We start from the raw sequence: 548,218 nt of genomic DNA, 5'->3' as shown, positions 1-548,218 counted from the left end.
CTGTTTCTTTGTGATGTTTTCTGTCCTCAGATACAGAGACCTGTGAAAGCCTGTCTACAGATGAAGAGGTCCCAATGAATGTCCCAAGACTGCAGTGATTCTCAATGCTGGTCCTGGGGACACAAAAAACAAAAGCAAAATGCCTTAGTTGATTCAAATGATCAACTCATCATCAAGCTTTGATGATTTTAATCAGATGTGTAGTGCTAAGGCATAAACTAAAATGTGCACCCCTTGACATTGTCAATCCGAAGCAGAGAATAGCTTAACTCATACATTGTTTACATATTGTTCAGCTATATGTTCTTAATTTAAAATGATAGCATTATACAATGTATATGAGGCTAATCATTATACCATTTTGTACATGCCTTGTGCTGACATTAAATTGTTTAGTGCAAATCCAATATGATATCAAAATAAGGAGCTGGCCATTTGTTGGCTACAGGAGATGAGCATTACAGGTAAGATATTACGAGGTTCATTTAGTTCATTTGACCAATGCTGCTTGCATTAAGGTTTCAATTGGGTTGTTCCCATAGATAGTACATCATTGGTTTCTCTATGCATCATTGACCCTGGGTAAGCAAGAGACTGTGCTAACACAGCAAACGTTTTATATCAATAATATATAATGCTCAAAAAAATAAAGGGAAGACTTAAATAACACAATGTAACTCCAAGTCAATCACACTTCTGTGAAATCAAACTGTCCACTTAGGAAGCAACACTGATTGACAATAAATGTCACATGCTGTTGTGCAAATGAAATAGACAACAGGTGGAAATTATAGGCAATTAGCAAGACACCCCAAATAAAGGAGTGGTTCTGCAGGTGGTAACCACAGACCACTTCTCAGTTCCTATGCTTCCTGGCTGATGTTTTGGTCACTTTTGAATGCTGGCGGTGCTTTCACTCTAGTGGTAGCATGAGACGGAGTCTACAACCCACACAAGTGGCTCAGGTAGTGCAGCTCATCCAGGATGGCATATCAATGCGAGCTGTGGCAAGAAAGTTTGCTGTGTCTGTCAGTGTAGTGTCCAGAGCATGGAGGCGCTACCAGGAGACAGGCCAGTACATCAGGAGACGTGGAGGAGGCCGTAGAAGGGCAACAACCCAGCAGCCGGACCGCCTTTGTGCAAGGAGGAGCAGGAGGAGCACTGCCAGAGCCCTGCAAAATTACCTCCAGCAGGCCACAAATGTGCATGTGTCTGCTCAAACGGTCTGGAAACAGACTCCATGAGGGTGGTATGAGGGCCCGACATCCACAGGTGGGGGTTGTGCTTACAGCCCAACACTGTGCCGGACATTTGGCATTTGCCAGAGAACACCAAGATTGGCAAATTCGCCACTGGCGCCCTGTGCTCTTCACAGATGAAAGCAGGTTCACACTGAGCACGTGACAGATGTGACAGAGTCTGGAGACGCCGTGGAGAACGTTCTGCTGCCTGCAACATCCTCCAGCATGACCGGTTTGGCGATGGGTCAGTCATGGTGTGGGGTGGCGTTTCTTTGGGGGGCCGCACAGCCCTCCATGTGCTCGCCAGAGGTAGCCTGACTGCCATTAGGTACCGAGATGAGATCCTCAGACCCCTTGTGAGACCATATGCCGGTGCGGTTGGCCCCGGGTTCCTCCTAATGCAAGACAATGCTAGACCTCATGTGGCTGGAGTGTGTCAGCAGTTCCTGCAAGAGAAAGGCATTGATGCTATGGACTGGCCCGCCTGTTCCCCAGACCTGAATCCAATTGAGCACATCAGGGACATCATGTCTCGCTCCATCCACCAACGCCACGTTGCACCACAGACTGTCCAGGAGTTGGCGGATGCTTTAGTCCAGGTCTGGGAGGAGATCCCTCAGGAGACCATCCGCCACCTCATCAGGAGCATGCCCAGGCGTTGTAGGGAGGTCATACAGGCACATGGAGGCCACACACACTACTGAGCCTCATTTTGACTTGTTTTAAGGACATTACATCAAAGTTGGATCAGCCTGTAGTGTGGTTTTCCACTTTAATTTTGAGTGTGACTCCAAATCCAGACCTCCATGGGTTGATAAATTGGATTTCCATTGATTATTTTTGTGTGATTTTGTTGTCAGCACATTCAACTATGTAAAGAAAAAAGTATTTAATAAGATTATTTCTTTCATTCAGATCTAGGATGTGTTGTTTAAGTGTTCCCTTTATTTTTTTGAGCAGTGTATATATATTTCTTATGTTGTATAATGGTGAGAAAAATGTAACTAGATAGTAACTAGCTAGCTAATACCAAGGTGTCTAACAAGGTTATGGGCTAGCTGACTTTTCTCAAAACAAACCTCATTGTGGCTAGCTACTTTTTGTCCCTCATCAGGGCTCTCTCTCCTCTTTGTCTCCCAGTGTCATATTATTGGTGTTATTATCCTGTCCAACTTGCTCCTCTGTTCTATTCTGCAGTGGAGATAATATGTCTCACTAATGGGGTGCCTGACTTCTGACACACACTTTCACAGCATACACACAAATGCACAGCATGGCATGCACAAACACACAGACTCAGGCACATACACACACACACACACATATACACACACACACTCAGTAACCTTGAATGGATGTGCACAGACTTGCACAATTCTAAGCTATGCTGTCAGAGCCAGGTATTAGAAGGATTTCTGTGGAAACTCGCAGGAAAACAGGGCACTTCCCAGGATCTCCCTGATATTAATAGACTGGTGCGTGTGCGTGTGTGTGTGTGTGTGCATGCGCTCATCTGTTGTATGTATGATAACAAACAGAGAAGTCATTGTTGATGTGAGTGTGTCCCTAGGCGTTGGAATCTGGCTCATTGTCTCCATCCGAAAGTAATTTTTATGAGTTTTCCCATGTCATCAGGTTTTTAAAGGCAGGGAAAGAGTTTTAGGAAATGTTTTAGAAAAGTATAATTATTGCTGTGGTGTAAAATGGAAAGTCTTTGGTTTGAGTAATCTAAATACAATAGTTTGACTAACTGTTACTCTTCTGTTTGCACTTTGAAGTCGTCACAAGCTCGCTGTGTCTGTGTCTGTCTCTCTTTGTCTGTCTCGCTTTGTCTCTCTCTCTCTCTCTCTCTCTCTCTCTCTCTTTCTCTCATTCTCTACCCACCCAGTCCCTCAACAAGCTCTCAAAGTCTCACCTCAGAATTCGACGTTCATTCAAGTTTCGCAAACGTCAAATTTCAAAGTTGTTCCAAATGTCAAGTTTCTAAGTTTTTAAGGTTAAGTTTAGACATTAACTTCACATTTTTAAGGTTGGGGTTACGTTTAGGCATTAACTCCAAATGGTTAAGGTAAGGGTTAATATTTGGTATAGGCTTATAACAAAAATCGCAAAAACGACTTTCTATCGCTGGATTTGCACCAGAAGCAGATGCTTACGCCTATCTGCCATCCCCATCCACAACATCCTAGTAATACCGAAACCTACTTTAAAATAACAGCGCTCACTGTTGCCTCTAGTGGCCGGTTTCCACACCATCTCCTGACATCCTCAGACATGGATGGACGTCTAATACTGACTTGTATCACGGGTGACCTGGCTGAGTCCCTATCCCCACCCTCTCCTGTTTAACTGACCCAGACACAGGTCTCTGATGTCAGCCTGAAAATTGCCACCTCGCCTGGTTCTCTATATAGAAGCTGTTCTTATGACCAGTTTACCATTAAGGGTTTTAGTGTGGCTCGTAGCACTGCTACGTCTGAAGAATATCCCCACCACCATATATCCCCCCCCCCCCCCCCCCCCCCCCCACACACACACACACACACACGGGTGGTAGGTAGCCTAGCGGTTAGAGCGTTGGGCCACTAACCAAAAGGTTGCTAATTCAAATCCCTTAGCCGACAAGGTGAGAAATCTGTCGAGCACTGCAGTGCTGCTAAAGGCTCTTGAAGGTTGAGTTTGGCATTCCATTTGTTGTTGGTTAACTGGCTAGCTACTTCACCCTGGCCGTGAGCCCACCCTCCAAGGGTGTCTCAGGGTGAGTTGGGATATGCAAAAGACACATTTCCAAAAAAGACAAATATAAGCACCCACCTTATTATTATTACTAGACATGCACGCACACAGTCAGGTCTATGATGTTTTATATAGGTGAGTTTGGAAGCAAACCATTCGATTTCGTTGCTATGTTATATCAGCATTAAACACATCACCCTCCCTAGGAGAGGGGGTGATCTCAACAATTGACTGTTAAAACGAGAGGCTGCCTGTATCTTTAATTTAAAGACCCTTGTTCCCTTCGGTCTCAACATAGACTTTGTTCTGAAGCCATTCTTGTGATTATTGAATGTTGCTATTTATTGTAAAGGTTTACAGGCCTATGTAGCCACATTTTATCTATGATCGTATGCTATCCATTTGTGTTTTTTATATGTTCTATTTATATCTGTCAATTAACCAATGATATCAAGCCCTACCCAGCCATGATTACGTGTATGTCCTTTGACACCATACAGTATAAACTAGTGACCCGCAGTGTTTGTCATTATACCCTGATGTAGACAGCTTGTCTGTCGAAACGTTGCTTATTAGGTTATTAAATTATTGCATCTGAGCTCCTAGAGTGTGCGGCTCTCCCTTTCTTTTCTTTTTCGAGTGTTGATCTGTTCCATGCTGTGAGGATAATCCCTGACTGACTCAATGTCTGTAATTTCAGCTCTGTGAAATGTCTGTCTGCTGAGTGGAGGGGTTCCTACGATCAGACACTCCACACACAGCAGTACTACTAAGCCTGACGCGCCAGGAGAAACGGCGATCTCATTTCAGCTGCACTCACAGGTGTGTGTGTCTCTACACTGCTGAGCTATGAAAACACACCTGTCAGGTTGAATCTGGGATTGTGTGCCAGGGTGTGTGAATACATCGTAGTGTAGTGTGATGTCATGTCTGAAAGAACCACTTTACCGTACTCTGGGGTGTGTGTGTTTATGTGTGTGTGTGTGTGTTTCTAGTCTTACGCTGCTCCAAAAATACCATCATGACCTCAGTGCATGCAAATTTCATACTCTATGTGTGTCAAAAGAAGTAGTCCACAGTGTGTGTGTGAATGGGATGGAGAGAGGAGGTGTGCGTCCGTTGTGTGTGTGCGTGCATACGTGCGTGTGTACTTTTGTGTGTGACAGGGCAGAGTCCTGCGGGTCTGTATAGGTCTGTCTAATGTCTGTCAGACTGGGCCTCTACAGAACAGATGTGCATCATTTATAGACTCACACACAGACACTGCTGCCTGAGTCTGGGTTAGAGGGTTGGAACAGAGGGGTTATATGGCTATTTTCATGCCAAGATGGCCTTATTCTCAATGGGTCTTTATAGTTAGAGAGGTCCCCAGGCCTGGGACTGCTCTTCCAAGCTTTGACTGGAGGATTGACAGTTAAGCATGAGGTGTGTCGGTTTCTGTCTGCTGTTTAGGGTGCAAGTACACTATCGGCTCTGCTCTCTATCAGAGCTGAGATATTGCCAATGAGGACAGAATGGCTTATCGAGTCAATCTAACAAACATACCCACTCACAGACCGAGACGGCGACAGAGAGAGGGTGATGAAAATGTGTGGCCTGTTTTGGATGTAGTTTACTGTCAGGCTAAAAATGGACCCCGTGCTAACTGTCAACTTGTCATTTCAATTTTACAGGAGAGGAGGGGACATGAAAGAGGAAGAGAGGAGAGGAAGAAAGAGAGAAGGGTGAGATGAGAAGCAAGGGAAGTAGACAACCCAACAGAGGTCTGTCTCTATTCCTGCCTGTACGGGAGACCCTGAGTGCATCCCCTCTTCTGGTCCTCAACCCTCACCTCGTGAATGACTGACTAGGGTTTAAGATTTTCCTGAAAATCGACCAATTTTCCTTCCTGAGAAAATTTTAACTTTCCCTCTATTCCCGTTCAAACTGGAAATGCTATAAAAAAGCATGTACAGTGCATTCGGAAAATATTCAGAACCCTGAACTTTTGCCACATTTTGTTACATTACAGCCTAATTCAAAAAGCATTTGATGGATTAAATGGTTCTTTTTTTGTCATCAATCAACACACAATAACCCATAATGACAAAGTAAAAACAGGTTTGTAGTAAATTTTGCAAATGTATTAAAAATAAAAAACAGAAATATAACATTTACGTAAGTATTCAGACCCTTTACTCAGTACTTGGTTGAAGCAACTTTGGCAGCGATTACAGCCTTGAATCTTCTTGGGTATGACACTACAAGCTTGGCACACCTGTATTTGAGAAGTTTCTCCCATTCTTCTCTGCAGATCCTCTCAAGCTCTGTCAGGTTGGATGGGAGCGTTGCTGCACAGCTATTTTCAGGTCTCTCCAGAGATGTTCGATAGGGTTCAAGTCCAGGCTCCGGCTGGGCCACTTAAGGACATTCAGAGACTTGTCCCGAAGTCACCCCTGCGTTGTCTTGGCTGTGTGCTTAGGGTCTTTGTCCTGTTTGAAGTTTAACCTTCTCCCCTGCTCTGGAGCAGGTTTTCATCAAGGATCTCTCTGTACTTTTCTCCTTTCATCTTTCCCTCAATCCTGACTAATCTCCCAGTCCCTGCCGCTGCAAAACATCCCCACAGCATGTTGCTGCCACCACCATGCTTCACCGTAGGGATGGTGCCAGGTTTCCTCCAGACGTGACACTTGGCATTCAGGCTGAAGAGTTCAATCTTTGTTTCATCAGACCAGAGAATCTTGTTTGTCATGGTCTGACTCTCTTTAGGTGCCTTATGGCAAACTCCAAGTGGGCAGTTGTGCCTTTTACTGAGGAGTGGCTTCTGTCTAGCCACTCTACCATAAAGGCCTGATTGGTGGAATGTTACAAGAGATGGTTATTCTTCTGGAAGGTTCTCCCAATCTCCACAGAGGAACTCTGGAGCTTTGTTAGAGTGACCATCGGGTCACCTCCCTGACCAAGGCCCTTCTCCCCCAGTTGCTCAGTTTGGCTGAGCGGCCAACTCTAGGAAGAGTCTTGGAAAGCCCCAAAAATTGTCAAAGACTCCAGTCACCCAAGTCATACACTGTTCTCTCTACTACCCTACGGCAAACAGTACTGGAGCGCCAAGTCTAGGACCAAAAGGCTCCTTAACAGCTTCTACCCCAAGCCATAATACTGCTGAACAATTTATCAAATGCACACCCAGACTATTTACATTGACACCCCCCCCCCCCATTTGTTTTTACACTGCTGCTACTCGCTGTTTATTATCTATGCATAGTCACTTCACCACTAACTACATGTACAAATGACCTCTAATCTGTACCCCCACACTTTGACTCAGTACCAGTACACCGTATATATCCTCGTTATTGTTATTTTATTGTGTTACTCTTTTATTATTTTTTACTTTCGTTTATTAGGTAAATATTTTCTTAACTCTTCTTGAACTGCACTGTTGGTTAAGGGCTGGTAAGTAAGCATTTCACGGTAAAGTCTACACTTGTTGTATTCGGCGCATGTGACAAATAAAGTTTGATTTGATTTGGTGGTTCCAAACTTCTTCCATTTAAGAATGTTGGAGACCACTGTGTTCGTGGGGACCTTCAATGCTGCAGAAATGTTTTGGTATCCTTCCCCAGATCTGTGCCTCGACACAATCCTGTCTCGGAGCTCTACAAACCATTCCTTCTACTTCATGGCTTGATTTTTAATCTGACATGCACTGTCAACTGTGGGACCTTATATAGACAGGGGTGTGCCTTTCCAAATCATGTCCAATTAATTGAATTTAACACAGGTGGACTCCAATCAAGTTGTAGAAACATCTCAAGGATGATCAATGGAAACAGGATGCACCTGAGCTACATTTCAAGTCTCATAGCAAAGGGTCTGAATACTTATGTAAATAAGGTATTTATTGCTTTTTTTATTTGCAAAAAAAATCTAAAAACCTGTTTTCGCTTTGCCATTATGGGGTATTGTGTGTAGATTGATGAGGAAAATGTTTTATTTAATCCCTTTTAGAATAAGGCTGTAACTTACAAAATGTGGAAAAAGTCAAGGGGTCTGAATACTTTCCGAATGCACTGTAATACCAGTGAAAAATCTGACATAGTTATACCACTGTAAATGGAGAAATATACACATTAATCTAACAGTTTCCTGTTGTATTTGTTGCAATTTAATCTAAGTTCTCTCATGAAGTCACCCCATTAGTTTGCTGACGTAGGGCATAGCTTAGTTTTAATGTACACTTTGGAAAAAAGGGTTTCAAAAGAGTTCTACGAAGAACCATTTGGATCTGAAGAACCATTTTTGGAAGACAAGGCTTCTTTGTAAGGTAAAGACGTATACCTAGAATCTTTAACATCCTATGAACGGTTTTAGGAAGAAAGGTTTTGTTGATGATTCTTTGGAAGGCAAGAACGGTTCTACATAGAACCATATATAATATTTCCCAGCATGCTCTATTACAGGGAGATTGTCAGAATTGTTTGTTTTAGTATTATCTGTGTTTCTGCATGTATACTGAACACAAATATAAATGCAACATGCAACAATTTCACATTTTGTACTGAATTACAGTTCATATAAGGTATCAGCAAATTTAAATAAATTCATTAGGCCCTAATCTATGGATTTCACATGACTGGGAATACAGATATTACCATAAAGTGGATTACAGTAGCTGTACCGTAAATTAAATTACAGTAATTTCTGGCCAATTGCTGCCAGTAGGTTACAATACATTTTGCAGGAAATGTTTTACAGTGTAGTTACAGAAAATACAGTCTGTTGGAGACAGTACTGTAGCTACAGGGTTCCTGTTGATGTTTAGTCACTGAAACAGCAAATCAGCAGCCAGTCATGTGTAACAGGGCAACTCTCTGGACCAGTACAGTTCCTCTGCTGTTCCAACGAAATACAGTACAATAACTGGAGAAGTCCCCTTTTACCACCTGACCTCTGTTTCCCTTTCTCTCTCCCTCCCTCCTACTCTCCATCCCTCCCTCTCTTCTTCACTTCCTCTGTCACACACACACAGAAGGCTCTATGCGGTCAGTTGCAAAAGGAGCTCTAAATTATATAGCCAACAGGACATGCAGCAGGCTAATTCCCTGAAGAAGGAGAAGGGGGAGAGGAGGAGGATGGGAATGGGGTTAAGAGAGGGGGACCTGACGAATGAGGAGCTAAGCAGGCGATGGGGGGGGGGGGATAAATCACTGCACATCATGTCATGTGACTTTGAGGAGATCCCTGTCACCTGACTGACTGGAACTGACTGAGCCCCCTGCTGCCGCACACCACCGCTTCCCAGAAATGACCTGGCAGGCACAAAGTGTGTGTGTGTGTGTGTGTGTGTGTGTGTGTGTGTGTGTGTGTGTGTGTGTGTGTGTGTGTGTGTGTGTGTGTGTGTGTGTGTGTGTGTGTGTGTGTGCTTGTATGCGGCCATTTCATCTGTGCCTGTCTGTCTGTGTGTGTGTTTGTGTTTTTGTTTGTGTGTGTGTGTCCTTGGTGTGTGTGTGCTCTGGGGTGTAGTGACGTTTGTGTTGTCAGAGTGACACAGCAGGTTTAGGGTTACCGAACTCCCATTACACATTTGACTCATCTTTGAATATGACTTGTAAGCCAAAGTAGGGGAAAGGTCTCAATCTTCAATCATTTTTGCTACTTAGATATTTTCATAGAATATAATAAATTCATAATGAACATATTTACTTCACCAAGGGTAGGTTTAAAATGGAGCTATTGGAAATTATATTCACCTCTGACAAATAAAAACGGTTGCTATGGAACTGTAAGCTTCTGTTCTGTGGGAATCGTGGCCAGTTCAGTTTTATTTAGTTCTCAGCTCTTTATCATTGTCGCCCATTCATAATCTTTATAATCAACACATGTAGAACCCCAGGACTTGGTGAGGGGCGTTCAAAACTCTCAGCTTTTAGGGACGGTTACTAAACAAACAGTGTGCAACCATAACTGGTCAGGCTACTGACTGGCTTTATGGTCCTTCCCAGAGGCCAGCGCTTGCTGTCTTTGTAGAGGGAGACCGAATAATACAGACCCCTTGACATTATGTAGCACAGTTTGCATATGCACGCATTAGTTTGTGTTCCCTGTGGAAATGCAGGCGTTTGTTTTTGGATGAGTTGGGCTGTGGGTTTCTGGGTTGGACCAGTCCAAACAGTTTGGGGTAGGTACAAGTACTGGGTGGAGCACAGAAAGCTGTTGTAGACAACTGGGTTTGAACCACAAGACTGTGTTAGCCCGCTACGGTAAAGCCTTTAGCTGGGACACTCACAGCTTCAGAACAACAACTTCTTTTTTAACTGGAAAGTCTCCATCCCTCCTCAAAATCACCAAGCTACAGCAGCCAGCCAGTAACAGAGAGAGGGGATAGAACAGCGTGTACTGGGTGATTAATGAGGTCCGCATGGACTCAGATAATGTTGTAGTGTCAGTTTCACCAAACCAGCTCTTGTTTCAGTTTGAGACCATCAATAATGAAGAGCATTCACTAATCTATAACTCCCAAAATCAGGTCTCTCTCTCTCGCTCTCTCTCTCGCTCTCTCTCTCTCTCTCGCTCTCTCTCTCTCTCTCTCTCTCTCTCTCTCTCTCTCTCTCTCTCTTTCTCTCTCTCTCTCTGTCTCTCTCTCTCTGATCTGTGTGTGAGGTGAGCTGCTCCTAGTGAAATCCAAAGCGAGTCCCTGAGCGCTAAGGTGTCATTTAGGCAACAGCTCAAGTACTGTTTGTGCCCTGATTGTGTGTGTGTGTGTGTCCTTGTTCTCTGACTGATAGATCAAATTATACATATGAATGATTCATCTCATTGCGTTCTTAGTATTTTGTGGTAAAGAGACTAATAAATTCTATTGAAGCGGCATAATAGGCATACAGTGCATTCGGAAAGTACTTCGACCTCTTGACTTTTTACACATTTTGTCACGTTACAGCCTTATTCTAAAATGATTTTTTCTTTTTTTCTTTTTTTAAAACAGAAATATCACATTTACATACAGTTGACGTCGGAAATTTACATACACCTTAGCCAAATACATTTAAACTAAATTTTTCACAATTCCTGACATTTAATCCAGTAAACATTCCCTGTCTTAGGTCAGTTAGGATCACCACTTTATTTTAAGAATGTGAAATGTCAGGATAATAGTAGAGAGAATGATTTATTTCAGCTTTTATTTCTTTCATCACATTCCCAGTGGGTCAGAAGTTTACATACACTCAATTAGTATTTGGTAGCATTGACTTTAAATTGTTTAACTTGGGTCAAATGTTTCGTGTAGCCTTCCACAAGCTTCCCACGATAAGTTGGGGGAATTTTGGCCCATTCCTCCTGACAGAGCTGGTGTAACTGAGTCAGGTTTGTAGGCCCCCTTGCTCGGACACGCTTTTTCAGTTCTTTCCACAAATGTTCTATGGGATTGAGGTCAGGGCTTTGTGATGGCCACTCCAATACCTTGACTTTGTTGTCCTTAAGCCATTTTGCCACAACTTTGAAAGTATGCTTGCGGTCATTGTCCATTTGGAAGACGCATTTGCGACCAAGCTTTAACTTCCTGACTGATGTCTTGAGATGTTGCTTCAATAAATGCACATAATTTTCTTTCCTCATGATGCCATCTATTTTGTGAAGTGCACCAGTCCCTCCTGCAGCATAGCACCCCCACAACATGATGCTGCCACCCCTGTTCTTCATGGTTGGGATGGTGTTCTTCGGCTTGCAAGCCTCCCCCTTTTTCCTCCAAACATAACGATGGTCATTATGGACAAACAGTTCTATTTTTGTTTCATCAGAGCAGAGGACATTTCTCCAAAAAGGACGATCTTTGTCCCCATGTGCAGTTGCAAACCGTAGTGTGGCTTTTTTTATGGTGGTTTTGGAGCAGTGGCTTCTTCCTTGCTGAGTGGCCTTTCAGGTTATGTCGATATAGGACTCATTTTACTGTGGATATAGATACTTTTGTACATGTGTCCTCCACCACCTTCACAAGGTCATTTGCTGTTGTTCTGGGATTGATTTACACTTTTCGCACCAAAGTACAAAGTTCATCTCTAGGAGACAGAACGCGTCTCCTTCCTGAGCGGTATGACGGCTGCGTAGTCCCATGGTGTTTGTACTTGCGTACTATTGTTTGTACATATGAACGTGGTACCTTCAGGCGTTTGGAAATTGCTCCCAAGGATGAACCAGACTTGTCAACCAAAGAGGCACTGAGTTTGAAGGTAGGCCTTGAAATACATCCACAGGTACACATCCAATTGACTCAAATTATGTCAATTAGCCTTTCCGAAGCTTCTAAAGCCATGACATCATTTTCTGGAATTTTCCAAGCTGTTTAAAGGCACAGTCAACTTAGTGTATGTAAACTTCTGACCCACTGGAATTGTGATACAGTAAATTATAAGTGAAATAATCTGTCTGTAAACAATTGTTGGAAAAATGACTTTTTGTCATGCACAAAGTAGATGTCCTAACCGACTTGTCAAAACTAGAGTTTGTTAACAAGAACTTTGTGGAGTGGTTGAAAAATGAGTTTTAATGACTCCAACCTAAGTGTATGTAAACTTCTGACTTCAACTGTACGTAAATAAGGTGTTTCTGTTTTACATTTTTTATAAATCTGCAAAACTTTCTAAAAACCTGTTTTTGCTTAATCATCATGGGGTAGTGTGTGTAGATTGATGAAGGAAAAAATAATTTAATAAATTTTAGAATAAGGCTGTAACGTAACAAAATGTGGGAAAAGTCAAGAGGTCTGAATACTTTCCGAAGGCACTGTAAATGCACCTCTTCAGGGTTAATTGGAGGAGCCAGTGGGCTGAGTACTCATCAATATTAATATCAGGACTCAAGGACAGGAGAGGGCAGGAGGAGAGGAGGATTTATGATCTGTGTGCACAGGTGTGTGTGTGTGTGATTCATGATTATTATGTGTGTGACAACGACAGTCTCGTCTGAGCACGATCTCGCTCCCCTCTGATCTTCTCATCTGCAGCAGGAGTCATAAACGTTTGGCCGGGCACAACACATACACAAACACACAGAAAGATAGACAGACAGACAGACAGAGACAGACACACACGCATGGTGATTGATTTTGAAGGACATGTAGGGACAGAGCTAATCAATATCTCCTATCAATATGTTTTACCAAACATCAGTCAGTCCTTACCTACTCCTTATTGTACTCTGTACACTACTGTACATTGAACTGCATTAAGTTTATGCTGATCACATATTTATAATTATCATGTGAGCTTGATGTTAATCATCATTCATCTAATATGTATAAACAGTTTGTTTAAGTGTAGTTCAGTGTGACTGCTCTTACTCACGATTACTGTTAAGACCTGATACTGACATTAACTGTACTAAGTGGATAAGTGGGTTAAGTGTGTGTGTGTGTGTGTGTGTGTGTGTGTGTGTGTGTGTGTGTGTATGCATGTGTGTTAACCTGGTGATCTCATACATGAGGTGACTCATCACCTGATGTCACTCCCTTACGGGAATATGGTGCTGCTACTGCTGTTTCATCGCCACCATCCTCTCTCTTTCTCTCTCTCTCTTCCTCCCTCTCTTGCTCTCTTTCTCTCTCTCCATTCCTCTCTCTCTCCTCCTCCCCATCTCCTCCGGCTTAATACTCTCTCCCTCTACATCCTTCCTTTCTCTCTCTTCATCCCCCGCCCTTTCTTCATCATCAATCTCTAACCCAGTCCACTGCTGCTGGTACTGATGATAATACTACTCTTGCCCCCCCTCCCCCCCATACCTCATTCCCCTCAGCCCCTATCCTGCGGTTGCATTTTTCCTGTCTACATTAAATTATGTATAGTCGTACTCACCCTCCTTTCTCCGTCCATCTCTCCCCTCATCCATCTGAGAGTGTGAGAGTGCAGAGAGAGAGCGAGAGAGAGAGCTGTGGTGTGTATTAATTAAGTAAATGGACTACAGGCTCTGATGAGAGAGACAGATGCCAGACGAATCGCTCTCTGGGTTCGACAGCTCTGGTCTGCAGCTGATTTATCATGGTGTTAATTTAATTTAAGTTTGTTACCAGAGTCACATAAAAGACAAGTATTAACCAATGTGTTCATTTTCCAAGGTATGCTGCTTGGAGCTGCTCTGTTGACTTCACTGTGTTGGGCAGGGAACAATAAGCACAGTAAGGGCAAGCAGACAGGCAGAGACATGCAGACAGGCTGGCAGATGGGTGGGCACCTTAAGAACGAGAGACCTGTTATGCAGAACTAGTTAAAGACATTATTGTTTCTAGATAAATCTGAGATTCACATTCCAAGACCATGGCATCCCCACCCACCACACATGCCAACGTGGACTGAACCAACCACTAAACACCAACCTGCCCGGCCCTGGCACGGCTAAGTCTCTCTCTCACGCCCACTCACAGTGAGGTCTGTCTGAACAAGGCTGGCTGCAGGGTGCCCTACCCTTCTCTGAGTTCCAAGCAGTGGTGGAAAAAGTACCCAATTGTCATACTTGAGTAAAAGTTAAGATGCCTTCATAGAAAATGACTCAAGTAAAATAATACTTGAGTAAAAGTCTAAAAGTATTTTGTTTAAAATATACTTAAGTATCAAAAGTAAGTGTAATTGCTCAAATATATTTAAGTACAAAATCAAAAGTATAAATGATTTCAAATGTCTTATATTAAGCAAACCATTTTCTTGTTTTTATTTTATTTACGGATAGCCAGCGGCACACTCCAACACTCAGACATCATTTAGAAAAGAAGCATGTGTGTTTAGTGAGTCCGCCAGATCAGAGGCAGTAGGGGTGATCAGGGATATTCTCTTGATTAGTGCATTAAATGGACCATTTACTGTCCTGGTAAGCATTTAAAATGTAATGAGTACTTTTGGGTGTCAAGGAAAATGTATGGAGTAAAAAGTACATCATTTTATTTTAGGAATGTAGTGAAGTAAAAGTATATAAATAGTAAAAAAAGATGAACTCAGCAAAACAAGATACGTCCTCTCACTGTAAACTGTATTTATTTTCATCAAACTTAACATGTGTAAATATTTGTATGAACATAACAAGATTCAACAACTGAGACATAAACTGAACAAGTTCCACAGACATGTGACTAACAGAAATGGAATAATGTGTCCCTGAACAAAGGGGGGGGTCAAAATCAAAAGTAACAGTCAGTATCTGGTGTGGCCACAAGCTGCATTAAGTACTGCAGTGCATCTGGACTGCACCAGATTTGCCAGTTCTTGCTGTGAGATGTTACCCCATTCTTCCACCAAGGCACCTGCAAGTTCCCGGACATTTCTGGGGGGAATGGCCCTAGCCCTCACCCTCCGATGCAACAGGTCCCAGACGTGCTCAATGGGATTGAGATCCAGGCTCTTCGCTGGCCATGGCAGAACACTGACATTCTTGTCTTGCAGGGAATCACGCACAGAACGAGCAGTATGGCTGGTGGCATTGTCATGCTGGAGGGTCATGTCAGGATGAGCCTGCAGGAAGGGTACCACATGAGGGAGGAAGATGTCTTCCCTGTAACGTACAGCATTGAGATTGCCTGCAATGACAACAAGCTCATTCCGATGATGCTGTGACACACCGCCCCAGACCATGACCTCCAAATTGATCCTGCTCCAGAGTACAGGCCTCGGTGTAACGCTCATTCCGTTGATGATAAATGCGAACCCGACCATCACCCCTGGTGAGACTAAACCGCGACTCGTCAGTGAAGAGCACTTTTTGCCCGCCCTGTCTGGTCCAGCGACGGTAGGTTTGTGCCCATAGGCGACGTTGTTGCCGGTGATGTCTGGTGAGGACCTGCCATACAACAGGCCTACAAGCCCTCAGTCCAGCCTCTCTCAGCCTATTGCGGACAGTTTGAGCACTGATGGAGGGATTGTGCGTTCCTGGTGTAACTCGGGCAGTTGTTGTTGCCATCCTGTACCTGTCCCACTGGTGTGATGTTCGGATATACCGATCCTGTGCAGGTGTTGTTACACATGTTCTGCCACTGCGAGGACGATCAGCTGTCCGTCCTGTCTCCCTGTAGTTCTGTCTTAGGCGTCTCACAGTACGGACATTGCAATTTATTGCCCTGGCCACATCTGCAGTCCTCATGCCTCCTTGCTGCATACCTAAGGCACGTTCACGCAGATGAGCAGAGACACTGGGCATCTTTCTTTTGGTGTTTTTCAGAGTCAGTAGAAAGGCCTCTTTAGTGTCCTAAGTTTTCATCACTGTAACCTTAATTGCCTACCATCTGTAAACTGTTAGTGTCTTAACGACCATTCCACAGGTGCATGTTCATTAATTGTTTCGAACAAGCATGGGAAAGAGTGTTAAACACTTTACAATGAAGATCTGTGAAGTTATTTGGATTTTTAGGAATTATCTTTGAAAGACAGGGTCCTGAAAAAGGGACATTTCTTTTTTTTGCTGACTTTATATATAAATAGTAAAGTACATATACCACAAAAATGTACTTCAGTAGTACTTTAAAGTATTTTGACTTTACACCACTGGCTCCAATTATACCAAGGCTGATCCCACAGGCACAACAACACTGTGTATGTGTGTGTTCTTGGTTTTACTATCCTTATGGGGACCAGAAGTCCTCAGAAGGATAGAAAAACAGGGAAAATTCTGACAATTGGGGACATTTCTCTTAAAGATTTAGGGTTAGGGTTACAATTATGCTTAGAATTAGGGTTAAGGGATAGGGTTATGAGTTAGGGTAAGGTTTAGGGTTTGAGGTTAAGGTTAGGATTAAGGTTAAGGTTTGGGTTAGGGATTGGTTAAGGGTTATGGTTTAGGTTTAGGTTTAGGGGCTAGGGTAAATAGGATTTTGAATGGGAATCGATTGTTTGGTCCCCACAATGAGAGTAAAACAAACGTGTGTATGTGGCAACAGCACATGTTCAGGCAGCAAGGTATTATCTGCTGTAATTATAGCAGGTAATTATAGCATAATTATATATTCTATTAGTGCTATATCTACTGGGCCAATTGCAACCATCAATGGCCACCAGATTATCGCCAGTTGATCTCTCGCTAAAATCACCCGCATAGATGATATCAATTGCAACCATTATAGGTCACCAGTTTCTCTCTCCCTAAACTGAATGTCGGGGTTTACTGTCACGTCCTGACCAGTGAAAAGGTTCATTTGCCATAGTAGAATGGTCAGGGCGTGGCAGGGGGGTTGTTTTGTGTGTTTTGGGGTTTTTTGGTTCTAGGGGAATTTGTTCTAGTTTTCTATTTCTATGTTTTGTTTTTATGTTTGGCCAGTATGGTTTCCAATCAGAGGCAGGTGTCTTTTGTTGTCACTGATTGGAAGCCATACTTAGGCAGCCTGTTTTCCATTGGGTTTCGTGGGTGGTTATTTTCCATTTAGTGATTGTACCTGATGGAACTGTTGAGCGGTTATTATTTTGTTGTTGAAGTGCATTCATTAAAATCCAAAGATGAGCACTCTACACGCTGAGCCTTGGTCTAATCCTTTCGACGCCTGTGACATTTACTCTTAGTCCGGATTGCTTCCAACATTTTTCAATACTATTTTGCCCTTTGGTGGGTATTATCATCTGAACAATTTAATCCTGCTATGTGAGCTGACTAAGGTGATTTATCATTTTGACAATCATCCCGTACAAGTGAAGTAAATTATTTAATTTCCTTTTTTATCACGGCAAATCTACTAACTTTTTGTTTCCAATTAATGTAATCCATTACTTTTACTTTTTAAAATAAAATATGGCCATTTCTTATCAGAGGGAGAAAGGAAACATTCCTGAACCGTGGGCACATTTGACATTTGAAACTGAATTGTAACTGTGTTGTATTTTTTGTCAAATGATATTGTATTCTAATAAAGTTATTTAAAGTTGCACAAATTATATTACAATTATGTTTTTTAAAATCATGTTTGTGGTTAGGCTGGTAGTGAAGAGTAATATTTCCAACTTTGTGTGGATAGCAGAGATTATTTCTTTATTTGTAGAACAAAGTGATAACACTCAACCGTGAACCTTTATATGTTCTTACAGGACTACAGTAATAAGGCAGGTAGGCCTACTGTGGCATATTGTACTATACTGAAAACATTTCTGAATTGTAAAGATGTGGTAGGAAGAGTAATTTCTTATTATTTGGAAGTCGTTATCTTACCCGAAGAAACAGTTGCAAAGTGCTTCGTTTTAGAATGATATTTAAATTTCCAATCACACATGTTGCTGCAATCCATATCACTTTCATTTACAATGTGGTAATTCATTAGAAGTTAGTCTTCAATCACTTTATTTTCACAGAGTAGCCATCGATGTAGGCATAATTTTACTAAGTAATTGTCTGCAATTATAAAATCATCGTAATTGACATTGGCTACATTTCCAGTCGAATCACTTTGCATTCAGTTGTAATATGTCATATTCTTCCATTTATATTTTTCCTATTTTGTTTTTGTTGTTCCTGATAAGATGTTAATTCATTGGGGCGGGAGTGGTGAACGCAGACAATGACCATTTCCCATGCTTTTTCCGCTGTCTAGTATCAAGCCGACTTGACACTGTAACAATGTCAGATTAACTGGTCTGGTAGTTTATTCCGCTGTTCTTTTTGTTGCAACCACAGTTATTTGAGCTTGGAGCTCTGTGTAATCTCCCATTAGTAGTATTGTATTAAGAAATCCAGCAGTAACCTGTAGGTGCGCGTTAAGTTCTACCTTTTCATCTGCCTCTGCTGGCTTTCCAATGTAAATATTTTCAGACTGAGCCCTGACAGGGAGTTCTCCAGCGTCTCAGAGTGGGTAGAGGTGTGTCAGGCAGGGAACCAGGAAACGAAATCAACTCTGAAAGGAAGCCTGAAACATAGTTTGCCAATGATTATACAACGGGTGGGTCTAATCCTGAATGCTGATTGGTTAAAACTGCATTCCAGCCGGTGTCTATTCCACAAGTTACCACCGGCTAAATCTATGACATTAAAATGCCTATTTACTCTGTTCCATCTGACTGCGCAATCCTTTGTCTCATCAGCCCAGCCCGAAAATGTGTAAACTTGATCTTCACTATAAAAAGCATCTAGATATTATCTCACATTTCTTTTAGACTAACATTTAGTTTTCAACAGCGGAGATTTGTATAAACCATGCTGTCTGTCTCTCCGACATTTGCAACATTGTTTCAATATTCAAATTGTCCCTTGGTAATGAACGTGTCGGGAGTCGGGACGAGACAAAGGCAGGCAGCGTTTGTCTGCCAGTCAAAATTATGAATCAGCAGGCATAATTTTTATGGACATATACAAATAAATGTAAATAGAAAAAAGGTGAAGAAGTGCAGTTAGTTTGCAGTCTTTCCAGCTACAGTTTGAAATGATTGTGTTAGCTGTGTTGTTTGCTAGCTCCTCTAAACAACAGTGTCCTGACGAGTGAGTACATTTTCTATGCCAGGTGAAATCGCGCCTCATTAGCTTATTGTTATGGATGTATCCAAATACGTGTCACTCGAAAACAGCTTAAACAAATGCTATTTAACAGTCTGATGGCCTTAACATAGAAGCTGTTTTTCAGTCTCTCGGTCCCAGCTTTGATGCAGCTGTACTGATCTCGCCTCCTGGATTATAGCGGTGTGAACAGGCCGTGGCTTGGGTGGTTGATGTTCTTGATGATCTTTTTGGCCTTCCTGTGACATCGGTTGCTGTAGCTGTTCTGGAGGGCAGGCAGTGCGCCCCCGGTGATGTGTTTGGCAGACCGCACCACCCTCTGGAGAGCCCTGCGGTTGTGGGCGGTGCAGTTGCCATACCAGGCGGTGATACAGCCTGACAGGATGCTCTCAGTTGTGCATCTGTAAAAGATTGTGAGGGTCTTTTTTATTAACATAATTGGTGAAGCAAAGGCAAATTCTAAATTGATCTGGGAGAATATAAAAAAGTTAACAGGGAAAGACCATAGTAACACTGCAAAAAGACTAGAAATCATGGTGAATAACAATCTAACACAGGATGCAGTCGAAATAGCAATAGCCTTCAATTCCTACTTTATTGACTCTGTCAGGGTACTGACACAGAACCCCTCCACTGGTTTCTTGGGCTCAGTGCTAGTGAATGACGTTCAACCTGTCTTCATCATAAGGGAGGTTTCTGAGTCAGAGGGGAACAAGGTGATTATCTCACTAAAGAACTCTAATGCCAAAGATGTTTGGGCTGGACTCTACCTTTCTTAAAAACTACAAAGAGTCACTCATTGGCCCCATTACTAAGGCCACCAACACATCTATTGGTCAGGGGATGTTTCCAAGGGTATGGAAGTTGGCCATTATACGTTGCTGACATGAGTAACTACAGGCCCATTAGTATACTATCTGTGGTGTCGAAGGTTGTTGAAAGTGTGTAGCAGAGCAACTGATTGCCCACCTCAACAACAGCCCCTTCACACTACACTCCATGCAGTTTGGCTTCAGAGCAAAACACTCCACAGAAACGGCCAACTGCTTTCTTCTGGAAAATGTGAAGTCCAAGATGGGCAAAGGGGGCGTTGTTGGGGCTGTGTTTCTGGACTGAGGGAAGGCTTTTGATACTGTTAACCATGAGGTTCTCATCACAAAATTGAGCTGTCGCCCACTCTTAGCTATGATGTGGGTGTGCCCCAAGGGTCAATACTGGGGCCCCTCCTGTTCAGCCTGTACATTAATGTACATTAATCTGCCTTCTGTCTGTACTGGGTCTGAAGTTCAAATGTATGCAGATGCTACAGTGATATATGTGCATGCAAAGAGCAAACAACACGCTGCACAAGAACTCACTACTGTAATGGTCCAGGTTACAAAGTGGCTCAGTGACTCATGTTTGCATCTCAATGTGAAAAAAACTGTCTACATGTTCTTCACAAAGAGGGCAACAGATTCTACTGAGCCAGATGTCTATGTGTCAGGGGAGAAGTTCCAGGTGGTATCTGATTTTTAAAGCAGGTGAAAAATGTAATTGAAATAACCAAATTCAACCTAGCTAATTTCCGATTTATTCGAAATTGTTTGACTTCAGAGGTAGCAAAACGGTACTTCAAATCTATGATACTCCCCCACTTAACATACTGCTTGACTAGTTGGGCCCAAGCTTGCTGTACAACATTAAAACCCATTCAGTCTGTCTACAAACAGGCTCTCAAAGTGCTTGATAGGAAGCCCAATAGCCATCATCACTGTTACATTCTCAGAGCTCCTGAGTTGGAAAGATCTTGTGCAATACACCGACGCATGTCTTGTATTCAAGATCCTAAATGTCCTGGCTCCCCCTCCACTCAGTACTTTTGTTTAACAGAAAACCCAAACATATGGCAGCAGATCTTCAAGGTCTGCCATGAGAGGTGACTGTATAGTTCCCTTAAGGAAAGCACCTTTAGTCAATCTGCTTTCTCTGTGAGAGCTTCCCATGTCTGGAATACAATGCCACCAGACACACACAACTGCACCACCTATCACACTTTCACAAAAAACATGAAGACATGGCTAAAGGTCAATCAGATTTGTGAACATAATCCCTAGCTGTGCATTGCCGCTTTCCATGTCGTCTGTTGTCTGTAGCATGTGAGGTGTGGAAACACTTAGTTGCTTTTATGGATTTTGTCTTGTTGCTTTTTGTGCTATGTTGCTCTGTCTACATGCTATGTCTTGCTTGTCCTATGTTGCTCTGTGCGTGCTCTCTGCTCAATGATTGTCTGTAATGTAATTGTTTCTAATAACTTGCCCAGGGACTGGGGTTGAAAATTAGCCGGCTGGCTAAAACCGGCACTTTTACTGAAACGTTGATTAATGAGCACTGTCCCTGTAAAAATAAAAATAAACTCAAACTCAAGACTAATTTCTTCTGTCTCCTGAGGTTGAAGAGGCACTGTTGCGCCTTCTTCACCACACTGTCTGTGTGGGTGGACCATTTCAGATTGTCAGTGATGTGTACGTCGAGGAACTTGAAGCTATCCACCTTCTCCACTGCAGTCCCATCGATGTGGATAGGGGCGTGCTCCCTCTGCTGTTTCCTGAAGTCCACGATCAGTTTTGTTGACGTTGAGGGAGAGGATGAGCATTCACCCTTGTGGGGCCCCTGTGTTGAGGATTCACTAAGTGGAGGTGTTGTTTCCTACCTTCACAACCTGGGGGCTTCCCGTCAGGAAGTCCAGGACCCAATTGCACAGGGCAGGTTTCAGACCCAGGGCTCCGAGCTTAATGACGAGTTTGGAGGGTACTATTGCGTTGAAGGCTGAGCTATAGTCAATGAACACCATTCTGAATTAGGTATTCCTCTTGTCCAGATGGGATGCAGTGCAATGGCGATTGCATCGTCTGTGGATCTAATGGGGCGGTAAGCAAATTGAAGTGGGTCTAGGGTGTCAGGTAAGGTAGAGGGGACATTATCCTTAACTACCCTCTCAAAGCACTTCATTAGGACAGAAGTGAGTGCTACGGGGCAATAGTAATTTAGTTCAGTTACCTTTGCTTTCTGGCTACACTTTTTGACGTAACTGTAAGTTAGCCATAGTTGGCTAGCTATTAAGCAAGGGATAAGAACGTTGCCAGCCAGTATGGCAACTGAACCGATAGAACGAATGACTAGCCGGCTTGGGTAGCAACCCTAGATTTGTGTCAGGACTATATCTTGTGGAAGGATAAAATAGTATGAATAAATTAATCAAAATAAAAAAATATGAAAATATGTCAATCATTATTTGAATATGTTGGTAACCCGTTGTATAAAAGTGATAATTCCCTCAAAGCCGATGTCTGGAGGATATATTGGCACAGTTTGCCAACAACACCCATGCCAATATACCCTACAAACACAGGATTCAAGGGCATTATCAAATCAAATTTGATTGGTCACATACACATGGTTAGCAGATGTTAATGTGTGTGTAGCGAAATGCTTGTGCTTCTAGTTCCGACCGTGCAGTAATATGTAACAAGTAATCTAACAATTTCACAACAACTACCTTATACACACAAGTGTAAAGGAATGAATAAGAATATGTACATATAAATATATGGATGAGCGATGACCGAACGGCATAGGCAAGATGCAGTAGACGGTATAAAGTACAGTATATACATATGAGATGAATAATGTAGGGTATGTAAACATTTATATAAAGTGGCATTGTTTAGTGACTAGTGATACATTTATTACATCCAATTTTTTATTATTAAAGTGGCTAGAGATTTGAGTCAGTATGTTGGCAGCAGCCACTCAATGTTAGTGATGGCTGTTTAACAGTCTCTCGGTCCCAGCTTTGATGCACCTGTACTGACCTCGCCTTCTGGATGATAGTAGGGTGAACAGGCAGTGGCTCGGGTGGTTGTTGTCCTTGATGATCTTTTTGGCCTTCCTGTGACATCGGGTGGTGTAGGTGTCCTGGAGAGCAGGTAGTTTGCCCCCGGTGACGCGTTGTGCAGACCTCACTACCCTCTGGAGAGCCTTACGGTTGTGGGCGGAGCAGTTGCCATACCAGGCGGTGATGCATCCTGTTGGGCTGTTGCGCCTTCTTCACCACGCTGTCTGTGTGGGTGGACCATTTCAGTTTGTCCGTGATGTGTACGCCGAGGAACTTAAAACTTTCCACCTTCTCCACTACTGTCCTGTCGATGTGGATAGGGGGGTGCTCCCTCTGCTGTTTCCTGAAGTCCACGATCATCTCCTTTGTTTTGTCGACGTTGAGTGTGAGGTTATTTTCCTAACACCACACTCCGAGGGCCCTCACCTCCTCCCTGTAGGCCGTGTCATCGTTGTTGGTAATCAATAGTGGTGTAGAGTCATCTGCAAACTTGATGATTGAGTTGGAGGCGTGCATGGCCACGAAGTCATAGGAGAACAGGGAGAATAGGAGAGGGCTGAGAACGCACCCTTGTGGGGCCCCAGTGTTGAGGATCAGCGGGGTGGAGATGTTGTTTCCTACCCTCACCACCTGGGGGCGGCCCGTCAGAAAGTCCAGGACCCAGGTGCACAGGGCGGGGTCGAGACCCAGGGTCTCGAGCTTATTGACGAGTTTGGAGGGTACTATGGTGTTAAATGGTGAGCTGTAATCGATGAACAGCATTCTTACATAGGTATTCCTCTTGTCCAGATGGGTTAGGGCAGTGTGCAGTGTGATTGCGTCGTCTGTGGACCTATTGGGGCGGTAAGCAAATTGGAGTGGGTCTGGGGTGTCAGGTAGGGTGGAGGTGATATGATCCTTGACTAGTCTCTCAAATCATTTTATGATGACGGAAGTGAGTGTTACAGGGCGATAGTTGTTGAGCTCAGTTACCTTAGCTTTCTTGGGTACAGGAACAATGATGGCCCTCTTGAAGCATGTGGGAACAGCAGACTGGGATAGGGATTGCTCTGGGGACACGGCTAGGGATGCCGTCTGGGCCGGCAGCCTTGCGAGGGTTAACATGTTTAAATGTTTACTCACGTTGGCCGCGGTGAAGGAGAGCCCGCAGGTTTTGGTAGCGGGCCGTGTCAGTGGCACTGTATTGTCCCCAAAGCGAGCAAAGAAGTTGTTTAGTTTGTCTGGGAGCAAGACGTTGGTGTCCGCGACGGGGCTGGTTTTCTTTTTGTAATCCATGATTGACTGTAGACCCTGCCACATACGTCTCGTGTCTGATCCGTTGAATTGCGACACTGTTTGTATTCGGTCATGTTTCCGGTCGCCTTGCCATGATTAAAAGCAGTGGTTCACGCTTTCAGTTGTGTGCGAATGCTGCCATCAATCCACGGTTTCTGGTTGGGGAAGATTTTAATAGTCACCGTGGGTACAACATCACCGATGCACTTGCTAAAAAACTCCCTCACCGAATCAGCGTATACATCAACAAAATGGAGTAATAACAGTATGTCTGGGAGCAGTAATACTGTGTGCACCAACATTACTTTTCTCAAGCCTGGCAGAGAACCCATATTTCTGTAAGGATCTCTCCTGAAAAATGTATTTTATTTCAATGAAACTATTCCTGGATAAAATAGAAATAGAAAATAGCATGACCCATCAGTATTACTTTAGTGCCTGTTTTTGGAATATTTGTATTGTGTACAGTATATTTGTATTCTTCTTTTCACTCTGTCATTTGGGTCATTTTTGTGGAGTCACTACAATGTTGTTGATCCATCCTCAGTTTTCTCCCTTCACAGCTGTAATATTTTTTAAATCACCCATGGACTCATGGAAACATCCCTGAGCAGTTTCATTCCTGTCCTGCAGCTCAGTTCAGAAAGATGACTGAATCTTTGATGTGTCTGGGTGGTTTAATACATAATCCACAGCATAATTATTTACTTGACCATGCTTAAAGAGATATTCAATGTCTAATTTGTTATTGTTATCCGTCTACCAATCACTCCCCTTCTTTATGAGGCTTTCGAAAAGCTCCCTGGTCTTTGTTGTTGAATCTGTTTCCTAAAATTCAATACTTGACTGAGAGACCATAAAGATGTTGTATGTAAGGGGGACAGAGGAATACTTATGCAACAACTTTATTTTAGTAATTACGTTTTGATTAATCTTACTTCGACACTACAGAGTATTTTGTGTAGATTGAACTAAAAATTACAATGAAATCCATTTGAATCCCATTTTGTAACGCAATAAAATGTGAAGAAATCCAAGGGGTCTAAATACTTTTGCAAGGCACTGTATACTGTGCATTCGGAAAGTATTCACACCCCTTGACCTTTTCCACATTTTGTTACGTTACAGCCTTATTCTAAAATTGATTAAATAAAACATTTTCCTCATCAATCTACACACAATATCCCATAATCGCCAAGTGAAAACAGGTTTTAAGAAATTCCTTATTTATGTAAGTATTCAGTAACTTTGCTATGAGACTGTCTGCAGCATTGAAAGTCCCCAAGAACACAGTGGCTTCCATCATTCTTAGTTGGAAGAAGATTGGAACCACCCAGACTCTTCCTAGCTGCGCGGCCAAACTGAGCAAATGGGGGAGAAGGGGAGGTGACCAAGAACCCAATGGTCACTCTGACTGAGCTCCAGAGTTCCTCTGTGGAGATGGGAGAACCTTCCTGTAGGACAACCATCTCTGCAGCACTCCACCAATCAGGCCTTTATGTTAGTGGCCAAACGGAAGCCACTCCTCAGTGAAAGGCACATGACAGCTCGCTTGGAGTTTGCCAAAAGGCAAACTCCAAAGAACTCTCAGACAATGAGAAACAAGATTATCTGGTCTGAATGCCAAGTGTCACGTCTGGAGGAAACCTGGCACCATCCCTAAAGTAAAGCATGGTGGTGGCAGCATCATCCTGTGGAGATATTTTTCAGCGGCATGGACTAGGCGACTAGTCAAGATCGAGGGCAAAATTAATGGAGAAAAGTACAGAGAGATCCTTGATGAAAACCTGCTCCAGATCTCAGACTGGGGCAAAGGTTCACCTTCCAACAGGACAACGTCCCTAAGCACACAGCCAAGACAATGTAGGAGTGGCTTTGGGACAAGTCTCTGAATGTCCTTGAGTGGCCCAGCCAGAGCCCGGATTTGAACCCGATTGAACATCTCTGGAGAGACCTCAAAGTAGCTGTACAGCAACGCTTCCCATCCAACCTGACAGAGCTTGAGAGGATCTGCAGAGAAGAATGGGAGAAACTCCCCAAATACAGGTGTGCCAAGCTTGTAGCGTCATACCCAAGAAGACTCGAGGCTGTAATCACTGCCAATGGTGCTTCAACAAAGTACTGAGTAAAGGGTCTGAATACTTATGTAAATGTGACATTTCATTTTTTATTCTTAATACATTTGCAAAAATGTGTAAAAACCTGGTTTTGCTTTGTCATTATGGGTTATTGTGTGTAGACTGATGAGGGGGAAAAAACTATTTAATTCATTTTAGAATAAGGCTGTAAGTAACAAAATTTGGAAAGAGTCAAGGGGTCTGAATACTTTCCGAATGCACTGTGTGTTAATGTTCGAAAGTGGAACACAGAGGGGACTTTTGTATACTGCAGGTGTTGAGGGCTGTGGGAGCAGTTGAGGACTGTGGGGGCGTGTGTGTGTGAGAGAGTGAGTGAGTGAGTGAGTGAGAGAGTGAGTGAGTGTGAGTGTGTGTGTGTGTGTGTGTGTGTGTGTGTGTGTGTGTGTGTGTGTGTGTGTGTGTGTGTGTGTGTGTGTGTGTGTGTGTGTGTGTGTGTGTGTGTGTGTGTGTGTGCGTGTGTGTGTGTGTATGTGTGAACACGCAAGCTATATGACTCTAGAGGCCCCAGAAGCAGTTTTAACTTCCTGCATTGTTTTTTATGGTTATGCTGTAAGAAATGCTGTAAGAAGCTAGCTGCCAAGCCCCACTAAACACATACACACACGCACGCACACACGGACGCACGCACACACACACACACACATTTGTTTTACTATCCTTGTGGGGACCAAACAATTAACAATCAAAATCCTATTTTCCCTAACTCCTAACCCTAACTCCCAATCCTCAATCTAACCTTAATTCTAACCCTGACCCTAATTGTAACCGTAACCCCTAAGCTTTAAAATAGTATTTTTCCTTGTGGGGACCCGTGAAATGTCCCCATTTACAGATGGAATTTTTTCTTGTATCACTATCCTTGTGAGGACTTATGGTCCCCACAAGGATAGTAAAACCAAAATAACACACACACACGCACCCACCAGTACATTTCCATGTCAGTGTTAGGGCTCCAGAGGCTCTGAAGGTTTAGTCCTCCACCTTCCCAGAGTTCCCTGTTCCCTTTAGCTTCTCCATTCCAGTGTATGGTCATCTGGTGACTATCTCTCCTCCTGCCTGTGATTGGGCATTGTGTGGCCCATGAAGGGCTCAGAGAGGCTCAGAGATTACCCTCAGTGACGCAGGCCTCCTTTAACATGAGAGTCTAAGCCCTGTCTAAACCGGGGTCGGGGGTTGGGGGGTTGTACTACTAAGCTATATGGAATTACTGAATTACTGCTACTAGACCACAGAAACGCATTGAATAATATATTCATACATTGCAAAACAGATAGTCAAAAAAGAAATCAAAATGAAGTATGTTTTGAGAGATATAAGAAAGGTCAGGAAATTCTTTTTATAAAGTTTTTTTACACATATTTAACCCCTTTTTTGGGGCACTAAAGTACTTCCATATTCTGACCCCTTGACCTTTTCCTGCTTTTGTTATGTTACAGCGTTATTCTAGAATGGATGAACATTTTTTTAAATCCTCATCAATCTACACTGTCACAGGATCCAACGAAAGTGGCGCCCCTCCTCGGTCGGGCGGCGATCGGCGGTCGTCGTCGCCGGCCTATTAGCTGCCACCGATCGTTGTTTCTGTGTCTTTTAGTTTTGTCTGTCTGTTCCGCACCTGTTTTGTGTATGTCATTAGTGGGGGCTGATTTAATGTGTGTTTTCAGTTGGGATTTTGTGCGGGATTGTTTATTGTCTACGTTGTGTTACCGACAGTTTTTTCGAGGGATTTACCGGGCTGCGCTCCTTGCCTTTTTGCGCCTTGGAATTATATTTTGTGTTTTATGGGCGCAGTTAAAAATACGTGAACTTTGTATAGCGCCCTGTGCTTTTCGACGTTTGTGTGTGTCAATTGTATTAAAAGACACTCACCTCCAGCACCTCTGTCTCCTGCATTTGATTCCGCCTATCCGCCAGTCCAAATCAGACGTGACAGAATCCCGCACCTAAACTTACGGAGTCAGCAGGAGCAGAAGCGCCATCCATGGCTGAGCAGGTCTCCCAACATGCCGGCCTCCTCCACCGCCTAGGCTCGGCCATGGACCAGGTGTTGGCCCGGTTGGAGAGATGGGAGAGAGGTGCCTCCCCAGCCGGACCAGCTCCGGTCCCTCATCCTGCGCCCCTACCCACATCCACTGAAGCGGGTGCCAGCGGGATCCGGATTTCACCTCCCAGAGAGTTCGATGGGACGGCCGCTGGGTGCAAGGGGTTCCTCCTCCAATTGGAACTGTACCAGTCCTCCCGCTCCACAGCCCATGGAGATAGGGGGGGCTGCATCGAGGAGGACCGGAGGGGGGGGTCTCTCCTGCACCCGATGTGGACGCAGAGGACACACTGTGGACCGGTGCTGGAGAGGTCCCTCCGGGAGTTCGGAGGGCAGGCAGAGCACTGCTTCGACCCCCCAGGTGAGTCCGCACCAGTCACACCCAGAGCCCCCTGTCGACCACTTGTACACCTCTGTTTGTTTTCCTAATTTTTCCCCTCACTTCCAGTATAAGGCGCTAGTCGATTCAGGTGCAGCTGGGAGTTTTATGGACCATGGGTTAGCTAAGAGGTTAGGGATTCCCCGGGTTCAGCTGGACCACCCCTTCCCCGTGCACGCCCTAGATAGTCGACCGCTAGGGTCAGGCCAAGTAGGGGAGGTCACCGTGCCACTGGTTATGCAGACGTGGGGGGGTCATGTGGAGCGTATCAGCCTGTTCATCATTGACTCCCCAGCGTTTCCAGTGGTACTGGGAATCCCCTGGCTAGCCACACACAACCCCCAGATTTCGTTCGGGCAGAGGGCTCTAACGGGGTGGTCGAGGGAGTGCTCAGGTAGGTGCATAGGAGTTTCCATCGGTGCGACTACGGTGGAGAGTCCAGACCAAGTCTCCACCGTGCACATTCCCTCAGAGTATGCCGATTTGGCTATCGCTTTCAGTAAGACGAAGGCGACTCTATTACCACCCCATCGACGAGGGGATTGTGCGATAAACCTCCAGGCTGACGCGGTTCTTCCTAGGAGTCACGTGTATCCTCCGTCTCAGGAGGAGACAGTGGCTATGGATACATACGTCGCTGAGTCCTTGAGACAGGGATACATTCGGCCCTCTAAATCCCCCGTCTCCTCAAGCTTCTTTTTTGTGAAGAAGAAGGAGGGAGGTCTGCGCCCGTGCATTGACTATAGAGGTCTAAATGCTATCACAGTGGGTTTCAGTTACCCGCTACCTCTCATTGCTACGGCAGTGGAGTCATTTCACGGGGCGCGCTTCTTCACGAAATTGGATCTCAGGAGTGCGTATAACTTGGTGCGTATCCGAGATGGAGACGAGTGGAAAACCGCATTTAGTACCACATCGGGCCATTATGAGTACCTCGTCATGCCGTATGGGTTAAAGAATGCTCCCGCTGTCTTCCAATCCTTTGTGGACGAGGTCCTTAGGGACATGCTCGGGCAGGGTGTGGTGGTGTACATCGATGACATCCTGATCTGCTCCGCCACACGCGCCGAGCATGTGTCCCTGGTGCGTAAAGTGCTTGGGCGGCTGCTGGAGCATAACCTATACGTCAAGGCTGAGAAATGTGAGTTCTTCAAAAGAGCCGTCTCATTTCTAGGATATCGCATTTCCACCTCGGGGGTGGAGGTGGAGTGTGACCGCGTGACGGCTGTGCGTAATTGGCCAACCCCAGCCACTGTGAAGGAGGTGCAGCGGTTCTTGGGGTTCGCTAATTATTATCGGAGGTTTATCCGGGGTTTTGGCCAGGTGGCAGCTCCCATTACCTCACTGATGAAGGGGGGGCCGGTGCGGCTACGATGGTCAGCAGAGGCGGACAGAGCCTTCCATCGTCTGAAGGTTCTGTTTACCAATGCACCTGTCCTGGCACATCCGGACCCCTCTTTGCCATTCATAGTGGAGGTGGACGCGTCCGAGGCTGGGGTAGGAGCTGTGCTATCGCAGCGCTCGGGCGTTCCTCCGAAGCTCCGCCCATGCGCGTTCTTTTCTAAGAAGCTGAGCCCGGCGGAGCGCAACTATGATGTGGGGGACTGGGAGCTGTTAGCCGTGGTCAGGGCTTTGACAGTGTGGAGACATTGGCTTGAGGGGGCACGTCACCCTTTTCTCATCTGGACCGACCACCGTAACCTGGAGTATATTCGGGCAGCGAGGAGGCTTAATCCCCGTCAGGCAAGGTGGGCCATGTTTTTTACGAGGTTTAACTTCACTCTCTCGTACATTCCAGGTTCCCGGAACCGGAAGGCTGACGCACTGTCGCGTCTCTACGACACCGAGGAGCGGACCATCGATCCTACTCCCATACTTCCCGCCTCCTGTCTGGTGGCACCGGTGGTATGGGAGGTGGATGCGGACATCGAGCGGGCGGGTCGGTCAGAACCCACTCCACCGCAGTGTCCCGTGGGCCTGAAATACGTTCCGCTTGGTGTTCGCGATCGCCTGATCCGATGGTCCCATACTCTACCCTCCTCGGGTCATCCTGGGGTGGAACGGACAGTGCGGGGCCTGAAGGGAAGGTACTGGTGGCCCACCTTGGCTGAGGATGTTCGGCGTTATGTCTCTTCCTGTTCAGCATGCGCTCAGTGTAAGGCTCCTAGGCACCTACCTCGAGGGAAATTACAGCCCCTCCCCGTTCCACAGCGGCCCTGGACTTACCTCTCGGTGGATTTCCTTACGGATCTCCCGCCGTCTCAGGGCGGTGATCCTGGTCGTTGTGGACAGGTTCTCTAAGTCCTGCCGTCTGCTCCCTTTGCCCGGTCTTCCTACGGCCCTGCAGACCGCGGAGGCCCTGTTCACCCACGTCTTCCGGCACTATGGGGTGCCCGAGGACATCGTATCTGATCGGGGTCCCCAGTTTACGTCCAGGGTATGGAAATCGTTTATGGAGAGGCTGGGGGTCTCGGTCAGCCTGACCTCGGGGTTCCACCCCGAGAGTAATGGGCAGGTAGAGCGCATTAACCAGGATGTGGGCAGGTTCCTGCGGTCGTATTGCCAGGACCGGCCAGGGGAGTGGGCGCAGTTCGTGCCATGGGCCGAGATGGCCCAGAACTCTCAGCGCCACTCCTCCACTAACCTGTCACCCTTCCAGGTGGTGCTGGGTATCAGCCGGTCCTGGTGCCATGGCAACAGAGCCAGACAGAGGCTCCTGCGGTGGAGGCATGGGTCAAGCGCTCTCAGGAGACCTGGAGCGCGGTCCAGGATTGTTTAAGGAGGGCGAGCGAACGACACAAGGAGAGCGCTGACCGCCACCGCAGTGACGCCCCCGTGTTTAACCCGGGGGATAGAGTCTGGCTCTCGACCCGGAACCTGCCTCTCCGCCTGCCCTGCCGGAAGCTGGGTCCGCGGTTTGTGGGGCCGTTTAAAGTCCTGAGGAGGATAAACCAGATGTGTGTTATCGTATTAGGAGGATAAACGAGGTGTGTTATCGTATTACCGCATTAACCCCTCGTTTCATGTGTCTCTCCTCAGGCCGGTGGTAGCTGGTCCGCTGCAGGACAGTGAGGTGCTGGAGGCCCCCCCGCCCCCCCCGGACATCGGGGGAGCCCGGCGTACACAGTCCGAGCCATCCTGGACTCCCGACGTCGGGTAGGGGGCCTGCAGTACCTCGTGGACTGGGAGGGGTACGGTCCGGAGGAGAGGTGCTGGGTTCCGGCGGCGGACGTTCTGGACCGCTCTATGCTGCTGGACTTCCACCGCCGCCGACCGGATCGGCTGGCGCCTCGCCCTCCGGGCCGTCCCCGAGGCCGGCGTCAGGGGAGGGGTACTGTCACAGGATCCAACGAAAGTGGCGCCCCTCCTCGGTCGGGCGGCGATCGGCGGTCGTCGTCGCCGGCCTATTAGCTGCCACCGATCGTTGTTTCTGTGTCTTTTAGTTTTGTCTGTCTGTTCCGCACCTGTTTTGTGTATGTCATTAGTGGGGGCTTATTTAATGTGTGTTTTCAGTTGGGATTTTGTGCGGGATTGTTTATTGTCTACGTTGTGTTACCGACAGTTTTTTCGAGGGATTTACCGGGCTGCGCTCCTTGCCTTTTTGCGCCTTGGAATTATATTTTGTGTTTTATGGGCGCAGTTAAAAATACGTGAACTTTGTATAGCGCCCTGTGCTTTTCGGCGTTTGTGTGTGTCAGTTGTATTAAAAGACACTCACCTCCAGCACCTCTGTCTCCTGCATTTGATTCCGCCTATCCGCCAGTCCAAATCAGACGTGACATACACACAATACCCCATAATGCAAAAACAGGTTATTAGACATTTTTGCAAATGTATTAAAAATAAAAACCAGAAATACCTTATTTACATAAGTATTCAGACCCTTTGCTATGAGACTCAAAATGCATCCCGTTTCCATTGATCCTCCTTGAGATAAAATCTCATTTTATTTGTCACATGTGCCTTCTGGAACAGGTGTAGACCTGACCTTGAAATGCTTACTAACAAGCCCTTAACCAACAATGCAGTTTAAGAAAGAAAGTTAAGAAAATATTTACAAAAAAAATAAAGTAAAGAAATAAAATAAAAACAAAAAGTATCACAAGATATTTACATAACAATAACGAGGCTATATACTGTGGCTACCGGTACCGAGTCAATGTGTGGGGGTACAGGTTAGTCGAGGTAATTTGTAAAGTGACTATGCATAGATAATAAACAGCGATTTGCAGCAGTTTAAAAAAGGGGGGAGGGGTCAATGTAAATAGTCTGGGTGGCCATTTGATTAATTGTTCAGCAGTCTTATGGCTTGGGGGTAGAAGCTGTTAAGGAGCCTTTTGGTCCTAGACTTGGCGCTCCGATAATGCTTGCCATGTGGTAGCATAGAGAACAGTCTATGACTTGGGTGACTGGAGTCTTTGACAATTTTTTGGGGCCTTCCTCTGACAGCGCCTAGTATATAGGTCCTGGATGTCAGGAAGCTTGGCCCCAGTGATGTACTGGGCCGTACGCACTACCCTCTGTAGCGCCTTACGGTTAGATGCCGAGCAGCTGCCATACCAGGCGTTGATGCAACTGGTCAGGATAATCTCGATGGTGCAGCTGTAGAATTTTTTGAGGATCTGGGGACCCATGCCAAATCTTTTCAGTCTCCTGAGGGGGAAAGGTGTTGTCGTGCCCTCTTCACAACTGTCTTGGTATGTTTGGACCATGATAGTTCGTTGGAGATGTGGACACCAATGAACTTAAAACTCTCTACCCACTCCACTCCAGCACCATTGATGTTAATGAGGGCCTTTTCGGTCCTCCTTTTCCTATAGTCCACGATCAGCTCCTTTGTCTTGCTCACATTGAGGGAGAGGTTGTTGTCCTGGCACCACACTGCCAGGTCTCTGACCTCCTCCCTATAGGCTGTCTCATCGTTGTCGGTGATCAGGCCTATCACTGTTGGGTCGTCAGCAAACTTAATTATGGTGTTGGAGTCGTGCTTGGCCATGCAGTCGTGGGTGAACAGGGAGTACAGGTGGGGACTAAGCACGCACCCCTGAGTGGCCCCAGTGTTGAGGATCAGCGTGGCAGATGTGTTGTTGCCTACCCTTACCACCTGGGGGTGGCCCATCTGGAAGTCCAGGATCCAGTTGCAGATGGAGGTGTTCAGTCCCAGGGTCCTTAACTTAGTGATGAGCTTTGTGGGCACTATGGTGTTGAACGCTGAGCTGTAGTCAATGAATAGCATTCCAGATGGGAAAGGGCAGTGTGGAGTGCGATTGAGATTGAATCCTCTGTGGATCTGTTGCTGTGGTATGTGAATTGGAGTGGTTCTAGGGTTTCCGGCATGATGGTGTTGATGTAAGCCATTACCAGCCTTTCAAATCACTTCATGGCTACCGAAGTCAAATCAAATAAAATTTTATTGGTCATATACATGTGTTTAGCAGATATTATTGCGGGTGTAGCGAAATGCTTGTGCTTCTAGCTCCGACAGTGCAGTAATATCTAACAAGTGATATCTAACAAGTGATATCTACCCAAAATACACGTAAATCTAAGTAAGGAATGGATTAAGAATAATTATACATATACACTACTGTTCAAATTTTGGTTTCACTTAGAAATGTCCTTGTTTTTGAAAGAAAAGCAACTTCTTAGTTTGAGAAACAGACACCTCACAAGTACTCAACTGGGAGCTTTATTAAATAGTACCCGCTAAACACCAGTCTCAACAGTGAAGAGGCGACTCTGGGATGCTGGTCTTCTAGGCAGAGTTGTAAAGAAAAAGCCATATCTCAGACTGGTCAATAAAAAGAAAAGATTAAGATGGGCAAAAGAACATAGACACTGGACAGAGGAAGATACAGCCCAACGGGATGCTCTCAATTGTTCATCTGTAAAAGTTTGTGAGGATTTTAGGTGTTAAGCCAAATTTCTTCAGCCTCCTGAGGTTGAAAAGGCGTTGATGCCACTTCTTCACTTGTGTGGGTGGACCTTTTCAGTTTGTCAGTGATGTGTACGCCAAGGAACTTTGAAGCTTTCCACCTTCTCCACTGCAGTCCCATTGATGTAGATAGGGGGGTGCTCCCTCTGCTGTTTCCTGAAGTCCACGATCATCTCCTTAGTTTTGTTGACGTTGAGTGAGAGGTTATTTTACTGGTACCACACTCCCAGAGCCCTCACCTCCTCCCGGTAGGCTGTCTCATCGTTGTTGGTAATCAAGCCTACTGCTGTTGTGTAGTCTGAGTACATGATGATTGAGTCGGAGGTGTGCTTGGCCACGCAGTCATGGGTAAACAGGGAGTACAGGAGGGGGCTGAGCATGTACCCTTGTGGAGCCTCTGTGTTTAGGATCAGCGAAGAGGTGTTGTTTCCTACCTTCACCACCTGGGGGCAACCCGTCAGGAAGTCCAGGACCCAGTTGCACAGGGCGGGGTTCGACCCAGGGCCTCGAGCTTGATGATGAGCTTGGTGTTGAATGCTGAGCTATAGTCAATGAACAGAATTCTTACATAGGTATGTCTCTTGTCCATATGGGACAGGGCAGTGTGCAGCTTGGTGGCGATTGCATCGTTTGTAGATCTATTGGAGCGGTAAGCAAATTGAAGAGGGTCTAGGGTGGCAGGTAAGGTGGAGGTGATATGATCCTTGACTAGTCTTTCAAAGCACTTCATGATGACAGAGAGGAGTGCTACTGGACGATAGTCATTTAGTTCAATTTCCTTAGATTTTTTAGGTACAGGGACAATGGTGGCCATCTTGAAGCATGTGGAGACAACAGACTGGGATAGGGAGAGATTGAATATATCTGTGAACACACCAGCCAGCTGGTCTGCACATGCTCTGAGGACGCGGCTAGGGATACCATCTGGGCTGGCAGCCTTGCGAGGGTTAACACGCTTTAATGTCTTACTCACGTCGGCTATGGAGAAGGAGAGCCCACAGTCCTTTGTAGCGGTCTGCGTCGGTGGCACTGTATTATCCTCAAAGTGAGCAAAGAATGTGTTCAGCCTGTCCGGAAGCAAGATGTCGGTGTCTGCAACTTGGCTGATTTTCCTTTTATAATACTTGATTGTCTGTAGACTCTGCCACATACGTCTCGTATAGACCGCTGTGGCTTTTTTTGACAAACATTATCTTGGGAGATAGTACGGTCAGCATTTAATTGTGCAATTTTTTAGTTCGGGTGAACAGAAGGACTTGTGTTCCTGTATGTTATCACAGTTCCACCATAAGTCATTAATCATAAAACATATACCTCCACTCTTCTGCTTCTGGGAGAGATGTTTGTTCCTGGTGGCGCAATGTACTTAGAACCCAACTGGCTTTACAGAGTCAAACAGTATATCTCGAGAGAGCCATGTTTCCGTGAAGCGGAGTATGTTACAATCCCTCTTGTCCCTGTGAAAAGCAACTCTGGCCTTGAGCTCATCAATTTTATTATCCAGAGAATGGACATTAGTGAGTCCAGAGAATGGACATTAGTGAGTAAAATACTCTAGAGCGGTGGGTGTTGTGCACGCTTCCTGAGTTGGACCAGAAGACCGCCTCAAATACTTCTCCTTCGCCGGCGTTGTTTTCAGTTGGCCTCTGGAATAAGTTTGATATCCCAACCAGAAGCCATGGATTACAGGCAACATCCGCATCGAGCTAAAGTCCAGAGCTGCCGCTTTCAAGGAGCGGGAGACTAATCCGGACGCTAATAAGAAATCTCGCTATGCTCTTAGACGAACCATCAAACAAGCAAAGCGTAAATACAGGATTAAGATTGAGTCCTACTACACCGACTCTGATGCTCGTCGGATGTGGCAGGGCTTGAAAACTATTACGAACTACAAAGGAAAAACCAGACGCGAGCTGCCCAGTGACGCGAGCATACCAAACGAGCTACAGTGAGGGAAAAAAGTATTTGATCCCCTGCTGATTTTGTACGTTTGCCCACTGACGAAGAAATGATCAGTCTATAATTTTAATGGTAGGTTTATTTGAAAAGTGAGAAACAGAATAACAACAAATAAATCCAGAAAAACGCATGTCAAAAATGTTATAAATTGATTTGCATTTTAATGAGGGAAATAAGTATTTGACCCCTCTGCAAAACATGACTTAGTACTTGGTGGCAAAACCCTTGTTGGCAATCACAGAGGTCAGACGTTTCTTGTAGTTGGCCACCAGGTTTGCACATATCTCAGGAGGGATTTGTCCCACTCCTCTTTGCAGATCTTCTCCAAGTCATTAAGGTTTCGAGGCTGACATTTGGCAACTCGAACCTTCAGCTCCCTCCACAGATTTTCTATGGGATTAAGGTCTGGAGACTGGCTAGGCCACTCCAGGACCTTAATGTGCTCTTCTTGAGCCACTTCTTTGTTGGCTTGGCCGTGTGTTTTGGGTCATTGCCATGCTGGAATACCCATCCACGACCCATTTTCAATGCCCTGGCTGAGGGAAGGAGGTTCTCACCCAAGATTTGACGGTACATGGCCCCGTCCATCGTCCCTTTGATGCGGTGAAGTTGTCCTGTCCCCTTAGCAGAAAAACACCCCCAAAGCATAATGTTTCCACCTCCATGTTTGACGGTGGGGATGGTGTTCTTGGGGTCATAGGCAGCATTCCTCCTCCTCCAAACACGTTGAGTTAATGCCAAAGAGCTTCATTTTGGTCTCATCTGACCACAACACTTTCACCCAGTTGTCCTCTGAATCATTCAGATGTTCATTGGCAAACTTTAGACGGGCATGTATATGTGCTTTCTTGAGCAGGGGACCTTGCGGGGCCTGCAGGATTTCAGTCCTTCACGGCGTGGTGTGTTACCAATTGTTTTCTTGGTGACTATGGTCCCAGCTGCCTTGAGATCATTGACAAGATCCTCCCGTGTAGTTCTGGGCTGATTCCTCACCGTTCTCTTGATCATTGCAACTCCACGAGGTGAGATCTTGCATGGAGCAAGATCTCCCAGGCCGAGGGAGATTGACAGTTCTTTTGTGTTTCGTCCATTTGCGAATAATCGCACCAACTGTTGTCACCTTCTCACCAAGCTGCTTGGCGATGGTCTTGTAGCCCATTCCAGCCTTGTGTAGGTCTACAATCTTGTCCCTGACATCCTTGGAGCGCTCTTTGGTCTTGGCCATTGTGTAGAGTTTGGAATCTGATTGATTGATTGCTTCTGTGGACAGGTGTCTTTTATACAGGTAACAAGCTGAGATTAGGAGCACTCCCTTTAAGAGTGTGCTCTAATCTCAGCTCGTTACCTGTATAAAAGACACCTGGGAGCCAGAAATCTTTCTGATTGAGAGGGGGTCAAATACTTATTTCGCTCATTAAAATGCAAATCAATTTATAACATTTTTGACATGCGTTTTTCTGGATTTTTTTGTTGTTATTCTGTCTCTTACTGTTCAAATAAACCTACCATTAAAATTATAGACTGATCATTTCTTTGTCAGTGGGCAAACGTACAAAATCAGCAGGGGATCAAATACTTTTTTCCCTCACTGTAAATGCCTTTTTTCATAGTGCCCACGAAGCTCATCACTAGGCTAAGGACTCATCACTGGGACTGAACACCTCCCTCTGCAACTGGATCCTGGACTTCCTGACGGGCCACCCCCCAGGTGGTAAGAGTAGGCAACAATACATCGGCCACGCTGATCCTTAACACTGGGGCCCCTCAAGGGTGTGTACTTAGTCCCCTCCTGTATTCCCTGTTCACCCACGACTGCATGGCCAAACACGACTCCAACACCATCATTAAGTTTGCTGACAACACAACAGTGAGAGGCCTATAGGGAGGAGGTCAGAGAACTGGCAGTGTGGTGCCAGGACAACAACCTCTCCCTCAATGTGAGCAAGACAAAGGAGCTGATCGTGGACTACAGGAAAAGGGGGGCCGAACAGTCCCCCATTAACATCAACGGGGCTGTCGTGGAGCGGGTCGAGAGTTCAAGTTCCTTGGTGTCCACATCACCAACGAACTATCATGGTCCAAACATACCAAGACAGTCATAAAGAGGGCACAACAAAACCTTTCCCCCCTCAGGAGACTGAAAAGATTTGGCATGGGCCCCCAGATACTCAAAAGGTTCTACAGCTGCACCATCGAGAGCATCCTGACCGGTTGCATAACCGACTGGTATGGCAACTGCTCGGCATCTGACTGTAAGGCGTTACAGAGGGTAGTGCGAACGGCCCAGTACATCACTGGGGCCAAGCTTCCTGCCATCCTGGACCTATATAACAGGCGGTATCAGAGGTAAGCCCATAAAATTGTCAAAGACTCCAGTCACCCAAGTTATAGACTGTTTTCTCTGCTACCGCACGGCAAGTGGTACCAGAGCACCAAGTCTAGGACCAAAAGTCTCCTCAACAGCTTCTACCCCCAAGCCATAAGACTGCTGAACAATTCATAAAAATCGCCACCGGACAATTTACATTGACACCCCCCCCTTTTGTACACTGCTGCTACTCGCTGTTTGTTTTTTTACCTATGCATAGTCACTTTGCCCCCACCTACATGTACAGATTACCTCAACTAGCCTGTACCCCTGCACACTGACTTGGTACCGATGTCCCCTGTATATTGCCTCGTTATTGTTATTCTTATTGTGTTACTTTTTATTATAACTTTTTATTTTAGCCTACTTGGTAAATATTTTCTTCTTCTTGAACTGCACTGTTGGTTAAGGGCTTGTAAGTAAGCATTTCACAGTAAAGTCTACACTTGTTGTATTCGGCGCATGTGGCAAATAAAGTTTGATTTGATTCAATTTTTGACCATCTGCCTTCCCTGTCCACAATGTCCTAGAAAAACTGAAAGTTACTTGAAGGTAACTGTTGCCCCTAGTGGCCGGTTTCCATGGCATCTCACAACATCCTCAGATATGGATGGACGTCGAATACTGACTTGTATCACGGGTAACCTGGCTGGGATTGAAACGCAGCCCATACAAAAAACAGGTTTTCCTCCATAGCAGCCAAGCTGCTCCCCACAATGCCACAGAGAGAAAAGACTGCCTACGCCAGCATAGATATCACACTACAATCCCAATATTAAAATACAGCTCTGCCAAACAGAGTTTTACACACACACACCCTCTGCCCAAGATCTCACCACAGAACTAAATTAAACCACAATGAAAAAGGCTATTCTTTTACGCACATGCTAGTGAGTCATATTGCCTAGTCCTGTCTTCTGTCCTAGGGAGGGGGAAGTTCGGAAAATACTGCCTGATCATGGTTTTATTTTAGACAGTCCAGCAGAAAGTGAAAGGCCACTTTCCTCATGGGTAAGCATGTGTGGTGGTTATAACATTTTATTGTGGTGTGTGTGTGAAATGTGTGTGTGTGTGTGTGTGTGTGTGTGTGTGTGTGTGTGTGTGTGTGTGTGTGTGAGTGTGTGTGTGTGTGTGTGTGTGTGTGTGTGTGTGTGTGTGTGTGTGTGTGTGTGTGTGTGTGTGTGTGTGTGTGTGTGTGTGTGTGTGTGTGCGGATCCAGGCTGAGTGGCCCAGTTTGAGTCTTTCCTTACTGGCTTTTATGATTCCTGCTCTGTGTTGTTCTTAGGGATGCATTGTTCCTGTGTGTGTGTGTGTGTGTGTGTGTGTGTGTGTGTGTGTGTGTGTGTGTGTGTGTGTGTGTGTGTGTGTGTGTGTGTGTGTGTGTGTGTGTGTGTGTGTGTGTGTGCGCGTGTTCAGAACATCATGTTCTTTTCATTCATCAAGATCCGTTCCCTTTTTTACATTTTGACACAGTAAACCGAAAAGCTTTGTGTCCTGTTTCAGATGAGCCCTGTGAGTTGTTCAACTCTATTGATAAGGAACTCTCACATACACCCGAACCCCTGCCCCCTACACTTTGCACTGTACACCCTTCCCTCTGCATCCTACACTTTGCACCCACTTTGCACCCTTCACTCTGATCAGAGGCTAACGAGGGAAAATCAAGCAACATGTTTTTTTTGTAATGAAAGCAGAGCTGTGCTAATACTAACATTGCTACACCCCATGTCAAAATACCCCCCCCCACACACACACACACTCACACACACACACACACACACACATACACACACTGCAAAATAACACACACACACTGCAAAATCACACACACACACACACACACACACACACACACACACACACACACACTGCAAAATAACACACACACACACACACACACACACACACACACACACACACACACACACTGCAAAATAACACACACACACACTTCAAAATAACACACACACACACACTAGCCTGGTGTCAAAATGTCCGAGCTCCACGGTGTAATGCAGAGTTCTGCCCTTGCTGGAGTCGGCTGGAGTTTCCATATGATGTGATTAGAAAGCAATTAGCTGTGTGACGGCTCTGACCCAAGACAAACAGCGGCTTTATTAAAACATAACAAATGACCCCATTTAGAGGAAAAAGGTGGAAGAAAACAGCCCAATGGTTTAGTAACCCCAATGTATCACATGTTACGATTATTTTAAACAAAAATAGGTTTTGGAAGCATAACAGAGCACAACAGAATGTGATCCTAATCGTAATGTATGGTAGTGATTTACCAAAACTCTCATACGCTATTTTGATTTATTGACTCTATTCACGGGTATTTTGGTTTGGAATGAATGGCTCAGGCTGACATAGATGGATGTGTGTGTCTGGCTTATCAGAGTATAATAATAATGGTAATCCGCTTTAGAGCTGCTCTCTGTATCATTACTCACAGTACTACTAAGTGCTGGTCCTGCATGGTGTGAGGAATTCAGTCTAGCTGGCTAATATTCAGAGTACAGAATACTGTAAGTAATATACACATGGACCTCTTCCTGGAAGTGTTTGAGTCTGGCTGAGCTGTAGGCCTACTATATGATGCAGGACTGTATGTGTATACACAGGTAGCCTATACCTGCATTACATGGAGCCGACCAGAGACAGCATGGTTTGTGATGATATTGTACTGTACTGCCACCGGAATAATGCTCTGGTGGTTGAGTTCTTACTCAAGGCTGCTATATCTTAGCTAGAGCAAAAAATGAAAGCATTTGAAAATATGACAAGAAATAGGACTATATACGTCACTCTAGTGACTGTACACAATAGGCACAACAGAAATCCTAGCCAGGGGAATAAGCATTATAGTTTAACTGACAATGACCTCTATAACTACATAAGCCTATAATTCTGTGACGCACTTCATTGTGGAGAGGATTCTCCATCTACACACAGCCACAAACTGTTGGGGAATGGAAATTGACTTCACTACACTTGTTTACTATTCAGGAGGGAAAGCTAAGTGCTAACAGCTAATCGTTAAGCTTTTGGGATATACTTTCAGTGTTGTGCTTTTTTTTGTTGCATGAGTTTTGACTCCTCTGTGAGGTATTTTCAGAGTGTTGGACAAGCTTCACACGTAGTTCAAATAATTTTTGTGATATTCCGAATCAAACTGGGAGAGAAAGCCTGAGCTGTTTGTTTATGTGAAGTGTGGGTCTCTTCTTAGTTCCCGTACCCTATTACATTTTTACAACACAATTGTCTTTACACTTGTGGTTCCGATGAACGGTAAGCAGGAAAGCCCCATTGAAATCTTTACTGCCATTGAAAGCCAGAGACCTATTTCTGCCCCTTAGTGATAAACATAACAGTGAAGACCTGTCTGCTAATCTGCATTGGACAGAAACTTCCATTAGCCACATGAAGAATCCCCTCCTCTTCTCTTTCCTTCATTATTTATGCATCTGCCTATCGCTGTGAATTGCAAAACCACAGTTTCTCTCTCTGTGCACGGTTCAATGGACATTCGCTTTCTTTCTCTCCTCCCCCAGGGTTCCTGCTCTCTGCAGGGTTCCCTGGACATTTGCTTTCTGTTCTTCACCAAGGCTACAGGTGGTTTGTTGAATAACAACAATAATAAGTTGTTAATGACATCACTTTCTCTCCCTCATGACTGATGTTGCTGTTTATCTTTTCCAGGTTTCAGAGCGCTTCTCTGGGTTGACTACACACACACACACACACACACACACACACACACACACGGACGGACGGACGGACGGACAGACAGACAGACAGACAGACATAACACAATCGTTAATCATTCCCTGTGTGTGTGAGGCCAAGGCGAGAGCAGAGAAACGATGGGACTTTGCCAAAAGCAGCAGTAGCAATGCATAAAAACGTCTCCTAACAATGTTCTGCAGTTGGCTAGTATTGTCCCTGTTATTCCAGTATTGTTGCATATCAAGGAAACGTGTTATCCCACTTATAGCAGGGAGTCATTTGGGGCCTGGGGGAGTATAGAGTGAGTAACATGTTAGTGTTTATGTAATGAGTGTATTATAACAGTGTCTGTGTGTTTTATGAAATTGTGATGTCACTCTGCTATTTAAATACATAGAGTAGAACACTTCAAAGCCAGTCTCAGAGTTTTCACTACCTCTGTTTATATGATCAGGTATTTATCATCGTTTTTACACAATCTATTTATTAGTTCAGTTTGATGCTCTGTTAACAGCCCATAAATATGTGAGTTAAATAAGCAGAGAGGATATTTGGTCGGCAGTTCCCATAGCGGACAGACCCTACAGCCCTTACAAGGCCTTCAAACGCCTGTTTCAAACTACAACCTCAGCGTGCTTTTCTAATATTTATTGGCTTCTAGCTGACATCTAAAGTCGAATGTGAGGCAGGCATTTGTCTTTAACCTAGAACACACACACACAGATGCTTGTGGATGCAACCATAGGCATGCACGCACATACACACACTCACACATGTCATGTTTTTTTAATCCTCATGGGGACTTAAAATGTATTTCCATTCAAAATCCTATTTTCCCTAAACCTAACCCTAACCCTCACTCTTACCATAATCCTAACCTTAACCCGTAACCCAAACCCAAACCCTAAACCTAACTCCTAACCCTAATTGTAACCCTAACCCTAAACCTAACTCCTAACCCTAAACCTAACTCCTAACCTTAATTATAACCCTACCCCTAATTGTAACCCTAAACCTAACTCCTAACCCTAAACCTAACTCCTAACCCTAATTATAACCCTACCCCTAATTGTAACCCTAACCCTAAACCTAACTCCTAACCCTAATTATAACCCTACCCCTAATTGTAACCCTAACCCTAAACCTAACTCCTAACCCTAATTATAACCCTACCCCTAATTGTAACCCTAACCCTAAACCTAACCCCGAAGGTTAAAATAGCCTTTGTCCTCATGGGGACGGGGGAAATGTCCTTGTGGGAACTTTTGGGAATTTTAGGTCCCCACAAGGATAGAAGAACCAACCAACCAACCAACCCACACACACACACACACACACACACACACACACACACACACACACACACACACACACACACACAAACATACACCCACAGAGGTGGAGAAGGAATTATTAGATACTACTGCACTGTTGGAGCTAGGAACACAAGCATTTCCCTACACCCGCAATAACATCTGCTAAATATGTGTATGTGACCAATAAAATGTGACTTGACTTGAAGGCGAAGAGGTGAGTGAGTTTAGGGTGAGGAGGGGGGAGACTAGATGGCATTGCAGAGCTCTCCCTCTCAGCTCTCTCTGTGAACGGTGCCAAGGGAATGGGGTTGGCAGTGATCTCATGGTTCTCAACACCAGTGTGTGTGTGTGTGTGTGTGTGTGTGTGTGTGTGTGTGTGTGTGTGTGTGTGTGTGTGTGTGTGTGTGTGTGTGTGTGTGTGTGTGTGTGTGTGTGTGTGTGTGTGTGTGTGTGTGCAGCTCAGAGGGAGAGCTGCCAATATAAAGATGGGAGCAGGATATACTGTACTGTCCTCACACTGAAATGCCATATTAAACAAACAGCAAACGCTGGGTGGCTGGCTCTGTGTGTATGCGTGCCTGCCTGCATTTCTATGTGTGAGGCCTATATAGCTAGGGCATAATGCATGAAGTTAGTTAGTTAAATATACACAGTATGTATTTATATTAACATTTAAATGGCCAGAGTCTTACAAGGCCAACTCTCGCTGCCCGCTGATTTATAGATAACATCATGTCTCGCGTCTCCCTCCTTTCCTCCCTCCTCCTCTCTAACTCCTCATCTCTCCCCTCCCTTGTTGAAGGTCATTATTCAGAGGGGCCGGCATGTGGGAGTTTCACTTCAGAGCAGCTGGTCCAGCCTGACCCAATAGGTATGGTACACACACACACACACACACACACACACACACACACACACACACACACACACACACACACACACACACACACACACACACACACACACACACACACACACACACACACACACACACACACACACTGTTGAGGAGAGTTAGCAAGCAAGCATTTCACTGTACCTTGCGCATGTGACCAATAAACTTTGATTTGATTTGACAGACACACACACACACTCTTTCTCTTCCCTTCCCCTCCACTGTGCTGTCTCAGACAGACTCAGATAGACCCAGATAGACTCAGATAGACTCAGATAGACTCAGATAGACCCAGATAGACCCAGATAGACCCAGATAGACAGATAGACCCAGACGTCAGGCGGTAGCGTCTAGAACCCATAGAGGACCAGACATAGAGGAATACTATAGAGAGGGGAACAAACAAAACAGCTTTATTATGTCTGTCTGAAGGCCATTGTTGTGTGAACCAGCCGCCATGCAGAGTGTCTCATACACTTCCACTGTCCTGAGGGAGCACAATGGCTGAGTATCCTCAGTGCTGGCTCTCCTTGGCCAGTGGCTTGAAGCAGTGATTTGTTTGTTTGGTGACTTTAGGTTCAAACGGCTTAGTTATAATGGTGATACTATGTTTAGTGTAGAAACTATTCAGCAATGGGAGGAAGCTGTGATTAGGAAGATAAGGCAAGACACATAGCGAGGGAGAGGTGGAGTGAGAGAGAAGGGAGGGAGGATTGAGTGGTTTAAGGGTGAAGTAGTGTGTGTAGTGTGTGTGTGTGTGTGTTAAGGGTGAGGGTAAAGTAATGTGTGAAGTAGTGTGTGTGTGTGCTAATGTGTGCGTGCATGTGTGTTTGTAACAGCAGAGCTTTCAGCAGATGTAGGTCTGGCAGCATGCCAGCAGGGCTCTCTGGGAAGGGGAGCCAGTATGATTTCATGGCCAGCCAGTGTAAAGAGCCACCGTAATCTGTGACATTACGTCTTAATATGACAACTATGTGTGTTTGTGCGTGTGTGTGCCATTCCCACTCTCCCATTTGTGCACTCATGACGAGCCTGATGCCCAGCCACCTGACCCCATAGATGAGGTCAAGGTTAGGATTAGGGCTGAGGTTAGCTTGGCTCATTAGCTCCCCTACTCATAATAGGCCTCTGTGTTAAGCACTAGTACATGTGTATGAATGCATTATCACACATGCACTAAACTGGTCTGGTCTAGAGTTAAAGCCATTCATTTTTCACAGACCAGACTCGCCTCAGACCACTTTCTGACGAATCCCTCTTTCCCCCTCTCTGCAGTGAAAACATTTACATTTTTACATTTTAGTCATTTAGCAGACGCTCTTATCCAGAGCGACTTACAGTAGTGAATGCATACATTTCTTTTTTTTTTCTGTGCTGGCCCCCCGTGGGAATCGAACCCACAACCCTGGTGTTGCAAACACCACACTCTACCAACTGAGCTACAGGGAAGGCTGTAGCTCAGCCTTCCCTGTAAAGGAAGAGTGAGAGAACAAAGAGGGGAATCATTTTCAAGTTCAGCAGACACAAATACCCTCAGGCTGCAGTGATGAGAACCCCTCCACACAGAGAGATGAATGACAGAACTCTGCTCTCATGCTGTGTTAAGTCTTTCCCATCTTCATCAAATGGATAGACAGCAAAGTGCTTTGTAGATCAGTTGGGTTTAATCTCCTTCATCTTCCGCCCCGTAACCCTTTCACAAGGTGTCCTTTTCTCTCACACAGAGCCCTGTCTGAGTTATACAGTATGTGAGGTGTGTTATGGTGTCTGAGGAAGATGAGGATCAAGCCAGTGATGTTTATGTTTGTGTCTGGCTCTCTCTCTCTCCCACTCACACCCACAACAACCTCCTTTCCTCTCCACTTTCCAAGTGTGGGGGGAAAATCAACAGGGGTTATATGTACTGTATGAGGGAGACTGAGCAGGTGAGAATCAAGTGTGTGTGTGGAGTTATTTCAACCCCTCCACTCCACCCTCTCTCTCCATCCATCCCTCCATCCCTCTCTCCCTCCTTCAACCTTATCCCTTCTTCCACTCATTCCTACTTTCCCTCCACCTTACCTCCTCCCTCCATCCCTCTCTCTCTCCAACCCACCGTCTCTATACACCTGCTAACCCTGTATCACCTCTCTACCATTGCACCTCTCCTGTGTTTGTCTTCCAGTCTGGGTCTGGTCTGTGCGTCTGGTCTTCAGAGCGAGAGGAAAATACATCAGGTAGAGAGAGAGGAGCAGGAAGCAGTTGGGGAGGAGGGATGGAAAGCGTCTGTGAGACCGTTTTTTTCCGTTGGAACACTCGGACCAGACGTCTGCATAAGCTTTATCAGGAAGGACGCCCCACCTCAGACACACACTGTGTGTGTGTTGTGTGTGTGTGCTGCGCTTGTGTGCTGTGTGTGTGTGTGTGTGTGTGCTCTTATTGAGTCTGAATTGATTCCAGACCACAGGTGTCGAGTGTCGGAGAGGAGCTCTGTTTCAAAAAGATCAGTTTCAGATAACTACCCTCAACCCTTGACTACCTTCTCCCCCTCTCCACCTTTCTCTGCCCTCTCTCCCCCTTTCACCCCTTCTCTCTCCCCCTCTCCACCCCCAGCCTTATCTAAACACATTAGCACCCTTTTAAAGTTACCCGCGGGTCATACCATGAGAAATACAATACCCCCCTACACTGCCGCGGCACACAAGCACATGGGCACACACACACACACACACACACACACACACACACACACACACACACACACACACACACACACACACACACACACACACACACACACACACACACACACACACACAGACACACGGACATGCTTTGAGGCCTACTAGACTGTGTGTGCACCCTCCTCTCATCTCATTTCTGCTCGGTGCGGGGACTACAGGAAACAGGGGGGGAGAGGGTCAAGAGCTTCAAGTTCCTCGGTGTCCACAGCACTGAGAGGACGTAAAATGGTCCTCTCACACCAGCACAGTCGTGAAGAAGGCACAACAGAATTTCTTCTCCCTCAGGAGGCTGAAGAAATTTTACAGATGCACCATCGACAGCATCTGGACTGGTTGCATCGCCGCCTGGTATGGCAACAGCACCACCCTCAACCACAATCAGACTCCATGCTCACTCACTGGTCTCTACCCACACATTCTCACACAGCTAGACTGACACCCCTGCTTACACACGCATACACACATACACACACACATCGACACACACTCACTTATTGAATCCACACACATACACCCACACTAACACACACTCATAAATATAAACGCAACATGTAAATTGTTGGGCCCATGTTTCATGAGCTGAAATAAAAGATCCCAGAAATGTTCCATACGCACAAAAAGTGTATTTCTCTCAAATTTCATGCACAAATTTGTTAACATTTCTGTCAGTGAGCATTTTTTCTCCTTCGCCAAGATAATCCATCCACCTGACAGGTGTGGCATATCAAGAAGCTGATTAAACAGCATGGTCATTACACAGGTGCACCTTGTGCTGGGGACAATAAAAGGCCACTCTAAAATGTGCAGTTTTGTCACACAACACAATGCCACAGATGTCACAAGTTTTGAGGGAGCGTGCATTTGGCATGCTGACTGCAGGAATGTCCACCAGAGCTGTTGCCAGAGAATTTAATGTTAATTTCTCTACCATAAGCCACCTTCCATGTCGTTTTAGAGAATTTGGCAGTATGTCCAACCGGCCTCACAACCGCAGACCACGTGTAACCATGCCAGCCCAGGACCTCCACATCCGGCTTCTTCAACTGCAGGATCGTCTAAGACCAGCCACCTGGAAAGCTGATGAAACTGTGGGTTTTCACAACCTAATCATTTCTGCGCAAACTGTCAGAAATCGTCTTAGTGAAGCTCGTCTTCGTGCTCGTCGTTCTCACCAGGCTCTTGACCTGACTGCAGTTTGGCGTCATAACAGACTTCAGTGGGCAAATGCTCATTTTTGATGGCCACTGGCAAGCTGGAGGGATGAATCCCGGTTTCAACTGTACCGGGAAGATGGCAGAAAGAGTGTACGGCATTGTGTGGGCAAGAAGTTTGCTGATGTCAACGTTGTGAACAGAGTGCCCCATGGGGGTGGTGGGGTTATGGTATGGGCACGCATAAGCTACGGACAATGAACACAATTGCATTTTATCAATGGCAATTTGAATGCACAGAGATACCGTGGCGAGATCCTGGCAATCCTCTCTTTCTATAATTTGACGTTTGCGCTTGCAACCAATCCTATAGCTGTACAACAAATCAGCAACCTATGTTGATTGACAGTTTGCTGGTCCAATCAGAGTGCCCAATGTGCATTTCACTAGACAATCTGTTGCAGTTTTTTATGCAAGGGCTCTGGCAGCGTGTAGTGTAGGGTAATCCACATAGACTCTGTGCCCAAAATAAGAGACGAAACATTACAAAACCAGGCCAGATAAGTTCAAGTCATCAGTTTCAAGTCAAAGTCGAGTCCTGAGTCTTGAGGCTCTAAGTCATGTCTCAAGTTATTTTTTATCTATCAAGTCTCAAGTCATCAAATTTGTGACTCAAGTCAGACTCCAGTCCAAGTCATGTGACACGAGTCCACAACTCTGATGATGGGTACTTGCCCCAATGAAATTAGTGATGTTCACCAGGCAGATAAGTAGCTGCATGAGATGGACTACCTTGTCAAACCCGGAGTGACCCTGCATGGCGCAGAATGATTATGTCAGCTGAAACCTACACATCCAGTAAGGGCAGAGCCTGGGCTTTCCAGAAGGAGAGAGAGGTGGAGAAGTGATTCTTATAAGTCTTATGATGAGACATAGAGATGCAAGAGTGGGGTATCTTATCAGTAACTATCTGATTAGTTGGAAGTCAACAATAACTTTTCTAAGTGTCTGACAACTAAAATCTATAGATCTCAAAATCTCCCCCCACCCCTGTTGCTCTTTGACCTATCAAACATGGGTTGAGGTTACTGTCAAGCAGATAGCCAGGAGGGGAAGGTAAGAGAATGTACTGTCATTTAGTTCTAACCTTTCTGTCCACCCCTGCACCAGGTGCAATCCTCTGAATCCTCACATATGAGACCCTTTCTCTTTTCAGCAGGCCTGTTCTGAGCGGAGGGATTCCCAGCTAGCACCACATTGCTCAATCACGTCTCATGGCCACTCTTTCTCTCTCTTTCGCTCCACTGGCTATCTGTTCCTACGTGTGGTTGTGATGTGAGCATATGTGAGTCAGTGAGCGGTTGAGAGCATTGTGGCACACTGTGTTGTTGTGGTTAGGTAACCTTTAGGGTCTCTGTGATGATATGTGTATGAAAAGACCATCATGTGTATGCCTTGCGTGGAACAACTGCACACGCTTATGCAAGCAAGCATAGCTATGAAGTCATCATCTTGGAACTTTTGGTGCCACCATGCTGACATGGCATCCATTTAATTTCTACATCTCAAACCAAACAACTGAGACCAGCCCCACTGCTTTTAACAGAGCATTGTTCCAGGTACTTTATGTGTTTATTGTATCAGTGAGACTTCTATATACTGTACACTGAACACAAAAATAAATGCAACATGCACCAATTTTACTGAGTTACAGTTCATATAAGGAAATCAGTCAATTTAAATAAATTCATTTGGCCCTAATCTATGGATGTCACATGACTGGGCAGTGGTGCAGCCATGGGTGGGCTTGGGAGGGCATAGGGCAACCCATTTGGGACCCAGGTCCACCTACTGAGAAGCCAGGCCCAGCCAATCAGAATTAGTTTTTCCTCACAAAAGGGCTTTATTACAGACAGAAATATTCCTCAGTTTCATCAGCTGTTCGGCTGACAGTCCCGCAGATGAATAAGCCAGATTTGGAGGTCCTGGACTGGCATGGTTACACGTGGTCTGTGGTTGTGAGGCCGGTTGGACGTACTGCCAAATTCTCTAAAACAACGTTGGAGGCGGCTTATGGTAGAGAAATGAACATTCAATTATCTGGCAAGTGCTCCGATGGACGTTCCTGCAGTCAGCATGCCAATTGCATCCTCCCTCAACTTGAGACATCTGTGGCATTGTGTTGTGTGACAAAACTGTACATTTTAGAGTGGCCTTTAATTGACCACCAGCACAAGGTGCACCTGTGTAAGGATCATGCTGTTTAATCAGCTCCTTGATAAGCATCACATGTCAGGTGGATGGATTATCTTGGCAAAGAAGAAATGCTCACTAACAGGGATGTAAACAAATTTGTGCACAACATTTTAGAGAAATAAGCTTTTTGGGAATATGGAACATTTCTGGGATCTTTAATTTCAGCTCATGAAACATGGGACCAACACTTTACATGTTGCGTTTATATTTTTGTTCAGTATTTTCTGTACAGTTTGGCCATTCTTGTGCAACAGTTATGAAAGACTTCAACCTATAGCTGGGTGAATGTTCAAATGTCATAAGTGGTGTAAGACGTGTGGGTGTCATGAGATAGGGAAACCCGTGCCGGTAGAGACACAACCAGTCTGTGACACGGCTGGGTGACAGGAAAGCCCTCATTTAAGTGTGTGTGTTTCCAGTGTGTGTGATGATTGTGGTCAGAGGCATAGAGGAGGAATCACAAAGTAAAGTGTTGGTGGTCGCAGTCCGTCGCCACGCCAACACAGTGCTCTTTCACAGAGCTTGACATTTACTCACTATACTCCTCTTTCCAGTTCTCTTTCTTTTCTGCTGTCTCTCATTCTCTTCGTCTCTCTCTCTCTCTGGGGTGAAAGAGAAGAGGGGTCTGTTTCACACGTCTTGTGCTGCAGAGCATCACACACCCCCACAAGGGGGTTTCCACATGCTGCGCTTCATATCACACCTACAGTACCAGTCAAAAGTGTGGACACACCTAATACTATTTTCTACATTGTAGAATAATAATGAAGACATCAAAACTATGAAATAACACATATGGAATCATTTAGTAACCAAAAAAGTGTTAAACAAATCAAAATATATTTTATATTTGAGATTCTTCAAAGTAGCCACCCTTTGCCTTGATGACAGCTTTGCACACTTTTGGCATTCTCTCAACCAGCTTCATGAGGTAGTCCACTGGAATGCATTTCAAATAACAAGTGTGCCTTGTTAAAAGGTAATTTGTGGAATTTCAAATCAAATCAAATTTTGTTAGTCACATGCGCCGAATACAACAGGTGTAGACTTTACAGTGAAATGCTTACTTACGAGCCCCTAACCAACAATGCAGTTCAAAAAAATACAGATAAGAATAAGAGATAAAACTAACAAGTAATTAAAGAGCAGCAGTGAAATAACAATAGCTAGACTATATGCAGGGGTGTACCGATACAGAGTCAATGTGCGGGGGCACCAGTTATTTGAGGCAGTATGTAAATGTTAGTAGTTATTAAAGTGACTATGCATAGATGACAACAGAGAGTAGCAGTGGTGTAAAGAGGGGGTGAGGGAGAGGGGGGCTCTGCAAATAGTCTGGGTAGCCATTTGACTACATGTTCAGGAGTCTTATGGCTTAGAAGCTGTTTAGAAGCCTCTTGGACCTAGATTTGGCACTCCAGTACCGCTTGCCATGCGGTAGCAGAGAGAACAGTCTATGACTAGGGTGGCTGGAGTCTTTGACAATTTTTAGGGCGTTCCTCTGACACCGCCTGGTATTGAGGTCCTGGATGGCAGGAAGCTTGGCCGCAGTGGTGCACTGGGCCATTCGCACTACCTTCTGTAGTGTCTTGCGGTCGGAGGCCAAGCAGTTGCCATGCCAGGCAGTGATGCAACCAGTCAGGATGCTCTCGATGGTGCAGCTGTAGAACCTTTTGAAGATCTGAGGACCCATTCCAAATCTTTTCAGTCTCCTGAGGGGGAATAGGTTTTGTTGTGCCCACTTCACGACTGTCTTGGTGTGCTTGGATCTTGTTAGTTTGTTGGTGATGTAGAGAGAACAGTCAAGGAACTTGAAGCTCTCAACCTGCTCCACTGCAGCCCCGTCGATGAGAATATGGGCATGCTCAGTCCTTTTTTTCCTGTAGTTGGCAATCATCTCCTTTGTCTTGATCACGTTGAGGGAGAGGTTGTTGTCCTGGCACCACACTGCCAGGTCTCTGACCTCCTCCCTATAGGCTGTCTTGTCATTGTCGGTGATCAGGCCTACAACTGTGTTCTGTCATCGGCAAATGTAATGATGGTGTTGGAGTTGTGCCGGGCCATGCAGTCATGAGTGAACAGGGAATACCGGAGGGGACTGAAGACACACCCTTGAGAGGCCCCTGTGTTGAGGATCAGCGTGGCGGATGTGTTGTTACCTACCCTTACCACCTGCGGGCGGCCCATCTGGAAGTCCAGGATCCAGTTGCAGAGGGAGCTGTTTAGTCCCAGGGACCTTAGCTTATTGATGAGCTATGAGGGCACTATGGTGTTGAACGCTGAGTTGTAGTCAATGAATAGCATTCTCACATAGGTGTTCCTTTTGTCCAGGTGGGAAAGGGCAATGTGGAGTGCAATGGAGATTGCATCATCTGTGGATCTGTTGGGGCGGTATGCAAATTGGAGTGAGTCTAGGGTTTCTTGGATGATGGTGTTGTTGTGAGCCGTGACCAACCTTTCAAAGCACTTCATGTCTACAGTCGTGAGTGCTACGGGTCGGTAGTCATTTAGGCAGGTTACCTTAGTGTTCTTGGGCACAGGGACAATGGTGGTCTGCTTAAAACATGTTGGTATTACAGACTCAGACAGGGAGAGGTTGAAAATGTCAGTGAAGACACTTGACAGTTGGTCAGCGCATGCTCGCAGTACACGTCCTGGTAATCCATCTGGCCCTGTGGCCTTGTGAATGTTGACCTGTTTAAAGGTCTTACTCACATCATCTGCGGAGAATCACATCAGCTGCGTGAATACACAGTCTTCCAGAACAGCTGGTGCTCTCATGCATGTTTCAGTGTTATTTGCCTCGAAGCGAGCATAGAAGTAGTTTAGCTCGTCTGGTAGGCTCGTGTCACTGGGCAGCTCTCGGCTGTGATTCCCCTTGTAGTCTGTAATGGTTTGCAAGCCCTGCCACATCTGACGAGCGTCAGAGCCGGTGTAGTACGTTTCGATCTTAGTTCTGTATTGACACTTTGCCTGTTTGATGGTTCGTCGGAGGGCATAGCTGGATTTCTTATAAGCTTCCGGGTTAGAGTCCCGCTCCTTGAAAGCAGCAGCTCTAGCCTTTAGCTCAGTGCGGATGCTGCCTGTAATCCATGGCTTCTGGTTGGGGTATGTACGTACGGTCACTGTGGGGACGACGTCATCGATGCACTTATTGATGAAGCCAATGACTGTGTGGTGTACTCCTCAATGCCATCGGAGGAATCCTGGAACATATTCCAGTCTGTGCTAGCAAAAGCTTAGCATCTGCTTCATCTGACCACTTGTCACGTCCTGACCATAGAAAGATGTTATTTTCTATGGTAGATTAGGTCAGGGCGTGACAGGGTTTTTTCTTCTTCTATGTTTTCTATTTCTATGTTTAGGTTCTAGTTTTGTATTTCTATGTTGGGGTTTTGTTTGGGGTGGTCTCCAATTAGAGGCAGCTGGTTCTCATTGTCTCTAATTGGAGATCATACTTAAGTAGGAGTTTTTCCAACTGGGTTTTGTGGGTGATTAATTTTGAGTTGTGTATGTGTTCATCTCTGCATCACGGTTTGTTGTTTTTTCATTTCAGTGTATTTATATATTGCATAGTTTCACAGTATAAATAAAAATGTGGAACGACACAAACGCTGCACTTTGGTCCGCCCCTCCTTATGACAACTGTGACACCACTTTTTTATTGACCTAGTCACTGGTGCTACCTGCTTAAATTTTTGCTTGTAAGAAGGAATCAGGAGGATAGAATTATGGTCAGATTTGCCAAAAGGAGGTCAAGGGAGAGCTTTGTATACATCTCTGTGTGTGGAGTATAGGTGGTCCAGAGTTATTTTTCCTCTGGTTGCACATTTAACAGGCTGATAGAAATTTGGTAAAATGGATTTAAGTTTTCCTGCATTAAAGTCCCCGGCTACTAGGAGCGTTGCCTCTGGGTGAGCGTTTTCTTGTTTGCTTATGTGAGTATTGCGTATTTCCTTCTTAATGCGTTTGAGCCAATCAGTTGTTTTGTGACAAGGTAGAGGTGGTGTACAGAAGATAGCCCTATTTGGTAAAAGACCAAGTCCATATTATGGCAAGAACAGCTGAAATAAGCAAAGAGAAACAACAGTCCATCATTACTTTAAGACATGAAGGTCAGTCAATACGGAACATTTCAAAGTTCAAGTTTCTTCAAGTGTAGTTGCAAAAACCATCACGCGCTATGATGAAACTGGCTCTCATGAGGATCACAACAGGAAAGGAAGACCCAGGATTACCTCTGTTGCAGAAGATAAGTTCATTAGAGTTAATAACTGCACCTCAGATTGCAGCCCAAATAAATGCTTCACAGAGTTCAAGTAACAAACACATCTCAACATCAACTGGTCAGAGGAGACTGCGTGAATCAGGCCTTCATGGTCAAAATACTGCAAAGAAACTAATACTAATGTCACGACACCGACGGATGGTGGCGCCACTCCTCGACCGGGCGGCGCTCGGCGGTCGTCGTCGCCGGCCTACTAGCTGCCATCGATCCTTTGTTTCACTTTCTGTTGGTTAGGTCTAGGTAGGCACGCACCTGTTTTGGTTTAGTTATTAGTAGGGGGGGTTATTTAATCTAGCGAGGTATGTCTGTGTTTGTGCGTGATTGTTCCTAGTCAGGTTTGGGGAAACTTGAGGAAACGTGTGTTTTTTTTCCCTCTGCCTGTGATTGATTGTGTTTTTTCATCACAGAGGTATTTATGGGCTGCGTCCCTATTTTTGGACATCTAATAAGGGTTTGGAGCTTGGTGTCTGTTTGGCGTCCTGCCCTGCCGTGTTGGGACTTTCCTTGTTTTGTGCATTCGGATTAAAAGTGTGTTCAAGAATTTACTGTCTTCTGCACTTGACTCTACCTCTCCTGCTTCCTTGAACTACATACTGACAACTAAAGGACACCAATAATAAGAAGAGACTCGCTTAGGCCAAGAAACTCAAGCAATGGACTATAGACTGGTGAAAATCTGTCCATTTGCATGATGAGTCCAAATTTGAGATTTTTGGTTCCAACCACTGTGTCTTTGTGAGACGCAGAGTAGGTGAACAGAGGATCTCCGCATGTGTGGTTCCCACCGTAAAGCACGGAGGAGGAGGTGTGATGGTGTGGGGGTTCTTTGCTGTTGACACTGTCTGTGATTTATTTAGAATTCACACTTAACCAGCATGGCTACCACAGAATTCTGCAGTGATACGCCATCCCATCTGGTTTGCGCACATTTGTTTTTCAACAGGACAATGACCCAAAACACAACCCCAGGCTGTGTAAGGGCTATTTGCCCAAGGAGATTGATGGAGTGCTGCATCAGATGACCTGGCCTCCACATTTACCCGACCTCAACCCAATTGAGATGGTTTGGAATGAGTTGGACCGCAGAGTGAAGGAAAAGCAGCCAACAAGTGCTCAGCATATGTGGGACTTCCTTCAAGACTGTTGGAAAGGGTGTGCTAAGCTGTCATCAAGGCAAAGGGTGGCTACTTTGAAGAATCTCAAATATAAAATATATTTTGATTTGTATAACACTTTTTTGGTTATTACATGATTCCATATGTGTTATTTCATAGTTTTGATTTCTTCAGTATTATTATACAATGTAGAAAATAGTAAAAATAAAGAAAAGCCTTTTGAATGTGTAGGTGTGTCCAAACTTTTGACTGGTACTGTTTAATGACAATCAGCACACTTTTTAATGTTTTTTTCTAGGGTCTCCCTAGAAGATGTGGCTTTTGTATGGCCCGCAGATCAGGCCCATTTCTGGAACTTGTAATGGCATGCTCCAGTTTAGGGCACACTGTCACAGCACGCTGTCATGCTTACAATATCAAGAGTCAACTGGATAGAAAAGCATCTAGTTCTGATGTTGATAAAAAAGCTCTACAATGTAGATGACTTCTCACCACAGATTGTGATGCTGTGGTGAGAAGGTTAGAGTTAGGGTGTGCTTTAAGTGGGTCAGTGCAATCCCCCTGGAGAGAGAAAGGACCCTGTTAAAATCCCACAGAAGAACACGAGCCTGATGAAAAGAAAACACTCGCAATACAAGTTCCACATGTCCAGGGAAGGGCGAAAATGTGTTTTGGATTTACCTCCTTTCCTCTCCTCCTATCCTCCCTCGTTGATTCTGAGCTGGAAGGAAATAACCTCTCTGGAGTTCTTATAACTCCCTCTCTCCCTCACACAAACACACACACACACACACACACACACACACACACACACACACACACACACACACACACACACACACACACACACACACACACACACACTCACATACTTACGCACCTCAACCTTTGGATTTGTTCCTTGTTGGTGTGTGTGTGTGTGTGTGTGTGTGTGTGTGTGTGTGTGTGTGTGTGTGTGTGTGTGTGTGTGTGTGTGTGTGTGTGTGTGTGTTTAACTTTACTTGTGGAGACCAGAAGTTAGAATTAGGTCTAGGGTTAGAGCTAGGGTTTATTTTAAGGTTAGGACTAGGGTTAGGTTTAGCGTTAAGGTTAGGGTTAGGGTAAGGGTACAGGTTAGGGTTAGGGGTTAGGGAAAATAGGATTTTGAATGGGACTGAATTGTATTGTATGTGTGTGTCTGTGCGTGTGTGTGTGTGTGTGTGTGTGTGTGTGTGTGTGTGTGTGTGTGTGTGTGTGTGTGCGATCCCACATATCTGTTCCTTCCTTCCTTTGGGTCCGAGCTAATCCTTCTCTCTGTGGGTTTCCTTCCCAGAACAAGCCTGTCTAAACCCAACAGAACTCTAACCCTCTAAAGAAAACAGAATACCACCAACCCTCACCCTGTCAAGAAAACACAGCTCTCCAGCACCTTGGAAATTCCTCCATCTTTCTCAATCAAGAGCAGGATGAAACAGAGATTGATTTTCATGATTCAATTTAGCCTCATGTAACCAAAGCTGAATAAGGCTATAACGTTCAAAATATATAAGGTAAAGAACTAAGGAGAGGGGGACAAGAAAGGGAGCAAGGGAATGGGATAGAAAGGCAGAGGGTCTGAGAGAGAACGAGAGAGAATGAAAACAATCCACATAAACTGTATTAAACCTATTGAATTCTATCTGAATGCCCACCAGCTACACTAATGCTGAGTGGTTTGTTAGCCATAGCTGTGTTTGGTCTTGTCATGGTTAACTTGCTGTAACAATTGATCCTCTGGAAGTTAGGTGTGGTGTTAGCTAGGTAGGTATATGGTAGAACTGTTATGATCTGTTGTTCAAAAGGACAGACAGCTCAACAGGCCTAACTGATCCCAGATTGTCTTTGACCTGTATTACACGTGCATGACTGTGTATTTCTGTGTGTGTGTGTGTGTGTGTGTGTGTGTGTGTGTGTGTGTGTGTGTGTGTGTGTGTGTGTGTGTGTGTGTGCGCGTGTGTGTGTGTGTGTGTGTGTGTGTGTGTGTGTGTGTGTGTGCTTGTATGCGGCCATTTCATCTGTGCCTGTCTGTCTGTGTGTGTGTGTGTGTGTGTGTGTGTGTGTGTGTGTGTGTGTGTGTGTGTGTGTGTGTGTGTGTGTGTGTGTGTGTGTGTGTGTGTGTGTGTGTGTGTGTGTGTGTGTGTGTGTGTGTGTGTGCGCGTGTGTGTGTGTGTGTGTGTGTGTGTGTGTGTGTGGATAATGGCACAGCAGTCTGGATAATAACAGTTAGATTTAGATGGACATGCTTTGTGTTCAGATAATTCAGACAATAACATGGGGTGGAAGGACCGGTTGGATCAGATTCTGACTCTTATAATCCCCTCTGCTCTCAGGGCAGGAGGTAGGAGGCCATCCTATCCTCCAGCCACAGCTTATGGCCAATACCTCAAGCCCCAGTCCTCTTCATCCTCACTCTGTTTGACTAGGATGATTGTCTCACACTGATCAGATTATATCAAAAGGATATTCAACAATTCTCCTCAATGGCAACTGACCGTTGCTGTTGACAGTATCTCACCAAAGAGTTATAAACCTACCAGTAACTGCTGGCCAGGTGCTCCTGTGAAGTTCCAGACTGATAACTAACTGACTGGAAGAGACTGTGTGTGAATGCCCGTTCTTGTGCAGGTGGGAGTGGAGGAGTGTGTTAACCAGGCATCTCTAGGTGAATACCAGCTCTGGTGAAGGTGGGAGTTCCCTCTAGAGAGTCCCCTGCATTTGAATACAAGTTTTTATTTACTATTTATTTAAATCAGGAAGTCGCATTGAACTGAATCTAAGTGGACTAGGAGAGACAATATTTGATAATGTGTCTGTGTGCAGAGAAAACACAAAACAAATGGTCTGTGTCCCTGAGTGATGCTTATACTCTTAGAAAAAAAGTGCTATCTAGGACATAAAATGGTTCTTCGGCTGTCCCCATAGGAGAACACTTTGAAGAACCCTCTTTGCTTCCAGGTAGAACCCTTTTGGTTCCATGTAGAAGCCTTTACACAGAGGGTTCTACATGGAACCCAAAGGAGTTTTAGCTGGAACCAAAAAGGGTTCTACCTGGAACCAAACAGAGTTATCCTATGGGGACAGCTGAAGAACCCTTTTTCTAAGAGTGTACAGACTGGCTTGGCCTGGATTGAGGCTGGTGCTCTGTGTATGAGGTTTGTGTAAAGCTCTATAACTCTTGGGGAGGAATGTGTAGGGTGGTGTTGGAGAAGTGTTTGTGGGCTGGTGATGGGGGAGTGTTTGTGCTAGCTCCAACATGATCATGGGAGGGTGTGGTGTGCACGGGTTGGGGTATTTTTGTGTGTGTGTTTGTGTGTGTGTGTGTGTGTGTGTTTCTGTGCGTGTGTGTGTGTGTGTGTGTGTGTGTGTGTGTGTGTGTGTGTGTGTGTGTGTGTGTGTGTGTGTGTGTGTGTGTGTGTGTGTGTGTGTGTGTGTGTGTGTGATCCCACATATCTGTTCCTTCCTTCCTTTGGGTCCGAGCTAATCCTTCTCTCTGTGGGTTTCCTTCCCAGAACAAGCCTGTCTAACCCCAACAGAACTCTAACCCTCCAAAGAAAATAGAACACAACCAACCCTCACCCTGTCAAGAAAACACAGCTCTCCAGCACCTTGGAAATTCCTCCATCTTTCTCATTAAAGAGTAGATTGAAACGGAGGTTGATTTTCATGATTCAATTTAGCCTCATGTAACCAAAGCTGAATAAGGCTATAACGTTCAAAATATATAAGGTAAAGAACTAAGGAGAGGGGGACAAGAAAGGGAGCAAGGGAATGGGATAGAAAGGCAGAGGGTCTGAGAGAGAACGAGAGAGAATGAAAACAATCCACGTAAACTGTATTAAACCTATTGAATTCTATCTGAATGCCCACCAGCTACACTAATGCTGAGTGGTTTGTTAGCCATAGCTGTGTTTGGTCTTGTCATGGTTAACTTGCTGTAACAATTGATCCTCTGGAAGTTAGGTGTGGTGTTAGGTAGGTAGGTATATGGTAGAACTGTGATGATCTGTTGTTCAAAAGGACAGACAGCTCAACAGGCCTAACTGATCCCAGATTGTCTTTGACCTGTATTACACGTGCATGACTGTGTGTATTTCTGTGTATGTGTGTGTGTGTGTGTGTGTGTGTGTGTGTGTGTGTGTGTGTGTGTGTGTGTGTGTGTGTGTGTGTGTGTGTGTGTGTGTGTGTGTGTGTGTGTGTGTGTGTGTGTGTGTGTGGATAATGGCACAGCAGTCTGGATAATAACAGTTAGATTTAGATGGACATGCTTTGTGTTCAGATAATTCAGACAATAACATGGGGTGGAAGGACCAGTTGGATCAGATTCTGACCCTTATAATCCCCTCTGCTCTCAGGGCAGGAGGTAGGAGGCCATCCTATCCTCCAGCCACAGTTTATGGCCAATACCTCAAGCCCCAGTCCTCTTCATCCTCACTCTGTTTGACTAGGATGATTGTCTCACACTGATCAGATTATATCAAAAGGATATTCAACAATTCTCCTCAATGGCAACTGACCGTTGCTGTTGACAGTATCTCACCAAAGAGTTATAAACCTACCAGTAACTGCTGGCCAGGTGCTCCTGTGAAGTTCCAGACTGATAACTAACTGACTGGAAGAGAGTGTGTGTGAATGCCCATTCTTGTGCAGGTGGGAGTGGAGGAGTGTGTTAACCAGGCATCTCTAGGTGAATACCAGCTCTGGTGAAGGTGGGAGTTCCCTCTAGAGAGTCCCCTGCATTTGAATACAAGTTTTTATACATTTGTTTTATTTAAATCATTGAACTGACACTAGGAGAGACTATTTGATCATGTATTTTAGTGCAGAAAGAATACAGAGAGAATGTCTGTGTCTCTGGGTGATGTTTACACTCTTAGAAAAAGAGCTATCTAGGACATAAAAGGGTTCTTCGGCTGTCCCCATAGGAGAACCCTTTGAAGAACCCTCTTTGTTCCAAGTGGAACCTTTTTGAGTTCCATGTAGAAGCCTTTACACAGAGGGTTCTACATGGAACCAATAAGAGTTATCCTATGGGGACAGCTGAAGAACCCTTTTCAAATCAAATCATATTTTATTGGTCACATACACGTGACTAGCAGATGTTATTGCGGGTGTAGGGAAATGCTTGTGCTTCTAGCTCCGACAGTGCAGTAATACCTAACAATTAATATCTAACAAATTACACAACATATACCCAATACACACAAATCTAAGTAGGAATGAATTAAGACTATATACATATGGACGAACGATGTCAGAGTGGAACAGACTAAGATACAGTAGAATAGTATAGAATACAGTATATACATATGAGATGAGTAATGCAAGATATGTAAACATTGTGACTAAGATACTGTAGAATAGTATAGAAAACAGTATATACATATGAGATGAGTAATGCCAGATATGTAAACATTGTGACTAAGATACTGTAGAATAGTATAGAATACAGTATATATATATATGAGATGAGTAATGCCAGATATGTAAACATTATTAAGTGAATGAGATACCGTAGAATAGTATAGAACACAGTATATACATATGAGATGAGTAATGCCAGATATGTAAACATTATTAAGTGAATGAGATACCGTAGAATAGTATAGAACACAGTATATACATATGAGATGAGTAATGCCAGATATGTAAACATTACTAAAGTGACTAGTGTTCTGTTCCTTAAAGTGGCCAGTCATTTCTAGTTTATGCCTATAGGGTGGTGTTGTGGGAGTGTATAGGGTGGTGTTGTGGGAGTGTATAGGGTGGTGTTGTGGGAGTGTATAGGGTGGTGTTGTGGGAGTGTATAGGGTGGTGTTGTGGGAGTGTATAGGGTGGTGTTGTGGGAGTGTATAGGGTGGTGTTGTGGGAGTGTTTGTGGGGTGGTGTTGTGGGAGTGTTTGTGGGGTGGTGTTGTGGGAGTGTTTGTGGGGTGGTGTTGAAGGAGTGTTTGTAGGGTGGTGTTGGAGGAATATGTGTGTAGGGTGGTGTTGGAGGAGTGTTTGTGCTAGCTCCAACATGGCCATGGGAGGGTGTGGTGTGCACGTGTTGGGGTATTTGTATGTGTGTGTGTGTGTATGTGTTCGCGTGCGTGCGTGCGTGTGTGTGTGTGTGTGTGTGTGTGTGTGTGTGTGTGTGTGTGTGTGTGTGTGTGTGTGTGTGTGTGTGTGTGTGTGTGTGTGTGTGTGTGTGTGTGTGCGTGCATGCGTGCGTGTGTGTAATTGTGTAGCCTCCACTCTCCTACCAACTTTACTAGCAGTAGGAGGAGGCAGCTGAGTTGTACAGCTGTATAGGTAGCCTGATTGAGCTAGATTTTCACCGGAGCATGTTTGGTTGAGGAATAGAGTTAGAGAGAATTAAATAAACAGGAGAAAGAGAGAGAGAAACAGAGAGAGACAGAGACAAAGAGAGAGAGAGGGAGCGAGAGAGAGAGAGAGAGAGATAGAGAGAGAGGGAGAGAAAGAGAGAGGGTCACACACTTGCATCCCCAATGCCACTTGTCAATATTCCAAAATTCTAAACCCATTTGCGAGTATCTTGTGTCACGCCGCAGAACACTGCCAGACAGATGCACACTCTGGTAATAGATAGTGAGAAAATTGTTTAAAAAAGAGAGAGAGAGACACACACAGGCCAAGGCTCTCCCTCCCTCTCTGTTTTCACAGCTTGAACCCGAGAAGTGCTCTCTCATCTCTCTCTCCCAGCTGTGTTTTTGTAGTTTTTCCCTACTTTTCTCTCTTTTCATTTCAGAATAAGTGTTGACATAACCTTTCCAAACGTCACGTGTGGTTTTCTTTCATGGTTTCTTTGACCATTGTTCACTTTGAGCTGAGCTGTCAAAACGTATGTCTCCAAACAATACAATGTACTGTATATATCACAGTATGGTGTATTTTGAGCTTCTATACATACATACACAATAGGTTGTTTTCCTAATGTTCTATGGGTCATGATAAACTACACAATGAACCCTGCTATCACACTATGCCAATCCATTAATCACACGTGTGTCCCCCCCCCCCCCCCCCCCATGTTGATCGTTTAACCAGTGGACGAGTTGACCTGTGGCTTGGCTCTATTCACCCAATCTTCCTACTTGCCTTCTTCCTGCACAACCCACTCAGCCAGTCTAGAGCCCAGTGTGGTCTGGCCTGGCACCAGTAGGCCTCACCAGGAGCCAGGAGGTCACAGTGAGGGGCAGGCCCAAGCAGTGACTCCTTCCCTGGGGTAAGAGGACACTCATTGCCTTGGTATGGTGGAAGAGGAGAATCATATGTTTTATGATCACCAGGGGAATCAAACAGTGAGTAATCATCCATCATCCTCGCTCTGTGGCCATTATATTAGGAAAATCTGCTCAATGTGGTGACTTTGGTAGAAGTTGTCTATTCAGTCTGTTCTTACGAAGATATGTGGGGGGGCAGAGCGAGAGAAGGAGGGAGAAAGAGAGAGTGAGAAGAAGAGAGAGAGACAGAAAGGGAGAGCGAGAGAGAGAGAGAGAGGGACCACTTACAGCCTGTTAACCCTGACCTCTGACCCCTGTGGAGGGTTAAGTATGGGAACAAGAAGGTTACAGGGTTAATCACAGACCCTCTTAGAAGTCATAATCACTCCCACCCATGCTTTGTCCACCCCACCCCTCTCCAAAAGCTGCCCCCACACCCCATCTCTCATACACAACCCCATCATCACCCACCTCCTCCTTTCTCCACCCCCACCACCAGTCCAACAGGTTAGTCTTTATCTGTGCAGCTAAATAGATTCTCTCCACTGGTTCCCCATTGAATACTTACCATGCCGCTGCAAGCAACACGGTCAGCCCCCTACCGCTAACTAACCACCTCTATTATTACGACCTTCAATTGCAAGGGAAGGCGGGATGGTGGGAGGGAGGGAGAGGTTATACAGGTTGGGGTGTGGTGGTGCTGGGTGGGGTGGAGCGGTAAGGAGCCCTGTGTGGCGTGTGTCTCAGCTGTCTCTGGCACCATTAGTGTCTAATAGGACCGTAACTCCAGGCTTTTAGCTCCACTCGTTAGCATGGCAGACAGCCAACCCCCCTTTCACTGTCTCACACACACACACACACACACACACACACACACACACACACACAGCACTAACTTCCCTCCCCAGATACAGCCACACCGTCAGACATCTACAACAACCCCAACACAACTACCACTGACATACTTAGAGGAGAGTGGGGTGAATTGAGTTTCTTTTTTACATTCAGCATTACTCCATCAAGGGAAAAAATAGTATTAGTTCTAACAAATATATCTACATATATTTCAGGATGTTATGTATCCCTGGAAATAATCAGAATTCATGTAAACATTACAGTTTTGAAAACATAGCTTGTCCAAAAAAAAGTGGTCTCTTGGTAAGTTGAGCCGCGGGACAAGGTAAGTTAAGCAGCCTACACTGTTGTGCTGAATGAAATATTACCACTACCTTTTTAAAACCATGTCTATCTTTATTTCCCAAACACAGTTCAACATAATCACGTTCGCGTTTTGTCTTTTAATAATTTGAAAAGTATCTTTTAAAACAGGCTTAATACTTTACACTTTAAACATAGGCCAGGCCCTGCTGTTACCTCATATCCCAGCGATAATGCCTTGAATTATGTTTGGGAAGAAACTTCAATTTGCTCAACTTGCCATTGGCTCAACTTACCCCATAGCCATTGGCTCAACATACCCCAAGGAAACCATCTTGTCTATATTAGCCCATACAGCTACAAGGATGCACTTTCATGTTAGATTTAGGACCTCATATTAAAGCTTATAAAGACCCCAACTGATGTATAGAACAATCTTAAAATGAACTACTTTGGTTTAGATACACGCTTCATGAAACCGCAGCAGTAGCCACCTACCGCAGATGTTACCTTGAGCAAGAACTGAACCCCCTAAACTGCTCATTGGGCGCTGCACTGCGGCTGCCCTCTGCTCCAGCCTAATGTGTGTTTGTGCATATCGGGGGGTTGGATAAAAGCAGAAGACAAATTTCCATCTCGAGTGGACTAATAAAGTATATCTTATCTTATTGTCACGGGTGTCGTAGGGTAGAGACCAAGACGCAGCGGGAAAATGTACACTCATCTTCTTTTATTATGGTGAAGAAGGGAAACACATACAACGTATACAAAACAAAAATGAACTTGACTGTCTTGTCAGGCAAAACAGCTAAACAAGAACAATCTCCCACAAAAACCCATGAAAAACAAACTCCTAATTATAGTACCCTCAATCAGAAGCAACAATAACCAGCAGCCTCCAATTGAAGGTCCAACCCCAATTAACTAAACATAGAAATACAAAAGACTAGATAGAACATAGAAATATACTAACATAGAACAATGACTAACAAACCCCAGACTAATAAATCAAATACCCCGCTACCTAAACACATACACAAAACACACCCTGAACCACATAAAACAACCACCCCCTGACCAAACTACAATAACAAATAACCCCTATAATGGTCAGGATGTGACAGTACCCCCCCCCCCCCCCCCCCCCCCCCCAAAGATGCAGACCCCGGATGCACCTCACACAAATAACAAAAATAAACCCCCAAAACAAAATAAATCCCAAAACTAAAGGGAGGGAAGGGAGGGTGGCTGCCGTCACCGACGGCTCCTGTGCTACACCCCCCCTCCCCAAACCTCCTACAGTGGAGGTGGCTTAGGCTCAGGCCTTTAATCCCCTACCTGACCAAACCACCCCCACTGCATACCTTTGCCAGAGGCTAGTCACTGAAAACCTTGGACTGTCCTCTGGGAGCTCTGGACTGTAGGCCGACTCACTCGGTTCCGGACTGTAGGCAGACTCACTCGGTTCCGGACTGTAGGCAGACTCACTCGGTTCCGGACTGTAGGCAGACTCACTCGGTTCCGGACTGCACACTGTCATTGGACACTCTGGACGGGGTACTGTTGCCGGACACTCTGGACGGGGTACTGTTGCCGGACACTCTGGACGGGGTACTGTTGCCGGACACTCTGGACGGGGTACTGTTGCCGGACACTCTGGACGGGGTACTGTTGCCGGACACTCTGGACGGGGTACTGTTGCCGGACACTCTGGACGGGGCACTGTCGGACACTCTGGACGGGGCACTGTCGGACACTCTGGACGGGGCACTGTCGTCGGAAGCTCGGGACTGGGCTGACACACTGGAAGCCTAATACGTGGGGCTGGTAGTGGAGGTACCAGACTGGGGACACGCACCTCAAGGCTAGTGCGAGGAGCAGGAACAGGACGAGTTGGACTGGGCTGACGCACTGGAAGCCTGGTGCGTGGTGCTGGTATCGGATGTGCCAGACTGAAGACACGCACCTCAGGGCTAGTGCAAGGAGCAGGAACAGGACGAGTTGGACTGGGCTGAACCACTGGAACCCTGGAGCGTGGTGCTGGTTTAGGAGACGCCAGACTATGGATACGCACCTCAGGGTCAGCACGAGAAGCAGGAACTGGATATACCGGGCCATGTGGAAGTACTGGAGGTCTGGAGCGCACCTCTTGCACAACCCGTCCTGGCTGGATGGAAATAGCAGCCCTGCACAAGCGGACTGCTAGTACAGGGCGAACTGGGCTGTGCAAAGGCCTGATGGTTGCCGTGCGTAGAGCAGGCGTAGGGTAGCCTGGGCCTAGGAGGCGCACTGGTGGCCAGATGCGCTGTGCAGGCATCCTCCTTCCAGACTGGATGCCTACTCTAGCACGGCACTTGCGAGGGGCTGGGATCGCTCGCACCGGACTGTGCGTGCGCACGGCGAGATCGTGCACACTTCCGCATACTTCGGCGCTCTCCTCTCCAGTTGCTTCCCATAATAAGCACGGGGAGTTGGCTTGCGGCGCAATCCTGGCCTCGCCAAACTACCCGTATGCCCCCCCAAAAAAATTATTGGGGGTGCCTCTCGTGCTTCCCCTTCGGCGCGTACAAGGCTTCATACCAGCGCCGCTCCGCCTTGGCTGCCTCTATCTCCTCCGGTGGGCGACGATATTCCCCAGCCTGGTGCCATGGTCCAGCCCCGTCCAGAATTTCCTCCCATGTCCATGATTCTCGATAATTCCTTTGCTGCTCCTTCCTCCGCTGCTTGGTCCGTGGTTGGTGGGAGATTCTGTCACGGGTGTCGTAGGGTAGAGACCAAGACGCAGCGGGAAAATGTACACTCATCTTCTTTTATTATGGTGAAGAAGGGAAACACATACAACGTATACAAAACAAAAACGAACTTGACAGTCTTGTCAGGCAAAACAGCTAAATAAGAACAATCTCCCACAAAAACCCATGAAAAACAAACTCCTAATTATAGGACCCTCAATCAGAGGCAACAATAACCAGCTGCCTCCAATTGAAGGTCCAACCCCAATTAACTAAACATAGAAATACAAAAGACTAAATAGAACATAGAAATATACTAACATAGAACAATGACTAACAAACCCCGGACTAATAAATCAAATACCCCTCTACCTAAACACATACACAAAACACACCCTGAACCACATAAAACAACCACCCCCTGCCACGTCCTAACCAAACTACAATAACAAATAACCCCTATACTGGTCAGGACGTGACACTTATCATATAATACATTCCTTTGACTTTGTGAAAATCCATCTTTTGGACCTAACTTTCTTATCACTTTTTCCATGTGGTTTCATCCTTCACAGACTCCATGAAATGATCATCTCTTCCTAAATAGTCAGTCAAATGATACATTTTGTATATGGTTTCCTAGACACAAGGATGGTTCAACTTACCCCACTCTTACATTTACGCTTACACACACACACACACACACACACACACACACACACACACACACACACACACACACACACACACACACACACACACACACACACACACACACACACACACACACACACACACACACCAGTTCCACCCCAGCATTCTACCACAGACATCTACATTACCAACCCCCCCTCCCCAAGGTCCTGAGGAGAGACCGCCATGGCAGATGGCCCTCCACCAGGGGACGGGGCTCGGGACTCAGGATCTGGGTGTAGAGTTACACACTCGTTGGGACTCAGATGTACAATGGCAGTCCTCACAATTTTAGGAGCTTGACTTTGTTAGAATGACTTATTTTCTGTGTATTGTGGCGTTTTCTCAGCTTCTTTGATAACAGGAAGGATATATTGAGAAAAACCAACAATAGTAATGGAGCAAAACACAGTCTGAAAATATAGTGTTATGAATACAATGGTTAAACAGCAACAGGTGGGTTCCACCTAGGGTTTATGACAGGGCTGGGGCCAACAGTAGACCTGATGGAGGCCCAGGGGAGAGAGCCATTAGCAGAGATAGGTACTGAGGGACACGTTAGGGCCCCTCTTACTGATCCATCTCAAAAGACACGTGGAGGCAGAGAGACAGAGGGAGAAGGTTTGACAGAATGTGAGAAAGGAGGGAGACAGAGAGAGAGTGTGAGAGAGAGAGAGAGAGAGAGAGAGAGAGAGAGAGAGAGAGAGAAAAAAACAGTTTGAAGGGTTACAGAAAGCCAGAGAGAGTGGGGGTGGGGAGACCAAAAAAGCGAGAGAAAACAGCTAGTGTAAGAAAGAGACGTGCTACATATTTCTTGTGGTTTGTATCTGGGTTTTGACACTGCATGAGAAATGGCACACACCCATAGACCCTCCCTCGCCCTGCTACACACATGTAGTCTATATATTTAAACACACTGGCAGCAAAACCACCACCGTATGTGACTAATATCCAGATATTTCTATATTTCTTTATTCCATTCTTTTACTTTCAGGTTTGTATGTATTGTTGTGTATAGTTAAATAGTACTTCACTATTGAAGCTAGGAACACAAGCATTTTTCTACACCAGCAATAACATCTGCTAAATGTGTTTATACGACCAATAACATTTGATTTGATTTGATACACTAATTACAGATGCTTCTAAAACAGAGAGAGAGAGAAAGGGGGTAGGGCGAGCGAAAAAGAAAGAGATTTGGAGGAGAGAGAGAGAAGCATGGGGGGAGAGAAACAGACAAATCATTATTGGCACACTTTCACATTGACAGAAAAGAAATTATTCATCCTTGTGAAAAAACGGAAAGAGAGAGACAGAGAGGGAGCAAGAGAGAGAAACAGAACGAAAGAGAGGGGTGTATCTGTGGGGTGCATTGTACTGTGTCCCTGTGAAGCCCATCTGGGCAGCATGTGAGCAGCTAGCTAGTGGGTTCGGGAGGTTCTGGGAGTTTTATGGCAGCCTGGCTCTGGGGTTTATAGCTTGGCTCAGCCTCACCCACACTGTTCAGAAGAGAGGCAGCCTGCCTGGCCCTGACTGACCTGGCATGCATACAGCCATTCATCTGATGGAAGGAGAAAAAACAAATGGATACTAGTATGCACTTTATTTTACATCAGGAATATAACATTTCACCACAATCTTGACAAGAGATTAGTTGGGCACTTTGGTTGGTTTTCTGCCCCCTCTCTGCCACCCCCCCCCCCCCCCCCCCCACCCCCTTCTTCATTTCCAGCCCTCCTGCTCATGCTGGTTGGTTGTGGTCTCTGTGGTCTACTAAACCCATAACCCCTAATGATGTTACGTAGCCGTTGGTGACCGGGCCCCATACTGCCCTGGTGTTTCCCCACCTTAACGGCCTTTATGTGAAACTGATCTCAAAAAACAAATTCTCTGGTTGGAAACGGCCTATGTGGCAGTTAGTCCGAGACATGTATTCCTGTGTTAAAATTTACTTAAAAGTTTAAAGCTGCAATATGTGTTACATATCCGTCATTCTCATTGAAAGCAAGTCTAAGAAGAGGTAGATCTGTTCTATGTGCGCTATTTCTATGTTTCCCATTCGTAAGTTTTGTTTTTGAGTCTTTGTCTTTCGGTTTTGTACACCAGCAGAACACAGCAGAAAACACAATATTGTTGGTTATGGAAAGGAGATTTCACAGCGGTTTAGATGGTTTAATGATTCTCTACACTATACTTGCTTGTTTTGTCACATAAACTGAAATTAGGCAAACTATTAGAATTTTAGGCAATGCATAAATTGCCGGAGCAATTTATGCATAGCGCATCTTTAAATAGGATAATTTTGGTCATAAAGTCAGTATATTCCAAAACTGAGTTTTGTGAGATTTGTGTAACTGAGGTCATCACAATTTCAAGTTCATAATTGTGCACTCTCCTCAAACAATAACATGGTATTCTTTCACTGTAATTCCGCAAATTGAACAGTGCAGTTAGATTAACAAGAATTTAAGCTTTTTGCCAATATCAGATATGTCTATGTCCTTAGAAGTGTTTGTGTTACTCACAACCTCATGCTAATCACATCAGCCTACATTAGCTCAAACATCCCGCGGGGGGGAAATATAATTCCTGGAAATATACGTACAGTTTAAGTCGGAAGTTTACATACACCTTAGCCAAATACATTTAAACTCAGTTTTTCACAATTTCTGACATTTAATCCAAGTAAAAATTCCCTGGCTTAGGTCAGTTAGGATCACCACTTTATTTTAAGAATGTGAAATGTCAGAATAATAGTACAGAGAATGATTTATTTCAGCTTTTATTTATTTCATCACATTCCCAGCAGGCCAGAAGTTTACTTACACTCAATTAGTATTTGGTAGAATTACCTTTAAATTGTTTAACGTGGGTCAAACGTTTCCGGTAGCCTTCCACAAGCTTCCCACAATAAGTTGGGTGAATTGTAGCCCATTCCTCCTGACAGAGCTGGTGTAACTGAGTCAGGTTTGTAGCCCTCCTTGCTTGCACACACTTTTTCAGTTCTGCAAATTTTCTATAGGATTGAGGTCAGGGCTTTGTGATGTCCACTCCAATACCTTGACTTTGTTGTCCTTAAGCCATTTTGCCACAACCTTGGAAGTATGCTTGGGGTCATTGTCCATTTGGAAGACCCATTTGCGTCCAAGCTTTAACTTCCTGACTGATGTATTGTTGCTTCAATATATTCACATAATTTTCTTTCCTCATGATGCCATCTATTTTGTGATGTGCACCAGTCCCTCCTGCAGCAAAGCACCCCCACAACATGATGCTGTCACCCCCGTGTTTCACGGTTGGGATGGTGTTCTTCAGCTTGCAAGCCCCACCTTTTTCCTCCAAACATAACAATGGTCATTATAGCCAAACAGTTCTATTTTTGTTTCATCAGACCAGAGGACATTTCTCCAAAAAGTACGATCTTTGTCCCCATGTGCAGTTGCAAACTGTAGTCTCTTTTTTTATGGCGGTTTTGGAGCAGTGGCTTCTTCCTTGCTGAGCGGCCTTTCAGGTTATGTCGATATAGGACTCGTTTAACTGTGGATATTGATACGTATGTACCTGATTCCTCCATCATCTTCACAAGGTCATTTGCTGTTGTTCTGGGTTTGATTTGCACTTTTCGCACCAAAGTACGTTCATCTCTAGGAGACAGAACTTCCTGAGCGGTATGACGGCTGCGTGGCCCCATGGTGTTTATACTTGCGTACTATTGTTTGTACAGATGAACGTGGTACCTTCAGGCGTTTGGAAATTGCTCCCAAGGATGAACCAGACTTGTGGAGGTCTACAATTCTTTTTGTCAAGCAAAGAGGCACTGAGTTTGAAGGTAGGCCTTGAAATACATCCACAGGTACACCTCCAATTGACTCAAATGATGTCAATTAGCCTATCAGAAGCTTCTAAAGCCATGACAAAATGTTCAGGAATTTTTCAAGCTGTTTAAAGGCACAGTCAACTTAGTGTATGTAAACTTCTGACCCACTGGAATTGTGATACAGTGAGTTATAAGTGAAATAATCTGTCTGAAAACAATTGTTGGAAAAATTACTTGTGTCATGCACAAAGTAGATGCCCTAACTGACTTGTCAAAACTATAGTTTATTAACATGAAATTAGTGTAGTGGTTGAAAAACAGGTTTTAATGACTCCAACCTAAGTGTATGTAAACTTCCAACTTCAACTGTATAGGAGAATGGATGCTTGCAAATTACTATGGCTTTAGTAGAACACTTCTCAGTGTCTTTGTTCACGGGAACGCATGGGCTGCTATAGTCATCTTGGCAGTTGAGTTTTATACTCACCCTCGTTGGCCTTCCTTTGGGAGAATATATGCTCTCCATCTGTAAACGCACTATTACTAAGCTATTATAATCACATAACTGTAACTGTAATGACTGTTACTGGCTCATTATGTCTGATGATAAGTCATGATTGCTGTGTGCATAAACACACACACACACACACACACTGATTCCTGTGTGTAACTGCTTCAGGGCTCCCTGGCAGAGTAAAGCCTCCAGATATTACTAGGTCAAGTTCAGCTTTGGGAACCCGCACCAGGGTACATTCATACACACAGCACATGCTAGGCTGCTCATTTCTTTTCATCGTTTCCCACAAAGTTCATTTAATTTTTCTCTTAATGTTGTTTGAGGTGTCAAGCCTGGGTTAGATTGCATTTTTGAGGCAGATTTCTCTTTGTGTTTGAACTGTACATATGAAGGGGATCGGGTTTCGTCCAATGGGGGTGGGGTGTAACGGGGGTCTCGAGGAGAGGGGCAGAGGGTGTGATGCTCGGTGGAACCCCTTCATCTCCTGACAGACACATTTGTCTCGAGGGGAAACGTGAAGGATTTACAGAGTCCTGGGGATGGAGTTGGGAGCATAGAAAGGACAAGTTATTTTTCTATTAAAGAGATATTTGTGAAAACTGCAGGTGATCAGACAGTCACACAGACATACACAGAAAAAGATGGACAATGCTGCGGATTCTGCCATTTGAAGCAGGTGTCATGTAGCTGTATATTGTTTCATGTCACCAGATGCTTGGGAATGTTCGGCTCAGGGTTCGATTGATTTAGTAATAACTGTCACTGAGGTACTCTGAGACTGATGATCTACTGTACAACAGGGAGGGGAGAGGACACACATACACACACACAGGGAAGTGGTTAGAGGAGAGGTCAAAGGCTATATAGAACGCTCTGTATACACCACACCCCTCCCTGTTCTCTCACTCACCAGTTACTCTAAAACAGATGAGGGAACTGAAGTTATGAAAAGAGGTCAGAATAGCTGTTTGCTCAGATTAGTTAGCATCTTTAAAGGGGATAACCTATCAAATCAAATGTTATTTGTCACATACACAGACTACAGCAGGTATAAAAGGTGCAGCGAAATGCTATGTGATGGCTTCCACAACAATGCAGTACATCAGTCAATAACAATAATAACAATAGAAAGAGTCAAGTCAAAAATAACAAGTAATAGAAGTAATGAGCGGTAGTATGCATAGTAATAATGGACTGTATTACACTGTATTAACAAATATAGAGTAGGTAGTGGAATACAGCAATACAGATAGAACAGCAACGTTTACTGTGTGTGTGTGAGAGTTCTAAGTGCGCGTGGGTGCTTGTGTGTGTTTATCAGTGTTTGTGTGTAAGTTTGTGTGTAAGGCTTGAATGTGTGGGTAGTCAGTGCAAATAATCTCTACGGTGCAGATAGTCTCTGAGTTGCAAATAGTCTCTAAGGTGCATGTCTGTGCAGGTCTTCAACAGCCTGATGGCCTGGCAGTAGTAGTTGTCTCTGAGTCTGTTAGTCTGAGATCCAATGCTCTGATACCGCTTGGCAGATGGTAACAGCATGAACAGTCTGTGGCTCGTGTGCCTGGAATCCTTGATGGTCTTTCGGGACTTCCTCAGACACTGCCTGGAGTAGATGTCCTGGGCCGTCCGCACAACTCTCTGTACCACTCTCTGTAGAGCCTTCCGGTTGATGTCAGTGCAGTTGCCATACCAGACGGTGATGCAGCTGGTCGAGATGCTCTTGATTATGCAGCTGTAGAACTTCTTGAGGACCCGAGGGCCCAGGCCAAATTTTTTCAGGCGCCTGAAGTTGAAGAGGCACTGTTGGTGGTGTGATTGGACCATGTCAGGTCATCTGTGATGTGCACGCTGAGAAACAAGCTTTTGACCCTCTCCACAGCAGCCCCGTCGATGACAATAGAGCCATGCTTCCCCCCTGTTTCCTGTAGTCCACGATCATCTCCTTGGTTTTGTTGACGTTAAGGGAGAGGCTGTTTTCCTGGCACCACTCTGCCAGGGCTCTAACCTCCTCCCTGTAGGCTGTCTTGTCACCGTTGGCGATCAGGCCCACCACCATCATGTCGTCAGCAAACCTAATGTTGGTGTTGGAGTCGTGCGTGGCCACACAGTTGTGGGTGTACATGGAGTACAGGATGTGGCTGAGCATGCACCCCTGGGGGACCTTCATGCAGAGGGTCAACGTTGCAGAGGTGTTGTTGCCTACCCTCACCACCTGGGGTCTGCCTGTCAGGAAGTCCTGGATCCAGCTGCAGAGGGAGATGTTCATGCACAGGGCCTTGAGCTTAGTGTCGAGCTTGGAGGGGACTATGGTGTTGAACGCTGAGCTGTAGTTGATGAACAGCATTCTCACATAGGTGTTCCTCTTGTCCAGGTGGTATAAGGCAGTGTGTAGAGCAATGGCAATTGCATCATCCGTGGATCTGTTGGGGCAGTATACAAATTGAAGTGGATCCAGGGTGTCAGGTAAGGTGGAGCTGATGTGGTCATTGACCAGCCTGTTGATGCACTTAATGATGACAGAAGTGAGTGCTACAGGGCGATAGTCATTTAGGCAGGTTACCTTGGTTTGCTTGCGTACAGGGACATTGGTAGACATCTTGAAGCATGTGGGCATCACAGACTGGGACAGGGATAGTTTGAATATGTCCGTGAACAGCCAGCTGGTCTGCACAAGCTCTGAGGACGCAACCAGGGATAACGTCTGGGCCGGCTGCTTTGCGAGTATTGTGTTTAGCTCATCTGGGAAAGATTCATTGGTGTTTACTACACAGCTAGTTTTCCCTTTGTAGTCTGTGATTATTTGTCGTCCTTTCCACATGTGTCTCGCCACATGCGTTGGGCCGCGCCCTCAGTTATTTTGCTGATATTGCTATTTACCCACGGTTTCTGGTTGGGATATGTATGGCAAAGTTGGCTTGGAGCTAGCAACAGGGCAAACATTGTTTGCCCCATCTTGTCCTATCCCCCTCGCTCTCTCTCATCCCTCTCTCGCTCTCTTCTCCTCCCTCCCTCCTCTCTCTTCCTCCCCCTCTCTCTTTCTCCAACTGTTGCTAGCCAAAACCACAACACACACTCTAATGGAACAACATGAAAGGGGAGGGGAGGGATGAAGGCTGTTTAAACTGGCTGGGGTCCATTGGGCAGGTACTACACAACACAATAATCAGAGAGAGAAAGAGAGAGAGAGAGAGAGAGAGAGAGAGAGAGAGAGAGAGAGAGAGAGAGAGAGAGATCTTGCCAATTCCAGAGTTCTTGACAGTTCCGGGCAGGCGGCAGCTGGGTCAGTCAGTTTTCCCAGAGTCCTCTCCTTCCCTCCCTCCAGTCTTGTCTTCTGGGAGTCTAGTATAAAGGGAGTCTAGTATAAATGGTGTGTTTGTTCTGCTGATTTTTATCTCCTGTTGTCTACTCTCTGTTCACACAGGTAATCACAAATAATCTCTCTCTGACACACACACACACACACACACACACACACACACACACACACACACACACACACACACACACACACACACACACACACACACACAAACACACCCTGCCGCTCCGTTCTGTCCTCTATGGTAACCTGTAGATAATGGTGTCTCCAGGAGCATACCTCTCATTTCTGATTTGATGATTACCGAACAGCTTAGTTTTATACCTCTGAAACCTGACCACACAGGAACATACGGGCACCTGTGGAGAGTAGTGGAGGAGAGGAGGAATGGAGAGTAGGGGAGGAGAGGAGTGGGAGAGGAGGAGGAAAACGGGGACGTTAAACGGAAAATGGCAGCATGCCATGTGGCAAAGTGCCCTTCCAGCTGCCTGCTACCTGTTTGTTGAAAAGCCTTTCCATCAAAAACATCTTGTCTCTTAAAACAGGCCTGGTGTTGTGGGCGTGCATGTGCATTCATGTGTGTGTGTGTTAACATGCCTGCATTGACTTGTCTTATGCTCAGAAACGGTCATAAACTGTCAAAGGAGAACCTTTCATCCTGGTAATGTTGTGCAACCGAAGAGTTGAAGAGCAGAATTGTTCTCTAACAGAGAGAGAAAGAAAGCGAGAGAGACGTGTCCTTTAGAGTTTCCTGCTCAGACGTCATTAAGATAAAGGATCTCCCTATCTGTCACTAACACTTCAAAACTTCCTTGTGCGTGTGTGTTTCTGTTTCTGCATGTGTGTGTCTGAGCTCAAAGACACATATTGTCTCCTTATCTCTGTCTCCAGGGGAGAAGGGGAGAGAGTAAGGGGTTTGATTAAGTTGTACTAAAACACAACTGTGTTTTAACATTAAATTATGTGTGCAATTACAATGCCTAGATTTTCCCACAGTAGCTAAAGAATCATATTCCTTGAGAACCATGTACACCCTTGATTGCTGATAACTGTCAGTCGTCCACATTCAGTGTTTACAAAAACAGTAGCTTTTAAATTCCTCCGACAAGTTGGCCTTCACTTCCTAGATAGTCATTGCTCCGCGTAGTGTGTATAGGAAGTTGTCCCGTGTAATGATAATCCTACGGACAAACACCTCATTGAAACCCTGCATGTAAGATTCTCCTACATGTCCAGAGGAAAACTACAAACAATGAATGCAGAGTAGAATTATGCCAATATCCACTAACAATAAAAACTCAAGAGTTTTTACAGCGGAACAACTTTGAGGCTATTAAATCCTTTCAGTCTGGAAAACCCCAGGGCTTGATGACATACCGGTAGAGGTATATCAATACTTTCTTGATATACTCAAAGCTCCATTATTAGCTTGTTTTAACTACTCCTATAGAAATGGCAGTCTGTCAGATACTCAGCAAGAAGGTCTGATTTCACTATTATTAAAACAAGACCCAGATGGCAAATATAAAGATCCAGTCCATCTAAAAAATACTGACAAAATGCATAGCACTCTGAATTAAGAATGTTTAACCAGGCATTGTTCATCCTGATCAGACAGGTTTTTAAATGGACAATACACTGGGGAAAATATGTGACCCATTTCAGGAAACTAGGCGGATGTCGCGGGTCACTACTTCACAGGAGAGCTGTTTGAATGTAAACTTTTATTTTTTAGCAAAATGCATTTTTGGCAGAAATGCCTTCTCAAACATGTGAACTTTCATGTGCCTTAATAACAAATTCGTATGCCATCTGTAAATACGAATACAATTGTTAAATTACGAGCCTAGTTGGTTTAGCCACAGAAAAAGCCAGCAACCTTCCCGCAAGCCAAAAAATTGGCTGAGACAATGAGTGGGCTGAACATGCCGAGAGATGACTTTGGATTGGTCTGCCATATAGCACGCTTCTGTCTATTTGAGCCGGTCAGTATGTGTAGGTAATCATGTCTAACGTGGCTATTTATTAAATGTATCGCGTAGTAGAACTGCGTAAGTATTGCTCTCCACTTTCTGGAGGACCGAGATTTGAAATCAGTGGAATTCGAGCATGATAGCTAAGGAGATGGAGAAAACAACTGTCTCCATGACAGGAAGACACATCCATCCATGTATATGGGTAAGATAGTCTAGCAGAATAACTGCAGAATAACTGATGAATTTATGTACACTCAACACCCTTTTGAATATGGCCGGTGTCAGTAAACATCAGCAAAAAAGCGTAATTCAATTGTTGCCAGCAGCACAGTCACAATCACCAACGCTCTGGATAACATGAAAACAGCATAACCAGCTCTTCAGGGTGAGTAAAATGGTCAAAGTTTGTGTGGGGGCTAAAGCTTAAGAGGGTGTGAACATATGATGATGCAGTGTATGATATACAATTTTTTAGATCTGGGTCTTTGTTTTTATCCAATGTAAAAAAAAACATTTCAAATTTTGCTACATAAGACCGAATCAAGGCAGTCGGTCACAAATACGACAACTATTAGAAATAATAGAACAACATGAAATATCTAAGAAGCCAGGCTTGGTATTTATAGCGGATTTTGAAAAGGCATTTGATAAAGTAAGACTGGGTTTTATTAACTTCTATGGGCTAACATCCGGTGAAATAGCAGAGAGAAAAAATTCTAAATACACAATTCGTAATATTAAACATTCTTGTAAATACATGTATCTTACATGATTTAAAAGCTTAACATCTCGTTAATCCAGCCACAGTGTCCGATTTCAAAAAGGCTTTACAAGCATACATTATAATAATCTGAGGACAGTGTCCCGCAAACGCAAGCATTACTAGCATTTTCCAACCAAGCATTAGCGTCACTAAAGTCAGAAATAGCAATAAAATAATCAATTACCTTTGAAGATCTTCTTCTTTTGGTGATACAAAAGGCCCAATCTTCACAATAAATGGTCGTTTGTTCGATAAAATCCATTTTTATAGCATAACACGAAACATTTTCTAAACGGCTAGTGTCATGAATTCCGACTCCTTCAAATTTCGACGAAGCATTCGATGTAATTACTCCCTCTAAACACACGTTTATCCAGTCATGGTTGGTTTCATTGCAATCCTCTGTTTGTTAGTAACACAGCCATACTTGATTGTTCTTTTTGCGGGACGTATTGACCGAAAATAACTGATTTGAACACACCAAACAATGACCTCATTGCGCGCCAATGATATGACCAGTGCTTCGTTGATTGACTGTATTTCGGACCAATGACCACTGATCGTCTTGAAATCTAGCTTGGTAGATAGCCAATGAGCTAAGGTAAATGGCAATATCTAATGGTTATATCCGGGATGACCAGCTCTTGAACGAAAGTTGAGCGTAACACAACCATTCGCAATTGAAACTTCTACCTGCAGGAGCCACATTTGTTTGCGCGTAGCAGTTTTGAGTTGAGATAATTTTCAGCTATTTCATCGATAAAATTATGGCGAGTAAATCTGGAAAATCAAAGGCTAAGTCCAGGTATACAGATGTACATGACATAATTGATGAAATAGATAGAGATAGTGACACAGAATTACTTGAAGAGGAGTCGGATTGTGAGTCAAGTTTGGACTCCCAGTTTGAGGAAATGTTTTTGCATGGAGAGGACGCGATTTTGGACTGGTGAGTACCTCTCATGCCGTTGTTTGAAATTAATAATATCAAATATTATTCATTTGAGTTGTTTGAAGATATATATATATTTTTTTTTATATATTTTTTATTTTTTTATATGACATATATATATATATATATATATAATCAGTAATGAAATGTGTGAAGTACACATGGCTAAACATTATGAGTGTGTGTCTGTATATATTAGATACATGTAAAAAAATATCTAATATATGTTTTCCATGTATTTTATCTAAACATGGGGTTCACAACTCTATATATAATCTGTGTGTCTGTTTGTATATATAAGACATTTTTTACATGTATTTTATCTAAACATGGGGTTCACAACTCTATATATAATCTGTGTGTCTGTCTGTATATATAAGATATTTTTTACATGTATTTTATCTAGACATAGGGTTCACAACTCTATATATAATCTGTGTGTCTGTGTCTTCACAGTCCTTCCGATTCTGACTGGGAGCCTCCACTGCCAAGGTGCCCATCCCCCACAGGAGCTGGTTCATCTAGCCGGACCCCTGCTGTCTCCGGCTCCACACCTACCCCCGCCCGGCCAGGTGTGAAGTCTGTGACAAAGAAGCGGAGGTGGGGCAAAGCTAAACCAGCAATCAGAGAGAAGGAGGGTCGTTGGCACTCTGTGCTTGAGGAGGATGTGGGCCCACCACCTCCAATATTCAGACCGAAAAGGCCACCAGGACCTCAGCTGGACATGACCTCCAACTACAGCCCCATGCAAATTTTTCAACTGTTTTTTACATCTTCAGTTATTGATTGCCTTGTCTTCAACACTAATAAATATGGTGCTAAGAAGCAGGCAGGCAAAAAAGAGGCATGGAAGCCTATTTCCATGTCAGATATTTTTTGTTATTTATCAATGGTCATATACATGGGTCTAGTGAAGCTGAAAACCCTGAAACAGTATTGGAAAAATGCACCCCTCTATCAACTGCCTTTCCCCTGCACTGTCATGTCGTGCAAAAGGTTTCTGACAATCTCACGGGCGCTTCATATCAGTGACCCAGAAGTTGACGAAGACAACGACAAGAAGCGAGGCACAGCAGGGTATGAGGCACAGTAGGCTCTGCAAAATTAAACCTCTCTACCACAGTGTGGTTGAGGCCTGCAAGACCTATTTTCAGTCCGCCCAGAACCTTTCCATCGATGAGAGGATGGTAGCCTCAATGGCCAGAATCAGCCTAAAACAGTACATGTGTAACAAACCAACTAAATGGGGTTACAAACTGTTTGTTTTGGCTGATTCTGCGTGTGCATACACATGCAATTTTTTTGTTTATGAGGGGAAGAGCAGTTTTGCGACCGATAAGGGACTCAGCTATGATTCTGTCATGGCATTATTAGATTTTCAACTGCTGGGGAAGGGCTACAAACTTTTTGTGGACAACTTCTACACAAGCTTACCCTGTTCACAGACCTGAAGAAGCTGGATATGTGGGCTTGTGGCACCATTCGGCCCAACAGAGTGGGCTTTCCAAAAACCAAGGAGAACGACATGCCTAAGCGGGCTGAGCGGGGTAGCATGCGATGGATTCGCCAAGATGGCCTGCTCTTTGTGAAGTGGATGGATACCAGAGAGGTGGTCATGTGCTCCAGTATCCACAAGTCCTTCAGTGGAGATCACGTCATCAGGCGTGTGAAGGGCGCTACTGGGGCATGGACAGCCAAAAATGTTCCCATTCCTGGAGCTATCAAGGACTATAACAAGAGCATGGGGGGTGTAGACCTGTCAGATGCGCTGATAGGCTACTATAATGTGCTCCACAAGACCATGAAATGGTACAAGACTTTTTCTATAATTTCATTGATATTGCTGTTGTGAATTCCTTCATCATACAGAAGGAAATGGCCAAGAGCTGTGGAAAGCCCCCCATCTCACAGCTAGCCTTCCGAGAGCTGCTCATCCAGGAGCTTGCTGGCTACAGCAAGTCCACTGCAGCACCTTCTGTCCCCTCTACCTCTGTCCCCTCTACCTCTATCCCCTCTACCTCTTCTGCTCCTTCAACCAGTGGTGTTCACCTGCCCAAATTCATCTCTGCAGGCATGAATGTGCCTCAGGGCAAAAAGGGCACAGTGGGGAGGCGACGCTGGGTACATTTGGGTACATTTGTGTGGGACACCTGGGTGACTTCATGCTCAATGTCATGTAGCTCGCTCATTCCTGAAGATATGCGTCTGAAACTTTTCTCAGATACTGTTGCCCTCTTATGTTCTGCATAGAAATTATCCCCAGCATCCTATCTGAATGTTTGGCTGTTCCTGTTCAGTTGAAAGATGGTGCAACAACATTAAAAAATAGAAAACGTATGTTTGTTTCCTTGTATTTTCTTCTACCAGATCTATTGTGTTATATTCTCCTACATTCAATTCACATTTACACAAACTTCAGAGTGTTTCCTTTCAAATGAAACCAAGAAAATGCATATCCTTGCTACTGGGCCTGAGCTACAGACAGTTAGATTTGGGTATGTCTTCAGGCGGAAATTGAGAGAAGTGGGGGGGGTAGCCCAAACAGGTAATAAATGCCTGGATAAATTTTTTTTGGGTGAGTCTCTTATAAAATGGGTAAAAGTAATGAATAGCAACCCCAGGTGTAAAATAGTAAATAGCGGCTACTTCTTAGAGAGTTTTGAATTGTCAAGAGGAGTTAAACAAGAGTGTCCGCTGTCACCCTATCTATTAGTTATGGCCATCGAAATGCTAGCTATTAAAATCAGATAAATTAACAACATTAGAGGACTCAAGGTTTATATTAAGTCCGCAAGCTAGATCCCTGCAATGTCTCATTGAAGATCTAGATAACTTTTCTGGACTCTCTGGACTAAACCTTAATTATGATAAGTGTACAATATTATGTATTGCATCTTTAAAAAAATAAAACTTTTACATTACCCTACAGTTTACCTATAAAATGGGCTGACGGTATCACAAAATATATAAATGAGCTCTCCACAATGAATTTCAATAGAAAACTAGTTCAAATAGAAAAGATCCTGCCACCACGGAGTGGTAAATACCTGTCTATTAGTCATATCTCAGTTTACTCACTTATGGCGCTGTCTATTCCTGATGATTATTTTTCAAATAATATGAACAAAAAATATTTTGCCTTTTCTGGGATGCTTAACCAGACAAGATAAAGCGTGCCTATCTATATAATGAATGTGAACTGGGTGGGTTGAGATTATTAAATATAAAAGCACTAAACCTCTCTCTAAAAGCTTCATTTATACAAAGGTTTTACTTTAACCCTAAATGGTTCTCAAGTAGATTACTAAGAAAAGGTCATCCATTGTTTAAAAATGGCCTTTTTGCCGTTGTGCAGATTGCCATGTATCAGTTTTGATTAATTGAAAATGAAACCTTTTTCAAAGTATCTATATTTTAAACAAGCATTGCAGAGCTGGTTGCAATTTCAATTTCTTTCCCCTGAAAAGATAGAATAAATATTACAACAAATATTATGGTTGAACTCAAATGTGCTGGTTGATAAAATACCTGTATTTATGGAAAAGATGTTTGAAAATGGTATTTTGTGTCACGGTTGTCGTCGGTAATGGAGGACCAAAACGCAGCAGGTATGTGTACGCTCATTTCGACATTTATTTACTCAAAAAATGAACATACAAAAATAACGAAACGACCGACGAAACAGTCTTGAAAGGCTCACTCAGCAAAACAAGAAACAATCTCCCACAAATGCACAGACAAACACACCCAACTAATATAGGACTTCCAATCAAAGGCAACACCAAACAGCTGCCTTCAATTGGAAGTCCACCCCAATTAGCCCAACATAGAAACACACTCACTAGACTACACATAGAAATACATAAACATAGACCACAACTCAAAACCCTGAAATAATAAATCAAACGCCCTCCTAACTAACACACCACCCTGAACCACATAAAACAAATACCCTCTGCCACGTCCTGACCAAACTACAATAACAATTAACCCTTATACTGGCCAGGACGTGACATTTTGTTTTTAAATGATATTGTCAATTGGAATGGTAGACTTATGTCTTTCATGGAGCTATCAGAATTGTATGGGAAGGTCTGCTCAATCCAAGATTACAACCAATTGATTACAGCATTACCTCAAAAAATGGAGAAGGTAGGTGGCAGCGAGAGGAGGTAGGGAACTGGTCTGTCTGCCCAATATAAAGGATAAAAACTAGCAGAGGAATAAAAATATCATAAACCGGAAAGTATAACATTTTCATTTGAGGACCCGTATGTTGACAGCTGTGCCCTACTGATCTCAAAATAGCTGGGAAGAGATTTTTGATGTACAGATCTCATGGTACAGGGTGTATGAGTTGATATATAAAACGACACAAGATTCAAGACTTTGTACAATAAATTTAGCTGAAAAGCACAGAGTTCTTCCCAACAACAAAATGTTGAATATTTGGGGCATACAATCATCGCAGCTCTGCAGATTTTGCTGTGAGGATACAGAATCAATAAACCATTTGTTTTGGTATTGCCCTCAGTTAGCCTGTTTCTGGTCTCAGACTCAGGAATGGCTGAAAAAGCATAACATTAATCTAAAATTGACCCTAGAAAAAGCATTGTTCGGAGATCTGGAGTAAAATTATTTATCTTCAACTCGCAATCTGTGGATTCTATTTGATCATATAGCTTCAAATTGTATGTTAAACATCAGCATAGTTGAAAGATATATGGCGCGTAGAAATCCGAAGAGGGTGGGCAGCAGAAATAGGTGGGATGGGTTGAGGGAAGCTGAGGGTTGGGAAGTGGAATTGGAGACAAGTGGGAGTGGAGCTGCTGGGCGGGGGATAGAATGACTGTCAAAGGTTAGTAAAAAAAGTGAACCTAAAAAAAAAGAAGTTTGTTTGAATGACTCTGAGGGGCAACGTTGTTACATCTAATGCCTGTTTGCATGATGCTGATGCCACGCAGGTGTTTGTACCCGTGTTCACATGCATATACACATACTCATATTCAAACGCACACACGTGCACATACGTACACATGTAAATAGTGCCATAAATGCATTCAAACATATTCAGTTGTCCTTGATGTCTTTTGTTTTTGCGTTGTTGTTTTCTGTTTTCATTGTTTCTCTTTTGTTCATTCTGTTGGTGCATTGGGGGACGGGGTCTTGGGGGTAGGGAACGGCATTAAAGTTTCTTGAGGGGATGGGGGGTCTCGGATAGTTGAGGGTCAGCTCTCGGAGAACTGTGGGGGGGGGGGGGGGGGGGGGGATCTTGGAGGGCTGGTGTCCATGGCGGTTAGAAGCTTGGGCCGGTTAATAGGTCGCTGGTTCAGGTCCCCGTTTTGACCTTGTGGGAGATCTGTCGCCGTTCCCTTGGGAAGGGCATTGACCCTGGTTGCTTCTGTGGGTCGCCCTGGATGGGAGTCTGTTAAATGACTGAATGTAATGTAAATGTTGAATCGACAGTACACCAAGGCAAACTATTTGACCATGGTTATTGATCAAAACCTTAGAAAAACCTTGACAAAGTACAGACTCAGCGAGCACAGCCTTGCAACAGCAGGATAAATAGATAACTACTAATGGCCATAAATATTAATCAACGAACATCAGCATAATATGGAACAATATATCTAATCAATAATCATTTTAGCAGCAGCGTAGGTTGTGTCTGAGTGGGTAGAGACCTGTGGATGGGCATAGAGTCAGTGTGGATAGTCTGTGAGCACAGTAGTTCTTAGCCATTTAGATAGAAGCTGTTTAGGAGTCTGTGTGTCAGAGCCTTGATGTACTAGTACAGCCTGCTGGATAGGAGCATGGAGAACAGTCCATGTCTAGGTTGGCTGGAGTCTGGACATTTTTCCGGGCCTCTCTCAGACACTGCCTGGCATGTACGTCCTGGATGGCTGGGATCTCGCCCCAGTGATGCGCTGGGCCGTCAGCACCACCCTCTGTAGGGCCCCATCGGTCGCGGGCGGTGCAGTTGCTATACCAGACGGCAATACAACCAGTCAGGATGCTCTCGATGGGGCAGCTGAAAAAATTCCTGAGGATCTGAGGAGCCATGCCAAATCGTTCCAGCCTCCTGGGGGAGAAGAGGCGTTGCCTTGACAGTTCTGGTGTGAGAGGACCATGTTAAGTCCGCAGTGGACTGCGGCCCCGTCGATGCGGATGGGGGTGTGCAGTATTTCCTGTAGTCCACAATCAGCTCCTTGGTCTTGCTGACATTGAGGAAGAGGTTGTTGTCCTGGCACCAAACTGCCAGTTCTCTGACCTCCTCTCTGTAGGCTGTCTCATCACCATTGGTGATCAGGCCTACCACTGTCATGTCGTCAGAAAACTTGATGATGGATGTGGAGTTGTGCGTGGCTACACAGTCGTAGGTTAATAGGGAGTACAGGAGGGGGCTGAGCACACACCTCTGGGGGGACCCCATGTTGAGGGTCAGTGTGGCGTAGGTGTTGTTGCCTACTCTCACCACCTGGGGTCGGCCAGTCAGGAAGTCCAGGATCCAGTTGCAGAGGGAGATGTTCAGTCCCAGGGTCCCGAGCTTGGAGGGCACTATGGTGTTTAATGCTGAGCTGTACTCAATGAACAGCACTCTCACATTGGTATTCCTCTTGTCCTGGTGGGAGAGGGCAGTGTGGAGTGCAGTGTTGTGTTCGAGACCACCTAAAGCGAGACTGATTCAAGACCAAGACCGGAGCAAATTCGAGTCAAGACAGAGACCGGGTGGGGGCGAGGGGTCCGAGATCAAGTCAATACTGATACCAGAAAAATGCAAGTCCAATTCAAGATCATGATTGTAATTGTGTCAAATCGCCATCGTAATAATGCCCAGTATTTCTGTGTTCATATTTCAGAAGAACATATGGATTCTTTAGACATTCAGAATGGTGAAAAATGCAGCCTTAGGGCAAATAGAGCCACTCTACAAATGTGACCGATTGGCTCGATTCGTTCCTATGTAGCAAAATTTGAAATTGTGTTTTTTACATTGATGATAACACAGTGCCACCGACGCGGCCCGCTACCAAGGACTGTGGGCTCTCCTTCTCCATGGCCGACGTGAGTAAAACATTTAAATGTGTTAACCCTCGCGAGGCTGCCGGCCCAGACGGCATCCCTAGCCGTGGCCTCAGAGCATGCGCAGACCAGCTGGCTGGTGTGTTTACGGGCATATTCATTGTTCCTGTACCCAAGAAGGCAATGATAACTGAACTTAATGACTATCACCCCGTAGCACTCACCTCTGTCATCATGAAGTGCTTTGAGAGACTAGTCAAGGATCATATCACCTCACATTACCTGCCACCCTAGACCCACTTCAATTTGCTTACCGCCCCAATAGATCCACAGACGATGCAATCGCCATCACTCTGCACACTGCCCTATCCCATCTGGAGAAGAGGAATACCTATGTAAGAATGCTGTTTATTGACTATAGCTCAGCATTCAACACCCTCCAAGCTCATCATTAAGCTCGAGGCCCTGGGTCTGAACACCGCCCTGTGCAACTGGGTCCTGGACTTCCTGACGGGCCACCACCAGGTGGTGAAGGTAGGAAACATCACCTCCACTCCGCTGATCCTGTCACGCTTGTCGTCGGTGAAGGAGGACCAAAACGCAGCAGGCATGCGGTTGTTCATTTTGAACATTTATTAAATCAAAAAGAACACTCCAAAACAACAAAACGAACAACGAATTACAGACAGTCTGGCAAGGCACAAGGCTAAACTCAGAACAATCTCCCACAATTAAACAGACAAACACACCCAACTAATATAGGACTTCCAATCAAAGGCAACACCACACAGCTGCCTTCAATTGGAAGTCCACCCCAATTAACTCTACATAGAAAACAGACTACCTAGACTAGACATAGAATTACATAAACATAGATCATAAACCAAAAACCCGGAAATACTAAATCAAACGCCCTTTTACCAAAACACCACCCTGAACCACATAAAACAAATACCCTCTGCCACGTCCTGACCAAACTACAATACCAATTAACCCTTATACTGGCCAGGACGTGACAGATCCTCAACACTGGGGCCCCACAAGGGTGCGTGCTCAGCCCCCTCCTGTACAACCATGACTGCTTGGCCAAGCACGCCTCCAACTCAATCATCACGTTCACAGACGACACAACAGTAGTAGGCTTGATTACCAACAATGATGAGACAGGCTACAGGGAGGAGGTGAGGGCTCTGGGAGTGTGGTGCCTAGAAAACAACCTCTCACTCAACGTCAACAAAACAAAGGAGATGATCGTGGACTTCAGGAAACAGCAGAGGGTGCACCCCCCTATCTACATTGACAGGACTGCAGTGGAGAAGCTTCAAGTTCCTTGGCGTACACATCACTGACAAACTGAAATGGACCACCCACACAGACAGTGTGGTGAAGAAGGCGCAACAGAGCTTCTTCAACCTCAGGAGGCTAAAGAAATTTGGCTTGTCACCTAAAACCCTTACACATTTTTACAGATACACAATTGAAAGCCTGTCTGTTCCGCTCTGATATCGCTCGTCCATATGTATATAGTCTTAATTCATTCCTACTTAGATTTGTGTGTATTGGGTATATGTTGTGTAATTTGTTAGATACTAATTGTTAGATATTACTGCACTGTCGGAGCTAGAAGCACATGCATTTCGCTACACCCGCAATAACATCTGCTAGTCACGTGTATGTGACCAATAACATTTGATTTGATTTGAATCAGTCACAGGGTAGCATGGCCCTCATTAATCTCAGGGAAAACAACCTGTGTGTGTGTGTGTGTGTGTGTGTGTGTGTGTGTGTGTGTGTGTGTGTGTGTGTGTGTGTGTGTGTGTGTGTGTGTGTGTGTGTGTGTGTGTGTGTGTGTGTCAGCCATGTGTCCCTGTGTGTGAGAGCTCCATCCTGGCCTCTGAGATGTGAAAGCACTGACTTACAGTATACTGTAGACCTGGCAGACATCACAGAGAGGTCATAGTGCCTGAAACCTGAGCCCCGTGTGTTTCTGACAGGGCTCACAGGGTCGATGGAGGGAACGTGACATGATGTCAGTAACTAATGTAGCCAGCACAGTGACACCAATACACTCTCTCCTCACCCACTCCTCACCCCACTGGTCCACACCACCCTCTTCTCCATCAACTCACTAACTACTCCTAACTAAACAGCAGCTTACTCACCCCTTTCCCTCCTCAAACCTCCCCCCAACAAGTCCTACCTAAATAAACATGTGTAGAGGCAGCCAACTCACCTTACCTCCCCCCTTCCCCGTCTCTAACTACAAACCAACCTACCTAAATAAATATGTGAATGGAAGCAGGGGGTTAATGGGGCCAAGTTTGGGGAGGGAGGGATGAATGGAAGGAGGGGAAGGGAATGGTGGGGGGCCCTGGGGAACTCATTATAACCACACAAAAGGGACATTAACAAGCTGAGTTATTACACACACACACACACACTCATAGACGCATGCACACACACACACGCACGCGCACACACACACCTTTGGCAGTGAGGGCCTTGGTATGATTTGAGTTCTCAGGACTTGAACTAGACAGCAGAACAGAGACTTGTGTCCTAGCCATAGAGAGCTGATGCCCTCATAGGTACGCTGTGTCAGTTACACTATGATATCCTGCCCTATCACAGGCCTCTCATGATCCTGTATTCAATAAAGATGTGATGTGATGTTTGTTTACCAGTGCGTGTTTTATGATCATGGTTTTAATTGATGGTTCCCTGTCAACCTCCTCCAACAATGCTGCATGAACATAAACAACTACTAAAGCAAAACATGTGCTTCTTTCTCCTCCAGCTGTGTGTATGTGAATGTCTGTTTGTGCGTGTGTGTGTCGGTGTCTGTGCGCGTGCTGCTTGTGTGTGTGGAGCCTATGCACGTGACCCTTAGGGCATTTTCACACAGTTTTGAGCTAAGCCTATAGTTCAAATCGGGGTTTGAATATTTGAATAGAAAAATTCCTAAACAAAACCATGTGTTCATGCAAGTCATTTGTTCCTTGGACAAAAATGGTCATGTTAAATCCATCTATGGTTATCATTCATGAAGCATCACTTGTGTCCCAATCTTCATATTTGGTGTTCGAACAACATGCGGGAGGAAACAGCACAATAGGTTCTCTTACTGCACGTGAATAGGCTATATTCAGAGCCTATCCCCGGTATAACACTGCCTATACTCAGAAAATATAGAGATATGAAGTTATGATGCTGCGTGCATCTGTGCGACTCTGGTTATTTTCCTGTGTTTGGACAGGACTTCGTTCTCACCTGCAGCGAACTGCACCACAGTACGAATTGATTCGTACCGAAACCACCCTTTTTGAGCAAACAATGCATGGTACCTTGTTTATCCAGATAGCAAAAATGTCCTCCTGTGTGCTATTTTCCGCTTTTCCTACGCCCAAGGCTATAAATTCCTACCGCCAGCCGGCGAGATGGAGTTTGCGGACATGATTTGCATCTCTGGCGGGTAGCCCCCACCCAGAGGACAGCTATAAGCCCTTAGCAGGCCGCTTTTGCATCTCTGGCGTTTAGCCTCCACTCAGAGGACAGCTATGAGCCCAAGGCAAGCCATCTAGCCATGAGTTCATTTTAAGGACAATAACAAGCAATTTCTCTAATCTCAAATTCAGCATGTCTTCTTCCAGCTAACCACAGCTGTTTTGGTTGTTTCTATAAATACCTAATATTTGTTATGACTTTAATTTGATTAGATGTATTTGCCAATTTAAAAACACAATACAACCACATGTGGACATAGTGCATTTACAACAATTGAGGATGACACAAAAAGTGATACACCTAATCATTTACAGTTTAAGTAGATTAATGATAGCCTACATTTATTCCATTGATTTAATATACTATTTTTTTGAGGCAATACAAATAGTTCCTTTCTAGCAATAAATGTCACTCCCTAAACCGCCACAGCCACTTGAAGAAAAGTGTTGATCATGGCATGAATGAGTGTTACACACAGTGTCCCCACTGCAACACATAACAATACAAATGTTACATCCTTTATTTTATTTGTTAGAAGTGTGAAATCCTACCATAATAGCGTAATCACACAACTGTATAGTGTGTCACAAAACTGTCAGAATTACTCAATTAATACAGAAAAATAATATATTCACTTCCAGTGACATAAAACAAAACAGATGTCACTTTTCTATTCCCTTTGTTTTTATTATTGACAGTGGCTTTTCTGTCTGTTTTGTTTTCCAAGTCTTTCAGTTTTTTTGTGTATCACCTGCATGTTGTGTGTCATCAGTAGCGCTATCTGGAGTCGAAACAGTCTCTGTTTGTCCCTACAGTCCCAGGTTGACTTTGCTCTGTGGTTGGGTTATGATCCCCACTGAGATGGTGACGATTCCTCCTCAGAATACCTCCAGTGTCAAGTTGAACTTGGTATGATCTGTCATCCACAGATTTCAGCCCTGTTGCTTTTCTCCAGAATGTGTGTGGTTCTACAGGTTGGATTCTAACACTTTCACCTTTTCTTAATGTTCCCATGTCCTTAGCATCTGTCATAGTAGGTTACTTTTTTTTGTTCGTTTTCTATCTGGTCTTGGCTTGTTTGTTTTATTTCTGGTTGTAGAAGACTATCTCTTATGGGTAGAAGAGTTTGAGTTCTCCACTGAGCAGTCTGAACTGGGCTCACGTTCTTTCCTTGTGAAGGTGTATTACGATGGTCCAGTATAGCCAAGTAAGGGTCTTTGTCTTCTGTTTTGGCTTTCCGCATCAGATGTTTTGGATTCTGTTTTCCCATTACTTTGAGGGTAACCAGGTGACGAGGTCTTGTGTTCGAATTCCCATAGTTCGCTGAATCTTTTGAGAGGAATACTGAGGTCCATTATCAGAGAAACAGATGTCTGGTATCCCTTGCCTTGCAAAATGTGATTTAAGCTTGCGGATCAAGGTGGTGGACTTTATGTCAGTTAGGTAGTAAAGTTCCCAGAAGTTAGAAAAGTAATCCACTGTAATCAGATATTCTCTGTTGTCAAAGGTAACAGGTCTCTGCCTAATTTTTCTCATCGTCGGCTAAGCAGCTCATGTGGTCTCCTTTTGTTGTTTTGCATCCCTAGACCTGCAGATGTCGCATTTTTCTAAGAATGTCTTAACCTGTTCATTCATGCCTTGCCAGTATACACATTCTCTTGCCCTCTTGAGACATCCTTCAATCCCAATGTGAGACGAGTGAATCAGCTTAGTTATTTCACCTCCAAATGTGTCTGGAATAACTGCTCTTTCTCCTCTGAATATGATTCCATCTTGAACACTTAGTTCATCTTGAAACGAGTAGTAGTGTACAGTATAACATTGTTTAGTGTATCTATCTTCTTTGGCCATTCCAACTGAATGGTCTGTATCAGTGTCTGCATTTTCTTGTCTTTTGCTGTTTCAGAGCAAATGGCTTTGAGCCTCTGCTCTGAGATGTGTAGTTCTTAGACCATATTAATGCTCTCGATTTCATCTTCAACTGATCCTTCAGTGGTACTTTCTGGTAAGTATGCTCTGCTCAGAGTATCGGCAAGCAACGTAATCTCAATGTCATATTTATGTAGTCTGAGAAACATTCCTTGAAGTCTCTTTGGTGTGCTCAGAAAAGGCTTTCCCTCATGTACACTCACTCTCTGGTCATAAGAATACTGATGGAATTTCTCCATGCCGAAAACAATTGCCAAACATTATATTTCTATTCGGTCGTAGCCCCTCTCTGTTCGTGTCAGTGCTCGACTCCCAAATGCTATAGGTTTCCCACCTTGCATCAGGGTAGCATCTAGTTCTGTCTCTGAGGCGTGGCACTGTAGTGGCAGTTCATCTTCAGGGTCATAGTACTACAGTACTGGTGCTTTGGCAATGGTGTCTTTGATCTTGAGGAACACCTGTTTGTGCATCTCAGTGTTTGTGTCAGTTGTCTCAGTGACACACAGTTGTCAGATCGGTCACCATTCCGAGTAGTCGGTCTTGGCATCTCTCATATCACTCCAACTTTCTCCATGCCGATTTTCAGTCTTTCTGATGTCAGTAGGTGCCCAATGTATGGAACTTATTTTCTTCTCAGGCAGAACTTGTCTGCGTTCAGCTTGATGTTCTTTTCACTGCATCTGTTGAGGAATGCCCTCGGTTTCTCGCTATGCTCTCTGTTCGCTATGGTCTCTGTTCGCTATGGTCTCTGTTCGCTATGGTCTCTGTTCGCTATGGTCTCTGTTCGCTATTCACCACAGCACTATGTGGATGTGATAGCCATGGAGGTATGCAACATTACCTTCACTTAACCACAGATTATCCATTATATTAACCAGATACTTTAGTGGCCGCTCTAACAATGAAAATAAGTGTATTCAAAAGTGGAAGGCAGTCAGGAGGAGGCAAGATCAGGTGGGACCAATCTAGCCAATGAGAGGGCAGATATGCATGTGAACAACAGACACAATGGTTTCCACTAGTTACCACTGCCACAAAGTCAAAATGTTGGATATATTGTAAAAATTCCAAAAATAGCTTTTTTTAAATCACATTTTAATTAGATAAATTGTAGAAATAGACAGGCCGTATGAATTTCTGGCCAACGGTACCAAATTTGGGCTGCAGACATGAAGATAAGAACTGTTACCAACTTAAATGTAAATACTTATTGGAAATATCTTTACAGAATGTCACAATAAATGTTTATAAAATATTGGGGGTGGGGGTGGGAAATATGTTAACATAGTGTGTCATTTCTAATACTTTTACATTTTGTAGCTTAGGTTTCTGTCTGTCATAGGTGCCAAGGACCTAAAGTCGACAGTGGATGCTACCTTGCCATCGCACAACCAAGGCCTGTTTCAGGGACTTGTTTCTGAAGACCATGCATCACAGTAAGTTTCGATATTATTAAATATTAGATATTTGACTTGTTTTCTCTACTTTTAAGTAAATTCTTAAACTCATGTGTAATGTCAAATGTAACTCAATGTTCTTTCTTTGTGTATAGGAGCCATTCAGAAGAACCCTGCATCCCGGGATGCTGCGGATGAGGGGGTCAAGATTCAGGTCACCCGTTACTTGAAAGGGGCCTCCAATTGTGAAGGCGGAAGGCGAGGGCGCACAGAGGAGAGGGATCCGCTGCAGTGAGGGTCAACATCAAGTCTCGGTGCACCTGTCTCAAAGCCAAACCACAAAACTGTTCGAACAGCTGAACCCTGGGCTGACTACTACACCCTACCACACACTTACCATTTATTCATATTTTGCAAACACTGAAATCCCTTTTGTCTACCAGACCAATGCAATGGTCATGTCACCATACTGCACTACAAATGTAAAGTGAATTCAGAAAGTATTCAAACCCCTTCACTTTTTCCACATTTTGTTAACGTTACAGCCTTATTCTAAAATGGACTAAATTGTTTTTTCCCCTCATCAATCTACACACAATACCCCATAATGACAAAGCAAACAAGTTTTTAGAAATGTTCGCAAATAAAATAAAATGGAAATATCTCATTTACATAAGTATTTAGACCCTTTACTCAGTACTTTGTTGAAATACATTTGGCAGCGATTACAGCCTCGAATCTTCTTGGGTATGACGCTACAAGCTTAGCACACCTGTATTTGGGCAGTTTCTCCCAGTCTTCTCTGCAGATCCTGTCAAGCTCTGTCAGGGTGGATGGGGAGCATCACCGCACAGCTATTTTCAGATCTCTCCAGAGATGTTAGATCGGGTTCAAGTCCGGGCTCTGGCTGGGCCACTCAAGGACATTCAGAAACTTATCCCGAAGCCACTCCTGCTTTGTCTTGGCTGTGTGCTTAGGGTCATTGTCCTGTTGGAAGGTGAACTTTTGACCCAGCCTGAGGTCCTGAGCACACTGGAGCAGGTTTTCATCAAGGATCTCTCTGTACTTTGCTCCCTTCATCTTTCCCTCAATCCTGACTATTCTCCCAGTCCCTACTGCTGAAAAACATCCCCACAGCATGATGCTGCCACCACCATGCTTCACCGTAGGAATGGTGACAGGTTTTCTCCAGATGTGATGCTTGGCATTCAGGCTAAAGAGTTCAATCTTGGTTTCATCAGACCAAAGAATCTTGTTTCTCATGGTATGAGTCCTTTAGGTGACTTTTGGCAAACTCCAAGTGGGCTGTCATGTGCCTTTTACTGAGGAGTGGCTTCCGTCTGGCCACTCTAACATAAAGGCCTGATTGGTGGAGTGTTGCAGAGATGGTTGTCCTTCTGGAAGGTTCTCCCATCGCCACAGAGGAACTCTGGAGCTCTGTCAGAGTGACCATTGGTTCCCCCGATTGCTCAGTCTGGCCGGGCGGCCAGCTCTAGGAAGAGTCTTGGTGGTTCCAAACTTCTTTGTCCACTGTGGTTCTTGGACCTTCAATGCTGCAGAAATGTTTTGGTACCCTTCCCCTGATCTGTGCCTCGACACAATCCTGTCTCGGAGCTCTACAGATAATTCCTTCGACCTCATGGCTTGGTTTTTTACTATGACATGCACTGTCAACTGTGCGACCTTATATAGACAGGTGTGTGCCTTTCCAAATCATGGCCAATCAATTGAGTTTACCACAGGTGGACTCCAATTAAGTTGTAGAAACTTCTCAAAGATGATCAATGGAAACAGGATGCATCTGACCTTAATTTCCAGTCTCATAGCTAAAGGTTTGAATGCTTATGTAAATAAGGTATTTCTGTTTGTTGTTTTTTACATTTGCATAATATTCTAACAACCTGTTTTCGCTTTGTCATTATTGGGTATTGTGTAGATTGATGAGTAAAACAAATAATTTATTACATTTTAGAATAAGGCTGTAACATAACAAAATGTGGAAAAGGGGAAGGGGTCTGAATACTTTACGAATGCACTGTATATACTTTCATATCATTCTATGCTGCAACTGCACTGTACTTATTCCACTCACTATGCACATGGGTAAACAATGTCCATAGCCATATATATATATGGCTATATATTCTAGTTTTATTATTTACATTTCTATCTTATTTTACTATATCTGCATGCCTCTTGTACTTGATTTAGTTTATTTAGTATGTTATATATTTACAATGTCACTTATTTGATTGCTTTCCTATGTTACTTATTTGATTACTATGTAATTGTTGTCGCCGTTCCATTGTGTGAGAAGCCTGCAAGTACTTGACAATAAGATTTGACTTGATTTGTCTTCACCAGTGGATCCAGGTAACCAGGACCTCGTTATCTGATATATTTTGCACACACACATAATCATTTACAGTACTTTTCCACAAAACTTTTTCAAATGGACATTACCTCATCCACACTGATCTTCATCCCCGGGGGCCCCACAAGGGCGCGTCCTCAGTCCCCACCTGTACTCCCTGTACCCACGACTGCATGGCCTCACACAGTTCCAACTCTATCATCAAGTTCGTTGACAACATGACAGTAGTAGGCCTAATTACCAACAACGAGACGGTCTACAGAGAGGAGGAGGTACTATGACGGCCTGGTGCCAGGTAAACAACCTCTCCCTCAACGTCAGCAAAATAAAAGTGCTGATTGTGGACTTCAGGAGGAACCAGACTGGGCACGCCCCCATCCTCATTAACAGGGCCGCCGTGGAGACGGTCAAAAACTTTTGGCGGCGTACACATCTCAGAGGAGCTGAAAGGGTAAAACCACACAGAAACTGTGGTGAAGGCATGACAGCAACTCTTCAACTGAAGAAATTCGACCTGTCCCAGAGGGCCCTCACAGTGTTCTACAGGAGCACCATCGAGAGCATACTGTCGGGCTGCATCACAGCCTGGTACGTCAACTCCACGGCCACTGACCTATTTTTTTAGGTCTACCTACATTGTATTTTTTTTCATTTGGTCCAGTTGGTTTCATATTGCCAAATGTCCAATAAAATAAAATGCCTAAACAAATCCACGTGTTTATGCAAGTCATTTATTTACTGGAGAAAAATGCTCATGTTAAATCCATCTATGACTTTCAAGAAGCATAACTTGTGTGTGTCAAACGTTATATTACTTTCCTTCAATTTGGTCTTTCAACGACATGCAGGAGGAAACCGCACAATAGCCCCTCTAAATGCAACGTGAATAGGCTTGATAGGCTATAGCCCCATCTTCTCTAATCTGCATCGGATGCACTCATACATTGAGTGTACAAAACATTAGGAACACCTGCTTTTTCCATGACATAGTCTGACCAGGTGAATCCAGGTGAAAGCTCTGATCCCTTATTGATGTCACTTCATCTACATCAATCAGTGTAGATGAAGGGGAGAAGAAAGGTTGAAGAAGGATTTGTAAGCCTTGATACAACTGAGACATGGATTGTGTGTGTGTGCCATTCAGAGGGTGAATGGGCAAGACAAAATATTTAAGTGCCTTTGAACGGGGTATGGTAGTAGCTGCCTGGCGCACCGGTTTGTGTCAAGAACTGCAACGCTGCTGGGATTTTCACAATCTACAGTTTCCCATGTGTATCAAGAATGGTCCACCACCCAAAGGACACCCAGCCAACTAGACACAGCTGAGGCAACATGGGGCAGCATCCCTGTGGAACGCTTCGACATCTTGTAGAGTCCATGCCCCGACGAACTGAGGCTGTTCTGAGGACAAAAAGAGGGGATGCAACTGAAGATTAGAAAGGTGTTCTTAATGTTTTGTACACTCTTAATGTTTTGTGTAAATATGCTGCTACTGACAGAATGTTTCATAGTTAGGCTATCATGTTATGGTAGGCTACTGCGCGCATTTCACCAATAATAGGCCTGCAGCGCCTCTGGTTCTATTTCTCTGTTTGTTCCGGACTGCTTCCACACCAGCAACAAACCGCACCATGATATGAATGGAATCAGACCACCCTTTCTGAGCGAACCAAGGTGCGCTGTTTAGTGAGCTCCAAGTGCAGATAGAGTGTTCACACCAGTCCAAACAAACCAAACTAAGGGGGAAACGTGCCAGAGTTCTGAAAAAACACCCCAAACAATTTGGTTTGAAAGCCCCTTAAGGGGGTAAACGCACCAGAGTTTGGAATATACTTTTTTGGTTCGGTGAAAGCCACCTTAGTGTAAGAGCCAAGAAAGCCATGCTGGTTTCAGTACCGACCAAAATGTCTTTATGGTTTGGAACTGGAGCCAAAACCCCAAACAGTTACCATAGCAACCCAGCAACTACACCCAAACAGTTACCATAGCAACAAATACACACTCTATCCTCTCTGTCCCTCTCTCTTTATCTATCTGTCTATACAATATGTATATCAATGCATACGTGTAGGCTATGTCTGTATGCCAGACATGGTGGTCTCCCTCTCTCCTTCCAGAAAGTGCTCCGTTAGGGCACTCTGCTCTGTGGCCTGTCTAAGCATTACTACCTTGTGTTTTATGTCTCCTTTTAATGACAAATTCCTCGTTATTATGATCAGACAGCAGGGCACACACACAGTGACAGCTATTTGCGTTGTGGCTGTGATATAGTCCTGGACATTAGTGCTGGCTGGTGTTTTAAAGTCCAGACACCCTTAGACATTACTCAGGTGATACGCAACTACTGATTATGTACGTGTCCCGGTTATGGGGGGAAGGGGGAGTAGGAGTGAGGGAGAGAGAGAGGGAGGGAGAGAGTGAGGAGGGGAAGGGAGAGAATAATAGCACTTACATTGACATTTATCACAGGGTTCATACAGCGAACTAAATGACCATCAGCCATTACATTTTCTAGGAGTACTACAGTGTGTCTAAAATGACCTTCTGTCTGCAAGCTGCTTGGATGAAGTTGATTTTAAAAAGAATGAAGAATTAAAGAGTGGTAGGCAGAGAAAGAAACTGATTGAACTTGTATGTTTCTGTTGTATGAGAGAGCAGAGTGGAGGGAGAGGGAGGTGGAGGCAGATAAGAGTGGTAAGAGTGAGATGGGGGAGGGAGAAAGGGGTGAGAGTGCCAGGCAATCGGGAAGGGAGAGAGAGAGTCTGGAAAGCATCAGAGCAGTGTGTGTGTGTGTTTTCCCTCCCTGGTCTCTGGCTTGCTAACCTGTGGGTCACTGGCAGCTTCAGGTGATGGAGCAACAAGCTCTCAAAGTCTCACTGCAGAATTAGATATTCATCCACATTCTCCAAACACCACATTTTGAAGTTGCTTCAAACGTCAACTTTTGAAGAGTTTTTGTTGCTCCTGCTGCTCTGTATCGTTCCATTTCTCCAAACGTCAAACTTCGAAGTTAAGGGTTAAGTTTAGGCACTCATTCCAAATGGTTACGGTAAGGGTACGATTTAGGATAGGGTTAAACTACTGAAGTCAATTTCTGGCACAACATGGGAATAACATCCTGCTACACACACATGCACACATTCAGGCACAAACCCGCACGTACACACACATGGATGCACACTGCACCCCCAGCCAGAACTTCTGCAATTTGCCCTCTGTTCCCACGTTTGAGCCGCAGCTGAGATTGTAGTAAACACACTTTCTCACACACACATACACACACACACACACACACACACACACACACACACACACACACACACACACACACACACACACACACACACACACACACACACCACGCTTGATGATTGAGTAACAATAACAAGGAGAATACACAGAAACTATACTTCATGTTGTGACAATCAGCATTGGATATGGATCAGGTGTGCGATTGGATATGGATCAGGTGTGCAATTGGATATGGATCAGGTGTGCGAGTGCGTTACTAACAGCTGCTGGCGGTGTATTAGTTGTCCAGTGTGACACGCCCAGGAGAAGGGCTATATTACACACACATCTGCTGCTGTTGATTGGGGTGGTGGTGTTGTTGGGGCTGGGAATGTGGGTCTTGCAGCTCCAGTGCCGTGTGTGAGGGTACCTGCTCAGTGACATAAACAAACTGTTATGATCTAAACTTCATTCATCTCATTAAAGGGAAGATTCTTCCAAGCACGTTGGGCGACCTTTCACTTGAACTTTGGGGTGTACCAATGACCGTTGCCTCAGGGAATCAGCTGTAGCAGCATTGCCATCTAGAGGATACACCATGTAAGGACTAGTTTACTGTCCATACCCCGGCACAGATCAATTTGACTTTGGTCATACAAATACAGTCAACTCCATGCATCTACTGGTACTTGGGACTATTGTAACGGTGTGCACTAAACCAGAGCATACAGTTATCAAGAGTACCAGAGGAATGTATTGCGCGTCAAATGTGTGGGTATAAGGCAGAGGTTAGTGGGGTAGGACTGTGGAAGAATGCCGTGCTCTCTGATTCGCAGTGTCCTGGAAACAGAATGGGTCAGGGGCATGGGGTGTAGTCTAAATCTTCAAAGACACATTCTAGACACATTCTTTACTCACACAGTCTATTTTTCTTCGCACAAAGGGAATCCCCTCTTTGTCCTTGGTAGCAGGCGTCCTCTGTGTGTGCGTATGTGGGTGAGAGTGTGTTCATACCTTGAGGTCCTTTACAGTGGTATATGATCCCCAGCTATGTGGGTTGAATAGCTGTTAGGTAACGCACACCATGGTCTAGTTAAAACACTTGATCCGGTTCACATGTCAATTATTAACTAGAGTTCCTCTCAAGCAACACTGAAAGCTAGTTTCCCCGTCCCAGACTAAGTATTTTCCCAGGAAACAAAGTAAAACTATTGAGTTCTAAACTATCTTTTTATTACTATTACAACTTTACATCTCAAACTAAATCCAAGCCAAACTCTCTAGTGTACTGTAGCCGTCTATGGGAGATTCTCAATTGGTTTGCTCAACTCCTCCGTTCTATCCTCGCCTCCTTTTGAAAAATGTCAATGGGAACCGAGAAGAGGGTAAAGAAAATATTGAAACAAATGCACTTGTTTGAAATGAGACTCCATCACTCATGTGGCATCATGCAAATTATGTTTACAAGGGTGGACTCCCATGTTAAATGTGTAGTTGTAAAAAGACATTTAGCTAGTTGTGCTGGACATTTTATAGATAAAGGGATAAGTAGCATATCCCTTTTAAATATGTGCATACTTTTCTCCCCCAAGTAAACAATAGCCGATTCAAAGAGGATGTGGCATATGTCAAAACAGTTCTGCAATGGACTCTGGGCATTTGCTTCCTCAGTGGGAGGAGGTGAGGACACACCTGCGTTCGCCTACTTACTAATTGATACTCTCCTTGGCCACTCGACCACTTATCGGCTTCCAGGTCACGGAGGAGAGTATGGAGGAGTCGAAGAGAGGACGGTTACCAAATGAGAATCTCCCCATGGCGCTGAAGTCCTCATTTACATTACTGTGGATGTACTGCCATCTGTTGGTAAAATAGAGCAAAGCATTGGAGGGTTTCAGCACAGTGTCTGTCAACTACAGCTCTTGAGCAGCTGTTCCTTACCTTTCGGGGTGTTTGAACCCACCTAAACCTTCTGGGGCCTCATCAATATTGCATAGACGTTTTCGTCTTTTGAGCTTCAAGTCATGAAATCTATGCAGCCTACTCAACCACTTTTTATAGCTACTGTTTACAGGCCTCCTGGGCCATATACAGCTTTCCTCACTGAGTTACCTGAATTCCTATCGGACCTTGTAGTCATAGCAGATAATATTCACATTTTTTGTGACTTTAATATTCACATGGAAAAGTCCACAGACTGACTCCAAAAGGCTTTCGGAGCCATCATCGACTCAGTGGGTTTTGTCCAACATGTCTCTGGACCAACTCACTGCCACAGTCATACTCTGGACCTAGTTTTGTCCCATGGAATAAATGTTGTGGATCTTAATGTTTTTCCTCTTAATCCTGGACTATCGGACCACCATTTTATTACATTTGCAATCGCAACAAATAATCTGCTCAGACCCCAACCAAGGAGCATCAAAAGTCGTGCTATAAATTCTCAGACAACCCAAAGATTCCTTGATGCCCTTCCAGACTCCCTCTGCCTACCCAAGGACATCAGAGGACAAAAATCAGTTAACCACCTAACTGAGGAACTCAATTTAACCTTGCGCAATACCCTAGATGCAGTTGCACCCCTAAAAACTAAAAACATTTGTCATAAGAAACTAGCTCCCTGGTATACAGAAAATACCCGAGCTCTGAAGCAAGCTTCCAGAAAATTGGAATGGAAATGGCGCCACACCAAACTGGAAGTCTTCCGACTAGCTTGGAAAGACAATACCGTGCAGTATCGAAGAACCCTCACTGCTGCTCGATCATCCTATTTTTCCAACTTAATTGAGGAAAATAAGAACAATCCGAAATGTCTTTTTGATACTGTCGCAAAGCTAACTAAAAAGCAGCATTCCCCAAGAGAGGATGGCTTTCACTTCAGCAGTAATAAATTCATGAACTTCTTTGAGGAAAAGATCATGATCATTAGAAAGCAAATTACGGACTCCTCTTTAAATCTGCGTATTCCTCCAAAGCTCAGTTGTCCTGAGTCTGCACAACTCTGCCAGGACCTAGGATCAAGGGAAACACTCAAGTGTTTTAGTACTATATCTCTTGACACAATGATGAAAATAATCATGGCCTCTAAACCGTCAAGCTGCATACTGGACCCTATTCCAACTAAACTACTGAAAGAGCTGCTTCCTGTGCTTGGACCTCCTATGTTGAACATAACAAACGGCTCTCTATCCACCGGATGTGTACCAAACTCACTAAAAGTGGCAGTAATAAAGCCTCTTGAAAAAGCCAAACCTTGACCCAGAAAATATAAACAACTATTGGCCAATATTGAAACTTCCATTCCTCTCAAAAAAAAAAAAAAAGCTGTTGCACAGCAACTCACTGCCTTCCTGAAGACAAACAATGTATACGAAAGGCTTCAGTCTGGTTTTAGACCCCATCATAGCACTGAGACTGCACTTGTGAAGGTGGTAAATGACCTTTAAATGGCGTCAGACCGAGGCTCTGCATCTGTCCTCGTGCTCCTAGACCTTAGTGCTGCTTTTGATACCATCGATCACCACATTCTTTTAGAGAGATTGGAAACCCAAATTGGTCTACACGGACAAGTTCTGCCCTGGTTTAGATCTTATCTGTCGGAAAGATATCAGTTTGTCTCTGTGAATGGTTTGTCCTCTGACAAATCAACTGTAAATTTCGGTGTTCCTCAAGGTTCCGTTTTAGGACCACTATTGTTTTCACTATATATTTTACCTCTTGGGGATGTCATTCGAAAACATACTGTTAACTTTCACTGCTATGCGGATGACACACAGCTGTACATTTCAATGAAACATGGTGAAGCCCCAAAATTTCCCTCGCTAGAAGCCTGTGTTTCAGACATAAGGAAGTGGATGGCTGCAAACTTTATACTTTTAAACTCGGACAAAACAGAGATGATTGTTCTAGGTCCCAAGAAACAAAGAGATCTTCTGTTGAATCTGACAATTAATCTTGATGGTTGTACAGTCGTCTCAAATAAAACTGTGAAGGACCTCGGCATTACTCTGGACCCTGATCTCTCTTTTGACGAACATATCAAGACTGTTTCAAGGACAGCTTTTTTCCATCTACGTAACATTGCAAAAATCAGAAACTTTCTGTCCAAAATGATGCAGAAAAATGAATCCATGCTTTTGTTACTTCTAGGTTAGACTACTGCAATGCTCTACTTTCCGGCTACCCGGATAAAGCACTAAATAAACTTTAGTCAGTGCTAAATACGGCTGCTAGAATCCTGACTAGAACCAAAAAAATGTGATCATATTACTCCTGTGCTAGCCTCCCTACACTGGCTTCCTGTTAAGACAAGGGCTGATTTCAAGGTTTTACTGCTAACCTACAAAGCATTACATGGGCTTGCTCCTACCTATCTTTCCAATTTGGTCCTGCCGTACATACCTACACGTACGCTACGGTCACAAGACGCAGGCCTCCTAATTGTCCCTAGAATTTGTAAGCAAACAGCTGGAGGCAGGGTTTTCTCCTATAGAGCTCCATTTTTATGGAATGGTCTGCCTACCCATGTGAGAGACGCAGACTCGGTCTCGACCTTTAAGTCTTTACTGAAGACTCATCTCTTCAGTAGGTCATATGATTGAGTGTAGTCTGGCCCAGGAGTGTGAAGGTGAACGGAAAGGCTCTGGAGCAACGAACCGCCCTTGCTGTCTCTGCCTGGCCGGTTCCCCTCTCTCCACTTGGATTCTCTGCCTCTAACCCTATTACAGGGGCTGGGTCACTGGCTTACTGGTGCTCTTCCATGCCGTCCCTAGGAGGGGTGCGTCACTTGAGTGGGTTGTGTCACTGACATGGTCTTCCTGTCTGGGTTGGCGCCCCCCCTCGGGTTGTGCCGTGGCGGAGATCTTTGTGGGCTATACTTGGCCTTGTCTCAGGATGGTAAGTTGGTGGTTGAAGATATCCCTCTAGTGGTGTGGGGGCTGTGCTTTGGAAAAGTGGGTGGGGTTATATCCTGCCTGTTTGTCCCTGTCCGGGGATATCATCGGATTGGGCCACAGTGTCTCCTGACCGCTCCTGTCTCAGCCTCCAGTATTTATGCTGCAGTAGTTTATGTGTCGGGGGGCTAGGGTCAATCTGTTATATCTGGAGTATTTCTCCTGTCTTATCTCGTGTGGCTCAATTGGTAGAACATGGTGTTTGCAACGCCAGGGTTGTGGGTTCGATTCCCACGGGGGACCAGTACGGAGAAAAAATGTATGAAATGTATGCATTCACTACTGTAAGTCGCTCTGGATAAGAGCTTCTGCTAAATGACTAAAATGTAAAAATGTTATCTGGTGTCCTGTGTGAATTTAAGTATGTGCTCTCTAATTCTCTCTTCCTGAGCCCTAGGATCAGGACTACCTGGCATGATGACTCCTTGCTGTCCCCAGTCCACCTGGCTGTGCTGCTGCTCCAGTTTCAACTGTTCTGCCTGCAGCTATGGAACCGTGACCTGTTCACTGGACGTGCCACCTGTCTCAGACCTGCTGTTTTCAACTCTCTAGAGACAGCAGGAGTGGTAGAGATACTCTCAATGATCAGCTATGAAAAGTTACTCTTGAGGTGCTGACTTGTTGCACCCTCGACAACTACTGTGATTATTATTATTTGACCATGCTGGTCATTTATGAACATTTGAACATCTTGGCCATGTTCTGTTATAATCTCCACCCGGCACAGCCAGAAGAGGACTGGCCACCCCTCATAGCCTGGTTCTTCTCTAGGTTTCTTCCTAGGTTTTGGCCTTTCTAGGGAGTTTTTCCTAGCTACCGTGCTTCTACACCTGCATTGCTTGCTGTTTGGGGTTTTAGGCTGGGTTTCTGTACAGCACTTTGAGATATCAGCTGATGTAAGAAGGGCTGTATAAATAAATTTGATTTGATGTAAGGAGGGCTATATAAATACATTTGATTTGATTTAGACGGCGCAACTAAACAAAGCTACTAGAAACTCAGAGACTGAAATAGAGGTGCTAGTGTCAGAGATTGAGTACAACCAAAAGGTTTTATCTGGCTCGCTCAGTTGTAGCTACAAACAGAGGACCATTAGGACAATGAAGTTGCTTTAGCAATGGCAAATACACTTCACATGAGTAGACAACACTCACCATTAAGGCATCCATCCTCAACAGCTCCCAACATTGATGTTCTGCAGAATGAACTGGTCATGCGTTCCACCTGAACATTGCCACCACATTCAGTAGCGTATTTTGCGCATCACATAACCTGCACATAAAGAGTGGAAGCGTTTTCTGTTCACATAATTGAAATCGTTTTGGGTTGGTGATTGTATGTCGATATGGGGGCCGTCTATTGGTTCGTTCGTATTTGGGAACCCATTGATGGCATCATGGCAAATAAATCCCTCTCGACTTCAACCTGTTGTGCAATGGTGTTTTACTGATGATTGCATCCAAAACATTGGCTCGAGGGCTGTGAGATGCCGATAGGTACATTTCAGCAGGAGCTTGCCTATTGTCAAATACCCGAGGGTGGATAGACATTTTAGCAGACGCTCTTATTCAGAGCGATTTACAGTAGTGTGTGTACATTTTCAATTTTGTTTGTACTGGTCCCCCGTGGGAATATAACTCAACCCTGGCGTCGCAAGTGCCGTGCTCTACCAACTGAGCCGCGCGGGATAGCACTTAGATGTGCAGCGAAATGGCACGAGTTTGCCTTTTGAAAGTAGGTCTTAAATCCTCGCAAAAATCCTATGAGGTAGTTTTTGCAAATGATATCTGATGAGCCAATCTATACTTTCTGCAGATAAAGCCACATCGGTCTCTAAAAACATGCTCCATGCGAAATGTAGCGCGTGCCAAATCAGAGCAATCGCTCATTCTCAGTCTAAAGTATTTCAACATTGGTAAAACTTTCACGTACCTCTCATTTAACAAATTACTGTACTTTATATGGATTTTAGTTAAATGCAATGTGGTCAAATTATACAGCATGTCAAGATGTATGAATTCACAATGGAACTCGATAAATGATTTTGAATTATTACTCAATGCTATGCTTGACAAGTAGTTCCCTTATTCCACCACTTGGCAATGTGCATATGCACGATGGCCATGCATAAATTTATGCACACTTAAGGAAACATTCATATTGGTACATCTCAGAATTTGGGTGGAAATGATCCCATGCATGGTTTATGCACAGATTTGTGTTTACTTACAGTTGATAAATTAGGCCCCTTGGCTTTTGGGACTCAAGTACTAAACCAAACAATGTCCATTATTCTAAGGCCTCGGCTCTATCTGATCGCACAGAATCATTACAGGAGGTAATTTAGGGTAATTACCTCCTGTTTGTATACTGGTCAAACAGATGCTTCTTTCCTTCAGTGAGGTCAACACTGATCTGTAGGAGATTAGATGTGATCAGTGCAAGTTTTCAAAACTCAAAACAATTAAAGTGAAAGCAAAGTTAACATTCAGTTACTGGAAGGCAGGATGCATTTTTGAAGTATTGATGCAGAAACACACATATATATAGCTTCATATCATAACCACCAAAAAAAAAAAACACCCCCCACAGTGGTCTTCCAAAAGTGTTTATTGGGGTAGAAACACTGTACAATGCTAAGTTCATGTCAAAGCCTTGCTCCTCAGAAGACATTACTATGAATGGATTAATGGATGCTTACTGAATATGTAAGTAGTGAGATACTTTAATTAGTGCATCTAAACCTACAAGACTCTTAAAGGGATGATTGGTTACACTATAAGTCCTCTAACGATAGGACTACTATGTGTTGATACTTTGGCAGTGGGCCTATCTGGGATTTGGGTTGTGTCCAGGATGACTGTGTGTCCCCCCCCCCCCCCCCCCGAAGCTCAGGGCTGTGTGTAGCGGAGGTATTTCTTTCCAGAAGGCAGCTCTTTGGTGGTGACGCCATTGGGGAAAAGTTCAGCGGCCTCTGCATCGGAGAGAGAGGGAATAACCATACACTTCTCACCAGGCTGAGGGAGAGAAAGAGAAAAATAAGTAAAAAAACAATATGGCACATATAGTCTCCACTCTCTCGAAAATCTAAGTTAGACGTTTTCAAGTGGTCTAATATCAAGATGTGAGTGACTAACTTTCAATCAACATGGGTGTGTGTACCTTCCAGTCGACAGGTGTGGCCACCTTCTTAAGAGCGGTGAGCTGCAGAGAGTCGATGGCACGCAGCAGCTCGTCAAAGTTCCTTCCAGTGGTGGCAGGGTACAAGATTGAAAGCTTCATCTTCTTATCTGGACCAATCACAAACACCTGGGGGAGGGACCGAAGGAGAGGGGTCTTATAAACAAACATCAATTTGAGCTTCATTTTCTACAGCAAAAATGTTGCAGTTTACATCTCCTGGATGTGTCTGACCTCATACTCACACAGCGTGCGGTGAGGGGAATGCCATTCTTGTCAAGCTCATCAGGGTCCAGCATGCCCAGCTGAACTGAAAGCTCCCTCTTATCATCAGCAATGATGGGGAAGGGCAGGGGAGAGTCCGCACCATCACTGTTAAACGCCATCACATCCTACAGACAGAGGGGGAGAGGTCAGGGGTCAGCGATGATCAGCAAGAGCAGGGGACCGTGTCACCTTTGCTGGCTGTGATTTTCATCAGTGACGTCTTTAGATTTCACAACTGATAGTAGAGTAAAAGTGTCCTTGCTTTGCTCAGTAACTGTTTTCATGATGTGAACTACAAACAGCAGAATCAGTGACTGTATGTAGTATAACCTACAGCAATGAGAACTATAATCTGTAAAGAACGTGACCCTGTGACGACCACGGCCTCTGATCTGAGTGACTCAGATCAGGTCTTTCAGAGACAACAGTCAGGGTGACTGGGTTAGAGCAGGTTGTGGCCAGAGTGAATATTATTGTAAAAAGGGGCCATTAGTCTGGACAGTTATGTTTTCAGTTGTAGAGAAGTGTTAAAATGGTAGAGATAGTTAGTGTTCACAGCAGCAGTATTAATCTTGTGGAAAGATTCTGTGTGTAAACAGAGAGAATCTGTTGGGACTGAATGGATGCGTAAAATAAGAGCAGCAGTAGTTCCGGGGTTTGGGTTTTTCGTCAGTGGTTATTTGGACAGATTTCACAGGCTTTAGCATCTTCCAAATTCCGGAAGGGGAGGGTATATTCGGCCCGTAACTTGCAAAGAGCGAAGGTGAAGCTCCTCGTTCCAGTTCCGCTCCTTTTTCTAGCATTTCTTGACCTCTTCTCTTAACGTGGATGGACCCAGAACTTAAATCCAGCAGCTGACCAATTACGTGAGACTTTAGTTCCAGGTTAACCCGAGATTACAGAAGTATAGACAGCAGTGTAATGGCTGGTGTGGTCTAATCAAAAACTGGACATCAGACAAAACTAATACTCCTCACTGTGGGAAGGAAGGCTGCCATTAGTCACACAGGTTCAGCCAGAGGTGGGTGTGTGTGTGTGTGTGTATATAAGGAGAGGGGGTGGGATTAATTGGTTCAGTGAACTTCAGGGATTAACTTTTCATCCCAAAAAATGTGAGAACTTTGGAGGGGGGTGGTGCTTCTGTAACCTAGCAATCAAGCCATGTGTCCAATCACCAATGCCCCAGTGTAAGACTTGAAAACTTGGCAGTCCAGAGGAACGCATTCCCCTGTTGGACCCAAGAGAGGCCTTTAAGGGAGGTAAAACATTCAGTACTTGCAGATAGAAATGTAATAAAAAGCTAACACTATTCCCTGTTATACTTGACAGAGAAACATATCTGTTCTACACAATATATTTCTGTAGAGAAATGGCCATCTGTGAATGGAGTTGAGATGGAGTGTAACAGCTGTGCAGACTAAAGCAGTCTCAGGGTGATTACACAGGGTATGTGTATGCATGCAATATTGATTTAGACATGGCTGACAGCATTTAGATGTGGTAGTAAACCTGTGTGAGAGATGCCGTCCATATGGTAGTTATGCAATGTACGGGAATGTGCTCTCTACATTTGAACCACATAGGCAATGGATGCAGAGAGGGGAAGGCAGACCTTGCTCCAGGCGAGGTGGTCGGCCACGCTGTCGATGGACAGCGCGATCATCTTGACGTTGCGTTTCTTGAACTCATTGCTGATCTTGGCAGCACAGGCCAGCTCTGTGGTACATACTGGAGTAAAGTCCCGGGGGTGGGAGAACAGGATTCCCCATCTGGAGGAGAGGAGAGGAAGTCTATGCTGAGGAAAACATTAGGCTAGACAAGTGTGAGTTTTATTTAATCAGTTAACTTTTACTAAATGAGAGGCAGAGTGTCACCATCTGACTATGTGAGGGATGGTGGAAGGAAAGACTGAAAATCATGTGACTAGTCTCTGGAATGTGTGGTTGACCAATGATGCAACAATGTATGGTAGAGAGTGTGAAGAAAATAACAGGAAAACTAGAGGTTCTGTTAACGGATGCTTTGTAGAACCACACCTTTTTAGCGTCATAGTACATCCAAATAATAGAGACGTGGTCATGGAATACAAAAGCAAGCCCTCTAAACATTGCTCTCCTCCTTTCCCCCACCACTCATTGTGTCAGACTGGGACAGTATGGAGGTTAGAATTTTTTTTCAAAGAAGAGCAACAAGTGTTCTTCTGTAGGACAATACAGTTATTGTGAATGGTTTTTACTGAAGTACCACAATCATTTGCACATCATTCTGTATTATGGCAATAGTTTATAAGAAAGTGTATTAAAACCGTTGCGCTAGAAACAGAGCTGTAGCGACCACCAGTGTTTGAGTGGGGGACTGTTAGGGTGTTGCAATAACAGAATAATCTCTGGCTAATCTGTACCAAAACGAGAAGCTTTTAGCTACAGAATAAAGGAAATAACTACCCTAACAAAACACAGTAAACCAGTTTATCTTGAGATTTGTATAAATTTCAAGTTGTATTCTTTCCTCTACCACTCCTCCTCTCTCCCATCCCTCCATATTGGACCACAGCAATGGCAGTAGAAAAACTAAAATAACTTGCTCTGTTCGGTAGAAACTTAAATCCCCTTGAGGGGGAAGTTGAACTTGTGTCTAGTTCTGCATAATCATTTAAAACTGCGGCAGGAAATGCTCGAGTCCCCACCCTCTGGCTGCACCACACACACACATGGCTTTGCAAAGCCAAAGATACACAAATGATTATATTGCATGTGAGAAAGAGCACCCCCAACCTACCATGTTGGAGGGTCCTTCCCCTGTGCCAACCGTTATCCCTACCCCTTTACATTCTTCTATTATTTAACTCTAGCCATGAATACTAAAGTAAAAGCATGGCCCATGTTAATAATTGAGCTATAAAAAAAACACTGGAATATATTAGGTATAATTCTGCTGTGTTTGGTCAACTTTTGATAGCACTGCTCCTCCACTTTGGAAGAGTTTGTTAGATCATGCTTATGTAACAGCCAAACCTTTGACCAAGCCAACTGTTTGTCTGGATGTGTGCATGAGTGAGATGTACACTACCGTTCAAAAGTTTGGGGTCACTTAGAAATGTCCTCGTTTTTGAAAGAAAAACGTTTTTTTTTTAATCAGAAATACAGTGTAGACATTGTTAATGACTATTGTACCTGGAAACGGCTGATTTATGGAATATCTACATAGGCCCATTATCAGCAACGATCACTCCTGTGTTCCAATGGCATGTTGTGTTAGCTAATCCAAGTTTATCATTTTAAAAAGGCTAATTGATCATTAGAAAACCCTTTTGCAATTATGTTAGCACAGCTGAAAACTGTTGTTCTAATTAAATAAGCAATAAAACTGTCCGCCTTTAGACTAGTTGAGTATCTGGAGTATCAGCATTTGTGGGTTTGATTACAGGCTCAAAATGGCCAGAAACAAAGCACTTTCTTCTGAAACTCGTCAGTGTATTCTTGTTCTGAGAAATGAAGGCTATTCCATGCGAGAAATTGCCAAGAAACTGAAGATCTCGTACAACGCTGTGTACTACTGCCTCCAACCAGAATAGAAAGGAGTGGGAGGCCCCGGTGCACAACTGAGCAAGAGGACAAGTACATTAGAGTGTCTACTTTGAGAAACAGACCCCTCACAAGTCCTCAACTGGCAGCTTCATTAAATAGTACCCACAAACCTCCAGTCTCAACAGTGAAATGCGACTCCGGGATGCAACTCTGCCTAGAAGACCAGCATCCTGGAGTCACCTCTTCAATGTTGACATGATATTTGTACTTGGAATAAAAAAAATATTAAAGAAAAATAAGAAAAGTTTTATTTTTGGTAGATTTTACAATACAAAACATTGCTATCTGGAAACCTGGGCGAGGTCAAGAGAGTATATGTTAAACAGGAAGGACTTATATACAAATCAAATGTGTCTGACATAGTGTTTTAATGTGGATTGTGGACAACATATTTTGTAACAAACCGTTGTTTATAAGCCCACGATGCCCGCGTGAAGCCTCGCCTACAGTAGTTGTTCGAATTATTACGATCTGAGATCAGAGTTTCGCTTTCCATGTGAAACTGGTCCTGGACCGGTGCTTAGCGACTATAATTACCATCATGTTATATGACACTTGTGTCTTCAGTGTATGACTAATTTCACGCTGAGCTCGTGGCAATGGACATTCAACCAAGTATGTTATTGTCTGTACATTAAATGTTACACAAACACACCATCAGTAAATTAATAGGCTTGGGTTTGCAATTGAGTACGCTGATGCAGTTCAGATACAAAGTAATAGCAGATGATCACACCGACTTGTTTAGCCTACATAAGTAGCACTTACGAGTTTCCTAAGAAGTCATGGAATTTGATCTTGCCGATGGTTGTCTCAGCTTCGAAGTTAGGGAACACGTCTCCTAGCAGTATCCCAGGCATGGTTCTCTTTCCAGGGTAAGGTGACGAGTATTTTTTTTCTTCTTCTTCGGTGGAGTTTCACGGCGGGTTGCAATCCAATATTTATAGTGCATTACCGCCAACAACTGTACGGGGTAAAACGGAAACGTAAGCAAACTAAACCAAGCTAGGCAGAGCCAAGCACGAGCTAGCGATATCCTATTGGCCCTTTCTATCATATATCTACATTTTTCCGTTAGTGAACGCCTACTCTGTGATGTGCGCGTATGCAATAACTCAATTCGCCTTTGCACTCCTAAACAACGGGATTTTTAAAACTTTGCCAAAGGGTACAATCTGAAAACTTAGCCTACTATGTTTATAACATACTGTAGTTTTATGAATATAAAACAGTAGCAATATCAAATGTTTAATCGATGAGAAAATATGTAGAATATCGGCCAAAATCCATCTTCTTCCGTCTTCCACCATTGGCGGCCACTGGGTTTCCATATTTGGTAGGGAGTTGAAACGGCAAGCGGATGTTTCACATTTGTACATCTGGTGAAATGTATGTCTCCTCTGTGGCACAAGGCTGCATTCAAAACAAATCTCCCCTAAATCCCATTTCCCCATTACATGGTGGAGACTTGCGCCTTTTATTTTTATTTTTGTTCCACCAGCTTCAAACGGGGGATTTATTTGGCTACACACGACCCTGAATGAATGGACAACAGGGGAGGGGTTAACATTTCTTACCTAAAATCATCCCCACCTATCGAGGCACAGGTGACTAGTGTAAAGCTTACTATTTATTTTCCTTAATTCATTTTTATTAAGATTAGGCTACTAGCCCTAATATAAAATGTCTTGCAAACTTAGCCTATTGTTGGCTCTGACGTCATAGTATAGGAAAAACCAACATCTGACTAAGTTTTGTTCATAATAAGGCCCACACACATTTAGAATGCAGTAAAACTTCAAATAAACGCAGTCTCAAATAGCCGCCTGTCCCTTTTAATAGCCGGCAACGGCACACATTTTAGCAAATAAAACTCAGTTTCAAATAAACACAGGGTCTAAATGAATTGTTTACGAGGTTACCATTAATGACCATGAATTGTTTATGACGTTTAATGTTTTCTTTCTTACATTAAATAATTCAGTAATGACTGGAAAAAATTATGTCTATCATCCATTTTTTTAGCACCAGTAAGAAACTGCTAGCTAGCCATTGGCTGCTAACAGCTGAGAACTGCCAGCTAACTGGCAAGCACAAAAACAGTCAACAACTTCGGGAATACAGAGTACAGACCCCCAGAAATAATTTGATCGCTCTCTAATGGCAAAAGTAAGAACTGACGAAAATACACAGTCAAAGAGAAGAATAATTATTATTGCTGGAAGGGAACGCTGGACTTAAACAATTAAAGGGGAACTGCACCCTCTGATTTGGCTTCATTTTTGAGCTTGCTCCCATAGAGATAGATATAGGACTCATCTTTGTATCTGTGCCATTATGGCGTATGTGGCAGCATGGGCAGCGCCATTAAGGCAATCTCCATTTTAAAGTAGTCAATTTTCTTCTTCACAATTGGCTTATCCCCCTTGAGGACCAGTTTTTTTATTTTATTATTATTATTTCACCTTTATTTAACCAGGTAGGCCAGTTAAGAACAAGTTCTTATTTACAACTGCGACCTGGCCAAGATAAAGCAAAGCAGTGCGACACAAACAACAGAGTTAGACATGGAATAAACAAGCGTACAGTCAATAACACAATAGAAAAAAAGGTCCGTATACAGTGAGTGCAAATGGCGTGAGGAGGTAAGGCAATAAATAGGCCATAGTAGCGAAGTAATTACAATTTAGCAGAAAAGTAAATTAAAAAAACAATATAGGGATGAGGTAGGTAGATTGGATAGGCTATTTACAGATGGGCTATGTACAGCTGCAGCGATCGGTTAGCTGCTCAGATAGCTGATGTTTAAAGGTAGTGAGAGAAATATAAGTCTCCAACTTCAGTGATTTTTGCAATTCGTTCCAGTCATTGGCAGCAGAGAACTGGAAGGAAAGGCGGCCAAAGGGTCACCAGGAGGGATCAGCCAATGAAGTTGGAAGTCCCACCCAGTTAACTACATTAAAATGGTGGAATCCCTCAATAGCACTACCCATGCTAATATGGCCTTTTGGCCACTAGAGGCCTCTGTCATTCTCTATGCTTGCTCCTCAAGAAATGCTGGCTGCAATGACAGAAGCCAAACCTGAGTTGGCTTAGGAGTGTGGTTTGATATGGGTGTTCCTTAGGTGTCCTTACCACCACCAAGATACACCCACCTATCAGAACCTTGCCCACAGCTGTTCCCCCCCACTCAATCACAACAAACCTCCTGCAGGTTGAGATAAAATAACTACAGGCAGATGTATGGTGAGATGTCAGAGGAAGCTTTGAATAGGTCAGTAGCCTACAGAGTAATGTAAGAATGCAATTGCTGAATTTATGTAGATCAAATAAAAAAATATATAATTTTATTTGTCACATGCTTCGTAAGCAACAGGTGTAGACTAACAGTGAAATGCCCTTCAACAATGCAGAGAAAAATGATAGAAAAATAATACACAAGGAATAAATACACAATGAGTTATATTAATAAGTACAAATATATTCTAAACAAAGTGTTTTGATAACTTTCAAATGTAGTAACAAGTCCATGTGCAATAAACAACCCTTTACATAATACCATAGAAGCAGTGATCTGCTAATATAACAATGTGCACCTTTTATCTTTCATTGTTATTCCTAGCCGATACAGATACTGTGCCTATTGGCATTTTGTCTAGTGGTAGTAGGGCTACCTTCCCCATGTTCCCTGATCCTGGTGCATAATACACAAGGTTTACTCCATGCATGTTTCTGTGAACACATAGTCACTGTTCGATTACCAATGGCAGTTAGGATTGGTAATATCTGACACACAAACAGGCACAACAGGTCAGATAAAACCTACCCAATTATGGTCTCCTCATCAAACGAATGAGGCTGCCATCTGGCAAAAGCACCTCCTGTCCATCTGTAGAAATCGGCAGAGTTCAGCAGTGACACATGGAATGAAAAGGGTGTTGCTATTACTGGATATTTGTGCTGTACTGTACTATTAGTAATCACCTCATTGTGGATGTGTTGAGTGCCAGGTCTCTCTGCATCTCATGTATCTGTGAACACATACACACCGTCCCTGTTCTATTACCAATGGCAGTTAGGGATAAGTCATCTCTGACACAAACATATACTATGTTGAAGTTTGAACAAGTCAGACTAAACTAATTCTGTTCTCCCCATCGGCAACCGTTGGTGAACAGGCAAGAAAGAGGTGAGGCTGAAGGTGAGGTCTTTGCCAGAGCCCCATTGATGAGCATAGATCAGCTCCTTTCCGCTCATCAAAGATACTGGTCGGTCACACATAAAGACACACTCCACTCACACACAGAGCACTGATTACATTATCAATGATGGTTATGATTAGCCTGATGGAACCAACCTTATCGCTGCGTTTACCTTTCTTTTTCACAAAAATATATCAGAAGATGTGAAGTGAAATAGAATGGTGAACACAGTGATCAGGTTGGTTCCACCAGAATAGGTTATGCCCTGGACATTATATGCATCTAAGAAGTAGAAAATAATGTCAGTTTACATAAATTTGATAACCCAATTGTGAAACAAATTGTCAAAATAATAAAGTGTTTTACCTTCTGTATTTGTACAATTGATGAGCCTGTGAAAGCTGTTGCCGCTGACAGGTGAACATTGCTGGCCGGATTGTAATGGGTCCTATGTGTGGCTGGTGTAGAGAGCCAGGCGCAGGACAGCAGATGTGAGTAATCAACGTACTTTTACTCAAAATGTCAAATATACAAAGTAACAAATACACGCACACCATGACAGAAAATACAATAAACAATCACTCACAAAAACCCATGGGGGAACAGAGGGTTAAATAATGAAACAGTAATTGTGGGATTGAAGTCAGGTGTGTAAAACAAAGACAAAACAAATGGAAAATGAAAAGTGGATCGGCGGTGGCTAGAAGGCCGGTGATGTCGACTGCCGAACGCCGCCCGAACAAGGAGAGGGACCGACTTTGGCGGAAGTCGTGACATGGATACTTGCCAACATGTACATTACATGACCTAAAGTATGTTGGCACCTGCTCGTCGAACATCTAATTCATCTAGATAAATCATGGGCATTATAATGGAGTTGGTTCCGCCTTTGCTGCAATAACAGCCTCCACTCTTCTGGGAAGGCTTTCCACCAGATGTTAGAACATTTCTGCAGGGACTTGCTTCCATTCAGCCACAAGAGCGTTAGTGAGGTCGGGCACTGATGGGAGATTTGGGCGATTAGGCCTGGCTTGCAGTCCGCGTTCCAATTCATCCCAAGGTGTTTTATGGAGTTGAGGTCAGAGCTCTGTGCAGACCAGTCAAGTTACATTTACATTACATTTACGTAATTTAGCAGACGCTCTTATCCAGAGCGACTTACAAATTGGTGCATTCACCTTATGATATTCAGTGGAACAACCACATTACAATAGTACAATAGCCGCTGTCCTGGCGTCGTGAGGGAGCTTGTTCCACCATTGGGGTGCCAGAGCAGCGAACAGTTTTGACTGGGCTGAGCGGGAATTGTGCTTCCGCAGAGTTAGAGAGGCGAGCAGGCCAGAGGTGGATGAACGCAGTGCCCTTCTTTGGGTGTAGGGACTGATCAGAGCTTGAAGGTACGGAGGTGCCGTTCCCCTCACAGCTCCGTAGGCAAGCACCATGGTCTTGTAGCAGATGCGAGCTTCAACTGGAAGCCAGTGGAGTGTGCGGAGGAGCGGGGTGACGTGAGAGAACTTGGGAAGGTTGAACACCCGACGGGCTGCGGCGTTCTGGATGAGTTGTAGGGGTTTAATGGCACAGGCAGGGAGCCCCGCCAACAGCGAGTTGCAGTAATCCAGACGGGAGATGACAAGTGCCTGGATTAGGACCTGCGCCGCTTCCTGTGTGAGGCAGGGTCGTACTCTGCGAATGTTGTAGAACATGAACCTACAGGATCGGGTCACCGCCTTGATGTTAGCGGAGAACGACAGGGTGTTGTCCAGGGTCACGCCAAGGCTCTTAGCACTCTGGGAGGAGGACACAATGGAGTTGTCAACCGTGATGGCGAGATCATAGAACGGGCAGTCCTTCCCCGGGAGGAAGAGCAGCTCCGTCTTGCCGAGGTTCAGCTTGAGGTGGTGATCCGTCATCCACACTGATCTGCCAGACATGCAGAGATGCGATTCGCCACCTGGTTATCAGAAGGGGGAAAGGAGAAGATTAATTGTGTGTCGTCTGCGTAGCAATGATAGGAGAGACCATGTGAGGATATGACAGCGCCAAGTGACTTGGTGTATAGCAAGAATAGGAGAGGGCCTAGAACTGAGCCCTGGGGGACACCAGTGGTCAGAGCACGTGGTGCGGAGACGGATTCTCACCACGCCACCTGGTAGATGCGACCTGTCAGGTAGGACGCAATCCAAGAGTGAGCCGCGCCGGAGATGCCCAACTCGGAGAGGGTGGAGAGGAGGATCTGATGGTTCACAGTATCAAAGGCAGCAGATAGGTCTAGAAGGATGAGAGCAGAGGAGAGAGAGTTAGCTTTAGCAGTGCGGAGAGCCTCCGTGACACAGAGAACAGCAGTCTCAGTTGAATGCCCAGTCTTGAAACCTGACTGATTTGGATCAAGAAGGTCATTCTGAGAGAGATAGCAAGAGAGCTGGCCAAGGACGGCACGCTCAAGAGTTTTGGAGAGAAAAGAAAGAAGGGATACTGGTCTGTAGTTGTTGACATCGGAGGGATCGAGTGTAGGTTTTTTGAGAAGGGGTGCAACTCTCGCTCTCTTGAAGACGGAAGGGACATAGCCAGTGGTCAAGGATGAGTTGATGAGCGAGGTGAGGTAAGGGAGAAGGTCTCCGGAAATGGTCTGGAGAAGAGAGGAGGGGATAGGGTCAAGCGGGCAGGTTGTTGGGCGGCCGGCCGTCACAAGTCGCAAGATTTCATCTGGAGAGAGAGGGGAGAAAGAGGTCATAGCATAGGGTTGGGCAATGTGAGCAGGACCAGCGGTGTCGTTTGACTTAACAAACGAGGATCGGATGTCATCGACCTTCTTTTCAAAATGGTTGACAAAGTCATCCGCAGAGAGGGAGGAGGGGGCAGGGGGGGGAGGATTCAGGAGGGAGGAGAAGGTGGCAAAGAGCTTCCTAGGGTTAGAGGCAGATGCTTGGAATTTAGAGGAAGTGAAAAGATGCCAGGTCCGCAGGGAGGCTAGTTTTCCTCCATTTCCGCTCGGCTTCCACATTGATCTCGACAGACCATTTCTGTATGGACCTCGCTTTGTGCACGGGGGCATTGTTATGCTGAAACAGGAACGGGTCTTCCCAAACTGTTGCCACAAAGTTGGAAGCACAGAATCATCTAGAATGTCATTGCATGCTGTAGCGTTAAGATTTCCCTTCACTGGAACTAAGGCGGTAGCCCGAACCATGAAAAACAGCCCCAGACCATTATTCCTCCTCCACCAAACTTTACAGTTGCCACTATGCAGTTGGGCAGGTAGCGTTCTCCTGGCATCTGCCAAGCCCAGATTCGTCCGTCGGACTGCCAGATGGTGAAGCCTTATTCATCACTCCAGAAAACGCGTTTCCACTGCTCCGAAGTCAAACGGCAGAGAGTTTTACACTAATCCAGCCTACGCTTGGCATTGCGCATGGTGATTTTAGGCTTTTGTGTGGCTGCTCGGCCATGGAAACCCATTTCATGAAGCTCCTGTCGAACAGTTCTTGTGCTGCCAGTTTGGAACTTGGTGAGTGTAGCAACCGAGGACAGACGATTTTTACACGCTACACACTTTAGCACTCGGCGGTACCGTTCTGTGAGTTTGTGTGGCCTACCACTTGATTTAGTTTCGTTTATTTATTTATTAGTAGTTTGGTGATATATATATTACATTGGTAGTTTGGTAATATATATATTACCAAACTACCAATAAATAAATAAACGAAACTAAATCAAGCCGACTTCTAGGTTAGACTACTGCAATGCTCTACTTTCCGGCTACCTGGATAAAGCACTAAATAAACTTCAGTTAGTGCTAAATACGGCTGCTAGAATCTTATATATATAGATAGATAGATAGATATTTTTATAATTTTTTTTCATTTTTGAGTCCTGTTTCCATCCCACACAGTAGGTGGCAGGATGTATATTAAATTGTGCGATCGCCAATATACCATAGAAAAAGAAAAAGAAGAAGAAGAAAAAGAAGAAGAAGATGATGATGAAGAAAACAAAGATGGCAATTCAGGAAACTGTTAGCGGACGTTAGAGAAATTGTCACCTGAAACTCGATGAGTTGAGCGGCACAAAAACCTTTATTTTAACAATTGATAAACGTCCCCTTCGATTTATTAACACCTGATTTCAAAAACCAGAAACGGAACAAAATGCCTTCTCCTAAAACCAAAAACAGTGCAAATCGCAGTGCAGGTGGAAGCTCAGGTCTCAGTGGCAGCACCAACGGCAACGGACGCTACGAGTTCATGTCGTTGAACCGAACCCCTCCACCCACTCTCCTCCAACGGCAGGGCTCCGACCCAACCGCTGCAGCCAGACTGCGGGCATCTGAGAGCCCTACCCGGCGAAGGGGCTCCGGGTCCTCCACCTCCTCCAACACAGGCATGCCCGAAGAGGATTGTATGCGGCTCAACCCTTCATTTATCGGGATAGCCCTCAGCTCCCTCCTCGCCATAGACCTGTGGCTTTCCAAGCGGCTGGGGGTGTGTGCCTGTGAAGATTCCTCCTGGGGCAGCATTAGACCATTGATGAAACTTATAGAGATTTCTGGACATGGAATACCATGGCTGGTTGGGACAGCCTACGGCCTGTACAAGGCTGACAGTGCAGCAGGACAGGAGGTTATGCTAAACCTCTTCATGGGTAAATATGATATCATATTAATTGTATTATTCATAATAGCCTCATACTAACAGGAAGCCTCCCATACATAGCCGGAAAGCTCCTATTATGTCACCTCCATAGAATGCCAGCTCCTGTTCTTACTGTCATGAATCCCCATCCCCAGCCATTTTTACTGCACACACACACACACACACACACACACACACACACACACTGACTCACACACACACACACTCACCCGGCCAGGAGGACGCGATACTCAACCTCTAAATAATGAATGTCTATGTTGGTGTTTTTATTAGATCTGTGGGTAGTCTACAGAAATATTCCGAAATGGTTTCCTCTTCCTCTCCTCTTTCTGCAGTGATGTTAGAAGCGGTAGATGCATGCACATCCTTGGTATGCATCCACCCTGTTGTTTCCCACCCATCTCGTGCTTTCAGATGACCATCAGTACAGAGAAGTCTAATGTGATGAGATTAGGGAAGGATTTGGCCCACACATCCCTTATCCTAATCAGCATGCATCCGTCCCCTCATCAACCCCAGTCCAGCCTTACAGCTGACAAACACACCAATTTCAACCTTCCCTCCACAATATTTTGTCTTCTCTCTTTCTGTTTTTCCCTTTCCTTCCTTTGGTGCCAGCTCCTTCTCACCTGTAGCTGTCATCCCACTGTTCGTCCTGGGCTCCACCGGTTCCTCTCCTCCACTGTTTATCTCCTCTTGAGGCAATATTTAGGAGATTTTTGGGATTAGGCCTAGCCGAGTACTACAGTAGATTGTTGTGCAGACACTGGTTGCCAAGCCACACATACACCTAGAACTCAGATATCTGACTCAGGGACTTCAGTAAACACACACACTCTTCTGATCCCAGATGCGTGCACACACAGAGTAAACGTGTACGCACACCCACTAACAATGCTAATGCTAGAAATACACACACACACACACACACACACACACACACACACACACACACACACACACACACACACACACACACACGGGAGAGTAGGCAGAGAGTTGTCATCTGTAGTTTTCCAGCTCTATGAACAGTCAGCCACTCTAGAAGAGACAGACAATCTCCCCTGTTGCTGTGTAGTGGTGGGGAGTGAGAAAGACAGCCAGAAAAATGAACAGCCAGCCAGAGAGACAGCCAGCCAGAGAGACAGACAGCCAGAGGTCCTCTGCAGTGTGCAGGGTTGTTCCACATCAAAAAGCACAAGAAAGAGGATTTCAACACCGACCATCTCAGATTGTTCTGAAATCGTTTTCGTAGTTAGAAACAGATAAGATTAGCATTCCTGCAACATTATTTTGTTGAAATATAATTAGATCTCTGCGAAATTAAGCTAATTCATTGCAATTTGGACCCCCAAAAATTCCAACAATGAGTAAAACATAAGGAAATAGTCAAAAGCCACCTACGGACCCCCAATGCCAACGAGTATACAGTATCAGTTTTCTATGTTTGACAAGTAGTATGGAGCTGCGAATTGGAGTATTGTTTCTGTAATGCATTTTCAGTGATTTTGGGGATGTTTCTCCCCCCCGTTCAGAAAAATGTGTCATTCAAGTTGTCAGGTTTATGTTCCTTCCTGCATCCTAATATTACCAGGTTCAGACCACTAGATAGTACTGTTCCTGCTATTAAGGGATAAAAGAAAAGAAAATCCCACATCTTCAATGTTAAAGGGATAGTTGACTCAAATTACAAAATGACATATTGGTTTCCTTAACCTGTCAGCAGTCTATGGACAAGGTACGACATGCTTCAAATGGTTTTGTTTACGTTGCCACTGTTTAAAATGCAAACGTTTTAGCATTTTTGGCACAAATCCAAAGAAAATGCTAATATAGGTACCATGGACTAGCATTTAAAACAGTGGCTAGGAAAACAAAACCAAAGCATGGGTTGCTGATGTACCTTTTGTGATTTTGGTGAACTATCCCTTTAACATTGGGGGGGATGCTTTAAATATCAGGATGTAGAATGGGGCATAAACCTAACAACTCATTTCTCTGAACAGGGGAAAAAAATATATCAAATTCACTGAGAATGCGTCACGTAGGATGAAGAAACAATACACAGAGAACTGATATTTTATACTTGTTGTTGGCATTGGTATGGGGAGTCCATGGGTGTCTTTTGACCAGTTCTTTGGAATCCTCATGTCTTACTCATTGTTTTTGTGTGCTATATTTATTGAATACTATATGAATCCTATCATTTAAAATGGCCAATTTAGTTCCAATCCATTAGCTTAATTTCAAATTATATTTCAACAAAATGTTTCAGGAATGCTAATCTTATCTGTTTCTAACTACAGAAACGATTTCAGAACAATCTGAAATGCTGGGTGTCATGGTGTGCTGAAATGACATGGAACGACCCTGCAGTATACTGGGTCTGATCAGTACAGTAGTAGTGTGTGCCGACTGAGTGGTAGCCAGTGGTAGTCTGTTGCTATGTGATGCAGCCAGAGGGGCTGCAGGAGCCAAAGACAGCTGCTCCTTTACAGCCCAGAGGAGGACACCTCTAAGATGAAGACTGCAGCTCTCTCCTCTCTCTCTGGCAAAAGGCCAAAGCTGTCACTGAGCTTGTGTGTGTATGTGACAGAATGTGTGTGTGAGACTGCATGTGTGTCTGTGTGTGGGAAGAGGTGAGGATCAAACCGGTGTAGAGGTTAATGGTGTCTCACAATGTCTGCTAGAATTAAGATGACTTTATTATCAGCCACAGCTTGTTCATGATCCCTTTACGGTTTGTAGGATGGAGAGAGATAACACTCAATCAATCCACTTGTCCCAGGGGAAAAATGGTTGTCCTAGTTATTTTTATTTGGGTGGAAAAATGATGGGATATTATTAGTGTGTGTGCAATGTGTTTTGCTGCTAATGCTGGATGTCTGTGTATTCATTGGTGTGTGTGTGTGCATACAGTTGTTTGTTTTCCAACTGTGTGCTGTGTAGGCCTACTGTTTGCTGACTGTCTCTCTCTTTCATCTCCCTCCCCACTCTGCATCCTCTCTCTCCTCACCTCCCTTTCTCACCACCCCTTCCCTCCCAACTCTCACCTCCCTCCCCTCAGCTCTCATTCTAGACCTAATCCTGGTTGGCATCGTGAAAGCTGTCGTCCGTCGGCGCCGCCCGTCCCACAACCGCATGGACATGTTCGCCACCTTCTCCGTGGACCGCTTCTCCTTCCCCTCGGGGCACGCCACCCGCGCAGCCATGTGTGCCCGCTTCTTGCTGGCCCACCTGGTCCTGGCCGCACCCCTCAGGGTGCTGGTGTTCTTGTGGTCTGGTCTGGTGGGGCTGAGCCGGGTGCTGCTGGGCAGACACAACGTGACCGACGTGCTGTTTGGCTTCCTAATGGGCTACTGGCAGTACAACCTGGTGGAAATGCTCTGGGTGTCATCACTGGGCCTGCAGGGGCTGCTGGGACTCATCCAGGGGTGAGGAGGATGAGGAGGAGGAGGAGTGGAGATTGAGGAGGGTTAAAGAGGGTGTGGTTGGTGGGAGACCCTGTCTCGATATGTTTGAAACATTGACTGATCCTGGCCCATACTGACACTGTGGTAACTCATAATTTCAAGACTAACAACGACAACAACAAAGGCTGCCACCCACTAATCATCCATCCACATGGAACTGCATTCAGAACCACCGACAGCAGGAGCAGGATGCTCCTCTACACTGCATCACAGCACTGCTGCAAAGACCTGGAACACTTTCCACTCTACTGTAATTCGCTGTTGGAAAAGAAGTGTGTGTGGAATATTAATGTGGTGTAATAAGCCGGGGGGGTAGTGTTACCCCCAATACAGTCTTCTGTTCTTCTTCCAGCTTTGGAGGTTTGGGGCTCTGCAGTGATATGAGAGAGAGAGAGAGAGATGTTCTTTTAGAGGGGAGAATGACTGCTATAGATTAAAACTTAAATTGATTATGGTGTCTGCGGGTCGCTCTGAAAAGAGCATATTTTATGGAGGATTCATTTTGTATTGACTTATTTTAAACTTTTAAGGTATGTAAGGCTGAAAATTGAATGGTATGTCTTTTTTATTTCCCACTGTGAAATATACACTGAACAAAAATATAAACACAACAATTTCAAGTTACAGTTCATATAAGGAAGTTAGTCAATTGAAATGAAGTCATAAGACCCTAATCTATGGATTTAACATGACTAGGCAAGGGCACAGCCATGGGTGGGCCTGGAGGGCATATGCCAGGGTTCCTTTAACTGGCGGCAGGCGGACACAATTTATCCGCAGGTGGTTTTATTTGGCCCCGCTAAGTTTTCTGAGCAAAAAATGAATTTGAATTTGCATTGTTGGAAATTAAAGACTGTAAAATAAAAAGGAAATCAGCCACAAGTGATTTTAATTGAAGAAATTTGTTCCCAAGTATTCCCACGCATAATAGAGAGACACGTGATCTTATACAAATGTAAGCAAGGTTTGAAACGATTATGTTTTAGTCAAACATATCTGTTTGGTCAGTTTGCAGTCTACAAATTATTTGTAATTGTGTTCCGGCCTGCCGACCATTCGCTTCAGGAAAAAAATCGCCCCCTGGCTGAATCTAGTTGATGATCCCTGGCATAGGCCCGCACACAAGGGAGCCAGCCCAGACCTAGCCAATCAGAATGTTTTTCCCCACGAAAGTGCTTTATTACAGACATAAATACTCCTCAGTTTCATCAGCTGTCCAGTGGCTGGTCTCAGACGATTCCGCAGGTGAAGAAGCTGAATGTGGAGGTCCTGGGCAGGCCACATGGTCTGCGGTTGTGAGGCCGGTTGGACGTACTGCCAAATTCTCTCAAATGACGTTGGAGGTGGCTTATGGAAGAGAAATGAACATTCAATTATCTGGCAACAGCTCTGGTGGACATTCCTGCAGTCAGCATGCCAATTGCACGCTCCCTCAACTTGAGACATCTGTGGTATTGTGTTGTGTGACACAACTGCACATTTTAGTGGCCATTTATTGTCCCCAACACAAGGTGCACTTATGTAATGATCATTCTGTTTAATCAGCTTCTTGATATGCCACACCTGTCAGGTGGATGGATTATCTTGGCAAAGGAGAAATCCCCACTAATTGGCATGTAAACAAATTTGTGCACAACATTTGAGAGAAATAAGCTTTTTGTGTGTATGGAACATTTCTGGGATCTTTTATTTCAGCTTGTGAAACGTGGGACCAACACTTTACATGTTGCATTTATATTTTTGTTCAGTATACTTACCCTGAATGGGTTATTGCGGGTCTTGAAAAATAATCCAGTTTTCTACAGGTTGCTGCATGCACAATAATAATTACCTGCTGATGTTGTTTTAACCAGAGACAGGAGGCATGGTTTTCACTCCAGATTAGGCTTCCCAACAACTTAACAGTAACGCTGACATCAAACCTGTAGTTGATTATTTCATGACCTTTTTAATGTGTTAAACCTAAGGCTAGGCTGACCAGACCACTTCATCTCTCCTTATCTGTGGCTCTGAGACGTGGTCCTGGAGGTAGATAGTGATCCTCTTCATATCAGCATGGAGAGTTGAAGCTTTATGGTAACTCTTTGATCAGTTGTGCAACAGCCAGGGTTGCAACAGGTTGAACAGGTTGGAGGGAAGACAGGAGAGCGGCAGGTTTTATAGTTCTTGCCCAGAGATTGAAGTAGAATAGACTTTTTTTACCTTTCAGAAAGAGAACACGCAGTGAATGTCAAAGACGGTTTGCTGTTTTCTTCTGTACTGTTTTGTTTACAGGTGTAACTGACACACACAGACATTTTACTGAGTGACGCCAGCTGTAGTAATGGTGTACTCATGCTCTGTGCCCTGACCAAAAATTGGGTGTGGGGTGGATCTAGTGGCGAAGTACTTTGCACCCTGTCCTTAACTGCCCTACTGCTAAACTGCTCTCTGCTCTGACTTCTGGTGCACCTGCACCATGGCCTCCACTTTCTATGAATGTACATTCTCTGGTGCAATGTGCATGTGAGCCAGACAAAGAGTTCTCCGCTGTCCTGGGTGTTTACAAAGTGTTTCTGTGTGTTTACACAGACAGCAGCCATTTTATGCCATAGCCGGTGTTGTCATTTGGCTGTTGTTGATGGCACATTGTAAATATCCCGCACAGACACTAATCAACATTCTATTGTCGACTCGGATGAATAATAGTCCTTCTCTCCTCTCTCTTCAACTCTGAAACCAACAGCCCTATCTCTCTCTCTCTCTCTCTCTCTCTCCTGTCCTCCTCTCATCTCCTCTGAGATGAGTGGATTATGCTGTAGCTGAGAGAAACCAGGAAGAGGTGTGTGTTGAGACCAACCACTCCAACACCTCCGCTCTGATTAAATATGGAGGAGCAGTTTATTAGCCACGTCTCTCAGCTTTCACCCTCTTTCATCCTCACTCTATTTAATCCTTTTCTCGCTCTCTCTCTTCTCTCATTCTCTCTCTCTCTCTTTACTGTCTTTTCCTCTCTGTGCTCACAGAAGAGTCAGACTCAATTACCTCTTCTCCATTCTTCAGTTGCGATTCACTGTTGATCTTTCATCTTTCGTGAACCACTACCTCCTCCCTCTACTCCCCCCGGAGTCACCCGCCCCTCTCTCCCCTGGAACTCCTACCTCCCCTCACTCATCTAGTCTTATGTAGCATCCAGGCTCAAGTATGACTCCAAACCAAACATGCATTTGTTGAAGTCTTTAGCTGAGGAGGATTTGGCCATATGTTGCCATGCAGTGAGTGTAGCTACACATGATCAGCTGGTCTTGATTAGTCTTCACGTACTGTTCTGAGGGATGGTCTACATCAGTAGCAGCTCTTCTCTGACTGTTGTAAATAATCCATTGAGTAACTCTCTGATCTATTTCACACATACTGTATTTTTTCTGCAATAATCCAGTAGTAGAGACTAGAGCTAACCAGTCAGTGGTTCTTGAATTGGTACGATTTGACCAATGGCATGGCTTCCCCAGAAACTGCTTCCTGTACCCAGCCAAAAGCAATCATGGTTCTCATCGCAATAAGGAAGAACGCATTGTTGTTCTTCTGTTTTTGTGTTATCTATCTACTCACCAGGGAATGTCTGCAAATGTTATGTCCAATCAAAGCAATATGGCTGACATTCCACCCTATCAGAGGGATAGTTTAGATGTTTCAGATCTACAGTATAGGCTAAATGTATGTCTCAAATGCCACCATATTCCCTACATAATGCACTACTTTTGATCAGAGCCCTATGGGCCCAGGGGTTGGAGCTAGGAGTCAGTTTGGAGCTGTGCCCACTAGTCTGGGCATCTCCGCCTCTGTACATTCAAAGACAAGGTCTGCAGACACAAACGGTACTTCACAAGATCTCACCAGCTTGATACATTGAATTATAACTTTAATCTGTTGTGTTATTGTGTAATCTTTCATCTGTAATGTCAAATTAATGAAGTCTAATGTCAATGTATGTACATTTTGTGTTCATCTTACGCTTTATATTATAATGGGTTGACTGTATATGGTAGCAAATGTGACTGTTTATTCTATGGGTTTTGGAGGTATACTCCAGAATGATTGCATTGCAAATATTTTTTATAAATACAGTATATATATGTGTAACAGATGCCTCACAAGTCCTCAACTGGCAGCTTCATTAAATAGTACCCGCAAAACACCAGTCTCAACGTCAACAGTGAAGAGGCGACTCCGGGATGCTGGCCTTCTAGGCAGAGTTGCAAAGTAAAAAGCCATATCTCAGACTGGCCAATAAACAGAAAAAATTAAGATGGGCAAAAGAACACAGACACTGGACAGAGATATGGCTTTGTCTTTGCAACTCTGCCTAGAAGGCCAGCATCCTGGAAAAGCCTCTTCACTGTTGACGTTGAGACTGGTGTTTTGCGGGGGTACTATATAATGAAGCTGCCAGTTAAGGACGTGTGAGGCGTCTCTTTCTCAAACGAGACACTCTAATGTACTTGTCCTCTTGCTCAGTTGTGCACCGGGGCCTCCCACTCTTTCTATTCTGGTTAGAGTCAGTTTGCACTGTTCTGTGAAGGGAGTAGTACACAGCGTTGTACGAGATCTTCAGTTTCTTGGCAATTTCTCTCATGGAATAGCCTTCATTTCTCAGAACAAGAATACACTGATGAGTTTCAGAAGAAAGCTCTTTGTTTCTGGCCATTTTGAGCCTGTAATCGAACCTACACGTGCTGATGCTCCAGATACTCAACTAGTCTAAAGAAGGCCAGTTTTATTGCTTCTTTAATCAGAACAACAGTTTTCAGCTGTGCTAACATAATTGCAAAAGGGTTTTCTAATGATCAATTATCCTTTTAAAATGCTAAACTTGGATTAGCTAACACAACATGCCATTGGAACACAGGAGTGATGGTTGCTGATAATGGGCCTCTTTTTGCCTATGTAGATATTCCATAAAAAATCAGCTGCTTCCAGCTACAATAGTCATTTACAACATTAACAATGTCTACACTGTATTTCTGATCAATTTGATGTTATTTTAATGGACAAAAAAATGTGCTTTTCTTTCAAAAACAAGGACATTACTAAGTGACCCCAAACTTTTGAACGGTGGTGTATATCTCTGTGTATTTAAGATATAATCATACCCAGCAGATATCATTTTCTATTGATATTGAAAAGGTTCTTATACTATGCTATGTTTGTCCATGCCTGTCCTAGGTGAAGGAAAGACATGGCTGTTATGTGTCAGGGCATCTGCTGAAGCTCAGCCTCACAGCCATGGTGGGAGAAGGAGCCTCATACTACCGCTTCCTCAACCAACCAACCAACCAACCCACCCATCTCCCTCCTCTCCAAACTCACCCTTCAGGACTCCTGAACACCCCCCACCTCCTCTCCTCTCACCCTACTACCTCCACCTCCTCTCCTCATCACCCTTCCACCTCCTCTCACCATCACCTTACTACCTCTACCTCCTCTCACCATCACCTTACTACCTCCACCTCCTCTCCTCATCACCCTGCCACCTCCACCTCCTCTCCTCATCACCCTGCCACCTCCACCTCCTCTCACCATCACCTTACTACCTCCACCTCCCTCTTCTCACCATCACTTTACTACCTCCACCTCCTCTCACCATCACCCTGCTATCTCTACCTCATCTCCTCTCACCCTACTACCTCCACCTCCCTCCTCTCACCATCACCCTACTACCACCTCCTCTCACCATCACCCTACTACCACCTCCTCTCACCATCACCCTACTACCACCTCCTCTCACCATCACCCTACTACCTCCACCTCTCACCATCACCCTACTACCTCCTCTCACCATCACCCTACTACCTCCCTCCTCTCACCATCACCCTACTACTCCCTCCTCTCACCATCACCCTACTACTTCCTCCTCTCACCATCACCCTACTACCTCCACCTCCTCTCCTCTCACCCTACTACCTCCACCTCCTCTCCTCTCACCCTACTACCTCCACCTCCTCCCCTCTCACCCTACTACCTCCACCTCCTCTCACCTTACTACCTCCTCTCCTCTCACCATACTACCTCCTCTCCTCTCACCATACTACCTCCACCTCCACCTCCCTCCTCTCACCCTACTACCTCCACCTCCCTCCTCTCACCCTACTACCTCCACCTCCTCTCCTCTCACCATACTACCTCCACCTCCTCTCCTCTCACCATACTACCTCCACCTCCTCTCCTCTCACCATCACCCTACTACCTCCACCTCCCTCCTCTCACCATCACCCTACTACCTCCACCTCCTCTCCTCTCACCCTACTACATCCACCTCCCTCCTCTCATTCTCACAAGTAATAGTGGATTTCTGTGGAGGCTGCTAACTAAATATGCTAACAAGCGCAAAAGAAAATAAACAACTTGCAAAGACAGGTAATCCAGCTCATAAAGTTATACATATATAGGTAGGCGCTACCGAATGCCATTTTTGGTGAGTTTGGACATTTACAAGCAAATGTGAATGAGAGACATTGTGCAAATAAACAAAGTTTTGACCCATGCTTGTCTGAAGGAAGAACAGCACTGGCTCTGGAGCAGTATGTGTACACGCTGTGTCCTTGTGGAGTCTGGAGTCGCTAGGGAAACTGGCCTACCTGCTCTGCTTGGAGAAGGGGAGCAGACCAGGGGATGCAACCCCTGTCAATACACAGCTTGACTCACCTGCTCCCGTTTTCTCCAGTTGTGCTATTTACAAACAAACACATGGTTCAACTGTTCTGGGGAACTAAGGTAAGCTTCATGATATAAAATAATGTGACAGGTGAAATAAAGAATGTGATCTACTTTATCCTATCCCAGGTATTCCTTAACCTCTCTAGGGTATGTGGGACGAAATCGTCCCACCTACTCAACAGCCAGTGGAATCCCGTGGCGCGATATTCAAATACCTTAGAAATGCTATTACTTCAATTTCTCAAACATATGACTATTTTACACCATTTTAAAGACAAGACTCGTTAATCTAACCACGCTGTCCGATTTCAAAAAGGCTTTACAACGAAAGCAAAACATTAGATTATGTCAGCAGAGTACCCAGCCAGAAATAATCAGACACCCATTTTTCAAGCTAGCATAGAATGTCACATAAACCCAAACCACAGCTAAATGCAGCACTAACCTTTGATGATCTTCATCAGATGACACTCCTAGGACATTATGTTATACAATACATGCATGTTTTTTTCAATCAAGTTCATATTTATATCAAAAAACAGCTTTTTACATTAGCATGTGACGTTCAGAACTAGCATACCCACCGCAAACTTCCAGTGAATTTACTAAATTACTCACGATAAACGTTCACAAAAAACATAACAATTATTTTAAGAATTATAGATACAGAACTCCTTTATGCAATCGCTATGTCCGATTTTAAAATAGCTTTTCGGCAAAAGCACATTTTGCAATATTCTGAGTAGATAGCTCGCCATCACGGGCTAGCTATTTTGACACCCACCAAGTTTGGCACTCACCAAACTCAGATTTACTATAAGAAAAATTGGATTACCTTTGCTGTTCTTTGTCAGAATGCACTCCCAGGACTTCTACTTCAATAACAAATGTTGGTTTGGTTCAAAATAATCCATAGTTATGTTCAAATATCCTCTGTTTTGTTCGTGCGTTCAAGACACTATCCGAAGGGTGACGTGCCCGACGCGTTTCGTGACAAAAAAATTCAAAATATTCCATTATCGTACTTCGAAGCATGTCAACCGCTGTTTAAAATCAATTTTTATGCGATTTTCCTCGTAAAAAAGCGATAATATTCCGACCGGGAAACCCTGTTTTCGTTCAAAGACAAAAAATCGAAAATGGACTCTTCTCGTGCACGCGTGCCCCTGTCTCATTGTTCTCTTATCGACCACTATCCAAATGCGCTACTGTTTTTCAGCAATGAGCCGTAGGAAGTGTCACGTTACAGCAGAGATCCTCAGTTTTCAATAAAGAGAGTGTAGAAGGCCAAGAAATGGTCAGAGAGGGCACTTCCTGTAAGGAATCTTCTCAGGTTTTTGCCTGCCATATGAGTTCTGTTATACTCACAGACACCATTCAAACAGTTTTAGAAACTTTAGGGTGTTTTCTATCCAAATCAAACAATTATATGCATATTCTAGTTTCTGGGCAGTAGTAATAACCAGATTAAATCGGGTACGTTTTTTATCCGGCCGTGCAAATACTGCCCCCTACCCTAGAGAGGTTAAAGAGGTGGGGTTTCAGGTAGTTGGTCACCAGGTTTGCACACATCTCAGGAGGGATTTTGTCCCACTCCCCTTTACAGATCTTCTCCAAGTCATTAAGGTTTCGAGGCTGACGTTTGGCAACTCGAACCTTCAGCTCCCTCCACAGATTTTCTATGGGATTAAGGTCTGGAGACTGGCTAGGCCACTCCAGGACCTTAATGTGCTTCTTCTTGAGCCACTCCTTTGCCATGTGTTTTGGGTCATTGTCATGCTGGAATACCTATCCACGACCCATTTTCAATGCCCTGGCTGAGGGAAGGATGTTCTCACCCAAGATTTGATGGTACATGGCCCCGTCCATCGTCCCTTTGATGCGGTGAAGTTGTCCTGTCCCCTTAGCAGAAAAACACCCCCAAAGCATAATGTTTCCACCTCCATGTTTGACGGTGGAGATGGTGTTCTTGGGGTCATAGGCAGCATTCCTCCTCCAAACACGGCGAGTTGAGTTGATGCCAAAGAGCTCCATTTTGGTCTCATCGGACCACAACACTTTCACCCAGTTGTCCTCTGAATCATTCAGATGTTCATTGGCAAACTTCAGACGGGCATGTATATGTATTCTTGAGCAGGCGGACCTTGCGGGCGCTGCAGGATTTCAGTCCTTCACGGCGTAGTGCATTACCAATTGTTTTCTTGGTGACTATGGTCCCAGCTGCCTTGAGATCATTGACAAGATCCTCCCGTGTAGTTCTGGGCTGATTCCTCACCGTTCTCATGATCATTGCAACCCCACGAGGTGAGATCTTGCATGGAGCCCCAGGCCGAGGGATATTGACAGTTCTTTTGTGTTTCTTCCATTTGCGAATAATCGCACCGAATGTTGTCACCTTCTCACCAAGCTGCTTGGCGATGGTCTTATAGCCCAGTCCAGCCTTGTGTAGGTCTACAATCTTGTCCCTGACATCCTTGGAGAGCTCTTTGGTCTTGGCCATGGTGGAGAGTTTGGAATCTGATTGATTGATTGCTTCTGTGGACAGGTGTCTTTTTTACAGGTAACAAGCTGCGGTTAGGAGCACTCCCTTTAAGCACTCCCAGACATCTGGGAGCCAGACATCTTTCTGATTGAGAGGGGGTCAAATACTTATTTCCCTCATTAAAAGGCAAATCAGTTTATAACATTTTTGACATGCGTTTTTCTGGATATTTTTGTGGTTATTCTGTCTCTCACTGTTCAAATAAACCTACCATTAAAATTATAGACTGATCATTTCTTTGTCAGTGGGCAAACGTACAAAATCAGCAGGGGATCAAATACTTTTTCCCCCCACTGTATGTGCACCATGTCATTGCTCTCTCTCTCTCTCTTTCTCTCTCTCTTTCTCTCTCTCTATCTGCGTCCACTGAGCCGTTGGGCCCGCTCTGCAACCTCTTTGGATATGCTGGGGTGGCCTCTTGCTAGCTGTCACTCAAATGCGAGGCTAGAACTCAAATTGCTAGGGCGTTGACCTAGGGGAAATTTATGGAAAATGGTGCAGCACAGCTTCACGAAAACAGTCACTTTCAAAGTAGGATTTTTGTGACTAATTGATGTAAAACAGCAATTCTCATAGATTATGCATGTATGAACTACACATTGACACATCCAGCCCAAAGCGGAATGTTTAGAAAATATTTTCTTAGTTGCCAAAGTAACTAAGGAGCGTGTATTTAATGCTGCTTCACCTCATTTTTAATCCCATAAAGATCTTCCCAATGTTTCTGTGTGGAAAGAAACATGAATAAATAAATTATAACTCCCTGCTGTCACCACTTTATCTTACATGTCCACCACTTCTAGGGGATTCTGTCAAAACACGTTAAAGGCAACATTGTGGATGGTGAGATGAGTTCATGTTAATGAATCTCAGGTAGATTAAATTGAGCAGTGTGGGCTAGTAACAACTCTCAGGTTTTATGTAAGTGTCAAGTAAAGGGTTAACCTATAGGACACTCCCTACCCTGCTTGTGGTTCACTTCCCGATTTGTTAACATTACTCTGCTAATATGCTGGTCAGAGTCTGTGTGTGCAGGACAGGGATGTCAGCTCAGGGAAAATCAGAACGTTTGACCTAAAATACTGTTTAACTACAGACTACAGATCCAGTTATTCCAAGAATCCATCTGGAAATCTTTGCCTGGGGACCAGACGTGTGTCTGACTACAGATTCCAAGAATCTCTACATTCATCTAACCTGGGGAAATGACACAGAGCACCAAACAATGACCTGCATTTGATACAGTTCCAGTCAGAACTACTCCAGCTGAGAGGGAGTAAAGTCAATGGATCAGGTGAGTACAGTCGCTGGTTGAGAGTCAACTGATTTTGATGAGTTTGCATTCTTATTCAGGTTTATGAAATTATCAAAAAATGCTCAGTAGTGATTGTTGGTAGAGTGAGTTGGACATTTGTTGGTTTAACCTGTCACTGCAGACGGAGGAAAGATAACGGGGATCTATGGGGTGATGCAATGGTTTCTCAACAGGCTTAGTCAGTGGAAACTGAATTAGAGCGTCTGTCACATCAGCCTCCTATTGTGTCTCCAGTCCTCTGCAGAAAGACAGACCGACACACAGGTAGTATGTCCCAACGTGTGGCAGTGATCGGGGCGGGTCCCTCAGGTCTGACCAGCATCAAGAGCTGTCTGGATGAGGGTCTGGAACCCACCTGCTTCGAGAGCAGTGATGACATCGGGGGGTTGTGGAGGTTCAAGGTGAGGATATGAGGAAAGGAACCCACTTTGGACTATAGAGATGCACCCCTCGTAACTGCATCACCAACAGTGTTCTTGGGTGCATCCGAAATGGCACCTTACTCAGAGCCCTATTCGAGGGGGGGAAAAGGCCCTTTTAATAGAAAAAGAATGTAATTTGTGTGTCCACAGGAAACCCCTGAGCCGGGCCGCTCTAGTATCTACCGCTCTCTGGTGGTGAACACCTCCAAGGAGATGATGTGTTTCAGTGACTTCCCTATGCCAGCTGACTACCCCAACTACATGCTGCACTCCCAGCTGCTGCAGTACTTCAGGCTTTACGCTCAACACTTTGACCTCCTCCGACACATCACCTTCCAGGTCTCCACTCTCTTTCTCCTTTTCTCTCTCCCTCTCTCTTCTCCTCCCCTTGATGGACCTCTCCCAGTCATCTAGCCTCTACATGACTTTCTGTGATCTGTTACTGTGTGTGTTTCAGACCAGCGTGCTGACCGTGAGACAGAGGCCAGACTTCAGTCGTTCAGGCCAGTGGGAGGTGGTGACAGAGAACAGGGAGGGACAGGAGCAGAGACACGTCTTTGACGGGGTCCTGGTGTGTTCAGGACACTACACACAGCCTGTCTCACCGCTAGACCAGTTCCCAGGTCAGTTTAAAGCATCTAAACACTATACACTATCTAAACACTATCTACACACTATACTCTATATACAGTTTTGATACAGCCATAGATGTGTCAATGTTTTGACCATAAGGTCCTGTGGCCTATGTTTACATCTGTGAAGTGTTTTGGATGTGTGTAGCCAACAGATACAATACCTCTTCAACCACCTGAGTGTTCTTTCCCATGCAGGCCATGAGTCGTTCCCTGGCCGCTGCCTACACAGCTGGGAGTATAAGGATGCTGATGCGTTTCGGGGGAAGAGGGTGGTGGTAGTGGGGATTGGGAACTCTGGAGGAGATATCGCTGTGGAGATCAGCCGGGCTGCAGAGAAGGTGGGGCTCACCTGTCACAGGAGGACATATTTAAGCTAATACTTTCTTGCGGTACAAAAGCGACCCAGGTTCAAACCCAGTGGTTCTCATACTGTAAAGAGAGTTTGGCCATTCATGTCTGTCTCTCTACTTCTCTGTTCTCCCTTTTCCCTTTCTCTCTTACATCCCAGACCTTCCTGAGTACCCGTAAGGGGGCGTGGGTGTTAGCTCGTATGTCCAGTAGCGGTCTCCCACTGGACATGACGGCCATCTCACGGCTCACCGTCCTGCTGACCTCCCTGCTGCCCAGAGCGCTGGTCAACTGGGCTGCAGAGAGAAGCCTTAATCACCGATACGACCACCGCCTCTACGGCCTACAGCCAACACACAGGTGACCAGCACCCTATTACAGCCTGCACACAGGTGACCAGCACCCTATTACAGCCAACACATAGATGACCAGCACCCTATTACAGCCAACACACAGGTGACCAGCACCCTACTACAGCCCGAAACACAGGTGACCAGCACCCTATTACAGCCAACACACAGGTGACCAGCACCCTACTACAGACCGAAACATAGGTGACCAGCACCCTATTACAGCCAACACACAGGTGACCAGCACCCTATTACAGCCCAAAACATAGGTGACCAGCACCCTATTACAGCCCGAAACATAGGTGACCAGCACCCTATTATAGCCAACACACAGGTGACCAGCACCCTATTACAGCCAACACACAGGTGACCAGCACCCTATTACAGCCTGCACACAGGTGACCAGCACCCTATTACAGCCTGCACACAGGTGACCAGCACCCTATTACAGCCAACAAATAGGTGACCAGCACCCTATTACAGCCCGAAACATAGGTGACCAGCACCCTATTACAGCCAACACACAGGTGACCAGCACCCTATTACAGCCTGCAAACAGGTGACCAGCACCCTATTACAGCCCGAAACATAGGTGACCAGCACCCTATTACAGCCAACAAATAGGTGACCAGCACCCTATTACAGCCCGAAACATAGGTGACCAGCACCCTATTACAGCCAACACACAGGTGACCAGCACCCTATTACAGCCAACACACAGGTGACCAGCACCCTATTACAGCCCGAAACATAGGTGTGACAAATATCAGATTGGATTTGAGAGTTTGCACTATGGCAACATTTGAAAATATTAAAAAAAGAAGCCAAAAAAAGAGATCACTCATTTCTCTCTCTGTCCTCCCAGGCTGCTAGAGCAGAAGCCGCTGATCAACGATGACCTTCCAGGCCGTATCCTGCAGGGGGCAGTAGTGCTGAAGCCAGACCTGAGAGGGTTCCAGGGGTCCGGACTGCTGTTCCAGGATGGAACCACGGAGGGGGACATCGATGCAGTGGTCTTCTGTACTGGATACAATGGCACCTTCTCCTTCCTGCCCCCGTCACTATGTTCAGGATCTGTGGGGGATCTCAACCTGTACAGGTACCTTTTATAATACTGGCTTGGACAGGTAGTCAAATCCTTACTTTCACTTAAGTCAAATTTTCACTCAGTCATGTATTGATGTCAATAGAGCAAGTTACATTTTGATTTTAGGGGGGGGGGGGGGTTGGTCCAACATAGGGTAGGGTTGTCAAACTTTTTTGGGAGGGTTGTGTGTTTTTTTCATCGGGCACAGGGGAGGGTAATGCATTCACCCTTCTGCAGGTTTTACTATATAATGTCTTCCATCCTAGCCAAATTTCCTCATCTGCTTGCATGCTCCTCCCCTATATCAAGGTATTTTAGTACTTCCCTTATGCCCAGGCTATTCAACTGGCGGCCTGCGTGCCAGGATTGGCTCGTTCATTAACCTCTCTGGGCAAGGTGGGACGTGACCGTCCCACACTATTCAACAGCCAGTGAAATAGCATGGCACGAAATACAAAACAGCAAAAATATCATAATTTCAATTTCTCAAACATACAACTATTTTACACCATTTTAAAGATACACTTCTCCTTAATGTAACCACATTGTCCGATTTCAAAAAGGCTTTACAGTGAAAACAAAACATTAGATTATGTTAGGAGAGTACATAGAAAAAAAATAACCACACAGCCATTTTCCAAGCAAGGACATGTGTCACAAAAACCCAAAACACAGCTAAATGAAGCACTAACCTTTGACGATCTTCATCAGATGACACTCCTAGGACATTATGTTACACAATACATGTATGTTTTGTTCGATAAAGTTCATATTTATATCCAAAAACAGCATTTTACATTGGCGCGTGATGTTCAGAGAATGTATTCCCACCAAAACTTCCGGTGAATGTGCACATCAATTTACAAAAATACTCATCATAAACGTTGACAAAATATATAACAATTATTTAAAGAATTATAGATAGACTACTCCTGGATGCAACCGCTGTGTCAGATTTTAAAATAGCTTTACGGAGAAAGCACATTTTTCAATATTCTGAGTACATAGCTCGCCATCACAGCAAGCTATACAGACACCCGCCAAGTTCGGGGTCACTTAAACTCAGAATTTGTATTATAAATATTCTCTTACCTTTGCTGATCTTCGTCAGAATGCACTCCCAGGACTGCTACTTCCACAAGAAATGTTGTTTTTGTTCGAAATAATCCATATTTATGTCCAAATACCTCCGTTTTGTTCGTGCGTACAGAGCACTATCCAAAGGCAATACGCGCGAGCGCGGTACCAGAGACGAAAAGTCTAAATGTTCCATTACCGTTCTTAGAAGCATGTCAAACATTGTTTAAAATCAATCTTTATGGTATTTTTAACGTAAGAATGCGATAATATTCCAACCGGACAATCGCATATTCATTCAAGACGAAAAAGAAGGAACGGCACACTTGCGGGATCGCGCATATCCAATCCCTTTGTCCCCAGGCAGTCCACTGATTGACTGAGCTACTATTCTCTGCCCAGTGACAGGAGAATGCTGAAAGAACTTTCTGAAGGCTGTTGACAGCCAATGGAAGCCTTAGGAAGTGCAACGTGACCCCACAGACACTGTAGTTTCGATAGAGATTCAAAAGAAGAACTACAATTCTCAGACTTTCCACTTCCTGGTTGGATTTTTCTCAGGTTTTTGCCTGCCATATGAGTTCTGTTATACTCACAGACACCATTCAAACAGTTTTAGAAACTTCAGAGTGTTTTCTATCCAAATCTACTAATCATATGCATATTCTAGTTTCTGGGCCAGAGTAGTAACCAGTTTAATTTGGGTACGTTTTTCATCCGGCCGTGAAAATACTGCCCCCTATAATTTAAGAAGTTAATTTAGACTGGCCCTTTGATCAATTCTGACCCTTAATAAAATATCTGCAAATAAATCCCCGCCAAAATCTAACTTTCAGTGCCAAAATGACAAGCACTAGTGTAGTTGTCTATAGTGTGGTTTTTAGTCGTTTTTAGCGGTTTCTAGCGCCTATGTGGCATGTTGATCATTTTTTCTTTATATTAATTTGGCTCTAGTGTTTGAACGGATTAAGCAACAAAATATTTTGATCCGTTCCTTAAAGCTACAACATGTTTTGGGGTTGCACCTCGACTTGCTGGATGAGTGCCCTCCACTTCCTTCCTAATTACTTTTAGCAACATTTAATTGTAAAAAAACTGCTTTATTGGAGTGTGTGTGTGCATGAAAACTTCACACAATGTAACAATTCAAAGTGCATTCTGTCTTTACTAAATGCGTAATGTGATATATTTTACAATTTAAAATAATTGCACACACATAAAAAATGTAATTATTAAAATATTGAATCAGTCGTCTTCTTCAAATGAAGGGGATGATGACAACCTTTGCAAAAGGGAGGGAATCTGATTTCATTGGTCTTCAACTCACGGCTTAGTCATTTCATTCAGGGTAAGTGGAGTTAGCCGTGAGTTAGCCTGCCCCGGAGCAGGTTTATTCTGAAGGATTTGTTGCCATAGAAATTGACCTGCCTAAAATGTGAGCCACTTTCGTATGACCGGTTATCCTGAGTTAACTCTGAGTTGACCAAAGTTACCTCTTCAAACCAGCTTCGTAGGATACCCCTCTGATCTTCAATAGGCTAACTAGCATCAGACCACAAAAAAAATAATTTCAAGCTGAACCAATTTTCAATATAAGCGGAGACGACAGGATCAGTTGTGGACACTCCAATGGTGGCTCAGGGGGAGTGTGATATGCACCGGTTTGGGTGGTGGACCATTCTTGATACACACTGGAAACTGTTGAGCGTGAAAAACCCAGCAGATTTGCAGTTCTTGACACACTCAAACCGGTGCGCCAGGCACCTACCACCATACCCCGTTAAAAGGCACTTAAATCTTTTGTCTTGCCAATTCACCGTTTGAATGGCACACATACACAATCCATGTCTCAAAGCTTAAAAATCCTTCTTTAACCTGTCTCCTCCCCTTCATCTACACTGATTGAAGTGTATTTAACAGGTGACATCAATAAGGGATCATAGCTTTCACCTGGATTCACCTTGTCAGTCTGTCATGGAAAGAGCAGGTGTTCCTAATGTTTTGTACACTCAGTGTAGAGTGAAACGGGACTATATAAGCACCCCCTAATTGTTTTTATTTACTCAACAGTTTATAAGGTGTATAAAGGCACAGTAGCAGGTAGGTCAGGCTGTATTTGAAGTTCTGATCCTGAGATGTGCTGTCTGTTGTGGATCATCATTCTCCCAAGTCGTCCTATAATAATGTGGCCACGTGTCCCCAGCAGGCCCAGTTATTCAGGAAAGCATGCTCTGCCTCCTCCGATCCGAACGGCTATTCCTTGCGCACCCAGAACCTAACGCTTCAATATGGCCCTAAATATTTGTCATTTCACTTTTAAAATGTATTACTTTTTATGTGTGTCATAAACACAACCAGTGACATTTTTTTGTATCTGATTAGGCTACTTCAAAAGGCTCTTGTACCTGAACACATTCGTCCAAAATATCATTCCAGCATCCAAACTGTGCAGCGGCCATTTGATGAATGGAAAGAGACATCTGTTATAAAACACCAAAAAGTGTGATGACATTCAGAGATTGTCAAGCCAAACCTTTGATACTGGGTACGCCTGCAAGGTAGGGAGGGATGTAGGCCTATTTTCTGTTTGTAGAGATTGACATAGTATTCTATTCGTTGCATATATTTTATATAATTATAAATATAGCATCAAAATGTTGCAAATCTGATTTCTACCTAGCTGATCATTGTCTGCAGCCAACTCTGACTATAGTGTACTGAAAAAGGCAGGGAGAGTTTGCATGTCCCGCGTTGGTCGGCAAGCCCTCAATCCTCTGGCCCGTAACCCTTCGTGGCATCGACTGGGCCACGAAACCATGCTGAAGTGGCAAAGTAGATATCCACGTTTAGAAACACAGGGTTTGTTATTTTGTGGTCGTAAACATAATTTTGAGTTAATTCTATTTCAGACAGGAAACGCCACGTATTCGTTTAACCATTTATTAGAAAAAGATTGCAATATGTTAGTCTTGGCGTTAGGCTCTGCTCCTTCGGGATAGCTCACCGCCAGAGTATGCATCATGTTAAGTTAATAATCATTTCAGGCAGTGAGCAAGCTACGCTGTACCAATCTCCCTGCAGGAAGGAAACACAGAACCAAACAGGTGGAGGCTGGGGTGGTGGGTGGGTGCAAGAAAATGCAACTGCATACCATCAAACAACAGTAGAGGTAGCAGAGAATGAGTGAGTAAAACTGATCAGCTAAATTGACCGCCATATTAAGGTAGGAAGTGTTTGTAGAATATGATTGGTGCAATGTCAGCTGATGCACCGCTGAAGCCTATACCCGGGTTCCCTGTATGAACTAGCGGTGAGCTTAATGAGCATGAGGGGGGAGGGAGGGTGTGCAATTTATTTTACAGTACAAGGGGAGGGTCACATGAATATATTTTTTACGTTGGGGAGGGGGGCGCATTTTTTTAATGACACTTCGAGTTGGACCAGCCTACCTATCCCCTCCCTCCCCTCCCAGTAAATCTCTAACCATCCCTAAGTGGATGTTAGGATTTGCCCCTTTAAGATACAGAAGATAGATCAACACTTAATAGATGCCAGAGGGGAAATGGTGTCATACTGTATAATTAACTTGACGTTGCTTTAGGTAAAAGGGGTTGTTTTCTTTTATTCGAGACGGGTGTTCCCTCCAGCTCTCGAGCGCCCCACGCTGGCCATCATGGGTCTGTTCCAGACTAAAGGACCCATCTTTCCTGCAGTGGAGATGCAGGCCCGCTGGGTCACGAGGGTCATCGCAGGTACACGCACACCTGGTCTAAACTAATCTTGGCAACCCAAACCCTAAAATCTCACAAACTACAATACCATTTATCTTACATAGTCTGTCCACAAGAGATTAGGTTTAAACACACACACATATTGGAATGACACAAACCTGTCTCAATATACATTCCTGGCAAACACATACATACCTGGCAAACACAGCAAAGTTAGAATTCTTCATGATTGTTTGTTGAAGGGTTGACCCAGCTCCCACCACGGAAAACGATGCTGTCCAAAATCGAGACGGAGACGAAGAGGAACATGAAGAGGTAAACAACACGAAGAAGAGCTGCCTCAATACCAGTGGCCATTTGCCTTGCTTTGTCATGAGTGATTACCTTGCCTGTGAACTGCAGACTTGTCAGTTCCCAAATCTAGGGCCTAGGCTGTTCAAAGTGAAATTAAGGCCTAGAGGTCACGAACAACTTCTCTCCTCCCAATTTCTCTCTCTTTCTCCCTCTCCTCCATCCTCTCCCCTTCTCTCTCTCTCAGTTGCCTGTGTCCCAGACAGGCAGCTCTCCATGTGGATTATATACCATACCTGGACTCCCTGGCTGAGCAGGTGGGGGTTCGTCCCAACATCCTAGGGCTGCTGCTGAGGGAGCCTAGTGTGGGGCTGCGTGTACTGCTGGGGCCCTGCACCCCTTACCAGTACCGCCTAAGAGGGCCGGGAAAGTGGGACGGGGCCCGACAGGCCATCCTCACTCAGTGGGAGCGCGTAGCCCAGCCCTTCAGAACCAGGTAGGTAGCCCAAAGGGTAGACAGGCAGATTCATTTCCCCTTGGGAATCAATAGAATATCATCTCCTATTTTGTATGTATTCATTCTATTCCAGGCTGGAGCCAGAACCCCCCAGGCCCTTGGTCCTTCTGTCCCCCTTGCTGATCACGCTGTCCGCTGGAGCTGTGATGCTAGCTGTGGTCCTCTCCCAGTGTAAACTGACCTTAGGTCTACAGGACCTACTACAGGGCTCAACTCACCTGCTGGACTGGCTCTCAGCACTACTATGGGGCTCGGCGTAGAAGCAGCCTATATAGCAACAGATCTAGGATCTACATTAACACTCTATTGCCTCCACTATGGACCAGGCCCTCTGTTTCTTTTCTTCTTTCTTCTCGTCAAGACCAGTATGTAGGGGATCTTTTTTCAGCCGTTTTGTTTACACCTGCTACGTTAGGTTAGGCTGTATCTGACCTAGCAGACTGCTTTCATGGTCTTACAGAAACACTCATTAGCTGTGCTTGGTGAAAGCAAGACCTCTCTAAAACTCTTACTCTTATTTGATTTCTTCGGTTAGCTCTAACGCTTAAACCGCGTAAGCTATTAACATGAAACCAACTTTAAAATGTGCAGACAGCCCCGACTTAGCGCGCTTGAGAAATTATTTTTGATAAATAATTATGATAAATATCTGCTCTGAATTGAGATTCAAAGATGTTTGCAGAAACAAATGGGGTGTCAGCTATAACATGACACCTTGAGTTTCAAAAAAATATTTTGATTATTGAACTCCAGTAAGAAGTGGATTTACACCTGGTAACAGAATTACATCATGGGTCCCTGATCTGTACTACACAGACATGCCAAATGATGTATCCTGAATAGGAACACAAAGGTAGAAATATGCAATATCATATGGGTATTATTCTACACACTGGCTATTATTCTAATGAGCTCTGCCCTTAACAAGACCACATTTGGTTGGTCTGGACCAGACCAAATCTGAACCAATTATAGACGTCTATGTTTCACAAGTTTGGACATCACAGTACAGTAGAGTACAATACAGCACATCACAGTAGAGTTCAAGTATAGTGCAGTAGAGTATAGTACAATACATTATATGGTACTCTAGTGTTCTCTACTGTACTATACTGAACTTTACTCGACTGTAGGCCTACTGTATGGAACTATACTCAACTTTACTTGTCTTTGCTGTACTGTACTCTACTGCAGGGGTTCCCAAACTTTTTTGCTTTGTGATCCACCAATCGAAGTGTCTTTAAGAGTAGCGACCCACCATAAGCGTTGAGTGGTGAAGAAACATACGCAGACCAAAAAATAAGTAAACAATATCATCCTTTCAGTGGAGAGAAAATGTTGCAATTTCAAAGCTAATCTCCTGCAATTCCACATATCCTGTAATGGAGCTGAAAGAACATTTTGCGGTTTTAAAGCCAATGTCCTGCAATTCTATGCATTTTACCATGCTGAGAGAAAAAATTGCAGTCTTTTAAGCTAATTTCCTACAATTCTAAGTATTTTGACATGGCTAATGCTGTTTTCTTATGCTCAAATATTATTTAAAAAATCAATGAGGACCTGATTGTCCAGCTTTTATCTTGTTGATTGTATATATACAGTACCAGTCAAAAGTTTGGGGTTTTGGTAACAGAATTACAAGGCACAAAGCAATGTTTCTTAAACTTAAAGGCAAATAATTTCTCTAACTAAATGTGTTGATATTAGTTGTCAGGGGTCTTTACTTCAACATTACTGTGTTTTGATATATTTCTAATACCTTTTAAGACTATTTCTGGTAGATATTTTCTAAGACTCCTTTTCCATCTGTCTGACCAGAAATCAAGGCCTTACTTATGCCTAATTTTTAAGATAGAAATGCCTTCATTTCCCTAAAAAATATAGACTCTTAGCTTTCATTTGACACCCAATGGAAATTATATATGGAAATGACCATATATAATTTAACTACATCAACATTTAAAATCAACCCCAATGCATTTGAATGACAATCAAGGGGCCATAGACTTCAATCATAAAAATGGAGACGCTACTACTCTTGATCCGCTATCAACTCCAAACCAACATTGAAATGTGCAGACTGACCCAACTTAGATTGTTTGCATACTACGTTTTGATATTGTATATACTTTTTGGCCTATAATCATTTAAAATGTGCATAATTTACATTACAGTCAGTTGTTTCTATGAGAGGTAGATAGTCACAGTGACACTGCTTTCTAACCATTCAAGCAAGAAACACCAAAACCAATTTTAGGATGATGGAAACACTTCACACATTCATAGATTATTTACCGTAATTTCCGGACTATTGAGTGCAGCTTAATATAAGCCCACTGAATTTAAAAAAAATATTATTTTGAACATAAATAAGCCGCACATGTCTATAAGCCGCAGGTGCCTACCGGTACATTGAAACAAATTTACACAGGCTTTAACGAAACACGGCTTGTAACAAAAAATAAAAAATTAGCAGTAAACAGTAGCCTACCAAGAAAGTCATTGCTCCAGATCAAGCTCCCGTGCAGCAGCTCTATTTCCTTTTCCAACAGCCAGATCAATCGCCTTCAACTTGAAAGCTGCATCATATGCATTTCTCCGTGTCTTTGCCATGATGAGGGTGGCAAAATGACTACCGTAATCAGAATGATGGGAAGTTTGAGCGCGCTCGAATTAATCTAAACCCTAAACAAAAAAGTTGTTTGACCTTAACCCGTTCGGCAATTTCATTGGTCTAATGAAAGCTTCATGCCAGCAAAAAACTGAGCACATCATAGAATGTTTTTTTTTTTTTTTTGAAAGCGGGAAAAATCCATATATTAGCCTCGTCATTGTTTAAGCCGCGAGGTTCAAAGCGTGGGAAAAAAGTAGCGGTTTATAGTCCGGAAATTACGGTAATTCCTCCATCCTTTAAAAGTCCAATGCTGCCTTTTTTTAAATCTCAGTATCAAATTATTTGTGGGTAATAATTAAGTACCTTACTGTGATTGTTGTCAATGAAAATGGTCAAAAAGAAACAAAAATAGCTAGAATTTTGCTAGGACTGTCTGGGAGTGGTCTCAGTAAGGAGGGGAAAACTGAAGTAGCTGTTATTGACAGAGAGGTTTGTAACGCTCTTTCATATTGGTCTATTCACAAATTTATTTTTCAATCAGCTCTTACACTAAAAGGGCATTATCATAATTTTCACAATTTCACAGTATTATTCCAAACTTAAGAACACAGTGGTAGACAATTGAAATGCAACTGCTCTTTAACCATTTCCGCTACAAACATTAAAACAACTTTAACATTTTGAAACTTTATAAATGATGACTATTAAAACTGGCCTAAATTAGCATAAATAACCAATAGTAACTCTTGAACCGTTCAAGCTTGAATATGTACTGGCTATCCTATCCTTTCAATCAATCAATATTTCAAGACAAGCTAGCAAGCACACACATTTTCTTCAGGAAATGTACTTTTCTAGTTATTATTATTCGCCTTCCATTGCCACCTGTACTGCCAATGTGTGTGTTTCTTGTGCTCCCTTGATTGTATTATCTGTGTCTAACTTTTTTGTGTAATTGCTGCTGATCTTGTCATGCAGGGCTCCCTTGAGAAAGATACATTTGAGATTAGCGGGACTCCCTGCTTAAATAAAAGTGAAATGAAAATAAATAACATTAAACCATCCTTCATAGTTGTTAGCCTTTACCCTCTAGTTTGTACTCTTGAAGCTATGTCCAGCCTCTTTCTGTACCTGTTCAACCAAAGCAACGTCCTACTGAAGAAGGCAGTGTAGAAAGATATGTCTTTGGCATTTAAACAGCAATAAAGGAAATGTAAAACCGTGTGTGATGAGGTTCGGGGTTTGTCTCATCTCTTGACTAATCAGTCACACACAGTTGACCTCACGGCTGGTGAAATGAACCATTCAGTGACGGGGCTGGAGGATTTGGGGGAGGGGTTGAGAGGCAAGAAGCTCTGGGGTTTGTACCTTGGCTCATTTCCACCCTTTTGTCCACTGGAATAGAGAGGTAAGCACAACTTCCTAATCATCAATGTTTACTGTTTGACAAAGTTATTTCTGTTCTCCATTATGCTTCTTGCTCTTGAAGACTGATCAAACAAGAGCATTGGGTGAGCAACTCTCCCTTTTAAATATTCTGGAAAAGCATGTTGTTTATTAGTCAGTAGATTTGACCTGCTTGCTAAGAGCTGTACTAGGGTGAGACAGGCTTCCTGTGAAGATTAAGACTGCGGAGACAGAGCGAAATATGGCTCTGAAAGCGTACCCCAATCCAGGGATGAGAATTGCGTTGTACTCTGAATTGTCCTATTATACCAACTGTTAAACCGAGAAGTTTGAAAGACTGCTAGTTGAGTTCCATATCAGATTTCCAGGAAATATGTGTTGTTTTGGCTCTGTGCCGTGTTCTGTTCTCTTCGGCTTACACCGACAGTCTCCAGTATCTCTGGTCTGTCTGCAAACAGCTTTTGTTTCCCTTGGCCTTCTCTCTCCCTCTATCTCCCCCTTCTCTCTTGGCAACAGAATCCTATCCCACAGGAGGTTAGTCGCACCTTAATTAGGGAGGAAGGGCTAGTCCAATGGCTGGAGCGGAAAAAGTGGAATGGAATCTAATACATCATTCGCTTCGTTCCAGACATTATCAGCCGTCCTCCCGTTAGCAACTTCCTGTGTCCTATCCCTGTCTGTCTGTATGTAGGTCAAGGGCACCTTCTGAATCTGAATAAGTGTTTTCATTGTATTTTTTCCTTTTTATTTAAATAGTGACCAAGCATTAGGGATTAGTGTATTTCGGTGTTTACCTTTAACATCAGAGGTTTAAGTAATTTTATATGTTTTAAAAGATGTTTTAAACTGTACCTACAGTCAGGTCCAAAATTATTGCCACCCTTGATAAAGATGAGCAAAAAAGACAGTATACAATAAATAATATAAACACTGAGGTATATTGTGTGCTCCAAAAAATTTGAGAATATATTTTTTTAGATTAATACAATTGCTCAGAGAAAGAGATTTTGTTTAATAAGTAATACAAATCTCAAAGACACAGGTGTAAAAATTATTGCCACCCCTGTTTTAAATACCCTAGTAAAATGTTTCATGAGATTGGAGAACACATTGGGAGGGATCTTAGACCATTCCTCAATACAGAATCTTTCCAGATCCTTGATATCCTTCGTTAGCGCTTATGGACTGCCCTCTTCAATTCAAAACACAGGTTTTCAATGTGGTTCAAGTAAGGAGACTGAGATGACCATTGCAAAATGTGGTCAATTAACCATTTCTTTGTGGATTTTTTACATTTGCTTGGGGTTATTAATTTGCTGGACGATCCACTTGCATCCAAGTGTCACCCTCCTGGCAAAGACAAATAGATTTTTGTCTAAAATGTCCTGGTACTTGGTAAAGTTCAGGAGTGGTGTGCGTGGCCAAAGGCAGTGCCAAGGTCAAATGCTCTTTGGGCGCTCACACTAGTAGTGAGTTTGGCATCGGGAAAACTGAAGATTTTTTGCTCATCTTTATCAAGGGTGCCAATAATTTTTGACCTGACTGTAAATGGGAATATTTGTACACAACAAATTGGCCAGTGTTACCTAGTGATGAATTTTCATTATAACATTTCTACAGTTGATTCAGGAGTTAAATGAACTCTTAGTGGTGTATAAGAACCCATGTGTTGGTGTTAATAACCGTTACGATCTATTTCTGGTTGATCTTTTTGTTTGTTTCAAAATCTGTGCTTTACATCTACATTGATTGATTGATTTTATGCTACACAAACATACAATAACATATAATTGTCTAATGTTTCCATCCAATCTGTTAGAAGTTGGACTTATTGCACCTGTTACAGAGATGGTTGTTCCAATTTAGATGGTCTCATTTATCCATCCTTCCTACCTTTGCAGACATTCCAAATGCAGTTTGTTTGTGATTAAAAGTTTCAATTGTTGAATATCCTCCCTCTGGCTGTAATTCCAATAGGAATAACACTTGCAAGCCAGCATAATGTGACGTGCACGCCAGATGCAAACCAAGAGTTTCCCAATGGCAATGGAATTTAGGCTTACGAGTTTTTTTAAGGATGCATCTTTGCTACAACGTCCGAAGATGTAACATGCGTTTCCCAAAACCCCACACAGAGGGAACGTTGAGGCATGTGTCGATAGTTTACTGAATCTCGGATCAACTTCCTCCATTCAAATCTTACCTTAAACCCCTTAGAGTCGATTGACGCACCGGTGCGTAAATGTAAGTTACATAATAAAAAAATCCCCATCAAAATCTGTCAGTTTAAGCTAGAGATATGGGGGGGGTTGCATTGTGCGTCTCAATCAATTGTACAATTGTACGCGTCTCAATCGGTCTTCTCATGCAAACGTCTGTAGCGTCCAAACGGTTTGATCTACATTATTATGGAAATAGAGACTCACGTACATGATGGTGTTCTCTGTTCTGCTATGCGACCTCCACAAGTGTCAGGAGAGTCGTCTGAAGTCAGTACCGTCGATGTGCCAAGATCTGTTTGGTAGCGTTCGAACTGTTAGGGCTACAAAAGTACTGTGACAGCACTGTGGAAAGGGTAGATTCTCACAAACAAAATGATGGTGTTCTCCCTTTGTCTCTAGGACACCCACATGTGTCACGGGACTCCTCTGAAGGTAACCAGTACCGTTTTTTTTTTTTTTTTAATGAATAGAATTATGAAGGTAGGGGTATGAAGGCGTAATATGTGTCAAAAATATATATTTCCTGATTTAAAAAAAAGATATATATCCTAGATTTAGGACAGACACTTCAAAACCTTGTTTCTTATGATATATTTTTTGACTGTCCTTTTTGCCATTTATGAATGTGTTATTCAATGCATTTCTATGGGCTTTAGTAGTAAAAGCCAAAATCAATATTTTATCAGATACATTTTTTTAAATAACAAATGTTATACCTAAAGGGGTCCTAAAATTCAAAATCAAATAGCTAAAGTATCCATAGTATGACCATCTTAAAACAATTCCATATGTCAGCTTAGCACTGCCTCCTCCCTCCCCCAACGTCTTAGACTCCAAAGAATTAACATTGTAATTATTCCACAATACTGATGACGGATCAGCTCCTTAAAAGATATCATCACAGATATCACCTATGGCTGCAAATATTGAGGGAGGTTATTCTAATGCTTACCCTATCATGATGCACTGAATCAAGATTTGGCACATCATTGCGTTGTTACACATCATGAAATATATTGAGTCAAAATTACAGACAGTAGCCTACAATTAGCAAAAAAATAGCTAAATGGAATGAACATGAAATTGATTTCAATATTATTGAATTATACAGCGTAGGCCTATGTAGCCTATACTTGTTACGTACAGTACCAGTCAAAAGTGTGGACACACCTACTCATTCCAGGGTTTTTCTTTATTCCTACAATTTTCTACATTGTAGACATAAACTATGAAATAACACATATGGAATGATGTAGTAACCAAACAATTGTTAAACAAATCAAAATCTATTTTATATTTGAGACTCTTCAAAGTAGCCACCCTTTGCTTTGATGACAGCTTTGCACACTCTTGGCATTCTCTCAACCAGCATTATGAAGTAGTCACCTGGAATGCATTTCAATTAACAGGGGTGCCTTGTTAAAAGTTCATTTGTGGAATTAATTTCCTTATTAATGCATTTGAGCCAATCAGTTGTGTTGTGACAAGGTAGGGGTGGTATACAGAAGAAAGCTCTATCTGGTAAAATACCAAGTCCATATTAAGGCAAGAACAGCTCAAATAAGCAAAGAGAAATGACAGTCCATCATTATTTTAAGACATGAAGGTCAGTCAATCTGGAAAATGTCAAGAACTTTGAACATTTCTTCAAGTGCAGTCGCAAAAACCATCAAGTGCTATGATGAAACTGGCTCTCATGAGGACCGCTACAGGAAAGGAAGACCCAGAGTTACCTCTGCTGCAGAGGGTAAGTTCATTAGAGTTACCAGACTCAGATTGTAGCCCAAATAAATGCTTCACAGAGTTCAAGTAACAGACACATCTTAACATCAACTGTTCAGAGGAGACTGCATGAATCAGGCCTTCATGGTTGAATTGCTGCAAAGAAACCACTACTAAAGTACACCAATAAGAAGAAGAGACTTGCTTGGGCCAAGAAACACGAGCAATGGACATTAGACTGGTGGAAATCTGTCCTTTGGTCTGATGAGTTCAAATGTGAGATTTTTGGTTCCAACCGCCGTGTCTTTGTGAAACGCAGAGTATGTGAACGGAATATCTACGCATGTATGGTTCCTACTGTGAAGCATGGAAGAGGAGGTGTGATGGTGTGGGGGTGCTTTGCTGGTGACACTGTCTGTGATTTATTTAGAATTCAAGGCACACTTAACCAGCATGGCTACCACAGCATTCTGCAGTGATACGCCATGCCATCTGGTTTGCACTTAGTGGGACTATCATTTGTTTTTCAACAGGACAATGACCCAACACATCTCCAGTCTGTGTAAGGGCTATTTGACCAAGAAGGAGAGTGATGGAGTGCTGCATCAGATGACCTGGCCTCCACAATCACCCGACCACAACCCAATTGAGATGGTTTGGGATGAATTGGACCGCAGAGTGAAGGAAAAGCAGCCAACAAGTGCTCAGCATATCCTTCAAGACTGTTGGAAAAGCTTTCCAGGTGAAGCTGGTTGAGAGAATGCCAAGAGTGCGCAAAGCTGTCATCAAGGCAAAGGGTGGCTACTAACAAGAATCTCAAAAATAAAATATATTTTGATATGTCTAAGAGTTTTTTGGTTACTACATGATTCCTTATGTGTTATTTCATAGTTTTGATGTCTTCACTATTATTCTACAATGTAGAAAATACAAAAAAATAAAGAAAAACTATTGAATGAGGAGGTGTGCCCAAACTTTCGACTGGTACTGTATATGCCAGGAGTCAGATGCAGAAGGTGAGTTTAATAATGACAAAAGCAGAGAAACAAAACATGAGACGCATACAGAGCGTGAATAAGAACAATAGTAACTAGTGTCTGATGGCTACTGAGGGCTAAATAAAGGGAGATTAATCATGGAAATAATGATGTTCAGGTGTGCGTAATGACAGGGAGCAGGTGTGCTTAATGATGATTGCCAGGGCCGGTGGTTAGTAGACCGGCGACGTCGAGCGCCGGAGCGGGAGTAGGCGTGACAATACTGTAGGGCTGGCTATTTATCTTTTAATGCAGTCATCTCGGTTTTCATTCAAAAATTTAACAATTGCAAAGACATTGGCAACTTTGTATTTGTAGTCACTGAGAGACAGATAAACATGTTGATTCTATGTTTAGCGGATATCTTCTGTGTATAAAGTGACTCGGGAGAGAACAAACGTATCTAATAACCCACTAAGCTGTTCAAGTGGTCTGAGGCAGTTGGTAAATAACAAGCGTTTTCAAGTGCAATGTTAGTAACAATGATTTGAGGAAACAGCTCAGAGATGTAATGATGCTCCTATGAAGGTTCTAAAGATGAACGTAGCCTTAAGATGCTTTTGGGAAACAGGGCCCAGTGTGCTAGAGTAAAACTAGACTGTCAACGTAAGACCTTAAGGTATTTGTTATGTATTGTCATAAAGAGTTTAATATGAATGAAAACATATTCACGTAGGCACTCACTTGGTGAGAGCCATTGAATGCAACAACCATGTCTCTGTCACTAACAAACACAAGTCATGAATGGGGGCGGGCTCGGCCCTCCGTTTCCTGTAGTCCGTGATCAGCTCCTTTGTCTTGCTGACGTTGAGGGAGAGGTTGTTGTCCTGACACCACACTGCCAGGTCTCATCTTCGTCGACAAACTTAATAATAGTGTTGGAGTCGTGTGTGAACAGGGAGTAAAAGAGAGGACCAAGCATGCACCCGTGAGGGGCCCCGTGTTGAGGGTCAGCGTGGCGGATGTGTTGTTGCCTACTTCTCACCACCTACGGGTGGCCCGTCAGGAAGTCCAGGAACCAGTTGCAGAGGGAGGTGTTCAGTCCCAGGGTGCTTAGCTTAGTGATGAGCTTGGAGGGCACTATGGTGTTGAAAGCTGAGCTGTAGTCAATAAACAATATGTTCGCACAAGTGTTCCTCTTGTCCAGGTGGGAGAGGGCAGTGTGGAGTGCAATAGAGACTGCCCCTTAACCTCCCGCTGCCTCATTCCCTCAAGGAGTGGAGACCAGGGCAGAAGCTATAAAAGAAAATAGCCCAAAGTTCACATCCATGTAACTGCTGCTTCTCTCTGTAGATAAACTAAATGTTAAGGTATACATTCTCTCATTCGAAGGTTAAAGGGGTGAGATGAATGTACAGTTACAGTACAGATTTACTCAACCCCACTTAAATAGCTGTAGGTCTCTAAGCCAATCATTTATTGATTGAAAATTGTGTGTGGGTTGAAAAGCCAATCAGCGCCTTCAGAGAAATGCAAATGACTGTTTCAAGTTTTTTTCCTGTTTCTCTGTTTCACAATTCAAATAAAACAACACGGTTAAAATACAACTAATTAAAAAGCATTGACAATTCCACTTCCAGTGGTGCTGTGCTTCTCTCATCCCCACCTCACTCCAATGCCCATCTCCCCACCAGGGCCTATAGTCAAGGGGTCTAAACTTTGGCACCGAGCTGAACATTTTCATGACCATCCCCTTGAGACACTGCCACTCCCCATTAACCAATCAGACACTGATTAGGTCTGACCATGACCCTCCCCTGCCTGTACAGGTCAGGGTTCCTCAATCTCACCACAAGTGGACATGTGTGATGGTGTGCATGGACAGAAGTGAGAGTGATATTGTAACTTATGTATTCGTTATTGGTTGTAGTTATTCCAATGGCACTTTCATTGGTACTAACCATCTCTCTCTTTCTCTGTAGTTCCATCATGGTGTGTACAGTAGCAGTGATCGGGGCGGGTCCCTCAGGTCTGACCAGCATCAAGAGCTGTCTGGATGAGGGTCTGGAACCCACCTGCTTCGAGAGCAGTGAAGACATCGGGGGGCTGTGGAGGTTCAAGGTGAGGGAGCTGGCTGAGGAACCTGGAGCCTGATTAACCAGTTTAGTGGATTAGTGTGTTCGTCTCAGTAAGAAGATACAGGGAGAACATCCATCTGCTCAGTCACTGGGAGTGTGTGTGTCTGCTACTGCTGGAGATCCATATTTAAACAACACCGGCTCTCTTTCAATATCTAAAGCTTATCCAGTATAAATTACCCTGGCTTTGTTCCAATATCTAATGTATTGGGCATATTAGTGCTTATCCTCAGTCTGTCCTTGTCCTTTAGGAGCATCCAGACCCAGGAAGAGCCAACATCTACGAGTCTGTCATCATCAACAGCTCCAAGGAGATGATGTCATACAGTGATTTCCCTCCTCCTGCTCACCTGCCCAACAACATGCACCACTCCCAGCTGCTGAGCTACCTACGACTTTACGCTCAGACCTTTGACCTCTTCAAGCACATCTACTTCCAGGTCAGACGGCATGAAGGAAGGAAGTGGATGTTTATTCAGTCACATCTTATGTTAGGATCCATTCGACGGTAAATAGTGATTAATTTAATGTGTGTGGCTGCATGTGTCAGACCACTGTGGTGAGTGTGCGTCAGAGGCCAGACTTCCCAGTGTCTGGCCAGTGGGAGGTGAAGACAGAGAAGAGAGAAGGTCAGAGGGAGACTCAGGTCTTTGATGCTGTGATGGTCTGCACCGGTCACTTTACACAACCACACTTGCCTCTCAATGACTTCCCAGGTAACTTTAAATTCTCTATCACTATCATAGTCCCCATTGTCATTGTCATTGTGTATTTGATTATTTCCCATTTATATGCTACTATCACTGGAGATATATAGACTCAAATCCTATTCACATCATACATACATACATACATACATACATACATACATACATACATACATACATACATACATACATACATATATACATATATACATATATACATACATACAGACAGACAGACAGACAGACAGACAGACAGACAGACAGACAGACAGACAGACAGACATACAGACACAGTGCCATCAGAAAGTATTCATACTCCTTGACTTATTCCACATTTTGTTGTGTTACAAGCTCAAATCAAAATTGATTAAATATATTTTTTCTCAACCATCTACACACAATAGCCCATAATTTATAAGTGAAAACAAGTTTTTAGAAATGCAAATTTATTGAAAATGAAATACAGAAATATCTCATAAGTATTCACACTCCTGTCAAGTTGGTTGTTAATCATTGTTAGACAGCCATTTTCTTGCCATAGATTTTCAAGCCAATTTAAGTAGAAACTGTAACTAGGCCACTCAAAAACTTTCAATGTCGTCTTGGTAAGTTAACTGCAGTGTATATTTGGCCTAGTTGTACTGCTGAAAGGGGAATTTGTCACCCAGTGTCTATTGGAAAGAAGAGTGAACCAGGTGTTCCTCTATGATTTTGCCTGTGCTAAGCTCTATTCTGTTTCTTTTTATCCTAAAACACTGCCTGGTCCTTGTTGATGACAAGCATACCCATAACATGATACGCCTGTATCTTGCAGTGGCTCATTTCATTTATTTAGCCAGGATACTTCACTCAGTAACAACTGCCACTATTTTCCAGGGAGTCATCGGTAAATTGGGTGTATTGATACACCACCCAAAGGGTAGTTAATAACTTCACCATGCTCTAAGGGATATTCTATGCTTTTTTTATCTACCACTAGGTGCCCTTCTTTGCGAAGCATTGGAAAACCTCCTTGATCTTTGTGGTTGTACCTGTGTTAATTGTATGTGTGGGGTACAGAGATGAGGTAGTCAATACAGAAATTTCAGCTTTTCATTTTTTATTCATTTGTAAAAATTTCTAAAAACATGATTCCACTTTGACATTATGGAGGTGAGGTGAGTGACACATCTCAATTTAATGCATTTTAAATTCAGGCTGTAACATAACAAAATGCAGAAAAAGTAAAAGGGTATGAATACTTTTTGAAGGCACTGTATATCCCTGTATATCCCATTCACAAAGTATCATTTGAATATCATGCTCAATCATCATCATCAATCAATTACCATGAGTATCATTATTTATAATTTGATTATCTGATCCTCCCAGGTATAGAGGAGTTTGAGGGCACGTACTTTCACAGTTGGGAATACCGCAGTGCTGAGGGGTTGCAGGGGAAGAGGGTGGTGGTGGTTGGGATTGGGAATTCTGGAGGTGACATCGCTGTGGATGCAAGCAGAGTAGCGGAGCAGGTGAGTGGGAAATCCTCTGATTCTTCTGGAAGTGTTTCTTTCAGATATTATGCAGGGCAGGGTTTCTTGAAAATTGGGACAATCCATGTCCGGCAGGGAAACTTCATTTTAAAAGTAGAAATATCCCTTTTTTTGCTTTATTTGAGCTTAAACGTTCAATTTAGTATAATTTTATAAGGGAAAGTAATTGTTTTGGGAATTTAAATATTTTCAATATTATTAATTTCCATGTCAGCACCATGCCCATAAATGCCCTTATTCAGTGCAAAGGATCCCAATTTCAAACTCTCCAAAAAAAGTGTTTAAAAAAATAATAATTATGCCAATAATATTAACTGAAAAAGGGATATTGTGTAGTTTCTTGAAATAGCCCTCTGTGGCTTAAAATAATATTGATCCTAAAAATTGTCTCCAAAGAGTTGGTCAACTCTGTCAGATTTGTCTAAAATGAATCAGGAATGAGCAGGGTCAGCTATACCATAAGGACCCCTTCTCTATAGCTGTGTTTGAATATTCAAATTTAACCATATACTATTTGTGATGTGAATTGAGTATATAGTATGCTTATTTGTCATAGTATGGATATAGTTATCGTGCCAAAAGTTCCCGGATGTCATACTAAATTTGCCAAAATACGAAGTATACATGCAGTGGACACTATTTCTGTGCTTTTAGGGCCCATATCCAATTTTTCTGAAAATGGGCGTGGCTTCATAACTTTTCAGATTGGAAGAAAATGGCGGAAAATATGCAGCCGGAGTCCGACGAGAGCCAATACAAATTCAATGCTTTAACTAATTGTGACAAATGTTAAGAAAATGTTGAGCAATGTAATAAAGTCATGACTTTTCAAGTAAGTTACGTTACACGTTATGTTGGCTGACAGTTTGTTAGATACACTATCCTTACAGCAGTATGTACTGGTATGTTAGCTAGATACCTAATGTGAGTTGGCTACTATTACATTGAAATTGCCAGGCAGTATATTAACTATTTGCTATCTAACTAACTACCCAACGTTTATTGACTTCATTATTCACATCATTCTTAGCTAAGTGGTATAGTCGTGCTTTTCAATGGACATTGTTAATTCTGCATATGTACTCCGATTTCAGAGCACTCTCGCGCAAAATAACTGATGAATTTATGAACGCTCAACACCCGTTGAACATGACCGGTGTCAGTAAACGTCGTTGAACATGACCGGTGTCAGTAAACGTCGTTGAACATGACCGGTGTCAGTAAACGTCGTTGAACATGACCGGTGTCAGTAAACGTCGTTGAACATGACCGGTGTCAGTAAACGTCGGCAAAAAAAATAGTTCTTAAATTGTTGCCAGCAGCACAGTTACAGTCACCTACGCCCTGGATAACATGAAAACTGCCTAACCAGCTCTGCTAGGGCTAGTAAAATGGTCAGAGTGAGGTGTTCTCTCTTTTGTGTCTGGAAGTAGCTAGCCAATATTAGCCAGTTAGCTTGGGTGCTTGACTACCGTTGAACGCTCGGATCAACCCTACTCACGGGCCAGAGTGTCTGAACTCTCTGAGAGCGAAACACTGAATTTACGAATGGACAATCTGACAACGCTCTGGATTTATGAACGTCCAGAGCTCACTCTGGCACTCCAGATTGAATTTACGAACACACCCAAAATCGTAAAATGTTTAGCTAGTCATTTGTTATGCTAACATGCTAGCAAGAGGTTGCATAGCAACAGCATCAGCTTCCGGTAAACAGGCGAAGCTCTAGTACACTCAACTGAAATGATACTGTTCGTTTACAGCAGTGGTTCCCAAACTTGTCTTAGTCCCCTAACCCTTCAAACGTTCAACCTCCAGCTGCGTACCCCCTCTAGCACCAGGGTCAGCGTACTCTCAAATGTAGTTTTTTTGCCATCATTGTAAGCCTGCCACACACACTATACGATACATTTATTAATCATAAGAAAGAGTGTGAGTTTTTGTCACAACCCGGCTAGTGGAAAGTGACAAAGAGCTCTTATAGGACCAGGGCACAAATAATAATATAATAAGAAGAAATGCTGCTCTTTATTTAGCCATCTTACATATAAAACCTTATTTGTTCATGGAAAATTGTGAATAACTCACCACAGGTTAATGAGAAGGGTGTGCTTGAAAGGATGCGCATAACTCTGCAATGCTGGCTAGTATTGGAGAGAGTCCCAGTCTTAAATCATTTTCCACAAAGTCTGTGCCTGTATTTAGTTTTCATGCTAGTGAGGGCCGAGAATCCACTCTCACATTGGTACGTGGTTGCAAAGGGCATAAGTGTCTTAACAGCGCAATTTTCCAAGGCAGGATACTCCGAGCAAAGCCCAATCCATAAATCTAGCAGTGGCTTCTGATTAAATTCAATTTTCACAGATCCACTTGTTGCAATTTCGATGAGCCTCTCTTGTTCAGATATCGGTAAGTGGACTGCAGGCAGGGCATGAAAGGATAACGAATCCAGTTGTTTGTGTCATCCGTTTCGAGAAAGTACCTGCGTAAATGCGAACCCAACTCACTCAGGTGCTTCGCTATATCACATTTGACATTGTCCGTATTTGCACACAGAAAATCATACAATGATGGAAAGACCTTTGTTGTCCTTGTTAATGCAGACAGAGAAGAGCTCCAACTTCTTAATCATAGCCTCAATTTTGTCCCACACATTGAATATAGTTGCGGAGAGTCCCTGTAATCCTACATTCAGATCATTCAGGTGAGAAAAAACATCACCCAGATAGGCCAGTCGTGTGAGAAACTTGTCATCATGCAAGCGGTCAGACAAGTGAAAATTATGGTCAGTAAAGAAAACTTTAAGCTCGTCTCTCAATTTAAAAAAACGTGTCAATACTTTGCCCCTTGCTTTAACAAAGTTAACCATTTTTACTGTAGTATCCAAAACGTCTTTTAAGCCGTCAGACATTCCCTTGGCCGCAAGAGCCTCTCGGTGGATGCTGCAGTGTACCCAAGTGGAGTCGGGAGCAACTGCTTGGAAGCGCCTTACCACTCCACTATGTCTCCCTGTCATGGCTTTTGTGCCATCAGTACAGATACCAACACATCTTGACCAGTCCATTTGATGTCACAAAGCTGTCCAGTACTTTAAAATATCCTCTCCTGTTGTCCTAGTTTCCAGAAGAGCCTTAATTAGAGTCTTCCTTAATTAACCCCCCATAAACATAATGGACATATACCAGGAGCTGTGCCAGGCCCGCCACGTCTGTTGACTCATCCAGCTGTAACGCATAGAATTCACTAGCTTGTATGCGAAGCAGTAATTGTTTCAAAACATCTCCTGCCAAGTGTTGTTTGATGAAGGAATTGTCTGTATAGTTTTTTGGGCCTTTTCCCCCAGCATTGTCCCAGCCATATCCGCGGCAGCAGGAAGAATTAAGTCCTCCACAATAGTGTGGGGCTTGCCTGTCCTAGCCACTCGGTAGCTCACCATATAAGACGCTTCTAGACCCTTCTTATTAATGGTATCTGTTGCATTTCTACATGTCTTACTACTTGAAAGTCGTCTTAATTCTCGCTCAAAAAACTTTATTTTTCAAATTGGCATGTTTTCTAAATGTCTGCGCAAGAATGAACGTTTAATCGAGTTGTGAGATAGTACTTTTACACATATAATACACACACATATAACACACTGTGGCTGAGGAAAGGCACTACACAATATAAGTGAACCCCAAATCAATGTAGTTCTCATCATATTTGCGCCTTTTCGATGGTCCAACGTCCCTGTCTGTTGTTCAGTGCTTTCCCGGGTAAGGGGGCAGCAGCTCTTCTTCTGCATCAGATTCACAACTGTCAGTGTCCATGCTAGCTGGGCTAACAACAAATATATAATTACTGATGCGAGCATTGGATGTGCTCGTGGAAGCAGAAGAACTTGTGTCGTCGACAGGTGCAGGTGTAGTACTGCTGGTAGTAGCAGTACTACCAGTAGAGCTGGTATGTGTCCATATAGACGCGGGCCTTACTTTTTTTAACCATTTATCAATTTTTGAGCAAACGGAATGAGCAGCAGCTACGTTTGGCTACATATGGACCGTTAGTGGAATTCCCGCGAGAGAGTAATGGTTAATGTGATTGGATGTTAATAATTTGACTAGGCTACCTGTGTTTGACATTGTGTTGTTATTTCGCTGAACACTACATTTGAATCACATTTTTATTTGGCGTAAGCCGGACGGCATTACGCGTACCCCTGGGGGTACCCCAGTTTGGGAATACCTGAGCTACACTATACTTGCTTGTTTTGTCACATAAAGACAAATTAGGCAAACTATTAGAATTTTAGCAACCAGAAAATGGTGTAGCAATTTCTGTATAGTGCACCTTTCTGGAAAAAAAATTATGAAAGAAAAGTTGAGATTGTCCCGTCTTTCAAGAAACCCTGACGGAAGTATGAAAAACTCCTAGCTAGCATGAACAGGAATAGAGTTTGCAATCCCTGCCAAGATCATTAACACTTTCTCTCCTGGTCTACAGGTGTACCTCAGCACGCGGAAAGGGGCGTGGGTGGTCAGCAGGGTGGGGGCGGGGGGACTGCCAGGTGACCTGTTGGGCACTTCAAGATTGGACAGGCTAGTGCAGAAGCTCTTCCCCTCCTGGATTACCAGGATGATGGAGAAGAAACTGAACAGAACCTTCGACCACAGACTGTATGGCCTACAGCCAAAACACAGGTAAAAATCTCTACACATCTGACTGACTAACTGACCGATTGATTGATCCATCCATTGATCCATCCATCTATTTCAGGTTCTTTGCCCAGATCCCGGTGGTGAATGATGATCTACCTGGTCGAATCATCTCTGGTCGTGTTCTGGTCAAACCTAACATCAGGGAGATCAAAGGCTCCAGTGTGGTGTTTGAGGACGGGAGCGTCGTGGAAAAGGTGAAGACACACACACACACACACACACACACACACACACACACACACACACACACACACACACACACACACACACACACACACACACACACACACCTACTCTTCCCTTATCCCCTCTACACTACCTTCCCTCTCTTCCCTAGGTGGATGTTGTTGTGTTTGCCACCGGCTACAACTATGACTTTCCTTTCCTGCCTTCGGGTCTGCTGGCTAATGGTGGTCACCGCCTGTGTCTGTACCGTCATGTGTTTCCCCTGGGGCTGGCTCGGCCCAGTCTGGCTGTAGTGGGCTTCATCTGTAATCTGGGAGCCATCAACCCTCTGGCTGAGATGCAGGCCCGCTGGGCCACCCAGGTCTTTAAAGGTAACAACTAACTGCGACCTGTATGCTCTCGTTGGCTGGCCCTCGCTTCATATTCGTTGCCAAACCCACTGGCTCCAGGTCATCTATAAGTCCTTGCTAGGTAAAGCCCTGCCTTATCTTAGCTCACTGGTCACCATAGCAGCACACACCCGTAGAACACGCTCCAGCAGGTATATTTCACTGGTCACCCCCAAAGCCAATTCCTCCTTTGGCCGTCGTTCCTTCCAGTTCTCTGCTGCCAATGACTGGAAAAAATTGCAAAAATCACTGAAGCTGGAGACTCATATCTCTTTCACTAACTTTAAGCATCCCCATATTGTTTATATATATATATATATATATATATATTTATTTATTAAAATGTTTTGCTCCTTTGCACCCCAGTATCTCTACTTGCACATTCATCTTCTGCACATCTATCACTCCAGTGTTTATTTGCGAAATTGTAATTATTTCGCCACTACGGCCTATTTATTGCCTTATCTCCCTAATCTTACTTCATTTGCACACACTGTATATAGGCTTTTCTTTTGTGTTATTGACTGTACGTTTGTTTATTCCATGTGTAACTCTGTGTTGTTGTTTGTGTCACACTGCTTTGCTTTATCTTGGCCAGGTCGCAGTTGTAAATGAGAACTTGTTCTCAACTGGCCTACCTGGTTAAATAAAGGTGAAATAAAAATAAATAACAACTCCCTCACTAACTCTCCTTTTCCTGATTCATCCCAGAGCTCTGTGTCTGAAGTTGGGCACCCTAGTATATTTGAATGTGAGCGATGGAAGATTTGAGGTTTGTGTCAATAGTAATGTGTGGAATACATGATTTCTTGCTCCAGGGTTACTAACACTGCCCTCAGAAGAAGCCATGCTTCAGGACGTAAAGAGAGACACCAGCACCTTGCAAAACAGGTGGGACAACATCCATGCGTTATTACACTCATATACTGTAATTCGTTTGCTAATAGGTAAACTATTTAAAAATGATGTATAAGCACTTTCAAAACACCTGTGTGTGTATACCCTCCTCCTCCCTCCAGGTTTGCCTGTTTGGAGCGTCACCCTCTCCAGGTGGATCATATCCCCTACATGGACTCCATGGCAGAGGAGTTGGGGGTTCGTCCTAATCTCCTAGGGCTGCTGTTGAGGGAGCCTGATGTGGGTTTGCGTGTGCTGCTGGGGCCCTGCACCCCGTACCAGTACCGTCTGAGAGGGCCAGGACAGTGGGATGGAGCCCGACAGGCCATCCTCACCCAGTGGGAGCGTGTAGCCCAGCCCTTCAGGACCAGGATGCCCCCACAACCAGAGAGCAGAACCAGAGCCTCCTCTAGTCTGATACTGATACTGACTCTGTCTGGCACTGTTCTCCTACTAACAACCTTCTATACCAGACACAGTCTCTCATCACTCCCCACAGGCCTCCTCTATAAGATGTACAGTCTACCTGAGATCATATGGGGGTGGAAATGAACACTATGGGCCTATTGCATCCACTGTTGGCCACCATCACCCGCACAGCTGGTCTTAATTGCTTCCAAAATGTACTGTCCTCTAAAAGCCGAGCTACATGTGACGTCAGTGTTAACTTATCCTCGCTTTATCCAAACATTTTCCAAGACATGTTCGCACTCTACAGGCTATTTATTATCTTTGGTAGAAATAAAACCTAGTAACCGAACAGGCTAAGGGGTGATTAAACTATTTCACAGTCATTCAGTGCAACTAAAATAAAGCAATTTCTTGTTTAAGACAGAAATTATACTGTGGCAATATCAGTGTTTTCCAAACGCGGCCCTGGGGCCCCCCTGGGTGAATGTTTTCATTTTTGTCCTAGCACTACACAGCTGATTCAAATAATCAAAGCTTGATGATGAGTTGGTTATTTTGATCAGCTGTGTAGCACTAGGGAAAAACCAAAATGTGCACCCACGGGGGGGGGGGGGGCCCAGGACCAAGTTTGGGAAACCCTGGCTTATATGAATGAAAAATGCTGGTGCACTCATTACTTTTTCATTTCCAAATTATGTAGTCCATTAATTACAACTTGTCTTATTAACTTTGGCTATTTCTGATCAAGAGGGCAAAACAAATTATCCCTGAACTGTCCATATTGAAATTGTGTAACTAAATCAAGCCAATCATGACTGATTTCATGTAATCTATGTGTTTATTAAATTCAAGGTATACAGTGCCTTCGGAAAGTTTTTAGACCCCTTGACCTTTTCCACGTTTTGTTACGTTACAGCCTTATTCTTTAATGGATAATGACAAAGCAAAAAAAGGTTTTGGGAATTTTTCGCAAATGTATAAAGAACTAAAAACAGAAATACCTTATTTACATAAGTATTCAGACCCTTTGCTATGAGAGCTCAGGTGCATCCTGTTTCTATTGATCATCCTTGAGATGTTTCTACAACTTGATTGGAGTCCACTTGTGGTAAAATCAATTGATTGGTCATGATTTGTCCAACTCCTGTATTTGGGGAGTTTCTCTGGGCCACTCAAGGGCATTCAGAGACTTGTACCGAAGCCATTCCTGTGTTATCTTGGCTGTGTGCTTAGGGTCGTTGTCCTGTTGGAAGGTGAACCTTCGCCCCCAGTCTGTGGTCCTGAGTACTCTGGAGCAGGTTTTCATCAAGGATCTCTGTACTTTGTTCCGTTCATCTTTGCCTCGATCCTGACTAGTCTTCCAGTCCCTGCCACTGTAAAACATCCCCACAGCATGATGCTGCCACCACCACGCTTCACCGTAGGGATGGTGCCAGGTTTCCTTCGGACATGACCAATCTTGGTTTCATCAGAACAGAGAATCTTGTTTCTCATGGTCTGAGAGTCTTTGGGTGACTTTTGGCAAGCGGGCTGTCATGTGCCTTTTACTAAGGAGTGGCTTCTGTCTGGCCATTCTACCATAAAGGCCTGATTGGTGGAGTGCTGCAGAGATGGTTATCCTAATGGAAGTTTCTCCCATCTACACAGAGGAACTCTAGAGCTCTGTCAACGTGACCATCAGGTTCTTGATCACCTCCCTGACCAAGGCCCTTCTCCACCGATTGCTCAGTTTGGCCGGGCAGCCAGCTCTAGGAAGAGTCTTGGTGGTTCCAAACTTCTTCCATTTAAGAATGATAGAGGCCACTGTGTTCTTGGGGACCTTCAATGCTGCAGCCCGCCCTTTTTGAAACCAGGTTTGCTTTTTATTTGAGCTGCAAGGCTGCAGCCATTTTCTTGTTACCCTTTCCCAGAGCTGTGCCTCGACACAATCCTGTCTCGAAGCTCTACAGACACTTCCTTCGACCTCATGGCTTGGTTTTTGTTCTGACATGCACTGTCATCTGTGGGACCTTCTATAGACAGGTGTGTGCCTTTCCAAATCATGTCCAATCAATTTCCCACAGGTGGACTCCAATGAAGTTGTAGAAACATCTCAAGGATGATCAACGGAAACAGGATGCACCTGACTTCAATTTCGAGTCTCATAGCAAAGGGTCTGAATACTTATGTAATTGTTTAATATTTTTTATACATTTGCTAAAATTTCTAAAAACCTGTTTTTGCTTTGTCATTATAGGGTATTGTGTGTAGATAGATGAGGAACCAAATGTATTTAATACATGGTATAAGGCTATAACGTTTCAAAATGTGGAAAAAGTCAAGGGGTCTGAAAACTTTCCGAATGCACTATAGGTGTGTGAAAGACAACTAGACTAATACCATTGTGCTGTCTCATCAGAGAAAATGTACAAGAGAATGGATTAAAGCAGGGCTGTCCAACCCTTTTCCTGAAGTGCTGCCCTCCTGTAAGTTTTCGCTCTAAACCCAGTTGTAACTAACCTCATCCTGTGTTCATAACCAAGTAGGAATGTGGTATTATTTACCACATACAACTGGGAAGAATCCAGTTGAACGACCCTCCAACTGGTAATTACAGGTGGAAAACTTGTCTATCATCATTGTGCTCCGATTCCCCCACTTGTACCTCACTGATGTCATTGTCAACAAAAAAGACAGCAAGTATAGCTCCAGACGGGGAAGTGACGTTTTCAACTAAAATCACGGAAGCCGGGTACGGAGGACTTGGTAGTGAGTGTTGCAACTGAGGACAGACAAGTTTTATGCGCTAAACACTTCAGCCCTCTCTGGTCCCATTCTATGAGCTTGTACTGCCTACCACTTTGCGGCTGAGCTGTTTTTGCTCCTAGATGTTTCCACTTCACAATAACAGCATTTACAGTTGGCCGGGGAAGCTCTAGCTGGGCAAAAATTTGATGAACTGACTTGTTGGAAAGGTGCCGATGACGGTGCCACGTTGAAAGTCACTGAGCTCTTCTGTAAGGCCATTCTACTGCCAATGTTTGTCTATGGAGATTGCATGGTGGTGTGCTCAATTTTATACACCTGTCAGCAACTGTGTGTGGCTGACATAGCCGAATCCACTCATTTGAAGGTGTGTCCATAACCTTTTGTATATATAGTGTAGATGGCCTACACATACAAAGACATAGGGATGCGGTTTGGTTCGCTTGGATGCCTTCTCTGAATGAGATACATTCAGAGAAGGCATCCGAGCGAGCCATGAAACACAGAGAGACGAAAGCGAAATAATTTTTTTCTGTTTTTGTTGGTACAGTTTTTGGGGAAGCCTGGCTTCACTTGGCATCCACGAATACACGGCAATGAATCTAATCAACTCAATTAGAATGTTATGACTGAACAACAGGAATGTTCCTTATAATCAGTCAACCCAGTCACTTAAAAAAAATACATCAAAAATATTCAGCTCTTTATGAACTCTTGAAACACACCAAACATGACAATTACATTAAATTAATTTAAAAAATACATGAATTTAATTGATTAAAGTTCTCAGTCTTCACACCTCTCCTCTCCTCAGTGAACCCAGGAACATCTCGTCCCTGGGGAAAGCCACAGATAAGGTGTGTTACTCTCCTGTGAGATGCAAATATACGGTCATCCATCCAAACAATATATTAAGTCCTCATGCTGGGCCTCGGCGCCAGCAAGTCCTAGTTGCGAGCATCACCTCTCAGTTTTCCACTACACTGTCATACCTTACAGGGTAAGGTAAACCAATACGTCATTTTGTCATTTGGGTGAACTATCCCTTGAGCGTTAGCCTGCTAATAGCCCACCCTGCATTAAAGGGTATGGAGTAGGTTGATAACAACATTCCCAGGTATTTCATTTAAGAGAATGAACAAGATTTAACATGGCAACTTTGGGGCTAATTTGAATGTGCGCCAACAGCAGATTTTGTGGGATTTTAACATCCGTAACCCAGTACGACCCACGTGATCGCAGTGTAACGTTACTCTGTGATAAGGTATGTGCACAGAGTTTTGTACTTGTTGAGTTCAAGAGGCGAGGCAGAAGGAGGGGGAGGAGCGTCTGGGCATGCATCACTTGGGACAACTTTAGAGATCCCTATTTTTCTACAGTCAAAAGTTCACAATAGCCACAATGCTGTTGACAACCAAAGCAACCATTAATGCAGTTGATGTTTTTCCTGGGCCTTTTCTCAATTTTATTTGGTCAAGTCCTGTGTCCTCTCGCCTCTGTCCTCTCTCGTCTCCTTTTGAAAAAGGTCAAAGGTAATCAAGGAGGAGAGAACGTGGACAAAAATGCACTTGTATGAAACAAGAAGCTCCTTCACACGTTTACAAAAATCCCCAAATAAATGTGTAAAGTGATAAAACAAATGAAATTAGTTGTGCAAGACATTTTATAGATAAAAGGATAAGTAGCATGACATTTTTTAAACGTGTACATGGTTCTCTCTTCCAACAATACAACAGTTGGTTCAAAGGGGTGTGACAGATATCAAAACTCTTCCGCCGTATGATACACTTGTGCTTCCTTGCCAGAGGACTGTCTTTCGATTGACTACTAATGAATTGACACATTTCTCAACCACTCAGGACGGTTTTTTTCCCAAAACGAGAAAAAGTCCTGTAGTCTCAAAATTAAACGTTTTGTTTCACGTAATCAAGTAAATTTTCGATTTCTACTTCAAATGGAGTACACTTTGTTAATAAAATGTATTAAATCATATTAAATAATGTCGATAAATTAAGTTGAGTCACCCACATAAGTATACCTGGATGCACATGTACAGTATCAACGTTGAAACATGGTTTTCTTTTTTTGAGCTAATGGCTAGGTTAATGTGGCTTAGCTCAACACATGGCACGTTGTAATAGGTGGTGACTCTACTTCTGTTGGAGGCATAATCATTTTTTATGCTGGGATAACGTGTTGTTGTTGCTAGAACCCAGTATGAACCGGGAGAGTTCATGGTTTTTGTGTCGCAGCACCTTAGCTGTGGAATGCGCCCACAGTCTTTGCTATGCGTTTACACAAGCACTTCATCACTCCTCTCATAACATAACACATTTGACGATTTGTGTTGCAACTTGCAAGTAGGCTAAACAGTACCCCACAGAACCTAGCGGTCAAACAGGGGAATGGTTCCAATCGTTTTTCCACCATTCATTTATTCCATAGGGAATTTTTGGAACACTTAAAATAAGAGATCCCTATTTTGTGTTTCGTGTAGACTTCATGTAGGCTTACCCTGGAGTAACATTCTGATAAACATGTAAATATCTCTCGGACAAGGTGACTTTAATCAATATACTCATTTCTATTTGCTCTCAGAAAATGCTAATTAGCATCAAAGTAGACATCATGCAGGACTACAAATCCCAGCAAGCTCTTGCACATCATCTCTAGCTGACACCTTTGCTAACAGGTATTGTGTCCATTTAAAACTTGCACAAGACAGTTCATAAAATTGTCAATTTAAAGAAATGTTGAGAATTTATTCATTACAAAATTGAGCTAACATTAGGTAGTTAATTCAGAAATTCTTACCTTTGCCAGATCATCATGGCTTTGTAGTTCTTTATAATAGCCACATTAGCAGCTAATTAGCGTTTCATTTTTAGGGGGTAAATGCAGACGAATATATTGATAAAAGTCACCTTGTCCTAGAGAGACTTACACAGTTATCAAAACGTCATGCCAGGGTAAGCCTACAAGAAACACAGCCCTTAATATAAGTGTTTCTAAAATTCCCTATGGGGAAAAGGAATGGGTTTTGTGGGTATTATGACTCATACTGTGGTACTCTACTTCTCTGCTGTTTTTTTTCGGGAAGGTATGAGGTAAGAACACGGTTTTATTTGAAGTCATACTTAAATAGTAGTAAAATGGAAAGTCTTATTATCCATTATAATTTTCAATTACAACTTTGCAAGGAGGTTCTAGAAAAACAGACAGCAAAACTATACTAGGCTGCGATTACAAAGGCAGTCCAATTCTGATATTTTTTTTAACAAATTGGTATGACGAATCAGATCAGCTCGAAAAAACGTGAAAAGATAGAACAATATATATTTTTTAAAGATAAACTTTTTCCAATTGAGGTCCAAAATGCGCCGCATTGTAGGAATGAACCATCCCTTGAGACATTTTGCCTATCTGTAGATTTAGCTATTAGAACTACTGTAAAACTGGAATCTTTTTTTACTCAAATTTTAACTATAGAATTCACACATCATAAAATGTTAACTTGTTGCAAGTAATGGGCTGTGCCTAGTTACAAATAACAAACACACTTCAAATGTCAAAACCGCAATGCTTGTATTGAGCAATGCCAATAATAATGTGGAGGCACATGTCACATTCGAGGTATGGTGTTTATATTCTGTGTTAGCGTTTCCATGTTGGGATGTGCCTCTTTGAGAATTGAGGTTTTCTTTACGTGGAGCACACGGTCACAGAAATAGGAGTAGTGTCTGTCAATAATAAACTCAGCCCCTACACTTTAATCCACAAAATCGGCCATTTGGGAGTGGGCCGGAATGAAATGGTAGACCAGGTAGAGGTGAGGCAAATGTAAGATAGAGCCATTATGATTGATGTGGGACTCAAAGCCCAAGAGACAGCATTTATATGCCCTCCAAAGAAAGGTTGGTGGGTCAAGATTCAGGGGTCAGATTAGGAAGGACATTGAACTCGTCATTATATCTTTGTAAATGTCATCGCCGAAATCAAGGATCAGTAGGATGATCAGTTTTACGAGGGTATGTTTGGCAGCATGAGTGAAGGATGCTTTGTTGCGAAATAGGAAGACGATTCTAGATTTAATTTTGGATTGGAGATGCTTAATGTGAGTCTGGAAGGAGAATTTTCAGTCTAACCAGACACCTAGGTATTTGTAGTTGTCCACATATTCTAAGTCAGAACCGTCCAGAGTAGTGATGCTGGACGGGCGGGCAGGTGTGGGCAGCGATTGGTTGAAGAGCATGCATTTAGTTTTACTTGCATTTAAGAGCAGTTGGAGGCCACGGAAGGAGAGTTGTATGGCATTGAAGCTTATCTGGAGGTTGGTTAACACAGTGTCCAAAGAAGGGCCAGAAGTACACAGAATGGTGTCGTCTGCGTAGAGGTGGATCAGAGATTCACCAGCAGCAAGAGCAACATCATTGATGTATACAGAGAAAAGAGTCGGCCCAAGGATTGAACCCTGTGACACCCCCAGAGACTGCCAGAGGTCTGGACAACAGGCCCTCTGATTTGACACACACAACTCTGTCTGAGAAGTAGTCGGTGAACCAAACGAGGCAGTCATTTGAGAAACCAAGGCTGTTGAGTCTGCCGATAAGAATGTGGTGATTTACAGAGTCGGAAGCCTTGGCCAGGTCGATGAATACAGCTGCACAGTATTGTCTCTTATCGATGGCGGTTATGATATCGTTTAGGACCTTGAGCGTGGCTGAGGTGCACCCATGGCCAGCTCGGAAACCAGATTGCATAGCAGAGAAGGTACGGTGGGATTCGAAATGGTCGGTGATCTGTGTTACCTTGGCTTTCGTAGACTTTAGAAAGGCAGGGTAGGATAGATATAGGTCTGTAGCAGTTTGGGTCTAGAGTGTCTCCCCTTTGAAGAGGGGGGTGACCGTGGCAGCTTTCCAATCTTTGGGGATCTCAGACGATACGAAAGAGAGGTTGAACAGGCTAGTAATAGGGGTTGCAACAATTTTGGCGGATAATTTTAGAAAGAGAGGGTCCAGATTGTCTAGACCGGCTGATTTGTAGGGGTCCAGATTTTGCAGCTCTTTCAGAACATCAGCTATCCGGATTTAGGTGAAGGAGAAATGGGGAGGCTTGGGCAAGTTGCTGTGGGGGGTGCAGGGCTGTTGACCGGGGTAGGGGTAGCCAGGTGGAAAGCATGGCCAGCCGTAGAAAAATGCTTCTTTAAATTCTCAATTATCGTGGATTTATCGGTGGTGACAGTGTTTCCTAGCCTCAGTGCAGTCGGCAGCTGGGAGAGCGTGCTCTTATTCTCCGTGGACTTTACAGTGTCCCAGAACTTTTTGGAGTTTGTGCTACAGGATGCAAATTTCTGTTTGAAAAAGCTAGCCTTTGCTTTCCTAACTAGGTATATTGGTTCCTAACTTCCTTGATAAGTTGCATATCGCAGGGGCTATTCGATGCTAATGCAGAACGCCACAGGATGTTTTTGTGCTGGTCAAGGGCAGTCAGGTCTGGAGTGAACCAAGGGCTATATCTGTTCCTGGTTCTACATTTTATGAATGGGGCATGCTTATTTAAGATGGTGAGGAAAGCACTTAAATAATAACCAGGCATCCTCTACCGACGGAATGAGGTCAATATCCTTCCAGGATACCCGGGCCAGGTCGATTAAAAAGGCCTGCTTGCTGAAGTGTTTTAGGGAGCGTTTGACAGATGAGGGGTGGTCGTTTGACCGCAGACCCATTACGGACGCAGGCAATGATCGCTGAGATCCTGGTTGAAGACAGCAGAGGTGTATTTGGAGGGCAGGTTGGTTATGATGATATCTATGAGGGTGCCCGTGTTTGCAGATTTTGGGTTGTACCTGGTAGGTTCATTGATCATTTGTGTTAGATTGAGGGCATCAAGCTTATATTGTAGGATGGCCGGGGTGTTAAGCATGTCCCAGTTTAGGTCACCTAACAGCACAAGCTCTGAAGATAGATGGGGGGCAATCAATTCACATATGGTGTCCAGGGCATAGCTGGGGGCAGAAGGTGGTCTATAGCAAGCGGCAACGGTGAGAGAGACTTGTTTCTGGAAAGGTGGATTTTTAAAAGTAGAAGCTCAAATTGTTTGGGCACAGACCTGGATAGTAAGACAGAACTCTGCAGGCTATCTCTGCAGTAGATTGAAACTCCACCCCCTTTGGCAGTTCTATCTTGTTGGAAAATGTTATAGTTAGGGATGGAAATTTCAGGGTTTTTGGTGGTCTTCCTACGCCAGGATTCAGACACGGCTATGACATCCGGGTTGGCAGAGTGTGCTAAAGCAGTGAATAAAACAAACTTAGGGAGGAGGCTTCTAATGTTAACATGCATGAAACCAAGGCTTTTACAGTTACAGAAGTCAACAAATGAGAGCGCCTGGGGAATGGGAGTGGAGCTAGGCACTGCAGGGCCTGGATTAACCTCTACATCACCAGAGGAACAGAAGAGGGGTTGGATAAGGGTATGGCTAAAGGCTATAAGAACTGGTCGCATTAACAATGTCTACACTGTATTTCTGATACATTTTATGTTATTTTAATGGACAAAAAAATAGTTTTTCTTTCAAAAACAAGGACCTTTCTAAGTGACCCCAAACTTTTGAACGGTAGAGTACATTTTCAAGTTCATAACTGTGTACTCTCCTCAAACAATAGCATGGTGTTCTTTCACTGTAATAGCTACTGTAAATTGGACAGAGCAGTTAGATTAACAAGAATTTAAGCTTTCTGCCCATATCAGATATGTCTATGTCCTGGGAAATGTTATTGTTACTTTCAACCTCATGCTAATCACATTAGCTCAACCGCCCCACGTGGGGGTCACCAATCCTGTAGATGTTAAGAACAAATTCTTATTTACATTGACAACACCCGTCATTGTAAATAATAATTTGTTCTTAACTGACTTGCCTAGTTAAATAAAGGTAAAAAAACAAACATTACAACCTTATTCTAAAATTTAGTAAATTAACATAAATATCTCATTTACATAAGTATTCAGACCCTTTGCTATGAGACTCGAAATTGAGCTCAGGTGCATCCTGTTTCCATTGATCATCCTTGATGTTTCTACAACTTAATTGGAGTCCACCTGTGGTAAATTCAATTGATTGGACATGATGGGACGGCAGGTAGCCTAGTTGTTAGAGCATTGGGCCAGTAACCGAAAGGTTGCTAGATGGAATCCCCAAGCTGACAAGGTAAAAATCTGTTGTTCTGCCCCTGAACAAGGCAGTTAACCCACTGTTCCTAGGCCGTCATTGTAAATAATAATTTGTTCTTAACTGACCTGCCTAGTTAAAATGGTTAAATAAAATAAAAAATACAAAAAAATACAAAAATTGTAAAGGCACACACCTGTCTATATAAGGTCCCACAGTTGACAGTGCATGTCAGAGCAAAAACCAAGCCAGGAGGTCAAAGGAATTGTCCATAGTGCTCCGAAACAGGATTGTGTCATTGCACAGACCTGGGAAAGGGTACCCAAAACATTTCTGCAGCATTGAAGGTCCCCAAGAACACAGTGGAATTCTATATAGCTTGTAATGACAACAAAATAGTAATTTCTTGTATTACACTATGTATTAACAAATACATTTGTATTGTTCCCTAGAATGCATTTTGATTGTCATTGAAAAAAATATATAACAATGCATATTTTTAGATGCTTGTCTTTGGGTGCATTTAAATGGGCAGCCAAATTCTGCTGTCACTAATTGGGCTTTTAACCAATATCAGCTAAGATTATTTTTTTCTAAAGAAATGTTTTGGCAAACTTTTTTTATTGCACTGTCCAATAAACCCATACACATTTGTAAGTGGCACCACCGTCTTAACAAAGAAGACGGTTCTTCAGCCCATGCACTTTTGCTGTACAGTTTTCGGCACCAATCTTCAAGAATATTTTCTGAACTACCTCAAGTGTACCTCAAACATTTTGGGTAATCCATGTTCAGACAAAGAAGTCCAATCAAAGTGGCACTTCTATCACAAGGTCAACATCCACATTGTCAGCTGGCATTGGGTCATCTGCTGCAGCTCCATCCACAACGACAAGTATACCAATTTTCACTCCGCGGGTGACTTCCTCAGAATCAGTTGTCTTCTGAAAAACAGAACAAAAATAGGCAAAGATTAGAGGAATTGCCCTACAAAACATCCTCCAATACAATTTTTCTGTGAAACTGTCTGCACATGTACTGTTGCATATTGATGCAGGCAAGTGGAGTGGCAGGTAGCCTAGTGGTAAAGAGCGTTGAGCCAGTAAACAAGCATGGTCCTTAAGCACGTCAGTCAACCATGATTGCTCTCAGGTCTAGATAGAATGCGTTCTTAGTTGAGGTAAAACATGTCTGTTCTTTTCCTATTTGCAAAAAATTACTGGCTGCTATAGAGCTGCCAAGGCCCATGGTCATCCAACACTGAAAATGAGGGGGAAAACAATGTAAAGCCTCATCTATCATCCAGTGCTGTTTTGGCAATCAGCTCTTTCTACAACATACCTTATATTAAAGGTGCACCGTGTAGAATTCCACCTCTACTTTCTATTTAAATGACCAGCTTGCAAAGTTGTAAAAACAATATTTCTAGAAATGTTAAATATATACAAGTTTAGATAGGACAATGATTCCCTACAATAAGCAATGAATTTGTTACACAAAAGCACAGACTAAAATGCAAAGTTTATATTGAAGACGGACCGGTGCGAGCTCACTGACGAACAATGTTGAAGCAAAACTGATTGCAATTCCTGTTCAAATGGCAAAATCAGCATTGCATGGTGTAGGGATTAATTGTCCTATCAAAATCACTTTTTAAATAACAAGAAATATTGTTTTTACAGATTTTGCGTAGAATTTGGAATTCCTCACAGTGCCACTTTAATTCTGTTAATTGTCTAACAATAGGGAATTTGACATATCACTAAGGGCACTGCAGTATTGTGTGCTGCCATACACCAGGGATGTGTGATACGTTCAAATATGCAAAAACTTGAGATACATACATTTCACAACCGTCGACAACAGCTATCAATAGTTGTTTACATGGTAGTTAGGTATTATCGCCCAAACCAACTACTGTGTTTAATGTATGGTCCTGATTTTTTGCAGTCCAAGATAAAGATTTTGTTTCTTCTGGACAAAAAGCCTGCTAAATCACTATTCTCAACTGAATGTCTAGCAAGGGATTAAAAGTAAAACAACTAAAACATTGCTAAAAGAGATGTCCTTATATAGTGTAGTTGGTTCACATTTGATTTGGCCTGTGTGTTATAATCACTTCAGATGACGACAGACATTCAACTTGACTCCATTGAACGTTACACAGCGCATCATGATTCATAGGAAACTTCACTCCTGGGGAAAAAGCATAAGGTTATGTTGTAGCGTTGTATACCTCACATCTTCAAAAATTGAAAGGGTCTTCTCACAGGAAGTATGGCAAGCCTCGGAGCACAGCCTCTCTTCCGTTGATTGGAACTCTAACAACAAAAGCACAATTGACTGTTATACAACATTCTTAATGTGGTTGTCAATGTTAAGGTCTCATCCCCAATATTGATGTGTATTTAAAAAAGTAGCAATTATCAATACACCAAAATGTAGGTAATATCTGTACAGAAGACTTTAATGTCAATATAATCGAACATACGTTTTTGTCAAGACTGTCCATAAGGTGTTTTAGCTCCATCCCTCCACCACTCTTGGCCCGGTAGAATTAAAGGACCTTAGAAAGATGACTGCCCAGGTCTTCATAAAATGTCTTCTTGAGGTCCACAGACACCAGTCTCATGAACTCCAGAGCAACCTGTTTGAAGAGCATAACATACCAGGAAAGGAATTTTAGGGACAAGGCCACTATGCCTTAAGGGGCTACCTAATCTGCCAGTGCACCAAAACAATCAGCCAGGGCACTAAGGCCATCAAGTAAAATAGCCAATTACATTGCTACAAAATTCAAACACTTGTTAAAAAACCCTATAAGCACGTAATGTAGGAAAGTGATTAAAATGATCCGCTGCCACTTTCAGATCAAATGGTTACAATGGTAATGGAGCTACAGTACTTATACTGATTTGGGGGAAATATATCTTGATTTTGCAGTTTAAACTGAAACTAACACTGAAAAACCCAGAAGCATGTGATTAAAATATACATAGCCAGGCAACATGAAAACTAGTTAAGTCTCAGTTGGGATAATTTAAAATGTAGCTATGACAGCCTTTGACTGCCACTGTACTCATTGTTAAATAAAGTTCATTAAGGGATTCAGAGTCAAGCTATGAAACTAAATGACAGAAATACTTTGAAAACAACAATGGTTTATAGCCATAATTGATTTCAGAAAATGTGAGTGAATTGCTTACACTGTATAGAGCCCTGCATTAGTGTGACCTATAAACAGTTAAGAGTTTTGATTTTTACACCCAGCCTAAGAGCACTACAGATAAAAGGAATACATTTTTGGAAAGCATATTAGATTAATAACTTATGTAGTTCCTTGTGTCCTCTAATCACCTTCATCTCAAAATGCACAAAGTTCTGAAGGGAGACAAGCTCTTGAGGTATGAGAAACTGTGTATATTATTAATTTCAACAATCACAGAAAATCTTATTGACTGTTTGCAGATTTTAAATAAACACTTACTTGTCTGTCTGTGAACAGTGCTAACCATCTAGATTTAATGTCAATCACAAGGGGCTCATCTTCCACAGTCTCCTTTCTTCTTAATGAGAAAGTAGTCATCATTGCATCAACAGTTACCCAGTCAGGACTTCTTTTCTGAATCTTTGCTTGCATATAATCCTTATTGTTGAAATGACTTCTCACATTAGAAAAGTACTGCTTAACATACAGGGCTCATAGAAATGACAGAGGTCACATTTTATATAAGCAGCAACTGTTTCATGAACATTTCAGTGCTGAGTCAAATGCTTCTTGAGTGCTATTTCTGTTTTAAAGGTGCACGGACAGTCTTGATGGATACATGGGAATGGACAGGTTCTTGCATAATGTCCACGCTTCAATTTGTAATGTCTAATAAGGATGCATTGATTTGATGTGTCAAATCTGCAGTACTTACAGTTACACTTAATCCATTGAAGGAATAAGGCTTTTGGATTTCCAAGAATCTAAAAAAATAATCTTTACATAAACATGTTTTATTCACTTTAGTTAATGTTAATTATTAACAAATTATTCTGAAATTGAAAAATAATTCAAGATATAAGTGCTGTCTAGGTAAACCTGTTTACTAACTGCAAACGATTTTTTATAACATGGTTTGTTTAACATAACATATAACAAAATATATTCTAACATTACTACTTTCAAGATTAGGCTAATTAATCATTAGAATATTCTTAGGTTTTTAAATCATATATTTTGATAAAAAAGAAGGGTTTAAAACCCAATACTAATTTGAAGCATGGCTAGCAAACATATTTCCTTTGTACTATTACGCAGGTTCTCAAACTATTTCCGTGCTATTTAGCGCCAAGCTAACTAAACGCACTTTAACTAACCCGCAGAGTGCAAATTCGGCCACGTGTCCTAACCGTCCTAACTAACACCAAGCTAGCTAGCGTGAATCGAGCTAACAGTATACTAGCTAAATGGCACTACATTCCCTGGAGAATTTACTTAGCTACACATGCCTATATCTGATGTTTGGCAAGTCACTGGCAAGTCACTGAATACAACCACAATAGTAAAATAAACTGATAACAGCTCATTACCACAAAATCTAATAGTAATTATAACTACAAGCATAGCTACAGTAGCAACAGATGGCTTTTGTAGCTAGCTACTGTTATACAGGTTATCAAACAAATGACAAGTTAGTTAGTCAGCATGTCTGCAAGTTGGCGCCATGTGTGCTGCTGGCTAGAGCGGTAACATTACTATTTAACAGCATGATAAAAGCAAGCTTCACTACAATTATACTACAGTACATGTAGCAGAATTGCACAAGTTATCTGATTTAAACTGATATAGTAAAATGCTATTTGCCAAACGTAGCCAAATATCTGATTTTCTTTCTTAATTTAACCAAATTATCACATTAACATGTGTGTGCGGTGCTAACTAGCATGTAACATAGTGGCTAATGTCCTTGCTATTCTTGTGTTGAAAAGTTATCATATTTTTTTTTTTATAAAGGGCACTTGTTAACTTACCCAATAAACATTTATACCGTGTAGGTTAACTAGTAGGTAAATAACATGCTAGTGGTTGTATTGTTTTAAAGGAGATACTCACTCCTGCTTGGAAAGCTGAAGAATGCAGTCAAGTTGCAGAAGCACGATCTTGATCAAGCCACTTCCTGAAATGCGCCACCGCCTATAAATTACCACTGAGTTCTAAAATAAATTGTGCTAGTATGACAAGGCTTAAGTAAATAAAAAAATATGTTTGATTCTAAACATTATACACTTTTGTTTAAGAATTAATTGATTACTTGAATTACAAGGAGCAAGTGCTAAACCAAATTAAGTTTGATCTATATCCCCTATCAATGCGCAAACAAGGAGCAAACTACACAAACATCACACAGTGGGATAGGTGATCTGATGTATTCCAAGTGTTTGTTGTTCGTAGTTAATCTCTTTTATAACCAATTGTAACATTACACATATTACTTTCACTACATTGGCATTCACCAAACACGAATTGTTAGATGGCTAACCATGAAAGCTTAGGCCCAATATTAGGATCGCTAATAGATGTGCATGCATAGAGAAATAGTATATGTAAATCATTCTCCTACAATTTACTCAGATAGCAGACGCTCTTATCCAGAGCGACTTACAATTAGTCTTACAGGAATAAGCAATAGGCCTACTTGCTAAGCAAGCAGCTTGGCCTTAGTTACACATGTGTAGACCTTCATGCAGTAAAAACCTGTGACCCTCAGCTAACACAATATGAACCCATAGCCCATACACAGTTCATGCTATGCGGCTCCATATTCTTTAACATTTGCTGCAGTGGTGTCAGAAATTAGAAAGATATATTACATGTGACTTTTGCCCTCAGAGACAAAAAATATATTTATTGTCTGCAAGGAATATGGGGAAGTCACTCCAACAATGTTGCACCAATCAAATTCCATTTAAAACAAACCGATCCACAAAATGACAATTGTTGGCACCCCATAGAGATTCTTACTGTATTGTGGCCTTCCATGGCTCCCTTTAACTGGGATATAAAAATAAGGCATTTTTCATCAATCACAATGTGGAAAAGCAAAAACACTCACAAATTCAAAAAGAAAAAAACGGTTTCCACTATTAAACAATAGGTACACTATTAGGGCAATAATTAAGAAGCTCAAACCCAGACTCAAACCCACACAACAGTATAAGTGCACCGGAGGCAGTTGCACAGACCACTGATTTGACTTCTTGGTTCTGACTTAAAAGTTAAATAAACACATACGTTTTAGCCGATTTAAGTTAATTTTGTAAGTTAAGTTAATGTACAGATTTGTAGTTATCCTGACTTGACATTTAAATTCAAGACAACTGTTGTCTTCATTTAGTTCATTTGACTTATTGGATCCAATTTCAAAGTTGAGGGAACACATAGTTCATAGCTGATTCAACTTGATTTTATAAATTAAGACAATGTAATGACTTGTAGTTAATATAACATGTCATGTTTTGTCAACACAACTGGGATCTTGTTTTAGTTTATTTGACTTATTAGTTTTGATTTGAAAGTTGACTGAACAAATTGTTCTTTGCTAACTGAACTAGATTTTTTATTTTTACAGCTTTTGTTGAGTTTAAGTCAACTTAACTTAACATGATTTGTCAAATCAACACATTTTGCAGATTTAGTTGGCTTGAATAGATGAAATAAGTTATTGACTTAATCGCCAAAACTTTATTTTTACAGTGTACAACACAACTGATTGGCTCAAACGCATTAAGGAAAGAAATTCCACTAATTAACTTATAACCATGCACACCTGTTAATTGAAATGCATTCCAGGTGACTACCTCATGAAGCTGGTTGAAAGAATGTCAAGAGTGTGAAAAGCTGTCAAGGCAAAGAGTGGCTACTTTGAAGAATTCCAATATCAAATATATTTTGATTTGTTTAACACTTTTTTGGTGACTACATGATTCTATATGTGTTATTTCATAGTTTTGTTGTCTTCACTATTGTTCTACTATTATGTAGAAAATACTAAAAATAAAGAAAAACCCTTGAATGAGTAGGTCTGTCCAAACTTTTTACTGGTACTGTATAAATATATGGACATATGTAATTTTTGCCATCCTTATATCTGTCAAAATCATTTCAGAGCTATACAGGTGCCTAGTGTGGCAGGAGCTAGTTGCTAGGCGTGGTGTCTGGATGTTTGTTTCTTTGTAATGTATTTTAGCCCAGCATTATATATCATGTTGGGATTAATAAAGCTGTAATTGAGTACTGGGGGAAGAAAACAAGTTATGAATTAAACACTTTATTGTAGAAAAAGATGAATGACTTTTGCCTTAGCTTCTCAGCCCACTATGTTGTAGATCACAAGTCTTGTCCCCAGACTGCAAATATATCCCTGGTTGGCTGTCATAGAGAAACAACTCGTGATGGGAAACTGAGGCTTTCTGAATCCTTTGGGGCTTTCATCAAATTGTGCCAAAAAACGGTTCATTACGCTGCATTTTAACACAATGCACATTAGTGACATCTGCTGGTCAACAATAAAAAGCAGCGTTTGACGTTAATTTATATAAAATCTCTGTGGCGCAACAGTTAGTCCTGGGTGTCAATTGCCTACAATCAACTACTAGTTTCAAACCTTACATCAAGCGTCCCTTTTTTTGCTGCGAACACCATTTTTGTGCTATCAAAAACTGTAAATCTATGGCATTATTTAGGATAATTAAGACAGAAGCGTATACTATACTAAATAAAGTGAATTGTTTGAACAACAATGTGCAGAAAGTGTGGTTCCACCTAAAATGATTTTCAAAATAATATTTCTTTGCCGGGATTCAACACCATTCCCTGTTGTTTGTCAGTGTTCTTTGGTCCCGATTACCTGCTTAGCTAGTTTGGGTGACACTGCATGAAAAAATCCTAACTACATTGTAAGTATGGTGTCCAGTAGAGGTCGGCATTTGAAAGCAACTTCGAAGAAAGCACCGGAGCCTATTGGGTCTTTGCAGCGATGAGACAAGATCGTAAATGGGGGGAAAAGAGAGAGTAAGATATAAACAAAAAACACACGGTTTGAAAAATCGCATGATCAAACAAAGCGTCATTGATCATGTCATAATGTTACGTTGACACAAGCATTGATCCTTTGCCAAGGCTTTGCCTGGATAGGTATTTTAAGTATCAGCTAAAAGCTAAAAGCTCTGACGAAGGCCATGAGGTCGACATGTAAAGCTTACTAAAGAGCAGTGATACTATCAAGAGCAGTGTGCGGGTTTCTTCTTTTTCTCAACTGTTACCATGCACCTGCAAAAAAGAAAGCTCAGATGTGCGAGTGCCTTTGGAAGTATCAGCTAACCACATCATGTTATAGCAATCAGTCAGTTGATGACACAGTCGATGACGTAGCACACGACCATTGGTTGATGCATGCAACGTCTGAGCAGGGAAACTCGACCATTGTGTCAGATCAGTGATGGAGGAGAAATGGAGGCTGTTAAAGCTTTCTGAGTTGACTCGACATGGACTCAAATTTAAGATACAAGAACCATTTTGAACAGTTTGCTATAACAGTTTGCTATGACAAGCATACCCATAATGTGATGCAGCCACCACCATGCTTGAAAATATGAAGAGTGGCACTCAGTGATGTGTTATTTGGATTTTCCCCAAACATAACCCTTTGTATCCAGGACATAAAGTTCTTTGCCACATTTTTTGCAGTTTTAGTTTAGTGCTTTATTGCAAACAGGATACATGTTTTTATTCTGTACAGGCTTCCTTCTTTTCACCTGTCATTTAGGTTAGTATTGTGCAGTAGCTACAATGTTGTTGATCCATCCTCAGTTTTGTTCTATCACAGCCATTATACTCTATAACTGTTTTAAGGTCACCATTGGCCTCATGGTGAAATCCCTGAGCGGTTTCCTTCCTCTCTGGCAACTGAGTTAGGAAGGATGCCTGTATCTTTTTAATGGAATGGGTGTATTGATTCATCATCCAAAGTCTAATGAATAACTTTACTATGCTCAAAGGGATATTCAATGTCTGCCTTTTCTTTACCCATCTACCAATAGGTGCCCTTTTTTGCGAGGCATTAGAAAACGTTCCTGGTCTTTGTGGTTGAATCTGTGTTTGAAATTCATTGCTCAGCTGAGGGACCTTACAGATAATTGTATGTCTGAGGTACAGAGATGAGGTAGTCATTCAAATATCATGTTAAACAGTATTATTGCACACCGAGTGAGTGCAACTTATTATGAAACTTGTTAAGCAAATCTTTACACCTGAACTTATTTAGGCTTGCCATAACAAATGGGTTGAATACTTATTGACTCAAGACATTTCAGCTTTTCATTGGAAATTATTTTATTAAAAAAATTCTCAAACCATAATTACACTTTGACATTATGGGGTATTGTGTGTACAAACCAGTCACACAAATTCAACAAAGGCAACACAAGAAAATGTGGAAAAATTCAAAGGGTGTGAATAATTTCGGAAGGCACTGTTGCTGAGCATCTCAAAGATAACTTTATTGTTTTTGAAATCCTCACCACATTATATCATGTAGAATAAACGTGTGTCTCTGATAAGGAATCACATCAGCTCTCGTCATTGCATTTCTATCTGTAACATTCCTAATTTGTTGCTGAAACATGGCCCAGGTGGTAGTGTTTGTTCAGAAACATGCCCAGAACATGGTTGCCACATTCTCAGAATATGAAAAATGTCTATATTTACAGTAGCATGTCTGAATTTTCTCACATTTGCCATTTAAACAATGATGATGCAAGTTATATAAAATAATACACAACAGAGTTCCATCTTCAAGTTTTAATGTGGAAAAATAGCAATACACTGAACAAAAATATCAACACAACATGTAAAATGTTGGTCTCATGTTTCATGAGATGAAATAAAATATCCCAGACATATTCTAAATGCACAAAAAGCTATTTCTCTCAAATTTTGTGGACACATTTGTTTACATCCCTGTTAGTGATTATTTCTCCTTAGCCAAGAGATAATCCATCCACCTGACAGGTGTGGCATGTCAAGAAGCTGATTAAACAGCATGATCAGGTGAACCTTGTGCTGGGGACAATATTAGGCCACTCTAAAATATGCCACAGATGCCTTATATTTTGAGGGAGCGTGCAATTGGCATGCTGACTGCAGGAATGTCCACCAGAGATGTTGCCAAAGAATTTAATGTTCAGATCTCTACCATAAGCCGCCTCCAACATCGCTTTAGAGAATTTGGCAGCGCGTACAATCGGCCTCACAACCGCAGACCACGTGTATGGCGTCGTGTGGGTGAGCTGTTTGCTGATGTCAACGTTGTGAACAGAGTGCCCCATGGAGGTGGTGGGGTTATGGTATGGGCTGGCATATAAGCTACGGACAACGAAGACAATTGCATTTTATCGATGGCAATTTGAAGGCACAGAGATACCGTGGAGATATCCTGAGGCCCATTTTCGTGCCATTCATCCACCGCCATCACCTCATGTTTCAGTATGATAATGCATGGCCCTATGTCTCAAAGATCTGTACACAATTCCTGGAAGCTTAAAATGTCCCAGTTCTTCCATGGCCTGCATACTCTTCAGACATTTCACCCATTGAGCATATTTGGAATGCTCTGGATCGACGTGTATGTCAGTGTGTTCCAGTTCCCGCCAATATCCAGCAACTTCATTGAAGAGTAGAGGGACAATATTCTATAGGCCACAATCTACAGCCAGATCAACTCTATGCAAAGGAGATGTGTTGTGCTGCATTAGGCAAATAGTGGTTACACCAGATACTGACTGGTTTTCTAATACCTTTTTTTAAGGTATATGTGACCAACAAATGCATATCTGTATTCCCACTGATGTGAAATCCGAAGATTAGGGCCTAATGAAATTATTTCAATTAACTTATTTCCTTATGAACTGTAACTCAGTAAAATCTTTGAAATTGTTGCATGTTGCGTTTTATATTTTGTTCAGTATATATTACTTGTATGAGTAACAGAGTACTATAACGTGTTACTGTCTTCAAATATAGTTGTATTATTACAGTTATCTTTTCAAGTAACCCGTAATATTACTTTCAGAAGCATATCTCTACCGGTGTGTTATATATATCTTTTTTAAAGTCTTGTCTCACGCTAATTGATGCTGTAGGCTAACCCGTTTCCAGTAGGATATAATCAAGCCGAAAATCAAAGAAAAATGGCAGCTGCTTTGTTACCCCGCTTAACCTTTTCTTTGTCTAAATGCTCCCATTATTTTGAGTTAATTGAGGGGAAAGATTATAACATTAACATTATAGTCAAATGCAAACTCTGCAAAGGCAGCATTGAATGATCTCTTCATCCAGAAACATCACATCAAACCTGATAAAGGACCTGGAGGTCGTGCACAAAGGCACAAACTTCCAGAAATGCGTGAGAGGAGTAATCTAAACACAGATTATGATAATAAACAAATATGCATAAATAATATTACCAAGTGTTATAAATAACGTTCCATATAAACAATCGAAATGTCTGATAAAGGCAGTTCAAAACGACAATAACATATATTGCTAAAAATGTGAGAGTAGGCTGACACCCTTTGTGGGTCTCAGACCCAGGCCACCACCACCAGTGGTGAACACCCTAACCACTGTCCCATTAAGGGATATCTCTAGGGCATGTGCTTATTGGGCCAGTATAGTTAGGCCCTGTCCAGAAGAAACCCTAAACCCTCCTCCCTAGGCGCTAGTGTAGATATGAAACAACTTGATAGGTGTAAGCAATAGGGTGAATGCACTTTGAAGTAAATCTCAGCTCTGTTAAAAGTACACTCAAGAAAATATTTTATTGATCATAATGATTCAGGAATATCATTAAGACAGGTTATATGCCCCGCCAACATTAGGCAACTATACAGAAAGCCCTTTAATTTCTGAAATAAGTAAATGAAATCAATGATGAGAATAGTCAGATTTACTGCTACCTGACACGGACATGGCGGTGTAACGTGAACATCAGAGTGTCATGAACCAAGAAGTTGTGAGTTCAACTCCCAGATGAGGACATGTTGAAAAATAATTACTGTATAAATGAACATGCATAATGTGATCATGTATATCAAATATGTAAGTTAACACTGTGTGAGTACAACCTGGCGTCATAGACTAGACGTTACATAGTAAATGTAAATCCAGGGACACTCAAATTAGTATGTTAAGTTTGGTATGGTTACATAAGACAGATGCTTACTTAAGGCAAAAACAAAAGTAGGGTGGTTGGGTGGATGTATATCACGAATGTCTAGCAACCCAAAGGTTGCGAGTTAGAAAATCATTACGGACAACTTTAGTTTAATTAGCAACTTTTGAACTACTTAGTTATTTTTAGCTACTTTGCAAGTGCTTAGCATGTTAGCTAACCATTCCCCTAATCCTAACCCTTTTAGCTAACCCTTCAACTGTAAAACCCTTTAACCTAACTCATAAATGTAACCCTAACCTTAATCCTAACCCCTAGCCTAGCTAACGTTAGCCAACTAGCTAGAATTCATAACATATCATACGTTTGCAAATTCGTAACATATCGTACATTTTGCAAATTCGAAATTTATAATACGAATTGTAATTTGTAACATATCAAACTAAATGGGTGATGAACATCCACAAATTAATACATACCATACGAAGAGTAACATATCGTAGTACTATAAATTAAGTGTCATCAGAATTATGTACAGAATAATACGAAATGCTCTGAGACAATGTTGTTGAGTATCCCTAACCTTGCCAACAGATAAAAAGCTATGAATGGATCAGTGGTTTACCAATCAGGGCCTTGATTGGCTCGGCAACAGTAACAATATGTGATGTGTAATGAATTCTTGCAACATTCTTATGACACATGTCTACACACTTGTTCTGTGTATGTTAGGTGGTACGTTGATGGAATATTCTCCTAACCCACAAAAAACTGGACACATGAATGTTCTTGCAATGTTCCCATAATTCGTGTCTACAACATGAGTATCTTAAGTTCTGAGAACATGGTAACCACATTCTGAAAACATGGTAACCAAGTTCTATTTGGCATTAAGTGAATGGTCTCTTGGAAACATTCCTTGGAATTCACGGGAACATTCCTATGAAAATGTTAGTTTATGACCTAATGAGACTCTTAAGGGAACGTTCTCTAATGTTGTGGGAACATTTGTTGTTAGCTGGGTTTGCTCTCCAGTGCAGGGCACCATTGAAAGTAGTGATAACTGGGGTGGTGTTAAGTGTTGAGAAGGACCAACTGAAATGTAAGATTCCCAGTGTCTGTGACACCCGCCATTTGGTGCGACGCAGACCCGGTGGAGAGTGTGGTGTAACAGAGAAGACACCGTCTGTCCTGCTGAGTTTTGTAGCAGAGTCTTTACCTGACAAAGTCAAGTTAGGATGTGCCAGTTATCCTATGAGAGCTTTGTCCCGAACCCATTACAGTGTTTTAAGTGCCAAGCATTTTGCAGCAATTTGTAGGAGGGAGATTCCTGGATGTGAGAAGTATGCAGGAGGACATGAGGCAAAGGAATGTGTAGTATCGGTGGAAAAAGCTGTGTGTGTTAACTGTAGGGGTACCCATGTTGCTGGAGATCAGAAGTGTCCAGTGAGGGAAAGGCAGGTTGAGGTTGCAAGGATCAGAGTAGTACAGAATGTATTGTATGCTGAGGCAGTGAAGACAGTAGTAGAAGAAGATGGGTCCAGCATGGGGGATCCTAAGAGGCTCCCTGTGAGTAGGCAGAGACCAATAGAGAGTGATAGGAATAATGTGCTTCAGTAAGGTTGGCTTCTTAGCGTTCATAGTCATGTTTATCAACTGTACTGCAGAAATGGAATGTCAATTATAGAAAATAGATGTTGTGGTGGCAGCTGCAGAGAAATTCTTGAGTGTACAAGATTTTACTGCGGAAGAGTTACAAGGTGAGTTAAACGATAGTGTGCAGGTCTGGTGTAGGATGAAATAGGGCAAAGTAGTGGAATAGTGGTGATGTTTTAATGGGTGTAGGGTTAGTTGGTAGGGCAATTTTTCTTTCCTTTTTCTCTCCACTTTTTGTGTCACATAGTGTAATGAATTTACACTCCAGGACAGTGTAGGTTCCGTCCCTAACTTCGCCCCAACCCGGGCTCGAACCAGGGACCCTTGCTCATCAACAACTGACACCCACCGAAGCATCGTTACCCATCGCGCCACAAGAGCCACGGCCCTTGCAACGCAAGGGGAAACCCTACTTCAAGTCTCAGAGCGAGTGACGTCACCGATTGAAACGCTATTAGCGCGCACCACCGCTAACTAACGAGCCATTTCACATCGGTTACACTCACCCCCCTTTTTACCTCCTCCTTTTCCGCAGCAACCAATGAGCCGGGTCACGGCACCAATGTAACAGTGTAGGTTCCGTCCCTCTCTTCGCCCCAACCCGGGCTCGAACCAGGGACCCTTGCACACATCAATAACTGACACCCACCGAAGCATCGTTACCCATCACGCCACAAGAGCCACGGCCCTTGCAACGCAAGGGGAAACCCTACTTCAAGTCTCAGAGCGAGTGACGTCACCGATTGAAACGCTATTAGCGCGCACCACCGCTAACTAACTAGCCATTTCACATCGGTTACATAGGCAAGACACAGCCCACACAGCAGGTGGCATCAAGCACCATGGAAGAAGAAGAAGGAGGAGCTCCTGTATGTATCAATCATCCCCTCACTAGAAACAACCACCTTAACTGTACAGGAGGCATGGGCGGACTTGGACAAGAATTTGGCCCTGACATTTTATCCACACGGTCCTGTTCTCTGTCTGTCAGCCATACATGTTCTAAAATTAAACCTAACGACTTAGGCTACATTGCAAATGAATGGCTGTCATATGTGCTCCTCTGAATCAACACTTACCCTAGGTGTTAATTACTATTACAGGGCTCTACACTAACATTTCCCCTGGTGTCACCGATGCCACTAACTTTTACGGTGGGTGGCACCAGCCCATGATTTGTAAAGTCATTCATAGTGCTATAATAAAGAACTATAAGAACTATAATAAATAGACTACTGAGGTATTCAATAAATAAATTGTTTAATCTAACAAGTCTAAGCAGGAATGTATGATTCAAGATATTTTGATGTGCAACCTAGTCCAGATTGTCAGGAATTTGGGATTGACAATTAGACTATAGTTGCTATATTTTACTGTCAAAATAGAGATCAATTACATACATCTTTATGTGCACTAATTAATATCATAGGCTAATTAATGTGGGGTTCAACACCTGAGGAAGTGGAAACTCAAAACACATTAACTAGATCGCTAACTCTAAATGTAATACACACTGTTAGTAGCCATGTATTCATCCAACAGTACAGTGAATGTCCTACAAAAAACTCCACATCTCAAAGCCATATCAAATATCTTGGTTGTAAAATAGTTGCTATTTAGCTGAATATTGAGAGTTGAGAAATACAAAGTATACCAACAGAAAGCTGAGACCCTCCTATCAACAGGGGAAAACTTCCAAAGCTGTGTTTTTCCTGCAATGGCATTTTGAAATGTTATACGATCTGATAAAAACAAATCTTGAGTGCATGGAGGGAGAGTGAAGTGAAAATGTATAACGTGCTCTTTCTACGTTAATACGCACCCTTTATGTTTTTTTGAGAGTCGTATAAGGTCTCTTTGCTGATGGCGTGTTTGACGTTTGGTCATGTAGTGTATATACAAATATTTGTGTGTGTCAATTTCGACCAGCCCACCCAACAAAAAAATGGTCTATCCCATCTGCCAATGTCCAATCCACTCCCGACAGCGGGGTGTTCTTATCACATGTGGGCTAATGATGCAGAGATGAGCTACAGTAGGTTACCAAACCAAGCCATGCACTCCAAACAATTTGTTCCAGCTAGAAGTTGCCCTTAGACACTGATCGAAGATCAGTTTATTCTCCCGACACTGTCCTTAGTCTTAATTTTTAAATAGTGAAAATGATAAACCAACCTTATTGCAGTGGGCTTGTTCGACATCGCAGGCAACTGCAGACTGACAGAACCGCAAAGAACCCTGCATCATAAATAATAATCTCCACATCATTATTATTTGTATATCTGTCAGTCAGTCACAATTTACCCATGATACATTACGGTTTTGATCTTCTCGGACAAGGCCAGTGTCTGCTCACCTGTGGCTTCATCCTACCACAGAGTTTTAAAACTAAAACCAGAGAGGAAGAAGAACAGGCCCAACTCGGCGGAATATCTGTCTTCCAGCAGGTGGCGCTTTTTCGTTGTTTCGCTCACCAAAGCAAGGAGTTTTTGTACGGAGGTCAATGAGAGTGTCGAATTTAGTCAACTGAAAAATGTATGGTTTATTTGATCTATTAAAGTTTCGTAATGCTAAAGTTGTTAGGAATGTACTGATATGTAGGATACGTGAAATCCCGGCCACTTTTAGAAAAAACTCTTCATATCGGAGTTGTCAATGAATATTCATGGTATGAGGCTAGTACCGCCGTGCAGCTTTGTGGACAACGACTCCCATTGTTAGCACGGAGAGACATGTATATCTTGTCAGTATATCCATAATATTTTTTAAAACTGATGCTCCGCAGCCGCCGTCATCTGTGGGTGGGTGATGATGTCAGACACCCGTGGAACTGGGGTTGTCACTAGTTACCACAGTCACAAAGTCAAGATTGGCTATATCGTAAAAAAATTATGAAAATAAAAACTTGAATTTTAGTCTTAATTTAAGGTTGGGTATATGGTTAGCTGTGTGGTTAAGGTTTAAATCAGATTTTAAGAAGATAAATTGTAGAAAAAGGCGGAGTTTAAACATAATTATGACTTTGTGGCTGTGGTAACTAGTGACGATCGTGGACTGGCGGTCTGCCATCTTTGATTGTGCGACAGGCCGCGGCGCCTTCACTCACTCAATACTGTCTCATACGAGACAACGGGTGTGCAAGAAGACAGAAACACAAGCCGAGAGCCTGTTAACGTCCGAATAACGGAGGACACGTCGGGGAAGAAGAAAGGGCACCGTGTAGGCAACAGAAACGCATCAGGCCCGTGCAAGTCGAGAGGAGCTTGTTGGATGCTAGCTTCCACGCTAGCTAGTATCGTTAGCCGAACTAGCAAGCTAGCTTTTGTAATCCGCCGGCCACACACACACTCGCACAAAACAGGCCGAACCCAGACGAGGCATACGACAGACTAGAAGAAAGGGACCGGCGGTGACGGGTAGGTCGCCATGTCAATGATGTTCTAGCTAAATACTTCGTGGTGAAAACCAGGTTAGCGAAAGCCGAATGTGGATGTGATGGCAAATAGAATTCAAAACCGAAACTGAACGTTCTGACTATTTTCAACTAGGTAGATGGTTAACCCACCATGCTGCAGTGTGTAGTTTAAATCTGAACGATTGAAGCCCGTTAACAATCCAAATATATTGTTACCGGGGTGAGGAATCATGTTTGATATCGTGAATTTGTGTTCGATTAGGTTTGGTGCTTTGGGCTAGAAGAGGCCCCTGCGTCGGGCCGATGTGACCCACCCTGCCTAAAATGGTCCATGAAGCCAGGCATCTTCCTGCCGGTGAACTAGTTAAAATTTCACTACTTGGCTGCACCGAGATTTTACAAAAAATCTCCAAGCCTTGAACAATGCTGATATTACAAATTTGTGTTTGAGGGTTGAACACGTTGCATAGACATGCCTTAACTATTGTGGTTTGGACGTGACTGTGTCCATGCGCCCCCCCCCCCCCCCCCAGTTTAGAAATGATTATCCTTTTGACTATCCTTTATACATCAATGATACACAACTCAAACACATTCACCCAGACAATTGGTAACCACACAGTCAACCGGTTTTACCATGTTTTGTGTTGACAATGATCCTGTCTTCGGGACTGCCGGACATGTCCATTAGTAAGTTATATGAACCACAATGTATGTTGATAACCTCAGGTACCATTGATCCCAATGACTGGCGATGCCGATGTAATTATTGAGCACTCTGGTATGTGACTGGTATGCAAATGACCAGGCAGCGATTTGACCTGGCCTTGGGTGTATGAGGAAGTGAGTGCATCTGTTAATGTGTAGACTTGTGTGTCAGAGGAGATGGTCAAAAGAAGTGATTCATCCTCCCTATCTGACCAAGGTTTTTTGTGTGCGTGTCTTTCCGAATCCCCAGAGTTGGTCAGTTGAGGCCATTTCATAGGAAAGTGAATTGTTTCAACCGATAGCCTCACATTGGAAACCCTAAAACTTTGGTTATTGCTCAAAAGTAGGTTGAAGTCCATATTTAATGCCATCTTTTCTGTAATTTGTTATATGAAGATGACTGCAGGCCTTATTCCCTAATTACTGGGAAAGATAGGCATCATCTAATTCCATCTCCCTATGGACTGGGAGATATTGATGTTCCTTCCTCCCAAGAGGCTACAGCTCAATATTATGGATGGGCTGCATTGCAATAATAGTATAAAGTGGCTTACATCGCTGCATCTCCTCTCCCTTGTGTCTACTGATTTGAAAACCAAGATGGATAAAATCAAAATTGCGGGTTAAGCCCTTTGTGGGACTCTTACTAGCCCAGTTATTTCATATCAGTGTATGTGTGTGGTGGTTGTGTGTAGCATGGCTATCTGGTAGGCATGTAATGGCGTATCGGTAATCCCCTATGCAAGTGTGTGGGTCCGCAGACCCCAAACCGATCCAAATGTAGCATGCATTGGTCAGAAAATCGATTCAAACGTTACGAATCACTGGTTGTTTTTTTTGTGGCTCATATTGCATTCTTTACCTTTCAAAAAAATACCTCAGATTTTGTGAAAACTTTCAGTGTCAAACTACATGTAACTGTGTTGATAGTAATTGATCTACAAGTCATTTTGCATGCCAACCAATCCCAGGCGATTATCAGTAGCCTAGTCAAACTGCGCACTGTGCCCAGCTTTGCATGCTGACCAACGCAAGGTAGGCGGCCTGATCTTGCACATCTGCGAGGCACCTTCAGCATTCAAATGCTAATATGGCTTGCGTGATATTAGGCTTTTAGTTGAGTGACAACCTATGTAATTTGCCTAGGTCATTGTTAGAATGTGCTGTTTAACTTGTTTTACAAGAATAAAAGTAAGCTACCAGACACACAACTCTCATCTGGCTATACTGTACCTGCTGAACGGGGCTTAAAATAGATTTTATTTTGATTGCACAAGTTAACCATCAACAATAGTTTTGGTAGTTTTGCTTTGAACTAGGGATGTAACAAATGGACAACATTTCTTAATGTTTAAACTGCATTTAAATTTTTTTTTTGTTAAAGCGATAACAGAAATGTATACAATTCCATGTGAATTCACAATGCAGATAGTCTACATCGTGCTTCCCGCGGAGAGAGAGAATTTTCTAGTTTAAGCTGCTGGTGCTCTTGCTTTTCACGAGTGATGCATGTAGCTTGCTCTTGTTGTCCAATGACAAGTCATCAAACCGGCACTAGGCTACAGTTTTTATTTTCCGGTGATGATCGGGACTTGTTAGTGTTATATTTTGTGAAGAATTAATTTAAGTTAGGGATTTCCAAGGAGTCTAATTTAGTTTTACCGTTTAAAGCCCCCCCCCCTAATTTAAACAGTGTATATGCTCATGTTTTTATATGTAGGGTAACGTCGATAATTTCATAACCAGGACAGAAATCACTTTTGCGAGGTGCATGGCTGAAGCGAGAAGAGATTACTTCGTTAACTTCCAAAAGGGTCAAATCCAAATTTGTGCATTATATTCATTGGCTATGTCATAGCTAATTTGTAAATTATGAATATTGATACATTACTAGCAAACACTTAACCCACTACTTGTCATTTTTCTGGTTATGGTGATTTCAGAACCAAAATAGGGGGACAAAAAACAGGCTACATTGCCCCCCCTCCCCTAATCTGATATGGCTCAGCTCAGGTGCCTACATATTACATACACCATAGACATACATAATTTACACACACCAGTCAGCTCAGACAGATCCAGCTCAGCAGCAGATTTTAATTTAGAATGGAAAATGAATGTGTTTATGCAACACAAGTTAGTGTATCGATTCGTTCTCTAATTCAATTGTTTCAAACTAAAACGTATCGTTCCTGTATCGGAGCCCATGTATTTGGATGCATATTTAATTGTCTCGAAAGGGAAAGGTGCACATCTCTATCATCTGACTACTGTTGTATCACTGTGAGGCAATGAGTGGTGACTCAGCTGATATCCACCTCCTCAACTGGCACAGTGCACTGCACACAGTTTTGTGTCCATCTGTAGCTTCCTGCCATAGGGCCCGTTTAAACTAAAAAGGTTTCCTTGTTTCAGTTCCATCATTTACAGCAATCTGAAAGTACTTGGTGAAAGCAAATAACAAAGGAATAATTCAGGACATCTATCTTCTTACTGCCTGAAGTGACATCCCATTCCTTCCTTCTGCTCCTCATCTTTCCTCTCCTCTCTCAGCTCTCCCTGGAGGCAAAGGGACAGGGTTACTGTTGTAAGGGCTATACACCAGGTGTACAAAACATTAGGAATGCCTTCTCTTTCCATGACAGACTGACCAGGTGATATCCATGATCCCTTATTAATGATCAATCCACTTCAATCAGTGTATATGATGGGGAAGAGACAGGTTAAAGAAAGATTTTTAAGCCTAGACACTTAAGATATGTATTGTGTGTGTGTGCCATTCAGAGGGTGAATGGGCAAGACAAAAGATTGAAGTGCCTTTGAACCAGGTATGGTAGTAGGTGCCATGCACACCGGTTTGAGTGTGTCAAGAACTGCAACGCTGCTGTGTTTCTTATGCTCAAAGTTTCCTGTGTGTATCAAGAATGGTCTACCACCCGAAGTACATCCAACCAACTTGACACAACTGTGGAAAGCATTGGAGTCAACATGGGCCAGCATCCCTGTGGAACCATTTGACACCTTGTAGTCCGTGTCCTGATGAATTGAGGCTGTTCTGAGGGCAAAAGGAAGTGCAACTCAATATTAGGAAGTTGTTCCTAATGTTTTGTACACTCAGTGTATGTGTTGTCAATTTGGATAAAAACGTCTTAATCCAAATATAAGGCACGGTAAGGCTGGAGACTGGATTGCAGAGAGAAACGACTGGACATGATTTGAACTGAAGCTGGGTTTGTGGCTGTATTGAGCAGGTGGGCAATGACCTCTGGGGGCATGGCTGGGTTATGTGGGACTTGACAGAATAAGGCAGTATTTTATTATTATTCTTTTTTTATTAGGGGTGGATCAGCTTTAATATTGCAGATAGATCGTTGTTTCATACCCCAGTAAACGTAGCTGTCGCTAACGGGGTTCCTAATCAAATCAAAGCTCTACACTTTGTCTGTTACCACTGATTAGGGCTGGGGGCAGTATACCGTATTTTATGATATACCTGTATTGCTGCACGGACCGGTTTGGGTTTTTACTTTACCTTCTATAATGGTATTTGAATGTTTGGTTTGTTAAATGTGATACGGCGTGTGTAATGTCTATTTTTATAGTTTACTTCGCTACTTGAGTCGTCTCTCACTGCTCTCTTTCTCTCCATGCTGCTTTCCACACAGACCTATTTCTGCTCCCTGTCACTTGAGCGCATGTGTTGTTCCTCAACCGCGAGACAGTTTTTCTTTTTCTTATTTAACTAGGCAAATCAGTTAAGAACAAATTCTTATTTACAATGACGGCTTACCCCGGCCAAACCCTAACCCGGACGACGCCGGGCCAATTGTGAGCCGCCCTATGGGACTCCCAATCACGGCTGGTTGTGATAGAGCCTGGAATCAAACCAGGGTCTGTAGTGATGCCTCTAGCACTGAGATGCAGTGCCTTAGACCGCTGCTCCACTCGGGAGCCCCACACGAGTCTGCTTGGTCAATGTAACAATGCTGTTTTCACTTTGCTTAATATAAATCCACTATCATTCTATAATTACATTTAATTTGTTACATCTGCAAACAGCTAGTTTGTCTTTTCTTAGCAAGTTGGGCCTAAATATTGTTAGCCGCTAAACGCTAGTTAGCTTACTAGCTAGCTTATAAATGAACTGAGTCAGAGCAAACGTAATTCATTATACAGCCTGTTAATACCAGTGATGGTGTAGACCTAAATCAGCATGTTTGTGCAACAGTATCTTCTAAATCAGTGGTTCCCAAACTTTTTATAGTCCCGTACCCCTTCAAACATTCAGCCTCCAGCTGCGTACCCCCTCTAGCACCAGGGTCAGCGCACTCTCTCAAATGTTGCTTTTTGCCATCATTGTAAGCCTGCCACACACACACACTATACAATACATTAAACATATGAGTGTGAGTCTTTAACAACCCGGCTTGTGGGAAGTGACAAAGAGCTCTTATAGGATCAGGGCACAAACAATAATAATAATCATCAATAATTTTGGCCTTTATTTATCTATCTTACATATAAAACCTTTTGTTCATTGTAAATTGTGAATAACTCACCACAAGTTGAGAATGTTCTGCTTGAAAGGATGCACATAACTCTGCAATGTTGGGTTGTATTGGAGAGAGTATGTCTTAAATCATTTTCCACACACAGTCTGTGCCTATATTTAGTTTTCATGCTAATGAGGGCCGAGAATCCACTCTCACCTGTACTACCGTTCAAAAGTTTGTGGTCACTTAGAAATGTCATTGTTTTTGAAAGAAAAGCAAAAAAAAAAAAAGGGGCCATTTAAAATAACATCTGATACATCAGAAATACAGTGTAGACATTGTTAATGTTGTAAATGACTTGAAACTGGAAACGGCTTATTTTTTATGGAATATCTACATAGGCGTACAGAGGCCCTTTATCAGCAACCATCACTCCTGTGTTCCAATGGCACGTTGTTAGCTAATCCAAGTTGATCATTTTAAAAGGCTAATTGATCATTAGAAAACCCTTTTGCAATTATGTTAGCACAGCTGAAAACTCTTCTGATTTAAAGAAGCAATAAAACTGGCCTTCTTTAGACTAGTTGAGTATCTGGAGCATCAGCATTTGTGGGTTTGATTACAGGCTCAAAATGGCCAGAAACAAAGAACTTTCTTCTGAAGCTCGTCAGTCTATTCTTGTTCTGACAAATTAAGGCTATTCCATGCGAGAAATTTCCAAAAAACTGAAGATCTCGTACAACGCTGTGTACTACTCCCTTCACAGAACAGTGCAAACTGGCTCCAACCAGAATATAAAGAGGAGTGGGAGGCCCTGGTGCACAACTGAGCAAGAGGACAAGTACATTAGTGTCTAGTTTGAGAAACAGACACCTAACAAGTCCTCAACTGGCAGCTTCATTAAATAGTACCCGCAAAACACCGTCTCAACGTCAACAGTGAAGAGGCGACTCCGGGATGCTGGCCTTCTAGGCAGAGTGCCTCTGTCCAGTGTCTGTGTTCTTTTTCCCATCTCAATCTTTTCTTTTTATTGGCCAGTGTGAGATATGGCTTTTTCTTTGCAACTCTGCTAGAGGTCGACCGATTATGATTTTTCAACACCGATATCGATTATTGGAGGACCAAAAAATGCCGATACCGATTAATCAGCGGATTAAAAAAAAAATAATAAAAAAAATATATTATTATTATTTTTTGTTGTTGTTGTAATAATGACAATTACAACAATACTGAATGAACACTTATTTTAACTTAATATAATACATCAATAAAATCAATTTAGCCTCAAATAAATAATGAAACATGTTCAATTTGGTTTAAATAATGCAAAAACAAAGTGTTGGAGAAAAGTAAAAGTGCAATATGTGCCATGTCAAAAAGCTAACGTTTAATTTACCTTGGCTTCTTGCTGCCCTCGCGTAAAAGGTAGTCAGCCTGCCATGCAGGCTCCTCGTGGAGTGCAATGTAAGGCATGTGGTTAGAGCGTTGGACTAGTAACCGGAAGGTTGCAAAAATGAATCCCCCCTGAACAAGGCAGTTAACCCCCGTTCTTAGGCCGTCATTGAAAATAAGAATGTGTTATTAATCTGACTTGCCTAGTTAAATAAAGGTGTACATTAAAAAAATAAATCTGCAAATCGGTGGCAAAAATACCAATTTACCGATTGTTATGAAAACTTGAAATCGGCCCTAATTAATCGGCCATTCCGATTAATCGGGCGACCTCTAAACTCTGCCTAGTCGCCTCTTCACTGTTGACCTTGAGACTGGTGTTTTGCGGGTACTATTTAATGAAGCTGCCAATGAGAAATACGCAAAGCATGAATATGTTAGCTACATGAAGTAGCTAAGAGAACAACATTAAATGTAGCCAAAGATTAAACGTTCCCCTAAGAAACACTTATCAACACTGGTTCCTACCTTCTCACAACAACTCCCTGGCATTTTCATCCGTTGTCTTGTCAAACAACGCTGTATTCAAACTATAGAATTGGAATCATGGAAATCAAATGATTATTGGACCAGTTCATCCAAGGGTTTTGCTCTAAATCACAAGTCAAATCGCAATTGCAACTATTGGTAAAAAAAATAAGCCCTAGATTGCTTGCCCATATAGTGCAGCCCTACGTTGAAGTGATCTCAAATGAGTGCAGAAATTGATGAAAATGCAGACTTTTTGATTGAATAGTATAACACAAACAGAATAGAGAAAGACCCATTGAAATCACTTGTAATGGGGAAACTTATATACATTCTATTTCATTCCACTTTTCACAACAAATTGTGTTCCCTCAGGCCACTACTCTACTATCACGTATCTACAATACAAAATCCATGTGTACGTGTGTGTAGATTGCATGTCTTATCATGTGTCTGTGTCTCTTCACAGTCCCCACTTCCATAAGGTGTATTTTTATCTGTTTTTCAAATCTGAGTCTACTGCTCGCATCAGTTACCTGATGTGGAATAGTTCCATGGCTCTATGTAGGACTGTGCTCCTCCCATAGTCTGGTCTTGACTTGGGGATTGTGAAGAGACCTTTGGTGGCATGCCTTGTGGGTTATGCATGGGTGTTTGAACTGTGTTCTAGTAGTTTAAGCAGACACCTCAGTGCATTCAGCATGTCAACACTTCTTACAAAAAAGTAGTGATGAAGGCAATCCCTCCTCCACTTTGAGCCATGAGAGATTTACATGTTATTAATGTTAGCTCTCGTGTATATTTAAGGACCAGCCGTGCAGCCCTGTTCTGAGCCAATTGTATTTTCCGAGGTCCCTCTTTGTTGACCACACAACTGAACAGTAGTCCAGGTGCAACAACGTGGGCCTGTAGGACCTGCCTTGTTGATAGTGTTGTTAAAAAGGCAGAGCAGCGCTTTATGAGATATGTCCATCTTAGCTACTGTTGTATCGACATGTTTTGACCATGACATTTTACAATCCAGGGTAACTCCAAGCAGTTTAGTCATCTCAACTTGGTCAATTTCCACATTTATTATAAGATTTATTTGAGGTTAAGGATTTAGTGAATGATTTGCCCCAAATACAATGCTTTTAGTTTTTGAAATATTTTTGGGGGACTAACTTTTTCCTTGCCACCCCCTCTGAAACTAACTGCAGCTCTTTGTTAACCTCTCTAGGGTAGGTGGCACCAAATCGTCCCACCTACGTAACAGCCAGTGGAATCCTGTGGCGCGTTATTCAAATACCTTAGAAATGCTATTACTTCAATTTCTCAAACGTATGACTATTTTACAGCATTTTAAAGACAAGACTCTCGTTAATCTAACCACACTGTCCGATTTCAAAAAGGCTTTACAACGAAAGCAAAACATTAGATTATGTCAGCAGAGTACCCAGCCAGAAATAATCAGACACCCATTTTTCAAGCTAGCATATAATGACACAAAAACCCAGAAGACAGCTAAATGCAGCACTAACCTTTGATGATCTTCATCAGATGACACACCTAGGACATTATGTTATACAATACATGCATGTTTTGTTCAATCAAGTTCATATTTATATCAAAAACCAGCTTTTTACATTAGCATGTGACGTTCAGAACTAGCATACCCCCCGCAAACTTCTGGCGAATTTACTAACAATTTACTAAATTACTCACGATAAACGTTCACAAAAAGCATAACAATTATTTGAAGAATTATAGATACAGAACTCCTCTATGCACTCGATATGTCCGATTTTAAAATAGCTTTTTGGTGAAAGCACATTTTGCAATATTCTAAGTAGATAGCCCGGCATCACAGGGCTAGCTATTTAGACACCCAGCAAGTTTAGCCTTCACCAAACTCCGATTTACTATTAGAAAAGTTTGATTACCTTTGGTGTTCTTCGTCAGAATGCACTCCCAGGACTTCTACTTCAATAACAAATGTTGGTTTGGTCCCAAATAATCCATAGTTATGTTCAAACAGCGGTGTTTTTTTTGTGCGTTCAAGACGCTATCCGAATGGTAAATAAGGGTTACGAGCACGGCGCATTTCGTGACCAAAAAATTCTAAATATTCCATTACCGTACTTCGAAGCAAGTCAACCGCTGTTTAAAATCAATTTTTATGCCATTTTTCTCGTAAAAAAGCGATAATATTCCGACCGGGAATCTGCGTTTAGGTAAATAGACGACAGAAAATAAAGCACGGGATCGACTCGTGCACGCGCCTACGCCCATTATCCTCTTATCGGCCACTTGCCAAAAGCGCAAATGTGTTTCAGCCTGGGGCTGGAATGACATCATTCAGCTTTTTCCCGGGCTCTGAGAGCCTATGGGAGCCGTAGGAAGTGTCACGTTACAGCAAAGATCCTCAGTCTTCAATAAACAGAGACAAGAAGAACAAGATCTTGTCAGACAGGCCACTTCCTGTTCAGAATCTTCTCAGGTTTTTGCCTGCCATATGAGTTCTGTTATACACAGACACCATTCAAACAGTTTTAGAAACTTTAGGGTGTTTTCTATCCAAAGCCAATAATTATATGCATATTCTAGTTACTGGGTAGGAGTAGTAACCAGATTAAATCGGGTACGTTTTTTATCCGGCCGTGTAAATACTGCCCCCTAGCCCTAACAGGTTAAATGTTGCAGTGATTTCACTCGCTGAAGTAGCTGACGTGTATAGTGTTGAGTCATCCGTATACATAGACACATTGGCTTTACTCAAGGCCAGTGGCATGTCATTGGTAAAGGTTGAAAAAAGTAAGGGGCCTAGACAGCTGCCCTGGGGAATTCCTGATTCTTATTTGAATTATGTTGGAGAGGCTTCCATTAAAGAACACCCTCGGTGTTCTGTTAGACAGGTATCTCTTTATCCACAATATAGCAAGGCGTATAAAGCCATAACACAAGTTTTCCAGCAGCAGACTATGATTGATAATGTCAAAGGCTGCACATCATCAATTTCTCGAAGCCAATCATCAGTCATTTGTGTAAGTACCATGCATGTCCTTCCCCGTAAGCGTACTGAAAGTCTGTAGTCAATTTGTTGACATGAAAATAGCATTGTATCTGGTCAAACACAATTTTTTTCCCAAAAGTTTAGTAAAGGTTGGTAACAGGCTGATGAGTCTGCTAACTTAGACCGGTAAAGGGGGTTTTACTATTATTGGGTATTGGGATTACTTTTGCTTCGATCCAGGCGTGAAGGAACACACTTTCTAGTTGGCTTAGATTGAAGTTATGGCAATTAAGAGTGGCAATATCGTCCGCTATTATCCTCAGTAATTTTCCATCCAAGACAAAATTATTGTTGTCTACCAACAATGACAAGCCACCGGGGTGGTGGCTTGTCATTGTTGGTACACAACAATAATTTTTTCACCTCTTCCACACTTTACAGAATTGAAAATTACAATGCTTGTCTTTCATAATTTGATCAGTTATACTTGGATGTGTAGTGTCAGCATTTGTTGCTGGCGTGTCATGCCTAAATTCGTTAATCTTGCCAATGAAACAATCATTAAAGTAATTGGCAATATCAGTGGGTTTTGTGATGAATGAGTCATCTGATTCAATCAATGATGAAGTGGAGTTTGCCTTTTTGCCCAAAATTCCATTTAAGGTGCTTAATCTTTTTACTATCATTCTTTATAAAATTTACTTGTTTCATAGTGTAGTTCTTTTTATTCAGTTTAGTCACATGATTATTCAATTTTCAGTACCTTTGCCAATCGGTTGTGCAGCCAGAATTTTGCCTCATCCCTCTCAACCATACAGTTTTTCAATTCCTCATCAATCCACAGGGATTTAACAGTTTTTAGTCATTTTTGTAATGGGTCCATGCTTATTAGTAACTGGAATAAGTAATTTCTTTCCTTTTTCCACATTTTTGTTACTTTACAGCCTTATTCTAAAACGGATTTAAAAAAAGTCCATTCTACTCACAAATACCCCATAATGACAGTGTTTTTCCCCTTCAAATGTATATGTAAAAAATACAGATGCCTGATTAACTTAAGTATTCATACCCTTTGCTATGAGACTTGAAATTGAGCTCAGGTGCATCCTTTTTCCATTGATCATCCTTGACGTTTCTTCAACTTGATTGGAGTCCACCTGTGGTAAATTAAATTGATGATTTCGAGAGGCACACATCTGTCTATATAAGGTCCCACAGTTGACAGTGCATGTTAGAGCAAAAACCAAGCCATGAGGTCGAAGGGAATTGTCCGTTGAGCTCCGAGACGGGATTGTGTTGAAGCACAGATCTGGGGAAGGGTGCCCCAAAGAATTCTGCAGCATTGAAGGTCCCCAAGAATACAATGGCCTCCATCATTCTTAAATGGAAGAAGTTTAGAACCACCAAGACTGTTCCTAGATCTGACCAAACTGAGCAAACGGGGGAGAAGGGCCTTGGTCAGGGAGATGACCAAGAACCCGATGGTCACTCTGACAAAGCTCCGGAGTTCCTCTGGAGATAAGAGAACCTTCCAGAAAGACAACCATCTCTGCAGCACTCCACCAATCAGGTGGCGGAGTGCTCAGTAAAAGGAACATGACAGCCCTCTTGGAGTTTGCCAAAAACACCTAAAGGACTCTGACCACGATAAACAAGATTCTCTGGTGTGATGTAACCAAGATTGCCAAGCGTCACATCTGGAGAGAACCTGGCACCATCCCTACGGTGAAGCATGGTGGTGGCAGCATCATGCTGTGGGGATGTTTTCTAGCGGCAGGGACTGAGAGACTAGTCAGGTTCGAGGGAAAGCTGAACAGAGCAATGTACAGAGAGCCGTGATGAAAACCTGCTCTAGAGCACTCAGGACCTCCGACTGGGGGCGAAGGTTCACCTTCCAACAGGACAGAGAACCTAAGCACACAGCCAAGACAATGCAGGAGTGGCTTCGGGACAAGTTTCTGAATGTCCTTGAGTGGCCCAGCCAGAGCCCGGACTTGAACTCAGTCGAACATCTCTGGAGAGACCTGAAAATTACTCTTGTGTTACTGACTTGTTGCACCCTCGACAACTACTATGATTATTATTATTTGACAATGCTGGTAATTTATAAACATTTGAACATCTAGGCCATGTGCTGTTATAATCTCCACCCGGCACAGCCAGAAGAGGACTGGCCACCCCTCATAGCCTGGTTCCTCTCTAGGTTTCATCCTAGGTTTTGGCCTTTGAAGGGAGTTTTTCCTAGCCACCGTGCTTCTACACCTGCATTGCTTGCTGTTTGGGGTTTTAGGCTGGGTTTCTGTACAGCACTTTGTGATATCAGCTGATGTAAGAAGGGCTATATAAATACATTTGATTTGATTTGAAAATAGCTGTGCAGCGACGCTCCCCATCCAACCTGACAGAGATTAAGAGGATCTGCAGAGATCCTCAAATACAGGTGTGCGACGCGTGTAGTGTCATACCCAAGAAGACACAAGGCTGTAATCGCTACCAAAGGTGCTTCAAGAAAGTACTGAGTAAAGGGGCTGAATGCTTCTGTAAATGTAATATTTCATTTTTATTTGTAATACATTTCTAAACCTGTTTTTGCTTTGTCTTTATGGGGTATTGTGTAGATTGTTGAAAAAAAAAAAAAGAAATAATACATTTTAGAATCGTGCTGTAAAGTGAAGGGGTCTGAATACTTTCCGAATACACTGTAAATGTGTCAAGTGCAGCATCTGGTTGCTCCTCATTACAAACCACAGGCCAACAAATATTCTTTACATCAACAACATAGGAATCACTACAATACTTATTATATAACCTCTTATACACTATATTAGGTCCAGCCTTTGGAACTTTGGTTTTCCTAGATATGGCTACTATATTGTGATCACTACATCTGATGGATTTGGATACTGCTTTTAAAGAGAATTTCTGCAGCATTATTAAAAATGTGATCGATACATGCTGATTATTTCATTCTTGTGCTGTTTGTAACTAACCTGGTATGTTGACTAATAACCTGAACCAGGTTGCAGGAATGAGTTACACTTTGAAGCATTTTCTTGAGTGGGCAGCTTGATGAAAGCCAGCCAATATTTAAATCACCCAGAAAATATACCTCTGTTGATATCATATGCGTTTCACACGTTATCCAGATACTGACTGTTAGCACTTGGTAGTCTATAGCAGCTTCCCACAAGAATGGGCTTTAGGTGAGGCAGATGAACCTGTAGCCATATTACTTCAACAGTATTTAACATGAGATCCTCTCTAAGCTTTACAGGAATGTTGTTCTGAATATAAACGACAATACCTCTACCAATACCTCTATTTGAGTTTCTTCTAAGTAGCCACCCTTTGCCTTGATGACAGCTTTGCACACTCTTGGCATTCTCTCAGCCAGCTTCTTGAGGTAGTCACCTGGAATGCATTTCAATTAACATGTGTGCCTTATTCAAAGTTAATTTGTGGAATTTCTTTCCTCAATGCGTTTGAGGCAATCAATTTTGTTATGACAAGGTAGGGGTGGTATACAGAACATTAGCCCTATTTGGTAGACACAGAGTAGGTGAACGGATGATCTCTGCATGTGTGGTAACCACATGGAGGAGGTGTGGGGGTGCTTTGCATGGTTACCACAGCATTCTGCAGCGATACGCCATCCCATCTGGTTTGGGCTTAGTCCAACTATCATTTGTTTTTCAACAGTACAATGACCCAACACACCTTCAGGCTGTGTAAGGGCTATTTGACCAAGGACAGTGATGGAGTGCTGCATCAGATTAGTAGGCCTCCACAATCACCCGACCTCAACCCAATTGAGATGGTTTGGGATGAGTTGGACTGTGGCGTGAAGGAAAAGCAGCCAACATGTGCTCAGCAAATGTGGAAGTCCTTCAAGACTGTTGGAAAAGCATTCCAGGTGAAGCTGGTTGAGAGAATGCCAAGAGTGTGCAAAGCTGTCATCAAGGCAAAGGGTGGCAACTTTGAAGAATCTCAAATGTAAAATATATTTTGATTTGTTTAACACTTTTTTTTTTGGTTACTACATGTGCTATTTCATAGTTTTGATGTCTTCACTATTATTCTACAGTGTAGAAAATAGTACAAATAAAGAAAAACCCTTGAATGAGTAGGCGTGTTCAAATGTTTGACTGGCACTGTGTTAGCTATTTTTAGCACTTTTCTAAGATGTTTTGAATTGCTTCAAAAAAATAAAAAATAATTAACTAGGCTATTTAGTTAACAAATTCTTATTTACAATGATGGCCTAGGAACAATGGGTTAACTGCCTTGTTCAGTGCAGAATGACAGATTTTTACCTTGTCAGCTCTGGGATTTGAGCTTGCAACCTTTCGGTTACTGGCCCACCGCTCTAACCGCTAGGCTATCTGCCGCTTTACTGGAAAGCTTAGCAGAAGTAGATATGCTCGTGTTATTTATGTTAGTGCAGTGTGAGCTACTCACAGTGGATGTCCTACTAGGGCACACCGCCTCAGTGCTAACAGTATAACTGTGTTTCATAGGCACATGATTACTGCATACAATAGCTGTAGGATCAGCAGAGACATACATTTGGTTACTTACGTTGTCTTTCAACGCCCCTGGGATAATGTACATTTGCTGAAGCGTTATGACAACTCAGCGACACAATGGTAGGGATTAACTGAGCTGGGCTTGGGTCATTTGTCTCAACTCAGCCTTATAATCTGTGTAAGGATCCAGTACCCCAGATGATTTGGGTGGATCCCATCCTCATTAGAAAGCAAGCTTTTCTTCCCAGGAGGTATCAGAATTGTCCAATAGTCGCGTAGCCAGTTATGGAGGGCTAAAAGTCTACAGAAAAGTACAAAGCTAGTAATTGAATTATTCTTCAGAATTGCTTCTTTAATCAACATTTTGACAGTCTACATTTTCACCAGAATGTCCACATAGACACCTATTTTAATTAGAATAATCATTACCCCTAAATTTTACCTAGAGAAATGTTTTGTGTTGGCTATATTGTTTGATGTAATTTAATACTCTAGGATTTAGGATATAGCAGTTACAGGTAAAAAATAAATAAATGTTATACTACTTCCTTAGGCCCAGTGGTGTAAAGTACTTCAGTAAAAATACTTTAAAGTTCTACTTAAGTAGTTTTTTGGGCGTGTCTGTACTTTCTATTTCAATTTTTTACTACTTTTGCTTCACTACATTCCTTAAGAAAATATTGTACTTTTTACTCCTTACATTTCCCTTGACACCCAAAAGTACTCGTTACATTTTGAATACTTAGCAGGACAGGAAAATAATCCAAATTCATGCGCTTATCAACCGAACATCCCTGGTCATCCCTACTGCCTCTGATCTGGCAGACTCACTAAGCACACATGCTTTGTTTGTAAATGATGTCTGTGTTGGAGTGTGCCCCTGGCTTTCTGTAAAAAATAAATGAAAAATAAAGAAGCAAAACTAGAAAATGGTGCTGTCTGGTTTGCTTATATAAGGAATTTTAAAAATTATTTATACTTTTACTTTTGGTACTTAAGTATGTTTTAAACCCAATACTTTTACTCAAGTAGAAATTTACTGGATGACTTTTACTTGAGTCATTTTCTATTAAGGTATCTTTACTTTTACTGAAGTATGACAGTTACAGGTACTTTTTCCACCACTGCTTAGATCTACACCAATACGACCTTGTCAGAAAATCCAATGGAGAGGGGGGCTGGAAATGACAGTAGGAGAGGAAAATAATGTCTGTTTAGGCTGCTTTCTGTGTCCTTGATTGCCTCTGTCCCTCTCTGGGGCACCTCCCCCTGTGGCTCTGGCACACATAGGGGCTGAGTGTCTGGCCCGGCCTGCCTTGTGGAGGAAGTGGCTGTGCTTCTTATCTCTCATTCACTCCTTCCCTCTCCCAGCTCCTCTGCATTCTCAGCTGGCAGACGTCTGCTATCTTAGGGTGGCTAGGAAGTTGTGTGTTTATGCGAGTTTGCTTTTGCTCCTATACAGTGAGTTTGCTCAATGCCTAGAGATGTCCATTCAATTTCAGTAGATAAAAAAAATTTGGGCACAAGATATCTGCCACAACAATTAGTGGTTCCTGAATTACCATTTGGGCATTGACTACATCATAATGTAGCAGTGCATGCTTTAAGAAAATAGTTTTTATATTTTCATTTTTATGTTTAGCTCACATTTAAAAGTATGTATTAAGGAGTCTGTAATGGAATATATGTGTCAACGAATGTAGACATTAATAAAAGCATTTCGGTGTCTTCAATACGCCCCTCCCGTCAGTCATCCAGGGTTTATACACATCATTGGTTGACCCTGTTGGCTTGTGGGAGGTTGGCATGAGAACATGGCATGCCCCATCAATTTGCAATGAGTAATAATAAAACCAGACTCATCAATGTTTAAATAAAGTTTTTGATATTTTATTGCAGGAGGCTGGTTCTGGAGGTGAGACCGGAGGACCAGACTCAATGAGTTTCCAGCGAAATGTCAGAGAAGTCAGGGCAGAGCACCAAGGCAAAGGATGGCAAGACCAAGTATGCAACCCTTAGCCTCTTCAACACATACAAGGGCAAGTCTCTGGAGACCCAGAAAACTGCAGGTATGCTAAACACACACTCACTCACATACCCACTTCATGTCTGCCTCAACTTGTCCAGGGGCTAGGGGTCGATTTGGGATTGCTATAATAAATTCTGCTTCTAGCTTAATGTCTAAATGTTCTATGCCCTCTCCTCTCCCTCGGTTCAGTTGCTGCCAGACATGGGCTCCAGAGTTTGGGAAAGGTTGCCGTCAGTCGACGCATGCCCCCCCCTGCCAACCTGCCCAGTTTGAAGGCAGAGAATAAGGGCAACGACCCCAACGTTAACATCGTCCCTAAGGACGGCAGCGGCTGGGCCTCCAGACCTGAGGGAGGAGACGAGAGGTGAGATACCAGGGCTGCCCCTGAATGAAATCTACACACACTATTACCATGCCTGTCCTCAGGTTGTTTCTCAGCCATAATAATAATAATAATAATAATAATAATAATAATAATAATAATAATAATAATAATAATAATAAACGACTTCTCTCCATTATCTCTTTCTCTCTCCTCTTTGTTGTATGTATCAGGCAGTCTGAGACCCCCCCTCCCCAGCCTAAGCCCGCAGCCCCCCAACCCCCAGAGGTCTCGTCCTCTATAGGGGGCAGCAGATCCTGGGCCAACAGCAAGCCAGCACCACAGCTAGAAGGAGGAGCCCCTCGTGTGAGCAGTCAGTTCCACCAGGAGTTCCCCAGTTTGCAGGCAGCTGGGGAGGCGGAGAAAGGGGAGGGGCAGGAGGAGGAGCCTTATGGACCTGGACCCAGCCTCAGACCTCAGAGTATGAACACTCACATAATCATACATGCACATTTCCCCAGTTTCAGTCCTCAGAACATGAGCATTACTCCTTTCTACCTGCTACTCATGGACCAAACTTCCTGACCCAATGGTTGTTACTCTACAACAGAAATTACTCTTGTGTTGTCTCTCATCCAGGGTGGGAAATTAACACCCACCACCTGCCAAATGCGGGTAGATTTTGGCGTTGGCGGGTAAGAATGTCTATTTCACCAGCCACGTTGGCGGGTGGTCACATAGAGCATTTGGGAACAGTCTTTATCAATTTAATTGACCCAAAAGGCTACTTAATTCTTTACATTCCTGGAAATTGGCCTAAATAGTTAGGGCAAAATTGAAATGTTTCTTACAGAAGAAATATGCATAACAATGGTAGCAATTGAAAGGGAACAGTTTGGAGATAATGCGAGAATGATTAGACCAAAGGTGAGGACACAACAGTTTACCTGACACAAGTCTGAATCCCAACATTACACTGTTGATTTGATGTGCATTTTACCTTTTCACCTCATTTGTTGAAAACTAATTCTGAAAATACTCTGGATACATTCAGTAACATAATATTTCCTGGAATATGTGGGGCAAGTGCAACATTAGACAATTAAATTACAAGGGTTTGAGTGAGCATAATAATTGGTATCTGTAGGTGGCCACGCACCTCAAGTGTGCAAAATTCCAAAGTAATTTGAATGCACTTTTGACCCAAATAAGATTCAACTACACTGAGTGTACAAGACACCCATTTTTGTCCTCAGAACAGCCTCAATTCGTCAGCGCATGAACTCTACAAGCTGTCAAAAGCGTTCCACACTTAAATCTTTTGTTTTGCCCATTCACCCTCTGTTTGGCGCACACACACACACAATCCATGTCTCAATCGTCTCAAGGCTTAAAAATCCTTCTTTAACCTGTCTCCTTCCCTTCATCTACACTGATTTGAAGTGGATTTAACAAGTGGCATCAATTTTGGATCATAACTTTCACCCTGATTCACCTGGTCAGTTTTTCATTTTTTTTGCTCTCCTAGTTGTGCCATTGAGGAACTAGCGCGAGCACACTTGTTGTTTTTGTTTGGAACACAACCCTGCATTCCCACCATCACACAATTACTGTTTACACAATCCAAGAACAGTCCATTATAAATTGCAATCTGGAGCAGGTGGGCGTCATTTGAAAACCTGTTATTTTGCCAACATGACTAGTTAAAATGATAAAATACAGTATTAATGTTAGGCTTTCACAGTGCAATTCAGGGAAACGGATCATTTTGGTGCGCATAGAAAGGAGTCGAGTGCGTTCAGGTGCGTGTGCTGTTGTACATTTCTTTCACAATAGACGAGCACAGGCTCATTTTGTTCAAAACAACCCAGGTTATGACATTTTATTAACTGTACATCAAGCATAGTGATCATAAGTGTTGACACTGTATATGACATGAGTTTATGATATGGAAATGTGAAGTGCACATTTTGACTCAGTTGTTTGCTTGTATGACATCAAAGCGGTATTTATAATCCTCAACATCTCACCTTTTAAAATACATACAGTGCATTCGGAAAGTATTCCGACCCCTTGACTCTCTCCACATTTTGTTACGTTACAGCCTTATTCTAAAATTGATGTAATTGTTTTTTTCCCCTCATCAGTCTATGCACAATACCCCATAATGACAAAGCAAAAACAGCTTTTTAGACATTTTCACTAAATTTCTAAAAATAAATAACTGATCACATTTACATAAGTATTCAGAGCCTTTACTCAGTACTTTGTTGAAACACCTTTGGCACCGATTCCAGCCTCGAGTCTTCTTGGGTATGACGCTACAAACTTGGCACACCTGTATTTGGGCAGTTTCTCCCATTCTTCTCTGCTGATCCTCTCAAGCTTTGGCTGGTTAGATGGGAAGCATTGCTGCACAGCTATTTTCAGGTCTCTCCAGGGGGTTCAAGTCCGGGCTCTGGCTGGGCCACTCAAGGACATGCCAAGACTTGTACCAAAGCTACTCCTGCATTGTCTTGGCTGTGTGCTTAGGGTTGTTGTCCTGTTGGAAGGTGACCCTTTGCCCCAGTCTGAGCTCCTAACCTGCTCCAGAGCACTTTTCATCAAGGATTTCGCTGTACTTTGCTCTGTTCATGTTTCCCTCAATCCTGACTAGTCTTCCAGTCAATGCCGCTGAAAAGCATCCCCACAGCATGATGCTGCAGCCGCCATGCTTCACCGTAGGGATGGTGCTAGGTCTCCTCCAGATGTGATGCTTGGCATTCAGGCCAAAGAGTTCAGTCTTGGTTTCATCAGAGCAGAGAATCTCATGGTCTGAGAGTCCTTTAGGTGCCTTTGGCAAACTTCAGGCAGCCTGTTGTGCCTTTTTCTGAGGAGTGGCTTCCGTCTGGCCACTCTACCATAAAGGCTTGATTAGTGTAGTGCTGCAGAGATGGTTGTCCTTCTGGAAGATTCTCCACATTGGAACTCTGGATCAGCTATGTTCTTGATGACTGCATAATTATTTTGGTAACCTTCCCCAGATCTTTGCCTCTATGGACAATTCCTTAGACTTCATGTCTTGGTTTTTGCTCTGACATAGACAGGTGTGCCTTTCCAAATCATGTCCAATCAATTGAATTTACCACAGGTGGACTCCAAGTTGTAGAAACATCTCAAGGATGATCAATGGAAACAGGATGCGCCTGAGCTCAATTCCGAGTATCTTAGCGAAGGGTCTGAATATTTATTTAAGGTATCTGGTTTTAATTTGGATAAATTTGCAAACATTTCTAAAAACCTGTTTTCACTTTGTCATTATGCGGTATTGTGTGTGTAGATTGAGGAAAAACATTTATTGAATCCATTTTAGAATAAGGCTGTAACGTAACAAAATGTGGGGAAGTGAATACTTTTCAAATGCACTGTAGTCCTCTTAATTTACAGCATTTCCCTCACTCAAACCATGTTTCCATCCTCAGTTTTTATGCCAGTAAAGTCGTGACAGCTGTGATGGAAACAGGAAGTTGCACAGCTATTTTCAGGTCTTCCCAGAGATGTTTTCTGGTTCAAGTCCGGGCTCTGGCTGGGCCGCTCAAGGACATTGAAACTTGTCCCGAAGCCACTCCTTTATTGTCTTGGCTGTGTGCTTAGGGTCTTTCTCCTGTTGAGCATGGAACACTCAAAAAAACTTTAATTCATGAACTTTTAGTTCGTTGTTTTTTATCATTAAAACACTCAAATACTTTTATTGTTCTCCTAAATGTATTTGTGTTCTAAATTTAGGAGCACAGTGTCCTTGTAAAAAAAAAATATATATATATATATATATATATATATATATATATATATATATATATATTATAAAAAAAAGTCAGTGTAGAGCCCAAAGCTATAATAATAATTATAATAAGCCATATCACTCAGCATTTTGTGGCAGGCAATTTTTTGATTCTTGATGTTTAGTTGTAGAACTGTTTTTACTATTGTTACTATTGTATCTGAATTGTTTATTTTAACATACATGGGTTAACCCACTAGAGCACTGGTTCCCAAACTTTTTATAGTCCCGTACCCCTTCAAACATTCAACCTCCAGTTGCGTACCCGCTCTAGCTCCAGGGTCAGCGCAATCTCAAATGTTGTTTTTTGCCATCATTGTAAGTCTGCCACACACACACTATACAATACATTTATTAAACATAAGAATGAGTGAGTTTTTGTCACCACCCGGCTCATGGGAAGTGACAAAGAGCTCTTATAGGACCAGGGCACAAATAATAATATAATAATGATCAATAATTTTGCTCTTAATTTATTCATCTTACATACAAACTTTATTTGTTCATCGTAAATTGTGTAACTCAACACAGGTTAATGAGAATGGTGTGCTTGAAAGGATGCACATAACTCTGCAATGTTGGGTTGTATTGGAGAGAGTATGTCTTAAATCATTTTCTACACACAGTCTGTGCCTATTTAGTTTTCATGCTAATGAGGGCCGAGAATCCACTCTCACACAGGTACGTGGTTGCAAAGGGCATCTGTGTCTTAACAGTGCGTTTTGCCAAGAAAGGATACTCTGAGTGCAGCCCAATTCAGAAATCTGGCAGTGGCTTCTGATTATGTTCCATTTTCACAGAACCGCTTGTTGCAATTTCGATGAGGCTTTCTTGTTCAGATGTCGGTAAGTGGACTGGAGGAAGGGCATGAAAGGGATAACGAAACCAAGTTGATAACCAGTGCACTTTTGTATGTTGTGAAAAGCGTTACATGGTCGCTGTCCATATCATTGCATAATGCAGAAAATACACGAGTTCAGGGGCCTTGCTTTAAGAAAGTTAACCATTTTCACTGTAGTATCCAAAACGTCTTTTAAGCCGTCAGACATTCCCTTGGCCGCAAGAGCCTCTCGGTGGATGCTGCAGTGTACCCAAGTGGAGTCGGGAGCAACTGCTTGGAAGCGCCTTACCACTCCACTATGTCTCCCTCTCATGGCTTTTGTGCCATCAGTACAGATACCAACACATCTTGACCAGTCCATTTGATGTCACAAAGCTGTCCAGTACTTTAAAAATATCCTCTCCTGTTGTCCAGGTTTCCAGTGGTTTGCAGAAGAGGATGTCTTCCTTAATTGACCCCCCATAAATGTAACGGACATATACCTGGAGCTGTGCCAGGCCCGCCACGTTTGTTGACTCATCCAGCTGTAACGCATATAATTCACTTGCTTGTATGCGAAGCAGTAATTGTTTCAAAAATCTCCTGACATGTCACTGATGTGTCGTGAAACAGTGTTGTTTGATGAAGGCATTGTCTGTGTCGTTTTTTTGGCCTTTTCCCTAGCATTGTCCCAGCCATTTTCGCGGCAGCAGGAAGAATTAAGTCCTCCACAATAGTATGGGGCTTGCCTGTCCTAGCCACTCGGTAGCTCACCATATAAGACACTTCTAGCCCCTTCTTATTAATGGTATCTGTTGCTTTTATACATGTCTTACTACTCGAAAGTCGTCTTAATTCTCGCTCAAAAAACTCCTGTGGCTTATTTTTCAAATTGGCATGTTTTTGTTTCTAAATGTCTGCGCAAGAATGAAGGTTTCATCGAGTTGTGAGAGAGTACTTTTGCACATATAACAGACTGTGGCTGAGGAAAGGCACTACCAATATAAGTGAACCCCAAATCAATGTAGTTCTCATCATATTTGCGCCTCTTCGATGGTCCAACGTCCCTGTCTGTTCAGTGTTTTCCCGGGTAAGGGGGCAGTAGCTCTTCGGCTACATCAGATTCACAGCTGTCAGTGTCCATGCTAGCTGGGCTAACAACGAATGTAGAATTTCTGATGCTAGCATTGGAAGCTAGAGGTCGACCGATTATGATTTTTCTGCGCCGATACCGATTTATTGGAGGACCAAAAAAAGCCGATACGGGTTAATCGGCCGTTTTTTTTATTTTTTAAATTTATTTGTAATAATGACAATTACAACAATACTGAATGAACACTTATTTTAACTTAATATAATACATCAATCAAATCAATTTAGCCTCAAATAAATAATGAAACATGTTCAATTTGGTTTAAATAATGCAAAAACAAAGTGTTGGAGAAGAAAGTAAAAGTGCAATATGTGCCATGTAAAACTAATGTTTAAGTTCCTTACTCAGAACATGAGAACATATGAAAGCTGGTAGTTCCTTTTAACATGAGTCTTCAATATTCCCAGGTAAGAAGTTTTAGGTTGTTATTATAGGACTGTTTCTCACTATACCATTTGTATTTCATATACCTTTGACTATTGGATGTTCTTATAGGCACTTTAGTATTGCCAGTGTAACAGTATAGCTTCCATCCCTCTCCTCGCCCCTACCTGGGCTCGAACCAGGAACACATCGACAACAGCCACCCTCGAAGCATCGTTACCCATCGCTCCACAAAAGCTGCGGCCCTTGCAGAGCAAGGGGAACAACTACTCCCAAGTCTCAGAGCGAGTGACGTTTGAAACGCTATTAGCGCGCACCCCGCTGATTAGCGAGCCATTTCACATCGGTTACACCAACCTAATCTCGGGAGTTGATAGGCTTGAAGTCATAAACAGCTCAATGCTTGAAGCACAGTGAAGAGCTGCTGACAAACGCACAAAATTGCTGTTTGAATAAATGCTTACGAGCCTGCTGCTGCCTACCATCGCTCAGTCAGACTGCTTGATCAAATCATAGACTTAATTATAACATAACACACAAATACGAGCCTTTGGTCATTAATATGGTCGAATCCGGAAACTATCATTTCGAAAACAAAACGTTTATTCTTTCAGTGAAATACGGAACCGTTCTGTATTTTATCTAACGGGTGGCATCCCTAAGTCTAAATATTGCTGTTACATTGTACAACCTTCAATGTTATGTCATAATTATGTACAATTCTGGCAAATTAATTACGGCCTTTGTTAGGAATAAATGGACTTCACACAGTTAGCAACGAGCCAGGCGGCCCAAACGGCTGCATATACCCTGACTGCTTGCACGGAACGCAAGAGAAATGACACAATTTCCCTAATTATAAGAAATTCATGTTAGCAGGCAATATTAATTAAATATGCAGGTTTAAAAATATATACTTGTGTATTGATTTTAAAGAAAGGCATTGATGTTTATGGTTAGGTTTGGTGCAACAACAGTGCTAAATCATCACCCGTTTGGCGAAGTAGGCTGTGCTTCGATGAGAAATTAACAGGCACCGCATCGATAATATGCAACGCAGGACATGTTAGATAAACAAACTAGTAATATCATCAACCATGTGTAGTTAACTAGTGATTATGTTAAGATTGGCCGTTTTTTATAAGATACGTTTAATGCTAGCTAGCAACCTACCTTGGCTTCTTGCTGCCCTCGCGTAACAGGTTGTCAGCCTGCCACGCAGGCTCCTCGTGGAGTGCAAAGTAAGGCAGGTGGTTAGATCGTTGGACTAGTAACCGGAAGGTTGCAACAACGAATCCCCGAACTGACAAGGTAAAAATTTGTCATTCTGCCCCTGAACAAGGCAGTTAACCCACCGTTCCTAGGCCGTCATTGAAAATAAGAATGTGTTCTTAACTGACTTGCCTAGTTAAATAAAGGTGTAAAAAAATAAATAATAATCGGCCAAATCGGTGTCCAAAAATACCGATTTCCGATTGTTATGAAAACTTGAAATCGGCCCTAATTAATTGCTCATTCCGATTAATCGGTCGACCTCTAGTGTAAGCAGAACAGTAGAGCTGGTATGTGTCTCTATGGACTCGGGCCTTTTTTTTAACCATTTATCAATTTTCGAGCAAACGGAATGAGCAGCAGCTATGTTTGGCTACATACGGACCGTTAGTGGAATTCCCGCGAGAGAGTAACGGTTAATGTGATTGGATGTTAATTATTTGACTAGGCTACCTGTATTTCACTTTGTTATTTCGCTGAACACTAGATGGATTTTATTTTGAAACGAGGCTACTCAGATGAGAAAAAAAATTCACCCAAATGTGTAGCCCCGCTGGAAAATATAAATGAACTGTTTGAAAATGTGAAGGAAAGTTTTCATTTTTTTCGAATGGTTTTTATTTTATTTAAGTGTGAATCACGTTTTTATTTGGCGTACCCCCGTTTGGGAGTATCTGCCCTAGAGTAATCCCCATAGAAATCTGTCAGTTTAAGAAATGTTTTTTTTGCATTGGATGAGTCTCAATCATCACATCCGCTGATGTCGCCCTTCCGTATCTGCGTTGAAAGGTGACAGAGCTAGAGCGTTGTTTGTCAGACCATGAGACATCTCTTCTCACAGAATCGTCTGTAGCATCCAAACGGTTTGGCCTACAAACTATTATGACCCCTCTTTTGAAAGGTGAGACTTCGCTCTAGGAGGCCACAGGCCTTGCGACTATCTTTTTGTTCCATGTAGTGAATCTGTTATTCAATGCGTTTGAATGGGCTAATAGCAGTAAGGCCAAATTAAATGTTTCATCTAACGTTTCCTGATCTTTCTTATACCTCTCAGGTTGTCTACACTTGACATGTACATGCGACTTCTGCTATAAAAAATACAAAGATCAAATTGAAAAGATGAGTCTATACGCACAAAAGTCGCTTTGCTGTCTTTTTGTGTTCAGATCTGTCTGACCACTTCAGAAGGTGTTCAGGGATGCATTGTGCGGATTTCTCCTCAGTCTGGATCAATCAGGCTACGTCATCAGCACTCCTTCCACCAGTTTCCAGCAAACTTGTGTTTTGGGACCGAAGGGCACCTTTTTCATTATAACGTTGGAGGAAATATGTTCCTAGCGTGTGAGGAACGTGTTTGCTGGCCTCATAAATGCTAGCCAGCTAGCTAATATACAAAATAATAATTGGGGTTTGGCTAGAGTTATGCTAACCCATTTGCAATCCCATTAGCGTTGCTTGCTAGCTACAGAGATTAGCTGGCTAGTTAGCTACTGCCATCAGTTGTTTATCATATTTAGCCTATTCCACCATTTGTAGAATACCTACTGGCATTTGAATATAGCGTGGGAATAGGGAATCCGGACACACTGTAGACACATTTAAATGTAGGTGTAGATGCATGATGCGTTTTGAAATTCCATGATCAGAACTCTATGATCAAAATACTAAAGCTGCATGAACTGTCAATTCTAGACACAGTCTCAGATATAGGACAGACACTTCAGAATGTTTTGGGGGGGGAATTATCTGTTGTTCCATTGTAGTGAATCTGTTATTCAATGCGTTTTGAATGGGCTAATAGCAATATGGCCTTTTTCATTTTGCAAAACGTAAAAATAAAAACAATTATACTTCAAGGTCTTAAAATTCAAAATCAAATCGGTAAATGAGCCTTGGTATAACCTTCTTAAAACAATTCCATATAGCTTAGTAGAACCCTACCCTGGCTTAGACAGGGCTTAGACTGTTATGGGTTAAAAGACTTGGGTCACAAACACTTTATTGAATTGAGCTATATACCACATTACTTCTTACTAGTAATACATTTCTTGTTTTAGGAACATTCTAAAGCATAAACAAACAAAAAAATATTACAAAGCGTCCGTCGATTTTGAGTTTTTTTTGTTGTGTGTAATTATGGCGAGAAATATTTAATATTTTGCCTGGGAAAAAATCTGGGGGGTTGGTGGAACTAGAAGTTAATTTTCCACCGTGCTCTCCTCTCCTAGATGTTGGTAGTTGGCGAGAGGGCGGGGGCAGGAATCTGACCACAGGAGCCAGCCCTGAGATGGACAGCCGTGGGCCAGAGGAGGGTGGGTCGGCTTTCAGCACCCCTTCACCCCCTGGGGAGGCGGAGGAGGGGGGCAGAGTGCCCCCTAACGAGAAGGGAGAAGCCAGGGAGAGGCTGCCCCTGTCTGTCCAGCCTGCACCCCTCTCCTCCCAGCCCCAGCTACAATCCTCCTCCTCCTGTTCTGTGCCTGCCCAGCCTAAACTCAACGGGGGCCAGCAGGCCTCTGCCGGGGTGCCTCCCCAGTTCCACCCCCAGTTCAGGGGCATGATGCCACCCTATGTAAGTGATGGACTGAATGGTGTATTGATTTCTAGGGTTATTGATTTTACTTGGGGTATAAAAAGACATGGAATTACTTACATGATATGGGATGTTTTCTTGACAACAGTTGCTAGTTTGCCAGAAATTTCTGTGACTTTGCAGAGTAGGATTCTCCTGGTAATGGCCATGTGTTCCTGTTCTAGATGTTCCACGCGTACCCCAGAATGCCCTTTGCTCCAGTGCCAGGGAACATAAGATACCCTGTTCCACAGGATGGAGCCAGGTCAGTACACACACACCCTGCTACATCCCTACACACTCATCATTATTACATCACTGCGTTCATAGACCTCTCTTCATCCAGTCCCCAGTGGACTGACGCTCCTGTGTGTGTTGTGTCCCCAGGAGGGTCCGTCCCCAGCAGGGGCCCCCCCAGGCCTGGCTCAAGGATCCAGACAGACCCTCCATCATTAGCGCCACAGAGCTCAAAGAGCTTGACAACCTGGACACTGAAGCTGACGAGGGCTGGGCTGGTAATACTCATCTGTATTTATACATAACCATTTTTCACATGACGTTTTATTAGCATTTCATTTAAACGCCATGTAATGGTAACCCTCATCTCTCCCTGTCTGTTATCCAGGAGCGCAGATGGAGGTAGACTACACAGAGAAACTCAACTTCAGTGACGATGAGGAGAACCAAGCCGCCAAGGAGAAAGGAGAAAACTGGTGAGTCTCACTGAGGAAGGTGCTTCCTTTTCTGCCTCACTATCTGGATGTGACAGACTGGGTTTGTCCTGGGTTTGTCCTGGGTTATCTGTACTCCTTGAGACTGTTAGCCCGCTGAGCTTAAGCCTAGGCATTACCATGTAGCGCTAACAAACGACTAACCATCATGCTCGCTCTCTCAGGGAGTGGATCGGTAAAGTGGAGCGGATGAGGCCGCCGCGCCCCTCAGGCGGCCAGGAGGGCAGCAAAGGCTCATGGGTAGATGTAAGGGACCCCAGGGCGCCCTCCCCAGGCAGTATGGGGCAGTACAAGACCGGCCCACCACAGGACTACCAGGTGAGGCTGAGTATCTTTGGCTTGATGAGGGAGTCCTGGACTGATGCGCCATCAAGAGCTTTGCTATACGAGTTCCTTTTGGATGTTAGAGAACTTATGTCATATCTCTTTCCGTCTCTCCAGGGTCAGCCAGGTGGGCGCTCGGTAGGCAGCGGCGCCCCTCGCGTGGCCAAACCCCCCACCGCAGCTCCCTCTGGCGAGGAGGAGTCAGAGGCCTGGCGCCAGCAACGCAAGAAGCAGGACCTGTCGGAAGCAGTAGAAAGAGCCAGGCGGAGGAGAGAAGAGGAGGAGAAGAGGATGGAAGAGCAGAGACTTGCCGCCTGCGCAGAGAAACTTAAGCGCCTTAACGAGAAACTCCGCCCAGCAACAGAAGCCACGTCCGTCCCTGCCGCAGAGACAACTAATGAAGATATGGGAGCTGTGTGTGAAGACACACCCCCTTTGTCTGTTCCTCCCCCCATCTCCAGCCCTACACCTTCTCAGGCTGGCCCTCTCCCACAGCCCCTGACCATACCAGCCCCTCTCCAAGACAGAGAGAGGATGGACAGAGAGAGGATGGACAGAGAGAGGATGGAGAGCGAGAATGAGAGGATGGAAAGAGAGATGGAGAGAGTAGAGCCTATTGCGGACGAGAGTCAGTTTGTGCCTCGCCAGCCCAGCCCTCCAGTTCAAAGACCAGAGTCCATACCCCCAGAGCCTCAGCTCGGAGAGGGCCCCCTAGGTGAGGTGGGCCCCCTGAGCGAGGTAAGCCCCCTGGTGGATGAGAGCCAGACTGAGAGACTGATTCCCATGCCTATCCGAGACTACTTCAGCACCGATGAGAGTAGAGGTGAGCCCCCTGGCAGAGCCCTGTGTTTGCACCAACATAAATTAACCAGTTGCTTTACCTCCCACAGTTTCACTCCCAGCAAAGCAACACTTTCTGTATATTTCAATGAAGGTTTACAGTGTGACTGACTACTGTCTCTCTCTCTAGTGGAGGAGCGTGTGCCCCTGTCTCTGCCCCGTATTGACCCCCCCATTGGAGAGGACACCCCGGTGGCCCCCCCAGACCTGGAGGGAGAGGCAGGGGCTGCCATACGCCCCTCTCTCACCTCGGGATACTCCAAACAATTCCAGAAGTCTCTGCCCCCACGCTTCCTCAGGCAGCAGGTATTGGACTGGTGTTGCTTAGATTTGTTTTATACCCAATGTCACATCCAAAGTTCCTCTTGGGAAAAGTCAAGGTACCAAATAAAGTTAATTTCCATCTCTGGACTATGGAATCCTGAACTTTTAATGTTGTCCATGTTATTTTGAAGAGAAATTCCCTGAATCCAACTCTTACCTCTCTCTCCTTGCAGGAGCAGATGAAGCAGCAGCAGTGGCAGCAGCAACAGCAGCAGGGAGGTGGTGGTGGGACTGTGTCCCCGTCAGGAGGAGGTGCGGGTGGAGGAGGAAGTGTAGCTACCCCCCAGCAGCAGCAGCACCGCTCCCTGTACCAGCCTATCGGCCCCTCTCACCATCAGCAGCACCTGGCTAACATGGGCTTTGACCCCCGCTGGCTCATGATGCAGTCATACATGGACCCCCGCATAATGTCTGGAAGACCACCGCTCGACATGCCAAACATGCACCCTGGACCTGGTACGGAGATAATGATATACTGATACGTGTGTGTTTTCAGAGTTTTTAGTTTTGCTTGTCTTCTGTGGGTGTTGTTGCCCTGTGTGTGTTTTGATGTAAATAGACATATATTATTTTATAGCGTATACTGTATATAAACTGTAAAAGGTAATAATTTTGACCGGCCGTCCTCTTATCTATCTTGTCTCCAGGGCGGATGGGTCCTAAGCAGATCGTTCGTAGAGAAGCAGGGGACAAGTCCAGCTCCAGTTCTGACTCCTTTGACCACCTGACCAGGCCCATACGGGACCACAGTCTCCCCTCTGAAGCACGTACGGTGTGGGGGTCTGACCCGTACGCACAAACTGATCCCCTAACCTCCGTCACTCCCCCTAAAGGATGGGAGGACAAGGACACCAGGTGAGTGGACAACCCACCAATCAGGCTGCATCTCAGTACACCCCTGGTTTCCTCACCTCCACAGGGCATATGAATGAGAGGCAGCCACTTCTGTTGTTTGCAGAGTTTTTGATTAAAACATCTCTCTCGCTTTTCCCCAGGTTGGACTCTGGGTTGGAGCTGGACCGGGGTTCACCAGTTATTTACCCCAGCCAGGATATCAGTCCTCTTGAGCCCCGCAGCAAGACTGACTTCTTCAGAAACCCCACAGAGCCCCTGTCAGGGTTTGGCCCGGGCCCCGCGGAGGCTCCAGGATCCCTGCAGACAGAGAGAGGGCCTGGTGGGTCCCCCTTTGAGCCAGAGGAGCCTGGCCTGCCCACTGGAGAGGAGGTTGAGGCTCTGGGACAGGCCATGCTACAGAGGACCATCTCCCAGGGCTCCAGCCACTCACTCAAACTGGACGAGCCTAGGTTCGACAGCCTCCCCCTGGGCACAAAGACACTTGAGCTCCAGGATGCAGGGGAGAGGCCAGGCCCAGACGAACTGAAGCCTAGGAAAGAGCCTTTCTCCCAGACTGCTGTGGCCAACAACAGGCCCACCCCTCCATCCGACAGCCTCCACAAGCCAGAGAAGCTTCCCTTGTCAGCTCCTAGCAAGCAGAAGGCTGAGTTGCGTTTGGGAGGGAGGTCAGTGGCCGGCCGGAGGGAAGGGCCAGGGGGTGAGAGGCCTGTACGCAGGTCTGGACCCATTAAGAAACCTGTACTCCGAGACATGAAGGAAGAGAGAGAGCAGCGGGAGGAGAGAGAGCGACACAGAGAGAGAGGGGAGCGACCCAAGAAGGAGGAGCGAGGAGGAGCGAAAGCTGCCTTTGCAGCTGCTGCTGTGTCTGGGGGCCCCAGGGACAGGCCCCAGGGAGAAAGAGAGAGGGATGGGAAGAGGGAGGCCCCTGAGACTGAGGAGGGGTCTGTGAATGGCCCCCAGAGATCCAGAGACACACAGGCCCTGTCAGGAGCACAAACACCAGCCTCCCAGGACAACAAGACAGACAAACCAACGACCAATGACAAACACCCTGAACCTAAACTATCCTGTCGGAAGGAGTCCAACCTACCTCCAAGGGCCTACCGCCGTGAGGAGAGGGAGAGGGAGAGAGAGCGAGAAAGGGAAAGGGATCGGGAAAGAGAGATGGAGCGGGACAGAGAGAGAGACTGGCCGGCTGATGGTTTTCGAGCCAGAGGCAGAGGGGAGTACTACTCGCGAGGACGGAGTTTCCGGGGGACTTACAGTGGTCGAAATAGAGGTGGCCGGGGTCGTAGTCGAGGGGAGTACCCTTACCGGGAGCCGCGCTCGCGCTCAGACCTCCCAGCCGCCGGTGGTGGCATTGCCTTCCGCTGCTGCCGCGAAGAGAGCGAGACGCGCAGCGAGAGCTCTGACTTCGAGGTGATGCCCAAACGCAGGAGGCGCCGTGGCTCCAATACCGAATCGGAGAGCGAAGGAGGACGGGAGTCCGCTAGCGACACGGGAGCTTCAGACCGTGAGCCCAGCGCTAAACCACCCCGGCCGCTCCGCAGGGAACTACCAGGAGAGCCCCGCTCCGGACCACACAAACCTGGCTTTGGACCCCCTCACCTGGGAGAGAAAGGAGGGCTCAGGGGAGGAGACGAGGAGGGTAGGCCCAAGCCAGGCTTCCTGCCCAAAGGAGAGCCGTCACGGCGGGGGAGAGGGGGCCTGTACAGCAGGCGAGGGGGAGCCAGGGAGAGAGGAGGTCCTAGGTCAGCTCCTCTCAGACGTCCAGGAACCAGAGAGTTGTCCTCCCAGTGGCCCTCTAAACCCATGGAGACCTTCCGCCCTGAGGACACAGAACCCTCATCACGCTACGACAACCGGGACGCCCACTCTGACCGACGGCCTGTACGAGGGGACAGAGACCGTCCTTTTGAGGTGAAGAAGTTTGGGGAGGGGGGACCCCAGAGTAGCAGAGACAGAGAGAGGCCTCGTCGTCCTCGCCCAGCCCGACCCCCCAGACAGGACAAACCCCCCCGCTTCCGGAGGCTGAAGGAGAGAGAGGCTGCAGTATTAGCTGGAGGAGAGACAGGACCTGGATCCACCTCCACTGCCTCCCTCCCAGCCTTAGTGCGTGCCTCTGGGCCTGGCCCTGTCTCCCTGTCCCCTACCCTCTCCAGAGCTTCAGGGACCCCTGTCACCATGCCTGTAGAGGGGGGTCCCACAGCCGCTGACCTGCACCTGACCTCTGACCCAGCCCTGCCTGATGCCACCCCTCCCACCACCTCTGCCATGGGCACCAAGTCACCTGACTTTTCCAACCAGAACTCTTCTGACCAGGCCAACGAGGAGTGGGAGACGGCGTCAGAGAGCAGTGACTTTAACGAACGGAGAGAACGAGAGGAGAGGAGGGGAGCGCTGGAGGCTGCTAACACAGCTGCCCAGCCCTCAGCCCCAGCCCCCCTACCCCCTCAAGGCTCAGCACCCCCCAGTAGGACCCCCACTGAGGGAGGGATGACGCCCAAACGCGAAGCAGCGGGGCCTGCCTGGGCCAGGAGGAGTTTCTCCAGTCAGCGTCCGGTGGAGAGGCAGAACCGCAGGGGGAACAGCGGACCCAAACCTGGCCGCGGCTTCACAGGGGGGAAGGGAGAGAGGAGAGGAGGGGCCAAGGCTGGACGCAGAGGGTGAGTCATACACAGTGATTTGGTTTGACCTTAAGTCTTATGCCTTGACTGTTTGCATGTTAGATCTACTCACGGTTAACATAATGAACAATATCATACTATACAACCCGTGTGTGAGAGAGCGAGCGAGAGATTGTGAGAGAGAGAGGTATGGAAACGTGATCTTCCTGAAGGACAAATGTTTCATCTCCTTTCGTCTCCTGTTTTAATTGGTGAAGCGAGTCAGTGTATTTTCAGTCTGCTACCACTCTACTGTGGCCTCTGGAGGAGAATACACTGGGTACTCATCATCGCTCCCTTTCTGGTTGCAATACAGTAGTCTAAAGTGGTTTTCTTTCCTCGTCTCCTCTCCTTCACGTGCACTGATGTGAAGGCAATGTCCTCCATTACATCACTATGTCCTGGACTGTAGACCACTGATGATCCTGTAGTCTTTAGACCACCCTTTTTTTATGAAGCTGCTGCTTCTCTGTACAGTGGCCTTGTGTGTGTCTAATGTTTCTCTCCTCTCCTCCAGAGCTGCCCCGAACCCAGACTCAGCCCCAGGTGGGGGAGCAGTGCGCCCCGGGGGTAAAGATCCATCTGGACGCAGGAAGGACGAGGCCAAACAGACCAAACAGAAACCCAAGGAGAAGGAGAATGCTTTGTTGCAGTTTGACCTCAACAACTACGCCAGTGAGAGAGAGACACACACACACACACACACACACCTGCTCATACCCATTGAGGCTATCTAGTGTCCATCTTGAAATGTTTTGTTTTCCAAATATGCCACGAGTACTGTAATGTCATATTGGCCCAATACAGAATTCTACAGATTCTATTGTTCTAGAACTCGTACCATGTCCGTGGAACTGATGTGATGTCACTTCCTGTGTGCTGTCCTGTAGGTGTGGTGATCATAGATGACCATCCAGAGGTGACTACCTTAGAGGACACCCAGTCTAACACTGCAGATGACGGATTCACTGAGGTGGTCTCACGTAAACAACAGAAACGACTACAGGACGAGGAGAGGAGGAAGAAAGAAGAACAGACTACACAGGTGGGAGGGAGAGAGGGAGTGTGCACTTCACCACTGGGAGGCAATTGCTCCTTTATTGACTAGGGACACATTGACACAAGACTCCTATTCAAACTGAGGACCATAACATCTGACATCCCTAACCTGTATGTTGCATTGTGTGTCTGTTTACAGCACTATGGGAAGAAAGGATCAGGGGAGAAGGGGAGAGGAGGAGGAGGCAAGCTGCCTCCCAGATTCGCCAAAAAGCAGCAGCAGCAACAAGCATCGCAACAACAGCAAGCCTCACAGCCACAGCCCCCATCCCCCCCGAAAAAAAACAAGCCCCACCTCTCTGCCCCCCAGTTCCCTCCCCCTTCCCAGCCTGCTGCCTCTCCCCAGACTCTGGAGGGCTCTTTAACCCCCCTACCCTCCGCCCAGATCCCCACCACCGTGGACTTCAGCTCTAAGACCTCCCTGCCACCTGTGGCCCTGGCCACGCAGCCCCACAGCACTCTGGGTACGGAACTCTGGGAAAACAAGGTGGCCGGATCCACCGTCCTGCCCGACGTCAAGAAACGTGAGTGAAACAACCTTAAGACAGTCATATTTCACCAGAGATTACATTTTATTAGTGAAAACGTTCCAACTTATGACTAGGTAGGCTAGTGTTTCATATATAGGCTTGGTGTTATATGTTGTGTGTGTTTCAGTTGGACCTATCAGCCCTCCTCAGCCTCCTTCAGTCAGTGCCTGGAACAAACCTCTCAGCACCTTCACTGGGGCCGTCACTCCTGAGGTACAAACCTCCCTCTTTCTTTGCCTGGTAGCCATCTTGCGCAGTGTTTCACAACCTTTTGTACAACAGACTGACCAGCTATGGGTCTGTTCTGTTTCATTGTGGCTCTAAAGAAAGTATTGTGTGTTGTAGGGAGTCAAACCTGGCTCAGAAGGCAGTGTAGATCTGGGGATGGACAGGATCCAGTTTGGAGCCCCGTCCTCAGCTGGCAGTACAGACAGCGATGGTGTACCAGCCATGCTAGAGACTGGACCTGACAACAAACTACCTGCTCCTAAAGAACAGAGACAGAAACAGCCCCGTGCTGGGCCCATCAAAACACAGAAGGTAGGGTACTACATGTGCACACACGCATACACTCAATGAAATCCTCAGAAAATCAATAGATTGATTCGTTGTGGTTCTTCATAGTTTTTTACAAACTCTAACTGTCCCCTTCTCTCTCCTTCCCCAGCTCCCTGACATGGAGCCTAAGGAGTACAAGCCTGGCCCTATCGGTAAAGAACGCTCCCTCCGTAACCGCAAGGCTAAGGACATCCACGGGGGGGAGGGAGAGGGTCTGGATGGGGGGATAGTACCAGGAGGAGGGGCCAGCAGAGCAGTGGACTCCAGCCCCACCAACACCGACACCTCTGTTCCTGAGCTGGGGGGTGACATCGAGGGGATGATCACCATAGCCTCTGCAGAGTATGCCAGCAGTTCCAAGGTGAGAGGGGATGGGGTTGGTTGGTTGAAATGGTATACCCGATATGGCAACCAGTCTATCCACCTCAAAACTCTGCTTTAAATAGGAATGTACAGGTAACTGCCAAAATAAAGGAACAGAACAGCTTCAATGCACCTTGACAGATTCTACAAGTGTCTGGACCTCTATAGGAGGAATGTGACACCATTCTTCCTCGAGAATTTCCATAATTTGGTGTTTTGTTGATGGTGGTGGAAAATGCTGTCTCAGGCACCACTCCAGAATTTCCCATAAGTGTTCAGTTGGGTTGTGAGATCTGGTGACCGAGGCATATGGTTTTCATGTTTATCAAACCATTCAGTGACCACTCGTGCCCTGTGTATGGGGGCTTTGTCATCCTATGGGGGCATAATTACCGTAGCCAAAATAACATCCTGCCCAGCATTTGTATACATGATGGGATCTTGATTGCTTAACCAGTGTGGAAGCACCTGCTTTCAATATACCGTATATCTCTCAAATAATCAAGTGTTTCCATTATTTTGGCAGTTACCTGTGTTCCAGTCGTTACGATTATATTGACGAAATACTGTTTCTCACCCCGTCAGGAGTCAGTGACTGACTACACCACCCCTTCGTCGTCTCTGGCTGACAGCGTTCCTACTGGAGGGAGTAAGATGGAGGAGAGCCTGGTAGCCAACGTGCCCCTGCCCCACTCTCTGCCTCTCCCTCGTAGAGAGGCGCTACAGCAGAGCTCCAGCCTCAGTACTGTCTCTCCTGCTAGCGTTGACCTCACACTGAAGGTAATGTTACGAAACCCGTAACTAGCCTACGGATAATGTTGCACTCCCTAGGGGTCCACGGCCTAGTTACTAGGGATTTGACAAATGTAAAAATGTTATTAACTTTTAAACCTCAAAAAAATTTATTGTTTAAAGGATATCATAAAATGCCGTAATTCAGACATGCTCCTGCGTGTGATTGCTATGGGGAAATGCAGTTCAGTCTGCTGCAGTCCTGGCAACCCACCAGACGGCGCTCACCTTACTGCTGTCCCTCACCAACTCAGCAACGATGGTATTAATGTTGTTTTAGGGTCTCTGTTGTGTGCTTCTCCATGTCCTCAGTTGTCAGTACATGGGACTTCATGTCCCACTTCTCATCAATGTGATGGCTCGTTGCAGTGATGTATGACAACGTGTTCATAGACGTCCAACCATCTGTAAATAATCAAAATAGTAACCTCCCATATCTTCTACATGAGCTAGTGGGGGTTTATATGCTTGGTCTCATATCGGGACTAGTGGGGGTTTATATGCTTGGTCTCATATCGGGACTAGTGAGGTTTATATGCTTGGTCTCATATCGGGACTAGTGGGGGTTTATATGCTTGGTCTCATATCGGGACTAGTGGGGTTTATATGCTTGGTCTCATATCGGGACTAGTGGGGGTTTATATGCTTGGTCTCATATCGGGACTAGTGGGGGTTTATATGCTTGGCCTCATATCGGGACTAGTGGGGGTTTATATGCTTGGCCTCATATCGGGACTAGTGGGGGTTTATATGCTTGGCCTCATATCGGGACTAGTGGGGGTTTATATGCTTGGCCTCATATCGGGACTAGTGGGGGTTTATATGCTTGGCCACACTATGAACGTCTAAACTAGATAGAAAGTATGTCGAAATTACAATGGACCTATATTTCCAAAAAACTGCTCTTTTTCATGCCGGCAAATAGTTTTTGACAAATCAGTCCTAAAAAAAAAATGTGTGGCCCTCCAATTAATTTCAAAATCCCGATGTGGCGCTCGAGCCAAAAAGTTTCCCCACTGATCTGAGATCGACTTACGTTTCAGTCATGGAAAACAGAGGAAACATTGAACCACACCTCAGACGGAAGGTCTTCTAAGTAATTAATTTAACCTCTTTGTTTAGATGGAGTCAGCTCGTAAAGCGTGGGAGAACTCCCCCAGCCTGGTAGAGAAGAGCCCTCCTGTCACCTCTTCTCCCATCACCTCCTGCACGTCCTCCTCCTACTCCTCCTTCTCCTCTGCCTCCATGCCTCAGATACCAGTGGCTTCCGTTACGCCAAGCACCTCTCTGACAGGTACTGTATTTATTTGTCTGTCCGATTTAATGCTTTTTATACAATGCTTTTACACAAGTGTTTGTTACATTAATACTTTTTTAAACAAAAATATTTTTCCGTCTAATAAATGGATTGGTGGGCAACATCACCCGCATAAACTGCAACAGCAGCCGGGTGTATTGACATCTCCCCCCCCCCCCCCCCCCCCCCAGGTGCTGGGACCTACACCACGTCCTCTCTGAGCACTAAGACCACCACGGCCTCTGACCCCCCCAACATCTGCAAGGTGAAACCCCAGCAGCTGCAGACTGGATCCATGAGCGGGACCAGCTTCTCCCAGCTGGGCTGTGTGGCCCCCTTGCTGCCCCAGCAGCAACAGACTCCACAGGTCTACGTCTCCCAGTCTGCAGCAGGTGAGACCTCCAACACATCTCAAGCTTTTATGCACTTAGGTAAAAACCTTGGCCCTAGTCATTACCTCTAACTAGGTGACCTTACCAGGAGAATTGCGTACCTAGTTAGTTAGAGTAGCAGATACTACTAAACCTGAATGAAAACAGTTCTGTTGAATGGGTATGGAGGCTTATTAGCTTTTATGATGAGACAGCCATTTAGTGTTGTGCTCCTCTCTTGTCGTATCGGTGACTGCTGAGTGACCCTCCCGTTGGTATGCTAGCTATAGAACTGACTACAGTGCAGTACAGTAGGCCCCATAGGGAGGTCAGCTATTAGCGTCTATCAGAGAGCGAGCTGAGCCCACAGGAACAGAGAAAGGTCAATGCATTCACAATCCTTATGTGATCTGAGATGGAGACCGCTGTGCTATTACTGAAGGTAATGCTAGTGATTCAAATGTTCTCTGGACACACAATAGTCATGCATTTGTCAGGATCGTGGTGAGTTTGTGAATTTAGGAGTTGTGATCCCTTTTTCTCTCTCTCCCTGATTCTTTTCTCTCTCTCATTCTCTCTCTCTCTCTCGTTCTCTCTCTCATTTTCTCTCTCTCTCTCTCGTTCTCTCTCGTTCTGTCTCTGTGGGTTCTGCAGCCCAGATTCCAGCGTTCTACATGGACACCAGTCACCTGTTTAGCAACCCCCGCCTGGCACCTCCCTCTCTGGCACAGCAGCAAGGCTACCAGCCTAGACTCTCACAGGTAAACACTACAAGGATCTCTTTAATTTGTCTTAAAGCTTAAACTGCCTTTATGTAGCCGTACTCTCCCCTTATAAAAACCTTATTCTTCCCTTGTGAAGCCTTATAAGGCCTTATTTTCTCCCCTCCAGCAGGCAGCGGTGCAGCAGATTCCAATCCCCATCTATGCTCCCCTGCAGGGCCAGCACCAACACACACACACTCACCAGGCCCAGCTAGGCCTCAGCACCGGACCTCCCGTCTCCCAGCCACAGGACCTCTTCAGCTCCTCACTGCAGCCTTACAGGTAACACACACACTCACTATGATATGTGGCAGGATATGTTGATGTTTGTGTATTTATCCAACAATGCTGTTTGGGTGATGTGTAGTCACTCTGACCGGTAAGAGGTTTGTGTGTTTGATCACACACTATTTCAACTCACTCCTCTGTCCTGTAGGTCTCAGCAGGCCTTTATGCAGAGCAGCCTGTCCCAGCCCAGCCCCATGATGTTATCAGGGCCGTCTCTCCACAGCTACCCCGGGGTTGGGGGCCCTGACCTGGGCAAGCCTCAGTCCAGCCTGGCCTACCAGCAGCCGTCCAACACACACATCCCCATCCTGTTTGAACCACAGCTCAACCAGCCCTCTGGCATGGTAGGATCCCAGCTGATAGATACACACCTACTGCAGGTATGGGATAAGGTACACACAATGTAGCAGCAACGTTCTTATAACTGTTGAGTGGGAGAACTCATGTTATCCTGGTAAATGCTTGAGTTCTATGTGACTATACAAGAGCTTTGTAAGGAATATTGTCTTAACAACCCTCCCCCTTTCCTCTCCAGCGTCAGGGGATGAGTCAGCATTCTAACCTGTACTCTGGGCAGGTGCAGCAACACGGACAGAGCAGTTACTATAGTAACACACAGTCTCCTAGCTCTGCCATGCAGCAGGTATACACATTATGTACACACTTTCAAACAGATGATTGTCAAAACAGACAAACAGAGCTAACTCACCTCTCTCCTCTCTAGGTGCAAGTCCCTCTGCCGGGCTCCCAGCTAGGTCTTCCTAACTATGGTTCTGGGGGTGGCCAACCCCTCCTGGCACTGCCCCCCACCCCTCCCCAGAATCAGCCCCCCAGCCTCAGCCGCCAGCCCCCCGTCTCCCAGCCCTACAGGGGTCCCTTCGGACCAGGACCCACACACAGCATGATGCAGCCTCCCTCCAGCAAGGTACACCAGGGAACCAATCAAAAGCTCTGCGTATGTGAGAGAGAGAAAGAAGCTTGTTTCTTGTCTTCAAGCCTTATTATATTGTAGCTGCCTGTGTTCTGTGTGAGCATTGTTTTGGTGAGATGCTAGCAGTACATGACGTAATGTGTGTCTGCTCTGTGTGTTTCTATCCAGATGTGTGAGATGGACCTGAAGCTGTTTGGCAGTGGGATGGACATGAAGCCTGGGACTCCTCCTCACAGCACTAGGAGCACTACCCCTACATCTAGTCCTTACAGGTAACACACTCTCTCTTTCTCTCTCTCTCACACACACTACCCCTATATCTAGTCCTTACAGGTAACATACACACACTACCCCTATATCTAGTCCTTACAGGTAACACACACACACTACCCCTATATCTAGTCCTTACAGGTAACACACACACTACCCCTATATCTAGTCCTTACAGGTAACACACACACACTACCCCTATATCTAGTCCTTACAGGTAACACACACACTACCCCTATATCTAGTCCTTACAGGTAACACACACACTACCCCTATATCTAGTCCTTACAGGTAACACACACACTACCCCTATATCTAGTCCTTACAGGTAACACACACACACTACCCCTATATCTAGTCCTTACAGGTAACACACACACACTACCCCTATATCTAGTCCTTACAGGTAACACACACACACTACCCCTATATCTAGTCCTTACAGGTAACACACACACACACTACCCCTATATCTAGTCCTTACAGGTAACACACACACTACCCCTACATCTAGTCCTTACAGGTAACACACACACTACCCCTACATCTAGTCCTTACAGGTAACACACACACTACCCCTATATCTAGTCCTTACAGGTAACACACACACACACTACCCCTATATCTAGTCCTTACAGGTAACATACACACTACCCCTATATCTAGTCCTTACAGGTAACACATACACACACTACCCCTATATCTAGTCCTTACAGGTAACACACACACACTACCCCTATATCTAGTCCTTACAGGTAACACACACACACTACCCCTATATCTAGTCCTTACAGGTAACACACACACACTACCCCTATATCTAGTCCTTACAGGTAACACACACACACTACCCCTATATCTAGTCCTTACAGGTAACACACACACACTACCCCTATATCTAGTCCTTACAGGTAACACACACACACTACCCCTATATCTAGTCCTTACAGGTAACACACACACTACCCCTATATATAGTCCTTACAGGTAACACACACACACTACTCCTATATCTAGTCCTTACAGGTAACACACACACTACCCCTATATCTAGTCCTTACAGGTAACACACACACTACCCCTACATCTAGTCCTTACAGGTAACACACACACACTACTCCTATGTCTAGTCCTTACAGGTAACACGCACACACTACTCCTACGTCTAGTCCTTACAGGTAACACACACACTACCCCTACATCTAGTCCTTACAGGTAACACGCACACACTACTCCTACGTCTAGTCCTTACCGGTAACTCTCACACACACACACACTACTCCTACTTTTAGTCCTTACAGGTAACACGCACACCTTCTACCTGTTTATGAGTGTGGCAAGAGCTGATATTTTGTTGTGTCTGGTCAGGGCCAGCTCTACATCTCCCAGCAGCCAGTCCAGTAAGATGAACAGCATGCTGTACCAGAAACAGTTCCAGCCCAGCTCTGCTGCCATGAGGGTCACACAGCACTTTCCTGGACAGTTCAACCCACAGGTAATACACACACACACACACACACACACACACACACACACACACACACACACACACACACACACACACACACACACACACACTGGAGAGGGATAGAACAGAGCCTAACACTGACCCTTTTTATTAGAAAGAAATCCAAGGAAAAAGTGTTCGACATTAACACTCTCCTTCTCTCCCTCCTTTTAGATTCTGTCTCAGCCCAACATGGTCTCTCCTCTGGTGCGCCCTCCCCCCCACACCCAACATGCTAACTCATTTGGTGGAGGGATGCAGCGTTCGCCAATGGGCCCACCACCCATGTCTCCCTCTCTGGGAGGAGGGCTGATGCCTCACCCCCGGCCGCTGCAGCAGCAGTTCCCCCAGCAGCACCTCTCCCACCCCCCCAGAGGGCCTCCTCCCCCCCTTGCACCTCGAGGCCCACCAGGTCCCAGAGGCAACCAGGCAGAGCAGGACCTCAAGGTATAGTACTGAAGGGTTATGGGTACTGTAGTGTATATGTCTTTGGTGAGCTCTACATGTGTGGTGATCTCTGTACAGCAGTGTTTCTCATCTTCGGCCCTTGAGTACCCCCAATGTGACACATTTTTGCTCTAGTCCTGCTTGCTGATTAGTTGACTGGTTGAACTAGAATGTGCCTGGTGTTGAAATCCTGATGTATCCTGAATGAATCCAACAGTACCACGTGATTGATTTGATAGCTGTATTAACTGGTTCATCTCCTGTCGGTTCCTCAGGCGAAGCAGCGAGCCGAGGTGCTCCAGTCAACTCATAAGTTCTTCTCAGAGCAGCAGCTCAAGGCTCCATCAGTCTCCAAACCCTCTCGTCTCGACCAGGGGGGAGGCAAACCCCCCCTCGACATCCTGCCCCCCAACCACCAGACCGTAGGAGTCGTGGAGCGCCCTGAGCCCGACAAATCCTCTCTGTCGGTGGGCAAGCCCATCCGGACCGGCCCTATCAAGCCCCAGGCCATCAAACCAGAGGAGGGGAAGTAGAGCCTCACACATTCTCCACAGAAGGAGAGATGGAGAAATAATCCAGCTGCTCCACTCATTCACACACATCACCCGTGCTGTTGTGGGAGAGGGGGAAGGAGAGAAAGGGAGGAGAGGTGGGGTGTATAAGTCTGAATGAGAGGGCTACTGTGTGTGCTCCGACCTCCCTCCTCTCTCTCCCCCTCTCCTTCTCTCCTGTCCTCCACTATTGGGGGTCTGTGTGTTTTCGGCGGAAGACAGCGACGTAAGCTGTACTTCAAATGTCTACCGCGATGGTAAAAAAAGAGGGAGTGAAAAGAGATGAGATCTGCTGCTGAGTTTGCCATTTTTATAGCTCTATGATTTCAGTTCCTTTCCTCTTCTCAGTTGAATCACATGAAGACAGGGCTCTTCTTTTTGTTAACAAAAGAATGTATCAATCTTTTGTTTTTGTAGTTGAACAATCAATCTTATTTAAAGCGATGTCTTTTAGTGAAGCACAGACACGTTCTATTCCTCTGCCTGTCCTCCCATCATTACTAACACAGAGCTATGTGAGTGTGTACAATCTCTGCATGATCACCACACACACCTTCCCCCTAGTGCTCAAAGGTTTCACCAATATTACTTAAAGAGAAACTATGAAGTAATTCAGTTTTTTTGTTTGTTTTCCTAGAGAGGAAATGTTAGATGCAGCAGTTGATTGCTTGATCGATTGATTTATTGATAAGTCTGCCTTCCCTCCTGCTTTCTGCTCTCATTTCTTTGCCTGACATGGTGATGTATGGGTGTGTGTGTGTGTTTTGTGTTTTGCGTGTTGCACACATGGGCAGGCTATTGCCCGGTTCTCTGTATCTTTAGCCAAAGGTTGAGCAGCGCAAAGATGTCACAGAGCCTTTCGAAATCCCTGTTGCTATGGCAGCAGAGTGGAAGGGGAGTTATTATGGGTTGTCGGTAAAACCTGAATCCAGTCTAGGGATAAGTCTCACACACTCCCCTCTTCCATTCCCCTCCCTGCCTCCCTCAAGAGTAAGGAGAGTAGAATACACCTATAATACACTCCACCACCACCGTTCACACACCCATCCTCGGTGTCTCTCATACACACACTTTACTGTAGGGCACCCTACCCTGCTGCTACTGACAGAAAGAGAGAGTGAGTACTGGTGCCCTTAGCCAGGACACACAGCAGGACAGGGCTAGAGAGTGGGGGAGGGTTTAATTTTAAAAACTGTAGAAACAGAAAATCATTGTGTGGCATTCTGTTAACCCTCACCAAGAGGAAAAGAGACTGACCGAGAGGGGGAGGAAGAGAACAACATGAGAAAAAATCCTCCGGAGTTGAACTGTAGTCTATGGTTCTGCTGTGTTCTGGGGCAGAAGGACAGGTGTTAGTGTGGAGAGGAGAGATCGTCCCTGTCTTCTCCTGTCTCTCCAGCTCACTCAGTCTCACTCAAGCCTACACCACTCACTCATCTCGGGTTTACCAAGGTGAGAAGGGTCCTTCAGAAATGTACAGTAGTATGCTCCCCTAGTGGGTAGGGGGCTATGGAGCCAGTTGCCCCACCCCACTCTAACCAGAACATGGAATGAGAATTGTGTAGGAGGGAGTGGTGGAGGGTGTGATCATGATGATAATTAGTTTAGTTTTTTTGTTTTACTTGTACAGGGGGTACATCGCTGTATTAAAATATGTACGGTCTTATTTACATTCTTGGTTTGGTTAAAGAAACTAATAAAATAATATGCTGTTAAAAAGTGAACCTGTGACTGGTAGTTTATTCTTCAGTCTTAACTCATAATTCAGTCCAAGAACCAACATGTAGTTGCAAATGGCACCACTAGATGTCAGTATCAAGATGTGCAAATCAAGATTAATACCGTAGGAGGGACAACGCAACATTTACCCACAGATGGGAGCCAGATGTCTCTCAGGATGTATAAATCTGAAGCATCTGTTTAGAACTTCCACTAGCCACCAAGTATAGTGAGGGGAAGTCCAGTGGCGGGAAGTTGGAGAAGAATGGAGCTAGATAAAACTTCCCGACATTCAACACATTTTCTCATCAATAGTTCCCAAAACTAAAGTTTTGTTAAGAACACTGCATAAAGTTTTGTAGACTTTACCCTTTGCCAAAGTTTCCCCCAAAAAATTGTTTAGGAATGCAAGGGCAATTTTTATTGTACGTGCGAACTTCACAGAGAAGGCATTCCCTAACGGAAATATGCAAATACATGCTAACAGGATCTCACTAGCTTGTGCTCGTCTCTGCCCACTATGCTTAATTTGCTACCATTAGAAACAACACCGATGAGATATTTTGGGATAGTTACCAGTATCTTTGAGTTACCTAAGATCAATGTGGACTGTTGTGACAACCGTATCTCATAGCGGCAGGTAGCCTAGTGGTTAGAGCGTTGGGCCAGTAACCGAAAGGTTGCTCGATCAAATCCCCGAGCTGACAAGGTAAAAATCTGTTGTTCTGCTCCTGAATAAGGCCATTAATCCACTTTTCTCCAGTAGGCCGTTGTATATAAGAATTTGTTCTTAACCAACTTGCCTAGTTAAATAAAGGTTAAATAAAAAATAGCCTAGACGTAACATAGTACATGTAAATCCGGGACACTCAAATTAGTTAATGTTACATTTGGTATGGTTACTTAAGGCAAAAACGAAAGGAGGATGGTTGGTTGTATAACGTGAATGCCTAGCAACCCAAAGGTTGCGTGTTCGACCCTTATCGTGGACAATTTTAGCTAATTAGCATGTTAGCTAACACCTAGTCTAGTTAACATTAGCCAACTAGCTCACATTAGCCACCTAGCCAACGTTAGCGACAACAAATTGGAATAAGTAACGTAACATACGTTTTTCAAATTTGTAACATTGTACGTTTCGCAAATTTACAACATTGCAATTCGTAACGTCATATGAATTCTGGTCATCCACAAATTAATACATATCATACGAACCGTAACATATCATACCGTGTCTGAGGAGTGGATTGGTTTTACGTACCGAATAATACGACATGCACTGAGACCAGGTTGGTTGAGGACTTCATCCTCTTTCTCAGGCAGAAACAACACTGCTCACATACACTTTCCATCCAGGGAGGGTGGAAACCCAGGGGCCAGGATTTAGTTGGAATGTGGATGATCTCAACTGTTTTTCCCCATTTCAGTCCTAATATTGCCTCATGTTGAAGTGATTCTCCAACAGTATGGACCTTGGACCCGGTTCATTCAGGAGTCCCTTTTACTGAAACATGAAGTTTATGAGAGAAAATGTTGGGTTAAACCAAAGCTTTTATTCATCACAATATTTTTGAAGCTGTCAATTAAAACTATTTTACTCAAAGGGCTCTGGACATAAGTAGTGCACTACGGAATAGGGTGTAATTTGAGAAAGCGCCATTGTAAGAGTCAGGTGTAAATTAGCAGCAGGCAGGGTGAGATCCGGTATGTTTGGAAGCCAACCCCAGAAAGAGGGGAAGTATTCAGGAGGCTAGGACAGACTGTCACCTCTACACCACATCAAACTCTCTCTGCACCCCCGGTGGGTTAACGATGAAGAGAACCCACGAAGAAGGGTAGTATCGCTCTCATTCCTCTACCTCCCTCCCTACAATTAAACACAACAGCGTTCCTCATTTCCTGATTCAGTGGAAATACTTCTGTCTCCTGTCCACCCACATCACGTGTATGTTTGGAGAGGTACCGGTAAACATGTTATTGATGATGTCTGCTTCTGAAGGGTGAGGCATGAGAAATCATGCCTCCTTCCTGATGAGGAACCAGCCACCAGACACACCAGTCTGGGCACTTACACATACCAGGAATGACTGTCTGGAGGGACATCCCATTCCCTGCTGTTAAACAGCTATGACAAAGATGAGTGATGATGATAACACCATGCGTTGATTCAGCTGTCAGCCAACAATAATTGAGAAAATGCTCCAGTGAAGTTAGTTACACAACATCTATCCAGGTACTGCTATGTGGAGGACATTCTAGGAATTGGGAGGGCAATGGCTTTCATGGAACTCTGTAAACATTACGAGCCTCAGCCCATAGAAATATCTCTGTGAGGAGGCTAGTAAAGGTAGAGAATCCTGCTAAACACATTGTAATCACTGGACTTATATTAGGCAGACCACGCAGACACATCCAGTCTATGTAAACATTTGTGTGTTTATGTGTGCGCACGTGCATGCTTGAGTGAGTGTGTCACATCTGCCTGTCTACATAAATACCTGAAATTAAAGTAACTGTCCAGCGTTTCCAGATTTCTCTGAAATATTACTTATTAATTACATTATGAGTGAAAAAGTTATCCATTTTTTTTAAAAATGTAAGTATATTAAAAAAACATTTTTCTTGAGTAAATTTCATATTGTGTGTCCTACTCAGAGCTGCTAGGCTGTGAGAGGACCTGTGAGTGCTCTAGCATCGGTCATAGCCTCACACACTGGGGCCATAACAGGGCTGGTGGGAGATAGGGGGGCTATCATGTTTCCCATGCCAATAAAGCCCATTGAATTGATAGGGGGGCTAGGGGTATAACACCACTGGGCTGGGGGAGGGGGGCTAGGTATATAACAGGGCTGAGGGGGAGATAGGAGGGCTAGTGATATAGTGCGCTTCAGAGAGATATGGCTTTGACCTCTGCTGACCTCCAGGTCAGGAGGAAATGTCCCAGTTATCTTGTAAAGACCATAGCCGACAGGTGAGGCCTTGGATATGAAGAAGGATCTCTCTCTCACACACACACACAGAGACAAACCGTACCTTTACACATTGACTTGGTATGGTTACCCATTGTATATAGCCTCGATGTTATTTTATTGGGTTACTATTTTTCCTTTAATTTATTTGGCACATTTTTCTTACCTACTTTTTAAAAAACTGCATAATTGGTTAATTAATAAGGGCTCGTAAGTAGGCATTTCACAGTAAGGTCTATACCTGTTGATTCAGCGCATGTGACAACTGAAAAGTTATAGGACCAACCATCTGGTGTTTGTTAGGAGTACCGAGGCCTCTACGACACAAAAAAAACAGCAGATCAGGAGCGATACATGACCCTTCACACGAAGGACAAGCCATTTGTCACTCTCTTTGGGCTGGGATAAAGACAAATACAGCTCCATCCAATCAATCAATCAAATGTATTTATAAAGCCCTTATTACATCAGCCGATGTCACAAAGTGCTGTACGGAAACCCAGCCAAATACCTCAAACAGCAAGCAATGCAGATGTAGAAGCACGGTGGCTAGGGAAAACTCCCTAGGAAGGCAGGAACCTTGGAAGAATACTAGAGAGGAACCAGGCTCTGAGGGGTGGCCAGTCCTCTTCTGGCTGTGCCGGGTGGAGATTATAACACTACATGGCCAAGATGTTCAAACGTTCATTGATGACCAGCAAGGTCAAATAATAATAATCACAGTTGTTGTAGAGGGTGCAACAGGTCAGCACCTCAGGAGTAAATGTCAGTTGGCTTTTCATAGCCGATCATTCAGAGTTTAGAGACAGCAGGTGCGGTAGAGAGAGAGACCATGTCCGGGACAAGGTAGCACGTCCGGTGAACAGGTCAGGGTTCCATAGCCGCAGGCAGAACAGTTGAAACTGGAGCAGCAACACAACCAGGTGGACTGGGAACAGCAAGGAGTCATCAGGCCAGGTAGTCCCGAGGCATGGTCCTAGGGCTCAGGTCCTCTGAGAGAAGAGAGAAAGAGAGAGTTAGAGGGAGCATACTTAAATTCACACAGAACACCAGATAAGACAGGAGAAATACTCCAGATATAACAGACTGATCCTAGCCCCCCGACACAAACTATTGCAGCATAAATACTGGTGGCTGAGACAGGAGGGGTCGGTTGACACTGTGGCCCCGTCCGACGATAGGGCCAACAAGGCAGGATATAACCCCAACCACTTTGCCAAAGCACCGCCCCCACACCACTAGAGGGATATCTTCGAACCACCAATTTACTACCCTGAGACAAGGCAGAGTATAGCCCACGAAGATCTCCCCCATGGCACGAACCCGAGGGGGGCGCCAACCCAGACAGGAAGATCACGTCAGTGACTCAACCCACTCCATGCACCCCTCCTAGGGACCGCATGGAAGAGCACCAGTAAGCCAGTGACTCAGCCCTCGTAATAGGGTTAGAGGCAGAGAATCCCAGTGGAGAGAGGGGAACCGGCCAGGCAGAGACAGCAAGGGCGCTGTCAGTGCCTTTCCGTTCACCTTCACACCCCTGGGCAAGACTACACTCAATCATAGGACCTACTGAAGAGATGAGTCTTCAATAAAGACTTAAAGGTCAAAACCGAGTCTGCGTCTCTCACATGGATAGGCAGACCATTCCATAAAAATGGAGCTCTATAGGAGAAAGCCCTGCCTCCTGCTGTTTGCTTAGAATTCTAGGGACAATAAGGAGGCCTGCGTCTTGTGACGTAGCGTATGTGTAGGTATGTACGGCAGGACCAAATCGGAAAGATAGGTAGGAGCAAGCCCATGTAATGCTTTGTAGGTTAGCAGTAAAACCTTGAAATCAGCCCTTGCCTTAACAGGAAGCCATTGTAGAGGGGCTAGCACTGGAGTAATATGATCACATTCTTGGTTCTAGTCAAGATTCTAGCAGCCGTGTTTAGCACTAACTGAAGTTTATTTAGTGCTTTACCCGGGTAGCCGGAAAGTAGAACATTACAGTAGTCTAATCTAGAAGTGACAAAAGTATGGATACAGTTTTCTGCATTATTTTTGGACAGAAAGTTTCACATTTTTGCAATGTTACGTTGATGAAAAAAAAGCTGTCCTTGAAACAGTTTTGATATGTTCGTCAAAAGAGAGATCAGGGTCCAGAGTAACGCCGAGGTCCTTCAGTTTTATTTGAGACAATTGTACAACCACCAAGATTAATTGTCAGATCCAACAGAAGATTTCTTTGTTTCTTGGGACCTAGAACTCTGTTTTGTCTGAGTTTAAATGTAAAAAATGTGCTCCATCCACTTCCTTATGTCTGAAACACAGGCTTCCAGGGAGGGCAATTTTGGGGTTTCACCATGTTTCATCGAAATGTACAGCTGTGTATCGTCCGCATAGCAATGAAAGTTAACATTATGTTTCCGAATGACATCACCAAGAGGTAAAATATATAGTGAAAACAATAGTGGCCCTAAAACGGAACCTTGAGGAACACCGAAATCCAGAGTTTTCTACTTCAGAAGATGCAAGACACAGTTTCCCAAAGTAGATACAATAAACTAAACTACTAGTATCCATGATATCATCTGACTCAGATTTTCCTCAATTTAAAACTTAAATCCGTTTTACCTCATTTCTACCAGCATGTCACATGTGCAACCAGTGGGAAAAAAACTCTGGACCCCCTTTACTCCACACACAGACTGAGATCAAATCCTAGTACACCGGCTCTGACGCTCGTCGGATGTGACTATCACTGATTACAAAGGGAATTCCAGCCGCAAGTTGACCAGTGATGCGAGCCTACCAGACGAGCTAAATAACTTCTATGCTTGCTTCGAGGCAAGCAACACTGAACCATACATGAGAGCACCAGCTGTTCCAGACAACTGTGTGATCACGCTCTCCGAAGCCGATGTGAGTAAAATCTTTGAACAGGTTAACATTCACAAGGCAAGCCAGATTACCAGGATGCGTACTCAGAGCATGCGCTGACCAGCTGGCAAGTGTCTTCACTGACATTTTCAACCTCTCCCACACCCAGTCTGTAATACCTACATGTTTCAAGCAGACCACCATAGTCCCTGTCCCAAAGAACGCCAAGATAACCTGCCTAAATGACTACTGCCCTATAGCACTCACGCCTGTAGCCATGAAATGCTTTGAAAGGCTGGTCATGGCTCACATCAAAACCATCAGCCCGGAAACACTAGACCCACTCCAATTCGAATCTCAAATATAAAATATATTTTGATTTGTTTAACACTTTTTTTGGTTACTACATGATTCCATATGCGTTATTTCATAGTTTTGATGTCTTCACTATTATTCTACAATGCAGAAAATAGTAAAAAATAAAGAAAAACCCTTGAATGAGTAGGTGTTCTAAAACTTTTGTCCAGTAGTGTATACAGCAACACCTCCGTCATAAGCATTTCTGTCTCTTCTACAGATGTTATATCCTTGTATTGCTACTGCTGTATCATCAAATTAATTATCTAAGTTAGTCTAAGAAATGGCTAATATATGAATGTTATCTGATGTTAGCAAGTTATTGATTTCATGAACCTTATTTCTAAGGCTACATATATTAACCTGTTTGGGATAGGGGGCAGTATTTTCACGGCCGGATAAAAAACGTACCCGATTTAATCTGGTTACTACTCCTGCCCAGTAACTAGAATATGCATATAATTAGTATATTTGGATAGAAAACACTCTAAAGTTTCTAAAACTGTTTGAATGGTGTCTGTGAGTATAACAGAACTCATATGGCAGGCCAAAACCTGAGAAGATTCTATACGGGAAGTGCCCTGTCTGACCATTTCTTGTCCTTCTATAGCCTCTCTATCGAAAATACAGCCTCTGTGCTGTAACGTGACATTTTCTAAGGCTTTCATTGGCTCTAGGAAGGCGCCAGAAAGTGGAATGATAGCTCTGCAGTCTCTGGGCGAAAAACAGCAGGGTTTTGGTGAGTGGTCCTTCTGGGAACAATGACACTGAGGCGCTCGTGCACGAGACGACTCCATTTTTTTCTTTCAGTGTTTGAACGAATACGTCGTCGCCCGGTTGGAATATTATCGCTATTTTACGCGAAAAATCGCATAAAAATTGATTTTAAACAGTGTTTGACATGCTTCGAAGTACGGTAATGAAATATTTTGCATTTTTTTGTTGTCACGAAACGCACCGGCGCGTCACCCTTCGGATAGTGACTTGAACGCACGAACAAAACGGAGCTATTTGGATATAACTATGGATTATTTCGAACCAAAACAACATTTGTTGTTGAAGTAGAAGTCCTGGGAGTGCATTCTGACGAATCTGAGTTTGGTGAAGGCCAAACTTGGTGGGTGTCAAATTAGCTAGCCGTGATGGCCAGGCTATCTACTCAGAATATTGCAAAACGTGCTTTCGCCGAAAAGCTATTTTAAAATCTGACACCGCGATTGCATAAAGGAGTTCTGTATCTATAATTCTTAAAATAATTGTTATGTTTTTTGTCAACGTTAATCGTGAGTAATTTAGTAAATTCACCGGAAGTTTGCGGTGGGTATGCTAGTTCTGAACAAAACATGCTAATGTAAAAAGCTGGTTTTTGATATAAATATGAACTTGATTGAACAAAACATGCATGTATTGTATAACATAATGTCCTAGGAGTGTCATCTGATGAAGATCATCAAAGGTTAGTGCTGCATTAAGCTGTGGTTTTGGTTTTTGTGACATATATGCTAGCTTGAAAAATGGGTGTGTGATTATTTCTGGCTGGGTACTCTCCTGACATAATCTAATGTTTTGCTTTCGCTGTAAAGCCTTTTTGAAATCGGACAATGTGGTTAGATAAAGGAGAGTCTTATCTTTCAAATGGTGTAAAATAGTCATATGTTTGAGAAATTGAAATTATAGCATTTTTAAGGTTTTTCATATTTCGCGCCAGGTGCTACCATTGGATATTGGTGAGCCTGTCCATAAGAGGTTTTAATATGTGATGTTTTCAGCCCTTTCCTGGGTAGCTTATCAGAGATAGTCATAATACTGAAAAGAACAAACAAAGCAAGAGAAAATATACATTCAGCAGTCCATTACTCAATTGGTGTGTGTGTGTGTGTGTGCGTTTGCGTGCTGCGGGGTTGAAGCTACGAACCCAAAGGCTTGGCTCTCATCCCCTCCAGGCTTCTGGGAGGGAGAGTGGACAATGAGCCTGTCATAGCGGATGTAATCAATGTCCCCACGCACTCTGACAGCTTTCATGGCTGGGATCAGTTCTTTCCTCTTCTGGCGCACAGCTTCAGGATAGTCCTTGTTGAGGAAGATATACGTTCCTCTCAAGCTCTTGGCTCTTTCCAGAACAGCTACCTTGTCCTTGAACCTCAGAACTTGACCACTATCGGCCTTGGCCCATCAATTGGGCCGGTGGTGGGTTTTCCAGTCCTGTGGGTGCACTCCACCTCAATCTTCCTGTGGTCCATCATCAATTTCTCAGAGATAATTTCCCTCACTGTTGAGATTCTGCAATTCCGTCCACAACCATGTTGTTTCACCGTGATTGTCCCTCGAGTTAATCTGATTTCTCCTTCATTGTTATCATCGATTCAACCACAGATCTGATGTCCTCTCTCAGTGACTTACAGATTACTGTCATCTTGCCGTTCTCCTGTTTCAACTAATCAAGCTGACCCTGGGAGAACTACAAACTGTTCTTCAGGTCCTGGACCTCTCTGGTCAGGTCTTCCATTCTTTTACTAGTTGACTCCACCAGTATTTGGACAAAACACTTGAAGCTATTTTCTTGTTGTTGTAACTACTGCTTGTAGAACTCTTTTTGTTCATTTAAAATATCCTTTACCTGCAATAGAGACACCACTGTCCTCAACGCTACTCCCGCCAGCTTTGGTCTTTGTCATGGTAGCTAGCAACGTAGGTTACGCTTTTACTCCAGACAGGGCATGTCATGGCGAAGATTGAAAACAACAAACAACAGGGAACTAGACAGTCACAATCCGCGGTCCCAGCCACAATGGCTAACCACGTCGCGGGCTACGTTCAAGCCCTCAAGAAAACCCTGCTAGCTTGATAGGCAGCTAGCTAGCTGCTACGCCAAATAGCTCTTCAGATCTGGCCTTGGTCGGCAGGCTCACCGGACAGAGTAGTAGTCCCAGCAACTGATGCCAACTGCGTCGCGGGATCCAAACTCAACAGTTAGCTAGCTACTAAGAAACTTTTCAAAACACTTTTAAAACAATAATATTTCCAAAACAATAAACAGAGCTCTCCCTCATTCCGCTTTTAACAGGAAGAGTGAGTGGGCAAGACAAAAAGAATTCAACAGAGGGTGCACTGTATATTATTTGTGTATGTGAGGCATTGAATTAGCCTGCACCAGTTAAAGATTAAATCCGCATTTGGAGAAAAAAAGGTGTAATGCCTTGATCACACCGACAGTGTCATTGCGCAAAATGGTACTCAGCATAATCTGGATATGTGTGCAACAAAAGTTAATCCTTCACCATCTGCTACCATTTCTGTCAAGCCGTCTACGCATACAGTTTGACGCTTACGTCCGATAAATCCAACGTATACACCACACAGAACGCACTGCAACTGCCTCTGCAACAAAATGCTACAGAGAAAATTCAGTGTTCCATTGGAAATGAACGTACCTCTGGTGTACCAAAATGCAATGACACTGTTGGTGTGATCGAGGTGTAAGCCAGCTAACGGTAGCTACTAAGCTAATAGCAACCCTATAGGCTTGACAGGCTAGTGTTAGCTTAGCGTTCCGTATAGTTTTTCTCTAAAAATACAACCCTGTAACATATAACACTTGGGTGGGGAGATGTCAGGGCCTAGACCATGTAAACAGAGTAGATAATAAACCTCAATATTATCTCAGAGATGCTATAAATCAATAAATTCAAACCAGAATATTATCTGGTGCCATTTTTTCTTATGTTATTCCATGGACTAGCCTTGTATATCTGCAAATCCAGTCATCTCTATATGTCAAGATCACTAACAGTTTTCACTCGATCAATTTTCATATTTAAACTTTACTATTTCAACATAAAAGGTAAGTATCACTCTGATAACCATTTCAACTCTAACATGTTCTATAGATAATGTGCTTGTGTACACCACACCACATACCTGTTTATGAGAACAAAGAGACAGGAGAAGAAACGGTTAAAGTTGTTGTCACAGACGTGTGTTGTTGAGGGTAGACGCAAAACGCTGTGCTCTCTCGCCCCCTGCTGGTGGCAACAGCGTAAGGAATTCCCAATGGAAATCCTTGGAGGATTTAGCCTAAAATAATAGTGGATAATTTTTATTTATTTAAATGTAACCTTTATTTAACTAGGCAAGTCAGTTAAGAACAAATTCTTATTTACAATAACGGCCTACCCCAGCCATGTCCTAACCCGGACGACGCTGGGCCAATTGTGCGCCGCCCTATGGGACTCCCAATCACGGCCGGATGTGATACAGCCTGGATTCGATCCAGGGACTGTAGTGACGCCTCTTGCTCTGAGATGCAGTGCCTTAGACCGCTGCACCACTTGGGAGATTATATACCATATACAGTCATTGTTTACAACAACAAAATCTAAACCATGTTTTATAAATAATAATATTAAATAGTAATAAATGTATCACTAGCCACTTTAAACAATGCCACTTTATATAATGTTTACATACTCTACATTACTCATCTCATATGTATATACTGTACTCTATACCATCTTCTGCATCTTGCCTATGCCGTTCAGCCATCACTCATTCATATATTTTTATGTACATATTCTTATTAATTCCTTTACACTTGTGTGTATAAGGTAGTTGTTGTGAAATTGTTAGGTTAAATTACTTGTTAGATATTACTGCATGGTCGGAACTAGAAGCACAAGCATCTGCTAACCATGTGTATGTGACAAATAAAGTTAGATTTGATTTGAGAAATACAATGTGATTCCATCAATTTATGGGCAGCCACATCTATATTGTATAAAAATAAACATTCATACTTCGATAGGTTTCTTTGCGTTTTCAACATTTGTACATCTCAAATTATAAACCTACAATAATCTACACCATCTCAATCTAATCTCAAAACGAGATGGCAAGTATCATCTACAGTAGATACAAGAAACAACAAAGTATATATATGGCCATATATTACTTTTACTCTTTAGGAATCTCTCACCATCTTCACCACACTCTCTACATCTTCCTCTCACCATCCAACCTCCTTCCTCCTCTCCTCATCCTCCTCTAGCATACCCATCTCCATTCCACTCAGGCACGGGGTCATCTGTTGCTCTCATCTGGGCCTCTGGTGTGCCATTCTACAAATTCTCTTCAGTCTTTCATTGATTATTTTCCATGTTTACAAACACCAGAACAGACTATTTCAGGGCTGTTATAGTAGTGTAGTCGGTCTGGAATAGACAGATACCCTTGAAAATGCTGGTTGAACTGAATAACTCATCTAAGGCATGTCACCCCCGCAGCACTTACACATATGGAGGTTCCCAATCATAGCCATTTCTCTCTATTTTCATTTTCAGCATTTCAGTCTTCCACCAATTGTATTTACTTGATTGTGCCAATCTTCAGATTGACGCTGCCACAAATCAGGGAGAGAGACTGGGCAGGCGCTAAGAGTATTCTCCAGCTGATCAGAGAAAGCAGGAAGGATTGGAGAGCATCTCTGTAGCGACCATCCTCAGCTGGAAGAAAATGCATTGATTTAGTTTAGAAAGCTAAACAGAACATTGTGATCCTGTATTTATAAACAAAGCTTGTTTGGTCGTCTGTGTCAAGAGCGAGAGAGTGGATTTAACGAAAACAGCAGGTAACGTTAGCATTAGCTTGCTGGCTAGCTAACATTACAGCTGTGCGTTTTCTCTGTGGCTATGAAATGAACGTCGTCGCCAGCGGCCTGTCTGCATATTCATTTTAGCCACAAGCTAGACTATACTCTTAACTAAAATAATGACATTGTATTTGTTGAATTCAAATAGCTAGTCCTGATTGTGTTAGCTAGACAATTATTAACGAACTGGCTAGCTAAACCAGCTCTGCTAGCTGACGTACATTTTCCATTCACAGAAGACAATGACTGTCTGGCTTTCTCGATATTTCAGATTTAGCTGGCTGTGTGGCGTGACTGCAAGATGATATAGCTCACTCTATTCTTGATGACGAATAGCTGAGGATAGCTACTGTAGCTAACGAACGTTAGCTGGCTATTGTTACACAATCCGTGTTGTTGATGTCAAAGGATTAATTGGTGTCAAATGATTAATGTTACCGGTTATGTCATCAGATCAGAGGAGATGTATCAGTGTGTCAACTGGATTTTATGTCGAGTGCTAGCTAATCCATTGAATACTGTGATCATCAAATACCATGGTAAACTGCAGCTCAGCTATGCCCCGGGCAGGGCCTTGCATTGCCTAATAAGTCACGGTCATACCAGCTTTCTGGTATACAGACTGAACTAAAGCACTTAAACGTGGAAAGCTTACAAGCCAGAATGTTGTAATGATTTCGTCAATACAAATGCACGTGACTTAGTTGTCCAAGGGACAGCTGATATAGGAACGTCAAGCTAGGTCTTGCATGTATTAATGCTAGTCTGTACCTGCTTTAACCAACTCCTGTATCATACACTAGGCTATGTGAAACAGAAATATCAGAGTTTTACTTCCTTCAGATAAACCTTTGATCATGGCTGCCTAAACTGGTTGTTTACTTCCTTACCAGATACAGGCTCTCTGTCATTTCATCATTCCCCTTATAGCTGATGACCTTCCACCATTTAGATACTATGAATAGGCTACACTTTCTCAGCTGATAACTGCTTTTTCCTCACTTGATTTTTAAATGCACAATCTGTAGTTTCACAGTCCCCTGTGGCATTGGGACAAAGTCCATACACTCAAGGGTGCAATTAAACACACACACAAACACTCCCCTCTCCATCTTCCCATCCATCCCTCTTTTCTTCATAGATTTTGGGATGACCAAAACGTCTTACCACAACTTGACGTTACAGATTGTGCCTTTAAAGTGCTTATTTCAAAGCTGCATACTTACATATATGCAACCCAGATCTGCTAGATTTGGCTTTTCTCTTCTTTTTGTGCATCTCTCTCTCTCTCTTTTCTCTGTAGTTGCGTGAGATAGAGCCCTGTCCCCTGTCCCCTGCCACTATCTCCTTCTCTGTTTACCAGAAAGTTCCACTCCGCTCCTGGCCACGGAACGGCCCTTTTCCAACTGCACTGCCAGAAGGAGACGCTGAGAAAAGCAACAGTTTCAGAGTCTGAGCTGGATTCAATGGTACCAGAGGGACTGGAGGAACTTGGGTGGAGGGGCTGGGGCAGGAGAGAAGGGCTTGGGGTGGAAGCTGTGAAGACAGGAGAGGTGGGATGTGTTTCGACATAGTTCAGTTCAATAAATCTTTGTCCCCAATTCATGTGCAGCATGAAAGTATGAAAAGGCGATGGGTTTGGAGTGGGAAAAGGAGGTATTTACTCTTCCTTGCACTCTCTCTCCTCGCCTAAATGCATTTGACTTCAGTTTCAGTGGAACATTGATGTTTGGTTGTATAACTCAGAGCCTACACAGGAGGCCTTTGTTCCACTGAGAAGCAGGGGTTGAGTTTTATGAACTTGGGGCTGGGTCTGATGCACACCCAGGTACTCAACTGATCTGGGAACAGGAATGGTTGAGGCTAGCTGGAGGAACAACATGTTTTCTACTCCGGGGTTCAGAGAAAGAGACGGGGCCTAGGGAGGAGAGCGGAGAGGAGGAACCAGGGAGGAGACGGAGGGAGGAGAGCGGAGAGGAGGAACCAGGGAGGAGATGGAGGGAGGAGAGTCAGACACTCAATGAAGAGGTACAGGCAGTAGAGAACAGACACAGGAGCCCTCCCCTGAGTGAGCTTGGTTCCACAGCATAGCCAGCCAGAAGTTTTAAATCAAACCCTGCTCCCCAATAAAACTGCTCCCACGCACCACCCCTTAACAGGGAACAGGCAGGAGAGAGGAGCACCTCTGAATAACAACTAAGGCTACTCTACTGAAGTGGAACATTTAGTGTTTAAAAATCTGTCCAACAGCACCACCCACTCATAAGTAGGCCTAACTCTCCTACATCACATCCTGGCAAGTCTGACATAATCCCTCTAGACCTAGGGGTTAGGGAAAATGGTTTTAAAACTGGAATGGTTCTGTTACTGAATATGCTTGTTTTAAAAACTCTAAACGAGTACTATATGTTTTGAAGATTTAGGTGAAGTGTTCTTCTCTGCTCTCACTTTACATGGTGAGGCCTGCAGGCCTCACACACACACAAACCCCACTCCTTTTCTTGACTGCTCTGTCTGCTATTACACTTAAATATTTGTTTGACGTAACATGACCAGTGTTTCCCAAAAACCCTGTGTACAAAACATTAAGAACACCTGCTCTTTCCATGGCATAGACTGACCAGGTGAAAGCTATGACCCCTTATTGATGTCACTTGCTAAATCCACTTCAATCAGTGTAGATGAAGGGGAGGAGACAGGTTAAAGAAGGATTTTTAAGCCTTGGGAAAATTGAGATGGATTGTCTGTGTGTGCCATTCAGAGGCTGAATGGGCAAGACAAAACATGTAAGTGCCTTTGAACTGTGTATGGAAGTAGGTGCCAAGCGCACCGGTTTGTGTCAAGAACTTTCACGCTCAACAATTGTGTGTGTATCAAGAATGGTCCACCACCCAAGTGACATCCAGCCAACTTGACACATCTGTGGGAAGCATTGGAGTCAACATTGGCCAGCATTCCTAATGTTTGGCATACTCTGTTTATAGATTTAGCAGTGGCGTAAAGACTCAGGGAACATTGAGAGGAACCAGACTCAATCATTATTCTGAACATAAGAGGTAGTGTTGGACTCAGAAGTGTGTAAAGACTCAAGCAGGCAGGTCAGCTATGCCACACCATATCTATAATGTGATAACCATCTGGACAGGAAGCTGGTGTTGAGTGACTGCTGTGTATGTTTGGTATTTGTCTGGGGTTGGTATGATGACTGTAGCAGCAGTGGTCACCTGGAGGACTCGCTAACAGTTTGCAGGCTTTTGTTTCCAGCCCAGCACACCTGATTCTACTTTTCATGGTTGATTATTGGATGTGTTATTGCTGGCTGGAACTAAAGCCTGCACCCCCCAGTAGGACCAGGGTTGCTGCTGTACTGTAGCAGACAGTATTGTGTGTGTGTGTGTGTGTGTGTGTGTGTGTGTGTGTGTGTGTGTGTGTGTGTGTGAGGTCTCTAACGGGTGTGTTTCTTCTCCTGTCCTACAGAGGGAACCAGAGCAGGAGGAGCAGCCTGAAGACGCCAACATGCCTCCCAAGTTTAAACGACACCTCAACGATGAAGAGGTCACCGGATCCATACGCAGCGAGAGGGTGAGACACTGGTGGGGGGGAGTCAGGTTCAATGGTTTCTATTCTATTTACAAAAACATTTGTTTCCCCAGTGCAAACTCATTTAAGCTCGGAATTAAAAACAGGAGGGGGGGAGAGAGTTTGCGAGAGGGACATTGCAGGGAGACGGCAACCCTTCTCTGAGGTTCAGAGAGGACCCATTCCTACTCTGTCTCAGCATTGTTATTGTCTTCAGCTGAGATCAAAGAGAAACAGACACACACACACACCCCCCCCCCCTCTCCATCCCCTCTTCTCTGATAATAGCTCCCAGTCCTCTCCTGGCTCCCGGGACCACATCCAGGAGTGGACAGAGCAGAGCAGTGACACGCAGTCAGAGGGCGAGGATGGAACATGGGTAGTGGAGAGGCAGAAAGGGCGTTTGAAACACTCCTCAGATAAAAAGGATTTAAGCCTTTATCATATGGGTTACATTCCCCCAGTTATCTGGTGGTATCTTTATATGCAGCAAGAAATATATTTATGTCATTAAAGGGCCAAAGCACCTGTTTTTATCTCCATATCAAATCATTTCTGGGTAACAATTTTCAATGAAAATTATTTAAAAAAAGAAACCAAAATAGCTTCTTAGCGAAATGCAATTTCTCAAACAAAGATTTTGCTAGGACTGTTTGGGAGTGGTCTGGGAGAGGGGCCTAATGGGAGAGATGTGTCTGACCCGTGACCTCTGACCTCTGCCCCCTCACAGAGGAACCTGTTGGAGGAAGACTCTGATGAAGAGGAGGACTTCTTCCTGTGAGTAATAATCCCACATACATTGTTTGTGTCTGAAATGACTACCTATTTCTGCATTCGAATAGAGCCAATATTGGGCTGTAAGGCTGTGTATCTGAAGCCAACAGATTTTCTGTATGCTTGTCTTTCAGGAGGGGACCAACTGGACCCAGATTTGGAGCTGGAAATGACAAAATCAGACAGTAAGTGTGTGTTTGGTGTGTGTCTGCGCATGTGTGTGTATCTTTAGGAGGGGGGGCTTGAGTCATATTAGAAATGATGAATGAAAGACGTAATTCCCTTTTTTCTTAATATTGAATTTCCTGCACCATTAACAAATCTGACTGAAAAGAACTACATGCGTTTCTGTGGAACTGCTCAACACAGTTGATTTTGATGTTCTGGATACAATACCACTGCCTCCTAGTCTACTGTAACCCTCTCTGATTCCAAGGTAGACCTTGTCTTTTGGGCAGCAGGTGGTCTAGCGGTTGGTCTAGTAGTCACCGCCGATACCCACAGCACATCGACTGCATGTCTGTTCTCCAATCACAGCCCTTCCACTGTCCTGTCTATCTCTGTCTGTCTGCCTGTCTTTTTGAGCGGTAATTTTCCAGAAAGACAGAGGTCCCTTGGTGCATCGCAGATTATTTGATGTATCCGGTCAGGTCGGTGCCCTTGAGCCGGTGCTTAGTATAGTCAAAGAACCTTCTTCTGGAGCTCTTGTAGGACAGCTTGGCACAGAACTCGCTATGTTTCTCCATGCGGCTGCGATCAGTGCACCGGCTGCGATCAGTGCACCGGCTGCGATCAATGCACCGGCTGCAGTGCTAACACGGCTTCAGCTTGAAGTTGGTAGCACTCATCCCAAATCAACGTTTCGTCTCCACCTGAATGAAGGAGTTAGCCTAATTTAGTTTATTAGTTAGGAAAATGTAAAATACATTGAGTTTTCCTTATGAATACAACACTACACAGATTAAAATGGTCAAGGATAGAAATCACAGTCAACCAAATTATTTCCATTGTGGACTTCCTCGTTATAAGATGGGCAAAGGTATGCACAGCTCAGGCAAGACTGTGCAGTGAGCACTCTAAAGGCATTTTACATTTCATTAAATTGAAGAAAAAAATAGGCCTACTTATGATCACAACACTGAATTATATCATCAATAGACTAATTCACCTCTCTGTTTTTCTTATTCTCTTCGTTCACTCTTCTTGACTTGGACCCACTCCTTGTTCACCTATCTTTACATTTGACATATATATACAGTACCAGTCAAAAGTTTGGACACACCTACTCATTGTAGAATAGTAGTGAAGAAATCAAAACTATGAAATAACACATATGGAATCATGTATTAAGCAAAAAAGTGTTAAACAAATCAAAATATATTTGATGTTCTTCAAAGTAGCCACCCTTTGCTTTGATGACATCTTTGCACACTCTTGGCATTTTCTCAACCATCTTCATGAGGAATGCTTTTCCAACAGTCTTAAAGGAGTTCCCACATATGCTGAGCACTTGTTGGCTGTTTTTCCTTCACTCTGCGGTCCAACTCATCCCAAATCCTCTCAGTTTGGTTGAGATCGGGCGATTGTGGAAGCCAGGTCATCTGATGCAGCACCATCACTCTCCTTCTTGGTCAAATAGCCCTTCCACAGCCTGGAGGTGTGTTGGGTCATTGTCCTGTTGAAAAACAAATGATAGTCCCACTAAGCACAAACCAGATGAGATGGTGTATCACTGCAGAATGCTGTGGTAGCCATGCTGGTTAAGTGTGCCTTGAATTCTAAACGAATTCCATATGTGTTATTTCATATTTTTGATGTCTTCACTATTAGTCTACAGTCGTGGCCAAAAGTTTTGAGAATGACATAAATATAAATTTTCACAAAGTTTGCTGCTTCAGTGTCTTTAGATATTTTTGTCAGATGTTACTATGGAATACTGAAGTATAATTACAAGCATTTCATAAGTGTCAAAGGCTTTTATTGACAATTACATGAAGTTGATGCAAAGAGTCAATATTTGCAGTGTTGACCCATCTTTTTCAAGACCTCTGCAATCCGCCCTGGCATGCTGCCATCAGCCACATCCTGACTGATGGCAGACCATTCTTGCATAATCAATTCTTGGAGTTTCTCAGAATTTGTGGGTTTTTGTTTGTCCACCCGCCTTTTGAGGATTGACCACAAGTTCTCAATGGGATTAAGGTCTGGGGAGTTTCCTGGCCATGGACCCAAAATATCGATGTTTTGTTCCCCGAGCCACTTAGTTATCACTTTTGCCTTATGGCAAGGTGCTCCATCATGCTGGAAAAGGCATTGTTCGTCACCAAACTGTTCCTGGATGATTGGGAGAAGTTGCTCTCGGAGGATGTGTTGGTACCATTCTTTATTCATGGCTGTGTTCTTAGGCAAAATTGTGAGTGAGCCCACTCCCTTGGCTGAGAAACAACCCCACACATGAATGGTCTCAGGATGCTTTACTGTTGGCATGATACAGGACTGATGGTAGCGCTCACCCTGTCTTCTCTGGACAAGCTTTTTTCCGGATGCTCCAAACAATCGGAAAGGGGATTCATCAGATAAAATGACTTTACCCCAGTCCTCAGCAGTCCAATCCCTGTAACTTTTGCAGAATATCAGTCTGTCCCTGATGTTTTTCCTAGAGAGAAGTGGCTTCTTTGCTGTCCTTCTTGACACCAGGCCATCCTCCAAAAGTCTTTGCCTCACTGTGCATGCAGATGCACTCACACCTGCCTGCTGCCATTCCTGAGCAAGCTCTGTACTGGTGGTGCCCCGATCCCGCAGCTGAATCAACTTTAGGAGACAGTCCTGGCGCTTGCTGGACTTCCTTGGGCACCCTGAAGCATTCTTCACAACAATTGAACCGCTCTCCTTAAAGTTCTTGATGATCTGATAAATGGTTGATTTAGGTGCAATCTTACTGGCAGCAATATCCTTGCCTGTGAAGCCCTTTTTGTGCAAAGCAATGATGACGGCACGTGTTTCCTTGCAGGTAACCATGATTGACAGAGGAAGAACAATGATTCCAAGCACCACCCTCCTTTTGAAGCTTCCAGTCTGTTATTCGAACTCAATCAGCATGACAGAGTGATCTCCAGCCTTGTCCTCGTCAACACTCACACCTGTGTTAACGAGAGAATCACTGACATGATGTCAGCTGGTCCATTTGGGGCAGGGCTGAAATGCAGTGGAAATGTTTTTTGGGGATTCAGTTCATTTGCATGGCAAAGAGGGACTTTGCAATTAATTGCAATTCATCTGATCACTCTTCATAACATTCTGGAGTATATGCAAATTGCCATCATACAACCTGAGGCAGCAGACTTTGAAAATTAATATTTGGCCACGACTGTACAATGTAGAAAATAGTAAAAATAAAAACCCTGGAATGAGTTGGTGTGGCCAAACGTTTGACTGCTACTGTATATATTTATTTTTTTATCTCACATCTGCTTTGGCTTACTCTCCATGCTGCCCTCTTCGTTTTTTCCTCCTCTTCGTTATCTCTTATCTCCCATAGGTCAGAATCCACATTAATTTGGCAGATCTCCTGGATGTACTTCTCCACCTTCATCTTGAACTGTTCCTTTGCTTTCTTCTCCTCCAAAGTCTGGGCATCCATCTTGGCCTCACTCATCATCAGCTTCCATTCCTGGCTGACACTGATCAACTTGGGCTTCAGATATTTCGTCAACTGGTCAGCCTCCAGGTAGAAGAGATCCCATACCATCTCATTGGGGCATGGCGGTAGATCCTGTACATTTAGGGTCTGAGTTAAACTGAATTTGTTTCTTCGTGACTTGTCCTCTGATCTGACAGTCCGGAATAGCTCCTTTTTGGCATCATTGTTTGGCACACTTGGCCACCAATTTGGCTCCATGGACTGCCTTCCAATGGCTTGGCGCTATAGAGGTAGATGTCTTTCACCATGCAGATTTGCTCCCTCTTGGTCTGGATAGGTCGCAGTGGCTTCCAGATGTGAGGAAAAGTAGCCTTCCCTCTCTGCTACATTGACTCTTCCCATTGCAGATGGCACTTTTCTTCTGCAGTACTGGGATTCTAGAAGGGGGATGTGGCTTCTTTTCCTCATTCTTAATTTGTTTCACAGCCTTCAAACTGGCAAGTCATTGCAGAGCACTCTTTCTTTCTTCAGTCAACTCCAGTACTGGGATTCTAGAGGAAGGATGCAAGGTGTGATGAACCTTTTGGTTGAGCTTAGGAAACCTCTCGGTGGCAGGCTGACAGGAGTTTGTACTGGCAGCACCAAGGTTGCCTGTTTTAGCATTATCTTCCTGTAGCAGCTGCAGGAATCTCCTCAGCATCAAAGAGATTGACAGCGGCATCTTAGGCACCTTGTTCCACAACCTCAAGTTTTTGTCTAGTAGCACGTTCTATATTTTATGATCTACTGTAATAACTCAGGAGGAATCTGCTAGATTGTCTTCTTGATGCTCTTCTTCTATGTTCAGTAGTCAGTCACCAGAATGTTCAAATGGAATGTTTTTGGAATGTATTGATCAGTTGTGACATCATGGCTGGTTCACACATGATGTTCTAATTCTATGGGCTCACATGTTTATATAGTTGTGATGTCATAATGGATCAATACTGCCCAAAAGCAATACTATAAGACTCAAATCAATTATTTGTTACATGTTTCGTAAACAACAGGTGTAGGACTAACAGTCAAAAGCTTACTTACAGGCCCTTCCCAACATTGCAGAGAGAAAAATATAGAAAAATAATAACACCAACAAACATGAGCTGGTAGATTAGTCAACCCACACTGCAGATGTGGAATTTACACTCCCAATATGGATGTTTGGTGTGCACAGCAGACATGCAGGACTAGGGTTTAATATTTTTTTTTAAATAAATCACTTTTCTCCCCGGTAACCCGGTATTTCCCGCCAAAACCAGAAGTGTCATTCGAAAGCATTATAAAGCATATAAATATGGCTGGATTTGATTAGAGCTTTGATCAGCATGAAAATTCAAACCTGATGCTACCTGGAGCCTGATGAACCATATATTAAATACATTTATTAATTAAATTTAATGAGCCCAAGCCCAAATGATTGTCCCCTTATCCAATACATGTATGATACAGGCACATTACACACGACAGAAAAAGCCCATAGATGTAGCTAGCTATATGTTCTCATTTTGTTACGTTACAGCCTTATTCTAAAATGTATTAAATAGTTTTTTCCCTGATCAATCCACACACAATACCTCAATGACAAAGCAAAAACAGGTTTTTATAATTTTTTACAAATGTATAAAAAAATCTATAAAAATTAAATATCACATTTACATAAGGATTCAGACCCTTTACTCAGTACTTTTGTTGAAGCACCTTTGGCAGTGTTTACAGCCTCAATTCTTCTTGGGTATGACGCTACTAGCTTGGCAAACCTGTATTTTGGGATTTTCTCCTATTTGTAGATTGTCAGGTTGGATGAGGAGTATCGCTGCACGGCTATATTCAGAGCTACCCAGAGATGTTTGATCGGGTTCAAGTCCGAGCTCTGGCTGGGCAACTCAAGGACATTCAGAAACTTGTCCCGAAGCCAGTCCTGTGTTTTGGCTGTGTTCTTTGGGTCATTGTCCTGTTGGATGGTGAACCTTCCTGAGCGCTCTGGAGCAGCTTTTCATCAAGGATCTCTCAGTACTTTGCTCCATTCATCTTTCCCTCGATCCTGACTAGTCTCCCAGTCCCTGCCGCTGAAAAACATCCCCACAGCATGATGCTGCCACCACCATTCTTCACTGTAGGGATGGTGCCAGGTTGCCTCCAGACGTGACTCTTGGCATTCAGGCCAAAGATTTCAATCTTGTTTTCATCAGACCACAGAATCTTGTTTCTCATGGTCTGAGAGTCCTTTAGGTGCCTCTTGGCAAACTCCAAGTGGGCTGTCATATGTCTTTTACTGAGGAGTGGCTTCCGTCTGGCCATTCTACCATAAAGGCCTGATTAGTGGAGTGCTGCAGAGATGGTTGTCCTCCTAGTAGGTTCTCCCATCTCCACAGAGGAACTCTGAAGCTTAGTCAGAGAAACCATCAGGTTCTTGGTCACCTCCCTGACCAAGGCCCTTCTTCCCCGATTGCGTCGTATGGATGGGCGGCCAGCTCTAGGAAGAGTCTTGGTGGTACCAAACTTCTTCCATCTAAGAATGATGGAAGCCACTGTGTTCTTGGGGGCCTTCAATGCTGCAGACATTTTTTTGGTACCCTTCCCCAGATCTGTGCCTAGACACAATCCAGTCTCGGAGCTTTACAGACAATTCCTTCGACCTCATGGCTAGGTTTTTGCTCTGACATGCACTGTCACCTTATAGACAGATGTGTGCCTTTCCAAATCATGTCCAATCAATTGAATTTACCACAGGTGAACTCCAATCAAGGATGATCAATAGAAACAGGATGCACCTGACCTCAATTTCGAGTCTGATAGCAAAGGGTCTGAATACTTATGTAAATAACATATTTCTGTTTTTTATTTTTAATAACTAAACAAATAAACATATGTTTTATTTGCAGCAAGCGGGAATTGCATCGAAGCAAATTATTAATTTCCAATGCTTTATAGTTGGCTGAGGCCATTAAGAAGCCAGATTTAGACATTGCATGATCCCGCAGGTGAAGAAGCCGGATGTGGAGGTCATGGGCTGGTGTGGTTACACGTGGTCTGTGGTTGTGAGGACGGATGGACGTTCTCTAAAACAACATTGGAGGCAGCTTATGGTAGAGAAATGAACATTCAATTCTCTGACAACAGCTCTGGTGGACATTCCTGTAGTCAGCATCCCAATTGCACGCTCCCTCAACTTGAGACATCTGTGGTATTGTGTTGTCTGACAAAACTGCACATTTTAGAGTGGCCTTTTATTGTCCCCAGCACATGGTGAACCTGTGTGATGATCATGCTGTTTAATAAGCTTTTAGATATGCCGCACCTGATTATCTGTGTATGTGACAAACTTTGATTTGATTTGAAAAAAGATGTCAGCAAATTAATCTCTTTTAGCAAAATAAATCTGCAATTCTGGAGCCCTATTTTGACAGTGAAATTAGGCTATAGTCAATGCCTAATTGTCAAGCCAAAATTCAAGCCAATCACTGATAGGCATACATTTAACACGTCCAATCTAAAAGTTGTTCTTAAATCAAACCATCTCAATAGCACTGTGAATTACATTATTCCTAATTTCTTCTATTGTGTGAAACCGTGACAATTTTGGTCGGACCCAATCTTGGGCTGGCGCCACACACTGAAAATGTTGGTGGTGGCAGTGGGGAAAAGTTAGTCTGGAGTCTTCCTATACTGTTTTTGTAATAGGCTTACCATGAACCCATGTTATCCATCACAACATTACATTTTTAAAGAGAATGCAAGTGCCATGATCCCACAGGAAATAGGCCTATGGGATTTATTTTAATGCTTCGGAGTTAAAGGGATACTGCGGGATTCTGGCAATAAATATACGCTAGTGTACCTGTAGACTTCCAGTCATTGCGCTAACGCTAGTTAGGTGGTTTCGCAAGCCAATGCTAACTTCCTTCATACTGCACGCAGAGACATAAAAGGGTCGATGCATTTTGAGAAGTGTATCTTGGTCCAAAAAAAGTTTAATTTCACCTAATTTTAACATTCTCTCAAAAAAAACGTGTTTTCCCATCTCAAGAAGGTAAAAAAGACTAGGAAATGCCAAATAAAGTGACAGCATTGACTAACATTTCTTCTTAACCTCTCTGGGATCTGTGGGACGGTAGCGTCTCACTCACCAACAGCCAGTGAAATAGCAGAGCGCCAAATTCAAAACAAGAAAAATCTCATAATTCAAATTTCTCAAACTATTTTACACCATTTTAAAGATACACTTCTCCTTAATGCAACCACATTGTCCGATTTCAAAAAGGCTTTACGGCGAAAGCAAAATATTAGATTATGTTAGGATAGCACCTACACAAAAAAAACAGCCATTTTCCAAGCAAGGAGAGGCGTCACAAAAACCAGAAATATAGCTAAAATTAAGCACTAACCTTTGATTTATCAGATGGCACTCATAGAACTTCATGTTACACAATACATGTATGTTTTGCTCGATAAAGTTCATATTTATATCCAAAAAAAACATTTTACATTGGCGTGTAATGTTCAGAAATGTTTTGCCTCCAAAAACTTCAGGTGAATGAGCACATCAATTTACAGAAATACTCATCATAAACGCTGATAAAATAAAAAACTGTTATTCAAAGAATTACAGATAAACTTCGCCTTAATCCAAACACTTTGTCCGATTTCAAAAAGGTATTACAGCGAAAGCACACTTTGCAATAATCTGAGTACAGAGCTCAGACAACAACAACAGGAAATACAGATGCCCGCCTGAGTATTAGGCAGTTTACTATGGGCACCTTATTCATCCAAGCTACTCAATAGTGCCCCCATGACCCTAAGAAGTTAAATAAGCCATAAATCCCCTTGCGACAGGGGGAATGGAAGCTTGTTGTGTGCAACAAGCACACAACAATTGAATGCAAGCGTCACAAAAAAATTCATAATTGTTAAAACATTTCTAGCCTGTCTATGTGTAACAGTGTTGATGTATTATGCTCTACTTGTTCAGTTTTTCCACCACAAAACACCAGAAAATGGCCAAAAGAGTAGAACCAGCTCACCTTTTTTTACTCTATGATTTGACTATTAGATGTTCAGTGTTTATTTTGAAATAATATATTTAAAAAGGAATATTTTCACCATATTATAACAAGAGTTCAATTCACATAACAGTGTTGACCTTAAAATGAGGGACAGACATAAATGAATCCCTAATTACAATGAATAAGTAATCGTCTTCAGAAATTACAAAATTAACTAGGGCTTTACAATGATGGTGAAACATGCAGAAATTTGGGGATTATGTGGGTTAAAATGACACAAGGTTGATGCATTTTGGCACTTTAGCAAGCCTTTATTCATATAAAAATCTGATTGAATTATCCATGTGGTCTACATTAAATGGCACTAAATGGAATAACAGGCTTTTAAAATTCAATATTGGTGCACAATTTCTACTTAAAATATTGAAGGGATGCAAAAGGCACTCTTTTGGGGGGGGGGGGGGAAGGGAGTTACCCAAAAATGTTATCCACCAGTTCATCGGACCGGGTAAGTAGAAAAATGGCTTAATTCTACCTACCTCTTAAGAGCAGCAGGTAAGATAGTGGTTAAGAGTGTTGGGCCAGTAACACAACGGTCCCTGGTTTGAATCCCTGCACTGACTAGGTGAAAAATCTGTTGATGTGCCCTTGAGCAAGGCACTTAACCCTTATTGCTCCTGTAAGTCGCACTGGATAAGAACGTCTGCTAAATTACTAAAATGTAACATTTTAATTGTCAGAATCTCACAGTATCCCTTTGTTGGTATAGCCAGAGCCCAAAAAACGAAACAAATAAACTTGTTTTTTTTGCAGCAGGGGGAAATTGCATTGAAACAAATGATTCAATTCCAATGCTTTATACCACTAGTGATGAACAATGTGACATACCTGTGTTGAACTGCTTGCCTTCATCTCATAAACTGAGGAAAAAAAGAAACCTCCCTTTTTCAGGACAGTGTCTTTCAAAGATAATTCATAAAAATCCAAATAACTTCACATATCTTCATTGTAAAGGGTTTAAACACTGTTTCCCATGCTTGTTCAATGAACCATAAACAATTCATGAACATGCACCTCTGGAACGGTCGTTAAGACACTAACAGCTTACAGACGGTAGGCAATTAAGGTCACAGTTATGAAAACGTAGGACACTAAAGAGGCCTTTACTGAGTCTGAAAAACACCAAAAGAAAGATGCCCAGGGTCCCTGCTCATCTGTGTGAACGTGCCTTAGGCATGCTGCAAGGAGGCATGAGGACTGCAGATGTGGCCAGGGCAATAAATTGCAATGTCCGTACTGTGAGACGCCTAAGACAGCGCACGGGGAGACAGGACAGACAGCTGATCGTCTTTGCAGTGACAGACCATGTGTAACAACACCTGCACAGGATCAGTACATCCGAACATCACACCTGCGGGACAGGTACAGGATGGCAACAACAACTGCTCGAGTTACACCAGGGACGCACAATCCCTCCATCAGTGCTCAGACTGTCCGCAATAGGCTGAGAGAGGCTGGACTGAGGGCTTGTAGGCCTGTTGTAAGGCAGGTCCTCACCAGACATCACCTGCAACAATGTTGCCTATGGGCACAAACCTACCGTTGATGGACCAGACAGGACTGACAAAAAGTGCTCTTCACTGACGAGTCTTGGTTTTGTCTCACATGGGGTGATGGTCGGATTCGTCAAAGGAATGAGCGTTACACCGAGGCCTGTACTCTGGAGCGGGATCAATTTGGAGGTGGAGGGTCCGTCGTGGTCTGGGGCGGTGTGTCACAACATCATCATACAATCTCAACGCTGTGCGTTACAGGGAAGACATCCTCCTCCCTCATGTGGTACCCTTCCTGCAGGCTCATCCTGACATGACCCTCCAGCATGACAATGCCACCAGCCATACTGCTCGTTCTGTGTGTGATTTCCTGCAAGACAGGAATGTCAGTGTTCTGCCATGGCCAGCGACGAGCCCGGATCTCAATCCCATTGAGCACATCTGGGACCTGTTGGATCGGAGGGTGAGGGCCAGGGCCATTCCCCCCAGAAATGTCTGGGAACTTGCAGGTGCCTTGGTGGAAGAGTGGGGTAACATCTCACAGCTAGAACTGGCAAATCTGGTGCAGTCCATGAGTACTTAATGCAGCTGGTGGCCACACCAGATACTGACTGTTACTTTTGATTTTGACCCCCCGCCTTTTGCTGAAAATAAATGCAGTTGACAGTGAGAGGACATTTCTATTTTTGCTGAGTTTATTTAAACACAGTACATTTCCTTGAGGAAACGTGTTACTCTACCCAATTAAATCATTTAACACATTGTACATCAAATGATCTTGTAATATGGCAATGGAGTCTGTGCGTGTGCGTGCTCCCCATATACCCTAGCAGTGGCAGAGTTCAGAAAAAGAGCCCAGCCCACAGACTGTCTTGGTATTACGTAACATTGTCTAATATGTGATGTAAGGATCTTGAATAATCATCCACCTGGTTTTTGATTTTCACTTTTCCAAAAGAGAGCAGAGAAAGGTTTTTATTAGAGTAGACATGTTTTCAGAGCCACTTGGTTCCGATCACTGGCATAGAAGAATACGTGACTTCATTCCTCTGCACAGCAACATATACCCTCTTTCTCTCTCCCTCTCTCCTCCCTCTCTTCTTTCTCCTCCTGTCTGTGCCAGTTGTTTGTGTCAGGGCATGCCATGCCAGGCTCAGTTGGGCCCAGGTGAGGGGTGTGGTCCAGGACCAGGTGTGTGTGTGTGTGTGTGTGTGTGGGGGGGGGGGGGGGGGGGGGAAAGACAGGTGTTGGCAGCCAGGTGAGGACGTTAGGACTACAGCCAGGTGTGATGGAGAGATTACCTGGGCAGGAAACTCAGGACAAACAAAAAATCTGACTAGTCCTTGCCTGCTCTGCTGGATACCATGTATCAGTCCAGAGAATAGGGTGTGTGTGTGCACTAAGTTGAAAAAAGCTCTGTGTGTGGGCTTGTGAATGTATCAGTAAGAACAGCAGTACCAGCCAACGAACTGCCCCACCTTCAACAGAGTTCACATTCTCTCCCTTCCCTCAGAGTTCAGTCGCAGGTTGATGAGGTCATCGATGTGATGCAGGAGAACATCTCCAAGGTGATCGACAGGGGAGAGAGACTGGAGGACCTGCAGGACAAGTCAGGTGAGACTCAAGTCATTTTCAGATCTATATATTAATATCTGCAGAACTAAGTGGCCATGTGGTTAGTGTCTGCCCTGAGATTGGAAGGTTGGGCTGTTCCTAGGACGTCATTGTAAATAAGAATTTGTTCTTAACTTACTTGCCTAGTTAAATAAATAAAAATTGGGAGTAGAAATGGGACCCAATGCATCTCTGCTTGGCATTCAGCATTAGGAGATAGATTGGTGTTAAAGCCCTGCGATAGACTTGCATCCTGGCGGTGTACTTGTACATCAAATTTCCTCAAGCTACAGAAACAGGACATAGGCTACTTACTTACTCTGACACACCACCATCTCTAGAGACTATTATAAAAACACTCTAGACTCCTATCTTACATAAACAGGTCAGATAGGAAGGGAAAGGGAATTTCCTCAGTGTGCCCAGCTGGAAGTTTGTACAAGGAAGAAACCATTCCTGTTGGAGATGACCTGGAATTCTGACTGGTCCATTAGTCACCCTCTACAGGCGCTCATATCCCACTGGGAATTCTACTCAGTGACTCCAGGTTGGGAATAAGACAAGGCTAACTCTCACTCCTGACTGCTCTTCTCTGGTTATCATGGATCGGAGCCAAATGTGGCGATGACATGCAGAACACACACCAGATGCAGGGTTTAAACGGGCAGGTGTGGCAACTATAAAGGAAGTAAAGGGAGTCTAGTCTGTGCTGTAGTGATTATGATTAGAGCTGTCTTTAGTAAGGACGTTTTTCAGCTGGGGCATTAAGGAGGTGTTAGAGGATGTGCCCTGGCAGATCGCTAATTTCCAGGACGTTGGGAAATGCCTTCAAAACCGGCCACTAGGAGCAACAGTGAGCGCTATTAGCATCAAGTTGGCTTGGGTTTTGTTAGTGTTGAAGACTCTGGATCAGAAGGTTGTATGTTTGATCACAGTGATGGACGCTAGTCTTTTTTTGGGGGGGTTTAATCCTATCCCAAACCTTAATCCTTAACCTTCTAAATTTGACGTTTCGCGAACTGAGCAGGAGGAGTCAACCTGGGGTGTCAAAAATACAAAAAAAAATAACATTTTGAGCAACTTTGAAATTTTGACGTTTGGAGGAACGGAACAATACTGAGCAGGAAAACTTCAATTTGTTTTACCTCATTTCTACCGGCATGTCACAGGCAACAAGAGGAGAAAAAAAACTCTAGACCACCTCTACTCCAAACACAGAGATGCATACAAAGCTCTCCCTCGCCCTCCATTTGGCAAATCTGACCATAATTATACCTTTCTGATTCCAACTTACAAGCAAAAACTAAAGCAGAAGTGGTCAGATGACACAGATGCTAAATTACAGGATTGTTTTGCTAGCACAGACTGGAATATGTTCTGGGATTCATCCGATGGCATTGAGGAGTATACCACATCATTCACCAGCTTCATCAGTAAGTGCACTGATGACTCGTCCCCACAGTGACCGTACGTACATACCCCAACCAGAAGCCATGGATTACAGGCAACATCCGCACTGAGCTAAATGGTAGAGCTGGCAATTTTAAGGAGCGGGACACTAACTCGGACGCTTATAAGAAATCCTACTATGCCCTCCGACGAACCATCAAATAGGCAAAGCATCAACACAGGACTAAGATTGAATCCTACTACATCGCTTCTGACGCTCATTGGATGTGGCAGGGCTTGCAAACTATCACGGACTACAAAGGGAAGCCCAGCCGTGAGCTACCCAAGGACACGAGCCTACCAGACAAGCAAAGTGACTTCTATGCGCGCTTCGAGGCAAGCAACATTGAAGTATACATAAGAGCACCAGTTGGTCCGGGACAACTGTGTGATCACGCTCTCCGTAGCCAATGTAAGTAAGACCTTAACCCTTGTGTAGTCTTAACATTCTGTATACTCCCCTTGTCCTAAGGGTAAAAAATGACCCGCCTTCAACAAACCCCTAAAATAAAGTAGCCTATTTTGCATGAAGAAACAACCTGTCATTCATCAAACTTGGTGAATGTCTGGGTTTTCCCTCTTAACAATGCAGAAAGACTGCATTTAATCAGTGGACACCACTCGTTTTTATTACAACTCACCTGTCATAATTGTTTTATTTACTAAAGTAGAGGTTGATTATTATTATTATTATTGCTAAAGGTACTGCATAGGTGTAAACAATTGTTTTAGCAAGAGATAGCACTTGTATAGCCTAAGAAAGTAGCAGAAATGTGCAGAATGTAATTTTGAATGCATTTTATTGAAAGGAAACAATAAGTCTTGTTCTTTTTTGACAACATATTGATATATTGTTATACTGTACAATGAGGAATTCAACTACAAAATAACCATTGCCCCCACCCACAAGGTGTATAAACAACAACAATAAATAAGAATAAGATAATAGATACAAAACAAAAGCGTAAAGAACATAAATCAATCAACTCTAATTAGCACATGTAGGACAGTATGCAAGTGTGTGTGCATGGACTTTGCAGATGTATTTCTTACATGTGCAGTGCATAGTATTTGTTTTACAGTCCTTGTTTGGGGGGCAGAATTGGAATCTCCTCCTCTTGCCTGCCCCAGCTGCAGCCTCAGGTGGATTAAGACAAGATTCAGCCCCCTGAACAGCTTTCACAAGTGCTGCAGAGGCTGCTGTGCTGGGGAGGTGCTCACTTCTTTGAATGTGTGGGGTTACAAGTGCCTTTCCCAGCTGCTCCAGAAACACCCTCCTCTTGTTCCGCTTATCAGGCATCCAGGTAGGGTTGATCTTGTTCCATATCACAATGGCATTGTTTGAGGACACATCAATGACATTATGGAAGGTGACCAGGGGCCAGCGGGCAGTCATCCTCCTGCAGCTGTAAGTTCCAATCACCTTTTCCAGGTTGTCTTGTTCTTTCTAACTGTGCCAACCATGGGGATCTTCCTCTTCAGGAGCTGATGGCTGAGTTCATAAGAGGTAAAGAAATTGTCACACGTGACATTGTGCCCCCTCAGTCCATCTGTCACATCAAGCACAACCCGCATCCTCTGGTTCTTCTCCGGGCCTCCACTGGTCGGCTTCCCTGTGCAGACATGCATCTTCCAAGCGTAGCTGGATTGTGCGTCACAGGCCACCCGTATCTTGATGCCATACTTTGCTGGCTTGCTGGGCATATACTGCCGGAAATGACAACGACCTTTTGACAAAAGAGATTACGATCAGTAATTCGTATCAGTGTCACAGAAAACAATCACATAAATCAATGATATTACAGCAATACATAATACAATTAACTGTGAAAATCACTTACATTACAGATATGAAAATAAAAATGAGTCCCTGAATGGAACCAGTTGCTCCATCCACTGTTACTTCAGGCCCAGGGCTGTAGAGGTATGGCAGACGCTCCACCCACTTCTCCCAGACCTCTCTTATGGCCACCAGTTTGTCTCTCGCATGTCTTGCAGGTCTTGACTCAAGGTTATCAAATCGTAGCATTCTTGAAAGTGTGAAAGACTCAGTGGCATTGTGGCACGGAAATTCGCCCTTCCACTCTCTGCATCCCGGAGACTACATGTAGCCTCTCCTCGTGACCTATAGACACCTAAGATTAGCAGCCCTATGTAGGCACGCAGGTCAATCTCATCCATCCTTTTTCAGTTGTCTCCATACTTACGGAAACCCTCCAAATGTGTCATCTCCAGGATGATTTTTTTCGATGGCTGGTGTGAGGAACATGTAGAATGTTGAGGCGATGTCCTGGACATGGGCAACTGCATGTCTTGTGGGCCCTGGGGTCATCCTTATGACATTTTGTGCTGCCATCCTGCCTTGGTTGTCATATGGTGACAAGGACCATGTTATTTTGCTGTTCTTTGACAAAAATGTCTCTCTTTCAGCTTGGGGGATTTCTTCTTCATCTGAAAATGATGCATCCTGCTCTGGGTTGTATTCTTCCCTATCTTCTTCAGATACCTCCTCCTCTTCTAAATCATTGTGCTCTTGTTCCTCCTGGACATCTGAAAAAGTCAGACCTGTTGGGCACTGAAACGTGCACTCATAGCTTCAGCAAAGAGAGAACTGTCATCTGCAGCACCTTTAATAGCCTCTGACTGCATTCCCCATTAGTAAACAATGCTTTCAATACATTTTTTTTGTCTAAAATGTTGTTTATTTTGTCTGAGTTCAATCAGCAGTACATATAATCTCTGTGTGTGTGTGTTTTTGTTTTGTTTGTTTGTTTTTTGTTAAGGATTTTATAACTGCCGGGTCAAAAATGACCCTAAGACAATCTTTGTACCCTGGTGGTGTACAGCTTTCATGGAAATATGAACAAAGGCAATGTTTCACTTTTTGTAACGGTGGAGTCACTAGGAAAAGTCAAAAGTTCAAGTTGAAAAAATATCATTTAGGGGTTTTTCTCCGCTGTTAAACATATAATTTTTGGCCCTTAAGACAACACAAGGGTTAAACAGGTCACAAGGCCGCAGGGCCAGACAGATTACCGGGACGTGTACTCGGAGCATGCGTTGACCAACTGGCAAGTGTCTTAACTGACATTTTCAACCTCTCCATCACAGAGTCTGTAATACCTACTTGTTTCAAGCAGACAAACTTGTGCCCAAGAATGCCAAGGTAACCTGCCTAAATGACTACAGACCCGTAGCACTCACGTCTGTAGCCATGAAATGCTTTGAAAGGCTGGTCATTGCTCACATCAACACCATCATCCCAGAAACCCTATACCCACTCCATTTCGCATACCACCCCAACAGATCCACAGATGATGCGATCTCTATTGCACTCCACACTACCCTTCCCCACCTGGACAAAAGGAACACCTATGTGAGAATGCTGTTCATTGACTACAGCTCAGCGTTCAACCCCATAGTGCCCTCCAAGCTCATCACTAAGCTAAGGACCCTGGGACTAAACACCTCCCTCTGCAACTGGATCCTGGAATTCCTGACCCCAGGTGGTAAGGGTAGACAACAACACATCTGCCACGCTGATCCTCACCCCGGGGGCCCCTCAGGGGTGCGTGCTTTGTCCCCTCCTGTACTCCCTGTTCACCTACGACTGTGTGGCCAAGCACAACTCAAACACAATCATTAAGTTTGCCGACGGCACAACGGTGGTAGGCCTGATCACTGACAACAATGAGATGGCCTATAGGGAGGAGGTCCGAGACTTAACCTGTACCCCCGCACATTGATTCGGAACCGGTACCCCCTGTATATAGCCATGTTATTGTTCTTTTTTTTAAACTTCAGTTTATTTAGTAAATATTTTCTGAACTCTTATTTTTCTTAAAACTGCATTGTTGGTTAAGGGCTTGTAAGTAAGCTTTTCACGGTTGTATTCGGCGCATGTGACAAATATAATAATCAAATGAAATTGTAACAGCCTTTCCACTAGATGTTGGAACATTGCTCCAGGGACTTGCTTTCATTCAGCCACAAGAGCATTACTGAGGTCGGGCATTGATGTTGGGTGATTAGGCTTGACTCGCAGTCGGCGTTCCAATTCATCCCAAAGGTGTTCGTTGGGGTTGAGGTCAGGGCTCTGTGCAGGCCAGTCAAGTTCATCCACACCGATCTCGGGAAAAAAACAATTTCTGTATGTACCTTGTCATACTGAAATAGGAAAGGGCCTTCCTCAAACTGTTGCCACAAAGTTGGAAGCACAGAATCGTCTAGAATTTCATTGTTTGCTGTTGCATTAAGATTTCCCTTCACTTGAACTAAGGGGCCTAACCCAAACCATGAAAAACAGCCCCAGACCATTATTCCTCCTCCACCAAACTTTACAGTTGGCACTGTGCATTGGTGCATTCGCCAAACCCAGATTTGTCCGTCACATGACATCAAGTTTTTATTGTCACGTGCACAAGTACAGTGAAATGCCTTTCTTGCATTAGAGGAACAGGAGATCTCTGCACGCTCAGCTTAGCAGCTTTCATGTCCCTGCCAACACACAGAATGTCAAACAACTGTCTGACTCCAAATAGAAAGAGAGATTAAATTAAACTTATATATATGGACATTTTGCTTTGGCAACATTAGGTTGCCCCTGTCATACCAAAGTTTGTTTTGAATTTGAGTGAGTGAGGTTTGAGTTTATTTGATTTGATTTATTTGACCATTTTAAAACAATACAACCACACGTGGATAGCGTACAATTCCATTAAATCATTGAGGATGACACAAAAAAGTTTAAAACTGTATTTCCATTGTGGTGTTCCTGAAAATCCATGAAAACAAAATATACTCAAGATTATAACATGAAAACAAAATACATCTCATCAGTAGGGAAGAAACCGTAAAAGGAATACAGTATATTAGCATGTAACATTCATTGAAATGAAAACAGTTCTTTAAGCCTGTGCAGTGTTAAAGCATTTTGGCCATAAACCATTTCTTAATGTTTATCTTAAATCTCCTTAGTGTAGGGATGGATTTTATATGGTTTGGTACACCATTCCATTCCTCAGCACCAATGTTAAGGAAATAACTTTTTCCAGCCATGCTCCTATAGCGCAGCGGTCTGATATTGGCAACACTGGCTCCTGAGTTTATCTGTCATGTGTTGGTCTAGTTCACATAACAAGTATGTAACAGAGCACTTTTCCTTCACCGCTACACTATTACACTTGACAGAGAAGTTGGAAGAGTTTCTCACTTTGTGCTTGGAACCAAACAGGATAAATTCTGTCTTGCCTAAATGCAGAGAGTTTGTTGTCGGATAAGCACTTACTGACTTTAGTCAGTTCGCTGCTTAGGGTCTTTTCAACGGTCTTCTTATTCTTATGTGAAACCAGGAGGGCACAACCAGAGAGCACAAACGGGCAGAATCCATGTCTTTGATGTAGAGCAAAAAAGCCCCCAAAATACTCCCCTGGGGGACACCATATTTTATCTCCTCAGTATCAGACAGTGTCCCGTCCATATCCACCCTTTGGACCCTATCTGTTAGGTATGACTTTACCCATGATAAGGAGATGGCGCAAAAACCAATTGCTTTCAGTTTGTACAACAAAATATCATGCTTCACAGTACCAAAGGCTTTTTGTAGTTCAAGCATGACCATACCACAGAAGTTGCCCGTGTCAATTTCTTGCTTGATAAAGTATCGTAAACTAGTGTCGGTAGAATAGGATTGTCTACAACTGGACTGAAGGTCATTATGAAATGTCTTGGTCATCAATGTACTTTATGATCTGTTGATGGTGTACTTTTTCTAAAACCTTTGACAACACACTCAAGATTGACACTGGTTTGTAGTTCCCTTGTTCAACTTCGCTTCCTTTTTTGTACAAAGGAACAACTTTTGCATGTTTCAACTCTTGTGGTACCTTCCCATGTTGAATGGAAACGTTGATGATGTTTTTTTTACTTAAGGTCTGATACGATCAGCAGCATCGCTCAGGAATCTAGCTGGGATGTTATCCAGTCCTGTGGCTTTCTGTTTGTTTGTCTAGCTCTTTAAGCATCTTTGTAACATCTGAAGTTGAAGCCTGGGAAAATGCAAACTGTCCTTTGGAGATGCCCTTGGCTGAATAATAGATTTCAATATGATGGTTTCCAAAGTTGCCAGAGCATTCTGAGAGTTGGTCAACAAGGTTGAAGTTATCAGCCACTTGTGCTCTGTCAAAGGTTACAGTAACATTGATGTTTAGTCCAATGCTGTTTTGACTTTGTTTTTCGCTTGTTGTTAGTGCCTGGGTCCAGTTCAAGTCTTCCAGAGCTTCCTTGGGTTGTTGTTTTTATGGATCTTGCTCTTATAGGACTGTTTCGCTTTGTCAACCAGCCTTTGTCATAGTTTTTGTTAACTTTCCTAGTGCAGTGTATTAAGAAATAATCACTCATTCCATATGCAATTACACCACTTTGGGATATCTTGTGATTATCAGATACCATAATGAGATCAATGGCAGTATGACTGGTGTCACAGATTCTTGTGGGCTGATTTATCTACTGAGCCAAACAAAGTTTTGCAAAAGTTAGACAAGGCCTTATACAGGGGGCAGCTCGTGTTCATTACGTCAGTATTTGCATCACCCAGTAGAATCACTTCAGAGTTTAGAAAGTCACAGTAGGCAGTACACACATTTTCAAGTATCTCATAAAAGTCACTCTGGTCTGGAGGTCTATACAGAGCCTATACAGGTAATACTATTGGTAGTTCTTAAGGCTGGTTTACAGTTGGTCTATCAAAATGTCTGTATACAGTTGTCGCAGTGACCTCATGAACATTCTGACATCACCCTGTGTTCCAAATAGCATCATTTCTCTATTTGATTACCAATAAAACCATCTGTTTAAAAATTAATTCAGTAAATGTCAACCTAGCAAGTCAGGCAACTGAAAGCATCTTTCTAAACAATGCTTTGGTTACATTTACATTTTAGTCATTTAGCAGACGCTCTTATCCAGAGCGACTTACAGTAGTGAATGCATACATTTCATACATTTTTTTTTTTTCTTCTCCGTACTGGTTAGTTGCTAGCTTGTTCAAATAATGACCAGAGTATAGCTGACCACGTCTAAACCTTAGCTACTTTTTATTCATTGTTACAGGAAAATAAACCCACCACAATAACATTATTTACAAGGTAATGATGGCAAACATACTGAAAATAGCTTACGACTGCGAGTGTGATGAAATAAAAGTAGGTCATTCTGAGAATTTTTTAACTCCTGCACCGTCTTGTCACAGATGGAGTTGGTCTTGTTGCTGTAGCAGCCCAGTAACCACGACAATGGATATTGCGACAGTTGCAGAGACATTTACTTTTTTGTCTGTGCAACAAAGAAACCAACAGTCTACAGACTTTCCACCGGAGTATAAATTAAATGTCCTTTTGACCAGCAACACTTGTCACATTCTATTTGTCTACAGACATGTCTTTAGACCAAGTATAAACCGCCGTTAAGTCATAGAAACAGAGAATACAACACACAGACAGCTCCTATCACGTTGTTTACACGTTTTCTTCTGTTTCCTTCTGTGTCACCGTGTCCCCCTCTTCCCTGTCTGTTCCCCACATCCCCTCTCTCTTCTCATCTTATCTCCCTGCACATGTGTGTGTCCTGTGGTCATATGACCTTCCAGAGAGCCTATCAGACAACGCGTCAGCCTTCAGCAGCCGAGCCAAGCAGCTGCACAGGAGGATGTGGTGGAGAGACATGAAGGTGAGTCAACGTGTGTGTGTGTGTGTGCGCGTCAGTGTCTGTATCCATGTATTGCTTGTGTAATGCTTGTATCTGTCTTCCACAGATGAAGGCCATCATAGCTCTGGTGGTGGTCGTTCTGCTACTTATCATCATCAGTGAGTATCAGCCTGAACAACACATTATTGTATTGGTCAAGAATATAACCACACGGATTCAACTCATAGCACTAAACACACCTCTCTCTCTCCTCTCTCTCTCAGTTCCAGTGATCTTGCGGTATCGCTAGTGTTTCACCAGGATGAGGAAGAATCTCTCTCAATCCTTCTCCTCCTCTTCCTTCCATTCTCCTGCACAAAGTCCTCCACACCAGCTAGGGGGCACCATCTGCCCATAACCACAGATCTAGGATCAGCTCACCCTCTCCCAATGCTAACCTTTAACGTTAGGATGGAAAACACAAAACTGACCTAAGATCGGTGTCTACTAGGGATCACTTCATCCTACTCTGTGATCCAGGGCCAAGGGTGACACAGGAAGCATTACGTTGGTGTTACGTAAGGGTTGGGTTTGCGTCCCAAATGATATCTTATTTAGGGAATAGGGTGTCATTTGAGATACTGCCTGTGTCTCAGACACCTAATCAAACTGAAGGAGAACTCCATTCAGTACATAATACATATCAGCTAGTCATTAAGGTTTAATTTCATATCATGCAGTCAGACTGATTCTAATGATAGTGAGACTTTCAGTCAATCTGTCTGCTCCAGTCAGTCCGTCAGCAGCTTAGAAACTGGTTATACAGGACTTGCAGCACACCAAAATATTTGAAGATTGAGAATGGAACCCCTACCACCACCTCCCATCTCACATGTTTAGAATGCTTTCAAGCCAAAACTGAAAATGAGGCAATGGCTAAATCTTAATACACTACAGTGGCCTCCTCTACTTGTCTCCTTTTCTTCTTTCCTTTTCTTCACCCAGTTTGATCTGACACTAGCGGGACTGGTTCAAGCCAGTGAGAGGAAGCCACTGTGGAGTATTGGGACACTGTGTGTCCTACTGACATGTGTTACTGCTTGGCCACTGCTGATCTCATTTCCTGTTAGTAACACTATGCTAGCTGTCGCTCTCCAGATGGTTGAATTTTATTGTTTCTGTGATATTGAGTTCTGTTGGAAGGTCAACGTGAAGCTTATGAATGTCTGCTGCTATTCCCATTACCCCTGAGGAGCTAAGGGACAGACAATGTTCATTCCACTGCAAATGCTGGAGGCGTCTGGTACCACTTGTTTATTCTGTGTGTGTGCGTAAGTGCGTGCGTAAGTGCGCGTGTGATTTTCCTCGTCTGCTCTGTACTGACATTGCGTGCCCCCGGTTTCCAAACATGCACGGCTTGTGATGCGGGTCACCAGTACTGCCACACCACAGCAGCATAACATTTGATTAACACTTGATTTAAATCAGTAATATTCTGTCTGGTTGGCTGATGGTTCGGTCTGGTTTGCTTATTTCCTTATAAAATCATAGACTTCGGAAGTTGCTGCAGCACCCCTGATAAATTGAAATAAATATGCCAGAGATATAGAATTACAGCTGTCTGTTCAGAAAGAAATGAAGTCATTCAGAATAGTCTACTACACCATTAGTAGGCCTGTCATTTAGCCACAGAGGATCAATAGATTATTTTTTTTAATAGCCTAGCTGTGGATTGTAGCCCAATAACAAGGTATAGGCTACAGCCAGGAATGCGCTGCAAATCTACCAGTAAACATAATGCAGACAAAACAGGCCTTTCGCAATATTTAAAATACAGTTGCAGGAAAACACAGATTGGATAGCAAATGGCTCCTGCTGAAAAGAGAAGACTAATCTGTCTGCTGTAGGATACCAAAATATTTTAGCAACTTCCAAAAAGGCGATCAAGTGACCATTGTTTACAGGTTAGAGATAGGCTTTTGGCATGAGCGTATTAGCCATTGCGACTAGTGAGCTGTGCATTATTGCTCATTGGGTAAGTCAGTGAAACTGGAAAGCTTTTTTAAGACTAATTTCCTCCTCATATTGTACAATATGTGTGTCTCCACACACCTAGGCCTAGGCTATTGATGGATTCAAGACGTTTTTAATGATTTCAGTGTCAAAGTAGCCTGTCATTTCGATCATTTTTGCGGTATTAAAAAAGATTCTGCCAAAGTCTGCAGTCATGTAAAATGACGTAGAATTGCATGAAATGCATTTACAAAAGGCCCAATTTCTCACGACTACTGCTCTATTCCACTACGCAAATGCGATGATATGCATGCAATGCTTTATTACACTGAACAAAAATATAAATTCAACATGCATACATTTCAGTTCATAGTTCATGTAAGGAAATCAGTCAATTTAAATAAATTCATTAGGCCCTAATCTATGGATTTCACATGACCGGGAATATAGATATGAATCTGTTGGTTTTTGATACCTTTTTTAAAATTTTTGTATACATTTTGTTAATTTCCACCCCCCTCCCCACCCTTTTTCTCCCCAATTGTCATGATTACAAACGTATCTCATCACTGCAACTCCCCAATGGGTTCGGGAGCGGCGAAGGTCGAGTCATGTGTCCTCCGAAACGTGACCCGCCAAACTGTGCATCTTAACACCCGCCCGCTTAGCCCGGAAGCCAGCTGCACTAATGTCGGAGGAAACACCGTTCAACTGACGACCGAGTCAGCCTGCAGGCACCTGGCTTACCACAAGGAATCGCTAGAGCTCGATGAGCCAAGTAAAGTCCCCCCGTACAAACCCGGACAACGCTGGGCCAATTGTGCGCCGCCCTATGGGACTCCCGGTCACGGCCGGTAATGACACATTGAACCCCAGGCTGTAGTGACGCCGCAACACTGCGATGCAGTGCCTTAGACCGCTGCGCAACTCGGGAGAATCCCACAGATACCTTTTTTTAAAAAGGAAAGGACGTGGATCAGAAAACCAGTCAGTATCTGGTGTGACCACTATTTGCCTCATGCAGCGCGACACATTTCCTTCACATAGAGTTGATCAGGCTGTTGATTGTGGCCTGTGGAATTTAGTCCCACTTCAATGGCTGCGCGAATTTGCTGGATATTGGCTAGAACTGGAAGACGCTGTTGCACACGTTGATCCAGAGCATCCCAAACATGCTCAATGGGTGACATGTCTGGTGAGTATGCAGGCCATGGAAGAACTGGGACATTTTCAGCTTCCAAGAATTGTGTACAGATCCTTGCGACATAGGGCTGTGCATTATCATGCTGAAACATGAGGTGATGGCGGCGGATGAATGGCACGACAATGGGCCTCAGGATCTCGTCAAGGTATCTCTGCATTCAATTTGCCATCGATAAAATGTAATTGTGTTCATTGTGCGTAGCTTATGCCTGCCCTTATCATAACCCCACCACCACGGGGCACTCTGTTCACAACGTGGACATCCGCTAACCACTCGCCCACACGACGCCATAAACGCTGTTTGCCATCTGCCCGGTACAGATGAAACCGGGATTAATCTGTGAAGAGCACACTTCTTCAGCGTGCCAGTGGCCATCGAAGGTGAGCATTTACCCACTGAAGTCCGTTACGACGCCGAACTGCAGTCAGGCCAAGACCCTGGTGAGGACGACGAGCACGCAGATGAGCTTTCTGAGATGGTTTGTGCAGAAATTCTTCGGTTGTGCCAGTTTGTGCAGAAATTATTTGGTTGTGCAAACCCACAGTTTCATCAGCTGTCCAGGTGACTGGTCTCTGACGATCCCGCAGGTGAAGAAGCCGCATGTGGAGGTTCTGGGCTGGCATGGTTACACGTGGTTTGCGGTTGTGAGGCCGGTTGGACGTACTACTAAATTCTGTAAAATGACTTTGGATGCTGCTTATGGTAGAGAAATGAACATTAAATTCTCTGGCAACAGCTCTGGTAGACATTTCTGCAGTCAGCAAGCCAATTGTACTCTCCCTCAAAACTTGAGACTGTGGCATTGTGTTGTGTGACAAAACTGGCCTTTTATTGTCCCCAGCATAAGGTGTACCTGTGTAATGATCATGCTGTTTAATCAGCTTCTTGATATGCCACACCTGTCGCATGGATTGATTATCTTGGCAAAGGAGAAATGCTCACTAACAGGGATGTAAACACATTTGTGCACAATTTAGTAAATTAACTATTTCTTGAACTGCATTGTTGGTTAAGCATGTGACAAATAAAATGTTATTTGAATTTGAGAGAATTAAGCTTTTTGTGCATTTGGAACTTTTACATGTTACATTTTATATTTTTATTCAGCATTAAAATATTTTTTTGCCATGCGTTCTGGTACCTCAGAGCTCCACAGGTCACTCCCCTCTCTCGCTCACTTTTTGTTCCTGCACCTCCCGATTTACAAATTAAGCACTGAACATAGTCTAGACTCCAGCTAAACACCATATAGGCCTACTAAAAATACTCACACAAGCCACTAGCCAGTCAGCCATGCAGTATAACATGAGTTAGAAGATTATGAATATAGGCTGTATTGTTAATTTATTATTTTTTAACATTGAAGATCATTTTTGTACTGATTGTGATTTATCTAGCTAGCTAACTAGCATATTTACATAAATTATCAGCTGATAGCCTACCTTATTTTCCCAATACGAGGCACTGTAACTAGCTTGCTTATAATTTGTGATGAGTGAGTTGTTGCAGAAATAAATAGGCCTATGCTAAAAAAACAATTGCTACAGAGGCAGATAGTTTCATTTTGAGTACCTGCCCCCTGAAAGGTCTATGCAAGACCCTGGGTGTAACACTGCCTAATGTGATGACAGCACAGTTTCTAGCATATCTGTATACAATAACCCCTGCATCATCATTATTTTTAATGTAATTTATTTGAGGTGTAAATATTGATCTGTAATGATGTACTATACTCTGTCATTACATTGGAAAACTGTGAAATACTGTAATGTTAATCTGACGTAATAAAATGATTTGAATGAGTATCTGCATTGATCTGGATTTGACTGGAAGGGACTAGTTTGGTCTTGTTGATGTGACACGTTTTAGCGGGGATGGGAAGAGAGAAGAAGGATGGATAAAGTGATGGGTGGATAGAGGAGGAGGGGGGGTGATCGTTGGAGCATAAGAGTGGTTTGTGTGTGCCATCTTACCCCTCTGGGCTAGCATGTCAGAGACGTGTGTGTGTGTGTGTGTAGACGGTACGTGCCACCATATGGGTGCCTGGTTTCCCGTTCAGCGAGCCAATAAGGCCTGCTGGTATTCCTCTCTCACGTCTCATTATCTACCCTTTTTATTGGTGGCGTTCAAAGCCCTTTGATTTAATGGGCAGAACTAAGTCCCTGGGGTTAGAACCCAGACTGAGTTATAATACTGTCCCTGCTGCTCCTCTCATTTCACAGCTACTATTACTATTTACTACAGTACCTGGCACACACTTATAAAGGTAGAGACAATGACAGAGTGGAAAGTTGTACGGTCATTGTATAGTTCAGGGGTTTTCAAACTTTTCATGCCCAGGGACATCCGCCCAGGCAAACCGGCGACCCAGGGACCCCCATATTATTTTAGTAACAAAAAAAAATCAAACACGGCTTGTCTTATTGGATGAATGGTAATGGCAAGAAGAAGTAATCAACATTTTAAAATGACTACATTTGGTAGACAGTTTCATAATTTTTTACATCACATTTTATTGGAAGAGGAAGTGTAAAGTCTAACATAGTGTATTAGCTGGAAATGTGAAGGTGTTGTATCTTGGCGGCGTAAAACAAATGTTGCTGTTAAGCTAATTTGCTGCAATTCTATACATTTTGCCATGTGGTGTTCCTCTGCTTAAACATAATAAAATCAAGTGGCATGTGGCCCCGAATGCAATTTTTTAAAATAAAAAATGTCTCCCTGACTGTGGCTTTTATTTGATTGTTAGTTTTCAAAGATGGTATTACTTAAAAAAATATATACACTGCTCAAAAAAATAAAGGGAACACTTAAACAACAAAATGTAACTCCAAGTCAATCACACTTCTGTGAAATCAAACTGTCCACTTAGGAAGCAACACTGATTGACAATAAATTTCACATGCTGTTGTGCAAATGGAATAGACAACAGGTGGAAATTATAGGCAATTAGCAAGACACCCCCAATAAAGGAGTGGTTCTGCAGGTGGTGACCACAGACCACTTCTCAGTTCCTATGCTTCCTGGCTGATGTTTTGGTCACTTTTGAATGCTGGCGGTGCTTTCACTCTAGTGGTAGCATGAGACGGAGTCTACAACCCACACAAGTGGCTCAGGTAGTGCAGCTCATCCAGGATGGCACATCAATGTGAGCTGTGGCAAGAAGGTTTGCTGTGTCTGTCAGTGTAGTGTCCAGAGCATGGAGGCGCTACCAGGAGACAGGCCAGTACATCAGGAGACGTGGAGGAGGCCGTAGGAGGGCAACAACCCAGCAGCAGGACCGCTACCTCCGCCTTTGTGCAAGGAGGAGCAGGAGGAGCACTGCCAGAGCCCTGCAAAATGACCTCCAGCAGGCCACAAATGTGCATGTGTCTGCTCAAACAGTCAGAAACAGACTCCATGAGGGTGGTATGAGGGCCCGACGTCCACAGGTGGGGGTTGTGCTTACAGCCCAACACCGTGCAGGGCGTTTGGCATTTGCCAGAGAACACCAAGATTGGCAAATTCGCCACTGGCGCCCTGTGCTCTTCACAGATGAAAGCAGGTTCACACTGAGCACATGTGACAGAGTCTGGAGACGCCGTGGAGAACATTCTGCTACCTGCAACATCCTCCAGCATGACCAGTTTGGCGGTGGGTCAGTCATGGTGTGGGGTGTCATTTCTTTGGGGGGCCGCACAGCCCTCCATGTGCGCGCCAGAGGTAGCCTGACTGCCATTAGGTAACGAGATGAGATCCTCAGACCCCTTGTGAGACCATATGCTGGTGCAGTTGGCCCTGGGTTCCTCCTAATGCAAGACAATGCTAGACCTCATGTGGCTGGAGTGTGTCAGCAGTTCCTGCAAGAGGAAGGCATTGATGCTATGAACTGGCCCGCCCGTTCCCAGACCTGAATCCAATTGAGCACATCTGGGACATCATGTCTCACTCCATCCACCAACGCCACGTTGCACCACAGACTGTCCAGGAGTTGGCGGATGCTTTAGTCCAGGTCTGGGAGGAGATCGCTCAGGAGACCATCCGCCACCTCATCAGGAGCATGCCCAGGCGTTGTTGGGAGGTCATACAGGCACGTGGAGGCCACACACACTACTGAGCCTCATTTTGACTTGTTTTAAGGACATTACATCAAAGTTGGATCAGCCTCTAGTGTGGTTTTCCACTTTAATTTTGAGTGTGACTCCAAATCCAGACCTCCATGGGTTGATAAATTGGATTTCCATTGATTATTTTTGTGTGATTTTGTTGTCAGCACATTCAACTATGTAAAGAAAAAAGTATTTAATAAGATTATTTAATTCATTCAGATCTAGGATGTGTTATTTTAGTGTTCCCTTTATTTTTTTGAGCAGTGTAGTTCATTATCTTTTCTGCATGTTTTTTTTTTCTCTACAAACACAAACATTTCAAACTAAACGCCTATCAAATAATTCTGCCTTTTGTTTCACTTTATAATATACCAAATCTTAATGTATGTAACTAGATAGTTCAGTCCTCCAGTATGTTATTGTCAGCATTTCTATTTAAACAGTGTTTTCTTTCTAAGTCGTTGATTTTCTGTTGTAGTATTTCTAATTCTTTATGGGTTTTCTTTTTCTTCTGTGAAGAGTGAGCCATGATACAACCTCTCATGCAGTGCATTCGGAAAGAATTCAGACCACTTGACTTTTTCCACATTTGGTTATGTTACACCCTTATTCTAAAATTGATTAAATAAAAAATGTTCCTCATCAATCTACACGCAATACCCCCTAATAACAGTGAAAACAGGTTTTTATTATTAAAATTAAGAAACAGAAATACCTTATGTACATAAATATTCAGACCCTTTGCTATCAGTCTCGAAATTGAGCTCCGGTGCATCCTGTTTCCATTGATCATCCTTGACATGTTTCTCCAACTTGGAGTCCACCTTTGGTAAATTCAAAAAGGGCAGCATTGAAGGTCCCCAAGAACACATTGGCTTCCATCATTCTTAATGGAAGAAGTTTGGAACCACCAAGACTCTACCTAGAGCTGGCCGCTCCGGCCAAACTGAGCAATCGGGGTAAAATTCTGAGCAATTGGGGGGAAATAGTGCTGATCAATCCACAAGCTTCGTAGTAGGCATATATTCACAAGAAAATATAAAAAACAAATCACTCATTTTCCTCTCCTACCCTTTCCCCTTTGATGCTTCCCGCATAAATCTGTCCCCTTTTGTTGCAAAGGTGAGAGAGCGACCTTATTGGTGCTTCCATAGTGACTAAAATGTAGTGGCCATTCCCTTTATAATGCAGGTTATTGGTCAGTGACAGTCTCTATCCAATACAAAAAAGAATATATATACAGTACCAGTCAAAAGTTCGGACTTTATTTTTTACTATTTTCAACATTGTAGAATAATAGTGAAGACATCAAAACTATAAAATAACACATGTAACTAAAGTGTTAAACAAATCAATCTATTTTATATTTGAGACTCTTCTAAGTAGCCACCCTTTGACTTGATGACAGCTTTGCACACTCTTGGCATTCTCTCAACTAGATTCACCTGGAATGCTTTTCCAACAGCCTTGAAGGGGTTCCCACATAATTTATGTGAGCACTTGTTGGCTGCTTTTCCTTCACTCTGCGGTCCAACTCATCCCAAACCATCTCAATTGGGTTGAGGTTGGGTGATTGTGGAGGCCGGGTCATCTGATGCAGCACTACATCACTCTCCTTCTTGGTCAAATAGCCCTTACACAGCCTGGAGGTGTGTTTTAGGTCATTGTCCTGTTGAAAAACAAACGATAGTCCCACTAAGCGCAAACCAGATGGGATGGTGTATCGCTGCAGAATGCTGTGATAGCCATGCTGGTTAAGTGTGCCTTGAATTCTAAATAAATCACAGACAGTGTCACCAGTAAAGAAATCCCACACCATCACACCTCCTCCATGCTTCACGGTGGGAACCACACATGCGGATATCATCCGTTCACCTACTCTGCGTCTCACAAAGACATGGCGGTTGGAACCAAAAATCTCAAATTTGGACTCATCAGGCCAAAGGACAGATTTCCATCGGTCTAATGTAGGTTGCTCGTGTTTCTTGGCCCAAGCAAGTCTCTTCTTATTATTTAGTATTGGTTTCTTTGCAGCAATTTGACCATGAAGGCCTGATTCACACAGTCTCCTCTGAACAGTTGATGTTGAGATGTGTCTGTTACTTGAACTCTGTGAAGCATTTATTTGAGCTGCAAATTCTGAGGCTGGTAACTCTAATGAGCTTATCTTCTGCAGCAGAGGTAACTATGGGTCTTCCTTTCCTGTGGTGGTCCTCATGAGAGCCAGTTTCATCATAGTGCTTGATGGTTTTTGCGACTACACTTGAAGAAACTTTAAAAGGTCTTGAAATTTTCCAGATTGACTGACCTTCATGTCTTAAAGTAAGGATGGACTGTCGTTTCTCTCTGCTTATTTGAGCTGTTCTTGCCATAATATGGACCTGGTCTTTAACCAACCCTACCTTGTCACAACACAACTTATTGCTCAAACGCATTAAGAAGGAAAGGGTGGCTACTTTGAAGAATCTGAAATATAAATTATATTTTGATTTGTTGTACACTTTTTTGACTACTACATGATTCCAAGTGTTGTTTCATAGTTTCGATGTCTTCACTACTATTCTACAATATAGAACATTACATTACATTTTAGTCATTTAGCAGACGCTCTTATCCAGAGCGACTTACAGTAGTGAATGTATACATTTCACACATTTTTCTCCGTACTGGTCCCCCGTGGGAATCGAACCCACAACCCTGGCGTTGCAAACACCATGCTCTACCAACTGAGCCACACATAGAACAGTAAAAATAAAGAAAAACCCTTGAATGACCCTTGAACCCTTGAATGAGTGACTTTTTCCACATTTTGTTATGTTAGCCTTTTTCTAAAATTGATTAAGTCGTTTTTTTCCCTTGATAAATCTATACACAATACCCCATAATGACAAAGCAAAAACAGGTTTTCGATATTTAAGCTAATTTCTTAAAAGTAAAAAACTGAAATGTCACATTTACATTAGTATTCAGACCCTTTACCTAGTACTTTGTTGAAGCACCTTTAGCAGCGATTACAGCATTGAGTCTTCTTGGGTATGACTCTACAAGCTTGGCACACCTGTATTCTCTGCAGATCCTCTCAAGCTCTGTCAGGTTAGATGGGGAGCATTGCTGAACAGCTATTTTCAGGTCTCTCCAGAGATGTTCGATTGGATTCAAATCCAGGCTCTGGCTGGGCCACTCAAGGACAATCAGAGACTTGTCCTGATGCCACTCCTATGTTGTCTTGGCTGTGTGCTTAGGGTGGTTGTCCTGTTGGAAGGTGAACCTTCGCCCCAGTTTGAGGTCCTGGGTGCTCTGGAGCAGGTTTTCATCAAGGATCTCTCTGTACTTTGCTCTATTCATCTTTGCCTTGACCTTGACTAGTCTCCCAGTCCCTGCCGCTGAAAAACATCCCCACAGCATAATGCTGCCACCACTATGCTTCACTGTAGGGATGGTGCCAGGTTTCCTCCAATTGTGACACTTGGCATTCAGGCCAAAGAGTTCAATCTTGGTTTCATCAGCCCAGAAAATCTTGTTTCTCATGGTCTGAGAGTCTTAAGATGCCTTTTGGCAAACTCCAAGCGGGCTGTCAGGAGCCTTTTACTGAGGAGTGACTTCCCCCTGGCCACTCTACCATAAAGGCCCTATTGGTGGAGTGCTGCAGAGATGGTTGCCCTGGAAGGTTCTTCCATCTCCACAGAGGAACTCTAGAGCTTTGTCACCAGTTTTCTTGCTTCTTTAATCAGCACAACAGTTTTCAGCTGTGCTAACATAATTGCAAAAGGGTTTCCTAATGATCAATTAGCCTTTTAAAATTATAAACTTGGATTAGCTAACACAACATGCCATTGGAACACAGGAGTGATTGTTGCTCATAATGGACCTCTGTACACCTATGTAGATATTCCATTCAAAATCAGCTGTTTCCAGCTACAATAGTCATTTACAACATTAACAATACCTACACTGTATTTCTGATCAATTTGATGTTATTTTAATGGACAAAAAATTAGCTTTTCTTTCAGAAACAAGTACATTTCTAAGTGACCCCAAACTTTTGAACGGTAGTGTATATTTCTTTTTAAACATTTTATTTGCTGACCCCCTGCAATACCTCTGAGGCCGTGGACCCCAGTTTGAAAACCCCTGGTATAGTTTACTGCTGGTTATAAAGGTTACAGTTCTGTAAGACACTCGCAGGCTCTTCTTCATCCTTAATCTTCATCACTCCGGGAGAGAGAGATGTTTGTACTTTAGTGGGCTACTATCACACACACGCCTTGGCAGGACAGTGTGTGTTGGTCCAATTACGGATGGGTGATGTCAGATTCCAGACATAGGAGCAGTCATACCGGTAAAGAGAGAAACATAGAGATGCATGGTAGCTGGGAGAACTCTCTGCTCTGCCAACCTCCTGTTTTTCACTACAGGACACATGAGCCTATTGAGGGACCAGGGAATCAGACACACACACTACCAGTCACAGAAGGGGTCAGACAGTTGGAGGATGGGGGAGGTGAATGTGGCTACCTGGAGGAAGTAGTAGAGAATAAATAAGCATCACAACAACCCAGTATACTCTGTACTCGATATTCACCACTCATACTGTTGGCTAAAGCAGTAGCACTACGTACATATTCAGCAGGGTGACAACATGGAGGAAACACCAGCCAGGATTTACACAGACAAAGTACCTGTTTGTGGTTTAACTACTGTACTCCCTCCCTCCATTCCTTCTCCTCTCTCCCTCATCTCTCTCCTCCCCTTATTCCCTTGCCCATTTGTAATGGGTTCTATAAAGACGTGCCCAGGCTAATAATACTGATCCAAAATCACTGGTTTCCTTAATCAGACACATACCCCACCAATCTTCCGACCAATCAGGGGTTGTGTTACTGCCAAGTTCCTCTGTCATCCAATCAGAGGTGTTATTGAAGCTGTGCCAGCTAACAAAAATCCTGCCGTTGGAAACAGAGCTGGCCTGTACCAATCCCCCCAGCCCTCCATGTGTGTATCATGCGCACCTCTACTATGTGTGTATCATGCGCACCTCTACTATGTGTGTATCATGCGCACCTCTACTATGTGTGTATCATGTGCACCTCTACTATGTGTGTATCATGTGCACCTCTACTATGTGTGTATCATGCGCACCTCTACTATGTGTGTATCATGTGCACCTCTACTATGTGTGTATCATGCGCACCTCTACTATGTGTGTATCATGTGCACCTCTACTATGTGTGTATCATGCGCACCTCTGCCATGTGTGTATCATGCGCACCTCTGCCATGTGTGTATCATGCGCACCTCTGCCATGTGTGTATCATGCGCACCTCTACTATGTGTGTATCATGCGCACCTCTGCCATTTGTGTATCATGCGCACCTCTACTATGTGTGTATCATGCGCACCTCTACTATGTGTGTATCATGCGCACCTCTACTATGTGTGTATCATGCGCACCTCTACTATGTGTGTATCATGCGCACCTCTGCCATGTGTGTATCATGCACACCTCTGCCATGTGTGTATCATGCGCACCTCTGCCATGTGTGTATCATGCGCACCTCTGCCATGTGTGTATCATGCGCACCTCTGCCATTTGCACAAGTGTCCCAAAGCTGAGGGAGTGAAAATTATCGAGGGTGTAGAGGCAAATTCGACCCTCAGAAAGCCACTTCGACTGAGCTAGCCAGGCTTCAGAGTGAAGTGCTATCCCGACATACACTGCGATATGTTTGGAGTTTGCTCAATTTCTTAGGCGTGCCTAATTATGTCACCTGCATTTGTTTATGTCTGATTTCGAGACTTTACACATGTAACAGATGAAATACCTCCCAATATATGTAACAGATGAACTACCTCCCAAATTAAATGTTTAACTGTTACTGAGGTTTATAGATTGTAAAACAATAGGGGAGATTTGTTCATTTAAATTTCATGCTCGTTTCATTATTTAAAAGTGGAACATGAATTGGATCATTCAAGTCAAGAATGTGTCCCGCAGTTGATGGGTTTGTTGATCTCATCGCCACTCTCTGGAAGTCACTCTTGGAGTTTCGTCATTAACACGGAGGGCACGGAGGGCCCTCCGAGCGAGTTGGTGAGCTAGCTCAATGTTTTGACCTCCCACCCTTTGCCATTCTTAACTTCTCTCACCATTCTAACCTTTGACCCCACCTCTCCCACACTTCCCTACTCTTTCCCTCTCTCCCCCACTCCCTCCCACTTCCTCTCCCCCCCTCTCTTCCCTTCGACTCCCTGGGCTCTGAGTAAACATGCTAACCTTTCATCCATCTCTGGAAATAAACAAGGGATCATAAAACTATGCAATGCGTGAGAGTTAGGAGGGAGAGATAGAGTTCTGTCTGGTGGGCAGTGGCTGTGCGTGCCTGTTGAATGAATGAATGAATGAATTTATTTTCATGTCAAATCGCCAATTGGCAATTCATCCCTTATGGGAAAAATTGACACACAAACAAACGTTACAATAATTCACTATGGTAATTCAATTATCATTCTTCTTCCAGTGTTCTCTGCATTGTGCATCGCATAAAGAGTGGAGAAAAAAAACAATAGTAAATAAGTTTATCCAAACAATAATTACATCCCTAGAGCAGTAAAATAATGTACATACATACATAGATACCATATACAGACAAAGAAAGAAAAAAAAGAAATAGAATTGATGTTATTGTTATTGTGTGAAAGACAGAGGGATTGACAGAGAGGGAGAGAGTATATGAGTGAGAGAGGGATAAAAGGGTCTAAAGCAGGTGTGGTTTTATGGCGTGTGACTCGTGTTATATTAAACTAGAGATTTAAACCCCAGTGGCTGAGTGGAAAATCACCTTGTGAACACACACATACACTCATGCACATACATGCACACACACACTCGCAATTAATCCAGCTATTGATTGACTCATACCTCCAGCCCTTCCGAATGGTGGTTGGAATCTGGACAGCATAGGTCAGGTGTCCTGTAAGCGATCAGTATTTCTCATTACGAACCAATCGTCTTCTTGCGCCATAAGGGAACACCCTGCCACCCATGGAGCTCTCCGTCTCTGGGGGGAGGTAACTCAATCCCCCAAGGCCCACCTACTCCTCATTTCCCTGGGGAGACTCCCCTGCCAAGCCCCCCTACACCCCTGAATCAAACACCACATATAGCTACAGATAACCCAGCCCTGTGGTTGCTGGCAGAGAGGGCTACTGGATATAGAAACATCAACAGATTTCAAAAGGATGAGGGCAAAGGAAACTGAGAGCCACCCTCTCCTTGCTTACCCTCTTTGCACATGCACATGCACACACACACACACACACACACATCAGCAAGCACGTGCAAACACAAATACATACAAACACTCCTAGGGCGCTGGAATGTATTTGTTGTTGAGACAATCCCAGAAAAACACTCTCTCCTGGCTTTTCTTCCTCCCCCTCTTTCTCTTTCCTCTCCTCCCTCCCTCTCTCCCTGCCCCCCTCTCACCTCTCCTCACTCTCCTCGCTCTCTTTCCCTCCCTCCCAGATTGTATAAATATCCCTGAACTGTTGAGAGGGACTCAGAGACCTGAGGACCCTGACCTGAGAAACAAACAGACCAGAACAGAGAGAAGAGAGGGAGAGAGGCAGACGGCAAGACAGCAGTAACACATTAGGGAAATAAAGTAAGATAAATAACAATAAGAAATAAGGAGAAGGAGAACATTTGGGCCAGAACTAAGTGAAGTGATAACGGGGCAATCACCACAGCAAGACAGAGAAAGAAGAGCTGAAACACAGAGTGAAATAGGAGAGACATTGATGAGACAAAGAGAGTGAGCGAGACCAGAAGAACCGTGTCTAGTCTACATCTGTGTGTAGCCCACTTGTTTGGTTGTGTTAGTATCCACCATGTGGCTGCTGCTTAATGTTTGTGTGTTCTGTCTGCTGCAATATGGTGAGGGGCAGGACCGTGCCACTATCTGGAGAGGCAACGACCGTAGCGGGCACTGCCAGTACACCTTCACCGTGCCCAGCCCCAGCGAGACCAGCTGCCCCCATACAGCCTCCGGAGGGCCAGAGATGGAGGGGCTCAAGACTAGACTCAGCCTGCTGGAGGTATTGGTGGCCAGGCTGACTGGAGGGGAGACAAGGGGTCCTGGGCTTGGGGCTGGGTCCCAGGCTGGTCTGCAGGAGGCTCTGACCCAGGCCATGGGAGAGAGGAGCCTGTTGCAGGGAGAGAAGGAGCATCTGGAGAGAGATGTGGAGGGGCTGCAGAGAAGGGTGGAGGAGATGAGGAGAGAGACGGAGAGACTGAAGAGCAGACCCTGCTACCCGCAACCCCCTCTGGTGCCTCCCAGCGTCCCACTACAGGATAGTGGTCTGCGACTTGCCGGAGGTAAGTAACAACATCTGTCTGTTTGTTCTGTCCTCCTTCTTCTCTCCTACTGGGGAGAGAAAGCTCATATTATTCCTGATTGAGACCTACACCACTTATAGACAGACTGTGGCATGTGGAGGTGTTCTCCAGTCTGGCTCGGAGACATACAGTTGAAGTCGGATGTTTACATACACTTAGTCATTAAAACTCATTTTTCAACCACCACAAATTTCTTGTTAACAAACTATAGTTTTGGCAAGTCGGTTAGGACATCTACTTTGTACATGACACAAGTAATTTTTCCAACAACTGTTTACAGACAGAATATTTCACTTATAATTCACTGTATCACAATTCCAGTGGGTCAGAAGTTTACATACATTAAGTTGACTGTGCCTTTAAACAGCTTGGAAAATTCCAGAAAATGATGTCATGGCTTTAGAAGCTTCTGATAGGCTAATTGACATCATTTCAGTCAATTGGAGGTGTACCTGTGGATGTATTTCAAGGCCTACCTTTAAACTCAGTGCCTCTTTGCTTGACATCATGGGGAAAAAAATTACAAAATCAGCAAAGACCTCAGAAAATTAATTGTAGACCTCCACAAGTCTGGTTCATCCTTGGGAGCAAATGCCTGAAGGTACCACTTTCATCTGTACAAACAATAGTACGCAAGTGTAAACACCATGGGACCACGCAGCCGTCTTACCGCTCAAGAAGGAGATGCGTTCTGTCTCCTAGAGATGAACGTACTTTGGTGCGAAAAGTGCAAATCAATCCCAGAACAACATCAAAGGACCTTGTGAAGATGCTGGAGGAAACAGGTACAAAAGTATCTATATCCACAGTAAAACGAGTCCTATATCGACATAACCTGAAAGGCCGCTAAGCAAGGAAGAAGCCGCTGCTCCAAAACCGCCATTAAAAAGCCAGACTATGGTTTGTAACTGCACATGGGAACAAAGATTGTACTTTTTGGAGAAATGTCCTCTGGTCTGATGAAACAAAAAGAGAACTGTTTGGCCATAATGGCAATTTTTATGTTTGGAGGAAAAAGGGGGAGGCTTGCAAGCCGAAGAACACCATCCCAACCGTGAAGCACGGGGGTGGGGGTGCTTAGCTGTAGGAGGGACTGGTGCACTTCACAAAATAGATGGCATCATGAGGATAGAAATGTATGTGGATATATTGAAGCAACATCTCAAGACATCAGTCAGGAAGTTAAAGCTTGGTTGCAAATGGGTCTTCCAAATGGACAATGACCCCAAGCATACTTCCAAAGTTGTGGCAAAATGGCTTAAGGGCAACAAAGTCAAGGTATTGAGTGGCCATCACAAAGCCCTGGCCTCAATCCTATGGAAACTTTGTGGGCAGAACTGAAAAAGCGTCTGTGAGCAAAGAGGCCTACAAACCTGACTCCGTTACACCAGCTCTGTCAGGAGGAATGGGCTAAAATTCAACCAACTTATTGTGGGAAGCTGGTGGAAGGCTATCTGAAACGTTTAACCCAAGTTAAACAATTTAAAGGCAATGCTACCAAATACTAATTGAGGGTATGTAAACTTCTGACCCACTGGGAATGTGATGAAATTAATAAAAGCTGAAATAAATCATTCTCCCTACTATTATTCTGACCTTTCACATTCTTAAAATAAAGTGGTGATCCTAACTGAACTAAGACATGGAATTTTTACTAGGATTAAATGTCAGGAATTGTGAAAAACTGAGTTTAAATGTATTTGGCTAAGGGATATGTAAACTTCTGACTTCAACTGTATGTTTGCTGTACATCAAGTGTCTTGTGGTTTTGTAGGAAAGTCAGGAGATTCTGAGTTAACTGGAAGAGCTGAGTAAAAATGTGACGCACACACTCAATGATGAGGCGCTTTCCTGTAACGGAGAGGATTCCACAGAAGTGTTTGTGTGGATATGGGTGGGTGTGTTCGTGTGCATGTCTGTGTTTGGGCAACACAAGGAGGTCGAAGTAGTGTCAGGTTTCTCAGCTATCTGTTTAAAGAGTGGAGGGAGGGAGAAGGTTCTAGAGGACAGCCAGTGACAGCCAGGGTTAGTCTTTTATTTACAACCAGAGCCTTCTTTATGATGGTGCTTCCCTTAACTTCCCTCTACATTACCGGGGGGGGGGGGGGGGGGGGGGGGGCGTGATTCCAACGTAAGAAAAGACAAGCAAGACATGTTAGAGTGCCATTTCCATCTTACCTTAGGGCTTTGATGATGTTTGACTCAGACCATCAAGGGTGTGTGTGTGGGGAGGGGGATTTATGTTGTCTCGTAAAGCTGACATTGCCCACCACCACCACCACGTAAATCCTCCTTCCCCAACTCCCCATCCACTACCTCCCCATAGGGGAGTGCTGCCCTTCAACACACTCTAAACCTAAAAAGAAGTTCATCATTTCCCTGCATGGCTCTGTGGCATCTGGTTTGATCCTCATGTTAGCACTTGCAGGCTAAAACATTGTTCCACCTCAAAAAGCACAAGAACAAGGATTTTGACACCAACCATTTTAGATTGTTAAGAAATAATTTCTGATTTGGACCGAACTTCTTCCTATAAATAAGTAAGACATGAGGAATCCCAACAAATTGGTCAAAAGCGGACCCCCCCACACCCCATGCCAATCCCACCCCAACAACAGTATACAGTATCAGTTCTCTTTTTCTCTGTTTGACAAGTAGTATGGGGCTGTGGCTAGGGGTATTGCTTCTCCATACTATGTCTTGTATTCCCTTTGAATCTGGTGATGCCCCCCCAGCTAAATTAGAAGTCGCTAGCATTATTTACCATAAATGTGCATGAAAGTACCCGGTTTTGACCACTAGATGCCGCTGTGCTTGCTACTGTATACCGCCACACTTTTATCAAATTTGCTGGTCTCTTTAAATAAATCACATTCAGAAGGAGGAAACACATGAAAAAGGGAAGAGAGGAGTAAACCGTTAAACCATATGTTTGTGTGTGTGTGCGTGTGTATGTGTGTGTGTGCATTGGCGCGTGTTATGTGCTCACACGAGTGTGTTGATGCTAGGTAAAGGGGTCCTTTGCGGGTGGGTTCCTGGCTTTAACAGCCAACCACTTAACAAACCCACCATAAATCCCCTCCTGACCGCAGCTGATAGAGCTCAGTTTTACTAGACTAGTTCAAATACGGTAGGCTCTTTACTGGGTAACATCAAAACAGGCCATGTTATAACAGACCATGCTTTAATGTCTCTCTTTATTGTTTAACTCAATGGGATTTCCTGGTTAAACAGTGGTTAGAAAGGGCTGGTCAGTCAGAATCAGGCATCTACAAGATGAGGTTGTTTCGGATGGTCAACCATGTGAACATTGTGCCTCCACAATGACGTTGGTTTGATGCCACTCATATTGTTTCTGGAAACCTCTGTCTCCGTTGTGCCATAAGGTGTTCTTTTATCTGGTTTTTGAATCTGGTTTTATTGCTAGCTTGAGTTACCTGGGGTGGCAGAGAGTTCCATGTAGTCATGGCTCTATTTAATACTGCGTGTTTCCCAGCCTCTGTTCTGGACCTGGGGACTGTGACGAGACCTCTGGCTGTATGTCTTGTGTGATACCAATGAGTGTCCGAACTGAGTGCCAACTGCTTGAACAGACAGTTCGGTACCTTCATAACATCAACACCTTGCACAAAGATCTCTAGTGATGCAGTCAATCTCTCATCAACTTTGAGCCAGGAGAGATTGACATGCATGTCATTGACATTCGCCCTCAGTGTACATCTAAGTGCAATACGTGCTGCTCTGTTTTTGACCAACTGCAATTTGCCAATGTCCTTCTTTGCCGCACCTGAACACACAACTAGACAGTAGACCAGGTGCGACAAAACTAGGGCCTGTAAGACCTGTCTGGTTCACTGAGATATCAAGAAAGCACAGCAAAGCCTTATCATGTACAAACCTCTTCCCATTTTAGTAACCATTGAGTCTATATGTTTTGACCATGACAGCATGCTATCTAGGGTGACACCCAGCAGTTTAGTCTCTTCAACTTGCTCAATAGCCACGTTATTCAATTATAGATCCATATGAGGTTTAGGGTTGGTTTAGTCCCAAAAATGTTTTAGATTTAGTACCAGCCTATTGCTAGTTACCCATTCTAAAACTGATTGGAGATCTATGTTAAGGTTGTCCGTTATTTATTTTACTGTGGTAGCCGACGTGTACTGTATACTGTTGAGTCGTCAGCGTACGTGTACACACAGGTCAGTGGAAGGTCATTAGTAAACACAGAAAACAATAATGGTCCAAGCCCGGCTGCCCTGCGGTACACCACACACAGCATTCAACTTCCATTTAAGAAAACCCTCTGTGTTTTATTAGATAGGTAATTGTCCATCCATGATAAGGCAGAGGATGTTAATCCATAACACCTATGTTTTTCAGTAATATGTAATGATTTAATTTTTAATTTAATTTAACCTTTATTTAACCAGGTAGGGCTCATTGAGATTTAAAATCTCTTTTTCAAGAGCGTCCTGGCCAAGATAGGCAGCGCCAAGTCATTACAAAAATTACAGACAAACAACATGAAAAACTACAAGTAATCTAGTAAAAACCATAGAATTAACAAAGAATATAACAAAATCAAAAACAGCTAATTAAAAACATTGACATGTCAGGGAATCAGTCTCCAGATCATTCATCCGTGATTTAAAAATACCAATCGGGACAAGTTCATCCAGTATTTTGTAAGGCATTCCAAGACGATGGTGCAGATTACATAAAAGCCCTTTTACCAAATTCAGTTCGGACATTTGGAACAGTTAGCAGGATAAAGTCCCGCAAACGAAGAGAGTACCCACCCCATTTCTGAACAATAAAAATGCCCAAATAAAAAGGTAGTAAACCCAAAATGGCTTTGTAAATAAAAGTATACCAGTGACTGAGCCTACGAGTGACTAGAGAAGGCCAGCCAACCCTGGTATACAAAGTGCAGTGGTGCGTAAGGGTTTTGCAATTTAAAATAAATCTCAGAGTGCCATGGTAAAGGGTGTCAATTGATCTCAAACACTGAGCGGAAGCATTCATATATAAAATATCCCCATAGTCTAGTAAAGGCATAAATGTAGCTGATACTAGCCTCCTTCTGGCTTCAAAAGAAAAACAAGCCTTATTCCTAAAATAAAATCCTAATTTCAGCTTCAATTTTTTTGTAAGTTGTTGAATATGCATTTTAAAAGAGAGGCCATCATCAATCAAAATTCCAAGATATTTATATGAGGTTACAACCTCAATCTCCTTGCCCTGACAGGTAGTAATAGGTGAAAGGTTCAGAGGTCTATTTCTTGCTGATCAATGACATCAAAGGCTGCACTGAAGTCTAACAAAACAGCTCCCACAGTCTTCTTATTATCAGTTTCTTTCATCCAATCATCAGTCATTTGTGTCAGTGCCGCGCATGTTGAGTGCCCTTCTCTATAAGCATGCTTAAAGTCTGTTGCTAATTTGTTTTCTGTATAATAACATTGTATTTGGTCGAACAAGATTTTTTCAAAAAGTTTGCTAAGCACCAGTAACAGGCTGATTGGTCTGCTGTTGGAACTATTAAAGGTTGCTTTGCGATTTTTGGTCAGCTGAATGCCATTTGCCTCCCTTCAAGCCTGAGGGCACTCCGTCTTCTAGGCTCAGATTGAAGATGTGGCAAATAGGAGTTGCAATGTATTCCGCTACCAACCCCAAGAATTTACCATCCAGGTTGTCACTTCCAGGTGGTTTTTATAGATAGTGTGGAAGAGGTGAAAATATTACTACTGACTTTGCAGAATTCAAAGCTACAGTGCTTGACTTTCATTATTTGGTCCGTTATGCATTAATATGAAGGCTCAGCATTTGGTGTTTGCATGTCATGCCTAAGTTGTCGAATCTTGTCAACAGAAAAGTTATTGAAGGGTTTTGTTATGAATGAGCCATCAGCCTCAATGAAGGATGAATCTGAGCTAGCTTTTCTGCCTTGAATTTCATTTAAGGTCCTCCAGAGCTTTTTACTATCATTCTTTGTAAAATGTATCTTTGTTCCATAGTATAGTTTCTTCTTTTTGTTTAGTTTACTTATGTTTAGTTACTGACTCACCTCCCCCTAAATAGATTCTGTTACGCAAGTTGTCTAATGGCTTAGGAAAAGGCACTGTTATTGTGGAATAAATGCTATCAACAACAGCCAAGCCAACAGACACATGGTGAGTTTGGCTGCATCCAAGAACAACAGCTCCGCTACACAGCAACGTGAAGGTGGACTGTGTCGAGAGACTGAGACCTTCAGCCAAATATGAGCCTTTTACCTCCTCTCAGCTCTAATAACTCTAATAGCGCAGGGTCAGAAGGCTTGATTGGGCCATCCTCAGGGAGCATGGGTATGAGTGCTTTGGTGTTTCAGTCTGTGAGGACTTGCTGTGGTCATGATGTTCTGCCAGATTTGCCCTTATATTCATCAAACACACACGCACACACACACACACACACACAAAACAATGTGCGCTTGTTTACCTGAGATAATGAATGACCTTGCCCCCCTGGGAACTGTTTTGTGGTTCAGGGAAGCGAGACTCTTTCCCCTCACCCTCCCTCACCCCTCCTCACTCCACCACCCTCCTCTTCCCATACCCTTCTGCCTAGAAAGCATCCATTGATCCAGGTCATACAAGACATGAACAGAAGCAAATGTAAATGACCATTCTTATTGGGCAAGTTCAGGCAGTACAACTCTTTTCTTCCGTTTATGCCTGTTGAACGTGACTCTGGTCTCCCTTGCTTCACTCCTCACACTTCTCCTCCTCCTCCCCCAACTTTACCCCAAACTCACACCTTCTCCCCACATGTGTAGTACTTACTATAGAATGTTGTAGTATACTGTAGAACAGTGTTTTCCCCCTGGGTGTATGTTTTAATTTTTGTCCCAGCACTACACAGCTGATTCAAATAATCAAAGCTTGATGATGAGTGGGTTATTTGAATCAGCTGTGTAGTGCTGGGACAAAACCCAAATGGGAAACCCTGCTATAGAATACTATAGTAAATACTAAAGTATTATCCACAACAAAAACACCATACAGTAATATCCGCAAAAACACTACACTTTTTTAACTATAGTAAATACTACTTTATTAAATGTGCATGTACTCTGTCCATTCCCCTCCCCCATATCGCAATTTGTGCCACCCATAAGTGAGAAACCTACATAGACCATATATTGTGTTCCCTACAGTTCATAGAAGAGAGCACAAGCTCTGAAATATTCGTTCAGACCCAAGTCTTATCTACTTACCTACCTACTTACAGGTTTTGGAAAATGTGCTCTTTTAGTATTTCTCCAGTAGGGTTCCTGAAGGAGAAAGCCTCCACTTCTATGTCAAAGATAATAAAAACAAAAACACTATAGTAAATACGACAGTGATGTCCGCAAAGACACTACAGTAAATATTACAGTATACTACAGTCTGCAAAAACACTGCAGTAAATACTTCAGTGTACTACAATCCCCAAAACTACTACATTCATTATTACAGTATAATCTACAGTTTTCCTTTAATATGGTATTTATACTATAGTTAACTGTAATACTACAGTATGCTACAGTGAATACTACAGTAAAGTCTACAAAAACACTACAGTGAATACTATAGTACTTATACCATAGTATACTATAGTATTTTTTCATTAGGGTCTCCATCAAAATAGGAAATCAACATCAGTTTCCAGAGGCTAAGACTAACATGTTCTGCATCATTATGGCTCATTAGGAGCCAGTAAACTCTTCTCTCACACACACACACACACGTACACACGTACACACACACACACGTGCACACTAACACACATGCATTGCATAATTATGAGGCTGTTAACATGTTAGCATCCATCACTGTTATAGACCCAGTCACTGCTGCTGTTTATCAACACAGGTGAAGTGTTTAGTTTAGAAGCTCTCAACTGTAATGGTTCTCTGAGGGGATGGTGGGGGGGGGGGGGGGGGGGGGGCAGAGGAGAGGGGGAGTGATGGGTGAGGCTTGGGTGAATTTTTGGCCTTGTTCCAGTTGAACTAAACTGGTATGAGGAATGGCTAACTGTGGTAGCAAGGCAGGTCTGGGCCTTCAAGACTAAAGGTTGCGTGTGTGTGTGTGTTCAACAGTCCGGCAGACTCCACAGCAGCTGGGAATCCACTCAGGAGTGTTTGTTTTCTCCTCTTACATTCCCTGCTGTCAGTAGTGCTGCCAGAGACCCCCTCACCACTCCCAACACACACACACAGAGACCCCATGGCTGGCTGATGTAGGCCGCTCTGGGCTCGGTGGTCACTGCATGGTCAGGGTTGGTGCTGCCAGTCAGTGTGTCCATTGTACTGTGATGTTAAAAAGTGTGTGTGATTCTACATCCATGATGTGTTTGCAGATGCTGGTGTTCTCTCTCACCTGGTATCCAGTGCTGGAAGACAAGGGGACACTGGCAGTTTGAGAGGTAAGCTTCTGTGGTACCACTGAGCATGTGTTTGCATGTGTGTGTACAAATATAATTTCAACAGAATGAATAAAGTGAACCAATAAATAACAAATATCCCAGTTTTACCACAAAATTTGTATAATTACAAAAATATGCCATAAGATAGACTTCAAATACAAGCAGACTAGTTAGGCCATGAAGTAATTTCAACATCTAGTTTTGGTTGAGTTGTCAGATAATGTGAACTCAATGTGAAATCAACAAAATATGTCACCATGTTATTGCGTTTAGGTTCAAAGTTGGGTGAAGAAAATACAAAATTCCCTTCCGTTGACTTTTTTGCAAATCCAATCACTTTTCCTTCTTTGATTCAACGTCATCACATTTAATTTCTTTGTTGAAATGATGTGGAAACAGCGTTGATTCAACCAGTCTTTGTCCAGTGGGCAGTGTCCAGTGTCATGGACAGATGTGCTAGGAGGTGCTCCATCTGCTCCTGAGGGTTGCTGTGTTGCAGTCATCACACCTGCAGCTGGAATGTGTAGGCACTGCGTCTCAGGTAATACATTAGGGGTAGATTGTGGTAGTCCTCCACAAGCCGCTTTACCTTCTCCAAGCTACTGCGGACTCTCTGGTGGTGGTAGGTTGCCAGCGAGGTACTGCTCCAGTTCAGTTTCAGTCAGAGCATGTTGTTGTCGCAGGGCATCGATTAACTCCAAAACCGTGGGGTTTGTGGGACCAGCAAGTGCCCTGCAGGCCCGATGCCAATCCTTCACTGCTTTATTGATCTCCACAAAGTCTTGCTGCTTGACAGCATCGTAGTAGTTCCACATTTAGAAAATAAACATACCTATGGCAAATGCCGGTGCTCTTTTGGTGAAGACTCCTCAAAGTGATCTCCAGTGCCCAATGTATCTCCCTCAAAGTGATCTCCAGTGCCCAATGTATCTCCCTCAAAGTGGCTCACAACTTTGCGCAGCTCCTGTTCTTCAGAGGATGTGGGGATTATCAGCTTTTCCAGATCTCCATAGCATCTCTCTACATCAGCGGGTGGGATGAACAAGAGCGCAGGGAGCATCTTGAGGTGGAGGGTGAAATCGGGGTCGCTGCGGTACATTGATGCCAGCTGTCTTGGGGTAAATTCCTCAGTGCCTCCAACCAGTGTCGGGGAGTAGTGCACTACATGTAACTCAACTAGTAATTTAATTCTATTTTGCAGTGGCTTAGTGGTAGTTGAACTAAATTCAAATCTTGGTGGTATTAGTTAATAGAGTTTTTGCCATGTAGCATTATAGCTAACTACTAGAACTACACACACATTTTATTGCTAAAATAAAATATTGTAGAAGTAAGCAATAATTTCCTTCATTTTTCGGCATCAGACCTGCCTAATTCTCACTTGAAACATAGTTTTTTGTGTTTAATAGGCTAAATTATACATTCTGTTAACATCTGACTCGAGAGTGATCTGTTCCTCCAATTTGTAGAAATTTCAGATTTAGATATAGTTTAGATGTAGTGAACTACTTTTTCAAAGTAACTTTAGCTAAGTGTACTGTTTTTCTTACGGGTAGCTTAAACTTCTTCCAGTGTGAAGTAATTGGTAAACTATATTTTCAGAGTCCCCAACACTGCCTCCAACGCATGATTGTACTATATATACTGTATCTCCATTTTTTTTTTAAATATATAGACATAAGATGAATTGCATGTTCAACTCGACATTACTGTCATTTTGAAAATGAACCCTTAATACAACATCAATAGTATGCTAATTGTTGATGCTTACCTCAGACTTATAGGGCAGTAAAATATAGGCTGCTGGAATCCCGGTCGACTGTCGCAGACACAAAATGGTGTACGACTGCCGTAACAAGGGTGGGGCCGCTTTGAATGATCCGTCTGCACTGCCCTACATAGGCAAAGTGCAGTAACTACAAATTTGGCAAAAAAAAAGTCATATTATAATGTGATTAATGTGGTATTTATTTTTCTGACACAAGAACAAGCCAGTCGATTAGGATATATCATGAAGTACCAGAAATTGGTGTCAGTCTAGATATTTTGCAGTAACTTTTTTTTACGTACAGTAGTTACTGCACTTTGCCTTTGTAGGGCAGTACACACCAGGACACGGACTCGCACAGGAAATCCAGGTTACGTGCCGTTGTGAAGATGAGAAACCTGTCTTTTCCTGGTCCGCTGTCATGCTGGAGGAATAGCTCTCCACTCGCTGTGCCATGGTAGCTCTCAGGGATGAGCAGGTTGTAGAGGGTCGGTACAAGGGCACCTGGTTGTTCAGTTGGTCCTCCTTTTCTAAAGGCTTACTCAGGCAACAACAAAAAAATCCTTATTTTTATTGGAGAATCGTTTATCAGCAGATATTTGCATTCAACTGTTTAGTGCGCGATCAGATGCGCCCGAGCCCATTTAGTTGGCGTTATGTGCCCATTCCGGGGGATATATAGCTTGGTCACATAATCAAAACAGAATTAGCATGTGCAAACTATTAGGTGCAGCTCATTTGCACACCCACAGTTACAGTTGCACAGTTCCTTTAATCGTGACTGTATTGTTTTGCTACAATCACTTGCAATGAGTATACTTTTTTCATGAGCAATGAACAAACTAGGCTGGTTGTTTGAGATGTAATGATGAAAAACGAATGAAAACCACAAAATGTGCATATGCCTATCTTTCTAATCATAGTCTTTAATAAACATGAGTAAAACACATCTACTCACAAAGCTCTACATTGTGGAGGTGATGTATGTTAGTGCGGGGCTAGAACTAAAGCCTGCACAGTTCCCGCTCTGTAGCTCTCTCTAGGTCCAGGGTTGAAGAGCACTGCAATTGAAGATTGATTCATTGGCGGAGGCAGAACTCGACACCCCAAAGCCTGTGTCTCAATCAGAGCTTCTCAACGTTGTACCACCGGTTGTTTTCTGATGTCTGTCTGTCTGTCTGTCTGTCTCCTTCAGACCCAGCATGGCGGAATGGTGGCAATGCAGGGTTCCAGGAGTTGAAGGCTGAGGTGACTGAGATTCCTGCTCCTAGTACTGAGGACAGCACAGGTGAGACACACACCTGGATATATCAAATTGGTCATTAACCCGATGTGGTTTCAACAGTCCCAATACTATTACAGTTACCCCCTCTCCACCCCTGCACAGCATGACCCTGCACACACAACACTTCCCTCCCTGCTGACAGCCCCAAAACAAATATTGCTATTAATACACAGGCAAGAATAACACTAAATACCAGGGCAAATACCAACACCAGAACATGAGGGACTGCATGTGTTTCTATATGTTAAGAGCCTGACAGGGAGAGATCCACTGAAGCTCTACTGAACACACTGAGGGGCACAGCTATGATAGGATTATCTCCACCATACTGAACACACTGAGGGGCACAGCTATGATAGGATTATCTCCACCATACTGAACACACTGAGGGGCACAGCTATGATAGGATTATCTCCACCATACTGAACACACTGAGGGGCACAGCTATGATAGGATTATCTCCACCATACTGAACACACTGAGGGGCACAGCTATGATAGGATTATCTCCACCATACTGAACACACTGAGGGGCACAGCTATGATAGGATTATCTCCACCATACTGAACACACTGAGGGGCACAGCTATGATAGGATTATCTCCACCATACTGAACACACTGAGGGGCACAGCTATGATAGGATTATCTCCACCATACTGAACACACTGAGGGGCACAGCTATGATAGGATTATCTCCACCATACTGAACACACTGAGGGGCACAGCTATGATAGGATTATCTCCACCATACTGAACACACTGAGGGGCACAGCTATGATAGGATTATCTCCACCATACTGAACACACTGAGGGGCACAGCTATGATAGGATTATCTCCACCATACTGAACACACTGAGGGGCACAGCTATGATAGGATTATCTCCACCATACTGAACACACTGAGGGGCACAGCTATGATAGGATTATCTCCACCATACTGAACACACTGAGGGGCACAGCTATGATAGGATTATCTCCACCATACTGAACACACTGAGGGGCACAGCTATGATAGGATTATCTCCACCATACTGAACACACTGAGGGGCACAGCTATGATAGGATTATCTCCACCATACGCGTTTACCTCGGCACATTTCCCTTGCGGTTTCCGTCACATCTAGAAAGACTGAAAAGTCGACAAAATAAACATGTTGAGATTCATGTTTGTGCCAGAGTTATTCATATCGTTGATGACCGTGCCTGTATATAATTATATAACCCCCCCGCCCTTACACACACAGCACTCTGTCTGGAATATCCTAAAGGTATTTTAGGAAGAGGTAAATATACAGCAGCCTGATCATTTTCTCAGTGAGAGGCTTGAAGTGGTGGAGGATTCCTTCCTGTATCTGATGACTCTCAGCTCAGCTGCTCTTCTACTAACCCGGTGCCACACACACACTCATAGGGCTTGGTAATTAGCAGAGATGCCAAACCGTTGTAGACCTGCTATCTGTCTCCGTTATGAGAAATGATCATCTCTCAGATCTTTCAGCAGCCGTTACCTCTTCCCTCCCTACCCCTATCCAAAAACAGGATTTACCACAGATTCTCTCTACACACACCTCTCTCCTCTGTCTCTCTCTCTTCCAGGGTGCATCTCAATAGTAGAAAATAGCATTGTCACCCCTGACATCTAATGACCTGTCCCTATAACTGCCCCCCCCCCCCCCATCTACCCATCTCTCTTTTCATCTCTCTAACTACTTTCTCTCTCCCTCCCCCCCTCCTCTCTCCCAGGCTGTGGGGAGTTGATATCAATAGGAGAGCCAGTGTCCCATCGTAAGGCTGATAGTATAGCTGGTAAATATGGGGTGTGGATGCAGGATCCGGAGGCTGTGGCGCCCTACGGAGGGAAGATGGTGTGGCGCATCGATACAGTGGGGTCAGAGGTCAGACAGCTGTTTGGTTACGAGGACATGGACCAGCTCTCTAAAGGCTACCCCTCAAAGGTGGGTGACTGGACTGACTGGCATGGGATAGACCTAGAGGCTAACCTTAACCATAGATCTAAGATCAAGTTACCTTACCCCCTAACCAACCCCACCTTAACCATTAAGGGATGATAACATATTGATGTATAATGTAAAGTGTGACCATTGACCAGACTGTATTATCATTATTTATTTCAAGGTGTTGCTGTTGCCGGAGCCAGTGGAGAGTACAGGAGCGACTCTGTACCGCGGCTCTCTGTACTACCAGCGCCGCCGCAGCCGCACCCTGCTGAGGTACGACCTGGCATCTGAGAGCATCGCCGCCCGCCGAGACCTGCCCCACGCCGGCTTCCACGGCCAGTTCCCCTACTCCTGGGGCGGCTACACCGATGTGGATCTGGGGGTGGACGAGCAGGGCCTGTGGGCCGTCTACAGCACCAACAAGGCTAAAGGAGCCATCGTGGTGTCCCAGCTGGACCCACACAACCTGGCGGTGAAGAGGAGCTGGGAGACCAGCATCAGGAAGAACAGCGTGGCTAACGCTTTCGTCATCTGTGGCCGTCTCTACACGGTTGCCAGCTACACTGCTCCCAACACCACCATCAACTTTATGTTCGACACAGCTACTGGCCAGGGGAAGCAGGTGGCGCTACCCTTCAGGAATAAGTACCGCTACAACAGCATGGTGGATTATAACCCTGCCCAAAGGAAGCTGCACGCCTGGGACAACTTCCACATTGTCTCCTACGACGTCAGGCTGGGTCACCAGTAGAGAAACTCACAACAAAAACCTTTCAAAAAGACTTTATCTTGTCTTTAGAGCAGTTAGTGTGGTAGTCAGTGGTTAGAATGCTATTATTTACCACCTTCATGAATGTGAAGGTTTAGTAGTTACCAAAACTGGCCACAGCAGTGATTGAGATGAAGCTTTTTCAAGCAAGTTGTGTTATGAATAAAAACCCCTGCAGGTATCTTGTTTGTGGGAAGGCTTTTGCTGTGGCACAGTCCACAAACATGTTTATAGAGGAATTATTTTTCTACTGTTTGGTTGTCAGAGATTGGCTTTAATTGTGTTTTGATGTATAGTGTTGAAAGGGAGGTGAGGGGGCAAAGAATAAATAATGAAGTGTACTTCTTGCATACTGTACCATTGGTCATCATACAAACTGTATTGTGTATAAAACTCCTTCTGACCTGTGCATTGTACACCACTATTACATTATGTACAAATTCATACAAAGGTCAAATAAAAGTTATCCATTCTAAATAACAATGACTTGTTTATGTTTGTGTAAAAATCAATGACTTCTAGTAGGCACACATGACTGATAAAAGTGCTAAATGGCATATATATATATATAGTACCAGTCAAAAGTTTGGACACCTACTCATTCAAGGGTTTTTCTTTATTTTTACAATTTTTTACATTGTAGAATAATAGTGAAGACCTCAAAACTATGAAATAACACATGGAATCATGTAGTAATCAAAAAAGTTTTAAACAAATCAAATGTATTTTATATTTGAGATTCTTCAAAGTACCCACTCTTTGCCTTGATGACAGCTTTGCACACGCTTGGCATTCTCTCAACCAGCTTCATGAGGTAGTCACCTGGAATGCATTTCAATTAACAGGTGTGCCTTGCTAAAAGTTAATTTGTGGAATTCCTTTCCTTCTTAATGCTCTGGAGCCAATCAGTTGAGTTGTGACAAGGTAGGGGTGGTATACAGAAGATAACCTTATTTGGTAAAAGACCACATCCATATTATGGCAAGAACAGCTCAAATAAGCAAAGAGAAACGACAGTCCATCATTACTTTAAGGCATGGGTCAGTCAAGGTCAGTCAATCTGGAACATTTCAAGAACTTTGAAAGTTTCTTTAAGTGCAGTCGCAAAAACCATAAAGCGCTATGATGAAACTGGCTCTCATGAGGACAGCCACAGGAAAGGAGGACCCAGAGTTACCTCTGCTGCAGAGGATAAGTTAGAGGATAGAGTTAACTGCACCTCAGATTGCAGCCCAAATAAATGCTTCACAGAGTTCAAGTAACAAACACATCTCAACATCTGCGTGAATCAGGCCTTTGTGGTCAAATTGCTGCAAAGAAACCACTACTAAAGGACACCAATAAGAAGAGACTTGTTTGGGCCAAGAAACACGAGCAATGGACATTGGTGGAAATCTGTCCTTTGGTCTGATGAGTCCAAATGTGAGGTTTTTGGTTCCAACCGCTGCGTTTTAGTGAGACGCAGAGTAGGTGAACGGATTATCTCCGCATGTTTGGTTCCCACGTGATGCATGGAGGAGGTGTGATGGTATGGTGGTGATTTGCTGGTGACACTGACACTGTCTGCACACTTAACCAGCATGGCTACCACAGCATTCTGCAGCGATACACCATCTCATCTGGTTTGCGCTTAGTGGGACTATCATTTGTTTTTCAACAGGATAATGACCCAAAACACACCTCCAGGCTGTGTAAGGGCTATTTGACCAAGAAGGAGAGTCATGGAGGGCTGCATCAGATGACCTGGCCTCCACAATCACCCGACCTCAACCCAATTGAGATGGTTTGGGATGAGTTAGACTGCAGAATGAAGGAAAAGCAGCCAACAAGTGCTCAGCATATGTGGAAACTCCTTCAAGACTGTTGGAAAAGCATTCCTCATGAAGCTGGTTGAGAATGCCAAGAGTGTGCAAAGCTGTCATCAAGGCAAAGGGTGGCAACTTTGAAGAATCTAAAATATATTTTGATTTGTTTAATACTTTTTGGTTACTACATGTTTCCATGTGTTATTTAATAGTTTTGATGTCTTCACTATTATTCTGCCATGTAGAAAATAGTAAAAATAAAGAAAAAGCCTTGAATGAGTAAGTGTGTCCAAACTTTTGACTGGTACTGTATGTCTATATATATGCTAGGAGGATGATGATCACTCAGTCTCATACCCTCTTACTCTCATAAGGGGAAGAAATGGAATTCCTTCCATATCAGTCACCAACTAGCCCTCCATCCATTCAGGTCTTTCAGGTACTTTATGTGAAGACAGAGCTAAGGCCTTGGACCATAGAGGCCCATTTTAAGAACATTCCTTCACAGGTCAATGTTGACTGATTTTAGTGGAGATGTAGGTTGACTTGTTAGTTAAGTTGTTTTTGCCATCAGCTGCATTCATGATTGTTTGTCCACACTCCCACTCCTGAGACCTTTGTTGGAGAGGGGGGGATGTGATAAGGGCAAAAGACTAAGAAAAGGGGAGTGGAAATGTGACAAACAGGAGAGAAAACATTGAGTTACTACTTTAAAGAGATCAAACTCAGAAAGACAGAATATATGTGGTTTATTATACACACCTCTTGGGACACTCCACACACTCACAGAGCCTGCCTCTCACAAATCACAAATACTGTAGTCTTGGCTTGGGGACTGCACTTTAGAAAGCAGAAAGTCTTGAACTAGAACTACATTTTGGTGCATAAAACCCACATAATCCAGATTTGATGAGCTCTTTCAGTTTGAGAAAAGCAGATTCAGTGTTCAATACAAGTGACTTGACTCTGAACAGAGAATAAACCATATCCTTATTTTTTGATAAGGTACAAAAACAATTTATTTAAGACAAATTATGGAGGACGGAGTGTGGTCTAAACCATTGACAGATGAGGTTAGAACTTGCTGACCAGTGTGGAACTGTCTAATCTGCACAAGTTTGTCCCTGTCTGATTGGTTAGCTGAGTCCTGACTGTTTGTTGAGCGATTGGTCAGAGTAGATAGAAGTTGCCCCTAATCACAGATGCAGAGTCAGATAAGTTTTGTATCCTCCTGATGGAAAAGGTTAAGAATGGGGGTAGGGTGGTCTGACCCTAGATCAGTGGTTAGTCGTTCTGTTTCTTCTTCTTGGTGTCTGGCATGCCATTGTCGTTGGCCTGAGAGGAGAAGTGTTCGGACATGGCTGCCAGGGCTCGGTACCGATGGGATATTGTGTTCTTCACCTCCTTAGGTAGCTCAGCATAACTACAGGGACCAGAAAGAGAATGAGAGACGCAACAATCAATGAGCTGGCAATAATCACTTTCATTCGTTTCCTTCATACTGATGTTGTCAATAAATAAAATAGTAATCTACTGCCCCCCAGTGGTATAGTAGGAGAGTAATAAAGGAGTAATAAAGTGTGATACGTAAACACAGACTCCTGCGAGTAAAATAAAACTCCTGCTTACGTTTTGTCAAATCCGTCTGGCTGGAAACAGGGGTCCCATCCAAAGTCTCTGGGGCCTCTAGGCTCTACAATGTGCCCCTAAACAATTAGGGGGAAAAATACATGTTTATCAAAGCAAGCATGCAGAGTTAGTGTGGCTCAGTTGTAGAGCATGGTGCTTGCAACGCCAGGGTTGTGGGTTCGATTCCCATGGGGACCAGTACGAAGAATTACGACCAAGGAGCTAATCGTGGACTACAGGAAACAGGGGGGTGAGCACGCTGCACCATTGAGAACATCTTGACTGGCTGCATCACTGCTTGGTATGGCAACAGCACCACCCTCGATTGCTTGGTGCCACAATGGGTGTTGCGGACAGCCCAGTACATCACTGGGGCCGAGTTCCTTGCCATCCAGGACCTGCCATCAGGCAGTGAGAAAGGAAGGCCTGGAAAATTGTTTAAGACTCCAGCCATCCAAGCCATAGAGTGTTCTCTTTGCTTCCGCATGGCAAGCGGTACCGGAGCATAATAGTCTGACACCAACAGGCTCCTGAACAGCGTCTAGCCATAGCCCATCCAACTACCTCATCCCCATACTGTATTTATTTATTTATCTTGCTCCTTTGCACCCTAGTATCTCTACTTGCACATTCATCTTCTGCACATCTATCACTCCAGTGTTTAATTGCTATATTGTAATTACTTTGCCACCATGGCCTTTATTGCCTTACCTCCCTTATCCTACCTCATTTGCACACACTGTATATAGACTTTTTCTACTGTATTATTGACTGTATGTTTGTTTATTCCATGTGTAACTCTGTGTTGTTGTATGTGTCAAACTGCTTTGCTTTATCTTGGCCAGGTCGCAGTTGTAAATGAGAACTTGTTCTCAACTAGCCTACCAGGTTAAATAAAGGTGAAATAAAATACAAATTAAAAATAAGACTGCTGAAATTTGGTCAAAACTCTTTCATCTGTTGTAATGGCAAGGTATATTATGGGATTAATGTGGTATTTAGTTTTCCTGACACAAGAACAAGCCAGTTGATCAGAATACACCATGGAGTATTAGAAATGGCTGTCTGTCTAGACAGAAAAATACTTTGAAATCAGATTTTGCAGTAAAATAAATGACGTAGTTACTGCGTTTTGACTTTGTAGGGCAGTGTACATATTTTTTGTGCTACATGGATATTGATTACTGCATTGTTGGGTTTGGAGCTTGCAAGAAAGGCATTTTACTGTACCTGTGCACATTACATAAAAACTTTCCATTTGAAACTATATTCTGACCTCAGTTATCCCTCTGAAGAGTTGTACTGGCTCCTCTTTCCCTGGACAGAAGGCAAAGGTACACAGAGCCCAGGCTGACTTATCTTCAAACCCGGCCAACATCTTATACAGACCTGGATAGAGGGAGGGATGGTTACACAAACTCAAACCCAGGAGATTGGTGGCACCTTAATTGGGGAAGACTGGCTCGTGGTAATAGCTGGAGTGGAATGGCATCAAAAACATCACACACATGGTTTGATGCCATTCCATTAGCTCCGTTCCAGCCATTATTATGAGCCGTCCTCCCCTCAGAAGCCTCCACTGCACACTCAAACATTACAAGTAACTGTACTCATTCATTCACAGATGAATCATGATTTACCTTCAGGCCTAAGTTTATCCAGGAACCATTTTCTACACACACACACACACAAAAAAAAAGATCCATTTTCAATAAATGAATTGTTATATTAGAGAATCTGACCACAGGCTCTTCAGAGAGGTTATAGAGGCCTACTCACATGTAGGGTCCTGGTAGACCTCCCAATGCTCTGAAACAAAGACATGTGTCCTCCACTATGACTGGCCCATCAACCTGAGATAATAGACACGGACAAACCAGGTCAGATGAGCATTTCTACACGTATCTCTTATCCAGACCTCATTACAACAGTCCACAGAAAAGAACAGTCCACAATGACACACCTGTTTTGCTGCTTCCTTACACTTCTGTATAGAGATCTCGTCTGGTTCCCCCTGGTATTCAGGCACTGAGAAAGATGGACAGTAATTTAGTCCCACATGAAGACATAACAGAGATGTATTGATTAGGTATACATCTATCTCGTCATTCCACCGAGAAAGTTAACTCACAGTCAATCTTCTTGGACACTAGTTTGTAGGGAAACTTGTCCCCCAAGATCTGAATCACCTGGTTAGACAAAGGACAGCAGTATTTTATGATGGCATGAACTTGTGAGTTGGTCTGCAGTGTTATGTGTAAGGCAGGGACGGGCAACGGGCGGTCCGCCGCCCCCCACCGCCCCCCGCAGATCAATTCCACCCAACCCCCTCAAAATGATGATGATTATTTTTTATGAACCCAGCTGGGGTCTCATCTTACTGTTTAGAGTTAGCATAGTAGAATACACAAGCTGCAATAAAAACAACTTACTGTTTAGAGTTAGCATAGTAGAATACACAAGCTGCAATAAAAACATGGATTGTGTATCAGCAGTTTTTCTCTTATGTCAGTCACTCAATTAGCCCATGTCAGTGAACATTTTTTAGATTGGTAAGTTAGTCTCGCGTCCAGCTATTTAAACTTGAAGTAATCATGGTCGAATTACAGACTCATTGATTTTGTTAGTCACTTTCACTCAGATATCATATTAAAAACGGCAAACATTTATATCCACCCTATAGCAAAATGTGTACAATTGCAAGAAATTAGCTGTAAAACTGCACATTTGTCTCTTCGCCCAATGACGAAATGAGTACAATTGCAGGAAATGTAAATTTTGCTCGCAAGTTGGGGATGTGTGCCCCCCCACCAACAACATTTTGCGTAGGGCCCCCATAAGGCTAGGGCATGGATGTGGGTACGCAGACCCGCAATCCACTGCAGCCCCTACTGGTTCGATCCCAGGCTGTATCACAACCGGCCGTGATCGGGAGTCCCATAGGGCGGCGCACAATTGACCCAGCGCCCTCCGGGTTAGGGGAGGGTTTGGCCGGGGTAGGCCATCATTGTAAAATAAGAATATGTTCTTAACTGACTTTCCTAGTTAAATAAAATGAGGAGTTCTGATTTTTTGTGGCACCCACCCCCATCAAAGTTGCCCATCCCTGGTGTAAGGCTTGGATGCCACCTGCTGGTATGGTGCTTTACTGTTAAACAGGCAGGACGCCAATAACCCAGTTCATGTTATACAGTTAATGTGTACAACCCATTGACGTAGCCTCTAAAATGAGATGAATTATACATCAAAACATTTGATCTCAGCAGGTGTAATCTAAAACTTGGCCACCAGCACATTTACCCCTGTCAGACATTCCATTCTGTTAGGAGTCGGCTGGAGCCTCTAATAAACAGCTCACTTTGGAACGTTTCAATGTTCATTCCGGGACATTTCTACAGAGAATAACAATTGATCTGAAGCATTCCCCACCTCTTCTAGTTTCTTTGCGTTTCCAGTCACGAAGACAACGGATCTCCCCGCTGGAATAGCCATGCTGAAGCCTCTTGATGTCTGGAAGATAATCACGAACGGACCAGAACACGCCGCACCGCAAAGACATCCGGCACTGCATCAGCCAATGACAGGCCACTGCCAAGAATCCTAGCAAATCAGGGTAAGGCTAGGAACTCCGCCTATTCAGCGCTATCCAATCGGAATGTTGTTGTGTACAGCTGGAAATAATGTCCGGGTGAACAAACCATGTCGGGAAGACGGTAAGCTAAAAGAACGGCATATTTTGGACAAAATGACGATACAACAATTGCTATCCATGGACTGTAACTTAGTAAGTTAACAGTTATGATGTCCTGCAAGTGACTGAATCTTAGCTAACTTGTTTAAAGCTATTTGGAAGTTACCTTACGTGTTTGTTGAAGTAGCCTATAGAGACCAGGATACACCTTGCTACATAATGAAGATGAGTCTTCTAACTCGCACTACCGAGGAGTTCAGCTCCACTGAGTACTGGGAACACTTCTTCAAGAAGAGAGGAGAGAAGGCTTTTGACTGGTATGGAGACTACAACAAACTCTGTGGCATGCTGCTGAAATACATCAAACCTCGGGATAAGGTGAGAACCTAGGCTTACATCAAAGGCACCCTAACCATCTGTGGCACCACTTTTACTTCCTGAACCTGAAATCCATGTACAGGACATGTCTTCTATTTGTCTGTCACTTGTCTTGTCTCCCAGATCTTGGTGGGGGGTTGTGGTAACTCTGAGCTGAGTGAGCAGCTGTATGACGTCGGCTACAGACTCTGACCAACATTGACATCAGTGAGACATGGTGAATCACATGAACCAGAAGAATGCCAAGCTTCGCCCAGACCTGACCTTCCAGAAGGTGGATGCCACACAGACACCCTATGAGGACGGAAGCTACCTGGGAGGATGCTGGCTGAGGTGGGCTGAGGTGGGCTGAGGTGGGCTGAGGTGGGCTGAGGTGGGCTGGGGGTGTGAGGATGTGGAGTTGTTAGACAGGGATTATAACAGGGCTTTAACCAAAGCTAGCAGCCCTGCACATAGAGTTGCACTCCAGGAGTGTTGTCTGTTAGTAAAATGTGTCTGATAGTAACTGTCCAGTGAAAATCACACTTTAAAAGGTTAATATTCTGTTAACTCATACCCAAATAATGTTGTTGACTCGTCCTATACTCATATTTGTGGTCAAATTATACATTGTAGAAAAAAAACAGTTAAATATCCCCACCTCAAACTTGTATATCAAACAGACTGTTTCAAAATTGCTTGATATTTCCTCATAGAGTATGATGTCATACTGTTGAGGAGGATGAGCTGGCCAATCAGCGGTCTACTTGCGTTTCATATTTTTTTTAAACCGGTATACACCCATACCATTCCAACACAGAAAAGCTGCTTTTTAACATACTTAATAAAATAAAGTTGGAAGGAAAACTATTTAACTTGTATTGTAATTATAGGTCATATTTCATAGAAATCTGGAAACACTGGACAGTCACTTTAAAGCTCCAATCATTTTATACCATGGATGGTCAGTCCTTGCATCCATAGCTCTGTCTATGAATTTGAGAGTAGGTACTTATTCCTTAGCTTTTTAGCAAAACAGGAGTGGGGACAACACTTTATTATTTTAAGCTTTAAAGTTGAAGAGCGTTTTGAAAATGCTTGAAATGTAACTGTATGTGGGCTGGACTCTGAGGCTCCGTTGTCTGGATGATCCGTAGAACCTATGTCCATCCCGGAGATGTGCCAAGGGGAGGATGGCTCCCCCGTAAGGCTTCCTGCGGTGGCAGACCTGTCTGTGGTGAGAGAGTGCCAGGTGTACGCCATGCTGAGACAGAGGCTCAATATGGGCACAGACTCCACCTCTACCCCCTTGTTGACCCTCTGCCATGTCCCCACCGGGTGACCCCCGCTACACCCTTACCATACAGGACTGCCCGCTAGAGCCAAGATGCCCGTGCCAATCACTTTGCCATGTTCATAGGAGAGACATTGGACTTATCATACATGTCACACCAGTGGGAAAATCTCTAAATATATGGATATTACTATTTGTCTGCTCCTGGCTACAGTCTAAATCTGAATCCCAAATCACCCACTTGCCCCTCAGCACTCCATTTGCGCATTGACGTGCGCCTCTGCCATGCACGTGTCCCAAAACTGAGGGAGTGAAAAGGAACAATGGTGTAAGGCCTAATTTGACCCTCTGATAGCCACTTCCACTGAACCAGCACGCATGCAGGCTCTAGGGCGAAGTCCTATCCCGACACGTACCATGATATGTTTGGAGTTTGCGCAATTTAATACAAAAGAATAGACGCGTGCCTAACTATATAAAAAGTGCATTTGTTTGTTTGATTTCGAGGTTTGACACGTAACAAGTGAAATCCCTCCCAAATTAAATGTTTAACGGTTACTGGGGTTTATATCTTATTAAACAACATGGGGAATGTGTTAATTTGAATTTAATGCTTGTTTTATTATTTCAATGTGGAACATAATTGCCTCATTCATGTCACGACTGTGTCCCGAAGTTGAAGGGTTTACTGATCTCCTTGCCACTCTCTGCAAGTCATTTTGGAGTTTCGTCAGCAACACCTGACAATGGAGGGCTCGCCGAACGAGTTGGTAGGGGCGAGGGGGTTGTTTGGGATTCACAGTAAACCTTGTTCTTCCTGTGTCAATCCCCACACTGCCTCAGGGCAGAGAGTGTGATTGGCTTTATGGCTCAGCTGTGCTAGTGCTAACTAGCAGCTAGTGCTAACTTCAGGTGACTGGCTGTCATGGCGATGCATCTGTCCAATCAGAGCTCTCTCCCGTGGGGATGGAACTCGCCCCCCACTGGGACACCAGCCAATCAGCAGGTAGGGAATTTGTTATTATTCCATTTTTTTATCTTTATTTATTTCTCTATTGTCTCCCCCTTATTCCTTCAACAGTTTTCCCCCTTTCTCCATCCCTGGCCCCGTCCCTCTCCCTGTATATGTTCCGTTCCTGTCAGTGGGAGGTGAGCCAGGTTGGAGGGAGGTAGTGAGTCGTGGTAACAGTGTTCTGAGTGGTCAGTACTCTGTAGAGGACGTGAGAGGAGAGGACGGTCATCTCTACTGCAGACTAGTGTTCCTGCTGCCTCACTGACCCCACAACCACAGGTACTAACTCACTCACTCACACACACACACACACACACACACACACACACACACACACACACAGTGTTTTGATTACTTAATGCCTGAGTTCACTGGCTAATAGTCTTTTTACATTGACCAGCAGCCTCCTCTCAGAAGATGAGCAGAAGGAAAGCCCCCTGCCCCTCCCCCCGTGCCCTCTCAGACACCAGGTGGCACCCTGGCGGGGGATAAGGGTTTGGTCTGTTGTGCCCACCACAGGGTCATGGTGGCTGGCCTTGCCATGCTAGGGGTGAGCTCCAACCACAACAAAGGTAGGTGTGTCTGCAAGTCAATCGCTTCGTGCCTATCCACACACACCTGCCAAACACCAGTCTGTGTTTGACACTTTTTCTTGCCTGCAGGAATTTTTCACTTGACACTTCAGGTCTGATGAATCAGCAAAATATATTCTGTCTGTCATGTCTCCTCGAACCACCACCTCTGTCTGTCCCACCTTCCCTCTCTAGACGTCCTAGTGTCAGTGCTCCTGGTGGGGCTGGGTGGAGGAGGGCTGGAGCTGGACCCTGCGGTGCTGGACCTGAAGGTTGCATGAGGAGAGGAGGAGGAGAAGAGGGGAAGACCTTGTGAACAAGTATTATGATCTCATACTTTACTGTGTACAAAATGAAAACATGTACAGATGTAGTTTATGCTAACACTATCAATCAAGTAAAGAATGTTTTATTCTCAAACGTCTCTCTGGTGTTTATTGATGATGAACCCTGCAGTGATTTTCTCAGGGTTACAGTTGCTTTTGAAATTATTTTATTTTCTATCAGACTTGAACTATCTTATATGTTGCACAGATGCCCCACCTTCTGATTTTTAAACTGCAGTCCCTCACACACTCTCTCTCACTGCTGAAGAGTACAGCAGTGTTATTTACAGTATTTACAAACTTATGAAAAACATTTAACCTTCATTTAAGGTTAGGGTTAGGCATACGGTTAGTAGTGTGGTTAAGGTTAGGTTTAAAATCAGATTTTATGAAGATAAATTGTAGAAATGGGCGGGGTTTATGACTGACGACCCGTTAATGTTAGCTGCCTGTCAGATGAATCGAACTGTTTTCGAATTGTTGCTTAGAACCGAGTCGAACCAGAACTAAAGTCCACCTGAGGAAATGTTAACTTCACGATTCTCTCTTTGACTTTTAGGGACTGACTTTTCAAAACAATAGGCTATAAATAAACACGGTGTAACTTGCTGGACGGATGTTTGGGTCAGGCTTGGGTGCGCGGTGACTGGACCAGTGTTAGTTGCCAACTAATTGGACTGGAGTCACTACTTGACAGTAGGTTAAGTAATCAGCAAGACAAGGCAAAAATGACAACTAGCAAAACAAATAAAAATATCAATAATTGATAGATATTCAAACGTTATATTTGTGTTTTAGTGGCATGCGGACCGGGCAGGTGGCTAACGTTAATACACATCACTCAGCACTTGAAGTAGCTGTTACATTTAGCTAAGCTCCTTGCACTTTTTGTTGTCGGCTAACGTTAGCCATCAATCTTGAAACTATCCCAATAACATTAAAATGGTTCTCTTTGACTGTCTTCATCTTTTCTCAGTTTTACTGAACCATAGTGTTTGGATGGTGTTGTGTGTGCAGGTGGTTGAAAGTTGGATGGACAGCTCCGTCACCATGGGCAACCAGGGGATGGAGGAGCTCATCCCCTTGGTCAACAGGTTTCAGCACCATGGACCAGAGCTGCAACCTGGACTTGCCACATATAGCTGTAGTTGGCAGCCAGACTCTTGGAGAACTTTGTTGGCAGGTATAGTAGTCTGATATAATGATCAACAACACATCAGATAAACCATCCATAATGTTATTCAATAATCGGTTACTCAGATGCTGTCCGTTTTGAGTTTGGCAGAGATTCAGGAGGGCCTACAGCAGCACCTAGATCTTCTGCACAGATTCTGCCAGACCTGGGCCCTGACAGTAAATCTCAGTAAGACCAAAATAATGGTGTTCCTAAAAAGGTCCAGTCGCCAGGACCAAAAATACAAGTTCCATCTAGACACCATTGCCCTAGAGCACACAACAAACTATACATACCGTGGCCTAACTTCCACAAAGCTGTGAACGATCTGAGAGACAAGGCAAGAAGGGCATTGTATGCCATCAAAAGGAACATAAAATTTGACATACCAATTAGGATCTGACTAAAAATACTTGAATCAGTTACAGAACCCATTGCCCTTTATTGCTGTGAGGTCTGGGGGTTCGCTCACCAACCAAGAATTCACAAAATGGGACAAACACCAAATTGAGACTCAGCATGCAGAATTCTGCAAAAATATCCTCCATGTACAATGTAAAACACCAAATAATGCATGCAGAGCAGAATTAGGCCGATACCCGCTAATTATCAAAATCCAGAAAAGAGCCGTTAAATTCTACAACCACCTAAAAGGAAGCGATTCCCAAACCTTCCATAACAAAGCCATCACCTACAGAGAGATGAAGCTGGAGAAGAGTCCCCTAAGCAAGCTGGTTCTGGGACTCTCTTCACAAACACAAACAGACCCCACAGAGCTTCAGGACAGCAACACAATTAGACCCAACCAAATCATGAGAAAACAAAAAGATAATTACTTGACACATTGGAAAGAATTAACAAAAAAACAGCAAACTAGAATGCTATTTGGCCCTAAACAGAGAGTACACAGTGGCAGAATACCTGACCACTGTGACTGACCCAAACTTAAGGAAAGCTTTGACTATGTACAGACTCAGTGAGCATAGCCTTGCTAATGAGAAAGGCCGCCGTAGGCAGACCTGGCTCTCGAGAAGACAGGCTATGTGCACACTGCCCACAAAATGAGGTGGAAACTGAGCTGCACTTCCTAACCTCCTGCCAAATGTATGACCATATTAGAGACACATATTTCCCTCAGATTACACAGATCCACAAAGAATTCAAAACAAACACGATTTTGATAAACTCCCATATCTACTGGGTGAAATACCACAGTGTGCCATCACAGCAGCAATATTTGTGACCTGTTGCCACAAGAAAAGGGCAACGGGTGAAGAACAAACACCAATGTAAATACAACCCATATTTATGTTTATTTATTTTCCCTTTTCTACTCTAACCATTTGCACATAGTTACAACGCTGTGTATATACATAATACGGCATTTGTAATGTCTTTATTTATTTTTTAAACTTTTGTGAGTTTAATGTTTACTGTTCATTTTTATTGTTTATTTCACTTTGTATATTATCTACTTCACTTGCTTTGGCAATGTTAACATATGTTTCCCATGCCAATAAAGCCCCTTGAATTGAATTGAATGATTCATGGCTCCCAACAGTTGAGCTCTCCAAATGAATGCACATGGCAGACAGACAGCCTCTCCTATTCAGTGAGGGCTGGCATAGATTGTTTACTAAACCCTGTGCCAATGTAGCTGTGTTTGTGAATCAGAGCTTTCTCGGTAGTAGTCAGTCACCCACCAATAATGAGTTCAGTTATGCGACAATAGGCATGATGCTTAACAAGTGTTTTCAGAGCAAATATGCAGATATGAGAGAGAGGAGACTGAGACACACTTTCTCGCTCTCTCTTTCTCTCGCTCTCTTGTAGGGTTGGTATGGAAGACTGAAGTATGGATACCTGAAATGGCTTTGTGACAGTAGTGAGGATGGCTGTGTGACAGTGACCAGCACTTGGTTGATTATTAACCAGGAGCCCTGGTCAAAAGTATTGTACTAAATAGGGAATAGGGTGCCATTTGGGATGCAATCACTGATGCCTGAATCCAGCCCAGTTTCTCCAGCCCTGAGTGTCAGTCCCTGCTTCCTGCAGGCGTGTTGGATTACAGCTGGATTAAAAATGGTAGGATACTATAAAAGAAACTCTGAAGCAAGACAACAGGAAAATGGTGGCACCCTGAATTTGGAATAAAAGACTAGAAATAAGTGATTTCACCCATTATTTCTTTGTAGAGTTTATACTGTAGCCTGAGTGGGGGTGGCAGGTAGACTAGCAGTTAAGAGCGTTTGGCCAGTAACCGAAAGGTTGCAGGGCCTCTGCTAAATGACTAAAATGTAAATGTAATGTAAAATGAGTGTGGGGTCGTTTTGACATTGCGATATAGATGCATTGTATAGTTGCTTCAGCAGGGCTGTTAAACATGTTTCAGCTTCCAATGTTGTGTTTATACCCGCTCTTGTCTTTTAACACTAGAACCGCCTGGCCTTTCAGCATAAGTACCAGCTAGAGAATGTTGCCGGGCGTCACCTTTAGCATATGCATCAGATGCATATCAACCCACAAGGTGCACAAACATGCTTGATAAATACATGCTTGATAAATAGTTCATAAACTATAGTAAGGGATTAATTGCATGAAGAAATATTTATGGAAATATATCAATAAAAAAACAAGTTATTTGTTTAGATAGAGTCAAGGATATGTTTTGTATAATTCTACAAAGTCCTATAAAAAACATAGTTCTAAAGCCTAGTTGTATCTCTTACAATAAAAACAGTGCAATCCATTTGATCAACTTTACTTGTAGATACGATTAGTAATAGAGTTATAGTAAATAATAAAGACCAGTTACAGCTTCTGTTGACAAAGTAGAAACTAAAAATATAATAATAATATAACCAGCCAGGTGACAGGTGAAATGATTTGCAGTATTCCTAAACAAAAGCACCAGTGCATGAACAATAGTAAAGGATGAATTGCATAAAGAAATATTTATGTAAATATATTCATGACAAGATATAAAAAAAACAACATTTGTTGATTGCATCTTACACTGTTTTGTGCCCTTATACTCGTGCCTTTACACATGAATCAATCTCGTCTTCTCTTTATGCTTCGGGTCCACAGTCAGCACACAGCTTTGGGCTTTGTGTAAGCAAGCCCCACAAACAAATCGGTTGCACTGAACACAGTTTAGGGGCCTTGTTTTGTGTACACCTACCGACTTGACATTGTGTCTTGTTTTTCCCAGAGTGGGAGCTGTGGTGCTTGGGGAACACACACACACACACACACACACACACACACACACACACACACACACACACACACACACACACACACACACACACACACACACACAAACACACCCACAAACACACAAACACAAACACACACACACAAACAAACAAACAAACAAACAAAAAAGGCTAAAAGCAACACATCGCAGGGTCCATCAGTAACAATGGCCCATTTGCCTGGAGCCAGTAAAAACATGTCGGGCCAGTGGATCTCGTCAGGCACTGGCCCGACCTGGCTAGTAACTTCTCAGCGCATTTGCCATAGAAAACTGCGGGTGCCGTGTCGCGGTCAGCACCGCATTGTTCACAGCACCGCATTGTTCGATTTGGATGAGGATTTCTACTTCAATGAGCTTTCTTCTTCAATTTACATACTTCTCATCCCGGAACCGGCCCAAACTCCGACACTCGAAGAAGGAAGAGGCAACGTTATAGAGGCTGATGTGTGAGATACCTGACAAGACTACATCGGTGAGTGGATTAACCACCTCTACCCTCCATTCTATTGGCGAACGTGCAATCACTGGAGAATAAACTGGACGAGCTCCGTTCGAGACATTCCTATTCACGTGATCTGAAGAACTGTAATATACTATATTTCTTTGTTAACAACAGCTGGTGTGCAATCTCTAATATTAAGGAAGTCTCGAGGTTCTGCTCACCTGAGTTAGAATCCCTCATGGTAAGGTGTAGACCATGCTATTTACCTAGAGAATTTTCATCTATATTTTTCGTAGCTGTCTACTTACCACCACAAACCGATCCTGGCACTAAGGGCGCGCTCAACAAGCTGTATAGGGCTGTAAGCAAACAAGAAAATGCTCACCCAGAGGTGGCACTCCTAGTGGCCGGTATTTTTAATGCAGGAAAACTGAAATCCGACTTACGTCATTTCTACCAGCATGTCACCTGTACAAATAGAGGTGAAGAAACTCTATATCAACTTTACTCCACACACAGAGACACATCAAAGCTCTCTCTCGCCCTCCATTTGGAAATATCTGACCATAACTTTATCCTCCTGATTCCTACTTATAAGCAAAAACTCAAACAGGAAGTACCAGTGATGCGCTCAATACAGAAGTGGTCTGATGAAGGGGATGCTGAGCTACAGGACTACTTTTTCGCTATCAGTGACTGGAATATGTTCTGGGAATTATCTGATGGCATTGAGGAGTTTACCGGCTTCATTAATAAGTGCATTGATGATATCGTCCCCACAGTGACCGTACATACATATCCCAACCAGAAGCCAGGGATTACAAGCAACATCTGCACTGAGCTAAAGGGTAGAGCTGCCGCTTTCAAGTAGAGGGACAATAATCCGACGCTTACAATAAATCCCGCTACACCCTTCGACGGACTATCAAACAGGCATATACAGGACTAAGATCGAATCCTACTACACCGGCTCTGACACTTGTCGGATGTGGCAGGGCTTGCAAACTATCATGGATTACAAAGGGAAAACCAGCAATGAGCTGCCTAGTGACATGAGCCTATTAGAGGAACAGATCCACAGATAAAGCAATCTTTATTGCACTCAACATTAACCATTCCCACCTGGACAAAAGGAACACCTATGTGAGAATGCTGTTCATTGACTACAGCTCAACGTTCAACACCACAGTGCCCTCCAAGACCCTGGGACTGAACACCTCCCTCTGCATTGGATCCTGGATGTCCTGACGGGACGCCCCCAGGTGGTGAGGGTAGGCAACAACACATCCACCACGCTGACCCTCAACACGGGGGTGCCTCAGGGGTGCGTGCTTAGTCTCCTCCTTCACTCCCTGTTCACCCATGATTACATGGCCGCTCACGACACGTCGGTGGTAGGCCTGATCACCAACAACGATGAGACAGTCTATAGGCAGGAGGTCACATTGCCAGGACAACAACCACTCCCTCAACGTCAGCAAGACAAAGAAGCTGATCGTGGACTACAGGAAACAGAGGCCCAAGCATGCCCCCATTCACATCGACAGGGATGGAGTGGAGCGAGTCGAGAGTTCCTCGGTGTCCACATCACTAAGGACCTACAGTATCATGGTCCAAATACACCAACACAGTCGTGAAGCAGGCACGACAACACCTCTTCCCCCTCAGGAGGCTGAAAAAATGTGGCATGGGTCCACAGATCCTCAAAAAGTTCTACAGCTGCACCATTGAGAGCATTTTGACTGGCTGCATCACCGCTTGGTATGGCAACTGCTTGGCATTCGACCGCAAGGAGATACAGAGGGTAGTGCATATGGCCCAGTACATCACTGGGGCGGGGCTCCCTGCCACCCAGGACCTCTATACGAGGTGGTGTCAGAGGAAGGCCCTAAATATTGTCAAAGACTCCAGCCACCCAAGTCTCTGCTACTGCACTGCAAATGGTACCGGAGCGCTAAGTCTGAGACCAAAAGACTCCTGAACAGCTTCTACCCCAAAGCAATAAGACTGCTGAACAGTTAATCACAGGGATACCCTGGCTGAATAGTTAATCAAATGGAAGACCCAGAGTTACCTCTGCTGCAGAGGATAAGTTCATTAGAGTTAACTGCACCTCAGAAATTGCAGCCCAAATAAAGGCTTCACAGAGTTCAAGTAACAGACACATCTCAACATCAACTGTTTAGAGACGGCGTGAATCAGGCCTTCATGGTTGAATTGCTGCAAAGAAACCACTACTGAAGGACACCAATAAGTAGAAAAGACTGGCTTGGGTCAAGAAACACATTAGACCGGTGGAAATCTATCCTTTGGTCTGATGAATCCAAATTTGAGATTTTCGGTTCCATCTGCCGTGCCTTTGTGAGACGCAGAGTAGGTGAACAGATGATCTCTGCATGTGTGGTTCCCACCGTAAAGCATGGAGGAGGATGTGTGATGGTGTGGGGGTGTTTTGCTGGTGACACTGTTGGTAATTCTTTTAGAATTCAAGGCACACTTAACCAGCATGGCTACCACAGCATTCTGCAGCAATACGCCATCCCATCTGGTTTGTGCTTAGTGGGACTATCATTTGTTTTTCAACAGGACAATGACCCAACATACCTCCTGTCACGTCCTGACCAGGTAAAGAGGTCATTTGCCATAGTAAAATGGTCAGGGCGTGGCAGGGGGTTGTTTTTTGGGGGTTTTCTGTTTCTATGTGGGAGTGTCCTAGTTTTCTATTTCTATGTGTTGTTTTTCCATATTTGGCCGGGTATGGTTTCAAATCAGAGGCAGGTGTCTTTCGTTGTCTCTGATTGGAAGCCATACTTAGGCAGCCTGTTTTCCTTTGGGGTTTGTGGGTAGTTGTTTCCGTTTAGTCTACTGTACCTGATGGGACTGTTGTTGGTCGTTTTTAAATTGTCTTCATTAAAGAATTAAGAATGAGCACTATCCACGCTGTGTCTTGATCTCCATTCAACGACCCCTGTGATACCTCCAGGCTGTGCAAGGGCTATTTGACCAAGAAGGAGAGTCATGGAGGGCTGCATCAGATGACCTGACCTCCACAATCACCCGACCTCAACCCAATTGAGATGGTTTGGGATCAGTTAGACCGCAGAATGAAGGAAAAGCAGCCAACAAGTGCTCAGCGTATGTGGAAACTCCTTCAAGACTGTTGGAAAATAATTCCTAATGAAGCTGGTTGAGAGAATGCCAAGAGTGTGCAAAGCTGTCATCAAGGCAAAGGATGGCAACTTTGAAGAATCTAAAATCTAAAATATATTTTGATTTGTTTAATACTTTTTGGTTACTACATGTTTCCATGTGTTATTTAATAGTTTTTATGTCTTCACTATTATTCTGCAATGTAGAAAATAGTAAAAATAAAGAAAAACCCTTGAATGAGTAAGTATGTCCAAACTTTTGACTGGTACTGTATGTATATATATATGCTAGGAGGATGATGATCACTTAGTCTCATACCCTCTTACTCTCATAAGGGGAAGAAATGGAATTCCTTCCATATCAGTCACCAACTAGTCCCTATGAGTTGGACCGCAGAGTGAAGGAAAAGCAGCCAACAAGTGCTCAGCATACATGGGAACTCCTTCAAGACTGTTGGAAAACATTCTAGGTGAAGCTGGTTGAGAGAATGCCAAGAGTGTCTAAAGCTGTCATCAAGGCAAAGGGTGGCTACTATGAAGAATCTAAAAAATTAAATATATTTTTGATTTAACTCTTTTTTGGTTACTACATGATTCCATATGTGTTATTTCATGGTTTTGATGTCTTCACTATTATTCTACAATGTAGAAAATAGCAAAAATTAAGAAAATTCCATGAATGAGTAAGTGTGTTCAAACTTTTGACTAGTACTCTCTGTGTGTGTGTGTGTGTGTGTGTGTGTGTCTGTGCGTGTTTGTGTGTGTGTGTTTAAATATATATATATATATATATATATATATATGTATATATATATATATATATATATATATATATATATATATATATATATATATATACAGTTGAAGTCGGAAGTTTACCTACACTTAGTTTGGAGTCATTAAAACTTGTTTTTCAACCACTCCCCAAATTTCTTGTTAACAAACTATAGTTTTGGCAGGTCAGTTAGGACATCTACTTCGTGCATGACACAAGTAATTGTTCCAACAATTGTTTACAGACAGATTATTTCACTTATAATTCACTGTATCACAATTCCAGTGGGTCAGAAGTTTACATATATTAAGTTGACTGTGCCTTTAAACAGCTTGGAAAATTCCAGAAAATGATGTAATGGCTTTAGAAGCTTCTGATAGGCTAATTTAGATCATTTCAGTCAATTGGATGTGTACCTGTGGATGTATTTCAAGGCCTACCTTCAAACTCAGTGCATCTTAGCTTGACATCATGGGAAAATCAAAAGAAATCAACGAAGACCTCAGAAAAAAATTGTAGACCTCCACAAGTCTGGTTCATCCTTGGGAGCAATTTCCAAACGCCTGAAGGTACCACGTTCATCTGTACAAACAATAGTACGCAAGTATAAACACCATGGGACCACGCAGCCGTCATACTGCTCAGGAAGGAGACACGTTCAGTCTCCTAGAGGTGAACGTACTTTTGTGTGAAAAGTGCAAATCAATCCCAGAACAACAGCAAAGGACCTTGTGAAGATGCTGGAGGAAACAAGTACAAAAGTATCTATATCCACAGTAAAACGAGTCCTATATCAACAAAACCTGAAAGGCCGCTCAGCAAGGAAGAAGCCACTGTTCAAAACTGCCATAAAAAAGCCAGACTACGGTTTGCAACTGCACATGGGGACAAAGATCGACATTTTGGAGATATGTCCTCTGGTCTTCTGAAACAAAAATAGAACTGTTTGGCCATAATGACCATTGTTATGTTTGGAGGAAAAGGGGGGAGGCTTGCAAGCTGACGAACACCATCCCGACCGTGAAGCACCGGGGTGGCAGCATCATGTTGTGGGAGTCCTTTGCTGCAGGAGGGACTGGTGCACTTCACAAAATAGATGGCATCATGAGGAAGGGAAATTATGTGGATATATTGAAGCAACATCTCAAGACATCAGTCAGGAAGTTAAAGCTTGGTCGCAAATGGGTCTTCCAAATGGACAATGACCCCAAGCATACTTCCAAAGTTGTGGCAAAATGGCTTAAGGACAACAAAGACAAGGTATTAGAGTGGCCATCACAAAGCACTGATCTCAATCCTATGGAAAATTTGTGGGCAGAACTGAAACAAGCGTGTGCGAGCAAGGAGGCCTACAAACTTGACTCAGTTACACCAGCTCTGTCAGGGGGAATGTGCCAAAATTCACCCAATTTATTGTGGGAAGCTGGTAGAAGGCTACCTGAAACGTTTGACCCAAGTTAAACAATTTAAAGGCAGTGCTACCAAATACTAATTGAGTGTATGTAAACTTCTGACCCACTGGGAATGCGATGAAAGAAATAAAAGTTGAAATAAATCATTTTCTCTACTATTATTCTGACATTTCACGTTCTGAAAATAAAGTGGTGATCCTAACTGACCTAAAACAGGGAATTTTGTGAAAAACTGAGTTTAATTGTATTTGGCTAAGGTGTATGTGAACTTCTGACTTCAACTGTATATATATGTGTATATATATATATATATATGTCTTTCTTTTTTTTCATTTTTTTTCTTTGAGGAAGAAAACAAACCAGTTTAAAATCATGCATTGTACATTACATCAGACTTACATTACAATCGAGAACATTTTCAAACTTTTTTTATGTATAAAAATCAAATCAAATCACAATCAAATCAAAATTCAAGAATTTTCCATTGTTCACCCCATTCTCGTTTTGTTTCGATCAGTACCGTTCTAATTTGTTTAAAGACTGTTTAGCTGGGAATCGAGATATTTTCAATTGTCATTCGGCACCGGGTTTTCCATATTTGTGCATTCACTATACATGTGATGAGGCAAAAAAGGTCTTTATAGATTTCTTTACATGTTCCATAGATTTTCCCATACAATATGGCACTAGGTTTGACTTGAGTGGTGAGTCCAAAATCTTGCATAAGTTCCCAGATTTTCGTCGTTCTGCTACATTCTAACAATAAGTGTTTCATCATCAGTACATGATGGAATTGAGCATTTTTTTGTTTTAACATCACCGCTCCATTGGACGACTGCTCTCACCCGGAGCCTTCGCACTTTGATTAACCACGCCTTGTCTCTTAATTGTTCTGACAGGTAGTTTGCCCATAGTCTTTTTATGAGTCGTTAACATTCTGATATAGCGAGGTTCCTGTACATTAGAATTCCACTGTAAACGTCGTTCCCAATTGAATCGAGTGTTGGGGCCCTGGATCTAAGGTAAGGTAGCTGTCTCCTGGGTATGTACATTCAACACCTGGTCGCATACGCATATTTCTCCCATTTTATGCACACATCAAATCAGGTTACAGACCATGTAGCTCGGCCTAAGACCCCTAGACATAGTAAGTTCAGCAAAATCCCCATAACGTCCCCATAGTCTTCTCACGACTTTTCTTATTTCAGTTCATTACAAAGTTCATTGCTTTCCAGACAATGATTGTTCAATTGTAATTCTATTTCTTATTTGACTCCAAAATGATCTGTTTTTAGTGCTTTGGTCGGCCCACATGTATCCAAAGTGGTTTGGTAAGAGTTCTCAGAAGGAATCTTTCAATTGGAAATCTTCTTTAACTTTTTGCTATGTTTTCCCTTCGGCAATTCCTTTAAAAGCCGTTCTTGCCTCCCTTATCCTTTGCTTCTGTTATAGTATTAAAATCCCCACCTATGATAACTGTATAGTCACTTTTTCCCTTACCTACATGTACATATTACCTCAATTAACTCAACTGCCTTGTACCCCTCCCGTGTTTATTGTCTTGTTATTATTATTGTGTTACTATTTCCTTATTTCATTTTTGCAAATTGTTCTTACTTTTTAACTATGCATTGTTGGGAAAGGGCTCGTAAGTATGCATTTCACAGTAAAGTGTACACCTGTTGTATTTGGCGCATGTGACAAATAAAATGTTAAATGTGATTTTATTTGTTTTTATTGTTGAGTTACTTGTGGAAAACTCATGCCATATTTGAGCAACTTGATGGGCCGTTCATTCACTTCCACGCTTCCCACGAGTCACTATTTACAATTTACTGAGCAGTATATGAGGGAGTTCAGTTGATGCATTCCCATGGTGGTCCAGAGTAGACTAGTAAAAAGAAGCGGTCATCAATCTACTCTCAGAGCTAATTTACTATAGGAAAAGTGCTTTACAAAACTAAACTTCCAATAGTGAACAAAGTAGCAAATTTGCAGTAGGCTACTGTTGATAGTCTACAAAAAGACACCTAGCATTCGTCTTGGCTACTGTTAACAGATCGATATTTGAAGAAGTTGTCTTGAAGGGGCAACGTCCTATTTTGGGATGTAAAATATCTAACAGACAGCATGTCTCTCTATATTCGTGAATTAATAGGCTACATTTGGTATTTAGTGCCTATTTAAATTGTATTTGAAGCTGTACATCCCAATATACTGCTGTGTGTAGGTGTGACTTTCCCCACCAGGGGGCAGAGTCTGTCTGTCTGCAGGGACAATGTTGGAATGCTGTTAAATATACACAACTATAGGAGACACACAGTACCAGTCTGTTCCCCTCAGCTCCAGGGTTTGTTATCTGTGAAGAAAGCAGTGATATGGGGAACATAAATTATATCATATATACAAACTAGACTAGATATCTACCTGATGTATGTTTCCGAAGATGATGTGTATACTGTATTTGATGTCCGTGGGAAATGGGCATTGACCCACTGCGTCTTCTCTCTCTCCCTCTCTATCTCTCTCTCTCTCTCTGTAGAGTATGCTGAGTTCCTCCACTATAAGGGAAAGATGTTTTCAGACTTTCAGGACGTTTGTCAGGAGATCGAAGCAGAGACCGTGAGACTCACTGGAACCAATAAGGGTGTCTCTCCTGTCCCCATCAACCTACGAGTCTATTCTCCTCACGGTACACAACACACACACCACAGTATACTACTCTTACACGCTCCCCAGAAGGGGACACACCCTATAGCTCAACCCAAACCAGATGCTTAAATGCATGAAAAACAGCAAGTGAAAACTTTGTAAATCTGTCTGTCTGTCCTTTGATAGTGTTGAACCTGACCCTGGTAGATCTACCTGGCATGACCAAGGTACCTGTAGGACACCAGCCTACTGATATAGAGTACCAGGTCAGACACATCAAACATTTATTATAATATTACAATCCTTCCTTCATAAATAAAGTTGTATTGTATTTGTTCCTGCAGGAGAGGGACATGATCATGCAGTTTATCTTTAGAGACAACTGCCTGGTCCTGGCTGTTACTCCAGCTAACATGGACCTGGCCAACACTGAGGCGCTCAAACTGGCCAAGGACGTCGACCACGTCCCCATAACGTCCCCATAATGTTCCCATAATGTTCCCATAACGTCCCCATAATGTTCCCATAATGTTCCCATAACGTCCCCATAATGTTCCCATAATGTTCCCATAACGTCCCCATAATGTTCCCATAATGTTCCCATAACGTCCCCATAATGTTCCCATAATGTTCCCATAACGTCCCCATAATGTTCCCATAATGTTCCCATAATGTTCCCATAACGTCCCCATAATGTTCCCATAATGTTCCCATAACGTCCCCATAATGTTCCCATAATGTTCCCATAACGTCCCCATAATGTTCCCATAATGTTCCCATAACGTCCCCATAATGTTCCCATAATGTTCCCATAACGTCCCCATAATGTTCCCATAATGTTCCCATAACGTCCCCATAATGTTCCCATAATGTTCCCATAACGTCCCCATAATGTTCTCATAATGTTCCCATAACGTTCTCATAATGTCCCCATAATGTTCCCATAAAATCCCTGTTATGGAATAAGTTAGGTCAGAGCCAGCTATTAAGAGAGTTCGGCCAGGTTTTAGAACGGCCGCCATGTTAGCACGTTTATTCTCAAAATGTTGGTGATGTAACAATACGAGAGCGCCTCCAACAACTCCCTATGAAATGACCTGCTGTAAACAAGCAGAACAGAGCAACGCATTTAACAGACTATTTATTCATTAGCATTCGGGAAAACGTGTATCCAATTCTGCACAGTGTTGTGGTGTCAACAAATTGCATATCTGTTTTCACTGGACACCTTCATAGGTTTTAAAAACGATCAGAAATCAACAGCACAACACAGAAGCATCAATTATCACTTAGCAACGGCTATGGAGGAGGAAGTGGCACTCGGAGCGTTCAGACATAAACCGCATTGGCCCAACTCTCTGGGTTAGGTAGGTTAGTGTAAGAAACATACACGCTACAATACACTACACTTCCACACTCCATCCCCAGGTGGCAGCACCAACCAGGCCAGGTGATTGTGCTGAGGAGGGCATCAGCCGGCCTTTGTTTGTTTCTTTGTGTTAGTTAACCTCTTCAGTTAGGCATGTCTTTCTGTAGTTTGTTTTTTGGAAATATTCATTTTGTCTCCATGAACGTATGAATACTAATCTTCTTGGACTGGCTGATTATGGGAATCATGACTGTGCGGGCCCTGGACCTAAGGTCTCCTGTGTACATGTACATTCAACACCTGGTCGCATATGCTTATTTCTCACATTTATGCACACATCCAATCAGGAGACAGACTATGTAGCTAGGACTAAGACCCCTAGACATAACAAGTGCATCAAAGTCAGTAGGCTAGTTATTGGTTTCGTAACAATCCCCACAACGTCCCCATGATGGTTCCATAACATCACTGTAACATTCCCAGCCCCGAACTCAGGCCCTGTGTGTAGTTAACCGACCCTCTCTGCCCATTCATCGCCATTTTACCTGTTGTTGATGACTTAGCTGATTAGCTGTTGTTGTCTTACCCATTGTTGACTTAGCTAGCTCTCCCAATCAACACCTGTGATTGCTTTATGCCTCGCTTTATGTCTCTCTCACATGTCAATATGCCTTGTATACTGTTGTTTAGGATAGTTATCCTTGTTTTAGTTTACTGCGGAGCCCCTAGTCCCACTGTACATGCCTTAGATACCTCCTTTGTCCCACCTCCCACACATGCGGTGACCTCACCCAGTATAATCAGCATGTCCAGAGATGCAACCTCTCTTATCATCACTCAGTGCCTGGGCTTACCTCCACTGTACCCGCACCCCACCATACCCCTGTCTGCACATTATGCCCTGAATCTATTCTACCACGCCCAGAAATCTGCTCCTTTTATTCTCTGTTCCCAACGCACTAGACGACCAGTTTTGCTATCCTTTAGCCGTACCCTCATCCTACTCCTCCTCTGTTCCTCGGGTGATGTGGAGGCTAACCCAGGTCCTTCGTGTCCCCAGGCACTCTCATTTGTTGACTTCTGTAATCGAAAAAGCCTTGGTTTCATGCATTTTAACATTAGAAGCCTCCTTCCTAAGTTTGTTTTACTCACTGCTTTAGCACACTCCGCCAACCCTGATGTCCTTGCCGTGTCTGAATCCTGGCTTAGAAAGGCCACCAAAAATTCTGAGATTTCCATACCCAACTACAACATTTTCCGTCAAGATAGAACTGCCAAAGGGGGAGGAGTTGCAATCTACTGCAGAGATAGCTTGTTCTGTCATACTTTCCAGGTCTATGCCCAAACAGTTCGAGCTTCTAATTTTAAAAATGAATCTCCAGAAATAAGTCTATCACTATTGCCTGTTATAGACCCCCCTCAGTTCCCAACTGTGCCCTGGACACCATATGTGAATGGATTGCCTCCCCATCTATCTTCAGAGTTCGTTCTGTTAGGTGACCTAAACTGGGATATGCTTAACACCCCAGGAGTCCTACAATCTAAACTAGATGCCCTCAACCTCACACAAATTATCAAGGAAACCACCAGGTACAACCATAAATCCGTAAACATGGGCACCCTCATAGATATTATCCTGACCAAATTGCCCTCCAAATACACCTCTGCTGTTTTCAATCAGGATCTCAGCGATCATTGCCTCATTGCCTGCATCCGCTATGGGTCCGCGGTCAAACGACCACCCCTCATCACTGTCAGCCGGCCTTTCTAATCGACCTGGCCCAGGTTTCCTGGAAGGATATTGACCTCATCCCGTCAGTCGAGGATGCCTGGTCGTTCTTTAAAAGTAATTTCCTCACCATCATAAATAAGCATGCCCCTTTCAAAAAATGTAGAACTAAGAACAGATATAGTCCTTGGTTCACTCCAGACCTGACTGCCCTTGACAGCACAAAAACATCCTGTGGCGGACTGCAATAGCATCGAATAGTCCCCACGATATGCAACTGTTCAGGGAAGTCAGGAACCAATACATACAGTCAGTCAGGAAGGCAAAGGCTAGCCTTTTCAAACAGAAATGTGCATCTTGCAGCTCTAACCCCAAAGAGTTTTGGGACACTGTAAAGTCCATGGAGAACAAGAGCACCTCCTCCCAGCTGCCCACTGCACTGAGGCTAGGCGACACAGTCACCACTGATAAATCCATGATAATCCAAAATTTCAATAAGCATTTCTCTACGGCTGGCCATGATTTCCTCCTGGCTACCCTAACCCCGGCCAACGGCTCCGCATCCCTCGCAGCTACTTGCCCGAGCCTCCCCAGCTTCTCCTTCCCCCAAATCCAGATCGCAGATGTTCTGAAAGAGCTGCAAAACCTGGACCTGTACAAATCAGCTGGGCTAGACAATCTGGACCCTCTCTTTCTAAAATTATCCGCCGCCATTGTTGCAACCCCTATTACCAGTCTGTTCAACCTCTCTTTCGTTTCGTCCGAGATCCCTAAAGATTGGAAAGCTGCCGCGGTCATCCCCCTCTTCAAAGGGGGTGACACTCTAGACCCAAACTGTTACAGACCTATATCCATCCTGCCCTGCCTTTCTAAAGTATTTGAAAGCCAAGTTAATAAAAAGATCACTGACCATTTCGAATCCCACCGTACCTTCTCTGCTGTGCAATCTGGTTTCCGAACTGGTCACGGGTGCACCTCAGCCACGCTCAAGGTACTAAACGATATCATAACCGCCATCGATAAAAGACAGTACTGTGCAGCCGTCTTCATCGACCTGGCCAAGGCTTTCGACTCTGTCAATCACCGTATTCTTATCGGCAGACTCAAACGCCTTGGTTTCTCAAATGACTGCCCTGGCTGGTTCGCCAACTACTTCGCAGACAGAGTTCAGTGTGTAAAATCAGAGGGCCTGTTGTCAGGACCTCTGGCAGTCTCTATGGGGGTACCACAGGGTTCAATTATTGAGCCGACTCTTTTCTCTGTATATATCAACGATGTCGCTCTTGCTGCTGGTGATTCCCTGATTCACCTCTACGCAAACGACACCATTCTGTATACATCTGGCCCTTCTTTGGACACTGTGTTAACTAACCTCCAAACGAGCTTCAATGCCATACAACTCTCCTTCTGTGGCCTCCAACTGCTCTTAAACGCTAGCAAAACCAAATGCATGCTTTTCAACCGTTCGCTGCCCGCACCCGCCCGCCCGACTAGCATCACTACTCTAGACGGTTCTGACCTAGAATACGTGGACAACTACAAATACCTAGGTGTCTGGCTAGACAGTAAACTATCCTTCCAGACTCATATCAAACATCTCCAATCCAAAATGAAATCTAGAATCGGCTTTCTATTTCACAACAAAGCCTCCTTCACTCACGCCACCAAACTTACCCTAGTAAAACTGACTATCCTACCGATCCTCCACTTCGGCGATGTCATCTACAAAATAGCTTCCAATACTCTACTCAGCAAATTGGATGCAGTCTATCACAGTGCCATCCGTTTTGTTACCAAAGCCCCTTATACCACCCACCACTGCGACCTGTATGCTCTAGTCAGCTGGCCCTCGCTACATATTCGTTGCCAGACCCACTCGCTCCAGGTCATCTATACGTCTATGCAAGGTAAAGCTCTACCTTATCTCAGCTCACTGGTCACGATAACAACACCCACCCGTAGCACGCGCTCCAGCAGGTATATCTCACTGGTCATCCCCAAAGCCAATACCTAATTTGGCCGCCTTTCCTTCCTGTTCTCTGCTGCCAGTGACTGCAAAAATCACTGAAGCTGGAGACTTATATTTCCCTCACTAACTTTAAACATCAGCTATCTGAGCAGCTTACCGATCGCTGCAGCTGTACATAGTCCATCTGTAAATAGCCCACCCAATCTACCTACCTCATCCCCATATTGTTTTTAATTACTTTGCTGCTCTTTTGCACACCAGTATCACTATTTACACACCATCATCTGTTCATCATCATCTGCTCATCTATCACTCCAGTGTTAATCTGCTAAATTGTAACTACTTCGCTACTATGGCCTATTTATTGCCTTACCTCCTCACGCCATTTGCACACACTGTATATAGACTTTCTTTTTTTTCTATTGTGTTATTGACTGTACGCTTGTTTATTCCATGTGTAACTCTGTGTTGTTGTTTCTGTCGCACTGCTTTGCTTTATCTTGGCCAGGTCACAGTTGTAAATGAGAACTTGTTCTCAACTGGCCTACCTGGTTAAATAAAGGTGAAATAAAATACAGAAAAAAGAAAAAAGAACATCTCCATTATGTTGTCATAACGTCCCCATACTGTTCCCATAACATGCCTTTAATGTTCCCATACTGTTCCCATAACATCACCAGTGACCAGGCTGTGCTGAGGTAAGTGTTGAAATGAAGGCTTGATATCCTACTGCCATGCTGAGCTCATGGGGTTGTGTTACAGTATTACAATCAGTGCCAGCCTGCCCTGGGATAGTGTGTGTATGTGTGCCCGGGTCTGGGTCTAGGCTGGGTAAAGCTGTGCCAGGTCCTTCATGCTTGCTCCTTCAGAGGTAATGCATTAGACACAGAGCCTACTGTTAGTGCTGCTGTTACAGTAGAGAGATCAGATTTGAGCTGTCTGAGTGAAACATCTGCTGGCCTGCGGAAATCAGAGGACCTTCTGAATCTGAATGCTGCCCTCCAGAGATGTATTAGATTGTAACTCATGGAGACACAGCTTACACACCTTTTTACTCCTCCGCTCCTCTCATCTTCTCTCCTCTCCAGGTTACATTGGGGTGGTGAATCGTAGTCAGAAGGACATTAAGGCAGCTCTGGCTGGAGAGAGGAAGTTCTTCCTGTCTCACCCTGCATACAGACACATGGTTGACAGCATGGCTACCGCACCTCTAAAGAGAGTCCACAAACACACACCCACACACACCATGTGGATATATTTTGAAACTAGCCAGAGATCAAATGAGATGTTTCTTTCTGGGTGTGTGTGCAGCAACTGACCAACCACATCCGAGTCTGCCAGCGTTCTGCAGTCGTCTCCAGAGCCAGCTCCAACCACTGGATGAAGAGGCTAAGGAGTTCAAACACTACAGAGCTGACAACCTCGCACGCACCACCAAGGCCCTGCTACTGTCAGTTCACACACACACACTAGAAAACAATGCATGCAAGACCAAGTTAGCAGTGTGTGTACAGGCTGATGCAGCAGTTTGCAGCAGACGTTGAGAAGTGTATCAAGGGCTTAGGAGACCAGGTGGACACCTATAGAACTGTCTGGAGGAGCCAAGATCAACCGCATCTTCCACAAACGCTTCCCCTTCGAACTGGTCAAGGTCAGGCTTCTCTGTGTGAGTCTCCACTCTTTTCCTCAGTGTGTGTGTGTCCTCTCCTCTTACTGTGTGTGTGTGTGTGTGTGTGTGTGTGTGTGTGTGTGTGTGTGTGTGTGTGTGTGTGTGTGTGTGTGTGTGTGTGTGTGTGTGTGTGTGTGTGTGTGTGTGTGTTTCCTTAGATGGAATTTGATGAGAGGGAGTTGCGACGGGAGATCAGCTATGTCATCAAGAACATCCACGGCATCAGGTGAGTTTGTGTCAGAAGGGTTACCTGTATGTGCGTATTTAGGCATGGTTCTCTGTCTATTTGACCTGTCACCACTCCCATTTCTCTTGCTCTCTATGCCCCTCTCTCTCTCTCGCTATCTCCCTCTCTCTCTTTATCCCTCCCCCCCTCTCTCTCTCTTTGTGTCTCTAGGACAGGTTTGTTTACCCCAGACCAGGCGTTTGAGGCCATAGCGAAGAGACAGATAGTCAAGCTGAATGATCCCTGTATTAAATGTGTGGACATGGTCATCCAGGAGCTGATCACCACTGTGTGCCGATGCACCACCAAGGTACCCACTGCTGTGTCTGTGTGCGTGCTTGTGTACACGTAAGTCAGTAACTCATCATCAGTGGTGGAAAAAGTACCCAATAGTCATACTTGAGTAAAAGTAAAGATACCTTAATAGAAAATTACACAAGTAAAGGTGAAAGTCACCCAGTAAAATACTACTTGAGTAAAAGTCTTAAAAGTATTTGATTTTAAATATACTTACAGTTGAAGTCGGAAGTTTATATACACCTAAGCCAAATACATTTAAACTCAATTTTTGACAATTCCTGACATTTAATCCTAGTAAAAATACCGTCTTAGTTCAGTTAGGATCACCACTTTATTTTAAGAATGTGAAATGTCAGAATAATAGTAGATAGAATGATTTATTTCAGCTTTTATTTCTTTCATCACATTCCCAGTGGGTCAGAAGTTTACATACACTCAATTAGTATTTGGTACCATTGCCTTTAAATTGTTTAACTTGGGTCAAACATTTCGGGTAGCCTTCCACAAGCTTCCCACAATAAGTTGGGTGAATTTTGGCCCATTCCTCCTGACAGAGCTGGTCTAACTGAGTCAGGTTTGTAGGCCTCCTTGCTCTCACACGCTTTTTCAGTTCTGCCCACAAATGTTCTATAGGATTGAGGTCAGGGCCTTGTGATGGCCACTCCAATACCTTGACAAATGATGTCAATTAGCCTATCAGAAGCTTCTAAAGCCATGACATCATTTTCTGGAATTTTCCAAGCTGTTTAAAGGCACAGTCAACTTAGTGTATGTAAACTTCTGACCTACTGGAATTGTGATACAGTGAGTTATAAGTGAAATAATCTGTCTGTAAACAATTGTTGGAAAAATTACTTCTGTCATACACAAAGTAGATGTCCTAACCGACTTGCCAAAACTATAGTTTAACAATGCATTTGTGGAGTGGTTGAAAAATGAGTTTTAATGACTCCAACCTAAGTGTATGTAAACTTCTGACTTCAACTGTAAGTATCAAAAGTAAATGTAATTGCTAAAATATGCTTAAGTATCAAAAGTAAAAGTACAATTCATTTAAAATTCCTTATTAAGCAAACCATTTATTTATTTTCCATAATTTACAAATTAATCATTTGTGTTTAGTGAGTCCGCCAGATCAGAGGCAGTAGGGATGACCAGGGATGTTCTCTTGAAAAGTGCATGAATTGGACAATTCGCCTGTCCTGCTAAGCATAAAAAATGTAACAAGTACTTTTGAGTCTTAGGGAGAATGTATGGAGTAAAAAGTACATTATTTTATTCAGGAATATAGTGAAGTAAAAGTAATCAAAAATATAAAAAGTAAAGTACAGATATATATAAAAAAAAACGACTTATTTTAACCTAAGTACTTTACATCACTGCTCATTATCATATGTTCCTTTCCCAGACTGGGAGAGGAGACGGAGAGAATTATGACCACACACATCCGGTACAGAGAGAGTTGAGCTAAAGACCAGGTCTCTCTCTCTCTCACACTCACACACTCACACTCACACTCTCACACACACACACACACACACACACACACACACACACACACACACACACACACACACACACACACACACACACACACACACACACACACACACACACACACACACACACACACACACACACACACACACACACACACCTATAGATAGGTAGAATATTGTGACTGTGTGTATTCTCTGTACAGGTCCTGCTGCTAATCGATGTACAGTATGCCTACATCAACACTAACCATGAGGACCTCATTGGCTTCGCTAAGTGAGTTCTCCCTAGTTAGTTCTCACTGTCTATGTCTTCTGGTCATCATATGTGTGTTGGAGATGATGATAAAATGGAGAAAAATGGTCAGCTATGAGAGTGACTATGTGTGTATGTGTGTGTGTGTTTGTCCCAGTGTTCAGACCAATAAGAAGAGCGCTGCAGGAAACCAGGTGAGTTTCACACAGCTCAGTGACCTTATCTTAGGTGATGAATGGCTTGGGTTTTACTCTCTAATCCTAGAATGTGTGTTATGAGAACAGAAGAAATGTTTACAACTGGACTGGAATGGCAGCTGATGTGGACGTTTACTGTATGTAGAAGGAGCAGGTGAAGCTGCCTGGCTCCATCCTAACCTGCCTGTTCTTTCTTCTCTCCCCTGTCTCCTGTTCCAGGGTGTGTAACCTCCTCCCTCCAGTCTAATAGTATGAGTAGTCCAGTCTCTGTAAGGCTAAGCCCTGTGGCTCAGTTGGTAGAGCATGGTGTTTGCAACGCCAGGGTTGTGGGTTTGATTCCCATGGGGGACCAGTACGGAGAAAAAAATGTATGAAATGTATGCATTCACTACTGTAAGTCGCTCTGGATAAGAGCGTCTGCTAAGTGACTAAAATGTAAAATACTTCTCCCTGGTCGTGTCCTGTTCACAATCCTCTTTAAACCCACAGCCCCGCGGCTCTCTTTTCTACCGCCTTTCCATAGGCTGCACTCTTCGCCTCTACTCCCTTTGGCTGCACTCTACTCCCTGTGCGTGTGTGTGTGTGTGTGCGTGTGTGTGTGTGTGTGTGTGTGTGCGTGCAAGCAGCACAAAATGGAGATGAGTTGTAAACTTGGCTCAGATCCAAGCCCAGCTGTCTGGTCACTCACTAAACACAAGCACAGACCCTGGTCTGCTACACAATGGAGAAATTAAGGTGTGTGTGTGCATGTGTCACCGCCCTGGTATGTGTCCAGTGTGTGAAGCAGGATGTGGGTCATCTCTCCTCTCTCTGCCATCTCCTCCTTCCATATCTCCTCACTCTCTCTCCCTCTACCTCTCCATACCCCATCTTCAGCCACCCCATTCTCTCACTTCCTCCTCACTCTTTCATCCTCTGTCCAAATCTGTCTCTTTTTAGCTGTCAGCTCTTTTCTTTCCTCTTGTCTTCCTGTCCTCCTCATTGCTCCCTCACCCAGTCTTATCACTGAGCTCACAGTTTCTCTCTCCCACAGTTCTTCAACAGCTGTGGTTTTCTGTATTTATTGGTAGTATTTTACCATACCATGTCTTCTTTATCATTTCTAGTGTTGTTTTCCCCGTAATGCTCTTTGTGTGTCGTTTTGTGTTGGTCAGAGAAATATGTTAAAGGCATTGTCAGAAATGACCACTAATGATCTAACCACTAGTGATCTAATGACTGGCTAGGTGAGTGGACATTTCACTTTTCTAACTGATCCTTGTTGTCTCAACAGCTGATATCTCTGTGCATGCATTACGGTATCTCACTCAATCCCTATGCATGTAGCATGCAGTATCTCTGCTCTCTCCCACACTGTGACCCATATGTAAGAGACATCACCCATTCTCTCTCTTTCTCCAGCTCCACAGAACTTGCACCTGCCTCTCTCGATCTGTAACCCCCCCCAGCTTAGAGCCAGCCTGCCGAGCAGAGCATTACAGGGGTAGTCCACCCAGACCACATGTTTGCTTCTCTATTTACAGCACGCTAACATGACTCTAACCACTCCCATTGTTTTAGCTTTAACGATGCTAATGCTAGGCTATAGCTCAGTAGACATACAAACCCAGATTGTAGAAAGCTGACATTAGGGGTTCATAGCCTACTGTTTTTGTATCCATCAGATGATGTCATTTAATAATCTGAGTGAACTATCCCTTCAACCCCTCCCACCTTAACCTCCCTCAGTCCCTCTCCATGCCCCTGACCTCTGACCCCTCTACAGGTCATCCGTAAGGGCTGGCTTACCATCAACAACATCAGTGTCATCAAAGGTGGGGCCAAGGAGTACTGGTTTGTCCTGACCGCTGAGAGCCTGTCCTGGTTCAAGGATGATAAGGTGAGCACAGAGTCACTGATCTGGTCTGATGATGAGACTACTGGAGCTGCTAAAGCTTTACTACTGAGGTTCACTAGTAGAGGCTGGAAAAAATACACACCTGAGTACCGCAGAACAACACACTCTCCTTTATTACAATCACATTTCTGTTAGGTACATAAGACCTTCAAATACGACTGTCTTATGCAGTAAGGGAAGGAAGAGTGGGATACAGGTAAAGTAGAAAAGACATGGGCAGCTAGGGTTACGTTCATCATCATCATCATCATAATCATCAAGCAGGAAGTCTGGGCTGTACTGGCTGGGATTGGCTGTGGGAGCTGTCCGTCAGGCTGTAGGTGCGATGTGGTTGGTCGGGGCGGCTGCCATCTGTCTGCCTGTCTGTGCCTGCTGTACAGGATAGGAAGGTCTGCACAGCAAGTGTAGACAGGCAGACACAACACAACTCTCTCTCAGCCTAGCACAGCACTGCTCGCTCATGATGTCCACGGACTGTGTGTGTGTGTCAGTGTGTCTTGGAATGGGCTGGGCTGTAACTTAGCTAACTCAAATGCACACATGTAAGTACAGAGCTGGCCCAATACTACTTAAACTAAGCCCCCCTATTCCCTACCATACCTCCCTCCCTCCCTCTCTCCATCCACTGCTCCCCCTCTTCCTCCTCTGGGAGTTGAGGCATTTGGAGCAGTTCACTCTGACACAGCTGGAGCCAAACACACACACACACACACACACACACACACACACACACACACACACACACACACACACACACACACACACACACACACACACACACACACACACACACACACACACACACACACACACCCTTAATAATTCACTTATCTCCAATCCCAGTCCACTCACATGGGTATGAAACCAACTATTATCTCAGTAACATAGTCTCTTCTAGCAGCGGTGTCTCTGACAGATCTACTGAAAGGAGAGCTACTAGTATCCTGGCTGGTACAGGAGGTTCTAGTGCGAGGTTAACATAACCCCTCTGCTCTGCCTTCTCTTTGACAATATTACCCACTACAATATTTGACTTTACTACACAGATTGTACCTCAGTGTAGTTACAGGTATGCTAGGAAAAGTGTGATAATCTCTGGTGCAATAGTAATCATAACTCTTTCTTTTCCAAAATGGAAACAAGGTAGACTGACAAAAGATGTCAACCTTTTTTCCTTTTCAGACTAGGGGAGAGTGGGGTTAGTTGAGCCAAAGGGGTAAATTGAGCGACCCTTGTTTCTAGGAAAACATACACAAAATGAATCATTTGACCAAATATTTAGGAAGAGGTCATCATTTCATGGAGGCTGTGAAGGAAGAAACCACATGGAAAAAGTGTTGGGATGGGCTATCACAGCAAGTTAGGTCCAGAAAACGGATTTTCACCAAGTCAAATTAATTTATTGTGTTAGAGGTTTCATGATGCTTGTATCTAAACCAAATGCTATCAAGATTGTTATATGCATCAGTTGTGGTCTCTATAAACCTCAATATGAGCTCTTAAACCTAGCATAACAGTGCATCTTGTCGCTGTGTGGGCTAATATAGTCAATGTTTGACTTGAGGTAAGTTGAGCAAATGGCAAGATGAGAAAATTGAAGAGTTTTCTTCCCAGGTGTAATGCAAGGCATTATCGCTGGGATATGAGGTAACAATAGGGCCTGGCCTATGTTAAAAATGTTTCAAAAAAGTACAAAGTGATTGTTAGGTGATAAGCCTATGTTAAAATATGCTTAAAATTATTAAAATACAAAAAAAGCAATTGTGATTGTGTTGATTTGTGTTCAGGAAATAAAGATAAACATGGTTTTAAAAAGGTAGAGGTAATATTTCATTCAGTACAGAAATTTGTAGACGGGTTAACTTACCCTGTCCCGCGGCTCAACTTACCCCATACCCAGGGTAAACTGTGCCAAGAGACCACTTTTTTGGACAAGCTATTTTTTCAAAACTGTAATGTTCACATCAATTGTGATTTTCCAGGGATTCAAAAGATCTGAAATATATAGTTTGTAGATATCTTTATACATTTCCCTTGGCGGAGTGATGCTGAATGCAAAAAAACTGCTCAACTTACCCCACTCTCCCCTATTGTTAGTTCAGTAGGAACCCTGTGCTCTCTCCATGCCCCTGTGTGTGTGTTTGTCTCAGTGGGGGGGGGGGGGGGGGAGATGTCTACTGTAGTAAATAATCCTTACTATCACAGCTATGTCACCATGCTGCCCCAAAAACACTGTAGGCCACAAACACACTCCTCTCAGAGTTAGACCCAGGCTAAGCTTCTCTCTCGCAAAGCCTACTCTGTTTCTATCCACTTTCTCCACTCCCTTTTCCCTCTCTTTCTTCCTGCTCTAATTCCCTCCCTCTGTCGTTCTCTTTCCCTACCTTTTCCTGCTTTATCCCTCCTATTCTCCCTCTTTTCCCTTTCCTTCTCTCACTCTTTCCCTCCCTCCCTCTCTCTCTCTGGTTGGCAGTCTCTCTGGGCCTGTACACATTCCTGGCTGGAGAACTCAAGGTTTAGTCCAAACACCCGCTTAGCTTCCAACATCTATCCAGAGAAATCCCACATGGCGGCTTCTACACCTCCCCCTCCTCCCTGTTCTCCCCCCTTCCATCTCCCCCTTCTCCCCGTCAGACTCCCACTCACAACTCAATCTCCTCCCTCATCTCCCCCTTCCACAAATACTGATCACCTAGCCAAACCACCAGACTTCAGACTCTCTTTCTTTCTCTCTCTCTCTCTCTCACGCTCTCTCTTGTGATCTCTAACTTTTTCTCCATCTCATTCAATCATGTCTCCCCACAGTATGGTCACACTTAGTTATTTTCCTCACATAAACACACAAACACAAACTGTACCCACTCACACAAACTCCCTCCCATATTTGCTGCTCACGCTCTCTAAATCGACACAATTATTGCTAATCTACACACCAAGACAATAAGTATAGACTCTACTCTCCATACATTTAATCTAGACATAATGGATACACACTCATCTCCACACACTAAACAGTGTGTAATCTTTATATAAAACACTAACCAGACGTACATTCCTCCCTCCCTCTCTCCCTGCCTGAGGCCCGATGTGCAGCCTGAGGAAAAACAGATGTCCTACGCCCATACACTCACCCTATACACTAGGGCTGGGAATTGCATGGGACCTCACCATTCAATATTAGCACGATACTTAGGTGCCGATAGGATATGAATTGCCACGATTCTCTATTTTATTACAATCTGATGTTCCAAACATATTGCTCACCATGTCTGCTGCAGAGAGACAAGAGAGAGAGCATGAGAAAACAAAGTTTTGATCTCTCACGGAAATCAAAGAGCTGAAAACATGTTGGCTCAGTATTTATAAAGAAGATGTAGAACAAGCTATAGGATAAAAAATAGCAGAGTTTTGGCTCAGGTACAGCCGAATAGCATTAGCTAACGCTACCTAGTAAAAGCATTGATATTTGGAGTCAAAATATCAATATAATATCGTAAAAAAATACATTGCAATATGTAACTATGGATTTTTCCTCCATCTCTACTATACACACACTCCCATACAACACACACACTCCCCCTAGACACTATATACACACACATACACACTCCCCCTATACACTATATACACACACATACACACTCTCCCTAGACACTAAATACACACACATACACACTCCCCCTATACACTATATATACACACACACACACACACACTCCCCCTAGACACTATATACACACACATACACACTCCCCCTATACACTATATACACACACATACACACTCTCCCTAGACACTAAATACACACACACCCTATTAACTATACACACACATGCTCCCATACAACACCCATACACTCACCCTACACTATCCACACACATTCCCATACAGCAACCATACACAGTAAGGTGTCTGTGTTGGGCCTGCTTACTATATCACACAATGAGTCTGCAGAGGCTCAGTTTCAGATAGAGCAGCTCTGATGTATGATCCACCATGAGCAGCCTGACACACACACACACACACACACACACACAAACACAATGAACTATCGTACTGACCACTGACAAATATAGCAGGCTTCTAGGCTTTCATAACACACAAAGAACAACGTAGTAGCAGACAGCGAAAGACAAACCAGCAAAGACAAACTCATACATCTAGTCCCCAGTGTGAATGTGCTCATGCGTGTGTGTATATACTTGTGTGTGTGTTTGAGAGAGAGTGATGGAAGCCATTCCTTGCCCAGTCTAACCAATGTGCAGACTACTGTACACCAGTAAGACCCTGAACAGGTAGTCTGAACACTGGGATGACGGAACAGGACTCTCGCTCTCCTTTATTTCTCTCCCTCCCTTCCTTTCTCTTTCCTTTCTCATCTGTGCAAAGTTTTGAAGGAGGTGGAGGAGTAGAAAGATGTCTCCTCTGCTCTCTACGTTTTATCTTCCTTCTTCTCTCATTCCTTTCTTTTATCTCGTTTTTCACCCGTCCAAAGTTTTGGTTGACTAACTAGGTAAAAGATTCTCATTGTCTCCTCTCCTTTCTCGTCCTGAGTGACGGGTGAGGGGTCACACGCACACATGTGCACACACACTGGCTGTCCTCTTCTATGGGTCTGGGTCTTGTTCTGGTCGCATCACGGTCCAGTGTGTGTGTGTGTCGGGGTTCCGAGGGGCTGCGTCCGAGCGAGCGGAGTATCCAGCCTCGACGTGGCACATTCACTTTCAGCACTGGGGATCTGCCAGTGCACTTAGGGAAGGCATAACGAAAAAGGGAGAGAGGGAGGGACTGAGGCGCCATATATGGGTTGATGGGACCCTTGGGAATCAACTTTGGAGTGGTCTGCAGTTTCTCTCCCCTTCTCTCTCTCTCGATACCTCTCCCACTCATCTCTGTCAAAACTCACCTCCACTCCTCCGTCTCTCTCTCTCTCTCTCTCTCTCTCTCTCTCTCTCTCTCTCTCTCTCTCTCTCTCTCTCTCTCTCTCTCTCTCTCAAGCAATACCAGATGTTGTCGTCTGTCGACGTGCCAGCTTCGTTCTATAGTTTTGTTTCAGCCTCTTTAACAGGAAGTGGGGCCCCTCTGGAAAAAAGAGAAAGAGCAATGAAGGAAGAAAGTTTTGGGGTTCAGGAGAGACCAACACACACACACCCACCCACTCAGACACACACACACCTAAGTGTTTGTGAGACAGACTTGCACCTTTCCGTCCATTTCTTTTTTCTGGGTAGGCTATACCCCCATCCCTCCTCCATATCCTCCATCTCTCCATCTCACCTTCTGTCCTCTCCTCCTTTTCTCCACTCCATACTGTAACTATAGCTGTTTCCTGAGGCAGGTAGCCTAGCGCTTAAGAGCGTTGGATCAGTAACCGAACGGTCGCTGGTTTGATTCCCAGAAATGACTAGCTGGAAAATCTGTCAATGTGCCCTTGAGCAGGGCACTTAGCCTTAATTGCTCCAGGGTCGACCGTCAATGATGGCTGATCCCTGGCTGTGACCCACTCTCCGAGGGTGTCAGGGGGAATGGGATATGCAACAAACAAAAAAATAGGACAAATGGAAGCACCCACCTAATTATTATTATTAAAAGTGAGAGCAAGGTGGAGGAGAAGGGTGGAGGTGAGGAGAGGAATGTTTTGTTTTAGAGCGTCACTTTTGAGTAATGACTTTCACATGTGGGCTGGCTTCTCTCTCTCTCTCTCTCTCTCTCTCTCTCTATTTCTTTCCCTGTTTTTTTTGTAACTATTTTTCTCTCATTCTTTCAATCCCTCCATTCTTTTCCCCATATTTTCTCTCCGCTTTGCTTCCTTTCTCTAACTGTTTTCTTTCGATCATAATTTGTAATGGTGGTGACAGTGCAAACTCATGCCCCCCCACCCCCACCCCCACCCCAAACACATCTCTCTGTCGTGTAGTGTAGAATAGTCTAATCCATTTATTTATCCTAGCTAGCTCTGTTTCTGTTTCTCTGCGGTTTCTGTCGTAGAGGGGAATGTTAACAAATCAATGAGACTCCACGCATGTTATACTAGAGCAGGCCTATTCAGTTATTGCTTTTCTTAATTGTTTTATTGTCTCTACATGCTGTTTGTGTATTCACCAGATCAGTAGACCCATCAATGAATGATCCTTTCTTACATCTCCTTACATTTCTCCATCCTTCCCCCTCTCACTTTCTCTCTCCCTCCATCATCCCCATCCCTCTATCCCTCCTCTGAAGGAAGAGAGGAAGTACATGTTACCGTTGGACAACCTGAAGCTGAGAGATGTGGAGAAGAGCTTCATGTCCAGTAACATGCCTACTCCATCTTCAGCACCGAACAGAGGTGTGTGTGTGTTGAAGTGGTTTTATGTGAGATTAGTGTATGACAGGCATATCTGAAAGAGATGGGGGGGGTTACACCTGGTCTCTGACCTCCTCGCTGACTGACTGACAGAGAGATGGAGTGGGTTAGGATGGGGTGGGCTGGGCATGCTATGGCTGAGCTGGGTGGGACCTGGTTCGTGAGTGTGTGTGTGGACCGCAGCATACCGAGGGCAGGCTCATTAAGCAGCTAATCAAAGCCAGAGTTCTGGACCAGAGATGAGGCAGCTCTTGTTAGGAAACTATTTAACCGCTCGCCACAAGAAGGAGGGAAAGAAAGAAGGCTGGATGGGGTGAGAGTGGGGAGAGAGGGAGAGCGATCTGTCAGGAATGTGTCAAAAGCGTGTCCTACTGCGCCCCTTGTCCCCCCTTCCCTCTGTGCGTGTTTGTGTGTGCATGATGTGTCCACAGTCCTGATTCCAATGCTCTGGTTGTCCCTGTCTGACAGTAATCAGAACTTTAGGAAAGTCCCTGATCTAAAAGCAGGGAAAGAGGGAGGGAGAAAGGAAAAAGGGAGAAACGGATCCTTGCTAAAATTCCTCAAGAGGAGAGAGAAGCTCACTATCCCTGGCCACAGCGGAACAGAGCGAGGATAAGGGGGATGTGAGTGACTGGTTACAATCCAGCCATTGTAAAGCATTAAGAGAGAGAGGGGGAACGATAGCCTCCTACTGGCCCTCCTAACCAATACTAACCCTTCTGGCCGTCCGTCCAACACCATCTCCAGCAGCATCTGGTCTCCGATCCAGGGATCAACCAGACCCAGCCCTACTTAGCCTACAGACAGAGGAGATCTCATGAGATATGTGGTCAGGCTGCTATCCAGAACACTCAAGACAGCTTGAGATTGGAGACAGACAGACAGACAGACAAATATACTGCGCACACACACACACGCACACACGCACCACCAATAATACCAGTTTAGAAAACATGAGAGGGAGAAACAAAAGGACAGGAACACAGAGTGATTAAAGAGAATGTTTAACAGATGTGTGTGCCTGTGTGTGGTGTGTGTGTGTGTTTAACAGATGTGTGTGCCTGTGTGTGGTGTGTGTGTGTGTTTAACAGATGGGTTTTTAGACCGCTCCAGATTCCTGCCTCTGTCAGACGCAGCGGCGTCTCCCTGACAGAGAGAGAGAGGGAAAGAGAGGGGGGGTGATGAATAAAGAGAGGGGAGAAAGAAGCTCTGTGGGTATGGATGAGTGAGTTTAGTTATTCATTGTGTGTGAAGGTGTGTGTTCCAGCTCTGATAACATGTGTGTGCCCGGTGTGAGACCTATGGTGTAGTCGTGTGTATGCATATGGCATGCAACCTCAAATCTGGAGAGGAAAGTGACTGTTTGATTGTATCTTTTATTAGAAGGTATATAAGGACTAGAGGTTCTTGGATGTGGGTATATGTTTTCTGAAGTTGTTGGCTGGATGATGTAGTTTGAGGTAGCTGACAGTATGCAATGTAATTGTAGGAACGTGTATAAGGACTACGGGTTCCTGGAGCTGGCGTTTGGCTCTCAGGAGGAGGTAGACAGCTGGAAAGCTTCTCTGCTGAGAGCCGGAGTCTATCCTGAGAAAGTCGCTGTGAGTATCTTAGTCAAAACTCCTGACCCGTAACTCTAAACCTGACTCTAACCTCTAACCCTAAAACCATGACCTATAAAGTAACTGTGAATAGCCTAACCCTGACCCCTTAGCTCCTAACCCTGACCCTAACTATAACCTACACCTGCCCTTATTCTCTGCCTGGCTACCCTTCACCTCTCTTCTACCTCATGCCCCCCTACTACCCCCTCCCCTTGCCTTCAGTCATTGGCTGCTCCCAGCTTCCCATCCGAAACAGTTCGGAACTGTTTGTGCATGTACACAAAACACTAGGAACATTATTGGTTGGTGAGCGGACCCCAGACCTCACAACCATAAAGGGCAATGGGTTTTAGAACTGATTCAGGTATTTTTAGTCAGATCCTAATTGGTATGTCGAATTTTATGTTCCTTTTGATGGCGTAGAAGGCCCTTCTTGCCTTCTCTCAGATCGTTCACAGCTTTGTTGAAGTTACCTGTGGCCCTAATGTTTAGGCCGAGGTACGTATAGTTTTTGTGTGCTCTGGAATTGTATTTGTGGTCATGGCAACCGGACCTTTTTTGGAACATCATTATTTTTGACTTACTGAGATGTACAGAAGATCTAGGTGCTGCTGTAGGCCCTCCTTGGTTGGGGACAGGAGCACCAACAAACCCGTAGACATTTGACTTCAGATTCTAGTAGAGTGAGGCCGGGTGCTGCAGACTGTTCTAGTGCCCTCGCCAATTCTGTGATATATATATATATATATATTGAGGAGGGTGGGGCTCAAGCTGCATCCATTTGTTTTTTGCCAATTTTAACCACACACTTGTTGTTTATGTACATGGATTTTATAATGTATTATGTTTTTCCCCAACACCGCTTTCCATCAATTTGTATAGCAGACCCTTATGCCAAATTGAGTCAAAAACTTTTTCAAATCGACAAAGCATGAGAAGACTTTGTCTTTGTTTTGGTTTGTTTGTCAATTAGGGTGTGCAGGTTGAATACGTGGTCTGTCATACGGTAGTTTGGTAAAAATACTATTTACATTTGCTCAGTACATTGTTTTCACTGAGGAAATGTATGAGTCTGCTGTTAATGATAATGCAGAGGATTTTCCAAAGGTTGCCATTGACACATATCCCACAGTAGTTATTGGGGTCAAATTTGTCTCCGCTTTTGTGGATTGTGATGATCATCTTCAACTCTGGCATCTTCCCCAATATTTGGAACCAAGGACTGATCACCCCAATCCAATAAAGTGGAGACGAGAATGATGTTAAGTTTAAGTATAGATAATTCGAATTTGTGGTTTGTATATTTTATCATTTCATTTAGGATCCATCAACACCACAGGCTTTTTTGGGTTGGAGGATTTGTATTTTGTCCTGTAGTTCATTCAATGTAATTGGAGAATCCAGTAGGATCTGGTAATCTTTAATAGTTGATTCTAAGATTTGTATTTGATATTTACAGTTGAAGTCGGAAGGTTACATACACCTTAGCCAAATACATTTAAACTCAGTATTTCACAATTACTGACATTTAATCCTAGTAAAAATTCCTGGTCTTAGGACAGTTAGGATCACCACTTTATTTTCCCATTGGGTCGAAGTTTACATACACTCAATTAGTATTTGGTAGCATTGCCTTTAAATTGGTTAACTTGGGTCAAACATTTACACACACTCAATTAGTATTTGGTAGCATTGCCTTTAAATTGGTTAACTTGGGTCAAACGTTTCGGGTAGCCTTCCACCAGCTTCCCACAATAAGTTGGGTGAATTGTGGCCCATTCCTCCTGACAGAGCTGGTGTAACTGAGTCAGGTTTGTAGGCCTCCTTGCTGGCACACGCTTTTTCAGTTCTGCCCACAAATTTTCTATAGGATTGAGGTCAGGGCTTTGTGATGGCCACTCCAATACCTTGACTTTGTTGTCCTTAAGCAATTTTGCCACAACTTTGGAAGTATGCTTGGGGTCATTGTCCATTTGGAAGACCATTTGCGACCAAGTTTGAACTTCCTGACTGATGTTGCTTCAATAATCCACATAATTGTCCTTCCTCATGATGCCATCTATTTTGTGAAGTGCACCGGTCCCTTCTGCAGCAAAGCACCCCTACAACATGATGCTGCCACCCCCATGCTTCACGGTTGGGATGGTGTTCTTCGGCTTGCAAGCCTCCCCGTTTTTCCTCCAAACATAACGATGGTCATTATGGCCAAACAGTTCTATTTTTGTTTCATCAGACCAGAGGACATTTCTCCAAAAAGTACGATCTTTGTCCCCATGTGCAGTTGCAAACCATAGTCTGGCTTTTTTATGGCGGTTTTGGAGCAGTGGCTTCTTCCTTGCTGAGTGGCCTTTCAGGTTTTGTAGATATAGGACTCGTTTTACTGTGGATATAGACACTTTTGTACCTGTTTCCTCCAGCATCTTCACAAGGTCCTTTGCTGTTGTTCTGGGATTGATTTGTACTTTTCACACCAAAGTACTTTCATCTCTAGGAGACAGAATGCGTCTCTTTCCTGAGCGGTATGACGGCTGCGTGTTCCCATGGTGTTAATACTTGCGTACTATTGCTTGTACAGATGAACATGGTACCTTCAGGCGTTTGGAAATTGCTCCCAATGATGAACCAGACTTGTGGAGGTCTACAATTTTTTCTGAGGTCTTGGCTGATTGATTTTCCCATGATGTCAAGCAAAGAGGCACTGAGTTTGAAGGTAGGCCTTGAAATACATCCACAGGTACATCTCCAATTGACTGAAATTATGTCAATTAGCCAATCAGAAGCTTCTAAAGCCATGGCATAATTTTCTGGAATTTTCCAAGCTGTTTAATGGCACAGTCAATTTAGTGTATGTAAACTTCTGACCCACTGGAATTGTGATAGGGTGAAATAATCTGTCTGTAAACAATTGTTGGAAAAATTACTTGTGTCATGCACAAAGTAGATGTCCTAACCGACTGGCCAAAAGTATAGTTTGTTAACAAGAAATTTGGGGAGTGGTTGAAAAATGTGTTTTAATGACTCCAACCTAAGTGTATGTAATCTTCCGACTTCAACTGTATACTGGTAAGATAGTCTAACTAAGATATTACACGTTTCTAATTTTGTCTGAAAGTCGTTTTCATTTCAAGTTAGCGTACTGTTAGTTAGCTAGCTAGCTAGCTAGCTAGCTAACGTTAGCTGGCTGACTCGCTAGCTAACCTTTACATGTATGATCTGTGTAATTGTATTATTTGTATCTCAGAGCCATTTGCATTGCTAGTTATAGCTTGATGTTAGCTAGCTAACATTGAACCTGGATGGTTAGCTACCTGCAGATTCATGCAAGGTGGTAATGTTATGAGCTGGGATTATGGTTCATGTCGTAAAAATATTGGCCCAATAATATTTCTCAGATACCGGAACTTGTGAATTCAAATAGACTTTATTACAAAGTAACAAGCCAAGCTGGCCCATGAACCAACTGATCTTTCCAGTCTCAGCACTCTCCTTTTATACAGTTTTACCCTTACATAACATACATAGTCACTTCTCTTTATGTAAATTATTAATACCCTTTAGCCTTTCGCCAGCGTTATCTTTCAGCCTCACTTCTGACTTGTTTACGCCCACTCCTGACTTATTTATGCTCATCTTAGATTATATTGGTGGTGTCACCATAGTACCAATGCAAAAATAATACATACATATGTTCCTAATACAGGTGCATGTCTAATAGTACTTAATTAATACTAACATACCTTCCTAATACAGGTGCATGTCTAATGGTCCCTATCACTGATTAACCAATGTGCCTGTCCAATGGCCTTCACAAGACCAGGCATGACCCAGAATGGCTGGGACTGTGTTTATCCAGCTTTGCACAATCACATGGATTCTGCTTACATTCTGCTTATGCATGTTTCATGGTTAACCATATATTGATTCTGCTTACTATTCTGAGATGCATAACACATGTACTGGAAAATCCCCACATATCTTGTTTAGCAAGCTAGCTAGCTACATGTCTAAACCAAATACTCCACTACTATTCAAGTAACCATTTCAATAGAATGTTCACAACTTTCGATAGACGTAGCCGGTAAATGTGCTCTGGCTATCTGCTGTGATTTCAGAGCACTCTCATCTGAGTGTGCTAGAGCGCAGAATAACTGACGAATTTACGTAAGCTCAACACTCGTTGAATATGTTCGGTGTCAGTAAACATTGGCAAAAAAGCGCAATTAAAATGTTACCAGCAACACAGTTGCAGTCACCAATACTCTGGATAACATCAAAACAGCCTAACCAGCTCTACTAGGGCGAGTAAAATTGTCAGAGTGAGCTGTTCTCTCATTTGTGTCTGGAAGTAGCAAGCAAGCTAGCCAACGTTAGCCAATTAGCTTGGGTGCTGTTGTTAGGTCTGAACGCTTGGATCAACCCTACTTCTCGGCCAGAGCATCCAGTGTGCGCTCTGAACGCTCAGAGAGCAAAACACTCTGAATTTACGAATGGACAATCTGACAATGCTCTGAGTTTATGAACGAGCACACTCTGGCACTCCAGATTAAATTTACGAACCCACCCGTAGTATAAAACAGCATTTTGAAAGCTTTGGTTGTTTAGTACATGGCCTCACATGTGAACCCTTAACCCCACCCATCTCTTTAAGGCTTTAAAGGGTCTGAACGATGCTGAATGGGTGATGACAAAGAGCTCTCCAGCAGGTGTCCGAAAATATTTAAGGGACATTTTCAAGTTTATCAACTTTCAAAGCATAATTACGTTCACATTCTTCCTCAACTATAGTGTATGATATACCATTTTCTTGCTCTGAGTCTCTACTTTTGTAAACGAGCCAGTCAGTCACGTGTGAAATTTGTTTTGATTTAGAATGGACCATTATTATGCACCTGTCTCGGGCAGGGTAAAAAATACATGTCATCAATGCACATAAATAGCGAATGGAGGGCGCTTTTCCCATGGTTCATTTTAATACTAGCCAGGTAGGCTATACTCCTGTTGTAAAGAGAAGCAATGTGCTTAATATTAGGAAAGTTGAGAAATACATAGTAGGCCTAGCCTATAGAAAGCTGATGGGATCCTCCTCTTTTTATTAGAGGCCATCACTCTGTTTTCTCACGCAATTGCATAGGCTATAGCAATGTTGCGCAACATGAGCTCATGGGCTCCCATTAAGTGTATCGGCGCCATTAAACAGCAAGCAGTTTATTGCACCGATAGATAGGGCAGCCGTGCTTCTGGCCCCTAGGCAACTTTGCAGTATTTTGTTTTTTTTACGTGTTATTTCTTATATTATTAGCCCAGTATTTGTTTTGTGTTATTACATACAGCCGGGAAGAACTTTTGGATATCAGAGTGGTGGTAACTCACCAGCATTAATACCAGGAATACGAGGGCAATTGAACTGATTCCAGAGGCTGATCCAAAACACCACCGGCGGAGAAGAGGTACTCGGAGTGGACTTCTAGTCAAACTCAGGAGGCGCCCACACCACCCACCGCATCCGAGTATATTACTCGCTAATGTAAAGTTGATGAGCTCAGGGTGAGGATTTCCTTCCAGAGAGACATCAGGGATTGTAACATACTCTGTTTCACAGGAGAAATATCTCTCTGGGAAGAAGGGAGGGGATGTATGGTTCATGATTAACTACTCATGGTGTGATTGTGATAACACACAGGAACTCAAGTTCTTTTGTTCACCCAACCTAGAATACCTCACAATCAAATGCCGACCGTATTACCTCCAAAGAGAATTCTCTTCGGTTATAGTCACAGCCGTGTATATTCCCCCTCAAGCCGATACCACGTCGGTCCTCAAAGAACTTCACTGGACCTTATGCAAACTGGAAACCACATCTCCTGAGACCGCATTTATTGTAGCTGGGGCTTTTAACTTGTTATGGATAGGGGGCAGTATTTTCACGGCCGGATAAAAAACGTACCCGATTTAATCTGATTATTACTCCTGCCCAGAAATTAGAATATGCATATAATTATTAGCTTTGGATAGAAAACACTCCAAAGTTTCTAAAATTGCTTGAATGGTGTCTGTGAGTATAACAGAACTCATTTGGCAGGCCAAAACCTGAGAAGATTCCAAACAGGAAGCGCCCTCTCTGACTATTTCTTGGCCTTCTTGATCTTCTCTATCCAAAACAGGGGATCTCTGCTGTAACGTGACATTTTCTAACGCTCCCATAGGCTCTCAGAAGGCGCCAGAACATTGAATGATGACTTTGCAGGCCATGGCTGAAAAACAGTAGCGCATTTGGATAGTGGTCGATCTGAGCACAATGAGACTGGGGGCGCGTGCACGAGACGACTCCATGTTTTTATTTTTTCGTCTTTGAACGAAAACAGGGTTTCCCGGTCAGAATATTATCGCTTTTTTATGAGAAAAATCGCATAAAAATTGATTTTAAACAGCGTTTGACATGCTTCGAAGTACGGTAATGGAATATTTTGAATTTTTTTGTCACGAAACGCGCCGGGCGCGTCACCCTTCTTTACCCTTCGGATAGTGTCTTGAACACACGAACAAAACGCCGCTATTTGGATATAACTATGGATTATTTGGAACCAAACCAACATTTGTTATTGAAGTAGAAGTCCTGGGAGTGCATTCTGATGAAGAACAGCAAAGGTAATCCAATTTTTCTTATAGTAAATCTGAGTTTGTTGAGGGCCAAACTTGGTGGGTGTCAAAATAGCTAGCCCGTGATGGCCAGGCTATCTACTCAGAATATTGCAAAATGTGCTTTCACCGAAAAGCTATTTTAAAATCGGACATAGCGATTGCATAAAGGAGTTCTGTATCTATAATTCTTAAAATAATTGTTATGTTTTTTGTGAACGTTTATCGTGAGTAATTTAGTAAATTCACCAGAAGTGTTTGGTGGGAATGCTAGTTCTGAACGTCACATGCTAATGTAAAAAGCTGGTTTTTGATATAAATATGAACTTGATTGAACAAAACATGCATGTATTGTATAACATAATGTCCTAGGAGTGTCATCTGATGAAGATCATCAAAGGTTAGTGCTGCATTTAGCTGTGGTTTTGTTTTTTTGTGACATTATATGCTAGCTTGAAAAATGGGTGTCTGATTATTTCTGGCTGGGTACTCTGCTGACATAATCTAATGTTTTGCTTTCGCTGTAAAGCCTTTTTGAAATCGGACAGTGTGGTTAGATAAAGGAGAGTCTTGTCTTTAAAATGGTGTAAAATAGTCATATGTTTGAAAAATTGAAGTTTTTGGATTTTTGAGGAATTTGTAATTGTCAGACAGGGCACTTCCTGTATGGAATCTTCTCAGGTTTTGCCCTGTCATATGAGTTCTGTTATACTCACAGACACCATTCAAACAGTTTAGAAACTTTAGAGTGTTTTCTATCCAAATCTACTAATTATATGCATATTCTCGTTTCTGGGCAAGAGTAGTAACCATTTTAAATCGGGTACGTTTCTTATCCGGCCGTACAAATACTGCCCCCTAACCCCAACAGGTTAACCCTCGCAAGGCTGCCAGCCCAGACGGCATCCCTAGCCATGTCCTCAGAGCATGCGCAGACCAGCTGGCTGGAGTGTTTACGGACGTATTCAATCTCTCCCTATCCCAGTCTGCAGTCACCACATGCTTCAAGATGGCCACCATTGTTCCTGTACCCAAGAAAGCAAAGGTACCTGAATTAAATGACTATCATCCTGTAGCACTCACTTCTGTCATCATGAAGTGCTTTGTGAGACTAGTCAAGGATCATATCACCTCTACCTTACCTAACACCCTAGACCCACTTCAATTTGCTTACCGCCCCAATAGATCCACAGACGACGCAATCGCCATCGCACTGCACACTGACCTATCCCATCTGGACAAGAGGAATACCTATGTAAGAATGCTGATCATTGTCTATAGCTCAGCATTCAACACCATAGTACCCTCCAAGCTCATCATTAAGCTCGAGGCTCTGGGTCTGAACCCCTCCCTGTGCAACTGGGTCCTGGACTTCCTGACAGGCTGCCCCCAGGTGGTGAAGGTAGGAAACAACACCTCCACTTCGCTGATCCTCAACACTGGGGCCCCACAAGGGTGCATGCTCAGCCCCCTCCTGTACTCCCTGTTCACCCATGGCTGCGTGGCCACACGCCTCCAACTCAATCATCAAGTTTGCAGACGACACAACAGTAGTAGGCCTGATTACCAACAATGACGAGACAGCCTACAGGGATGAGGTGAGCGCTCTGGGAGTGTGGTGCCAGAAATAACCTATCATCAACGTCAACAAAACAAAGGAGCTGATCGTGGACTTCAGGAAACAGCAGAGGAAGCACCCCGCTATCCATATTGACGGGACCGCAGTGGAGAAGGTGGAAAGTTCCTTGGTGTACAGATCACTGACAAACTGAAATGGTCCACCCACACAAACAGTGTGGTGAAGAAGGCACAACAGCAACTCTTCAACCTCAGGAGGCTGAACAAATTTGGCTTGGCACCTAAAACCCTCACAAACTTTTACAGATGCACAATTGAGAGCATCCTGTTGGGCTGTATCACCGCAAATGCACCGCCCTCAACCGCAGGGCTCTTCAGAGGGTGGTGTGGTCTGCCCATTGCATCACCGGGGGCAAACTACCTGCCCTCCAGGACACCTACAGCACCCGATGTCACAGGAAGGCCAAAAAGATCATCAAGGACGACAACCACCCGAGCCACTGCCTGTTCACCCCGCTATCATCCAGAAGGTGAGGTCAGTACAGGTGCATCAAAGCTTGGACCGAGATACTGAAAAACAGCTTCTATCTCAAGACCATCAGACTGTTAAATAGTAATCACTGGCACATTAGAGGCTGCTGCCCTATATACATAGACTTGAAATCACTGGCCACTTGAATAATGGAACACGAGTCATGTTTACATATTTTGCATTGCTCATCTCATATGTATATACTGTATTCTATTCTACTGTATCTTAGTCTCTGCCACTCTGACATTGCTCGTCCAAATATTTATATATTCTTAATTCCATTTCTTAGATGTGTGTGTATTGTTGTGAAATTGTTAGATATTACTGCACTGTTGGAGCTAGAAACACAAGCATTTTGCTACACCCGCAAAAACATCTGCTAAACATGTGTATGTGACCAATAAAATTTCATTTGATTCGATTTTCGATCACATTTGCATTGATGTCAGAGTGATTAGAGGGACAATAGAGTGCTGAGTACCAGGCATTTAGCAAGTTTGGTAGACTACTAATGACCAGCAGCAGCATCAGAGCTTGAGAAGCCTAATTACCGTTACTAAACAGTCACATGGAATTTGACTGCCTTCATGACTCGAGACCGCCAATGTGGCAGTAATACGGTCACCGTAACAGCCCTAGATCAGACTCGCTCGGGGTGGGGGATTCATCACCAAGAGAAAGCTTTTCCTACCGTGCTCTTGCTTTGATTTGGTGAAAGTCTGGAAATGTATGAAGTTGCCCTGCACCACCACTGTTCCATTCTTGTACAGGTTGACAGAGGGGGTCTTTCTCAGGGTCCTCGTTTTGAGATATGTTCTGATTTTCCACCCGCCGCCAATACCCTCTCTCTTAAAAGGGATAGTGTGCTCTCATAGCTCTGTGCCATGCCCAGGGATGGTCTGTGTTGAAGATTAAGTTGCTTTCGTTCCAATTTTTGTAGCAGTCAGCAAAAAGTGTCTCTGTATTGTCCATGAGGAGCTTCTCTTTGTACTCTTTCTGTGCCTTGTTATTTTATGTCCAAGGGGTACTGTACTGTGGTGACCTCTGCACAGAGGGAAGCCATGGAGCAGGGGGTCAAAGATGCTTCTGCATTTGGGTGGGGGAGGAACTCTGCTGCCATTGTTTGGCTCAGGGGCTTCATACCACTTCAGTGGTTATTAATGTTGCAGCTGGGTCTGTTCTTCAAGATTGGTAGCCTTTTAACTTAGCATTCAGTCTTTATAAAGTTAAACATCTAGAGATTATTGTAATATTCTTTACATTCTAGGCTTTCGAAGTAGCTTCCAACTGAACATTACTTACTCAGTTCCAGGTTGGATGATATTTTCGGGTTTCTTTTGTGCTTCTTTTGCTGGTTTGTCAGAAGGTTTGCTGGATAGTCCTTGGCAGTAAGAATCCTTGGTAATAAAAATCCTTCCAGGTAATTTGTCCAAGATCAGGTTGTAGGTTTGGAGTTTTGATTTGGAGTGAAGGTTATGTTGCGGAGGGTAGTATCCAATTTTATACAACCCTAAATCTATCTTTTTGTAAAAATTCAGAAAAATTCAGGAGCTCATCTGCTCATGACCTCTCTATAACCCTCCCTCCCTCACTCTCTCTCCTGTGCCAGGTGGATAAGGAGAGTAATGGTTCTAGTGATAGTTTCTCTATGGATCCTCAGTTGGAGCGTCAAGTAGAGACCATCCGGGAACCTGGTGGACTCCTTCATGAACATCGTTTACAAAGCCATTAGAGACCTCGTGCCCAAGACCGTCATGGTCAACAACATAAGTCTGTGTCTGTCCGGCGGTCTCCCCTCATAACTATCTGTTGGTGAAGGAATATATAATCTCTCTCTCCATAGGTAAAGGAGTACATCAGTATTGACCTCCTGGTGCAGCTCTACTCTCTAACAGAGAAGTGTGTGTTGATGGATGAGTATCCAGAGCAGGAGCAGAGGAGAGAGGAGGCACTGGCCATCATCGGAGACATCTCTACCTCCACCTGCTCCACTCCTCTACCTCCTCCTGTTGACTGCTTCTGGCTGCATGGAGCCCCTGCGACCAGCCGCAGGTAACACACACATGGGTGCACACACACCATAACGCTAACCCCCTTCCCTCAGGTCTCACAGTCCTACAGATCTAGCTCCTAAGCGTATAGCCTCTGCTCCCAGAGCCCCACCCTCCACCAGAGGCCCCACCTCCATGACGCTACTAGTCTCCTCCGAGCTGCACCTCATCCTCATGGACCAATTATCAGATTGCCCCCCAATGTACCCAGGTAACCATGACGGCGATGTTCAGGGCAGCAGGTAGCCTAGAGGTTAGAGTGTTGGACCGGTAACCTAAAGGTCACTAGTTCGAATCCCCGAGCTGACAAGGTGAAAAATTGTTCCCTTGAGCAGAGCACTTAACCCTAATTGCTCCAGGGACGCTGTTGATAATGGCAGACCGTGACCCCACTCTCTGAGGTTGTCTCGGGGAGTTGGGATATGCAAAAAACACATTTTCAATTCCCACATGCAGATTAATATACAGTTGAAGTCAGAAGTTTACATACACTTAGGTTGGAGTCATTAAAACTCATTTTTCAACCACTCCACAAATTTATTGTTAACAAACTATAGTTTTGGCAAGTCGGTTAGGACATCTACTTTGTGCATGACAAGTATCACAATTCCAGTGGGTCAGAAGTTTACATACACTAAGTTGACTGTGCCTTTAAACAGCTTGGATTTCAAATTCCAGAAAATGACGTCATTGCTTTAGAAGCTTCTGATAGGCTAATTTACATAATTTGAGTCAATTGGAGGTGTACCTGTGGATGTGTTTCAAGGCCTACCTTCAAACTCAGTGCCTCTTTGTTTGATATCATGGGAAAATCAAAAGAAATCAGCCCAAAAAAATTTCGACCTCCACAAGTCTGGTTCATCCTTGGGAGAAATTTCCAAATGCCTGAAGGTACCACGTTCATCTGTACAAACAATAGTACACAAGTAAAAACACCATGGGACCACGCAGCCGTCATACCGCTCAGGAAAGAGACGCGTTCTGTCTCCTAGAGATTAACGTACTTTGGTGCGAAAAGTGCAAATCAATCCCAAAACAACAGCGAAGGACCTTGTGAAGATGCTGGAGGAAACAGGTACAAAAGTATCTATATCCACAGTAAAACGAGTCCAATATCGACATAACCTGAAAGACCACTCAGAAAGGAAGAAACCACTGCTCCAAAACCGCCATAAAAAAGCCAGACTACGGTTTGCAACTGCACATGGGGACAAAGATCGTACTTTTTGGAGAAATGTCCTCTGGTCTGATGAAACAAAAATAGAACTGTTTGGCCATAATGACCATCGTTATGTTTGGAGGAAAAAGGGGGAGGCTTGCAAGCCTAAGAACACTATCTCAACCGTGAAGCACAGGGGTGTCAGCATCATGTTGTGGGGGTGCTTTGCTGCAGGAGGGACTGTGGCACTTCACAAAATAGATGGCGTCATGAGGAAGGAAAATTATGTGGATATATTGAAGCAACATCTCAAGACATCAGTCAGGAAGTTAAAGCTTGGTTGCAAATGGGTCTTCCAAATGGACAATGACCCCAAGCATACTTCCAAAGTTGTGGCAAAATGGCTTAAAGACAACAAAGTTAAGGTATTGGAGTGACCATCACAAAGCCCTGACCTCAATCCTATAGAAAATTTGTGGGCAGAACTAAAAAAGTGTGCGCGAGCAAGAAGGCCTACAAACCAGACTCAGTAACACCAGCTCTGTCAGGGGGAATGGGCCAAAATGCACCCAATTTATTGTGGGAAGCTTGTGGAAGGCTACCTGAAACGTTTGACCCAAGTTAAACAATTTAAAGGCAATGCTACCAAATACTAATTGAGTGTATGTAAACTTCTGACCCACTGGGAATGTGATGAAATAAATAAAAGCTGAAAAAAATCATTCTCTCTACTATTATCCTGACATTTCACATTCTCAAAATAAAAGTGGTGATCCTAACTGACCTAAGACAGGGAATTTTTACTAGGATTAAATGTCAGGAATTGTGAAAAACTGAGTTTAAATGTATTTGGCTAAGGTGTATGTAAACTTCCGACTTCAACTGTATGTGAAATAGGACAAATATAAGCACCCACCTTATTAAGTTCAACTTGATTTATTTGCTATTTGTTGGAATTCTTTAATGCTGTGGTACTTCAAGCATGCACACAGGCACGCACACACACACAGCTAAACATTGGGCTGCAGAGAGAGGTTATTTGAGCTGGGGTGGGGGTCTGTTGGAAAATGTGTTTTTCATTTATTTCCTATCAACCCCAGTATACAGACCCTTTCTATTTCTCACCTCTCTCTCCATCTCAACCTCACTTTCTCCTGGCATGGATTTGTTTGACTGCTTTCCATTTTTCCTAATGCAATATCTTTCTCCCGCTCTTCCACTTCTCTTCCTCCACTCATTGCTCCCCTGCTTTTGGGCTGCACATTTTTTTTCTCCCCCCTAATTTCCTCTCCAACCATTATTTTGGGCCTCACCCATCATCCCTCTTTCCTTCTCAAGCCCCTCCCTAACTCTCCCTCCATAACTCACCCTCTCTTTTTCTCTACCTCTATCCCAGGAAAAGCACAAGCCCTTTTCTCTTATTTCACATCACAGGAACACTCTGCCAGCACACACACACACCACAGGATTCCTTTGTCTCTACAGGGATCTTTCCTGGTCAGCATTAGCAGGAATGCTCACTATTTCTCAACTGGATTTTCCTCCAGAGCGCACACTATGCTTTAGGAGAGCTATGGTGTAAATAATTTATAGTACTGTAATACTTTAAAATACATCATTGTGTGTGTGTCCTGTATTAATGGTTTCTCCTCTCTGTCCCTCTCCAGGAGGCAACCCCGGCTGTCCCCATGAAACCATCGCACTTACCCCTCCCCTCAACACAACCCTGCCTCTGATAGGCTGTACGATGGAGTTGTCCTATCAATCAGATGGATTATTTCAACTAATTTCCCAAATCGTAGACCTATCCCCAAAGCACTTTTATTCCCTACTTTCCAGACACTTGCATAGATCTGAAATAATTGGATAGGTGTAATCAATGTGGTGATAATTCCTTTTAGTCTATCAGAGGGAAAGGTGGAGTAATCACCATATTGATAATTTCAACCCAATCCATTCAGGTGAAGGGCCATTCCAACTCAAATATCCAGCTACCATTTTGCCTGAGACTTTTACCCAGAGCTTGTCAATGAGCTGTCTAATCTGTATTATACACTGGGTAGTTCGAGCGCTAAATGCTGATTGGCTGATAGCTGTGGTATATCAGACCGTATACCATGGGTATGACAAAACATTTATTTTTACCGCTCTAATTACGTTGGTAACCAGTTTATAATAGCAATAAGACACTTCGGGGGTTTGTGGTATATGGCCAATATACCACGGCTAAGGGCTGTATCCAGGCACTCTGCATAATAATAGCCCGTAGCCATGGTATATTGGCCACATACCACACCCCTTCGTGCCTTATTGCTTATATAGAGCCTTCTCCTTACCTTCTCTCCATCTGTCTCCTTCCCTCTCGACTCGCCCAACCCACCAAAAATTCTGAAATATCCATCCCCAATTATAATCAAATGTATTTATAAAGCCCTTCTTACATCAGCTGATATCTCAAAGTGCTGTACAGAAACCCAGCCTAAAACCCCAAACGGCAAGCAATGCAGGTGTAGAAGCACGGTGGCTAGGAAAAACTCCCTAGAAAGGCCAAAACCTAGGAAGAAAGCTAGAGAGGAACCAGGCTATGAGAGGTGGCCAGTCCTCTTCTGGCTGTGCCGGGTGGAGATTATAACAGAACATGGCCAAGATGTTCAAATGTTCATAGATGGCCAGCAGGGTCACATAATAAATCACAGTGGTTGTCGAAGGTGCAACAGGTCAGCACCTCAGGAGTAAATGTCAGTTGGCTTTTCATAGCCGATCATTCAGAGTATCTCTACCACTCCTGCTGTCTCTAGAGAGTTGAAAACAGCAGGTCTGGGACAGGTAGCACGGGACAGGTTGCACGTCCGGTGAACAGGTCAGGGTTCCATAGCCGCAGGCAGAACAGTTGAAACTGGAGCAGCAGCACGGCCAGGTGGACTGGGGACAGCAAGGAGTCATCAGGCCAGGTAGTCCAGAGGCATGGTCCTAGGGCTCAGGTCCTCCGAGAGAGAGAAAGAAAGAATTAGAGAGAGCATACTTAAATTCACACAGGACACCGTATAACACAGGAGAAATACTCCAGATATAACAGACTGACCCTAGCCCCCCGACACATAAACTACTGCAGCATAAATACTGGTGGCTGAGACAGGAGGGGTCGGGAGACACTGTGGCCCTGTCCGATGATACCCTGGACAGGGCCAAACAGGCAGGATATAACCCCACCCACTTTGCCAAAGCACAGCCCTCACACCACTAGAGGGATACCTTCAACTACCAACTTACCATCCTGAGACAAGGCCGAGTATAGCCCACAAAGATCTCCGCCACGGCACAACCCAAGGGGGGGCGCCAACCCAGACAGGAAGATCACGTCAGTGACTCAACCTACTCAAGTGACACACCCCTCCTAGGGACGGCATGGAAGAGCACCAGTAAGCCAGTGACTCGGCCTCTGTAATAGGGTTAGAGGCAGAAAATCCCAGTGGAGAGAGGGGAACCGGCCAGGCAGAGACAGCAAGGGTGGTTCGTTGCTCCAGTCCCTTTCCGTTCATCTTCACACTCCTGGGCCAGACTACACTCAATCATAGGACCTACTGAAGTGATGAGTCTTCAATAAATCACACCGTACCTTCTCCGCTATGCAATCTGGCTTCAGAGCCGGTCATGGGTGCACCTCAGCCACGCTCAAGGTCCTTAATGATATCATAACCGCCATTGATAAGAGACATTACTGTGCAGCTGTATTCATCGACCTGGCCAAGGCTTTCGACTCTGTCAATCACCACATTCTTATCGGCAGACTCAACAGCCTTGGTTTCTCAAATGATTGCCTCGCCTGGTTCACCAACTACTTCTCTGATAAAGTTCAGTGTGTCCAATCGGAGGGCCTGTTGTCCGGACCTCTGGCAGTCTCTATGGGGGTGCCACAGGGTTCAATTCTTGGGCCGACTCTTTTCTCTGTATATGTCAATGATGCCGCTCTTGCTGCGGGTAATTCTTTGATCCACCTCTACGCAGACGACACCATTCTGTATACATCTGGCCCTTCTTTGGACACTGTGTAAACAAACCTCCAAACGAGCTTCAACGCCATACAACACTCCTTCTGTGGCCTCCAACTGCACTTAAATGCTAGTAAAACGAAATGCATGCTTTTCAACCGATCGCTGCCCGCACCCGCCTGCCTGACTAGCATCACTACTCTGGACGGTTCTGACTTTGAATATGTGGACAACTACAAATACCTAGGTGTCTGGTTAGACTGTAAACTCTCCTTCCAGACTCATATTAAGCATCTCCAATCCAAAATGAGATCTAGATTCGGCTTCCTATTTCGCAACAAAGCGTCCTTCACTCATGCTGCCAAACATACCCTCGTAAAACTGACTATCCTACCGATCCTCGACGATGTCATTTACAAAATAGCCTCAAACACTCTACTCAGCAAACTGGATGCAGTCTATCACAGTGCCATCCGTTTTGTCACCAAAGCCCCATATGCTACCCACCACTACGACCTGTATGCTCTCTTTGGCTGGTCCTTGCTACATATTCGTCACCAAACCCACTGGCTCCAGTGTCTTTGCTTGGTAAAGCTCCGCCTTATCTCAGCTCATTGGTCACCATAGCAACACCCACCTGTAGCACGCGCTCCAGCAGGTATATTTCACTGGTCATCCCCAAAGCCAACACCTCCTTTGGCCGCCTTTCCTTACAGTTCTCTGCTGCCAATGACTGGAACGAATTGCAAAAAATCACTGAAGTTGGAGACATATCTCCCTCACTAACTTTAAGTGTCAGCTGTCAGAGCAGCTTACCGATCGCTGCAGCTGTACACAGCCCATCTGTAAATAGCCCATCCAACCAACTACCTACCTACCTCATCCCCAGTATAGTTTTTCTGCTCTTTTGCACACCAGTATTTCTACTTGCACATCCTCATTTGCACATCTATCACTTCAGTGTTAATTGCTAAATTGTAATTACTTTGCCACTATGGCCTATTTATTGCCTTACCTCCTTACTTAATTTGCGCACACTGTATACTGATTGTTCTATTGTGTTATTGACTGTACGTTTGTTTATCCCATGTGTAACTCAGTGTTGTTGTTTTTGTCACACTGCTTTATCTTGGCCAGGTCGCAGTTGTAAATGAGAACTTGTTCTCAACTGGCCTACCTGGTTAAATAAAGGTGAAATATTTTTTTTTTTTTTAAAACCTGTCTGCTAGTGAGAACCAAGGTGGCCTTGTGACTGTTTTGTACATATGGCAATGTCTACAAATGTTGGAATGCTTGTGCTTTGTGCAACTACAAACCACTTATGGTTTTAAACAAACAGGGTTTTAATTTTCTAGAACATTGTAGTCCTTTGATTTGAAATAGGCTAGGAATGGTAAGCCTATTAGCTTCTTGTTGCATTATACCTGAGTCCTGCCGTGAGCCCCTATATAGATGTATTTGATCTATCCAAAAATTATCAAACAGATCAGACAATTCCACTCAGCATGCCAAAATAGGGGCAGAATCTTATCAAATATAGCTACGCTTTTATCAGTGTACAAAGCCATCCAGCAATGAAATGTCGCCCTTTCATTTGCCAGTAGATGGTATTACATTGAGATAGGGTCACCTTAACTCTACCGACATGTACAGTTGAAGTCGGAAGTTTACATACACTTAGGTTGGAGTCATTAAAACTCGTTTTACAACCACTTCACAAATTTCTTGTTAACAAACTATAGTTTTGGCAAGTCGGTTAGGACTACTTGGTGCATGACACAAGTAATTTTTTCAACAATTGTTTACAGACAGATTTCACTTATAATTCACTGTATCACAATTCCAGTGGGTCAGAAGTTTACATACACTAAGTTGACTGTGCCTTTAAACAGCTTGGAAAATTCCAGAAAATGATGTCATGGCTTTAGAAGCTTCTGATAAGCTAATTTAAATCATTTGAGTCAATTGGAGGTCTACCTGTGGATGTATTTCAAGGCCTACCTTCAAACTCAGTGCCTCTTTGCTTGACATCATAGGAAAATCAAAAGAAATCAGCCAAGACCTCAGAAAAAAAATTGTAGACCTCCACAAGTCTGGTTCATCCATGGGAGCAATTTCCAAATGCCTGAAGGTACCACGTTCATCTGTACAAATAATAGTACGCAAGTATAAACACCATCGGACCACCCAGCCGTCATACCGCTCTGGAAGGAGATGTGTTCTGTCTCCTAGAGATGAAGGTACTTTGGTGTGAAAAGTGCAAATCAATCCCAGAACAACAGCAAAGGACCTTGTGAAGATGCTGGAGGAAACAGGTACAAAAGTATCTATATCCACAGTAAAACGAGTCCTATATCGACATAACCTGAAAGGCCGCTCAGCAAGGAAGAAGCCACTGCTCCAAAACCGCCATAAAAAAGCCAGACTATGGTTTGCAACTGCACATGGGGACAAATATCATACTTTTTGGAGAAATGTCCTCTGGTCTGATGAAACAAAAATAGAACTGCTAGAAAGTTAAAGCTTGGTCGCAAATGAGTCTTCCAAATGGACAATGACCCCAAGCATACTTCCAAAGTTGTGGCAAAATGGCTTAAGGACAACAAAGTTAAGGTATTGGAGTGGTCATCATAAAGCCCTGACCTGAATCCTATAGAATATTTGTGGGCAGAACTGAAAAAGCGTGTGTGAGCAAGGAGGCCTACAAACCTGACTCAGTTACACAAGCTCTGTCAGGAGGAATGGGACAAAATTCACCCAACTTATTGTGGGAAGCTTGTGGAAGGCTACCCAAAACATTTCACCCAAGTTAAACAATTTAAAGGCAATGCTACCAAATACTAATTGAGTGTATGTAAACTTCTGACCCACTGGGAATGTGATGAAAGAAATAAAAGCTGAAATAAATCAATCATTCTCTCTACTATTATTCTGACATTTCACATTCTTAAAATAAAGTGGTGATCCTAACTGACCTAAGACAGGGAATTTTTACTCGGATTAAATGTCAGGAATTGTGAAAAACTTGAGTTTCCTTGTATTTGGCTAAGGTGTATGTAAACTTCTGACTTCAACTATACATAATACCTCAATTACCTCGACTAACTGGTACCCCCTGTATATAGCCTCGCGACTGTTATTTTACTGCTGCTCTTTAACTATGTTACTTTTAACTTATCTATTTTTTACTTAACACTTATTTTTCTTAACTTCATTGTTGGTTAAGGGCTTGTAAGTAAGCATTTCACTGTAAGGTGTAGTACACCTGTTGTATTTGGCACATGTGACAAAATTTTATTTGACATTGCCTGAGGAAATAGAGGTAGACAAAGGGAAGAGCCTAGGTGGAGAGAGAGACAGTCCACTCAGCTGAACTCAGTCAAGGATCAAGTGCTAACAGTCAGTATCTGGATAATGTGTGTGAAATGCTTGATAATGTATGTGATATCAACAGAGAAGTACATTTTCTGAGTGATTTAAAATATTGACTGGCTATCATAAAGTTGGCCACTCAGAAAAAACCGTCAAACTGTAACCAGTGCCTGCAACCTGGATCAGGTTGTCAATCAACCTACCAGGGTAGTTACAAACAGCACAGGAATTAAATCATCAACATGTATTGATCACATCTGTACTAACACTGCAGATATTTGCTTTAAAGCAGTATCCAAATCCATAGGATGTAGTGATCACAATATAACAGCCATAGGACAACCAAAGTTCCAAAGGCTGTGCCTAATATAGTGTATAAGAGGTCATACAATACGTTTTGTAGTGATTCATATGTTGATGATGTAAAGAACATTTGCTGGTCTGTGGTGTGTAATGAGGAGCAACCAGACGCTGCATTTGACGTATTTATGAAACTACTTATTCCAGTTACTAATAAGCACACACCCAAATGCTGACACTACACATCCAAGTATATCGGACCAAATTATGAAAGACAAGAATTGCACTTTTGAATTCCGTAAAGTCAGTATGGAAGAGGTGAAAAAATTGTTGTCTATCAACAATGACAAGCCACCGGGGTCTGACAATCTGGATGGAAAATTACTGAGGATAATAGCAGACGATATTGCCATATCTTCAATTTAAGCCTACTAGAGAGTGTGTGCCCTCAGGCCTGGAGGGAAGCTAAAGTCATTCCGCTACCCAAGAATAGTAAAGCCCCCTTTACTGGCTCAAATAGCCGACCAATCAGCATGTTACCAACCCTTAGTAAACTTCTGGAAAAAATGGTGTTTGACAAGATACAATGCTATTTCACAGTAAACAAATTTCAGCATGCTTATAGGGAAGGACACTCAAAAAGCACAGCACTTACACAAATGACTGATGATTGGCTGAAAGAAATTGATGATAAAATGATAGTGGGGGCTGTCTTGTTAGACTTCAGTGCAGATTTTGACATTATCGATCATAGTCTGCTGATGGAAAAACGTATGTGTTACGGCTTTACACCCCCTGCTATGTGGATAAAGAGTTACTTGTCTAACAGAACACAGAGGGTGTTCTTTAATGGAAGCCTCTCAAATAAAATGAGTTAGAATCTGGAATTCCCCAGGGTAGCTGTTTAGGCCCCTTGCTTTTTTCTATTTTTACTAACGACATGCCACTGACTTTGAGTAAAGTCAGAGTGTCTATGTATGCGGATGACTCAACCCTATACACGTCAGCTACTACAGCGACTGAAATGACTAACACTCAACAAAGAGCTGCAGTTAGTTTCAGAGTGGGTGGCAAGGAATAAGTTAGCTCTAAATATTTCTAAAACTAAAAGCATTGTATTAGGAACAAAACACTCACTAAACCCTAAACCTCAACTAAATCTTGTAATAAGTAATGTGGAAATTGAGCAAGTTGAGTTGACTAAACTGCTTTGCGTAACCCTAGATTATAAACTGTCATGGTCAAAACATTGATGCAGTAGTAGCTAAGATGGGGAGAAGTCTGTCTATAATAAAGCGATGCGCTGCCTTTTTAACAAAACTATCAAGAAGGCAGGTCCTACAGGCCTTAGTTTTGTCGCATCTTGACTACTGTTCAGTCGTGTGGTCAGGTGCCACAAAAAAGGACTTAGCAAAATTGCAATTGGCTCAGAACAGGGCAGCACGGCTGGCCCTTGGATGTACACAGAGCTAATATGAATAATATGCATGTCAATCTCTCCTGGCTGAAAGTGGAGGAGAGATTGACTTCATCAGTACTTTTATTTATGAGAGGTATTAACATGTTGAATGCACCGAGCTGTCTGTCTAAACTACTGGCACACAGCTCAGACACCCATGCATACCCCACAAGACATGCCACAAGAGGTCTCTTCACAGTCCCCAAGTCCAGAACAGACTATGGGGAGGCACACAGTACATGGAACTCTATTCCACATCAAGTAACTGACGCAAGCAGTAAAATTAGATTTAAAAAAACAGATTAAAAAAACTCCTTATGGAACAGCAGGGACTGTGAAGCAACACAAACATAGGCAGTCACATGCATATATACACACACACACACTATACATACACATGGATTTAGTACTGTAGATATGTGGTAGTGGTGGAGTAGGGGCCTGAGGGCACAGTGTGTTGTGAAATCTGTGAATGTATTGTAATGTTTCAAAAAAATATAGAAATTGCCTTAATTTTGCTAGACCCCAGGAAGAGTAGTTGCAGCTAATGGGAATCCATAATAAATACAAATCTCACCATGGAGCCACAAGACCGACCGCAGCACCAACCACGTCAGGCCCCTGAAAGGGGATGTGAAGGTACTGCTGACATCAAGTGGATTTGGTACGGTACTGCATACATGTAGCTCGTGTTTCCCAATGCCAGTCCTCCACTACCCCCAACAGTACACATTTATGTTGTAGCCGTGGACAAACACACCTGATTCAACTAATCATCAAGCCGTGAAGGAGTCGAATCAGGCGAGTTTGTCTGGACCTAAAACAAAAATGTGTGCTTTTGGGGGTACTGGAGGACTGGAGTTGGGAAACAAACAGCAACAGGTCTCTTTTTTGTTGTTGAGTTTATGCATGCATGACTTGAAAGTTTCCCCCCTTGTGAAGCTGAATAGGTTTAATTAAATAATTTCCACTTACCAATAACAGGAATAAATATAGCTAATATGATCATAAACAAAATAACTTTATTATTCCAAAACTGCATTTAACACCTGACCGTACAACAAAGGTTCAAATCATTACAGGTTGAATACTTCCTATTTCATTAAACATGGTCACAATCTACCATGCCTCAGAGCCCTTGGTTACTAGACACGCGTTTAGAAGTTGTATAAAAGTGGTGGAATCTGAGCAAAGCATCTACAGTAGGCAGCAAAGAGCTTCAGTTCCCTGCTGAGAAACCCTCTTGTTCTGTTAAAATAGGAGCAACAGCTTTCTATAAAGTGTTTTCAAGGTTGCCACTCACCCTACCAGTCTGGTACTGGTAAGGGACATATCCACAGAGGACGGTAAGGGTAACGCCGTGTGTGGCTTGAACCCCCGATCCTCTCCTTCCATTACCCATCAATGTAGAAAGTGTGTTAGATCCTCTCGTATCTCGGCTTCATCCCAGGGTCCCTGGATGTTATCTTTGTCACTCTGCAGTCGGATCAACAGCAGAGGACACAGCAGGGTCACAGTCCCCAACAGTGCAGCCAACAGCACAGCCCCCCCAGGCCACAGAGAACCCAGCCCCCCCACCCCACACACACCCACCAGCACACACACACACCCAAACACCCACGGGGCACAATCTCTCAGCCGCTGCAGCAGGCAAGGCCATAGGGCAAACACTAACAGGGCCCAGCAGAGCATGGTGAAGGTATGAAGGGAGGAGGGAGAGGAGGAAGAGTCCAGGCCACCGGAGGTGTGCAGGTCCCCGGGGAGGCGCGAGGCCAGGCAGACAGAGGCGAACAGGGCAGCGTTGAGAGAGAGGCTCCCAGGGGGAGAAGGTTGGGCATAGGGGAAGGCCACCAGGTGGGCCAGCAGCATCAGGGCTGTCATGGCGTACACTGTGTCTGTACAGACTGACTCTGTTAAAGTGCTGAGGACAGGGGAGAACCCAAAAGTGAAGGAGAGGAAGATAGAGGCACTCTGCAGGTCAGACCAACGTGTACGGTGGTGGTTGTCTGAATCTCCCCGCGGAGCCAGTGCTTGGTAGAGTCCATAGCCCAGCAGGGCACAGAGCAGGCCGGTCCACAGCAGCGTGGAAGGGGAGAGCAGGCCCTGGAGGGAGAAAAGACGGGTTAGACTTTATAGAACTAATGTGACACAGGCGTTTAAAACTGAATGACAATGTATTCCCCAATAAAGTGCACAACTTTTGACTAGAGCCCTAGCTATGTGACTAACACTATATTGCCCTGGTCAAAACATTAGTGCACTGTGGAGAATATGGTGTCATTAGAGCTTCACCCTAAGGTCTCTTACCTGCTCCATGTACAACCAGAGTGTGAGGAAAAGAGCCACACAGGAGATCTGCTGAGCCACCAGTCCTGCCTCCTGCACCACGGCCCAGTAGCGATATTGGCGGAGGCCCTCGTTCCTCCTGAGCTCCTCCAGGAAGCGGCGGTCCACATAGTTATCAGGGAAGGGTTGACGCTCCCATAGAACTTTCCTCCAGGGCACTGCTGGGCCTGCCCCTGACCCACTGTCTGCCCCCATCAACTGGACACAAACACCAAAACCATAGGCAAATTATGAAACATATAGATCACATAGCTTGACGCACATCTCATTCCAAAATGATGGGCATTAATATGGAGTTGGTCCCCCCCTTTTGCTGCCATAACAGCATCCACTCTTCTGGGAAGGCTTTCCACTAGATGTTGGAACATTGCTGTGGGGACTTGCTTCCATTCAGCCACAAGAGCATTAGTGAGGTCGGGAACTGATGTTGGGCGATTAGGACTGGCTCACAGTCGGCGTTACAATTCATCCCAAAGGTGTTTGATGGGGTTGAGGTCAGGGCTCTGTGCAGGTCAGTCAAGTTCTTCCACACCAATCTCGACAAACATTTTCTGTATGGAACTCGCTTTGTGCACAGGGGCATTGTCATGCTGAAACAGGAACGGGCCCTCCCCAAACTGTTGCCACAAAGTTTGAAGCACAGAATTGTCCAGAATGTCATTGTATGCTGTAGCATTAAGATTTTCCTTCACTGGAACAAAGGGGCCTTGCCCAAACCATGAAAAACAGACCCAGACCATTATTCCTCCTCCACCAAACTTTACAGTTGGCACTATGTATTGGGGCAGGTAGCGTTCTCCTGGCATCTGCCAAACCACAGATTCGTCCATCAGATTGCCAGATGGTGAAGCGTGATCACTCCAGAGAACGCGTTTCCACTGCTCCAGAGTCCAATGGCGGCAAGCTTTACACCACTCCAGCCGACACTTGGCATTGCGCATGGTGAGCTTAGGCCTGTGTGCGGCTGCTCGGCCACGGAAATCCATTTCATGAAGCTCACAACAAACAGTTACTGTGATGATGTTGATTTCAGGGGCAATTTTAAACTCTTTTTTTTGTTGGAAAGGTGGCATCCTATGACGGTGCCACGTTGAAAGTCACTGAACTCTTCAGTAAGGCCATTCTACTGCCAATGTTTGTCTATGGAGATTGCATGTCGTTGTGCTCGATTTTATACACCTGTCAGCAACGGGTGTGGCTGAAATAGCCAAATTCAGTAATTTGAAGCGGTGTGTTCGACAGGATGAAAACTGGTAATGTATCATGGGTAAATTGTGACTGACTGATATACAAACAATAATGAGTTATTTATGGAAGGTGATTTGTAGATCAGTCAGTCGGCAGTCGCCCGCAGTGTCGTACAAGCCATCTATGATACTCATTACATATTGTCTTTCATCTGTCAAAACAAACTATAGACATGGGTAGAGAAATTGGTTCCAACGTTTCATCATCATCATCACATAATTTATGACAAGCACTGCCAGGTTTGTCTTGAAAGCAGATTATGGTTGTTAGCTTGCCAGTTAGCTAGCTAAAGCGGCTAGCGTAGCCGGCTTAGCTCGGATATTATTGCTACTAGTTGTCATTCAACAGAACCATCCTGAAAATATACCACAAACCCTGTTACATTTTCGTAATAACAACTTATTTAGGTAAGAGATATTCTGATTTTACCTGCAAGGGACTGAGCTGGACCGCTCTGAAGCAGGCAAGAACACTAAGTACTTCCGGGTTACGTATTTTTTTTTGAATCCTTCAGAATAAGAGTTCCGTTCTGTATACTTTGTAAATCAAATCAAATGTTATGTCACATGTGCCGAATACAACAGGTGTAGACCTTACAGTGAAATGCTTACGTACAAACCCTTAACCAACAATGCAGTTTGAAGAGAATACCTAAAAGTAAGAGATAAGAATAACAAATAATTAAAGAGCAGTAGAAAATAATAGCGGGCTATATACAGGGGGTACCGGTACAGAGTCAATGTGCGGGGACACCAGTGTCGAGGTAATTGAGGTAATGTGTACATGTAGGTAGAGTTATTCAAGTGACTATGCATAGATAAGAGAGAGAGTAGCAGCAGCGTAAAAGGGGGCAATGCAAATAGTCTGGCTAGCCATTTGATTAGCTGTTCAGGAGTCTTATGGATTGGGGGTAGAAGCTGTTCAGAAGCCTCTTGGACCTGGACTTGGCGCTCTGGTACCACTTGCCATGCGGTAGCAGAGAGAACAGTCTGTGACTAGGGTGGCTGGAGTCTTGACAATTTTTAGGGCCTTCCTCTGACACCGCCTGGTATAGAGGTCCTGGATGGCAGGAAGCTTGGCCCCAGTGATGTACTGGGCCGTACGAATGAAACATGAGGGAGAAAATGACGTGCAATATTAGATATTATATACTAGTTATCATAAAAAGAATAAGCGGATTTCTATGAAATCTGATTTATACATTTTTAAAGCCTGAATGGACAATGCTTTTTGTTTGTACACATATGATTTATTGCACCATACAATTTTCTGTACATCGTCTCGCAGTAAAAAGGGTGTCCGTTGCTGCTCATTTTACAGCCTTTAAAGTGTGGCCAATCACCTTTAATTCATAAAACTCTATGCACAAGGACTACTTGGAACAATTTCCACTGACATTTTTACCAAAACACATTTACTTGAACAGTGCAGATGCAAAGTTTGGTAACAGACTGATGCCTAAAACAGCCCAAACCATCATTCTGTTACCAAATTTTGCATCAGTGGAAATGTTTAAATGTATTCCTTGTGCAGCTTTATTTTTTTACTTTGCAATCAATTGTTTTTGTTTCACATACATTTTAATGTGAAAAATCTGAGTCTCATCATCACTCCATTACTGTGGAATTTCCCATGTATTATCTTCCCAGTCCCTTTCTGAGCCATTTCCTCTTTTTCCCCCTCTCATCCCATCTGTCCCTCATTCATTCATCCATCCCCCATCTCTTGTTCTCTGCTCCCATCCCCATGCATCCCCTCTGAGGTTGCATCCTTTGTGTATAGCAAATGTCTCCAGTCCGATGGTGGACCAGTGCAGAGGGATACAACCTCAGCCCCTCCCACCCATCAGAACACGCCAGCTCCTCCTGAAGGTTATTTTTGGCCCAAAACCAAAAGACATGTGGGTCAAATAAGTAGGATTGTTTCATTTACATACCAATAGGCCTTATGTATTTGTAAAAGCAGGATTTGACCAATTATTTCCTAGCTGTTAACAGTTTCGTAGTGTGTGTGCTGATCACTGTTCTACCAGAAGATGGCGAAGTGGCACTACTCAACAAGAGTCTGTAGAGAAGAAATAACGCTCCCCTGATCCTAGATCTGTGCAACCTTTACCTAGGAGCAGTCACATGAACAAATGCAGACTCCAAAACAGTCAAGTGAAAGACAAAAGGTTTTATTTAGAAATTCACAGTTTCTAATGGCACTACATCTTTGTAGTTACACTCACGCTCCTGTTGCACAATACTATGCAACTCTTCCTCAGAGTACTCACAGTGAGAGAAAAGAAATAAAGAAAAGAAAGGAGGCATGGACAAAGCACTTGAGACAGGGTTTAGTGTAGAAAAACAAAAAGGCATGAAGGTAGTAATAATAACAGTGCACACTGAGCCCAGGGGTCACCAAGGACCTCCAGTCACTGAGCCCCAGGGGTCACCAAGGACCTCCAGTCACTGTTAAATTAGGGCTTTGTAGTGTCTCTCTCACATGCATGTCAAGAGAAAACACTCACAGTGAAACAAACACTCACAGTGAAACACTCACAGTGAAACACTTCCATGCATACATACACAAGCATAATATCATACGCATTCAAAAAAGGAAGCAAAACAAAGAGGGTCATGATTCGCTGGGTATGGAACACTTCTTCAGATTAAGTTTTGCATTCGAAACCCTTTCCCAACATTCCCTTTATTAAATTCATCCTCTGAAAACCACTACCTGCCTACGAGGTGGGGTGAATGTACAGTAATGAACAACAAATGAATGAATGAATGGATGAATGACAGCTAGTAAGGAAAGTAGAGGTGGCCAGTTAAAAGGAGCCGTTCATGGTAAAGGGAAGAGAAGTGGTTAAATTAAAAGAGCTCTTGCCACAGTGTCTGAACCCTGACCTGTGTAGGGGTTAGAGGTCAGGGTGTAGAGAGGGTAGAGTAGGGGACCTGGGAGGCTGGTCTATAGAGGGCGTGTGTAGTGTTTATTTGGTTTGTGGTTTTCCACTGTCTCTCTCAGTCAACAACCAACCCAACTCAGAGGCCATCAGATCACACCCACACAACACAGATGGGATTTTTCACATTTCCCCTTTGCCGTGCCAATCACATCCTTGCACAGACACAGAACCAATGACTTCAAACATTTATTCTCTTTTAACTTCATCTTCGCAAAGGACTGAACAACAAAGGAAGCAGACCCACACCCTCTGATTTGTTAGGTGTTGCTGGTTCATATTGAATATTATTCAGTCTTATACGATCCAGCAACAGTTATTACTGGGGCTGATATAGTTACGGCCCTCAGTACCCTGATAGAGGTCTAGTTAAGAGAGGTTTGTGTGTGTATGTGACAGTGGAGGTGACTCAAAACCACAGAAATATAAAAATGTGGACATCTTGTTGTCTCTATATCTTTGTAAAAACAAATATTGGTCACAAAAGAGGTGAACACCTGAGCCAACGCGTTAAATAGTGTGTCGGGTAGCCAGTGGAAAAATCACAGTATGCCACAGTACCGTGGTATGTATGTACAATATATGTACATCAGAGGCTGGTGGGAGGAGCTATAGGAGGATGGGCTCTTTGTAATGGCTGGGATTTAATAAATGGAATGAGTCAAATGTGGTTTCTTTGTGTTTGATTCCGTTCCATTAATTCCATTTAATGGTGGGAGGAGCTATTATTTGACCCACTAGGCTACCTGGGGCGGCAGCGTAGCCTAGTGGTTAGAGCGCTGGACTAGTAACCGAAAGGTTGCAAGATCAAATCCCCGAGCTGACAAGGTTCAAATCTGTCGTTCTGCCCCTGAACAAGGCAGTTAACCCACTGTTCCTAGGCCGTCATTGTAAATAAGAATTTTTTCTTAACTGACTTCAAATAAAAGGTAAAATATATATATTTTTTTGCCATTACAACGAGCCAGTCTTCCTATAGCGCCTCCTCTGATGTACATGTACCTTTGTGTGTGTATATATGTTTAAATTGCAACCATTATTATTGTCTGTACCATGTGTGCCCCTGGGCTACAGTATGTGGGGGTTGCTGTGAGGCCAGGACATAAATAAATAGATAAATAAAACTGGCCTCACAGCGTCCTCAATAGGACCTCAGGGGATCTGCTCTCAAAGTGAAGTTACCCCTAGACACTGTTCTAAGATCAGTATTGCATTGTTGATTCAAATGGTGACCATGAGGAATTGGGGGAGGGAAAAGCTGATCTTAGATCAGTAACTAAAGGCAACTTCTATCCACAGAGTGAGGGTGTGGGCTATGACATCTTCAGACTGAACTGTTCCCAACAACTAGAATATCACACAACACTCAGTTCTCAGCATGGCTCATATACAGCTCAATATAAAAACACAACCCAACTAACTGACTGGGTTCTGGCTGCAGAGACTTCCTGCCACAATGTGCATAAACAACCAGCCTATAAAAAGTCCAGCAGCTAAGCCTCAAATTTGAGGGGAGTTGTTGATTGTGATTAAAGCACCACATTTCACACACAGCTAGAACAAGTCCCAAGAAGTGTTTTTTTTAGCTATAGTGCCACCACAGACGTTTTGTATTACCACCCTGGCAGCCATTTCCAAAATGGCAACGAGCCCCATGGAGCCATATTGGACAGGAGTTACATGGCCATATCTCCATAAATAATAGGTACATAAAGCCCAATGGATGGCTTAAAATGTTTGAGGGGGTCTGTAGAAGGCAATAGAATGGCCCAAGTATACCAGTTATATGTGATCTTTAAAATGTATGCAGAGATGTGTTGAAAATGTGCCGAAAAATCAACCCAAATGACTGACTCTTGAATATACTTCATCCTGATTTTCAGTATTTTAACAGTACAAGATCCCTTTTCTCTTAGCTGGCTGTGTGTTTGTTAGTGTGCGTGTGTGTGTATGTATTTCGGGCCCAGCCCATACAATATTCAGAGGTCTTACTGGAGAGACAAGCTACTATGTAAACTAGTTCAATAGTTAGAGCTTCTTCCTTAGCATCACAGCTGGATAAACATGGCTAGAGAGACAGAGACATGAACACACACACAGTGTATCTTCATTCAGCTCTGCTGGTTGTGTTAGGTTAGACTGCCTGAGAGGGGGAGACAGAGGGCCAGGGGTATGTGAAGGGTTAACACCCCGGTCCAATATGAACAACAACTGCAGTAGTGTTAGCTAGCTCTGAACAATACACAGAGAATGAACAGAATGTGGAAATGGAGGACAGGAGAAAGGAGGGAGGGATGGGTTAGAGAAATAACTAGTCCTGCTGCACAGTTCTCTCATTGCAACACGTTTCATCCTTACAGCTTCATACTCTACTTTCACAGGCCCCAGGAGAGGCAGGGGGCAATGTTACCCAGCCAGCCCTTCTCCTCTCTGGGCACAGGGCTATAGTACAAGCCCCTGACGCCTAGGTCTTATGGAGCAATGTACTTGTCCATTAGAAACAGGTCACCCATGTTTGAATGTCGGTTTTCTTATAACACTTCGAAGCATTAGTTTTGCTCTCCGAAAAGAAAAAGAAAAATACTTTGAATTTATTATTTTTTCCATTGGTGAAAGCTTTCGAATGGACAGTAAAGGCACATGACCGTTAAATGGTCTTTGATTGGTGGGGAGGGTGGCTGTTGATGGGCAACTAATGTCATGGTTTCCGAGTTCCACTGTGGGCCAGGGTGCTCATGAGAGAAGTGGTTCAGAGATGTGGCCATTTTGGAGCGAGACCACACCCCTTTACACCTCCCTAACCAAGTCTGTTACCAGGGTGTGTGTGTGTGTCTGTCTATGAGTCAGTCTGAAGTGTGTGTGTGTGTGATTAGACATGTCCTGTGATGGCCGTGGGGCCGATAGTCCCCACGCTGATCTCCTTGTTTTCCTTGATCAGCTGCTGCAGGCTGGGCAGAGAGTTAACAGCCCCCCCTGTCTGTCTGGAGGATAACCGCAGCTCCACTTGACGAGACCTCTGACGCTTCGCTGACCTCTTCTTAGAGGGAGGAAGGGAAGGGAGACAGAGCGGGTTGGGGAGGGCAGCATGGCCGTTAAACATGCACGGGGGGGAGGAGAGGGGCGGTCCACGGCTGATGTAGGACTCCTCAGAGTGGGTGGAGGAGCTACCGCTGCAGCTCTCTGAGGGGAAGTGGAGCTCCTTACAGGAGATGTCTTCTAAAATTGGAGGAGGAGGTGGGGGAGGGGGAGTCACGGAGTGGGGGAGGCCGTTGCATTCGAGTGCCCCGTCAGCCACTGGGGAAGAGGGAGCTGATAATGCTGCCTTCAGTTTACATCGTTTCTTCTGGAGAGAGAGAGAGAGAGAGAGAGAGAGAGAGGGAGGGATGGAGAGAATGATAAATAAAGAGTACAGGGCAAACTGCAGATGTAAAAATATGTTAAGTCATGTTAACCACCTCTATACCAAACACACTGCACAGTTACAACCAAACTAGACAGACACCAAGCTCTCAAAGATACATTTTGATTGTCTAAAAATATTTTGATCCAGAACTGTGCGAGGTTGCACAAACAGGACAGCGGGGAGAATGGCATTAAAAAGGATAGGGAGCTGACCAAACCTTAGCATCTCTATATAAACTGGAGCAAAGCCATGTTATGCAGATTAAACCCTGACCCAATGACTACCAAATGGAGGGTAGCTGCTGGTCCCTCCTGGATCACAGCTTAAGTCTGGGTTGTGGATAAAAACAGGATGTCACCTATTGGTGGGTTACAACTTTTAAACCACTGCCCAACACTGCCCCGTGCCTGCTCCTACATCACCCCCTAACAGTCCGGCTCCAGTGTCAGCAGAGAAATGGTTAACCCGACTAATTCCACAGAAACTGCCTGTAATCACAGATCTAGGATCAGCTTAACTCTCCCCAGACCCTATCCTTAACCAATAGGATGGGAGAACGCTAAACTGACCTTAGATCAGAGTCTAGGGCAGCGTTTCCCAAACTCGGTCCTCTGGACTGTTTTGGTTTTTGCCCTAACACTACACAGCTGATTCAAAGCTTGATGATCATTTGAATCAGCTGTATAGTGCTAGGGCAAAAACCAAAACGTGCACCCATTGGGGTCCCGAGGACCGAGTTTGGGAAACCCTGGTCTAGGGGCAAATTCACCCTACTCCACTGAGACCATAAGCAAACAAGATGGCCGCTGGGGCCACCATAAAACAGCAGTAGCAGATGGAGAGGAGAGCAGGGGACACTGTACCTTTTTCTCTGGTGAGAACCTTAAAGGTTCAACAATGTATAGGTCGTCGGGGCCTACTGAACAGGGAGAGAACAGGGCCATGTTAATGATGGGATGGCATACAGGAACACACATGACACAAGCAGCATGACACCACATTGCAAGTAGTACTACTGATTACGATTAAAGTAATATTACACACCCTTGATATACTATAGCCCAGAATAAAGGTTATAGCTACACTGAAGAGGTTATAGCTAGTAGTTAGCCTACATTGGGCCTACAAGGCAGTTCTCTATAGTTGTTGCTACTACTTGCAGTGGTCTAACAGAAGCAGCCAGGCTAAAGCATTGTGTTCCATGTACAGTACCAGTCAAAAGTTTGGACACACCTACTCATTCCAGGGTTTTTCTTTATTTCTACTATTTTCTACATTGTAGAATAATAGTGAAGACATCAAAACTATGAAATAACACATATGGAATCATGTAGTACACGCAAGCACACCAAGACAAAACCTATTCTCCCTCAGGAGACTGAAAATATTTGGCATGGGTCCTCAGATCCTCAAAAGGTTCTACAGCTGCACCATCGAGAGCATCCTGACTGATTGCATCACTGCTTGGTATGGCAACTGCTCGGCCTCCGACCGCAAGGCACTACAGAGGGCAGTGCAAACGGCCCTGTACATCACTGGGGCCAAGCTTCCTGCCATCCAGGACCTCTACACCAGACAGTGTCAGAGGAAGGCACTAAAAATTGTCATAGACTTCTCTCTGCTACCGCATGGCAAGCGGTGCCGGAGCGCCAAGTCTAGGTCCAAGAGGCTTTTAAACAACTTCTACCCCCAAGCCATAAGACTCCTGAACAGCTAATCAAAAGGGCTACCCAGACACCTCTTTTACGCTGCTGCTACTCTGTTGTCATCTATGCATAGGCACTTTAATAACTCTACCTACATGTACATACTACCTCAAATAACCGGTGCCCCCACACATTGTACCGGTACCCCCCTGCATATAGTCTCGCTATTGTCATTTCACTGCTGCTCTTTAATTACTTACTTTTAACTCTTACCTGTATTTTTTGAAACTGCATTGTTGGTTTGGGGCTCATAAGTAAGCATTTTACTGTAAGGTCAACACCTGTTGTATTCGGTGCATGTGACTAATAAAATTTGATTTAGTGAGCAAAAGCGTTTAACAATACAAATTATTTTTATATTTTAGATTCTTCAAAATAGCCACTCTTTGCCTTGATGACAGATTTGCACACATGGCATTCTCTCAACCAGCTTCATGAGGTAGTGACCTGGAAGGCATTACAATTAACAAGTGTGTCTTGCTAAAAGTTAATTTGTGGAATTTATTTCCTCAATGCGTTTGAGCCAATCAGTTATGTTGTGACAAGGTAGGGTGGTATACAGAAGATAGCCCTATTTGGTAAAATACCAAGTCCATATTATGGCAAGAACAGCTCAAATAAGCATTATTTTAAGACATGAAGGTAAGTCTTCACGGAACATTTCAATAACTTTGAAAGTTTCTTCAACTGCAGTCATAAAAACTGGGGCGGCAGGTAGCCTAGAGAGAGTGTTGGGCCAGTAACCGAAAGGTTGCTGTATCGAATCCCCGAGCTGACAAGGTAAAAATCTATCCTTCTGCCCCTGAACAAGGCAGTTAACCCACTGTTCCCCGGTAGGCCGTTATTGTAAATAAGAATTTGTTCTTAACTGACTTGTCTAGTTAAATAAAGGTTATTGTTTTTTTGAAACCATCAAGCGCTATGATGAAACTGTCTCATGAGGACCGCCACAGGAAAGGAAGACCCAGAGTTACCTCTGCTGCAGAAGATAAGTTCATTAGAGTTACCAGCCTCAGAAATTGCAGCCCAAATAAATGCTTCACAGAGTTCAAGTAACAGACATCTCAACATCAACTGTTCAGAGGAGACCGCGTGAATCAGGCCTTCATGGTCGAATTTCCGCAAAGAAACCACTACTAAAGGACACCAATAAGAAGAAGAGACTTGCTTGGGCCAAGAAACACGAGCAATGGACATTAGACCGGTGGAAATCTGTCCTTTGGTCTGATGAGTCCAAATTGGAGATTTTTGGTTTCAACCGCCGTGTCTTTGTGAGATGCTGAGTAAGTGAACGGAGGATTTCCGCATGTGTGGTTCCCACTGTGAAGCATGGAGGTGGTGTGATGGTGTGGGGGTGCTTTGCTGGTGACACTGTTGGAGATTTATTTAGAATTGAAGGCACACTTAACCAGCATGGCTACCACAGCATTCTGCAGCAATACGCCATCCCATCTGGTTTGCGCTTAGTGGGACTATCATTTGTTTTTCAACAGGACAATGACCCAACACACCTCCAGGCTGTGTAAGGGCTATTTGACCGTGATGGAGTGCTGCATCAGATGACCTGGCCTCCACAATCACCCAACCTCAACCCAATTGAATGGTTTTTGGATGAGTTGGACTACAGAGTGAAGGAAAAGCAGCCAACAAATGCTCAGTTTATATGGGAACTCCTTCAAGATGGTTGGAAAAGCATTCCTCATGAAGGTGGTTGAGAGAATGCAAAGTTGTCATCAAGCCACAGGGTGACTACTTTGAAGAATCTCAAATACATTTTGATTTGTTTAACACTTTTTTGGTTACTACATGATTCCATATGTTTTATTTCATAGTTGATGTCTTCACTATTATTCTACAATGTAGAACATAGTCAAAATAAAGAAAAACCTGGAATGAGTAGGTGTGTCAAACCTTTGACTGGTACTGTACACTCTCATTCAGTTCAGCATCTGTATGGACACACAGCTGGCAATGACAGGTGCTCTGGCCGAAGGACAACACAGACACACGTGTGTGAGAGAGAGTGAGAGAGTGAGAGAGTACTATGTTTCCTGGCTGTCTGAATGAAGGTCTTTATTCCAGGAGAGGGGTGTGCCCAGGCCATCCCACTGGAGTGTCTGTGGCTCCAGTACACTACCAAACAGTTCCCTTACAGCAGCTCACCAGCATGGTACAGCCAGCCAGCCCGGCAGTCCAGAGAGAGACCATGCATGGGCAGAGCACATGGGCAGAGCACATAGTCAATGCACAGCTGTTGCTCTGAGACTGTAGCAGTAATGTGGTGTATGATGGCGCTGGCATGGAAGGCTTTCTGAAGACTGTCGTGTCTAGTCTTTTAGTCATCGCTCCTGAGCAGCAACAGGATGGACAGAGCAGCGATGTAGGAGACTGGAAGCTTAGAGGAAAAGGGTGTGTGTGTGACTGAGTGTCTGTAGAGTGACTCCGTGTGTGTGTGTGTGTGTGTGTGTGTGTGTACACACTTACCTTCTGAAGTAGGAAAGGTGAAGGACTTGGAGCGTACGAGAGGACACGATATCCTCCGCTTCAGACTCATATCCTCATAGGAGGAGAAACACCTAAAACACACGATATGATTGCACCGTTGTAAATCTATGGAAGTGACCCAGTCGTTCGTTTGTAATGTTGTGTTGCCATGCTGCCTGGCAACGTTCTTATCCCTTGCTTGCTAGCTAGCCAACTACGGCTAACATACAGCAGAATAACAGCAAAGTAGCCGCATTTGCATTTGTTTAAGCTGTTTTCTAGTGACATTTATTTGGATGCATCCCTAACAATGAGGTAATGATGAGCAATTTCGCCTGGCATAGAAAAATGTTCTTTTTGGTCAAGACACTGTTCAGAGGAGCTAGCCAACAACACAGCTAACAATCACTTTCATTTCGTTTTGACCTGTTTTTCTATCAACATTTATTTGGATATATCCATAAAAACTATGCGGAGTCCTGATTTCCACTGACTAAGAAAAGAGCTCCTTCTCGTCCTGACACAATCCTCAGTAAGACAGTGGAGATCGAATTTCAATATTGAAACAAGACAGCAAGTTTTATACGTATTTCGGTTGTTGAAAACCAACTGCTAGTCTGAAAGAAAGGGGAGATCCTTTCTAGCTACTTTTTAACGGTGGACATCACGTTTCTAAATTGCCCGGCTGGGCTGATGAAATAGTGGATTGCCCATCGAGATGGAACAGTAAATTAGCATTTCAACATCATAACTGGTGGCAACTTATGGAATAGACACCAGCTAGAACACAGTTTTAACCAAATCAGCATTAAGGATTAAACCCACCCGTTGTATAAAATAAAAAACATTAACTGGGCTAAGCGAAAACATTATATTAGACCCAGAAAGCACCAACAATATTCTAATAAATAATATGGGGAGATCAGACAAAAAAGGTGTGTATGTTGGTGTGTGTTTACCTCTTGGGGCTGGGGTAGTGGTTGACTGCGGTGTGTGTGTGTTTACCTCTTGGGGCTGGGGTAGTGGTTGACTGCGGTGTGTGTGTGTTTACCTCTTGGGGCTGGGGTAGTGGTTGACTGCGGTGTGTGTGTGTGTGTTGTTGTGTGTTTACCTCTTGGGGCTGGGGTAGTGGTTGACTGCGGTGTGTGTGTGTTGTGTGTTTACCTCTTGGGGCTGGGGTAGTGGTTGACTGCGGTGTGTGTGTGTGTGTTTACCTCTTGGGGCTGGGGTAGTGGTTGACTGCGGTGTGTGTGTGTGTTGGTGTGTGTTTACCTCTTGGGGCTGGGGTAGTGGTTGACTGCGGTGTGTGTGTGTGTGTGTTTACCTCTTGGGGATGGGGTAGTGGTTGACTGCGGTGTGTGTGTGTGTTGGTGTGTGTTTACCTCTTGGGGCTAGGGTAGTGGTTGACTGCGGTGTGTGTGTGTGTGTGTGTTGGTGTGTGTTTACCTCTTGGGGCTAGGGTAGTGGTTGACTGCAGTGTGTGTGTGTGTGTGTGTGTGTTGGTGTGTGTTTACCTCTTGGGGCTGGGGTAGTGGTTGACTGCAGTGTGTGTGTTTACCTCTTGGGGCTGGGGTAGTGGTTGACTGCAGTGTGTGTGGTGGTTTGTGTGTTGGCGCTCCGGCAGCACTGCAGGCAGAACACCAGGCCCAGACAGAGACACAGGACTAGAGACACCACCAGGTAACTCTGTCGGTCGGACACCTAGAAAACACAAACATTTAGACATCTGAGGAAACAGAATCATATCAGATCTGATTATGACATTTTGCAAGATTATTAAAATTAGGCCAACATTTTATCTGATACTCTGTGTGTGTGTGTGTGTGTGTGTGTGTGTGTGTGTGTACACCTCTTTCTGTAACTGTGAGACAGTCATGGTGAGGTTGATCATCAGCTTGGTGACGTTCTCCAGCTGGCCCTGTAACATCTGGATTGACTCTGTCTGCCTCTGGTCCTGAAGGATCACACAACCAAGATGTAACGTTAATAAAACCATGAGACAACCAACCTACCCCACAACAGACAACCCCAACCACCTACACCAGTGTTTCCCAACGACGGTCCTCCAGTGCCCTCAACAGCACATGTTTTTGTCGTGGCCGCAGACAAGCACACCTGATTCTACTTCTCAGCTAATCATCAAGTCCTTGATAAGTCAATTCTGGTGTTTTTGTCTGGGGCTACAACAAAAATGTGTGCTGTTGGGGGTACTGGAGGACCGGAGTTGGGATACACTGACCTACGATAAACCACATCTTAACCATCACTGAACTACACAAATCACAACCATGCCACAATAACCGTCCTGCAACCCAAACCAAGAAGCAACCGTTTGTAATGGACCTGTTCTCCAGCGATGCGGGAGGTGTTCTGTAGCTTGATGATGGTCTTGTTGAAGGCCCTCTGCATCTCCTCCATCTGCTTACGATACCTAGAACACACCACACACACACAACAAGCTAATCAGAGCCTGAACATGACAAGTCACAAACACTCACTCACACACACACAAAACTCACCTCTGGCTGAGTTCCTCCAGATATCTGCTGCTGAGGGACATGTTCATCTCCAGGGCTTTGATCCTGTTGTTTAACCTCATGAACACGCTCTCCTTCTGACTGGAGCCGTGCACGTTCACTCCTCCGTTCACGCCTCCATTCCCTGCGATATATTCCCCTGTGCTCTGCAGCTCAGCGTAGAAGTCCGTAGCTGTCCGGTGTAAATGTCCGTTAGCAGTAACCGGGACGCTAAGTAGCAGGTCCTCCATGGACTCTTCCCTAAGTGGGTGCTCTGCTGGCTGGGGAGAGGAGTCGCCCTGCTCCCCTTGGCCCTTGAGGTCTCCACTTTCTACCCCAGCCCTGGGTGTGTGTGGCTCTGCGTGTGTGTCGGGCTGGAGGGGCACAGGGAGTTCGGTGGGAGGGGGGATGTCTGCAGGTCTGGAGGCAGTGGGGAGAGGCTGGACTGGCTGCTCCTTCAGGGAGAGTGGAGGGAGGTCCAGGGAAGCTGTCTCAGAAGTTGGGGGGTGGAGGGGGGTAGTGGGACTGGGGGAAGGGTTGGGGATGCTGGCCTGCTGGGCCTCTGGGACAGGGGCTCCCTGCAGGGCTGGAGGGGGGACGGGGTCGTCTTGGCTGGGGGGCCGGGGAGCTTCGTCCTGGGTAGGGGTGGGTTTGGAGAGGGAGGTGTGAGAGAAGCTGTGGGGGGGCAGGGTAGAGGTCCGGCTAGGCTCCAGAACAATGATGGGGTCCACAGGGTGTGTGTCTGTGTGATTGTGTGAGTCTGTAGGAGACAGAACCTCGTTTTGGGCCCGGGGGGCCGTCTCAGGATCAGGGACCGGCTCTGTGTGTGTTGGGGCTTCCTGGGTGTGTGTGGCGGCGGGGACAGGGTCCTGTATGGTGGTGTGTGTGGGTAAGGGAGTGTCTATGGGGGTGTGTGTGTACGTGTCTTGCTGCCTCTTGCGGAGACCGCGCTCTCTCTCTCTGGTGAGGCAAGCGTCACACCAGCGCCGTAGCAGCTCCGGCAGCGTGGCCGCACAGGAGATAGAAGAGACGGAAGACACGGAGGAGAGAGGACAGTACAGCTGGCTCTCCCTCATCCACTGTACCTCTCTCTCCTCATCATCATCCCCCTCTTCCTCCATCAGAGTTACAGTGGACTGCCGGGGCTCCTCTTCCTCCACCACCAGAGTCACGATCTGTCCATCCTCCGGCGAGGGGTTAGGTAGGGGGGAGTCAGGGGAAGAGAGGGCGAGATCAGGGTCCTCCTGGGGAGCGGGGTGGTCTGGCTCCATTCTGAGAGAGAGAGGAGGAAGTTAGAGACTCGTACTGCAAGGTGAGAATGAGTGAGTGAGTGAGTGACTCACGCTGGAGGAGGGGTGGTGATGGTAGGGGTTGGTGTGAGCAGCACCTCCTTATTCCCCTCGGTTTGGTTCTGGGCTTCTGATGATGCGTTGGCTGGAAGAGATACACAGACACACAGCAGTATTTAGATACAGTCATCAACTACCACATAATTACATAGAACATGTGTCTCTATGTCAACTACTACATCATCTTCCTTTCATAGGATAACTATCACTAGTCATGACAAGGTTCAGTTCTCTAACCCCAGTCCAGCTATAGTCTGATGCCAGTCTGTTGCTGCTCTAGCCAACTCTATGTTGTTGCCCAGTTCAGTGGGTTAAAATGGGGAACGGAGACAAACCACCAAAACATCTATGTTTGGAGTAACGACCACAAGAGAGTTGGCAAAAACAGAAACAAAACAGCCAGGCTGGTCCAGTTAGGACTGCTCTCAAACCTCAGTGACCCTGTGGGTTGAAAAAGGGTTTAGCAAACAGCCCATAGTTGGTCACTTCAGCGACGCCTCAATGCAGCCCATAGTGAAGGCTGTGTAACGGTTTGTGAGGATGTGTGAGTGTGTGTGTGCCATTGGGACCAGGGGGTAAATCCGTGTTAGAATAGTGTTTAGACTCCAGCAGTATCTGAGGGTAAGATGGGGACCAGAGGTATTTGGTTCTGAGTCATAGACCCCCCCAGTCCTAATAGAAACAGCTCCCCAGCTGCTGCCTTATAAAACACTGCTCCATTGTTCCTCTGAAAACATCCTGGCAGCAGTCAAATCAACATCTGGAGCCGCAGGCAGGCAGGCAGGCAGGCACATACGCAAAGACGCACACATTTGCAGACACACACACACACCAAACCGGAACCATATGACACAGTTTCAGAACCGCCTAATCTAAACAAGATGGGTGAAGTTGGGCTTAGACTGAACTGTCCAGCAGGACGGGAAAGAGAGATGGAAGGGGGAAGGAGAGATGGAAGGGGGAAGGAGAGATGGAAGGGGGAAGGAGAGATGGAAGGGGGAAGGAGAGATGGAAGGGGGAAGGAGAGATGGAAGGGGGAAGGAGAGATGGAAGGGGGAAGGAGAGATGGAAGGGGGAAGGAGAGATAGAAGGGGGAAGGACAGACTTATATAATAGTAAAAAGGGGGTTGGGCAAGAGAAAGAAGGACGAGACTAGCAAGACTTGCTGGGAAGAAAGCGGAACCAGAACTGGATCTACTGTTTGTGTCTGCTCCGAGGTCTGATGTCATTTGGAACATTCTGTTAATCGTCAACTGTGTATGTGTGTATGATCTGAACTCAAGCAACCCATATGGAAGTGTGTGTGTGTGTGTGTGTGTGTGTGTGTGGTAGGGGTGTGGCGTTTAAACTAAATTGGGATCTATAACATTTAGAAAAAAAATCCCTAAAATCACATTGCAGTTATAATAAAACTACCACTAACAGGTCCCGATCGTCATCATCATCATAAAACTACCACTAACAGGTCCCGATCGTCATCATCATCATAAAACTACCACTAACAGGTCCCGATCGTCATCATCATCATAAAACTACCACTAACAGGTCCCGATCGTCATCATCATCATAAAACTACCATTAACAGGTCCCGATCATCATCATCATAAAACTACCACTAACAGGTCCCGATCATCATCATCATCATCATCATAAAACTACCACTAACAGGTCCCGATCATCATCATCATAAAACTACCACTAACAGGTCCCGATCGTCATCATCATCATAAAACTACCACTAACAGGTCCCGATCGTCATCATCATCATAAAACTACCACTAACAGGTCCCGATCGTCATCATCATCATAAAACTACCACTAACAGGTCCCGATCGTCATCATCATCATAAAACTACCACTAACAGGTCCCGATCGTCATCATCATCATAAAACTACCACTAACAGGTCCCGATCGTCATCATCATAAAACTACCACTAACAGGTCCCGATCGTCATCATCATAAAACTACCACTAACAGGTCCCGATCATCATCATCATCATCATCATCATCATCATCATCATAAAACTACCACTAACAGGTCCCGATCATCATCATCATAAAACTACCACTAACAGGTCCCGATCATCATCATCATAAAACTACCACTAACAGGTCCCGATAATCATCATCATAAAACTACCACTAACAGGTCCCGATCATCATCATCATAAAACTACCACTAACAGGTCCCGATCATCATCATCATAAAACTACCACTAACAGGTCCCGATCATCATCATAATAAAACTACCACTAACAGGTCCCGATCATCATCATCATCATAAAACTACCACTAACAGGTCCCGATCATCATCATCATCATCATAAAACTACCACTAACAGGTCCCGATCATTATCATCATAAAACTACCACTAACAGGTCCCGATCATCATCATAATAAAACTACCACTAACAGGTCCCGATCATCATCATAATAAAACTACCACTAACAGGTCCCGATCATCATCATAAAACGGAAAAGTTCAAATTAAACAAATACCTAAACACAGCAACGCTGTAAAGGAGGAGATATGCATATTGTAAATGATTTGACACGGATAATAAAATGCTCCGCACGTCATTGTCATTAACAGCGTGGACAAGCCAGTTGGTTCTGTTTGAATGTTGCCACTGGCTGTGTGGTTACTAAACGAGAACATAGCTGGGTAGGATAACAGGGCTTGTTGTGTGAGTGAGTGAGTGAGTGAGTGACTGAGTGAGAGAGTGAGTAGGCTAGATCGGTTCTTCTTAAACATAGTTGAATTCCAGAGCTTCTATTCTGTGAGGGAAAGAGGGGCAGGCTAGTAAGTGCTGAGCCTCAACAAATCATGCTGGTTTAATTAAGACCTTTATTGTGTACAGAATACCTCTAATGTACACACTGGGACATTCCCCTGGACAGCTCAGTGCTTTAGTTAGCACAAGATAAACCTTCCCCCATACATATGCAAACCTCGTGCCTCTCGCTGCAAGAGGCCGTTAACACAGTAAGTTAATTACATTAACACACAGCATTTCCTCAAAGTAGAGGTCGACCGATTATGATTTTTCAACGCCGATACCGATTATTGGAGGACCAAAAAAAGCCGATACCGATTAAAATCGGACGATTTTTAAAAATATCTATTTGTAATAATGACAATTACAACAATACTGAATTAACACTTATTTTAACTTAATAAATCAATAAAATAAATTTAGCCTCAAACAATGAAACATGTTCAATTTGGTTTAAATAATGCAAAAACAAAGTCTTGGAGAAGAAAGTAAAAGTGCAATATGTGCCATGTAAGAAAGTTATCGTTTAAGTTCCTTGCTCAGAACATGAGAACATATGAAAGCTGGTAGTTCCTTTTAACATTAGTCTTCAATATTCCCAGGTAAGATGTTTTAGGTTGTAGTTATTATAGGAATTATAGGACTATTTCTCTCTATACGATTTGTATTTCATATACCTTTGACTATTGGATGTTCTTATAGGCACTTTAGTATTGCCAGTGTAACAGTATAGCTTCCGTCCCTCTCCTCGCTCCTACCTGGGCTCGAACCAGGAACAAATCAACAACAGCCACCCTCGAAGCATCGTTACCCATCGCTCCACAAAAGCCGCGGCCCTTGCAGGGCAAGGGGAACAACTACTCCAAGTCTCAGAGCGAGTGACGTCACCGATTGAAACGCTATTAGCGCGCACCCCGCTAACTAGCTAGCCATTTCACATCGGTTACACCAGCCTAATCTCGGGAGTTGATAGGCTTGAAGTCATAAACAGCGCAATGCTTGAAGCACAGCGAAGAGCTACTGGCAAACGTACGAAAGTGCTGTTTGAATGAATGCTTACGAGCCTGCTGCTGCCTACCATCACTCAGTCAGACTGCTCTATCAAATCATAGACTTAATTATAATATAATAACACACAGAAATACGAGCCTTAGGTCATTAATTTGGTCAAATCCGGAAACTATCATCTCGAAAAAAAAAACGTTTATTCTTTCAGTGAAATAGTCTAAATATTGCTTTTACATTGCACAACCTTCAATGTTATGTCATAATTACGGTCTTTGTTAGGAATAAATGGTCTTCACACAGTTCGCAACGAGCCAGGCAGCCCAAACTGCTGCATATACCCTGACTCTGCTTGCACGGAACGCAAGAGAAGTGACACAATTTCCCTAGTTAAAAGAAATGAATGTTAGCAGGCAATATTAACTAAATATGCAGGTTTAAAAATATATACTTGTGTATTGATTTTAAAGGCATTGATGTTTATGGTTAGGTACACATTGGTGCAACGACAGTGCTTGTTTCGCGAATGCGCTTGCGAAATAGGCTGTGATTCGTTGAGAAATTAACAGGCACCGCATCGACAAGCTAGTAATATCAACCATGTGTAGTTAACTAGTGATTATGTTAAGATTGATTGTTTTTTATAAGATAAGTTTAATGCTAGCTAGCAACTTACCTTGGCTTCTTGCTGCACTCGCGTAACAGGTATGGGCAGTCTCCTCGTGGAGCGCAATGTAATCGGCCACAATCGGTGCCCAAAAAAGCTGATTACTGATTGTTATGAAAACTTGAAATCGGCCCTAAATAATCGTCCATTCCGATTAATCGGTCGACCTCTACCTCAAACACAACACACATTCTTAGCAATGAATAGAAGGGGGTGAAGGAAATGAGAGAAGGGGAGGAGCGAACAGAAGAGAGGAACGAGGAGGATCCATACGTTCCAGCTGTGCTCCTCCATCCTCAGGCTTGCCTCCCAGAACGTTGGCTGCTATGTTGTTGACCATGTTGAGAATGGCATCTGTACGTAGAACACACACACACACACGGAATCATGAATAACCTTCTTCACTGGTAGTAAAGTAGTTTAAGGCCCCACAGGAATCTGTAAAACCACAGTTCTTGGTATTCACCTACCACAGCTTGCAATCCCCTAACCGACTCTACATACCCTTACCCAACCAACCCCTCCTTTCCAGCCCATCTCTGCCTGGCTGGCTACAGAGGACCTTGTCAGCCTCTGCTTGTTTTCAATCACTGGTGTGGGGGGGTTGTGTAGAAATGGGTCAGTCTACTTTCTAAATGCTGAACCAGTTGTGTGCAGGTGTGTGTATGACTATTGGGGGGAGGGGGTCTCTTAGCCAATCAGATTGCAGCCTCAGTGCCCTGCCAGCCCCTCCCCCCTGTAGGCAGTGAGACACAGGGGCTCCAGTGTGTGTAGCAGAGTTATGTACACATCAGTAGTCCTAACCCGTATCCCAGCCACAGCTCTCTGTTTGTCAATGTGCCGTCTTGTGGGAATACAGAAACTGAAGAAACATTCAGGACTTGATGTTTTCCAGGAAAGCAGATTCTTGTCTCTCCATTCTCCAAGAAACACAGAGCCTGTTTTAGACCCAGTTCTGGAGGTCAATACTCTGATGTGATTAGATACAGTAGAGAACTGATGCTGAGCCAGTTAGATATCAAGTTAGTTATGTTTATGCTGTCCTGTGCCATGTGAAACTACACTCAGAACAACATGATGCGGTGTGTGTGTGTGTGTGTGTGTGTGTACACATACTTGTGGCAGAGCCCAGCAGATTTTTAGAACCCTTGTCCTCAGAGTGGAGGTAGCCAGGCGGGTAGTCTGTAGATGAAAGAACCAGATTATTTCAAGTGGAGAAAACATTATCTGTTATAATAACAACCTGACCAAGTATCACATGCACAGTCTACCTTCTTACCATAATCCTCATCAAGGTATTCCAGCCTCTCTGAGGGGTACTGGGAATCTGCAATCTCCTCGTATTCCTCCACCATACTGGTACCAAACACCCTATAAACACACACACACACACACACACACACACACACACACACACACACACGGTTAAATGCATCATATACAGCTGAAAAGAGAGGAATTATGATTAGACTAACATGGACATGTGAGTTGACATTTTGAGATGACATGCTGTTCCCTATAGTGTTGTTTTTGTACATTAATCTATACATCTCACCCCACTAACCTTATCGACTGTAAACCTTAAACTAAATGTTATCTACAGAGAGTAGCAGCATTTATGTGGATGTGAACGTTGGCCTGGTTAAAAAAAATTACAAAAAATAAAAGTGTTTTCTTTATACAGCTCCTGTCCTGGTCTCCACTCCTTGAGGGCACGAGGCAGGGCGAACGTAGGGGGAGGGTAGTGAGTGGGAGGAGGTGGTGGTAAATCTGTAGTAATAGTTTTATTTATTTTTTAACAGCACCCCGACAGTCAACCCCCCGTTAAACTCACCTAGATTTGTTGTTAATAATTACTCCTTACCTGTCCACTATCCTGGCCTCAACCCCTGGAGGGAATGGCAGGGAGTGTGGGTGATAGGAGGGTAAGGAGGAACTTAGTACATCCAACTCAGCAGAGGACAACAGGACTACTGTACTGAGTTGAAGTGGTTGTACTATATGAGGTTGTTGTACTGCAACTGCAGGGACTTTAACATCCGGCCTTCTCCTCTGCCATTGTTTACAGTGACCTGAACACCTCATATTCTCTGTAAGAGGGAGGGAGGCTGTGGGTTGAGAGCTCAGAGAGAGGGGAGAGGGTGATCTGAGGAGGGTCTCTGTTGGGTTCTGGCTGAGCTCCAGCTCCCCTACACAGCTTTAGGGAAGGAATGTCTCCATTTAGAGCAGAGTATGGAAGACTTACTGTAATACAGCCATCTAACCTCCTACACTGGGCCCCTTAACGTACAGACCGACATGGACAAGAGCATGCTGCCAAGACAGAGACAGAGAGGGAGCGAGAAAGAGGCAGAGAGCCAACATGGCAGAGACACATATTTCCTGGAAATCCTATAGGAGCACAGAGACCATTAATAGAAAGCTGCTCGGCTCTCAGTATATCTCCTCATCGTGTTCTCTGGAATAACTGATTGATTTCACTGCACACTAGGGGCCACTAGGAGCTAACACTATTGAAGGCAGCAAGACAAAGGAGCTGATCGTGGACTACAGGAAAAGGAGGGCCGAACAGGCCCCCATTAACATTGATGGGGCTGTAGTGGAGCGGGTCGACAGTTTCTTGGTGTCCACATCCCCAACAAACTATAATGGTTCAAACACACAAAGACAGCCGTGAAGAGGGCACGACAACACCTTTTGCCCGTCAGGAGACGGAAAATATTTGGCATGGGTCCCCAGATCCACAACAGTTCTACAGCTGTACAATCGAGAGCATCCTGACAAGTTGCATCACCACAACTGCTCGGCATCTGACTGTAAGGCACTACAGAGTGTAGTGCGTACGGCCCAGTACATCACTGGGGCCAAGCTTCCTGCCATCCAGGACCTCTATACGAGGCATGTCAGAGGAAGGCCCAAAAAAATTGTCAAAGACTCCAGCCCCCCTAGTTATAGACTGTTCTCTCTGCTACCGCACGGCAAGCAGTACCGGAGCGCCAAGTCTAGGTCCAAAAGGCTCCTTAACAGCTTCTAACCCCAAGCTATAAGACTGCTGAACAATTAATCAAATGGCCACCCAGACTATTTACATTGACCCAGACTATTTACATTTTCCCTGCTGTGTTCAGTATATAGCACAGGTGGCTGCTGAGGGGAGAATGGCTCATAATAAACGGCCTGATCGGAGCAATGGAATGGCATCAAACACCTGGAAACCCTGTGTTTGATGTACTTTACACCATTCCACCTATTCTGCTCCAGCCATTACCACGAGCCCATCCGCCCCAATTAAGGAGCCACCAACCTCCTGTGTTATATAGCCTTGTTGCTAAACAACCCACCTGGAGGAAAACATTACTGTTATTTCTCTTCAATTGAAGTCTGTCTGATAAAAATGGTCTCCCTCCCTCTATATATTGTTGAAGTCGGAGGTTTACATACACTTAGGTTGGAGTCATGAAAACTTGTTTTCAACCACTCCACAAATTTCTTGTTAACAAACTATAGTTTTGGCAAATCGGTTAGGACATCTACTTTGTGTATGACAAGTAATTTTTCCAACAATTGTTTACAGACAGATTATTTCACTGTATCACAATTCCAGTGGGTCAGAAGTTTACATACACTAAGTTGACTGTGCCTTTAAACAGCTTGGAAAATTCCAGAAAATTATGTTATGGCTTTAGAAGCTTCTGATAAGCCAATTGACATCATTTGAGTCAATTGGAGGTCTACCTGTGGATGTATTTCAAGGCCTACCTTCAAACTCAGTGCCTCTTTGCTTGACATCATGGGAAAATCAAAAGAAATCAGCCAAGACCTCAGAAAAAAAAAATTTGTAGACCACCAAAAGTGTGGTTCATCCATGGGAGCAATTTCCAAACGCCTGAAGGTACCAAGTTCATCTGTACAAACAATAGTACGCAAGTTTAAACATCATGGGACCACGCAGCCGTCATACCGCTCAGGAAGGAGATGCTTTCTGTCTCCTAGAGATGAATGTACTTTGGTGCGGAAAGTGCAAATCAATCCCAGAACAACAGCAAAGGACCTTGTGAAGATGCTGGATGAAACAGGTACAAAAGTATCTATATCCACAGTAAAACGAGTCCTATATCGACATAACCTGAAAGGCTGCTCAGCAAGGAAAAAGCCACTGCTACAAAACCGCCATAAAAAAGCCAGACTACGGTTTGCAACTGCACATGGGGACAAAGATCATTCTTTTTGGAGGAATGTCCTCTGGTCTGATGAAAGAAAAATAGAACTGCTTGGCCATAATGACCATCGTTATGTTTGGAGGAAAAAGGGGGAGGCTTGCAAGCCGAAGAACACCATCCCAACCGTGAAGCACGGGGGTGGCAGCATCATGTTGTGGGGGTTCTTTGCTGCAGAAGGGACTGGTGCACATCACAAAATAGATAACATCATGAGGAAGGACAATTATGTGGATATATTGAAGCAACATCAGTTAGGAAGTTAAAGCTTGGTCGCAAATGGGTCTTCCAAATGGACAATAACCCCAAGCATACTTCCAAAGTTGTGGCAAAATGGCTTAAGGACAACAAAGTCAGGGTATTGGAGTGGCCATCACAAAGCCCTGACTTCAATCCTATAGAACATTTGTGGGCAGAACTGAAAAAGCGTGTGCGAGCAAGGCAGCCTACAAACCTGACTCAGTTATACCAGCTCTGTCAGGAGGAATGGGACAAAATTCACCCAACTTATTGTGGGAAGCTTGTGGAAGGCTGCCCAAAACGTTTGACCCAAGTTAAACAATTTAAAGGCAATGCTACCAAATACTAATTGAACACTTCTGACCCACTGGGAATGTGATGAAAGAAATAAAAGCTGAAATAAATAATTCTCTAATATTATCCTGACATTTCACGTTCTTAAAATAAAGTGGTGATCCTAACTGACCGAAGACAGGGAATTTTAACTCCGATTAAATGTCCGGAATTGTGAAAAACTGAGTTTAATTGTAATTTGGCTTAGGTGTATGTAAACTTCCGATTCAACTGTATCTCTTACCTGATGAGGCTGAGGGGGCAGAAGTGTTCTGATCCGAAGTGGGAGATGAGCTCCACCTGTAGTCGAGGGGTGACGAAAGGGTTAAACCATATCGAACACACTCACACCTGGGTAATTAAACCACCCAAACCAGCCCCACTTACATTCTAGTCATCCAGTACGTCTAAGCTAAATCATTCTAGTCATCCAGTATGTCTGAGCTATAGTAAAACAAAATATAGACGCAACATGCAACAATTTCAAAGACTACAGTTCATATGAGGAAATCAGTCAATTTATACAAATTCAATTGACTGAATTGATTTCAATTGGATTTGACATGACTGGGAATACTGATACGCATCTGTTGGTCAAAGACACCTTACAAAAAATGGGCCTCAGGATCTCATCACGGTATTTCTATGCATTCAAATTACCACGGATAAAACGCAATTGTGTTCGTTGTCTGTAGCTTACAGTATGTCAAAACCCCACCGCCACCATGAGGCACTGTGTTCACAACGTTGACATCAGCAAACCGCTCGCCCACATGACGACAAACACGTGGTCTGCGGTTGTGTGACCGGTTGGACGTACTGCCAAATTCTCTAAAACTGCGTTGGTAGAGAAATTAACATTCAATTCTCTGACAACAGCTCTGGTGGACATTCCTGCAGTCAGCATGGCGATTGCGCACTCCCTCAACTTGAGACATCTGTGGCATTGTGTTGTGTGACAAAACTGCACATTTTAGAGTGGCCTTTTATTGTCCCCAGCACAAGGTGTACATTTGTAATGATCATGCTGTTTAATCAGTTTCTTGACATGCCACACCTGTCAGGTGGATGGATTATCTTTGCAAAGGAGAAGTGCTCACTAACAGGGATGTAAACAAATATGTGCACAGAAATTGAGAGAAATAAGCTTTTTATGCGTCTGGAACATTTCTGGGACCTTTTATTTCAGCTCATGAAACCAACACTTAACATGTTGCGTTTATATTTTTGTTTAGTATAAATCTAGTCATCCATTATGTCTAAGCTAAATCCTTCTAGTCATCCAATACGTCTAAGCTAAATCATTCAAGTCATCCAACACGTCTAAGCTAAATCAAATCTAAAAAGGTGATGTGGAATTTGCCAAGCTCTATTGTTAGTTTTAAAATGTGTCTTGGTCATGCATTACACCATCTGTACACTGCCACCAAAGCTCCCCATTGTTATGGTACACTATAACGCATCATAGTGCATTACAACCTCTAAAAGAGAAGAATGCCAACCTTTATGTACTTGATGAACATCTGATGCAAGAGGAAGAGGAGAGAGAAAAAAAGGGAGAGAAATCTGTAAAAAGGCTGATTCATGCCACTAGCAAGTCAAGCATCTGGTCCTTTTTCTTCAGCATTTTATTTTTTTGGACAACACAACACACAGTATTCACAGACTAAACGCTTGCTCTACAAGAGACTACAAGGCAAGGTAAGGTATACAAAGCAATACAAGGTGCACATATCATTACAAGGTAATAAGGTATTATAAGTATCCATAGCAGTAACTTTAGAGGAGTAGGGAAGAGGTAGACAGACAACCTAGACAGACAGACAGAAGGTTGATAACAGTTTCAGTTCCTATTGAAATTAAGACATGGATAACCCTAAGACCTAGTCAACACAGTACTTTGTGAAATCCCAAAACAGTGGCATACTTAAAAAAAACTCATACAATTAACCAAACATCACAAAAAAATGCACCCACATGAAAAATATTGTTATTTTAAACTATACAGAAAAAACTTATGAAAATGCAATAACACTTAAATCATTAGATAAGAGAACATCGTGAGGGGGGAGTAGAGTTGAACAACTAGAATACAGTAAATACTTCCCCATACGATTTCTACTGTATTTATTACACATAGAAGTAGAAAAGGAATCTGAAACACATCCTCAGAATATACATCCTCACACACAGTCACACACGCACAGAAGCATGTTGTGTGAGGTATGAGTAGGGAGCCATTCAGTCTCATGTTGATGACATGAGGAATCGCCCTGGACATAGAACACAAATGGTGTGTGTGTGTGTGTGTGTCTGCAGTGTGTGTGTTGGTTGGTTCTTCTATCCTTGTGGGGAACTAAAATCCCCACAAGGATAGTAAAACAAGAAATTCCCCCTCGTGGGAACATTTCCCACATCCCCATGAGGACAAAGGCTGTTTTAAGCTTTGGGGGTTGGTTTAAGGGTAGGGTTACAATTCGGGTTAGAATTACAGTTAGGGTAAAGGGTTAGTGGTTAGGTTTAGGGTTACCTGTTAAGGTTGGGGTTATGGTAAGGATTAGGTTTAGGGGTACAGGTTAAGGTTAGAGTTAGGGGTACATGTTAGGGTTACGGTAAGGATTAGGTTTAGGGTTATGGTAAGGATTAGGTTTAGGGTTATGGTAAGGATTAGGTTTTGGGGTTAGGGTTATGGTAAGGATTAGGTTTAGGGTTACGTGTTAAGATTAGGGTTATGGTAAGGATTAGATTTAGGGGTTAAGGTTACGTGTTAAAGTTAGGGTAAGGATTAGGTTTAAGGGTTAGAGTTACGTAAGGATTAGGTGTAGGGCTACGTGTTACGGTAAGGATTAGATCTAGGGTTATAGGTTAGGATTAGGTTTAGGGGTTATGGTAAGGATTAGGTTTAGGGTTATAGGTTAGGGTTATGGTAAGGATTAGGTTTAGGTTTACGTGTTAAGGTTAGAGTTATGGTAAGGATTAGGTTTAGGGGTTAGGGTTACATAAGGATTAGGTGTAGGGTTACGGTAAGGATTAGATTTAGGGTTATAGGTTAGGATTAGGTTTAGGGGTACAGGTTAAGGTAATGTATGGATTAGGTTTAGGGGTTAGGGTTACATAAGGATTAGGTGTAGGGTTACGGTAAGGATTAGATTTAGGGTTATAGGTTAGGATTAGGTTTAGGGGTACAGGTTAAGGTAATGTATGGATTAGGTTTAGGGGTTAGGGTTATGGTAAGGATTAGGTTTAGGGGTTATGTAAGGGGTACAGGTTAGGGTTATGGTAAGGATTAGGTTTAGGGTTACAGGTAAGAGTTATGGTAAGGATTAGGTTTAGGCTTACGTGTTAAGGTTAGAGTTAGGGGTACATGTTAGGGTTATGGTAAGGATTAGGTTTAGGGGTACAGGTTAAGGTAATTTATGGATTAGGTTTAGGGGTTAAGGTAATTTATGGATTAGGTTTAGGGGTTAGGGTTATGGTAAGGATTAGGTTTAGGGGTTAGGGTTATGATAAGGATTAGGTTTAGGGGTTAGGGTTATGGTGAGGATTAGGTTTAGGGGTTAGGGTAAGGATTAGGTTTAGGGGTTAGGGTTATGGTAAGGGGTACAGGTTAGGGTTATGATAAGGATTAGGTTTAGGGGTACAGGTTAAGGTAATTTATGGATTAGGTTTAGGGGTTAAGGTAATTTATGGATTAGGTTTAGGGGTTAGGGTTATGGTAAGGATTAGGTTTAGGGGTTAGGGTTAGGGTAAGGATTAGGTTTAGGGGTTAGGGTTATGGTAAGGGGTACAGGTTAGGGTTATGATAAGGATTAGGTTTAGGGGACAGGTTAAGGTAATTTATGGATTAGGTTTAGGGGTTAAGGTAATTTATGGATTAGGTTTAGGGGTTAGGGTTATGGTAAGGATTAGGTTTAGGGGTTAGGGTTATGATAAGGATTAGGTTTAGGGGTTAGGGTTATGGTGAGGATTAGGTTTAGGGGTTAGGGTAAGGATTAGGTTTAGGGGTTAGGGTTATGGTAAGGGGTACAGGTTAGGGTTATGGTAAGGATTAGGTTTAGGGATTAGGGTTATGTGTTAAGGTTAGGGTTATGGTAAGGATTAGGTTTAAGGGTTAGAGTTACGTAAGGATTAGGTGTAGGGCTACGTGTTACGGTAAGGATTAGATCTAGGGTTATAGGTTAGGATTAGGGGTTATGGTTAAGGTAAGGATTAGGTTTAGGGGTACAGGTTAGGGTTATGTATGGATTAGGTTTAGGGTTATGGTAAGGATTAGGTTTAGGGTAAGGATTAGGTTTAGGGTAAGGATTATGTTTAGGGGTTAAGGTTAGGGTTATGGTAAGGATTAGGTTTAGGGTTATAGGTTATGGTAAGGATTAGGTTTAGGCTTACGTGTTAAGGTTAGAGTTATGGTAAGGATTAGGTTTAGGGGTTAGGGTTACATAAGGATTAGGTGTAGGGTTACGGTAAGGATTAGATTTAGGGTTATAGGTTAGGATTAGGTTTAGGGGTACAGGTTAAGGTAATGTATGGATTAGGTTTAGGGGTTAGGGTTATGGTAAGGATTAGGTTTAGGGTAAGGATTAGGTTTAGGGTAAGGATTATGTTTAGGGGTTAAGGTTAGGGTTATGGTAAGGTTTAGGGTTATAGGTTAGGGTTAGGTTTAGGCTTACGTGTTAAGGATTAGGTTTAGGTGTTAGGGTTACATAAGGATTAGGTGTAGGGTTACGGTAAGGATTAGGTTTAGGGGTACAGGTTAAGGTAATGTATGGATTAGGTTTAGGGGTTAGGGTTATGGTAAGGATTAGGTTTAGGGGTTATGGTAAGGGGTACAGGTTAGGGTTATGGTAAGGATTAGGTTTAGGGTTACAGGTAAGAGTTATGGTAAGGATTAGGTTTAGGTTTACGTGTTAAGGTTAGAGTTAGGGGTACATGTTAGGGTTATGGTAAGGATTAGGTTTAGGGGTTACATAAGGATTAGGTGTAGGGTTATAGGTTAGGATTAGGTTTAGGGTTAAGGTAAGGATTAGGTTTAGGGGTTAGGGGTACAGGTTAAGGTAATTTAGGGATTAGGTTTAGGGGTTAAGGTAATTTATGGATTAGGTTTAGGGGTTAGGGTTATGGTAAGGATTAGGTTTAGGGGTTAGGGTTATGATAAGGATTAGGTTTAGGGGTTATGGTAAGGATTAGGTTTAGGGTTATGGTAAGGGGTACAGGTTAGGGTTATGGTAAGGATTAGGTTTAGGGTTACAGGTAAGAGTTATGGTAAGGATTAGGTTTAGGGATTAGGGTTATGTGTTAAGGTTAGGGTTATGGTAAGGAGTTTAGGGATTAGGGTTATGTTAAGGTTAGGGTTACGGTAAGGATTAGGGTAAATAGGATTTTGAATGGAAATAAATGTTAGAAGAACATAACGTGTGTGTGTGTGTGTGTGTGTGTGTGTGTGTGTGTGTGTGTGTGTGTGTGTCTGTGTGTGAATGTCGGTGTGTACCTTGACATATTTGGCATAGAGCTGTTCGTCCAATGGGAAGCTCTGGACTGTGCGCTCATCACGGGCGTGGAACGTTCCCAACTTCACCCACTTGTTGGTGGGATACCTGAGAGAGAGAGAAAGGGAGAGAGAGGGGCAGTCAAAGGGGGTGTGTCCTGAGGAAAACAGGAAAGGGAAAGGGGATACCTGGTCAGTTGCACAACTGAATGCATTCAACCGAAATGGGTCTTTCACATTTTTCAGGGTGTGCGCATACCTGTCACTGATGGAGACCAGGAAGTCTTTCGGCGTGGAGGAGAAGAGTTCAAAGTTAGCGATGTCCAACTGTTTCACCTGGATGGGCTCACACAGCTCTATTACAAACCTAGAGAGAGGCAGAGAGAGAGAGAGGGTGGGGGAGAGCGAGAGAGAGGGTGGGGGGGAGAGCGAGAGAGAGGTTGGGGGGGAGAGCGAGAGAGAGGGTGGGGGAGAGCGAGAGAGAGGGTGGGGGGGAGAGCGAGAGAGAGGGTGGGGGAGAGCGAGAGAGAGGGTGGGGGAGAGAGAGAGAGAGAGAGGGTGGGGGAGAGAGAGAGAGAGGGTGGGGGAGAGAGAGAGAGAGGGTGGGGGGAGAGAGAGAGGTAAATTAATGTGAGAGAACTTTCCTGTCAAATATCCTCATCTCCCCTTGACATCTGCCTGGGCAGACGGTTGGCAGTTGGGGTCACACGTGCTGAGCTGACAAGGGGACTAGTGTATGTGCTTCTGGGGAAAACAGCAGCGCACTGAGTCACGTTGTCACCCTGCAGCTTCAGAAAGCAGACAGGACCGGGGGGATAAATCAAAAAAGAAAAGAGAGAGGGCAGACAACTGTTCATAAAATTAGAACGTAGGTGTGTGTGTGTGTGTCTCACCAAATCTTGTTGCTGCAGGGGTTCAGCATGTACAGGTCCATATTCTCCATGAGGATAGCTGAGGTACTCTGGAAACCAGAGATGAGAGAGAGCATGACATGGCAAATATGAGTCAATGGAATGACTGTTCCTGTCCTCCAAACGCAAGACTTCATGGTTGTGTGTGTGTGTGTGTGTGTGTGTGTGTGTGTGTGTGTGTGTGTGTTACCTTAGCTTCGGTATTAGCTGACAGCATTTTAGCTCCACACTCCACAGAAGCATAGTTGTTTTTGAAGTTCTTCTGCACCTTCTTCACAGGGGGGCTGCCGCTGGAGGAGGTATGGAGGGACAGAGCTGGAAGTGAGAGCAAGGGGGGTTAGGAGGTGTGTGTTTGTGTGCGCACGCTTAAGGGAACTCATTCATTTGATTTATTTCGCTAGGATAGTCCACTCAGTAACAATTGCCACTGTTTTCCAGGGAGTCCCGGGAAAACTGGGTCATCTTAATGTAGAGAACACAATCATTCATGTAGATAATTATGTAGAGAAGATACAGTACCTGTCAGACATACTATATCAGTAGCCTAGTCTGATTCCTATAATCTATATAGTCGCTATATCAGCAGCCTAGTCTGATTCCTATAATCTATATAGTCGCTATATCAGCAGCCTAGTCTGATTCCTATAATCTATAGTCGCCATATCAGCAGCCTAGTCTGATTCCTATAATCTATAGTCGCCATATCAGCAGCCTAGTCTGATTCCTATAATCTATAGTCGCCATATCAGCAGCCTAGTCTGATTCCTATAATCTATAGTCGCTATATCGTAGCCTAGTCTGATTCCTATAATCTAGTCGCTATATCGTAGCCTAGTCTGATTCCTATAATCTATAGTCGCTATATCAGTAGCCTAGTCTGATTCCTATAATCTATAGTCGCTATATCAGCAGCCTAGTCTGATTCCTATAATCTATAGTTGCTATATCAGCAGCCTAGTCTGATTCCTATAATCTATAGTCGCCATATCAGCAGCCTAGTCTGATTCCTATAATCTATAGTCGCTATATCAGCAGCCTAGTCTGATTCCTATAATCTATAGTCGCTATATCAGCAGCCTAGTCTGATTCGTATAATCTATATAGTCGCTATATCAGCAGCCTAGTCTGATTCCTATAATCTATAGTCGCTATATCAGCAGCCTAGTCTGATTCCTATAATCTATAGTCGCTATATCGTAGCCTAGTCTGATTCCTATAATCTATAATCGCTATATCAGCAGCCTAGTCTGATTCCTATAATCTATAATCGCTATATCAGCAGCCTAGTCTGATTCCTATAATCTATAGTCGCTGTATCAGCAGCCTAGTCTGATTCCTATAATCTATAGTCGCTATATCAGCAGCCTAGTCTGATTCCTATAATCTATAGTCGCTATATCAGCAGCCTAGTCTGATTCCTATAATCGCTATATCAGCAGCCTAGTCTGATTCCTATAATCTATAGACGCTATATCAGCAGCCTAGTCTGATTCCTATAATCTATAGTCGCTATATCAGCAGCCTAGTCTGATTCCTATAATCTATAGTTGCTATATCAGCAGCCTAGTCTGATTCCTATAATCTATATAGTCGCTATATCGTAGCCTAGTCTGATTCCTATAATCTATATAGTCGCTATATCGTAGCCTAGTCTGATTCCTATAATCTATAGTCGCTATATCGTAGCCTAGTCTGATTCCTATAATCTATAGTCGCTATATCAGCAGCCTAGTCTGATTCCTATAATCTATAGTCGCTATATCAGCAGCCTAGTCTGATTCCTATAATCGCTATATCAGCAGCCTAGTCTGATTCCTATAATCTATAGACGCTATATCAGCAGCCTAGTCTGATTCCTATAATCTATAGTCACTATATCAGCAGCCTAGTCTGATTCCTATAATCTATAGTTGCTATATCAGCAGCCTAGTCTGATTCCTATAATCTATAGTCGCCATATCAGCAGCCTAGTCTGATTCCTATAATCTATATAGTCGCTATATCAGCAGCCTAGTCTGATTCCTATAATCTATAGTCGCTATATCGTAGCCTAGTCTGATTCCTATAATCTATAATCGCTATATCAGCAGCCTAGTCTGATTCCTATAATCTATAGTCGCTATATCGTAGCCTAGTCTGATTCCTATAATCTATAATCGCTATATCAGCAGCCTAGTCTGATTCCTATAATCTATAGTCGCTGTATCAGTAGCCTAGTCTGATTCCTATAATCTATAGTCGCTATATCAGCAGCCTAGTCTGATTCCTATAATCTATAGTCGCTATATCAGCAGCCTAGTCTGATTCCTATAATCTATAGTCGCTATATCAGCAGCCTAGTCTGATTCCTATAATCTATAGTCGCTATATCAGCAGCCTAGTCTGATTCCTATAATCTATAGTCGCTATATCAGCAGCCTAGTCTGATTCCTATAATCTATATAGTTGCTATATCGTAGCCTAGTCTGATTCCTAGAATCTATAGTTGCTATATCAGCAGCCTAGTCTGATTCCTATAATCTATAGTTGCTATTGGTTATCAGTGTGCAGGCCAGGCTGAGACAGTGTGTTGTACACCGTACGTGGTGTACCTTAAAATGCACAGGTTGTTATCAGAAAAAAAAACAAGGATGCAGGCATGTTACATGCACAGGTATGCACACACTCCACGACTCGCGCACACACAAGTTAGCATTAACGCGGGACAGAGCAGGTTGGGTACACAGGGGCCATGTGAGACTGATGTCTAGAACGGAGGCATTCATTCATATTTGACCAAATACAACCTTTTCAAATATCAATAACTTAAACATGACAGTTCAGTCAGTGATTTCCTGTGTTCATGAGAAAACTCCAGGTGAAACCACTGTTCAGAACTCATCTTGGATAATGTGCCATCGTCACCCTCTCTGTCCAACAATGTGACGGTTGTTTGGATGGGTTTCTGGGCTAGGGAAATGTTCCCCCATCGGTCTGTCTGATGGTGAAGCTGAGGACAGTTTCTAGCTCAGTGACTAATAAAACAACGGGTTTACTCACTCTGCCACGCTGTCTATGACCTAACAGTGTGTGGGTGCCCATGCGTGTAATCTGGGAGCATGTGTGTGTGTGTGTGTGTGTGTGTCCTGCTCCTGTAGACTGGGCCATTAGTGATGGTGGAAAAAGAGTGCTGCCTAAGAGGACGGAGAGAGTGAGAGATTACGCAACATACACACACGCTGCAATACCCATAATTCCCTCAGTCAGAGAGAGGAGGGAGAGATGCAAGAATGAAAGGCAAGGGAGAGAAACAGAGAGAGGGAAGGAGGAAGATGGAGGGAAGCGAGATAGGGAGGGGGAGGAGGGGGGGACTTGAAAGGAGGACAGAGATTTCCACGCGAGGCCTCTGCACTCGTTTGTCTGAAAAATGAGTGTATGGAAACAGCATCCCTTCTTCACGGTCACTGAGCTTCTCCTGAACACGATGTTAATGAGAGGAACGTGTCCCTGTGTGCGTTTCTTACTCTTCTCCTTCTCCACTTCCATGACTTGTTTCTTCCACTCGTCGAAGGTTGGGATGTCCTCCTTACTGGGCACTGAGGGGTCCGTCTCCTTACCACTGGCATCCACTGCCTCATCCACTGCCTTGTCAGGTATACACACACACACACACACACACACACACACACACACACACACACAGAGAGCTGTAATTGATATACATTATTCCTTTTATAAAGACCCCAGAACGGTCAACAAAGCCTTTTACACACAGAGCCAATCCAGTTGAGCTGTGTCTGTCTGCAGCCAATCCAGTTGAGCTGTGTCTGTCTGCAGCCAATCCGGTTGGAAAACAGACCAGCTCTGCACCAATACTGGCTTAGACAGGGCTTCTCTCATTCTCTCTCACTCACTCCCATCCACTCCACACTCTCTCTCCCCCTCCCTCCCTCCCTACAGTAGGAGAAAGGCAGAGGGTTCATTAATTGAATTAAACATTAATGAAGCAACTCAGAGGACTGGCAGCCAAGCCAAGCGGAGCCCCAGTCCTCAATGTTCACACGCAAACCTCTACACTCCTCATTACACTTCTAGTCAGTCAGTGGCAGACATTACAGTCAATATAACATTACCAGCGTGGGGACTAGGTTGTGGGACTCCCTCTCACCTGCTGGTCTTGGCCTGTGTCTTGGTGCCTGTGGGATGTGTTTCCCCCCTGGTCCAGCTCTGGTAGGCCCTGGTCGGGGTCTTCAGGGCTGAGAGACTCCTGGACATCAGCATCAGAACCTGGAGCAACCTGACTTTGACCCTGTTCTGACTGGCTCTCTACAGAGTCACCATCACCACTATGGAAAGAGAGGAGGGAGAGAGACAAGAGGGAGGGGATGAAGGGAGAAAAACAACATTTAATGCACAGTCTGGATGCACGCAAACAAAATATTTTCTCCCAACAACATTCCTTCCATTCATGTTCCATGCCATCTACAGTGTGTTTGTCCATAATCAACAACACAGCAGAAAAGAAGAAAAAAACAAAGAAACCAAAATAAAAGACGAATAAAGGAGAACAAGGCCACCGGTCGTTGTTTGAGTTTAGCGGAGAGGAGTGTCTGGCATCCGATTGGTTACCTGCATGGTCGTTTACCTGTTTCTGCTTTCTGATTGGTTCAATTCAAACTCTGTACTCACCTCGCGGGCGAGCTGCCAAAAGGAGGGGTTTGGGTTGCCAGGTTGTGGGGAATCATCCCACACTGAGAGCCAGAGAGATCAGCGAAAACATTGCCCTCTAGAGAGGAATTAGATCCAGCACTGGCAACCGCTAAAGAGGGATCGGCTTCAGCACTGGCAACTTCTACAGGGGAATCCTCTACCGCGGGATCAGATCTGGCAACCTCTATTGAACTGAGGGAAAGAAAGGACATGCCATTTATGGAAGAGCCCCTAGGAGGGATGAAGAGGGCGATAGAAGACAGATGGGGTGGGGAGGAGAGAAGGAGAAAGAGAGGGATGGGGGAGAGAGAGAGAAGGGGATGCGGTTGGGGGGGTGTCTTCGGAATGGTAAGCCTCCTCCAGCCCAGGCTGTGGTGAGTCAAATGTTCATTGTAAAAGGCAAGTGTCCACATCTCAGCAGCCATTTTGAGAAGGTCCGACAAAGAGCGCTAAACTAGCCAGTAAACCCCCTGGCAGAACCATCCAAGGATCCAATGACACATGATCTGGTCTGGCAAATCCCCATCTGTCCAGAGGTCCAGTTTAGCAGACAACCAACATTTCCACTTATTCCCACCAAGTCCAGTCCACGTTTTAGTCCAGGTTCAGATAGGTTTATTGACGAAGGAACCAGTGCACAAAGTTAACTGCCGGTTTACAGCAGTAAACGGTGTATAGAAAGGGGCAGCGGGGGAAAAAAATCTCAAGTCAATAAGAAAAATATCAATATACGAAAAATGTGAAGAAAAAATTTAAAACATAAAAACAATGAATGCAGCTGAAAGGGAAAACCAGTTAGATAACTAGATGTACATCACAGTGGTAGACTGAATGACGCCTCTTACGAGAAATCTTTTATTGATCCCAAGGACAAAAATGGTCTTGGACACATAATTCTGCTGTATAAACAGACAAAACGTCTCATACACATCATGCGTACAATACACAGTTCTCATCTTACCTGGATGGGGCTGGAGCAGGGATGGTAGAGGTAGGTGTGTGTTGGGGGTCTTCTGTAGAGGGGGCTGGGCTGGGGTCTGCCGGTGCATCACTGGGGGTCTCGACCGGGCCTGTGTGATCTGTGGAGGTCTGTCCCTGGGTTGGGTCGTCGCTGAGCGGTGGGGTGGAGGGGGATGAGGGTGCAGGTGCCTGGTTCTGGAGGGGAGTGGGTTGTGTATCGGGCTCTGGGTCTGTGTGGATGTGTGTGTGAAGGTGTGTGTTGTGCGAGTGTGGCTCAGCAGCAGCAGCAGCGGGGGGTTCAGGATCCAGGTGTGGTTCTGGGGCAGACCAGACCACCACAGGCTCCTCCTGGTTCACAGTCTGGAAAACACACACCTATTCAATTCTCATTGCATGCGTGTGTGTGTGTGTTTGTGTCTCGGTTACCTGTTCAGTGTTGTGTGTGTCTCTGTTACCTGTTCAGTGTTGTGTGTGTGTGTGTGTGTGTGTGTGTGTGTCTCTCTCTCTTACCTGTTCAGTGTGTGTGTGTGTGTGTGTGTGTCTCTTACCTGTTCAGTGTGTGTGTGTTTGTGTCCCTGTTACCTGTTCAGTGTTGTGTGTGTGTGTGTGTGTGTGTGTGTGTGTGTGTCTCTGTTACCTGTTCGGTGTTGTGTGTGTTGGGCTCCTCCAGTGTAGCCGTCTTTGTCTCCAGTTCCACGTCGTAGGTGTGTGTGTGTGTCCTCGACGACTCCTCCTAGGGAACAGTCACACACACCGTTAGAACACACACACACACACACACACACACACACACACACACACACACGCGCGCGCGGAAGAGGAAGTTAGAGGTCCACAGAAACTCCAGTAAACTGAAGTAGACTAGCCTGTTACACCTGTTAGGTTCTAAATAAACAGTAAAACTCATGGACGATTATGAAGAGCTCAAACCAAGTTTATTCACCCACTGGGTCAAACAGCTGAAAATGACAAAGACCAGCTTATTATTAAGTATTTATACCCTCCTTTAGGCCGAGTCTCCTCCTTGCACCTCTAAACACTACATCTTTGTTGCTAGGCAGGAAGTTAAGTGATAAACTGTTCCTTCACCATTTGACCAGACCTTGGCCCACGCTAATGCACAGCTAACCAACCGTATCAGTGACCGCAACCAAGTGATTCCCTTCTCCCTTCCTTAGTAACTTTCTAGGTCTATGCTTCTCACCAAACCTCCATTCAGCCCACCATGTACATTCCTCATGCACGTTACTATTAGCGTCTGGGGTAGCAAGTGTTTTAAACTACAACCCAACACTCCGTAAGACATGACAGAGAGTGATAGAGAGTCTGAGGAACACCAGAAACAAGGGAATTAGCATCTCAGGTTGAGAAACAGTAAGTTACTTGTTATACTGAGGGACAGAACAAGAGACTGTTATATAAATGGACTGACAGTATGTCTGATTGCTATGGACATACACACACACACACACACACACACACACACACACACACACACACACACACACACACACACACACACACACACACACACACACACACACACACACACAGTAGACCAGCTCGCAGCAGACCAGTTCATGGCCACGGTGGACTACATTTGGGTTAACACAGAACTCCCACACTCACCTCTCACACTCACCCCTCCCTCTCTACCTGGGCAAACTCCCACACTCACCCCTCCACCTGCCTCTCTACCTGGGCAAACTCCCACACTCACCCCTCCCCCTCCCTCTCAACCTGGGCAAACTCCCACACTCACCCCTCCCTCTCAACCTGGGCAAACTCCCACACTCACCCCTCCCTCTCTACCTGGGCAAACTCCCACACTCACCCCTCCCTCTCTACCTGGGCAAACTCCCACACTCACCCCTCCCTCTCTACCTGGGCAAACTCCCACACTCACCCCTCCCTCTCTACCTGGGCAAACTCCCACACTCACCCCTCCCTCTCTACCTGGGCAAACTCCCACACTCACCCCTCCCTCTCTACCTGGGCAAACTCCCACACTCACCCCTCCCCCTCCCTCTCTACCTGGGCAAACTCCCACACTCACCCCTCCCTCTCTACCTGGGCAAACTCCCACACTCACCCCTCCCCCTCCCTCTCTACCTGGGCAAACTCCCACACTCACCCCTCCCACTCCCTCTCAACCTGGGCAAACTCCCACACTCACCCCTTCCACTCCCTCTCTACCTGGGCAAACTCCCACACTCACCCCTCCCTCTCTACCTGGGCAAACTCCCACACTCACCCCTCCCTCCCTACCTGGGCAAACTCCCACACTCACCCCTCCCTCTCTACCTGGGCAAACTCCCACACTCACCCCTCCCTCTCTACCTGGGCAAACTCCCACACTCACCCCTCCCTCTCTACCTGGGCAAACTCCCACACTCACCCCTCCCTCTTTACCTGGGCAAACTCCCACACTCACCCCTCCCTCTCTACCTGGGCAAACTCCCACACTCACCCTCCCTCTCTACCTGGGCAAACTCCCACACTCACCCCTCCCTCTCTACCTGGGCAAACTCCCACACTCACCCCTCCCTCTCTACCTGGGCAAACTCCCACACTCACCCCTCCCTCTCTACCTGGGCAAACTCCCACACTCACCCCTCCCTCTCTACCTGGGCAAACTCCCACACTCACCCCTCCCTCTCTACCTGGGCAAACTCCCACACTCACCCCTCCCTCTCTACCTGGGCAAACTCCCACACTCACCCCTCCACCTCCCTCTCTACCCGGGCAAACTCCCACACTCACCCCTCCACCTCCCTCTCTACCTGGGCAAACTCCCACACTCACCCCTCCACCTCCCTCTCTACCCGGGCAAACTCCCACACTCACCCCTCCACCTCCCTCTCTACCCGGGCAAACTCCCACACTCACCCCTCCACCTCCCTCTCTACCCGGGCAAACTCCCACACTCACCCCTCTACCTCCCTCTCTACCCAGGCGAACTCCCACACTCACCCCTCCCTCTCTACCTGGGCGAACTCCCACACTCAGTACGGCCTCTCCTCCTACCAGTCTTTAGCGCGGGTGATGCATGGCCCATTAACACCCCCCCTCCCCTCTCTTAACTCATTGCTTTGTAGGGTAGGAAAACAAATGCTTTAGATGGCTCATGGTGCAAATAAACAACTGTTCAACTCTGGTCTAACAGCATCATAGGTCAAGTCTAGGTCCAAAAGGCTCCGTAACGGTTTCTACCACCAAGACATAAGACTGCTGAACAATTAATCAAACGGCCACCCGGACTATTAGAATGACACCCCCCCACATGTACAAATAACCTGTAACCCCACACACACACACACCGACTCGGTAACCCCTGTATGAAGCCTCATTATTGTTATTTTATTGTGTTACTTTTTATTTTATTTAGTAAATATTTTGTTAACTCTATTAAGGGCTTGTAAGTAAGCATTTCATGGTAAGGTCTACACAGGTTGTGACCAATCAAATTTGATCATATGTTTGCTTTGTGTCTGAAAGCCCATAGACAAACAGTAAGTCTGTAGTGGTTAATTAGCCTGACGGTCTAGTCTGTCTGTGCTTCAGCCATCTCCTCACCTTGTGGTCAGTCCTGTGGTACTGCTCATGATGATGCTCTGGGAGGCTGCTTTCGCCACGAGACACACCTGGAGCTGACGAACTGTGCTCTGAACAACACACATTACGACTGGGGTACCTGGAACACACACACACAGAGAGAGAGAGAGACGCAGTCAGAAACACACATTACGACTGGGGTACCTGGAACACACACAGAGAGAGAGAGACGCAGTAAGAAACACACATTACGACTGGGGTACCTGGAACACACACAGAGAGAGAGACACGCAGTCAGAAACACACATTACGACTGGGGTACCTGGAACACACACACACACAGAGAGAGAGAGAGAGACGCAGTCAGAAACACACATTACGACTGGGGTACCTGGAACACACACACACACACACACACACACACACACACACACACACACACACACACACACACACACACACACACACACACACACACACACACACACACACAGAGAGAGAGACGCAGTCAGAAACACACATTACGACTGGGGTACCTGGAACACACACACACACACACACACAGAGAGAGAGAGACGCAGTCAGAAACACACATTACGACTGGGGTACCTGGAACACACACACACACACAGAGAGAGAGAGAGACGCAGTCAGAAACGCACATTACGACTGGGGTACCTGGAACACACACACACAGAGAGAGAGAGACGCAGTCAGAAACACACATTACGACTGGGGTACCTGGAACACACACACAGAGAGAGAGAGACGCAGTCAGAAACACACATTACGACTGGGGTACCTGGAACACACACACAGAGAGAGAGAGACGCAGTCAGAAACACACATTACGACTGGGGTACCTGGAACACACACAGAGAGAGAGACGCAGTCAGAAACACACATTACGACCGCGGTACCAGTGGCCCAACACATGAACATGATCTCTGTGTTTATAAGCCAGGTTCATCATGTTGTTAATACACATCAGTGGACTGGACCCTCACGGGGCCCCCAGGTGGGGCATCTTATCTGAGGGGTAAAGGCTGAGGTGATGTGGCGGGAGACCAGGGAGGGTCCCCGACGGTTTGTGTGTGTAGGGACCAATGGACATGGGGCTGCCTGAATATGTTCCCTTTTTTTTTTTTTATCAGCATTTAACATTTGAATGTTTGTTACATGATGAACACTTTCTCCCGGCCTGTTTGAAGACCAGTATGGATTTAAACAACAACTGGACGCTGCAATTTTCACCTCCAACCCCTGTCTCTGAAACCTGAGAGCTTCTGCTTGACCACTCAAACATCAATGTCAGGTCAGAGCTGGACGGACACACACACACACACACACACACACACACACACACACACACACACACACACACACACACGTTAACACCCTGTCACCTGGCAAGTCTATAGGGGATCACTCGAACACACACAGTATATAATATCAGTATGTAGAACATAGGTCTGTAACTTCACTCTATTTATCCTGATCTAGCCTGATGAACACATCCATGCTACATCCTCCTTGGATACAGAACACACGATGCAGCCATCTCATCCTCCAAAGCCTCCAGTCCTGCTGGGGTTGCGATGAGGGCCTATTAATATAGCAGCAACATCTTGTACCTGCATACACCCAGCCCTATCATCCATAGGTAGAGAGATGTGATGTGGCAGTGTGGGTAATGTGAGAGGCAGCCTATACCGATCCAGACCATAATATGAACCCCGCGGTGGATTTAGCCATGACGTCGAACTGTGTGTACATTCAAATGTCACATACACGAGAGAGAAAGGTAGATGGGCGACCAGGGGGTGGGGGTATACTGTAAGTAGGCAAAACAAAATGTCTTTTCACGATTTCAGTTAGATCATGAACAATCGATAAATCGTTTTTCGTCTCTCAAAATGTACCAAATCAAAAGATGTTGTCTATATCATGTGTGTTTGAGATCATAGGGTCTTACAGGAGGCATGTATAGGTCTAGAAAGGACCCGTAACGGCCACCTTCATCATGATTTTCTAGAAAATGGTTTGTGATACAAAATGTAAAAAGAATTTAAAACATTCTTCCTCGCAATTAAGTTTCGATGTGAGAATTGCTAGAAAATTCAGATACCAAAACTATTTTCCGTTCCCGCTGCCGTGGAATCGCCCAAGAGGATCTGAGAAGTACGAGTAATAAATGGCACAAATTCCACCTTGTCAATCGGGGGTTGATTTGGAATTGGGCTTTTACCACTTTATTCAAACCCAACGACAAGTAGAGTGAAATACCACACGAGGTAACGTCACCATGAGGGGCGAGTAGTGGGTAGAAGGTCACCTCTGCCATATACCCTGCCGTAGTCTTTAGCCATACAGCGAATAGACTTCTACAACGAGCTACATAGGTCTATAGTTCAGGGTACGCCTCGTGACTAAACAGACTTCTGCCACGGTAAACAGAGGTGAAGGCAGGAGTGTTTGTCACAACATGTCTGAGGAGCTCCTGGACAAGAACCACAGAGATGATTGACAGTGCTGTTTACCACTGGGTTTCTGTGTAGGGGTGTGAATGATACAGTGTTGAAAACAGTTCCGTTTGAAAGGGAGGCTGACTGACCAGAGGAGGCCAGGTGTGCATAAGAACGGAGATTACCAGCTTCTAGTCTGGTTGTGGGGACACCTGCCTGCCTGCCTGTCAGCACTGCACCCCCCCCCCCCCCCCTTTACATAAAAACTCCTCATCGCACAGACGCATGGTAGAACTAGAAGTAAAGTTACTATATTTTGCATGCTACAGTAGTGAGAAACACTTCTGTGAATACAAAGTAGGAAGTTATGACCCAGTTAGAAACTATCTGTAACGCTACTTGTAAAGAGAGCCGAGTGTTGATACATGAAAAAAGAGCCGAGTGTTGGCACACATTCCTACTCTTAGAGAAAGAAAAGGAAGTAACCTTTGCTTGAAGGAGCAGCTTTGGGGAGGAATGTATGTGACCTAGTTCTGTTAGTTATATAAGGAGTGGAGGGGGGGGGGGCACAGGCAGGGAAAGAGTTGCAGGGGAAAGTTGCCCCTTAGACGCTGATCTAGGGTCAGTTTCGCATTTTCCCCCACTAATGGTTACGTTTAGGATTGGGGAGGGAAACATGATCCTATATCTAGTGGAAACTACACCCCTGAGCAGGGAAAGTGAGATGGGAGAGGAATGGGAGATAAGAGACCAGAGAGGGGGAGCGAGAGGAGAAAAGGGATTTGTGTTCCTGTAGTCCGTCAATGTCGGTAAAGAGGGAAGAGCCTCAGGCATTACACTGACTCAGCGCTTCTTCTAGCCTACTGCCGCCATCTCTTTTCTTCCCCCTCTCCATCCCTCTGTTTTCTACTCTTCACAACAGGCAGATGTAAACCTTACCACATCTCATCCAGACAGAGAGCTGATGGTGGACAGAACACACACAGCAGGGTCTGGAACGACTGCAGAACCGATCTGAGACTACAGGACAGGTAATATGGTGAATGACCAGCTCCCACTAGGAATCGGTGCAGTTCTTCCAGTTCAGTGCAGATGAAGGAGAGGAGCCGGAACAGGAAGCTACTTCAGACTATTGAGATGCAATAAGAGTTTATTTGGGATGAGTGTCACATTGGGACAAAAGACAGACACATCGTTCAGAGGGTTTGGCATCATGGTTGAGTAGACCGACTCACTGCAGATAATCTGATCCGCTGGCCTCCATGCACGGAGCACGTCTGGCTAACACATATTCTCCCGTTCTCTCTCTCCCTCTGTCAGTCTCCCTCTCTTTCCGTCTGCCTAATACACACACAGAAACACCAGTGAAGGCTATGGTTATGGCCAGCCAAATCCCCTGACATTTCCTGTTAGGTTTAGAGCCACACAAAAGGGCCAAAGGGAGAGACAGTACTACAGGACCTAGCCAACAGACTGCACTGAAAACACAGCGACACCAAAGCCTGTGTCCACCATAACAATAGAGATAGGATGTGGAGGGGGGCTGAAGGGAGGCTAAATCGTCCTGCGTTAAGATAACAATCCATGCTTTATTTGACCTTACCCGGACTTTCCCACCCAACACCAGCACATTTCTCTGACCCTGTCCAGTTAGGTCTGTTCCAGACACAGACGGTGGCTGTCTGGACTCACCGTTTCCTTTATGAATAGTGACTAGACCTTTATTCCCAGTTCTGACTTGAATGATAAACCTGCCAGCGTGTCTGATCAAGGTATACGACCACTGCACTGACTTTCCTCCCTCTTTTGGTCTGTCTACACACAATCTCACTGCATGACAACGCTCACATAAGCACAGGTGTCCAAACCAAAAGACCGATCCTTGGTAGCCAGTAACTAACCCTGTCATCACGGCAGGTGCTGCTGACACTGATGCAAGGCAGTCCCAGTAGCCTGCTGTAGCTCGGTGCAGGTCCTGAGGGGCCGAACTAGCTGCACACTAAACACCTTCATCTGATATCTCTTAATTAAGTGTTAAAATGACCCACAGCTAACTATAGCATGAAATATGTCAGGACTGTACCTTTCTACTCACAGCTAACCTCATCCCTACTGATTCAACCACCCCTATTCTCATCTTATAGGGTCAGCAGAGAAAGAGAGAGAGCAAGAGAGAGAGAGAGAGAGAGAGAGCAGGGACTCACCAGTTAGCAGGTAGATGGAGAAGGTGGAGAAGGTGTAGAGAAGCCAATATAACAGGGAAGGAGAGCAGGGACTCACCAGTTAGCAGGTAGATGGAGAAGGTGGAGAAGGTGGAGAGAAGCCAATATAACAGGGAAGGAGAGCAGGGACTCACCAGTTAGCAGGTAGATGGAGCAGGTGGAGAAGGTGGAGAGAAGCCAATATAACAGGGAAAATAGATAATCCATTAGCAGGCAGTGAGGCAGTTAGCAGAAAACAGTGTTGCTGTTATTTCAGGTTGTGGATGAAGTACATCACGGAGACTGACTGAGGTCGCTGGGTGGATGGTAACACTTTGTGGCCTGTAATGGGTTGGGTTATGATGCTGCTATAGGAGTTTTAAATGGGTTTTAAATGGATAATTGGTTTTAGCTAACAGAAGAACCAGAAGAGCAGCAGAACCATTCAGCCTCCAGAGCATTTGACGTCCGTGGCTCTAAAGCACATCCATTCTGATCGTATATGCTCCCAAATGGTTTTTCTTCATGTTGTGGATTGGGAAGGTTGCATTTTTCATAGATAAACCATGTCGCGGGCTGCTCTAAAACTATTCACTGGCCATGAACCACTAGTTTAAACACCTTGTTCAGTCATGTTGGTTACCTCGCTAGCCAACCTGGTCAATTTAACAGTAGGCTATATCCAAACATTTGGGGGCACAGAATGAGAGGAAAAGGGACAGTTTCTTCAGGAGATCAATGATCATAGCAATGAATGAATGGCTGATCTCCTGCATGTCATCATCTCAAACGTGACTTTCTTAAAGAGAGACAGTGTACAATGTACAATGTAATGCATCTCAATCAGGCCCCCAGTGTCGGGTCTGGAGCATGAAGTCCCAAGCTCTACTGCTCGGCTACTACGTAGCAACCTAGCTGTGTCAAAAACCCTGGTCTGCCCTAGAAAGCATTGCATTCCGATTGCCAGAACGACCCATTTTTTTTTTTTTTTTACGCAGTTTTGGATTAAACGTTGTTTTTGCCATGATCAACTTCCATCCCCACTGTGAATTTTAAAAGTTCCCTACAAATGGAGATATTTAATTAAACTGTGATCCATTCTGACTGCTACGTTTGTCGTCAAACACGTGCTGACACAGACCAATCACGGGCCGGCAGGCTATGAGGAGGTTCCCGGTTGACTTCCTCAGGCAGGATGTACATCACCACATCAACCATGAGCCATCGCTAGTTACAGCCACTTTCACCATGATCCTTAGCAATATTTTGGCGCGCTTCAAATTCTTCCGGCCTCCTGCACCATCGTGAGTTTTCCGTAGGAATATGTGGATGACTTCAGCTCCATCACTACCTACTGGTTTTAATGTCTATTATATCAATAGGGAAATAGTGCTTTTACATAATGTAGAAAATGCATTTTCCACAAATGACTCATTATATTTGAATGACAGTCATTTGTATCAACATTTTAGCTTTTTATAATAAATGTATTTATAGGGTTACACACTTGTTTCTAGGGCACATGTGCTTCAGAAGTATCTATAATTAATTTAGGCTACATCTCAAATGATAAAAATAAAAACAACTCTGGTGCTCATAAATGTAACATTGTGTAAACTTTTTAGAGTTGAGCACACCAGTGCTACAAATCATTTATGTACATTTAGACATCTAGTTCTGCCATTATTAGCTAACATTTATCTGAATACCCTATTAGAGAAAGACGGTTACTAAAATTGGAAGTCATACAAGAACAGCATTCATACTGAATAGCATAGTTGTTAGCCCGAGGTCTGAAGGCTGATGCCATTTGGAATGGTTCTGTTAATAGAACAATGTGTGTGTGGCCCTGAGGTCTTGTGATGCCGGCAGTTGGATCTCAGATTAGAGACGGTGGACTCTCTGGGTTCAGTGGGTTGTACGAGGTAGGCAGGGAGGGAGTGGTGCTGAGGGGAGCATCAAAGTAGAGACATTAGAGAACACCACTAAAATGTATGTTGGTGGCATTTCTATTAACAAACCATCTTTTCCCACTTTCTCCCTCATTGGACACCAAACTTAGACGACAAAGGATCCTCCTCCAACGATGCCAAGTCTCCAGTGCCTAGAGACACCGAATGCATGGACACTTGGACAGAGACGTTCAAAACCAAACTCTAATACTCCATATAGCACATCTACTAAACCAGCAACAGTCGAAGACAAACAGGAGAGAGAATTAGTGGTGGAAACAGAAAGGATAAAGTTTTAGTAATCGAGAGGTAGACAGAAAGCTACACAGAGAGAAAGAGAGAGGTAGAGAGAGAGAAAGAGAGAGAGGTAGAGAGAGACACACGTGCAGGCCACAGTGAGTGCAGGCCAGGCAATATGCCAGCAGGGCTGTTAAAGTAGGGCAGAGCCACGGCCAAGCAGACAAAAAGATTCCGTCTGTGCACAAGGGGGGCAGAGCTCTTAACAGACCAAGCACTGTGTGTGTGTGTGTGTGTGTGTGTGTGTGTGTGTGTGTGTCTGTGTGTGTGTGTGTGTGTGTTGTTGTTGTTGGGTGCGTATACTGTATGGTTCTGTATGTGTGTTTTTACCAGAGTGATTGGATATAAATAACACAGGATAGCAGTTGTAAAGCCTGCTGATCCCGCATAATCTCCTTCTCTGGAGCATCACTTGGAGCGTAGCTGGAGGAGGGAATCACCACAATATGGGACATCATGGATGTTCACCGTTTTGGCTGGAAATACAGACACTGCTAGGTTCTGCAACAGCTAGCGGTTCTGAAACATCATCAATGAGCTGTAGTGGCAGAAATGAGTACTGCACATTGCAAGCGCCATGCTCTACCAACTAAGCCACAGGGGATCACTACCGTAGCTACTGTGTTCTGTATTGCAAGAGCACACACTGTACCTGATCCACCAATCACTGTGTTCTATCAGTGATTCAACTCTGCTACTGTGGTACAAATCCATCCAACGACTAGTTTAACAACAAGAGCTGCTCTGCTGTGTGTGGTGTTAGTGAACAGTTCCGGGTCGTGACTCATGATGTCACACAGAGGGGGTTAGGTTAAGCCCCTGTAGCAGAGCAGTATGTTACCACAGTGCATTAGGCAGAAACGTTTCAGTCAGAGAGCAGAACACAGAGCTCACCCCTCAATGTCTTTAATGTCCTGGCCCACAGCAGGCTGTAATGCAGGAAACGCGTCAGCATCAGGACCAGGGAAAGGAGGTGTGTGTAGGCTGAGCGAGTGAGTGAGAGAACCCACAGCAAACCATCTTCGTTATTGACTTGCAAAACCACACTGCAAAAGAGTGAAGCTCAAACAAGACTTATTTGATTCACAAACTTACATTGCAGGCAGACCGTATAGCACAGATCCACAATTAGCCTACTGCATGCATTACTAAAATAAGTTGTCCCACACACACACACACACACACACACACACACACACACACACACACACACCTAATGTCACCAACTAACAGTTATTTTGTTCTTAGCCAGAACTACCTCCAGAAAGTTGTATATGTTGAGTGACAGTGTGAGAGGTCACAGGGCCAGTCTCTCCCAGAACAGCTCTTTAATGTATAGGATTGGGTAGAATAGGCTGTTCCTAGATCTGTGGCTAAAGGCAACTTCTACCTGGTATAGTCAGAAACCACAACAATAAACTTGACTGTTTAGCCTTCTGTATTACTCAGAGCTGCTCTGCCAGGAACTGCCCCATGCCAACACTACAGTACCATGCTAACAGCACTTAGGCTACTAAACCCATTGGAGTGACAGACACAATGGCGCCGGAGGGGACGGCCGCCGTTTTACAGGCTCCTGGCCAATTGTGCTATTTTGTGTGTGTTTTTTGCGCCGATTCTAAACTTTGTTAATACATCATGTTTTGGCAATTGTTTCATACACAGAAAAGAGCTTCTGGACATCAAACCAGAAACGACTAATCCCAGACCAGGACATAATGCTAATCCCAGACCAGGACATAATGCTAATCCCAGACCAGGACATAATGCTAATCGCAGACCAGGACATAATGCTAATCGCAGACCAGGACATAATGCTAATCCCAGGCCAGGACATAATGCTAATCCCAGGCCAGGACATAATGCTAATCGCAGACCAGGACATAATGCTAATCCCAGACCAGGACATAATGCTAATCCCAGACCAGGACATAATGCTAATCCCAGACCAGGACATAATGCTAATCGCAGACCAGGCCCAAATCCCCGTCACCCGAAGGCGGCGCTATAGGGGTTGGCGTGCGGGATACCAAACGAGACTGACGGCGAGTGGATAAGTTGCCATTAGCCTCCGTTCTCTTGGCGAACGTGCAATCACTGGAAAATAAACTGGATGAGCTCCGTTCGAGACTTTCCTATCAACGTGATCTGAAGAACTGAAATGCGTCACTGAGTCGTGGCTAAACAAAGCCATGGAAAATATAAATCTAGCAGTTTTTTCTATACATCGGCAGGACAGAACAGCTGCGTACAGTAACTGGGGGGGGGTTGTCTTTTGGTCAACAAAAGTTGATGCTTGATCTCTAATATTAAGGAAGTCTTGAGGTTCTGCTCGCCTGACTTAGAATGCCTCATGATACCTGTAGACCACACTATTTATCAAGAGAGTTTATCTATATTTTCCGTAGCTGTCTATTTACCAGCACAAACTGATGCTGGAACTAAGACCACACTCAACGAGCTGAATAGGGCCATAAGCACTCAAGAAGATACTCAGCCAGGTGCGGCGCTCCAAGTGGCCAGTGATTTTAATGCAAGGAAACAAATCCGTTTTAGCTCATTTCTACCAGCATGTCTCTTGTGCAACTAGAGGCGGGAAAAAAACTAGCTCACCAAACAGAGACGCATACAAAGCTCTCCCACGCCCTCCATCTGACCCTAATTCTAACCTTCTGCACCTACTTATAAGCAAAAACTCAAACAGGAAGTACCAGTGATGCGCTGAATACGGAAGTGGTCCAATTAAGCGCACACTAAGCTACAGGATTGTTTCTCTAGCACAGATTGGAATATGTTCCGGAATTCATCTGCCGGCATTGAGGAGTTTACCACATCCGTCAACGGCTTCATTAATAAGTGCATTGACAAAGTAGTCCCACAGTGACCGTACATACATATCCTAACCAGAAGCCATGGATTACAAGCAACATCCACACTGAGCTAAAAGCTAGAGTTGCCGCTTTCAAAGAGCAGAACACAAGTCCGGACACAAATGAAATCCTGCTACCATCAAACAGGCAAAGTGTCAATACAGGACCAAGATCGAATCCTACTACACCGGCTCCGATGCTCGTTAGATGTGGCAGGGCTGGCAAACTATCACCGATTACAAAAGGGAGCTGCCCAATGACACGAGCAAAATGCGTTCTATGCTCGTGTCAAGGCCAGCAACATTGAACCATGCATGAGAGCACCAGCTGTTCCGGACGACTGTGTGATCACGCTCTCCGAAGCCGATGTGAGTAAGACCTTTTAACAGGTCAACATTCACAAGGCCACAGGGCCAGAAGGATTACCAGAATGCATACTCAGAGCATGCGCTGACCAGCTAGCAAGTGTCTTCACTGACATTTTCAACCTCTCCCTGACCCAGTCTAATACTCACGTGTCAAGCAGACCACCATAGTCCCTGTGCCCAAGAAAGCCAATGTAACCTGTCTAAATGACTATCGCCCCATAGCACTCACATCTGTAGCCATGAAATACTTTGAAAAGCTGGTCATGGCTCATATCAACACCATCAAAGGGAGGCTCCCTTTGTGAACGTGGTACCTGCATATAAATACTTCCGCATTTGGATTGATATAGATTTTAAGTTTTAAAAAACAGATGAGGTGGTTAATAAGAAGCTAAGATTTAAAGTTGGCTTTTTCTACAGAAACAGATGGTGTCTTTCTCTAATCAGCAGCAAGCAGATTATTCAGTCAACCTTTTTATCTGTCCTTGATTATGGTGATATTATTTATCAAAGTGCAGCTGCTACTACTCTTAAACATTTAGATGCCCTTCGTTTTGTTACAGGCGACAGTTTTCATACTCTTCACTGCATCCTGTATCAAAAGGTTGGCTGGACTTCGCTACAAACCCATGAATCTCTACATTACCCATTTTTTGTTTACAAGGCCCTACTTCATAAACTTCCATTTTAACTACATTTGCTGTTGAAGTACAAACACGTGAGCTGTCTAACCTGTTCACAGGACTGGTTAACACGAGGTTCCCAGGGTCTGCATTGAGCTAGGTAAATCTGCTTTTAGTTTTAATCCACCGTATTGTTGAAACAAAATACATGCCATCTTAATGTTCTGGTGCCGTTTGGGCAATTTAAAGTATTTATTGGGGACTTACTTGTGCAGGAATGTAACTTCTTCTGGGTGATTTGTTTTATTTGTGCTTCCCATGACTATGTTTTTGTATTTGAATGTGTATACTGTATGTTTGGGTATACTGTGTATATTTATGTTGTATACACAGGGCATATTTGGAAAGGAGACCTAGGTCTCAATATATATGTTTTCCCTGTTAAAATAAAAGATTAAATAAATAAATAAATAAATGAATAAATAAATCCCAGACACCCTGGACCCATTCCAATTCGCATACCGCCCCAACAGATCCACAGATGACCCAATCTCTATTGCATTCCACACTGCCCTTTTCCATCTGGACAAAAGGAACACATTTTACATTTTAGTCATTTAGCAGACGCTCTTATCCAGAGCGACTTACAGTAGTGAATGAATACATTTTATACATTTCATACACCTACGTGAGAATGCTGTTCATTGACTAAAGCTCAGCGTTCAACACCATAGTGCCCTCTAAGCTCATCACTAAAGTAAGGACCCTGGGATTAAACACATCCCTCTTCAACTGGGTGGGGAAGGTAGGCAACAACACATCCGCCTGCTGACCCTCACAGGTCCCCCCTGTTCACCCACGACTGTGTGGCCACACACACACACACACACACAACACCATCATTAAGTTTGCTGAAGACACAATGGCGGTAAGCCTGATCACAGATGACGAGACTGACCACCTCCCTGTAGGCTGAGGGCTGGCAATGTGGTGTCAGGACAACAACCTCTCCCTCAACGTCAGCAAGACAAAGGAGCTGATCGTGGACTACAGGAAACAGAGGGCCGAGCACACCCACATTCACATAATCGGGACTGTAGTGGAAACGGTCAAGAGCTTCAAGTTCCTCGGGTGTCCACATCACTAAAGACCGATCATGGTCCAAACACACCAACACAGTCCAAGAGGGCACGGCAAAGCCTATTCGCTCTCAGGAGACTGAAAAGATTTGGCATGGGCCCTCATAGCCTTAAAAAGTTCTACATCTGCACCATTGAGAGCATCCTGACTAGCTGCATCGCCGCTTGGTATGGCAAATGCTCGGCCTGCGACCGCAAGGCACTACAGAAAGTAGTGCGTACAGCCCAGTACATCACTGGGGCCAAGCTCCCTGTCATCCAGGACCTTTATACCAGGCGGTGTCAGAACAGCCCTAAAAATGGTCAAACAAGTCAGTCTGTTCTCTGATACCACACGACAAGCGGTACCGAAGCGCCTGGGACTAGAGGCTTCTGAACAGCTTCTAACCCAAAGCCATAAGACTGCCAAACAGTTTATTAAAACGGCTAGCCGGACTTTCTGCTTTTCAGCCCCTACCTACATGTATATAGTACTTCAATTAAATCACCTAACCAAACCTACATGTACATATTACCTCAATCTATCCCCCCCAACTACCTCGTACCCCAGTACACTGACTCGGTACCGGTAGTCCTTGTATATAGCCTCGGTATTGTTATTTTATTGGTGTTACTATTTTCTTTATCCATTTGTTAATTTTCTTTCTTTTTAATTGCATTGTTGGGAAAGGGCTCGTAAGTAAGCATTTCACGGTGAAGTTCACACTTGTATTCAGCGCGTGACAAATACAAATTTATTTTATTTGACAGACAAAAAACAAAGAACAAAAAACAAGAACAGCTTTGAATGTGCAAGAAGACGTCCACATCTCTGTCAGCCTCTGCCATTACCAGCTGCTGAGACACGGGCACACAGCACGTAAGCCTGCAACTCTGTCATGGCCTGCTGTCCTGGGTACCAACATGAGTGGAAACAAACCTGTGGTTGGCAAACTCTTATCAACATCAACTGCTCTTATCAGCTCCGTATTGTAAACACCATGGCGGCAGAAAATAACTCTTCCAATCAATGAATTAGGGATGGGAGACTGGGACATATTTGAAGGGATTGGGAAAGTATCTAGGACATAGTCAGGTTACTCAGGTAGGAGGGTTAACCCGGTGTTTGTTAACCCATCTGTCGTCGCTCAAGTCCTTACTGTCATGGTCACCTAACCTCTAATGATTTGATTGGCACAACCCTTCTCTCCCTCTCTCTCCCTCTTCTCTCCCTGATTCTTCTCTTGCCAAGGTTGTTGCCGTAAAGAACAATCAATCTAATTTACTTTTTACATTAGCAGTTGTCACAAAGTGCTTATACAATGCGTTCTCACTCAGACAACTTGTCAGGCACATTGCCAACTTTGCAAGCCAATTAAGCTACATCACGCGCATCCGCACTGTGCTCACCTCAAACACACACACACACACACACACACACACACACACACACACACACACACACACACACACACACACACGGTGAATGTGACAGCGGAAAGCGGTGCCAGACAGGGATCAAAGGCCATGGGAATGCAGCATCGGGAACGTCGCTCCGGAGTGCTGTCTCGCTCGGAGACAGTCGGACCGATGCAGTCATGTGATCTAATGAGAGCTGATAGGAAAATCCACAGTGTGTCCCCGTCCGTCAGTGTGCACAGCAGGGGAACAATAACTCATAAAACACTCAGATCCTCTATACAGAGAGCGAGGTCTATATTGTATACCATACTACAATATTTACCTGTACTATACACAGCGTACATCTTCTACTACAGAAAAGTTGACCTTCTACTGGGGCGCCAGGTAGCCTTGGGGCACCAGGTAGCCTTGGGGCGCCAGGTAGCCTAGTCATTAGAGAATTGGGCCAGTAACCGAAAGGTTGCTGGATGGAATCCCCGAGCTGACGAGGTAAAAGAGAGAGCGAGAGAAAGACCTGTGTATAATCTCTTCGATGGATCGATAGACAGGCCTATAGCTGTGTAGTTAATGTGGACAGTGCTTCAACAGCTTCAGGGAAGGGTGGGTGACTAAACGTATTTGTATATCAACTAACATGTACAGTATAAATATACAGATATCTTTAGAAGCGATAAGGAAGCAGGATGAGATGACTGGACGGTTGTGTGTGTGTGTGTGTGTGTATTACCTCTAAACATTAGATAAAAGTACACAATGTACAGAAAGAACATTGATACTGCACTGCCGGTGAGATCTCCCTCCTACACACAGCCCACTCGGATATCCGACACGCATGCACACAGGGAAAGACACACAGATGAGAGAGTGGCTGGTTTAGAGCTAGCTGTGGTAAACAGTCTAAGTGCTGAGAGGAGGAGTGCAGCAGGATAGGAGAAAACAGCTCAGAGTTTATACAGTGAGAAAAAGACGAGAGAAAAGGCGGCGGTCGCTGGGAGAAAGTCTAGTTAAATAAAGGTTAAATTAAAAAAAATCAATCCCTCAAAACTTCCATGTGCTATTCACCCACACACCCTCGTCTCACCAGAACACTACTCTTCCTTACCATATACAGTACCAGTCAAAAACATTCAAGGGTTTTTCTTTATTTTTACTATTTTCTACATTGTAGAATAATAGTGAAGACATCAAAACAATGAAATAACACATATGGAATAATGTAGTAACCAAAAAAGTGTTACATCAAAATATATTTTATATTTTGATATTCTTCAAAGTAGCCACCCTTTGCCTTGATGACAGCTTTGCATTCTCTCAACCAGCTTCACAAGGTGGTCACCTGGAATGCTTTTCCAAGTCTTGAAGGAGTTCCCACATTTGCTGAGCACTTGTTGGGCTGCTTTTCCTTCACTCTGCGGTCCAACTTATCCCAAACCAGGTTGGGTGATTGTTGAGGCCAGGTCATCTGATGCAGCACTCCACCACTATGCTTCTTGGTCAAATATCCCTTGCACAGCCTGGAGGTTTGTTAGGTCATTGTCCTTTTGAAAAACATATGATAGTCCCACTAAGCGCAAACCAGATTGTTGCAGATGGCTGTGGTAGCCATTCTGGTTAAGTGTGCCTTGAATTCTAAATAAAAATCACATACGGTGTCACCAGCAAAGCACCCCCACACCACCTCCATGCATCATGGTGGGAACCACACATCCATTCACCTACTCGGAATCTCACAAAGACAGCGGTTGGAACCAAAAATCTCACATTTGGACTCTTCAGACCAAACCGGTCTAATGTCCATTAATCATGTTTCTTGGCCCAAGCAAGTCTCTTCTTCTTATTGGTGTCCTTTAGTAGTGGTTTCTTTGCAGCAATTCGACCATGAAGGCCTGATTCACGCAGTCTCCCCTGAACAGTTGATGTTGAGATGCGTCTTACTTGAACTCTGAAGCATTTATTTGGGCTGTAATTTCTGAGTCTGGTAACTCTAATGAACGTATCCTCTGCAGCAGAGGTAACTCTGGGTCTTCCTTTCCTGTGGAGGTCCTCATGAGAGCCAGTTTCATCATAGCGCTTGATGGTTTTTGCGACTGCACTTGAAGAAACTTTCAAAGTGCTTGAAAGTTTCCGGATTGACTGACCTTCATGTCTTAAAGTAATGATGGACTGTCATTTCTCATTGTTTGTTTATTTGAGCTGTTCTTGCCATAATATGGACTTGGTCTTTTACCAAATAGGGCTATCTTCTGTATAGCCCCCCTACCTTGTCACAACTCAACTGATTGGCTCAAATGCATTAAGAAGGAAAGGAATTCCACAAATGAACTTTTAACAAGGCACACCTGTTAATTGAAATTCATTCCAGGTGACTACCTTATGAAGCTGGTTGAGAGAATGTCAAGAGTATGCAATGCTGTCATCAAGGAAAAGAGTGGCTACTTCCAAGAATCTCAAATTTAAATTATATTTTGATTTGCTTGTACCATGTAATAAAATATCTGGCATGATGGCTCGGAGGAAATTACTCATGTTTGCCAGCCACAGACAGTCTCTAGTGCTCCTAGTTTCGCAGCACTTTTTACCGTACGGGACATCAGCTACTCGACAACGCTCACTTGCCACGGGTCTGCTGCTAGCTACCGTTCATTAAATAGCTGTTATGTGACGACATTTACCTGGAGTAAGCCAACCGACCTCGAAGGAGGACGAATCACATGAAAAAGAAAGTTGTGAGAGAAACGGATGTTTGGAGATAAAGAGTTTCAAGAGGCTGGCTACAGTATGATGCTGAGGCGATGAGTGCATCTGTGTGTCGCCAGTATGCTAAAAATAAAAGCAGAAACAACTCATTTGTCATCAGAAATAAAACGATGAAGCTGGAGAACATTCGTGACCATGAACACAGCAAGCGTCACATTGAGCCCAGGACACAGACACGGAGACAAATCGGAGCCTCCCCTCGACACCCTCTGTGACGGCGCTACTGGCAATGTCAGAGCAGACCAGCACGAAGAAACTGTTTAGGACAGTACATGCCATTGGCAAGAAGGCGAGACCATTTTCTGATTTCGAGTGGCTGTGCGAGTAAGTGAAAATGTTGTTCCTCTTGTAGCTAGACTAGGATTTTGTAGCTAGTTTTTTCAAGTCTATTTAGCAGACGTGGTCCAGTATTGTAGGTTATTTCTCAGCTCTTGATAAGCTTTGGTTCACCTCCAAATAGTATATAAATACCATAAAATGATAGGCCTACTGATGCCGACACAGATCTCCATGCTTTCCTATGGCTCTGCAACATTCTATTTTAATGTTTGTCTCCAGATGCTGTTTACATTTAAAGCATTGTGACACTATTAACTTTACCTGCCTTATAGTGTTGATCCTTAAGTAAACAAAGCGTAGACGGCTAATTTAGCACAATCACCTGCCAGCTATATTGGATAACATGAGTGTATATTTAATTATTCTTGAATTCATTTGATGTTTTGATTTTTGCAGTTTGGATGAAAAAAATAAAAATAAAAAGGAATCGCTGTGGGCTCAACATATAGAAATGAGAAGCATTCCAAAGAGTTTATGCACCATATTGCAGAGGTGGAGAGAAACAGAGAATCTGAAAAAAAACAATTTCTCTCCATGTCAGATGGCTCCACAGACAGTCCTGTGAAAGAGGAGGAGTTAGTCAATGTCAGATTCTGTCACAAGGGCAAGATCGAGTCGAAGTTTGTTGGCATGAAGTTGGTGGAGAAGGCAGACACACATAAGCAACGCCACCAGTGCCATCATGGAGGGAGTGTGTGATGAGTGGGGGAGCAAGTTGGTCGCTCTGGGAACAGATGGAGCTGCTGTGATGACCGGAGCCAAGAATGGTGTGGTCAGCCGGCTGAAGGGGGACGGGGCCTACATCATGGGCATCCACTGTATGGCACACCGCCTTGAACTGACCTTTTCTGATGCCATCCGGTCCAACGTGATGTTTCAGAAAGTAGAAGACCTCCTCAGTGGGCTCTACACCTTCTACCACACCAGTCCACTGAACAGGGCAAACCTGGTAAACAGCTACCAGCCTCATGGGCACACACCACTGGTGCCCACCAGAATTGTCGGGACCCAATGGGTAGGACACGTATGCGTGCACTGGACCACTTCCTGCGAGGTTACCAGGGGCGTGTCCAGCACCTGGAACAGGTAGTGATTCTAGATTGCTATGTTAAGTACTCTAAAAGTCATCATCAATATGTAATGTCCAGTAAATAACACAGTTACAATTGGTAACATCATGATTCAATGCTTTATGCACTGATAAAATGTCATATCTAATATAGTTTTATTTGGACAGCAATTAATTGTCTATTTGTATGTCTTTGTTCTTTATGTATCTCAGATTCAATCTGCTGATGGCCAAAATGTCTGAGGTGTCCAGCAGGCCAAGGCCAGGAATACTACAGTACTGCGAGGGAGGCTGTTGTTATCCGCTTCTGGGGCTTCCTGCATGACACACTAACACACCTGAGCAACCTGTCTGCAGAGGTCCACCATCACCATAGCAGAAGCCCACAGCTCCTTCTGCTCAACACAGGCAGTACTTAAGAAGATCAAAACCAGGTATGTTTATTTAAGCTGCAATAAGAAATACTTACCTTAAGAGAATTAAGAGAAAGGATTGCGTCAATAAGAGAGGGAGAGAGAGCGCGAGTGAGAGTGTGTTGTAAAGGAAAATTCTGAAAGGATGGTAAAATGAGCCTGTAATCATCAGAGAAGGGCCCATGATGAAGGCAACAATGGCCAACAGATATGACGGAATTTCGCTGACCAGAGATGACAGCAAGACCCTCGTCATCTCACAGGACAAAATGTTTGAAAGACTAGTGGAGAGTATGACTGACAGGTTCCAGGACACCAGTGTAGAGGTCCTGTGTTCCACCAAGCTGGTCAGCTTCACCAACTGGCCGGAGTCAGGAGATGCAGCAGCAGGTTACTTTATGTTTTGTATTAGAGGGTGGTTGGGTTCAGGTTCATCATCATATTTATATAGTTTGAGAATTAAAACTGCATGATGCTTGTTGTAATGTATACAATTATTCTAGATGTTGGTGACACTGAACTGGAAACCCTGGTGGACCACTTCAAGCCTGTCCTGGAGACCTCTGGCATCCATGTTGAAAGGATCCCTGACCAGTGGACTGTCCTGAAGGTGCTGATGTACCAAGAGCCCCAGTCCCTGCAGAAGATGTTCTGGTTCTGTGTCAACAGGAGCCATCAGCATTCCTGCCTTGATCTTCTGGTATTGGTTGACCTGGTCCTGTCCTTCCCTGCCTCCACAGCTGAAAGAGGTTTTAATACCATGAAACAGGTGAAAAACGATTGGCGGTCCAGCCTAAAGTCTGATACAATGTCAAATCTCCTTATGGTCCAGCTGTACTCTCCAGAGATCAGGGAGTATGATCCGATAAAAGCTGTGATGCATTGGCACCAGGACTCTGTCAGGAGCATGAGGCCAGACTTCATGGACCGTGCAGAGAGGGTGATTGCAGTAGAGAATGAGGAGTCTGATGAGGTTTAAGTTGATTAAAATGATTAAGCATCTGATAAATGTGAAGGTTTACAAAACCTAATAGCAAATACTTCAGTAGAATTTTGAGTTCAAGACTTCCTCTGTGGTAGTCAGGCTGGGAAATTAAATATAGCCACAGCCAAAATTACCCAGCATCTGATAAATCTCTATTTTATCAGGGTATTTCTACTGAAAGTAAAAGATTTGTAGACCTACTTCCCCTTTGTATCAGAAGAGCACCAGTTCTATGTCCACTGCACTTCTCATAATTGTATCTTACCATTGTTGTTGGCCTGTTTTGACTTCTATGTACTCTTATTCATTGTATCTGATACGTTTTGTTTATTTCATTGCGTGCCCACTGTTTGGCATTTTTGCACTCTGTACAGCACTTTTGGTCAACTACAATTTTTAAAATGTGCTCTACAAATAAACTTTATTAACAAAAAATGATTTTGTTTAAAATTTTGCTCTGGCCTCTTGTATTAATTAACATAATACCATATTATCTCAATGACATGTACTGAAATGAATGTATATGTGACACAAAAAGCTATTTATTATTTTGGCCGGTAAAATATATATATATATATTTTTTACATCTACCTTGGCAGGTGAGCCAAAAAGTTAATTTCGGACACTGATTTGCTTAACACTTTTTTGGTTACTACATCACTCCTTATGTGTTATTTCAAAGTTTTGATGTCTTCACCATTATTCTACATTGAAGAAAATAAAGAAAGAAAAACTGAAATGAGTAGGTGTCCAAACTTTTGACTGGCACTGTATATATTACAAACTCAACCATAACCCTACCGCTTTCACTATAAACTCCACACACCCACCAAGTACAGTAAAAAGAAAACAGTGCCCTATAAAATCCAGTAGAGTGTTTACAGTCCTACTACAAACATAAAGCTAACAACCCCCACAATGATCAAACCACAGAGTAAACAATTTAAATCTGCGGAACTACAAACAGCCAGAGGCAACAGGATATCACGAGTGTGATGGATCGCAAACAAGGAAGCAAGATCCTGCTAGCTTACATGGGACCCAAACCGACTGCGTGCGTGCGGCATCGTGCATAAATTTATTTTGTCCCCCCCACACCAAACGCGATCACGACACGCAGGTTAAAATATCAAAAACAATGAACCAATTATATTAATTTGGGGACAGGTCAGCAGTGTGGGTGCAATAATTGAAAAATATAGATTTCTAAATTTATTTTGCGTGCGAGCGGTGTAGTCAGCCTGTCACAGTACTGAATTTGAATGCTGAACACTTTAAGATAACTGCTGTAATTTAGTCACTAACCTATACTTTTTGGGGACAGACAACCGCATTGTTCAGAAAAACAAGTAAAGTTTCTACATGTTTTCAACCAGCCCTACAGTCTGTCTGTGAACCTGCAGGGCAGGATTTGAACACCCTTGGCAGACAGCATGTTGCAGAACAGCAGCAAAAAAAAACAAACAGAGAAAGTAATTCCATGAACCAAGAAGTTAAATGGTCCTCGTAACCCCCCCCCCCCCCATCTACTCAGACAGACAGTCGGGTAGACCGAAGCTCTCCGTCATTCTGAGACTCGCTGGGGTTATATAGCAGGAGGCTTTGGGCCAAATGGGCACTCTGGGCCAGTCTCATCCTGTCTACCTGGCTGGCCAACCCTCAGAGGGGGGTGGGGTCTGTGTGACCTATAGCCACTGGTCAAAAACAATACCCGACAGAGACACACACAGTCCCATCTCAGTCTCCCTGGTTAAACCATTCAGCTGAGGTCTGCCAGCCTCTATAGCTCTGGTACAACAACAGTCACACAGAAACACACCTTTTCTGGTAATACCAAATCAGTGGATGGAATGACAAAACAGGTGATCAGAGTTGATCGAGTTCAGAGTCGCATATCCTGACTCACTAACTCTCATCTGGTTCCAGCAGGTTTTTATTTTTTTATCACGACTCATTTGCATGAGCTAACAAGCTATTCCCAGAACAGAAGCTTGTTGGAACCAGCACTCATATTCATGATTAATATCCTCCTGAGCAATAAGGATGTAGTGGTTTCACTGTTTCAGTTAATTGTCCGAAACACCACATCACGTAAACAAACAAGCAGGGTCACTTACAAGGGGCCTGAGATCAAATACAACAATGAGTTGTGATTAACGTTGGCGTTCATAACTAACTAAATGGCAACAGATAAAAGCTTTCTGCTGTAACTTCCCTCAGGAAGAAGAGAGAGGGATGAGGTCACAGAAAGTAAGAGAAGGAAGCATGCTGTATATGAAGGATTAATGCCTTCTCAGCAGCAACTAAAATGCTTAGCAGCAGCAACAACTGAACAGAAATTCCCTTTAAACCAGGCCACAATGACATTTTAGTAATTTAACAGACACCCTTACCCAGAGCAACTTACAGGAGCAAATATGGTTAAGTTTCTTGCTCAAGGGCACAGACAGACTTTTACCTAGTCAGCAAGGGGATTCAAACCAGTTACTGGCACAACACTCTTAACCGCTGAGCTACAGAAACAGTACATTCCAAGTCTCAATTCTCTTTACTCCAACCACTGAGAAAGTATTTCAGCAACAGGGAAATATGACTTTACACAAGTGGCCTTATCTAATGAGAATAACAAAGGGATTAGGATATAAAGTAGGATTTGATGCTCTCTCTGCAGCACTGTTAAGACTACTGGTAGACTGGGGAGAGAAAAATGTAAAAGAAAAGAAAAGTTGGGCAGATCTGGCTCAAGCATGTGGACTTGATACAAATTCAGAACCATGGTTTCAGGATATTACCTGTACACTGACATGTGGGTGTTCTCTCCACTCTAATATGAGTCACAAGTCTTTCTGCAGCAGTGTGTGTGAGACAATTGATGACTGTTCATGACAGAGCCTCATTTAGAAATCTGCAGTTCATTAGTTATTAAATGTCATGGACAAGATGTTCTTCGGGCTCTTGCGGATTATCCCATGTTTAATACCAAGTTCATTGTTGGCAATGTGCCTATCCAAAAAAAAAAAAGAAAGTAATTGGTAGCACTGGTGCTCCCAATTTACAAATAAAAATGTAGGAGTGCCAGGAGCACCGATTGAGATATATCAATTCTAAATAATTATAGCTACTTCAGAAGCACATTGAGCCCTCAAACTTTTCTTGCCCAGGAACCCCCACCCAGGTAAACCGGCGACTAGGGATGCACGATATAAAAAATATTAAAAAATAAAATAAAATAATTGGTGAGCAATCGGAATCGACCAATATTAGCTAAAAATGACAACATCAGCATCGGCCCGATGTCTAGTTTAACGCCGATGTGTAAAACTGATGAAAAGCAGACGCGCATACCTAAACTCAGGAAAAAAAAGAAACGTCCCTTTTTCAGGACCCCGTCTTTAAGAGAATTCGTAAAAATCCAAATAACTTCACATATCTTCATTGTAAAGGGTTTAAACACGGTTTCCCATGCTTGTTCAATGAACCATAAACAATTAATGAACATGTACCTGTGGAACAGTCGTAAAGACACTAACAGCTTACAGACGGTAGGCAATTAAGGTCACAATTATGAAAACTTAGGACACTAAAGAGGCCTTTCTACTGACTCTGAAAAACACCAAAAGAAAGACGCCCAGGGTCCCTGCTCATCTGTGTGAACGTGCCTTAGGCATGCTGCAAGGAGGCATGAGGACTGCAGATGTGGCCAGGGCAATAAATTGCAATGTCCGTACTGTGAGACGCCTAAGACAGCGCTACAGGGAGACAGGACGGATAGCTGATCTTCCTCAAAGTGGCAGACCACGTGTAACACCTGCACTGGATTGGTACATCCGAACATCAAACCTGCGGGACAGGTACAGGATGGCAACAACAACTGCCCGAGTTACACCAGGAACACACAATCCCTCCATCAGTGCTCAGACTGTCCGCAATAGGCTGGTCCACACCAGACATTAATACCCTGCCTGTTTGGCCCAGTCCGGGGGTATCGTCGGGTGGGGCCACGGTGTCTCCCGACCCCTCCTGTCTCAGCCTCCAGTATTTATGCTGCAGTAGTTTGTGTGTCGGGGGGCTAGGGTCAGTCTGTTATATCTGGAGTATTTATCCTGTCTTATCCGGTGTCCTGTGTGAATTTAAGTATGCTCTCTCTAATTCTCTCTCTTGGAGGACCTGAGCCCTAGGACCATGCCTCAGGACTACCTGGCCTGATGTCTCCTTGCTGGACGTGCTACCTGTCCCAGATCTGCTGTTTTCAACTCTCTAGAGACAGCAGGAGCGGTAGAGATACTCTGAATGATCGGCTATGAAAAGCCAACTGACATTTACTCCTGAGGTGTTGACCTGTTGCACCCTTGACAACCACTGTGATTATTATTATTTGACCCTGCTGATCATCTATGAACATCTTGGCCATGTTCTGTTATAATCTCCACCCGGCACAGCCAGAAGACTGGCAAACCCTCATAGCCTGGTTCATCTCTAGGTTTCTTCCTAGGTTCTGGCCTTCCTAGGGAATTTTTCCTAGACACTGTGCTTCTACACCTGCATTGCTTGCTGTTTGGGGTTTTAGGCTGGGTTTCTGTACAGCACTTTGAGATATCAGCTGATGTAAGAAGGGCTTTATAAATACATTTGATTTGACATCACCGACAACAACGTGGTCACAAACCCACCGTCGCTGGACCAGACAGGACTTGCAAAAAGTGCTCTTCACTGACTAGTCGCGGTTTTGTCTCACCAGGGGTGACGGTCGGATTCACGTTTATCGTCAAAGGAAGAAGCGTTACACCGAGTCCTGTACTCTGGAGGGGGATCGATTTGGAGGGTGCGTCATGGTCTGGGGCGGTGTGTCACAGCATCATCGGTCTGAGCTTGTTGTCATTGCAGGCAATCTCAACGCTGTGCGTTACAGGGAAGACATCCTCCCACAAAGCCACCAGCCATACTGCTCGTTCTGTGTGTGATTTCTTGCAAGACAAGAATGTCAGTGTTCTGCCATGGCCAGCGAAGATCTCAATCCCATTGAGCACGTCTGGGACCTGTTGGATTGGAGGGTGAAGGCTTGGGCCATTTCCAACAGAAATGTCCAGGAACTTGCAGGTGCCTTGTGTGAAGAGTGGGGTAACATCTCACAGCAAGAACTGGCAAATCTGGTGCAGTCCATGAGGAGGAGATGCACTGCAGTACTTAATGCAGCTGGTGACCACACCAGATACTGACTTACTTTTGATTTTGACCCCCCCCCCCTTTGTTCAGGAACTCATTATTCCATTTCTGTTAGTCACGTGTCTGTGGAACTTGTTCAGTTTATGTCTCAGTTGATGAATCTTGTTATGTTCATACAAATATTTACACATGTTAAAACCTCTTACATCTACACGTTCCGCTAGCGGAACGTCTGCTCCAATATCCAATGATGGGCGGGGCGCGAAATTCAAACTCCTCTAAATCCGAAAACTTACACTTTTCAAACATATGACTATGTTACAGCTATTTAAAGACAAGACTCTCCTTTATCTAACCAAACTGTCCGATTTCAAAAAGGCTTTACAGCGAAAGCAAAACATTAGATTATGTCAGCAGAGTACCCAGCCAGGAATAATCACACAGCCATTTTTCAAGCTAGCATATCATGTCACATAAACCCAAACCATATCTAAATGCAGCACTAACCTTTGATGATCTTCATCAGATGACACACCTAGGACATTGTGTTATACAATACATGCATGTCTGTTCAATCAAGTTCATATTTATATCAAAAACCAGCTTTTTACATTAGCATGTGACGTTCAGAACTAGCATTCCCACCGAACACTTCCGGTGATTTTACTAAATTACTCACGATAAACGTTCACAAAAAGCATAACAATTATTTTAAGAATTATAGATACAGAACTCCTCTATGCACTCGATATGTCCGATTTTAAAATAGCTTTTCGGATGAAGCACATTTTGCAATAATGTAAGTACATAGCCCGGCGTTACAGGGCTAGCTATTTAGACACCCACCCAGTGTAGCCTTCACCAAAATCACATTTCCTATAAGAAAAATGTTCTTACCTTGCTTGTTCTTCATCAGAATACACTGCCAGGACTTCTACTTCAATAACAAATGTAGGTTTGGTCCCAAATAATCCATCGTTATATCCAAACAGCGACGTTTTGTTCGTGCGTTCTAGACACTATCCCAACGCTAAATCTCGGCCACGAGCATGACGCAAAATATGACAAAAAATTTCGAAATATTCCATTACCGTACTTCGAAGCATGTCAACCGCTGTTTAAAACCAATATTTATGCAATTTATCTCGTAGAGAAGCGATAATATTCCGACCGGGAATCTGCCTGTCTGTAAACTGAGGAAAAAACCGAAAGCCGGGGGCGGGGCGTGTCACGCGCCTAAGGCTTAGTCCATTGACTGACCACTCAGCTTTTGCTCTCGTGTGCTTCAGCCAGGGCTTTGAATGACATCATTCCTGTTTTTCCCGGGCTGTGAGACTCCATTGTTGACGTGAGAAGTGTCACGTAAGAGCAGAGATCCTTTGTAAACGATAGAGAGAATCAAGAAGGGCAAGAAATGTTCAGACAGCGTACTTCCTGAACAGAAGCATCTCAGGTTTTTGCCTGCCATAGGAGTTCTGTTATACTCACAGACACCATTCAAACAGTTTCAGAAACTTTGGAGTGTTTTCTCTCCAAAGCTAATAATTATATGCATATTCCAGTTTCTGGGCAGGACTAATAATCAGATTAAATCGGGTACGTTTTTTATCCAGCCGTGAAATTACTGCCCCCTAGATGTAAGAGGTTAAGTTTGCTGAAAATAAACGCAGTTGACAGTGAGAGGACGTTTCTTTTTTTGCTGAGTTTATATAAACGTAGGTTGATGACGCCACAAAAAAAATACAGCGCTACACAAAACAAAAGCAGAAAAATACCAAGTGCACACTTCCAACAATTAAACAAGTTCAAGTTGAGCAGTCATTTGAAAGAGTAAGAACATTTCAGCGAGACAACTCAAAAGGCGAAATCCATTAACGCCAAGATAATGGAATTCATTGCCCTTGAAAATCAACCGCTCTCTGTTGTGGATGATGTTGGCTTTCGCCGGCTGGTTGAGCACCGGTACACACTACCAAGTAGGCGCCATTTTTCAGATGTTGCCCTACCGGAGTTACACAGCATTGTTGAAACACATCCATGAGCTACTTGCTATGGGCGTCACTGCTATTAGGTTCACGACCGACATTTGGAACAGCGATGTCAGCCTCATGAGTCTGACAGCACAGTGTGGGTCGACGAGGATTTTGTACTGAGGAAAGCCGTATTGGATGCTCAAGAATCTGCTGGTTCTCATACCGCTGCTGCCATTTGAGAACATGTTTGAAAACATCAACACACTCCTAGCGCCATTCGAACAACTGACTGGAGAAATAAGCTCATCAACTGCGTCTGCAGCAGGCGTGACACCCTCCGTCATGGCATTGAAACGCCTGCTCAACAAAACTGCCGAACCAGACCATGGGGTTAAAACTTAAAGTACTCGAGGCTGTGAACATGCGATTCGGTGGCATTCACTGAGCCTCTTTACAGTGTCGCCACCATGCTCCATGCTAGGTACAAGGACCACTACTTCGACCCAGACAAGAAACAGGGTTTACGTGAAATGTTACGTACACAGCTGGACAAGATGGAAACGGACACGCACCGAGGAAGAGGCGCCACCGACAGATCGAGCTGAAACTTCACTACTTGACATGTATGATGAAATCCTGGTTGAGAATGAAAAGGCTGAACAACACAGCAAGTGAAATAAATAGGTTTTGATTATGTTTTACTGGTAATGGGAAATATGCAAATGCCAACAAAATAACTTTCTGGTCAGTGTGGTGTAACCTTTATTTAACTATGCAAGTCAGTTAAGAACAAATTCTTATTTACAATGACGGCCTACCTGGGCCAAACCCGGACGACCCTGGGCCAATTGTGCGCCCCTCTATGGGACTCCCAATCACGGCCAGATGTGATACAGCCTGGATTTGAACCAGGGACTGTAGTGACGCCTCTTGCACTGAGATGCAGTGCCTTACACACATGGACATAGCGGTCTAACTATTTAACTGTATTAGAATGCTTAAAAGACCGCAAAAAAAATGTTAAATATCGGTATTGTTTTTTGGAAAGGAAAATATTGGATATCGGTATTGTTTTTTGGAAAGGAAAATATTGGATATCGGTATTGTTTTTTGGAAAGGAAAATATTGGATATCGGTATTGGGCAAAAATGTCATATCGGTGCATCCCTACCGGCAACCCACCAAATAACTTCTCAGACTATATACATTGACCCTTTTTGCACTAACCTTTTTGACTCATCACAAATGCTGCTGCTACTGTTTGTCTGTCACTTTATTCCTAGTTTTATATACATACAGTGCCTTCAGAAAGTATTCACACCCCTTGACTTTTTCCACTTTGTGTGTTACAGCCAGTATTTAAAACTGATTTCAATTAGATGTTGTGCCACTGCTGTACACAATACCCCATAATGTCAAAATGGAATTATGTTTAGACATTTTTACCAATTAATAAAAAATGAAAAGCTGAAGTAGTGTGATAGGACATAACTAAGGATAGATCAATAACATTGTAGGTACTCCACAATACTAACCTAATTGACAGAGTGAAAAGGAAGCCTGTACAGAATACAAAAACATCCAATACATGCATCCTGTTTACAATAACACACTAAAGTAAAACTGCAAAAGAATGCTAGAGTGCTGTTCTCTCATTGGTGTCAAAGTAGCTTGCCAACGTTAGACAGTTAGCTTGGTGCTTGACTGCTGTTAGGATTACCCCTATTCCTCGACCAGTGTCCAGTGTGCGCTCTGAGTTTACCAACTCCCTGATCACACTCTGGCACTCCCGTAGTATAAACCAGCCTTTAGTCTTTGGTTGTTAAGTACATGGACTCACATGTGAGTCCTTAAAGAGATGGGTGGGGCTACGGCTTTAGCAGGTGTGAACGATGTTGCATGGGTGTAGACAAAGAGGAGCTCTCCAGTAGGTTTACCAAAACATTCAAGATCCATTTTCTCAAAAGTTAGGTTACAAATGTATCAACTTACAAAGCAGATTTACTTTCCCATTGTTCCTCAACTGGAGTGTAAGGTATACCATTTTCTAGCTCTGAGTCTCTACTTTATCCAATGTAAAAAAAAACACACATTTCACTACGTAAGACTGAATCGAGCCAGTCGGTCACATATGTACATTGGATGATGCTCTCATTGATCATGTCCCTGTTTATAAATATCTGGGCATCTGGATTGACCAAAAGCCATCTTTCAAAAAGCATTTTGAGGAGTTAAGAAATTCAGAATTAAAATGGGCTTATTTAATAACAGACAAATCATTCAGTCGACATTCACACCGGTTAGACTATATGACTGCAGCTGCCACTGTATTGAAGCCATTGGACACAGTTAATCATAGCGATAGGTTCAGTACAAATCACTACATTCTGTATCAAAAAGTAGGCTGGCCCTCTTTGAAGTCTCGTAGATTGACGCATTGTGCTCTTTTTGTTTCTAAAGCCCTCCAGCTAAAACTTAAGCAACACCTTACTTCACCTTACGAGATACCACATCTGGTCTCAGGGATGGTAACTCTGGAGAGATACCACATCTGGTCTCAGGGATGGTAACTCTGGAGAGATACCACATCTGGTCTCAGGGATGGTAACTCTGGAGAGATCCCGTCTTTACAATGTGAACACACATACAAGCACATACACACAGATTCATTTTACTGAAGCCCTCTACCCACACACTGCTTGCTTATACCTACTGTTGCGCGCGCGTGTCATGCCATGCGTATGAGGAAGAAGCCCTATAGGCACTTGATCAGTAAAGAGTTGTTTTGAGCCTGGATCTGCTCTGTTGTTCTCTAGAAACCATGTTGGGTAACGCATGGAATCTCTACTGCAATATGTCACTGATACAAGAAATAGGCCCTATGCTGTAGCCTGCAACACGGATAAGCCTTCTTAAGGTTAGGGCTATCTAAACTGTATATTGGCCAAACCTGTGTACTTGCTTGTTAAATAACTATTGATTGAAGTATTGAGTGAAACCCCCCTTCCTTCACCATATAAATATGATATGGCTGGGGTTGTGACTAGATGTCGACCGATTAATCGGAATGGCCGATTAATTAGGGCCGATTTCAAGTTTACATAATCGGTATTTTTGGACATCGAGTTGCCGTTTTTTTTTTTTTAATACCTTTATTTAACTAGGCAAGTCAGTTAAGAACACATTCTTATTTTCAATGACAGCCTAGGAAAGGTGGGTTAACTGCCTTCTTCAGGGGCAGAACGACAGATTTTTACCTTGTCAGCTCGGGGATTCAATCTTGCAACCTTGCGGTTAACCAGTCCAATGCTCTAACCACCTGCTTTACATTGCACTCCACGAGGAGCCTGCCTGTTACGCAAATGCAGTAAGAAGCCAAGGTAAGTTGCTAGCTAGCATTAAACTTATCTAATAAAAAACAATCAAACATAATCACTAGTTAAACTAGTAATATCATCAACCATGTGTAGTTATCTAGTCTGTCCTGCGTTGCATATAATCGATGCGGTGCGCATTCGCGAAAAAGGACTGTCATTGCTCCAATGTGTACCTAACCATAAACATCAATGTCTTTCAACCTGTTGGGGATAGGGGGCAGTATTGAGAATTTTGAAAAAAATATGTGCCCATTTTTAACTGCCTCCTACACCAACTCAGAAGCTAGAATATGCATATTATTGTTCAGGTTTGGATAGAAAACACTCTTCTAAAACTGTTTGAATGGTGTCTGTAAGTATAACAGAACTCATATGGCAGTCAAAACCCTGAGACAAATTCTGACAGGAAGTGGATACCTGATGTGTTGAATTACCTTGCCATTGAAACACACAGGGGCTTATTAATCGTTGAGCACTTCCTATGGCTTCCACTAGATGTCACCAGTCTTTACAAAGTTGTTTGAGTCTTCTACTGTGAGAACTGAACGAACAAGAGCCTTGGAACGGTGGTGGCCGACAAGACTCTGGCGCGCGAGTTCATGTTGGGTACTCTCGTTCCAATACGTTTTAAAAGAGAATGCAATCGTCCGCCTTGAATATTATTCATGTTCTGGTTGAAAAAGGCCCTAATGATTTATGCTATACAACGTTTGACATGTTTGAACGAACGTAAATATTTTTTCTCCCCTCTTTCATGAAGAGAAGTCCGGCGGGCTTAGATCATGTGCTAACAACACGGAGCTTTTTGGACATAAATTATGAGCTTTTTCGAACAAAACTACATTTGTTATGGACCTGGGATTCCTGGAAGTGACATCTGATGAAGAGAATCAAAGGTAATGGATTATTTACATAGTATTTTCGATTTTAGATCTCTCCAACATGGCGGTTAGTCTGTATCGCAAAGCGTATTTGGGCGCAGTGCTCAGATTATTGCAAAGTGTGATTTCCCAGTAAGGTTATTTTTAAATCTGGCAATCCGGTTGCGTTCAAGAGATGTAAATCTATAATTCTTTGAATGACAATATAATATTTTACCAATGTTTTCGAATAGTAATTATTTAATTTGTTGTGCTGATTTGACTGGCGGTATTGGAGGGAAAAGATTTCCTCAACATCATAGTAAAACGCTGTTTTTGGATAGAAATATTAACTTGATAGAACTAAAAATGCATGTATTGTCTAACATAATGTCCTAGGAGTGTCATCTGATGGAGATTGTCAAAGGTTAGTGCATAATTTTAGCTGGTTTTCTGCTTTTGGTGACGCGTGTCTTTGCATTGACAAAACATTACACACAGCTATTTTCAATGTACTGTCCTAACATAATCTAACTTTATGCTTTCGCCGTAAAGCCTTTGAAATCGGACAACGTGGTTAGATTAAGGAGATGTTTATCTTTCAAAGGGTGTAAGATAGTTGCATGTTTGAGAAATTTGAATTATGACATTTAATTGTTTTCAAATTTGGCGCTCTTGATATTTCACCTGTTGTTGATAGGGTGTACATGGGGTGGGACGCTTGCGTCCCACATAGCCCATAGAGGTTAAAATCAATACACAAGTATATATTTTTAAACCTGCATATTTAGTTAATATTGCCTGTTAACATGAATTTATTTTAACTAGGGAAAGTGTGTCACCTCTTGCAACAGAGTCAGGGTATATGCAGCAGTTTGGGCCGCTTGGCTCGTTGTGAACTAATTTGCCAGAATTTTACGGAATTATGACATAACATTGAAGGTTGTGCAACGTAACAGGAATATTTAGACTTAGGGATGCCACCCGTTAGATAAAATACGGAACGGTTCCGTATTTCACGAAAGAAAAAAACGTTTTGTTTTCGAGATGATAGTTTCCGGATTCGACCATATTAATGACCTAAGGCTCGTATTTCTGTGTGTTTATTATATTATAATTAAGTCTATGATTTGATAGAGCAGTCTGACTGAGCGGTGGTAGGCACCAGCAGGCTCGTAAGCATTCATTCAAACAGCACTTTCGTGTGTTTTGCCAGCAGCTCTTCGCAGTGCTTCAAACATTGCGCTGTTTATGACTTCAAGCCTATCAACTCCCGAGATTAGGCTGGTGTAACAGATGTGAAATGGCTAGCTAGTTAGCGGGGTGCGCGCTAATAGCGTTTCAAACGTCACTCGCTCTGAGACTTGGAGTAGTTGTTCCCCTTGCTCTGCATGGGTAACGCTGCTTCGAGGGTGGCTGTCGTCGATGTGTTCCTGGTTTGAGCCCAGGTAGGAGCGAGGAGAGGGACGGAAGCTATATTGTTACACTGGCAATACTAAAGTGCCTATAAGAACATCCAATAGTCAAAGGTATATGAAATACAAATGCTATAGAGAGAAATAGTCCTATAATTCCTATAATAACTACAACCTAAAACTTCTTCCTGGGAATATTGAAGACTCATGTTAAAAGGACCCACCAGCTTTCATATGTTCTCATGTTCTGAGCAAGGAACTTAAACGTTAGCTTTCTTACTTGGCACATATTGCACTTTTACTTTCTTCTCCAACACTTTGTTTTTGCATTATTTAAACCAAATTGAACATGTTTCATTATTTATTTGAGGCTAAATTGATTTTGTTGATGTATTATATTAAAATAAGTGTTCATTCAGTATAGTTGTAATTGTCATTACAAATAAAATACTTTAAAAAAATGTATTTATTTATTTATTTATTAATTATTTATTAAATTTATTTTTTAAATTTGGCCGATTAAAAATCGGTATCGTTTTTTTGGGTCCTCCTATAAAATCGGTATCGGCGTTGAAAAATCTGAATCGGTCGACCTCTAGTTGTGAGAGAATAGGACAGAGGGTAAACCTGATATAGGAGGAGGCCCGGAGGATGGAAACAGCCATACAGAATATCTCAGCCTATAGTTTAGAAAATAAACTGGTTGGGTGAGCTGGCCTGGGATATACCAGTGTGGTCTTACTAACTCTCTATTCCATGTGAATACTGTCAACATCAACAGCAGTGGGGCCATACTATCTATTCTACACTTTGACTTAAGGGTCATTCTAGGTTTTATTCAGCAAATAAGTGGAGTTTGGTTCAGTTGTGTACAGGGCCACTAGCCAGTGCAGAAATCCACAATGGGGGTTACAACTGGCACAGGCCTACCCCATGTTCCAACCAATTGAGCTGGTGGATCCTCAGTATTAACCCCTGGGTAAGGCCTACTCGCTGTAACCCTGATGTGCTGGTCATTATCTAACGAGTGATAATAGCCTTACTTAGCCTACATAATAATCTGAAAGGGATTGTAATGGGGAGATAAGAACGAGATTCTCTCTCCTCACTCACACACACAGTTCATGTTTCACAAAAAAAGTGCTGAAGTTGTATGTCACCACCTGCATAGTCTGCCCAAATGAGATGATCACAGCGGATAGGAATCTAAAGTGAAAGACCATGAAACAAGTAAATAAGCCAAGACGACAGAGCGGTATCTTGATTATAGAAGAGGAATCTGTCGCACACCATCTTCACTGAGAACTAGGATGACACGCGTGTCATATAAGCCCATGCCAGCACAAAGTGAACTAAGCCCGATTCCAAATGGGTTACATAATACAGAGAATAAGCCTATAATCTGTCCATATAGCAGACTGAAGGCTGATGTTTCCATGAGCAGCCGTGTGCGCTTTAGCTGTTGACATTAATGGTCTGGGCTAATGTATACAACCCTGCTGTTGACTGTGAACCTAGTGGGACATGTACACCCCTCTGAGAAAAACTAGTTACGATGTGTGTGTGTGTAACAATGCAAAGTCAGCAAAACACACACAAGTAGCTCCAACACATACTCACTGGAGGTAGAAAGCATATTGCACTGAATAACGGTGTGCCGTTAGTTCGACGCGGTTTGTTAAAGGGACCACCCGCCAATGGGCATCTGACTGGCGACATTTCTGGATCTTTCTATATGTAGAATTGGTTTGCAAATTTCTGCCGGCACTCCGTTCAGAGGTGCTAAGTACTCTTGGCTGGCAAATGCTACCACTTTGAATTCAGGCTATGAATTGGACAGGAACGCCAACTCTTACAACTCCCTTCTACCACAGAAACGGTCTGTGGCCATCGGATTCTTGCCCCATCTGCCATGCCGGTCCGATTCATGCCGAAGGTTTGAGAGTTGGCGCAGAGAGGTGAGAAGCCAAAAGCTGCGTGCGTAAGGGTTTGCATTAGCAATCAAGCGAGCAGGCATGTGTGTGTAATTTGTGTAATTAGTTCTGCTGGGTGAAAGGGAAAGCAGGCACCCACCAAAAACAGGAACCCGATCTCCAAGTAGATGTCTCAGTAAGAGACACTCAAACAACAAACACTTATTCACGTGTGTGCAATACATACAGGGATCACAATAAGGGTGAATCTAAGCCAATGACTTAACTAGAGTAGTAAAGTTGCCCTGAAAGTCCTCCTATTCTCTAGCAGAGAGCTGGTCTACAGAGAGCTGGTCTGCAGAGAGCTGGTCTGCAGAGAGCTGGTGTGCAGAGAGCTGGTCTGCAGAAAACGGTCTGTCCTCCTCGCCATGTTACCGCCGCCTTTGTGTTTCTCTCTCGCTTGGTCTCTCGGTGTTCAGGCAGGGAGGCCAGCCACCACAGGGCCTGCCTTGCAGCATGGGAAACACAACCCTTTCACTTCCCTCTGGACACTGGCAACAGGCCTGCTCCTCCAGTACAGAGAAGATAGGGCAGGAACAGAGTGGAGCTAAACAATAACATATCTTCTGGCGCTTACAGCCTTTTCTCAGTGTCAGCTTGTTTGTGTGTGAGAGTCTCAACTCTCTGGTTAACAAGTTTAATGGTTTCCATGTGCGGAGGCTCTGAGAGGCATGGGGTGTGAGAGTGGAGGAAGGTGGATGGTGTGATAAGACTATAGGAGGAGCGCAAAGCTAAAAACACAACCACGTAAACACATGATCTAATATCAGATAATTAGTTATGTGAGGTGATGGCAATAAGGAAACTAATTCAACAGGCCGATGTGTTCCCTGGCTTCAACTTCGCTATCTGGCAAACACTGACATGTAGAAAGCAGGACAGTATTTCACAGATGCACACTAATACTCTAAACTCCCCAGGCTTTGCTAAAACACACCTTCATTAACGCACATGAAGGAATTCAGATTCATGAGGGCAAGCGAATCAGGATGTGTATGCTTGCGGATATGGCCTACTGTAGGAGAGAGAGATGAGTGTAAACAGTGACCAGGTAGCCTATATTTACATAAAACTCACCTGGAAAGATTATTCAAATCCATCAAAAATGCAAATATATCCAATATTTTCCATAACAGGATTAGGACACTTGGTAGACTCAAATGCACTGTAATGTGAGAAACCTGGGCTGTGTACCAAAATAGACCCAGGGCTCTCGACTAACTTTCTCCACTGGTTCTACCAGGGTTGCAAAGGGTCGGAAACTTTCCGGTAAATTTCCATGGGATATGGTAAGTTACGCCCGGGAATTTGGGGAATTTTGCTTAAACTCATCAAAAAAGTCAGCTTATAACAGTGAACCTTTTTTTGTGGGATACACAAGGCAATTCTAGGTCTTGTGGCATATTTTGGTTAAACTATCCCCAATTCAATGGAATTGCAACCCTCTGTATGCACAGTGCACTCTTCCATCACATGTACAGTGCACTGTTCATCACATGTACAGTGCACTGTTCATCACATGTACAGTGCACTGTTCATCACATGTACAGTGCACTGTTCATCACATGTACAGTGCACTGTTCATCACATGTACAGTGCACTGTTCATCACATGTACAGTGCACTGTTCATCACATGTACAGTGCACTGTTCATCACATGTACAGTGCACTGTTCATCACATGTACAGCTGATTCTCAAGATCTTGCACACTAATGAGATGCTATTGAGCCCACACTACTAGACTGTCTGAGCCAAGGACTACATACTTTCTGGTAAGTTTTGATTACAATACTGGGTGAATATATTGTATGACATAAAATGTTTTGTTAACTAGTAAATAGTAGCCTACGGCAAAGTGTGTATAAATCATTTCTAACTTCTTAATTTCTGCAAGTTAGTTTTTGCTACCATGAGGGTTTTAGCCTGCTAACTGAGGAGTGTTAATTCACCTGTTTCCATACATGTTTCATTTTAAAACATTTAATAATCTAATTGCGTAACTTTGTCTGTACATGGATTGTATTTGGGGTTTTTTCAACAGCAAAATCTACAGGAAAATGCCACGGGCACCATCTGATGTGTGGAGACATTTCACTGCAGCTAATGTAGAAGAAAAAGCTGTGTACATTTGCAAATACTGTGCCAAATCACATGTGAAGAATGCAACAAAGATGCAGAATCATCTGGCCAAGTGCATAAAGTTCCCTCAGCGCTCACAACAAGCAACCTCTGACAAAAGTCCCTCTAATTCTATTCGAGATGAAAATGATGAATCTGACACCTTATCAATAGCAACAGCTCATGGTCCTCCTGGAAACATATTTTTTTTTACTCAATGGAGGAACGTAGTCAGAGAAATGCTGATGAATGTCTTGCTCGAGCTGTGTATGCAACTGGTTCACCTCTGATGCTCACAGGCAATGTGTATTTAAGAGATTTCTGAATGTTCTTCACCCAGCATACAACCCTCCAACCAGACATGGTTTATCTACTCATTTGCTGGATGCAGAGTTCAACAGAGTTCAAGTGAAGGTCAAGCAAATCATAGAGAAAGCAGACTATTGCAATCATCTCTGATGGGTGGTTGAATTTTGTGGGCAAGGAATAACTAACTACATCATCTCCACCCCTCAACCAGTATTCTACAAGGGACAACAGACACAAGGGACAGACACACCGGTCTCTACATTGCAGATTATCTGAAGGCAGTCATCAATTACCATGAACCACAGAAGGTATTTGCACTGGTGACAGACAATGCTGCCAACATGAAGGCTGCTTGGTCTAAAGTGGAGGAGTCCTACCTTCACATCAAACCCATTGCCTATGCTGCTCATGCATTGAATCTGCTCCTCAATGACATAATGGCATTGAAAACATTGGATACACTCTACAAGAGAGCCAAGGAAATGGTTAGGCATGTGAAAGGTCGTCAAGTTACAGCAGCAATCTACCTCACCAAGCAAAGTGAAAAGAATTAGAGCACCACATTGAAGCTGCCCAGCAACACCCGTTGGGGTGGTGTTGTCATCATGTTTGACAGTCTCCTGGAGGGGAAGGAGTCTTTCCAAGAAATGGCCACATCACAGTCTGCCAATATGGACAGCCCCATCAACAGGATCCTCCTGGATTATGTATTTTGGGAGAGAGTGGTAAGCAGCCTGAAACCTATAGCAGTAGCCATTGCACGGATTGAGGGAGACAATGCCATCCTGTCTGATGTTCAGACTCTGCTTGCAGATTTAAGAGAAGAAATGTGTAGTGCCCTGCCCACTTCCCTGTTGCGCCATGCAGAGGAAACTGCAGTTCTGAAATGCATCAAAAAGTGTGAAGACTTCTGCCTGAAGCCTGAACCAACAAGGCCTATGGTGTCATCACTACTGTGTCTCGCCACCTTGGCCTGGCTGAGGGCAAGGTTCTTGGCAGTCTGGCGAAGTACACTTCCAAGCAAGGGCTTTGGGATGGAGATGCAATATGGCAGTCGTGCCAACACATCTCATCAGCCAGATTGGTGGAAGTGACTTTGTGGATCGGAGACTCTTTCCCCTGTTGCCTCTATCATCCTCCAAAATAAGCCGCCTCATAGGGCAACTGGTCCTTGTTCGGGAACACGCACACAACTGGCTGACCAATACAAGGGTTGAAAAATTGGTGGCCATCCACGCAAATTTGAGGCTTTTTGAGCCTGACAAAGAGCCATCCTCAACAAGGTTGGAAAGTGACAGTGAAGATGAGGCCTCAGAGTCTGATGTTCAAGAGGTGGACATTGAGGAGGTCCAGGGAAAAGACATGGAAGCCTGTGGGGAAGACAACCAAAGCTTTAGTTTCTAGACTTATCATTTTACAGATGTATGTTGAAAACGTTTTTGGGAGATGCGATGGATCATTGGGATCATTCAATATTCCCTTTCTTTTGTTGTTCAGTGAAATCATCCCATGTGAGGAGTTCAACTCATTTAATTATAAAGTTCAATTCATAACTATATTGTTTTTTTCTATTGGAAGAAGTTTATCATTTGCAATTATGCGTACTTATGATAAGGTAAAAGGTTTATGTTTCGGTCTCCATATGATACGGTAAATATATCCAATGCTAAAAACATCTACATTTAAAATGGTATTAATATTAATTTGCATATATTCCTGTTAATTCCCTCGGAAAGTTTCCACCTCTGAATACTCCCCAAAATGTGCAAGCAAATTTTTCAGTTGGTGGCACATTTACATTTTAGTCACTTAGCAGACACTCTTATCCAGAGCGACTTACAGTAGTGAATGCATACATTTCAAACTTTTTTTTCCCCCGTACTGGTCTCCCGTGGGAATCGAACCCACAACCCTGGCGTTGCAAACACCATGCTCTACCAACTGAGCCACACGGGACCTGGCACCAGCACATGATTTGGTCACACCAATTTTGAGACGCTGCGCAGCAATAACAACCTGACCTGGGTCCCATAATGTACCTAGATTCCATACAGAAACAAGTTAATAATGACTAGCCATCTTTTAAATGAGCATGCCCTTGCAAGGCTTGACATTCAGGTAAACAAAGCTACCGGCCCGGGAAAGAGTGCATTATTTAAATGTTAGATTTAATTACAAGTGGCCTATGACCTACGCTCCATACACAAATTATGACATTTTAAAATTGACAATATCATATTTTACACTGATTGTGCAAAGGTTTAATTTTTTCTCTCCATACAATCTTAAAAAGGGTGTTATTGTAAGTGATTTTGAACAGTCACTCTACAGTTGTAGGGTCCTATAAAATAAGTTGGATCTTTTGGTAAATTCCATTTCCTGGGTTTCACTCATAAAATAAAAGTACAGTAATTGGATGTTCAAAGTCCACAACAATGCTCAGGAGACCAGCTAAAAAAATTTAAAAAAAAATACAATATTCACTGGCACCCTAGCGACCAATTAAAAATGGGCATCACACTGCCAAGTCAAAGTTTTGGTCACAGACCACAAGCTAATTGGAAATCAGGATCAAACCGTTAGAAACTTGCATAACTGACCAATTAGTCCATTACTAAATTTGATTTAGTAACCCAACCAGTGGTACAGAACTTAATAAATTCCATTTATCTATCATCAATATTTTACATTAGCAAGAGTTCTCTGAAGTCATAAGGCTTGGCTGAAGACTCGGCATCAGCAGACATCTGGGATTTATTTATGAACAAACTATGAATAAAACAGCAGCACTAAAAACTCAAGGGCCTGAAGCTCATCAGCTGATGCATGAAAAGTCAAGACAACACTAATAAATTGAACAGAGGACTGGTACATGATTTCATACAAATGATTCCATATTCTTCTTTAAAATGTGTACTGGAATTCAGTTGGCATAGAGACAGGAGTAGATGGAAAGGTATATCCTCTTCTGAGACAGTACAGCATAAAGTCAGCTTTCTAGCACTAGAGTGGACTGTGATGTCGAAACTGAAATAACAAAGGGTTAATCCATTTGAATTTCATCACTTTTTGACAGCACACCTTTTGATTTGAACAATCGGTTGAGACACCATGCTCTTGAATACAGGGTGGGTGTCATGCTTTGGTTGATAAATGTACTAAAATGGAAATAAATGGACATTGACTTTTAAAATGGTACCACAAAGATGGTTGGAGGTCCACACATCAGAGAACGTTGACTTGAATGGGAAAATCTGTTGTTTTAAACTGTACTGTCAATCATCCATAGGAAACCTATTGTAATCATAGAAATATAGATACTAGAATAGACATGACCATTTAAGTTGACATTTGAGGGTGGGTGGTCTGGCGGCCATTTTTGTGGCCTATTCCAATAGTGTACCAGCTAAATTACTGTGGTCTGAAGGGATAGGTCCATTCTATTTCTATGACTGAAATGACACCCACCCTGTATTCAAGAGCATATTGTATCTCAGCCGATGGCGGGCAAAAAACAAAAACCTCATGAAGTAAAATAGGGTCTAAGCTATAACATATGCAAATATGAAAAAGTTCACATACAGTGAGGGGAAAAAAAGTATTTGATCCCCTGCTGATTTTGTACATTTGCCCACTGACAAAGAAATGATCAGTCTATAATTTTAATGGTAGGTTTATTTGAACGGTGAGAGCCAGAATAACAGCAAAAAAAATCCAGAAAAACGCATGTCAAAAATGATTTGCATTTTAATGAGGGAAATAAGTATTTGACCCCTCTGCAAAACATGACTTAGTACTTGGTGGCAAAACCCTTGTTGGCCATCACAGAGGTCAGACGTTTCTTGTAGTTGGCCACCGGGTTTGCACACATCTCAGGAGGAATTTTGTCCCACTCCTCTTTGCAGATCTTCTCCAAGTCATTAAGGTTTCGAGGCTGACGTTTGGCAACTCGAACCTTCAGCTCCCTCCACAGATTTTCTATGGGATTAAGGTATGGAGACCGGCTAGGCCACTCCAGGACCTTAATGTGCTTCTTCTTGAGCCACTCCTTTGTTGCCTTGGCCGTGTGGTTTGGCTCATTGTCATGCTGGAATACCCATCCACAACCCATTTTCAATGCCCTGGCTGAGCGAAGGAGGTTCTCACCCAAGATTTGACGGTACATGGCCCCGTCCATCGTCCCTTTGATGCGGTGAAGTTGTCCTGTCCCCTTAGCAGAAAAACACCCCCAAAGCATAATGTTTCCACCTCCATGTTTGACGGTGGGGATGGTGTTCTTGGGGTCATAGGCAGCATTCATCCTCCTCCAAACACGTTGAGTTAATGCCAAAGAGCTTCATTTTGGTCTCATCTGACCACAACACTTTCACCCAGTTGTCCTCTGAATCATTCAGATGTTCATTGGCAAACTTCAGTCGGGCATGTATATGTACTTTCTTGAGCAGGGGGACCTTGCGGGCGCTGCAGGATTTCAGTCCTTCACGGCGTAGTGTGTTACCAATTGTTTTCTTGGTGACTATGGTCCCAGCTGCCTTGAGATCATTGACAAGATCCTCCCGTGTAGTTCTGGGCTGATTCCTCACCGTTCTCATGATCATTGCAACTCCACGAGGTGAGATCTTGCATGGAGCCCCAGGCCGAGGGAGATTGACAGTTCTTTTGTGTTTCTTCCATTTGCGAATAATCGCACCAACTCTTGTCACCTTCTCACCAAGCTGCTTGGCGATGGTCTTATAGCCCATTCCAGCCTTGTATAGGTCTACAATCTTGTCCCTGACATCCTTGGAGAGCTCTTTGGTCTTGGCCATGGTGGAGAGTTTGGAATCTGATTGATTGATTGCTTCTGTGGACAGGTGTCTTTTATACAGGTAACAAACTGAGATTAGGAATTAAGAGTGTGCTCCTAATCTCAACTCGTTACCTGTATAAAAGACACCTGGGAGCCAGAAATCTTTCTGATTGAGAGGGGGTCAAATACTTATTTCCCTCATTAAAATGCAAATCAATTTATAACATTTTTGACATGTGTTTTTCTAGATTTTTTTGTTGTTATTCTGTCTCTCACTGTTCAAATAAACCTACCATTAAAATTAGACTGATCATTTCTTTGTCAGTGGGAATATTTACAAAATCAGCAGGGGATCAAATACTTTTTCCCCCTCACTGTAATTGCTAAAATAAAATCAAAAAAGTTAATCTGTATTAAAAAAAAATATATATATATATATATATCCAAGAAATTATTAAATGGTTTGACAACCCTGTTTGGAAGCTTTTAAATGATATCAAACTCAATGGTTTATCTTTTCCAGTGATGAAGACATGGATGTCTCATGGTATGGTGGGGTATGCAAAATGGGTCAACTTTGAGCACCTCCATCTCCTCTACGTGCCATGTGGAAGGGAATCTGCAACACAAACATGGAGGAGAGTGAACGTGGCAGAGCACGGAGACGTGGTTTGGGTATGAAAAGTCTGACAGACAGAAAACTGTCCTCTGCAAAATATGCCGCTAACCTCTTTTACCACACCTACGCAAGAATCATGTGAAACAGTATGGAGAGAGTCTGCGGATAAGACCCAAAAAAGTAGTTGAGTGCTCAAAACAAACCCGACTCAGATGTTGCAAGAGGCTTTAGCCCGCGACACACCATATGGCAAAGAATCCCGAAAATGGAAGGCGATAACAGCTGCCGTTACACCGTACATCTGCAAAGACATGGCCCCAATTTACAGAGTCGAGAAACTGGGTTGGTGCCAACACTCGACCCAAGGCACCAAATGCCAAGGCGAAAACACTTCAATCAAGTCGAGTTGCCTCGTTTATATCAAGAGTGTCGGGCCAAAGTAGAGGAGGAAATCCACAAGGTAATGTACTACGCTACAACAACAGATATGTGAAATACACAGCCCTATACGAGCCTGACGATACACTTCATCCAAGACTGGACACACTGCAGTTGGTGTTTACAGACAGGCTATTTCCCAGAGGACCACACGGGAGAAATAATAGCCAGAGGTCTCAGGGAAGCGCTTGAGTTGTGGGGACTGAGCGAGGGTAGCCTAGTCTGTGGCACCACGGATAACATCCTTGCACTTCAGCTGAATGACTGGATACGTTTACAGTGTTTTGGCTACCGTCTTCATCTAGCCATTGGTGAGTGTCTAAAACAATGTAAAACTATATTTCAGTAATAATAAACCTTTATAGTAGGCCACCCCACGTAGTATTTTAATGTCTTGCAGGTGCTATGTTTGTTGTTAAGTGGCGTGCAAGCACGCTAAAAGCTTGGCTGAATATGGGGGTGTAGTCAAAGAAAATCCCGTTTTAAGTGAATGATGATACTGATAACTTTTGTCTGTCACAAAGTAACAGAAATTATCCTTTTATAAGGCTCAGCAATACAACAATAATGCACATTTAAACACATCCACACACAATGCAATGAATGTGATACCTGTCTTGTAAAGTGTTATATAATATAATATAATATAATATATATATATATATATATATATATATGCATCTTCTCCTTTATTTATACAGAGCGAAGTGTGAAACTACCCAAAGTGCAAAGACCAGTTGGAGTCTACAAGAAGTTGGTGAGTGCCTTCTCTAACTCATGGAAGAGAAGATGTGAACTGGGCTTGCCTGCTCATCAGCTGATCACAGAAAGCCCTACCAGGTGGGGTTCTATGCAACAAATGATTGAAAGGGTCTTGGAGCAGGAGAACGCTTTCTCACAGGTCCTCCATGCCGACAAGAAAATGCAACATCTGGTCCCAACTTGGTCGGACTTTCTGGAATCCATAAACAAGGAACAGAGTCCTCTCATGGAGTTTACAGATGCCTTGTCTGGGGAGCAGTACACATGTTTCCTACTTGAAACCAGTCCTCCATCTTTTCAACAACCAGGTACTCAAGCCTCAGGATGACGACAGTCCGCTCACCACGACCATCAAAGAGGGCATTCTAAACTACTTAAGTTGGAGAGCCTGGTGGCTGAACAGGCAGCTCAGCAGAGGTAGCCCCCCCTTCCATCAGCTGCTACAGCTTCCTGCTAAGAGGCAAAAGAAGAGTTTGAGCAGCAACTTTGAAAAAGCAGCAATGCAAAGCTAAACGGCCCATTTACATTTACATTTAAGTCAAGCGGAGAGTCCATTGAAAAGGAGCTCAACCTCTATCTCCAACTGGAGGCTGGTCCAGAGGCAAACCCACTGGAATGGTGGAGGCAGCATGAGGCACATTTACCCACAAGTGGACAAGCTAGCAAAGAAATACTTGTGCACCCCTGCCACAAGTGCCCCATCAGAGCAGGTGTTCAGTACAAGTGGGAACATTGTGACATGTCAGAGGTCATCACTTAAACCACAAAGAGTTGACCAGCTTGTATTCCTGGCTCTCAACCTGTAAAACTAACTCCCTGAGATTCTGCAACATAAGGCAAACATTTTGACGCATTGTTTGCAGCACTTTGGTTGTTTTCATATAATGCTATAATTCAAACTTCAAGGAGTGTTTTGTTTACTTGTTATATATTTATTTGTGAGCCTTATTTTGCTGTTATAGTTTAAACTTGAAAGTGTTGCATGTTTACATTTGGTATTTTACATACCAATATTTGTTAGGCCTGTATTCATTTGTTTGCTGCTACAATTCAAATCAGTTCTACTATTAAAAAGAGTATTATAAGTTTGGTTTGGATATTTTAGACCATATTCACATTTTAGGCCTATTTATTTTGTTTGCAACTATAGTTAAAGTGTTTTCTATTTACCTTTTTAGGTTTTATACATCCATATTTTATATTTTGTTACATGCTTAATTGAAAATTTGCACAAAGGCTCTAAATAAAAGGAGAAATAATCAAATATATGAGTAAATACCTTTTATTTGTTGAGTATAATTCAAAACGTATTAAGAAAATGTGCTATATCGTGCTATGTATCGTTATGGGGATATGAAATGACCTATATCGGGATATTGGTCGAGATATTGGTCATATTGCCCAGTCCTACTTCCACGTCTGTTTCGTATAGCCTAACCTCACGAGGGGAACGGAGCTCGTATAGCCTAACCTCACGGGGGGGAACGGAGCTCGTATAGCCTAACCTCACGGGGGGGAACGGAGCTCGTATAGCCTAACCTCACGGGGGGGAACGGAGCTCGTATAGCCTAACCTCACGGGGGGGAACGGAGCTCGTATAGCCTAACCTCACGGGGGGGAACGGAGCTCGTATAGCCTAACCTCACGGGGGGGAACGGAGCTCGTATAGCCTAACCTCACGGGGGGGAACGGAGCTCGTATAGCCTAACCTCACGGGGGGAACGGAGCTCGTATAGCCTAACCTCACGGGGGGAACGGAGCTCGTATAGCCTAACCTCACGGGGGGAACGGAGCTCGTATAGCCTAACCTCACGGGGGGGAACGGAGCTCGTATAGCCTAACCTCACGGGGGGGAACGGAGCTCGTATAGCCTAACCTCACGGGGGGGAACGGAGCTCGTATAGCCTAACCTCACGGGGGGGAACGGAGCTCGTATAGCCTAACCTCACGGGGGGGAACGGAGCTCGTATAGCCTAACCTCACGGGGGGGAACGGAGCTCGTATAGCCTAACCTCACGGGGGGGAACGGAGCTCGTATAGCCTAACCTCACGAGGGGAACGGAGCTCGTATAGCCTAACCTCACGAGGGGAACGGAGCTCGTATAGCCTAACCTCACGGGGGGGAACGGAGCTCGTATAGCCTAACCTCACGGGGGGGAACGGAGCTCGTATAGCCTAACCTCACGGGGGGGAACGGAGCTCGTATAGCCTAACCTCACGGGGGGGAACGGAGCTCGTATAGCCTAACCTCACGGGGGGGAACGGAGCTCGTATAGCCTAACCTCACGGGGGGGAACGGAGCTCGTATAGCCTAACCTCACGGGGGGAACGGAGCTCGTATAGCCTAACCTCACGGGGGGAACGGAGCTCGTATAGCCTAACCTCACGGGGGGGAACGGAGCTCGTATAGCCTAACCTCACGGGGGGAACGGAGCTCGTATAGCCTAACCTCACGGGGGGAACGGAGCCCGTATTACCCAACCTCACGGGGGGGAACGGAGCTCGTATAGCCTAACCTCACGGGGGGGAACGGAGCTCGTATAGCCTAACCTCACGGGGGGGAACGGAGCTCGTATAGCCTAACCTCACGGGGGGGAACGGAGCTCGTATAGCCTAACCTCACGGGGGGGAACGGAGCTCGTATAGCCTAACCTCACGGGGGGGAACGGAGCTCGTATAGCCTAACCTCACGGGGGGGAACGGAGCTCGTATAGCCTAACCTCACGGGGGGAAACGGAGCTCGTATAGCCTAACCTCACGGGGGGAACGGAGCTCGTATAGCCTAACCTCACGGGGGGAACGGAGCTCGTATAGCCTAACCTCACGGGGGGAACGGAGCTCGTATAGCCTAACCTCACGGGGGGAACGGAGCTCGTATAGCCTAACCTCACGGGGGGAACGGAGCCATACGTTACAACTTCTCTCACTTTAACGCAAGAGCAGAAATGTGAAAGCCTTTTAACTCCGTAATCAAACATACAGATAGACCTAGTCCGTCTGTGTGTACAGATCAAAAGCATGTTTCAGAACAGTAAATACATTTATTTAACTACACGCAATCAATCTCACAGCACCAAATCTTAAATCAACACTGTTTACTGATAGGAGGCATACTGCAGTCACATATGGCAGATTGCCTAAAGAGCCCATATTTACCATAGAAAATCATTAAGACCCTGCTATAGGGTCTGTAAACCATTAAGCACTAGACTGTTAAAAGTCCACAGTATAGATTATCATAAGACATACAGCAAACACAACCTTTATCAGTGATCAGGACAGAGCAAGAGTACAATAGAGACTGACTTGGTCTTTTTGATGAGGTGAGGGAAAAGAGCAGTGCTGTGGTTTCTAATTTGACACATCTAAAAAAAAAAAAAAAAGCAGTGGTCCAGGCAACATAAGACAAAGCTGATTGAGAGAGAAGGAACTACGAGCCAAGGTCAAGTGAAAAGACATAGTAGGCCACTCTAGTCATTGGCTTGTACGTTACTGTAGCGTAGCGAGACTATTTAAAGTACTCTCTTATGCTGTGTAGGTGTCTGACGCTAGAAAGCTGTCATGCTACTGGCCATACTTGTCACCAGCCCTGGGTATTGTTTCCTGCGTCAGTGGCTCTCATGGCTTAATCAATGCACGACCTGTGATAATCCACCACCTGTCACTGTTAGCTTACGCATCTATGCTGCAGGACTTCAAGTAGAAAAGACAAGCAGCTGGATAAAAAGTTGACCAGCTAGTTAACTGTTTAATAATATACTCTAGTCTAGCTGGCTAGCAGGTTTTACAGCTATAATTACTGCATCAATAGCCCTCATGAAAAATATGATATTCTTGTCCACCCTCTAATTTATTATTATTATTATTTTAATTCACCTTTATTTAACCAGGTAGGCAAGTTGAGAACAAGTTCTCATTTACAATTGCGACCTGGCCAAGATAAAGCAAGCAGTTTGACACATACAACAACACAGAGTTACACATGGAGTAAAACAAACATACAGTCAATAATATAGTAGAAAATTAAGTCTATATACAAAGTGAGCAAATGAGGTGAGATAAGGGAGGTAAAGGCAAAAAAAAAACATGGTGGCAAAGTAAATACAATATAGCAAGTAAAACACTGGAATGGTAGATTTGCAGTGGAAGAAAGTGCAAAGTAGAAATAGAAATAATGGGGTGCAAAGGAGCAAAATAAATAAATAAATAAATACAGTAGGGGAAGAGGTAGTTGTTTGGGCTAAATTATAGATGGGCTATGTACAGGTGCAATAATCTGTGAGCTGCTCTGACAGCTGGTGCTTAAAGCTAGTGAGGGAGATAAGTGTTTCCAGTTTCAGAGATTTTTGTAGTTCGTTCCAGTCATTGGCAGCAGAGAAGTGGAAGGAGAGGCGGCCGAAGGAGGAATTGGCTTTGGGGGTGACCAGAGAGATATACCTGCTGGAGCGCGTGCTACAGGTGGGTGCTGCTATGGTGACCAGCGAGCTGAGATAAGGGGGAACTTTACCTAGCAGGGTCTTGTAGATGACCTGGAGCCAGTGGGATTGGCGACGAGTATGAAGCGAGGGCCAGCCAACGAGAGTGTACAGATCACAGCAGTGGGTAGTATATGGGGCTTTGGTGACAAAACGGATGGCACTGTGATAAACTGCATCCAGTTTGTTGAGTGGAGTGTTGGAGGCTATTTTGTAAATGACATTGCCGAAGTCGAGGATCGGTAGGATGGTCAGTTTTACGAGGGTATGTTTGGCAGCATGAGTGAAAGATGCTTTGTTGTGAAATAGGAAGCCAATTCTAGATTTAACTTTGGATTGGAGATGTTTGATGCGAGTCTGGAAGGAGAGTTTATAGTCTAACCAGACACCTAGGTATTTGTAGTTGTCCACATATTCTAAGTCAGAACCAACCAGAGTAGTGATGCTGGACGAGTGGGCAGGTGCAGGCAGCGATCGGTTGAAGAGCATGCATTTAGTTTTACTTGTATTTAAGAGCAGTTGGAGGCCACAGAAGGAGAGTTGTAGGCATTGAAGCTCGTCTGGAGGGTAGTTAACACAGTGTCCAAAGAAGGGCCAGAAGTATACAGAATGGCGTCGTCTGCGTAGAGGTGGATCGGAGACTCACCAGCAGCAAGAGCGACATCATTGATGTATACAGAGAAAAGAGTCGGCCCAAGAATTGAACCCTGTGGCACCCCCATAGAGACTGCCATTGGCCCGGACAACAGGCCCTCCGATTTGACACACTGAACTCTATCAGAGAAGTAGCTGGTGAACCAGGCGAGGCAATCCTTTGAGAAACCAAGGCTGTTGAGTCTGCCGATGAAAATGTGGTAATTGACAGAGTCGAAAGCCTTGGCCAGGTCGATGAATACGGCTGCACAGTATTGTTTCTTATTGATGGCGGTTAAGATAACGTTTAGGACCTTGAGCGTGGCTGAGGTGCACCCATGACCAGCTCTGAAACCAGATTGCATAGTGGAGAAGGTGCGGTGGGATTCGAAATGGTTGGTAATCTGTTTGTTGACTTGTCTTTCGAAGACTTTAGAGAGGCAGGGTAGGATAGATATAGGTCTGTAGCAGTTTGGGTCAGGTACAGCTAGGTACAGTGCCTTCAGAAATTATTCACACCCCTTGACTTTTTGAAAATGTTGTTGTGTTACAGCCTGAATTTAAAATGGATTCAATTGAGATATTTTGTCATTGGCCTACACCATAATGTCAAAGTGGAATTACGTTCTTCAATTAAAAAATTCAAAAAATGAATACAAAAATGAAAAGCTGAAATGTCTTCAGTCAACACGTATTCAACACCTTTGTTATGGCAAGTCTAAATAAGATCAGGAGTAAACACGTGTAATTAATAACTTTAACATGCTCAAAGGGGTATTCAATGTCTACTTATCTACCAATTGGTAGATATTGGTAGATAAGGTTATAAGTGACCTCTTTGCGAGGCATTGGAAAGCCTCCTTGGTCTTTGTGGTTGAATCCGTGTTTGAAATTCACTGCTTGTATGATGAACCTTACAGATAATTGTGTGTGGGATACAGAGATGAGGTAGTCATTCAAAAATCGTGTTAAACACTATTATTGCACACAGCGTGAGTCATCTCATCTCTATTGGGCTACAGCTTATGCGGTATCTTTAGAGCAGTGTCTTCCAAACTAGGGGTTGCGACCCCAAGTGCGGTCGCCAATTTGAAAACATGGTCGCGAGCGAAACGGGAAAAAATACAACTGGGGTCGTCAGTATCCTCCGGTAGACGCTAGATGTGGTTGTAATAAACAGAAGCTTTTCTTCCTACAAATGTGGCTCTGTTTTGGATGGTTTAAGCTACAAAATATTTTAACCCCATCGCTGAAAGATAGGACTCTCAGGAACACGCAGGTGTGATCTGTTTCTCTCTACAATGCACACTAGCAGCACAGGACTCATTAGACCAGACACTATCATTAGTAATCATGTTTCCATCCAGTTTTTATGCGAGTAAAGTATTACCATATATATATATATATATATATATATATATATATATATAAAAAAACAAAACAAGACAGCTGTGATGGAAACAGGAAGTTTCGTTACAATTTTATATATGCCGACAGATCATGTTCGTTCAACATGGTGGGAACTTTGTGTCTGTAAAATTAATTATGCGAGAAACGGAGGTGGAAACGCCATCACATCGAAGTAAACTTGTAGTCAGGCGTGATATGTTGTGTGGTCCTCTCACTACGAGCATGCAGTTTATTAGGCTACTGATGAAATCATTTGATGAACTTCACAGGGTGGTGAAAGTGCACGGTGATCTTTATGCTCCTTTCCAATAAATAGAGGGTCTAATTCTGGTGACATGATGATCGATGCTTTACTACCGTTTGACAAATATTATTACCCATAATAATCTTATAATGTAGACTAGCTTACCCGCGATATATCTGCGAGCTGTTGGCTAGAGCCCAAGTGCCAAGACCAGAGTATGCACATGTGCTATTTATTGCAACAGTTTCTGACAAAACTATCGGTAGAGTTGGAAATGCCACGGAAACACATTGAACTTTCAAAAAAGTACATTGTGTGCAATACGTCATCACGCACTGATTTTTATCAGCAACAAGTCCGTTTGGTGGAAACATCACTGGTGGGGAAATGCATATATTTCTTTATGCGAATTTTAGAATAATTAGCATGAAAATCTGTCACTAATTGAATGGAAACCTAGCTAGTGATGAATTTCGTTTATACACATAAGACCATACAAAATTATTGCCTGAAGATCTTCTGAATTCCCAATACCTTTCTGATTTCAGCCACTTCAAACCATACTTCCTTCAGATAACAACTAATTGACAGAGGTAGGTTTAATTATTTGAATTCTATTTTGTTCCGTTTTTTTCTGTGTGCTGCGCGATGTAGTAGGGAGTTGTAGTTTTCAATAGGCAACTATTCAACAGTTTAACGCACAAAACGAGGTAATTAACTACAATGACCATAATCCATTGCGCATCTACTTGCCCTGCGCCATGGAAGAGACAAGACTGCATGATCATGAGGGCACATAGAGAGCAGCTGTTGCTTCATGAGGTATCTCTACCTGAAAATACATGACAAAAGTGTGATTCCACAGTATGCCTTATTTACTTTGAAGAACTACAAAATAGTGATTGTCAGACAGCAGCTCTATAGAGATGACTTGGAATGAAGTAAAAAAAGTAATCAAATAAAACAAATGTAAAATACACAACACATATTTTATTTAAAGTGAATAAATGATGGTTACTAAATAGTAATGGGCAGTCACTAACATCATGGGACATTTATTAATCGTTGTATTCTGTGCTGCTATAGCATTCAACCAAAAAAAATTGAAAACGCTATTTTTCAATAATCGAACCTTAACCGAACTGAAAAAAAACTAATCGCTCAGCAAAATTAAATACTTTCAAAAGTACTGTCAGCCTGATTTGTAAGACTATCAAAGACCCAAATTGAAAGTAAACATTGGCCGTTTATTACATAACCTTTTTTACATGGTGGGGTTGCAAACATTTTTGTTATATCAAAATGGGGAAGTGGGCCAAAAAAAGTTTGGGAACGCCTGCTCTAGATGAACTGCGCAATGTGTGCATTACGCTCACAAAAAGAAAACTAACGAAATGGAATTCAAATAATTAAACCAAGGTCGGTCATTTTGCTAACGTTAGTTGTTTAAAAACTGACATTTCGGTTAATGGTTTAGCACCCTGGGACATGGTAGAAATGCCTACAGCCACTAAAATTCCCTTTGAGACCCATATCTTTTGTGTTTTACGGTAAAAGGACGCCTACATTTATATTTAAAGCCCTTTGGAATACACCTCTTACATTGAATAGTAATAGGTGATATTTTCTCGGGGCAGACAATGCACCGTCGTATACTAGGAATGACCCAGCTAGTCTGGGCTGGCTAACTTCATTTTTTACATATGGGAGGATGGAAGAATCGATTCATCCCACACCACGAAAGGATATGGTCAGAATATCAGCTTTCCAATGCTGCTTTCGAGTAATGTGTCATTTATTCGGCGTAAACATGACAATATCAAGCAAACTTTTCTAGCACACAATGAAAAGAATGAAGATAGGTCTTACCACCACAGGATGAGGCACGCCAACAAAACGCGCAACCGCTTCATTATCTTCCCGCGGGGACCAACATCCTCGCTCTTTTAGGATTGTACTAACCTCTCGTGGCTATACAGTAAACACGAATATGAACTATTATCAAACTGTAATGTTTGTTGCTTATAAAATATAATAAATATTTAGGGGGAGGGTGGCACTTTCCTAAAACTACACTCGATGTAGCTAGCTAGTTGAATTTTCATTCAGTCAACCCTTCGCCGACTCTTTTCTGCGCTAGTTGGCTTCTGTTGCTGTGCTACTCGCCTTCGCTAAGCGCTGCTGTGGTTCTCCCCTCCTCTCGGCCAATAGCATCAGGCAGCGACAGAGAAGTAGTGACGTTCTAAGGCACGGTCCCGCCCATTTCCTCTGCTTGAGCGGAGCTGGGACATGGAACGCGTCTCCTCCGTAAGATAAGAAAATATAAAACCCTGAAATATTTACATCTGATTGTGCAACTTTTCGATTACATTGTTTTGCAATAGGATGAGTAATGAATGATGGTTTGCATTACATCGCAGAGTAACTTCCAAAGACTAAGGGCAGCATATAAGGGATGGCATAGCCTACACAAGAAAATGCCTAGTAGCTAGTTGAGTTGACATTTTTCATGTCATGACCTGACCCTACATAGACGTCTATTTAATAGTTTCCTTATTTTTAGCAAGCCTGGTGTGCAGTTCACTACTACAATTAAAACCAAGAGATCCTTGATCAGATTGCAGTCTTCTTCTCCATCATCGTCATCATCAATTGAAAAATACCTACACCCATGTCTATTTGACATTGATATTGTTGTTCAACAAACAAGTGCCTGTATAGTTAAGTGTCTTTTATCATTCTATAATGTCTTCTCTACGACCAAAGTTATACAAAATAACATAACTGTTCAATATTCACACATGGGCAGACTTGTACTCTTTTCTATCCGTCCTTGCCATATACTAATATATCTGTGTAGCACAAGGAAATATATATTTATTTTTTTATGTAACCTTTGTTTAACTAGGTAAGTCAGTTAAGAACAAATAATTTTTTACAATGACGGCCTACTCCGGCCAAACCCGGACGACGCTGGGCCAATTGTGCGCCGCCCTATGGGACTCAATCACGGCCGGATGTGACACAGCCGGGATATCCAATGTTTATTTCAAGGGGATGCGACTGTACTGATGTTGTAAAGATTAATGCGCTTTTGGAGCAGCGTTGGATGCACAGACATTATATTGAACAGATACTCTAATGTCTTAAAAAATGGAAAGCATTAGGGAAGTGGCAAGAACAGGTGGGACCATTCTTGCCAATGAGCGGGCAGATACACGTGTGAACAACCACAACTGTTTCCACTAATCAGCATTGTCAATATAATACAAATTCATGAAAAAATAGCAAATGCTTGTTATCTTAATTTAAGCCTTGGCATAAGGTTAGCAGTGCAGTTAGAAAATCCTCGCGTGGTGAGCGAAAATAAAAAACCCTCCCCTGCTGGAGAACAGATTTTGTGGCCAGTTGTCCCTCTCGCTTTTCCACTTCCTCTCTGGATGCCGTCAGTTGTTCTTAAACACGCACACACTACATTACCCAGCATGCAACCGAGAAAAGCGCCCTTCTGAGAACTGCCTGTATGAGCTTATTTGTTGTTGTTAAAATTGCCCATAATACACTAGAATGTGTCCCAAATATATTTTTGCACCATTAAATACATTAAATTGTATCAGATAAAATTACATTCCAACTATTTGAGAGAAAATGATGTCCATTCTTAAGGCAAGGTCCTCACATTGCGATTGCCATCTCGTACGGTGAGCTGTCCAACAGATCAGATGTGAGGAGAAGTTAACGAGTATTAGCTAGCACTCGTCTCTTTACGGAGTCAAAATCTATTGTTATTTCCCGCTTGTTCCGTGTGCTGTGAAGACAGCAGGAGACCATGGACGTGGTCCGGGGGTTATTGTGTCTGTTCTCGGTGCTGGTATCTGAGATGTTCATGGTGGCCGCGTTCTCCCAGAGCCTGGACAGCGACTTCACATTTACACTCCCTTCCGGACGGAAGGAGTGCTTCTTCCAGACCATGAAGAAGGACGCGTCGCTGGAGATAGAATATCAGGTTCGAGGGGTTATTATCGGTTGAAAGTGTGAACCAAAAACGTGTACATGAGCAGATACATTTGCTAGAACTCACGAGGGCAGCTTTGTAGACAGTCTACTAATAATATCAACTTGTATTGGTCACATGCTTCGTATACAGGTGAGACTAGAAGTGAAATGCTTACTTACGGGTCCTTTCCAACAATGGGTGGGTATAATTTGTGCAACTTTCCAACAGGAATCTGTTCCAAAGGCTTCGTAAATAACAAGGTTGCCAACAAACAACGCATACAAAGTTGTATAGCGGCAGAATAAGGTACCAGGTAGGGAGTTGGCTATTTCATTAAGGTTTTCACTCACCACGTTTATTCCGAAAAATATCTGTCCTCACTCTGGTTACCTATGGAGAAACATTAAGAATAAGCTACGTGGTGAGTTGATGCCTATTCCCCAGCTAGTTAGCTAGGTGAATTGATCATGCTACTTTGTATGCGTTGTTTGTTGGCAACCTAGTACTTCAAGAGGTTTTTGGAACAGATTCCTGTTGGAACGTTACACAAATTATACCCACCCCTTGGTTATATGCACGGGGTACGAGGTAATATGTACATATAACTAGGAATAAAACTGGCAGATAAACAGTAGCAGCAGCAGATTATGTGATGAGTCAAAAAGTTATTTAGCAGTTTCATGGCTTGGGGTAGATGCTGTTCAGGTCCTGTTAGTTCCAGACTTGGTGCATGGTGCCATGCGTTAGTAGAGAGAACAATCTGACTTGGGTGGCTGGAGTCTTTGACCATTTTTAGGGCCTTCCTCTGGCACCGCCTGGTATAGAGGACCTAGTTGGCAGGGAGCTAGGCCCCAGTGATGTACTGGGCCATATGTACTACCCTCTGTAGTGCTTTGCTGTCGGATGCCAAGCACTTGCCATACCAAGCGGTGAAGCAACAAGTTAAGATGTTCAATGGTGCAGCTGTATAATTTTGTGGATCTGAGGGCCCATGCCAAATCTTTAAAGCTTCCTGAGCCACAGTAGCCATTATGGAATTGCACAGCTGATGCAGCCATTCCAAAATGGCTACGGTGGCTACTGCTAGTTAGCATGAGGACAAAAAGGTCAGTTTTCCGGGAAAACTAGCAGTATTTCAAACTTGTTGTATCAGTGTGGCCATAGGTACAATTTCGAGGAAAGTGGCATATCCAATCCCTGCATTGATGTATGTTTTCTGACCCATATCCCGGCTCCAGGGGTCTTAACGTAACCATGATTGCATTCCGACCTCAGTGCAGCTCAGTGTAAACAACAAGAATAACGTGAGGGTCGGTATCTTCTGGCAATCATTTTACCAGACCGAGCTATAGGCCTTAAAGCTCTTTTCAAAGAAAATTGATATTCCATCGTCGGTCCCTGTTACTCCTCTTTCGTTGCCTAAATGGTGCTCTGCTGATGTGTTTACAATGTTTTCAAATGAAGTAGTGGCCCTGAATGACATCAAATCAATTCAAATGTTATTTGTCACATGCGCTGAATACAACAGGTGTATTACTGTGAAATGCTTACTTACAAGCCCTAAATTATTCTTTGTTGGTTATGAAAATATTTACTAAAGTAAAAATAAATACAATAAAAAGCATAAAAAGTATCACAAAATAACAATGAGGCTATATATGGGGGTACCGGTACCGAGTCAATGTGTGGGGGTACAAGTTAGTCGAGGTAATTTGTTCATATAGGTAGGGGTAAAGTGACTATGCATAGATAATAAATAGGGAGTAGCAGGAGTGTAAAACAAAGGGGGGGGGGGGGGGGGGGTCAATGCAAATAGTCCGGGTGGCCATTTGATTAATTGTTCAGCAGTCTTATGGCTTTAGGGTAGAAGTGGTTAACGGGCCTTTTAGACCTAGACTTGGCGCTACCACTCAGGCCCACCACTGTTGTCATCGGCAAACTTAATGATGGTGTTGGAGTCATGCTTGGCCACGCAGTTGTGGGTGAACAAGGAGTACAGGAAAGGACTAAGCACGTACCCCTGAGGGGCCCCCGTGTTGAAGATCAGCATGGCGGATGTGTTGTTACCTACCCTTACCACCTGGGGGCGGCCCGTCAGGAAGTCCAGGATCCAGATGCAGAGGGAGGTGTTTAGTCCCAGGGTCCTTAGCTTAGTGATGAGCTTTGTGGGCACTATGGTGTTGAACGCTGAGCTGTAGTCAACGAATAGCATTCTCACATAGGTGTTCCTTTAGTCCAGGTGAGAAAGGGCAGTGTGGAGTCCAGTAGAGATTGCATCATCTGTGGATCTGTTGGGGCGGTATGCAAATTGGAGTAGGTCTAGGGTTTCTGGGATAATGGTGTTGATGTGATCCATGACCAGCCTTTCAAAGTACTTCATGGCTACAGGCGTGAGTGCTACGGGTTGTTAATCATTTAGGCAGGTTACCTTAGTGTTCTTGGGCACAGGGGCTATGGTGATCTGCTTGAAACATGTTGGTATTACAGACTCAGACACGGAGAGGTTGAAATGTCAGTGAAGACACTTGCCAGTTGGTCAGCACAAGCTTGGAGTACACGTCCTGGTAATCCTTCTGGCCCTGCGGCCTTGCGAATTTTTACCTGTTTAAAGGTCTTACTCACACAGAGCGTGATCACACAGTCGTCCGGAACAGCTGATGCTCTCATGCATGCTTCAGTGTTGCTTGGCTTGAATCGAGCATAGAAGTAATTTAGCTCGTCTGGTAGGCTCGTGTCACTGGGCAGCTCGCGGATGTGCTTCCCTTTTGTAGTCTGTAATAGCTTGCCACATCCAACGAGCGTCGGAGCCAGTGTAGTATGATTCAATCTTAGTCCTGTATTGACACTTTGCCTGTTTGATGGTTTGTCGGAGGGCATAGCGGGATTTCTTATAAGCTTCTGGGTTAGAGTACTGCTCCTTGGAAGCGGCAGCTCTACCATTTAGCTCAGTGCGGATGTTGCCTGTAATCTATGGCTTCTGGTTGGGGTATGTATGTACAGTCACTTATTGATGAAGCCAGTGACCGATGTGGTGTACTCCTCAATGCCATCGGAAGAATTGTTGAACATATTCCAGTCTGTGCTAGCAAAACAGTCCTGTAGCTTAGCATCTTTGTCATCTGACCACTTTTGTATTGACCGAGTCACTGGTGCTTCCTGCTTTCGTTTTTGCTTGTAAGCAGGAATTAGGAGGATAGAATTATGGTCAGATTTGCCAAATAGAGGGCGAGGGAGAGCTTTGTATGCATCTGTGTGTGGTGTATAGGTGGTCCAGAGTTCTTTTCCCTCTGGTTGCACATTTAACATGCTGGTAGAAATGAGGTAAAACAGAAGTTTCCCTGCATTAAAGTCCCCGGTCACTAGGAGTGCTGCCTCTGGATGAGCTTTTTCCTGTTTGCTTATGGCCGTATACAGCTCATTGAGTGCAGTTTTAGTCCCAGCATCGGTTTGTGGTGGTAAATGGACAGCTACGAAGAATATAGATAAACTCTCTTGGTAGATAGTGTGGTCTACAGCTTATCATCAGATACTCTACCTCAGGCGAGCAAAACCTAGAGATTTCCTTACTATTAGATTTCGTGCACCAGCTGTTGTTTACAAATAGAACAGCCGCCTCCGGTATATCTTGCCGATGCAGCGTAAAACCCGCCAGCCGTATGTTATTCATATCGTCGTTCAGCCACGACTTGATGAAACATAAGATATTACAGTTTTTAATGTCCCATTGGTAGGATATACGTGATCGTAGTTAGTCTATTTTGTTGTCCAACGATTGTACGTTGGCTAATAGGACTGATGTTAAAGGCAGATTACCCACTCGCCGTTGGATCCTTACAAGGCACCCCGACCTACGTCCCTGGTATCTCCGTCTTTCTCCTGTGAATGACAGGGATGAGGGCCTTGTCGGGTGTCTGAAGTAAATCCTTTGCATCTGACTCATTAAAGATAAAATCTTCTTCCAGTATGAGGATTAGTAATCACTGTCCAATTATCTAGAAGCTCTTTTCGGTCATAAGAGACGGTGGCAGAAACATTATGTACAAAATAAGTTATAAATAATGCGAAAACACACACAATAGCACAATTGGTTAGGAGACTGTAAAACAGCAGCCATCTCCTCCGGCGCCATTGTAACACATAGGTGTTTATTTTGTCCATGTGGCAAAGGGCACTGTGGAGGCGACGTAACATATCTCAACATAGAATTTGGTAAAACCTCTTATTTTCTTTGAAATAGGCCTATCTTAACATTTCTGACATTGAGGGATTGTCATACCATCACTGTAGTCGACTTCTAAGTTCCCTATTGTTGTGTCTACCACCATAGACAAGCTATCTCTGTGGCATGCTGGAACCCAACCTCTGCCCTTGGAGTGAAAACAAAACGTTGATAATGTCCTTAGTTTGTGGCGCTGCTCAGTTCTAAGTTCTTCATGGCCTCTGTTGAATGTCTGTTTTGAAATACTAATAACTAGACATTTTGTAATTCAGTTTGGAAACCTTGACATTCTTTGCCCCCAAACAACAGAGCAGACAGAGATGTGGAAATGCTGAAGGGCGTTACCATGGTAACAGAGTGATGCTGAGACTCATATCTGGCACTTAAAAATGTTGATTAAAGTTAAACCATACATCTCTATGCACAAGGACTAGTTAACAATTTCCACAGAAAATGTTACAAGAACAAATTTACTTGAAGAACAATGCAGATGCAAAGTTTGGTAAAAGAATGACTGTTTGTGCCATTTGTTCTGTCATTCTGTTACCAAACTTTGCATTGTTCTTCAAGTAAATATGTTTTTGTAAAATGTACAGTGGAAATTGTTATAACTAGTCCTTGTGCATAGAGTGATAAGGTTTGTTTAACTCTGGACATTTTTAAAAGTGAAAAATCTGAGTCTCCACATCACTCTGTTACCGTGAAATTGCCCTGAACTAATGATGAAACTGTAGAGAAACCGACACCAGGAAGGAACTGGTTTCTTTACTTATGTCTTGTATGGACATCACACATTGTGAAGCTATCTGTTTATTCTGATACTTTTCAGCAGCGGCTCTCTGACATGTCTCTCTCCTCACTCGTCTCGTCTCTCCTCTCACCCATCTTACTTGTCTCATCTGTGTGTCCTCAGGTGTTGGATGGAGCAGGTCTGGACGTTGACTTCAGCCTGTCCTCTCCTACTGGACACGTTCTGTACAGTGACCACCGCAAGTCAGACGGAGTACACACGTAAGACACACACACGCACACCACCACGCAAGTGTGTAATACACACTCACATGGAGGACACACTCTCTCTCTTACACTCTCCCGGTGTGTTTCCTTTAGTGTAGAGACAGAGGACGGAGACTACATGTTTTGTTTTGACAACTCGTTCTCGGCAGTGTCGGAAAAGATCATTTTCTTCGAGCTGATCATGGACAACATGGAACAGGAAGGGGAGGAGCCAGAGGACTGGAAGGAGTACATCCATGGGACTGACATGTTGGACATGAAGCTGGAGGACATCATGGTGAGGGGCCGTGCTTATACTACACCAAGGCACTTATAGGCTATATACCTTATGGGCCTTGATCAGCCGTAGGTCACTATATAGGGGTTCGGGCGCCATTTCGGACACTCCCCTAGAAGACATGGTTAGGAAGCATGCATCGCTTTTATATGGAACAGGACACATGTAAGAGTTCATCTGTAGCACGTCATGCGAGGGGGTGCGATTTCACACACATTTCAGAATTCACACGTTCTTCGTTTTTTGAATGTGATACTGGATAATCAAAAAAGAATCCCTGTGTAAATTAGATTAGTAATGGTAGAGTGGTGTATTGTAGGGCTGGGACGTTAGTATCGTGGCAAGGAAACAAAGCACCAAGCAGATTTAACTTCTTTAGGAAAACAGGCCTAATGTTGGAAACAAACATCATTATGTTGTCATCCAGAGTCACATGTATTTATTTTCCAAGCTATATCACACTATTTTACAAACAGCAGGTTTTTAAAGGACCAAAGAGTTCAGTCTGCTTCAGGTTTTCATTTTTGCCATGGTAATAATGTGATACTGGTATCGTCCCGGTCCTAGTGTATTTTGTGTGACAAGGCAGGCAGAAGCTGTCTCGTCTTGAGGCCTGCTGTCTGTTGACATTGGTGTTTTGTCTGTCTTTCTGAAGTAGAGATTGCTGGCATTACAACACGTCAGCTCACAGAGCACACAACTACACAGGTGGTGTCACTTTGACACAGCACGCACACTGCCAATACAACGGCATAAGGTCAGAGAGGCCGAGCACCACAGCCATCAATGTCACAACAATAACCACACACGCTCCTGAAAGCAGAATGATTTGATCTTTATACCAGACCCCAACCCCGTGTATCAGGACACGGGCGTCAGTTGGTCAGGGACAGGAAGTGTAAAGTACAACTGTGGAGGAAGTCGTGTTTGTCCTTTTGAGGACTCACCGACATGGTGGCTTTGTTAACATGCACCCACCCCTTCCCCCATCCTGTTACCTTGTCTCCAGGGACCTCTCCAGTAGGGAATATCACTGCGTCAGTCAACATACATCATCTCTATTCTCCTGAAGTCTGGTCTACTCTGTATTGTTGGATTCTAGTTCCAAGATGCTTCTATGACTAATCAGAATAACCCAAACCACTACCAACCTCTTTCTCCCTCTGCTCTCCAGGACACCATCAACAGTGTTAAAGCCCGGCTGGGGAAGAGCCTTCAGATACAGACGCTGCTCAGAGCCTTCGAAGCCCGCGACCGCAACATACAAGAGTCCAACTACAACCGGGTCAACATGTGGTCCATGACCAACATGCTGGTGATGGTGCTGGTGACGGGGGTGCAGGTCTACCTCATCCGCTCGCTGTTCGACGACAAGAGACACACACGCACGTAACAACCCGCCCACTGGGAGGGGTCAGGGAGGGACGGGCAGCTCTGTCTGGATCAGCCAGCCAATAGGGAGTGGGGACTGGTGGTGAAGATGCGACCGTAACTCATAGGTTTTTATGTACAACATGCACTCACATACATCACACAACCTTAGACACAAATACCTACCCGTCCAGTCTCTTCATCTGCTCTGTCTATCTAAAAATCCGTGGAGGGTGAGACACCAGCCAGACCTTCAGAGTCATTGGCTTTTAAAAGCGAGCATAACGAACAAGTGTTTACCATTAATATGGTAATGTGACCTCTCAACTTTGTCTTCCAGACACTGAGGTGAGACTGTCCTGTCCGTGTCACATCTTTCAGTCTTCGATCTGTAAGTCATGTTGCCAAGCCTTTTACTCGAGTAGGTAATTGATATACCTTTAGAGATTCTGATTTAGCAGTCTGTGCCATACTACCAAAACTTTGCCTTCCAAACCGTGGCTGAAGTGGACAGCATGTGCACGCACACACACCCTTTCACTCTCTTTCAGATACACTCACAATCTCTTACCCACACACTCACACATTTCTTCATAGAAACATCTGCTGCATGCCAGTGCCAGCCCTCCTTTCTCTGGCTGGCCTTTCGGCTGCTTGGTGAGTAGAGTAGAGGAGAGTAGAGTAGGGGAAAGGGAATAGTTTCTTCCGTAACCCTCTAAATCACTGCTGTACTCTTCCACTCCCTCCTACACCTGACATCCTCCTATAACTCATGTCCTGATGGTCTAATGTCAGACTTAGTGCCAACAGGCGAGTCTGGTTTCAGTCATACAGGCTGATGAGATGAGAATGACCGCATTCTATTTCTAACAACTACACCCTGCACCTCATTGGGGCAGAGAAGGTTACGGGAGAAGGGTTGCTTGGGACTGAATGCGGTTGGGAGATCTACTAATTGACTTATTTGGCTTTATTTTGTAGGTTGTCCAATAGTGTATATGACAGAGCTACAAACTTACACACTTGTGGTTGATACACTGATATGTGCCAAGATTTTGGAGCAGCCAAACAAGTTGTCTGATTGCTCTGTAAATGCTCCCTATATTACAGAAATGTTCCTATAAATAGTCACTGTGCTGCTGTGTTGAGTAACACCCCATCTTGTGGCTGGACAGTGAACTGCTCACATGACTATCTCACCTTTAGGACTTGCTTTTACATGTTTTATTTTTTTTTATTTAACCTTTTATTTAACTAGGCTAGTCAGTTAAGAACATTCTTATTTACCATGATGGCCTACTTTGGCCAAATCCAGATGATGCTGGGCCAATTGTGCACCACCCTATGGGACTCCCAATCACGTTCGGATGTGATACAGCCTGGATTCAAACCAGGTACTATAGTGAAGTCTCTTACACTGAGATGCAGTGCCTTAGACCGCTGCGCCACTCGGGAGCCCGGCTTTCAACCTATCCCTGCTTTGAAATATGAAAAGTTACAGTGATGCAGTATCCACTCTCTTTTACAATGAAAGAATAACAACATAAAATAAGTGATGTTTGAGGGGTCTTGCACTGTGCTATTATGAGCCCCCTCTCAGTTACAGCTACTCAAACCATTGGGCGAGTTAGTTTTGCATAGCATGGTGCCCCGGATGGACAGAGTTGATGTATTTTAGACCATTTCATTAGTCCTTAAGTTACACCTACACCGGGCCATGCCAAAATAACTCGCCCATTGTAATGGGTTGTATTGCCACTGCCTCTCTCTGCCCACCATTTTGTGTCATTTGTAGTTTAGCTGATGCTCAAACAAGCATCACATTGGGTGATTTTAATAAGTAAAATTAAGAATGTTTTTCATCCACAGAATTTCACTGTTCTGTTCCAACGTTTTTGTTCCTTTCTGAACAAGACAATATTATCTTTTGAAGAACAGACTCAACTCTTACCCTAGAGACAAGTTGTTTAGGATAAGGTGTTTTATTTTACTCATCTGATGGAACAAGGAGAGGAGAAAATATTCTGGGATATTTATCAGAATAATGTTCTGTAGATGTAAATGTGTAAATTAAACAATCCTGCTTTTCTGAACATGTCACGTTGTTTCCTTTGACTTCAAATGGGTGGTAGGTTGATGAGAAACTTTAGACAGATCCAGCACTTGTTATACAATATTTAATTTATCAGTGGTAATGAAGAGATGACGAAAGCAAAACATTGTTTAAAAGTGACTACATCACTCACCACTTGGTGTCGCTGTCGAGGAATCATGTCGGTATTCTGAATGAGTACACTCTTGCCCCCTTGTTTGAAATTTGGCTAGCCAACATGGCGGACGAGCTGGATGTCGTTGATATCGAAGGAGACGAATATGATCCTGATTTAGGGTAAGAGCGTTTTTCTCTGATGGGCTAAAATTAATATACAGTTTAGATATTTGGGCGATTCAATGAATCAGAGCCATTTAAATAACCCATTTGAAACTCAATAGGCATGGCTAGCACGGTAGACTAGTTAGACGTAGCTAGCTAACGTTAACTAGCTGATTTCGACAACAGGGTTGTTCAGCTTTTTCAGACGGTTATTCGAGCTATACTGAATAAAAATAAACGCAATGTAGGTCCCATGTATTTTGAGATAAAATATCTTATGTTCCATACGCACAACCCATGCTACCCCATTTGGTTCACAGCAACAAAAAACATGTTTTCAAATACAATTGTCTGCTTGTATTAGTCAATTACATAACTACATTTTAAGAAAAGTACATGTCTAAATATTACTTTTCAACATTGCCTGCTCCTGAGAGTTCTCCCCATATTGGGTAGTAAGTGGAAACGCCAACTTGAAGTTTCACATGTACATCCAGTGAAATAAGTATCATTGTTCTGTGGTAATATTGTAGGGCTTCCCTCGTGCCCCTTTTCATGACAGTGATAGTAGCCCTGTGAGTGCTAGGTAGATACCGACCAACAACACAAACAGACTGTATAGCTACAAGTAGTAGTGGCGTTATACTAAACAAATTAAAGGGGAACTGCACCTGCTGATTTGGCCTCATTTTTGGGCTTGCTCCTCAACAAATGCTGGCGGCCATGACAGAATCCAAATGTGAGTTGGCTGGGGGGGTGTCCTTGCCACCACAAAGACACCCATCTTTCAGAACCCTGCCCTTTCCTCCACTCAATCACAACAAACTAACCCCCTGCAGGTTGAGTTCAATAACTACAGGCAGCTAGATGTATGGTGAGTTGAGTAACACTCAACTCCTGGTCGCAGGATTTGCTAGTAACAACATTGTCACCATCAGTCGATTCTTGTAAAAAATGGTCAATTCTGAGAACGCTTTGTCTTGTACAACTGCGGTCCTTCCGCGGGGTGCTGAAATTCATTATTTTAATAAAAACTTATCGAATACAACCACCATTTGTGTTGCTCAACTCAGCGTGCATGTGTCAATTGAATCATTTGTGCCTCGTGTTGCTCGTACGTAAACTGAGATTCAGTTGGCACATGAAGTGAAATGGAATCGAGAGCACAATGATCAGGCTGGTTCCACCAGGCTAGGTATGCCCTGGACATTATGTCTAAGAAGTACAAAATAAGCAACAAATAATGTCACTTTACATCGATTATGTTTACAATTGTGTTATCAAATGTATCAAAGTAATAAAGTGTTTTACCTTCTGTATTTGTACAAATGATGAGCCTGTGAAAGCTGTTGCCGCTGACAGGTGAACATTGCTGGCCAGATACTTGCCAACTTGTGGATGACTTTTCAATTCATAGGAATGCTCACAGTGAGCGCATGTCTGCATGATGCTGATGAGGGCTCCCTTGCTGTTTTTCTAAAATGGTGTTGACTGGTAAATTTAATTTGGTTCTAAAGAAAGGACAGTACTTTTTGCTAATGCCCTTCACAACCCAAATGACTGTACAAGTTGAATCTGCTTGTCTGAGGAATTGACCTACTTTTCACATAACACACATTACCTGTCGTTGCTGAAGCCATCTGTGTCATGAGGGCAGTAACACTATCAGAGGCCTCATGATGGAGTGTCCTTTTCATAGGATTCGAGGGAGACTGGCAACAACATGTACTTGTTCACGCATGACACTTATTCTGAGGTCTTTCCTGACAAGCTGTGAAAATAGCAAGTGAACAGTGAATTAAATCATTTTTAGAGGTCGCTAAACTATTGCAATCACATTGCTGGACATGTTTTGATACCCACCTTCGCTCCTTTTGGTAGATCCCGGCAATCCATTCATGACCAGGGGATCAATCCTGCACCTAACTGTGCACTTTGTCTAACAGGAAGAACTGGGTCAACGATTGTCATCATCCCTAAATTATAAACATAGCTCGAGAAATAATGTAATCTCGTTTGGAAGATAATTCTATGCTTCACAGATCTAGACTGACTGGCGCCAGATTGGATTAGATTCAGGCCGGTGATGCCGTTACACTATGCAACCAACTGTGACATGTTTTGCTATGGCCCTGGGTTGGTTTGAGTTTGTTTCTGCTAGTTAGTACACTGTTGTAGTCACACATGAATGAACTAGTACCACCATAGCTGCATCAAACATGTATTTGTGCTCTAGACATGGGTTGCACCTCAGTGGATATTCTGATTGTTTAGTCTGAATTACACTAATTTAGTGGCATGGAAATATGATGACATTGGTAAAGGAGGCAAATAATTACTTGGAAACAACTTTGCCATATTATGATGTCAAATTTACTTTAGTGAGATGTCAGTGTTGCCATTAACTTTACTGTTACTAGCAAAGTTCATTAAAAAAAATTGCTAGTACTGCTAACATTAGCTATCTTAAATACAGTTGTCCCTGCCATCTTTGTTATCTGGCTAAAGTTATACTGCATCTAAAGTCAATTTAGCGACATCACAATCATGACAAAAGATTTTCAACTAATTATTTGCCTTTTGAAATGTTTCCTAGCCAAATCCGAGTTGTATTGAGGTAGGCTTACATTAGCTAGCTAGTTAGGGATAACTATTATCAAGGTATACATAACCAGCAGTCTATGACCTAGCTATCGGTATACTCACCACCACTGGGGACCAACAAACTCCAACCACTTATTCCGCATGATAAGGGTCCTTCGGCAGGGCATGCAAACCATAGTTGGTCAATCTGTATAGGGCTTTTCAGTCTCAAACGGTCGTGATCCTTTAAACGTGTTGAAGGCGATGAAACAATGGAGCGACAATTCAATGAGGGGTTTGTTCATCTGGGCCAGATTACCACGGCAGGAGGAGTTTAAACCGGGTAAAAAATGATTGCTGGGCTGCCTCCCAGGTGTGAGCCAGGTGCCCCTCTGGCCAACGGCGAAGTCAGCTCTAAAAGTAATTGCTTTTCATAAAAACACTTTGTCTGTCTTCCCAATGAAAGCTAGTTTGAAAATTCTAACATTTATTTTATGGAAAAGACGATTCACCTAGCTGCCTTATTGACAACATGACCAAGCGACGCAGATGACTGTTTAATTTGAGAAGAGCGCTCCCCCCTCCCCGCTTTTGCCTGACGACGTGACGTGTGTGGAGGTGACTACTACGCTCCTCCTCCCAGACGCTCCCACTAGGTTCACTCACGCGCGGGTGGTCTTTGCCACCGGATCTTCTCTTGACCTTATACAGGGTGGGTCAACTCCCACTGCGCGTTGTATGCCTGGATTATCCTGCGGTATGAGCCTCTTTCCCAATGAGGTGGCCTCCCTGTCTTCCTACCCTAAACTGAGTTGGCAGTGGAGCCCTGAGCTCCGATTGATCAACCCAGGTCACCCCTCTTGGTCTATCCCTGCTTGCCACAGAGGTTAGCTCACTCCTTCCTACTGTTAAAACTTCATGGGTAGTTTGTAACAAGGTATACCACGCGTCAACGAGCAATTCAATATTTATTTATATTCCGCTTTGAACTATTTTAGTGTGGCCTGGCTCTTACTGCGTGTTATCTCGCCGTTCACGCTGGACCCGTTCAGCCACAGGGTTATACAATTTTGATAAGCATGGCATCATCTCAGACACTCTTGCTAGCAGCTGGTCCTCCCTTTCTAGTTGACTGGACAACACCCTCACGGGTGAGTCACACTCGCTACGTCCCGGGTATAGAGTTTCAGCTAAAACTAATTTCTTGAAATTACTTCTTAGCTGAAAGCAGGGGTTCGGCACTTCGTCTGAGTAAGGGAAACCATAGATACTCAGTACTCATTTTGTGTGCTTTTTACATAGTTACCCTCAAGCTCCCTTGTGATTTCATGCTCGTGCCCACAATATGTTCTGGCCGTGGGCCACCTAAGGTGAACCCCCTGAGCCTATAGTTGTTCAAATGAAATTGTAAGTCACATGCACAGAATGCTTACTTACAAGCCCTTAACCAACAATGCTTTAAGAAGTTAAGAAAAATAAGTGTTAATTAAAAAATGGAAAATAAAAGTTACAAATAATTATAGAGCAGCAGTTAAATAACAACAGTGAGGCTATATACAGGGGCTACTGGTACAGAGTCAATGTGCGGGGGCACCGGTTAGTCCAGGTAATATACATGTAGGTAGAGTTAAAGGGATTGTGCATAGATAATAAACAGAGTGGCAGCAGCGTAAAAGAGGGATCTGGGTAGCCCTTTGATTACCTGTTCAGGAGTCTTATGGCTTTGGGTAGAAGGTGTTAAGAAGCCTTTTGGACCTAGACTTGACACTCCGGTACAGCTTCCCGTGCGGTAGCAGAGAGAACAGTCTATGACTAGGGTGTCTGGAATCTTTGACAATTTTTAGGTCCTTCCTCTGACACCGCCTGGTATAGAGGTCCTCGATGGCAGGAGCTTGGCCCCAGTGATGTACTGGGCCGTACGCGCCCCTCTGTAGTGCCTTGTGGTCTGAGGCCGATCAGTTGCCATATCAGACAGTGATGCAACCAGTCGGGATGCTCTCGATGGTGCAGCTGGAGAAGCATTTGAGGATCTGAGGACACATGCCAAATATTTTCAGTCTCATGAGGGAGAATAGGCTTTGTCGTGCCCTCTTCACGACTGTCTTAGTGTGTTTGGATCATGATAGTTTGTTGGTGATGTGGACATGAAGCAAGTCAAAGCTCTCAACCTGCTCCACTACAGCCCTGTCGATGAGAATGGGGGCGTGCTCAGTCCTCCTTTTACTGTAGTCCACAATCATCTCCTTTGTCTTGATTAGAGGTCGACCGATTAATCGGAATGGCCGATTTAATTAGGGCCGATTTCACGTTTTCATAACAATCGGAAATCGGTATTTTTGGGCGCCGATTTGGCCTATTTATTATTTTTTTTCTTTTTTTTTTAGACCTTTATTTAACTAGGCAAGTCAGTTAAGAACACATTCTTATTTTCAATGACGGCCTAGGAACGGTGGGTTAACTGCCTTGTTCAGGGGCAGAACGGCAGATTTTTACCTTGTCAGCTCGGGGATTCAATCTTGCAACCTTACGGTTAACTAGTCCAATGCTCTAACCGCCTGCTTTACATTGCACTCCATGAGGAGCCTGCCTGTTATGCGAATGCAGTAAGAAGCCAAGGTAAGTTGCTAGCTAGCATTAAACTTATCTAATAAAAAACAATCAATCAATCATAATCACTAGTTAACTACACATGGTTGAGGATATTACTAGTTTATCTAGCCTGTCCTGCGTTGCATATAATCGCTTAGGTACACGTTGCTCCAACGTGTACCTAACCATAAATATCAATGCCTTTCTTAAAATAAATACACAAGTATATATTTTTAAACCTGCATATTTAGTTAATATTGCCTGCTAACATGAATTTCTTTTAACTAGGGAAAATGTGTCACTTCTCTTGCAACAGAGTCAGGGTATATGCAGCAGTTTGGGCCGCCTGGCTCGTTGCGAACTGTGAAGACTATTTCTTCCTAACAAAGACAGCCGACTTCGCCAAACGGGGGATGATTTAACAAAAATGCATTTGCGAGAAAAGCACAATCGTTGCACAACTGCACCTAACCATAAACATCAATGCCTTTCTTAAAATCAATACACAGAAGTATATATTTTTAAACCTGCATATTTAGCTAAAAGAAATCCAGGTTAGCAGGCAATATTAACCATGTGGAATTGTGTCATTTTGGGTTCATTGCACGCAGAGTCAGGGTATATGCAACAGTTTGGGCCGCCTAGCTCGTTGCGAACTAATTTGCCAGAATTTTACGTAATTATGACATAACATTGAAGGTTGTGCAATGTAACAGCAATATTTAGATTTAGGGATGCCACCTGTTAGATAAAATATGGAACGGTTCCGTATTTCACTGACAGGAAAAACGTTTTGTTTTCGAGATGATAGTTTCCGGATTCGACCATATTAATGACCAAAGGCTCGTATTTCTGAGTGTTATTATGTTATAATTAAGTCTATGATTTGATAGAGCATTCTGACTGAGCGATGGTAGGCAGCAGCAGGCTCGTAAGCGTTCATTCAAATAGCACTTTTGTGCGTTTGCCAGCAGCCCTTCGCAATGCATTGAGCTGTTTATGACTTCAAGCCTGTCAACTCCCAAGATGAGGCTGGTGTAACCGATGTGAAATGGCTAGCTAGTTAGCCGGGTGCGCGCTAATAGCGTTTCAAACGTCACTCGCTCTGAGACTTGGAGTAGTTGTTCCCCTTGCTCTGCATGGGTAACGCTGCTTCTAGGGTGGCTGTTGTCGATGTGTTCCTGGTTCGAGCCCAGATAGGAGCGAGGAGAGGGACGGAAGCTATACTGTTACACTGGCAATACTAAAGTGCCTATAAGAACATCCAATAGTCAAAGGTATATGAAATACAAATGGTATAGGGAGAAATAGTCCTATAATTCCTATAATAACTACAACCTAAAACTTCTTGCCTGGGAATATTGAAGACTCATGTTAAAAGGAACCACCAGCTTTCATATGTTCTCATGTCCTGAGCAAGGAACTTAAACGTTAGCTTTTTTCCATGGCACATATTGCACTTTACTTTCTTCTCCAACACTTTGTTTTTGCATTATTTAAACCAAATTGAACATGTTTCATTATTTATTTGAGGCTAAATTGATTTTATTGATGTATTATATTAAGTGTTCATTCAGTATTGTTGTAATTGTCATTATTACAACAACAAAAAAAGGCCGATTAATCGATATTGTCTTTTTTTTGGTCCTCCAATAATCGGTATCGGCATGGAAAAAGCATAATCGTCCGACCTCTAGTCTTGATCACATTGAGGGAGAGGTTGTTGTCCTGGCACCACATAGCCAGGTCTCTGACCTCCTCCCTGTAGGCTGTCTCATCGTTGTCGGTGATCAGGCCTACCAAAGAGGGGTCTGGAGTTGTGCCTGGCCATTCAGTCGTGAGTACAGGAGGGGACTGAGCACGCACCCCTGATGGTCCCCGATGTAATGCTACTTTTCTTCTTTAGCACTTCATTCAACAAATAATGTAACTAGTTAATGAGAACCAGTAACATGTCTCTTTTGGTTCCACAGTTTCACAACTGCTGGATTTTATAGTAAAAAAATAATATATATATATTTATTTATTTAAAAAATATATATATTTTATACCCCCCCCCCTTTTTTGCCCAAGTCCATGCCTCCTTTCACTACAGCCACACAACACTTTCTCCCCCCAACACGTGACATTTAAGAAAAGTTATGTAACACAGTAGCTGTGTTCGAATACCCATACTAACATACTGTATACTACATACTTAATTAGTACATACTACATGCTATTAGTTCATTTTAGTATACTGTAAACAAACGGTATCCTTTCAGTTGAGCATACTAGCGCCTCATCTGTCTACCGGAAGTTGATGCTGTTGCTATGCAACCTCTTGCTAGCTTGTTAGTGTAACAAATTACTAGCTAGACATTTTACTACTTCGGGTGTGTTCTTAAATTCAATCTGGAGTGCCAGAGTGCGCTCTGGGCATTCGAAAATTCAGAGCGTTTCGCTCTCGGAGCGCACACTGGACACTCGGGCCAAGGAGTATCCAATTCTGTCCTTACAACGGCAGTCAAGCACCCAAGCTAACGTTGGCTAACTTGCTAGCTACTTCCAGACACAAATGAGAGAACATTTCACTCTGACCATTTTACTCACCCTAGCAGAGCTGGTTAGGCATTTTTCATGTTATCCAGAGTGTTGGTGACTGTAACTGTGCTGCTGGCAACAATTTAATTATGCCTTTTTGCCGACGTTTACTGACACCGGCCATATTCAATGGGTGTTGAGCGCTCGTAAATGCATCAGTTATTCTGCGCTCTGGTACCCTCAGACGAGAGTGCTCTGAAATCAGTGTAGATAGCCAGAGTGAATTTACGAAAGCACCTGAATGTCCATTGAGAACGCACAACGACTATACAGCTAAGCTAAGGATGATCAAGTCAATAAACGTTGGGTAGTTAGTTAGATAGCATATAGTTAATATACTGACAGGTTTGATGTATTAGTAGCCAACTAACGTTAGGTAGCTAGCTAACATACCGGTACATACTGCTGTAATGATATGCTATGTGGTTCATAAGGACAGTGTAGCTAACAAATTGTCAGCCAACAACGTGTAAGGTAACTTATTTAAAAAGTCATTACTTTATTACATTGCTCAACATTTTCTTAACATTTGTCATAATTAGTTAAAGCAATGAATTTGTATTTGCTCTCGTTGGACTTCGGCTGCATATTTTCTGCCATTTTCTTCAAATCTGAAAATGTTGTGAAGCCACGCCCATTTTCTGAAGAATTGCATTATGGGCCCTAAAAGCACGGAAATAGTATCCATTGCTTGTATACTTTGCATTTTTCGAATGTAGTATGACATCCGGGAACTTTTGGCATGCTAACTATATCCATACTATGACTAATAAACATACTATATACTCAATTTAAGTCACAAATAGTACGGTTAGTATGAGTATTTGAATACACATTGGTTCCTTTGTAGGTGACGACAATCCGTGGTGTCATCTGCTTCATGGCCCATGTGCCATCAGGCAACTCTACCAACTCCATCCCAGGGACGAGGCTTGGCGTTGGTGTCGCCATATTATACGAGGGCGGAGGATCATCTGCATACAGTCTACCCGCACCCGTCATTTCCTCTCTGCCTTTGACGGGGTCTTGCTGCTTGTGGTCGAGGCCTCTTCCTGTCCTTCCGCATTTTCTTGTTCTTGTCTCCGTGTTACCAGAGTTCTGTCTGGGGACTGGAGGAGTCATCAGGTCATATTGACTAGGTTCATTCACAACATGTGCCATTGCCCGGTTCAACCCAGGCCAGCGTAATAGAACTCCCTTAATGAAGGGAAGCGAAGTGGGCAGAGGAGCGATTTGCACGCGGAGCTTGGCAAATGGGGGCATGATTAATTCAAAACCAACCTTCATTTACTCGTTGTGACACACTGAGGTTCCAAACTCTGTTTTAGACGAGACTGACTGTGACAAATTATCTTTATTTAACTTTTTAGTAAATTTTGACACTAGAATAAATGTTTGACTCATATCGATGCCACATAGACCGTTTTCAAAGGGATCCGTTGTTTTTTAGAGGCAGTCGTTATTTAAATGTCTTACCTGTGAGGAAATGTGTAACCTATTTGGACACCGGGTCCCCACAATTTCCCACGCTAACCACAGGGCTCATCTCACGGTCTCCATTTCCCTACGTGGGAGAATTGTGAACCGTAGGTCGGGATTTTTTTAACCTGGTTAACATTACATGTACATTGAACAACACAGGCTTTTTGTCATGTTTTATTAATTCAGTATAACAAAACATTCACGAGGAAGTTGTCTCTTACAATGGGGGTCAATGGGAAAGAGTGTTTGTTTCGTGGTCGAGGGGAGTTCCTGCTTATGACGTGAACATCGACTCGTAGTCCACGTGAAACCCAACATCCATGACACGCCCACTCCAGTGTCTGCTGCAGTGGATGATGATTTTTCTCCAGATCAATCAGAAACTCCTGCTTTTCTGACTTTTATCCTCCATTCATATATAATAGAGACTAACCTATCCCCTAGCCAACATTTCGATTTTCCTGCTTTTCTATGTTCTATTTGTGAGAGTCGTGCATAGCTAATAACTATAATTCCTATTTCAGGGACTTCGGTGACAGAGCAGCGCTACTCCAGAACCAGTACATGCAGTCAGCATGGAAGACCAATACTGGCGCCCTAGTAAGAAGTGTTGCTACTGAAGAAATATGATGCAATGGAATTTAAGTGGGTACTCTGTGTATTGGTCTGCATGTGTGTGTTGACTCTCTTTCTCTCCTCTATAGCCGTGGGAACTGGACCGCTCCATCAGTGCAGAGAACAGAGAAGTGATCGAGAACATGCTGATGGAAGAACAGTATCCTTCCCATGGACCATAGATACACCCCTGGTCAGATTTGAATGTGTGTTTGTCTGTCTTGATATATGATGTGTTCTAGTCCTTAAGCACCACTAGGTATTATCTGACAGGTAAAGAGATGCCTGAGAGTGTGTGGGCCAACGCTCCAACTAACCCTAAACCCAAATTGAAGAGGTTAGTCAGGTTTCCTTGTGTGTGAACTCTTCTGGACATATTGTGTTTTTTCCCGTCTGACGTGATACTGTGACTGCCGTGTTGTCCCCAGGTCTCCAGCCAAGTCCTCAGCTTCAGGCTCCTCGACAGCCACTCGCTGGTCTCAGCAGGAGAAGGTGCTGTTTGAGACAGGACTGGTATGACCCTCTCCTTTCCCCTCTCCTTTCCCCTCTCCTTTCCCCTCTCCTCTCCTCTCCTGTCTCATTGATCTTAAATGACTCCTTACTTTCTATATGCCCTGAACCCGCAGGCTCAGTTTGGCCGTAGATGGACTAAGATCTCCAAGCTGGTAGGCAGCCGGACCGTTTTCCAGGTGAAGAGCTACGCCAGACAGTACTTCAAACACAAGGTAACACTGTCCTCTAGTCTACACCTCTCCCAGCTCAACCAACCAGGCTATATTTGAGATATCCTCCAGTCTCTGTCCTCTCTCATCATCCTCTCACCATTTGTCTCCCCCTCCTCTCTGCCTGCAGGCTAAATCAGAGGGCAATACTACTGCTGTGGCGCCCCCTACAGCCCCGGTGGTGTTAGGCCATGTCCCAGAGACAGGCTCAGCATTCTCCACCTCTGGCCTGTCTGTCCCCAGCCATCTGTCAGCTCTGACCAACGTTGTCCGGATAGAGAGACTGGGTGACGAAGAGGAGGAGGAGGTGGACATCACTGATGACCTCAGCGATGAGGGAGGGAGTGGAGCAGGAGTTGGAGTGATAGGAGAAGAAAATGGACGAGAAAACAGAAGGATTGAGGGGAAGGGAGAGGACCTTCAGGCAGGAGTTAATACTGAGACATGTGAGCCTGGAGCCCCAGAGGAGCTGGACAACCAGGGAGAGACCTACCAGGACCAATCCAACAAGACACTCCCCAGGCTGGGAGAGACTGATCAGGAGCAGCCTAACTGTAGCCCTCCATCCTCTCTCACAGCCCCCTCCCCCTGCCTAGCAGAGCAGGCCCCCAGTGGACAGTGTGAGGGGGGCACTGCTGACCCCCAGAGGGACCCGGTAGAGTCTGGAGAGGAGACAGGGGGGCCTAGGTGGACAGAGGCAGGGGAGGGGGATGAGTCTGAAGAGGAAGAGGAGGAGCTTAAATACCCAGAGCAGGAAGTGGAGCTGGACCCGGCAACCATCACAGAGGAGGAGAAACAAGCTATCCCAGAATTCTTTGAGGGACGACCATCCAAAACCCCAGGGAGATATCTGAGGATCAGGAACTACATCCTGGACCAATGGTACACACACACACAACCAATCAGAGACATCAAGGTTTAATTTTCAACATGCTTTTTGTGTGTGTTTGTCTCAGGTTGAAGAGTAAACCCAGGTACTTGAACAAGACGTCAGTGCGTCCTGGCCTGAAGAACTGTGGAGATGTCAACTGTATTGGCAGAATACACACCTACCTGGAGTTGATAGGAGCCATCAACTTCAACTGTGGTAACTAGGACTCACTTCCTGTGTGTCATTAATTGTCTCTTTCTTTTTCTCAGTCTCTCTCTCTCTCTGTCCCTCTTACTTGCGCACATTTTTCTGATTACATTTTTTTGTCTGATCTGTTTATTCCGTCTCCCCCTTCATCCAGACCAGGCGGTGTATAACCGTCCCAGGATGGTGGATCGGTCCAAACCCAGAGACAGCAGAGACACTCTGGAATACCAACTGGCACAGAGACTACAGAGCATGGTGAGACAACCCATGACCTCTGACCGCTATATCCTCTGACCCCCTACTGTCCCTCAGACCACTCTAGCTGGCCCAGACGGCAACACTTAGCTATGTTAGGTATTTGTCAGGCTTAGGTTTATATGTCATTTATTTGATTTATTAAAGGCCCCTATACACTACTGTTGTATTTATATTACAGTTCTATGTCAGGTTCATGATGGCTCTTCATCAGGTGTATGTGAGGTGTCTGGGACCTGTTATAGGTGTATGACATGCTGTTAATGGGTTGTTGATTGGTTGTGTGTTGTAGCGAACCAGGAAGCGTCGTGTGAGGGACGTGTGGGGGAACTGGCGTGACGCTAAAGACCTGGAGGGACAGACATACGAGCATCTGAGTGCAGAGGAGCTAGCCCTGAGGAGAGAGGAGATGAGACGGCAATCTAAACCCTGTAAGGTCTCCAGGCACAGAAGGTGAGTGGGTGATGTATACTACCACTTATACGTGTGTGTGTGTGTGTGTGGTCACAAAATACTGTGGTTCCTTATAAATGTGTACTGTAGATGACATGCATTAAACGTCTCTCTCTCTCTCCATCATCAGGTTGTTGGATCCGTTCCAGTTGATTCCGTGCCGTGTGTTTGGAGAGGACAGACCGGAGCCCTTCCAGGTGATGGTGTGTGCTGAGGCTCTCCTCGTCATGGACATGGTAGGTACATATATTTAATGAAGTACTCTCTTCATAAAGTACTGTGTAATAGAGTACTATCTTATCTAATTTAGCAACTATGTTTACACATGGACACACAGAGAGAGATATCAGTGTGGGTTGTTTACCAAGGCTTAGGTCTTAGGGCTCAGTGTCTTTTTTGTTTGTATTTTTACCCAGCATGCTCATGTGTCAATGGGAGAGGTTATCGGCCTACTGGGAGGAGCTTACAGCGAGGAGGACAAAGTCCTGAAGGTGATACCACCACCGTGGTGATGATGATGATGATGATGATAGAAAATACTGATAACACTAATATATCCCGCGTGCGTCTCTGTATCCGTGTGTGTCTTTGTCCTAGATCTTTGCAGCGGAGCCTTGTAACAGTGTGAGTACAGGTCTGCAGTGTGAGATGGACCCGTTGTCTCAGACTCAGGCCTGTGAGATGCTGTCTAGCCTGGGCTCGGCTGTAGTGGGATGGTACCACTCTCACCCCACCTTCCACCCTAACCCCTCTCTACGGGATATACACACACAGGACCAGTTCCAGGTACATATAGCTGTGTGTGCGCATGTGACTGTGAGTGTGCGCACGTGTGTCCTGACTCTCACTCCTCTCTCTCTCTCTCTCTCTCTCTCTCAGAGTTATTTCTCTCGAGGCGGAGCCCCCTTTATTGGGATGATTGTGAGTCCGTTTGACCCTGCTAACCCCTCCCCACATTCCCAGACCACCTGCCTGATGGTCAGAGACGACCAAGAACCTACAGGACCACAGAGTACGACACACACGCCTCTTAACATTACCCCTTTTACAACCCATTATCAAACTGGCATATTCATCCTCTCTCTCTCTCCTTACCTTTCTCAGAGCTGCCCTACAGGTTTGACTACCAGTGTTCCCAGCAGCAGCCTGACTGGGGCCAGCTGATGAGGAGAGCAGAGTGGATCATCTGCAAATATAAACATGCCCACGGCAGCGTCCAGATGGACAGGCTGTTCCGCAGGGACTCTCATCTCACCTGTCTAGAGAAGGTAGATCACACTGCCTCCCTGGCTCATATCGCTGTCTCACCTATAGAGATAGAGGACTCTAGTGCACAACAGCCAGTTTTAGCATGGGTAGTGCCATTGAGGACTTTCACCATTTAGAAGTAGTTAACTGAGTGGAGCTTTCAATGGGTTAAGGAAGGATCACATAATTCCATCCGGTTCATCGGGAGGGATGAACATTCAGGTGGCATTAAATTGCCAACCTGGTCTTTATACCGTTGTCTTCAAACCGCACTCTAGGTGGCAGTATACACCCTTTCAGTTTGTTTACCAACTCAGTCGCCATAATGGGACAAATACAAAGAAGAGTCCTCTATCATTCTCTATTGTCTAACCCCTCCTCTCTGCTGTCTTGTCTTTTCTCATCTTGCTCTCACCACCCCTGCCTCACTTCTATCTCTCAACCCATGTCTCACCTACTCTCACCTTCCTGTCTCACCCTCTGTATCTCTCTGTAGATGATGGCATCTTTAGGGAGATATCTGGAGCCCCTGCCAGAGGAGGGAGATCCCTTCCTTTCCCAGATCCATGCTCTCTTCCAGTCTCACTTTGTTTCCGAGCAACCCAGAGACCAGGATGAGGGCGGAACCTCTGGCTCCCCAGAGCCAGTCAACGCCCATGCCTTCCCCTTCGCTCAGCCAATCAACGTCAACTTAACAGAAGACACAGGAACACAGGAAAACTGGGAGAATGAATCGGTCTCTCCAACTGATCATTTAGAAACGCCTAATATCAAAACTATTAACTCACACACAGCCAAAGAAGAGATCTTACATCCAATACAGTTTGGTTCTGTGTTGTTGACTGGTCATGATTATCTATTCTGAATCTAATAGGTTTCTTTATGTATCCAGTTCTTAGTTTTTTTGCTCGTTTTTTAGGTTCATTAGTAGGCGTACTTGATTTAGCTCGACTGCAGCTCTCGAGAACACAAGGGGGTTTACATCAAGTCCCCATCTTGGGTTCTCAGCAGATGGTATGGAGTACAGCTGGCTCCATGTGAACTACATTCCCGACTATTTGTTTTAACATTTAGAAACGTTAGTAATCCTTGCGATACGGTTTTGGAAACATTTGGAACTCAACTTTCAGTAACAGCGTGACAGAGTCCATAAAATACAAAATATAGGATTACTGTACGCAGTTTAGCAAAGTTTCACCGACTGGAACACAGCCTCCAAATTCTGTCTTGTTCATATGAAAGTTAAGTTCTAAATATTTGCAAAACATTCCGTACGAGGCGTATTTGCGTTTAGGCAGCATTTGGACAGCGTTGGGGAATTTGCCTCACAAGGCTAAAGGGGAGATCCAATGGCTCAAAGTCATTGAATAAGGGTTATCTCAACTGGTACACTAGGTGGAGTTTTTTTCCAAAAGGGAAAACTCTTCCTCCCTGTGGCTAGCTAAATCAAGTGTGCCTACTGTTTTATATGTCTGTATTGAATTAACAAAACCAACAAGTGATGAGTCAATATCACATTTTTAAATGTTATTCATAGCATATGTATTGTAGGTTATACCAATCCACCTTTCAAATAAAAGGATGGAAAGTCGGAACATTTAAATGTTTGTGTTTGCACATTTTGAAAAACAGAAAATAGTATGCTTTATCACTGTCGTTATTAAAATGTGCATAATGTAGTGCATGTAATTTCAGTTTGAAACATGAATAGACGCTGTCTGGAGAATTTCATTTTTGAGGAGACGGTGATTGTCGGAACATTGTCTTAGAGCATGCATTGCAGTTGCGGGGGGACTATTATTTTAGACGCACAAAACAGTTCCTATGTGTTTGACTTGCAGAGGACCGTCAAAGTAAACGAATAAAGGTAAATCAGAATGTATTTCTCAAGCTGGAGCCTCCAAGACGAACTAAGGGTTTTTAAGAGAGTATCGATCATACAAAGGCAACTTTCACGTGTTTAGACGTTCTATATCGGTGCATTGCATCAGATCAGCTAGCTAGGTAGTTATAGCTAAGTAACGACGTGAGGCAAGACTGCAATGACATGACATTGAATCTGTTACCAACATTACTAGATATGAATTAAACCACAGTTAAAAGGTGGTAATCTCAGGGAAACTACTGGCAATTGCAAACGAATGTTAGTTGAACTCGATGTGTCATTATGGAAGCCCATTCCCGCCACAATATTGTTTTTGTCGATGCTATCAATTTCGAGATTCTCAAGTCAAAATGTATACTATTTCAAAATTGAGATGCGTAAGTCAAAAGTTTGAGATACTATATAAAAATGTTGAATCATGATAAATTGTTCACTATCGCAAAATGTTCAGCAACATCATAAGAATAGGATTATGTTTAAAAAATGATTTGTAGCAATGTGTGCGGATGTCCATGTATCGTTATGTTGCAGAGGTCAGTAGGCTGACCGCATACTTGTGCCAAACTGGCATTTGCCCCAGCACTTTTGATTTGGTTTAATTAAAATGTTGCCTCAAAAACATAGAAAAGATGGACAACAAAGTAACTTTGTTTAGACTGACATGATCTGTCTACCTTTGCACAATTAATCTGTGCTTCAGTCTGATCAGCTGTAGCCTACTGATAACCACAGCTGCAGGTATGCTAGAGAAGCCCATGCACTCTGATCCCCTCTGGCCACGGAAACAACCCACTGGGAACCACTTCATTTCAACGTGGAAATGTTGGTAGTATTTGGTTGAGACGTTGATCAATGAGATTTCAACTTTTATTCACCCACTCAAGCCAACAGTTATTTTTTAATTTCGGTACAATCGAGTTTGAAAACTATACTCCTCTAATAATCAAATACATTTCGATATGGGAGTGAGGTTGAGAACACATTGTGGTCGGATTTGGCCAAAACACACCATGAATTCAACAGGGATTATCGCTAATCTATGAAGTGTGTTGAGAAGTATTAGCCGTTTTGTGACGTAGGCTTCTTTCCATGAAATAAGGATAAGAGCCTGAGCTAAGAATAGGGAAACAAGTGGTATCAACTAGGACCTTTTTGATGTTGCACACTCTTGAAAGCACTCTGATGTATAATACACTTTGCACCATGAGTAGAATTGTATCTTCCAGACATAGGGTCTATACTACTGTTGGCTATTGTCATTCTCTGTAACATATTTTGAGCTTTAACTTGGAACAGCATTGTGTAAACCTTTGTCCATGTAAAAACGTGTGTTGTGAAAGTCAAGAACGGTTGAAGTAAATGTATTGCACCACAAAATAGATGTATAAATGAAAGCTAAACAGGCTTTGATGCTTTTAACTTCTTAAGAACTATTTCATGCCCTTCCACTGCCCCCCATGCGGCCAGGTGCATATTTCAGGCAGGTTGACATCGCCTGTAGTATTTCTCCTCTGTAGCCTTTGATTCGCCAAGACTCACACTTGATGTAAAGGGGGAAAACAAATATTATCTAGAGAAGGTATTCAAATGTCATGTAAAATGTCATGATTTGGCCTCCACTGTACATATAATGATGCTGCAAAGGGTAGAGTCCTCAAAGGCACTCATCCTATTGTTTCTTTTCATATTCATCGTTGACATGAGGCTTGTTTGTCAGGGTTTTGTGTAGAACACAAACTATGTACTTTACAAGCAACACACCATGACCTAATTTAAAGAAGTGAAACAAATATGGTAATAGTTTAGCAGTGCATTGCTCTCTTCACCTGGTCCGGGATGTCTTTCCCCCCAGCTTTGAGATCTGAGATATCTCATTTGACAAAAAGACACTAATGCATTCCACATGTACTGGAATTTTCCATCCAGTACTACATTGCAGTATAATGTAATTAAATTCATACCAATGAAACATTTAATTTCTCACCATGTACACTGCTCAAAAAAATAAAGGGAACACTTAAACAACACAATGTAACTCCAAGTCAATCACACTTCTGTGAAATCAAACTGTCCACTTGGGAAGCAACACTGATTGACAATAAATTTCACATGCTGTTGTGCAAATGGAATAGACAACAGGTGGAAATTATAGGCAATTAGCAAGACACCCCCAATAAAGGAGTGGTTCTGCAGGTGGTGACCACAGACCACTTCTCAGTTCCTATGCTTCCTGGCTGATGTTTTGGTCACTTTTGAATGCTGGTGGTGCTTTCACTCTAGTGGTAGCATGAGACGGAGTCTACAACCCACACAAGTGGCTCAGGTAGTGCAGCTCATCCAGGATGGCACATCAATGCGAGCTGTGGCAAGAAGGTTTGCTGTGTCTGTCAGCGTAGTGTCCAGAGCATGGAGGCGCTACCAGGAGACGTGGAGGAGGCCATAGGAGGGCAACAACCCAGCAGCAGGACCGCTACCTCCGCCTTTGTGCAAGGAGGAGCACTGCCAGAGCCCTGCAAAATGACCTCCAGCAGGCCACAAATGTGCATGTGTCTGCTCAAACGGTCAGAAACAGACTCCATGAGGGTGGTATGAGGGCCCGACGTCCACAGGTGGGGGTTGTGCTTAGAGCCCAACACCGTGCAGGACGTTTGGCATTTGCAAGATAACACCAAGATTGGCAAATTCGCCACTGGCGCCCTGTGCTCTTCACAGATGAAAGCAGGTTCACACTGAGCACATGTGACAGAGTCTGGAGACGCCGTGGAGAACGTTCTGCTGCCTGCAACATCCTCCAGCATGACCGGTTTGGCGGTGGGTCAGTCATGGTGTGGGGTGGCATTTCTTTGGGGGGGCCGCACAGCCCTCCATGTGCTCGCCAGAGGTAGCCTGACTGCCATTAGGTACCGAGATGAGATCCTCAGACCCCTTGTGAGACCATATGCTGGTGCGGTTGGCCCTGGGTTCCTCCTAATGCAAGACAATGCTAGACCTCATGTGGCTGGAGTGTGTCAGCAGTCCCTGCAAGAGGAAGGCATTGATGCTATGGACTGGCCCGCCCGTTCCCCAGACCTGAATCCAATTGAACACATCTGGGACATCATGTCTCGCTCCATCCACCAATGCCACGTTGCACCACAGACTGTCCAGGAGTTGGCGGATGCTTTAGTCCAGGTCTGGGAGGAGATCCCTCAGGAGACCATCCGCCACCTCATCAGGAGCATGCCCAGGCGTTGTAGGGAGGTCATACAGGCACGTGGAGGCCACACACACTACTGAGCCTCATTTTGACTTGTTTTAAGGACATTACATCAAAGTTGGATCAGCCTGTAGTGTGGTTTTCCACTTTAATTTTGAGTGTGACTCCAAATCCAGACCTCCATGGGTTGATAAATTGGATTTCCATTGATTATTTTTGTGTGATTTTGTTGTCAGCACATTCAACTATGTAAAGAAAAAAGTATTTAATAAGATTATTTAATTCATTCAGATCTAGGATGTGTTATTTTAGTGTTCCCTTTATTTTTTTGAGCAGTGTGTTTTCGGAAATCATTCTCCATTTGCTGCTCTTCCATCTTTAGTAATGCTTCTTCCGTCTCGTTCAAGTTGAATTCCTCCACCAGACTCGTCCACTGTCCTTTAAAAGCTCACTAATCTCAGTTATAGGACTCTTTCAAAATAAATGTATTGTTAAAGTCGTTTACATTTTTTTTAACTTCCAAATAAAACAGCCTAATTTCAATATCATAAAAAATAGTTGTCATCACTTGCTTCCGGCATAGGAAAAGGACCAGAGCCTCTGCAGCGCTTTGGTGAGGGGGATCTCATCTGAAGAGGCAGGAGATCTCGGTCTCCCACATGACCTGTCCTCAGAGCATGAAGGTTCAACATTCTCTGCAGTAAAATACATCATGGCAATTCTTGGTACAGATAAAATACCTTCCCAATTGATGAAGAATGAGAATAAGGGGTTTGCTTATGTTGTGAAGGGCCGTCCTCACTGTCATTACTTGGTGGCTTGTGCTGTGTTTTAGCCTTTTGCTTCTTGGTAGCAGTGGCACAGGTTTTCTGGTGCTTCGGGCATATTTTGGTGGGGGCTTGAGTAGATCTTTGCTGAAAATAAACAGAAGTGTAAAATAACATCCAGCCTTTTCTACACACGTGTGTTATGCGTTTAAGTTTTATTGATGTGGGAGAAGGCTTCTAAAAAGTCAGCCAAACACACATGCCAAACTTTAATAAAAAATTCTACAACATGCCAAAGTTAACCTCCTGAGCCACTACCCCCCTAGCCTGGAAATCCAGAGGGATTTCAGCTCAGTTTCAGTTTTTTAAAATGACATTAGTATCAACATTTTAGGGCTCTGTTCAATTAGTAAAGCTCAAGCGTTTCCGAGTTTACCGTGAATGCAGTCTCCGCTAAAGCGGGAACATTGCTTTTAAATTGAAATCTTTTGGGGTGGCGGGAATGGGCTTCCATAGTCAAGGACTGTTCTTCCATAGGCTTTTCACCTGGGCGTTTCAGGAAGTGGTGTCTTCTCATTCAAGAACCATGGAGTTGTTGTGTGTCCGTCTCATGAGGAACCAACGCAGTTGCCTACCTGCCTACCTGTCTAGAAGCTTTCAAACCTCCCTTTGCCGACAGAGTCAATCAACAACCAGGAGGACGTTACCTTCTACAGAACTCTACTCAACCAACACATGTCGGATTCTACTGCAGCCCGAAACCACAGACTCTGTTTGTCAACTTCAATTGAGGTCATCTTCGTCTCAGAGACGACTTTTCTCATCTGAGAATGTAAGAACAGTACTTTTCCCAGTGGGGACACCTAGACCTGACCCTGCTGTCCACTGTCTCCCTGTTATATGGCTGTCTAAGCATGGACAGAACTTCTTCCATACCTCTGCTCCTCATCGCGCCCTGCCTGCGCCTCTCATATGGCTGGTACTCAAACCCCTGCAGAAGATAGTGGCTATTATACTGGGCAGGTAAGATACACGTCCGAGTGTCGTCTCCTTCCGTCTACAGTGCATTCAAAGTATTCAGACCCCTTCACTTTTTCTACATTTTATTACATCACAGCCTTATTCTAAAATGGATGAAATTGTTTCCCCCCCCTTATCAATCTACCCATAACACCTCATAATGACGAATCCCCAAAAAGTGTTGACATTTTTGCAAATGTATAAAAATTTTTAAACGTATATCACATTTGCATAAGTATTCAGACCCTTTACTAAGTACTTTGTTGAAGCACCTTTGGCAGCGATTACAGCCTTGCTTCTTCCTGGGTATGATGCTACAAGCTTGGCACAGCTGTATTTGGGGAGTTTCTCCCTTTCTTCTCTGCAGATCCTCTCAAGCTCTTTCAGGTTGGCTGGGGAGCATTGGTGCACAGCTATTTTCTGGTCTCTCCAGAAATGTTTGATCGGTTTCGAGTCCGGGCTCTGGCTGTGCCACTCAAGGAAATTCAGAGACTTGTTCCGAAGCCACTCCTATGTAGTCTTGGCTGTGTGCTTAGGGTTGTTGTCCTGTTGGAAGGTGAACCTTCGCCCCAGTCTGAGGTCCTGAGTGCTCTGGAGCAGGTCTCTCTGTGCTCTGCTCCGTTAATCTTTCCCTCGATCCTGACTAGTCTACCAGTCCCTGACGCTGAAAAATATCCCCACAGCATGATGCTGCCACCACCATGCTTCACTGTAGGGATAGTATTGGCCAGGGGATGAGCGGTGCCTGGTTTCCTCCAGATGTGATGCATGGCATTCAGGCCAAAGAGTTCAATCTTGGTTTCATCAGACCAGAGAACCTTCATTCTCATGGTCTGAGAGTCCTTTTGGCCTGAGAGTCCTTTAGGTGCCTTTTGGCAAACTCCAAGCGGGCTGTCATGTGCCTTTTGTCGAGTGGCTTCTGTCTGGCCACTCTACCATAAAGGCCTGATTGGTGGAGTGCTGCAGAGATGGGAGAACCTTCCAGAAGGACAACCATTTCCACAGAGGAATTCTGGAGCTCTGTCAGAGTGACCATCGGGTTCTTGGTCAGCTTCCTGACCAAGGCCCTTCTCCCCCGATTGTTCAGTTTGGCCGGGTGGCCAGCTCTACGAAGATTCTTGCTTGTTCCAAACTTCTTCCATTTAAGATTGATGGAGGCCACTGTGTTCTTGGAGACCTTCAATGCTGCAGACATTTTTTGGTACACTTTCCCAGATCTGTGCCTTGACGCAATCCTGTCTTGGAGCTCTACAGACAAGTCCTTCAACCTCATGGCTTGGTTTTTGCTCTGACATGCACTGTCAACTGCGGGACCTTATATAGACAGGACTGTGCCTTTCCAAATCATGTCCAGTCAATTGAATTTACCACAGGTGGACTCCAATCAAGTTGTAGAAACATCTCAAGGATGATCAATGGAAACAGGATGCACCTGAGCTCAATTTCGAGTCTCATAGCAAAGGGTCTGAATACTTATGTAAATAAGGTATTTCTGTTTTCTATTTTTAATAGGTTTGCAAAAATGTCTAAAACTTTTTTCTCTTTGTGATTATGGGGTATTGTGTGTAGATTGATGAGGAAAAACATGTATTATATGCATTTTAGAATAATGCTAAAACGTAACAATGTGGGAAAAGTGAAGGGGTCTGAATACTTTCCGAATGCACAGTACATTGATACGGTTTATGATGGTAAGATAGACGTTGCTGCTACATGGTGTTTTTGGTGTCTCTGTCTCTAGTAGTGCTACATGGTGTCTCTGTCTCTAGTAGTGCTACATGGTGTCTCTGTCTCTAGTAGTGCTACATGGTGTCTCTGTCTCTAGTAGTGCTACATGGTGTCTCTAGTAGTGCTACATGGTGTCTCTGTCTCTAGTAGTGCTGCATGGTGTCTCTGTCTCTAGTAGTGCTACATGGTGTCTCTGTCTCTAGTAGTGCTACATGGTGTCTCTGTCTCTAGTAGTGCTACATGGTGTCTCTGTCTCTAGTAGTGCTACATGGTGTCTTTGTCTCTAGTAGTGCTGCATGGTGTCTCTGTCTCTAGTAGTGCTGCATGGTGTCTCTAGTAGTGCTACATGGTGTCTCTAGTAGTGCTACATGGTGTCTCTAGTAGGGCTGCATGGTATCTCTAGTAGTGCTACATGGTGTCTCTAGTAGTGCTACATGGTGTCTCTAGTAGTGCTGCATGGTGTCTCTAGTAGTGCTGCATGGTGTCTCTGTCTCTAGTAGTTCTGCATAGTGTCTCTGTCTCTAGTAGTGCTGCATGGTGGCTCTGTCTCTAGTAGTGCTGCATGGTGGCTCTGTCTCTAGTAGTGCTGCATGGTGGCTCTGTCTCTAGTAGTGCTGCATGGTGTCTCTGTCTCTAGTAGTGCTGCATGGTGTCTCTGTCTCTAGTAGTGCTGCATGGTGTCTCTGTCTCTAGTAGTGCTGCATGGTGTCTCTAGTAGTGCTGCATGGTGTCTCTAGTAGTGCTACATGGTGTCTCTAGTAGTGCTGCATGGTGTCTCTAGTAGTGCTACATGGTGTCTCTAGTAGTGCTACATGGTGTCTCTAGTAGTGCTGCATGGTGTCTCTAGTAGTGCTGCATGGTGTCTCTGTCTCTAGTAGTGCTGCATGGTGTCTCTGTCTCTAGTAGTGCTACATGGTGTCTCTGTCTCTGGTAGTGCTGCATGGTGTCTCTGTCTCTGGTAGTGCTGCATGGTGTCTCTGTCTCTGGTAGTGCTGCATGGTGTCTCTGTCTCTGGTAGTGCTGCATGGTGTCTCTGTCTCTGGTAGTGCTGCATGGTGTCTCTGTCTCTGGTAGTGCTACATGGTGTCTCTGTCTCTAGTAGTGCTACATGGTGTCTCTGTCTCTAGTAGTGCTACATGGTGTCTCTGTCTCTAGTAGTGCTGCATGGTGTCTCTGTCTCTAGTAGTGCTACATGGTGTCTCTGTCTCTAGTAGTGCTACATGGTGTCTCTGTCTCTAGTAGTGCTGCATGGTGTCTCTAGTAGTGCTACATGGTGTTTTTGGTGTCCCCTCTCCTCTAGGAGTATCAGGAAGTGGTGGTTGGCCCTACCTCCCAATAAGCAGCAGCTCGTGCGTCAGAATTTCTGGCGTCGCCGTTGGCAGCTGGTGGCCGGGGGTATGGTTGCTATGGTGATCATGGCAAGTTTCTTCCTGACTCATCTGGACGAATCGCCCATCACGGGACGCACACGCCTCCTGGTGTTCAGTAAAGAGAACTACATGGAGCTGGCTGCAGTGACAGGAGATGGGGTGAGACCAGTAACTGTATATGAATGGCCATCAATCACTTGACACCAGTCATTCCTTTGAAGGCTCAATAGCTCGTTGAAGACAAATGCAGTCTGATAAGGTAACGTCTCGTGGAGACATAACATGCACGGTTTGAGCTACTCCAGGAAGTGACGTTGCAGGCTAGCTCAGTACTGTCCTCTCTCATTGAGTAACTCAAGTTGAAGGCTAACCGGGTTACTGCAGGCAACCATTAGCAACTAATGATCCTTAAACCTCTTCTGTGTCTGTTTCAAAGACGTATATCTGGTGTACTGGAAGCAATTATTGGGATCATAATTGTCTTGAAAAATATATTCCATTTACTATAATGGGGGAATCCTGTTTTGTACTGCGGAGAGAGAGGGGGGTGAAGAGAGATGGGCCATGTTATACCTAATAAGATCATCGTTTTCAACCGTTCAGATGAACTTGTTTTAGGAAATGATGAATTCATAATATATTATAAACCTGGTGGTTCGAGCCCTGAATGCTGATTGGCTGAAAGCCGTGGTATATCAGACCATATATACTGTTCTAATTACGTTGGTAACCAGTTTCTAATAGCAATAAGGCACCTCAGCGGTTTGTGGTATATGGCCAATATATCACGGCTAAGGGCTGTATCCAGGTACTCCGCGTTGCGTCGTGCCTTAGAACAGCCGTTAGCCATGGTATATTGGCCCTATACCACACCCCCTCGGGCCTTATTGTTAATTATAATATAATAATAGTTCAGTAACCGACTTGTTTGTGTCCTCAGTGCAAGGAGGATGTTGATTTAACTGTGTGTGTGTGTGTGTGTGTGTGTGTGTGTGTGTGTTCTACCCAGTACATGGAGGAATTTGCTGAGTTGATGGTTCCCCAGAAGGACCCTCGTCACCAGGTGGTAGAGAGAGTGGTGGAGCACCTGGCCCAGAGGAACAAGGACATCCCAGAGGTCTCCTCTGTTCCATGGAGCGTCCACTTGGTCGACAGCCCTTCCGTCAACGCTTTCGTACTGCCTGTGAGTCCCTGCTCTCTCTGTGTGTGTGTGTGTGTGTGTGTGTGTGTGTGTGTGTGTGTGTGTGTGTGTGTGTGTGTCTGTGTGTCTGTGTGTGTGTGTGTGTGTGGGGGGGGGGCTTGTTTGTTTTTATTCCCAGTCCAGATCAAAACATGTAGACGAAACTGGCCAGCGAAGAACAAAACAGTAAGATCAAAAGTTGACTGTTGTTTGTATGATAGCTGTCTCTCTCCTCTAGAATGGAAAGGTGTTTATGTTCACCGGGATGTTGGAGGCCGTTGCAGATGTTCACCAGCTCACCTTCATCCTGGGACATGAGATGGCCCACGCAGTGATGGGACACTCTGTGAGTATACAGCCAGGCCTTTCTGTCTGTCTCTCTAGTGATGGGACACTCTGTGAGTATACAGCCAGGCCTTTCTGTCTGTCTCTCTAGTGATGGGACACTGAGTATACAGCCAGGCCTTTCTGTCTGTCTCTCTAGTGATGGGACACTCTGTGAGTATACAGCCAGGCCTTTCTGTCTGTCTCTCTAGTGATGGGACACTGAGTATACAGCCAGGCCTTTCTGTCTGTCTCTCTAGTGATGGGACACTGAGTATACAGCCAGGCCTTTCTGTCTGTCTCTCTAGTGATGGGACACTGAGTATACAGCCAGGCCTTTCTGTCTGTCTCTCTAGTGATGGGACACTGAGTATACAGCCAGGCCTTTCTGTCTGTCTCTCTAGTGATGGGACACTCTGTGAGTATACAGCCAGGCCTTTCTGTCTGTCTCTCTAGTGATGGGACACTCTGTGAGTATACAGCCAGGCCTTTCTGTCTGTCTCTCTAGTGATGGGACACTGAGTATACAGCCAGGCCTTTCTGTCTGTCTCTCTAGTGATGGGACACTGTGAGTATACAGCCAGGCCTTTCTGTCTGTCTCTCTAGTGATGGGACACTCTGTGAGTATACAGCCAGGCCTTTCTGTCTGTCTCTCTAGTGATGGGACACTCTGTGAGTATACAGCCAGGCCTTTCTGTCTGTCTCTCTAGTGATGGGACACTCTGTGAGTATACAGCCAGGCCTTTCTGTCTGTCTCTCTAGTGATGGGACACTCTGTGAGTATACAGCCAGGCCTTTTTGTCTGTCTGTAGTATACGTGTGTGAGGATTTTGAATGGGACTGAATTGTGTGTCCCCACAAGGTTAGTTATACAAGACTGTGTGTGTGTGTGTGTGTGTGTTTGCTCGTTGCTTGCTTGGGGGCTACATAGAGTGGTGTCCTGTTCTGTGCCGAGTGACTCATCAGCCTCAGTCATGCTACAGTACTACTGCTCTCCTCCTCTCTCATCCACGTCACCTGACCTACAGCTCAGATCTGTCGCAGGTCTGCAGGGAGGATGTCATTAACTGCAGTGGGGTCGTATCATCAGTCACTAGAAGCTCACAGACAGAGAGTACTTTAGATGTCTGAGACGCTAATGTTGTTTCTGGACTGACGCTACGGCTGTTTTAAGTGGAGAGTCTCATCCCTTTTCAGTGAAATCAGAACCGCTGACTGTTCTAATGGGATATGGTTCTTGCTCTGAGAGAAATGTTTGGAGTTAGTTCCTGATCACTTCCTCTGAGACCTGTATACCCTCCAATACAGGACAGTTTAATTAGATGGAGAAAATGAATATGGATTAATCAGTTCCAGCCTCGCCCTGGGTGCCTGCTGTTAGATTCACCATTTCCTAATGTAATCTCCATATTAGGTCTGAATTAAAACCTCAGATGAAATCGGTGGGAACAATCAATACACTTACAGAGAATTATTTATTTATTGCTTTTCTACTTTCTCTCTCCCCTCCCTACTTTTGTCTCTCTTTTCGCTCCTTCACTCCCTTCCTCCCTCCAGGCAGAGCAGGCCAGTATGTCTCATGTGGTAGACTTCCTGTCTCTGATCCTGCTAACAGCCATCTGGGCCGTGTGTCCTCGAGACAGCCTGGCTGTACTGGGACAGTGGATACAGACTAAGCTCATACAGGTAACAGACACATATCACAACTTTTCATGTGGTGAAAGATATGTTTAACTAATCTCTCTCTCTCTGTGTCTCTCTCTCTGTGTCTCTCTCTGTGTCTCTCTCTCTCTCTCTGTGTGTGTCTGTGTCTCTCTCTCTCTGTGTCTGTGTCTCTCTCTCTCTCTGTGTCTGTGTCTCTCTCTCTCTGTGTCTCTCTCTCTCTCTGTGTCTGTGTCTCTCTCTCTCTCTCTGTGTCTGTGTCTCTCTCTCTCTCTGTGTCTGTGTCTCTCTCTCTCTCTCTGTGTCTGTCTCTCTCTCTCTGTGTCTGTCTCTCTCTCTCTCTCTCTGTGTCTGTCTCTCTCTCTCTCTCTCTCTGTGTCTGTGTCTCTCTCTCTCTCTCTCTCTGTCTGTGTCTCTCTCTCTGTGTCTGTGTCTCTCTCTCTCTCTCTGTGTCTCTCTCTCTCTCTCTGTGTCTCTCTCTCTCTCTGTGTCTGTGTCTCTCTCTCTCTCTGTGTCTGTCTGTCTCTCTCTCTCTGTGTCTGTCTCTCTCTCTCTCTCTCTGTGTCTGTCTCTCTCTCTCTCTCTCTGTGTCTGTGTCTCTCTCTCTCTCTGTGTCTGTGTCTCTCTGTGTCTGTCTCTCTCTCTCTCTGTGTGTCTCTCTCTCTCTGTGTGTCTCTCTCTCTCTGTGTGTCTCTCTCTCTCTCTGTGTCTCTCTCTCTCTCTCTGTGTGTCTCTCTCTCTCTCTGTGTCTCTCTCTCTCTCTCTGTGTGTCTCTCTCTGTCTCGGTGTCTCTCTCTGTGTCTGTGTCTCTCTCTCTCTGCGTGTCTCTCTCTCTGTGTGTCTCTCTCTCTCTGCGTGTCTCTCTCTCTTTCTCGCTCCCTCTCTCTCTCTCTCTCTCTCTCTCTATCTCTCTCTGTGTGTGTGTGTGTGTGTCTCTCTGTCAGTTCCTGTTTGATCGTCCCTATAGCAGGAAGTTGGAGGCAGAAGCTGATCAGGTTGGACTCCAGCTGGCTGCCAAGGTACAGGATAGGACAGTAGCTCTGTCTCACTCTTGCCTCCTGACCCTCTGTATTTGCTGACTAAACTTACAGCTGCCTACAGGGCACTAGATGGCGATGTTGTCAAATATAGAATTTCTCCCACTTCTAACGTCAACCTGTTCTGGATGCTGTAGTAATGTATCGTTTCCGTGACAACCATACAGGCGCTCCGGGTGTGTGTAACCCAGTCTGTCTCTCCCTCCAGGCATGTGCTGATGTGCGGGCAGGGCCAGTGTTCTGGCAGCAGATGGAGATCAGTGACCAGCTGACAGGAGAACCTACAGTACCAGAGTGGCTCTCCACACACCCCTCTCACAGGAACAGAGTTACACAGCTGGACAGGCTGGTCCCACAGGTAGCAAGCATGCAGGGGAGAGAGAGGGACTCGTCCACATACACCAGTATACACTGTCTCCAAGGGTCTATATTCACAGGGGTTGGGTTAAATGCGGAAGACACATTTCAGTTGAATGCGTTCGTTCCAACAACTGACTCGATGTCCCCCTTTCCCTTCCTATATGATGTCAATCTTGTCATCAAGTCATTCCTGCAGTCTGATGAGACATGATGGCTGTGTGTTGGTGGTATGCACACGACCGAGGAGTCTGCTGTACCTGGTCTCACACTGCAGGCAGATAGAATAGTCCACTTGACTTCCTGGTGTTGCTACTATACAGAAGCACATCACATGGCCTGAGGACTGTGGTCTAAGAGGAGTACTCCAACAGAGCTGTAGGATTTGAGCAGGGAGTCTAGTCTAACGAGACACCTACAGATGTCGGAGCCTAATTTGACCCCATTCGTCGCAGGAGGAAAATAATCCTGCAGCAATAGGATTTTAATATCTGAATAAATATTTAGACTCACCGCCAGGGGGCAGCTGAAGGCGTTTGTTTTGTATACAACGCACACCGTACCTACATTATACCTTATGTTGGCTACGTGCAGGCTACAGCATGTCTCGTGGGAATTCTTATGTAGAGGTAGATGCCGTTTTCATTAGGGGAAATCTTTATTCTTATTTTTTTTTAATCAATTGTTTTATTAAATGTTGAAGGCAAGCAATAGGCAGAATACATGTATGGTTTCCTCAATGTCTGTTTCCCGGGACAGAGTCTGCATGGATTTGAATCCTGCCCACTGCCCTTTAACTCATGGATGAAGGTCTATTTTTTTACACATTCGTTCCACGTTTTTTACAGGGTTAATTCTGCGTTGTTACAGGGTTAAGACAAAAACAACTCAAAGGTTAACAGTTTAGGTATTAATTCCGAGTGGTTAAGGTTAGGACTATGGTTTAGGGAAGGCTTAAAACAAAATAATTCAAAAGGACGAGCCTATGTATCATTAGTATTCTTAGTGCCTACTAGAGCGTTGTGAAAGGCCGTAGCACAGTGGTCTAAGCAGCGCGCTCCAGCTCCGAGCCTCATGAGTTCGTGCCCAGTGCTGGGAGATATAGTGACCAGTCTGAACCTGCATTAGTCCCACATGTTAATTGCTTTTATTTCAATGTTTTCAAAATGACGTTGGAGGCGGCTTATGGTAGAGATATTAACATTAAATTATCTGGCAACAACTCTGGTGGACATTCCTGCAGTCAGCATGCCAATTGCACGCTCCCTCAAAACTTGAGACATTTGTGCCGTAGTGTTGTGTGACAAAACGGCACATTTTAGAGTTACCTTTTATTGTCCCCAGCACAAGGTGCACCTGTGTAATGATCATGATTTATTTTTTCCCTTGATATGCTACATCTGTCAGGTGGATGGATTATCTGGGCAAAGGAGAAATGCTCACTAACAGGGATGTAAACAAATTTGTGCACAAAATATGAGAGAAATAAGCTTTTTGTGCGTATGGAACATATTTTTATTTCAGCTCATGAAACATGGGACCAACACTTTACATGTTATGTTTATATTTTTGTTCAGTATATATTTACAAATGATACATCTATAAAACGTGGACGAGCATCCACACTGGAGGAAAGTTTATTGTTCTACAGTAGGCCCAGATCAGCTCATCAACTCAGCCAGAGAAACACACTAACTTATTCATTATGTGACAATGGATAGGCTAACGGGTAGCCCACAGAACGTAGCCTATTGGACTATTGCAACCATCGATGGCACCTGATTACCAGCTGATGTCTCATTAAACCATCAATACGCGCTAAATTAACCTGCACAGCTGAACTCAATTACAACCATTGTTGGTCACCTCATTACCGCTCCCTAAAAGTTGATGTCGGTGTTGCCTTAGTCCTGCTTGCAACCCTTTCAAGATGTGTTCGGTCTCTGGTTGGTCTTATCATCGGAACAACTTTTTGAATAGACTAAGGGGGATTTATCTATTTGACAAGCATTCTGTACAATGGAAATAAAGTATTCAATCATTTAACACAGCAAATCTACTGTGGCAATTTACCTGACACTTTGTATGAATGGAAATTCATGTTGGTGAATCTTACTGTTATTATTTTATTTGTTTCCTATTTATGTTATCCAAAAGTGTCTGGTATGGTCATTTCTTATCAAGATTGGGGGGTACATTTTCCCTGGTCTCCCCTTTATTTCAAATGTGTAAGCAAATCAAGTCAATCAGGGGAATTGAGTTATTTGTGCCTGAAGGGCGTGGGACGGAATCCAACCCACGTCAACATGGTCGGGCTACATGTGCGCGGCCCTAAGAGTGGTGTAAAGCTCGCCGTCATTGGACTGGAGCAGTGGAAACACCTCTGGAGTGATGAATCACGCTTCACCATCTGGCAGTCTGACAGACAAATCTGGGTTTGGCGGATGCCAGGAGAAGGGAACCTGCCCGACTGCATAGTGCCAACTATAAATTTTGGTGGAGGAGGAATTATGGTCTGGGGCTGTTTTTCATAGTTCAGGCCCCTTAGTTCCAGTGAAAGGAATTCTTAACGCTACAGCATACAGTGACATTCACAATGATTCTGTGCTTCCATCTTTGTGGCAACGATTTGGGGAAGGCTCTTTCCTGTTTCAGCATGACAATGCCCCTGTGCAAAAAGCGAGGTCCATACAGAAATGGTTTGTCGAGATTGGTGTGGAAGAACATGACTGGCCTGCACAGAGCCCTGACCTCAACCCTATTGAACACCTTTGGGATGAATTTGACCGCCGACTGCGAGCCAGGCCTAATCTCCCTACATCAGTCTTGTGGCTGAATGGAAGCAAGTCCCCGCAGCAATGTTCCAACATCTAGTGAAAAGTCTTCCCAGAAGAGTGAAGGCTGTTATAGCAGCAAAGGGGGACCAACTATATATTAATGCTCATGATTTTGGAATGAGATGTTCGACGAGCAGGTGTCCACATACTTTTGGTCATGTAGTGTACGTACATACACACACAGACGTATGTATGCACACCACACACCCATATATCCTCACAGGCACAGTAGCACACAAACTCTCGTCTGATGGACAATTAGTGTTTTCTCCATCTGTTCCTCTCCTGCTAAAACAGATACACTCAAGGGTAAATACACTCCTGTGTGTCACACAGGGTTACATGTGCGCACACACACACACACACACACACACACACACACACACACACACACACAGACAGTTGGCACGCTACTGAGCCTTCCTGTTGAATCCCAGACTGGGACATTGACCTGTAGAAGTAGTGATCTGGATCCGTATAGTTTAGGGATGGATTTACTCACATCCACCGTGTGTGTAGGAGAGAAAACTCACCTGATTAGTGGACGGAAGAAATGTACTTTCAAAGCATCTTGTGGCCGTACTATCGTCTCTGACCACACAACATCTGCTGTCACTTTCAGTTCATTTCCTGACGATTGTTCATTTTCAATGGGGGAGGGGGGGGTTCTAATCTGACTTGTATAATTGTTTTAAGATGGTCATATTATTATGTATCATTTAGCTATTTGATTTTGAATTTTAGGAACCCATTAGGTATAAAAAAAATATATGTACAAAAATGATTTGATAAAATATTGAATTTGGCCTTTATTTTTGGGTAGGCACAAAACTACCTTTATACTTCCATACATTTTTTAAACCGGTACCGGTTACCTTCAGATGAGTCCCTTGAAACTTGTGAGGGTCGTAGAGCAAAACGGAGAACACAGTGGGGTCACAGTAGTTTGTAGCCAAAACGGTTCCGACGCTACCAACAGAAGTTGCTACATCGACGGTACCAACTTCAGAAGAGTCCCCTGATGCTTGTGGGGGTCGTAGAGACCACTATTGTGTTCGTGAGTCTCCTCATTCCATAGAGTGAAGACCGATTTTTGGGATGTCTCATGGTCTGACAAATACCGCTCCAACTCTGTCACCTTTCACCGCAGATGCGGAAGTGCGACATCGGCGGATGTGGTGGCTTGCGACACATCGAATACAAAAACACAGAAATCTCTAGCTTAAACGGACAAAAAAAAAATTATTGCGTTACTTTGATTGACTCACCGGTGCGTCAGTTGACCCTAGGGCGATAACAAGCCACTGCCACACGCTGCTGTCATACGTTTGTCTTTCTGGTGTGTTTCCACTATAACCTCCCTCTCTCCCTCTCCCCAGTACCTGGAGTTGAGGGAGAGCTGTTCCTGTCCTGCCCTCCCTGCTACAGACCCCAGAGCTGTCTTCGCTCAGAGTGTCAAAGTGCTGCTGAACGCTACTAGGGACCTGGAGGGAGAGGCGGGGAAGAGACTGAAACCACTAGCTCTGTCCCAGACCCCAACCTCAGACCACAGAAGGGCTCCACACCCAGGGGGACTGGCTACTGCCCTGCTAGCCTCCTCAGCCTCACCTACAGCCCAAGCCACAGCCCTGACCCTAGACACTGCTACCCACCTCTAACCCCCGGGCCACTACCCCCGGGCCACTACCCTCGCCCCCTGTCTTCCCAGCCCCAACCCCAGGCCTAGTTCCAGTCTGATTGTAGCTCCTTGAGTGCTAATTGACTGATGCTTGTAAGGTCTTGTAAAACTACTGTTGCCACCTGCTTCTGTGGAATTGCTGCAAAAAGGTTTGGCGTAGCTGTTCTGTTTTACTGTGTGTAAGAGGGTACAGGGAGATGCTTTGAATGTGTAGTGTGAATACATAGAGATATTATCCAGTTTTAATTGGAAGATTTCAAGTGGGGACATGCTGCACTCAATGGCCTAATGAGCATATACAGCGAGGTCCAAAATGATTGACTCCCCTGATGAAGATGAGCAGTAATGACTGAAAAGGTAGGGTTCAAAATTGACACCCCGCCCTAAAGATTGACACCTCTAAAGTAAAGTAGTCAAACGTTTAGTATCTGGTCCCATATTCCTATCACGCAACGACTACATCAAGCTTGTGACTCTACAAACTTGTTGGATGCATTTGCAGTTTGTTTTGGTTGGGTTTAAGATTATTTAGAGTATGTTTCTCGACACTTCTATGTTGATGTGGATGCTACCATGATTACGGATAATCCTGAATGAATTGTGAATAATGATGAGTGAGAAAGTTAGAGGGTCAAATATCATACCCCCAACACATGCTAACCTCTCACCGTTACCAATAACAGAAGAGATTTAACAAATTATTGTTCAAACTATGGCTATATGTCTTAGTACATATGCACATCTATGTACACCTCACCGAAACTGCCAAGCAATAATTTAACATGATTTCCGAAATCAAGTTTGTAGGGAAAATGAAAGTCAAAATATCTCAACTTTACAGTGTATATAAAATAGTAAAATACTATATTGAGTTATCCTCTCTTTCCAAAGACCACAACCTGGAAGTCAGTGAAAAGTTGTTCGTCCCATCTCAGTGGTGTTTGTCCAATATATATTCATGTGATTACAAATAATTGTCACATGTGTTTCTACATGGATTGTTGTACAGCCAAATTCCTCAACAGTAAGATGACACTTAACGCATAAACCTCCTTGACTGTTCAAAACTGGGAACATATAAATAACATTCTAAGAACATTGAGGAAATATCTTGGTCACCCTGATACAAACCATGTAAGAATGTCCTTCAGAAAGTACTCATACCTCTTGACTTATTCACATTTTGGTTTGCTGGGTAGACAGTGTGTAGGCACTGTGTCCTGTATGCCACCTACTTTATCGTGTCCGTCCATCACCACCTGTTGCAATGTGTTTTGTGGTAATGTGGACATCATCAAGTTAATTTAAATGAGTTTTATGTGTTGTCCTGAAGGAATGGTGTTGTGTTTTAGTGTCAAAGATCTTTGTGAAATCATAAAAATGTGTAGTTTTGTACAAATCATGTATTGAACATGCCAAAGAACATATTTTCTATACTAGAATGTACAGCTTAGAACCTGACAATCCAAAAATGAATGGGTTTTGAGGTAAAAATGGTCTAGTGTGGTTTGTCGTTGTAACATAAGTGTGAATGCCTGGGTTCTAACCTTGGTTGACCGTGTTAGCACACTGAGCTAAAGCCTAGGCATTTGCTCAGGGGGATTGCACGAGTCTACAGTGTCCTTTCCTCTCTGGTCGAAGGGAATTGTATGAGTCTGTGCTAGAGCAGGAATCTGTAAGTCACACACACATACAGGAGGGTTTGAGAGTGTAGTCCCAGGGGAGAGAGTCAGAAGAAATTCATTATCCTGTGAGAGAAGCATAAGATCATCAAGCTGCTTCTTAACACACTCAACCCAGTAATATACACACACAACCCAGTAATATACACATACAACCCAGTAATATACACACACAACCCAGTAATATACACAACCCAGTAATATACACACACAACCCAGTAATATACACATACAACCCAGTAATATACACACACAACCCAGTAATATACACAACCCAGTAATATACACATACAACCCAGTAATATACACAACCCAGTAATATACACATACAACCCAGTAATATACACATACAACCCTGTAATATACACACACAACCCAGTAATATACACACACAACCCAGTAATATACACACACACAACCCAGTAACACACACACACACACACACACACAACCCAGTAATATACACACACAACCCAGTAATATATACACACAACCCAGTAATATACACACACAGAGGTGTCGTGAACATAGAGGGCACTGGGGCATGTGCCCTTTCAGATTTGTCCTGTAAAAATGAATGAATATTTTTTCTCTGTAATACTACTAGCCACCTAGCAATTTTATGAAGTTGGCTTTAGCTATCCCAGATAGGTTCCCAATCTCCCAACCTCATAACTAGATACCAAGAAGCCATTTCAGGCTATCAAGCAAGTTAGCTTGTCTAACTATCTTAGCTGATTTGCCCACTGGCAAGGTTTGTAGACTTTTGAAAAGCAAGCAATTACACTAAATGTACTGAATAAGACTCATTCCTTTCAATCTTTTACCCAGATTTTAGCAGAGAAGTATTTTTATTTTATTGTTTATTTTTACCACCAGTTAGGAGGATACTGACCGCTCAAGAAGTATGTTTAGATATGCAGAAAAATATACATATTTTGGACAGAATTAAGCATAATGATTATGGCTCCAGAAAAAGTTACTGATGGGGGGCCCCACTACATACCAGCCATCCCCACGTACTTTGTGCCCCCTCAGATTTCTGGGGTGAATGACGCCTCTGTACACACACACAACCCATTACTGACAGAGAGAGGTGGAAGAATTATAAACCAAAAGAGGAGGTAGACGAAGCGAGGGATGCAGACGAATATAGGCGGTGTGTGTTTGTGGTGTAGGCCTCTATTAGGTTTTATAAGGTTCTTGATATCAGATTCAAAGGAACAGTCCAATCAGATTTGTCTCAGTGTATCAGGATCCATACAGACATGGAGTAAAGCAGAGTACTGAGAGTGAAGCAGCTCTTCACCTGTTCAGTAAACCAACACAGACACACCTGGACCAGGCAGCACTGCTGCACTGAGGAAAATTGAACATGAGTGCATGCAAGGTAGACAATACACACACATACCAGAGGTAATTGTAACTAACACATATTCATGCATGCATGCATAGACACACACATGTGAAGTAATTTTAAGTTACATGGGGATTGTGAGGGAAATGTTATGTTTGTGTATCAAATCAACCAATTAGATGGGTTCATGCAGGTGACAGACTGATCGTATATGGAGGATTCCTCAATATCACTGATAAGCAACTTGGCAGTATGCCCAGAATGTTGCTATGGGAACAACTGAGGTATCTCAGTTTTAAGGTCTCAACTTGGAGAGAGAAAGCCTCGTGAGGTATTGGTCAGTCACCGGTAATGATGAATTAATTATGCTAAATGATGCAAATATAACTTGTCTGTGTATAGCCGTATATAAGACAACTGCTGGGACTGCCCCAGCGGAGTTTCTGATAGACCTGTACGGTGTGAAGAGTTTGTTGTAACTCTCCAGCTTGCTGATAATTAAGAGTGATTCATTTAAGATTAACTTCAGGTGTCCCTGGTGTTGAATTTCCACCACAATCTTGGCGTCACAAACTGGATCAGTGATTCCACCTGTGGAGCATTCCAGTGGTCTGCGAGGGAACACCAGGGGGAACGTGCATTCCGTGTGAAGGCGTACAAGGGAAATTCCCATCTGACCAAAGACGACGTGGATCCGCCAGACCAGACTTTTACTGGGAGCTGCCCGGGGAAAGATACCTGATCCGCGAACCTCTGAGGGACACATCTACTGAATTTAAATTAATTTGAATTAAATAAAAATGATAAAACCAATAAAACTGAACATAAAGATGTAGAAGACAGTACCACTAGTCTTAGAAGAAGGCTAGAGCTAGCCCTAGGAGAAGGCTAGAGTGAGGGCAGGAGGGGCCCCACTGACAATTGTCTGTAGGCATTTATATGAGAAGTGTCTACGGGTCTGAGAAACGCTGGAAATAGCACAAAGTGTTATTTTAGGCATTTATGAGAAGTGTCTATATCGTCGGAGAACCACTGGGAATAGCACAAGGTGCTATTCTATATGTATTTGAAGCGGAAATACTATAGCATTTATGACTATACAAACTATTGATACTATGGTTGCTGAGGGACTGTAGATGCTAAAGGACTATAGATGCTGCAGGGACCATAGTATCATGACACAAGGCGAGACCCAGATGCAGACACAGGAGGCAGTCTTACAATATTTATTAATCCAATAGGGTAAGGCAAGAGAATGGTCGTGGACAGGCAAAAGGGTCAAAACCAGTTCAGAGTCCAAAAGGTACCGAAGGACAGGCAGAATCAAGGTCAGGGCAGGCAGGATGATCAGGCAGGCGGGAAAGTAGTCCAGAGTCAGGCAGTGGTCAAAACCGGGAGGACTATCAAAAAGAGAATAGCAAAAGGAGTACGGGAAAAACACGCTGGTTTACTTGACTAACATACAAGACGAACTAGCACAGAGAGACAGGAAACACAGGGATAAATTTACATTTTTACATTTTAGTAATTTAGCAGACGCTCTTATCCAGAGTGACTTACAGTAGTGAATGCATACATTTCATACATTTTTCATACATTTCATAATTTTTTTTCTTCTGTACTATAAATACACTGGGGAAAACAAGCGACACCTGGAGAGAGTGGAGACAATCACAGGAACAGGTGAAACAGATCAAGGCGGGACACAATGCTGTAACTATAGGGACTATGGATGCTATTGGGACTATATATGCTCAGGGACTATAGATGCACAGGGACAATAGATACAGTGCAGACTATGGCAACTACGGAGACTGTAGGGGAACTGCAGAAGATACATATGTATGCACAGGAGGCAACGACAAGTAATAAGGGAGATTACTGAGTGTGTTTGGGAATAGTACTAAGTGAATGCGGGTGAGAGTATTGTGTGCTGAATTAACTGAACAGGGGTTTCGCCCCGATATGAGAGTTGTGTGAGTGTGGGTTGACGTGTTAATTAAGCTGGAAGTTTTTTTTCTAAAGAGTTCAACAAAGGGTTTACGTATGGGAAAGGGAAATAGTAAGAGTAGGATGGAGGATCCGTGCTGGGAACCAAAAGGCCTGTGTAGTGTAATGTAAAAAAAACTGGTAGGGGGGTACTGAACCAAACAGAAGACTGGACAAAATGAACAGATGGACATTTCCCTCTTAATGGGACACTGAGCACAAAAAGACTGGAGTCTGTGAGAGGCCAACTTGAAAGAAAACACAAGAAAGTTAAAGTGAAGTGGGATGATTTCAGAAAGTGGGAGAGAGAAGCAGAAAATGCAGAGGATAAAGCTGTAAGAGGACTGATGGTAAAGCATGTGGAAACGGAGAAGAAAGAGAAAGAAGAAAAAAAGAAGAAGCCTGACTGGCCTTTCTCTGAGGGGAACCCTTTCATGTGGCCCCCCTTGTATCCGACACTGCCAAATCCTCCATCGCAGACGGAGATGGTGGCCTCCCACCCTCTCATAACCCATTTGGGGTTGGACCTGTGCCAGGTGGAGGAGCCGTGGGATTAGGAGCTGTTGGAGGAGCTGCAGAAGGTGCTGAAGACAGAAAGCTACCAGCAAAAACAAGGACCAGAGCGAACGGGCAGAGAGGAACAGAGGAAAGGGAGAGAGCAGAAGAGGAGCATGAAGAGCTCAGAAAAGAACTGGAGAAATGTAAGAGAAAATAAGAATGTAGAGAAACAAGAAGCAAATTAAGGAGTGAAGCAGGAGTAATGAAGACGATAGTAGCCAAGACGAAGATAAAAGGAGCAGCAGCGAGGACAGCAACGAAGGACAAAGCAGAAAAGACCAGGATAGAAAGAAAACCCCCAAAAAGAAGCTTGAGGGAATGTTTCCAATAATCCGTTACCCCAACCCCAATGTAGGTGGGATGTTGGAAATGGAGAAGCCGTGGGATGTTGACGAAATAAAAACAATAGTGGGCGATGTCATTGACCCAGCTGTGAGGTTTGAGGAAGAGGTAAAAGCAATCATTTCCATGTACAACCCCACCACCAGAGAAATTGAAGAAAAACTCCACCGCTGCTTGAAATTTGAAAGGAAGGACTATAAACATGTGGGACCGCGATGTACCAGTTTCTGATCGTGGTGACCAGCTGGATGCAGTTTTTATCGCTATAAAGGCTGCTTTCCCCAAATGCACAGACTGGCAGAAAATCCATTCCACCAAACAGGGAACTGATGAAAAATTGAGTGACTACATGGAAATAATGGAGACAGTCTTCCTCCAACACTCAGCCATGACGCCTGACCAAGACTCCTACAGCAGCCTATTGTGCCATGCTGTGGTGACAGGCCTGTGACAAGATCTGAAGACAGCTGTAACTACAACTTGTATTGCATGGGAAACAAAACCACTGTCTGACGTAAAGCCATATATCAACCATGCGGAAAGACAGTTGAAGGAAAAGGAAACTTAGATTGGAAAGACTGAAGAAGGCACAGCTGATGTACTACTCGGGAGGAGGAAGAGGATATCGAGAAAATGATGGCAACCGTGGAAGTCAAAGAGGCAGAGGAAGAGGTAGAGGCCGAGGGGCCCCTGCTGGAGCTGACGGAAGGTGAGACGAGCTGCTACGACTGTGGGATGGTAGGGCATCTTTCAACACATTGTCCTGGAGTAGGAGAAGGCCAAGGAGAGTGGCCATCCCCACCTGTGGGCGTGCAGGTGGACAACCCATTTGGAAGATGAGGCGGATGAGGGGGCTACCAACCATAGGATGAGGATGAAACACCAGAAGAAACCTGTCAAATGCTAAAATTGACCACCTTGTCAACCCAAAAACCCCATATTGATATTTTAGTTAATAAACATAAAATTCAATTTTTGGTGGACACTGGGGCCGCGGTCTCAGTGTTGAAATTGTCTGCCCTGTCTGGTTCCCCCTCAAAGAAAACAATGCACACAGTTGGAGTGTCTGGAATTCCCTCTGAATAATGTTTGACTTTTCCCCTGGACATGGAGTGGGGAGAGGGAAAATGGAGACACCGATTCCTGTACTCCTCTGCCTGCCCAGTGAATTTATTAGGAAGAGATTTGATGTGTAAAATGAATTTATCTGTTGCCTGCACTGAAGAAGGATTGTCATTGGGATCGAGAGAAAATGGAATATTCCTGTGCCTGATGAACTGTTAACTATGCTTGGCACCTGGATGATCAACATGTTGAGGGACAGCTGAGAGAGTAATCCCCCTCTTTCCCGTTGCATGGTAACTGGGAAGTGTCTGAATACCTACATTGTACTGCTGCTGTTCCCTCATATGAAGAAGACCCTGAATACCAACAGAAATGGTCGAAACAAAAAGAGAAAGTTGAGATAACCATGAATGGGATATACAGAGGAGTAGACTTCGTACCAGCTGGAGTGTTGTTGACCGATACTAAGATGAGTTTGTATGAAGTCCCTGGCTGTGTTCCACATTGTAGCTTATCAAAAGCTCCTGGAACACAATGGAAAGATGTGTGTATTTGGATGAAGAAAGTGATGTAAGCAAAACCATTGTGTGGACTGGGAAGGGGAAGGAAAGTGGGCAGGTTCAACAGCAACTTTCTATTCCCCATACTGGGCTACTGCGATGACAACCTGTTCCTGTTGAAGCCATGCCTGTGGTAGTACAAGATCATTCACACATTGATTGGCTAAAGGATATACCTGAAGAACCGCGGTCTAAATCAAAGACTGACATTGGACGCATTAAAGGAGCTGCGCCAGTTGTGGTCGTTCCAAAAAGCACCCACAGACCTTACAAAGCTCAGTACCCTCTTAGTAAAGAAGCCAAAAAGGGTATCATTCCCATTCATAGTCCGTTAGTTGAAAGAGGCGCTCTGGTTCCCTGCCTGAATTCACCATGTAACACACCAATTTTACCTGTTAGGAAACCATCTCGTGATTAGCGTTTTGTGCACGACCTTAGAAAAGTAAACAATGCTGTACATGCCAGAGCACCCCTGGTGCCTAACATTGTTACCATTTTATCCCAGGTGCCTCCAGGTAGTTGCTGTCTTTCAGTAATTGATTTAGCTAATGCTTTCTTTAGCATCGTTTACGTTTCTTGGGAAAAAATGGAAATGGTAGTGATGGCTACGTTGAACCACTGGCAAACTTTGCCCAAGAAATGTCTTGAAACCTAGAGGGTTTTGCTGCTCCGGGAGGGTGTACTTTGGTTCAGTATGTTGACGATATGTTGTTTTGCTCACAATCAGAGGAGATATGTCATGAGGACACTAGGGCATTGTCGATTTTTTGGGCAGAAAATGGTCATAAAGTTTCCCTGAGTAAAATGCAATTATGCTGGAGCTCCGTTAAATATTTGGGTCATGACATTACTTCTGAGGGTGTGCCCTTTCCAAAGATAGATTAGAGGCAATTAAAGCTTTGCCTGAACCTGTTACCAAGCAGCATAGGCTGTCACGTGGTGTTGGGTGTAGGTGGTTACTGTCGTCCATGGTTGAAAGTATGCAGAGATAATTCAACAGCTGCAGGATTGTATTTATGGGAGAAAGATGGATGCGAGTGAAGTTGTGGTCTGGACGGATGAGGCTGAGATGGCATTGGTCAAATTGAAACAAACATGAATGTCTACCGCTTGCTTTGGTTTGCCAGACCATAATAAACCCTTCCATCTCTTCGTTTTGGAGACGAGTGGGTTTATGTCAGCAGTCTTGACACAGCATCATGGTGTGGGATATAGACATGTTGGTTATTATTCTAAACGTTTGGATAGTGTCATCAGGGGAATGGTTTCCTGTTTGAGATTGGTAGCGGCTGCTACTGAGGCTGTTTTGGCATGTTCTGATATTGTGGCTATGTCTCCCCTAACCATCCATGTGCCTCATGCTGTGCACGCAATTATTACACTTGCAAGAACGGCTCCTTTGATGCCTGCGAGACTGCTAGACTATCAGAACATTCTGTTGACAATGTCTCATGTTACTCTGAAACGATGTACAAATCATGAATGTGACTTAGCTATTGAAATTGACCGTAGCCCTAGATTGGACTTGAGAGACTCCCTGTTAGACAACCCAGACTTTGAGTTTTTGTAGATGGGTCTGCCCGGAGAAATTAAGATCCCACACAGTCACTGGTCTCTCTCCACATGAGGTGCTGATTGGCCGTCCTATGAGAATGACTAATACACCCTTCACCCAGAAAAGGTTGTCCCTGCAAGGAATGGAGGACGACATGGTTGAGTATTGTGTCACCCGTAACAGTGTTCTTAAGACTCTGTCGGCAGGTGGAGCTAAACACTGTTTGAACCCAGGTGATTTCGTGGTGGTCAAAGACTTCAGGAGAAAAAGTTGGAAGGTCCCCCGTTGGAGAGGGCTATACCAAGTTCTTCTGACCACCCCCTCTGCGGTGAAGGTTGCTGAGAGAGATACCTGGATCCACGTGTCTCACTGCAGACAGGTTCCTAACCCAGGAGAAGATGGGGCCTCGCCAGTTCCGGTGGTGCAGTGTGGCCCTTAGTAGAGATGCCACTTAACCCTGACCCCATGACGTTTTCTGCATTACACAACCACATAGGCCCACCGTCGTTTAGAAGGCCCTAGCGGATTTGTTAAACAACAGGTTTTATGTTTTGACTAGTCTTAGGGACAGTTGGTGCCAAACAGATGTCACTGCAACCTAATTGTGGTAAGAACTATGTAAACAATGGTTAAACATTGAGAGATTTAGTCACCTCTAAGTCTACAAATCCAATTTGTATGTGTGTGCACTTTAGATTGTACAACCCAGAGTGAAGGGTTTGAAAGGATGAAGTGTCTGGTTTTATGTGTGGATTTCGCTGACTTTAATATAAATATTTTGATAGAAGCTATAATCTAATGCTTACATTAACATGTAATGATAATTACCACAGAGTGATAAGAGCAGGGAATGTGAGTGAAATGTTATGTTTGTGTATCAAATCAATGCTACTTTTCTAATAACCAATTAGATGGGTTCATGCAGGTGACAGACTGATCGTATATGGAGGATTCCTCAATATCACTGATAAGCAACTTGGCAGTACGCCCAGAATGTTGCTATGGGAACAATCGAGGTATCTCAGTTTCAAGGTCTCAACTTGGAGAGAGAAAGCCTCATGAGGTATTGGTCAGTTACATGTGCGAGCCACTGGTAATGATGAATTAATTATGCTAAATGATGCAAATATAACTTGTCTGTGTATAGCCCTATATAAGACAACTGCTGGGACTGCCCAGCGGAGTTTCTGATAGACCTGTACGGTGTGAAGAGTTTGTTGTAACCTCTCCACTTTTCTGATAATTAATAGTGATTCATTTAAGATGGACTTCAGATGTCCCTGGTGTTGAATTTCCACCACAGGAGTCTAAACAATGCTGCCCCACACTAAGCCTAATCAGGACAATTAGGAGAGAGGGAGCAGAGACAGACAGAGAAGGAGAGAGAGATGGGGGAGGAATAGAACTAGAACCATGGAGCAAGGGAAGAAGGAAAATAATGGGGAGAGAGGGGGACGATGACAGGGAGCGATAGAGACATGCTGAGAGGGAGGGGGGAGAGAGAGAGGAGATATTCTCCTCTGTTATGTCCACCTGTATGTATGATGTCTTAGGCTGCTGCCAGAAAGAGGACTACAACCTCTGGCTGTGTTTAACTTACCTGGTTGGAGAGCAGAGTCAGTGAAGGAAGGAGGGGAAGAGAAATGCTCAGTGAGAAAGAGACATGCATTGGGAGTTTAGAGGGTTTTGACGAGAGAGAGATGGAGAAAGGGGAAGAGAAAGAGAGGGGATGGAGGGAGAGCGAGAGATGGAGAGAAATCTCTATTTTAATTCAAAGTCACAGTGCAGCGCTAAACTCAATCCACTTTCTGCCACGCGTATCAACCGCATTGTAAGGTTCTTACAGGGAAGTGTCCCACCCGGTCTCTCTCTCTTTCTCTCTCTCTCTTCATCCCTCCCTCTCTCTCGCTCTCTCTCTCCTGGCAATTCCATTTCTCTCTCTAAATCTATCTCTCCCTCCCTCTCTCCCTATCTTCTATTGTAAGGTTCTTACTAGGTCCTTCAACTTGAATCCCTCTCTTTAATAACTCTCCAGATGAGGGCTCGGTCAGGGCTCCCAGCTCTAGCTAATCTCACACAGAAATAGATCTTCTCTCGTCTTCCTTTCTCTTGCATGCGTGTGTATGTGGCTTGCTGTTCTGGCCATATGCATGTATTACTGTCATGTTGAGTGTATTGCTGGCTCTCTGCTCTCTCTGATATTAATACTAATTCCCCACAGTACAGAAACAGCACTGATGGCAATTAGCATGTAGCGCCATAACAGAGAACGAATAGCACTGATGGCTAATTAGCATTTAGCATTTCACCATTGAAAACAAGTACCAGTGATGGGTAGGCTAATTACCATTTAGCTTCACTATTTGACGTACCACAGAGCAAGCCACAGACATTCACATAGCCTACTAAACACCCACATACACAATTTGGCGGACGCTTACTAAGGCTGAATTCTACCAAACATAACTTCTCCCATACTCAGCCACCACCACCCGCTGTTTGTGTGTTTGTGTTTGTGTGGTACTTTAGTTTCAGTCTCTTTGGCCTACTTAGATATGTTGTAAGTAGCACAGTGAGCAGCTCCTCTCCCTGTAGACACAGCTGAATAATACGCACACATACACACAAACCCACACACTCGCTCCAGAAGAACTTGCTGGACAATGTGACGGTGTGTGTGTATGTGTGAGAGAGAGCTCATCTTGGTAATGACTTTGATACTATTATATTGCGGCGAAGGGACCAAATACATGCAGGCGCAGCCTGTTATATGACACTGTGTGTGTGTCTGTGTGTGTGTGTGTGTGTGTGTGTGTGTGTGTGTGTGTGTGTGTGTGTGTGTGTGTGTGTGTGTGTGTGTGTGTGTGTGTGTGTGTGTGTGTGTGTGTGTCTGTACTATTATTCCAGGCATTAGTGACAAGGCACATGTATAGCCTGGTATGTGAGCCCATGGGCCAATGGAGAGCTGCTCAGAACAACATTATGTATTTCTCTGTCTCTTTAAGTGTGTGTGTGTGTGTGTCTGTGTGTTTCTCACTCTCTCTCTCTCTGCGTGTGTGTGTGTTTGTGTGTGTGTAGGTTTGTGTGTGTCAGGGGGTTGGCTTTGTGACTTAGATTGACAGGAGTGCTCCTTATTATAGCCCAGACTGAAGTGTATGTGTGTCTCTCAGTATGCTGTCCCTGTCCTTCTCCCTGCTCTCTCGCTTTCTCCTGGTATCCCACCCCCTCACCCCTCCTCCACTTTAAGCAATAACAGTAGTTTAATCTCATCTCTCTCTCCTCCCTCTTCTCATCCCCCTCTCTCTCTCTCCTGCAGCATAATTTAGATCCAATGAATACCTAATGACCCAGAATCCTACCTGAAATCCTCTCACCCCCTTCCCTCTCACCTTCCTCTTCTCTCCTTTCCTTCTCTCCTCCCATCTCACCTCCTATCCTCTGAAACATGAATTAAGTATTGTGGCTTTAACCAACCGCATTTAATAAATACATTTTCACATAACGCTAGGCTATTTGCTGTTGAATCATTTTTCAAAAGGTTAAAGTTCCAATCTCACTGGATTAGGCTGGCTTCACATGCCCGTGGGAAATAGGAAACTGGGAAGTGCAAAGTGGGAAATCCAAAATGATTGTGTTCAAGTGCTTTTGAAGTAAATTCTTCAACCAACAAGATTTGATCTAGCTTGATACGCTTTCTAACATTGCTAATAAAAAAAATAGCTAGCGTGCTTACATTGACAATATAGTCAGACTAGCTACATTATCCATATTGATAAGGTTGTGTAATTATCAAAAACAGATTTGTAGTCGGTTGAAAAGGTTAAAGGTCAGTGGTGAAACATCACAACTCGTCATCTCGGTTAACAACATTTTCTCAGTTTTCCACTTGAAATTCCAATTTGGAGGGTCATTGAAGTGAAATTTCCCAATGCGAACTAGGAGCTGCCGATAACTCCAATAGGATGTGAGCGCGGCAGTAGCCTATAAATACCTGTGTTGGCTATTTTTATTGTGGGAATTTAAACGCCACTCTAAAATCCCTTGTAACACAAAGTATTGCCTTTCGACACATCATTTTATTTCAAAATAAAATAATAAGCATTTAGCGATTAAACATACAATGATGCCACAACACTCCCAAGCTTCACGTGGGAAATTGGCATGAACTAATGCCGCGTTCACTTGTTATCAGAGTTATCAGCTCCTTCTTCTTTCATGGTACTTATTTATTGTGCATGCCGCCACCTACTGTGTGGGATGGAAAGTAAATAAATTAAAATAAGTAAATAAACTAAATCAAACTACTGTTCTGTTAAAAATAAAATAGATCTGATCTCTACACAGGTTCAAGGAGAGCATGGGTCTTCCGGCGCCAGTAACTCTTTAAGTCTAACGATGTAGACTCCCGGAGTGTCCCAATAACTTTTCTGCCGCAGCCACAATAATGTCCAGTATCTTTGACTTCTTTGGCAGTTGAGCAATAGAGTTACCCGTTAAGGGAGATGACTCTGCTCCGATGTTCAAAGCATGATACTTCTGTTGTGTGGATTCTTTTGAGGCCCACTGCAATTTTCCTCTGTTTTTCAGAAATAAAATGTATCAAAATAAGACTTTGAAAGATTCCACTTTTCTCAGCGCATGCTTCACAATCTTTGTCATAATGCACTCATTGTTCCAAAATGTGATTGTTAAGCAACAGGACAGTTAACCCGCGCTGCCATCAAACCAAGGCACGCTGCCTGCTAATTATCTATATATTATGTTTTAACATGTCAATTTCAAATTATTTTCTAACAAGTTTTATTTTCTAACAACAGTTTGAATTGAGGTGTGTTCCGCCTCCTCATTAATTCACATAAGAAATAGCCCATTTCACTCTTGCAAACAATTTATGTTTGAGGCTTTACTGAGCCGGACAAACTTCTCTCTCTTCGACAAGAGCCCAAGCACTTCTCCAGTGTTTCCCCAGATCAAGTATTCAGACATTTGCACATCTCTAGTCAGAACAGGCCTTGCACAAACTTTTTCCCCCTGGCACATTTTCTGGCTTGCGCCCGCATTGCCTTCATTGTTGTTTTCCATACAAATAATAACTTTGGGCATGTATGCGTTCCTATCAAAGTAAGTGCCTTATTTTCTGTATATCGTGTTGTTGTTTCTACTGTAGCATACCTTATGTTTGCAAGGAGCATAATGTATTTACTGTTTTATTCACATTTTCAAGTATTGGTGATAAATCATGCATTCCAATTCTTGCATAAATTGTAATGGACACATATGATGTGTGTAAAATAGTTTTTTAAAGGTTGTATTGATTATGATGAGTGAATGCTAAGCTATTTGCCAGCTATATGTGGCGCCATGTTAGTTGACATCATACAATGCATTCTGGTTGTCACTCAAGCGTCTGTCAGACCAAAGATTTTATAACAAAACGAGATGAAGAGATGGTTCACTCGACTGACTTATTGTGCTTTCAAGACAACTGGGAACTCAGAAAAATATGAGGTCAAATCATGACGTCAGTGATCTTCAGGTCGGAAAGTCGGAGCACTAGAAAGAGGCCCGAGTTCCCGAGTTGGAATTCCGAGTTTGATAACCATTCAAAACTATTTTTCCCAGTCGGAGCTTGTTTTTTCCATAGCTCCCAGTTGTCTTGAATGCGTAGGAAGTTTGAGATTTCCCAGTTCCCAGTTGTTTTGAACGTGGCATCAGATTGTAACTATGGTACCTCAGGGTTGCCAGCTCAGAACCCCTTTCCAGGAGTTTTATCATTATTTAGCTTATGAACCTTCTGTCGGTCCCCGATTTATTGATAAGTCCCCCATCATAGTAATATTTCCTGCATCATATCCCCCCACGATACCTTCCCCCATTCCTGCCCTCCATGGACTTGAAACCCCCCCCACAAATTACCCCCCTAAAATGGTTTCCTCCAAATCTGGCAACCCTGTTAAGCATTCGCGCTATGGTTAGGCTAGGCAGTAGGTTTGTATTTGGGGTGATGATCTGTGAGGTGATAACATTTTATTTGCTGTAAACGACTTGTCAAGTCATGTGCTCCGGTTTTTGTATACACTGTAACAAGTACATTGAAGATTTGTAATATGCTGAAAAGTGACCAAACTAAGTTCATATTTTTCAGGCTAGTGGCGCAGCCATCTTTGACTTTGACTTTGTTTATTTGCATTTTATACTGCATTCAAAACAACTGGGAACTTGGAGAAATACGAGGTCAAATCGTGATGTCAGTGATCTTCAGGTCAGAAAGTCAGAACTAGAAAGAGGCCAGAGTTCCCGAGTTGGAATTCCAAGTTGGATGCCTGTTCAAATTGATTTTTCCCAGTCGGAGCTCGTTTCTTTCCCGAGTTCCCAGTTGTTTTGAATGCACTGAAGTCGGAAGTCGGAGATTTCTGAGTTCCAAGTTCTGAGCTCCCAGTTGTTTTGAACGCGGCATTATAGTGAATGGCATTCTGGGATTAGGAAGTTTTCGCTTGTCAAACATAAACAAACATGGATGCCATCATAAAGAATTTAGCAGCTGTTAGCTTAGATGACATGACACACGTCTCTTTTCTAAACAATATTACCTTTCTCCCTTGTGCTCACCAGAGATGTGGTACATTGTAAACAAGTCTAGCTTTTAGGTCGCTAACTTTCATTTAGTTTTTTGTCAACGCAACCTGTTATTTAGACTGGTTTATGGAATGAGTTTGGATGTGGATGTGTTCTGTGTGATGCTTGGATGATGAAGTTCACATTTATCTTTTACAATAAAAGGTGAGGTTGAGGAATAAAGTTGTGAAGACATTTATTTCCCATCAGTACAAAACATTGTTTAGATGCTTTGCAGAAGCATTTGTTGTATCATACGTTCTGTTGCTACTGTTCCAATCACATATTTGCTATAGTATGCTGCAGGGACCACTCAACAATGATCACAAATGTGTGATCGTATGCGTCAGAGGGTTAATCAACAAACGCATCCCAACAAAAAACAAATCATTTTCCGACATACACAAAGACCTATCCTCCACTCCAGTTTTAGATCATTTAGTTTTTGTTCCATTCTTTGACACTACTGTAGCCCATTCATCTTCACCCACTTTGCTCAACGCGCTGCTCGATTCATCCTCTGCGTCCACTTCCTCCATCTTGACACCCTGAACCCACAGTGGGAAATATAACTTGAATGACCCTCCAAGTCAGAATTAAGTGGGAAACTCAGAGAAAATGTTGTTACCTGAGTTGTCGAGTTGTGACGTTTCACCATTGACCTTTGGCCTTTTCAACCAAAAGATGACAACAAATCCATTTTTGACTATTTCAACCTTATGGAGAATGTAGCTAGTTTGACCATATATCAATGTTAGGTGAGCTAGCTAACTTTATTATTAGCAATGTTAGTTAGCTTATCAAGCTAAATGAATGAGTGTTCACGTGCCTTTGAAGACGGAGCAATTCTTCAATCAACAAAATTTTTGTTTATCAATCTACCTAAAATCTTATTGGCTGAAGGTGAACGCAACAGGTGAACTCAACACATTCATGTCAGACTTAAAGCCAATTTAAGCTTGATCTGCAAAGACGAAAATGAGTTTGAACTCCTGGAAAGACAATGGGGATAGATGCAGTAAAGAGGTCAATGGAATGCAGACTGTGTGGGATAGGACGCTGGATTGGCGCACATTGAACAAATCTGATCTAACAAAGTGAATATTTGTCAAATCCGTCAGGATTGATGTATTGTAACAGGCCGACAATGTGGTTACTAAAATCCAATTTGGATATATTTGGCTGTTTTTGCTTCATAACATTTAGAAGTCGTCCCTTTTCAGGTTTAGAAAAAGTGACTCCCATTCGTCTAAACTGGTAGCATAGCTAGCATACAGAAATCGGTGGTGGTAGTCAAAGTAGTTTTTAACTGTAATGCAGTTGATTGATGACGATGACATGAACATGTATTGGGATTGACATCTATACAGCATTATACACAACATAGTGTGAAATACACATATAAACGGGCAATGGGGAGATTCTGGATGGAGATGCAGGTGGGAAACGGTGCAGACTTTTTTCTTCCTGCCATCTTGGCTGAGCTCCTATGTCAAGCACCAGGAAACGGACTCCAACATCTCAGAACAAGTAAGGTCTTCTCTTTTTGTTTAGCCAGTTGCTTGTAATTAGCTGGATGGCTATAGAGATTAGCCCTGAATCACTGTGAGTGATGCGGTGCAGACCAATGTATTGGATGTGTATGACAAGCTCCTCGAAGCGCAAGAAGTATGAATGCTCTGACTTCTATGGAGGCTGAATCTCAGTAAATGCTGTACCTCCACTGTAAACCAAACTGTCAGTAATTCAATCATTCCGATTTGAACTCTGCAGGTAGCTAATGCCTCATGCTCGTAGCTCCAATCGCTGGATAATATGGCTTAGTATGTGGAAGGTAAGGAGCAAAACTGTTCATTCATTCATTAGAGGAGTAGGCAAATTGGTGTCAATGCACACGCTGACGGACAGTAAGAGAGTCAATATTGGGAACTGAAGGGAAGTAGGGAACATCACGGGGAACGTTCGGTCAGGGTCAGTTTGTTCAGGCCAGCCCAGGGCTTACTATTGACATCTATGTGTGTGTGTTCGTGTGTGTGTGTGTGTGTGTGTGTGTGTGTGTGTGTGTGTGTGTGTGTGTGTGTGTGTGTGTGTGTGTGTGTGTGTGTGTGTGTGTGTGTGTGTGTGTGTTCGTGTGTGTGTGTGTGTGTGTGTGTGCGTCAGTAACTGGCAGTCAAGTCAATATGACATATGAATATTGAAGCAGGCATTCTCTCCTGGCTGCTTCAATTATTCATTAAGCCATTCTTGCTCTGAGACCAGACCACTGTCTGCACCGGCACAACATCCCCTCTCTCCCTTCACTGTTTAATATACTCAAGAAAGCAATAGAGAGAGAAAGAGATAAAGAATGGAGAAAGACAAAGAGAGAGAGTGTGCACCTCCCAAACCGACTGCCTTCCATTAGCACCTCCTCACACTCTTCACAATAGAACAACAACATAACAGTGCTACAGCACACTAATCACCCTCTCTCCATTCACTGCTTAGAGAGAGAGAGAGAGAGAGAGAGAGAGACTGACAGAGAGAGGCAGAACGACATATAAATTAAGTGCTACAGGCGACGATGGAAGTTGAATCACCTCTGTGACATCATTCCCCAGGTGTCCTTGGTGATGAGTTACACCGTGACACTGTTCTCAAATCTGTTACCTTGGAGATTAGATTCTGTTGCCGTGCCTCCTCATGCCCTTGGGCTGTAGGTGTGTGTGTGTGGTGTGTGTGTGAGTGTGTGAGAGAGTGACAGGCCAAGGCAGTGTTGGGGTCACCAGAGACCCTCCCCTGCTGCCAAGCTGCCCTGCAGAGAGACACCAACACAACCCTTCATGACTAAACTGAGCCATCTGCCCACCACACACACACACACACACACACACACACACACACACACACACACACACACACACACACACACACACACACACACACACACACACACACACACACACACACACACACACACACACACACACACACACACACACACACACACACACACACACACCTGTCCACAGTCTCAGGGCCGACCTTGTCAAGCAGAGAAAGTTATCAAGAGCAGCACCTCTCCCCTCCTTCCTAACGTTAGCATCTGTTCCACCCCTGAGTGCAGGTGTGTGTGTGTATGTGTGTGTGTATACGTCGGTATGTGTGTACACACACTTGCAAAAGCGTTACTCCTGTGGGAGTAGTAGGTGATACATTAGGTACATTTGCACCGGGAATGTTCACTCTGCTGAACAATAGATAGTTGTGTATGTGTGTTATGTTTTACTGTTCTTGTGGGGACCAGAAGCCCTCACAAGGATAATAAAACAAGGAAAATTCAGACAAGTGGGGACATTACGCCGGTCCCCACTAGGAAAAAGGCTATTTTAGGCTTAGGGGTGTTAGGAGTTATGGTTAGGGGTTTTGGTTTTTCCATAACCTGTAGGATTGGATTCTGAATAGAAGGTTCAGCACTTCTGCTCTTTTCTAGGGATCACAATATATGGTCTATACTTGGCATGTCAGTTTCTCCTTTACGGGTGGCACAAATTGGTATATGGGGGAGGGGAATGGGCAGGGTATATGCAAATTAAATACTCGCTTTACTATAGTGTGATGGAAAATGTTATGTTTGTTCTAATAACCCATTTCTGTGTTCATGCAAGTGACTGATTGAACGTGCCTGGGAGGAATCCTCACTATCAGTTTTTGTCAATTTGGCAGTATGCCCAGAACCTTGTTTTGAGAATGAAAGGGATATCTCAGTTTCAAGGTCTCTGTAAGGACCGATGCTGGAGTAGAGAAACAGGTACGGGAAGTCAACATTTAATAAGGAACAGACATGGAACAGGAGAGGAACAGCATCAGCACACGGGTAACACAACAACATATGACAATTAATCCTGAAGCGGGGAACAGGGCTTGGGAACAGACAGATATAGGGTAAGTAATGACACAGGTGATTGAGTCCAGGTGAGACCAATAATTGCTGATGAGCATGACGGGGAAGGCAGGTGTGCATAATGATGGTGGCAGGAGTGTGTAATGCTGGGGAGCCTGGCGCCGTTGAGCGCCAGGGAGGGGGTGGATTGGCTTAATATTGCGGAAAGATTGTTACTTCCATCAAGTAATTGTCAGCATGACAGTCTTAGCTTGGAGAGAAGAAGCCCTGTGAGTTATTGGTTGGTCACATGCATGAAGCAAAACCTTAATTATGAATAATGAATAAGCTAAATCATGCAAATATAACATGTCTGTGTAAGCAGTATATAAGAGAACTAACGGGACTGCCTCGGTGGAGCTCCTGTCCGACATGTGCACATGGTGTATTGAGTTGGTTGGAACCTCTCCAGTGCGCTGATAATAAAGAATGATTTTTTAAATATTGACGTCAGGTGTCCCTGGTGGTAATTTCGATGACATGGTGTTGAATTTCCATGACAATAGTTTAAAAATTTTAGTGTTTTTGCGGAATGTAGTGTTTTTGCAGATATTTCTGTAGTATTTACTATAGAACCCTACAGTATACTACAAAAGGCTATATTAAGTACTACACATGATTGAGGGATACTACAGTGTGTAGTATAGTGTTCTACAGTATACTACAGTTTAATACAGAATTATGTAGTAAGGGGGGGCAGAGAGAGGAAAGAACAGTTTGGTCAGAAAATATTATTTTCCTTTAAACGTCTGGGCTGACAGGCTGGGGTGGAGTATAAGACCAGACCCCCTTTTATTGGTCTGTAACTACTCTCTCCCTATGTGTGTGTGTGTGTGTGTGTGTGTGTGTGTGTGTGTGTGTGTGTGTGTGTGTGTGTGTGTGTGTGTGTGTGTGTGTGTGTGTGTGTGTGTGAGACTGGTCTGTAAATACTGTGGTTCTCCGCTGTGTTAGCACTTTTCTCTGGGACATGGATCACAGCGACAGAGAGAGGAAGAGAGAGAGAGAGTGAGAGAGAGAGAGAGAGGGAGAGGAGTGCTGGCATAGAGCTCCCTCATCAGAGCTGCAACATTGGGTCCTCGGGCTCTACTGGAGCTCAGCCAGAATTACACAGCAGCAGCAGCAACACCACCTCTCTCTCTCTCTCTCTCTCTCTCTCTCTCTCTCTCACACACAGAGATAGAGAGAACAGAAGGAGAGTTAGAACTCACTTCCACCTGAGCTCCCTCTTTCACTCTCCATAGGCCTCTCTTTTTCCCTCTACCTCTCCCTCACCCATTCTTTTCCATTCCCTCTCTCCTTTACCTCCCTTCATCTCTTCTGACTCTGCCTCTTGTGATCTGTTGCAGATGAAATGGACACGTTGGTATAAAGGCTACTGGTTCTTAGGCAGGGGAACTGAGCTGGATCACTTACTACAGTAAAGACACACTGTAGACCTGACCTTTATAAATCTATTCCTTCTGCAATTTCTCTCCGTCTGAGAGAGAAGGAGAGGGGAGAGAGGGAGAGAGAGGAAGAGAGAGGGAGAGAGGGGAGAGAGGGGAGAGAGGAAGAGAGAGGGAGAGAGGGAGAGAGGGAGAGAGGGGAGAGAGGAAGAGAGAGGAAGAGAGAGGGAGAGAGGGAGAGAGGGGAGAGAGGAAGAGAGAGGGAGAGAGGGGAGAGTTTCAGACCGGAACTAACAGCTTTTAAAGCCACTTTGTAACATTGCTCCGCTGGCTACCATGCAGATTGAAATGAGAGTGTGAGGTTCTGTAAGGCTTGTCACACACACACACCACACACGCACTCACACACACATAAACACACACATAAACACACACATAAACACACACATAAACACACACACACAGGCCAGAGGCTCTCTTTCTGAACAGGATTTAAGGGGAAGAAAAGGTTGGTTGTCATAAAGCTGCTTTGTTGATTGTGTGAAATGAGGAGTTGAGCGAGGATTGTGACAGTGTGTCTTTATCATGCAGACCCTCTTTCTTCTTATTGCTGCTTGTGTAACCTGCTAGCAATTCTCTTACTGTTGACAAAACCACACAACAATAGCTTTACTTTTGGAGTAATATGATTATATTTGCATGAAAATAAACTGTGGGTTGCTCACAGGGCAGGGCACCAACATCAACACAGTGTTTCCTAAATTGATTTTATACTTTTATATGAAATTGAAGCAAACAGAACTAAGACAATGTCAGCTTCGGGCTTTACCTTTTCACATGCAGCACAGAAAAGAGATTGGACACCGGTTTTGTGTGTTTGTGTGTGTGTGTGTGTGTTTTGTTCGAGGTGAGGGTGAAGGAAGAGTAAGAGTGTACTGAAAAGGTCAAGCTCAAGTGATAAGACGGCTGTGTCACCACGCGTGTAAGTGTGTCACCCCGTGTGACCCTCACATTGTTGTGGTAATTAAACAGATAACCTTTAACGAGGCGTGGCCTTCGCTGGCCTTAATGAGCCTTAACAAGGGAAATGTCACGCTTAACGAGAGAGGGACAAGGACACACACAGAGACACACACACACACAGACGAGACGAGACAAGGTGTCAGAGTAACTGTGATCTGGAAAATGTCATCTGACCATTTAATTTATCGTTCTTCTGTGTGTGTGTGTGTGTGTGCGTGCGTGTGTGTGTGTGCGCGCGTGTGTGTGTGCGTGCGTGCGTGTGTGTGTGCGTGTGTGTGTGTGTGTGTGTGTGTGTGTGTGTGTGTGTGTGTGTGTGTCAGAGGAAGCTGGTGATAGAAGCTATAGGAGGACAGGGTCATTGTAATGGGTGGAATGGATCAGAGTCAACACACATTGTTTTCATGTGCTTGATGTGTTTGGTACCATTTGATTGATTCCATCCCAGCCACTACAATGAGCCCTTCCTCCTATACCAAATACTGTAAGAGCGAAGCAACAAGACAAGCAAGGGGACTCAGGCGGAAGCTATGTCGATATTATTTCTCTTGCTGTGAAAGCGCTCCTCCTCCTACAGACACACACATTCACCGTGTCATTGTCTCGCTCTCCCTCCTCCTCCCCTTCCTCTCCACCCTCCCCTTCCTCTCCTTCCTCCTCCCCCATCTCCCCTCTCTGTCGGTCTGATTCTGAGCCTGAGGTTTGACAGCGCATTTACGAAGAGAAAGATTGATGTGTGTGGTGTCCAGCACAGTGAACACACATGCACACAAACATGCATGTACACACACACACACACACACACACACACACACACACACACACACACACACACACACACACACACACACACACACACACACACACACACACACACACACACACACACACACACACACTGACTGTCTGACTAGAGTAGAGTTATCCATCTGGTACTCAGAGGAGCTGGTCATTGTAATGAGTGCAAAGTAGAACTAGGCTCTCAGGACCAGCTTGGTAGTTCATTGTCTTGGTGTGAATTGTTATTGAGAGCCAGTTGGATCAGGTGTACTAGACGTGGAAATAAACATCTACTATGTAGAAGTGATGGGGGGAGGGGCGCTCCCAGTGACATGTGGAACCTCTACCTCTGTCTGTCTGGACACAGTAGCAGTACAGGGATATAACATCTACAGAAGAGACAGGAATGGCTATCGTGGAGGTGTTGCTGTACTTGTTCAGAGCCATATCCTGTAAAGCTTAGAGAGGATCTCGTGTCTAATGCTGTTGAAGTGTCGTGGTTGCCCGTTCACCTGCCTCATCTCAAGCCTCTTCTTTTGGAGTGCTGGTATAGGCCACCAATGCTTGATAATGTGTGTGATGTTAACAGAGAGGTCTATTTTCTGGGTGACCTGAACATAGACTGTTTTTTTATCAAGTTGCCTGATCAAGAGGAAGCTGTTCACTGTAACCAGTGGCTGTAATCAGGTTCAGGTTATTAATCAACCTACCAGGGTGTTTACAAACAGTTGAGGAACAAGATCATCCATGTGTATTGATCATATTTTTACCAATTCTGCAGAACTCTGCTCTAAAGCTGTATCCGTACCCATTGGATGTACTGACCATAATATAGTGGCCATATCTAGAAAATACAAAGTTCCAAAGGCTGGGCCTAAAACAGTGTATAAGAGATCATCCGAAACGTTTTGTACTGATTCCTATGTTGAAGATGCAAAAAAGATTTGATGGACTGATGTGTGCAATGAGGAGCATCCAGATGCTGCACTTGATGCATTTATCAGATTGTTTCTTCCAGTTATTGATACGCACGCACCTATGAAGAAACTAACTGTTAGAACTGTCAAGGCCCTGTGGATTGATGAGGAATTGACAAGCTGTATGGTTGAGAGGGACGAGGCAAAAGGAGTGGTGAATAAGTCTGGCTGCACATCTGACTGACAAACTTAGTGTAAATTGAGAAATGATGTGACTAAACTCAACAAAAAGAAGACATTTTATTACGAAACCAAGACAAATGACAAATAAACTTTTACGTATCATAAGTGTTTGGGGTGGAAAAAAAACATTACCAAGAACAAAATGTGAAAAAATATTGTTATTTATCTTTAATTGTAGTGGTCATTAGGAAGTAAATATGAAGAAAATAAATACATTACAGTCAATGCGTACAGTAGGTGAAAAACATAGATGCCAAGGACCAAGGACTTCTACCTACATGTACATAATTACCTCAATTACCTCGACACCGGTGCCCCCGCACATTGGCACGTTGACACATTGACTCTGTGCTGGTACCCCCTGTATATAGCCCCGCTACTGTTATTTACGGCTGCTCTTTAATTACTACCACACCGGTAGTGTGGGAGCTGGACGCGGACATCGAGCGTGCGTTACGTGCAGAGCCCACTCCCCTCCAGTGTCCAGCTGGGCGTCTGTACGTTCCGTCTGCTGTCCACGACCGTTTGATCTATTGGGCCCACACGTCACCCTCCTCTGGTCATCCGGGCATCAGTCGGACAGTGCGCTGTCTTAGTGGGAAGTACTGGTGGCCCACTAAGACAGACTGCGGAGGCTCTGTTCACACGTCTTCCGGCACTACGGGGTGCCTGAGGACATAGTATCTGATCGAGGTCCCCAGTTCACGTCAAGGGTCTGGAGGGCGTTCATGGAACTTCTGGGGGTCTCAGTCAGCCTTACCTCAGGTTTTCACCCCGAGAGTAACGGGCAGGTGGAGAGAGTGAACCAGGATGTGGGTAGGTTTCTGCGGTCCTATTGCCAGGACCAGCCGGGGGAGTGGGCGGCGTTCATACCCTGGGCAGAGATGGCCCAAAACTCACACCGCCACTCCTCCACTAACCTCCCCCCCTTCCAGTGCGTACTGGGGTATCAGCCGGTTCTGGCGCCGTGGCATCAGAGCCAGATTGAGGCTCCTGTGGTGGACGACTGGTTTAGGAGCTCAGAGGAGACATGGGACGCCGCTCATGTGCACCTTCAGCGGGCCTTGAGACGTCAGAAGGCTGGCACAGACCGCCACCGCAGTGAGGCCCCGGGGGACTGGGTCTGGCTCTCGACCCGAAACCTGCCCCTCCGCCTGCCCTGCCGGAAGCTGGGTCCATGGTTTGTCCTGAGGAGAATAAACGAGGTGTGTTACAGGCTACAGCTTCTCCCCGATTACCGTATTAACCCCTCGTTTCATGTGTCTCTCCTCAGGCCGGTGATGGCTGGTCCGCTCCAGGAATCTGAGGTGCGGGAGGTTCCTCCGCCCCCTCTGGACATCGAGGGGGCTCCGGCGTATGCAGTTCGGTCCATACTGGACTCGAGGCGTCGGGCGAGGGGCCTTCAATACCTCATGGAATGGGAGGGGTACGGTCCGGAGGAGAGATGCTGGGTGCCGGTGGAGGACGTGTTGGACCCTTCGATGCTGCAGGAGTTCCAACGTCTCCATCTGGATCGCCCTGCACCTCGTCCTCCGGGTCGTCCCCGAGGCCAGCGTCGGTGCGCTGCTGGAGCCGCTCGTCGGGGGGGGGGGGTACTGTCACGACTTCAGCCGAAGTCGGTTCCTCTCCTTGTTCGGGAGGCGCTCGGCGGTCAGCGTCGCCGGTCTACTAGCCATCGCCGATCCACTTTTCATTTTCCATTTGTTTTGTCTTTGTTTCTACACACCTGTTTTTCATTCCCCTAATTATTGTTCATGTATTTAACCCTCTGTTTCCCCCATGGTGTTGTGCGTGATTGTTTTATGTCATGTTCGGTAATGTTGGTGACAGGTTATTTCGACGGGTGCTGTTTTTTGCCCGTGAGTAAAAGATGATGTTCATGTGTTTGTGTTTGGGCAAGTGTAGTGCTTTACCTTGCACCATTCATTATTCTGAGTAAAGTTACGTTGCTCCCAATTCGCTACTGTCCTGCGCCTGACTGCATACACCAGCTACACCCACCATTATGACAAGGTGCCCTTCTTTGCGAGGCATCAGAAAATCTCCCTGGTCTTTGTGGTTGAATCTGTGTTTGAAATTCACTGCTCAACTGAGGGACCTTACAGATAATTGTATGTGTGGGGTACAGAGATGAGGTAGTCATTACAAAATCATGTTCAACATTATTATTGCACATAGAGTGAGTCTATGTAACATATTTTGTGACTTGTGAAGCACATTTTTACTCCTGAACATATTTAGGTTTGCCATAGCAAAGGTTTTGAATACTTATTGACTCAAGACAATTAGTTCATAAACATTTCTAAAAACAAAATTCCACTTTGACATTACGGGGTATTGTGTGTATGACAGTGACAAAAAATTTCAGTTTAATCCATTTTAAATTCAGGCTGTAACACAACAAAATGTGGCAAAAGTCAAGGGGTCTGAATACTTTCTGAAGGCACTGTATCTAATAAAACACAGAGGACTTTCTTTAATGGAATCTTCTCTAATGTTAAACATGTCAGTGTGGTGTACCACAGGGCAGTTCTCTTGGCAATCTACTCTTTTCTATTTTTACTAATGACCTGCCACTGGCGTTAAACCAACCTGTGTGTCTATATATGCTGATGATTCAACCCTATACATGTCAGCAACGACAGCTGATTAAATCACTGCAACCCTAAACAAAGAATTGCAGTCAGTTTTAGAATGGGTGGTTAGTAATAAACTGTTCCTGACAAAACTAAGAGCATTGTATTTGGTACAGATCTGTCATGCCCTGACCTTAGAGATCCTTATTATTCTCTATGTTTGGTTAGGTCAGGGTGTGACTCGGGTGGGAAAGTCTATGTTTTAGTTTTTGGCCGAGTGTGGTTCCCAATCAGAGACAGCTGTCTATCGTTGTCTCTGATTGGGGATCATATATAAGCTGTCATTTTCCTTTTGGGTTTTGTGGGATCTTGTTTCTGTTTAGTGGCTGTGCCTGACAGAACTGTTCGCTTTCGTTTTGTTGCTGTAGTTATTTTGTTTTAGTGATTTTTGAATAAACAAATCATGAACACTTACCACGCTGCGCCTTGGTCTACTTCTACCACCAACGAGAGCCGTTACAGAAGATCCCACCAAAAACGGACCAAGCAGCGTGGCCAGGAGGAGTGGACATGGGAGGACATCCTGGACGGCAAAGGATCCTGGACGTGGGAGGAGATCCTGGCTGGAAGGGATCGCCTCCCATGGGAACAGGTGGAAGCAGCGAGGGAGGAACAGCCACGAGACCGGGAGTCACGGCAACGACGGAAGCCCGAGAGGCAGCTCCAATTAATCTTTTGGGGGGGGCACACGGGGAGATTGGCGGAGTCAGGGTTTAGACCTGAGCCAACTCCCCGTGCTTACCGTGGGGAGTGTGTGACCGGTCAGGCACCGTGTTATGCAGTGATGCGCACTGTATCTCCAGTGCGCATACACAGCCCGGTGCGCTCGTTGTCGGCTCCTCACATTTGCCGTGTTAGAGTGGGCATTCAGCCAGGACGGGTTGTGCAGGCTCAGCGCTCCTGGTCTCCAGTACGCCTCCTCGGTCCAGGATATCCTGCGCCGGCTCTACGCACTGTGTCGCCAGTGGGCCTTCACAGCCCAGTGCGTCCTGTGCCGGCGCCCCACACTTGCCGGGCTAAAGTGAGCATCCAGCCAGGACGGGTTGTGCCAGCCCTACACTCCAGACCTCCAGTGCGCCTCCATGGCCTAGTATATCCTGTGTCTGCTCCATGCACCCGGCCTCCAGTGCGTCTCTCCAGCCTGGTACGCCCTGTGCCTGCTCCACGCACCCAGTCTCTAGTGCGTCTCCCCAGCCTGGTACACCCTGTGCCGGCTCCATGCACCAAGCCTCCAGTGATGATCCATGGCACGAAGCCTGCAGTGATGATCCATGGCACAAAGCCTGCAGTGATGATCCATGGCCTGAATCCTCCAGTGATGATCCATGGCACGAAGCCTCCAGTGATGATCCATGGCACGAAGCCTCCAGTGATGATCCATGGCACGAAGCCTGCAGTGATGATCCATGGCCTGAATCCTCCAGTGATGATCCATGGCACAAAGCCTCCAGTGATGATCCATGGCACGAAGCCTCCAGTGGTGATCCATGGCCCGAAGCCTCCAGTGATGATCCATGGCACGAAGCCTCCAGTGAAGATCCATGGCACGAAGCCTCCAGCAACGGTCTGCAGTCCAGAGCCTCCAGCGACGGTCTGCAGTCCGGAGCCTCCTGCGACGGTCTGCAGTCCGGAGCCTCCAGCGACGGTCTCCAGTCCGGAGCCTCCAGCGACGGTCCCCAGTCCGGAGCCTCCAGCGACGGTCCCCAGTCCGGAGCCTGCAGCGACGGTCCCCAGTCCGGAGCCTGCAGCGAAGGTTCCCAGTCTGGAGCCTCCAGTGAGGGTCTCCAGTCCGGAGCTAACAGGGGGGGTTCCTAGCCTGGAGTCCCCGACGACGATCTACGGTCCGGAGGTCCCGGCGATGATCCCTGCACTAGAGGCGCCACCGAAGTGGGGGGAGCCTCAAACGGAGTGGGGTCTGCGTCCCGCACCGGAGCCTCCACCAAGAGTAGATGCCCACCCGGACCCTCCCCTATAGGTTCAAGTTTGCAGCCGGAGTCCGCACCTTTGGGGGGGTACTGTCACGCCCTGACCTTAGAGATCCTTATTATTCTCTATGTTTGGTTAGGTCAGGGTGTGACTCGGGTGGGAAAGTCTATGTTTTCCATTTCTTTGTTTTTGGCCGAGTGTGGTCCCCAATCAGAGGCAGCTGTCTATCGTTGTCTCTGATTGGGGATCATATATAAGTTGTCATTTTCCTTTTGGGTTTTGTGGGATCTTGTTTTCTGTTTAGTGTCTGTGCCTGACAGAACTGTTTGCTTTTGTTTTGTTGCTGCAGTTATTTTGTTTTAGTGTTTTTTGAATAAACGAATCATGAACACTTACCACGCTGCGCCTTGGTCTACTTCTACCACCAACGAGAGCCGTTACAAGATCATTCCCAAAATTTTAGAATCTGATAAAGAATAATGTGGCTGTTGAGCATTTTGAGGAGACTAAATGACTTGGTGTTACCTTGGACTGTAAACTGTCATGTTCTATGGCACGAAGCCGACGTGGATATTGTTATCCACGTCGGCACCAACGATGTTAGGATGAAACAGTCAGAGGTCACCAAGCGCAATATAGCTTCAGCGTGTAAATCAGCTAGAAAGATGTGTCGGCATCGAGTAATTGTCTCTGGCCCCCTCCCAGTTAGGGGGAGTGATGAGCTCTACAGCAGAGTCTCACAACTCAATCGCTGGATGAAAACTGTTTTCTGCCCCTCCCAAAAGATAGAATTTGTAGATAACTGGCCCTCTTTCTGGGATTCACCCACAAACAGGACCAAGCCTGGCCTGCTGAGGAGTGACGGACTCCATCCTAGCTGGAGGGGTGCTCTCATCTTATCTTCGAACATAGACAGGGCTCTAACTCCTCTAGCTCCACAATGAAATAGGGTGCAGGCCAGGCAACAGGCTGTTAGCCAGCCTGCCAGCTTAGTGGAGTCTGCCACGAGCACAGTTAGCGTAGTCAGCTCAGCTTTCCCCATTGAGACCGTGTCTGTGCCTCGATCTTGGTTGGGCAAAATTAAAAATGGCGGTGTTCGCTTCAGTAATCTTACTAGTATAAAGACCTCCTCCATTCCTGCCATTATTGAAAGAGATTGTGATACTTCACATCTCAAAATTGGGTTACTTAATGTTAGATCCCTCACTTCCAAGGCAGTTATAGTCAATGAACTAATCACTGATCATAATCTTGATGTGATTGGCCTGACTGAAACATGGCTTAAGCCTGATGAATTTACTGTGTTAAATGAGGCCTCACCCCCTGGTTACACTAGTGACCAAACCCCCCGTGCATCCGGCAAAGGCGGAGGTGTTGCTAACATTTACGATAGCAAATTTCAATTTACAAAAAAAAAAACAATGACGTTTTCGTCTTTTGAGCTTCTAGTCATGAAATCTATGCAGCCTACTCAATCACTTTTTATAGCTACTGTTTACAGGCCTCCTGGGCCATATGCAGTGTTCCTTACTGAGTTCCCTGAATTCCTATCGGATCTTGTAGTCATAGCAGATAATATTCTAATTTTTGGTGACTTTAACATTCACATGGAAAAGTCCACAGACCCACTCCAAAAGGCTTTCGGAGCCATCATCGACTCAGTGGGTTTTGTCCAACATGTCTCTGGACCTACTCACTGCCACAGTCATACTCTGGACCTAGTTTTGTCCCATGGAATAAATGTTGTGGATCTTAATGTTTTTCCTCATAATCCTGGATTATCGGACCACCATTTTATTGCGTTTACAATTGCAACAAATAATCTGCTCAGACCCCAACCAAGGAAGATTAAAAGTCGTGCTATAAATTCTCAGACAACCCAAAGATTCCTTGATGCCCTTCCAGACTCCCTCTGCCTACCCAAGGACGTCAGAGGACAAGAATCAGTTAACCACCTAACCGAGGAACTCAATTCAACCTTGCGCAATACCCTAGATGCAGTTGCACCCCTAAAAATTAAAAACATCTGTCATAAGAAACTAGCTCCCTGGTATACAGAAAATACACGAGCTCTGAAGCAAGCTTCCAGAAAATTGGAACGGAAATGGCGCCACACTAAACTGGAAGTCTTCCGACTAGCTTGGAAAGACAGTACCGTGCAGTATCGAAGAGCCCTCACTGCTGCACGATCATCCTATTTTTCCAACTTAATTGAGGAAAATAAGAACAATCCGAAATTTCTTTTTGACACTGTCGCAAAGCTAACTAAAAAGCAGCATTCGCAAATGGAGGATGGCTTTCACTTCAGCAGTAATAAATTTATGAACTTTTTTGAGGAAAAGATCATGATCATTAGAAAGCAAATTACGGACTCCTCTTTAAATCTGGGTATTCCTCCAGGGCTTCATTGTCCAGAGTCTGCACAACTCTGCCAGGACCTTGGCTCAAGGGAGATACTAAAGTGTTTTAGTACTATATCTCTTGACACAATGATGAAAATAATCATGGCCTCCAAACCCTCAAGCTGCATACTGGACCCTATTCCAACTAAACTACTGAAAGAGCTGCTTCCTGTGCTTGGCCCTCCTATGTTGAACATAATAAACGGCTCTCTATCCACCGGATGTGTACCAAGCTCACTAAAAGTGGCAGTAATAAAGCCTCTCTTGAAAAAGCCGAATCTTGACCCAGAAATTATAAAAAACTATCGGCCTATATCGAATCTTCCATTCCTCTCAAAAATTTTAGAAAAAGTTGTTGCGCAGCAACTCACTGCCTTCCTGAAGACAAACAATGTATACGAAACGCTTCAGTCTGGTTTTAGACCCCATCATAGCACTGAGACTGCACTTGTGAAGGTGGTAAATGACCTTTTAATGACGTCAGACCGAGGCTCTGCATCTGTCCTCATGCTCCTAGATCTTAGTGCCGCTTTTGATACCATCGATCACCACATTCTTTTGGAGAGATTGGAAACCCAAATTGGTCTACATGGACAAGTTCTGGCCTGGTTTAGATCTTATCTGTCGGAAAGATATCAGTTTGTCTCTGTGAATGGTTCGTCCTCTGACAAATCAATTGTAAATTTCGGTGTTCCTCAAGGTTCCGTTCTAGGACCACTATTGTTTTCACTATATATTTTACCTCTTGGGGATGTCATTCGAAAACATAATGTTAAATTTCACTGCTATGCGGACGACACACAGCTGTACATTTCAATGAAACATGGTGAAGCCCCAAAATTGCTCTCGCTAGAAGCCTGTGTTTCAGACATAAGGAAGTGGATGGCTGCAAATTTTCTACTTTTAAACTCGGACAAAACAGAGATGCTTGTCCTAGGTCCCAAGAAACAAAGAGATCTTCTGTTGAATCTGACAATTAATCTGGATGGTTGTACAGTCGTCTCAAATAAAACTGTGAAGGACCTCGGCGTTACTCTGGACCCTGATCTCTCTTTTGAAGAACATATCAAGACTGCTTCAAGGACAGCTTTTTTCCATCTACGTAACATTGCAAAAATCAGAAACTTTCTGTCCAAAAATGACGCAGAAAAATTAATCCATGCTTTTGTTACTTCTAGGCTCGACTACTGCAATGCTCTACTTTCCGGCTACCCGGATAAAGCACTAAACAAACTTCAGTTAGTGCTAAATACGGCTGCTAGAATCCTGACTAGAACCAAAAAATTTGATCATATTACTCCAGTGCTAGCTTCCCTACACTGGCTTCCTGTTAAGGCAAGGGCTGATTTCAAGGTTTTACTGCTAACCTACAAAGCATTACATGGGCTTGCTCCTACCTATCTTTCCGATTTGGTCCTGCCGTACATACCTACACGTACGCTACGGTCACAAGACGCAGGCCTCCTAATTGTCCCTAGAATTTCTAAGCAAACGGCTGGAGGTAGGGCTTTCTCCTATAGAGCTCCATTTTTATGGAATGGTCTGCCTACCCATGTGAGAGACGCAGACTCAGTCTCAACCTTTAAGTCTTTACTGAAGACTTATCTCTTCAGTAGGTCCTATGATTAAGTATAGTCTGGCCCAGGAGTGTGAAGGTGAACGGAAAGGCTGGAGCAACGAACCGCCCTTGCTGTCTCTGCCTTGTCGGTTCCCCTCTTCCCACTGGGATTCTCTGCCTCTAACCCTTTTACAGGGGCTGAGTCACTGACTTACTGGTGTTCTTCCATGCCGTCCATGGGAGGGGTGCGTCACTTGAGTAGGTTGAGCCACTGACGTGGTCTTCCTGTCTGGGTTGGCGCCCCCCCCTTGGGTTGTGCCGTGGCGGACATCTTTGTGGGCTATACTCGGCCTTGTCTTCGGACAGTAAGTTGGTGGTTGTAGATATCCCTCTAGTGGTGTGGGGGCTGTGCTTTGGCAAAGTGGGTGGGGTTATATCCTGCCTGTTTGGCCCTGTCCGGGGGTATCATCGGATGGGGCCACAGTGTCTTCTGATCCCTCCTGTCTCAGCCTCCAGTATTTATGCTGCAGTAGTTTATGTGTCGGGGGGCTAGGGTCAGTCTGTTACATCTGGAGTATTCTCTTGTCTTATCCGGTGTCCTGTGTGAATGTAAATATGCTCTCTCTAATTCTCTCTTTCTTTCTTTCTTTCTTTCTCTCGGAGGACCTGAGCCCTAGGACTACCTGGCATGATGACTCCTTGCTGTCCCCAGTCCACCTGGCCATGCTGCTGCTCCAGTTTCAACTGTTCTGCCTGCGGCTACGGAACCCTGACCTGTTCACCGGACGTGCTTGTTGCACCCTCGACAATTACTATGATTATTATTATTTGACCATGCTGGTCATTTACGAACATTTTAACATCTTGACCATGTTCTGTTATAATATCCACCCGGCACAGCCAGAAGAGGACTGGCCACCCCTCATAGCCTGGTTCCTCTCTAGGTTTCTTCCTAGGTTTTTGGCCTTTCTCAGGAGTTTTTCCTAGGGAGTTTTTCCCAGCCACCGTGCTTCTTTCACATGCATTGCTTGCTGTTTGGGGTTTTAGGCTGGGTTTCTGTACAGCACTTTGAGATTTCAGCTGATGTACGAAGGGCTATATAAATAAATTTGATTTGATTTGATTTGATTCTAAACATATTGATTCAATGGTTGTAAATATGGGGAGAAGTCTGTCCATGATAAAGAGATTCTCTGCTTTTTTGACACCACAAGTCCAGACATGCCACCAGGGGTCTTTTCACAGTCCTCAAAACCAGAACAAATTCAATAAAACATACACTATTATAAAGAACTCCCTTCCATCTCATATTGCTCAAGTGAACAGCAGACCTGGTTTAAAAAAACTGATAAAGAAACACCTCACAGCACAACGCCTCTCCCCTATTTGACCTCGAAATGTTGTGTGAATGTATTTATATGTAGGCTGTGTGTGATGTTTTAAATGTATGTAGTTCTGTCCTTGAGCTGTTCTTGTCTATTAATGTTCTACATTATTTCATGTTTCATGTTTTGTGTTGACCCCAGGAAGAGTAGCTGCTGCTTTCGCAATGGGGATCCTAATAAAATACCAAAATACCAACAATAACATCTGTGGTTGTTAATGTCTGGGAATTCATAGCTGAAGTCTTATGAATGTATGTATGTCTTCTGATGTGAAATCAAGAGACACGGACACACTTGGGCACACACAGGCCCCGCATACACATATGCACCCAGTTGTCTACAAAATCAAATAGATATTCTCCCTGCATCTCTGCTCTTGTCACGCTTCACTGACTCTCCGTCATTGTCTGACGCAGAACACACACACGCAGAACACACACACACACACACACACACACACACACACACACACACACACACACACACACACACCACTGAAAAAATACCAGACATACAATAGCATTCTCCTTTTGGTGGGAGGACAATTTGTTCAGCATCTGTGAAATTAGACAAGGTTTTACAATGTAGCACTTTCATTATTGATCACTGTCATACAGCAGTGTGTGTGTGTGTGTGTGTGTGTGAAATGAAGCTCCTTTGTATGTGGCTCCTTTGTGGGCTGTGCGGTGGATGCTGCAGCTGTTTAACTTGTATTAATGCCGTAGTCTTTTACACAGTCATGAAAGTATACACTGAGTGTGCAATACCTTAGGAACACCTGCTCTTTCCATGACATAGACTGACCAGGTGAACCCAGGTGAAAGCTATGATCCTTTTTGATGTCATTTTTTTAATCCACTTCAATCAGTGTAGATGAAGGGGAGGAGACATGTTAAATAATGTTAAATAAAGCTTTCAACACCTTGTGTAGTCCGTGCCCTGACGAGTTGAGGCTGTTCTGAGGGCAAAAGGGGGTGCAACTCATTATTAGGAAGGTGTTCCTAATGTTTTGTACACTCAGTGTATATACTATATAGACTTTATGTGTACGGAGCTGGTAACAGAGATGTCCTACAGTTTGTGTATATAATGTACATGTATAGGACTGTATTGTATTTTTTTGCGGCGGGTGAGTTCTAACACTGCTGTGCACAAGGGACTGCACTGTGCTTACGACAAGGGGGTGGAGATGGATATGGAGACAGAGAAACTGCGCAGTATGGTATTAAATGAAGTCCAATTAGATAGCTTATCCTCAGTGTGTATTTAAGTAAGCAGTGTGTATTTAAGCAGCCCCCATCTCTCTCTCTCTCTCCGTTATAATGAGGTCTATTAGCAGATGTAAATATTTACCTCTAACTGGCATCTGAGATTTATAACGCACACTTCACTACACTCTTTAAAACACTATCTCAACGCTACGCTGTCTGTGTGTCTTGTGTGTGTGTGTGTGTGTGTGTGTGTGTGTGTGTGTGTGCGCGTGTGCGTGTGTACTAATGCCAGATCATTAGGGCCTCCTGCAGTTTGAGATCATCAGAGAACGTAGAGAGACAGAAAACAGAGTTTAGAGAGGAGAACCCAAACATCACACATACACACGGTGCGCGTCACTTCCTGGAGGGCTACACACACTGGGAGCGTCAGTCATTGACACAGCGCTTGTCTGTAATGGGCACCATTCCACACCCTTTCAGTCTCGATCAGTTTACAGTTACATCCTCAGACCCGTGTGTTTATCTAAATCCTTCTGCAGCTGTGATGTTCCAAACGGTCGTAACGGAAACAACCCCCCCAAAGAATGGAGGAATAGTGTGTGTGAGAGAGATATAGTCTGTCTCCAAAATGAGATCGCAAATCCAACACCAGCGTGTGTGTGTGTGTCTGTGCATCTCTATGCACCGGTGGCTGAGACTTCATATGTTTGTGAGTCTCTCTGCACAGGCACATAGCTATGTGTGTGTGTATAATCCCTCAGTCCGTGTTATCACGATGTGTGAATATGAATAGGGTCTGCCGTGTGTATGAGTGCATGTGCATTTGTGTGTGTGTGTGTGTGTGTGTTTGTGTGTGCGTGTGTGTGTGTGTCTGGTCAAATCTGAGGAGCAGTGTGATCAGGCTTTATGTTTTATTCATCCAGGGGTCTATCACTCGCTAATGGAAATGAGGTGTTTGTGGGGGTTGAGGGGGAGAGGAGAGGAGAGGAGAGGAGAGGAGAGGAGAGGAGAGGAGAGGGAAACAGGAGCGGAGAGGAGAGGAGAGGAGAGGAGAGGAGAGGGAAACAGGAGCGGAGAGGAGAGGAGAGGAGAGGAGAGGAGAGGAGAGGAGAGGGAAACAGGAGAGGTTATAATTTGTATTGATTTTGATGGGCTACTGGGTTGTTTGTTGTGTGTGAATGTGAGTGGGTTGATGGTTGGTCATGATGCAGTGAGAATTTAAAGATGGTGTCTCTCTCTCTCTCTCTCTCTCTCTCTCTGAAAAACCCATTGCTCTGCTCACTCACTCACACACGCATGCAAACAAACGCAGACACCCTCACACATTGAACCCTGTAACCCCGTAGAAACAGCTTCCGTCTGCAGATCACAAGTGTGCAGACACGGTGATGGAGAGATGGAGGGAAGCAGAGATAGAGAATAAGGCTACCAGTGTGTTGAAGGAGGATGGGGGAAGATTAACCAGTGAATTCTCATGTAGGACACACAGCACTGTGACCGTACCACAATAAGCTATACCACAATACAACACACAAAGCAGCTACACATTCCTATGAAACACGGTAAGCAACGTTTTAACCAAGACCTCTTGGTATTTAGACTTGTTATCTGTTTCATAGTGATTCAGTCATTATAGAGCGCCACTTGAACCCCATTGACAGTTTGGCAGTCTACTATAGTGTTAAATAGATAAATGAGTGTGTTTACAGAAAGGAGGAGATAGACTAATGAAGAATTGATATCTGAACAATGTTTATACGTAAAATAACTCTGAGATGCTGCTCTCTCACTCTGGAGCTGACACACACACACACACACACACACACACACACACACACACACACACACACACTAGACTAGAGCGTAATCCTTAAAGAGATTTCATTATTCGAGTTTCAGACACTGAATAACGGTAGCGCAAAAAGATAGCCTTCAATTTTGAAACAAATGACTGTTTCACGTCTCTCTCTCTCTCTCTCTCTCTCCTTCTCTCATTGTAATTAGTGCAGAGAAGAGTGAAAGACTTTAAATTAACCTGCGTTTACTGGTGAATGCAGGCTGTGTGTGCCTTTGAATTCTTCTTATCAGACTAACCAATCCTCAGGCTGATCAGATCACAACGTAAAAACCTAATTAATTACACACCGCTACTGAGACACGGGAGAGGTAGGAGGGAGGAGGAGATGTGGCAGTGGAATGTCGGAAAAGAGGGGTAATTGAAAAGGTTTCCGTGTGTGTGTGCGCGTGCAGAGAGAGCATTGGGGATGAGCCTGTCAGCAAACAGAGGTTTGGGGGTTAAAGGGTAAATGTTTCTGCCCATCTCTGCTGATGAAGGCTAACACAGCGTCTGGCACACACACACACACACACACAGAAACACGCAGCCAGCCGGCCAGCCAGCCAGCCAGCCAGCCAGCCAGCCAGCCAGCCAGCCAGACAGACAGACAGACAGACAGACAGACAGACAGACAGACAGACAGACAGACAGACAGACAGACAGACAGACAGACAGACAGACAGACAGACAGACAGACAGACAGACAGACAGACAGACAGACAGACAGACAGACAGACAGACAGACAGACAGACAGACAGACATGGGATGTGATTAACATTTATCCTACAACATGCTGAATCTGTGAGGCTGCAGAGAGGCGAGAATACAACACTGCATACACAACACTGAGGACACAACACTGAGGACACAACACTGAGGACATATCTGAAATGGCACCCTATACCCTATATTTTATTGGTTCATTTGACATTTTGCAGGATGAAATCTCTTGAGATGCACCATCTCGTTTTCAAGAGTGTCGAAATTAAAAAACTAAAACAAACAAATTAAACTTAGTAACAATAAACATTTGGCAACTACTGTCTAATAATAATAACATTGAAATAACAATAATAATAAAATCGTACATTAAGCTCATAAAAATATGTTGTAAAACTACTAATAGACCTACAACTAATAAAAACAATGTGCTACAATTACAGTATATAGCCCAGTACTTCTGGCCAGGGCCCTATGTGGCAGATCTACATCTACAGTATATAGCCCAGTACTTCTGGCCAGGGCCCTATGTGGCAGATCTACATCTACAGGGACCAGAAACTATTCACACCTCTTGACTTTTCCTGTGTTACAGCCTGAATTTAAAATGGATTTAATTTAGATTTTATGTCACTGATCTACACGCAATACCAAAACATACAGACAAAAACAATAGACAACTTAATATATACATACATTTCAACAAACATTAAGGAGGTTTCCAATGGTTCGAAAAGAAGTGCATCTACTTGTAGAAGGGTAAAAGAAAAAGCAAACATTGAATATCCTTTTGAGCATGGTGAAGTTATTAGGTGTATCAATACACCCAGTCACTACAAAGACACAGGCGTCCTTCCTAACTCAATTGCCGATGAGGAAGGAAACTGCTCAGGGATTGGTCATTTTAAAACAGTTGCAGAGTTGAATGTGATAGGAGATAACTTAGGATGGATCAACAACATTGTAGTTACTCCATAATAGTTGTCACGGCTGTCAAAAGGAGAAGCGGACCAAAGTGCAGCGTGCGTGTCATTCCACATTTTATTTATACTGTGAAACTATGCAATACATAAATAAACTGAATGCCAAAACAACAAATCGTGACGCAGAGGTGAAACATACACTACTCAAAATTAATCACCCACAAAACCCAGGTGGAAAAACCCCTACTTAAGTATGATCTCCAATTAGAGACAACGAGGACCAGCTGCCTCTCATTGGAGATCATCCCAAACAAAACCCCAACATAGAAATACAAAACTAGAACCTAAACATAGAAATAGAAAACATAGAGAGAGAAAAACCTGTCACGCCCTGACCTACTCTACCATAGAAAATAACATCTTTCTATGGTCAGGACGTGACAATAGTAACATAAATGACAGAGTGAAAAATAGCCTGTACAGAATAAAAATATTCATCCTGTTTGCCATAAGGCACTAAAGAATTATTGCAAAAAATGTGTCTAAGAAATTAACTTTTTGTCCTGAATACAAGTGTTATGTTTGAGGCAAAACTAACACAACACCTCACTGAGTACCACACTTGATATTTTCAAACATGATGGTGGCTGCATTATGTTATGGGTGTGCTTGTCATCGGCACCGGTGAAAACTTGGTCCAGTCTGCTTTCAGTTCAGTCTGCTTTCCACCAAACACTGGGAGACAAATTCACCTTTCAGCAGGACAATTACCTAAAACACAAGACCAAATCTACACTGGAGTTGTTTACCAAGACGACATTGAATGTTCCTGACTGGCCCAATTATAGTTTTAACTTAAGTCGGTTTGAAAATCGATGGCAAGACTTGAAAATGGCTCTAAAGCAATGGTTAACAACCAACTTGACAGAGAAAATATGGGCAAAAATTGTAAAAGTTGTGCATGTTCACTCTAGAGAATAGGGTTCCATTTCAGAGGCAGAATACACAACACTGAGACACTTTTACAGTAATCAATATCCTGTTGATTTTCCAATCAATTCATTTCCTCAGAGAAGGACGAAGATCGAATGGTATGGATAGAGATCTAATAGGATGGATCTCTCCCTTTCTCTCTCTCTCTCTCTCTCTCTCTCTCTCTCTCTCTCTCTCTCTCTCTCTCTCTCTCTCTCTCTCTCTCTCTCTCGCTCTCAGTACATTCAGTGCATCACCACCAAACATGTCATTTCCATCTGGACCCCAGGTTGCAAATGTATGGTCACCGAAATAAACCTGACTGCACAAATGCACTGTCTGTCTGTCTGTCTGTCTGTCTGTCTGTCTGTCTGTCTGTCTGTCTGTCTGTCTGTCTGTCTGTCTGTCTGTCTGTCTGTCTGTCTGTCTGTAAATACTGTGTCTGAGCTAATAGCTGTGTTAGGAAACTAATCCGGTCTTTGTCACGGCATTAGACGTGTAGAGGTGTGTGTGTGTGTGTGTGTGTGTGTGTGTGTGTGTGTGTGTGTGTGTGTGTGTGTGTGTGTGTGTGTGTGTGTGTGTGTGTGACTGCATGAGGTGTCTGTAAGGTGTCTGTGTATTATTTGCTTCTGTTTGTGTGTGTATTTGTGTGTGTGTGAGAGAGAGAAAGATAACTAGAGAGAGTTGTTTGTGTCTGTGTGTGTGTGCATTATGCATAGAGGATGGAATACATTAACGGATAAACGACATAAGCGCTTGAATTAGGATTAATCTACCCCCCCTCCTCCTCTTCTCCTCCTCCTCCTCTCCTTCTGAGGAGGTGGGTTAAGGATGACTCGTCAGAGAAGAGGAGAGTCATGCAGCTATTAGGGGAAATGTGGTAGTGTGAGAGGAGAGGAAAAGAGAGGGGGGAGAGGCTTGATGCTGACTATGTGCTACTATCTTGCCTCTGTGCTGCTGTATGTCTGTAGCTGCAGCTAGCTTGGCCAGCTAGCGCTGTAGAGCTGTAGTGGTACAGTAGCGTAGCGTCACTCTGCCAATCCTCTGCTCCCTGCATTAGCATTAGCCACCACTGCAGGTGGAGCCTCTGCACCAGGCAGCATCAGCCCCTCTAGTGCCATATAGCATAAGTCCTTCTAGTGCCAAACAGAGCAGAGCTATTACTGTAGCTGTTTCTCAGTCAGTTGTAGTACCTTAAGCTTTAGTGGTCTCGTTTCTAAGCCTGTCTCTGTCTCCAGGCTGTCTGTCTGCCTGTTTGTCTGTCTGTCTGCCTGCTGAGGATTTCCATCTACGTCCAGGATACCCTCTTTACTGGACACCCATGAGAGAGAGAAGAAGAGGGGAAGAGGACGAGAAAGACATTTGGAAGGGTTTCGGAGCGAAGAAGAAGGAGGAAAGGAACTGACGAGAAGAGTAGAATCCATCAGGTGTGTAAGCCGCAGAGGAGAGAGAGAGAGGGAGGGCGTGAGAACAGATGAGTGTGGTTGTGAGGACGCGTGCGTAACTATACTTGTGGGGACCAGAAGTCCCCACAAGGGGATTTAACTAGGCGAGTCAGTTAAGAACAAATTCTTATTTTCAATGATGGCCTAGGAACAGTGGGTTAACTGCCTTGTTCAGGGGCAGAATAACAGATTTTTTACCTTGTCAGCTCAGGGGATTCGATCTTGCAACCTTCGGGTTACTAGTCCAACGCTCTAACCACTAGGCTACTAGGCTACCTGCCGCTCTAACCACTAACATTTTGTTAGTCCCCACAAGGTCAAATGCAATTTCTAGGGGGTTTAGAGTTAAGGTTAGAATTAGTGTTAGTGTTAGAATTAGGGTTAGGGTTAGGAGTTGGGGTTAGTTTTAGGGTTAGGAGCTAGGTTTAGGGTTAGGTTTTCAGGATGAGGTTAGGGTTAAGGTACGGGTTAAGTTTAGGGTTAGGGGTTAAGGAAAATAGGATTTTGAATGGGACTGAATTGTGTGTCCACACAAGGTTAGTTGTACAAGACTGTGGGTGTGTGTGTGGGTGTGTGTGTGGTAGTACATCAAGGAATGGTGTGCTGTTCTCTCTTTGAAATATTTTGCTGGCAATATTTGTTTTGCATTGGTAATTGTGGTTGAATGTTTCTATGACAAGAAAGCATTTTGGAAGTAGCATAAACACAATACAGATACAAGAAGATTGAGATATTTTACAGAGGAATAGGTGGAGAGAAGGGAAATACAGTTGAAATACAAAGCTCATACAGAGATAAATATATACAGCTCAAAAAAATAAAGGGAACACTTAAACAACACATCCTAGATCTGAATGAAATAAATAATCTTATTAAATACTTTTTTCTTTACATAGTTGAATGTGCTGACAACAAAATCACACAAAATAATCAATGGATATCCAATTTATCAACCCATGGAGGTCTGGATTTGGAGTCACACTCAAAATTAAAGTGGAAAACCACACTACAGGCTGATCCAACTTTGATATAATGTCCTTAAAACAAGTCAAAATGAGGCTCAGTAGTGTGTGTGGCCTCCACGTGCCTGTATGACCTCCCTACAGCGCCTCGGCATGCTCCTGATGAGGTAGCGGATGGTCTCCTGAGGGATCTCCTCCCAGACCTGGACTAAAGCATCCGCCAACTCCTGGACAGTCTGTGGTGCAACGTGGCGTTGGTGGATGGAGCGAGACATGATGTCCCAGATGTGCTCAATTGGATTCAGGTCTGGGGAACGGGCGGGCCAGTCCATAGCATCAATGCCTTCCTCTTGCAGGAACTGCTGACACACTCCAGCCACATGAGGTCTAGCATTGTCTTGCATTAGGAGGAACCCAGGGCAAACCGCACCAGCATATGGTCTCACAAGGGGTCTAAGGATCTCATCTCGGTACCTAATGGCAGTCAGGCTACCTCTGGCGAGCACATGGAGGGCTGTGCGGCCCCCAAAAGAAATGCCACCCCACACCATGACTGACCCACCGCCAAACCGGTCATGCTGGAGGATGTTGCAGGCAGCAGAATGTTCTCCATGGCGTCTCCAGACTCTGTCACGTCTGTCACATGTGCTCAGTGTGAACCTGCTTTCATCTGTGAAGAGCACAGGGCGCCAGTGGCGAATTTGCCAATCTTGGTGTTCTCTGGCAAATGCCAAATGTCCTGCACGGTGTTGGGCTGTAAGCACAACCCCCACCTGTGGACGTCGGGCCCTCATACCACCCTAATGGAGTCTGTTTCTGACCGTTTGTGCAGACACATGCACATTTGTGGCCTGCTGGAGGTCATTTTGCAGGGCTCTGGCAGTGCTTCTCCTGCTCCTCCTTGCACAAAGGCGGAGGTAGCGGTCCTGCTGCTGGGTTGTTGCCCTCCTACGGCCTCCTCCACGTCTCCTGATGTACTGGCCTGTCTCCTGGTAGCGCCTCCATGCTCTGGACACTACGGTGATAGACACAGCAAACTTCCTTGCCACAGCTCGCATTGATGTGCCATCCTGGATGAGCTGCGCTACCTGAGCCACTTGTGTGGGTTGTAGACTCCGTCTCATGCTACCACTAGAGTGAAAGCACCGCCAGCATTCAAAAGTGACCAAAACATTAGCCAGGAAGCATAGGAACTGAGAAGTGGTCTGTGGTCCCCACCTGCAGAACCACTCCTTTATTGGGGGTGTCTTGCTAATTGCCTATAATTTCCAACTGTTGTCTATTCCATTTGCACAACAGCATGTGAAATTTATTGTCAATCAGTGTTGCTTCCTAAGTGGACAGTTTGATTTCACAGAAGTGTGATTGACTTGGAGTTACATTGTGTTGTTCAAGTGTTCCCTTTATTTTTTTGAGCAGTGTATTTAGAGTTGGATAGAAAGAGGTACAGATGGGTAGAGAGAGAAAAGATGGACAGTGCTAGAGAGGGATAGATGGATAGTGCTACAAAGAACAAGATGTGTGCCTGTGTGTGTGTGTGTGTGTGTGTGTGTGTGTGTGTGTGTGTGTGTGTGTGTGTGTGTGTGTGTGTGTGTGTGTGTGTGTGTGTGTGTGCGTGTGTGTGTGTGTGTGTGTGTGTGTGTGCGTGCGAGAGCTGGACCGCTGTGACAGCTGTGTGTATCAGGGTATCAATCATCAGGGCTGGGCGCTGCCTCAAGGCTGCTCTCTCTCTACTGTATCACTGTGTGATTGCATGTGCGTGTGTGTGCCCGTGTGCAGATCCATTGTATATGGTGGATGTATTGTGGTGTGTCAATGCCTAGACTTATAAAGTATTGCATTGTGGTGTATTGCATTATCTGTTGTGTATAAGCTGTACATATCTGTAGTGATGATGATTTGAATCCGAAATGGGGAAAGCAAATAAATCTACTTTTTTTCAATTTTTTTTGGAAGGTTTTAGTTTAAAACATTATGTTTAGGCATTCATTCCAAATGGTTAAGGTAATGGTTAAGGGTTGGGATAGGGTAAAACAAAACAAAAATTAAAACAAGTGTCTACCACTGGGATTGAACATACGATCTTCTTATACGGAGTTGCAGGTTCATGATTATTGGGATGAGTCTTGTCCTGGAAGCAGAACTGAGCAATTTCCGCTAGATAGGCCAGCTGCAAAGTAAACATTTGCATTATTGTAAAAATGTATGGGGGAAAATGCTTTTTGGTCTTGATTTAAGGTTAGATCAGTGGTCACCAACATTTTCGGAGTCATGATCACTTCCGCAGTCAAAAAGCAAGTCGAGATCTACCGCTCATATCAAAAAAAGCATAACCTAAAAAATGTAAGCCTATGCAACATTAACCTAATAAAAACAGTTATGTTGGAATGAGGTTTCTGCAGTAGGCCTAATACATTATCACAGCAAATAGGCTATTACGCTGGCCTGACAATATTGTTCTTCTCTGACCATATTATATCTCAAAACTCAAGCTTTGATAACAAAATAGATCAGTTGTTCGATCAATTGTGAGGCACAGCTGAGCATAGATTGAAATCATTTGCAAATCATTTTATTTTCTATTTTACTGGACTGATACCTGCATTTGGTGGTCAGTCTCAGTGGAGGGAAGGAGAGATCAGCAGAGGGTCTGCCTCTCACAGTCCTTGCTCTCTCCTTTCCTCCGGTGAGACTGACCAGAGAGGGGACACCATCTTCCACCTGATGGCTAACTTCGAATCACACAGCGTTATTTCTGCCTCATTCACAAATTCATGTTATTCCCATGACTAGAGAAAGATAAATATTCCTCAATATTGAAATAGACACGACGAGCTGCTAATAATAAAAACGCAGGCCTATCAAACAATGTTGACAGTGCTGAATAAAAACTTCTACACCTGCATTGCTTGCTGTTTGGGGTTTTAGGCTGGGTTTCTGTACAACACTTTGAGATATCAGCTGATGTAAGAAAGGCTATATAAATACATTTGATTTTAAATTTGATTTGACATGAAGTCACTCATAAAAGCAGCAGCTCTTTGCTGTATTCTTTGTCAGTCTCTCTCTGGTCATGGTTTTAAAAGTTATGAATTTTCATGTAAGTTAGTATCAAACTTTGCTTTGGGTTCGTGGAAGCTGTAAGCATGGTGATTTGAGCTATACGATTAGCCAGCA

The 548,218-nt window shown here is 43.9% G+C and overlaps 15 protein-coding genes and 5 long non-coding RNA genes across 35 annotated transcripts; 12 read left to right on the top strand and 8 right to left on the bottom strand.

The window, feature by feature from the left end:
• Window positions 1-74,367: 74,367 nt before the first annotated feature.
• On the bottom strand, window positions 74,368-75,777 carry LOC115193031 (uncharacterized). The gene is made up of 3 exons (XM_029752025.1): window positions 75,560-75,777; window positions 74,999-75,419; window positions 74,368-74,799 (listed from the first exon to the last, which is right to left on the bottom strand). The coding sequence occupies exons 1-3, from the start codon at window positions 75,583-75,585 to the stop codon at window positions 74,368-74,370; spliced, it is 879 nt and encodes a 292-aa protein (XP_029607885.1). The 5' UTR covers window positions 75,586-75,777.
• A 31,237-nt stretch (window positions 75,778-107,014) lies between these two features.
• prdx6 (peroxiredoxin 6) lies at window positions 107,015-112,488 on the bottom strand. The gene is made up of 5 exons (XM_029750936.1): window positions 112,225-112,488; window positions 109,482-109,638; window positions 107,848-107,994; window positions 107,585-107,731; window positions 107,015-107,439 (listed from the first exon to the last, which is right to left on the bottom strand). Exons 1-5 carry the CDS (start codon window positions 112,314-112,316, stop codon window positions 107,314-107,316), a joined length of 669 nt encoding a protein of 222 aa, XP_029606796.1. The 5' UTR covers window positions 112,317-112,488; the 3' UTR covers window positions 107,015-107,313.
• A 2,444-nt stretch (window positions 112,489-114,932) lies between these two features.
• LOC115191542 (uncharacterized) lies at window positions 114,933-116,192 on the bottom strand. The gene is made up of 3 exons (XR_003877731.1): window positions 116,025-116,192; window positions 115,441-115,487; window positions 114,933-115,345 (listed from the first exon to the last, which is right to left on the bottom strand). It is a non-coding gene; the product is annotated as an uncharacterized LOC115191542 (long non-coding RNA).
• A 3,271-nt stretch (window positions 116,193-119,463) lies between these two features.
• Window positions 119,464-124,662, top strand: plpp6 (phospholipid phosphatase 6). The gene is made up of 2 exons (XM_029750935.1): window positions 119,464-120,296; window positions 123,375-124,662. Exons 1-2 carry the CDS (start codon window positions 119,804-119,806, stop codon window positions 123,743-123,745), a joined length of 864 nt encoding a protein of 287 aa, XP_029606795.1. The 5' UTR covers window positions 119,464-119,803; the 3' UTR covers window positions 123,746-124,662.
• A 9,129-nt stretch (window positions 124,663-133,791) lies between these two features.
• si:dkey-239i20.4 lies at window positions 133,792-163,512 on the top strand. Of its 3 annotated transcripts, XM_029750932.1 has the most exons (11): window positions 133,792-134,312; window positions 134,568-134,734; window positions 134,906-135,094; window positions 135,213-135,378; window positions 135,586-135,728; window positions 135,899-136,098; window positions 136,954-137,187; window positions 141,883-142,004; window positions 142,226-142,298; window positions 142,522-142,770; window positions 142,865-143,522. In XM_029750932.1, exons 2-11 carry the CDS (start codon window positions 134,603-134,605, stop codon window positions 143,049-143,051), a joined length of 1,695 nt encoding a protein of 564 aa, XP_029606792.1. In that variant the 5' UTR covers window positions 133,792-134,312; window positions 134,568-134,602; the 3' UTR covers window positions 143,052-143,522. The 3 variants fall into 3 exon arrangements, with proteins under 3 accessions (XP_029606792.1, XP_029606793.1, XP_029606794.1); XM_029750933.1 differs by lacking the exons at window positions 133,792-134,312; window positions 134,568-134,734; window positions 134,906-135,094; ... (6 more) ...; window positions 142,522-142,770; window positions 142,865-143,522 and adding exons at window positions 145,593-146,813; window positions 153,716-153,854; window positions 154,123-154,311; ... (5 more) ...; window positions 162,204-162,276; window positions 162,405-163,512; XM_029750934.1 differs by lacking the exons at window positions 133,792-134,312; window positions 134,568-134,734; window positions 134,906-135,094; ... (6 more) ...; window positions 142,522-142,770; window positions 142,865-143,522 and adding exons at window positions 148,100-149,056; window positions 153,716-153,854; window positions 154,123-154,311; ... (5 more) ...; window positions 162,204-162,276; window positions 162,405-163,512.
• A 9,417-nt stretch (window positions 163,513-172,929) lies between these two features.
• LOC115191541 (uncharacterized) lies at window positions 172,930-175,374 on the bottom strand. The gene is made up of 3 exons (XR_003877730.1): window positions 175,100-175,374; window positions 174,845-174,929; window positions 172,930-173,552 (listed from the first exon to the last, which is right to left on the bottom strand). It is a non-coding gene; the product is annotated as an uncharacterized LOC115191541 (long non-coding RNA).
• A 14,145-nt stretch (window positions 175,375-189,519) lies between these two features.
• LOC115192435 (protein PRRC2C) lies at window positions 189,520-234,097 on the top strand. Of its 6 annotated transcripts, none has more exons than XM_029750930.1 (32): window positions 189,520-189,898; window positions 206,436-206,605; window positions 206,755-206,929; window positions 207,121-207,368; window positions 216,565-216,905; window positions 217,091-217,170; window positions 217,293-217,420; window positions 217,531-217,618; window positions 217,801-217,954; window positions 218,078-218,783; window positions 218,931-219,106; window positions 219,298-219,580; window positions 219,772-219,979; window positions 220,120-222,645; window positions 223,163-223,320; window positions 223,536-223,690; window positions 223,844-224,228; window positions 224,362-224,447; window positions 224,580-224,774; window positions 224,902-225,153; window positions 225,741-225,935; window positions 227,070-227,241; window positions 227,436-227,636; window positions 228,270-228,376; window positions 228,507-228,661; window positions 228,816-229,047; window positions 229,203-229,310; window positions 229,392-229,592; window positions 229,767-229,870; window positions 231,237-231,363; window positions 231,550-231,822; window positions 232,098-234,097. In XM_029750930.1, the coding sequence occupies exons 2-32, from the start codon at window positions 206,491-206,493 to the stop codon at window positions 232,353-232,355; spliced, it is 8,592 nt and encodes a 2,863-aa protein (XP_029606790.1). In that variant the 5' UTR covers window positions 189,520-189,898; window positions 206,436-206,490; the 3' UTR covers window positions 232,356-234,097. The 6 variants fall into 6 exon arrangements, with proteins under 6 accessions (XP_029606790.1, XP_029606789.1, XP_029606791.1 ...); XM_029750929.1 differs by having other exon boundaries at window positions 228,816-229,059; XM_029750931.1 differs by having other exon boundaries at window positions 228,477-228,661; window positions 228,816-229,011.
• An 11,492-nt stretch (window positions 234,098-245,589) lies between these two features.
• vamp4 (vesicle-associated membrane protein 4) lies at window positions 245,590-273,613 on the top strand. 3 transcript variants are annotated; one of them, XM_029750923.1, is made up of 9 exons: window positions 245,590-245,903; window positions 247,228-247,393; window positions 249,402-249,506; window positions 250,234-250,280; window positions 250,412-250,462; window positions 262,029-262,129; window positions 271,224-271,303; window positions 271,389-271,440; window positions 271,546-273,613. In XM_029750923.1, exons 2-9 carry the CDS (start codon window positions 247,391-247,393, stop codon window positions 271,569-271,571), a joined length of 465 nt encoding a protein of 154 aa, XP_029606783.1. In that variant the 5' UTR covers window positions 245,590-245,903; window positions 247,228-247,390; the 3' UTR covers window positions 271,572-273,613. The 3 variants fall into 3 exon arrangements, with proteins under 3 accessions (XP_029606783.1, XP_029606784.1, XP_029606785.1); XM_029750924.1 differs by lacking the exon at window positions 247,228-247,393 and having other exon boundaries at window positions 245,594-245,903; XM_029750925.1 differs by lacking the exons at window positions 245,590-245,903; window positions 247,228-247,393 and adding an exon at window positions 247,403-247,477.
• Window positions 273,614-284,949: 11,336 nt separating this feature from the next.
• On the bottom strand, window positions 284,950-286,034 carry LOC115192432 (uncharacterized). The gene is made up of 2 exons (XR_003877926.1): window positions 285,486-286,034; window positions 284,950-285,090 (listed from the first exon to the last, which is right to left on the bottom strand). It is a non-coding gene; the product is annotated as an uncharacterized LOC115192432 (long non-coding RNA).
• Window positions 286,035-286,045: 11 nt separating this feature from the next.
• LOC115192430 (myocilin) lies at window positions 286,046-301,680 on the top strand. The gene is made up of 5 exons (XM_029750922.1): window positions 286,046-286,943; window positions 295,350-295,415; window positions 298,379-298,471; window positions 300,214-300,425; window positions 300,607-301,680. The coding sequence occupies exons 1-5, from the start codon at window positions 286,457-286,459 to the stop codon at window positions 301,177-301,179; spliced, it is 1,431 nt and encodes a 476-aa protein (XP_029606782.1). The 5' UTR covers window positions 286,046-286,456; the 3' UTR covers window positions 301,180-301,680.
• Window positions 301,681-303,734: 2,054 nt separating this feature from the next.
• Window positions 303,735-308,194, bottom strand: itpa (inosine triphosphatase (nucleoside triphosphate pyrophosphatase)). Its single transcript, XM_029750920.1, has 8 exons — window positions 308,061-308,194; window positions 306,763-306,820; window positions 306,595-306,659; window positions 306,411-306,484; window positions 306,272-306,303; window positions 305,908-306,020; window positions 304,632-304,708; window positions 303,735-304,425 (listed from the first exon to the last, which is right to left on the bottom strand). Exons 1-8 carry the CDS (start codon window positions 308,121-308,123, stop codon window positions 304,287-304,289), a joined length of 621 nt encoding a protein of 206 aa, XP_029606780.1. The 5' UTR covers window positions 308,124-308,194; the 3' UTR covers window positions 303,735-304,286.
• Window positions 308,195-308,313: 119 nt separating this feature from the next.
• On the top strand, window positions 308,314-311,977 carry LOC115192429 (eEF1A lysine and N-terminal methyltransferase-like). The gene is given in 8 exon segments (XM_029750921.1): window positions 308,314-308,700; window positions 308,824-308,884; window positions 308,887-308,913; window positions 308,916-309,033; window positions 310,817-310,979; window positions 311,117-311,264; window positions 311,386-311,557; window positions 311,753-311,977. Coding segments are annotated over 5 exon segments (405 nt in total). The 5' UTR covers window positions 308,314-308,541; the 3' UTR covers window positions 310,857-310,979; window positions 311,117-311,264; window positions 311,386-311,557; window positions 311,753-311,977.
• LOC115193030 (dynamin-2) lies at window positions 310,940-357,892 on the top strand. The gene is given in 29 exon segments (XM_075074278.1): window positions 310,940-310,979; window positions 311,055-311,122; window positions 311,449-311,557; window positions 311,753-311,829; window positions 312,901-313,066; window positions 324,640-324,789; window positions 324,936-325,015; window positions 325,094-325,224; window positions 330,643-330,647; window positions 330,905-331,035; window positions 331,128-331,146; window positions 331,149-331,266; window positions 331,331-331,397; window positions 331,399-331,467; window positions 331,644-331,711; window positions 331,883-332,025; window positions 333,407-333,489; window positions 333,714-333,784; window positions 333,921-333,957; window positions 334,621-334,695; window positions 335,726-335,839; window positions 341,466-341,472; window positions 342,084-342,149; window positions 342,152-342,185; window positions 343,693-343,804; window positions 354,163-354,240; window positions 354,242-354,310; window positions 354,397-354,605; window positions 357,431-357,892. Coding segments are annotated over 29 exon segments (2,421 nt in total). The 3' UTR covers window positions 357,456-357,892.
• A 7,991-nt stretch (window positions 357,893-365,883) lies between these two features.
• On the bottom strand, window positions 365,884-368,962 carry pigc (phosphatidylinositol glycan anchor biosynthesis, class C). Its single transcript, XM_029750919.1, has 3 exons — window positions 368,907-368,962; window positions 367,191-367,427; window positions 365,884-366,986 (listed from the first exon to the last, which is right to left on the bottom strand). The coding sequence occupies exons 2-3, from the start codon at window positions 367,422-367,424 to the stop codon at window positions 366,285-366,287; spliced, it is 936 nt and encodes a 311-aa protein (XP_029606779.1). The 5' UTR covers window positions 367,425-367,427; window positions 368,907-368,962; the 3' UTR covers window positions 365,884-366,284.
• A 3,408-nt stretch (window positions 368,963-372,370) lies between these two features.
• Window positions 372,371-459,431, bottom strand: LOC115192423 (SUN domain-containing ossification factor). 5 transcript variants are annotated; one of them, XM_029750914.1, is made up of 24 exons: window positions 459,036-459,431; window positions 407,750-407,867; window positions 404,811-404,906; window positions 404,175-404,533; window positions 403,193-403,405; window positions 402,672-402,849; window positions 402,028-402,148; window positions 398,715-398,839; window positions 398,507-398,574; window positions 397,873-397,980; window positions 397,617-397,722; window positions 393,631-393,651; window positions 392,373-392,428; window positions 388,618-388,709; window positions 388,455-388,520; window positions 387,612-387,692; window positions 382,880-382,970; window positions 381,540-382,808; window positions 381,364-381,451; window positions 380,870-380,974; window positions 380,579-380,721; window positions 379,021-379,112; window positions 375,694-375,746; window positions 372,371-374,770 (listed from the first exon to the last, which is right to left on the bottom strand). In XM_029750914.1, exons 1-24 carry the CDS (start codon window positions 459,077-459,079, stop codon window positions 374,297-374,299), a joined length of 4,167 nt encoding a protein of 1,388 aa, XP_029606774.1. In that variant the 5' UTR covers window positions 459,080-459,431; the 3' UTR covers window positions 372,371-374,296. The 5 variants fall into 5 exon arrangements, with proteins under 5 accessions (XP_029606774.1, XP_029606773.1, XP_029606775.1 ...); XM_029750913.1 differs by having other exon boundaries at window positions 375,694-375,749; window positions 459,036-459,430; XM_029750915.1 differs by lacking the exon at window positions 393,631-393,651 and having other exon boundaries at window positions 375,694-375,749; window positions 459,036-459,430.
• Window positions 394,817-395,615, top strand: LOC115192425 (uncharacterized). Its single transcript, XR_003877924.1, has 3 exons — window positions 394,817-395,223; window positions 395,339-395,369; window positions 395,456-395,615. It is a non-coding gene; the product is annotated as an uncharacterized LOC115192425 (long non-coding RNA).
• LOC115192426 (uncharacterized) lies at window positions 396,617-397,430 on the top strand. Its single transcript, XR_003877925.1, has 3 exons — window positions 396,617-396,694; window positions 396,934-397,020; window positions 397,402-397,430. It is a non-coding gene; the product is annotated as an uncharacterized LOC115192426 (long non-coding RNA).
• A 1,404-nt stretch (window positions 459,432-460,835) lies between the features above and the next one.
• On the top strand, window positions 460,836-470,142 carry tmed5 (transmembrane p24 trafficking protein 5). Its single transcript, XM_029750912.1, has 4 exons — window positions 460,836-461,172; window positions 466,296-466,393; window positions 466,493-466,676; window positions 467,851-470,142. The coding sequence occupies exons 1-4, from the start codon at window positions 460,996-460,998 to the stop codon at window positions 468,067-468,069; spliced, it is 678 nt and encodes a 225-aa protein (XP_029606772.1). The 5' UTR covers window positions 460,836-460,995; the 3' UTR covers window positions 468,070-470,142.
• A 191-nt stretch (window positions 470,143-470,333) lies between these two features.
• Window positions 470,334-487,314, top strand: LOC115192420 (histone H2A deubiquitinase MYSM1). Its single transcript, XM_029750908.1, has 16 exons — window positions 470,334-470,436; window positions 480,183-480,258; window positions 480,363-480,433; window positions 480,533-480,610; window positions 480,702-480,786; window positions 480,900-480,998; window positions 481,126-481,877; window positions 481,952-482,082; window positions 482,228-482,328; window positions 482,621-482,781; window positions 482,912-483,017; window positions 483,198-483,272; window positions 483,379-483,567; window positions 483,661-483,793; window positions 483,886-484,049; window positions 484,526-487,314. Exons 1-16 carry the CDS (start codon window positions 470,378-470,380, stop codon window positions 484,892-484,894), a joined length of 2,649 nt encoding a protein of 882 aa, XP_029606768.1. The 5' UTR covers window positions 470,334-470,377; the 3' UTR covers window positions 484,895-487,314.
• Window positions 485,829-504,564, top strand: oma1 (OMA1 zinc metallopeptidase). 3 transcript variants are annotated; one of them, XM_029750911.1, is made up of 10 exons: window positions 485,841-485,896; window positions 489,694-489,835; window positions 490,415-490,900; window positions 493,926-494,154; window positions 495,005-495,178; window positions 495,414-495,521; window positions 497,057-497,185; window positions 498,106-498,180; window positions 498,407-498,556; window positions 502,772-504,564. In XM_029750911.1, the coding sequence occupies exons 3-10, from the start codon at window positions 490,464-490,466 to the stop codon at window positions 503,048-503,050; spliced, it is 1,581 nt and encodes a 526-aa protein (XP_029606771.1). In that variant the 5' UTR covers window positions 485,841-485,896; window positions 489,694-489,835; window positions 490,415-490,463; the 3' UTR covers window positions 503,051-504,564. The 3 variants fall into 3 exon arrangements, with proteins under 3 accessions (XP_029606770.1, XP_029606769.1, XP_029606771.1); XM_029750910.1 differs by lacking the exon at window positions 489,694-489,835 and having other exon boundaries at window positions 485,829-485,896; window positions 490,437-490,900; XM_029750909.1 differs by lacking the exon at window positions 489,694-489,835 and having other exon boundaries at window positions 485,834-485,896.
• Window positions 504,565-548,218: the final 43,654 nt, after the last annotated feature.

The sequence above is a fragment of the Salmo trutta genome, chromosome 4 (genome assembly GCF_901001165.1).
Source record: "Salmo trutta chromosome 4, fSalTru1.1, whole genome shotgun sequence".
NCBI lineage: Eukaryota > Metazoa > Chordata > Actinopteri > Salmoniformes > Salmonidae > Salmo > Salmo trutta.
Note: the sequence above shows the minus strand (reverse complement) of the source record. Positions and strands in the feature narration are given on the sequence as shown.

What these genes read in the sequence shown, in the direction of transcription:
- itpa (XM_029750920.1), bottom strand. Translation starts at nt 308,123, where the DNA reads ATGGCTATTCCAGCGGGGAGATCCGTTGTCTTCGTGACTGGAAACGCA. An exon ending in ACGCAAAGAAACTAGAAGAG is followed by an intron (nt 306,821 to 308,060) that starts GTGGGGAATGCT and finishes TTGTCTAACCAG; the next exon opens with GTGATTCAGATCTTGGGGGA. An exon ending in TCTTCAGAGGGATAACTGAG is followed by an intron (nt 304,709 to 305,907) that starts GTCAGAATATAG and finishes CTAATTGTTTAG; the next exon opens with GGGCACATTGTAGAGCCTAG.
- vamp4 (XM_029750923.1), top strand. An exon ending in GAAGAGGAGGACTTCTTCCT is followed by an intron (nt 250,281 to 250,411) that starts GTGAGTAATAAT and finishes CTTGTCTTTCAG; the next exon opens with GAGGGGACCAACTGGACCCA. An exon ending in TCTGCTACTTATCATCATCA is followed by an intron (nt 271,441 to 271,545) that starts GTGAGTATCAGC and finishes TCTCTCTCTCAG; the next exon opens with TTCCAGTGATCTTGCGGTAT.
- plpp6 (XM_029750935.1), top strand. Translation starts at nt 119,804, where the DNA reads ATGCCTTCTCCTAAAACCAAAAACAGTGCAAATCGCAGTGCAGGTGGA. An exon ending in TATGCTAAACCTCTTCATGG is followed by an intron (nt 120,297 to 123,374) that starts GTAAATATGATA and finishes CCCTCCCCTCAG; the next exon opens with CTCTCATTCTAGACCTAATC.
- LOC115192423 (XM_029750913.1), bottom strand. Translation starts at nt 459,079, where the DNA reads ATGAAGCGGTTGCGCGTTTTGTTGGCGTGCCTCATCCTGTGGTG. An exon ending in CCCTGCAGCAACAAGATTTG is followed by an intron (nt 397,981 to 398,506) that starts GTGAGACACACA and finishes GCCTCTCTCTAG; the next exon opens with GTTTGTAATAGAGCTGTGTG. An exon ending in TCTGCTGGGCTCTGCCACAA is followed by an intron (nt 387,693 to 388,454) that starts GTATGTGTACAC and finishes TTCTACGTACAG; the next exon opens with ATGCCATTCTCAACATGGTC.
- pigc (XM_029750919.1), bottom strand. Translation starts at nt 367,424, where the DNA reads ATGGGGGCAGACAGTGGGTCAGGGGCAGGCCCAGCAGTGCCCTGGAGG. An exon ending in TCTGGTTGTACATGGAGCAG is followed by an intron (nt 366,987 to 367,190) that starts GTAAGAGACCTT and finishes TTCTCCCTCCAG; the next exon opens with GGCCTGCTCTCCCCTTCCAC.
- oma1 (XM_029750910.1), top strand. Translation starts at nt 490,464, where the DNA reads ATGGAGTTGTTGTGTGTCCGTCTCATGAGGAACCAACGCAGTTGCCTA. An exon ending in TCAACGCTTTCGTACTGCCT is followed by an intron (nt 495,179 to 495,413) that starts GTGAGTCCCTGC and finishes TCTCTCCTCTAG; the next exon opens with AATGGAAAGGTGTTTATGTT. An exon ending in ACGCAGTGATGGGACACTCT is followed by an intron (nt 495,522 to 497,056) that starts GTGAGTATACAG and finishes TCCTCCCTCCAG; the next exon opens with GCAGAGCAGGCCAGTATGTC.
- tmed5 (XM_029750912.1), top strand. Translation starts at nt 460,996, where the DNA reads ATGGACGTGGTCCGGGGGTTATTGTGTCTGTTCTCGGTGCTGGTATCT. An exon ending in AAGTCAGACGGAGTACACAC is followed by an intron (nt 466,394 to 466,492) that starts GTAAGACACACA and finishes TGTTTCCTTTAG; the next exon opens with TGTAGAGACAGAGGACGGAG. An exon ending in TGAAGCTGGAGGACATCATG is followed by an intron (nt 466,677 to 467,850) that starts GTGAGGGGCCGT and finishes TCTGCTCTCCAG; the next exon opens with GACACCATCAACAGTGTTAA.
- LOC115192420 (XM_029750908.1), top strand. Translation starts at nt 470,378, where the DNA reads ATGGCGGACGAGCTGGATGTCGTTGATATCGAAGGAGACGAATATGAT. An exon ending in AGACCAATACTGGCGCCCTA is followed by an intron (nt 480,259 to 480,362) that starts GTAAGAAGTGTT and finishes TCTCCTCTATAG; the next exon opens with CCGTGGGAACTGGACCGCTC. An exon ending in AACTACATCCTGGACCAATG is followed by an intron (nt 481,878 to 481,951) that starts GTACACACACAC and finishes TGTTTGTCTCAG; the next exon opens with GTTGAAGAGTAAACCCAGGT.
- LOC115193031 (XM_029752025.1), bottom strand. Translation starts at nt 75,585, where the DNA reads ATGTCCCTGTACGCAAGCAAACCAAG. An exon ending in CTGTACGCAAGCAAACCAAG is followed by an intron (nt 75,420 to 75,559) that starts GTAACCTGCCTA and finishes CTGCCCCAACAG; the next exon opens with ATCCACGGATGATGCAATTG. An exon ending in CCTACAGGGAGGAGGTTAGA is followed by an intron (nt 74,800 to 74,998) that starts GCCCTGGCAGAG and finishes CACCACCAACAG; the next exon opens with TGCCTCTTCAACTTCAGGCG.
- si:dkey-239i20.4 (XM_029750932.1), top strand. Translation starts at nt 134,603, where the DNA reads ATGTCCCAACGTGTGGCAGTGATCGGGGCGGGTCCCTCAGGTCTGACC. An exon ending in TCCGACACATCACCTTCCAG is followed by an intron (nt 135,095 to 135,212) that starts GTCTCCACTCTC and finishes TGTGTGTTTCAG; the next exon opens with ACCAGCGTGCTGACCGTGAG. An exon ending in GGGGATCTCAACCTGTACAG is followed by an intron (nt 137,188 to 141,882) that starts GTACCTTTTATA and finishes CTTTTATTCGAG; the next exon opens with ACGGGTGTTCCCTCCAGCTC.
- prdx6 (XM_029750936.1), bottom strand. Translation starts at nt 112,316, where the DNA reads ATGCCTGGGATACTGCTAGGAGACGTGTTCCCTAACTTCGAAGCTGAG. An exon ending in ACCACCTCGCCTGGAGCAAG is followed by an intron (nt 107,995 to 109,481) that starts GTCTGCCTTCCC and finishes CTCTGTCTGTAG; the next exon opens with GATGTGATGGCGTTTAACAG. An exon ending in TTCCCCTCACCGCACGCTGT is followed by an intron (nt 107,732 to 107,847) that starts GTGAGTATGAGG and finishes TCCCTCCCCCAG; the next exon opens with GTGTTTGTGATTGGTCCAGA.
- LOC115192435 (XM_029750926.1), top strand. Translation starts at nt 206,491, where the DNA reads ATGTCAGAGAAGTCAGGGCAGAGCACCAAGGCAAAGGATGGCAAGACC. An exon ending in GTTCCACAGGATGGAGCCAG is followed by an intron (nt 217,171 to 217,292) that starts GTCAGTACACAC and finishes TTGTGTCCCCAG; the next exon opens with GAGGGTCCGTCCCCAGCAGG. An exon ending in GCGTTGACCTCACACTGAAG is followed by an intron (nt 225,936 to 227,069) that starts GTAATGTTACGA and finishes CTCTTTGTTTAG; the next exon opens with ATGGAGTCAGCTCGTAAAGC.
- LOC115192430 (XM_029750922.1), top strand. Translation starts at nt 286,457, where the DNA reads ATGTGGCTGCTGCTTAATGTTTGTGTGTTCTGTCTGCTGCAATATGGT. An exon ending in TGGTCTGCGACTTGCCGGAG is followed by an intron (nt 286,944 to 295,349) that starts GTAAGTAACAAC and finishes ATGTGTTTGCAG; the next exon opens with ATGCTGGTGTTCTCTCTCAC. An exon ending in CTAAAGGCTACCCCTCAAAG is followed by an intron (nt 300,426 to 300,606) that starts GTGGGTGACTGG and finishes ATTTATTTCAAG; the next exon opens with GTGTTGCTGTTGCCGGAGCC.